The sequence below is a fragment of the Plecotus auritus genome, assembly GCF_963455305.1.
Source record: "Plecotus auritus genome assembly, chromosome: 4".
Taxonomy (NCBI): domain Eukaryota; kingdom Metazoa; phylum Chordata; class Mammalia; order Chiroptera; family Vespertilionidae; genus Plecotus; species Plecotus auritus.
In genome coordinates this window covers 182860413-183358330 of record NC_137775.1, presented here as the reverse complement: position 1 = coordinate 183358330, position 497918 = coordinate 182860413, and the positions used below count along the sequence as shown (strand labels likewise).

General features: G+C 45.4%; 4 protein-coding genes across 11 annotated transcripts in view; 1 reads left to right on the top strand and 3 right to left on the bottom strand.

Moving 5' to 3' along the window:
- WIPF3 (WAS/WASL interacting protein family member 3) overlaps positions 1-26120 on the bottom strand; it is a 63798-nt gene extending 37678 nt beyond the window's left edge. Inside the window, exons 1-2 of one of the 2 annotated variants that reach the window (XM_080663381.1) lie at positions 25980-26120; positions 6440-6589 (exon numbers count right to left, since the gene is read on the bottom strand). In XM_080663381.1, the coding sequence (XP_080519507.1) occupies positions 6440-6532 (93 nt within the window). In that variant the 5' untranslated portion in view covers positions 6533-6589; positions 25980-26120. Of the gene's footprint in view, positions 1-6439; positions 6590-25444; positions 25546-25979 lie in introns of those variants that run through there. The other variant, XM_080663382.1, reaches the window with a different exon arrangement.
- A 66691-nt stretch (positions 26121-92811) lies between these two features.
- Positions 92812-96704, bottom strand: PRR15 (proline rich 15). Of its 2 annotated transcripts, none has more exons than XM_080663379.1 (2): positions 95732-96704; positions 92812-93931 (listed from the first exon to the last, which is right to left on the bottom strand). In XM_080663379.1, the coding sequence occupies exon 2, from the start codon at positions 93787-93789 to the stop codon at positions 93409-93411; it is 381 nt and encodes a 126-aa protein (XP_080519505.1). In that variant the 5' UTR covers positions 93790-93931; positions 95732-96704; the 3' UTR covers positions 92812-93408. The 2 variants fall into 2 exon arrangements, with proteins under 2 accessions (XP_080519505.1, XP_080519506.1); XM_080663380.1 differs by having other exon boundaries at positions 92818-93926; positions 95732-95824.
- A 12506-nt stretch (positions 96705-109210) lies between these two features.
- CHN2 (chimerin 2) lies at positions 109211-380530 on the bottom strand. 4 transcript variants are annotated; one of them, XM_080664379.1, is made up of 13 exons: positions 350874-352254; positions 210594-210632; positions 201099-201154; positions 178311-178342; positions 175026-175139; positions 172717-173002; positions 132630-132707; positions 121169-121253; positions 116776-116949; positions 115471-115548; positions 113088-113225; positions 111414-111519; positions 109211-111011 (listed from the first exon to the last, which is right to left on the bottom strand). In XM_080664379.1, exons 1-13 carry the CDS (start codon positions 350920-350922, stop codon positions 110840-110842), a joined length of 1407 nt encoding a protein of 468 aa, XP_080520505.1. In that variant the 5' UTR covers positions 350923-352254; the 3' UTR covers positions 109211-110839. The 4 variants fall into 4 exon arrangements, with proteins under 4 accessions (XP_080520505.1, XP_080520508.1, XP_080520506.1 ...); XM_080664382.1 differs by lacking the exons at positions 201099-201154; positions 350874-352254 and adding an exon at positions 380517-380530; XM_080664380.1 differs by lacking the exon at positions 132630-132707.
- Positions 380531-390392: 9862 nt separating this feature from the next.
- Positions 390393-497076, top strand: CPVL (carboxypeptidase vitellogenic like). 3 transcript variants are annotated; one of them, XM_080664378.1, is made up of 13 exons: positions 390393-390454; positions 407728-407916; positions 415613-415731; positions 432818-432932; positions 434117-434175; positions 435926-436005; positions 440951-441017; positions 453447-453569; positions 454129-454260; positions 456950-457045; positions 458575-458748; positions 475568-475750; positions 496822-497076. In XM_080664378.1, exons 2-13 carry the CDS (start codon positions 407751-407753, stop codon positions 496924-496926), a joined length of 1419 nt encoding a protein of 472 aa, XP_080520504.1. In that variant the 5' UTR covers positions 390393-390454; positions 407728-407750; the 3' UTR covers positions 496927-497076. The 3 variants fall into 3 exon arrangements, with proteins under 3 accessions (XP_080520504.1, XP_080520503.1, XP_080520502.1); XM_080664377.1 differs by lacking the exon at positions 390393-390454 and adding an exon at positions 390783-390905; XM_080664376.1 differs by lacking the exon at positions 390393-390454 and adding an exon at positions 390793-391000.
- The last annotated feature ends 842 nt before the right edge of the window (positions 497077-497918 follow it).

Sequence of the window (497918 nt, the reverse complement as noted above, 5' to 3'; positions counted from 1 at the left end):
AGGTCAGGACAGTGTGGCCACTGAGCGCAGAGGTACTTACTGTCCCCACTGTGCCCGCATCGCTAGCAGCAGCAGCGATCCCATTTTTATCGGAGCCCATCAGCAGCCCGGCTGTAAACTAAAGACAACACAATACTAACTTCCTTTGCATCGCATCTGCTTCTTTGATGCCGATTCTCTGCTGTTAACCCTTGGTTTTATTCAGAGGGTAACGTGCAAAATATTTTGTTTTTCTATTAAAAAAAAAAGGGGAAAAAAACCCTTTTAAACGAAGGGAAACAACAACAACAATAAGCAAATGGGGAGAAATGATGGAAGCACAAAGCAAAAAGAAAAGAGGAATCTGAGCAGGAGGCCGGGGGACACCGGAAGAAATCCGGGTGTGGGGGTGGAAAGCACTGACTTCCTGGCTTTTAGATTCAAGGGGTGGGGGGCGGGTCTGTATGAAAGGACAGTGGTCTCAGTGGTTTGGGGAAAGAAGCACACGTCCCAAAGATCCTTGCTCCAAACCAAGGTGGCCCCCCAGGTATAACAGTGCATGTACGGAAAGACCCCCTGGCTAGGGGAATGTTCAGGGGCAGCTGTCTAGGAATCGTTACTTCCACTGTAATTCTAAAGATTTCAAAGGCCAAGAGCCGGCATTTTTGGTGTCAGTGAAAGCTTTGGTGAGCAGTCCTTGCTAGAGATGGCAGAGGTCTTTGTGCACGGCCCGATGGCCTCAGACCGCGCAGCGCCTTCCTGCCACCTCCCTGGGCCCAGGCGCTGAGCGAGAGCGGCTGCGGGGCCTGGGCGCCCAGGAAACTGGATAAAGGCCTTTATCGGGCGCTGGCAGGCTTTTCTCACCAAGCCGGGCCTGAGGGGTGCACAGTGTGCCCCCAGCACACACCGCAGCCTCCGCCTCTTTGTCCCCGCAGCCCCTCCCGGCTCAGGGCTGAGAAAAAGAAACGCATTTCCATACGCCCTGAATGGCCCTTTGCACGCGTGAGTGGCAGGTCCCGCCACACCTCTCCCGGGTTCCTCACTGAGGCGGCCGGACTGCTCTGCTCGCAGGTGCAAGCCCGCCAACCCGGGCGGGGGTGGGGGGGGAGCGGGGGGGGGGAATTAAGTTTTCAAATGAACTTGAGGACAAAGGTGTAGTTTTGCAAACTGTTAAGCAGAGAACAAATGTAATACTATATCCCAATGGCTTGGCCTAATGCAAAAGGCTTCTTCTCCCTGTCCCAGTGGCCACTGGCAACCCTGGGTAACCGTCCCTGATCCCTTACTAATGGCACTAATCAAAGCACCAGTGTTGGGGGAACCTAAGTGAGTGACAGCATTTACGATTTTTTAAGCCTCTCATTATTCCCAATGCACCAGTACACATGCAAATTACCGTTTGCAGAACGTAGGGAAATATGCAATTCTGCTAAGCTCCCTTCCACCTAGCTTTTTGTTTTTTTAAACCACAGTAAACACCAAACGGAAAAAGGCTCTGGTGTGACTTCAGGTAAGACTCCATTTTACGCATTTTCGTTCGCAGATGGACATGTTTTTGTACAGCACAAGAGCGCCTGCCTCCTAGAGATGGTGGGAACCCTCCCAGTGTGACCGCAGCTGGCCTTTCCTGACCTGTGCACGGCCCACCTCGCTCATGAGCCATGCGACCCTCAGACTACAAGGAGAAGCATCATCTCACGGAAGCACCTGGATGCAAAGACTGGCAAACGGGAAGGAGAGAACGGACAGCGAGGGGCCCCAATGTGCCTTTCATTGTCATTTCCCTTAAGCATTTTCATTTTTTTTTATTTATTTATTTTTTTTATTTTATTGATATTTTACAGAGAGGAAGGGAGAGGGATAGAGAGTTAGAAATATCGATGAGAGAGAAACATCGATCAGCTGCCTCCTGCACACCTCCCACTGGGGATGTGCCCGCAACCAAGGTACATGCCCTTGACCAGAATCAAACCCGAGACCCTTCAGTCCGCAGGCCGACGCTGTATCCACTGAGCCAAACCGGTTTCAGCTCCCTTAAGCATTTTTACACTTCACCCCCCGGAAGAGGCAGGCAGAAATACACGGCGCCATGGGGAGTGCTGGTTATGAAGTTAGGGTGTCTTCCTAACTTGAGAGTTTTGCTTCTCATGGTAAGTAAATGGTTAGCAAGCCAGTTTCCCCTTTGTTTTTTGTTCATCCTCACCAGAGGATATTTTTTCCCACTGATTTTTAGAGAGAGTGCAAGGGAGGGAGGGAGGGGGTTGAGAAAGAGAGAGGCGGAGAGAGAGAAAAAGAGAAACATCAATGTGAGAGAGACACATGGATTGGCTGCCTCCCACACTCTCTCTGACCTGGGCTGGGGATTGAACCTGCAACACAGGTACATACTCTTGACAGGGACTAGAACCCGAGATGCTTCGGTGCAAAGGACACGGCTCCAACCACTGAACCACACCCGCCAGGGCCCCTTTGTTTTTAAATAAAGAACGGTTTCCTCCTTAGGATGTTTGAACTTGAACAGCAACATTGAAAAATAATGCCATGAAAACTTACAGCCCTACTGTTAGGCTTTGCCTGGGGAACCCAACTCCAAAGAACCTATCAGCTGGTCAGAGGCGCATATATATATTTCCTTCCTCGTGTGGAGACAGTCTTATGTGATCATGACGAGAAAACAAATCACAGGCTGTCACCACGTTTGTTCTCTTATCTCGGACACTACCAGGGGGTCCAAGCAGAAAACAAAAGATCAGTAAAATTCTGCTGCGTTTCAAAATCAAACACTTGCATTTTTTTAGATCTTTTAAAAAAGCTACATCCTGTAACGAAAGCAACAACAATGATAATATAGTTGTAAGTGGACCCATGCACCATGCAGGCAATTTTATATTGTTACTGGATTTTAAATGAGTGAGAAATGGAGAACTCAAAAGACAGGGGAGTTAAGGGGCAAGAAAAATAGTGACACAGGATGGCAAGGACTGTTTGGCTTTAAGGCTGCTCCAAAAATTGGCGGACTCCACTGGTCCTTCTTCTGGTTTATTATGCCCACGTTCTTGGAAAAAGAAAAGATGCTCATTAAAGAAGAGGTGGAGACCAGGATGGGAGGGGCAGGAAGGGAGAGGTGAGAGGTAGAAGGAAGAAACCTAAAACTTTTAGCCCTGGTCTAAGCCCCAGATATTCCCGAGCTAAGGTGAAGCCAGATAGGATGCTTTTCATTACAGACCGTCAGACATGTCACACAAAGATTACATATATGAATCAAAGACTGCATGTAGTAATCTGCCATGCTGGTCCATAGATAGCATAGATGTTTATAGTGCTGAACACTGGTTATGAAGACGGTTAGCTCCATTTCTGAGCCCTATTTACACGGATGTTTGCATGCCTCCATTCGTTCACTCATTCACTCATTCGGTCAATGAGCAGAGTGCTTGTTGTGAGCCAGGTGCTAGGAACCGAAAGACCACAACCCATAAAATTCGGACTCCAGTCCAATAAACAGAATTAAACACTGATCCGTGCTGTGGGGAAGGTGTGAATGTATGTTATACATTCCAGGGTGGGTGCGAGGAAGGGATGCTCCAGGGAAGTGACCGCTGAGCGGAGCTGAGCAGAAAGGATTTCCAGGCAAACAGCACAGCTAGGTTCACGCCTTAAAGTAGAAGACACGAGGACAGGGTGCAGTGCGAGGTCTGAGAGGCAGGCAGGGGCCAGACCGTGTGGGTGGAGCGGGCTATTGTCAAGAGGGGGATGGGGAGTCCTTGAAAAGGGATGCAGAGAGGCACATGCCTAATGCGAGGTCCTGGCTGCTGAGCACAGGAAGGCTGGAAGAAGCCAGCCGTCTCAGGACAGGTGTTGGCAAACTTTTCCCGGGAAGGGCCAGACAGTGAATGTTGCAGGCATTGTGCGCCAAGAGGAGAAATCATGGATTTTATGTAAGTACTATAAAAAGAAGAACAAAGTTCCATAAAATTTTTACTGATGAAATGAAAAATATAATAATAACAATGAAAAATCATCATCATCATTGGGTACAATTTTAACACCATAGGCTGAGTAGTGACAAAAACGGAATGTTTTGTTGTTGTTGGGAGGAATAGTAAGTTGTTCAATTGGTGTTCTGCTATGGCAGCACAAAAGCAGCCATAGACAATATGTAAATGAGTGAGCATGGCTGAGGTCCAATAAAGCTTTATTCATGAATCGAAATGTGAATTTCATATGTCACATTATTTTTAACCATTTGAAAATGTGAAAACCATCCTTAGCTTGCAGGCTACACAAACACTGGACCATGGACTTAAATGTCTTTCAAGAAAAAGAATTCCCGCCGAAACCGGTTTGGCTCAGTGGATAGAGCGTCGGCTTGTGGACTGAAGGGTCCCGGGTTCGATTCCGGTCAAGGGCATGTACCTTGGTTGCGGGCACATCCCCAGTGGGGGGTGTGCAGGAGGCAGCTGATCGATGTTTCTCTCTCATCGATGTTTCTGGCTCTCTATCCCTCTCCCTTCCTCTCTGTGAAATATCAATAAAAAATATATTTAAAAAAAAATAAAAAAAAAAAGAAAAAGAATTCCCTAATAAAATTAAAAACTTTATCAGAATTAAAAATTCTCTTCTGATCTCTGCTATTTATTACATATCATATATAGCTAATTTTATTGTGCTTTGAAACCACCATTCCATGACTTCTTTCCATAACTGGCATAGTTATAAATATAATTTTTAATTACCACTATGGTATAATGCAATTTTTAATTACCAGCATGACCTAACACATTTCACATGGTGCTCATAAGATTAAATTTTTCACTAGAATAAATGGCATTGCTGGGCACATCCTTGGATACATTCCTTTTGGTTTCTTTAGGGTTAATCCTTATGTAAGTCTCAGCAATAAAACTACTGGATTTCCAGGGGGAAAGTATGATACGTTCAAAACCACTGTTTTCTGCCAGAGAATACTCCAGAAAGGTTCACGGAACACTGAGTTTGTGTGTCACCAGCAAAGTTTTAAAAAAGGGCTTATTTCCCCAAATCCCCGATAATAAGGGTTTTGACAAGTTTATTTATTCTGGCGAAGCTTACAGGTGCCTTGTGGTATCTGAAGTGATTATAAGTTGCGTTTCACATTTCTTGGTGCTAGCCGGTCTGTGCAAGATCCCTGGGACAGTTTCATATATGTTTCCTTATAAATTATCCCTCTCCTTTATCCCGTGTGGGGTCAAGTTCAGCAGTGGAACTTCCAACTTACTCCTAAACTTTCTATGTACTGGTCAGAGAGCTTTCCTATGTAATTCATCTATGTGATTTCTTCCCACTCTTTTCCAGGGCCAAGGCCAAGTTCCAGGCAGGTCTAGGTCCCTGGCCATTCAGATAAGGTTGGCGTGCAAAGGTAACCTCATAGGGGTGACGTCCCAGGCATACTCGTGCTCTCACGGTGGCCTGTGGCCATGCACTGGGGACCTCATAACCAACACCTCCCACAGTCACGTCATCCGCACACCTGAGGTCATGTCATCCACACCTGGGGAGCGGAGTGCATCGCGGGGGAGGATGGCAGGTGCGGCTCAATTCCCGGCTCAGCTGACTTGGCTCACAGCATCCCTACCAGCCCTGCCTCTGCGTGCCACATCGCCATGGCATCCGTATCTTCCATCTTCCACTGCGAACAGGAGCCGTCTGTGGCTGAACACCCTACAGGGCACAGGAGAGCCCTCCACGACAAAAAGGATCTGGCCCCCAATGCCAGTGGTGCCGACGTTGAGAGTTCCTGTTCTCGGACTAAACCACCACCCTCTCCATGCCTCTCCTGCCCTACGCCCAGAGCAAACTATTAAACTCAGAGAGAGCATCCGGCAACCAGATGAAATGGCCTGGTGTGGACAGACACATTCCATTTAGAGATGTCTATTCCATTGTGGCGTTTCGTAGGACACTTCTCTGACGTGGGCCCAGCACCAGGCAACCCAGGCCCAAGCTCTCGTTATCACCATCCCATTGCACACGGGAACCTGACTTCACAGAACGCCCCACTGGCGGCGCGCTTCCGAGCTTTCCAGTGAGATGGAAGAACCCATGAGGGGGATCAGGAAGCCGGCACGGAGCGGCAGGAATCAGAAGAGAAATTACCTAGAGGTCTGCAGACAGACGACACTGAGGTTGAGGGTGGGGTGGCCAAGGACTAGGTAGAGAAAGACCTGCCCTGTCTCTTTGGGAATCAGACCCTGGAGCTGCCACGACCAGCCACCTGAGATGCCACCTGTCTCATAGCATCCCTGTCACAGCCACCTGAGATGCCACCTGTCTCATAGCATTCCTGTCACAGCCACCTGAGATGCCACCTGTCACAGGGGAGCTCAGTGGTGGCTGGTTCCGAACATGTAAAACCTTCTGCTCCAGTGCGTTCAAAGCAGCTTATGCTGGACAGTCGGTGAGACAGAAAAACAGGCCTTACCGGGGGTGCTGATGGCGGGGGAGGGGGAGGAGCTCCCAGAGGCGGGGGAGGTGGAGGCAGAGGAGGAGGTGGAGGTGGCGGTGGCACTGGCATATGTCACGGCGTTGGTGTCTCTTGCTTGTGAATGGTCCCAAGAGAATGGTTTCTGCTCTGAAAAGGAGAAAGAAGAGAGTTTTAAATGTGAATGTCTTTATTCATGCACAGGTAATTCATGTCATGCAGACATATGGATATTATGGCTTCTTTCTTTCTTCCTTTCTCTCGTCCTTTCAATAAATACTGTCTATTGTGAGGCAGGCACTGTGCCAAGTGCTGGAGACTGAAAGAGCAGCCAGATTCTGGAGAGAACTGGGTGACGGAACTGACAAAATGCAGCTATTTCTGTATCAAAATTAATAGAACACATAAATAGCAACCCCTCATTCCATGATCTTTCCCAATAACTGACTTCTACCTCCTTCGCATTACACTTTTATCATTTCTGACGCATTTGAAAAAATATTCCCTACATGTTCCCGGTTCCCTAAGCCGAGCACACGGAATGCAACGTAACCTTTACTGCAGGTCGCAGGTGCCACGTTCCTCATGGTGCCAGCCTCGAGCAGGGCCCTAAAGGGCATCAGTCACTCTCCTGCTCCCGCCTCTCCCGACAGCTCTTACTGTGTTGCTGTCCCTCTGTGGCTTCTACACAATCGTCTGGGTGGGGGCACGACGCTTCTCTGCAAAAGCGTCATATCTGCTTTGCTACACAGAGGGCTTCTTGCCGCCATTCTGCAAACACAGTTATGTTTCAAACAGTTCATACTGTAGGACACCTGGGCTCCTATAAATGTGCGTGTGTGTGTGTGCATGTGCGCATGTGTGTGTGTGTGTGTGTGTCCTAGAATCCATATCAAGGCACACTGCAAAGGCTTAAAACCCACACGAAAGGCAAGTCCCACAGTTTACAGGAAGGAGGAAAACCTATGTGAGACTCTAAACACAAGTAAAGCAGAAACAGAAATAAACATCAGACCTGCCCAGGGGTCAGTCTGTGTTTTGTGGTGTTTTTGTTTGTTTGTCTGTTTTGTTTCTGTCTCTTTAGTCCCTGGAAGGTCAGAACAAGACCTGTGCCTGCTTCTTCAGCTTTGAAACCCTGTGGCCCCTGTATTATTCCATGCTAATATTTTTATCTCCAGCCGTAAAGAGCAGTTACGTAACACGGTACCTGATTCTTAGCAGGGTCTACTGTTTTGCTTATGTAATACATGTTAGTTCTGTTTGGCTGCTATGTGACAGGCTGGTCACATTCATTTCCACGATAATATTCTAAGGTCAGAACAACCTTGTTTTCAGCAGAGTTAAGCCTCCCCTAAAATTGTACGAAATTTAAAAAATATATGTATACGTTCATCTCTCTTTTGTGGAAAAAGTCCATGATAGTTTCATAAGAGTTCCAAAGCTGTGCATGAGCTGATCATTATGGGTGACCCAAGTTTTCTTAGGAAGTGTCCCCCCCAAAATTCCTAAAGCTGGATAACAGCTGTGCCCCTGCCTCTTCCCGCGACAGTAACACCAGGACAGAAAGACTGGAAAAACAATACTCAGCAGAGTCCACAACATAAAACGACAGTGAACTTGGGCAGAGATCCCGGAGGGTAGCAGGTACTTCTTCCTGGTGGCGTCGGTGACGTTTTAGTTCACAACCTAACGCACTCAGTAACGTCGGGTCAGACCATCCGGCATTTTACTGGCTGGACACTGAAGCACGTTGGATGGTGAGTCCACAATTTAGTTGGAACAAAAAATAAATGATCAGTTATAGAAGGCACTGGGCGCATTCTTTATGTGACTTTTTATTCAGCGGCAAAAATAACTGCAGCCAACAATGATAGTAGGTATTGAAGGGTTGGCCGAAGTATTAATAGAACAAGAGAAAATATGCAGAGAGGTCTCATTATATGAGGATTCTATCTTTTATCCAAGACAGATGAGAGGACAAAGACCTGCTTCCCCTGGTGATGAACTGGAAAGAGATTAGAAGAGGAATTTTGAAAAGGTAAATGTTTCTTACCTAAGGGTTTCGCCATTTATCTAAGGAAAAATGGCCATAGGTAGTAACCTTAAGGAGAACCGTGGCTGAGCTGTTCACAGAACGCCGGAGCACCCAGCTACTATTTCCCAGCCTCCTTTGCAGTTAATTGTGACCATGTGACTGACCTCTGGCCAATAGAAAGAAGGCAGAAGTGATGTGCTCCATCTGTAGGCTGGTCCATAAAGACCTACCTACAACCCTTCCTTTCTCCATCCAAAAGATGTCAGGAGTCTGGGTTCCTGACTCACTTTTTAACACCTGATTAGACTTTAAATACCTAAAAAATAAACTTCTGTGTTAAGCTACAGTTTGAAGTTAATTTGTTATAGCCACTCATTTTTAACCTGCCTAACACAGGAACTAAATAGATTACAGCGAATTCTCATCATTTGCGGTAGGTATGTTTTATAAAGTTGTCATGATCTCCGAGTTAAGAAACCCTGAACCACTGCTCCTAGGAGGTACACAGGGTTAGATTCCTGTGGACAACTGGTTACAAGATTTTTGTCACCACATCCTATCTAATAAAAGAGTAATATGCAGATTGACCATCACTCCAACACACAAGATGGCTGCCCCCATGTGGTCAAAGATCCTGCCCCCATGTGGGCACAAGATGGCCACCACAAGATGGCCAGCAGGGGAGGACAGTTGGGAGGGACCAGGCCTGCAAGGGAGGGCAGTTGGGGGTGATCAAGCCTGCAGTGGAGGGCAGTTAGGGGTGACCAGGCCATCAGAGGAGGGAAGTTGGGGGCAAACAGGCTGGCAGGGGAGCAGTTAGGCATCAATCAGGCTGGCAGGGGAGTGGTTAGGGGGTGATCAGGCTGGCAGGCAGAAGCGGTTAGGGGCAATCAGGAAGGCAGGCAGGTGAGCAGTTGGGAGCCAGCCGTCCGGTGGGATCGGGCCTAAACGGGCAGTCGGACATCCCTCGAGGGGTCCCATTTTGGAGAGGGTGCAGGCTGGGCTGAGGGACAACACCCCTTGTGCACAAATTTCGTGCACTGGGCCTCTAGTTAATATATAATCTTGTTTCATGTGTGTTCCTGCTTCAAGACACCTTATAGAGAGGTATATGCTGTTGTTACATTAATATTCATGCCAACAGCACTGTCCCTCATGATGGAAGGAAGCTTATCTCATACACACATTGTCTCCCTCAGGCAAACCTCAGCCTCCCTCCACTCAAGAACACTGGATGGAACCTGGACGTTACACTTGGAGGGCCATTAAAACAATGCAACTGCCAACAATAAGCACCCACATTTGAAAGGCGTGGCACTGCACAGAATGTGTGAAAGACACTAGTTTACAGCATGGGGGCTGCCACAAGGAGGTGGGGGTCGCTGTGTGGGACCTATGCCTGCATCGGGGCACTCAAGTGTTCCCCCACTTTGCACACGTCTCTCAATGACCGTGAAGGCGCCTGTGAGTACTGACTTCAAGGTGACAAGTACAGTTCAGCGAGTGGGTGATGAGCAAACTATGGCGCCCGTGAATGATGACATCGACTGTGTAATTCTTGAACCCCTCCGTGTGCTCAGCACTGGATCAGGTGCCAATAGTCCACAGTTCTGGTTAATCCTCTCAGCAGCTCCATGATAGACGCCGACATTTCCAGAGGAGGGATCACACAATGCATGTAGTTCCTACTAACTTTCAGAAAGCGCACCCGAGCTGAGTGCAAGCCCTAGCCTTTCTGATTCCCAAACCTCATTTCTTTGCTTTGCTGGCTTGGTATAATTCAGGCCATCTTACTTCTCTGCTTCCATTTTGCAAAGATTTAAAAATCGTTTTGAGACCCTCCAGTGACAGGGACCTCATCCAGGTGAGTATAATTCTGCCACTCGCCTAAGCTAAGCATCCTTGCTGCCCACCTCGTTTATCCTCAGAAATCTGGGAATGGTTAGGTACCACTGGGCTTTCGTCTTGCTGAAATCACAGGAATGGTTTTTCAATCGCTAAGGTGAAAGGGTATCTTTATATGCGGCACTTGATGGCTGCGAAGGCTCTTTCCTGACGGGGACAGTAATGAAGCAATTACGGAGGGAAGCGTTTGTTCAAACCTGACGGTCTGGAAGCATGCAGAGTGCCAGGAAGTCACAGGCTGCACCCAGGCGCTCTCCAATGCCCTGTGCTCTCCCGACACATTGAAAAAAAATGCTACTTTTCTCCATAATGCACGAAAAAAGTGCTTAGGATAAAAACGCCAGATTCTCAAAAGCTTTTTTATATTTTCTCCCGATGCATGGAATAACTCTGGAGAACGGCGTGGAGAGACAGGTTCGATATTCTTGCACCGTTAGCGGGAGGCAGGGGGAAGAGAATGAACAGTACCTCCATGTGAGACCCCGAACACAGGGGACGGGCTGGTCTTCATGTGACACAGACCTGCGTTCCGCTTCTGCCTTCTCCCAGCTGCATGGCCGGGGCCACGTCAGTGAGCCTCAGCGGGGCCTCCTTTCTTATTTTATTTGCAAAACAGCTATAATGCTGGATTCTTAGTTTGTTATCAGAATTAAAATGAAGACCGTATAGAAGGGGAACAGAATACAGGTCCTGACACTCGGCAGCCACATCACTGGAAGCTGTGTTTATCATCCTCCCACCGCCGCCCACTCCACGTCCACAATTGAAGTTGGTGAGTAATCGCAGAGAGAAAGAATAACTCGCGGTAAGCACCGTTACACACCAGTTGCTCTTCTCACACTCACGTTGCCCCCCCAAGAGTGGTGTGTCGGATTACAGCTGGTCACAAATAGAAAACGTGCCTATTTAAAAATATATAAGCAAGCAGGGTTACTGCCACTATCTGACAGAAGCGGCTTTTGCCGGTTCTAACAACACATTTCAATGGGGATCTGAACGTAAGGTTCTCCACGCACTCATAACTTCCATGTGTTGACACGGCTCACGGAGTCTCTTGGCTCTTGGCTATGAAACCAGGGAGAAGGACAGAGATTTCTCACCGCGGCACTGGTACAGGTGGACGTGCCCCAGGAGGCAGCCCGTTTCGCACAGCATGGTCTCAGCAGGGTCCTGCCAAGCTACCTCAGTCATTTATTTCTCAGAGGTGCCCCGCAGCCAGCAAATCAGAACCCGCGAGCCCATGCGCATACAAGGCACCAATATAAAGGTTCTCAAAAAACGTGTGTCAAAACTGACAAAGCTTTCAGCAAAATAATAAAGAATATTTTTAAAAACGAAGCACCTTCTCTACAGGTGATGATGACAATGATTTATGAAGTGGTCTGTGGCCACGTCCTCATCATTCCAGGATAACATTCTTTGGGCCCAGCCCTGTCCTGGGACTTCCCTCCTGTAAGATCTCGTGCCCCAGGTGCCAACTCTCCCAGTTGAGACTGTCCTGTACAGGCTACGTGGAAGTTGCTGTTCTCATTCTCCTCAATGGTACAAATGCCTGGAAATATTTTGCCTTTTGGGGTGGTGGGGGCGTGTTGGCCTGAGTAAGCAGGTAAGCAGGGGACAGGGCAGGGGGAAATACTAGTACAAAGCCCAGCATAGAAGATCCTTGGTGTTTGTGTTCTAGCTAATAGTCACATGAGCTAGCTCTGACATAGCCCTTAGTACGTGTCAGGCGCTGTTGCTAGAGCTTTTCATATATTAACCTATTTAAGACCCCAAACACTCCAACCGGATAGATACTGGTGCCTCCATTCTTCAGATGGGAAAACTGAGGCACAGCGAGGTTAAGAAACATACCCAAAGTCAGACAGGGAATCAGTGGGGGAGCTGGCATTCATATGTAGAATCTGATTCACTGGGTGTGAGGTGGGGCCCGAGATTCTGCATTTCTGACAAGCTCCCAAGTGAGGTGAACACTGCTGGTCTGGGGACCACGGTGAGTAGCTCTAGAATGTGGAAGCACGTAAGAAAGGCACAGTCTCCACCCCAGAATCAGAATCGTTTTTCGGCAGAGAAGAGGACTTGGAATTTATTAGGGTCACCAGCACCCCTGCCTCCCACATTCAGCATTCCTGAGCCATACATGCCACCCCTTTTGGAGCACCCCTTTTTCAGCAGGAGGCCGGCAGAGTGGTGGGGAGTGAGCGCAGTCCAGGGCCCTGAGGCAGCTGCACGAAAAGGCCCCCGTGATGCACCCACTGTCATCAGATGCTAAGAATGTGACCATATCTTCCACATCCTCAGGGTCCCCCATGTCCCACAAATGAGACATCCTCAGGGGTCCCCAAATGTCCCACAAATCAGAACCTTTGGGGGTGTCTTATCAAGTGATTGCTTTGTCCCACAAAGTTTGAAAAGGCCTGTTCTAGAACACCTGGGAGATGAAACTCTGCCCCACACAGTCAGAAATTACATCCTTTACTGAGCAGACCTCTTCCGTGGACTCACTTCATTTCAGCAGACTGCACCCCGGACACTGGCAACGCTGTACTTGCTTGGCATTGACACACAAGCGTGAAAGGGAAACCCAGCGGAGTGCCCACTCACCTCTCACCTAGGTGACCCAAGAATTTCTGACACCTGAGAAACACCAGCCCCGGCAATAGCTCCTGAGACGGAATCTGCTCCGCTCTAACCAGATGTCAAAGTTAACCATCTGCTGAAATGCCTCAAGGATTGTCTTCGTGAGTTCTGAAAGGAAGACGAACTTGAACCACACTCCAATATGAAACCTAGTAAGTCACACCTACAATGAACTCATAAATTAGCTTCTTAAAATGAGATTCGTATTGAAATGCACATTTGTTCCCAGATTATTCATTGAATTCATTATAATATTTGAACAGTATTTGGTGAAGGGAAAATTGGAGATGTTGATAATATTTATCATTAACTCAAGTATTTATATTATGGCTAAATGCCGTAAAAATCATATGAGTGCCAAGGGAGGAAGGAGAAAATATTGCTTTCCTGTCATTTACTGTTAACATTTTTGCTGCCTTTGTATTAGCTAAAATAAGAACGAGGCTTATTAAAAATACATGATAGTCATTACACACTTATAAATAAGCTTCATTTTATAAAACAGCTATGCTTCTGAAAAATGGCATCTCTAATTTTAACATACACTCCTTTCAATGCTCTTTCTGGATTCGGGTTCTAACCTTACCCTCCACCCTGCGGTACACATCCTGTCCTCCGCCCACACCACACCTGTGCCATTTCCTTACATACCTTTACTTTATATCTCTATGCCTTTGCCAGTGCCTTTCAGGCTGAGTGTGATGGCCTTCACCGCCTGGAAAATTCCTCCTACTCCTTTAAAACATGCCCAGATGCCAGCTTCTCTGCACAGATCCCCTGCACTCTGGTACTTTGTCCACAACTAACTGCACTCTGGTGCTTTGTCCACAATTTCATTCTGTGTGGCACTAGGCACTCTGGCTATTTTCTTCTCACATGCCTGTGTGTCTCCCTTCACTCAACCGTAGGCTACTCAAAGATTCAAAGAAAGGGACATTACATTGTCTTAGATATCTTGGTATTGCCACGGCCAAAGGTAATGCCAAATACCATTGCCTTAGTGCGCTATGGGGAATAAATAGAAGACATATATATCAGGGATCAGGCCAACGACTCAAGCAAAAGATGCAGACGTACCTTGGCACCAGAATATGATGTAAGTTCTATGTGAGTCTACAGACGAAATAAGCATGTCAATGACTGTTAAAGAATAATGTTACAAGCTAAAGTAAGAAGGGAAGAGAAACCAGGAGGCATTCCTGTTCAACTGTAGGCCTTCTTATCAGTGTGGGAATAGGTTCTGGATGCTGGGGTCTCAAAGTGCCCAATGCACACTAGGACAAAACACAGGAGACTTTAAGAAAAATTCTCTAAGTCAGAAAACCTTTCTAAAAGCTAGAAAAGAAAAGGTTTCTGCAAAAATAAGTACACACATACAGACATAAAACCACAATCAACAGAGCCAAAGTCATACCACAGATTGGAGGAAAATGACATTAACACAAAAAAGTCATATCACAAACTGGGAGAAAATTACAGTAAAATAAAAATTGCCGTAAAGTGGCCATTTTCCTTTATTTCTTGTATAAGGTGTTTCTATAAACCCATTAAGACACATCAATAACTTGACAAAAAATGAACAGTGGGCCAAGCAGTTCACAGATGAAGGAATACACGGGGCATTCCAGCACACTGGAGAGGCCTGACCTTATTCATGAGGTCAGAACCAATCCAAGACACCAGTTTTCACTCAGATTGGCCAACATCTAAAGTTTGATAAAGGCGTGTTGGAGAGCAAGCAGGGGACCAGACTCTCATAGGTACTTGTGGAAACACAAATGAACATTATTTCCTATAAAGAGCAATGTGCCAATGTATCAAAAATTGAAAATACACATTTTAATTCTAGGAATTTATCTTACTGATACACTTGTGAGAAATAATGTGAATGTTGACATTCATTGCAGCATTTTTTAATAGCAAAGGGCTGGAAATAAACGCTATACCCATTGGCTGGGAAGTGGTTATGAAATTACTGTTCATAACTTTTAATGGCATACCAGGTCGCTGTTACAAAGAACATGCAGGCCTATGCATACCAATATGGAATGGCCTCCAGGTTATATTAAGTGAAAAAATCAGGCAGCAGAAAATGTCTTCATTGAATGAGTATGCCTTTATTTATGTTATACGTGTATTCCTAAAAATATATAGATATATTTATAGGTATACACATACATGTGCATGAAATATCCCTGGAAGAATGTGTAACATGGTCTGAGAATTTGGTGTGAGAAAGGCTTGCTTTACACCATATATCCTTTTGACACTTTTGGAAGTATGTTTCACTTGCATTACTACCTATTTGAAAAACGAATTTAAAAAATAAAAGTTCTGGATTGCCTTCTTGGGATTATTGTGAAGCATTTTTTAAAAATGCTTTGCACTATCCGATGAGACATCTCTACATCTAAAAGGTAAATACAGATGAATAAAGAAGAACATAAATTTGTCTTGATCATCAGGTCCAGTGACCAGCTGCTGGGTCCATAAAGAACAGTACTGAGGGTGGACCCTGGGCCTTGCTGAGCTGGCCCTGCACAGACCCCCCACGCCCCCAGGGCAGCTAAAATCACCCCTAGAGCTGCCCACAACTGTCAGAGATGACTGACCACGTGTGCTCAGAAAATAGCCAGGAGTAGGCTAAAAGAATTCTCTCAAACCAGTCCATAACGCGTCTGGTTTAATTCTTCTGTTAACACATGGTTAACGCACAGCGAGGAACAGTTTTAAGACACGATTGTCCATCAGGCATGAATCATTTGTGAGTTGGTTCCAGCGGTAACTGATCCTTGTCATTCATTAAATGTGAGAACACAGGCGAGCACAGTGAGGGGGTGTGTGGGTCTGAAATAATTGGTGACTTTCTTTCAACAGCCGCAGACTACTGCACTCCTAGATCTTACGGACAGGGGTCCTGACCTATCCTTTTCAGGCAAATATAATTTATACGGAAAATATCAACATGACTACGCTTTTGTATGGCTCACTTCAAACTCACTGAGCATCTAGGAGTGCAAGAGGACAACACCACGCCTGAACCCAGATCCCCTGTAGCCTCCGTCTAGAAGCCTGAGGGTGAATTTCTAAAACCTCAGGCGATACACATTTGGGTGAAAAAAAAAAAAAAAAGTCCTGCAAAAGCTGTTAGAATGTGAAAAAAATTCATTTTAAATTTAGGAAAAATGTTTGCCCACTTGTCTTGTTTTAAGCAGCTATCTTACCTATTTCTTTTGTTTGTTTGTTTCATTTTCTTCTCTTATCTTACCTATTTCCGAAGCTGCTTTATTTTTTCTCTGATTTTCTGGAGAGCAGCACGATAAAAAAAATATTTTGTTCAAAAGTTTAAAAGGGTGTTGGGATAAACAATGGCTTTAAGGAATGCTAGAGGTTTAAAATCTATTTCTGTCATTAATAGGCAGTTCTACCATATGAGGGAAAAAATGTTCCCTGCTATTAGGGCAGTAATAATTTATGTCAGACACATAGCAAAGGGGCCAATGCCATTTTTTTACCATAAGTTTATTCCCTGGGCAGACATAATTGATGTCTTAACACTGACATACATGGGGAGTGCTATGTTAAACGGTCCACTAACAAACCAATAGATCGCATGGACTAAGTGAATCACCTGTTTGTGATCACCTAAGTGAATCACTTTGATTGTTATTTACAGAACTAGTGGCCCGGTGCACAAAATTCATGCACATTAAAAGCCGGACCCAGAGTCAATGCCCTGCCCACCCACATGTGCCTCAAAATCACATGAGACCCAAAACCGGCCGCCCCCTCTCCCCCCGCAATTGGGCTAGATTCAGACCTGGCCAGTCCCACCCTTGTCAAGCCCCGCCGGGCAGGGGGCATAGCCTCAGTTCCCTAGGCCTGGCACCAGGACAGGGGGCGTGGCCTGAGGTCCCCCAGATGGGGCGGGGGGCGTGCCTTGAGGTCCCCCGTCAAGCCCCGCCAGGTGGGGGACACGGTCTGAGATACCCTGTCAAGCCCCTGCTGGGTGGAGGGCATGGCCTGAGGTCCCCCGTCAAGCCCCTCCAGGCAGGGGGGCGCAGCCTCAGGTCCCCTGGCCCGGCACTGGGATGGGGGCGCAGCCTTAGATCCCCCATAAAGCCCCACTGGCAGGGGCGCAGTCTCAGGTCCCCCATCAAGCACCGCTGGGTGGGGGGTGCGGCCTGAGTTCCCCCAACCCAGCACTGGGGTTGCACCTTGAGCTCCCCTGTCAGGCCTTGCCAGGCAGGAGGGCGCAGCCTCAGGTCCCCTGGCCCGATGCTGGGAGGGGGTGCAGCCTGAGGTCCCCTGTCAAGCCCCACCTGGTGGGGGGGCACGGCCTGAGGTCCCCTGGCCTGGCACTGGGGCAGGGGGAGCAGCCTGAGGTCCCCTAGCCCAGCACCAGGATGGGAAGCACACCTTGAGGTCCCCCGTCAAGCCCCACCGGGCAGGGGGCATGGCCTCAGGTCTCCTGGCATGGTGCTGGAGCAGGGGGCGAGGCCTGAGGTCCTCCGGCATGGTGCTGGAGCAGGGGGCGAGGCCTGAGGTCCCCCGGCCTGGTGCCAAGGCAGGAGGCGTGGCCTGAGGTCCCCTGTCAAGCCCTGCCGGGTGGGGGGTGCAGCCTGAGGTCCCCTGTCAAGCCTTACCGGGGCGGGGGAGGGCGTAGCCTCAGGTCCCTGCTGATTGCTCATTAAGGCTCCTTAAGGGAACTTGGCCTCAGCTGTGGGTGCAGCCATCTTTGTGATGGAGTGATGGTCAATTAGCATATTCTCTCTTTTATTATATAGGATTATTTTTCATCCCCAAACACAACTCTGCACAGTAGATATTATTACTCCCATTTACAGACGAAGAAACAAAGGCTCAAAGATGTAAACTAATCCACCCAAGATCAAATAGTCAGGACATCACAAAACCGTACCCAACCTAAGTGAGTCGACTTCAAGCCTTGCACTTCCCACTACTCCCCCCAGCCTCTGACAAGACAGCAGACTCTGCCTAGTCAACACAATGAAGCAAATATTTACTGAGCTTCTTCGCTGTGTTAGACACTATGCTAGCCACTCGGTGACACCATAAACATGGATTGCAGGAATCAATATATATTTGGTGAATGCATAAATCTACAGACACATGGCTCCTATTCACAAACAATAATCCATAATCTAATTGAAAGTTACTATGCACCAGGCACTATTCTAGGAAAAGTCAGAAAAGAAAAGAAAAAAAAAGAAGAAGAAGTAACAATAAAGCAATATGGTATACACAAAAGGACAAAATCAGTTCCAATATGTCCGTAATCACAATCACGGTAAGCCAATTATTAAATTCCCCTGCTGAAAGACAAAGATGCTCAAACTGCTTTTTAAAATCAGCTCTATCTTCTTTATAAGGGACACAGCTAAAACGAAAGGATGTTTGAAACTCTGAAAGTTAAAGGAGGAAACACGGCAGGCACTGACACTGGTGCAGAACCCTCAGACACTGCTGGCAGCTGTAAATGGCGCAGCCACTTTGGGAAAGTCTGGAAGTCCCTTGAAAAGTTAAACAGTTATCATTGGACCCAGCAATTCCACTCCGAGAAATGAAAACATATGCTCACACAAAAACTTAAGGCTTGAGTGTTTATAGTAGCATTTTTCTCATAAACGCCCAAATCTAGAAACAACCCAAATGTCCATCAACTTATGAGCAGATAAACTGCAGTGTGACCAGGCAACGAAATATCACTCAGCAATAAAGAGGAATGAAGTACTGATACATGCGATCCCATGGAAAACTCCCCCAAATATTGGGCTAAGTGAAAAAGCCAGTCACAAAAGGCCACATACGATACAATCCCATTTATATAAAAGGTCCAGAATATGTGAATCCATAGAAATAAAAGGTAGATGAGGGTTGTCAGGGCTGAGGGGGGATGGGAAGTGATTGCTAATGGATTTCTTTTTGGGCTGATGAAAATGTTCTGGAATTAAATGAGGGTGTAGTTGTGTGACTCGGAATATCCTAAAACCCACTAAATGGTATACTTGAAAAGAGTGAATCTTAGGGTGTGTGAATTTTATCTCAGTAAGGCTGTTATTTTTAAAGAACAGGTACAGCATGATTAACATCAGGCAAAACAGAATCCAGGACACCAATATATTAATAGAAATATCAAATGCTTCGGAAACATGCATTAAAATCTACTTAATTGCTTCCATAGGTTATGGACAAGCAAAAGGCACAGAAGACCTCGGAGCCAGGCCTTCCGTGACTGAAGGGAGTGGGGAGGGTATGAGCAGAGCTCTGCTGTGTGCGCGTGCGTGGCAACCAGCGACGGCGAGCATGCACTCACAGGGCCAGGCTGCCAAGGAGTTCGAGCTTTATTTTGCAGGCTTTTAAAAAAAGGAAAGATGTTCGCTATTTCTATTTCATTTATTATGATTAATTTTATTTTAGATATCCCTGTTTTTAAAAGCAGCACCGCAGGGGCCATGTGTGGAAAATAAATTATGGGGAGAAGAAGCAACGAATAGGCAGGATGGAAGATGGATATTTATTTCAATTAGAGTAGGCACTGGGATTGTGCCAAGGGGGGTATTCGTTTGGATGCTGGGATACGGGAGAAGGAGGAGCCCAGGCTGACCCCCAGGCTCCTTGCCAAGACAAAGGAGGGGTAAATGGAGAAGACAGAAGTGAGTGTGGGGGGAAGGGGGTTGGGCAGGGAACAGTGAGTTTAATTTGAAGCATATGAAGCACTTTGGACAAGTGGAAATTTAGAGCTGAAATTCAAGAAAGCGGGGCTGGTGATAGCGGTTTAGGGATCTTGACGTGAGGCAGTTGGGTGTGTTTCACTTTCTAATGCTCATTGTATGAAGAACTAGGCAAGTATGGCATTTTAAAATTCACTTTAAATTACGGAGTCACCTGTACTTTCGAATGAAGTCAGTCGGGTGTCTGACACTGCTGATTGCTACTCAATAACCATCCCCTCTTCTTCCTCACAGCAGAAGCCCTAATTTGAGAGGGGGCTGGGGTGGCAGTTGCAGTTTGCTCAGCTAAAAACATGTGATTTCTCAGACCATCATGCATGTAGGGTAACTCTGTGACATCACTCTGGCCCAGGGGTGAGCAAACTTTTTGACTCGAGGGCCACAATGGGTTCTTAAACTGGACTGGAGGGCTGGAACAAAAGCATGGATGGAGTGTTTGTGTGAACTAATATAAATTCAAAGTAAAGGAGCGGAGGGGAGAGCAAGAGAACCCTCCGCTCTTTCGGCTCCGCTGGCCGGATAGAACAGCCGAACGGGCCGTAGTTTGCCCACGGCTGCTCTGGCCAATGAGATGTAGGAGGAAGTCCCTAAGATGTAGGTGGGAGGGCACTACTTGCTGAGTAAAACAGCAAACCTCCCTAACAGAAGGGCCCTCACGCTTTGGCTGTTGACACTTTCCCCTGCTTCCTGCCTGTCCAGAGATGTACGCCCACAGATGCAGCAGCCATGTGTGGCCAGGAGGCACCCAGGCTGAGGCTGGGGTCCCGCAGGCCCAGGTGATGAAAAGAGGCTGATTCTCCGATAGCACAGTTTAGCTCCTGCATCGGCCTGGCCTGCCTTTCTTGGAAGGCCATTCCACAAAACAAATCACCTTGCACCTGTTTTAGCCAGATTCTGATGTGTGTGTTTTTTTTCTTTTTTGGTCGCTGAATGCAATCCTGATACAGTATATACGTTGGATATATATACAAACATATCCACATTTTTAGTACCTGTGTACTAAAAATAACAATTATTTCAGTTGCTTAAAAAAGTTTAAAAATAAAATATTATTTATTCTCACTACAAAGAATTACTGAAAGCAATAAGGGGCTTAAGAGATAGTAGAGAGCCCTGGAATCTTCTTTTCCCAAACTGCAGCTGACGGGAGATCAGGGGACCACCAGTCGTAAGAAAACTCACCCCACACACTCATCTACGACTGAGCACATGCGCGAGAGGACACCCTTCGCACTTTGGACCAGGTAAACTGATTTGGCTGGTGTCAATGGCTGCAGCCAGAACAAATGTTCTTCAAATGGACTTGTTCACCTGACTCGCCCAAGAATGATAACCTTTGGAGAAAGAGTCTTTCTGCTCTCCCGGGGACACAGTCAAACAGGAAAAGGCATGACCTTGAGCCACAGGCTTCTGGCCCTTCAGAGAGCTTTCGCTGGGCTGTGGTCTGGGATTATGACTCCGGAACCGCAGTCAGTAACATTCTAGGAAAGCCTTCTTGTTGCCTTCTTCCACAAAGCTTCCATTGTCTCCTTGGCAGGGACCGTGTTGAAGACTTAGATCCCTATGGCAACAGGGACTGTTTTGAAGATCCCTCAGGAGAAAGGTATTCCAGTTTTCAGGATCAGGAAAAGCTGGGTAACTGATCTGTTTTTATCTCCCGGTCACTGTGGGTCGGGTAACAACTATTGGTGTTTTTCTCTTTGTTTTGGCTCCTGGGAAGCTCGGACAAATTTTTTAATCCCATCTCCAGAAACTACATTAGACCTTCCAGTAAGCTCATCTCTAGAAAGTACCTACACCTTATGAAATATTCTTGTTCTCTAAAATAGCTCTGATTTCATCTCATTTTCTACTCCATGCGTTCTCTTAACTATGAATTTTGTGTTATTACCTATTTTTATAAGCGTCTCAAATGCTTTATGAACCAATTTAAGGCAAGCCATTTTTAAAAGTATCAGATAATAATAATAAAAAGGAATCACTAACTTACTGAACATTGCTATGAATGAGGCACTGTCATAGTACTGAACTTACCTTAATTTATCTGCCCTAAAAATGAGGTAAGTACTCTTATGATGATGCCCATTTTACAAATGGGAAAACTGAGTCACAGAGCAGTTATGTAATTTGCTCACAATCATACAACAAATAAGTGATGAAAGCAAGATTCAGGTATTCTGAATTATGTGAGTCATACAAAAGAAGAAATAATAATATTTAATTTCTAAAAGAAGTAGAGGCCTTCTGAATTTATAGGCTGAGCTTTGCATTTTTCTTTTATAAGGAGATATCTGTTATACATCTTGTCCATACAACGATGCCTGATAATCTATATCAATAGAAGGCAATGAGACAGACAGTAAAAGTCAAAAGGACAAACAATAAAAAAGTTGTTGGCTTTTTATCTTGGATCATAAAGATATTCTTTCCTTCACTCACTCAGTCGGTCCCCATCGTGGCCAGGCCTGGTGCAGGTGCTGGGAACAGAGGTGAGATGGGCCCAGAACCTGCCCTCCAGGAGCTCAGGTGCAATAAGGGCAAGGCAGGCAGGTAAAGGGCACGTGGGGCTATGAGAGGGCTGATGGCAGACCACGCAGGGTGTGACATGATCGTTCTGAGTAACTCTTAGACTCTCTGTCCCAACTAATAATGGGAATAAGAATCAACTCCCTTTCAGGGCTGTTTGATTATTTCATACATAGAAAGCTCTTCGCCTGGCTCATCACACGAAAGGCTCAGTATGTGTGAGCCTTTACTCTTAAGGCACAGAGGATGGCAGCCTGGGCACCTTGCTCAGACACACACGTGCACTCACACGCACACATCCTCAGACATACATGTGCACTCACACGCACACATGTCCTCAGAAGCTCAAGAGCAGAGGCTGGCTCCTGCCTCTTCCTACCTCCTCCCAGGAGCTGACTTACAGTCCGCAGGTGGGCCTGGCACTCATTTCTGGGTGCCACCTTCTCAGAACCAGTGTCTTGCTGGAATACAGCCCCCACCCAGAATGACTATTACTTCAGGATGCACTTGAACACCCTCCTCCACAGTGCCTGGCCCTCATGACTCTCCCGGGGTGCTTCTGCCACAGCCGCTCCGTTTCACGGTATCTCTTTGGCACGTCCACCCTGTAGCGCCCGGTATGACTCCCCAGCTGCATAAGGGGTCAGGTTCCCGCTTGAACAGGTCTAAGGAAAGACCCAACTAGAATTGCAAACTGGCTGAAGCCACAGAGAAAACATGCGCTACACCTGCTCTGCATCAGCTGGGAACCCCACGCCTCTTTGGTTTTGCGCAGTGGCTGAATCAAAAGGAATTAGTCACTGCCTCACCAACCCCAGCTCAGACTGAAGAGTCCCCTCTCCGAGTTTGTTTTGTCATGCCATCAGCAAAGTCAGTCAAACATCACGGTTCCCTGCTAACTGTTCCAGCAGCCAGATGGCAGGAATGCTACTGTGACAAGGCAAAACGCGCCTAAAGATAACTTGGTGATGCACCATCATGCCTGATGGCACTCAGCTGAGCCCATTCACCCAGAGAGACCTCTTCAGTTGCCCCACTTCATCCGGGTTCTTCAAACCAAACGCTGTAATTCCAAACATCCAGCTCTGCAGTGGGAAACTGGCTGGTAAAACAGACACGTCCCTACTTCTCTAGGCTCTGAATTGCAGGCAGAAGTAGATCACACACCAGGACACATTTCTCTAGATGTCCCGCTAGGTACCATGTTACCGAACCCTAAAGTTTCAAATATTTCTGCACCAAATTGCATAGGTATTCATAATAATGTTTGCTAGAAAACAAATTTCCTTCCTTCCGCCGAGTCACTTTTGTAGTTTTTTTTAACTTAGCGTTGATGAACATATGGTTATAAATTCGAGACTGTAAGAAAGTTGACGGATCCCCCCTGGTGAAAACTCTATATGCTCTCTTCTAGAGTTAATTACATTTTGGTTTCTCAGACCTTTTCTAGGTTATATTATGTATTCTCTCCCTCCCCGCCTCTCATGTATGTGTGTGTGTGTGTGTGTGTGTGTGTGTGTGTGTCTGCAAAATCACAACCTGTACTAGATGGTTTCTGAACAATACATCTCCTAAGAAGAACGTTGCCAGCTGGGCCAGCTGGCTTTCTCCTGCTCCTAAAACTGTATGTTCTTAGACACACTGCCTCCATCCCTTCTGCTGCTGGCTAACTCTGGTCTGTGTGACACCATCGCACACTCGCAATTCTATGAAAACAACGGAGACTCCTGGAAAGGAACAAAAAGGGGCATGGCAGGGAGCCAGCCTCCAAGTCTCCGTCACTCAGCTGTCACTCAGCCAGCTGTGCCTGACTCAGGTGGCCAAAGGAGCCTGTTCATGGTTGCATGTATAGAATTCGAAGTCTGTGGCCCTAGCCTGTTTGGCTCAGTGGATAGAGCATGGGCCTGCGAACCAAAGGGTCTCGGGTTCGATTCAGGTCCAGGGCATGTACTTGGTTGCAGGCTCCTCCCCCGCTCCGGCCCTGGCCGGGGGCTTGTACAAGAGGCAACCAAGCAACGTGTTTCTCTCACATGGATATTTCTCTCCTTCCCACTCTCTATTACTCTCCCCAAATATCAATGGAAAAATATCCTCGGGTGAGGATTAACAACAACAACAAAAGAATTTGAAGTCTGTGGGCCCAGATTCTTACCTCTGGCTCCTCTGAGTAAGGCATTTAACCTTATGACCTTTTATTTTCTCATCCGTAAAAAGGCACAGCAACAATTGTGTCATATGAGGTGATGCATGTTAAGGCATTTGGTATATTTCCTTTCCTGTAAGTCCCCAAATTTCTTTTGCTCCCCTGTCCTTTCATTTTTCCTGATTTGGATTCTGTGGTTTTTAAATGTCTCTCTAAAATGCATTGGCTGGAAAGCTGCATTAAAATTTTATTTCCTTTTTTATTGAGGTAAAACTTAAGTGCACAAATCTCAAGGGAATAACCATACATTTCGATATGCGTGTCCCTGAGTGACCACCGCTTAGGTGGAGGGGCGCACTTGCCCAGCACCCCTAAAGCTTCCCTCTAGGTCGTCACCAGGCCTAAAGGCAACCCCTCTTCTAACCTCTATCACCTTGATTAGCTTTGCCTAAAGTTAAAGAGAAAAAAAAATCCAGAGAAGGCTGGTGTCCCAGTGATAACCGCTACTGCTGACCAAAATATGTACCTCCAATCCTTCCTCTGAAGAGATGCCAGATCCTGGAAAGGAGGCGAGGACACGGACTTTCTAAATCACACAGGTCTCGTCGAACGAGGCCCTCATTTTACAGCCAAAGGTCTGCAGCAAGGCTGGGAGCTCAGCGTCCCGCCACGGAGTAACTTTCCTTCCAAGCATCGCTCCCCGCTCCCTGCCAGGACTTCTCTCCAGGGCGCAGCGCACACCCGGTCCCCACGCCGCCCCCGCGCCCGCAGCAGGCACCCCACGCGGCTGGCACGCCGCGTTCAGAAGGCGCTGTTCCTGCGACAGGTGCCTACCTGCCCACGGGGTCGGGGCTGGCTCCCCCACCCACCGAGACCCGCAGGACACCCCCCCCCAGGCCTGAGGAGTGTATTGGGGGTGGGGAGTCTCTGCCACCTCCCCGACTCCTCCAAAGGACTTGGAAGCCGACTCATGGCCAGAACTGGGAGGGGAGTCCCGAGACCTGTGCTCCTGAGTGACCGTGGGCAAGTCACTTCCCATCTCCAGACCGGCTTCCTTCTTGGGGGCGGCTGCTGTATCCCCAAAGCCACCGGAGTTGTGCAATTCCTAGCTCTTCCCGCGGCAGCCCCCGCCTCGGCGAGACCCCAGCCTTTTGTTCTGGGGGTGACACTGGGAAGAGAGGAAGGGGGCTCCGGAGAGGGCCCGGCCGGGCGGCCTGGCGCTCGGGGCCGCTCCCTGGAGATCCGGGTCGCGGAAGTCACCAGGCAAGCCCGCGGTGACCTCCTTCCTCCGCGATCCCGTTACCCCGGCCGGCAGGCTCCGCGCAGCGGGCAGCCGGCAGCGGGCAGCAGCTCCAGCGCAGCGCGGCGCCCCGACGACGACGGCCCGGGGGAAGGTCCCCCGGACACGGGCACGCGCGCCGCATCCCCGTCCCCGCCCGGGGTCACTCCGCTTCGGGACGGCCCGAGCGGCCGCCGCCACAGCCGGTCGCCCCACCCTCAGTCACGGACCCAGACTTGCGCGGAGCAGCTACCTACCGCCGCCAGGCTCCAGGCTCCGGGCTCCGGGCTCCAGGCTCCGGGCTCCGGGCTCCGGGCTCCGGGCTCCCTGCGCAGCGCCCAGCTCTAGGCGGCGCCGCTGCTGGGCCGCGCTGCTCTCGGTGCTGCGCTCGGTGCGCCCGGCTCGCTCCCCGCCGCTGACTCTGGTGCTGCTGGGACGCGGAGGCGGGGCCGCCGCCCCCACCTGCTCCGCCGGCTCCTGCCCCGGAGCCGCTGCCGGGACGCCTGCCACGCTCGGTGGGCGGGGTCGCCGGGGGTTGAAGGGGGGCGGGTCCAGCCGCGGGGCGCGCCTCCGAGGGACAGAGACCGGAGCCTGAGCCTGGAGAGTGGGGCGTGGGAGGGGCTGCGAGGCAGGAGACACGGGGCCCAGAGCCGCCACTCCGGGGACACTCCACTCCTGGATTTATTCCGAAGTATTTCGAACCCTTCCTATGCTCCGGGTGGTGTCATCAGAGGTGCGGGCCGGAGAGGACAAGGTCGCTCTTGCCCTGACAGAGCTCTTAATGCCACTGCACCGTACACTTTAGTGTAGTTAGAAGAGTAAATTTTTTGCTACGTATACTGTGTCGCAATAACAACAACAAAACGATACAACCTTAGAGGGATGTGAGCCCACCCTCCGTAAAGGCTGCCCCCCACCCCGTACCCCAGAAGTCCTCAGCGGGCTGCGGGGGTGCTGTCTGTCAGACAGAATTCAGACGTGAGCCTTTAGTGCAAGTCTCCGCACAGGGAACGGACCGCCCCTTGGGCTGAGGGTAGCCGCTGAGAGGCATGGCATGCCATCACTTAACATCAGGCTGGGTGACCCCTGCAGGTTCGGGGGATGGTTCCCAAAGGGCTTCATGAGCCCCTGGGAACAGGCATCGCTAGCTAAACAGCAGCACTGTGGGAAGGGGCTAGTTCATGCAGCGGAATCCCACCAGGCTGCCTCCAAAAATTCTCCAGTTCCAACCTGTGCCGCAAACCCAAAAAGGTCGAGTTCTACCTTCTTCACCCGCAGAGTGAGAAGAGAGAAAGGCCAAGGCCTGTGGAGAACACAGGATTGTATTGCACAGGCAGGGACAGAGGAGCCAACCCGGGAAGGAGGTGGGAGAGAAGGAAGGAGAGAGAGGAGCCTGGAGAGAGATGGCTGCTCAACAGTGTCAGCTGCAGGCAGGTCCCGCAGTCCCCGAGGTCAGTGCAGGAGGCCTGGCGAAGCCTCAGCCTCAGCCTCGTGGGCTGAAGTAAGGACAGGGGCTGAGGGAGTGGGGTCCACACTTTGAATATGCATTTTTTTTTTTTTCAAAACCCTGACCAAGAAAAGAAAGAGGTAGAATCATGTCTAGAAGAGGAGAAAGAGTCAATGTGAGAAGAAACAAGTCATCTTTTCTGTCAAAGAACAGTTTAGACAGCCACCATTTTGGACTGCGTGACTTGGCAGCTGCCATGTTGGCCGCATGGCTTGCAGTTCCTCTGGGGGCCACCATCTTGAAACAGCAAAGGCCAGCCTCTCCCTTTGAATTAGCCAATTGCAAAAGACTGTGCACCCTGTGCACCTGAGCTCTAATCAAGTGCAATGGACAGGTCACATGTGTCAGGGATTATAAACCCGAGCAGACCACCTGCTCATTGTGCACATGCTTCCAGACCATGAGTGCGCACCCTTCTATGTAGAAGTAAAGATGTTTGCCTTGCTGCCTGGCTCCCGAGTATGTTTTGTGTTCTACCAGGACCCCTGACTTGGGGGGCTCGCCTTATTTCTGACAGTTAAGGAAGGGTAGAGACCCTACCATGTTGAAGGTTAAGAGAAAACCAGTAGAAGAAAAGGTTGCAAGATTTAGGAAATCGAGGGAGTTGGGAGTGGAGCAAGGAATCCTCTGAAATGCCCTCTTAGACCTGTTCTTTGAGACACTGACAAGGGGTTTGCTGAACAATGTTTTGCAGTTTCAAAATCTTTGATCCTTCTAAGTAAATGACATAGTACTTAAAACCTTGATCGTGGAGAAAGAAGATATGGATTTAAGCTGTCATCAATGAGCGTGTGAGGTTCACTATTTCAGTAGCTTGTTAGAGCCTTAAAATCTTCATTCTTTCATCTACAAGACAGCTGCAACCATTTCTGCTATGCCTCAGATCATTATAGAATACCAAGAGGCGAATTCTATGAAATTCCTGAAATGGAAAGCACTTAGTTTTACTAATAGGGACATAGAAATGCAGGAAACATGACTGTACCACATTTTAGATTAATCTGCACTTACTGGAAACACCAACTGAAAGAAAATTATTATTCAAAATGAGAAACCTTACTGATAACTGTTTTCCACTTTACCAACGTCCTCATGCTTTTTCAGAGTATTTCCCTTTATCCACACAACGGTCTCCTCCCTTTGCACTGTGGGGGAAAGGGACAGTCCATGTGGCGTAGGAAGAAGAGGGTGATGGACCTTCTGACTCCCCGCCTCACTTCTATCCAGGTCTATCACATTTCTAAGATTAGTTTCTTCACCTGGCTTTTTCTGGACTCTTCTGTAAGTAATATGGCCCATTAGCCACAAGGCCAACTGCTTTCTGCTTCTTTGTTGAAATCATTGTTTATCATCATCATTGTAGTGTTATCGTAATGATCATCCTAATAACCTGGGGTTGGGTCGCCATATTTGAGATGATGAAATGGAAGCTCTGAAGTTTATGAGCTTGTGAATGCCTCAAGGCCCGTAAGGGAAAGAATTGGCAATGGACACAGATGCCAGGACACGTGACTCTCCTCTCGCTGCCCAGCACAGTGCCGGGAGCAGGGCACGTTGGTTGAATGCACAACTGGCTGGTGACTCATCACCACCTCAGCTTAGCGGTGCAGTGCAGCCTCCATCTGGTAAGAGCTATGGTGCCATATCAGAAGCCTCTAAAAACAGAATCTATCTTTCTTCCAGATTGCTTGTTTCTGTTAGAGGCACCAGCACGCACTGATTCTCTCAAGCAAGACCTCGGGTCATCTAACCTTCTCCCTGACTTCTCTACCAGCACCGTCTGCTCCGTCATAAAACCCTATCCTTCCTGCCTTCTCGACCCCTTCTTTTCCTGGTTGTTCCCTATTGTTGCTGCTTTAGTTCAGGCCTGGTCCACTGCCATCATCTCCAAACTGGTGTGTCTGGCTCCGGTGTCCTACCCACTCCTGCCAACTGTTCTCTACTCTGCATCCATAGTGATCTTTCTACAGTGAAAATTTAATCAACTCGCTGCTTAAAATCCTTCCAACGGTCTCGTTTGATCTCCAGATAAACCCTAAATAACTTAGTGTGCTTATAAAGCCATTCAACATGTGCTTATAAAGCTCCTCCACCCACCACTTAATCTTCCATGCCTCACCTTCCTCTCCATATTACACTGTGCTGCAGCTACCCCCAAAGGACTGGGTCCCCAAGCCATTCCCTTGTCTTAGATACCTTTCTCTCCTTGTTCAAGAGAACGCCTCCTCAACCTTCAATACCAAGGCACACTTCTCTGGGAAAGCTCTCTGAGCCTCAAGGAACCCAGGGGCCCCTCTTCTGAATATGTAACGCCCTCCTCCTCTACTTGTAGCACTTCCAGCCTGGTGTCGCAGCTATGGGTTTATTTGCCAACACAGTAGACCCCCTTATTCATCATTCCACTTTCTGTGGTTTCAGTTACCTGTGGTCAGCTGCAGTCCAAAAATATTAAATGGAAAATCCAGAAATAAACAATCCGTAAGTTTTAAATTGCAACCCGTTCTGAGGACCTTACCTCCCCTCATCTCATCACACGGGCATTGTGTCATCTCACATCATCAAAGAAGAAGGGCGAGGACAGTACAACAAGGTATTTTGAGAGAGAAAGAAACTACATTCATGTAACTCTTATTACGGTATCTATATATATAAAAAGCAAGCAACCGTAATTACCAGTTGCTATGATGTGCCCTGCGACGGCCAACTGGCCCAATCGGGGCCCCTATTGGCACCCCCAAACCTCCCATGGCCCCTCTCCCTGCAGGCCCAGCCCCCCCCCCATCACCCCCCTCCCCCACCTCAATTGGGGGCGGGGCCGGCTGGCCAATCTCCGGTGGCCCCTCCCCCACCCTGCCGGCCAGGTCCTCATTGACCTCCATCAGGGCAGGCTATCAGACTCCCACCCATGCACAAATTCGTACATCGGGCCTCTAGTGTTGTTATAATTGTTCTACTTTATTATAGTTGTTGTTCATCTCTTGCTGTGCCTAACTTATAAATTAAACTTTATCATAAGGATGTATGTAAAAGAAAATCATAAAATATAGCACTTAGTACTATCCATGGTTTCAGGCATCCACAGGGGTCTTGCGACATATCCCCCATGGATAAGGGGGACTACTGTATCCTCAAGGGTAGAAATGGTGTCATTGTCTCAGTACCACCAGCACCTAGCACAGTTGGTGTCATACAGGAATTAGCATTCAATGTGTTTAATTGATTAAATAATTAACCAAAAATCTTCAGCCCTCTTTTTCTCATCTGTCCAGGAAAAATTCTGCTTAGAGGTGAGAAGGCAGGGAAAGTGGATACTTTATTTTCCTCTTGGTGAGAAAGGACTTCGCCTGACCCTGAAATCACAGAGTAGTTTGGAACAGAATGATAGAATAAGAAAGACAGTTTCTGAGCCACTCCTGAGTCAGATCTCAACTTTGTAGCTTTGTTATCGTATTTAAAGTGATGCTAACTTCTGAACTAACAGCCACACACATTTCAAATGTTAAACAAAAAAAAAAGTAGCTCAAGGTTAAATAGATATGCTTTAAATGTTTCTGCCAATTTGGACAGGTTGTGTTCATCCTGCCTGAACAGAGACACCCTGTTGATAAGGACAATCAAGAATTGACTGTTCTCAAAAAGTCCTGGAGTTCTTTCTACACATTAAGATGATAACAAGGGGTGGTATGTGACATGGTGTTAAATTGCCACTTAATGGCAACAAAGGAGAGTGACAGCTCTGTTGTCTGAAAGGCTGGTCCATCAGATGACACAGCCAGGCCTTGGTTAGTCAATTCTCAAAAAGAAAACACTTATTCTTCTTCTTTTTACAAGTATCAGCTTTGTTTCCCTGTCATTAAAAAGACTGCTATTTCTATGTTCCCTCCAATGCTGGTACTTCTTGATCAGAGTCAGCATAGGGTTGAAAGCAGACACTGTGTCCTGTAGAACAAAAGAGCAGCATGCTTGTCTAACGACATTGCTCATGGATTCTCTATAGCTTAGTAAGAATAAAAGACTCCCTCCTGAACCCACTTGAAAAACAGATGATCATAAATCAAAGTACATCTGAATCAGCTTAAAGTATTTATCCTTCTTGTTGGCTATTCAAGCGAATAGTCAGGAGGCACTTGGTGAAGATGGGGGAAGCAGTGAAACCCCAGCAGGGAAGGAGACCGAAGGCCATGGGATCCAGCCCAGAAAAAAATGCACAGGAATATAAGGGTGTAACTCTCAGTCTATCTCCACACATTCAAAAAAACAATGAGACCCAGGCTCTGGCCTCTGCTCTTAGCCACCACCCTACACTGCCTCTGAGATGGAAATTCAGTAGGATCTCACAGGTGTGGGCAAATGAAGACCACAAGTGGCAAGCAGGTGATACACCTTCTTTTGCTTTAAAGCAGGGGGCCTCAAACTTTTTAAACAGGGGGCCAGTTCACTGTCCCTCAGACCGTTGGAGGGCCGGACTATAGTTAAAAAAAAAACTATGAACAAATTCCTATGCGCACTGCAGGCTCGGGACGAGTCGGCTGCTAAGCAGGACAGGCAGCGGCACCCGGCGGGCCGGATAAATGTCCTCGGAGGGCCGCATGTGGCCCGCGGGCCGTAGTTTGAGGACCCCTGCAAGAGTAAAAGAGTTTTATTTGCAGTTTCTCTTATGTTGTTTTTAATGATAAAGTAATATACGTTCTTGCCTCCTTGTTGAAATGATCTGGAAAAGACAGAATATTATAAAGAAGGAAATTTTCAAATGACCCATATTCATTCTACAACACTGATAAGCACAGATAATATTGTAATGTATTTCTCTGAAATACACACACACACACTCTCCCATCCACATATATGACATATAAATACTCACGTTCAGCTTGTTCTTTTCACTTAACGTCATATCATGAGTGAAAGTCCTTGTCAACATAGAGTCCAGTGTTGAGAACAGAGGGACCTGGGCGTCGGAAGCTTTGCTGCAGTGTACTCCTCATTTGAGGGGTCAACCTGGAGTGACATTACCATTTGAGGGCAACTGGGTTTCAAGGTCTGGTGTTTATTTGGGGTGAGTTGGGGGCTAGGAGCCTGTAATGAATGGAAAGCCTTGCATCTGTAAAATAAAAAGATGTTTCACGAGGGGTCAAATCAAAGAGAGGAAAGGCATGGAGCTCAGTTACGGCAGAATCAAACCCTCCCTGTGCTTTCTCCTGCTTGGGGTCAGCAGGGAGCAAGGGTAAGCCCGTGGAATCAAGGAGAAAGGCTTGATGTGGCCCTTATTCTGCTCACCTCTGTCACACACACTTTCAAGGCCCATTAATTGCCTTTTGGTTGTTATCTACAAGGGAGAACAGCTTCCAGGGCTTCAACTGAATCCTTTCGCAGAGAGAAAGGAGAAAAGGGAAGTCTGGGTACGTTGGCAAATGTTAAATGACACTGTGCACACACATTCTTCTTTTTCAGCCCAGGAAATGCTTTGAGTAGCTGGATTTCTTAGTGACAAACTTGCACGGTGAATTTTCAAACAATACTTAATCTTTGGAGAGATGTTGTGTTAGCTGTCTTCTTCCCTGCTTCCATTTGACAGATTCCTTCTCTCCACAGTTTATCTCATTAATGCATTTTGAATTTTTTTTTTCATCAGCAATTAAACTGGGTTCTTAAGAACCCAGGAGTTTAACAGTCTGGTACTTATAAACCATTCCAGTGGGTCTTTTGTTCTAAAGTCTTCAAGTCATATAGTGAAACATGGACAGAAATGCCGTGTGTGTGTGTGTTTACACATGCACATTTGTTGTCAATCTTCCTGAGGTAAAAAAGCATTTCTTATTGGTGCTGAGATTGAGACAGATAGACTTTGAACATGGAAATTTGACTTCTGGAATCCTTAGGATCAGTTGATAGAACTATTGAATACCTAATAAAAATAAAATTAAGCCAGATTAATCTGTTAGTTTATTTCATTTCTCAGTAATTTCTGTGAAGGACACCACTAAAGTAGTTTGGATAATTTAGTAAAGGAAGATAAACATGGTTATTTGTTTTTATGTTTTAAAATTTGACTTTTTAAAATCAAAGTGATAATGCATATAAGTTTAAAAATAGTGCCAAGAGGCTTATATGTAAAACAGAATTTCTTTCCTCTAACTCCCATCGCCTTCTTCTGCAGAAGCAACCACTCTCAACTCTTATAGTTTAAAAACAAATCTATACCCATATTTGTTTGTTTGTTTTTGAGAGAGAGAGGAGAGAGAGAGAGAGAGAGAGAGAGAGAGAGAGAGAGAGAGAGAGAGAGAGAAACATCCAAACATTGACTGGTTGCCTCCTGTACGAGCTCTGACTGGGAATCAAATCTGCAACCGGGTATGTGCCTTGACAGAGAATTGAACCCGGCACCCTTTGGTGTATGGGATGATGCCCCAACCAACTGAGCCACACAGGCCAGGTCTAGGCCCATATTTTTAATGATATGCATACGTGCTATTACTCAATTAATCTGTTTTAGACATTATGGCCTAATTTCTATCATGGTAGATAAGGACTTAGCTTTTGTAATTGCTTTGTTTTGAAATTTGTTTAGTTTTCTTTGTATCTATTGCTAAGTTTCCTGACACCCCCTTACAGTTTCTCAGTACAAATGTGAGACCATCTATCCATCCATTCTCCTCGTCCTGGAATCTCACTCTTCCCATGCTGGATGTTCTGCTTCCTAAAATCCACATTTTCTTCTTTCTTGGCTTCTTTCCTAGCACATTCTTCAGTCATTGAGACTTTACACATGAGATTGTTAATTTTGCGAGGTATGGAACTCTAGGATGGAAATTATGTTCCTTGACTTTTGATGGCACAGCCCCACTGTCTTCTAGCTCCCCATGGTGCAGTGGACAAGTCCATTGCCATGCTTAGCCTCGACCCTTTGTTTGTGAATTTACCTTAGCTCTTCTCTTTATGACCAGTAATCTGGAATCTTTAAGGACGGGCCTTAGTGAGATCCTTCGCCATGTATTACACTTGGTGATTAGGATTGAAACTGCTAGGCCTTATATTAATGATACATTTATGGTTGTTTGGGGTGTGTGTATAGATTTGCAAATAATAATCCAAAAACCACATAAACTTAGTGGCTTGAGGAAGTTGAAACCATTTAGTCCAGGAGTCTTCTCTACTCCTCACTCACTACCTGTACAGTATAAAGTTTTACGGGGTTGAGCTGACTGCTGGAATTGAAAATTTGTAAAGATGCTTGACTGCTGCTGGGTTTTGAGCTCACTGGGCTGGGAGGGGATATGGCATATAACCCAGTAAGTAGTCAGGATTACTCTTCATCTTTTTCTTAAAGGAAAAGGACAGGAGAAGAGGGAAAATTGTCACAGCAACATCTTCAGGGCTGTCCAATGGGCCAGATTCCAATGTTTCCGGTACAAATGAGTCAGACACGTTGAAATTGTCCACAAGGTGAAAACTCAGGAAATACTAGAGCCCTTGGATAATGTCAGGTTTGATATAAATCAAAAGACAAGATAGAGGGGGAGGAAGAAAAGCAAAACCAAATACTGTTCAAGCTTGGAACATCAACTCTTTGCATTCTATTGGAGGAGCCAAATATTTTCCCCTTCGAAATGATCTGGGAGAAAAAAGACAGAGACAGAGGGTGAAAAAATTTGGCTTGTGCCTCCATATGGATTTGAAAAAGAAAATGTCCTTTGAGTCTGAGTTTCAAGTGCTGCCCAATTTGGTGTCTGCCATCCCTCAAATTGGAACATCGCCTGCAGGATCCGAGGATCAAGTGTGTCCTGGGGCCCTTCTACGGACCCATAAGATCACAAGCACTTGCTCACACCATCTTGTGTGAAGAAACAAGAAAACAAAGATCTGACTTTTTCAGGTGTCCTCCCTGTGGGGACCTCAGCCCAGGCTCCCAGTGCTGATGTGCATCTTTATTTTGCTAATATTGCTGCTCGGCTGCCCTCAGAAGATGGAATCGGGTTCATTTTCAGTTTGAGGAATGACAGATTCACCATTTTCCACCACACAGGTTTCCAGGAGCTTTTAAAGAAATCATTAAGGTTAAATAACCAGAGGCAGGGGCCTTAATGCACTCTTGTTGGCAGCTGCTGTTTCTCCAGCCCAGAAATTGAACAGTTCTCTCTCTTCCCTTCTCCACAAGTGCATTTTGAGAATATTTTCTATAGGGTTGAGTGATGTCAAACTTTGAAAGAGCCCTGAAAAAGGAGATGGGAAAGAATCCATCTCTGAGAGAGCTTCAGATTTAATAAACTTAGACAAAAGGTGAAAATCTCATTAGTCCATGAAAAATCGCTGCTTTTTCTCCTTCAGGGGGGGTTGGGATTGCCCAGGGAATAAGCCCCAAAGCAGCTTAGCAGCTTGGTGTAGGGAAGCCTCACCCTAGGAAGCAGGCCCCACTCCCCTGGTTTGCGCAATAGCTTCAGAAAGGGTTTGGAAAGCTCTGCCCCAGGCCCCTCTTGCTGGGTGGGCTCAGGGGAACAACATGGGCCTTGAAACTGCAAGCCCTGAGTTCATGCCTTGGTACCCTACGTGAGGTCTTGGGCCAGGAGCCTGACCTCCGGGAATGTCTCCTCTTCCTTATCTGGATTTCTGGGGTTGATGACAGGAATAACATCTGTCCTGTAAGGCTGAGTGTGGAGCATAGCGACATGAAGGAGGGCCCTGGGTATGCCAGGTGATTAATGAATGACCACAGTTCTTATTATGATTGTGCTTCTTCTAATTGGGATTTTTGTTGCCACAACAATTTGTAGCTTTAATGGTGAATATTTGTGACTATGTCAGGCTGTGGGGAGAATCCTATTTGTGTCCTAAATCTCACCCTTTACCCACGTGGAGTGGGTGGGAAAGGAGGGCTAGCTCTATCATGTTTAATTAACTGGACTCCTCCAGTCTTCCACAGGAATTCCTTAAAATAATTGAAAGTGACACGCAATTGCATCATTTCAGCTGGAATGCCCTAGGTCAGTGGTCGGCAAACTCATTAGTCAACAGAGCCAAATATCAACAGTACAACGATTGAAATTTCTTTTGAGAGCCAAATTTTTTAAACTTAAACTTCTTCTAAGGCCACTTCTTCAAAATAGACTCACCCAGGCCGTGGTATTTTGTGGAAGAGCCACACTCAAGGGGCCAAAGAGCCGCATGTGGCTCGCGAGCCGCGGTTTACCGACCACTGGCCTAGGGCTTTGCTCACTTTGTTGTTGTTAATCCTCACCCAAGGATATTTTTCCATTGATTTTTAGGGAGAGCAGAGGAGAGAGGGAAAGACAGAGGGACATATCAGTGTGAGAAAACACATCGATTGGTTGCCTCCTGCACAATCCCCGACCAGGGCCGGGCCGGGGAGAAGCCTGCAACCAAGGTACCTGTCCTTGATCGGAGTCAAACCCGGGACCTTTTGGTCCGCAGGCCGATGCTCTATCCACTGTGCAAAACATGCTAGGGCTGCCCACTTTTATTGGCATACATTGTTCCACCAGAATTTTGAACAAAATAAAGTGGTAGAATAGCAACCTCTTCCAGACCAGCAATTTGCAGGACACTATTTTAAGGGTATTAACAAAAAAGAAAAAACAAACGAACAAATACAAACAACTACCCAAATGTCCCTACTTCAAACTATCAAAGGCTCACGTTTTAGCTGAAACAGGGCAAGCTCCTGTCTGCTCTACCCAACAGGAGGCCACCCATGTGGTGGGTGACAAGAGCTTGGACACTGGAGCGAGACAGGCCTGGGCTTCACCTTGGACCTGCTTGTTCCTCAGGCTCTTTGAACTCAGTGCTGTTGTCTGTGGGCTAAGCGCTATTTCACAGGGTTGTCTGAGGAGCTAATGAGCTAACACATTGAAAACAGCCCAATCCCTGGTCTTCAGAAGCTGCTCGGTACATGCTAATTCCTCTTCACCTCCCCGTCACGGAGGAGGGTGTCTGCCGGCAGTGCCTTTGGCTGCAAGCACATAAGACCAGCTAGAGACGCTTAGACTGTCAGAGGTTGATTTTTCTCACGTAACAAGAAGTCGGAGCCGGGCAGTTACCTACTGCTGATCCAAGGCTGATGCCTCTGCGTTTCTCCTGGCCGTTTCCAAATGCTACTTCGTCTCTAGTATCACATTTGTGTTCCAGGCAGGAAGAAGCAGGCAAGAGGAAAATAGAGGCAAAAAGGCAAAGGACCATGGCAAGCACACCTGTCCATTTTTACCAGGAAAGCAGCCACTTTCCCAGAAGCTCCACCTAGTGGATATCTGCCTACATCTCATTGGGTGAGCTGTGTCACATGGCCATCTTTAGACCAATCACAGGCCTGGGGGATGAGGTTTCCATGCCTGGTGTAGATCCACTATGAATATGCCCAGGAGCAAAGTCAGAGTTCCACAGGAGGGGTGCTGGGAGCGGGAAATGAGTAGGCAATAAGTGGGATAAAGCACTTGCAGGTGCCTTCCAGGAACCAGGCATGCAATCAATATTCAAGGGATGTACCATTCTGGCTTGGGATGCACCAGGGACTCCCCAAAGGGGTGATTATTTCTCAGAATAAGAGGGATTTATGTGTCTGGGTCCAGAGAGGCCTTTCCCTTGCTTGTTCCCATGGCTACTGATCAGTCGATGAGGTGCCACAAGGTAACCCAGCCATATAATTCTAATTAGAACGAAATGAAAGAAACTCCCACTTTGTACTACCGGTTCTAACTATTGGTGGAGATCGGCAGTTTATGAACAGAAAAAACATTCCTGAGTGCCTCACGGATACACTTCCTAGCCAGAGTCTTGCATACACATCTGTCCTTCCCCCGACCAGTTGAATTAAACACAAGGAAGCATTCAATGGCCCCAAATTAGGCTCCATCCAGTAAAACAACCCACACAAACCTCACTGCGTTGTGCACTAAATCTAAGGGAAGTTGAGATTAGCCTGGTTTAAACCTTTACTCTCCAAAACTATCTCTAATTCCAAGCATAGAACATTTTCATAGGCTGTGACAGGAGGCTCTGGTCCAATTTTCCCAAATTGTTCTTGGCAAATGATGCCACTGGCTGACTGAGAAATTCATGGAACTGGGAGCATGGTTAGGTTGTAAAGGCCACAGCAGGAGGGCTGGGTGGCAGGAGTGGGCGGAGGAGTCAGGCACCAGGAGTACACAGAATAACCAAGGAAGGGGCGGGGGAAGGAACAGTAATTTACTAACTAAGATGATAATCACAAGCATTCACGCTTAATAAAGAATAATTGCAGTAAAAGACTACATTTCAGTCTATAGGAAGTGTATCTTTTGACAAATAAAACCATGTCATCCTGAAGAAGGGCTGCTTAGGCATGCATTTGGGAGCCACAAGGAGTAAATCTGTTAGCTCCGTGTCTATTTCTTTCTTTTTTTTGGTGATCTCTAGTTTTGTTTTTTTATTTGTTTTGTTTTGTTTTTGAGAGAACAATTCCAAAACTATTATAAAAAATAATAAAAAAAATATGTAAAACATTTTGCCATGCACCATCACTTCATTAAGAAAAGACATTTAAATACAAATGAAAAAATAACATACTATCAGAATATAAATCAGTCCTTCCTCAGAAAAGACAGTAACTAACTTTGCTCAACATAGATGCATGCAGACATACCACAGGTATTCTTTAAAGATCATTCTCCCCTGATATATTTGGGGACAAAAGTAATTACATCTTCAGCTAAGTAGATTAATTGAAAGCAGACTTCTTTAGTGTTATTTCCCCAAGTCTCCCACTTCTGAAACAGACTGCCACACATTGCAGCTTCTTTGCTGATGATGGTCTGAGTTTCAGGATCATTGGCCTCCCAGGATAATGCTACCACATTTTCAACAGAGATGTGCACATGTGAGAGGTCAAACTTTACTGTCGGTATCTTTCTAGTCCCCCATTTATAAGACTCCATTGAGAAATGGTAGTAACTAGGACATTTAAGCATAAAAGAAAAAATACTGAACCTGCACACTGAATATGGATTATTTCATAGTTTAATATTGGGAAAAATAACTTTTATGGGGTCACTGTTTTAGAGCTAGACAAAAACAGAGATGGCCGTGTCTATTTCTTTGTTTATCCCCCTGAAGTAAGCATAAATTGTAGGAACTGAGGGTGGTGGTGGTGACGGTGGAACCAGATCGGTGGTCCCAGGTCTAGAGATCTAAACCCAATGCCAAGAAAGAAAGAATCATAACAAGGAGAGAACTGTGTAAAGGCCAGCTGGAGTCCCCCATGGCACCAAGCAGTAGCTAAGGGCTCAAGTGTAGGAGAGATTTGATATCCCCTCCCCAGCCTTAGTTCGTTTAGAGTCTAGTCCTACCATTAGGTGTCTTCTGTCTCAGGACTCTCATCTGCAGGGGGGTCACCCATGAAGAAGGCAGAACCGATTCACATTCCCACCAGCAGGAGAGGGGGTCCCAGCTGCTCCACATCCTCTCCAGCACTTGGCACTGTCAGTCCTTCAGTTTAGCCGCCCTGTGGGTGAGTGGAATAGCACAGCGCTGTGATTTTACACTTCCGCTTCCCTGACGACTGATGATGGTGATCACCTCTTCTGCACACGCTGACCATTTGGCTCTCTTCCTTTATGAGGCTCCTGCTCAAGTCTTTTGACCACTTAAAATTTTGATTTTGTCTTTTAAAACTTAATTCGTAGGAATCTTTTATCACCGTAGGAGAGGAGTTCTTAGTCAGATACACATATGGCACATACCATCTCACACTTCATCCTTTGCCTTTGAACTCCCTTAATGGTATCTTTTGATGACAGAAAGTTCCTACTACTCAAGACAAATGTTTTTTTCTAATCAATATGTTCCTTTTACAATTCGTTTTCTTTATGCTCTGGTTAAGAAATCTTTGCTTACCCCAAGGTCATGAAATAGTCTCTGTTTTCTTCTAGAAGTTTGATTGGTTTTGCTTTTGTATGTAAGTCTATGCTTCGCCTCAAATAAAGTTTTCTCATTTCATTGTCACAAGCTCTCTTTCTAGTAATCCCTGCCGGACGACGTAAGGCGTCCTGCAGTCAGATGCACGGCATGGTTTCCAGGCTGAGAGTCCAAGGGAAGTCTGTGCCCTTCATGCCATCCTGGCGGAGTTTCAGAAGCACTCTGGGCGCATTTCAAGGCGCCCACTAATGCACAGAGAGCATCCTTCCCATTCCCCTCCCCCCCCCACCCCCCGCAGGTCAGAGTATGCGCACAGAGCACCACATGCAGAGGGGCTGGAAACAAACAGCCAGTCATGCAGCTCTTTGAAGCCTTGACCTTCTGATGTGAAATATCTAAAAAGCCCTTCAATGTAGAAACACAATTGTCCTGAGGTTGCATCTTTATAAGGATTGCAAAGAGTGCTTGTAAGCACACCTCTTGGCTCCTTGTGCTCCTTCAGCTTCCTGAGTTGAACTGCAAGAGCATTTTCCTGGGGTGTCATGGGGAAGGTGTGCTGCTTCGCCACAGCCCACTCAGGCCCTGCGCAGGGAGGTGGATGGCTCACCACGTCAACTGGCAGGGGAACGGCCTCTCAGCTGTGAACCTAGACACATAGAGAGATCTCTCTGATTCTGAGAAAGAATCACCCCCTTTAGAAGTCCCTGCTGTATCACAGAGTGGCACGATGCTCAATGTTTACTGCATGCTGCTTGCTGGAAGGTACCTGCACGAGCTTCAGTTCATTAATCCTTGCCGGGAGACCAGGCGGCAAGTATTACTGCTTCTGCCAAGTTAGGTAAAGGCCCCCATTCCCAGGCCCAGCGAGGGCAGAACTGGCCTGGGAATCCAGGCCTTCTACCTCCACATCGAATGCTTTTTACACGAATTCTGCCTCTCATTTCTGTACGCTTTCTTGAGCACTTTCCTTCCTTAATAAGCGTCTCTTAGGTGGTGTCTTAGTCAGCTCAGGCTGTGTAACGGATGACCCCTGAGGGGGTGGTTTAAATACACATTTACTCCTCCCAGGCTGGAGGCTGGAGTCCCGTGCTCAGGGAGCCAGCAGAGTTGGGTTCCGGTGAGGACCCTCTTGTGGGCTGTGGACTGCTGACTTCTCAGTGCATCCTCACATGGCTGACAGGGAGCTCTGGTCCCTTCCTGCCCTAAGCAGGGCATCAGTCCTATCACAGGGACTTGACCCCAGGACCTCGTCTAAACCTCATCACCTCCTAAGTCCCCACCCCCAAATACCATCTCCCTGGGGGAAATGGCTTCAACCGACAAACTAGGGACACACAAACATGCACTTTGTAACAAATGGGTAGTTTTTAATCTAGGGTCCCCTTTCCATGCCTTGAGAAGGTCGTGAAGCCCTGAAATTTTAAGGAGACGGTGTTTGCTTGTGTGATTAAGTGCACAGAGGCCCTTCCTTTCATCAGATCCCAATTACCAAAAGGTTCCAGCATCACAGCGGTGCCTGGTGATGGAGGAGGAACCCCTGAGGTGGCCTTGTCGCCCTGAGGCGTGGGCAGCCCAGCGGGAGGCAGTGGGGACATTTGACGTGCTCAGCTCCTCGGCTCCATGAGCACGCAGCCCTCCTGCGTGTGAGCCCGAGAGGCCTCCCAGCGCTCCATTAACACCCCTCGACGTCAACAGCCTGCTCTCTTTCCTCCTGTGATTCCAGGGAAGATGAAGAATGCTCATAATAAGTAATCAAGGCCCCTTGTAAGTAAAATATCAAGCACAGAATGTTCTTCCCAGCTTTTTTCTAATTCTCTTCCCACACGTCTCTCCTCTTTGTGTTGCATACACATCCCACAGCAGTGAGCAGCCCGCAGACTGGTTAAGACCTGTGTGCAGACAGACAGGATTGTTATTAGAGCTGCAGAGTCTCTGGGTAGCAGGCAACACGTGCTGCCTTTGCTTCGTGAAAAACCCCCAGTAAGAAAGTCCAGAGGGAAAGCTACTCAACAGAAGCTGTTCCGGGTTGGAAAGGGAATCTCTCTGTTAGAAGATCCCCCAAGAGATTCATGGAGAAGCACTGACCCAGGGGACACTCGGGCGGGTGGCAGAGGGGCTGGCAATGTGGGTCAGTGTGAGACACCAAGCACAGACTTTTCTTTCCAGAATGTCCTTTCCAGCCATTCCTAGAAGGAGCCAGAAACCAAAATGATTGGAGAGGTTCTGTTGACAGGTGAACAATTAGGGCAGTGCTGTGGTTAGGGATAGTAGATAGATCCAATGCTGGGTGGCCTTGGACAATGAATGACCTAAACTCTTTGGGCTTCAGGTCGCCACCTGTACAACAGTGGCTGCAAGGAAAATTGAGTTTACATACATGAAGTCTCAGATGGTTAGTTCCAATAGTTGTTGTTATTATTATTACTGTTATTACAGATCTCACTGCAGCAAGTACACTGAGGGTGAAGAAGCTAGAAGTGGGGGAAGCAGTTTCCAAGTTTCAGGAAATCAGATCCAGTCGGGAGCAGGGAGGGCGGCAGCAGGCGCCTTTGGAGCTTGCCCCGGCACAAACACAGCTGTTCCACCCCTGGGTAAGCAGCTCTCCTGTGGGCCAGGGCACTCATCAGAACCAGCCCGGCCTCTGAGCCACATACCCTCTCCCCCGCACCCTGCAGCTCGAGGAGTGCTGTCCCACGCTTACCTCCCCCTCCTTCCCCTGCTTCCTGGTGGGGCATGGGGTCAGGGTGAGCATGCCCTGAGCAGGTGGGCAGTAGGCTGAATAGGAAAGTATGTGACCCAACTCCAGAAGTCAGAGGAAGTCCAGGCCCTATCTGGGCCCCGAGACAGCAGGCGTTTCTTTGTCAAACCACCACCACTCACCTGCCTTGACTAGTTGTCTAATTAGAAGAGATTATAATAGTTGTTACCACCAGGGCTCCCTGGCATTGGAGGATGACTTAAAAACAGCATCCTAGCCGAAACCGGTTTGGCTCAGTGGATAGAGCGTCGGCCTGCGGACTGAAAGGTCCCGGGTTCGATTCCGGTCAAGGGCATGTACCTTGGTTGCGGGCACATCCCCAGTGGGAGGTGTGCAGGAGGCAGCTGATCGATGTTTCTCTCTCATCGATGTTTTTTAGCTCTCTATCCCTCTCCCTTCCTCTCTGTGAAATATCAATAAAATATATTTAAAAACAACAACAAAAAAAAAAACAGCATCCTACACTCTCACTCATATATATATATATCAGAGAGGAAGGGAGAGGGAGAGAGAAAGATAGAAACATCAATGTGTGTATGTATATATGTGTGTATATATATATATATACACACACACACATACATATACACACACACACACACACACACACACACACACATATATATATATATATATATTGATTTCAGAGAGTAAGGGAGAAGGAGAAAGATAGAAACATCAATAATGAAAGAGAATCATTGACTGGCTGTCTCCTGCATGCCCCCTACTGGGGATTGAGCCTGCAACCCGGGCATGTGCCCTTGATCGGAATTGAACCCAGGACCCTTCAGGCTGAGGTTCTATCTACTGAGCCAAAATGGCTAGGGCCTGCTCTCGTTCTTGAATTTACATGGACTTAGAGGATTGACAACTTTTCCAAAGCTGTTGTCTCTGGGGAGTAGAATTGGTGGTTTTACCAGTCTGAGGAGGAGGCAAGTAGCTCAAAACATTTCTCTCCTTCCCTCCATTGTTCTAAAAACAATGGTTAGCACCTCTTTTAAAATGTGAATACCCCTGGAAAGTAAATGTTGAAGTTATACGGAATTTCTCCTTTGTTATGAATAACTCTCACTAGGTAATTTTCTAGCTGCCACCAACAACATTAAGGGAAGAGCAGTGTTCTTGGATGGGGGTGGATGGCAGGACGAACATGGGTTGGTTTTGTACAGTAGAGAACTCACTATGGGAGGTGTGTGTGTGTGGAGGGGGGGAAGCAGTATGAACCCAGGAAATCAAGAGCTTCGGGTGGAGGAGAATAATGTTAAAGAGAAGGCAGCAGCGGGTTGCATACAGGTCACAAGGGAGACGGGATGGCACCCAGGAAAGTCTTGTTGACTTGGGAGCTGGGCCAGTGGTTGGAAGCGACTACCTGAATGTAATTGCAAAGCACCTGCTGGGCTGCTGGGGGCATTTATGGTGTCAGTGTTTTGCTTGCAGAATCAACTCAAGGAACTTCAATGGACACCCACAGCCCTCCCCAATTGAGTAGAGCTCAACTTCATCACCCACACTGCCCTGCAGGCGCTCTCTGTTCCAGGAAGAATGTCCCACCCCACCGTGGGAGCAGGCGTCTTTCCTGGCAGGGAGTGCCTCCCCCTTCCTGTTCGCCCAGTGACACCTGCCCATTTCCGGGCCCAGCAAAAGCTCTGTCTCCCATGAGACCCTTCCTGACACGTGGCCCACAGTGAGCTTCCCCTCCCATAGTTTGTTTACCACTGGAACTGCTGTTTTTTTTTGTTTTTGTTTTTGCTTTTTACATTACCTTCCTTGTTTTATTTACCTTTTATTTAAGAAAACAGTGATTTTCATATTAAAAATTAGCATATTATCTGCTAATTAGAAAATCTGGAAAACATAAAAAACCAGAAAGGAAATCATACAGGAACTGTTAAATTCCGCTATTCTTCCTTTCAGCCATTTTCTCTTGATACATTTCTTTTTAACTTAGTTAGCATTATGGACATATGCAAATTGCTCTGATTTTTGTAAAAATAATGTCCACCTTTAATGATTATAAAATATGCTCATTAAAAAAGTACTGAAAAGTAGGAAAAACTTTAGATTTCCTAGACTCCCGATATATAGAAACAATCACTATAGATATTAAGATATTTCTTCATAGTTTTTTGCCCTCTATATTTTTACATGGTCAAGAGCTACTGCCAAGGTCGTCCTGCATGTATTTTAAAGTCCAGTGAGCCCAGGAGGTCCTGCTGCTACGAAGAGCGACCTGGTGACAGGTGACCTCTTCCCCTGGGTATTCATTAGGTTTCTCCTACTTACAAGACTCCTCAGAATCATTTCAGTGTAAAGGTCCCAAATATCGTTATAAAAATTGCTCAGCCATAAAAGTATCCATTCTGTTGTTCCCTGCAGTTCAGCTTTTATAAAGGGGGAAAAAGACTTTTTGTTGAGTATTTCTGCTAGTGTAGTGTCCCACTCCCGTGAAAACCTGGCCCTTGTGAGCAAGTCAAGAGATTCCATCTGATTGGTTGGGTGGGGATTATGGCTCAGGAAACATGATACGGGAAAGGAAGAGAGGCGTAGGTGGCTAGTTAACTGAAGCAACTCAAGGTCAAGCTTTCTCCCAAGACTGCAAGACCCATCTGGAAATACATAATTCAACCAGATTCCTGAAGTCAGAGTGCAAAGTGAATAAGGGAGATCTTCTTTCTTTCGAACTACATATTTTCTATCCTTGCTGGTTTGGCTAAAGTCTGTCTTCAAATAATTTCCCCAAAATGCATATAAGAGAAGTATTGCTTATGAATAATTGAACGTTCATTCATTCATTCATTCATTCATTCATTCATTTCTCAAAATATTCGTTGAGGTCACCATCTGAAAGCACTCCGTTGGGCATTGTGGTTAGATAGCACTTACATTCTGGTGGAAAAGACAGGCCCTAACCGGTTTGGCTCAGTGGATAGAGCGTCAGCCTGCAGACTGAAAGGTCCCAGGTTCGATTCCGGTCAAGAGCATGTACCTTGGTTGCGGGTGTGCAGGAGGCAGCTGATTGATGTGCAGGAGGGGGTGTGCAGGAGGCAGCTGATCGATGTTTCTCTCTCATTGATGTTTCTAAAACTCTCTATCCCTCTCCTTTCCTCTCTGTAAAAAATCAATAAAATATATTTAAAAAAAAAAGAAAAGATAGGCCTGCAACCTGTAATAAAAATGCTGTCATAGAAAGAAAGGGTCCTAAAAAAAGGCAGGGGGGTGCGGGGCACATACTAAACCTGAGAAGCTCAGGGGAGGCCTGCATGGCAGGTCTTACAAACTCAGAGACTGAAAAGCAACCACATAGGATGGTCTGAACATAAACATTTCTCACTAAAAACAGGCCACGGCAGTAGTTGCATCCCCTAGGCCTGCAGCTTCCTGGGTAAAGGTCAATCCCTACCACATGTGAGCTTCTTCATTGCCCTTTTGCATCTAAGATAACATTCCTGTCAGAGTAATCTTCTTTCCTCGACCCCTCAGGGCACAGCCACTGCACCAGAGCACAGAGCCCTCACTGTTGTGTTTCCCACATACCATCTCTCGGTGCTGTCCGTGTTTATTATTCATTATCCTGTAGCCACCAATGTAAAAGCATTATGTGTTGCTCCATTTTGCTTTTTATCCAGTCCCAGAGATTTCCCCCAGTTTGCTTTCTCCCGCCCCCCAAAATCTACCACCAATGGATTTTATGGAACCTTCCTTACATTTCCTCCTTTCAGTCTCATATAATAATTAGCTGCTAAATCACCATTCTCCAGAGCAATTGCACAATCCATTGAGGTTTTGCTTCCCAGAAATTGTTGTTTGGCTCAAATAAACTACTAAAAATTCTCTACAAAGGAAGAAAGGAAGGAAGAAAGAAAGAGAGAGAGAGAGAGAGAAAGAAAGAAAGAAAGAAAGAAAGAAAGGAAGGAAGGAAGGAAGGAAGGAAGGAAGGAAGGAAGGAAGGAAGGAAGGAAGGAAGAAAGGAAGAAAGAAAGAAAAGAAGGAAGATTCTTACGGTAACCAGCCAAACAATAAAAATATTCCCTAGAGCCCTGATGGGTTTGGCTCAGTGGATAGAGCATCGGCCTGTGGACTGAAGGGTCCCGGGTTCGATTCCAGTCAAGGGCATGTACCTTGGTTGCGGGCACATCCCCAGTAGGGGGTGTGCAGGAGGCAGCTGATCAATGTTTCTCTCTCATTGATGTTTCTAACTCTCTATCTCTCTCCCTTCCTCTCTGTAAAAAATCAATAAAATATTAAAAAAAAATATTCCCTAGAGAAATATTTTCCCTGTTTGTTTCCCATATAAATTTGATTGTAACATTGCATTATTATAATTTCCATAACAATGCCTCCCTACCCGGGTTCCCAAAAATATTCACAGAATTCATTTCCCTGACGATGCACCTCTACCATCTAGAAGAATCTTGTTCCAAAAGCACGTGGACTGTCTGTGCTCCAGCGTGAAAGAGTTTATGGCTTTAATCCACGGTGACTCAACTGAACATCGTGTGGGATTGTGTTCTGTTTCGGCAGCTCATTTAAACTTTCTTCAACTTTTGGGGGAACTAGCTTAACTTTTGTCCCTATTCAGGCGTCGCTATATGTGAAGTTCTATTTCAATGTTGGTTGTTCCTAAGCTGTCAGAAAGATAGACATTCTGTGGTTAAAAATAAATATAAGAAGTTCCTGTCCTCAGAAATGGTAGAACAGATTTTACACAACTGTTCCACCACATTGACTGCCTGACACTGGGTTTGGGAAGTGTCAACACCCGGAATAATACCGTGGAAACTTTGGGCATGAAAACAAGGGCTAGAATGGAAAGTACGTCCTTTCCTTCCCTGTGTGAAGAGAGATAACATTAGCTCTGTTAGCTGGCAGACAGGAGCAAAAGCACACAGTGTTATTGGATTCCATATAGGACCAAACACCCCCCCAGAATGCAGAGACAATTAGTTTACAAAGTTTTCCTTGGCCACTCCCCAAGCTTGTGAAAAAGGGCTTCTGTCCACCAGTAGACAGGCTTTCTCTCTACTCTTACTGTTCATTCAAATCATCAGAACACTGTTTCCTGAAGAGTAGGCCAGGAATTACTAGCTCTTAAGGATAGGTATTGGTAGAACAAAAAGTTTCAGGGTAAAAAAAAAAGAAAAAAAAAGAAAAAAAATCAAGAAACACTCATTTAGCTCTGGCCAGTGTGGCTCAGTTGGTTGGGCATTGTCCCATGCACTGAAAGGCTGCCAGTTCGATTCCCCGCCAGGGCACATGCCCAGGTTTCAGGCTTGATCCCCTGGTAATGATTGATTGGCTGCCTCCTGCCAATCCTGCCTCTTGGGGATCGAGCCTGCAACCCGGGCATGTGCCTTTCACTGGAATCGAACCCGGGACCCTTCAGTCTGCAGGGCGATGCTCTATCCACTGAGCCAAATCAGCTAGGACAAGTCTGTATTCTTTTTTGTTTTGTTTTGTTACTCCTCACCTGAGGATATTTTTCCATTGAATTTTAGAGAGTGGAAGGGAGGGGGAGAGACACAGAGAGAGAAACATCAATGTGAGAGAGAAACATTGATTGGTTGCCTCCCACAGGCACCCCAACCAGGGCAGGGGATTGAACCTGCAACTGAGGTAAGTGCCCCTGACCAGGAATCGAACCCAGGACCCTTCAGTCCACAGGCCGATGCTCTATCCACTGAGCCAAACTGGCTAGGGCGAGAGTCTGCATCCTGGATCCTTGCAGGCACCCTGGCTTCTGTCCTTTCTGAGGTCACTGTTTTCCTTGGATTCTGTGACCCACCCCATGTTTTCCGAGTGTTATTTTCCTAGCTTAGCCAGAGCTGGTTCTGTTGCTTGCGAACAAAGAACTGGAACAGGTACAAGTGTTATATAAACAAAGACTATTATTATTGCCCATTGGTGTGAACCATTCATGTTTCCTATTTGTCTTCCACATGACAGAAAAGCTGTGTGCTGAGACCTTCTCCCAGAGCCAAGGGTGGCATCTAGGGTGCAGAATTCAAGGAGGTCCTCACTCTCAGCTTCATGCACGTGCAGCATGGGCGCCTAGGGGAAGATTTTCCTTAAGGCCTGAGGGGAGCATTCACGTCTGCATTAAATGAACCAAACCTATAACAAATGCATCATAGACCAATAACAGAAAGTTCTGGTACCTCCATGAGGTGACCTCATCTACAGTTTGTTCAGATATTGTTCCTTGGAGAGGGAGGAGCAGACACTATTCCCAATAGGTTTCTGCATGAAAGTCTTAGGAATTCCTTTTTAAAGTTTAATAATATCCATTGAGAATATCTCCAAGGGGCTACACACACACACATACACACACATAATATACACACACACATAATATATACACACACACACACATAATACACACACACACACAAACACACATATATATGTTAAGTTTATGGCTCTTCCTAAAAATATATACAGTATGTATACATCTATATTTAAATTACGTATATATACACTGTAAAAACAAATAATTTACACATATAAATATATTTATTTATATTTTATGTATATAAATACATTTACTTAAGTGAAGAAATATTATATAAAATATATGTGTACATTCAGGAAGAGCCATAAACTGTTTTCCCTGGAGTTCTGATAGAAACCAATATGTAAGAAGAGCGCCCTCTGCTGCCACTTGCACAAAATAGATTTTCTGTCTGGCAATACTGAGAAAAACACGTTAAAAGGCTCTTAGGCTATCTAGTTGCTGTCTATAATAAAAAATAAAATCATATTTAAAAAAAATAAAATTATATTTGAATGAATAGCACTTTCACCTCTTCAATATCCTCTTGATTTTTCGGTTTTGTAGAAAGCCATGTTGCCACATCTTTCAATTTGATTTTATTCTTTCAGTAGTAACTGTAATCCCAACTTTTAACTAAATGAAGTAACCTCTCTCTAGATGTCCAAATCCATAGGTCAGAGGTCAGAGGTCAGGGCTAGCTCATCATAGTGGGCAGGAGGCAATGGCTTTATTCACTTCAGAGCCATTTCAGGAAAAGGAAACGTGCTTTGACAACCAGCTCTGCTGGGCGTTCCCGGGGACAGTAGCAGGAAGGGGGTTGGAATGGGCAGAGCAGTCAATCTTCCATAACAATTCCATGATGCAACGATTCAGGAAAATAAAGGACGCATTTGCTTGGCATCTGTACTAAGCTTTACATTGGAACAGATTGGGCCCAGATCCTGACGGTCCCACCCACACCTGACCCATCTGGACAAACTAATATGGGCTTGAGGGGCATCACAACTGCCCCAGGGGTTAGCCTGGAAACATTCCCACCTGCTTTTGTCTCCGTAGTTTGCAGATTCCCCGGCTCTGCGTGGTGGCTTCCAGAACCAGCTCTGAACTCTCACCTTCCTTGGCTCACTCTTCAACTCAGGACTTTGTAGGCACTTCTTGACTTTGCAACGTTTGCATCTTCAGGAAGGAGACACTCTCTCAGTCAGCTTCATCCTAGCCTCCTAGCTAAGAAAAAGGATAGGTTGTCACCACATCTCCGGGGATAGTATCTTCTCTAAGCCCCAGTTTCGTTATCATCTGTAAAATGGAAACAATAAGGAACTCACTTCATCACATTTCTGTGATAATTATAGCCGACAAAGCACTTAGAATACATGTTGTTATAATATGTAATAAAATAACTATATGGTGTTATAGACATTTTCTAAGTAGAGAAAAATAATAATAGACTAGAGACCTGGTGCACGACATTCATGCACTGGGCGCGGGGGAGGGTCCCTCAGCCCAGCCTGCGCCCTTTCAAAGTCCGGGAGCCCTCGGGGGATTTCCAACTGACAGCTTACGAGGAGAGGGCCTAAGCTGTCAGTCGGACATCCTTAGCGCTGCCGCAGAGGTGGGCTGCTCCACTCGCCAGCTGTCAGCCCGGCTTGTGGCTGAGCGGTGCTCCCCCTGTGGGAGTGCACTGACCACGAGGGGGCAGCTTCTGCGTTGAGCTTATGCCCCCTAGGGGTCAGTGCATGTCATAGCGACCAGTTGTTCCACCATTCAGTCGATTTGCATATTACCCTTCCATTATATAGGATGAGCATCTGATGGTTATGACCCAGCCAGAGGGAGGAAGGTTAGACATCAAGGGATAGCATTTTGTCCATAATAAACTATTTTTAAAAACACATAAAAAACAATCTGGAGATAAATATACTGAATGTTAACAAGGGTTACCTGTGAGTGAGGAATCACAAGTGACTTTTTCTCCCTTGCACACCTGTTCCTCTGGGTTAGGGAAAGGCAGGTGGGATGGCCAAGTCATGGGCTGCGTGATTTAAAATGTTTAATCTGACATTAATGCTCTCCATCGCGGCTGCTTCACTTCCCACTCCCTCCCACGGCAGGGTTTCAGGGTGCCCGTTTACCCCACTTTCCCCAGGCGAGCTATTTCTCTACTTCTCAGTGCAATGCTCCAACTGCTGTGAATTTATACTACTACCCGTGAATCAATGGATCAACGGATCCCTTCCCCTGAATACAGTCAACTGGCACTCAATTCATTCTTACTCGTTTTAATGCACCTTCCAGTACAGCAGGGACTGGAAAGCTTTTAAAACAAACTAAATGTTTACACTTTCCTACAGGTAAGGTTCTGGGTGCAAAATCGGTCCTGCCAATGAGATGCACTCATTGGAAATGTGGAAGTGGAAGTGCGGGGGAGGCATCTTCCTGTAGCTTTGGGGGCTGTTTCTGATGCGCACGTGGTTATGGAATGTAGTGTTTTCTTCCTCCCAGAAGTGGCCCAGTGTCCAATCTCCAGGCGTGTGGATGGGGAGACTGTCGGTGACTTCTGGGTACCAGCTACTTAATCCTGTATCTTATCTGCATTGACATTTCTCTCTCCCTCTCTCTCTCTCTCTCTCTCTCTCTCTCTCTCTCTCTCTCTCTCTCAAAAACACCATTAAATTATGCACAGAATTCCATTAAATTCCTTGCCTTTTCCAGGACTGAGTTTCCTGGACTTTAAAATGAAGGGTTCCGGGTAGCTCTTAAAGGCCATTTTAGCTCAAAGACTCTAAGGTCCTAGGAAGCCCTTAGAGCAGTGGTTCTCAACCTTCCTATATCTGTGTTTTCCGTTGGTCGCGACCCACAGGTTGAGAACCGCTAGCAGGGTCGCCTAAGACCATCGGAAAACACAGATATTTACATGACGATTCATTAACAGTAGCAAAATTACAGTTATGAAGTAGCAACGAAAATAATTTTATGGTTGGGGGTCACCACAACATGAGGAACTGTATTAAAGGGTCACGGCATTAGAAAGGCTGAGAACCACTGCCTTAGAGGAACCTAAGCATGAAAGGGTTAACTGCTGAATGCTTCATTAAAAGCCTCGAAAATGACACATTTGCTCCCCTTCCTCACTGCCTTGCGTGTCAGTCTTAGGTGCTAAGGTTTCTCTGCTCTGTTTGCTGTCTTTTGTTTCGCCTTCCATTAATAGTAAATTGACATAAAATTGCAGCTCCAGAGCATTAGCGGCGTTGCTATGGAAACAGCCTTGATTCATGGATGTAAACATTAAGCTGTTGATGCTATTCTCTGAGGTGCTGTCACAAAAGAGAAACACAAAGTAAATGTGAGAATGCCGTTTTGTTTTCAGAGAAGGGACCACACGCTGAAGGCTTGATCTGAAGGTGTATGTCCCACACGATTGCAGAGATCTGGATATACCCTGGCTCTGAGGACGCTCCCTGACTCTGTGGCTGACATGATGTAGCAAGACTGAGATGTGGGTGTTCATTCTGTCCCTTGATGCCCATGCTACCAAGGACTCCCCAAACTTCCCATCAGATTAACATAAAATAAACATAGTTCCACTTCAGGCTTATTGGTTGTGGCTCAAAATTGTCCCCCCTTTTTGGGGAGGGGGATGGGGTGGGGGCTACTGAAATTTAATTTCTTCCCTCAAATCATTTCATTTACTTTCAGAATGAAGATTTTCTATTCTTGGCTCTCCCTTCCTCCCTATTTCCTCCCTCCCTCCCTCCTTCTTTCCTTCCATTTTATTGAGGTAAAATGTAAATACAATAAAATTCACTCCCTTTAAGGGTATGTTGGATGAATTTTGATGAATATATGTAGTCGTTTAAATGCCACCGAAAATGAAATGTAACACTCCCATCCCCCTAAAAGTTCCCTCTGTCCCTTTTCGGTGGATTCCCCCCACCCTGACCCCCAGCCCCAGACAACCATTCATCTGCGTTCTGTCATGCTAGCTTTACCTTCAGTAGAATTTCACATAAACGGAATCATACAGTATGTAGTCTTTTGTGTTTGACTCCTTTCACCTAAAATAATACTTTTGATACTCATCCATGTGATGGCATGTATTTATTTTTTAATTATAATATTTCTTATACTCTTTCATTTCTTTTTTTCTTGCTGTATAATCTTCCATTATGTGGATAGATCAGTTTCTTTATTCACTTTTTGCAGATAGAAATTTGGGTTGTTTCCTGTTTGTGGCTATCCTAATATATAAAAACCCAGGGTCTGTAATGACTGACCAAAGGCTCCACCGAACACTGGAAGAGAGTCATGGCAACCCAGCACTGACTGCCACCGCTGCGGGTGCAGTGACCCAGCACTGACTGACTGCCAAGGGGGCTGCAGATCAGGCCCGGAAAGAGGCCCAAAGAGAGAGCAGAGTCTGATCCGCAGCCTCCATGGCAGCTGTTGATCAGCCATTGCCACTTTCTCTTCCGGCTTTGCCAGCAGCCGTGCCGCTGTTTCTCTCCGGGTCTCCACGGGGGCTGCTGATCAGCCCTGCCTTTCTGATCAGGCCTGGAGATAGGCCCAGAGACGATGACTGCCATAGAAACCAACCAATCAGAACCAAATCTGGGTGAACTGTGAGGAGCCAATGGCTGCCCTAAGAGGCGGAGCTTTTGACACTGACTGGCATAGAAACCGACCAATCAGAACCAAATTGGCCGGCAGGGAGGGCAGTTAGGGGCGATCAGGCCGGCAGGGGAGAGCAGTTAGGGGTGAGATAATGCCGGCAGGGGAGGGAAGTTAGTGTCAAGATCAGGCAGGCAGGGGATGGCCATTGGGGGCAAGATCAGGCCAGCAGGTGAGGGCAGTTGGGGGCAACCAGGCTGGCAGGGGAGGGCAGTTGAGGGCAATCAGGCAGGCAGGCAGGCAGAGGCAGTTAGGGGTGATCAGGCAGGCAGGCAGGTGAGCGGTTAGGAGCCAGTGGTCCCAGATTGTGAGAGGAATGTCTGGCAGTCGGACATCCCCCAAGGGGTCCCCGGTTGGAGAGGGTGCAGGCTGGGCTGAGGGAACTCCCCTCCATGCACAAATTTCATGCAACGGGCCACTAGTTATAAATAATGCTGCTACATACCAGTCTTTGTGTGGACCTACGTGTTATTTTTCTTGAGTGACTACCTCAGAGAAGGATGGTTGGGTTGTATGGTAAGTGCACAAAGTTTCCTAACGTCATAAGAAACTGCAATACTGTTTTCTAAAGTGGCTCAACCATTTTGCATTCCCTCTAGCAATTTACAAGAGTCTCACATCCTAGCCAACAATTTCTGTGCTTATCTCATCTTGGACAAGCACCTGTTTGTGGACCACACTCTGAGCAGGACTATTCCAAGCATTTCCTAGGAATATGTCCAGGATCCCGTATGTAATCTGGAAAACAACGAGGCCTTCGGGTGTCCCCAACCAGAATAACAGGATCTAATGCAAAATTCCCGGCTCAAGAAAATGAAAATTACACACGTCTACTTGTACAGCTTTACTTTGAACACCAACATTGCAGTATACTTTTTGTGTCAGAAACACTTTAAGTTTTCTATCTTTCCTAAATAATGGGAAATAAACATTATACCTCCTTTTAAAAAATGAATCCTAACCTAGCTCTAACATGCCTCTTGGCTTGGAAAGTATGCCCATTAGCATCATTGCTGGCCTCTTGAGCATGGCCTGCATGGGGCAGATGTAATGGGTGGCCAGCCAGCCAGAAGTCCTGATACAGGTGCTAGATGGGGGTGGGTGGAGTCACAGAAATGCACCCTGAGTGTGAATAGGAAAAAAATCAAGTTGAACCCTAGTCAGAAGCCCTGGAGGATAGAACACTTTGCCAGAGGGAGTAGCTGAAGCAACTTTTCCAGGTCACCGAAGTGCCTTACCATTTGGTGTGGAGAGAAGGAAACACCATTGACCTGACAGGTCAGGAGAGCCTGTTGGCTGTTTAATTTTCTGCCCCTTTAGCAGGCAAATCTGAGTCACTGCACAGTCAAGGGAAGCGGGTCGCCCAATCCCGTGTGTGGTTTTCAGTCTGGCCTCCGCAGTCCCTATTTGTGTGGAAGAGTGTATTAGAGTGGAATACCCAGAAACGCATTAAAACAGGCTCATCCCTAATGACTGAGCGTGGGTTGGAGCCGAGTGGACTTGTTTTGCTAAGTAGCGCAGAAATTCCATTAAAGGATGAATTCACCGAGGAGAGGTTGCTCTCTTCTCAACATGAAAGTAGCCAGAAAGGATGGGCTGTCCTGCTGAGTGGACGCGGTGGCGGCCGCTGAGGGGTTATTTTTGGCAACATGTTCCGGAATGGAGTACAGTTACTGAAGACACGTGAAGAATTAGACCTGAGCTAAAGCAGAGCACTCATTTTTTTTTTTCCTTTTCCCAACAAAAATAAAGTTTAAAGAAAGTTTATGGTGAAGAGATGTTTTGGGGGGGCGGGGTGGGGGAGTGAGAGAGGGTTATGGGAAACAAAGCATATTCTTATTTTGACTTGGAAAGTCTTTTTGTCCCTTTGCTATAATCAGCCGTAGGTCACAGTGGCTGCAAGGATTGAATGTATATCGTTTTACACTCCTAAACGTGTGGTCCTTTCTTCCTGAAGCAACTAGAAATGAACGCACAGGTATAAGTGCAATGAATATAGTGAGTATAAGTGTAACTTTATGAGAAACTGTCCCAATGTTTTCCAAAGTGGCTGAATCAGCTTGCGTACCCACCAGTAGCATCCTGGTGAGAGTTCCTATTGTTCCGCGTCCTCATTAGCACGTAGTATGGCCAGTTTTTTGTTTGTTTTTTAATTAGCCATTATATTGGAATGTGGTTTTAATGTCCATTTCCCTAATGATGAATGATGGATGATTATTTGCCATCTGTGTATCTGTTTCGGGTGACACGTCTGTTCAAATATTTTGCCCACTTAAAACATTGGTTGGTTTGTTTTCCTATAATTGAGAATTATTTATATATTATAGACACAAGTCACTTGTCAGTTGTGTTTTGAAAATATTTTCTCCCAATCTGTGGTTTGTCTTTCATCTTAACATTGCCTTTTGAGGAGCAGAAGATTTTAATGTTGATGAAGTCCAGTTTATTATTCTTTTCTTTTATGGGTCATCTTTATTTTTTATTTTTTTTGTATTTAATAAATCTTTGCCTAATCCAAGATCAGTGACTTTTCCCCATGTTTTTCTTCTAGAAGGTTACAGTTTTAGGTTTTCCCATGTTTGTTTTTTAATTAAAGATCTCAAAGACACGTGCCTAGAGAAATATGAAGCTATAAATCCCCATAGAAGATGAAATTAAAAATACATACATTGTATTTTATTTGATCCTACACAGAGATGAGATTGACCACCTTCCATTATCTGCACAGCCCTAAGCTAAATACACAAGGCATTTACAACACCCACCACAAGTGGGGACACTCACTGTTTAACTCTGTCTTCCTCCCAAGGCCCCTGGACTTCCCTTAGGCCAGTGGTCAGCAAACTCATTGGTCAACAGAGCCAAATATCAACAGTACAACGATTGAAATTTCTTTTGAGAGCCACATTTTTTAAACTTAAACTTCTTCTAACGCCACTTCTTCAAAATAGACTCACCCAGGCCGTGGTATTTTGTGGAAGAGCCACACTCAAGGGGCCAAAGAGCCGCATGTGGCTCGTGAGCCGCAGTTTGCCGACCACTGTCTTAGGCCAATGACTAGGTTTGATTCATCTTTGTATCCTGAGCTTTCAGCCCCGTACCCTGCCTCCTTAACAGGGTAACCAACTCGATTCGTCTCCAGGATCGTCCCACTGAGCCGCTGCTGGCATCATGGAACAGCTGCCGACCTGGGACAGGGGTTTCATTCACTGGCCTCGTTCTTTATATCCTGAAAATGAAAGGTTTGAAGAGATGGTCTCTTCCATCTTAGAAACTCTAAGATTCTGGTTGGACAGCTGCTTGGGGTGTAGTGGGCAAAGGAGACATAGGTGGAGCAAAATTTGCCCCCTCTCTTCTTGCTTTATTTTCTATGCAGCTAAAGCTGATACCTGAAATGTCAATGACCTGTGTCTTCTGACCTTAAAAAAAAACAAAAAAAAAACACCCCTCTCTCTTTCTATTTAATCTCTCCCCTTTTTAATGTCCTTTGTGTTCTCTGATTCACAGCCTACTCCGGGTTTTCAAAAACCTCTAAAAGGCTCGAGTCCACCTTTCTTGCAAATTGTCGGGGGAGGGCATGGGAAGAAAGAAGAGAAGAGAACAGTGCCTGTTCCCGTCCGCCACCACGAAGCAGCATCTGTCCTCGATTTGGACAAAGCCGATGAAAGGGGAAAGGCGTCCTTACTGATCGGCAGAAAGCAGAGACGGCAGAGCCCAGAAGCTTTCCCTTGGCCAGCCTCCCCACTGTGTTCCCCCCTCTGCACTGTCCTCCCCCCTCTGCACTGTCCTCCCAGGGGCCGGACACCCGACACTCCCACCGAGGTTCTCACGGCATTGACAGTTTAGCTGGAAACCCAAGTCCCCATCCCGAGGGATTTCTCACTGCCTTCCCACGGACGTCCATGCTGCAGCCCTGGAGGGCATGTCAGCAAGCAGAGGCGGTGAGAGGCCACCAGAGCAGGTGCCAGGTGGTACGCCTGCTCCGGGCAGCCCCCCAGTGGCCAGGCTCGGCCAGCCAGGCTGTGAAACCGGAGACCAGCCCAGTCCACACAGAGATTCTCAGCCGGGAACTTCATTACTATGCAACTAGGGCGCCCAGCCCTGCTGGGCTGCTGCAGCATGTCTGCTCAGGGACACGGGCCCTTCCTCACCTGGGCCTGGGAAGATGGATGCCCTGGGCCTTTGGTTCTCTCCTTTCTCTTCCGTCTTCTTTCTCAGCGATGTCTCTCTTGCTCTCCTCGTTCGCTTCCTCACTTCCCCTTTGCTGTCTTTCTTTTTCTCTATTCTTTTCCTCCCCCTTCCTCTTCTACCCTGCCCTTCTCTCACCCTTCCCCCTATGTTCCCACCTGCCTCCAGTCTTCCTCTTCCCTCCCCTAACTCTTCTCTCGTGGAGGCCTTACCCAGGAGTGCTCATGGGCTTCCTGACCAGCTGCTGATGCACCAGGCGTCCAGGCAGACACACACTCGTGCTAGTGAATCCTCAACATAAACTCTCAGCGATCGTGGCCTAGAGCAGTGGTCGGCAAACTCATTAGTCAACAGAGCCAAATCTCAACAGTACAACGATGGAAATGTCTTTGGAGAGCCGAAAACCGACTTCTGCGCATGGGCCACGAAGTTTCAATCGCACTGTACGTGCGCGCCTGCACGTGGTATTTTGTGGGAGAGCCACACTCAAGGGGCCAAAGAGCCGCATGTGGCTCGCGAGCCGCAGTTTGCCGACCACTGGCCTAGAGAATGGGATGAGGTTCAAGACATTTTCTTTACACTTCTTCCTTTTTTAGACAGAGATTTTTTTTTCTTTTCTGGACATCATACGTCAGTTGGATTATTGTCTTTGGATTCTCTCTCTGTCTGAAGCCCTAGTGAGAAATTGGAGAGCTCCCTTGCAAATATCATAGTTAATCTGAAGTGAGGCATTGCCAGCCTGAATGTCACAGGGATTTAGAAGAAGGAAGTTGCCCAGTAGCCTCCGTTTCATCACTTGCCAAGGTCAAAGTCTCCAAGACTTTTCCGATGGCTCAGGTGGGGAGTCCCAGGAAACTTAAAGCCCCAAAGAAGTTCATCTACATGAACTTTTTCGCAAGCAAAGCCACGGTGGCCGGGCATGGGTCCCAGGGCCCTACTCTTTCGACATAAGGACAATGAGGAAGACGTCTCTTCCCGCCATCGGGGGAGAGGGGACGGTCAGTCATTAATATGTACTGGGGCCCAGCGACGCTGCATGGCAGAAGGAACCATTTCCGCTGCCTCCCAGGCCTGGGCAGCAGGCATGACCCTGTTGGCAGCCACACAGAATGCTGCTTCTCCACGCGGTCACAGAGATAGGCCCTCACGTCAAAGCCCTTGGAGACCGCCACGGCGACTAGAAGGTGCACAGTGTCCATTCTCAACCTCGTTCCTATACTCAGGCCAGTCCACCGGAGCAGTGAGTCTCACGTTTGGCTGTGACCTTGGACTCCACCAGGCATCCAGGTGAGGGTCATCTGAAGTGGTCTCTGGTTTCTATGGATTTACATGAAAGACTCCTGCTGTTTCAATTTCATAAATATCACGAGAAACAGACAATCTTTATTTCCCACTTGGGTTGGTTATTTTGCAGTAAATATTGTCATTTCATTGAACTTAGCAGTTTAAAAAAAGAGATGGCATAGTCTTTTTACCATGGATGGTTTTCACTGTTGATTCTGGGACCAGAAATGTTAACACTCTTCCCACTTGAAAACTGAGGAATTAAGGGAGGGGAACAGTCTTTATTGTACACACAAGTGGGTCTTATCAATTCCACTGGTTTCAACTGTAGAAATAGAAAGCCATGTATCTAAAATGTGTATTAATATTCAATTGTAAATGTATGAAGTCTTCTCCTTCTAAACTAAAAATCTACCAAATCTAAAGATCTAAAGTCTAAAAAAAAAAAAAAAAAAAAAATCTAAACTAAAAACATCTACTTAAAATCGTGAAAAAGTCCATTTTATCCTTAGTAAATTATGGTGTCCAAATCCTATAAGCTGAATCTATGTAGCTTTATTGTTTCCCTGGGATGTGTTAAAGGAAAGGGTATTCTCTTTGGTGTCAGACAGGTGATGGTTAGGATCTCAGCCCCACATGGTACTTAATCCCTTGGCGCCTCACTCAGAGAGACTGTCAACCTACAAAACAAGGTTGTTGTGAGGATTAAACAAGACAATGACAAATAGTGTCTTGATCAACACAATGCCTGCTGCATAGTGAGCAATACTTTTACCTTCCTCTTTGTCCATGACACTGGGAGGAAACCTGTGCTGCCAACCTTACCCCAGCAAACCACTAGATGGCACTAATTTGGAGATCCTTCATCTACCTTCTAAAAACATCCGGGAATCCCATCCCATCCCTCAATATTTACCTAAGTGTTGGTTATCTAATCTGTGGATTCTGCTCTTTCTGGCTTAAGCTCAGCTATTGAGGATAAATTATTTGGACGGACATTCCTTATCAGCAAGGCACACACTCCGCCTAGACCTGCAGGATACATGGTATGGAATCTAGTCCATGGCAGAAAGAGGGGTAGGGAGAAGAGAAAAGAGAGACAAAGAGAATGAAAGAGAAGCAAAAGAGGAAAGCCAGTGGGAAAGAGAGTGACGAGTGGAGGACAATAAGAGAGACTGGGAGAAGAAGAGAGGAATGAAGTTAATATTTGACTAAAAGGGGAGAGGACTTTATTTTTGTTTTACATTCTGTGAAGCCAAAAGAGATACTTCCTTTCCTTGGTAAACCAAGAGGCTTTGAGGCCTGTGTCCCCAGCGCAGGCGGAGGGATGTACCCGGCTGCCCAGCCTATGAATGCCAGAGATACACAGAACCTGGACAAAGTCTGGCACCACACCCAGTTACCTTTCAGCTGTCCAAGATAGCGCCTCCTCCCTGAGTCACAGAGGTGAGACAGAGAACATCGCTCAGGGTTACGGGAAGGTGTGGGGCATGAGAGGTGGCCATCAGTGCTGTTTTTCACTCTGATAATTCTGAGGGAGAAGCTGTTCATGGCACATGACAACTTTTCAGGCTCAAGGTGAATTCTTTAAGAAAACGAGCTGCCTGTCCCTAGGAGGAAGGCAGAGGCTATATGATTGCCTGTTAGGATGCTGGGAGTGGGGGTGGGGGTCCTGCACTGAGCAAGAGGGTCTTCCAGTTGACCCTTAGAGTCCTTTCTGATGTTGCCTTGTTCCTCACAAACATGGAAGATAGAACTAGCCGGGGCAGGCAGGAGTACCCAGCAAAGCCCACGGCATGCAAAGTTGCTTTACAGCCACCATATGCTAAGTAGCCATGTTCCGCATGAAAATACATGTTCAGCAGGCAGGCAGATAACACCTTATCTGGTTGATTGGAGCTAATAAAGAAAGCCTACTCCCATTCCTACTCTAACAATTCTTCGAGAAACAGTCTTTGAAACAAATGTAAGGTCCATGTTTTCACTAGTTCCAACAATAAAATTAATCTGATTTCAGCAGATTTCGAACAATGTCTTGGGAGTTGACTTGGAAACTGAGTTCACATTTTTCATCTCTGAAGAAAACTCTGGAAAATACTTGCTGGTGGCCAACCTCCACATGGTGATCTGTCATTCAAACTTATTAGTAAAGATATTCCCCGTGCTGTCTAGACAAGTAGGACCTAATTTATTTTTAGTGTGCAGAAATTCTTCCCGTCTCAAAGTGTTTTCACGACTCCCACGTGTGGTTTCTGGTATTCCAGTAACTCTTGTTTCCTTTTACAGAGCCATTTCTTCCCCCACTTCGGCCTGTGCGCTTGAACGGGGCAAGGGCAGGACACTTGAAAACTGGGTAAAGCTAATCCCAAGTCTCATTCCTCTGGCCCCCAGAACGGACTCTGAGATGGCCAAATCACCTATTCATAACCGGAGACAGAATGAGACCTTTGCTGAGAATTCTGGGTAAGATCCTGGCGGCCTTTGGTTGGTCTGGGTGTTGAGAGATAAGAACTTGGGGTCCCTCATCCCCTCCCTGAGGCTTAGAAAGGAGCCATTCCGTAGAAGCTGAGCCAAGGCACTAAGAAAGACTGGTCCTTGGTGAACCATTGAAGCCATATCATTGCCTAGACCAGCCGTGGGCAAACTACGGCCCGCGGGCTGGATCCGGCTGTTCCATCCGGTTCTCTTGCTCTCCCCTCCGCTCCTTTACTTTGAATTTATATTAGTTCACACAAACACTCCATCCATGCTTTTGTTCCGGCCCTCCGGTCCAGTTTAGGAACCCATTGTGGCCCTCGAGTCAAAAAGTTTGCCCACCCCTGGCCTAGACTCTTCATTTAAGTGAGATAATAACCTTTTCATGTGTTAATCCAGCTGGAGTTGGAGTCACTTGCCAAGGAATGGATGCTTCCCGCACAGGGCTGGTGTGTCCATCACTGAGACAATCCAGGAGGAAGCTGAACACAGTGCCTGGCCTGAGGACCCTCATGCATTTTATCATCTCTATTGATAGTGGCAGCCCCGGGAGTCACTCACTAGGTGTCCAGGATGCTCAAAGAAAGCCTCCTGCAGGGTCTGAAGGTTTGGGAGGGATGGAGGAAATGAAGAAGAGGAGAGGAGGGAATGAGAATCTCAGGTAGCGAGAGGAAGAATGTACAAGGCATATTGGGGGCACACTGAGAAGACCAGTCGACAGAATGAGGACTCGTGGAGAGGAAAACAGGAGATGATCTGGCTGGACCGAGGCCTAGCTGACTGCTGATCTTGGGTGCTGGTTAGAGAGCTTGGACTTTGACCTTTAAAATATAGGGAGATATGATGGCCCGGCTTGATCTGACAAGTCAGCATTCACCTGACAAATCCCTGCCTTCAGGCAATGCTGTGGCACCCAGGCCATTCCCCAGGCTCCTTCAGGATGCAGGCTGGCACAGCCCAGACCCGCCGCAGAGCAGGCCCTCTGGCGGGACGCAGGGCCCAAGCAGGCAGCAGGGGGCGGGGCCGTGCTCTCAGCACCGGGCACTCTGCAGGACCTCTCCTTTGCAGGGGACGGAATGCCAGCCTCCAGGCTCCAGATGCCTGTTAGCCTTTGTCCCTGAGCAAGACGGATGGAGATTCGCAGTGTTTGCTTTGTTTGGCTTCCTCCGTGTTTATCAGTTTTCTGGGTCTGCTCCCGCACCGCGCCCTCTGACTCACCCTGTGTGCGATAGGCGGGTGTTCCTTTCCAGGGCTTCGGAAGAAACTTTTTTTTTCTTCTACACCCACCTCGTTTTCAAGAGTGCATTCAACTTAGATCACTTTACATCGACTTTCTGCGAGGCCAGAAAGCGGTTCCGGGAGCATCTTGCTCAGTAAAGCAGAGGGGAATTGAGCAAGGAGTGGTTAATTTCACACAGAGATTTTTATGAAAGCGTCAAAGGCAGAACAAAACCAAGGCCAGCTTTTCCTGACCGTTAACGCGGTATTGCGAGAGAGGCCTGGAGTCGAGTCTTAGCTCTCGCTCCGGCCATTGGCGGCCTGGCGCAGGCTCCTTAGGAGTCCCGGCCCTGAGCTTCCTCATCCATAAAATGACATGGCTGCATCGGAGGCCTTCTGGATTGGCTGCCAGCTCCATAACCCTAAACCTCTGTCCCGAGCGCCAAGGGCCGGGTGCTGCTCCGGAGGGTGAGAGAGGGTGCGGACTGGCTGCGTGTGGAGCTGAGCGCTGGAGGAGCCGTACTCACCCCGGTCCATGGCTGCCTCCTTAGTACCCCGAAGAGGACAAACTTTATTTAGTTTTTAAAATATGTTTTTATCCATTTCAGAGAGAGGAAGGGAGCGGGGTGGGGGGGGCGGGGAGAGGGATAGAAACATGGATGAGAGAGGAACATTGATTGGCTGCCTCCTGCACGCCCCCTACTGGGGATCGAGCCCAAAACTCAGGCATGTGCCCTGACCAGGAATCCAACCAGCAACCTCTTGGTGCATGGGACGATGCCCAACCAACTGAACCACACTGGCCAGGCAGGACAAACTTTATTTTCAAGAAGCTCTACATTATATTCACCTCTTATTGGACCTAGAGATACGTGGAAGCCCCCTTTACAGATTTTTTTTTTTTCAGAAGTAAATCAATGTATAATTTAAGGAGCCCTGTTTGTATGCCAGAGCGGGGCATGAGGCACTGTGGTTCGAGCCGCTCACGTGCCCACTCTGCTCCCTACGGCTGGGTGACCTTGCAAGGACACTTAACTTATCTGATCCTTTTAAACAGGGGTCCTCAAACTTTTTAAACCGGGGGCCAGTTCACTGTCCCTCAGGAGGGCCGGACTATAGTTTAAAAAAAAAAAACGATGAACAAATTCCTATGCGCACTGCGGGCCCAGGACAAGTCGGCTGCTAAGCAGGACAGGCAGCGGCACCCGGCGGGCCGGATAAATGTCCTTGGCAGGCCGCATGTGGCCCGCGGGCCGTAGTTTGAGGACCCCTGCTTTTAAACATGTTTAACCAGAGGTAATAACACAAACCTGGTGGATCTATTCTGAGGGTTCCATAATGTACATAATGTGTTTAGCGCATACCTGGCACTTAGCAAGTGATCAATACATGGTAGCTATGGGAAAAAGTAGCCAAAACTACTAGTCTCACAGGCTTATTTTCTGGAGGCTTAGCTCCTCAATCATGCAACTGGATCTAAATATTTCTAGCTCTCATACCGCCACCCAACCACCTAATCAAGAACTTAGCTGACCTGTGCACCCGCAGGGCCGGGGACCTTCGGTGTGTATCGGGGCCTCTATTATCTTTACTCCCTGAACGATCAAAGGTGGTGCCGCAGGCTCCCGTGTTGCTCACGCAGGCCTTCCTCACATAGTCTCTCTGGATACTTTGTATCCCAGTCCATTTCAACCACAGACCGCTTTCTCTCCCACTTACTGACAGTCTCTCCTCCCCTTCTCTCCCCACCCCCCGCAAAGAAATATAATGTAGAAAGCGTTTCAGTGGAGATGCGGGCTGTGCCTTAGCCGGTAGCAGACCACACGGTGCCAGGGCTGGGTGACTGCCCAGAGGTTGCCCAGCATGTTCTGTGGCTGAGTCCTTTGCCCCCCCACCCCAGCTTGGCAGCAGGCGAGTCTGGGCCCCAGTAAAATGACAGCTTTCTGTGTGTTACATGCCATGGGGATAACTGAAGGAAAGCTGGAACGGCTAATGTTTAACCCATGATTGCCAAATCCATAAATGCAAGGCGCTCTCATTGCTGGAAGGGTCTGGGAGAGACAGAAGAAAATCAGATAACAGTCCTCTTTCAAAACACAGGAAAAGATGGGTGGTTTGGAATGCCGGCCAGTCCCCAATGCAGTCTTGCTCCATTACTCATTAAAATTTAGGAAACAACCCAAAACTAGGCCTGCTAGTCTGACTGTTGCCCAAATGACCAAAATACGCACGAACGCTGCGGCCCTCTGAGCTGTGGTATCTGGAACGGCAGACCCACCTGCCAGAAATGAAGCAGGAAGTTACTCCGAGTCAGATCCCTACCCTCTCCTCTCCAGCTCCGAAAATCAGTCTTTGCCAACAAGAACGTGGGCAGCCGTCTCTCCATCGCACAGCAATTACTTCATGAGATGAACAGCAAGACTGAGGAAAAGCCAGGGAGCCAGAGACCCAGCGGAGCCGCGCAAGGGATGTGTGTACCAGGTGTGGGACATTGGGCAGAGCCACGACCACCAACAGGCAGCCGGCCACCGGTAAACACGTGACCTGGGTAGCTCTCTGAGTTCAGAGAAATGAGTCTGAAAAGCGGGGCCTATCTAAACACATCGCTGCATCAGAAAAGACAAAATTTTTTTTTTTAAGATTAAAATTCTCTTTTTAAGACAGTAATGAGCAGAATTGAAATGATGGGAAAAATCAAATCCCGTCAATTACTGGTTTGACATAGAAAGAGGAAGCCTCGGATGCCCTCTGGGAATGAAGAGAAAAGAGAAAAATGAAATGAGAGCACGTGGTAAAGACGACAAATACGGCCGTTAGCGTGAAGAAAGCTAATTCGGGAATTACAACGATTTCCAAGGGAGAAAGAAGGATTGATGAAAGTAGAAACAATAATTCAACATAATTGAAAACAGTCTTCTCACATATGTAGGTAAGAAGCGCTTATTTTGAAAAGGAATCCAAAGATCATGGCAAAGGGTTTTGAATTATAAGAATTGTGATGGTGAAGTTCATGAGTCAGCATGTTGGGGTGGCGAGAACGGCCTCATGTGTTAGACCAGACCTGGGTTCAGCAACCTCGGAACTTGGGTTCTGGCTAGGGAAGAATTCAGAGCCAAGACCCAAACCGGAAGAGAACATCTGGAAAATCACAGGAATGGAAGAAGTAATTTGTAGAAGAACTGGGTGTAGGAAACAAGTTGTGGAAGGGCCCTTGGAGCTTGGGGTGGGGAGGGTAATGGTAATGGGCCTGGGTCAGTGGGAGGGGGGAGGGGAAGGGAAGGCGCAGGGGTGCTCCTGGGAGGGGGATCACACTGGGTCCTCCCTCCTGAGGGTTTTAAGGGTGGAGAGTTTAGGGGAGGTCCCAGGGGAAGATCTCAAAAGCATATTCAGCAGTTTTCCAGGTGTATCCTTTCAGGGTCTAGCTCTCCACTGATTGGCCAGCACCAGGGCAGGGCCATTATTCAATGCAGCTGGTCCTGAGGGCAGCTGTGGCTGGTTTTGTTGCTTTTTGGGGCCTGGAGCTGAAATACAACTGAAGCCTAGATGTCATCTCTAGGGAGGAAAGGTCAGGGGTCCAAACCACTGGATCAATGATATGCTAGGGGAGGAAAGGTCACCTGGGGGCAAGGTTTATGGAAAACGGTTTACTAAAATGTTTTAAAAAAATCAATGTTACTTTTTTGTGCTTTCAAAAGTGATCATGCTCACTATAAAACATTTACGTTGACATATAATGTAAAAAGTAATTGTCTCATATTCGCATATCCCAGACATAGATATTGTTAATTGATCAGTGTAATTTTCTCCAAATAGTTTTCTTTGCATGTGTTAAAATTATTATTAACATAACTAGAGGCTCAGTGCATGAAATTCGTGCATGGGGGTGGGAAGGATGTCCCCCAGCTCAGGCTGCACTCTCTCCAATCTGGGACCCCTGGAGGGATGTCTGAATGCTGGTGGAATCAGCCTAAATGGGCAGTCGTCGGACATCCCTCTCACAATCCAGGACAGCTGGCTCCCAACCGCTTGCCTGTCTGGCTCCCTGATTGCCCCTAACCGCTCTGCCTGCCATCCTGATCACCCCCTAACCACTCCCCTGCCAGCCTGATTGATGCCTAACTGCTCCCCTGCTGGCCAATTGCCCCTAATTGCCCTCCCCTGCCAGCCTGGTCACCCCTAACTGCCCTCCCCTGATGGTCCACAACTGCCCTCCCCTGATGGCCATCTTGTGTCCCTGGGGGCAGCCATCTTTGACCACATGGGGACGGCCATCTTGTGTGTTGGAGTGACGGTCAATTTGCATATTACTCTTTTGTTAGATAGAATTCTTTTGTTTTCTTTTCACAACAATGGGGTTATAGAAACATATTTAATTCACCCTAATGATGATGATTTGAAATAACATTAGTTGTCTCTTAAATATTATCCAAAATGTACATAAATCCATTATAGGATACAGCTATATATTTTCTCTATACTCTTTAGTGCTCTACACTCTGAGCCCAATGAGAGCCAGCAGAGCAGATTCGATTGTACACTTTTGGCCAAAGAGGGTTTGTGCTGCATGCTTCCAGCCAATGAGAGCTCCAGAGAGCTATCATAATTGTTACACAATTATTTATGCTCCTGTGACTTCTCTTCCTGCTACTGATTGTGAATCTGGAAGAAAGTGTAACCTATTATTGACTAGCAAAGGTGCTGAACTTGCAGTAAGAGCCTCTGCACTTGCTGGTGTTTCATGGTTCTGCACCAAAGAAAGAAAGGAGAGAATCACGCTGGAAGTTAAAAATGAAATGCTATAAACTTTCAGGGTACTTTAATGAAGAGTCCAGGAAACAGAGGATGAAGCTCAACAGGCAATTAGTGCTTGTGGAACCTTTCTGGTATCACGAAGGTCATCGTCAATAATATTTTAACCTGGAAGAAAGAACTGACAATTCATAAACTGTACCTGGAATCATGCAATTATTTCAAGGAATTTGAGGAGCAGGGGAGAGCATTTGCCACTGTTGAAAGTCAGAGACGCAGCTCCTGAAGGGCAGGGCTGTACTAACCTGACTCAGCTAGAGCTCCCAGGCCTGGGGACTAATCTGTTTCCTGCACTGAACAATGTGCATAGAGTACAAAGTATTTTGCATCGTCCTTTTAATTTTTAACTTTATGTTACATAAGTATATTCTGGACATCTCTCCATGTCAACATATATATAATCTATCTCATGCTTTCTAAAGACTCCATAATATCCCTTTGTATTCATGTACTGTAATTTATCTAATCAATCCCCTATTAATGGACATCTGGCTTGCCCCAACTTTCTATATTACAAACAATTCTGCAATTGCCATAAAGCCCTTAGAAGATATTACATTAGTTTACACTTCTATCCAACTTTTGATAATGTTCATTTCTCTGTGTCCTCCCCAACATTGGGTATTATCTAGTGTTTTAAATGCTTTTAAGTTTAGAAGTGAAAATAATATTATTGCTTAATTTTCAATTCTTTAATGTTAATGAATTTAAATGTCTTTTTATGTTTGAAGGACATTTGCACTTTGAATTCTATGAGCTCCTGGCTCACATCATTTGTCCATTTTTCTTTGGGGTGAATTTATTACACCGAAAGCTTGGAAATACCTAAGTTGTTTCATATATTTCATACAATAAACTACTTTGTAGTCATTACAAATTATATTTCAAAAGGTTTTTAATGATGAAAACGTTCATTACATGGTACGGAAACTAAAACGGAATATAAAATTGCATATAATGTATCATTTTTTCACTATTTTAATAGCCAATAGGGTGACACCTGTTCAAAGTCAGCCTTGAATATAGAAATACAGAATTATAGATTTCCTGAGTTGGAAGACATTAGAAGTCTCTAAAGAAAACACCTAAATGATGCCTCTAGACCAGCGATTTTCAACCTTTTTCCTCTTATGGCACATGAACTAATTACAGGAATTCTGCGGCATACCAACAAATAGATTATATTTTTTGCTGATCTGACAAAAAAACATAGGTACAATTTTGATTCATTCACGCTGGACGGCTACTGTTGTGTTGACTGTTGTCATTTTTTTATTTGACAGTCTAAGGGGAAAGAGGTCAGTTAGGTACTGCATGTTTTAAACATCCTTGCGGCACCCCAGTCGGAGGGTCGGCTGGTTGGAATCACTGCTCTAGGCAATGAGCTCCTCACAAGCAAAGGCCACAGTGCTTCTGCAGTGACTGCCACTCCACAGATGCTCCTGGACCGATGACCAAGTCAATGAGGGACATGCGTTGCTGCAGGCCTGTCACCTGCTCTGTCCTGATTGTCTCCGAGGATGGGACCTCCTGACTGTGCACGGCTGCTGCTGACTTTTGTGGACCCCTCTCATTTTTCACAGGAAAATGTGACTTTGGGTAATTTTACTCTCCTTTTATTTTCTGATACTTATAGAAAAAGTATGGATCTCTCTATATATTATACATGTATTGGAGATGCAATATACACTGAGTGGCCAGATTATTATGATCTCTGAACACATAATAATCTGGCCACTCAAATATATATACATACTAGAGGCCCGGTGCACGAAATTCGTGCATGAGGGTATGTGTCCCTCAGCCCAGCCTGCACCCTCTCCAATCTGGGACCCCTTGAGGAATGTGTGACTGCAGTCGGACATCCCTCTCACAATACAGGACTGCTGGCTCCCAACTGCTCACCTGCCTGCCTTCCTGATTGCCCTAACCACTTCTGCCTGCCAGCCTGATCACCCCCTAACCACTCCCCTGCCAGCCTAATTGATGCCTAACTGCTCCCCTGCCAGCCTTATTGCCCTAACTGTCCTCCCCTGGAGGCCTGGTCACCCCTAACTGCCCTCCCCTGCATGCCTGGTCACCCCTAACTGCTCTCCCCTGCAGGCCTGGGTCCCCCCCAACTGCCCTTCCCTGGAGGCCCAGTTGCCCCCAACTTCCCTTCTCTGCCAGCCTGGTCACCCCTAACTGCCCTCCCCTGCAGGCTTGATCGCCCCCAACTGTCCTCCCTTGCAGGCCTGGCCCCTCCCAACTGCCCTCTCCTGCTGGCCATCTTGTGGTGGCCATCTTGTGTCCACATGGGGGCAGCCATCTTTAACCACATGGGACAGCCATTTTGTGTTGGAGTGATGGTCAATTTGCATATTACTCTTTTATTAGGTAGGATTAGAGGCCCGGTGTATGAATTTGTGCATGGGTGAGGTCTGGCCAGCCTGGCCAGGGGGAGGGAACATGGGCGGTTGCCCTGCCTGCCTGCTGGTTGAACTCCTTGTGGAGGGGACAATTTGCATATTAGCCTTTTATTATATAGGATATACACTGAGTGTCCAGATTATTATGTGTTCAGAGATTATAATAATCTGGCCACTCAGTGTATATGAACATGTCCATTATGTATATTTCTGTTCTGATTTCTGCATTTTTTTTTCAGGTGACCTTATTTTCCTATTACAACTTCTTAGCCTCAAAAGTTTCTATTTTTTACGCTTCTGCAATAGCAGATGAGAATCACTAGCTGGGAGACGGTGATAGGGATACAGGAGGTATAGCAAAGCACGAAGGACAGAGAGAAGGGGCACAGAAGCCTACAGAGCACTGAGCACACCTTGACCTTGGCCTTCACCCAAGATCAGCTCTCTTTTATGGAATCATTTACATGGACCTTGAACCTCAGAGCCCTGCAGAGGGTGGGGCGGCAGTTAATGCTCTTGGGACAGCTGATGTCTTTGACAGCCCAGAGTGACTGGCACACACGTGTGTTGGAGAGAGTGGTCCTGCCACAGACTGAAGCTTATCATGACAAAGTGCTATGGGACACACGACAGCCATGCTGTACTTTCAAATCGGCATACTCAAATCCAGTGTGACCCAGGGAAGTGCTCATTTTGTTAAATTGCCATTGAATCCCTTTGGGGGCAGAATTTGCTGTCTTCTCCATGTTCGTATGAGTATTATTATTATTGCTCCTATCGATGACAATGAGGAGAAAATGCAAAGTAGTTAACACACACCATTTCTTCTTCTCACAACACCATTGTGATATGGATATTGTTGTTCTCATTTCACAGATGGCGATCACACAGGAAATACATAGATCCAGGTAATAAATAGATCCACAGTCTGCACACTCCTCCCTCTCTATGTGGATTCATGCCAAGTAACACAAAAGCCCGGTCACTCCTGCCCAAGAGAAGGGCGACAGCTCACACTCTTCCCAACTCCGGAAAGGTAGACAGGGTTTTCAGATAATAGGAGCCTTAGCATTTTCTCATTTGAAGCATGAGAGAGAGAGAGAGAGAGAGAGAGAGAGAGAGAGAGAGAGGAGAAAATGTGTAAAATGTGTAGCTCAAAGACTCCATAGGTGTAAGAGGAATAGAAACTTTATAGCTGTCTAAACACCAAAAAATGTAGGGTGCCCTAATATTCAACCCGCTCTGTAGGAATAAGATGCTCTTGTTACATTTTAGAAATGACACTGTGGCTGCAAATCATCAGCATGCCAACAACACAGGCCCAATCTCATTAGATCATCAGAGAAATGCCCATCCGAATGTACATGCGCATACTTGTGTGCATATGGCACGTGTGTCCAGTTGGTCCTCATTATTCACGAACCCATTTTGTGACTTATGTTCAAATGTATCTGTAACCCCAGACCCATACTCAAGGCACTTGGTGGTCACTCACAGACAGGCACGGAGCAGTGAAAAAGTTGTCACCCAACACGCACTTTCCCAGCTGAGTTCAGACAAAGCGACGCTGCCATCTTGCTTCAGCTCTCAGACTATAAGCGAGTGTCCTTTTCATGTTCTAGTTTAAATGTGCCTCATATGTTACTCACATTTTGGTGCTTTTGTCGGTGATTTTACTGTTCAAAATGGCCCCCAAGTATCTGAAGTGTCCCTGAGCACGAGAAGGCTGTGAGGTGTCCTACAAAGAAAAGTATGGGTGTCAGATAAATTCCATTGGGGCACGAGTTAGAGTGCTGATGGCCATGACTTCAATGTTAATGGAGCAACAGTGTATGTTAAAAAGGAGTCTTTAAACAGAAACACACATAAGACCAGGTTCTGTACTGATCAGGTCACAAAAGTGTTGTGATAACAGGCACACAAGAACCTAACTCTGTCTTTTCTCTGGGAGCACTGATTCAATATTTGCTAATTAAGTGTTTATGGTGACTTCTACCACATAACTACCGCGAATAACAAGAATCAGGTGTATGTCTATATGTACAGAATGTCTGTATATAAAATAGGTATGTGTGTTTGAGTCGTGCCTCCTAGCTCACTGAGATCCTGAAAACTTAATTCTATATTATTTGGTGATAAATGATACTTGGGAGAAAACTTAACTTGCATAAAGTACGTTTTTCTACATTAGGGTTTAAAAGTTCTATTACTGATCTTTTGCTTCACTAGCAATATTTTTGACCAACAATAACAAAATTGCACCAGCATGGGAATGTTGCTTAACTGCTGCTTGGCAGAGTGGGCGTATGTGGGCTATAATAGCTGGTGAATGTAGTTGCAAAAACACTTACTTGGACTATGACTACATTCCAAGCAAACTTTTTACTCCAGAAATCTGCCCAAGAGTTTGTTATCTAGTTGATAAATGGGCTTCTGGACGTAATATTCTGTCCAAATCTCTTTGCATGTCAGCATAGCCTGTACCCTGGAACAACAACCCAAACAGAGTCAGATCTTGCCAAACATGGACGCCACCTTTCGTGAACCCAAACTCGAGTCCTCCCAGATCCACTCCCCGCCCTGCTACCAGGCGAGATGCAGTAAACATTCATCAGCCCCATTTATCTTGCTGCACAGTTGCTTCAAGGAGCTTCCCGGCATCTTTCTGTTCTCCACATTGGACCAGAGCCTATTTTAACGCATCTTAAATTTGGGAAAGAAATCAACTAAAAAAGTGGTAAAAAAAAAAAATAAGACAAAGCCACCATTTCTTATTTGATTGTTTCCATAATGAAATCATAAAGGCAGCCTGTGTGGTGGAAAGAGGCCTGAACCGGGAACCGGGGTATTATTTCCATCGATGATGTTAATTGCCTGTGTCAAGTAGGCAAGTGACTCCACTAGGCCTGAATTTCCTTATCTGCAGAGGTTGAAGTTGGACGAAATGTTCTTTAAGAGTCCCTTTTAGGTAAAAAATTCCCTTGGACTGCTCAAGATGATCTTGAGGTTTTTCAGATCATCTTGACATTAGTAAGATTTCTATTTTAAACCCTGAAAAATGCATGAGAATGTAACATTTCGTATTCTCATGCATCTGGACCTGGTTGGCTGAAGAACATAGGGGTTGGCAAAAGTAGGTTCACAGTGGGGAGTACATGAAACACAGAGTTCATTCTTATATTATTACTCACGTATGGATTATTGAATTGTTTATGATGAACAACTGTAAAACTACTTTTGCACACCCTGTATATTAGCTTTCCTCTACCTCGGTGATTACAGATATTGTTTATTTGTTAGTTCAATAGCCTTTCTTTTTTTCAATAATCAATTAGCAAATAAAATCAGAAAATGTTTAAATAACTTACTATATGGCAATGATTTATTTTGCTCTTGGTGTCTAAGTATTTATTTTATTGTTTTTGTTCTTTTAATAAGCTCCTCAACACCACTTATGAAACAAGAGAAGGTAGAAACCAACTAATAGCTTAATTGTGACATTTCAATGAACCAATTTAGTTAATGTCATCTGTTTATATCTATTTTTAAATTTTTTTATTTTTAATTTTTTAAAATTTCTTTATTAAGGTGTTACATATGTGTCCTTATTCCCCCATTACCACCCCCCCCCATAAGCCCCACTCATGCCCTCACCCCCTGTTGTCTGTGTCCATTGGTTAGGCTTATATGCATGCATACAAGTCCTTTGGTTGATCTCTCCCCCTTACCTCCATGTTTATATCTATTTATATTTTCCCTTGACTGAAGTGTTTTGTTATTTTTTTATGGGGTAAATCTTCCAAACATATCATCTGTAGAGATCTGTATGGTTTCTTTTATTAGGTTTTATACTATCTTCTATGTAAGTCAATGTTTGGCAAAGCAAATCATATCCTTCTATAGCTTACCATTTCTATAGTCAAACCATTTTTCTTTACTTATAAACTTATCTTCAATTTGCACCTTCATTTTTCTTATTTTGGGAACTTCTCTTTTTCATCTTCTCCGCACCTACAAACACTAAAGTAGTTCTGAATTTAAGATTATTTTTGGCAAGTCATTTCATAGAGTATATCCTATCTAATAAAAGAGTAATATGCAAATTAACCATCACTCCACTACACCCACCAGCCACGCCCACCAGCCAATCAGGAGGGAATATGCAAATAAACCCAACCAAGATGGCTACCCCACAGAGAGCAGGAGGGAGGCTTGGGTTTCCCCGGCAATGGAGGAAGCCAAGCTTTCCACCTGCCCTTGTTGGCCCAGGCCTCCACTCAATGCTACAAAGTTTCAATTATAGAAGATACATAAACCAAAACAGAAATGGCAGCATCCACGGAGCTGGAGAGAGCAGGAAGCTAGTGTTGCCCGCGGCGATGAAGGAAGCCAAGCTTCTGTAGTTGGCCTCCGCTTAAGGCTACAAAGTTTCAATTATAGAAGATACATTAATCCCAACAGAAATGGTTGCCACCACTGAGCGAGCAGAAGGCTTGGCTCCGCTCCAGGCTACAAAGTTTCAATTGTAGAAGATAAATAAATCCCAGATCCTAGGGCCTCTGCTTGGGTCGCTGGGGGGCATGGCCGGCCTGCAAACCACCACAGGCCCCTCGCCCAGGCTGCCCCACACCCCAAGGGAACCCCCACCCTGATCTGGGACACCCTTCAGGGCAAACCAGCTGGTCCCCACCCATGCACCAGGCCTCTATCCTATCTAATAAAAGAGTAATATGCAGATTGACCATCACTCCAACACACAAGATGGCTGCCCCCATGTGGTCAAAGATCCTGCCCCCATGTGGACACAAGATGGCCACCACAAGATGGCCAGCAGGGGAGGGCAGTTGGGAGGAACCAGGCCTGCAAGGGAGAGCAGTTGTGGGTGATCAGGCCAGCAGGGAAGGGCAGTTGGGAGGGACCAGACCTGCAAGGGAGGGCAGTTGGGGGCGATCAAGCCTGCTGGGGAGGGAAGTTAGGGGCTGGCAGAGGAGGGAAGTTGGGGGTGACTGCATCTGCAGGGAAGGGCAGTTGGGGGGGGGGACCCAGGCCTACAGGGGAGAGCAGTTGGGGGGTACCAGGCCTGCAGGGGAGGGCAGTTAGGGGTGACCAGGCCTGCAGGGGAGGGCAGTTAGGGGTGACCAGGCCTGCAGGGGAGGGCAGTTAGGGGTGACCAGGCCTGCAGGGGAGGGCAGTTAGGGGTGACCAGACCTGCAGGGGAAAGCAGTTAGGGGCAAACAGGCTGGCAGGGGAGCAGTTAGGCATCAATCAGGCTGGCAGGGAAGTGGTTAGGGGGTGATCAGGCAGGCAGAAGTGGTTAGGGGCAATTAGGAAGGCAAGCAGGCAAGCGGTTAGGAGCCAGCAGTCCTGGATTGTGAGAGGGATGTCCGACTGCCCGTTTAGGCCCAATCCACCCTGGGATTGGGCCTAAACGGGCAGTCGGACATCCCTTGAGGGGTCCCAGATTGGAGAGGGTGCAGGCTGGGCTGAGGGACACCCCCCTCCCATGCACGAATTTTGTGCACCAGGCCTCTAGTTGGTAATAAAAAATAATTTCTTTCCCTAAGTCGTCTCTAGATTCAGACTTTTCTTAATTTACACTTTATTACACTTGGACATACCTATAAATATATGACTTTGATAAGTAATGTTTCCTGGAGCCTTGAAATGCAAAGATTGAGATTTTTACACAGAAATGTGTTAATTACTTAGAGTGCCAGATATGGGAGAACAAGACCACGTATCATGTAACCTTACTTCACAGAATCAAATTAATAAAACACAAAATTTCTCTTAATATTCAGCGTTATTATTTTTCTTGGATAAACTAAACAGTTTTTATAGAAATAATGCTTTTATGACATATTTTATCATTTAATTTTGCTAATTCGGAAAAAATCACTACTATAGTGTTCCCAAAACCTATAATTCTTTTCAGAATTTCCTAGAACAGAAGGAAAATTCAAAGTTCTTTCAAGTTTTTATTCCCCATAGATAAACAAACTATCTTAAGTACATTTCTAGAATTAGTCTAAAGAAAATAAGATTTCGCTAAACAACTTAGCTGATTTTTTAAATTTCAGACAGTCAATATTTTAAATAGAATCCCCTAGTGTGATCTTGTATTATCTTAAAACTCAATCATAATTAACTGCCTCTCTCAGCTTTACAGAAGATAATAAGACCTTTGCCATTCAATACTGTGTTCAAAGAAGGGTATTAAGAAAGATAAGGATGCCTATTACAAGCTGTTCGCCAACCATAATGTATCTGCCTTTGAGATAATTAAGGTGTGGTTGGTGTTTAAATGATTTGTTCTCAGAAAGAATTTTTTAAATACCTAGAGTAATCTTTGACCTTTACTGTACTGAGTCAACAGAGTGCAAGAGAACTTCCAGTCATTGTTTTTGCTCTTCCTCAAGAACATCTTTGAGCCCTACCTGGTTTAGCTCAGTGGATAAAGCATTGGCCTGCAGACTGAAGGGTCCTAGTTTCAATTCTGGTCAAGGGCACATGCTTAGGTTGTGGGCTCCATCCCCAGTAGGGGGCGTGCAGGAAACAGCTGATCAATGATTCTCATCATAGATGTTTCTATCTCTCTCTCCCTCTCACTTCCTCTCTGAAATCAATCAAAATATATTTTAAAAAAAGAACATCATTGAATTGGGGGAGAAACATTACTAGAACCTCCATATAGACATGTGGATACTAAGTATTTACATTTTTATTACTTGTTATTTTATGATAAGGCCAAAGAGATGTAATTGTGTTTTGCTTTGCATTCTATAATAATATGTGTGCTCAGAAATATTAAATTTTGATGAAGAAAATGGGGAAGAATATTAAATAATGAAAACTACTACTTATTACTATCAACCAGAAACCGTGCTTAGTATTTTAAGCAAACATGAGTTTATTTGATGATGATGATAATAGCTAATATTTGTTAAGCAGCCATTATGTGCCTCGCACATGCTAGGCATCTGAAATACAATCCTATCTAATAAAAGAGTAATATGCAGATTGACCATCACTCCAACACACAAGATGGCTGCCCCCATGTGGTCAAAGATCCTGCCCCCATGTGGACACAAGATGGCCATCACAAGATGGCCAGCAGGGGAGGGCAGTTGGGAGGAACCAGGCCTGCAAGGGAGAGCAGTTGTAGGCGATCAGGCCAGCAGGGAAGGGCAGTAGGGGAGGACCCAGGCCTGCAGGGGAGAGCAGTTGGAGGGTACCAGGCCTGCAGGGGAGGGCAGTTAGGGGTGACCAGGCCTGCAGGGGAGGGCAGTTAGGGGTGACCAGGACTACAGGAGAAGACAGTTAGGGGCAAACAGGCTGGCAGGGGAGCAGTTAGGCATCAATCAGGCTGGCAGGGGAGTGGTTAGGGGGTGATCAGGCTGGCAGGCAGAAGCAGTTAGGGGCAATCAGGAAGGCAAGCAGGCAAGCAGTTGGGAGCCAGCAGTCCTGGATTGTGAGAAGGGTGTCCGACTGCCCTACTAGGATCGGGCCTAATGGGCAGTCAGAAATCCCTCAAGGGGTCCCAGATTGGAGAGGGTGCAGGCTGAGCTGAGGGACAACCCCCCTACCCCACCCCCCGTGCACGAATTTCATGCACCGGGCCTCTAGGGGTATACATATGAAGGACAGTCGCTGATCTTATAGAGATTAGGGTTAAGTGACAAAGTGTAGGCAGATCAACAATTATGATACAGCGTGGGCATGGCTGGGATGGGAGAAATATAGGTGCTACAGAAGTACCTAGGAAAGATGTCTGACCCAGATATTATTAAGGCAAAAGGAGGAGGCGTGTGTCACACAATATCCCCTGGATGCCGAAGAAGGAGCAAGAAGAAACAGCTAGGGGATAGAATGTGCATGACCCTTTCAAAGGTCTGCAAGCATTTCAATATGGCAGGAGAAGAGAGTTCAAACATGGATGTAATGACACAAGCTTGGGAGGTAAGTTGGAGCTGCTCATGTAAGCCACGTGGAGGAGCTGAAGCTTGGGAGCAGAGAGGATTATGTGCTGATCCGACATATACTGGTACGTTAGAAAGATTACACTGCTACCGTGTAGATAAAGGACGGGCTTGGGCAACACCACTGCCCACAAAAAAACTTAGTAAACCTGCGGTCATTTGGCAAAAGAGTGATGAGAGCCTGACGTTAGGGCAGTGACTGTGGGATGGATAAAATGTGATTTGATTTGAGAGAGATTTGGAATGTAGACTAGTTGCGCCTCAAATGTGGGAGTTGAGGGAGAAAGGCATTGCCAAGTATCTGCCTTAAGTTTTTGGGAGATGTGGTTGGCATTTAATGAAATTGGGAACGTTTAATAAAATTAGGAGCTGGTTTTGGAGTGAGGGAAAATAAAGCATTTTGCTTTGACAAGCTGAGTTTTAGAACTTGCATGTGAGGAAATGAAATTTAAGGAGGTTACAAAACAGGATTTGAGCCAGCATGGTCTGGCTCCCACGTCCCTGCTCGTAACCACCGCGCTGCCCTCCTCAAACCTTGCTGCACAGCCCTTCTCTGGAGACAGGATGTTGATAGGCTGCGCCCTCTCGATGCTTCTTATTTGACCCTATGGGACCGTGATGCTGGTTTCTAATTCAACGGCGCCACTAACTGCTTGACGCTGGGCAAATCGTTAACCTTTCAGGACCGAGATCTCTAAAAGGAAGGAGTCGAACCCGGTGGATCTTTTTTAAAGGAGCTCTGGGAGTGGGTGTGGAGGGAGCTTAGGATAAGGAGAGTGTGAACGTGTGTCCTTATAAAAGGCTTATCTCCTGGAAGTTTTTCTCAAACCAAAAACTCTCAGCTAGATTCTTCTCCTCCCCCTGCTTCCAGTTGAGACCCATGGCCTTGGCTGCTGCTAGATAGCCTTTAAACACGCTCAGAGAAATAAAGGTTGACAACCCCTAGACCAGGTGATCTCAAATTCCTCCTTTGGCTCTAAGATATGGTAAAATTCTGTCATTACAAATCAACTTCTTTAAATTATTCCAGAGAACAGTGGTTTTGCTGGTTTCCTTGCTACGTCTTCGTTCATTCATCACATATTGACTGCATACTAGCTATGGGCCAGTTCAAACTCTACACACTCAGGATATGGCAGTGAGTCCTGTACTTGCCACACGTACATTCCGGTGGGGAAGGGCAGACAACACACTAAAGGATGGACAAATATATCCCATGTAGTGGTATGTGCTTCAGCAGGATGGTAAGGACAGAGAGGCTAACTGGCTACATCAGATTAAGGGGTCAATGAAGGGGTAATGTTTAAGCTGAGACCTGAAGGGCAAGCAGGAACCCAGCTATGCTGAGATTAGAAAAAGAACATTTCAAAAAGGAAAACATATGGTGCAAGAGCCATAAGACAGTGTATCAATTAATCTGCATGGTTTGGGTTTTTGTTTTTGTTTTTGCTATAGGTAAGAGAAATCCCAAATCCACCTGGTTTAAGGAAATAAGGAAAAAAATTATCTATAATAATCAAAGGGTAATATGCTAATTAGACCGGACAGCCAAACGACCTTCTAGACGTCCTTCCAGACGAAGCTGGGGCTGCGAGGGCCAAGCACCTTGCACGAATTTCGTGCATCAGGCCTCTAGTTTCACATAACATGTAATGAAAGACCAGTGTTTTCAAGGACCTAGTACCACCATCCACAGCACAAAGTCATCTGTAGCTGGTGGTCAGAAGGGGGCTTCTGATGGCACGTGGAGCTGCATGATTTTTTTGCCCAAGTCCCCACAGTGGGCACCAAGAGGCTCTCCACTGATGTGGAATAAAATCCCATGTGCTCTCTCCTGCACCAAGAATAGACAGCAAGGAAATACTTCCCATGGTTCAGTTTTAGCCTGCATTTCTGAACTAGTTGTTGCCAAGGGGAATGAGCTAACTGCAATTGTTTTAGGTTCTAATCAGGCCCATTCCTTTAGCTGGGGTCCTGGTGAACTTTCAGTATTGTTTTTCTTTCAAGTTGGTAAAGCTGTCCTTTCATTATGTCCTGTCTTGCCTTTGTTCTGATGAACTGTCATTATTTTTCTCGCTGATCCTCTGTGTATAATGTCTGATCTCAGAGCATCTCTGGATTATATAAGGGAAGAGGCCCTGAGAGCATTAATTCTCAGAGAGTGCACACTTAAGTCTAGCCTCTACTATGATTATTCATTAACTAGAGGCCTGGTGCATGAAATTCATGCATGGGGGGTGTGTCTCTCAGCCCAACCTGCACCCTCTCCAATCAGGGACCCCTTGAGGGATGTCCGACTGCCTGTTTAGGCTCGATCCCGGTAGGATTGGGACTAAATAGGCAGTCGGACATCCCTCTCACAATCCAGGACTGCTGGCTCCCAACTGATCTCCTGTCTGCCTTCCTGATTGCCCTAACCACTCCGCTGCCAGCCTGATTGATGCCTAACTGCTCCCCTGCCAGCCTGGTTGCCCCTAACTGCCCTCCCCTGCAGGCCTGGTCACCCCTAACTGTCCTCCTTTGCAGGCCTGGTCACCCCCAACTGCCCTTCCCTGCAGGCCTGGTCGCCTCCAAATTCTCTCCTCTGCCAGCCTGGTCACCCCTAACTGCCCTCCTCTGTAGGCTTGATCTCCCCCAACTGCCCTCCCCTGCTGGCCATCTTTTGGCAGCCATCTTGTATCCACATGGGGGCAGCCATCTTGTGTGTTGGAGTGACAGCCAATTTGCATATTACTCTTTTATTAGATAGGATACAATCATATTGTTTTTGGTCCCTCAGAAATCCATCACAGTCTCTGGTTGGCAGGTATATTTTTCCTCCCATACTAACACTAGTATGGATTTATTCCCTCTTATACTGCTTTACAGTCCTGCTAGTTAGTGTGACTTCGGAAGAGATGGGAGGTAAAATGGTTAATTTGCCATTTTTAACCAGAATTGCCAAAGATTTCAAAAGGAGAGTTATTAAACATAAAGGATAACAGTGACGTCCCTTTTCAGTTAGAATATAGAAGGGAGCAGAAGACCTTTGTTTTCATAGTAATCACAAACAAACAAACAAAACAAAAAACAAACAAACAAAAAAAACCCAGACAAAATGAAATGCTACTTTTCTGTGGGGCTAGTGAAGAGTGATTGGCCTAATATTCAGTTACTCAAAAGAAGGTCAGTATTTAAAAAATCAGTCATATTTATTTTTACTAGCAATGAATAACTGAAAGTTAAAATAAAATAAAAAAGTACTATTTACAATGGCTCCAAAAAATGAAATACTAGGGCATAAATATAATAAAATAGTTGCATAATCTGTATGATAAAGACTACAAAACATTGATGAAAGAAATCAAAGAAGCTGTATTGTGTTTGTGTAATGAAAGACTAAATATTAAGATGTCAATTCTCCCCAAATTGACCTACATATCCTATCTAATAAAAGAGTAATATGAAAATTGACTGTACCTCTGCTACACCCACAAGCCATGCCCACCAACCAATCAGGAGCAAGTATGCAAATTAACCCAATCAAGATGGCTGCTGCCACGGAGAGAGCAAGAGGCTTGGGTTTCCCTGGCAATGGAGGAAGCCAAGCTTTCTGCTTTCCCTGGTGGGCCCAGGCCTCCATTCAAGGCTACAAAGTTTCAATTATAGAAGATAAATAAATCCCAGATCCCAGGGCCTCCACTTGGGTCACCAGGGGGTGTGGCTGGCCTGCAAACCACCACAGGCCCTCACTCAGGCTGGCCCACGCCCCAAGGGAAACCCCACTCTGATCCAGGACACCCTTCAGGGCAAACAAGCCGGCCCCCACCCATGCACCAGACCTCTATCCTATCTAATAAAAGAATAATATGCAAATTGACCGTCACTCCAACACACACGATGGCTGCCCCCATGTGGTCAAAGATGACTGCCCCCATGTGGACACAAGATGGCCACCACAAGATGGCCAGCAGGGGAAGGCAGTTGGGTGGGACCAGGCCTGCAAGGGGGCAGTTGTGGGTGATCAAGCCTGCAGAGGAGGGCAGTTAGGGGTGACCAGGCCGGCAGAGGAGGAAAGTTGGGGGTGACTGGGCCTGCAGGGAAGGGAAGATGGGGGGGACCCAGGCCTGCAGGGGAGAGCAGTTCGGGGGGACCAGGCCTGCAGGGGAGCACAGCTAGGGGTGACCAGGCCTGCAGGGATGGACAGTTAGGGGCAATCAGGCTGGCAGGGGAGCAGTTAGGCATCAATCAGGCTGGCAGGGGAGTGTTTAGGGGGTGATCAAGCTGGCAGGCAGAAGCAGTTAGGGGCAATCAGGAAAAAAGGAAGGCGAGCAGTTGGGAGCCAGCAGTCCTGGATTGTGAGAGGGATGTCCGACTGCCCATTTAGGCCCAGTCAGACATCCCTCGAGTGGTCCCAGATTGGAGAGGGTGCAGGCTGGGCTGAGGGACACCAACCCCCGCCCCCGTGCACAAATTTCGTGCACCGGGCCTCTAGTAAGAGTATAAAACTTTTGGAAGAAAACATAAATGAAAATCTTTATGACCTTGGATTTAGCAAAAAGTTATTAGATATGCCATTAAAGGTCTAACGGGAAAAAAAGGTACTAACTTGGAATTCAAAAAATTAAAACTTTTGCTATGTGAAGGACACTGGTAAGAGAACAAAAGTCAACATACAGATTGGGAGAAAATATTTGCAAATCATATATCTGACAAAATAATTATATCCATAATATATAAAGAGCTTTCAAAATTCAACAACAAAAATTCTAAAAAAATGGGAGAAAGATCTGAACAAACACGTTACCAAAGAAGACATATAAATAGTAAACAGACACACGAAAGGATGTTCAATGTTATTAGAAAAATGCACATTAAAACCACAACAAGATACCTTTATGTACCTTTCAAAATGTTTAATACAAAAATTAAAACTGACAATACCAGGTCCTGACAAGAAACATGGACTATCTGGAACTCTCATACTTTTGATGGGAATGAAAATGGTACAACTACTCTGGAAAACTGCTTGTCAGTTTCTTGTGAAGGTAAACATTACTTGGAATATACATGAAGCAACCTTATGCCTATGTATTTTACTTCAGAGAAATGAAAGCTTATGTTCACAGAAAAACCTGTATTTAAATAATTGTAGCAGCATTATTCATAATTCCTAAAGTGAAACAACCTAAATATCCTTCATTGGTAAATGAATAGTGTTACATCCATTAAATTACATACTTCTCAGGGATAAAAGGGGATGAACTACTAATACCCTTGACAGCATGGATGCTAATCACATATCCTATATAATAAAAGGCTAATTTGCAAATCAACAAAATGGCGCAACGACCAGTTGCTATGACGCTCACTGACCACCAGGGGGCAGACGCTCAACACAGGAGATCCCCTGGTGGTCAGTGCGCTCCTACAGGGGGAGCGCCGCTCAGCCAGAAGCCGGGCTCACAGCTGGAGAGCACAGTGGTGGTGGTGAGAGCCTCTCCTGCCTCCTCGGCAGTTGGACAACCCTCAAGGGCTCCCGGACTGCAAGAGGATGCAGGCTGGGCTGAGGGACCCCTCCTGCCTCTGTGTGCACGTCACGCACCGGGCCTCTAGTATAATTAAGTAAAACAAGCAAAGCTCAAAAGTTACATATTTTGTGATTCTATTTACATGAAATTCTGGAAGAAACAACACTGTTGGGATAAACATAAGATCAAAGGTTGTTTGCTATGATTAATTATGTGTGTGTGTGTTAGGGTTTGAAAAAAAATTGAAAAAGTTAAGTGGAAGCATGGGGGAATTTTGGAAGTGAAGGAACTGTCTGTATGTGAATGTGATGGTCGTTATACCGTGCTACAAACTCACAGAACTGTACACCCAAAGGGGGGGATTTTAGCATATGTAAATTTAAAAAATATTTTAAAAAATAATAAAAGGTCACAAAAGAAAATAAAGGAGTTGATTCTAAAAATGTTGAAAAACCTCTTCTACGTAAACATAATCCTAAATAAAAGTCCTAAATAAAAGCACAGAGAAATCGTCAAAAAAGTGGATGAGGAATTTATGAACAATGAGGTCCTTAGGGGAACACTACTGCTGGCAACCACTAGAGGCAGCACAGAGATGTCTGAAGCCCTTCAGTCAAACCCCGCTAAGATAAACAGCAAAATAATCACAACATTCTTCCCTCTGGAATTTCTTCAGAGGGCACACTTTGCAATTCTGGGTTGCTTCCTTTGTTTTGCTCATTCGTGGGTGGCAAATAGAGTGGGCCGATGTGACCGCAGAAGCACGCCAAGTGGGTGCTCAACACACTGTAGGTTTGGAGTGCCCTGCTTGGGCCCATGAGACCCCAATGCTAGAACGGTCTGCATCCTGGGCCTCTCCTTAGGTGACTGATGGTGGAGGGGAGCTTTTGGGTGAGCATGTGCCTCTGCTCAGGCTTCTAACCCTGTCACCGGTGCCTGCAAACTGGAAGTCAGAAACGTGGGATGGGACCAAAAAAAAAAAAAAAAAAATCTTAACATCACAAAAATAAACTTGCCTGGTGTGGCGGAATGCCTGAGGGGGCCGGGTGAGGCTGAGGGGGAGCAGGGAGAGACACTGTGTGGAGAAAGATGAGGGCGAAGGGAAAGGCCAAATACCTGAGCAGATGCCAACCCATCCTTACCTCATTTCCCCCTTCTTTTGTTTCCTATTTGTCTTTCTCTCTTCCTTCTTTTCCTCCCCTCTTCGCATTCTCATTTCTCACCCCACCCCCCACCCCACAGTGTGCCTTCTCTGCCGTTCTCCTGTAGCTGCTTCATTCCTTCCCTCCCCTAACAAGGAATCAGCTGAAGAACAGGTAATGACTGAGTGTGGCAGACAGAAGGCCAAGGAGTGAAGGACCACTCGTTTCTTGCGGCTGCCATCACAAATCACCGTAAACGCGGTGGCTTGAAGCTACAGGCGTGTGTCCTCTCACCGTTCCGGAGGGTAGAAGTCTGAAGTGGAGCTGCGGGCAGGGCTGCACCTCCCCCGGGGGCTGTAGGAAGGACCCTCCCTTGCCTCTCCCAGCGCTGCGGGCTCCAGGTGTTGCTAGGGTTGTGATTGCCTAACTCTAACCTGTGTGTCTCTTGTAGCCAATTAACCACTGACTTGGGATAAAACTGCCTTGTCAACCCTGAGCCTATACTCTTCAGAGGGAATACAGGTACAAGTATATGTACACACGCACACGCACTCCCACGCAAACATGCAAACACACACAGTCACTCTAAAGTCCAGCCCTTTAGGAAGTTATTTGCCAGGAAAAGTTTCATCCTAAATTGCCACTTTAATGTGACTCTGTTTCCAGACTCCAAGTCTGTTTTTCCTGGAGTAGAATCAGAGGACAATGGGGAAAGGAAATGATTTGAATTCAGTAGGCCCAGGTCTGTGGGATTTCCTAGGCATAAGACCTTGAGTGATGATTTAATTTCTTTGCGATTCCATTTCTCATCAGCAAAAGGGGGGAAAGTAACACTGGCCACATCGGTTAGCATTGGCTGCATAACACGCCTCACCAAAACGTAGTGGCTTACAATGCTAACGATTGCTTCTGTGCACAATTCTGCCGGTTATCACTTTGGACCGTGCTCTGCTGGGTGGTTCTGGTTCCACCCAGGCTCTCTCCCGCCTCAGCAGTCAGGGGCCAGGTTGGCTGGCTGGTCTCTGGTGGCTTCAGGGGGACAGCTTATCTCTGCTCCAAGGGGTCTGACTCCTCCAGCAGGCTAGCCAAGTCTTCTTTCATGCTGGAGGCAGGTCCTGGGAGAGAGTCAAAGTTCACAAGGCCCCTTGAGGCATAGACTTGGTGCCATGGACCGAAGTGTGTCCTTCAAATTATATGTTGAAACCCTAGTCCCCACTGTGACTGCATTTGGAGATAAGACCTATAAGGAAGTAATAAAAGTTAAATGAGGTTAAAGCTGAGGCCCGAATCTGGTAGAACTGGTATCCTTATAAGAGGAGGATGAAACACCAAACACCAGGTGTCTCTCTCTCTCTCTCTCTCTCTCTCTTTTTTCTCCCCATAACCACAGGGGAAGGCCATGTGGGCACACAGTGAGAAGGCAGCTAGCCAGGAAAAGGCTCCATCCGAGACCAACCCTGATAGCACCTTGAACTTAGACTTCGAACCTCCAGAACTGTGAGAAATAAATTCATGTTGTTTGAGCCACCCAACCTGCGGTATTTTGTTATGACAGCTTTAGCCGACTAATATACTGGGAGCTGTCGTAACATCCCTTCCACCACATTCTATTGGCCAAAGCGAGACACTAGAGACTAGCCCACAGACAAAATGTTAGGAGGTGGACTCCACATCTTGGCTGTAGGGGTTGCAAAGTCATGTATAAAAGGGGCCTGGGTTTGGAATAACAATCTAAAACGCCACCACACATAGTTTCATAGTTCACCATAACATGAAATTCTGGATAGGAAAACAGTTCCTCAATTGTACAGCCTGGTAGAAATATTAATTACCGTCAATATCCTGTCCTGCTTTGCAACTGCTGTGACTATTTCTTAGCAACTAGGCGATGTGAGATACAGATGTATCTGGGTGTGCATTGTTCTCAGTGCGTTAGTATAAGCCACTGCCTAATGAATGAAGTCCTACAATGCCTATAATTCACCAGAGAGGTAGGCATGGTTTAGGAGAAAGACTGCATTTTCATAGGTAGAAAAGCTTGAAAATAAAGATTTGAATGAGTATCCTACTCGATGAGTTCAGTTCAGGAAGTTTGGTGGCTGGATGAAAAGTAGAAAGGAAGGATGCAAATCAGGTTGGATCTCGTGAATTTAGTCATCCATGCTCACCCCTTCCCTGAGAGACCAAGGGGAAAGGGAGGCTGCTGAGTCACGAGGACCCTTCCCGGGAAGGCAGATCTGTGGCTACAGAATTGGACTCTATTCTTTTTAAAATATATATATATTTTATTGATTTTTTCATAGAGAGGAAGTGAGAGGGGTAGAGAGTTAGAGACATCGATGGGAGAGAAACATTGATCATCTACCTCCTGCATACCTCCTACTGGGGATGTGCCCGCAACCAAGGTACATGTCCTTGACCGAATCGAACCTGGGACCCTTCAGTCTGCGGTCTGACGCTCTATCCACTGAGCCAAACTGGTTAGGGCCGTGGTCGGCAAACTGTGGCTCGCGAGCCACATGCGGCTCTTTGGCCCCTTGAGTGTGGCTCTTCCACAAAATACCATGGCCTGGGCGAGTCTATTTTGAAGAAGTGGCGTTAGAAGAAGTTTAAGTTTAAAAAATTTGGCTCTCCAAAGAAATTTCAATCGTTGTCCTGTTGATATTTGGCTCTGTTGACTAATGAGTTTGCCGACCACTGGTTAGGGCGTGGACTCTATTCTAATGGAAAGAGCTGCCCACGAGTCCTGAAAACTGTGTCTGGGTTCGCGAACCTTCTTCCGCGAGAGACTGCCAGCCAAAGGAAGAGCACGTGGCCATCTCTCTGATCCTCTCCTGACCTCACACAGAACCACACGCAGTGCTCCCTGGCAGCCATGCTAGCGAGAGGGAATCCTGTCGGAGTAGAAGTCTGGCCAGCTGGCGCAGCTAAGAGCAGGTTAAACCATACAGCTCAGCACAGCCATCATTCCTTCACTGGTGAGAGTGACACGGTGCCCTGGGGTGGGGCCTGCTGGTTCCCAGGAAATGCGTCTGCTTACCTTGCAAAGTCAAGGGGGTTGGGAGGGAAAGGTGTGGGCATGATTCAAGGACCTCCAGGGAGGTCCTCCCTTCCCTTAAGGGCTGCGCCAGACTCTGGCCACTCTGGAGCTCTGCCAACTTGAGGAATTAAGAGGCAGAACGTTGTGCTCTGCGGGTGGTCTCTCCTAGGCATTGACTTAAGTGGTCCAGCAGCAAAGGGTTGAGTTGTTCTGGATGGGGAACGCGTTCAACACCTTCAGGTCACTCACAATACCTGACATGTATCTATTATTGTTGGTATTATACTGTAGTGCAGGATTATAACGAAGTATAGATTAAGAACCTATTTTCTCCTGCATCTGCAGTTTAGTTCATTGCCTGGTACCTAACACACATATGGAATAAGTAAAGGAATGAACTCAATAAATATTTTATAAATGAACAACAAGAAGGACACAGCCAGGGCTTAAATTTATAAAGTGTGTGAAGCACTACAAACATCTTCCTTTTTTGTCCCAAGGCTCATACACTCAATAAGTACTCAACTATGTGCTCAATAAATATTGATTTACACTGAAGTTATAGAGCACACAGGTGAAAATATTGCAAAAATTTAAAAATTGCAAAAATAAGACAACTGAGTGTCCCCACAATTAAAGTATGCTCAAAATAGCAGAATACAGATGGGGGATTTTGAAGCTGGAAATTGGACTCCATGCCATCATTTCACAGAAGGAATTGACACCAAGATCATCTAAGACTCACCCAAAAGCAAGTCAGAGAGGCCTGGCTGGTTTGGCTCAGTGGATAAAGCATCGGCCCATGGACTTAAGGGTCTAGGGTTCGATTCTTATCAAGGGCACGTACCTTGGTTGCAGGCTCCATCCTTGGCCCCAGCCAGGGCACATGTGGGAGGCAACCAATTGATGTGTCTCTCTCACATCGATGTTTCTCTCTCTCTCTCTCTCTCTCTCTCTCTCTCTCTCTCTCTCTCCTCAAAATCAACGGGCAAGAGCAAGTCAGAGAGAGAACTCTGATGAAGTGTCATGGGAAACATTATTGTAGGGTTCGAATCAGTGGTTACCCTTGTTGACTGGCACTAGAAATAAGTGAATAATCCAGGGTACTTGTAACTCAAGGAAAATCCCTTCAGAAAAGGCCCAGAGGTCCCTAATGCTCTCATATTCCTCCTCAACCAGCTCCTCCCAGGACCAGGACCCTTCAGCTTCTTCAACATGAACCTTTCTCATTTTAGGGCCAGACATTTTGTCTCCTGGGTAAACAGTCTTGTTAGACACCTCATTCATAATTTTTTTTTCAGTTTTGTTCTTTTAAAAAAATAATTACCTTATTTTTTATCACCATTTATCCCCTCTATGCCCTCTTCCACCTCCACCACCCCCAACCTTTTTATTGCGTGAGGTTTTATCAATAACTCTGATAATTCTGAGTCCATCCTTTTGTCATTGGCAGCATGATTTGGTTTGGAAGCAACACTAAGTTTGCTTTGAATACTCGAAGGATCGCTTCTATCCTGTCAGTCTTACCTGCCGAGGTCTAGGGCTATTACCATTTCCATATGGTGGTCCTGTCCTCTGCTCCGGCAAGGCCTGTGCAGTCTCCTGACTGCATCTCAGCTCCTCCGTGCTCATGGTCTCTCACCGTTCATGCTGCTTGTCTCCTGTTCCAAACCTAAGGCCCTCCTTGGACCACGTGGTGGCCACCATGCAGTGCCTGCAGGGGATGGGGAATGGCCCTGTGCCTCCCGGGTACCCCCTTTTTCCTGTCCCTGAGCTTCATGGAAATGCATGTGTGATGGCCCAGAGGCCAGGCAATGGCGCCAGGAGAACAAGAACAGGTGGGACAGTCAGCTTACGGCTGACAAAGTTCGCCCTGGGCTGTACACTTGTTTCTAGTCTAAGGTACTTGTGTGCTGACACCTAAGGGTATACAATATCCTTGGCCCTACCTTCTACTTGCCATGGAGATAAACCCACGCTTATCCCGAGAAACAATCTCCTAAATTTCTGTATAAGTATAATAAAATGCTCCACGAATAAAACAGATGTTTCAAAGATCAGTTTCCCTTACTACAGCTATCAAGCTAGTTGTGTGTGTGTGTGTGTGTGTGTGTGTGTGTGTGTGTGTGTGTGTGTGTGTTTTCAGTCTGGCTGACACTTCTCAGCTCAGGGAAAAAGAATATTCTGTCTTTTTCCTAAAACGTCCCTTGTGGTCACTGAACATTAGTGTCCCCTTCGTTTACGTTTCGATTCACCTTTTCTTTGAAATTCCTTCTGGTTCATTCTAATTATTTATTGGTCTCAGGGTACCAAGCTTCTCATCTGAGCATCTCAGAAGAACTATCTCTGACAAAGCTTTAGCCAACGCTACTGTTCATTAGGTTGAACGGTAGAAAACCAACGCAAGACCGGCGTTGAGAAGTTCACATTACGTTTCGCAGCAGAAAACCGTATTTCCAAGTGCTATGCACAGCAGACTCTCTTCACTGCACATGCAAAATAGAGTCCTGCTCTTGAAATGCAAATCAAAACCGATGAACAGCAGAAGCAGGAACACAAAGGGACTTTCGGGTGACCTGTAATTCGAGTCACTGCCTGGCCACCGACTTGGCGAGGAGAGTCACTGAGGCAAAAACGACCAGTGCATATAATTATCGAGGCTATGAAAGTATTTAGCAAATGCACCGCTAGCTCTCTGCCCCATTAAAAAATATCATTTGGAAACAAGGTATTAAAATGCTTTAACTGTTTCCCAAACTTGTGGAAGGAATGTCGCGTGTAAGGGGGTTTAAAGGAAACAAAAGTCCCTGATCTAATTAACTCCAAAGTTCATTCAACACTGTCCCTTTACTTACCAGAGATGGTCTTGAGGTTTAAAAAAATTTTAAATCTGCATATGTGTTATGGGAATGTGATTAATCATCTCTAAATCATGTAAATCCCAGCCAGATACGATGTCACAGTATCTCCTCTTACTCAGGACCCTTCCATCGCACCAATTTTGCTTGGTTTCCGATTTCACTGCGTTGGGATTAAATCAGTGCACTCTTACTGCACGATGAGGACTGCTTTAAAACTATGGAATTACAAACCTCAATCGAGGGCTGTGCATTGTACTCACTGTCATAACTGCCATTAGCATGTTTTTCAATCCTTGCAGAACAGTGGGGTAAAAAGGTCTTGTGAATAAGTTCCACTGTGATATATCTGCTATTGATTATCGGCAGCAATTATAGACATCCTGGGCTCCAAAAACAAGATATAGAACCTGGGAAAATACCCAGGTTTTGTGGATCTAAAGGAATTTTGAAAAAAAAAAAAGATTATTTAAATCTGTGGATTAAAGAGCTAGTGTAAGCTTTAAAAATTATTTACTTGCAGGCTGAATTTTATAAATGGGTAAAGACCTAGTCTATTGAGGGAAAAGTATCTATTCTAAGTTTTATTGCTTTCTACAGAGTAAAATTAAAATATTTTAGGAAGATGTTCTGAAGCCTAATTAGATGGCTTCTGTTCTGTGCATCCCTGTGCACCCCAGCCCCCTCCCTTACCATTCTTCATCAGAGTCGAGAGATGGTAGGCCCACTTAAAGGTGACGTCAAGTATATCTCATCCAAGCAGCTCACCCTGAGAAGACTTTGGTCACATACTTTTTCCAGTTGCAAATATACACCAAGCAAGCCTTTCACAGTTAAAAACAAAAAGTCTCACGTGGTTTCTCTTTTAACGAAAGGTGTTTGTAACCCCCATATAAACAAGTTCCTTTGGGATAAGTCTTGGGATGTGGAAACTCATAAGCCTTTGGGATAAACCCTACTATTCTGCTGGCACCACAGCTGGATTCACTCATTTCAATCCCTTTAGCCATTTTCATCAAGGTTCTTCATTAAGTCTCTTTAGACCCGTGGTCGGCAAACTGCGGCTCGCGAGCCACATGCGGCTCTTTGGCCCCTTGAGTGTGGCTCTTCCACAAAATACCACGGCCTGGGCCAGTCTATTTTGAAGAAGTGGCGTTAGAAGAAGTTTAAGTTTAAAAAATTTGGCTCTCAAAAGAAATTTCAATCGTTGTCCTGTTGATATTTGGCTCTGTTGACTAATGAGTTTGCCGACCACTGCTTTAGACAACCAATATGGTTCGCTATTTCATAAGCTACGAATCTGAGAGAAACTCTATATACCTTGCTATGTACCTGTAATAAGTCCAGAAGCTCCAATCAAGTTCTTGTTTATAACTATCTTAAAACATATACACTTGGATCGTTATAATTTCCCTGCTATGCATTTCTGGATGTTTATAAATGAACTGAATAGTGGTGGGAAAAGATCCCAGTGGCCCTTAACAGCTACAATAACTCTCTGTAATTTGCTGAAAGCGAGTGGTATTCATTTACCCTTTTTCTTAAAGTTCATGACACAAGCAAACAGGTAGATTTTTGTTAAGAATCTTCAGGCTGGTTGATCTAAAGGCTTTGAAACTTGATAAATGCATACGTCAGACCAAAGAAATAAGCTTTCGAAACCAAGTCCTGGGAAAAGAAGCTGGCTGTGCACACACTGAGAGTTCAGTCCTTCTGTTTGAGTATTTTCAGACAGTCGTTAGTAAGGTTCGCAAGGAGACGGAAAAGAATGATTACTGGCATCGTGACGCCTGTATGAGGATGCGCGGAAGTCAAAAGAGAACTTAGGAATAATGAATGAGTACCCCTTCCCCCGCTTCCTGGACTCTGGTTAATAAATAGGGATATCTGGCTAACTGGTTCCACACTGGGTGTTGCTGGTTTCTTTCTAGAAGTGTTCTCCCTGCAGCTTTCCAAGAGTAGCTGTTACATCGTGTGGCAAATGATTAATTCTGTTACCCGGGATTTTGCATGCCTGCTTTTAAGTGTGACAGGCTACAGTCTTGCAGTGGAAAAAAAGTACAAAAGTCACCTTAGTGTCTTACAGTGCAACAGTTTTAATAGTACTAAAACAGGCAGGACAGTTTTGTAGGCCGAGGTTAAAAGCACCCTCGCCTTACTTAACATGCTTCTACTTAGAAGGTTTTCCTGCTCTCCTTAAGGCGTAGGCCTACAGAAGTACTTCTAAAGTGCATTTCTCAGGCATTGAAAACAGCCCTGATGGCTCTCCAACAGCAAGCTCTTCATGACAGCGCGGCCTCCTCACGGGAGGTCTGCCCAATTCCAGGGGCGCTACCCTCTCTTAGAGCCGTGGCACCCCTCTCACTCCTCTCACAGGTGACACAAGGGTGGAGGCCACGGGAACAGCTTTTTGGAGATAATAATTAGGCCACCTTCCTGGGTGTCGGGCATCTTCTCTTACCACAAATAAATATTTAATGCAGCCTTGAGTCAGGAACTAGGGAAAACTCAATTGACACTTCCATTTCCGGGAGTGTGAAATCGCGGGGGGCCTTGCGTGGATATTCTGATTTGGTGGGATTGAGACACCAAGCTCAGAGGCAGGCCAGAATTCTCGGGTTTGGGGCTGGGGGTTGGGGAGCCGTGGTGGGAAGAGAGACAGTCCGTCCGGCTACTGCTGGTCCTCCTGGGGGTCCCCAGGGAAGTCCGCCTCCTCCAGGGATCTGACTCCCTCCGGGAGCAGCGTGGCTCGCACTTTCCTCTTCTCCTTAAAGCGCCCTGAGCGCGAGATCTTCAGGTTGCGGCGGCTGTTGCCGGATTTGTCCGCGCACAACTTCTCCGGCTTGTGGGGCTCGCCGGCGCTCGCCAGGAGGTTGGGGTGCTGATTCTCCCGGGAGCTGCTAGTCCAGTCCGGGCTGGGCGGCGTGGGCTCCCCGGGGGCAGGCTGGGCGGGAGTCTGCACCCCCACCGAGGCCTCCTTGCTTTTCTTCCTGCTGTTCATCAGCGATTTCCACCAGGGGCCGGAGCTGCCCGTGCCGCCGCTGTCGGCCATGGCCGGCCGAGGGGTCCGGGGCGCCGCGCGTGGGGAAGGCCTGGGCGGTGCCTCTTTCCCGGTGGTCTCCGGCGTCCACTCCGCTCCTTCCCCCGCTTCTCGCAGCCGGGCTGCGGGGTGGGATCAGAGGCAGCGGTCTGTGCTGGGGAAGGGAAAAAACTTAGCTACTGGGTTTGTCAAAGTCACGCCCCCACGAGCCCCTTGCCCCCCAATCTCATTTCCGCCCCTTTGCTCAGCGCGACACCGGGAGCCGCGAACCCCAGAGATGCGCATTCCGCAGAAGTCACCGCACCCCCCCCCACCTCCCCGCAAGGGCGCGGGAAGATGAGTGGCCTCCAGGGCGCCACCTTCTGGCCACGGGACTGGGTCTTGGCACTGCCCAGACTCAACCTTTGCCTTGCCTCGCGAGGCAGGAATAGCAGGGGTCAGCGAGCCAGGGGCACTCAAGGGAGGCCCCTGGCATCTGGATTAACTGAGTCCAAGGGGGAAAACGGCTTGTCCCGTCACTCGACCAGAGTGTAGGCGGATGCCCGCGGTGACTTGACCCGGTCCAGAAAGGCCTTCTCTTGGAGGACGGTCAGGTAGCAGCGCCCCAGCTCTAGGTGAACACTGAATATACCCCTATCAAAGGCTTCTGTTTCACAAACTTCTGTCCCAGGATACTTTCCTTTCTTTTTTTGTTCATCCTCACCATTTTAGAGAGTAGGGAGGGGGAGACAGAGAGAAACACGATGTGAGAGGGACATACGGATTGGTTGCCTCCCACAAGCGCCCTGACCAGGCTAGGGACTGAGCCTGCAACCGACATACGTGTGCTTGATCGGAATCGAACCCGTGACCCTTGAGTTCTTGGGCCACCGCTCCATCCACTGGGCCAAACCCCAGGGTACTTTTCAATGCGATTCTTCAGGGTAATTTACAGGCGAGGGACACGCTCATGGTGTTGTCTTTTAATTTCTGCTTTTGACATAACTTCTGCCTTGTGACTTTCGGAGAAGTATGATTAGACTTAACTTCCCTTGAAAACCACTAGCCTGCACTTTTGAAAAACACCAGCCTACTCTCTCTTCCCCAGACACCAACCTTGTGTCCCTTTGAAGCCACCCCGGATGATGGTTGTGATGAAGCCCAGCGGCCAATGTCCTCTTCCCTTAGCTCTGTATTAAAACATGCCCGAGGCTGTTTATGCTAGGAAACTCAGGTTGGGAAACCTTGGTTACAAATTAAAGGCTTCGGCTGGTTCTCTTCCTTGCGCAATTGCCTCCTGCAAGGAGGGAGCCACCGGGAACTCCATACCGATTTGCATCCTCCCGGCTTTAAGAAGTGCATTCTGCGGAGCGACAAGGATGTGTTCAGCACGTAAGGCGCCAATAATTCCAGAAGCTATAGAGTCCTCTGCCCACGGTCTGCGGGGGTCTGCCGGGCACTAACTCCACGAATGCTCAGGGTTCGCTTGCGCCGCGGCTCATTGCCCGGTCTCCGCCGGGCTCCTTCCCAGCCCACGCGCCCCGCGCTCCTGGGATTTGGAGAAAGAAACTAAAGCGCACTTGGTGGTTGGAGGTTGTCCTGCCGGAACCCGGGACAGCAAGTCTGAGCGCCCACGCGAGACGGCGCGGCGGCCTCGGCTGTGCGCAGGGACCGCCGCGCCGGCTCCTTCCCAGGACGCCCGAGGGCACACTCCTGCTGCGACTTGAAAACAATAGAAAAAAAAATGGCCAAAAGTTCTTTCCGTACCCACACCCTCAGGCAAAGTTTGCAGTCGGGTGTGCAAACATCCTGCTCCCTCCACTTTACAGATCGGAAAAGCACCCCGCAAGTTTTTCCCTGGTGGTGGTGGTGGCGGTGTGTCCGGCCATTTCTCTTAAGGCGCCAGAGAAGCCCCCCAGGTGACACCCGGAACGGGCTCTGTCTAGGCGGACGCAGAACCAACCCGATCGCTCACCTGCTCAGGACCCGCGCGGCTCCGCCTGCGACAATGTGAACGGGGTGCACTTGGGTCCACCTGGAAGCCCGGCGCGGCGTCCCTCCGCGCGGTCCCGGGGAGTCCGGCTTCTTTTGGGGAGGTGTACCCGCCGAAATCTCCGCAGCCCGGCTACGCGGACGGTTGGTGGTGGCTTCCCCTGGCACCTCCGACTTCTGCGGGCGGCGGCGGCCCCGGGCTCGCTGTGCGGAGGGCCCCGCGGCCGGTGGGGGCCAGCTCGATGCCCCAGGTGAGTGCCCGAGCCGCCCTCTGGGTCAGCAGCCGCTCCTTCGCGGGAGCGCCCCTCTTCCCTGCCCGCACCGCTCGGGAACCGCCGCGAGATGGGACCTCGGCTGCTCGCTCGGAAGCTTTGGCCCTTCCTACGCGTCGGTCTTTCGGACATCTGCCCACCTGCTGGTCATTCGCCAAGTGGTTCAAGCAACCTGAACCCAGGGGCGGCGGGAAGAAAAAAACAACAACGCGGGAGGCGGCCGCCGCTGCCACAGGTGCAGGTAGGCACTTTGCATTTCCGCCCTCCGGGGCACGAGATTGGACCGGGTCGCAGGCGTGGCGCGGGCCTTGCGGAGTCTGATTGGAGAAAGGCTGTGTGTGCGGCGCCGCGGGCGGCTCCGGCTCCCTCTCCCAGAAGAAACCGTGGAGGAGACCGGAGGCCGGGAGACTGGGAGGCCGGGAGGCCGAGGCTGCCGGTGGGCACGGGCGGATGAAAGTCCCGCAGCTCTCCCTCCGCCTCTACCCTGATTTATTCCCCCCCCCCCCCACTTCCTCTCAGGGACCCCAACCAAGGCTCCTCAGCTGGGACCGCAAGTTTTGTTAACTCCCCGGCTTTGTTTCATTTCCAGGCACAATATTGCAGCCTGAGGCGCTTTTAGTTGAAAGGCTGAAATATTAACAAGTTCGCAGTGTGCCCGCCGGGCGCTGTTCCAAGCGCTTCTGTGGATTAGCTCACTCTTACCCGCAGCAACCCTAGGAGGCAGGCACTATTATCCTCACGTGACAGGCACGGAGACCCTGCCCGGAAAGGTTAAGGGCTGCCCAGAGTTGCAAGGCTGGTTGGAGGCAGAACCGCAGCGTGGGATTTGAAGCTAGGAGGTCTGACTCCAGCTCCCCCGGTCCTAACCAGCACGCGATACCGCAGCCTGCCTGCTTTGGGCTCCTCGAAGGCTGAGGCTGTGACTTCGCTCAGGTGTGGAAGCCCAGGGCACAGCCACCCGCTCGGGGAGTGCAGACACAGCCCAAAGCTGTTGCAGAAGCTGGCCGGTGAATTATGTCAAGGTTCAGGGAGCTTTAGCCCTGATCACAAGCCCCTTATTCATTGGACAGAAAGGTACAGACGTAAAGCAATTTCACCATTGAAGGCAGACGTGCAGTCTCCTTCATCTTCCAGGATGCTCTTCTTTTTCAAAGAACTATTTTGATGTTCCCTGAGCTCGCTTATGATGCTTCTGAAGGCTGAGGATGGAGCAACGGTCCTCTGAGCATCTCTGTATTGGGGGCTTTCTGAAGTACATAAATACTGAAAGACATAGAACTAGCAGAAAGTAAGTTGGACGGGCTATTTCAATGCCTAACATAGGATAAAAATAAAAATACTTTATATCGTTAACGTCTTACTTTAGCATTCTTGGGTTTTTAAAAGGTATGAGCAGCAGCGTGTATCTGAAAGCGATGCATTTTCATATAGTATTGGGATTCGTTTCAGAGAGGAACATTCCATGCTAGCACCAGGACCAAACCAAGATGAGACAGACCACCAGCCGTGAGGGAAGGACAAAGGACCCCACAAGTCACCATGGAGCCACCTCACTGCAGATGAAGACAGTGGGCCAAGGAGAGAGACCCTGGTCAGAGGTATCGTCACCTTCTTAGGAGGTCGTGGAGCTGAGTTGCTGCATTGTTGATCCAACAGGTGAAAAAAGGAAGACATTTAGGAAAAAACAAAAACCAGTACTGCCAACTGGCTGGCTCCTCAGGCAGTGTGGTTTAATAAAGGGGCCGGCGTTTTCTTAATAAACGATCATCTACTGACTGATACAAAAACCCTTCTCTCCCACCCCTCCCATTTATATTGAACAACTAGAGGCCCGGTGCATGAAATTCATGCAAGGGGGGGGGTGTCCCTCAGTCCAGCATGCACCCTCTCCAATCTGGGACCCCTTGAGGGATGTCCGACTGCCCGTTTAGGCCCGATCCCACCAGGCCTAAACGGGCAGTCGGACATCCCTATCACAATCCAGGACTACTGGCTCCCAACTGCTTGCCTGCCTGCCTTCCTGATTGCCCCTAACTGCTTCTGCCTGCCAGCTTGATCACCCCCTAACCACTCCCCTGCCAGCCTGATTGATGCCTAACTGCTCCCCTGCCAGCCTGTTTGCCCCTAACTGCCCTCCCCTGCAGGCCTGGTCACCCCTAACTGCCCTCCCCTGCAGGCCTGGTCCCCCCCAACTGCTCTCCCCTGCAGGCCTGGGTCCCTCCCAACTGCCTTTTCCTGCAGGCCTGGTCGCCCCCAACTTCCCTCCTCTGCCGGCTTGGTCACCCCTAACTGCCCTCCCTTGCTGGCCATCTTGTGGTGGCCATCTTGTGTCCACATGGGGGCAGGATCTTTGACCACATGGGGGCAGCCATCTTGTGTGTTAGAGTGATGGTCAATCTGCATATTACTCTTTTATTAGATAGGATGCTATTATTTCTGTTGTGTTTTGCTAACTGAATAACATCTTACAAACAACCCTTGCATGCAGTAAAATGTAAATGGAGACGTGAGCACAAAGGACAGAGTAGGCAGAGGGGACCCGGGGGGTAGAGAATGGGTGGGCATTGCAGACAGAGGGCATGGCGTGTGCAGAAGCCTTGAGGTGGGATGGGAAGGCATTTAGGATTTTGGGGGAGCAAAGAAAAGGCCAGTGTCATCTGAAGCACTGCAGGACCTGCAGGACATGAAGCTGGAAAGGGGGTTAGTGTTAGACACATACAGCTGTGTTCTGTTTCTATTGGTCCAGGACCCCTACTGTTTGGTTCTGTAAAGAGCACCTGGGCTGGTCCCACACTTCCGTGCTGGTAAGCTGGGCATCCTACAGTGTCGATGCCTTTAAAGTTGATTCATCTAACCAGTGAGTAGCAGGTGACGTTACCTGTTACAGAATTTCAGTATGCTGAGGCTGAGCAGTTATTCCTTCTTAATATTTCATCTTGCCATTTTTCATTTTTCAAAAAAAAAGTATAGATAGTTTGAGTAAAGATGCTTTACTTATTTTTCTTTTTAAAAATTAAATTTCTCAGGTGAACCTTCACATGCAGTAAATGATTACACTCCAAGACACTAGAGAATGAACTTCTAGAGAGCAGGATTTGCACACTAGAAATTAAAACCAGAACGTTAGAGGTTAAATTTGGCATTTGCAGTCCTCACAAACCTAGCGTTGCACAGCCAGGATTGATGTTTGGGGGATAGTCCTTTTACTCTCTTTGCCCCTATTTTCACATTTACTCCTTTCATTCTTTCTCTCCCCTTCCCTTTTTTCCTTTTCTGTTACAGACTCTTCCATTCTTTGAAAATTAGATATGCATCTCCCATGGCCTTTTCCTTTGTAGTCACCAATGTACTGTTTAATATTTCTTTTCTCCTGTCTGTATATTCACATTAGTGTTGTTGGACCTAGTTTATAAACATTTAAAAAATTTATTATTATTATTATTATTATTATTATTATTATTATTTTTAGAGAGAGGAAGAGAGAGGGAGGGAGAGATAACCTCAGTGGTGATAGAGAAAATAATCAATTGGCTCCCTCATGCACGCCCCATACTGGGGATGGAGCGTGATCCCAGTCAGGGCACCTGACAGGGAATCTAACCTTGACCTCCTGGTTCATGGGTCAACGCTCAACCACTGAGCCACACGGGCCAGGCAGTTTATTAACATTTTAAATTTACACAACATTGGCTGATAACATAAGTTTCAGCACCCACGTCTGAAGTTGAAACCTACTTTTTGTAGCATCTCATCCTGTACCTTGTCAGGTTAACATGATGCATATCTAGAAGTACAGCAATTATAGGCACAGAATATTACTGATCATTTTAGTTTTACACTTGAGTTAAGCAAGGCTGACCTGTACAGTGCAGCCTCTCTGAAATTCAGTCCACACCAGCTGACTTTTCCTAGCACCCCATTCCTACCCCCTTTGTGGTCTCTTGGATATTACTGTTTGCTCCCCATTTTTCTTAAAACTCAGTTGTAGGAAAATTTAAGGCCTAAGTCAAAGGTGACTTCTCTAGAAAGGATTTCAGAAGCCAGGGGCCCTGCCAGACAGGACCACTTGCCACATGTTCTTGGCTGGAGGATTTTGGGGACAATGAAAAAAAGAGATCCATGTGAGCACCCACCATAGTCACAGCTCTGCCCCCCAATCTTTTCTGTTCCAACGAAACCTCATTGTCCGTGCAGACCTGTGGGTGGGCCTGGGCATAAGTCACTTCTGGGCTGTGCAAACCTCCAGGCTCTGACCCTTTGGGACCTACACTTAAGAGAAGTATCTCCTATTAACCACTCCACGTGGAGTGAGGCCTCAGCTGAGAATTCTGTCCCTTTAGGCCCAGGAGGCTATCAGCACTAAAGTTGTTTTGGTGCTCAGGTGTTTTCAGCAGGAGATTTCACCCAGATCAGTTAGCCTGCCACGGGAGGGAACGGGTGGGGTTTAGATTGGCAGTCGTTTGCTTAGGGTTTGTCCCCTTAACTAGCCTATAATTTCCTTGTTATTTATGTGTTTATTGCTTGGTTTCCTCACTAGAAAACGAGTTCCATTTTATTTAATGATCCCTTGCATAACACCTCCCATGTAACCTGTACAGTTCTAATTGCTTTATAAATATTAACTCATTTAATCCTAAAGGCCCCATGACATAGGCATTGTTAAATACAAACTTAAGTTATGTGCCCAAGGTCATGCAGAGTCAGCGTCCAAGGACCTAACCCAGTGGTCGGCAAGCCACATGCGGCTCACGAGCTGCAGTTTGCCGCTCTGTTGACTAATGAATTTGCCGACCACTGGACTAGCCTAAATGTTACCATGTAGTTGGAAGTTGTGAGGATTAGGCAATTGTGGCATATTGTGTGCAAAGAGGTAAAGGGTAGTATATGACAGTGGTTGGCAAACTCATTAGTCAACAGAGCGGCAAACGGTGGCTCGCGAGCCACATGTGGCTTGCGAGCCGCGGTTTGCCGACCACTGACCTAACTAGTCATTGTGCTGCTGTTTCTCCATGAGCACTAGGACATGCTACTCATGAAGCATTAGGACCTCGCGTGTTGCCCAGCAATAACAGCTCTCAATATTGCAGATGAGTGACCATCCAATGCAGAAATAGGAATGCTTTGTGGGTTACAATAGGACTGACTTGTAAAAAATGTAATAAAAGTAGAAATGAAATAAAATGTTGATCTGTCATTACATGGAATAACAGCCTGAATTCTTTACTTCTGAGGTGTGAGCCCAGTAGGTGGACCAATCTACACTAATAAAAGAGAAAGATGCAAATTGACCATACCTTTGTGATGCCCACCAGCCTATCAGGAGTGAGTATGCAAATTAACCCAATAAAGATGGTGGGTTAGTTTGCATAAGCAGGTGCTGAGTGGCACTGCCCCAGCTGCTCCAGGCCTCTGGGCAGCATGGGAAGGCGGAAAGGCGGCTCCGGGCTGGAGTGAAGGCTGTGCCGGCAGCCAGGGGAAGGAAGGCCCATTCTTGCATGAATCTTCGTGCATCGGGCCTCTAGTAATCTGATAAGCTTGTATCTGTTGGTTCAGCATGGGAGGAACACTATCTGCTGTGAGACCTAAGGAGATGGAGTTGGGTGGTGGTGGACGGGAGGAATAATATAAGGCCAGAGGATGGCTGCGGAGATTTTATTAAACATTGTACTGAGGGAATGAATGGATGACCTAGACCAGTCGTCGGCAAACTGTGGCTCGCGAGCCACATGCAGCTCGTGAGCCACAGTTTGCCGCTCTGTTGACTGAGTTTGCCGACCACTGGGATAGGGGCTTAATCACAAAGACAACAACAGCCTGTAATTATTGGAATCCAGAGTCTAGGTCAGTGGTCGGCAAACTCATTAGTTAACAGAGTGGCAAACCGTGGCTTGCGAGCCGCAGGTGGCTCAGGAGCTGCAGTTTGCCGACCACTGACCTAGACTCTAGGTCAGCCATGGGCAAACTACGGCCCGCGGGCCGGATCCGGCTGTCCTATCCGTTTCTCTTGCTCTCCCCTCCGCTCCTTTACTTTGAATTTATATTAGTTCACACAAACACTCCATCCATGCTTTTGTTCTGGCCCTCTAGTCCAGTTTAAGAACCCATTGTGGCCCTCAAGTCAAAAAGTTTGCCCACCCCTGCCTAGGTCCTAGAGGACGTGACATCTCAGAATAAGACTCCACAGCACACCTTGACTCCCTCAGGAAACAAAGATCATTCCACTTTATTGTTTGTTAGAAAATCATTGATGTAAATAGAAGTCACGTGTGAACAATCCCAGGCAATGTTCTCTGGCTTGTCACCTGGTTCCAGGTCCGGGCTGGGGAAAACTGGCTCCTTTAAAGGTGACCTGCCATCTGCAGTTGTTACTTTCCCTTTTCAAAGGGTTGCCTCGGTTTGCTGTGTTTGCCAGCTTCTGTTTTTCTCCTCTGTGGTTTGTCCATGTCAGCTCATTATGTCACATGAGTGCAGGGAGAAGGTGGATTTCTGATGACAGGGTAACATGATGCAGGAGGTGAATCCTTTGGTTTCCTCTCCTGCATCAGGCCAATGTCAAACTCACATAGTTCGAAATCCGTAAGAAATAGCTGTTTTCCTACCTCACAGGCGGCCCGGGAGGTGTACCAAAATGTGGGGACTCAGTGCCGATCAGTGCTAACACAGGTGCATCGCTCACCGTACACGCTGTTAGTGAACAGACAGGTGTATCCGTTTGAGGTAATTCATTTACGTAGTGAGAAAAACTGCCTCAGTTGTGGCTGGAAACTTTTTATAATAATGGCAAATTAAACATTCTTACCTTGGACTTCTGTTTGTCACGGGCTTATTCAAAAGTGGGTAGCGCTCTTTCCTCTTTCGCAAATGGCAGAGCAGCCCTGAGAAGTAACTACTACAAACCCTACAGTTTTCTCTTAGAAAGTTGAAGCAATTTTCTCAAGGTCACAAGAACATCAGAGGTGGAGTTATTTGGATTCGGCTTGAGTTACTCTGTCTCTAACACAGTGTTCTTCTGACAGGGCTATTTGAACCTCATATTGCTTTTTAGTTAATCATCCGATCATTATATGCTTGTTGGTATCCAGGCTATCCCATCAAGAGAGCGTCCTAATTTAAAAAATCTAATTAGGTCATTGTTTTCTGAGTTTTCCCCTTACAGCAATGCTAAGTCATATATGGTTGCTGAAGGGGAGGGGGCAAAAGTAGGTTTACAGTTGTGAGTATGCAGAATTTATTCTTGCTTATTAATTATTGTATTATTTTCCGTATGAACTGTAAACCTACTCTTGCCCCATCCTGTATGAAAGCCCTGTGGAATCTCAGAGCACTCAGAGCTCGAATGAAGGCTGGGAATGGTAATGATATACATTTCTTGTGAAAGGACTTGATGGTTGGTTTGAATTACTAACTGCTTGGCTTTGGGAGAATTACTTAATAGCTTCAGCTCCGGTTTCCTTAAACCTCAAGTGGGACATGCTATCTCCATCTTCGGGTGGTTGCCAAGACGAAAGCAGACAGTCCCTTTACTGAAGCCCTAGCACTGTGCCCGACACATAATAGGCACCCCGTACACCTTAGTGTCTCCCTGGCTAGCTTCTGTCATTGGCCGTGTGGGGAAATTATGTGAACCCACGTGACAAACCCTTCACTTTCAAGTGCTTTTGGAAAGTCGTGGTCCAGAGTCTTAAAGCTCCCTGTCATTATTGTTGCTTGGGGCCAGGTCTTATTCCCCCAGGACCATGATGTACACAGACGCGGGAGTATTTAATCGACAGTAACTTGCTCTGAATCTAACGTTTTCAGGAACACACGTAATGATCCAATCGAATCAAGCCGGAGTTTTCTGTACGTGAGTCAAGAATGCACTTTATTCTTTCAGCACCCAAATCACATTACCTCTGGCCAGAGGAGGAAGTGTGCTCAGCTAAGCTTGAAAGCCGCGTTACCAGAAAAGGGATTAACAAGTCATAAGACAAAATCCTCAGGAGTAAGGTCACCACCAGCCTGTGGCACGGGCACAGGCCAAGGGCTGTGCTTCATGTCGCTGCCCCATTAGTTCCTGGAATCTTAATACATAACCTGCCCCGCATCCCCGAGTCACAATCAAAGGAGGGAAAAGACAGGAGCGTCCTGTCTCTATAGGGCTTCTAGCAAATGACAGAGGCTTTTTACCATATTCCTCCCCTCAGTCTTCCCCAACCACTTTAAACATTTTTTGTTTTGTTTTATTGAAAATTTATCTTTAGTCCAGCCCGCATGGCTCAGTGGTTGAACATCGACCTATGAACCAGGAGGTCACGGTTCAATTCCCAGTCAGGGCACAGGCCTAGGTTGCAGGCTCGATTCCCAGTATGGGTCGTGCAACAGGCAGCCACTCAACAATTCTCTCTCATCATTGATGTTTCTGTCTCTCTCTCCCTCTTCTTTCCTTTCTGAAATCAATAAAATATATATACATTTAAAAAAATTATCTTTATTGTTCAAGTATTATAGATGTCCCCTCCCCCACCCCTTTGACCCCATCCACCCCACTCCTGCCCCATCCCCAGCCTTCAATCCCAGCATTTACACAACTCCAGAATTCTAAACAATATGGGCATCGCACTCTCTTCTGATTAATATCTCACATTCTCTGTTAATTTCCTATTATGGTATCTGCAGATTTAGTTCTGCCCTCTGCTTCTCTTCTCAGCATTCCCACCAGCGTCTTATTAGAGCGTGTGTCTAACTGACAGTGTGTATGTGATTGTGCCTATGTCCATATGTGTAGGGTAGGCTAAGGGGTGGTGTGTACAGATGATTATATTTGCTTTCTTGCTTTTTGCCTTTTCCTGTAGTTAATAATGGCCTCCCCCACTCTCACCCCCCAGTTTTAATTTACTTACCTTTGTTCCCATTTCTAATCTTTCTACACCTTCCAGTGGCTTCATGGTACACTCTTTACAAGTTCAATCGTATCAGGAATATATGTCTTTCTTTTTGGTTTCCAAAAATGATCACTCATGGACACCTTCTCCTTCAGTGTGTGCTGGGCATGTTCATCAGGAACCTTGGCCAGGGGCAGTCGATCACATGCTAGCTGGTTTAAGCAGGAGGGATCTGTTACAGGGCACTGGGTAGCTGGCTGAATCTTAGGGATCATTTAGATACGTTGACAGATAGATGGCATTTGGTGCCTGAATGGATGCAAAAGGAGGTTGAGAAGCAGCGTGGAGGGTGTGCCAAGGGGCCTGGACAGCAATAGAGGGAGCATGGGCAGGGGAACCTGAGCAGAGGATGGGGGTGAGGGCAGTGTCACAGCAGCCGAGAAAGAGAGGGTTTTGAGAAGAAGGGAATGGTCAGTGTGCCAGCAACTGAGAAGCCAAGTAAGCAGAGTCCGGAAGCTGCGGTGAGGTGGGGGGCGGGGGGTCAGTGGGCTCCAGCGCGAGCAGTCAGGGGGCGTGGGGGTGGGTTGAGCATGAGCACCAGGGCCTGACCAAGTGATGTGAAGGTGTGATAGCGTCTCCACACCTGCTCCCACGCATCTGGCCTCAGGGAGAACCATGAGGGCTGAGCAGGCCTATAGGGCCATCACACGGCCTTTCCGTGACATGACATCGCAGCGGGAGACAGGTGTGGCTTGGCTTCAAAATCTCACTGGGCAGCAAACTGCTAAAATTCCTGTAACTCTCATTTGCCAGGCTGCATTAGGACGATGCTTTATAACTGCAAAGAAAGGACACCGGTGGCCTAAGCATTCAGCCCTGCTCCCCTGCCCATATTGGTTTATCTTCCGAAATATACGTTTCGTAGCAAAAGCCAGATATGGGGGTGTCAGTGTGACCCCTTCCTTCCTTTCAATCCTGGCATCAATTCAATTCAGTAAGCTCTGACATCCCTTCAGTATCTTTCATGCCTATAGCTCTCCCTCCCTGCTGTAACAGCATCTGATTAGCTTGGTGCCTCTGTTCTCACCTTTATCCCTCACGTGTCACCAAACTGCTCTTTGGAAGTTTGACCTGTGCTTGGCACACAGGTTTCTTATTCCCTGCACAGCCTGCCTGTTTAATCTAGTCCCTCTCACTTCATGTCCTGGTCAAACCCAACTCTTTATAGTTTTCAGAACTTTCTGAACTTTCATATCTTTATGGCTGGCACCTGCCTATGTTCTCTGCCTGAGGAAGCCGGGGAAAGTCTCAGGAAGGAGGTGAACCTGAGTCAAGACTTGCAGGATGAGTGGCGGTGTGCCCAATGGGCACGTGGTATCCACGGTTCTTAACCTCAAGGACTTTGCCCTTCAGTGGAGACAGATGTATTCCTAATCTCAGTGCTTTGTTATAACTGCTGCGTTAGATGTACCGCCTCCAGGACGAAGGCAGGGGAGGAGGTGCTTGAGTATGACACCTTTCCAACTCAACTTAGAAAAAAGAAAGGACACCGCCTCATTGGCATTGACAGAGCATCTAAGCCAATCTCTTGACCCATAGGCTCTAACATGGCACCTTGCACGTAGCAAAATAAATCGAAGGGGAACAAAAAAATCGACTTGGACAGTGTGACACACCTGAAGACAGGGAGTCTTTCTGAACTGCCCTCATGAGCCTCTCCATGTTTTATGACATTCAATGGACCTCATCTGTCCTCTCCTCTCTCTTCCCCTCTTCTGAATGATGGTGCTGTGGGAAACTGAGTCAGGCCTGTCCTGTATTTCTCGATTCTGTGTCCCTGGGCACTCCTACGCAGTCCCAAGGTTCCAGTTGTTACCTCTGGTGAGTCACTCCCAAATCCTTGTCACCAGCTCGGGTCGGTTAATACAATTGCTAGTGAAACATCTCTGCTTGGAAATTTCACAGGTATCCCCAATCCTGTCCAACAGTGAATTCGTCACCTTCCTTACCTCTTCCACCCCTTTCCAAGCACCCCAGCTCTTCTTCTTTTTTTTTAAAAAAGATTTTCTTTATTGATTAAGGTATTACATATGTGTCCTTATCCCCTCCTCGCCCCCCACTCCTCTAGCTCTTCTCTTTATGTTCATTTCAGTAAATATTAGCCAGTCATCAAACTAAGGAACCCGAGAGTCATCCTTGGTTCTTTAATTCAATCTACAACCAAACCTTTTCAACTCTACCTCCTAAATCTAACTCAGTCCTATTTATCTCTGCCTTGCTACCATCCAACCCAGGCTGCATGACCTCAGCCCTGTGGGACAAGAAAGAGCATCTCACTGCCTCCCTGCATTACTCTATAACCCTTCCACCCCCACTGCCTACATATTCTCCAGTGGATCCATAGTCACGTGAGTTATCCTTTAACAATCTAGACTGTGTCATCTGTCCCTAAAAACCCATGAATGCTAAATGCAGTGTGGAACCCTGGGTTGCATCCTGGAACAGAGGAAGAAAACCTGTGAAATCTGACTAAAGTCTGGAGTTGAGTTAAGAGTAATGGACCAGTGTTGGTTTCTTGGTTTTGATAGATGTACCGTGGTTATATAAGACTAGAGGCCCGGTGCATGAATTCATGCATGGGTGGGGTCCCTCAGCCTGGCCAGCCATCAGGGTCAATCGGGGCCGTCTTGTGGCCAGCTGGCCCAGGGGAGGGACTGCAGAAGGTTGGCTGGCTGGGGGGTGGGGTGGGTGGGAAGAGGGACTGTGGGAGGTTGGCTGGCTGCGGGAGGTTGGCTGTGGGAGTGCATTGACCACCGGGGGCCAGCTCCTGTGTTGAGCATCTGCCCCCTGGTGGTTGGTGCATGTCTAGCTACTGGCTGGTCATCTGGTCCTCTGGTCATAATGGTTGCTTAGGCTTTTATAGCTTTTATATATATAGATACTAACATTAGGAGAAATAGGTAAGAAGTATGCAGGAATATTCTGCAGTATTTTGTGACTTTTCTGTAAATATTAAAATATTTCAAAATTATGTTTATTTTATAAAACCACATTAGTAGCTTTCCTCTCCTTTAGATTACTGTCTCAAATCTGTAACATGACCAGCTTTCTCTCTCCAGCCAGACTAAACTCATTCTTTCATTCCTTCAGTGAGCTAGTCCTCTTCCTTGATTCCAAGTCTGGCCCATGAATAAGTGTTTTGATAAAATAGAAATTACATATTTAAACCCAAAACACTGAGTCTAAATTTGGGGGTTGATAGGGCTCAGGAATCTCTAAGCTCAGTTGGGTTTGCCCAAGGAGTCAGAACAGCCCAGGCAATACTTCAACTGCATGGCACATACTTGCCTGTGCTCTCCTCACCACCTGCCTCTGCTCTGCCCTTGACCTTCTGCACCAGCCCCCCACCAGGTGCCCACTTATGTTAATGGGAGAAAGAAAAGGGTCCTCCCCGATCCACCCTGTCCCTGTCCCACCTCCCACAACCCACTTGTGGACGATTTAACAGTGGGCTTCTGGAAACGATGCTGACTCCCTCCAGATGTAACTGCTAGAGTTATCCCAATGGCAGGAGCTTCAAGCCAGGTAAGAGGACACGCCAGGCTGCCAGATGGCGGGGAAGATAGGCCTGGGTGAGCAGGCTCGAGGCGAAAGCAAGCTCGAGGGGATCAAGTGTTGCCATCCTGTTCAAGAAAGGGAATCAAATGAACCTCGTTACACATCAGAGAGCCCTGTTATAATACCCCTGTAATTACCTGGACGTGGATTTAACCTGGGCCAAATCCTTCTCGTCTTATGCTTCTTCCTTCCCCTCCTCCATGTTATATCCTTTCTCCTTCTAAGCCATCGCTCTTAAAATAGTGATAACAATAAGAAACGACTATTACTAATTATTTTAGATCATCTTTTCACGCAAGACATCACACTCAGAACATTTCCACCGGTTTTTCAGGGGTGCAAATTCATTCCCAAGATCGTATGCATGCATCGGATAACAGGCAGAGCTGGGATTTGAACTTGACTCTTTCTGGCTCCAAAACTTTTGTTCTGTTCTCCAGCAAGTGGCCTAGAGCGATTGGCTGTAAAGGTCCTATCTCTCAGTGAATGAGGGGGCCACTGGAATTTCATCTCAAGCAGGCTCTGCAGGGGGAAGCTGGCGAGGGAGGGGGCAGCGAGCTGGGGACTCAGTGGGATGTTTGTGTTTGGTGAGCACAGAAACTTTATTGCCAAAATTCAGCTGGGAACAACGTTCGCAGAATATTCTTTCTACCTCCACCCCCCCGCCACTTCCTGCCACGGATTTCTTATGCATACCCCAAAATGATAGACAGAAGAATTGAATGCATTTAATTCCTTTCCTTCCATTTACATGATCATAAATTACAAAGTATTGTCCACTTCACAAAATAAAACCATTTCCAGGTAATTTTTGACAGTATCAAGAAGTACATCAGCTACAACAAACCAATCTGTACAGCTGGCAGGAACCAGGACAGCGGGGACCTAGCACAAGTGCTTTCTCCCCCTAGTGCCCAGGACTCCATCGGGGACTTGCCCGGTGGGGCGGCCATGCTGCTGCCTCCTCCTTCCAACCCCCTTGTCACAGTAATCTTCTCCTGGTCACCCCAAAACAACACAGGTGAGTAATTGCATAAATCATCTCAGACAATCGGAGGAAAAGACTGAGGGGGGAAGAAATCGAGATGTACAGTTTTTGATGTTTTAAATATTTTCCCTATGTTACAAAATATAGAGATCTTGGTGTGAAAAGCTCATGCTACGATAAATATAACCAATCAGAACTGTAGTAATAAAATCATATTAAGTTATTATCCATACAGAGCTACGTTGATCAAAGAGGAACAAATATCCATGGAAACCAAACTCATTCATTCTTACTTTGAAAAACAGGCTTGTTTATAAAACAAAAATGAAAAGAAAATCAGCAATTATTCTGCAGATTCGCCTTTCATAAATGCAGAAATGTGGCCAAAATACAGTTTGGCATTAACCGATGAACTCTGAGTGCTTGCCTGCAAAGAAAAGGGAAAAAAAAATGCTAACTTTTTATACAGCCCAGATGCAACCAGTGTGGCCAGATGACCCGATGTGAAATGACCACATTCTGCATATTCTGGGGTATGCACACATGATATGGAAAGACCATGACCAATTCCAAACAGACTTTTGAGACTTTACGAAATTTTTATGGGAAGAAAGTTGGTGGATGTTCCAGACCATTCTTACAATTGCTATAAACATACACCATACGATAGCATAATGCCAGTGCTTAACGGCAGAAAGGATCAAAAGCAGGGACACAGGCGGCAGGTGAAGTTTCACTGGAAAGCACTGATAAGGACGGAGGTATGTCAAGATAATACTGCATTCATGGTAAACTTCCCCAGGGATCACAGCACGAAGGCAGGACAAGGTACACAGGGCGATAATCAATGCACTGCATTGAGTTCTATTTGCTAAAATAAAGGAACATTCTTGCAGCTAAAATAAAAATCCATTTTACAATATAAGTCTCATTTAACATTTAACATATAGAATTGTCTTTCTTTTCATAAGTGGAAAATGTTTAACTGTATCAAGTACCTCTCTGAATGAAGTTCCCTTTTATTACTGATAAACCTGAAGTATAAAGGTCTACATAGGTTTTTTAATAAGTTAAAGAAAGATTTATTAATCACTCTTCCAGCAAAACAGACATACATACGAGGCACGGCGAAGACCCCAGGGTGGGCGTGCTCTCACCCTCGCCCGTGCTGTTCTCACGTGGAGGAAGCGAGTGTCTATGAGACACAGGAGCCGACGGGGCCATCCACTGCGGTCCAGGAAATTCTGTCACTTGTTTGGAAAACAAATCAAGTGTAAGAAGAGTTTTTATTCCTTGAGCCTTCTGAACCTCCATGGGCCTGGGGCCATCCAGACCATTTCCCTGGTGGGTTAAAACAAAACATCTTCGTTTTCTATTAGAATCTGCACAATCAGCTTTTGGTACCGCATGTCATGGAGGGTGGTGAGCATGCTGTCCTCGGGGGGCCTCATCAGGGTGGGCCCAAACACGATCCCCAGGTTCTCGGCATTCATGAAATTGTCCTTTTCATTCATAGTCACCCTGCAAGGCACACACAGACACAGAGACATCCATCATATCAACTTGTGCACATACTTTCATGCAGATGATACATGTATGCCTCCAAGAACAACTCTGGTTTGGAAAATTGCAAAAGAAAATTAAGAATGAGAAGGACAGAAAAGCGTTTTTAAAGAGATAATTTTCTAATTGTTTGTTCTTTTTAAATTATGGACATTGGCTCAGCCAGTGCAAGTGAGTTACTAAGGGAGTCTGATATAGACACAATCTTTAAAATCAGAAAATCAGTCCTTCTTCCTGAAGAATCGTGAAACTGTCATTGGGAGAATATGGTCTGAAGGGGATTGCTAGCTGACCCTCAGTGCATGGAGGTTTTAGTCTAGGCGGGGTTCACGGAGGAGGCGGCAGGAGGCCTGAGCTTACTTCTTCAGGTGGATCATCAGGTACCGGAGGGTCTCATAGTGGGCGGGAGGCAGCAGCATCAACACCTCGTGGACGGCTTCCAGCCTCTCGTCTGCGTTGGCGATTTCTGTGAGGGTCACACAGGAGGAATATCAGTGCGGCCCGTGGCATTCGAGTTTGCAGAGATGTAAGAAGTTAGGCTACAGACGGAGGGGAAGCCTAATAAGTTCATGCAACTTCAGGCAACATTTCCCTGAAAGTAATGAGTTTGTTCGTGTCCTGCCTCATTCCAGAAAGGGTTGGAGGCTGGGCACCATGTGGGTATTGCATGTCCACTGGGTGGGGGGCAGAGGCTGGCCCTCCCGGCGTCTGCAGCCTGCAGATGCTTACAGTTGGCACCCACACAGACGGGGCTTTGCCCAGCTTCTCAATGGTGGATCTGCTAGAGATCTCACCACCACAAGCTTTAATTTACACCAGATCTCACTTGGTAGCGTTCCCTTAAAGTTGTCTAATTAAGTCTTTCCTGGCAGGCTTCCAGAACTGAGCAACTTTATAACTGGCAAGGGCGCTGGCCGATGAGCCGGGCAACTCAGCCTGCATTAGTGGCGCTTTTCATCGAAGTGTTGGCACGGTGAACCCTGGTGTGCCGTCCAGGTTAGGAGGTGGATCCGAGGCACAGGACCACGGGAGGCCGCACACCCGCTCTGCCTTTTAGGTCTCTGGCAGCCACCCACAGAAAGCGCTCCCGTCATCCCTCCTGCGACGGAGGGGACCCCGCTGCTGGAACCTTCTCTACTCAGGACCACCAGGACCCAGGAAGGAAGGATTCCCCTACCAGGAAGCAGGGCCACCGCGCCTCCGCCAAGTGCACGAATCCCTGACTCATTACGTGCTTAGTGGCACATACCTCGAGATGATACCTTTTTATAAAACGTCTTCCAAATGGGCTTGGCATCTATGCCATGCATCCCAGCATCTGAATCCCTTTCTCGCTATGTCCCAAGGCAAAGGGTAGACCCCCTACCTCCCCTCTGCCCCCTTCACAACTGTGGTCCTCTCCCTCACAACAGTGGGCCAGAGTGCCAAACACAGAGTGAGCAACCGTGGGCTGATGGACGACCAAGGCTGATGCTCCATTCCGAGACCTGTGAGCCTTGCTCTCCTCCTCTGTAAAATGGGATTATAATATTGGCTTCATCCGGCAGATAAGACAAAACAAAAGGACACTGATGAGAGTTCCTAGCATAGCACTGGCCTATGGTTCATTTTGAACAGCATCAATGGGAAACACTCGGGGTATGATTATAATCGATTAGCAACAGCATTCTACCCGATGATGAAAGCAGCTAATCTCTAGTCCTCATTGAAGAACACCTACTTTTTCTACTGCAGACACATTCTTGCTTTCAACGTCTAACAGTGTAGGCCTGCCCAGGTTCCCGGCACAGACGGGCTGATGGGCAGAGACAGCTGGCTGGCACGTGGCTTCAGCTCAGCCGAGTTGTCCTGGTGCTGGCTCCACTCAGCTGGGGCACGATGCCTACTTTCCCACCAACTGTGCCATTGTGGTCAAGTGCAAAGCAAGCTGCTCAGGCAATCATTTAAACAGCTCTGAGTTTGAATGCTCTTGAATTCAAAAGCATTGTACTTAAACATTTGACACAAATGAAAAATTAAGTTCTCAATACTTACTTGCTGCTTCTATAAATTTGGAGTAGGTATCATAGGTGATGACAGGAATGGGTAAGTCTCTGAAATACAGTTTAAGGGCTCCAGTGATGATGTTTATGTCTGGGTAGAGGTTGGCAGATATGTCTACCTTTTCACCATCTGAAAAACAATCAATTAATTAATTAGGAGCTGATTTTACCAAGTTAAAGCATGCCCAGGAAGGAAAATAAAATCCAACGAATGCTCCCTTACAAGTCTCAGCTGACTACTTCCAATCACGCTGAGGTGCACGGAGTAACACAAAGGAGTTTGGCGAGAGGGATTTTGGGTCTGAGGGTTTGTTGTAGCCAGAAAGGCTAGTGAAATAGACTTAAAATGGTTATTTGGGTCCCAGCTCATGGTAATTTTTCTAAGTAGACATTTAGCCCAAAATTCATATTCTGGATTGTATCCAGATTCATAATAGAATACAGTAACAACCAAATTTGTAATTTTAAAAAAAGCAATTAGTCCTTGAATAGTTCTACCAGTACTTTTTGAACTTGGATTTGAAGACGATATACACAAAATAACTGCTGAATATCTTCGGTTTCTATTGTCTCTTTCAGGCTCACTGAAGATTCTTTTAGCTTGATTCTTCCTCCCAGTCCCTAGGAATTTATTTTGGGAAACCTTGACCTTCCCTCATGTAGAGGCAATATTGCATTTCTTACCATTTTTACAGTCACTCTCAAGAAATTTTAGACTTTTTGTTTTACCCTTAGGAACTATGAGTCCAATTTAACTGGCACATACTAGAATATGTTTTTGAAGAAAATCTGTTTTATTGGGAGACTATTCGCATTTTCTTTTATACAGAGCATTGAAAGAACAAATGCTTGAGCAAATTTGGCTCTGAGGATAAAAGAAGCCGACACACAGAAAACAGTGAGAGTGTAGCAGCTATGCCACACGATCCCATTTACATATTTTACAAACTTTTATTGAGAATCTACAATGTGCCAGGCACTCTTAAGCCCCAGTGAGTCAAAGAAGACAAGGCACACTCCCTTTAACAGCTCTAGTCAGATTGGGAGTCAGGCATGCCACTCGACAGCTGCAAGGAGACTGGAAGACCGCTGTGCTGGAGACAGGGAGACATGTGGAAACAGGGAGGGGGGCATCGGAAAGGAAATGGAACTCGTAGGTCAGTGTGGGGCGGGTGGTCAGGGAGGATTCAGGAAAGGAAGGACAGGCTGACACCCGATGAATGGGAAGTGTTTCCAGGCAGAGATGTGAGGGCATTATAGATGGACAGAGCGACGTGGGCCGAGGGGCTTGTCCGTGGAAACGGTAAGGTGGATTTCCGTGTTGCTGGGGTGCAAAGTGTACAGGGAGGAGGAACTGGCCATGAGCTTGAACAGACGGGGCGGCCAGGTCATCAGAGACCGTGGACACTATTCTAGAGAGTGGAGGTTCTAGCTAGCGGGTGAGGTTCCATCCCTCCACTGGCTGCACCAGTAGTCATTGGATTATTCATTAGAAATACAGAATTTTGGGCTCACCCAGCTTTCTGAATGAGTCCCCAGAATGGGCCATGGTGATCTGCATTTTTAAAAAGTTCCCTTATGACTGTGTCACATGGCCTGGGGAGCATATGACAGTCATAAAGAGCAAAAGGAGTTACCTCTTGAACTTCCACTGGCTTCCCCAAATTCACTGCATGGGGGACCCCACTCCCTCCCTTCTGCTCTCTTGTTTGGAGCTTCGGGAAAAGGAGAAGAGTCAACAGGATCCTGAGATGGGGAGACAGAGGATATCCTGGTGCCAGGGGAGTAACCGTAAGTGTTGGGCAACCAACACAAGAATTTAATGGCACCAAATGTTGGCTGCTCATTCATTCAAGGAGTATTTTAAACTCACTTCCTTGTGTGGTCACTTGTCCACACTTAATAAAAGTCATCCCCAGAGAGGCGGAGAACGAGCAGATTTGTAAACCATGACTCCTCAGCTTACTGAAGAACAGCTCTCAGGAACCCTGAAACCCCAGTCTCAGCATGAATAAAATCTGGGTCCCAAAGACAGGGCACTAAAAAATCAGCTGGCTTTCAAGCTCATGCAATGGCCAGTTTTGCTCAGTGGTTAGAGTGTCAGCCCACGGACCGAAGGGTCATAGGTTCCATTTCCGGTCAAGGGCACGTACCTTACTAGTAGTTGCAAGATTGGATCCCCGGCCTGGTCGGGGCTTATAAGGGAGGCTACTAATTGATGCATTTATCTCACATTGATGTTTCTCTCTCTCTCTGTCTCTCTCTCCCTTTCTCCCTCCCCTCTCCCGCCTCCCTCTATTCCACTCGCTCTTTAAAGATCAATGGAAAAAATATCCTCAGGTGAGGATTAAATAAAAAAGAAGGCGCAAGCCCACCTCTATCAAATGCCATTTTGACATCTTCGATGTGTTCGGTAAACCCGGAGACCCTGTAAAGACCTTCCGACTTTAATCCTGTTAAAAAAGAGACAGGGGGACTTTAGCCAGCTTCCAGCAACATCTAAGAACCACTCTATTTTCATATCTGCACTGTGCGCTATCAGGAAACGAGCAAAATCGTCAGTGCTTCTGCATCACCCACTGTTCCAGCGGCACTTGGACTTGTCCGTCTCCTTTTCCGCCCACAGGTCTTCATTTGCTGCGGGATGGCGGAGACCTCGGTGATCCGGGCTTCTTCCTGCCTGGCTTTGCAAAGCGAACCCGTGTTTACGATTCTCATCAACATGATCTCCTGCTTGTTTTGTTCATCAGACTGCTGGATGCAATTGCACTGCCTCAGGCAGCTAGTTGCTTTCTCTTCAGCATCATCTTAGTCCATGTGCCACACACATCAATGTATGCAGGTGTGAGATACGTATTATCCTGATTTTGTTGAAACAGCCCAATGTTATAGCCGTTTACAGTTACAAAACAGTCACAGGGAAGTCAAGTACAGCACAGGGAATGTAGTAAAAAATATTGTAGCCCAGCCAGTGCAGCTCAATGGTTGAGCGTCGACCTATGAACCAGGAGGTCATGGTTCGATTCCCAGTCAGGGTGTATGCCTGGGTTGCGGGCTCAATCCCCAGTGTGGGGTGTGCAGGAGGCAGCCAATCAGTGATCCTCTCATTATTGATGTTTTCATCTTTCTCTCCCTCTCCCTTCCTTTCTGGAATAAATAAAAATGTTTAAAAAATATTGTAATTACTGTGTATGGTGCAGGTGTATAGATTGATTGGGGGAATCACTTTGTAAGGTATACAAATGTCTAATCACTATGCTATAAGCCTGAAACTAATGACATATTGAATGTCAACTGTAATTGAAAATTTAAAAATGAACACAAATTTATAGCCTTTATATTTAGTCACAAATATGACAATATGTTAAATGTTTACATGTGATTAATTTAATTATATACCTTCAAATAAATGTGCCTTTTATATCATCCATGTGTAGCTCATGATAAATGCTCAGCAAGCATGTGCGGAATGCATACACGGAAGCGCTTCACACATGAAGAGTTTATGAATGAAACAGAAATTGATTTAGTTTGTGTGTGTGGGTGCACGCACGTGGCACGTGAGCCTATGCAGAGCATTTTTCCTACGTCAACAGTGGAGAGTCCATTTAACGATTCTAAGCAAGTTTCCTTGGCAACAGTAAAAATCAAATCCTTGTATCAAGGAGCCTTTTCCAAACCTCTTGCTTCGATTTCCCGAATGCATATGTCCACCACCATGGGCCTCTGGGCGTTGTGCGCCTTCACCAGGGTGGTGAGGTCACAGCAGTACACCTTCTTGATCCTCTTGAGGTCCGGCTGACAGTCGTTGGGAACGTGCTTGGAACACTGCTTGTGGACGTTCAGCCCGCAGTCTGTAAACAAAGAAGCCACATTAGCCTGCCCTGCCCTTTGGTCAAAGGCCAGCACAAATGACACGTTACCAGAAATAAACTGAAAACAGCCAAGGGTTTGCCGTATCTCCCTGGAGCGTCCACCCCACTCAGAGGTGGTCCTCTCCATCCAATGAGTGTGAAATCTGAATGTATTCGGGAAACTCTGACATAATTCATTTTTTTTCTCGTGAAGCTTTCTCTGCTGCTGGACTAGTCTCACTGGGATGGTACTGGTCATTAGCCAGGTTGTTTGTATGTTTCTTTCCCTTTCGGGCCTGGGACCTTTGCGGCCACATGTGGGCTTTTGGGTGTGGAGTCTCAGAGCTAGTCATGGCTCACAGCGGGCACGCAGGCCGTTCGCTCGGCCGTTTCTCTTAAGTCCTCGCTGCTCCTCTTGTGGGAGACAAGATTACTCTCTCTGCGAACCCCTTCCTGGAGAGGTGCCCACAGTTTCCACTCTCTTCCTCCTTGTGGGCAGTGGGCAGGCCAATTTCCCGCCACTTGCCTTATTGTGACACCTGCGAGGGGAAATGATGCCTCACTGGACTCCAGTGGGAGTACCGGAGGGCTTACAATGCAGAACAATGCCGTGAAATGTGATGATGAAAGTAATTATTTATAAAGCTCATATCGAGATCCAGAGCTGAAAAGGGGCTTTCAGGTTCACTGAACACATTGTGAGCACAGCAAAGTCTCGCGAGCAGTTGGGATCCACTGATGGAATTTCTCAAACAATAACAGAGCCCAGTGTACATGCTGGAAAATAAAAATTTAATGTTGAGGTTGTTCACAGTTGATGTGCTGCTTATTCAAAGTGCCTTCTAATATTACTTGTCTTTCTAGGTATAAAGAAAAACAATAATAATGATATACTATATTCTAAGGTATTTATATTACACATATGACAAATATTATAATCAGCGGCTTTACAAAAAAAGCACGTAACCACACCAAGGATTTGAGAGGATCTAAACTTTTGTAAAATCATAAAAATTATTTTTGAAAATCACTAGATGATCTTTATGTAATGTTTATCGGCCAAGTTCTCTCTGCCTGCCCTCCTTCCAAAGGTAAAACCATTCTCATTCATTTCAGCTTCATCAACATGAGAAAGTCACCAAAGCTCAAGTGAACTTCAATAATACTTTTTTTTAAAAAATATATTTTATTGATATTTTTACAGAGAGGAAGGGAGAGGGATAGAGAGCTAGAAACATCGATGAGAGAGAAACATCGATCAGCTGCCTCCTGCACACCTCCCACTGGGGATGTGCCCGCAACCAAGGTACATGCCCTTGACCGGAATCGAACCCGGGACCCTTCAGTCCACAGGCCGACGCTCTATCCACTGAGCCAAACCGGTTTCGGCTTCAATAATACTTTGATAAATCTTAGTAGATGCAAATTTTGGCCAACTGAACTAAATAGAATTGGTTGGTCTTCTTGCTTGGTTCCTCTTTTATAAAATGAGGATAAAATAGACCTACTTGTAGGGTTATCATGAGGATCAGATAAGCTAATATATGTAAAGACTGGGGTGTGATGGACACTAAGTGAGAATTCAATCAAGGAAATCGCAAATACGGTGATAGAAAATACAAGGATACCTGCTTAGCTGTTCTTAAGTTTTTCATTATTTTTACTGTATCTTTACAAACGTCATTTGAAACAATTTGGAAAAACTAGGGTAAAAGATACAATACACAAAATCCACCATTTTAACAATTTTTAAGTGTACAGTTCAGTGGTCTTAAGCACCTTTACATTGTGTGCCAACCTCACCACCATCCATCTCCAAAATATTTTTCATTTTCCCAAACGGAAACTCTGTACTTATTAAATATGAATATTCCCTAGACCCTTCTTCCCCTGGCCCCTGGCAACCACATTCTACTTTCTGTCTCTGAATGTGTCTACTTTAGTTGTCTCACATAAGTGGAATCATACGGTATTTGTCCTTTTCTGACTGGCTTATTTCACTCAGCACAATGTCCTCCAGGTTCATTCATATTGTAACATATGACAGGATTTCCTGTAATATTCCATTGTGCGGATAGACCACACCTTGTTTATCCATTCACCCAGAGCTGGGCCACCACTATCTTCTGGCTATTGTGAAAAATGCTGCCCTAAGCATGGGTGTGCAAAGACCTGTTTGAGTGGCTGCTTTCAGCTCTGTGGGGTAGATAGCTAGAAGTGGAAATGCTGGCTGACATCATAACTCTATTCTTAATTTCCTTATACACTTCGTGTTAATATCTGAAGCAACAGTGTTTATGTAGAATTTAAGTCCTGATATTTTATTAAAATGAAGATGTTTTATAACAAATACAAAAATATTGAGGTTTTGCAAACGAATACATTTCCATAAGCTGAAAATGAAGTGTGTTTCATTTTAAAATGTTACAGGGGTCCTCAAACTTTTTAAACAGGGGTCCAGTTCACTGTCCTTCAGACCGTTGGAGGGTCGGACTATAGTTAAAAAAAAAAGCTATGAACAAATTCCTATGCGCACTGCGGGCCCAGGACGAATCAGCTGCTAAGCAGGACAGGCAGCGGCACCCGGCAGGCCGGATAAATGTCCTCGGCGGGCCGCATGTGGCCCGTGGGCCGTAGTTTGAGGACCCCTGGAAAATATGTAAAATATGGAGAGTTGAGCGGCAAGGATGGTTCTTTTAACCTTTAGTGATCAGTTTGCAGGTTTCCTGCTGCTCAGGGGAAGTATGAGGCTATAGGGTGGCCACTGGAGAGAAACACCCTTTTATCCCAGAGGAATTTGCTGTTCAAAGCTAATCTGAATCCCAGAGTTTTGTTTTCATAATATTGACTTTGGACACATTTCTTGCTGGAATTGGATAATACCAGCAATTCGGGATATGTTTAGTGGGTACCAGCAGGCAGGCTGAATTAATACCACTGAGTGCTTCAGATAGTCCACCACTTTGCTTAGGGGTTCTGCTGGGAGGTGCTTTGCAGCTCTTGGTGAGTCTTTTGTGTTAATGGGAGTATCTGGGTCATTTCTGGAAAGACTGCTTTGAGCCTATGTTTACTGCCTATCTCATGGATGCAGGGCGGGGACAGGTGGAGCTAACAGACATACACGAGCATCTACTTGAACCCTCCAGGCATCACCACCGGTGATTGCTGTGTCTACACTGCAGAAGCTAAGATTGCCTCTTGCAAGAAGAGAAAGGATTTAAAATCCCATGATCCTGTGAGCCCAAACAAGCAGTATGGGGAAACAACAGATCATCGTAACGTAGTGTCATTACCTTATTTTATTTTAAATGCTTCATAAGAATTCTGTTTTTAAACCTCACCCTAGCAAGGAAAATATCAGTCACCGTGTTGGTGGAAACCCAATCGATATATCACAGGAGGCTGCTCTTGCTCCCAACCCGACCTGCTTGCCAGAAAAAGCATGGCAAGATGACTTAGGAAGCTCAGTCACACATTAATTTGGCAATACTTTGCTATTTTTTTGTTAGATGTATCTTAACAAGATGTGTAGTGTGCTGTTAGCAATGGGTGTGTGCATCCAGTTCTAGGTAGAAAAACACCTAGGGTTTCAAAACGCTTTGAAACTATGTGATATCAAATCAAGGTTTCATTGTTATCTGATGGCAGAAAAGTTCTGAGCATGGGCTCTGGCGCCAAATCAATGTTTCACTGCTTAGTATGTGGCCAAGGGCAATTAACAATCAACTGTAAGCCTCAGTTTCTTCATCTATTTAATGGGGAGAATAATTGCATCTCCCCCAAGATCTGTTAGTGAGGCTGATGGGCATGATAAATAGAAAATGCTTAGTTCAGTGCCTGGTATGTGATCAATGTTCTCCAGTATTATTATTTTCATGCCCTTTCTTTTGTAGTAAAGTGGGGATGACAAAGAAATGTGGTTTTTCTATCTATGTGATTCCATTGGAATTAATTTTGTTTTCTTTTAAGGAATCCTGCTTATTTGGGGAGGCATGTAGGTGCCTACAGAAATGTATCCACTTGCATTTTTCTTGTCTTACATAAACAAGCAATTCCTCTCCACTCTAGCAAATACCTAGAAGGGTGCCTTGAACCTCCCAGAAAGCTAGACTTTTGAGCTAATCTGGGCCTATTTCCCAGCTCTGGAGAGTTGCCCTCCAGGTCAACATGGTGGCACTTTATATAAATGGAAGAAGGATAAAGAAAGTTCCGCGTCTACCTGAGCACCGGACCCCTTGGGCGATGAGCCCCCACATGAAGTTGGCACAGAATTCACACCAGTGCGGGCCTCGGAATGTGTGGACCTGTGATCCAAAAAGAAGAAGAGTGTCAGAAAATTCAGTCATTCGGGGGCAGACGGCCTCAGTTATGCAACAAATGCACGAAGTCACAAAGGCCTTAGTGGGAGTGAGCATCCCTCGCTGGGCCTGTTCTCTCCAGTGAGGCGGAGTTGCAAATGGACCAGAGAGAACAGAGATGTGCTTTGATCTTTGAACATCCTATATGGATCTACCATGCCCAGGGCTGGAGTCTGAAAGGAATGAGGAGAAATAGTAAGATTGTAGGGCCATGGCATCAGCTAAAGAATGAGACTCTCACCACCCAAACAAGGCACTGTGTGGACAAACCCAAGGTGGCCCAAGCTGGTCGCTACAGCTGCATTAGCTCAGCTTTTGTCTGTTTGACCAAAGTGGCCCCCTGGCAGTAAAATTATAGATCATTTCAATTATAAATATAAATATAAGCATTCTTTAAAAAGGATCCTACTGAATATAGCTTTATATTTAAAAAAATGTTCTGATCAAGGATAGTTTACCAGTATTTCATGAATTTAACCTAGTTGACATATTGCTAGAATTCACCCCAATAACAAAACAAAAGAAACCACATCAGCATTTCAAAAATTAGAATAACAACAATCAAACACAATTCAACATTTACTCATAGTAATAGCATTCCACATGCTAGGAATAGAGGAAACCCTCCTAAAAATAGCTGGTTAAAGGTATTTATCCTATCTAATAAAAGAGTAATATGCAAATTGACCATACCTCTGCTACACCCACAAAGGCACGCCCACCAGCCAATCAGGAGCGAGTATGCAAATTAACTCAACCAAGATGGCTGCAGCCATGGAGAGAGCAGGAGGCTTGAGTTGCCTTGGGCGATGGAGGAAGCCAAGCTTCCTGCACACCCTGGCCTGCTGTGGACTCCACTCAAGGCTACAAAGTTTCAATTATAGAAGATAAATGAATCCCATCAAAAATGGCTGCAGCCACAGAGTGAGCAGGAGGCTTGGCTCCGCTCAAGGCTACAAAATATCAATTATAGAAGATAAATAAATCCCAGATACCAGGGCCTCTGCTTGGGTCACAGGGGGGTGTGGCCAGCCTGCAAACCACCACAGGCCCCTCGCCCAGGCCACCCCATGCCCCAAGGGAACCCCTACCCTGATCCAGGACACCCTTCAGGGCAAACCAGCTGGCCCCCACCCATGCACCAGACCTCTATCCTATCTAAAAGAATAATATGCAAATTGACCATCACTCCAACATGCAAGATGGCTGCCCCACGTGGACACAAGATGGCCAGCAGGGGAGGGCAGTTAGGGGTGACCAGGCCAGCAGGGGAGGGCAGTTAGGGGTGACCAGGCTGGCAGAGGTGTGGTTAGGCACCAATCAGGATGGCAGGGGAGCAGTTAGGCATCAATCAGGCTGGCAGTGGAGTGGTTAGGGGGTGATCAGGCTGGCAGGCAGAAGCAGTTAGGGGCAATCAGGAAGGCAGGCAGGTGAGCAGTTGGGAGCCAGCAGTCCTGGATTGTGAGAGGGATGTCCAACTGTCCATTTAGGCCTGATCCAGGTAGGATCGGGCCTAAATGGGCAATTGGACATCCCTCGAGGGGTCCCATATTGGAGAGGGTGCAGGCTGGGCTGAGGGACACCCCCCCCCCACACACACACCCGTGCACGAATTTCATGCACCGGGCCTCTAGTGTTACACATAATAAACATCACATTTAAGATGGAACATTAGAATAATTTCCTTCAAAGTCAGCAAAATGACAAGGCTGCTTGCTATCAATGCTTCTTTTGAGTATTATTCTATAGAGTTTAGCCAGCATAACAAAAGAAGACAGAAAATATATGATTGGAAGAAGAAATGAGTCCAAGTTTGCTTAATAAAAGAGTAATATGAAGAAATCAGCATTGCCCTAGCTGGTTTGGCTCAGTAGATAGAGCATTAGCCTGCAGACTGAAGGGTCCCAGGTTCTATTCTGGTCAAGGGTACATGCTCGGGTTGTGGACTCAATCCCCAGTAGGGGGCGTGCAGGAGGCCGCCAATCAATGATTTTTTCTCATCATTGATGTTTCTCCCTCTCCCTTCCTCTCTGAAATCTATTTATCTATCTATCTATAAAGAAATTAGCATTGCTCTATAGAAGTAACACCATTTTATTAAATAGTAAAAAGTAAAGGCTCCATTTACAACAGCAGCAACACTAAAATAATTAGAACATAATTTAATAAATGACATTACCGACACAAATAAGGAGATATTCTATACTCATGTATGGCAATGCCCAATGTTATAAATATGTTAATTAGCCTCCAACTGAATCGAATGAATCTGTAAATCCAATGCAGTTGCAGTAAAAATCTCTGTTCTGTGGTGCTTTCCACAAAAGTTGACACGGTGACCCTAAATTCCATATGGAAGAATAGAGAAGAAAAGAATAGCCCATGATAATTTCGAGTGAGTAGAAGAACATAGGAAAACACATCTGACCATAGAGCAAGATGTCTATAGTTACAAAAGGAAAACCATGCAGGATGGACCAACAGGCCAGTGGATTTGAGTGGAAAGGTCAGAAACCACTGTACATAGGGAGTCTGGGTATGTTTCCGAAGTGGCATCACATATTAGGGGAAGGATGTCAGAGAGGTGAATTATTGTTATTTCAGCCACCTGTCACCCTCTCATTCATTATTCACTCATTTACATGCTGACTGCCTATTTTGAACCTGGCACTGTAGAAGTCCACAAAGATACAAAGTCAAAATAGATTGGAGGAGCCCAGACCTCCCTGGCCTCAAGGAACCCATCTACAAGAATAAATAGGCCACAGAAACAATTACCCTACAGTAGTGTGCTGGAGAGAATAACACATGCTTCTGAGAAGGCTGGGGAAAGGGATATTTGAACTGGGTTTTGAAGGATGGATAGGAGTTCACCAGGCTGGGAAACATTGAGCTGCTGGGGAAGTGATAGTGCTGACTGTGGAGGCAGAGTACTTGGGAAAACATTCCAAGAAGCAAAAATAGCATAGCCGAAAGCCAATGGCGGTGCCCTTGGTTTTTGAAAGATATTCTTTTCTTTTAGGTCATGCAAAAAAAAAAAAGTGACTAAATTCTCCTCTGGAATATCTCTAGTGGATAAAGAAATTGCATGGGAAATACCTCCCTACCTTGGGGTGAAAATGAAAATGCAATATTTAGAAATGAGGAGAGTAGCTACCATGTTTACTACACATTGACCAAATGAAAAACTGGCTGACTCAGTGCTCAGAAAATATATGATACACTACTTGTAGATTTTTCTGAAATTTCCCTTTTTGCCAATATTAAAAAAAAAAAATTGAACATATCAAAATTACATTTATGCTGATTAACCTCACCCATAATTACCAACAGCCTTTCCTGTCAATATATCCCCACTGCCTGCGATCTCATTTCTCTAGCCAAACAAATGCAGGCAGGCACTTCGGAATAGCAACTGTGTGTCCACACATTCCCCCCCCCCCCCCCACCGAGATCAAACAAAAAGGGGCGGAGGGGAACGTCAAGTTAGTTCAACATTATTTTAGGCCCACTGCCTACTTTCCCCTTTGTGATGGACCACTGTTTATTTTCACGGCTGATAGAGCGTTCGGCTTTCTTCTGGGCCCACGAGGACACTCTTTGAATAGTAGCCTACATGTAAATGCTGGGACACTCTCCTAACCCATGTTATTTCTGGTTGCGTTATTATGTCAACCATTCCAACGAAACACCCCGTATCTTGAAAAGTCACTAATCAGCTTTTTCCATTTGCTGAGGTTTATTGATTTTCAAGAATATCTTTTCAGAAAAAAAAAAAAAAGAGAGAACATTTTGCAAACTTTAGGGCAGAACCCAAAATACCCCAGACAGGAAGAAAATACCCTGGACAGGAAGAATGTCTGCCCAAGGCTATTATACTGGGCCTGGTCTGCCTGGAATTCAAAAACCACACCAAACACAAGACAGTGATATGCAGGAGATAAGGGATGTTGGACCAAGAGCGCAGGAATGGCCATTTCGTGAAAACAAGAGCAAGAGGAATTGTCCAGGAGAAGCTCGGCGTTGAGGAAGTGTCCCCTGACATGACACTGTGTTCGTGAGCAGGGAGATAGCTGTCTCACACCTGTGAGGGCTGGAAGGCAGTAATCCCTGCTCATTTCATAACAAATATGTGTCCATGGGTCAAGGCAGGTGCCGCCGCCCAGTGTATTATCCACGCAGCCCAGGTTGTAGACGGAGCTGCTTATCATGTGCTACCGTTGAGACATTTTGTTTTTTCTTATCAGCATACAGCCGGGTTTCTCAGCCCTGGCGCTCTGAAGGTTTGGGACTGGGTAAATCTCGGTGCACTGTAGGATGTTTAGCAGTGACCTTGGCCTCTACCCACCGGATGTCGGCAGCAGCCCTGGGCTGAAACCACCACAGATGTCTGCAGACATTGTCAAGTGTGCCCCTGGGACAAAGGAACCTGGTAGAGAATCACTGGTATACACGGAAACCGTATCACCTCAGCCTGTCACTGTTATCATTTACAGGAGACACGAGAGCTTTATGCTTTTAGTTGGGTTTCAAAAGGACCCTGGGTCAAAGGCAGTTTTTTCTTAGCTGCTTTCTATGCATAGAGGAGGGGGCTGGAGGGGGCTGCCGTCACGCCCAGCTCCACGTCACTGGGTTTGGAGGTCACCCGGCCAGGCTTTGCCCAGGTCACTGAGGAGGCGGAGGGTAGGCAGCCTGTCTGCCGTCAGCAGCGCTTGGCCCCCAACCTCAGCCAAGGGTTTCTCCTGCATTTCCCAGAATCACATGACATTGAACTTGTGAGAAATTAGGTTAAACTCGGGACTCTTCCGTCTTGCAAGATCAGATGAGATGCTGGCCTTGAAGTGAACCTTTTCAGATGTGAGAAAGCCAGCCGAGGGGAGCCGGTGGGTCGGTAACAGAAGGTTCCCGTGTCCCTGCGAGACCAGCTGCGCAGAAGCATTCATTGGAGAGCCTGTTTCTCAGCCTGGGCACCACTGACTCGCAGGTAACTCTACTCAGAAGCTCTTCGCATGCATTTAAAATAGGGTTTCATTTCTAAAACATCCACGACCACACAGCTGTTGGGGAATCGACCCATTGCCTAAAGCGACACCTTCATTGGGTAGCTAATTTCCTCTCAGGAATAGAAGGGCATCAGTACAACACTTTTTTTTTTTTTTGACACTTCCCTGCTCAATGTCCTCCAGGCCCCTCCCCCCACCCCCATGGTCTGTTTCAAGTATTCTCAATCTTAGCACTATTGATATTGGGGCCAGACAGCTCCTCGTGGAGGGGGTCCGGCCGGGCCTGCGGCATGCTCAGCTCTTAGTAAACCCAGAATCAGAAACTGGCCGGGTGGCTCCGTTATGGGAGCATCATCCCATTCGCCAAAAGGCTGTGGCTTCCATTCTCGGTCAAGGCACAGACCTAGGTTTCAGGTTTGAGCCCCAGTCAGGGTGTGTACAGGAGGCAACTAACCCATGATTCTCTCTCTCTCCCCCTTCCCCTCTCTCTAAAATCAACAAAAACATATCCTCAGGTGAGGATAAAAACAAAAACAAACCAGCCAGGGAGTTAACATCAGCCCTATTCCGCTGACCACATGGACTAAGACATTCTTGTGCAGGGAGAGATCAGTGAGGCGGATAGCCAGAGAGCAGAGAGCAGTGGAGTGGTGGGAGGGAGAGGGAGGGGGAGGAGAGGAGAAGCTGGGTCCAGGCACACTCCTAGCTCCTGTGTCCTACCTCCTGAGCTCTGAGTAGTCCCTGGGGGTCTAGGAGACCCTCCTGCACCATAGCCTTGCATTTAGCTTATGACAGCTTCCAGGGGTTCTACTTCTTGAAAACAAGGAGTTTCTGGTCATGATAATGGTGGGGTCGGGCTCCTGTAGGAGGCAGATAAAAAGGTGGCCCTTCTTCACAGCACGGTGGGAGCAGACACCGTGTTTTCTTCCCAAAGCCACAATTTCCAAGCCCATTTATGCCGGCCTCACGGCAAGTCCCTCGGTTTATAATTCAAGGCGACGAAGTGTGCCTTTCCTTCCAGTTGTTCCAGACTTGTTTCTGCCCAAACAGCCTTTTCTGATGATTAAACAAAAGAAACAAAATAAAACCCACAGCCACTGCTGAAGCCGATTTCTGCCTGTGCCCCCCCCCCCCCCCCCCCCCGTGAGGCAGGCAGACGACTGGGGACGAAGGACTGCGCATTTTTATGAGATCAAGGAGGACGGGGAGAGAGGGCTGGGCATCTGGGAGGCAAAAGTGGCTCATGCCCGAGCAAGTGATCCCCAGACGGAGCGGAAGGAAAGCCCCCGATGGGCCCGGAAACTGTAAATGAACCCCCAAACTCAAGGTGGGTGGTGGTGGGGCCGTCACTCCCGGACACCCTCAGCCTCCTGACTGGTCCTGTCCCGGCACCTGGTGGGTGGGAGGCCTCTGAGCAGGAGCACATGGCAGGGGCGCACCGTGGGGACAGGGTGCTGCTGGGCAGCCCCGTCTATCAATAGTGGGGGACACAAAGGGTAAGGTGAGCCGCCACCAAACTTCTGTCTGGACAGGGTCACTCTTTTTTTTTTAATATATTTTTTTTATTGATTTTTTTACAGAGAGGAAAGGAGAGGGATAGAGAGTTAGAAACATCGATGAGAGAGAAACATCGATCAGCTGCCTCCTGCACACCTCCCACTGGGGACGTGCCCGCAACCAAGGTACATGCCCTTGACTGGAATCGAACCTGGGACCCTTCAGTCCACAGGCCGACGCTCTATCCACTGAGCCAAACCGGTTTCGGCTGGACAGGGCCACTCCTGAGAGTCAGCACAAGGGCAGCTGGGACAAGAGGAGTAACTGGGCACGTGTGCGCCGCCCCTGGTTCCCCAGGTGTGAATCGAGCAGCACTGCACAGCCAGGCCCTCCGGCCTTACAGGGAAGGAGAGCTGGCCTGACGCCCCTTGGTACAGTCTCCGTCTCCCTGGCACGGTCTGGTGACCCTGGCAAGGGCCAGCTGCGGGGAAGGACGCAGCACAACTAACACAGGTGCTAACACAGGACGAGGCACCTGTGGGCAGGGAGTGAGTTATCTGCCACACGTGGGGATGGGGTGGAAGGTCAGGGGTTGGGGGAACATGGGGTAAGACTGGGGTAGAGTGGTCTGCTCTTAACCTTTAGAACTTTCTGGACCTCTGCTCTCCATCTGTGTCCCTGCAGTGCCTGGTGGAGGGAGAGAATGGGGCAGAAGGAGCCAGTGATGTCCACACACATGCAGACCTGGGAAGGCTGCTAAGAACGTGAGTGGGCAGAGCAGAGACAATGCCCAGGGTGATGAGTGCGCTGTGACTGGGCCGCCCCGGTTGATCATCCAGATGAGCGGCGAGCTCTTCTCTCTCCAGGATGGGGTCCTCTCTGCCCCCTGCTCCCTCCTGGCTCCTTTCTGACTCCAAGTTTCCACTCCTGCCTCTTGCACTGCCTGGAATACTCTTCCATTGTTCTCTTACGTGTGGTTAATGAGAGAGGGAGAAGGAGATGATAGAAAGAAGAAATGCATGGCCAAGTGAGGATAGAAAATAAGAAATACAGAGACTGCTCAAGCTAAACACGAAAACACAAGAGAAGCGAGAGACACAAAAAGGTGATTATTAAATAATGAGAGAAGCTAACGGTATTGGGTGCCAGAGACCGTAAGTGACATACACGTATTCTATACACTTTACAATACTCCCATTTTACAGATGAGGAAACTGAGACTAGGAGAACTAAGCCCTTGGCCAAAGCTCAAGTCATGGCCAGAGTACAAAGCTGGCCACAGCTACCCCATCACTGTGCTAAGTGGGGAAGGAAGGACAGTTATCCAGATCTGGGGGCTCCGGGGCCTGCCAGCCTAGAGATTTTTAGCACTCAGCCAGCAGGTGATAGGAGGGCAGGCCACCTAAAAGCGAGCTATTCCTTTTATAGGAGAGTGCCTCCTAAGTCAACCAGAGGAACAGAGATGCAGACGTAGTGCTAGTGAAGTAATGGAGTGGTTTTCTGTGTATCAAACCGTTCGTTTTTGAGAGGAGTCTGTCAACCTCATTATTCCTTCAACAAATTCCTTTTAGTGCCCAGGATGCACAAGTAGCCCCAGGGAATTTAGGGTTTAAAATAGCAACATCTGCATACAGTGTGGCAAAGTACAAAATTATTGCACAAAATGAGGTACAACTTGAATTTGCCTCCAAAAGTTTTGTTTCCTGAGCTGAATGGTGGCTTTTCCTAGACACGCTTCCCAACGTGAGGACAGTAGCTATGACCTCAGGAGCACGGGCCGGGGGCTTTCTGAGAGAGTGGAGGAGGTGTTCCCACCCTGGACCTGCCGGGTTGGGGGCTTCTATTCATCCCTCTTGACCTGGGGGAGCCAGGAGACCACTTTTTAGCTGGGGGAATAGTCTTGACGGGGCAAAACAATCCTGTGGGTGAGGCACTAAGATTGGCTGGCAGATGGGAACCTCTGCTAGGAAGCTGCTAGACCAGAGTCCTGACAGGGCCTCGCGCAGCTTATTTGCTGATCAGCACGACAATGTGACTGCTTGTTCCGTTTACTGAGCACTTACTGTGTGCCATACACAGAATGCCTTCCAGTAACATCCCCATTACAAATGAAGCAAGTTTCAGGATAAAGCCTATGAGAAGTCAACATAAATAAAACATTTGTGTTTTACGTCTTAATTTTACGCTAATTCCAAGCAGATGGCAGGGGCCTTCGATGGAACTTACTTTCTTCAGCTCTCTTCAGTGTCCTGTTACTAAAAAACCCTGGTTTTAGAAGGTTCTTCCAAAGACAAGGGGGCGGGGGGGGGGGGGGGGGGCTGGCTCTATTTCCAAAGCCCTTCTTGGAAATCACTCCGGGGCAAAGGAAACAAGCCATCATTTTCTGATGGCAGGCCATGTCTACCAGGGGGCGGTGAAGAGAGGCTGAACGAGGAGGGAGGGTGGGAGAGGCAAGGAGTGACAGAGGGAACCACCGCTCCAGCTCCAGCCACTCATTCTTAAGGACAGTGGCACCGGCAGTACCATTGAAAGCCACAGCCAACTGACACAGCGCCTCAAGGGCCTGCTGCATCTCAAAGATGCTATTTAAACGGGGAAGAGAACTGCTCCTGTCTGGCTCAAGCATCCTCTCTAACAAGGGGTCTGCTCCCTGCTTTTACGTCTCTCAGTGGCTGTAAGTAAGAAGTCACGTGGAACAGACACTGACGTTTTAAGCGAACATTTAAAAAGCTGTTGGTGTTTTTCCAGTGATAAGCAATTGATATCGAACTTGTTGCCAGCAGGACTATTTAGGAAAATAAGACTCAACGATCTTTTTGTTTTAAATGTCATTTCCCATTCATAGACCTAAGACTAAAACACTGAAATTAGTTTTGAAAGTATCAATCAACTACCTATGCTCATGATGTTTTTCACACAAGCTATATATACACTGAGTGGCCAGATTATTATGATCTCTGAACGCAGTGTGTGTGTGTGTGTGTGTGTGTGTGTGTGTGTGTGTATATATTGGAGGCCCGGTGCATGAATTCATGCATGGGTGGGGTCCGGCCAGCCTGGCCAGGGGGAGGGGACATGGATGGTGTTTAGCTGGCCTGCCTGCTGGTCGAACTCCTGGTCGAGGGGACAATTTGCATATTAGCCTTTTATTATTTAGGATATACACTGAGTGGCCAGATTATTATGCGTTCAGAGATCATAATAATCTGGCCACTCAGTGTGTGTGTGTGTGTATATATACATATAGATAGATAGATAGATAGATAGATAGATAGACAGACAGAGACAGAGAGACACACAGAGAGAGAAGCTGTCCCATGCAAACACATACCATATAAGGCATAACTCCAATTGTCTCCGAAAGCCAGAAGAACTGGGATTTTCAAGAGGAAGGGAAAGAATTTGCAAGTCCAAGAAGATCCACCCTCCCACCCATGGCAGTGTATCCACGAGATGCAAAGGATCAGGATTTCTGCCCAAAGTCAGAAAGATTCCTTCTTAAGGCAAAAACATCAATGAAGATTAAGATAGAAAACAGGAAAGGAAAAAAGAAAAAAACCATAAAAGCTTTTTATACCCCAAATTAGACCTGTCCCTATTCGGTGGTGGGAGAAATGTCAAGAGCCCTATAATGCAGTTCTTCCCCCTCACGCTAAATGCGGCGGGCTGAACTATTCCAGTCCTCAGTTCCATTATAGCATGCAAATGCCCGAGCCGCTCGCTTTCCAAAAACAGAAGCGCAGCGGACGGACCACAGCGACGCGAATGTAGATTTAATAGACACACATTTGTCCTCATGAAGGACCAGAAAGCAGAACAGAATAGCCTTCCCCGGCCAGCTCCCACAAAGGGCTGTGCTGGTTCCAACAGGCACCAGGCTGCCGGCCCTAAAAAAACAGAGAGTTAAAAAAGGCAATTTGCAATTAGCCGCTCCTGCCTCTTTCATCCTGGGTCTCCACGCTCTCCGACCTCCTAATCATCAGCCCCTTTGCTGGGGCAGAGCCTCCAAGGCCACCCAGCTCTAGAAGCATCGAAAAGCATGGCTCTATTTCCAAAGCCCTTCTTGGAAATCACTCCGGGGCAAAGGAAACAGCCATCATTTTCTGATGGCAGGCCATGTCTACCAGGGCCGGTCTGAAATGCAGATAGCAGTGTTCCCAGTTTGTAAATACACGTGGGAAAATGCCCTGCAACTCCCACCAACGCTCCGCATCTTTTTGTTTGGTCTGGGGAGCAGGATCAAGGCTGCGACCCCGGGGAGCTCGGCAAGGCGGCCGGGGTGCTGCCCGCACGCAGAGGACAAACAGAAGCGACGGGACGGTATCGCCCGTCATCGCTTGCTGTCACAGCTGTCTACACACAGACCAAAGGAGGGACAACAAAAGACAAAACACAGAATGTGAAACGGGCCACTGTGCCCACGTGCTCGGAGACAGCACCATTCTCCCGTCTACCCTGCGTGGAAAAGCACTGTGCGGTGACACCAGGTCTCAAATGCCACCGACCGGGCATGCTCTGTTCTTCCTTCCCTGGATGTGGCAATCTGAAGCGGAAATGGGTCCAACCCTGCAGGACTCAGTTAAGGTGCACAGAGGTGTTTCCAGGCATCCGCATCAAGCACAGGCTTTCTGAGGTTGCCCGTGAGGTCAGATCCAAAGCAAGCAGCTACATGTGGGGAGCAAGGGTTGTCGCTCTCCTACAATCACCCATCACGATGCTTTAGCGTCCATCTACCCCTCATCAGAGACCAGATGGAAACCACACACTGTCCTGGTCCGCTCGCCCTCTCAGAACAGAAGAAAGAACGCAGAGGTTGGCTTACCTTAAAGTTGTGTGTCTTCTCATAGTTGAAGTGGTTGTCGTTGTGCGTGAGGGCGGCCCTCCTGACCAGGGAGGAGATCTGTGGACAGGCAAAGAGTTTGAGCGGGGGCCAAAGAAAGCCGCCCTTCACGCCCACCTTCACCCCCCAGGCCGCGGCCAGCAGCTCCTGCCGCTTCCTGCCCGGCTTAGGCTTCCAAACCACCGCACACTTTTTCTCATTTTCCAGCCACAGTTCCTGGGAGAACATCGTGTGTCCCCCGTGGAGCTGGGAAGCGGGGGCTGACAGGTTTGGGGAGCGGTGGCTAATGTTAGGCAGCAGATTTGAGGCAGCTGCCTCTGTCCCGTCTGCAGTGGCCTCAGGCATGTGACCTGGAAGGGCCGGATTGAGGGATGGAGCGGGCTCTGCCTCTGAATAAGGACGGGCCTGTTTTGTGCTATTTCTTAAGGCCGACGTGTGCCTGGAACAATAGCACATTCATGTGCACAGCAACCCTCAGATGCCGCAGCCAGTCAGCCACTGAAGAATCAATGGAGGAGGCCGAGGCAGGCAGCTCTATTCCTGGGGCCAAGCACACTGCCAAGGAGAGACCTCTCCTGCTTGCTAGCACATTTCATACACACACACCACACACACTCACACACACACTCACACTCTCACACACATTCACACATAGACATTCACACCCACACTCACACACTCACAGCTATTCACACACACACACACACCCATGCACACACACACAATCATACACACTCACACATAGACATTCACACACACACTCACACTCACACAGACGTTCACACACACTCACATACACGCTCACACACTCTCTCACACACACTTACACACACTCATGCACGCACACTCACACACGCACACACACTCACACACACAACTAGCTCCGATATTCAAAGCCTGAAGCTGCATCCAATTATTTTGGGGCTCCGAACCCCATCCTGACCTGAACTTTAAACCTTTAAACCCTGATGATTGTTCAATCATTTGGGATCAAGCCTGAGCCTCTCTTTTTAAGGAAATCTGCTCCAGTACGCCTGGGGCAGGGAAGAAGGCATAGCATTTCAGCTGTGAGGTCTACAGCCAGAATTTCAAAACAAGAGGTAGATGTCTGCTCCAGGATAACCCCAACTCCCCGCCAACTACAGTCAGCCCCCACAACCCACACAGACCCCATTCCTTAACCCAAACCAAAACACCATAGTTGCTTTTCCTTTAAATAAAAGACCTTCCATGTTCATTCTGTGAGTGCACAGCCTAAAGCCTTCCTTGCTCTTCAAAAAGCATCATGTGTTTGATGGTCTCTCTTGGGACCATGGTTTTTTGGCCCCTGATCTATCTGTCCACTAACAGAAGTGAGGAAATCATTATGTCTTGGGAGAAGCCCTGATCTGTTGGCAAAGTTTAATGCAGCTAATGCCAGGCAATAAAATCAATGCCTCTGCAAATAGAAAGTGAGAAGAACATAGATGGCTGGACCATTACATGGATGGATGGCCCATGGATTTCAACCCTTCCTCTACAGCAACATGGCTCCATGTTCCAGCCCCTCCAAGCAGCTTTGCGGAAAGTAACAAAAGATCAATCATTTCCGATGTAAGTCTTCATTCCTGGCCATCACGCTCATTCCAGCTTGGTTAAAAAGTGAACGCTCCCATTTAATCCTCTTGTGACCGTCAACAACAGCGTTTATATTGAGCTATGGAGCAGAATGACTTAAATTGTGCCAGACAATCTTTAGAATGTGTTGCGTGCACTTACTCATTTAATTTCAGCTCATGTGTATGAGGAACCCAACTTTTATTCCCACTGTTCAGATAAAGATATCGAGGCACTGAGAGGTGAAGCAATTTTCCCAAGAACATGTAGCGGGTTTAAGTGGCTGAGCCAGGACTAGAACCCAGAACATGTGTGTCCATCATTCAAGCCCCTGGTGCCTTAGTGAACCTGTAGTACCACATATACCATCCTGTCCCACCAAATGCTTTATCTGAAGTATTGGCCAAGTCTTCCCCTCCTTGTCATGCTTGCCCCACAATGACTCAGACCCTTCATATCCCTCTGGTCCGCCTGCACACATGGACAACAATCTTCTTAGTCTAGTCACTGCTCCACATGCTCAGAAGATGCCAATGATTCTCCATGACTTACCCATGCCCTGGACTGCCCCAATCTACCCAGCTCATCTATCTCCCTCCATCCCCTCCACAAATCCTACCAAACCTCTTCTCTGACATACTCAACTTCTCACCTCAGTAGCTTGCTCTGTCCTATAGCACATTCCAGCATCATTTCAACATGTCTACATTTTCACCAACATTCACATCCTAACTAAAGTGCCCCCTTCTCCAAAAAGACTTCTCTCACCTCCTCACCAAAGGCAAGCTCTCTCCTCTGAAGTTCCATTGGGTTTCCCCACACTTTTCTCTTTTGTGCTTATCACTTTCTATCTTCTAGTAGGGTGATTTGTAACAGGTCTGGTACCCCTGCCATACTGAGAACTCATTGTGACATGCTCTATGTCTAATTCACCTTTTTCTCCCTACAAGAGTGTCTAATAAAATTCCTTGCCATAGTAGACACTGAATAAATATAAGTTGCCAGAAAGCACCTGAACTGTATAGGAAGCCAGAGTTATGAAGAAAGGTGTGCAAAGTTGTATGGGGTGGGCTCTCCTGGCCCATCCTACAATCACCCATCATGACGCTTTAGCTTCCAAGGACCTGAACCTCCACAGGTCTGCCCACCTGATGGGCTCGACCAGACTCCCTGGCCCTCTTTCCCACTGCCCAATCCCAAAGGCCATCTGCCACTCACAGGACTGGGTGAAGGTATGGCACACCTTGGAAAGGCTTCTAATCCTTAGCCGAGAGGCAAAAAGACAGACAGGAGGGAGAAGAGTCTCTTCCCAAATCTTTATGGCTAGCAAATCAAGAGACCTTCTGATGTTGAACCACTCTGTGGAAGAACAGATACTGTGATCTGAACGTGGCTAATTATATGGATTCATGGATTTAGAATCTGATAAAATAACTCTTTCAATGGAAAGTGGGCCAAAGGATCTCCTTTTCCTTTTGCTATATGGGTGGTTGAATACAAGGGGATTTAATATTTTCCCTTGCATCAGTGCTTTTACTTATAACAAGTAATTTTCCATTTATCTTGGTGACAGTGATTTCTTTTTCAGATATGTGCTCAATAGAATTTACCCAAACACAAGACACATTCAGACGCATGGAGGAACTAGACACTGTTCATTTAAAGTGTCTCTTTGCATGGAACCAGAGTGTTGGCATTGAGGGAGCATTATTGTGAGGAGTGTGGGTGACCCTAGATTACCCTCTTACTAAAGGAAAAACGATTACAAACGTCTCTTGGTGAAAACGTCCCTCTTCAATAACTCCATCACACAGAGCTCATCTTTCTGACCTACTCAAGGACAGTGCCTGGGTTTCTTCTACATCCCCCACAATGACTAATACATCTTCTTATACACATGGACAGCTACTAACAGTTTTTCTAACAACATTTTCTATCTGACCTATTTTTTAAAAAATCTATACATTCATTAGATCAGGGGTGGTGAACCATTTTTTCTGCCAAGGGCCATTTGGATATTTATAACATCATTTGTGGGGCCTTGCAAAATTATCAACTTAAAAATTAGCCTACTGTATTTGGTCAAGCATTTAATGAACTCACCCCTAATGCCTTGGCAGGGCCAGACCAAAGGATTTCATAGGCCTCCTATGGTCCGCAGGCCAGACATTCCCCACCCCTGCTCCACAGGAAGCACATTTCCCTAGGTGCTCTGTTTAAGTCATGGAGTCTCAATTTTGGAAGTATGGACACTTGGGGCCAGATAATTCCTTGTTGTGGGAGGCTGAGCACTGTAGGATGTTTCGTGTCTCCCTTGCCTCTGCTCACTAGATGCCAGTAGAGCCCCCCAAATCTGATAACCAAAAATCTCCCCAGACATTGGCAAATCTCTCCTCTGAGGCAAAATTGCCCCCAGGTGAGAATACCTGGGTTAGATGGATAACACAAATATTTACTTCCTGTAAGTCAGGTATTGTATGAAGCACTTCCAATGTATCGATGCATCTAAAATTAATAACCCTATGAGGAAGGTACTGCTATAATTATCCCCACTTTACAGACGAGGAAATGAGAATGGAGGGTTTAAGTGATTTGCCCAAGGTTACATGGCTAGTATGTGGTGGGGCTGAGTTGAGAACCCAGGCACAGCTAACTAATGGTATGCCCCCTTCCCCAAGAACAAGTCTCTTTTTAACTTTATTGTGATAAAATACACATAACAGCCCTTGTTGATTTGGCTCAGTGGATAGAGCATAGGCCTGCAGACTGAAGGGTCCCGGGTTCGATTCTAGTCAAGGGCACATGCCCAGGTTGTGGGCTTGATCCCCAGTGTGGGACCTGCAGGAGGCAGCCGAACAATGATTCTCTCCCATCACTGATGTTTCTGTATCTCTCTCTGTCTCCCTTCCTCTCTGAAATCAATAAAAAATGTATTTAAAAAATACACATAACATTCACCATTTTAACCATTTTAAAGTGTACAATTCAGCAGTTTAGTGGCATTAGGTACATTCACATTCTCTAGTCCCCGAACCCATCACCCCAAATAAAACCCAGTACCCATTCCCCTCTCCCTCCAGCCCCTGGCAACCACCAACCTGCTGTCTATCTCTGGATTGGCCTATTCTGAATATGTCCTAATAAATGGAATCACACAACATATGGCCTTTGTGTCTGGCTTCTTCCCCTTAGCATGTTTTCAAGGCCCATCTATGCTGTAGGATGCATGAGACCTCACTGCTTTAATGCCGAAGGATAATCCACTGTATGCACAGAACACAATGGATTTAGCATTTGGGCATTTGGGCTGTTTTCACCTTTTGGCTGTTGCAAGTCGTGTTGCAGAGAACCTTCTTGAACAAGTGTTTGAACACCTGCTTTCAGTTGTGTGGGGTGTACACCACATCTATGCTTTTAACTACCCTCTAACCTGCCTCTCATCCAAATAGCGTTCACATTAAGAAATGTCCAGGGGTTAGATGCCAGGATTGTTCTCTTCCCCATCAGCCTGCGCGCGCTCGCAGGGCCGGTGTCCCCGTCTGGTTTTAAGGAGGAGACGCGTTCCCCCTGGCGTCCCTTCCAAGGCCGGCGCTGCTTCCGATACTTTCGGGAGCAAGTGGGGCTAGAAATAAATGGCGAAATAAACTCCCCGCTCCCCTCTCCCTTACGTACAAATAAGGCTTGGGATTCTATTTTCCATGGCCTCCCGCTATCCTTCTTTCTCTAATTGGAATCCTGAACCCGAGAGGGAATCAGGTAACCAGAGGCAGTGCGAGGCTGTCAGCTGAGGACAGGAGGCAGGGGTGGACCGTGGGCAGGAAGCCATGGCAAACAGAGCCCATGGGTGACTGCACACGTGCCAAGTGCCCAGGAGAGAGAGGCAGGGGGAGAAGAAGGAGAACCTTCCCTCTGTGCTGGCACTAGAACCTGGGATCCTAAGTCAAGAGGGACCTCAGAGGTTCATCAATGGCCCCTTCTCCACCCGGCTCGGCAGGCCCCCCTGTGGGGATCATGACATTCTGCCTGATTAGGACCAATGTCCAGAAAAGGTGATGGACCACCATCTGCAAGTCACCTGCAGATTTCAATTAATTCCAGTTCTGCGTTTTAAGGAGGACTCACCAGTCCCTGGATGGTGTCTCCCAATGCTACACAAAGGAATCGATATCTATTCAAACACAACATGTGAGCATGCTTCTAGTCATACCCCCTCCCCTCTACTTCCCAATATGCCACTGCAAACCTCCACAGATTCGTAAGCTAAAGGCAGAAATCCATACCATGCCCCGTGGGGGCCCGTGTGGCCTTGCCTCTGCCACTTTCCCAGCCTCACCTCCGAGCCCTTCCTTCCTGCCACCTTGAGGATGTATAACCATAGCCCAGCAGTATGATTTCCACAGCATTCTCTACGACCCCCGCTAGATGGCTGGCTTTATGAGCTCAGATACAGAGTGTCATAATTAAGAGCCCGGTGTCATACCTCCAACCTGGCACAAAGTAGGCGCTGACTACATTTTTCTGAAACAGTGAGTGTCCATGGCTATAAAACACCTTGAGGTCAAAGAACCACTATAGAGCTTGTCATCAGCGCTAGCCGTTCTCTCATCAACTTACTCTTGTGAGTCTGATATAAAATCCAGGGGCCATGCCCTGTGGCATTTCCTTTTGGCCAGAGAATTGCATTTCTGATGTCAAAAGAGGGGAGCCCTGAAAACAGGGAACTGCCCCCTGGGTCAGGCCTTTAGGGACACGGCCAGGTTTGGGACTAGAATACTATGAACAGTAGCACATTGTACCTGTGGAGTGTGTTAATGATATATCTTTCCTCCATGAGGGAGGTCCAGCAGGTGTCTTTCGTATCTTACAGGTGAGGAAACTAGGTCCTAACAGGCGTGTCCTGGGGAACAGAATCGTCTCCTGATTGTCTCTCCATGCAAATCCCTGGCGCTCGGTTGTAGAGAATGTAGTGGTGGCTGCTAATGGCCCGCGGACACGAGGACCCCTGCCCCCTCTCTCTTCCCAGGGGACTTTGTAAACCTTTGAAATGGGGCCCTCCCCACAGTTTCTGCATTAACTATACCTCTAGTGACCAGCTCGAGACTAGTTGGCACCCAGGAAAGTTTTGTGGCACGGGGAATACACAGACCCGCTTTACTGCAGTCTCTTTGTCTTCCTCGCCACCCATCAAAATGACTTCCAATTTTAGCCACCGTCATCATGGTCATGTTTTCCTAGTCCCTCACTGCTCATCCCACACATATGTCTGGGGCTCTGGGGCTGGGTGATGAGTCTGGGCTGCATGTCATTTCCCCAAAGCCACAGAACATTAAATCCTGCCCAGAGACGCGCGGTCCAGTGCTGCAGGCATTCTTCATTCAGCCCAGAACCGTGGGGGGAAACCTGTTTTCTCCTTTTATTTTCACTCTCTGTGGATCACACTTAAATACCAGCAATGGCTGGATATGAGTTTACTGAATGTGTGCTTACTACTTATTTCCATGTCTAAATATATATATGGAGAGAGGGACGGGGTGATTTCCAATACGGGCTTGCTGTGGGATCCTAGATCTGGCATTCCTGTTGGCAAGTGAAAAAACTATAAAGACCAAGGGAAATAAGCCAAAGTTGCTGAATGAGAATCAGAGGGGTGGTTTTCTTAACGCTGCTAAGCCCAGCCTGTTGGATCCTATGTACCCTGAACACTTCCTTCTATTGACAAATCTTCCTGACGGGAACACCTCCTTAGTGTCTGCTACAGTCTTTGCTTGTAGTTTCCAGTCCTGAAAGAGGAGGAAGAGAACAAAGAGACATGCCCGACTGCGAGCTCATCCCCATGACTGTTGAAACGAGAGAGGCCGGGTGGGAGCTGGCCACCTTTCCTGCCACGTGCTCATTAAAGCAGAATAATCCTGGCTTGATTTGCGTCCATCGAACCATCAATGGCTGACCAGGCAGACTCCTAAAACCCTCGGTGACATCTACACTTGCTGAGTCCTGGTCCAAGGAGGAGAGACCTGGTCTTGGATGGCCCAGCATGCCCAGCTGTCATCCAATTTCTCTTCGGGGACAGATGGCCACTCTCAATCCAGAGACACAAAAGGGCCAGGTACTGGTCTCACTGTTTTTTGATGATTCATTTCCCTTCATCCCCAACATGCAGCGTTCATCCCAACCTGAGGGCCTGTGTGGTCTCCATAGTGGACCCAACAACCTTATTTAGAAGCAAATAATCGATGCGTCTTGGGTTGATTGGCGGCGCAGTGTTAGAGCTGTGGTTCCTCCCATCTCCTTTCTCCAGCTGTTGTATTGAGACAGACAGTTTTGGCTAACTGCTGATGTTTCTCACAGTCTGCTTAGACGTAGACACAAAAGATCCTCCACGTTGCAGGAAAAGACTTTTTAGGTTGTGTTAAGCACCTCACACATTTCAACATGTGGTTGTCCACTTTTTGTTGTTTTGTTTTTGTATGCAGTTTTTGGAAGAGAAAAACAAACTTACTTGAGTGAGAACTTTAAAAATCTTAGTCAAGTTTCCCAAATGCCGAGTTTAGGAAAGTATGGCAGGGTTATTTTTGAGAGGGTAGACCATTTGTTGAGTCAAGACTCTTAAAATTGCTTTACAAGTGTTTAGGTTAGTGGTTGGCAAACTCATTAGTCAACAGAGCCAAATATCAACAGGACAACGACTGAAATTTCTTTTGAGAGCCAAATTTTTTAAAGTTAAACTTCTTCTAACGCCACTTCTTCAAAATAGACTCGCCCAGGCCGTGGTATTTTGTGGAAGAGTCACACTCAAGGGGCCAAAGAGCCGCATGTGGCTCGCGAGCCACAGTTTGCCGACCACTGGCTTAGGTAAACACTTGTAAAACTAAGGCCCGAGTAAACAATGCCGATTTTCAGGGAACCTCAGCTATGACAAAGTTCCCGGCTGCCATGGTCTTTCTTGCCCCCTGTGCCTCTCTTCTTGGATTCTGTATTCATCTCCCTTTCCTTGTATTTTCCTTGTTGTCCAGGGCCTCCCCCTCTAGCCAAAGAGCTAGGTGCCCAAAATGACTGACTTACAGGTTTCATTACAAAAGCCATAGATCATCCATTTCTGGTTTAAGGCACCCGACTGTATGGTAGAACCCACGTGTATATCTCTCTGACCCCCCCGACACTGTTGCTCACTCAGCTAAGAGAAACCTCTGCCAGAGGCTATCACTTGCTGAATTCATTTTCTTGGCATTCAGCAGTTTGGCGATTTGCAAAGCAGAGTGAACCAGACAGAGCCTCATGCTGCCATTCTGCAGGCCCTTTGGTCAGCGTTGAAATAAGGTGCATCTTTACTGAAAGAAAAACAATCAAAATTGTTTTGTCCAGCTGTTTTCCGCATGCACACAGCTGTGCGGTTTCTCCTCCCCGTGTTTTTTCAATGCTTAGAATCTGGGGACCCTGCTTCTTTGAAAATATGCTATTCATTGGGGAAGCTGTGCCTCAGCACACATGGTCCCTACCACTCAAAACTCACCAAATATATTAGAATCACACCAGCCACAAAATGGAGAAAAGTAACCCTAACAGTTATGGTGCACATACTGTGCCAGGCACATGCACCACTGTCTTGTTTATTCTGCATGACAGTCCTGTGACATAGCATGATTATCCCCATTTCATACGCGAGGAGACCCGGGCTAGGACAGCTCTCCCTGCTCCAGCTTGCACCACCGACACGCTGGACTTGAACACAGGATCGGCTGCCTCCGTAGGTCCTACTCCTAAACTTCATGTGATATTGCCTCCACGGCTCTGTCCCCAGCAGGCCGTCAGACCCTGAGGAAGGACCCTGCATTCACATTATCTAATCCCTTTGGCACCAAGAACCATCAAGAGCACTCAAAAGTTTATAAAGAAATGTGTCTGGTCTGGTCCAATCTCCCCGTTTTACAAAGAGCAGAATAGGAAGTTAGTTGCCTAGGTTTTCACAGCCAGTGAGGTATAGGGCCAGGCCAAAAGGCCAGTCTGTGGGCTGCAGGTCCAAGCTGTTTCCACCATGCAACACACATCCGGCCAGTGTCCATGCCCACCCAGGGCTGCACAAGTTAGACATCATTCTCTCTCTCTCTCTCTCTCTCTCTCCCCTCCTACCACCCCCCCCCCCATTACAAAGTACATCAAACATAGGCAGGAAATTGGTAGGCAGTCTACATTGTTAAAAGCGTCTCAGAAAGTAATTTGCCCATGTATATCAAGAGTTTCAAAATAGTAATATCATTTAAGATTCTGTAATTTGATTTCTAAGAATCTATCCTAAGGAAATGATCCTAAATACAGAAAGACATTCATAGCAGCATTATATCTAACATAAAAATGGAATGTATGTCCTAGCATCAGGAAGCAGCTAAGTAAGTATGACGCTCATGCAACAATAAAAGATTATGTCTGTGAAGTGCACAGCTGTAGTAATTACGCGGCTGTAATATGCCATGTGAATAAAGCAAGATACAAATTTATAAATGTATTATGCTCATAAATATATTTAAAATCCCAACACATAGGAAATCACTGTACAAAAAAAAAAGACAAATGTCTACATTTTCTTTATTGTCCGAAATTTCTTTAATTATATTACCTTCATAATTGGAATGAGAAAAAAAAAGGGCAAAATTTTGCCGCAGGGAAGACATTTCCTCCCTCTGGTTTGCATCAGCTCCGTTTTGTACTAGGAAGTTGTTACCTTAGAGGGGAGATTAGGTAAGTTTTAAACCTAATTAGAAACTGGATAAATCTAAAGTATTATCGTCTTCTGTGGTCTGGTTCTCACAGCTATAACATAATTAAAGGAAATCTCAGATATGCAAAATAAGTGATTAAATAACATTATTGGAAATGAAAACTCGTAATCTAGCAAGTATTAATGAAGGATTCATTTTCTGTGGGGCCTGAAACATGCCACTTTATGGCCTTTACTGATATAAATGAAAACCTTTCCAAAATGCCAAAGAGAACACTATTCTACGTAAAAACATGACTTGGGTTAAATCTCTGAAGACATTTCGACCTTGAGCCAAAAGAAATAAAAGCTTTAAAATAAAAATACTGTTTCCATCATAATAGATGATTGTTCGTCAGAGTCAGGAGAGAAAAGAATAAAGATTTTCTCTAAATAAATTTATTCAAACCCAGAAAATTACACGTTAGCATATATAGTATAGCTATGAGAATTGAGATTTTGTGATAGTTCAATAATAACTGGGGATAGAGGAGCTTCCATTTTATATAACAAACATTTTCTAGCTTAATTTCTTTTAACTTCAGTCTTTTAATAAGAAAAGAAAAACATGGCTTCCTTTTTCTAGTTTGATCCGTAACTGAAGGGTTGCAGCCATCCCCGGAAGCGTGTGCAAGAAGCTTCACTGTAGCTGGCCGTGTGCTCTTCCAGTGGAAAATGCTGTAGCTTATCCAACCCCTTGGCCATAGGGATGGCAGCTCAGCTCTAACAATGGTGAGAGCCTTTGTTGGCTAAGAATGCCGTGTTAAGAGTAAAGACTCTGGAGCTAAGTTGTCTGGGTTCAAATTCCCGCTCCAACCCTTCCCAGCTGAGGGACCTGCCAAGTTACTTACCCTCTTTAGGCCTCCTTCCCTCCAGTGTGAAACGTGCAGAGTAACAGTCGGTGCCTCTCGATAATTAAATGTGCAATTTAAGTTGTAAGTTGTAAATTGCTCAGATCCATACCTGGCATCATTTTATATGTATGTATGCGTATATAATTTAATGAATACATTCACTTTAATGATCATGCAGGCGATGCTTTCAAAGTAAGGCCTAATCTTAGGAAGGTGTTGACAACCGACTTTCACCAAGACTACCTTTACTTTATGTGAGGTGGGGGAAAATTTTCTTTTAAAAACATCTAGTCATTTCAGTTTGATTCGAAAGCTGAATAAGCTGGAGGCATTTTAACCACAATGGCAGGTCTTCGGAGGCAGAGGGCAGAGCAGCATGAGAGCACACGGAAGACGTGTAAATGCTGCAAAGCTGCCTTGCCTCCTGAAATATTCTCATGGTTTCAAAAGGCAAAATGATTTAGAGGGGTGTATTTTAGGGTCTGCATAAAAAAACACACAAAAACACCAACAGAATGAAGGAATAGGAGCTTTTAGAGGTCCTGGGATGAAGGTATGGCTGGTGGCTTTGGTCCTGGGCTCCATCCAGCATTGCACCCAGGAAGGAGTCTCCCAGCCTCTTGGGGCGTGTGGTGCACAGAGCCTGGGAACACCTGTAGGGGCGTAAAATCTCCACCCCGACCTTCCTCACCTTGCACTGGAATGTGGGTGGCAGGAGATGAGCTCCTTGCTCCTGGGATTCAGCAGACATTTTTGGGAGTGTGTGGAGCCAATGACCCAGCTCTAAAAACAATCCACCAGCTACTTTCAGGAGTCACCTGGCCGAACTTGGCATACCATGAGTAACCATTCTCAAAGACAGTCACACCAAACCCAGCTACGATGGTTTAGGTCAGGGGTGGGCAAACTTTTTGACTCGAGGGCCACAATGGGTTCTTAAACTGGACCGGAGGGCCGGAACAAAAGCATGGATGGAGTGTTTGTGTGAACTAATATAAATTCAAAGTAAAGGAGCGGAGGGGAGAGCAAGAGAATCCTCCACTCTTTCGGCTCCGCGGGCCGGATAGAACAGCCGAACGGGCCGGATGCGGCCCGCGGGCCGTAGTTTGCCCACGGCTGGTTTAGGTGCACGCCTATTTCTCATGTTTCCTAGACTTTGTAGCCCACAAATCATGTTGCCTGCTGACCCACTTCTATCCTACCACCCACTCAGGCTCCAAACTGGTGTCCCTTAAAAATACTGCTCATCTCCAGTTGTTCTATGACACGTTTGAAAATTTCTCTATATATCCCTTTCTTGAAATTACCATTTACAATACTGTTTAGAAGTATCTGCACTTTCCAGACTAAACTATAGCCACGCAAGGCCAATGAGGAGCTATTAGAACTAGTGTTTGGAAAACTAAACTTGACACTTAACCTTGGGATGACTCTGAGAATTAAAACAGAGAATCCACATCGTTTGCGGTGCCAAAAACACCAGGGCCCAATGGAGGTTAACTGTGGTTATTATTGGGGACCACCTCTCTTTAAATAAGCTCAGCTAATGGTGCCGCTGGACCCTGGCTGGTGCACACGTAAGAAGTCTGGGTGTGCCAACGACCTGGCGACGCTGTGGGGGAGGGGTGGTTATGCTGTGCTCTTTCTCTTCCACATGGCAAGTCATTCGGGGCCAGTAGAAGAGGCCACGTGAGGTGAGAAAGAGCAGGATGACGGGCCACAGGTGATGGCCTACAGGGCACTTTGGGAACCCAGGTTGGCAGGGCAGGTGGCACGGCCTCAGGGCACTCATGGACACAATGTGCTGTTTCTTGTGGGTCCCTCCGAGTGGCTGGGATGTCTCATGGGACAGAGCCCAGGGTGTCATCTGAACCCCAGCATTCCACACCTTGACCTCTCAGCTCCCTGGTGCCAGTTAGTCTGAAGTCCCAAGATCTCTGGGCCCTGACACAGGTCCTGGCATCCACCCACCTTGTTTTCCTAAACCCCTGATGGATAAAAAACAGTCTCTCAGCCCCAAAGGACATGTCTTAAAGAGTATGAATCCACAGGAAACTGCCACTGCCAGATGCTCCGAGTCCTTCCGGAAAACTGCTGCAAAGCCCCCAAACCGGCTGCCAGGATCCCAAGGAGGACGACTCCATCTGTGGGGCGGTGGAAGCCGAGGGGATGTCACTGCTTGGGGCTTGCCTGCCTGGTTGTAGGAAGGGCTGCACATGGTGGTGGTGGTGGTGGTGGGGCATTATGCATAATGCCTTTGTGTTAGTTTCTCTGCACAAATAAAACACGTGAGCCTGGCCAGCATGACTCTGTGGTTGAGCATCGACCTATGAACCAGGAGGTCACAGTTCAATTCCTGGTCAGGGCACATGCCTGGGTTGTGGGCTCCATCCCCAGTGTGGGTCATGCAAGAGGCAACCGATCAATGATTCTCTCTCATCATTGAAGTTTCTCTCTCTCTCTCCCTTTCCCTTTCTCTCTGAAATCATTTAAAAAATATATTAAAAAACACACACATGTGAAATAACGGGTATTTTTCCCATTATGAGAAAAACACTGTTCCAAGTCCAGTATTAAAATAGGTAAAATGAATGGGAACTTGTAGACATAAACATGTGTTAGTGTATATGAAATACAAGGTATTTCTATGGTATAGGACAATAAAATATATAATTGGCATTTGTTATATGTATACATCAGGCACTACTCCAGACACTTTATATCTCTTCTCTCCCATCTATCCACCCACTCATCCATCCATTTATCCATTCACCAAGCCACCTCCCCATTCACCTATTAGTCAGCCAGCCCACCACATATCCAACTACTCACCCCTTGATCTATTATTCTTCTATCCTCCCATCCTCCCATCCATCCATCCATCCATCCACCCACCCACTCACCCACCCAACCAATCAGCCAACAAATTCATGAAACAGCTAACTTTAAGCGAACACCTCCTAAGTACTAGTCACTGTGCTAGGCTCTGGGCATCTAAAGCCAAGTAAGAGCCAGTCCATGTTCCCTCTTCAGGCAGTTCACACACTAGGACAAGTGTCTGTAGCCCAGGAAGGGCGACATGAGCAAGGCTTTGCTGTTCGTTACGGCTGGATTTCACACCTCAAAGTTTCGCATGCCTATTTCACAGTCTGTGTTTTTTTTTAAATCCTCACCCGAGGTTATGTTTCCATTGATTTTTAGAGAGAGTGGAAGAGAGAGGGAAAGACAGAGAGAAATATCAATGTGAGAGAAACACATCCATTGGTTGCCTTCTGCATGTGCCCCGACCAGGGTCCAAGCTGGGGAGAAGCCTGCAACTGAGGTATGTACCCTTGACTGGAATCGAATACTGAGCCAAAACGGCTAGGGCCCTATTTCATAGTCTTCACTAACCTCCATACTTGGCATTGTACTAAGAATATAATCCTTTACTGCCTCAAAATACAGAACTTCTCCTGCTCAGTATTACTTAAATTTTGAGTTTATATAGGTCTATGCGTAGGATCCCAGTAATCTGGGCCCTCCACTGTAAACTTGGGCTTCCTCAGAATATACTCTGTTTCCTCCAACATCATTCTTCTTTGTTCACCTCGATAACTCCTATTCTTCCTTCCCACCTCCCCTGGGCCTCCTGTCCCTTTCTCCAGGAAGCTCGCCTTTGTGTCTGTCTTAGCTCCAACCACTCTTTATGTAATTGTTTCCCTTTTGGATCCCTTTGACCCTACGTTCTAAGTGGCTGTGGTCCATCTTGCCCATCACTGCGTCCCTGTCTTCAGCACACTGCCTGTCTGTGCAGCACTCAGTAACTATTTCTTAGATGAATGAGCAAACTGAGGGCATGTTCTTGGAAAATGTATATTTAATAGGCTGCTTAAAACATATGGTTTCCCTTGCTATTTCTTGCTTTGGCCAGGCGTAGGGAGGGAGAGTATGGCTTTAGTTGCCCAATGAGAACGAGCATAATTTTTTTTACAACACAAGGTAGAGTAAGTCAGTACCATAAAGTGGAACAACACAGGGGGATGAGATCAATGACTGCTCTGGTAAGCCCTCTCATCTTACAGAGGAGGAAACCGAGGCCCACAGAAGTAGAGTAGCTTGTCTCAGCAAAGCAGCAACGAGGGATGGAACTTCTGGAATCCTCATCCACTTCCTTCTGCTTCATTTACCTGCCACCAGCAGCCACTTCCTTTCTTCCACTGTCAGCGAATGACCCTACCCAAAGGAGCCACACTGGGAAGGTCTGGGAATCCAAGACCAACGCTCTAACCAAAAGTCCTGAAGCCAAGGTGATGCTCAATAAATCATCATTGATCTTGAAAAAAAAAACATCAAATCATGACATTTGGAGCTTTAGGCCATCTCCCCAGAGCTTCAGATTATTACTCTTAGGTCCAAAAATACAAAGGAGAGAATAACAAGGGGGTCTAACATTTTTGAGAAATCCCCCCACCACAGTTAACCAGATGTTTTACTGTGTCCTGAGGCAATCAAATCTCTCTGGCTGATCCACGGAGGTGTCATTTCATGAAGAACCTGGTGGGGAGGGGTGCTGGAAAAGTTGGATCTGTGGGGTTGTGGGGAGGACTAGCCAGGATCACCTCACCCTGATTTATCCAGGCTGTATTCCTCTTGCAATGGAAAAAGAGCCCAGCCGGCGTGGCTCAGTGGTTGAACATCGACCTCTGAACCAGGAGGTCATGGTTTAATTCCCTGTCAGGGTACATGCTCGGGCTGTGGGCTCAATCCCCAGTAGGGGGCATGCAGGTGGCAGCTGATCAATGATTCTCTTTCATCATTGATGTTTCTATCTTTCTCTCCCTCTCCCTTCCTCTCTGAAATCAGTAAAAATATATTTAAAAAAAGTCCAAATTCCATGGGAAACCAGAGTATAGTGAGAAAGAGATTTAGTACCTAATGAAAAAAAAAAAAAGATAAAAACACACAAGGGAAGAAATAGGACAACTCTTCCCCCAAACCTAAAGGTCTTTGAAAAGTCATCTGAGAATAAATTTTTAAAAAATTAAAATGTGTGGACCTGAGCCTTCCAGGGGCTTCCAAGGGGGAGAACCTGGCCCCCGCCCCACCCCGTTCCTGGCAGACGCCTTGCGGTGGGAGAGGCTGCAGGATTCCGGAGAAAACCTGAAACCACATAAAAGGGATCAGGGAACTGTTCCCTCCTAGTTCAGTGTAACTTAATTCAACAGCAGGGCAGACGTTTCTGTGAAAGAATCCCTGTCAAATTCAAGGCAACAGAGTTTCTGGCCGGTTGAATTTCACAAAAGTGTCCCCTGGGCATGACATCTGTCCGCTCCTGAATTCTGATATTTCGTCACAACCTCGGATCATTACACAAAGAACTCTGCAGATGAGATGGGCGAAGGGGAGGCCAAAGCAAAAGGACTTATCTTCCTGGATGGATTTGTCACACCGAAAGCACGTGCCTCCACATAGCCGAGTGACTGAGGGAAACTAAGAATTTGGATAGGAGATATTTGATACATATTTTGATTTGATTGAAAAAATCTCCTGCTTATCACACATACGCTTGTGTGTGTTTTTTCCCCTCACTGTTGGGATCTTGGCCAAGTAAGCAGGTCCTTGAATAACGTCATTTTGTTCAATGTTTCTATATGACATCCATGAGTGAAAAAAATCAATTCCCAGCCAGGGCCACCGTCTGCGTGGAGGGTGCAGGTTCTCCCCAGGTCTGCGTGGGTTTTCTCCAGGGACTCTGGTGTCCTCCCACATCCCAAGATGTGCGCACTAGGTGGACTGGCGTGTCTAAATTGTCCCAACCTGAGTGAGCATGGCTGCGTGTGTGTGGCTGGCCCTGTGGTGAGGGGCCTTCTGGCCAGGGTGGGGGTCTCATCTTGCACCCTGAGCTGCGAGAGAGCTCAGGTCACCCATGACCCTGAACTGGGATCATCGGGTTCAAAAATCATTCTTTCACTTTTCAAAACTCATCTTACTTAAATGTGTGTCTAGCCCACATTTCTTTTAAGGTCTAATATTAGAAGTGTTCAGACTTTATTTAGAGGTTTGGTGATGCTTTAGTGACCTGAAATAGGCCGTAGGAACTTGACTTTTGTTGGCGGATGGTAAGATTGGTTTTGTTATACATCATTTCGCTTAAAGTCTCACTTTCCAAGAAGCTATTGATGTCGTCAGGTGAGGACTGACTATAATCTGACATAGTAGGCCTCAGTTTTCTTACTTCCAAAATGAGGTCTTAGCCTGGACCCCTTTCCATCTTCAAATGTTCACAAACATTCACTCCTGGCCCTGGGACCACAGATGCCCTTGAGAAGGTAAAAGTTGGGGTAGGGGGCAGGACAAGTAGCCAGATAATGACATAGTATTGGAGCCATGGGAGTGCAGAGCTGGGACAAGCCACATTAGCATCCGATGTCTATTTGTGACATGTGCATGGGGTGTATGTCTTGTGCCATCGGCCACAGTGACATTCCCTTAGGAAGCTAATTATTTAGTTGCACAACTTGCCTCATAGTTGAGAGACTCAAATAGAACCAACCTAGCCCACTCCTTCTAGAATCTTCACCATCTAAAAATAAACAGAGACTTATGCTTCAATTATGCAACAAACACCCCTAATCATAGCCTGTGAAAACAGCTCCTCGCTGCATCTGCCTTTCACTGGGGACGTTTGGAATTAAGCAAGACTGAACAAACATGTCACTGCCTTTTGCAGCACATAATAACAGGGGCCCGGACTCCGAAAGGTTAACGGGGATCTATGAATATAACACACAGAAACTGTTTTTTTAAAAAAAGAGTGGGCAGTTAAAACTGGAGCATGATTCCTGTCTGCTTGGAAAGTTCAGGCAGAGTAATGTGCAAGATTTTAAAAACATGTGCTTATTCATAAACAGAGGCTGCTGAGTCACAGGCCAGCATCGTGGTAGCACTGCAGCCCTGAGCCGGAGGCGCATCAGGGCCTGGCTGCGCCATTCAGCACCTCTGGGGCCTCTGCCCCAGGCCACCCAGCCTACTTCCTACGCACTGAACTGGACCTGAGCGCCACCGTGTCAGGATGCCAAGTCCTTCCACGCTGCCCTTTTCACCACTTGGTTTCTCCTCGTAATTACTTCCCGTGTTTCCCTCCTGGCACTCATTTAAATGCTAAATAAAAGGCGAGAGAGATTCGTGGTTGGAACCCAGAGCTATCTCAGAAAGGAAATTAAAATCAATTATACCCCATGTGGGTCCGATGATAGTAACCTAATGTAGGAATAGCAAATACAGTCTTCTGGGAGAGAACTACACTTTGTTCTGTGCGTGAGTGTGACAAGGACCACTGAGGGCTTGTAGATGTTTCCAGTTTGGCTCTGAGGCCTGCTCAGGTGGCTGAAGAAGGCCTGTGGCGGCTGAAGAAGGCCTGTGAATGGCTGAAGAAGGCCTGTGGCAGCTGAGGATGCTGGGAGCAGCTCCATCCACAGCGGTGACAACCTGCCATTGCGCAGCCTCCAGGACAGAGGCGGCTGCTGGCGCTGTGTGTGTGGCAGCCCCCAGGGCAGGTGAGAGGACACTGTGCTATTATTGCTGAGGCCAGGCCAGCCCGGCTGGTCTGAAGGAGGCCAAGTCAGCTGGGCAGCGCTCTGACAAGTCGCTGCTTTGCTGGAGGTCTTCTAGCCCAGGACCCTGTCTCAGGTTCCTAGGCGAGACCATCACTAGTTCTAGGCCCCTGTGTGGCTCTTCTGTGGCCCAGAATAATCAATAAATGAACTGGCAATGAAAACATCAGATGCGCCCGCATCGTGCCAAGAGCCTGTCAGATACCCTGGAACACGAGGGTTACCAGTGTCACCTCTGTGTGATGTGGCCTGAGTGCGGAGGGTCGGGGTGTGGGACACCTGGGATGCTCCAGCTCCCTGCGATTCTGAGAAACTGCGGGCAGTGGAGCGTCCTCTACAGCCCGGCAGGTGCTTTCGACTTGAGCCTGCCCCCTCCACCTTGTCTGCATTCCTGGACCCATCTGACCTTGCTTTGCAAAAGCGTTCTGCAGATCACTGATCAGAATATCACCTGAGTGCTTGTGAGAACACAGATTCCCGCTCCCCTCTTGGACCTAAAGGTCAGAATGGGGTGGGGAGGGGAGGCAGGAGTCTGCATTTTAAGTACATAGGCCTTGGTGGTGTTCATGCAGCAAGGTTGAGACCTGGTGCCCGGGAGAGCACGCAGCCCTCTGGTAACGCAGGGCCTGGGAAAGTTCGCTTTCCTCAGGGACATCGCTCTCCATCCACAATGGTCCTTCCTCTCTCTCTCTGTTCCTCGCTCCACGGTCTTCCCTCTTTGCTGTCTACTATGGGCAGGACCAGGACTATGGTGGGTGCAATACACTGAAGATGAATAAGAGATGGGCCTTGATTTCGACAGGAAATTCGATCTAGCTGAGAACAGATAATCACAAAACACTGAAAGAACTGTAGTAAAGGCAGGTGCCCAGTGTACCGGGAGCAGCGCAGAAGAAATGCTACATCTGAGGGAGGTACTCCAAGAGGGAGGTCAGAAAAGTCTTCAATGAAGAAGTGACATTGAGGTAGACCTTGAAGGGCAAGAATTTGTTAGATTGGGAAAAAAAAAGAAAAAAGAAAAAGACATTTAAAATGTATGACCAGAGAGAGTCTCACAAGTTTGAAATATATTTAGGGATAAGTCTGGCTTCACCCTCAACTGGTCATTATTATGTTTTGATTATGACTGGTTTTGACTAGACCTGGACACCTGCAGAACAAACTCCTTCTCCCAAAGACTTTCCTTGGATGCCCCAGAGTTTGGCTGAGAAGGGAAATGCTTAGTGGTCTTATTCTGAACACACAGCGATTGTTACTCTTCTTGATGTGGGGTGAGCAGGGGGCTGGACAGCGAAAGGCCCCCAGAGAACATGACCATGGAAACTGGCTGCCCTCAGATGAGAGGTATCCGGTTGTCCTCTGTCCTCCCAGGGCAAAATGCATTGCTCGGATCCAGGAGCTATCAAGTAACACCTGCCTCCCCTCCCCTCCCTCTGAGCTGCACTTGTACACCACAGGCACGGCTTAGCTGAATGCTTGACCTTTTAAAAAGAATACTTGTAAGACGGATATCTGAAAGTGAGCTGAGAACAATGCTACACACTCAAACACGGCACTCCCACAGCCCCTGCAGCGCTGGGAAACCACGCACGGACCTTCAGTAGGACGTCAGGAAACCTGGGTTTTGCTTCCAGTGTTGCCACCAGCCAGCAGTCTTCTTCACTGAAGATGTTTCTGACTTTGAGCTTGCGTGTCTTTGGGCATGTCTATTATTTTTCTGAGCACCTTCAGCGGTGACAGGAACTTCAGGATCTGATTGGCATTATTATTATTATTAATTCTGCATTGCTAGCAAACTGGAAAGTTGCATTCAGACATTTGTGGAACATCATGAAGAAGCCATCATCTGGTGGGTGCAATAAACTGAAGATGACTAAGAGATGGGCCTTGATTTTGAGGCATATTATAGTGATGTACTGGGATTGGCTCAAAAGGTGTGCATCTTTTCCTAGCCTGACTCAATGACATCACATTGGCAGCTTGAAATCTGCCACGGTAGGGGTATTTACACCACGGACATAGGCAAATATCAGAATTCCCTCACTTCTCCCAGAAGGAAAACATTCCTGGCTGCTAACTCTCTGGCAGCACACCACAGGTTACAATGCTTCTAAAAGGATCAACAGAATTACTTTTTGGAAATCAAATAACATTTTAAGTGGCTGTTTGGATCATGATTTTAATAAAGCTGGATGTTTGAAAATATACTGAAGTGTTTTTTAAAGTCACTTGCAAAGAACTTGTATGCATAGACGCATAACCCATTGACACAATTTCCATGCTGTAAAACCCACTCATGCGAAGCACACGGTTGTGAGTTTTGACTAATGTGCACAGTCATGTACCCATCCCCATGTGGCAGGATTTGCCCTGCCTCTTCCTTTAGCAGTGAGGTGTGGCCACGTGATGTGATTTAGCCAATGAAATGGAAGTAGTGATGGGTGTCACTTTTGGGCAGAAGGGGAAGCAGCAGAGTTATAGAATATAAATTAGGCAACTACTCTGATGAACACGGAACATGGCTAAGAAATTAATGTTTGATGCCTTAAGCCATTGACATCAGGTGGTTGTTTGTTAATGTATTCTAACCTAAGCCATCTCCATGGAGACAGTGATGATCGCCAACAAATGACAAAGTTGGCTAAAATGTACTGCAAATAAAAAATATGACTCCCTTAGTACACGGTTCAAGGCCCTTCATGAAAAGATCTCAAACCACTTCTCTGGTTTCATTTCCAGACCTTCCCTTCCTAGATCCTTGTTATACTGGGTATTTGACATTCCTTGATCATATTACAACTACTCTTGCCACTTACTGAGTACCTACTATGTGCTATACACTGTTCTTAATGCTCCATAGTTATCATCGCTTCCCCAGTACCACATCTTTGCTGCGTTTTCTCTACTTAGCATGCCCATCTCCCCTTCCTTTGTCCTAAAATATCCTACTTATCCTTTATGCTACAGTTCAAATGTCATCTTCTGAAGGGTCCCCTACCCTCTCACAGATTAAATTAATTGCTCCACTACTAAGTTCCCAGAGCACTTTGTGCAAAGTTGATATCGTGCTATTATTATGTCTACCTCTGAGTTTCCCCTGACCCTGGATTATACACCTACTGTGGCACTTACACAGGTAGGAGTTCAGGCCAGGAAAAAAGGACGAGTAAAGGTGGCATTTTAGGTGGGCAAGGGCCAAGTAGGAACAAGGCTGGTTAACGGAATCAACCGTGATTTCATTTTAGACCAAAAGGTCCAAGTGTATCTTTCAAAATGATACAGCATCCTCTTAAAATAGTTCCTTAGTGGATGGATCTGGATTTAGCCCGGGTAGACCCTGATCTCTCTATCAAATCTAAACCAACCACAAACAAACCTGACCTGACCTAGTTAGGTTTTAACACTGGGGTTGCAGGATGGGCTTCTTTTCCAAGATGTCATGGTGCTCCTGCAGCAGAAGGAGCAGAAGTTTCTAGAAGCGCCCTAGGTGCTCCCCCTCGATGATCTGCTTAAAGAGCTGTGGGGGTGGGGTCACAACTGGAGATGCTGGACCCAAGCTCTTCTTCCCATGCGACAAAAGATGCCCTCCCTCCAGGGTAACATTTCTTGGGCCTCAAGGTCCCGGGTGCTGAGAGCTTGCATTCCCAGATAATAATTCCTGTAAACAGCGGGCACCCAGATCCAGACTGCCTGATGCCAAAGTAGTTTCGTTACAGCCGCACTAAGAAAATTGCTCTTACACTTGCCCCATGAGAAGGGAGCTAAGCAGTGGTGGGGTGGGTTCCGTCCCTGGAGCACAAATCCATCCTGCAGGACGTGTAGCCCCAGCAGGCCTTGCCCTCGACTCTTATCCAGCTGGCCTTGGCCTTGGCAGCTTCTTCTTTTCCTCAGTAACGCCTTTTCCAAGGCCCCGCTCGTATCGGGTGCTGCTGTGGAATCCACTGCCAACTTGGTAGACGACAGGTGCACCTCAGAATGGACCCATCTCGCACATAAATTCCCCTTTAAAAACTGAACAATAGTGTCAACAAGGTAGCATTTTGTAATTTGCAAAGGGTGTTCAGATGCATCAGTTCTCCATTCCTCGCCCCCTGGCAATAATCATGTGAGATTCAGACAGCCTACTGTCCCTGTTTGATAGGCGAGGAAACTGAGGCTGAGAGGGTACAATGCATTACCCTGTCACACAGTGGCCTCAGGACAGACCAAGGTTTTCCGACTTCACACCACCCCGCTCTTGCTCAGTGGTGACACAGTGCATGTGACCATCAGTGCCATCTACTCTGTCACTCTTCCCTTAGCATGTCCCCTGGTATTGACAATTCAGCTTTATATCAAATTACACTTACACAGTAGAGCGTGCACCAGCCAACCATGGCCGGTCTTGCAGAGAAGGAGGAAACCAGATTCTCCCTCCACAAAGACTGAATGAATAAAAACACTTCCAGAAAAATCCAAGAAAAAGTCAACCGGTTAGGTTTCTAAGTGCCACCTGATCTAGTTGATGAAAATTCAGTGACTATAGAGGCCCATGCTAATGTCCAAAGACAGAGAAAACAGGAGAGTATAAGGTACTGCAGGTGTACTGTAGATGGGATCAGGATGAGGCCAGTGAGGGGCAACATTTAAGGGGCACTCACCCTCAGGTACTGACCTTGCATTTGCACAATCCTGAGCATGTGCATCTCCTTAAATTTTGCATGCTAGGCCCCTCCCTTATCTCCCCCAAGTGCCAGTGTTGGTAGACCAAGTCTCCTTATCCCAGAGCTAATGTCTGCCAGACCCTGAGGGGCAAAGTGAAGGCTGTATCTGTAGAATGAGATCAGAAGCAAACTGGAAATAAACACAGTTATATTCAAATTGTTTGGCAATTGAAGGACAGGCTACATAATTTGCAGGGCCCTCTGTTCAATGAAAATGTGTGCCCCCTTTCAAAAATTCCACCTCCACAGTGGCACCGTGCAGCGCGAGAGGCGCATAGCAAATGCCTGCTGACTTAAACCCTGCCTGGAAGGAACAGCACTCAGGAGAGCACAGCTGCAGAGCCAGCTGCTCCTCTGGTGGAAGAGCCACGTCTGTGCAAGGGATTCTTCCCGGTAACCAGTTTCTGGAATGCCTTTTATTTACTAGGCGTCACGGAGCTGTCAGCAGCAGAGTGGTGTCAGCCACGGCCTCCCGTTGTCGGCTCTGATTCCACACAAGCCATTTTTTTCTGGTTGCAGGAGCCAAATTATAGCTCAAGAGAAAAGCATAATTATATTCCCAAAGGCCAGGGATAGCTGCTGAAAATGCCCTCACTACAAACAAAACAACAAGCGGCAAACGAGGATTACCCAGGATGCACAGCTGATCCACAATATTCTTGGTAACATGACTATATATATTGCCTTTTGTTCTCCAGTTTAAAAATATTAGTTAAGTATAGGTCTGCTTGATTGACAGGTACAGATAAGTCTATCATATTTCTGTAAGTATTACAATAATGTTGGTTCCTCCCAGTACATACAATGGCCACACTCCCAGACCCATATCCACACGAGTAGCTCTCCCCATCCTCTGGTAGGATCTTCAGTTAAAGAGCAGAATGCATTTATCCATGTACGTTTCTGTACATGAGGATCTTAGGAAAATTCTTGCTGTCCTATTTGCATTTTGGGCTGGAGGGAGAGAGTTAACTCTATCTCAGCTATGGATTTTCTACTATTATTCAGGACTGGGAATCCTTGTTATTCAGACATGACTGTGCTTTGAGACTGACAGTGATGGATAGGGGTTTCTATTAGCTGCAAGTGGCTGGAAGAGTCAGGAGCCATGACAGGTGTTACCCAGTAGCAGGAGAAAACATCCCCAGCCGTAAGGATGGTAACTGGGCAGGGGCACCCTCATCACCTTCTGTGCTTCGTGCTTGTTTCAAACACCACACATGCTTGTGCTGGCCACCCTCCTACCCCTTTGTCTCACTTGCCAACAGAACCCTGATTTGGTTTGGGCAGCAATGTGCCCAGACCCAGAAAATCGATCAAGACTGGTCCAAGTCAGTCCTGTTGCCCTATTCCCTTGGTCAATGACTCGTCTACGGGAGGGCCTGGGACAGTCCTGGCCAATGAGGTGTGACAGAAAGTCTGCTGGGGAGACAGGTTCTCCTGTAAAGGGAGGACTAGAGAAGTCCCCTTTTGCTATCACTTCCCTTGCCCTCTGCGTTGGGCATTGCCATGCGATGCCTGTGATGGAGTAGTGATCTGATTGTGCACTTTGGACCAGATCGAGAGGGAAGGCCACATGGTGAGGTTGGTAGAGGTGGAAGAAAAAGAGGCTGCTGGATCCATGATGAAAACATCGGGCCCAGGCCATCCTGAAACCACCTACCTTGGCCTTTCCATTAAGGACACAACCAACATCCTAAAGGTTAAAATCTGTTAGTTGAATTCCATTACTTACAAAGAATTGCTACCTTTAAACCCTAAGAAAATATTAAGCTATCCATCCTGTCCAATGTTTACTTCTTTTTAAACACAATAGAGATAATAAAGGGAACTGATGAAAAAAATAAACTTGATGAACAAAATAGACCCAAAGACATAGAAGCATAGAACAGACTATTGAATCTCAGAGGGAAGGTGGGGGTGGGTGGGTGGGAAGAGATTAACCAAAGAACATGTACGCATGTATGCATAACCCATGGACACAGAAATAGTGTAGTGAAGGCCTGGGGCGGGGGGAGGGATGGAGGGCTAGAAGGGGTTAAATATTGGTCTGGTTGAGTGAGAGGTACAAAGGGGACATCTGCAATACTTTCAACAGTAAAGATTTTTGTAAAAGAAATAATAAAGGGGAGAATCCCAAAGTAGATTTCCTGTCTGCTAGAAATGGCGTGCTTATATTTTTAACTGGGCTCTTAAATTAACGCCAATAAATTATAGCACAGACCATATGAAAGCGAGGTTACAGCTATGAATCATCACACACATGCCAATTATTCAAAGACCTCTACCACATGATAAACTTCACACATAGCGTTAAAGCCTATCATGCTGTTACATATAAATTTTCAAATTCATGTGTAATATAAACATCTGAATATAATTTAGTCACAACAAATTTAAAACTCAAATTTCCGAAGCACGATTTTGTGTAAGCCTATGTTTGTAACATAGAAACCCACACCTGAAATCTACATGTTATGTTGACCAATATCACTCCAATCAATTTAATAAAAAGATATCAAACTAAAAAAATAAGCCCATGTCCTGATCTCTAAGTTTTAGTGTCATAGAACCCAATCACACCAGTCCAGGCAACTAAACCCTGAGAAAGATGTGTGTGTGTGTGTGTGTGTGTGTGTAACTCATGTTTTGTTTCAAAAGGTGTAAGATGGCTGAGCCATGATGTAGGTTGTCAAAGATCATCAATCTCTCAACTTATAAAGTAGATTTTGTATGAGTGGTGTAAGATATCAAAGCAAAAGTCAAACCAAAACCAAACAACAAAACAAAAAGAAACTCTCAATCTCGCTCCAGCCATCCCTCTGTTTACAGAACATTTCACTCTTGTTTAATCACCTGATTGGGTTTGGTTCTAAAAAGACTGATATTCCTGCTTTGACTTCTTTGGCCAAATGTTTTGCTCGTTCAGATAAGTCTCTGCCAACTTCTAAACGACTAAGGCAAAAAGTAGTCTCATGTTACACTTCTGACATTTTTTGAGTTGTCTGAGTCTGTTTAGCCAAATAGTATTGCTCTTGGAAAACACTAAACTCGACATTTGAGATACATATGTAGGACAGCATTTTTGATGTAAAAATGGAACCTAAAAAGCATGAACTAAAAGCAGTATCACGGCCTTCTTCTCTCCGTTCTGCATGTTGAAGGCCTATTATTCTGGAAACTGAAGGCATTGCCTTGTGCTTATATTTCAGTACCAAGATCTTTCCCATCACATTTTGTATAACGTTGAGAGCTGTGGCCTGTTGTAGGGACAGGCCCATGTCAAGAACATGGCCTGCAGCAGACCGAGGGAGGAAGTGGAGTGAACACGGCAAATACGTAAAAAGGAACCATACAGTGCAAGTTCTGAAGCTGACCCTGGAACATGGAAACCTTTCCTCTCGTTTTCATTTCCTTTGGTCCCACTTTCCCCAGAGCGTGTTCTCAGAACACCAACCCTGACAGACGCACAGCATGGAGGGGGTCTATGGACGAATAAGGGCGGGGACCACTCAGCTCTGAGCCTTCTGGGAGAGTCCTGGCCTGCAGGACACCACTGAGAAATCCTGCACAAAAGAAAGCTATTCATCTTGGTAAAATACACATTTATTGGACCACAGGGAACAGCCTTAACATTGCTTGAAAACATGACATGATTCCAAAGGGTTTGTATGTATCAAGCAAGCAGTTTACTAATTTGTTTGATTTCTCCTTTTTGAAAACATCAGTAAGTAGTATTTTTTCCCCCCTTCAATCTGTGGAGGAAAATCTCAGCTGAGACTATTACTCTAGCAATGAAGAGTCACTTACATTATAGCCACAGCCAGAGAGAACGGCCATCTACTAGATGTGGAAACACCTTTCAGATTTGACCTACACCCAGTGGGAAACAGCACTGTTGGAGACTTAATTGTTTAGCAGATTCTGGAGCAATGCCCCCCCCCCCCCCCCCCCCCCCCCCCCCCCCCCCCGCCGCTGCTGGAATTTTTGCATACCTGGTAAGTGCCCCTTGCTGGGCCTGAATGTATTTCACATACATCCTGTCACCTTAAAGGGATGCTCAGGCTGGGAGAGGTTAAATGGCCCGCCCCGGGGCATGTAGACAAAAGGGACAGAGCTGGCCTGGGCAGGGAGGCCCATACGCTTTTTAAAAAAATTAAATTAATTAATTAATTTGTGATTTTTTTTTTGCTTAATCCCTTCATCTTTTGCATCCAGCCCCCCATCCCTCTCATGGCTGTCCATGCGCTTAAGTGTACCTCTCCAGCCCCACTCATCAGTGCACCATTCTTTTAAAAACAAATCAGTAGCAATGAGGCAGGGCTATGATCATGTTTAAAATAAAACTAACACACAAATCCCCAAAGAGAAAGCCACTTCAAAAATCCTCACTTGCGAAACTAATACACATAGAATAGGAACTCTGACCTTTCTCACTGATTTAAAAAGAAATTGAATATCGACATTTCAAAGGAGAACTCCACACATTCTTCTATGACAGTAGGGAATTTTATTTCCGTATGTGGCATAAAAATATACCCGTTTCGCAGTCTCCACGTTAACGGTCACCAGACACTGGACTGCAAGTTCTGTCTTCTGCGCGTCACACAGAGCTTTGGTTAAAAAAGCTTTCTCTTGGATCTTCCCTCCGAAAAGGAAAGATCAGAACGTGGGCCGGTTTTTAAATAGCTGCTTTCTTTTTCTTTTATTTTTAAAAAATGTATTGGGGTGACATTGGTTCATAAAATTATGTAGGTTTCAAGGGTACAATTCTATAATACATCACCGGTACACTGTATGGTGTGTTGACCACCCTAAGTCAAAGCTGTTTTTCTGTTGAATGTGGCCCTGGTAATAACAAGAGATGCTCTCATATAAACCATGGGCCGGAAGTTTCACCCACCCCGCTCCGATGACCTTCCCATCACCTTCCCACGTGGTTCAGACGCACAGCCACCTACCTGCCTTCATAGGCGTTTGCATGCGGTCCATCCATACACACTTCTGAGCATTTTCTCCTCAAACAGCTATTTTTAATTTTCAGCTCACCATCTGTGAGCCGGAATGTTCCTGCCAAAACGAGTCGCTGGGCGACCCTCTCCTCTGGAGAGGAGGACATAAAACTGGGGAAGGCACCGTCACCAATGAGCCTTGGTCGTCTCAGCAGTCACTTCCCAGTGCTCAGGGCGCTAGGAGTGCAGCTGCTTGAAACCCAGTGATTTTAACCACTGGCCTCAGCTTCCTCTCTGCACAAACCCAGCTCTGTCTTGACTTTCACTTCCTTCCAGAGCCTTCTCTCACGTGACATGTCGAAGAAGCAGGAAAGCAGCCCCAAGGCAGGAAGATGGGGAGTAGGGGTTAACTGAAAACTCGGGGAGCCTGCCCTTGAATAGACTGCAGACCTCCTGAACAGCCAGCCTTGAGTGCTGCCTCAGCTGGGGGTCCTCAGGCTGGCGCAGCCTCGAAGGACAGCGGCAGAATGATGACTATGCATGAGAAATGAACCCAGATGACCTTGGCTGGAAGCGCAAGAAAGGTGTTGGACCCATCGGCTTCTCTACTGAGCTGTAATTTGGTAGCGGGTTCAGAACACTGTGCTGCGTGTCGAATGAGGGAGATTATGTCAAACTAGCTCACCATTAACAAACAAACCCTCAAGGTGTCTGCCCCTGACAGCTGGTATGGAGTTTGCTATGGACATTACACACACACACACACACACACACACACACACATGCACGCACACACGCACGCACGCACGCACGCTCACGAATGGTGTAATCGTTACCAGTTCTCAGAAAATTTACAAAGACCTGCCACCTAGTGCCCATGTGTACTATTACTCTGACAAATCGCCCTGCCTGGCCCTTCAGAATCTGGGCTCCTGTCCATCGGTAGCCCTGTCCTAGACGTTACTGAACACCCACAGTGTGCCGAGTGGGTGCTGAGCACTCACATTGAATAGCTATTAGTGTGAACCATAGGACATGGCCATTTTTGTAGGTAAAAAACACACCAAACTATCGAAGGTCAACAGTTTCATTTGGTTCAGTCTAAATCATTTCGATGTTTCCCACCTACTGGATTTTCCTCTAGTTCCAAAGGTTACAGTAAAAGTGTCACACAGACAAGCCACTTGGGACAATTCCTTCCTTCCTCCTGCCCTAGAGGTGGCCATGAACGCTGGTCTTCTTTGGGCCACTCCCTTAGCCACACTACTTCCTCAGAAGAACAAATTAGTCAGGAGCAGGAGATGATTAGGGTCATGCCACAGAGAGACTGGGTCCTGATACTTGTACTGTTTTGTTTAGAAGCTTTCAAATTAGAGGCAGGGCAAATCCATTTCCTTGGTCAGCATGGGAGGGTGGGAAGGACAGCAGCTATGAAGTTAAAGGAGTTACTAGCGACACGACCTGCAGTTACTGGTTCTGTGGCCCTGGGCAAACCACTGGGCATCCTGGGCCTCGGTTTTCTTGCTTCCTTGCTGATAGAGAGTAGAAACCTGAAACTTAAAGATTGTTATCAAGCCGAATAAAATGATGTAGGATTATAATGGACTACAAACTATGCCATGCTTGATACATGTAAAGGTTTTTTAAATGGTAACGTTCCTAAAATCATGCAGGATTCAGAATAATAGAAGTCCCTTTATAATGAATTGCCTCCTGTGGGACTATGTATTCTGTGATAAGTATAGCTGCCCTGACTCTGTTAAAGGCGCACTGAATTTTGCAGGGCCCACACTTCTGTCTTATTTCTGACTCTCAATGTGAGTATTAAAGAAAGATCTATTGCAAATGACAGTGGTTTAACTTCTTTGTAATTTTTTTTAATCCCGAGGATATTTTTTCCATTGATTTCTTTTAGAGAGAGTGGAGGGAAGGAGGAGGGGGGGGAGATAAAGAGAGAGAAACATCGCTGTGAGAGAAACACATCAATTGGTTGCCTCCTGTTCACACCCCAACCGTGGCCAGGGATCAAACCTGAAACAGAGGTATGTGCCTGCAACCGGGAATCTAACCCTCAACCCTTCAGTCTGAGGGCCAACACTCTAACCACTGAACCAGACCAGCCAGGGCTCATTCTTTTTTTAAGCCACCCAATCACCTGAGAGCAGTAAATGCTGCATTTGTAAACTTGAACTCACTCTACAGCTGGTTGGACTTCGTTAGCTCCATGAGTGGGGAGGGACTAAGTACAAAGTGAAATATTAACTTTCTGGAAACTTCAAAGTTCTGTGTAAGGAGAGACATTTCTAAGCGATCATCATAAAACCCAGCCAGACATTTCATTATTGAGGGATGAGTAATGCCAGATCTGCAACCTGTTCCAGAGGCAACAAAAACAAATCACCTACTGGGTAGCCTTGGCAGTCTCATTTCCATTAATGTCAAAGGCAATTACTCATAAAACAAAACCCTTTCTCTTCCCCACAGCTGATCTGGGGCATGGTGGGGGGACCCACAGATTCTTATAGATGAAGCTTTTCATTCATGAAGGTAGCAGATGGGATTTTGACCTTTCTTTCTTCATGGTCTGCAGGTTTCCCACTTATCTCATCTGTTTCCCTGATAACCTGGGAGGTCTCTTGCTGGATCTTTGGCCAGACCCAACACTGCAGATGGGGCGACGTTTCTTTCCATTTTGTTAAAAAAGGTTTCCTGGCAATATTATGAGTAGATACAGATCTGGTTTATCAGGGTTCATAGGACTCTTGTACATATTCTCTTCATCTTAAGTAAGAGAATATAATTATCAAGAGTCTACAAACACACTTGCTCTGAGCCAGGGGGTAAGAGATGGAGAGGTATACACAGAAGTGGTGGGGGGGCTTCCCATGTCTCCCCAGATGCTCCTTTTCCTACTTTCACATCACCATGTTAAAGAAGGATAGTGTGGCTTAGTTAATGAAAGTTGAAATGAAGCCTAATCAGAATATCTGAGCTTTCTCAGTCATGTGACAGGTAAGGTGAGGAGGGATCACAGGATAAGAGGGTGAGGGGCAGCCGGTGGGGGTGGGAGGATCCAGAGTTGTTCTGATTGTAAAGACAGCAGGCATCTAAACTGAACTTGAACGTTCCTACTGCTCATGTCAAAAGCCAAACAGGAGTTAATTGACTAACATTACGGAGGGAGTGGGCCCCAGCGGCAGCTTCCTTAGAGGTTCAAAGTCCCCAGGACTCAGTGTCATTCCAGGCTGTACTTTCTCTGCTCCATGTGGGAGCGAGCAGGCCTCAGCCACCCAGACTCTACTTCCTGCTGAGCCCAGCCCAGCAGACAAAGGGCAAGAGGCCTCTTTCCTTGACTCACAGTGAAAGTCTATTGGTTTCATTGGCTCTAACTGGACCGCATCCTGGAACCAACCACAGTGGCCAGGGCACGTGACCCACGGGGTCAGCCCTGAACCACAAATCCACCTCTGGGGTTAGGGGACAGGTTTGACTCCACCAGAAGCACATCCACCGAGGGAGGGGGGAGGGCTCTGAGGTCACTTCCAGAAGAGGGCACATGGGTTCTAGGGGCAAAAATGACAGGTCTTCACTGTGAGGGGACAGGGAAGTCCTAACTAGATGGACACAAAGAGGGTGGAAAGAGACTAGAGAAGTAAGCAAGGGGGTGACACCCTGTGCTAGGCCAAGAAAGACAGACATGGGGTTCCCTACAATCGTGTCTTATCCCACAGTGTTCATTGCGGCCCTGTCACCTTGAGCGTGGGGCCTCAGTTTCTCACCTGTGCGGGGAAGAGAGTAAGGCCAGGCCACTGGCGCCTTATTGTGCGTCTACATCAGAATGGCCTGGAGAGGTATTTTCAAATGACACAGGCCCCAGGCTCAGTGCTGGCCACCCCCAGAGAGAGCCACTGGGCAGAGCTCAGAAGTCGGAGGTCGGAGGTCGGAGGTCGGAGGTTGTAACCCGGGCAAACTGCAGTCCCTGCAGGTGGATAGCAGTCCTTGGCGACAGATCATTCACCTCCCAAAGGAGATAAAAGGTGGCGGGATACTTCCTCCCAAACACCTCCCTGAAGACATGCAAACAGAAGCTTCTCTAAAAAGGGTGCTTTTCACCCATCAAAGGTCCAACCAGAGTGCCAGTTTGCCGCAAGGTGTGGTCCACCAATATGTGGGGCACCCAAGACCTTTCCAGAGAGGCCCGGAGGTCAAAACTATTTTTATTAATTGCCTCTTCCACTGGTTGACATTGCAACTGGCCTTGAAGAAAGTGCCATTTGTTAAGTTTTCTTCTGTGATGAAAAAGAATAACAATCACATTGACCTAAAAAGGCTATAAAGAAACATTCTTCCTTTTCCCAGTGACATACCTGTGTGAGGACAGAGCATCTTCCTATACTTCAAACAAAACAATATATCAGCCCTGACTGAATACAAAAGCAGATGTGAGAATCCAGCTGTTGGCTATTATGCCAGACACTAAAGAGATTTACAAACCTATAAAACAATGCCATTATCCTCACGAATTTTTTTTCCATTTTGAAAAATGGACTCATTTTCCACAAAATATGTTATTTACATAAACACACGATGGATTTAGTACTGCTATGTTTAAAAGGATAAAAAGATATTTAATTTTTTCCTTGATTTTACTTTCTATTACCTTAAATACCAACAGCTGTATAGGTAAAAGCCGTTTGGAGTCTCAGTCATCGGACGAGTATGAGAGGGCTCGGAGACCAAAGGGTTTGAGAACCTCTGGCCCAGAATCAGTGAATCAGATCAGTGGGACCATATTTACGTGCAAGCAGCCAGGCTGGCAGAACTGCCCACCTGTTTATGCAAAGAATAAACTCAAACCACAAAGAGACGCCCCATCACCATGGCACAGCCTGCTCAGTGCTATAAAACCCGAGGAAGCAGGGACGATTCAATGGCTTCATTGCTGGAAATTTGTTCTTGCTCATTACTCCCACATCTGTGGTCCTGAGTGTCGCCAGCATGCAACTCTCTTCCCTGCCACTAGATGACACTACTCGCATAGAAGAGACCAGCAAGGACTGCATCTCAATTTCTAGAGAGATTTTGGAGGGAAATGAACAAGGAAATCTGGCCTATCTTATTCAGACACACACTGGATGTATTAAGATAACTCTCCTTTTTGTTCCATTGATAGTGTGGGGATGGGTCAAAAGAGAAGCTTTCTGATAAAAGATAACTCATTTTTAATTACTCTTCTCTAGGAGGGTCCTCAGCATCAGGTGCATATCAGAATCACCTGGTGCCCAGGCCTTATGCCAAGTCGTTAAGTCTGATTTTCAGCGGCAAGGGTGGGGGGAGGTGGGGGTGCAGTCTAGGCATCTGTATTTTGGAACACTCCCCAGTCAATTCCAGTGGGCGGCCAAGGGCGAGAACCACAGCGATGGAAACAGTGTCACGGAGAGCCACCGGCTGGCCCCTAAGGAAGAGACACCCACGTTTCCTTGTTTCACAGAAGTCTCTTTCTCTCATTACAGTCACTGTCCCTGCATCGTTCCAATTTTAGCCAGCGGTCTTGGAGAAGCAGCCAGGAAGAAGGAGCAGAGCAATCCTCTGACCCCATCTCGGGAAGCCTGTCCCACCAGATCCACTCTCTCCACTGTGTTCTCCGGGAGGACTCAGTGAAGGCAGTGGGCGGGAAAGAACGCCGGGGCCTCAGTTAGAACATGGAGGTTACACAGGAAGAACAAAAGCATGCAAGGAGGTGAAACAGGCATCTTTAAAGGAAAATGCTCCCCCAAGTGTCCGACAGCCTTGCTTCCCCGTCCGACCTTTCCTTGAACCAGGGGTTGAGAATGTTGGGATCACCCGGGGAACCTTAAAAACCGGGCCTCCTGAAGGTCGCCAGCGGTGGCCTTGATGCAATAAACCAGGAAGGGCAAACATGGGTATTTCTTCAAAGCTCCCAGGCCGAGTCTACCCGGCAGCCAGTCTGAGAGCCCCCGACCTAACCAAAGCAGCTATTTTTCTCGCCGCATGATAAATCCCACACCATCAGGGGATTCGGATGCGAGATAACGCTCGGGAAGGCTGGTTTCATGAGCAAATGTAATCTAAGTTCAAAGTCATTCTCACAGCATTCTATCCCATTCCGTTTTATGACCCGTGCGTGAGCCGGGAGATGGATGGGCAGAGCCATTACCGCACCTGTCACACTTACTAGCTAAGTTATGCTTATCGTCATTCAGCCTTGACTCCTGTGAAAAGGCCGGTTATGTCAGTCACATGTTAATTCCCAGGGGCCTCCCCAGGAGCAAGCCGACAGGTTTTCCGGACCCTGTACCGCCAGGGTCTTCCTCAGCTCCTCAAGGCTTTCTGCATGAACAACGCTGGCTCTTCTTTGGCAAAGGCATGTGGCACCTCTGCTTGGTGCAGGGCAATGGGCAACAGGTGCCTGAATCAACTGCCCTGAGTGAAGTCCCAAAGCCTCTCCACCCTCAGGACCAAGACCCCCTCCAGCAGGGCGCACCCACGGAGCCTCCAGGAAAAGAGCTGCCTCACCATCATCTTGCATTCATGCCAAATTTGGCTTCGGAACCCAGTGACCTTGACATTTGAGCAAGGCTCACACACACGGCGGGAGAACTGCTCAGCACAGGTAGAACTGCTCAGCACTTCCTGCCTCGGGCATTCTCTGCCTTGCTCCCCCTCCCCGGTTCATGCTCCACCCACTGTCCAGTTTCCAAGGTGGTCGGGGGAGGATCGTAGGCACTGCATCTCTGCTCCTCTTCTTTGTCCTCTGGCTTCCAGGGGGTTTGTGGGTGGGAGGTACAGGCAGGAGGGCAAAGGGTACAAGGAGGGAAGAGTTAGACTATTTCTCCCCTGCCCCTCCCTCTTGGGTGCAGGTCAGTGGCTGCAGGGCTGGACCCTTGCTTGACTGAGGGGCCCTTCTCCTGTGAGAGCCCCTCCCCCTGTATGGGAGCCCCCATTCCAGCCCTCATCAGACTCCAGTAACCCCAGCATCTTCCCCCAGTCCCTTTAGCCCCAGGGAGCTAACTACTTCCGCCACTGCCAGCCCTGGGGAAACCCCTGTTAATCCAAATCTCTGGAAAATGCCAGTGAATGTGTGTCCCACGTCCTGCTGGGCCCCGACTGCTGGGCCACCTTCTCCTCTAACTGCCGTCTGATTGCGTTTCCCACTTCTCAGTCATGCACACAATCCTGGAGATATAACTCATATTCCTCGAGTATCTAAACGTTCAGAGAATGTCTAAGCTGCAGGTTACTTTCAAGCATGTTTCTATTCAAGCTGCCGTGACCTCTAGATGCCTTTAAAATACAGCCGACGAATGAGCTGGGTGCCTCAGTTTCCTGTTGTGCAAAACAAAGGGGCTGCACACGACGGTCTCCAAGACCCTCCTCCCCAGGCTCCAGCTTCTCAGGATGCCACGGCGAGTCAGACCTCAGCCCAGGGAGGACGCACCGCACGACACGGAGGCGGTGGGAGATGCTGCCCCAGCCACAGCATCGCGGTGCATTGGAGATGCACTGTTCTCAGGGTGACTGAGGCAATCTGCAAAGCCACCACCTGCTGTCCATTTGACAGCGTTTCCTGAGTCCTTCCTGGGCTGGGATTAGAGTTGGGGAGTAAACCGAGGAGTCACCTGCATCTCCAACTGCCCCACCTCTAAGGGAGGTGAGAGCTATCCAAAGCACGGGTTCTCAACTAGGGTATGCACCAGAGCCACCTGGAGGCCTGTTCACACTCAGACTGGCAGGTGTCACCCCCAGGAGTGTGGGTGACACCCGAAAAGGTGCCTGTCCCAGCAGTCTCCTGGGTGGTGCTGATGTGGCTGGTCCCTGAGGGCCGCACTTTGAGCACTACTGACCTAATCAACCACTTGGAGGCAGCATGGTCAAGTATCATGACGATTTTGTGTAAAACGCTGGGGTAGTTGTGAGATGGCAGCGATTCCTTTAGAGTGGGCAGCGGAGGGAGAGGGAGAGCCAGCGGGTTTTATTAAAGAGGTTGTGCTGGACTCTAAGGGTGAGTGGGAGGGAACCAGGAGGTCACCGGAGGGGAGACATTTCAGGCAGCAGGTGCAGAGGGAGGGAAGCCAGGCCCCCAGGAGGTCTGTGGACCACAGGCCAGTAGGGAGGCTGGGGAGGGTGGGGCTGGCTGCAGTGGATGTTTCTGCCACTTCTTTTTCAAAAAAATATTTTTATTGATTTCAAAGAGGAAGGGAGAGGGAGAGAGAGATAGAAACATCAATGATGAGAGAGAATCATTGAATGTCTGCCTCCTGCATGCCCCACACTGGGGATCAAGCCCGAAACCCGGGCATGTGCCCTGACTGGGAATCAAACCATGACCTTCTGGTTCATGGGTCGATGCTCAACCACTGAGCCACACAGGCCAGCCTGCCACTTCTTTAGTGCCCCTTGCCACCTGCTGGTCCACCTCCTACCCTGGCTTGTCTGAACCAATGTTAAACCCTGTGATTTTTAGATTGCTTGTAGTCCATGTTTGCAGGTCAGTAGATAATCCATCTATGGAATAAACTTTGACATGCATTTCATGAAAGAAATTACACCAGGCAATGGCATTTTAATCAAATGTGCCAAATGTTGGCCTTTATACATCATAATGTTTTTAAGATCAATTACGAAAAGAATCAGCGAGAAAACAGATCACTATTGGCTAACTACCACCACTTTTTCTTCATTTGCACCCTCCCCATCGCTCCACCTCATCTAAGTTATTAAAGGCCAGTTCACTGCCAGCCACCTTGACAGGAGAGAAATCTGGAAACCACTCAGATCCAAGGGGGCAGGTGATAACTTTTTGCTAATTAACAATATTCTCAGATTTACAGGGAATCTGGTCTCTCTGGATTATTTGGAAATGATCAATAAAATAAATGGGCGAACCACATTTAAGAACTCTGAAAAATGAAATACGAGGCTGTCCGAACCGGAGAACTATTAGAAAAGGTACACACGTCATTCATTAAAACCTGCAAGACGCGCCATGACCGAAGCACACAGGGGCTCCGGGCAACTCCCTGTCAATCCATTCAAGATCTTGACCCCTCTCTACTAGTCACTGCCTCCATGGCAACAGTGCACTGACCTGCCCTGCAGGAAAATAGAATTTCTGGCAAGACTGAGACTTTTAATAATTCCACTTGTCAATACAGATCAGAGAGAAATGGGTGTACCTGTACCAACTTACTGAACAAGCCCACCTATAGAATGAGTGACCCCCAGCGAGTGACCAGCCCAGTGTTCAGAGTGCCCCCAGGAAAGCCACACGTTGCATCATTCGTGTCCAAGCAAGTCCACACACTGACACCTGTCCACCGAGCCCTTCCCTGCGTGTGGACGTCTTCCTTCAGCATCCCCTTACGTTTCCTGTGGCTTGGGCAAAGGGATTAGTACCCTGATTATTAATTTCCTCCAAATGTTAAATTTAACAAACACAGACAAGATGATCTATATTAGGGGTGGGGAACGTCTGGTCCGTGGGCCGCATGAGGCCTGCAAAAATCATTTGGTCTGGCCCTGCCAAGGCATTAGGGGTGAGGTAATGAAATGTTTGACCAAATATAGCAGGCTAATTTTTAAGCTGATAATTTTGTACAGCCCTCGAATGATGTTATAAAGATCCAAATGGCCCTTGGCAGAAAAAGGGTTCCCCAGACCTGATAGAGTGAGGGATGTATTTTGTCGCACAAGTTTCCTTATAGAAACATCATCTAGAGAGATAGGCGTCTATTGACCGAACTTCCTTCTCGGGGGAGAAGGGATGGAGAAATAACAACCCCAATACCCAGGCTCTGAACTCTCCTCCCCAGTGCACGCTGCCACGCATCTCTCTTCCTGGACACGTGCCAGTGCACAGCCTGCAGTTGTAACCGATTGCTTTCTGGGTGGCATTACTCTCCGATTCAGAAATATCAACACGGCTTCGGAGATTTATTTCACAATTCATCCTCTGATCTGTCACGCCGGGAAGGTCAGCGTCCAGATTTTCTTTTCTAAATGACTTTGGAACAGATTTCCCCAACAGGCTAAGAAATGGCTCTCGCCCAGACCGACCGGAACAAACTCTGAACGTTGGGACTCAAGTCCTCTCTGTATTTCGTTAAAAGGCAAACAGTCAGAAACCCCACCATCTCCCAAGTCAATTATTTGGGAAAAAACAAAAAACACAAAATAAGCAGGTGCTTTGGAGACACTGGCGTGATCCAAAGAAACTGGCAAATGACTTTTTTCCCCTGGGCCAGCTGCTCTATGGATGTGATTCTGGGAAGGTTCTCCAAGGTGCTCAAACTCAATTAGCAAATCAATTGAAATCACCCCCAGTCTGCCAACAGGACATGCTGCCCCCTCGGCCCCTCCCCGTCTTCCTCTCTTCCTGGTGCATCCCCATTGCCCAAGCCAAAGCCCACCAGCCCACCTGAGGGTCCCTTGCTTTTGGCTAACACTGGACAACGGGGGCGGTGGGGGCTCCGTTCCAGTTTAATTAAGGATTAGCGACCACCAGAAGGAGCCGTGCCGGGGTTCTGCCCCCTTATTTATATCTGCCCCACCCCAGCTCGCCAGAGAAGCTGCACCGGGCACAGACTCCGTGGGGCTGCCGGGCGTGGCCGGCTGTCACTTTCTGTCAGTGGCAAACAGACAGGACTAGGCAAAGCAGATGGTTCCGAAAGGGGCGCATCCAAAAGCCCGCTAGCAAACTCTGCTGTGTCTTCCACGCACACTGCCAGGTACCGGAGAGGAAAATCCCATCTTCCCGCCACCTCCGCAGGAACATCCCAGCTTGGCCGCTCACCCGGGGGTAGTTTCTATCCTCTTTCTTTGGGGCAAACGGCAGTCTGTCTTTCTAAGCCTCCGGGAGGCAGCCAGCATCACCACAAGGCTCACCAGGGTCAGTACAGTCTGCCACCGAGATAAGACCACCTTTAGGAGCCAGCAGGCCTGCGGAGCGCGCGTGCACACGGTCCTCAGAGAAGCTGCCACAAACAGCACGGGTTTGGCCAGCTGGGTGCAATCTACTAGTACCGTGGTCGGCAAACTGTGGCTCGCGAGCCACATGCGGCTCTTTGGCCCCTTGAGCGTGGCTCTTCCACAAAATACCACGGCCTGGGCGAGTCTATTTTGAAGAAGTGGTGTTAGAAGAAGTTTAAGTTTAAAAAATTTGGCTCTCAAAAGAAATTTCTATCGTTGTACTGTTGATTTTTGGCTCTGTTGACTAATGAGTTTGCCGACCACTGAAGCCTGTAACGCCGCTCGTGCAATTAAAAGCAAGTGACTGTTGTCATCATACAACATCCATGGAAGGTTTTTTTCCTTTCAAATTCCAAACAAACTCACAGATAATTATTTGTGGGAGTGCTGGCACTGACTGTCTGAGTTTGAGCAAATCTCTGAACACTTCTGAGTCTCAGTTTCCTCATCTGTAAAATGGGAGGGTTGAACTGGAAGATTTCTAAGATCCCCTTAAGCACTAAAATTCTGGAGTTCTTAGGGCGGGGGTGGGTTTCCTCCAATATTTTGGCAAACCACACATAGGATTAGTCACCCGGCTTTTCAGCGTCAAGACACACACCCTGTCTCCGCCACAGGTGCCCCTTACCTTTTCAACCGTGGGGTGCTCTTCGCTCGTGACGCTCGCTTTCCGTGCCTCGTTCTTAGACCGGCTCAGCCTCCTGGACACCTTCTCTCTGAGCAGCGTGGCGTATCCGATGTGCTCATAGATGGGGTTTGTGGTCATCTTGGAGATGTACTCGGAGGCTTTTGTTTCTATGTACAGTGTTATCAGGCCATCTGTGACCAAGTCGTGAATGGACTCGAACCTCTTCTCGCCCACAAAGTGTTTCCCATCGTAGAAGAGCCTGTAGTTTAAGGTCTGGTTTCCAAACCTGTCAGGAGCAGGCCCAGAGGGGAATCAATGTTAGAAGTAAGACTTGTGAATAAGAGCAGCCAACATTTTTTTGAGTGTGTCCTGTTTGCCAGGCACTGGGCTGAGTACTGGAGTGGTTCCCCCCTTTGGTGATCACAGAGATCCTGCGAGACAGTCACAGTCGTTACCCCTGCTTCACTCCCGAGAGCACTGAGGCTTGAAGAGATGGGGTACCTGCTTGCTGGAGGCTACACGCCTGGAAATTTAACCCCAGCTCGTCACACGGTGTCATTTAACCCTAGAGACCACTAAGGCCATCGGGGCCCTTATCATTCCCATTTGTAAAAGTCAGAGGGTAACCACTGATTGGCAAATATATCTTACTTAGGTTCTTCATGGGAAGTAGCCATGCCCCATGCTCCTGCCCCTGTACTGCCGATCGCCTCTGTAAGGGAAGCTCCACGCCTGGTCCCGCGGTCCCCTTCCTATTCCAGCATGACCACCCCCTCATGCCTCCCAGTCAGTCCAGCTGAAGAAAACGAGGGGCCGTGTGCCGAGATCCCTGCTAGCACCACCACTGCCAGTGCCCCAGGCATCTAGCGTAGAGCATCCTCTTCCTTTTGGATTGGCTGTCCCCCTGGGCCTTGGTCCTACATCCCATGGCTCCCGCCTGGTGTGCACGGGGCCTGCCAGCTCCTGCTGTGGGGCGCTGGGAAGATAGGCAAGGACTGTGCACACCCAGCACTGGGCAGCTTTGAAGCACTTCCTCCTAATGGCATCACCTACAACATGCGACTAGCCACCCCCGGTAGCAATGGGGGAGGGGTCTTTCCATAGACACACTCTCTACGGAGCACAGAGCACGCCTTTGTGGGCTGGCCGGGAAGTGTCTCCATCCATTCCCTTCCCTCCATGGGGAAGGTCTTCCCAACGCCAAAGAGTTCACAGAATGAGTTTTTTGGAAGATGATCCGTTTCTGAAATTGGATGCTTTCCCCGAATCTGAGAGGACTGCTGTGAGGACCACATGACATGACACACGTGGTCAAGCTGAGGAGAGTGCGGCGAATGTGTTTTAAGGGCTCTGACTCTCAATGCTTGTGATTTTGTGGGAAAAGGCTCTCGAGGACTCGGCGCCGAGGGCTCGCTGGCATGGAGCATCAGGAGGGCCACGGGGAGTTCTGTGGGTCGGTGTGGTCCCCGAGAGAACGCCATGGACAAACTGCACGCCCACTCAGGAACACGCGCACACACACCCACACGTGCACACATGTGCACACACATGTGTGCATACACACATGCACACTTGTGAGGTGAAGGCTTTGGACCAGGACTGCTGGGGACCCGCTGAGCCGAAGCCTTTCTCCCTCAGCTGGCTCAGTGTTTCGGGCAGAAGTGGCTATAGGAGCACCGACCTTCTGGACAATTCTCCAGTTACTGTGTGTGTAGAGCAGGGGTCCTCAAACTTTTTAAACAGGGGGCCAGTTCACTGTCCCTCAGACCGTTGGTGGGCCCGACTATAGTTTTAAAAAAAACTGTGAACAAATTCCTATGCGCACTGTGGGCCCGGGACGAGTTGGCTGCTAAGCAGGACAGGCAGCGGCACCCGGCGGGCTGGATAAATGTCCTCAGCGGGCCGCATGTGGCCCGCGGGCCGTAGTTTAAGGACCCCTGGGAGCCTCGCTGTCCATCTTGCTGATAACACCTGTGGCCCCGGAGTGCGTGAGCTTCTAATACATTGCTGGTGCATTGTAAACCAAGGGAAAATAAAGCATAAGTGTGTGTTGGGGGGTGGGGGGGGGATGTGTGTAACGTGATTGCTAAATAGGTTCAGAGTTTCTGTTTGGGATGGTCAACAACTCCCGAAATGGATAGTGGAGATGCTTGCACAACATTGAAAATATACTTAATGCCACTAACTGTACGCGTGAAAATAATTAAGATGGTCACTTTTCTGCTATGTACATTTCACGGCAATTTAAACATGGGGAAAGGTGAAGTCAGTCGTAAGACAAGTGCAACAGTGGGCACGGTCACGCTCACCGCAGAGCTAGCGTGTAGCATCCCGGCTGGCGCTGGCTCTCTCTGAGAATGTAGGCGCCCTCCACGCCTCCGAGAAGCTCGTCAGCCTGCTCCCGCGAGATGATCCCGTGGAACCTGAGGGCAGAGGAGACCAGGACGCTCTGAACAGACCACACACCAAGCATGGACCACGCAGAGATGGCTACAGAGATGACGGGGCCACCAGGATCTCTGCCCCCGACTTGGGTGACTACTGTGCGTCCTAAGGATGCACGGCAGCCACCCCTCAGCATGCACCCACACCCATCATAAGCATTCAGGAGGCCAAACACAATGAACCCGCAGACCACCTGGCTTTCTGCTGTTGCTTTTGCTCACAAGCTCAACATTAAAATGGAAACAAATGCCAGGTTATGGCTCCTTTGTTAACCAGGGAGAATAACACAAGAGCAATTACCAGCTTAGATCTCTGCTCCAAACCAGAAACTATGTATTATCCTGATTGCAAATGAACATTATTGATTATCCACCTGCTTACTTCAGGTGCACGCGCGTGCGTGTGTGTGTGTGTGTGTGTGTGTGTGTTAACATTTGTTAATGTTAGAGGCTCATTCTCTGGAAAGGATGGCCAGCTATAATAAACATTTCTCCATTTCTTTAAATTTTGAGAGTGATATCTTAGGAATATGGTTGCAAAATGTTCCTTCCTGGAAGAGGGCAGGGAGAGAGGGAAGTCAGCTAGAAAGGAAGTTTTGGGTTTCCCCCCCAGGAAAGCAAAGATTAAGTTGGGGGACAGTGCATGATCTTGGAGCACTGCTTTGCAGTGTGCTGTGACATAGAGCCACCCTCCTGCCCCAAAGGAGGCTATAGAGTCGCCAGTTCTAGTGGGAGACCTGGAGGGGTCTGTGCAGAGCCACACTCCGTGGGTCTTCGTGTCCCCTGCGGAGCATGCGTGGATCAGTTCTCGGGGCTCCTGGAGCTGAGCAGAGAGGTTTGGGGCCTGGATTGTGAGTGTGACCACTGGACCCTGCCAACCTCATGGGGAAGCCTCTGATGTGGCATGACCTGGGGCCAGAGAGGGCTGGGCAAACAGCCTGAGCCAAGAAACCCGATACTGGGCCCCTGAGAGTGGGAGAGGGAGGGGGGAGAAGGGACATCGGGCATCAGGAAGTTTCCCACACCAGAGTCAGAAAGGACAAAAGTGGGTGTCACAGGAGGTTGGAGGCTGGGATGTCCAGAACACAATCTCACCATGTGACCGACTGTGGCCTGGGTAGGGCAGGGCAGGCGTGGCCAGCAGGAGAAGGCACACACAGAGGGCTCAGGGACCTGACGCCCCTGCCCCACGTCACTTTCAGGGGTGGAGGAATATACCGAATAGGCAGTTAACCTGAAAGCAGTAAGTTTTCATGACCTTGACTTGATGTGTTTCAGTGATGACCGGCAGCCTACGCAGTGTCAGAACCAAATTACATCCAATGGTTCCACAAAAGAAAACCACAGGTCTGTGAATCCGAGGACCCAGTCCGTGGCTCCTCTTCCCCTCTGTGCATGGATTTTCCAATACCCATGATGTGCGTGTCTCACGACCCCAACTTTGTGAAAAGAAAGTGAGGCCAGAGGCTGGGAGAAGGGGGGACGAAGTGCACATGGTCTCGCTCATGGTCAGTGATGGGTGCTGTGCACCATCCAGAGTCCCATAGTTGCTAACTTCCCCAAATTAGAAGGTATTAACTCGTTAAAAATTTCAAGAACAAAAACAATATCTATGCACAGTGAAAAAATTCAAAAGTTAAAGCCACTAACAAAATAAAAATAAAATCGTAAATAAATATTCTCTTTCCCGACATGTGCCATTGTCAACCGTTTTTGTGTGTGATTCTTTCTAAGAAAAAAAAACCACATATATGTTTCTTGAATAGAGCATGTATTACTTTTGGAATGGGACACAAACAACAACAAAAAAGCTTTCCTTTTGGGAAAAAAAAAAAAAAAGAAATGCAGAACCCGAAGTTTTGAAGTGAATTTCCCTCTGGTACATGATTCTTTTATGTGGTAAGGAAACGTGTCCTGGGTCTCCTCTCACTGCAGAGCTTACGAGGTTTGGGGGGTGGAGGATGAGAATGAGAGGGGTATTCCACAAAACTTTTCTGCAAAAGATAAAAACTGCAAAATAAATGGAGGTCCTTTTGGAATTCATGCCGGACAGTGTTCCATTGGAAAAGTATATGGAGGTTTTCATTTTCTCTTGTTTCATAAACTGTGCTTTCTGGGAGCAAAATCCAGATCAGCACATTGAAGAAAAAAAAAAGGCACACACACAACTAACGAGGCTGGGCATTCGGGCCGTGAGGGCTGTGGGGTGGATAAGAGCGGAGGCCAGGGGTCCGCTGTGCTCCAGAGGGGCCGGCTGAATCCCCAAGCTCGGGGAAGAGGCGCAGAAATGCAGCCGTGGCAATCAGGAAGTGGCTGGGGGCCGGGACCACTAGGAGGGTCATTAATCACTACGAGGAAGCTCTGATGGGTAAGGGAATAGAGGAAGAAGGTGTAGGATTGGTGGGAGAGCTCGGGAGGTGGACTTGAAGGAGACTGGGCCTCCTGAAGGCCTCCTCCAGGCTGGACGTGGGAAGAAAGCGAGTTGATGGCCGCCCCCGCTCAGCCTGTCCTGTGAGCTGCTCTCTAGGCTTCAGACTGAACCACTGAATAATGATGTTTGTCCGCTTCGCAGTACGTTTCTGAGAGAGCAAAGCAAAACAAGACTAAACATGAAGAGGAAAATGGGAGGAAATAATGAGGGCATTAAGGCAATTTAGCTAATACAGCTAAGTCAAGGGAAATGATCATTTCGGCTTTATGAGACTGCGAGGATGTGGGGGTGACATTCCTGAATATTGCATTTACTGGGGTGCATGAAAGATAGGAGCTCAGCCACAGAGTATGGTCTCTGACACCCTAAATGTTTATATCACATTGAGATTGAAAGTGAAATACAACACAAAGTCTCAGTTATGGAAAATGCTGCCTCATGTTTCAAATACTTGCCTGGCCCTCAGCGGCTGCTTCTGTGGAGAGGGGTGCATGTACCAGGAGACACTCCCCCTCCCACATTACAGGAGCCACGCACCTGAGTCTTAGAAAGAAAATGCAATACAAAAGGGTCCTATTACATGTATTGTTCTTGTTAGACTCTTGCACAGTGGACATTTGATGAAGACCTTATATTAGAAACTTTTTAATATTTATAGTTAAATGACATGAATTGACTACTTACTACATTATTAAAACAAAGAATAGCATAATACATACTCTCTTCCGTAATATTTTGGTCTGTTTTCCACCTATATTAAAAGAAGAAAAATATTAATAATGCATTTGAATTCAAATCAGATAGATAAGAATGCTTTTCAAACAAACAGAGCTAGAGTCCTGGTCATAATTTTATTACAGTTTTTGTTCACAAAATTAGAGATCCATGAATCCATGGAGTTAACCAACACATTCCCCTGTCTGGGGTAGGAATGTTCTAGAATCATCATATTGCTCTAATCATTTAGGCTCCTTTCTTCACCCAAACCTAAACATCTAATAAAAGAATTTCAAAGGAAACAAAGTGATGCTTATTTTAATATTAGGGAATTTATAAAGATATTACAAGGCTTCATCCTGGAGGACAAAAGGAATATTTTTTAGCATGAATAAAACATAAGCACTTATTTCAATCTTCACCCACTTGTTTCATTATATATTTACAATAAAGATGAGGCGTGCATCTGGGTTAAAAAATAACTTTCATTTGGTCCCTTCCCACATAAAGTCAATATTCTAACATTCTTATTTTTTCAACAAATGACTAATGACTAAAATTACTTGACACCAGAGATATAGATGCAGAGGACAAGATTTATGACTCAACCAAACACCACAAGCATTTCAGAAAAGATTTTCCAATCACAGCTTTTGCCTTGGGGTTATTAACCCATGGAATTTTTATCTCATAGAGAATAGTCTACTTTCACAAGAACTTTGTTTTCCGATGTTCCTCGTGTTGGAGTTGGGGAGAAATGAACAGGAATTCTCATGATCAGCTTTTGTTCTTCTAGTCTAACTGCAGGGACTAGAAAACAGGGGGTCCACATTAAGTTATGAATTTCCATTGATGTTATGACAGCGTACAATATGAGCCTGCAACTGTTTTATTTATAGTTATTTCTGTCTACAGTCAAATGGGGAGTTTTTTAAAAATTATTTTTAATCCTCACCTCTTATTGATTTTAGAGAGACAGGAAGGGAAAGAGAGAGAGAAACATTGATGTGAAAGACAAACATTGATTGGTTGCCTCCCACAGGCACCCTGACTAAGGATCAAACTTGTAACCTTTTGATGCACTGAAGACGTTCCCAACCAACCCAGCCACCCCGCCAGGGCTCAAGTGGGGAGTTTTCTCTGCAGGGCTCATAGGTAGGGAAAGAGGTGGGATTCCAAGGTACTGTCCTACCTCCACCCTCCAAAGGATGCAGGGGACCCAAAGGGGTGGAAGGGAGCTAGAGAGAAATGGTCAGAAAGGGGGAGCCAGGAATCTGAGGGCCACATTCACAATCCTCCTTGGACAAGCTTGACTGGCATAAACTATTCATGTAGACACTTCCAAGTATGTGCTCACTTGGAAGTGTCTACATGAATAGTTTACATGCACAGGAGGGACCCCACCTGTGCATTTTATACTGAAAAGCACTGAACTGAGAGGGGGGCATTCATAACTCTCAGTCTTCAAGGTGTGGAGCCTGCTCAGTGTCACTTACAGAGCAAGATCTCCAACACGTCATTAACAGAAGCACCGAGTGTGAAACGGCACCTTGTTATCTGACGTATACCATGACGCTACGTGCTGGAGAGCTTTTCGATATGAGTTGAACATTTTGTCATTCATATCATTCCACTGGCTTTCAAAGTTCTTTCTTCTTTTTATGATACCGTAGATATCTGAATACAACACCTACATGGCACAGAAGAAATTTAGTTCCAGAAAAGCCAGTGGAGGTAGACAAGGCATAATGGGCAATATATCTCTGAGTTCTTAGGGAGGAGGATTACAATGATTCCCTATGTAGAAGGACAATTTTATTTACATCTTTTTGGTTGAGTCATAACACATTTGCAAATCTGGGTGTAGCTTCTAACCCATTTCTCTTCTCTATCCTCTTATCTCCCCAGAAGGGGAGAGTCATCTAACTTCCCCGATGGGCAGCATGGTAGAGAGAGCCTACCTCTAACTGCTGGCATGCAAGTAACTACCTAATCAATGTTGAATTTAATTGACTCTTCAGACAACAAATTGCTTTCAGTTCATTAATCCATCATAAACACTTACTGTGTTCAGGACTCTGTGCTAAGCCCTGTAATCGTTCGTGAAGTGATGACCTCCCAGGCATGAGAGGAAGGGTCCAAGGAGCTCAGGGGTGCTCTGCACGTGCAGCAGGAGTACATACCTGAGAAATCTAACACAGCCTCCATCACCTACTCCCGTGTAGGGAAGCCAATAGTTACGGTGCCTTGAAGGAGACCAGATAAGACCCTGCCTAGAGGACAGTTGGATCTAACTGAGGGACAAATCCGCATATGGAAATCATGAGCAGATAAAACAAGAACATTGAATTGTGTGTCGGAGATTACACCTGGAATATGGTCATGGAATTTGTCCCCAATGTTGCAGGAGACGTATACTAAAATATTCTTTATTTGAAATTCAAATGTACATAGGCACCCTGTTTTATTCTTCTTTTCTAAGACTGGCAACCCTTCATAGGGGGAGATGAAATGTAGGAAAGGGAAGAGAAGGGAGACAGAGGTGTGGGCGTCCATCTGATCCCTGCTCCCCTGGTCAGACTCGAACTCTTTTCCTTTTGTGTACAGCTGTCCTTGTTAACTTAAAGAGAGAAATACTGGCTGGGATCAAACCCAAACAAACAATAACCCTCTCCTTTTCCTAAACTTTTTGCTCACAGGAATTGACACAGTCTCAATCTCCACACTTCACTGAGCTCTTAACCACACAAGAGCTTAATTTAAGTTGAACGACCCCAGAAAAATCATAGAAATCCACATTTTTTTCAAGGTGCCCTTAGATGCAGACAAAACAGTAAAAAATATCAATTTCCCAAATATTACTAAAATGCCTTTAAATAACTATACAACAATCTGATAAGAATTTCTGCCCGATATAAACTATTTAAGCAACAATAACGTAATTGTCTAACACTTAATGGAGTCATGTTGTGTGCATTCCACTGCTGAATAGAATAGGGATTGTTTATGCTTCTACACTGAGCATCGATATATATAAAACCCTAAGCGACCGGTCGACCATTCAACCGTTTGACTGTTCAACCAGTTGCTATGACGTGCACTGACCACCAGGGGGGCAGATGCTCAACGCAGGAGCTGACCCCTGGGGGTCAGTGCGCTCCCACAGCAGGAGCGCTGCTCAGCTGACCAATGGGCGCCAGAAGCCGGGCTCATGGCTGGCGAGCGCAGCTGCAGTGGCACAAGCCTTTCCCACCACTGCAGCAGCACTACCGAGCAGCAGCGGCAGCAGGTGCAGCAGGGCTGGGATGAGCAGGAGCGGCCTGGCGCCCAGTCTGGGCTCAGGCTCCTCCCTGGCCACCTACCACTTCGCACACTACTATATCCCTCGGGGGATGCTGGATTGCTGGTTTTGGCCTCATCCCCAGGGATCCAGCTGAAACTGGCAGTCCAACATCTCCTGAGGGGTCCTGTATTGCGAGAGGGTGCAGGCCAGGCTGAGGGACCCCACCTGTGCACGAATCTGTGCACTGGGCCCCTAGTGTACTATAATAAAAACCAACCATGAAATAATATTGCCAAAGATTTGAAAAATACTCTCTAAATTGGACCTGCATTGGTAGTGCCCCCAGGTACCAGGCCTGAACAAATACTAAGGGGCTTTATCCTCAGGGAAAAAAGCAGGAAAATTGCAGATATATGTCCAATAGACTTAAACACGAGGCCAATCAGAACACTGAGATATGAGAGAGACCCTCTCCCATCTCCTGGCAGCTCTGCTACTCAGAGTGTGGCCTGGGGACCGGCCTTCGGCAGCAGGGGCGCTACCTGGGAGCTGGTCGGAAATGCGGAGTCAGCACATTGAAGGGGTCGCGTGCACACTAAAGCTTGAGCAGCTGCCACCAGAGAACTTGTCGTAGCAGGTTTTCAACTGGAAGAAGGACTTGGGCTAAAACTTTTTGTAAGTTGTTACAGCAAACACGCGATATTTGCGGTGGGGGGTGCTCTGAGAACAAAGGCTGCCTGTGCTGACTGTTTGCAGAGCGCGGCAAAGATTACGAATGCAGAGCCCTGCTGTCAGTTTAATTGCTGGGTGACCCTCAGTGGGTTATTACACTTCTTTGCATCTCATTTTCCTCAGTTTTCAATAAAACTTGAGTTATAAGAATGCGCTGTTTTAATAAGGCTGTTTTGAAGATTGGATGAGATAATGCATATAAAAACGGTGAGGCTTGGAACACTGTCGGTAACAGGTTATCATTTATTGAGTAGCTACTCTGTGCCAGGAATGTCCTTTGGGCTTCACATGTTTATCTCATTTAAGCCTTCAAACAACACTGGGGGGCACATGAGCTCGCTTATTCTACAGAGAGCCCCGAAACAATGAGCGTGAGGTCACAGGACTAGCCACTGGCTCCAAACCCAGCACATACCCCTTCGCTCCGGGGTGCTTCTTCAGAGCAGACACCAACCCGTGCCAATGACTTCATGGGCCAGGGCACAGTGCTGCCCTTCGCTTAAATACGGGACTGTCCCAATTGTCCTGCGGTTTTCTTTGCCAGGACTGAACGCCTGAAAATCTCTTTGTGATGACTGAATTCTGCCCATGCGTTAACCAATGAGAACCAGGGCTCAATCTGCCTCTCTCAACTGTTTCTCTGTAATTTAGAAAGGCGTGTATTCCAAGCTACCTGGTTAATTTCCAGTGCCTCCTAATTTTAAGGACACACTCTCAGCACTTTGCAAAGCTTGAAAGAAGGGTGACAGCTGCGCAGTGAGAGACAGGAAACATAATCCTTAAATGAGTTTGCTTTATAGTCAGATTATCATTGCCTGGATAAACACAAGTTCTTTTGTATTCAACACAAAGACGTTCAAAGAATATTGTGAGTCCTCTGTAAACAAGGTTTCCAATTATTGAAAAAACAAAGCTCTTATAATCTCTCAGCAGCTGGTATATGTTAAGTTTTTGCTTAATAGAAATCATTTTAAAATTCAATTTAGCAACCTCCTACGCAGGGCAGCTAGACGGCTAGATTTTCTGAGCTACTGATCAAATGTAGAGAAATGGGTTTTGATGACAGGATTTGTATTGGTGATATTGGGGCGATTTCATCCAGGAAAAAAATAAATAAATAGGGCTCATTCCGTTCGAAAGTTCTCTATTGAAAAGGAGAGAAGGAAAATTCAAGTGCTGAAATGTACACTCTCCCAGTGAAAGAGCATAGTATGGGATGGAAACTGAGCAAGCTTTAAAATATGTTTCTGTTCATCATCTAAGGCCTTATTTTTTCTCGTGGCATTCCTTTAAAGCTTCCGGAATTCTGATGGGCACTGTGAGGTGAATCCCTTCTTGTCTTGATTAGGATGTATGATAAAAACAACAACAAAAAATCTACTGGCCAGTCTTTCTGCAATAAACCTCCTTACAGGGTACCCAGGGCTTTACAAAGTTCTGTGAGTGCACCCAAGTCAGGCCCTTTAGTGACCTTCCAGTCTCCCTGTCTGACCTTTGATCACGCTCCAATCTACCTTTCACACTGAGGTCAAAAAATGCAGACCTCATCACGTTGCTCCCTGCTCCAAATTGTTCACTGGCCCCTCACTGCCGTGTGGTCAACCTGCTCAACTTAGTGAGACCTGCAGACTACCCTCCCTAAAAGTGGTATTTCCTCTCCTCGGTATCTCCCATCTCTCTTCTCTCGTTTGTTTTCCCCCCAATACATTTGTCATCATCTGATACTACATATTTCACTTGTATGTGTGTGTGTGTGTTTTTTTTTTAAAATATATTTTATTTTATTTTATTTTATTTATTTTTTTTTTAAATATATTTTATTGATATTTTACAGAGAGGAAGGGAGAGGGATAGAGAGCTAGAAACATCGATGAGAGAGAAACATCGATCAGCTGCCTCCTGCACCCTCCTACTGGGGATGTGCCCGCAACCAAGTTACATGCCCTTGACCAGAATCGAACCTGGGACCTTTCAGTCCACAGGCTGACGCTCTATCCACTGAGCCAAACCGGTTTTGGCTGTATGTGTGTTTTTAATCTCCCATTCAAATGGAAGTTACACAAGGGCAGCGATTTTAGTGCTTTGCTTACTGTTGGATCTTTAGCATTTAGAACAGAGCTGGCATATAGTAGGTGCTCAGTAAATATTTACGGAATGAATAAAAGAATGGCATACAGGGTCTTCCGAACATGGCCTTGCTTGGGCATCCAGAGTATGTCCTTAGCACACACACTCTTGGCCCCGCCACATCCTCATTCCCCAATTAATTTCCTAATACAGTACTCCTTGTGGTTCCTGAAACACACCCTGGTTGCTTAGGCCAGTGGTCGGCAAACTGCGGCTCATGAGCCACAGTTTGCCGCTCTGTTGACTAATGAGTTTGCCAACCACTGGGATAGGGGCTTAATCACAAGGAACAACAACAGCCTGTAACTATTGGAATCGAGAGTCTAGGTCAGTGGTTGACAAACTCATTAGTCAACAGAGTGTCAAACCGTGGCTCGTGAGCCACATGCCGCAGTTTGCCGACCACTGGCTTAGGCCATTCTTTGATCAGGATACTTCCTTGCATGTCATTCTAATACTTGGTCTCCAACCCATCTATGCCCGAACCTGGCAAAATCTCACTGATCTTAAAAACAAGAAGTAAAATAATGGCATCTTGGGGAAATCTCCTCTGGCCGCCTAACACCAGCATAAGTATTATTTCCTACCCTCCTTCTGAACTTTAGAAAAGCTGAGTTAGGGCCATGATCTTCCTGCGATTTGTATTGTTGGCCTTTATGGCATCTAGACGTGAGCTGCTGCAGGGAAGGACTCCTGTTTCTGTCTCTGTTGCCCAGCATGCAACAGTGTAGCTTGTACAGAGCTCAGTTTCATGGAAGCAATAGATTGTTTGAAAGACAGCTTTGCTAATGGCCCCACATCCGCTTTCTGGGCTTACTGAAATTTCAGAGGGGGCCTCTGTGAAAATATTGGCAGTCCTGGTGGCTCACACTTGATGCTTTATGCCTCTAAGCCAGGCGTCCTCAAACTACAGCCCGCGGGCCACATGCGGCCCGCTGAGGACATTTATCCGGCCCGCCAGGTGCCGCTGCCTGTCCTGCTTAGCAGCTGACTCATCCTGGGCCCGCAGTGTGCATAGGAATTTGTTTATAGTTTTTTTTAAAACTATAATCCGGCCCTCCAACCGTCTGAGGGACAGTGAACTGGCCCCCTGTTTAAAAGTTTGAGGACCCCTGCTCTAAGCCATAGGACAAAACTAGCTCCCCTCCCAGTTTCCTGTTATCTCCAAGGAGTGAAGACTGGAGACAACAGGGAGCAACCCTGACTTATAGTCAGTGACTCTGCTAGTTCTCTAGCAAGGTGTGAACATGGGAAACAACATAGCCACTGGGATGCTCTCACCCGTGAATTTGCAGGAGAAACTATTAAGAGAAACAGAGTTGATTCACATGCATGGCAGAGCTTAGGCTGTTAGCAGCAACAACAGTAATAATGGCCAACAGTTATTAAAACCTTACTATGGACCAAGCATTGTTCTAAGCTCTTTCTTTGCAGATATTAACCCATTCAGTCCTTGTGACTACTGCATAGGTACGACTTGATCATACCCACTCGCAAAGGATCAACTGAGGCACAGAGCCGCAGAGTATAACGGCAGGCTTTACCATTCGAAAGCCGGGGCCCCTAACCATCACACCTACTGCCCAGCATCACATCTGTCCTGCTTCCTGGATCCCCGGAGATGTCCTGCCTCACATACCCATCTCAAAGGCCCTGATTGTCCAGCTTTCCCTTCAGAGAATGTTTTCATAACCCTCCAACCAACCTCTGTCATTTTTGTTACTGTTGTTGGTTTGTGGTTTTTATTTTACTTACTGATTTGTTTGTTTGTTTGTTTGTTTATTTATTTTTGCTAAAGTTAGCCAGATTTGGTTTCTGTTGTTCACAATAGAATCCTAAGTGATATTCCCATTAAGTCCTAATCTCCAGGGCCAGAGCCAGGGTGGCTGTAAGGTTTAGCACGCTCCATAGAGGATACTGCCCTACAACCAGGACTGGGAATAACTTAGGGCTGCAGTTCCAAAACACGGAGAAGATGAACAGCTTCCTAGGAGCTAGGCACACCTTCCTAGGACCTCGTCATGGCTTTCGATCCACTCTCACAGCAGGCTTCCAGAAACACCCAAAAGCCTCTCCAGCTGGCCCAGATCACCCCCCTGGCAGCTCATGTTGACCCAGACATCCTTGCTACGCCTTCCCTGGCACTGCCTCCTTGGCTCCATGTGTTGGCTCCCAACACCCGCCTCAGGCTCTCCTTGTTTGGACAACACAATTAAGTGTGCTGCCCTGGCTCTGCCCGCATGCTTCCTTGCCTAGCATTTTATAACCACCCTCTGGCATCCCGAAGCCACAGCTCCAGGTACAATGGCTCTTTCCTCCCAGCCGAGCCAAATCCCATGGAGGCCATATTGGCCAGAGTGGCTGGTTGGCTTCCCACCAGGTAGGAGAATCAAATGGAGTCGGTCAACCTGGCCATCCTCCTGATACTTTCTACAGACAGGCACCTTATTAAAAAAAAAAGAAAAAAAGAATCAAGCCCCAAATTTTAATCATATCTTTTAAGAATAAAATTTTATCTTTCTAACTAACTCATATCACTGTTGTTTCAAAATACACTTTTGCCCTTCCTTTGGTCTTCAGTGCAAATGAGAATCTGAGAACAGTCTCCACACCATAAGTTTTCCTCTATTAAAAGCCATCTCTGAGCCACCTGGTTGCCTGTTCTTCCTCACACTATATAATCCTTGTTCTCTTAAACCTTTTCTAATAGAGCCTGCTTTCCAGTCCTTAATTCATCTGCATTATTCTCCTTGGAAGTCTCTTTAAATCCTCCACATACCTGTTAGGCTCAAAGAGCTTGAAGTACCCAATAGAATCGAATCAAATCAAGGGAAAACTAATGTTGCTGTTAAGATTCTAGGGGACAAAAAGATTGTGTGAGTACACTCACTTAATTCTTCATTCTTGATAGTAAATTCCTTCCTTTAAAGCTTAATGGTGTTTGGGTTAAGTGATACTCTATAATTTGGAAAAGGCAAACAATGTCCATCATTCTCATTCTTCTCCCTGTTCTTTTTTCCTTCCTCTTTCAGAAATGTAAGAGTATCCAAATGTAAGTGTTCATTGTAAGTATTCAAATGTCTGTGTTCAAACTGATGAATAAAATTAATCTATCAAAAGAAAAAGAAAGAGGGACAGAATGTGGGAGATGGTAGAAATTAAATATTGTCTGGAGAAATATTCTCAATCGTTTTTGCATTATAGCCTCCTATGAACCCTTTTTACACACTTTTTTTCTCCCCTATCCTCTCTTCCCAATGAAAAATTGATACTATAGGTAGGCTGAATATCTGTTTATGTTCCATATGTATATCTGTGCTTTATACACTAAGTGAGTACTATTTTGTTGCCTGCCCCTTAGGAACCAATTCCCTTGCCTTGGGGGTAATATTGCTCCCAATGAGAACTCAAGGTCTGGAGAGATTGCCCTGGCTTTCAGAATGCTGTACCATTTATTCTTCCACCAGGAAGATGGAATAAATACATTTGCCCCCTTCCTACAGATTCTCATCTGTAGGTATAAATACCATATTCCTAGTGGTAAATTCATTTGCTCCTAGTCCTGCACAAGGTGAACAGCAGAGTTAGGTTGGAACCCAGTTTCTGATGCCATAAGATCCAGAATCCTGTTCTCTATTCTTTAAAAACATTGTCTAATTTAGCAGTTCTATAATAGGCACTACCCCAGAATAATTCCCAACATGGCAATAAATAAGACCGAAAGCACCTTATTAATGTTTGTTTTTACTCTCAAATTTTTTTCCCGACAAATTATTCCTTGTTAAAAATTCTTGAGCTGGCCTTGCTGTGCTTCCAGCCGCATTGACACTGAGGCACCTTTCGGCCATTTGGGACTGTGCACCCAAGAAATGGTTTTTGTTCCCTGGGTCAGAGCACATCCTCCCATTGCTCTTCTTCTTTTTAAAATTGACTTTTAGAAAGAGAGGAAGGAAGAGTGAGAGAGAGAAACATCAATATGAGAGCGAAACATCAATCAACTGCCTCCTGTATGCCCCCTACTGGGGATTGAGCCCACAGCCCAGGCATATGCCCTGACAGAGAATTGAACCAGCAACCTTTCAGTGAATGAGATAACACCCAACCAACTGAACCACACCAGCCAGGACCTGCACTTGCTCTTCTTACACAAACAATCTTTGCCTTTTCTTCTTGACATTTTGTTATGATAATTTTCACCCAGTAGAAAGAATAAAAGACTTTTACAGCCAACACCCATATCCACACCACCTAGATTCTATAACATTTACTATACTTGCTTTATGAAATAACTATTTATTCACCCCTCTAGCCACCCATTAATCCAACATTGTTTGGATGTATTTCATAGTAAATTTCAGACACAGCCCTCTTTCCCCCAAATGCTTCAGCAGGCCAATCACTCACCTTAATTTGATAACATATAGGCTTTTAAAAGGAGAGTAACACCAGACTCATTCTTGTAATTAAAGAAAGTGAGCTTAGGTCACATGTTCAGACGGTGTTTCCAGATAAACAGGTTCCATCCACCTCTTTAATATCCCGCTGGTGGAGGACTTTGCCACCTTTTCCAACAGGCCACCGTTTCCTGACAGGAAGGAAGTGACCACCACAAAGCAGTTGAAAGAACACCTGCTTATTGTAGCTGCCCTGGCTTCTTTCATCAAGTTATGAGTTAAACACGAAGGTCAAAACATTTCTTAAAATGGGATCTAATGCAGCCCAAATGAAAGGACTAAAATTCCCTTTTTTCCTAAGGTTTTTATAATGTTTCGGAAAAGGTAGACATTAAAGACCAATGCTTCCAATCTGTAAATGTCAGGCACTATTCTGAGAGCTTTGCATGTATTAACTCACTCTTCAAAGTTACTGCTAGTGCACGACTAGGGGTCAGCAAACTTTCCCTGGCAAGGGCTAGGTAGTAAACACAGGGTGGGCAAAGTAGGTTTACAGTTGTTCGTATGGAAAATCATACAATAATTAACAAATAAGAACAAACTCTGTTTCATGTATCCGAACTATACACCTACTTTTGACCCACCCAGTACTTTAGACTTTGAGGACGGCTGACTCAAATACTCAACTTGCTGTGGGAGCACAAAAGCGGGCACAGACAACATGTAAAGGAATGAGCATTGCTGTGTTCTAATAAAACTTTCTTCACAAAAATAGTCGGCAGGCTCTTGTTTGTCAATGCCTGTACTGGACTAACAAAAGTTAGAGTGCATTCTCAAAAATCGGTTTCAGGACTTCGTACAGTCAGCTAGGACTGAGAGCTCGCTAATGCCTCAAAGGCCTTTTAATTGAATGGTGGATCACATCAGCTCTCTGTGTTCCTGCCCTTCCATCCCTTGCTATACCGGGAGAAGACCATCATTAATTTTTAATCTATGGCATAACAATGCAAACTTAAAACATCAAAATGCACTAAGGCAGGAAGTGGTTGAATTCTATTGCTGCACAGCTGAGAATACTGAAACACTACGGCATCTGGCCTGCGTCCTTGAACGGTAAGGGGTTGCTGAAGCATCATTAAGCCTGGTCTCTGAGAAGTCATGGAACCCTGAGGACCACAACAGAGCAAAGGGACAACCAGGACCGTGTAATTACAGACTTGGTAGATATACCAGGGAGATACTAGAACAGTTCATCAAATAATCAATGTGTGATTACCTAGAAGGACACGAGATGCTGATGGCAACCACTATGCCTTTGTGGGGCTGTGCCAAGGCTATTTAATTTCCTTCCACAATGTAGAAGGACACTGGCCATGCAAATAAGAAGGAAGGAAGAGATACCATTGCTAAAGCAAAGCTTGCTCTTTTGTCCAACGAGGCGGAGATATGGTGTATTAGAGCAAATGTCAAGAGAGACTATGATTTGTGAAAGGATACAACCAAAGGTGATGGGTTACCAATGGCTCAGTCAGTGTAGGCCTGGAGACAATGAGGGGAGTGGTAGACTGAGGCAAGGATGCAGGACCAGGAGAGCACCTGGGCTGGCTTGGCTTTTATTGGCAAATTGGTCACCTATGATACCGAGCTAAGAAATGCTCAAGAACCACACAGATGATCCACCGAATGAAGGAACGATCACTTGGAAAGCAGAAATAGAAAGTATCCCTGTCATAATGCCAATGGATCTGGTATTTTTATTAATGCAAAGAACCATTAAAAGCAACAGTAAATCTGGCAAGAATTTTTGAACAATCACAAGATAAGGAGGACCTCTTTAAAAAGCTGGCGTTCATTAGCACATATACTGAATATGAACGAACATGAGTATGAATCATCTTAGAACTGAATTTGAATATTTTTGTTAATTAGTAATGCAAACATAACTGTAAGAAGTACAACAAATTGGAAGGTGGGCGTAGGAAACCAGGATAAATAAGGCGCTGACCATACTTGTACAAGGATGCATAGTTGGCCCCTGCAACGTACGAGGGTGTGGGAAAGCCAGACAGAGCAAAGAAGGAAAGCAAAGGCAAACTATTTGTAAAGGGTGGAAAATAACATCTAGGAGGAAGTACAGCCAGAGAACTGTACAAGGTGATGTGGGGTGAAGTCCATGAAAAGTCTAGCACAGTGCTGGGCAAACAGTAAGCACCACAGGAGACAGTGTCTCGGTTCTTCTATCCTAGGGCACAGGGAAGGGAGTAGGAAACAGAAGCAGGAGTGAGAACAGTGGTTACAACAGTGGTCCTCACACTTGGCCAAGTGCCAGGTGCACCCACAGGACTTCTTCACACCCAGACTGCTGGGCCCCCACTGCGAATGTGTGATTCAGCAGGTCTGTGATGGGCCAGAGAATCTGCATTTCTGACAAGTTCCCAGGCGATGTCCTAACTGCAAGTCCCAGACTCCAGAAGCACCCGGTTAGAAGCCCAGTCCTGGAATCGCTCTGGGTTTGACTCCAGCTCTACCTGTCGGGTGCTGTGTGTCTCATTTTCTCTTGTAAAATGAGAGGGATGGCAATCCCCACGGGCCTGTTGTGAAGAATAACGTAAGGAAAGCTCTTCACCCAGCGCTAACACATAAGCACTGCCTATGTGTTAGCGCTCATTACAATTAAAAGGCTGATGACAAGGCGATAATTAGGCAACAACACTCAAGGTAATCACATTGTAACTGGGTTGGTCTGAGATTGCACCATTCACATTTTTCTGTTGGAAAGTAAAGTCAAGGTTATATACAACTCTGTTTTCAAATGTCTCACTGCTTGGTCAGCCAGACCATGTTACCCTAGGAGACATGGCTTGCCTGGGGTGAAGTGTAACCGGCTTTTATCAGCATTATTACTCAGTTACTGTTTAACCAGGTGAGTAAAAGGTGAAGCATGTCTTTAAAACCTCACCAGTGCGTCCAGGCTATGCACCTGTTTCTTTTCCCGGATGGTCCTGACCACACCCGAAATTTTACTGGACCCGACCTCTGAGTCACAGGCAGACATACCGGAGATATCTAACCGCAGTCACGGTGGGAGTGCGGTATTTGCTTCCTGTTTGGATGGGTAAGGTTGACCTCCTCATAACCACTGTGCCCAAAGTCTAGACCACTCCCATCTCCTCCCCCATCAGTGAGTGATGGAGGCTTGGGTGATGGCTGTCAGAGGTCAGGTGAGGATAACAGAGCGAGTATTGTAATCCACTATGCTATTGGCTATTCTTGTTTTTCTAAAGTAACTAACCACACAATGCATTTGTTCCTCTCTAGCAATTCTATAAAGAAATGCAGAACCCACGGACACAGACAATAGGGTGGTGAAGGAGGCCTGGGGCGGGGGGAGGAGGAGGCCTAGAAGAGATCAATGGGGGAAAACAGGGGAGATGTGTAATACTTTCAACAATAAAGATTTTTAAAGAAACAGATCAAAAGAAAAAAAAAGAAATGCACATTTTCAAGTTACATTTCAAGAAATAAAAATCACCCAGAAAGATTAAAGAAGATTCTCATGCCATTTTACTTATTATCCATCACTATTTAATCTCCTCCATTTTCCTTATTCTGTTTTAAGAAGAAACCATCCACTTCTGCTTCATCTTCGGCTTCAGCATATACACTGCCCCTTGGTGGCCCTCCCACTTCAGGCTGTCTGTCCTTTGATTCAGAGCCTTTAAATTCTACAACAGCTTGTCCTCACCTGACCAGCATGGCTCAGTGGTTGAGCGTTGATCTATGAACCAGGAGGTTGTGCTTTGATTCCTGGTCTGGGCACATGCCCAGGGTTGGGGGCTTGATCCCCTTGTGGGGTGAGCAGGTGGGAGCAGATCAATGATTCTCTCTCATCACTGATGTTTCTTCAATAAAAATATATTAAAAAAAATAAAGCAGCTTGTCCTCAAGTGCCCTTGCCCACTGCTGAAGACATCACCTTGGATGCAAAGTCTATACTACCTTAGAAGTTGTTCAGAGTACTCCAAAGAGAGCGAATTCTTTTTTGGGATGGTTATGCATTTTGATAGGTCACAGCACTTGTCAGCAAGAAGGCAAATATAAAGGCACAAAACTTTGGAGAAAGAAAACTCACGTGTCTAAACTTCTTTTTCTCGCACTGGCTTTACTCGCCTCCCCCTTGTAGAATAGATCCACAGCCAGAGCAGGTCTCGCTGGGGACAAAGCAAACAGCCTGACTGTCTTAGGGAGTGAGAGGACAGCCTGGGAGAAAGAATGATGGGCAAGCCTTTTCTCCCAGGTTGTGTCAATATGAAGGGGGGGGGGGGGAAGAAGAGAGATATTTCTTCCCAGGGAAGGAGTAGCCTTCTGCTTCCTACACATGGAAGCCAACTGAAAGGCAATGGGATTGATTTTTGTTTGGGGCTTGCAGAGTCGATCTCATTACTTCAGAGACGTGTCATGTCTGGAGATCTAGAATCAGTAGAGTTTCCGTGTTCCCCCAAATGCACATTTCTTTAAAAACATTTTTTAAAAATAATTCAAAGGAGAAAAGGAGAGAATTGTGGAATAGTACAAATTCCCTTGGAGTTTACTTCATTTTATGTTTTACTGATTTTATTGGAGGGACATTGGTTACTAAAATATAGGCTTTGGGTATACTATTCTCTAATACATCATCTATATATTGTATTGTGTGTTCACCACCCCAAGTCAAGAGTTTATTTTAAACTAGAGGCCCGGTGCACAAAATTCGTGCATGGGACGGGGGTGTCCCTCAGCCCAGCCTGCACCCTCTCCAATCTGGGACCCCTCGAGGGATGTCCGACTGCCCGTTTAGGATGGTTATGCATTTTGATAGGTCACAGTCGGACATCCCTCTCACAATCCAGGACTGCTGGCTCCCAACTGCACGCCTGCTTGCCTTCCTGATTGCCCCTGCTTCTGCCTGCCAGCCTGATCATCCCCTAACCACTCCCCTGCCAGCCTGATTGCGCCTAACTGCCTTCCCCTGCAGGCCTGGTCACCCATAACTGCCCTCCCCTGCAGGCCTGGTCCCCCCTAACTGCTCTCCCCTGCAGGCCTGGGTTCCCCCCAACTGCCCTTCCCTACGGACCCAGTCACCCCCAACTTCCCTTCTCTGCCGGCCGGGTCACCCCTAACTGCCCTCCCCAGCAGGCTTGATCGCCCCCAACTGCCCTGCCTTGCAGGCCTGGTCCCTCCCAACTGCCCTCCCCTGCTGGCCATCTTGTGGTGGCCATCTTGTGTCCACATGGGGGCAGGATTTTTGACCACATGGGGGCAGCCATCTTGTGTGTTGGAGTGATGGTCAATCTGCATATTACTCTGTTATTAGATAGGATAGAGGCCTGGTGCATGGGTGAGGGCCAGCCGGTTTGCCCTGAAGGGTGTCCCGGATCAGGGTGGGGGTTCCCTTGGGGTGTGGGGTGGCCTAAGCGAGGGGCCTGTGGTGGTTTGCAGGCCGGCCACGCCCCCCGGTGACCCAAGCAGAGGCCCTGGGATCTGGGATTTATTTATCTTCTACAATTGAAACTTTGTAGCCTGGAGTGGAGCCAAGCCTTCTGCTCACTCCGTGGAGGCAGCCATTTCTGTTGGGATTTATTTATCTTCTATAATTGAAACTTTGTAGCCTTAAGCGGAGGCCAAAGCAGGCCAGGGCTGCAGAAGCTTGGCTTCCTCCATCGCCACGGGCAACCCTAGCTTCCTGCTCTCTCCAGCTCAGTGGCTGCTGCTATTTCTGTTGGGATTTATTTATCTTCTATAATTGAAACTTTGTAGCATTGAGTGGAGGCCTGGGCCGGCAAGGGCAGGCAGAAAGCTTGGCTTCCTCCATTGACAGGGAAACCCAAGCCTCCCTCCTCTCTCTGTGGCTGCAGCCATCTTGGTTGGGTTTATTTGCATATTCCCTCCTGATTGGCTGGTGGGCGAGGCTGGTGGGCGTGGCTTGTGGGTGTAGTGGAGGTATGGTCAATTTGTATATTACTCTTATTAGATAGGATATGTGACTCAAAAATGCACCAAGTTAATTGAGGATGATATGGTCCATCAATGCAGCTTGTGAAAACCTTCCAGACATGTCTAAAGCTACAAGACTACAAGGTACTGTGAATTAACATTTTCAAAACACAATAAAATGAAATTCTCTGATAGGCTTAAAAGAACATTTTTGACAAGTAAAGGTAGAAGGGAGAGAAATCAGATGATATTTAGGAAACCCAAAAACTAGAGAAAATGCACAGGAGGGGGCACATTTAAAGTGGTATTTAAAAAAGTGAATACAGCCCGGCTGGTTTGGCTCAGTGCTTGTGTTGCCTCATGAACCAAGAGGTCCTGGTTTGATTCAGGTCATGGCACATGCCTGGGTTGTGGGCTCAATCCCCAGTAGGGGGCATGCAGGAGGCAGCCAATCCATGTCTCTCTCTCAACACTGATGCTTCTATCTTTCTCTCCTTCTCCCTTCCCTTCTCTCTAAAATTAATAAAAACATTAAAAAAAAGTGAGTATGAGTCACTAGGAGGTAAAATATATTACTTCAACTTAAGATAGGCCACTATCATCTGACCTTGGCTTCACCTCTGACAATCAAGAAAAAATGCTGGCTCTGGCTCAAGAATGCTAGCAATCTCACTTCTACTGTTCACTTCTGCATTAAAAAAATTCCAAGGTAGATTATTCTCTGGCAAGGAGGGAGCAGTGAATCTGCATAAAATGAAGAACCATTTAAAATAATCGTACGCAATTTATTTCTCTGTTCTGAAATTGCTTTGTATAATGGTCACTATAGCAATTTCAAATAAGGCAAATGATACAAAACCATTTACAGTTTCAAAAGAATTTCTGCTTATGGTATACACTCTAGGTAACTGCAGTGGAACTTGGCTTTGCATTAGCCATGCAAGTGAATCGTGACCTCTGGCCTTCCCAAAAGGCCAAACAGAAATCTAGACTATTCCAGGAAAAAATATTAGTCTGGGTTGAAGTAAGAAGCTTACTTGCCAAAAGTCCAATTCACTGGCCTACTGACAGCACTGAGTAAATATCGGATTTGCTATTGTAATGGTTTGAGAATCCTAAATTTCATACATTCACGGTCTTTATCCTTTTTCATCATTTTCCCATATATTTTACCGTGCTGATTGCCCACTGCCGCTGGGCACTGTGTCCAATGCCAAGGAAGGAAATACATGTGATTAGGACTGGTGAAGTCTCTGGGGCTTGTATTCTCCTAAAGAGAGATGTACAGCAACAAGTAAACAATGAAAGATGACAAGAAAGTATACAGAGTGGGGCAAAAGTAGGTTTACAGTTGTGAGCACATGAAACACAGGGGTTTAGTCTTGTTTTATTATTTATTAATTATTGTATTGTATTTGTATATATATTTGTATATATAGGGTGTCGCCAAAAATGTATGCACTCACTTTGAATAATTACAAGGGCAGTGTTTATTAAAATACATTTCATTTTCAAAGTTGAGTTATCAGGTGTTAAAGTGCATATGTATTTTTTGGGGTCATCCTGTATATTGTATTACGTTATATATTGATATTATATATATATTATACTAGTGACCTAACGTGCAACATTGTGCAAGACCCAGACCCGCGGGAAATCATGTGAGACCCAGGACCCAGACCCTGCTGCACCCCAGAGCTCCCCTGAGTCCCGCTGCACTGTGAGACCCAGAGTCAAGACCCCGCCCACCCAGGCACACCTCGCCGCGCACGCAGCCTCCTGGTGAACGGTCTTTGGTCGTCACAGCATTAGGGCCACTGAATTTTAATAATATAGATTATATGATACCTCATATATACATTTGTATATACGTTATATTGTTTATTAATTATTGTAAAAATATGTAAACCTACTTTTGCCCCATTCTGTATGAGAGTGTCCTGAGTACTATAAACAAAACACACAGGGAGATGTGACCGATGGCATTTGTAGGTGCTCATTTTTATGGGGTTGAGGAGGGCCTCTGTTCTTCGGTGAAAGAGTATCTGAAACCTGGACATACAGAAAACTGGGTGACAGGAATTCCAGGCCAAGAGCAAATCAGGGGCCCTGAGGTAGCAGCACTGTGGTTTGTTCGAGAAGAGCCAAAGCCCGTGGGGCTGGAAGGCAGCACACTGAGAAGAACGGGACAGACAGGGCAGTAACAGACAAAGGCAGGAGCCAACCGTGGCTCATGGCACAGTACGAAGTCTCGCTTTTGTTTAAAGAGCAATGGCAAGTGCTTTTTAAGTACACTGTTAGTTTTACATTTAGCAGTGAGGATGTGGACTCCTGTTTGGTGAGTGGCATGTGTGAGTGTGAATGTGGGTGGCAGGAGTGGAAGCAGAGAGATAAGGCAAGAGACTGCTGACCGGGGATAATCCAGGTAAGGAATGAGAATGGCCCAGCACACGTGACAGTCATGGATATGGAGGAGAACGGGCAAACGCAAGACCTATTTGGAGGTGAGTTTGATGGTTGCTAAGAGAAAAGGGGGCGGGGGAGGAAGAGAGGCACCCAGGTTTCTGAGGGTAGGAGCCACCTAATGGAGTGGGGTCCTATTCTGTTTTGACCATTAGGCCAGAGGGGGCCTGTGGGACATCTCCATGACGAGGTCAAGGAGACAGGCGGAGTGAGGCGCTCGGAGCCCGGGGGAGGGGTCTTGGGTAGAGGTACAGATTGGGGAGAAAATATTCTGCACGGGTCCCGGCAGACCACCCAGACACACATGTGGTAATTAATACATGCTTAGGAGGTGACTGATTGAAAAGTGATGAAAAGGGCAAGCGAGCGTTTTGCACACTGGAAGAGCCTGACTCTTGGCAAGGAGCCCTCAGGAAATGCCAGTGGAGTGCCAGGTGCTGTGGCTGCTCAGTGACTGTTCATTGACAGCCAGGGATCTCCAGAAAGCAACGGACTGCTATTCAGGCGCTGACCCTCGCCGGCTGCACTGGCGCAGGGCCGTTGTCGGCTGTTTGCACCTTCTGTTCCCCATCCTCCGTATCTTCCCTCCCGGTGGTTTAACGCCCTACCCAGGCGTCTGGCTTTGTCCTTGATCACTGCCTTTTTTGCCCTCACGCTCAGAAAATACTGTCATTGCTCTGACTCTGCTCTAGCGACAGTCTCCGCACCTGTTCTTCCCAAGTGTCTGAATCTGCTGTGAACCATGAACACTGGGTACCTGTTAGGTGCTAGGCATTGTCCGACACTTGACGCATATATTCCATTTATGGCGCCCTGCAAAGTCGGTGCCTGCCCTTCGGGGGGCGGGCGGGGACCTTAGTCCCTCTGAGACAGAAAGTGCTTGGCTCCAAATCAGGGGCCTAGACGGGGCTGCAGCAAGGACTCAGAACAAGGCTTTCCGGCTGCAGCCGGCTCCCCTGCCTGGGTGTGCAGAGCTCGCTGGATTTTGCCTCCTGAGTCAGTCTGTACCCTCGGCTCACCGAGTCCCCAGCAAAGCCCATTAGGTGGCTGGTAGCTGCTGACAGCACCAAGCATCCAAGTCAGGTAGCTGGCGTCTGTACCTGGAGCGACAGTGTGTCTCTCTGTGACTGCAGACTCACACGGGGCCCCGGTGTGGGCATTTCTCATGTCCATTGGGAGGATCCTGACCACGGAGGGGCTCATAGCCCGGGAGAGTGTCCATCATGAGAGAAACAAAGAGATGGGGGATGCTGGAGCAGCCCAGCTGGGCAGGCTTGCCGGGGCAGGAGGGGGGCCAAGGACTGAGGCGGGGGAGCAGGACTGTGTATAAAGGGAAAATGTGGACTCGTAATAGCTGGCTGAGGGAGGAGGTGGCAAAGACAGAGAAAAATCCGAACTCACTGCTCACAAGAAATAGCCTCCATGGCTCCATGTAAATGTGTTCATAAAGCTTCAATCTCCCCGGCCACACACGCGAACTGAAAGCACATCCCCTGAGCAGGCGGGTGCGTGACAAGGCAGAGGCGTTCGCTCAAACACGTCTGCAGCAGGATCAATGGTTTCCCCAACATCCAAGAAGAGGTCGTGCCTTCTCCGAAGGAGGCCACGTCCTGGGAGGCCGAGCAATCAGGGCAGGAATTGTCTGCAGTTCATGTCGCACAGGAGGACAAAGGGAACTGCAGCCACTCCTGCAGGCACTCGGCCCTCAGGCACTCACTAAGCAGCGAGAACACTCATCGCCTGCCCCTGCCTGGCTGGCTGCGCCCCACGCTGCCGCCCAGGAAATGCGGCCCGAGAAAGCCCATCTCAGGGTCGGTTTCACGGCAGAAAGGGGACACGGAATTTCTAGAGGCAAGCTGCCTGGGAATCCAGCCTCAGCCAGGCTACCACGTTAAGGAATCGCACCGATCCAGGTCCACAGGTGAAAAGCTGGGTTTCAAACAGGCAGGGGAATAAACAAGCTGCACACACACCACGGCCTCAGTCACAGCGAACGGTGGCGGCTGCGGCACACGGCTCTGCTTTGCTAAGGCGTCAGCGGCATTTCCTCCCAACGCAAGTGCATCATGAAAGAGATGAGGTGACCCTCAGCCCGCTGGAGGTCTGAAGTTTCACCGAACCGAGGAAGAGCTTCTGTGAAGCTAATCTGAATCCACCCATTTCCATTACACCTGCTCATAGGACTACTGATGTGGTTCCAAGGATTCTGAGAAACAAAGGAGTTCTCTCTCTCTCTCTTTCCTCTCCCTCTTTTACACACACACACACACACACACACACACACACACGTAAAATCTTAAATACATCTTTATTACATGCATCACAATTTTGTTCTCTAATATGACACGCAGAGTACCAACAGGCAAGTTCTTTGCTGCGTTCTCAGCACCTAGCTCAACGTCAGGACAGTAGGCTGCCCATGTATATTTGTTGAATAAGTGAAGAGATGAGTATTTGCTCTACCCTGTGGGTTTAGAACCTACCTGACCTTGCCTAGAGGCTTTATTTGTACGCCCAGGAAGAATCCTTAGCTCTGTACTAAACGCACAAGCATGCTTTTCATGGAGACATTTCAACTCCTCTAGTCCCCGATATGTGGCTATATTCTTTCTGATGGAGCAATACTAGATGTAAAGTAGTACATTTTTAACACCCTGTTTCTTAATTCTCCCCCAAAGCACCCTATTTAAAGCATCTCATCAAAATTTTTGTATTTATCCTCTTCTGATTTGGATATTACTGAATAACCAAAGGCCAACACTCAGCAGGGTGAGTGACAGGCCAAGGTCAGACTATCCGATAAAGATGTAACTTCATCCTGAAGAACTCCCTAGGGGTCAGCTGCTTTCTCCTCTCAGGCTATAGCCCTTGGATGTAAATTCAGATGACTTGATGAATTTTAATGCCTTTCAACAGAAGTAAAATTGTATGTAGAAACATGTATTAACTAGTGAAAGTTGGCTGTGGGTATGGGTACCTAAGTCAGAGACGGGTTCAAAACCAGACCGGGTCAGGCAAAGTACTGATGCTCAAGAATGAATCTCAGAAGTGTTGGAATTGGAGCCCCCACAAGGTGGATGTGACCCTTTTAAAGAGATCAGCTACTCTATATATTTAACCAAAGTCCCAATAACAAAAATTCGCAAGGACCCAGGACCTTTGTTTGAAGGATATTAGTCTGGCTGTTAAAGAAACTGGTCCGAATGAAAATAGAAGACAAAGCCTGAGGCTTGCCTTTCAAGTCCTGCTGGCATCCCAGGTGATAAGAGATTGAGCAGCAAACGAGAGGTAGGGAGAGTTCTGGGGACTGGTCAGCATCTTTATGAGTCAACATACTGTTTAAACCTCTCTCCGAGAATAAAGACACAGTCACTTTTCTTGTAGAGATTTTTAAAAATGTCAAGTCAGTAAAACAAAGTATAAAGGTTTGTTAACTGTGGGTGTTGAGAGTACTGAGAGATTTATTATTCTCTGTCTTGTCTCTGTTGGAAGCATTTCATAATAAAACATATGATAAAGGAATCAAAATAGCAGGAACAAGGAAAACAACTCAAATGCATGTTTGCGGGGAGGGGGGCTATAAAGGATGCTCGCTGCCTCTGCAATAGTAAAAATGTAAGACATTCGATTCCAAGTTAGTTAGTATTTTTAAAATAACACCTGTCTTCAAAATATAGATTAAGATGTTGAATTTGGTGACACTGTAACAAACATTAATAGAAATCAACTCCCAGAAACCTGAAAGCCGTCCAATATCAACCTCGTGCTGACAATTCATCATCTTTCACAAGACGTATTGGAAAGAGCTGAGTACTGACCTCCCCAGGACAAATGATCCTCTTGGGACGAGGGGCCTCTTGCTGTAACTGATACACTGCCAGAAACAACAACAAAAAAGTTAATTATAATTCGAAAATGGTAACACATCCCAGCATGCCTTCAAAGAGTTCCACCTAAGTACATCTCCAAAATGGCAAATATTTCAAACACAAAAACACAGAGGAGACAGCCTAACCCGTATTTTAGACTAAATAAAGTCAGATCATTTATATGGAAATTAGCCACTGGGAATGTAAACTGGCAAAATTGATTTTTTTATTCTTATAAGGCCAATTTAGTTTCCTAATTGTTACCGGCATTGTTCATTTTATGGCTTTCTTGGAAGACTAGATAACCACTAAAATTCTTGCGACTGTTGCAAAGATGAAATTCTACTTGTGAGTGTGTCAGTAGTAAGAGCCTGTAATAATAGGTTTCCTGAATGTAAATGCCCACGGCGGCTCCTGACATAGCAGGGAAAGACTGGCCTCAGGGAGGAGTGTCATTCTCTGAAATGCTGCAGGCATGGACAAGGACACAACTGCCTCTGTGACTGAATGGAACCCCAACGCATTGCTTTCACGAGTTTTGTTTCTGCCCTGCCTGTCGCCACGGGTTCTCATCTGTTGGACTCTTTCCCACCCATTGTCACTCCTTTTCCTTGGGCTCTTTCATATCTTAAATAACGATAACGCTCATATATCCTGTTTAACGACAGACTTCCAGGCGTGGGCATGGAGGAAAGCGGGTCATTAAATAGCAAAAGACAATTTATCGGACGATTCTTTGTGATTCCTTTCAGACTGTAACAAATGCATTTCTGCTGTGCAGCCAGCCTGGTTACTTCCCCGAGAGGGAGGCTGCCCGGTGCAGGTTCCACGTCCATGAACACGGAACTTGAAAACAGACATAGTTGCTGTTATCTTCAGAATCTTGAGAGGGAAGAATTTTAATTTTAGGTGGAATAAATCTTTGAAAAGTTAAAAACTCAATCATGTAAAGCCTAGAAAATGTAATAACATATGCAGAAATGCCTGATTTATTCTTAGATCTAAAAATAATATTTAATTGAAGGGCAGATGATCATGAGGAAACAGGGATGGCACTGATGGGATATATGTGGTAATTTACGGCTCCCCAATGCCGTCAGCTCAACAGTTACTTTCTTGCCTAATTAAGTGTAGACGACCCAACTTCAGCACAGAGAGGGGCCTATCTAACCCTCTTAGAGATGTTTATTTATTTATTTTTGTAAATTTTTTATTTATTTATTTTTTTATATATTTTATTGATTTTTTACAGAGAGGAAGGAAGAGGAATAGAGAGTTAGAAACATCGATGAGAGAGAAACATTGATCAGCTGCCTCTTGCACACCCCGTACTGGGGATGTGCCCGCAACCAAGTTACGTGCCCTTGACCGGAATTGAACCTGGGACCTTTCAGTCCACAGGCCGACGCTCTATCCACTGAGCCAAACTGGTTTTGGCCTCTTAGAGATGTTTAATGCACCACATTTCTGAGCTTAGCTTGTCCCTTACTAATGAAGATGCTTGTGTCACTTAGGTACCCACGTATGGAGACAGTCAGAGGTGGCTTCTTGGCAAAGAGGAAACACGAGGAGGAATTGACCAAAGATACAGAACTAAGAGTGGACATGCCACTACTGTCCTGCAGGGCCCGTGCTCTCCTTAAATCATGAGAGCAGCTCCTTGATGCCTCTTGAACCAGCCCCGACACCGGCTAGCTGCTTGTTAGGGGGATGCTGCTGTTAGTGAGTGCAATGAGAACCAGAGGCCAGTTCCTGCAGCCACAGAGTTCCTGATCCCGAGAGTCCTGTGCCCTCTTTTCTCCCCACTGCCAATGCCTCAGTTACGTGCAGGGGGCATGGCTGGAACGGCTCTGTGGACACCATTTTTAACGCCTCCCTTGGAGGTGACAAAGGAAGTACTTCTGTTACAAGGGAAGCATTTTTAGGTAAGCATGCCTTTGCAAGTCATATGAGAACACATGTGAACATGTGCTATGGCCAGGAATCAGTCAGCATTCTGTGGAGGCTTAGCAGAGGAAGGGAGAAGAGACAGAAACCAGCATTCTGAGTGCCTGTCATGTGTCAGGAACAATCTTTTCTTAAATCTCTCTGGGAACTCAGAAAAAAGAACATGGTATCACAGCCATTCTCAGTTTTAGTGAGCAAACAAGTGCAGAGAAATTAAATATTTGTCCCAGAGCATCCAGCTAAAATGCATCCTTTTGATTCCAAATTGCTGGTTTGTTTTCGTAGGCCCCAGGGCCTTTGCACTTGCTGTTTTCTCCACCTGGATTGCTCTTTCCCAAGATCCCACATGGCTCTCACTCTCCCTGCATTCAGGTCCTCCCTGGCTCGCCTGATTTGGGATGAATTTCCATCCCTTCACTCTGCTCCCTTACACTGGTTTCTGTTTCTTCACAGCACTTGTCACCATTAACACACGGGGTTTACTTTGTGCCTTGTCTCCCTTGACGACAGTAAGCTCTTTGAGGGCAGGGACTTGACTCAGCACCTAGACCAGTACTTGGCACATAGAAGATGCTTACTGCGTATTTGATGAACAAATGAACTGTGTCCGATGACTAACGGGTCACCATCCATGCCCTCAGGAAGACTGAGTCAGTGAGGGGGAGGTGTACGTGGAAAAACAAGACAGGGTGGGCCAAGTACTTTACTGAGGGCGAGCCATGGAGCTCTCCATGAAGGATTAGAGGGGTTTCTGCAGGTAGAGAACAGAGAAGGGCTTACAGGTGGAGGAAAGAGCCCCGGAAAGGAAAGGGAATGACATGCTGGTTGGTCAGTGAGAGTCCAGTGTGTCTACTGCACCAGGTGGGCAGCTGTGGGAGGAGGCCACACGGAACAGAGCCTTGCAGTTCACACTAAGGGCATGGGTGCCCTTCTCCCTGCAATGGGGAGGGAGGTGGCAGAGTGTTTTGAGTATGGAGGTGACATGAGCTGGTCTGTTTCTGAATAATAACAATAAGAATAAGACTATTCAGAATGACAGAAGCTGCCATTTTCTGGACACCTACTATGTGCCAGACACCTTTACCCACTTAATCTTCCCAACAAATTTCCAAGATAACTGTTATTCCCTTCTCACTGGTAACGTAGTAGAGATGCCAAGCTTTGAACAAGTTCAAGTTCACACAGATGATATGAGGAAATCAAGATTTAAAGGCCAATTTCCAGATTCCAAGGTCTGTATTTTTTTTAGTCTCACCAGCTGTTCCCTACAGCAGATAGTGGAGGGGTCCCAAGTGGGCTGATTGCATTAGAATCTCCAAGGAGCTGCTCTAAAAATACAGATTCCCAGAATCCATTGTCCCTGGCGATGCTCACTCTGCCAGTCTGGCACGGGGCCCCGAAATATTCTTGTGAAAGCCGTGCAGGAAATTCTGATGCACAGCCAGGAGTGGCGTCAGGGTTCAGTGCCTCCCTGGGGACTATGGAGGCAGGGAAGCAAGAGAGACAGTACTTTAGACGGACACACAGGAGACGGTGGAAGTGTGAGTTAAGCTAACACCGGTGGAAAGGCAGGTGGGAAGGTGAGTTGATTGCAGAGGAGGACTGACTAGGCTTGATTACAAACGGAATGACTGAGAGACTGAGATGCCGTTAACCATCACACAGGATACGGCTGAAAGAACATTATGGTTCCTCTCCTGTGTCAACAGGCAAAGCCCGTAGCTGTGTCCTATAGGGACCCTCGAGATTCAATAAAAAGAAATGCTGTAGCTCACCAGTCTCACAACCAGAAATAGTCCATGCCAGCGGCAATTTTGATAGGCCCCTGCAAACCCCTCAAGTCAGGAGTCAGGGACACCACTTCTCCTTCCTGGTCCCAAAGTAGCACACATCGTTAACCGATGGCAATGTCTCAGTGAGCTGGTCTCAGGATCCACAAGATCTGCTCAGTGCTGTTCCAAGCAACAGAAATTGTCAAATAGGCAAGAAGCCTGTTTGCCTTCTGGATTATGTGTCTCTATAAAGATAATGAGACATCAACCAATGGCAATGGTGGCCATGTAGATAATGGGGCCCTAAAAGCTATCTTAGCTTCAAGGGAGGTCCCCAGTCCCTCATTTTCAAGGTTAGCTATAACAAAACAAACATCTGAGAAGAAGTCTCTGAGGAACATTTCATAAAACTGAAATGCCAAGTGGTTTTAAAGAGTCGTTTCTAAAATTTTCTTTGTCAACAAATACATTTCACAAGCAAAATGCAATACTGTATGTCACTTCTTGGGTCATTCTATTGGCTAAGGGATGATATAATGGAATTTGCTTCTACAGCAATATTCCAATTATGTTTCCGGCACTGCCCAGCCCTGGGGCCAGTGCAGCATACGAAAGAATTCTCATATGGAATAAACTGTTTGGTAAACATGGGGTAGGGGATGGTTGCTGAGGAGTATGAAGATGAAAAAGGGGATTTCTGTCTGGCCAGTGTGGCTCAGTGGTTGAGCATCAACCTATGAACTAGGAGGTCACGATTCAATTCCCAGTCAGGGCACATGCCCAGGTTGTGGGCTCCATCCCTAGCAGGAAGCGTGCAGGTAGGCAACTGATCAATGATTCTCTCTCATCATTGATTTTTCTATCTCCCTTCATCTCTGAAATGAATAAAAATATATAAAAAAAGAAAAGAAAAAGGGGACTCCTATTCTCCAAGAAACCGAAAGCAGATTGAGAAATCCAGAGCTCACTGAGAAAATGTTGTACTTTTTCTTCAATAAGAAAACTCGACTTGCCCTCCTTGGGAAACTGAATCAACCCGGTCCCTGTGAATGCCAAAGGACGGCCGCTGGCCTGGGTGGTGCTGAAGCCCAGTCCAGACCCACTGTCTCCTAAGAGACTCTGCAGGAATGTCCTCTAACCGTCACTTGTTTCTAAAGAAGGCTGTGGACCCAGGAGTTGAACCTGGTCCCTTGGTTGTGACACTGAGCCCCTACCACCCTGCTCACTGCTCATCTTCCTAGTTTTCATGGAAAAGGACTCCTGGGTGTGAGTAAAAGATGGTAGGTGCTTTAGATGTTTTCTTAGCTCAGCCCCACCTCCAGCCTACAGTGTGGCCTCCTTGCCAACAGAATGCCCGGTCTTAATGGGGACGGAGCCCTTTTCCTGTCTAGTGGCATAGCAAAAAGCCCGAGGAGGCTGTGTCCACTGGAACCAGGCGCTCTCGGGTAGTAGTATGCCCAAGAGCACCTGTGGGGGCTGGTACATCACAGATTCCTCCCCCTCTCCACTCTTCTGATTCTGATATCTGAGGCAGGGCTGAGGAATAATGATCATAAATCTGCTCCCCAGGCAAGTCTGATGTGTGTGTGTGTGTGTGTGTGGGGGGGGTGTGGACCAGGGTTCTGAGGTTCCAAATTCCTTGTTAGGAAAACAGGCCCAAGCTGTGGCTGCTTGACCTGCTGCCCGGGAGGGTGTCCTCTGAGAGCCGTCGGCCATAGCATCTGCCACTTACTTGGCACTTGGTCTTTTAAAAAAGAAAATCTTTCAAAGTATACCCATGGTGGCTGGCTTTTGAACTTATCTGATTAAGGCATAGAGTTTATACCATTCTGGCTGAAAAGTTTAGAATATGCTTTTTTATTTTTTAAAAGCCAACTTGAAAATAGCTTTTCTTTTTGAGAATTGAAACCAATAGCTTTCTTCTCAGTTACTTCATTAACATTCTGGGGTTTGGTCTTGAGAATAAAGAACTAGCTGCAGATACATGACACTTTGGGACAAGATTATTCTTATGGAAACAGCCCAGTGATACCATTTGCTTCTAAGAAAGGGAGTAGAGGAGGCAGGAACTTAAGGGACATCATGTGACATCCTGGCAAGACCAAGTCTTATCCATACTTGTGGCCTCACAGCTCTAAGTCCACTGTCTGGCTTAAGGCAAAGATTTAATATGCACTTGGTGAAAGAATGATGTATGACTGATGTATGAATGAATAATGAACAATCTACTCTATATAAAGTATTGAGACTGACTTCCAAGGTTCCTTACTCTCCTAAATTTCTAAGTCAGACAATTATGTTTGTCTTCCCAGCATCCATTTCCATCTTCCCTGTTTCAACAGTACTCCAAATTTTCCAGTCATGTGGAACATACAGGACTGATCACTCCCTGAGTTTGATTGGTTTAGGGCACATAGCATATCCCCGCACTGACGACAGTGATGGAGTCAGGACTGGTGAGCAGTCAATCAGGCTGAGACTCGATTCTCATGCTTTGCTTGAAATGGCTCTCTGCCTGCTGCTCTTAAACGAGCGTGGTTGCTCTGGTGCTGTTGGCCGCTCTCCGGGGACCACAAAGGGAGGCCTATGAGTTGTGGAGCCAAACGTAGGAGAGTGGAGCCAAGAAAGGAAGAGAGACACGCTGGGTCCTGATAATGTCCTCGGAGTGACGGGAACAAATCCTGCCTAAAGCTGGTTACTCTGAACTTTTTGCTAAAGTCCATCAATGTGATTAAGTTCTGTTACCCGCAACCAAGAGCATTGCAATTAGCATGAAAAACAGCTTCTTAAAGTGGATCATTATGAAGTGGACTAATTTTCTTCTAGGAAAAATATCGTGATTGGGGCTAATGCTTCATAATAAGAATCTGATATCAAATAAGTCAACGTTATGACCCAAAACAGGTGATGGATGAAAGCAAAGATATACTACATAATTCTAGAATCATTGCAAGTCATCAACTTTTAAATCAGGTCCTATCATATGGCAAAGATGTACTGAATCCAGTAAATATATGAGAGATTTCAAAGTAGCAAATAACCACCCGAGTTTAAAAAAATATGTGTAATGAAAAAAATGTGAATTCTATAAAAAATATGCTAATGAATTTAACGCTGATGTTTAATCTCTCAAAGGATGGTTTGTGCACATTTTAAAGAGAAAGGTCTGGTATTTCCTGAGGTTCAGAATGTGTTTACCAAGAGGTTATTTAAAACAAAACAAATTTCATATTCTGATAGGTTTGTTGAACTTTCAGATCAGAAAAATGCTATAGTTTTAGCATATTTGGAGATTTAAAAGTATCCCATGTAGTTCTACCATGCCCTCAGATTCCTTCCACTATTTATCCTTCAAGACCCGCATGCAAATTTGGCCTCTTCTATAAAGTCTTCTCTATGCGCAGGATGTAGAGAGTAGTATATTATTATGAAAATCCATTCGCATTTTAAGTGGTTTACATATGTCTCCCTTACTAGACTGTAAATTGGAGGAAAGTATTTTATTCATTGTTGGTTCCTAATACTTATTGTGACATTCAGAGGTGCTCACTGTATGTTTGCTGAAAAGACCAGATGAGTGGATTCTAATCTTGGGAGGAAGATAGAGTAGAATGAGTTTGGGAATATTTCAGGTGAGTTAATAAGTGGTCAAACCCTCGAAGTCAAACAAAAGAGAGTTCTGTAGGCCTTTGGTCAATGAGCTTTGATGACATGGATGGCACAGCTAATGGCATACTCCCTCGATTTTGGAATTTCAAATCACTAGACTCCCTCAAATAGAGCCTGGATGACTAATAGTTGGATGGAATAAAGAGGAACTTCTTATATGTCATTAGCTTTATATTAAATGGCTTCAACCATCCCTTCTGCATCTAAAGTTTTATGATTCTAGAGCAAATAAAAACTTAACTTGGTTAGATCCAAAAATCAAACTTAAAAAACACTAAGGTAAAAGTTGATATTGTGAACATGTCATTATTAATGCCTCTTCTAGCTTCCTTAGGACATAGAAGTGTTTTTAATAGCTAAATTGGGTGGTCCAAGGTCTCTTAGCAAAAGGTGAAATGAAATTGAGCCAATGCCGCCTTTTTGCTTCAGTAAAGTTCTCTGCAGTGGCATTCACACAACAAATGTCTATTGGGTAGTTAATGTCTGAAAGCAGTGCGCAAAGCACGGTAAGTCATGGAACATCCAATACCTCTCGCTACAGATATTTTGTTGATTTATTGTCAGAGCACTTTACACTCCATTAGGGAACAAACAAAAACATCCAATTACTAAGTCATTAGCACTGGCTTTCAAAAGAGAAGATCAGAATGCAGAACAGTAGGTCGGAAGGGCCCTTGGAGACCCAGCGCAAGCCCTTTATTTCACAGATGGAAGAACAGACTCATATAATAACGAATGAGATGCCTTCATATATGCTGACATGAAAAGATAAAGATGAGATATTTGTGAAGTGAGACAAGCAAGTTGAAGGACACCCATTTTGACAAACGGAAGCAACAGCAGCAAAAATGCCTTAATATTGGGCATGTGTATTTCAAATATACTTGGAAGGACATGCCTTTCAAAACGGAGGGGTCAGCACCTGGAAAGAGGAATAGAATATGGGGAGAGGGTGGTTTGTGGGTTATGGGAAATTTTACTCTTAGCTCTATGTATTTCTGTAATGTTTGCCTGTTATGCAGCTTCGTATTGCTTTTGTAACAAATATATACATAGATATTGCATATACTGTATGTGTGTCGTGTGTATGTACTGGTATATACTTATTTATATATACACTTCTGCATAACATTTGAAAAAGAAAGAAAGAAAAGTCTTGGAAACCGGTGGGCTGTGGGTTCCACGCTGAATGCCACTCCAAGGCTTTTGGTAAAACCTTTGCCACGTTACAGAACCTCCCTGAGCTGTTCCTTGTATGAATGGAACGGGGATAGTAATGGTGCCCGTTGCTTCGGGCTGTGGGGAGAACTTGAGAGTTCAGGCATGTAGCTAGTGCAGCAGCTGACCCACGCAGGTCTCCGTGGGCAGTAGAAACAACGGCAACATCAATAACAATAGTAATAATTATGTTTTATTGCTGTCTGGAAGCAGGGCCTGAACAAGAACCTGTGTCCCTGGCTCTCCGCACAATGGGCTTCCACCTACCGCACTCCTTCCTCTCTGACAGGGGACGCACTTAGCCGGGTAGATGATATTAAGGAGACAAGGAGCTTCAAGTGATGACAACTGTCTGCCTTCATGAGGGAAAGCTGTGCGGTGACCGATGATCAGACAATGATCTCTTTCTAAGCAGTCACCCTTAGTGACCCAACGTTATTCGTTGCTTTCTGTTAATCTGTTTGTGGTCTATGTCATAGGATTTTATAGCTACAAGATACTGGCCAAGAACATAATTCAAGGAATTCAACATTTACCCTTGCTGACCAAATGTGGAAGAAAAAAAAAAAGAAACAAAAAATGAAAGAAAGCCCTAAATCAGAGGCATCTTTTTCTAATAAGAATCCCTGAGTGGGTCACAGGCAGCGGTCCTTGGGGGTCCTGGCCAGGGGAGAATGCTTTTCCAGGCCTCTCTGACCAATCTATCTCCCTAACAGAAAAACAAAGGGTTTCCGGGCCGTGAGACAGGGCTGCTTGTTGCACTAAATCAATGGCCGGAATGGCTCTCCAGGCAGGCCTGCTGCAGGTGACTGGGGAGATTCCCACTTCAGGTACTCACAGTAAGATTTCCATATCGGAGGCTGGTATTCTTCAGCATCTAGAGTAAAAAGAAAGACAAATATCCGTCAGCCTGACCATCCAACTGTCAACACGTATCTTCTCTAGAGGAACAACAGTGTGTTAGCAGCACTTGCATGGCGTCTCGGGACCCCTCCACTCATTTCTGGACAGTCCCAGGCATGAGGGACGAAGTGTGCATGGCAATCTCACGGACCCAACATACCTTCCTTCAGATCACTTACCATGGCAGAATCAATTACTTAACCATTTTCATAGAGCCCAGTGCACCCAAAAGGATTTTTAAAGCAATTAACTTGATTGTACCCTCTAGTCATCCTTTGAAACAGTATTCACTTAACTTGGCATAATAAACATATAATTTATCTCACCATTTCCAATCAGACCTTTAGCCCATTTATTAAGACTTGAGGGAAGACGCAAAGTGGCAAGTATGTTAAATATTAAATCTGGGAGGTTGTGTGACTCAACCAACTCCGAAAAGATGGGTCTGACAGTGGAGACACTGATGATTCAATTGGAATCGCATTATCTCCTTGAATTGACTCCAAAATGTGACGTAGGAAATTTCTAGAAAACCTCTCTGCCATCAGAAGTGTCAGAACGAAAGAGTTACAACAAAATGGAGAGGAAGAAATTGTTATTCACCAGCTTGAAAAACAGACAATGGAAGAAAATCTGCTTGTTCAGTTGACTCAACAGTCTCAGTGCTGACAGCTGAATTTATAATTCTGACAGAATTATTAGTGCTCCCAGCTCCCAGCGAAGGCCGTGGTGAAACACACTCCAGCTTAAACAGCCAGAGAGAACCTCTTTCCCCCAAATCAGACTGTTGAGCTGAGCTGGGGAAACCTGCCGAGTTCTCTCATTCACACCTTTAAGTAGGAAGCTCTGCCTTCGTCATCCCACCCTCCCACGGCATCGCACAGCCACCTTATGCTGTTCTTGTCCTTGTGCCACCGTCACATACTAGTTTGGTGCAAAGGAATAGAACTCTTCTAACCTCAGGCATAAGATAGTTTGAGAATTTTTCCCCCCTGCTGAGAAACAAATAAGTTACTTATAAATAAAACCTAACTCAAGAGTGATGAACATTCCCCAATCCTACTCAATTACACATGGGTAGCTTCAATTAAATTCTTCCACAATTAATATCTTGCTCTCTGGGGCCCATCCTATCACAGAGGCAACTAAATGCCTCCAAAGGTAATTTCATTCAAATAAATCTGTACTGTTAGGCCTGCACTGCCAGAAACTTTCAGATAGAGAATCAGCCATTCACACACACACACACACACACACACACACACACACACATACACACACACAAATACAGTGCACTCCTAAGGGCTTAGGTTGTTATTCAAACTTAGTTTGCTGAGCAAAAGCAAAACTATTAATTCTTTTGTCAAAGTAAACAAAACTAAAGAGAACAATACCTTAAAATAGTGAGCTTTTGACCTATAAAAGCAAGTAATCTTGTCCTGTTACATAAACCAATTTAATGGGTTATAATGAGTGTTTGTTTATAAAGAACATTCAAAGAAAATAAATTAAGTTGCTAAATTGAGAATAAAAGTCTAGGACTATCCATACAATGTCACCTTACCAGAAAGCCAGATCTTATATATTAAAATGTTGATGGCACATTCAAAAACATTTTTCAAAGATAAAGATCAACACACACACACACACACACACACACACACACACACACACACACACATCAAATGACATAGGAATGTAAATCCCCAAGATATCATTTACCCAAAGCTGCAATGTCTTGTTATTTTGGATGAGATTTATACCAGGAGGCAAGCACAACCCCTGACTAAGAGTGGTCAAGAATGGTCAAAACCTAGACTGCAACTTTCTGCATTTTGAGGGATGCCCCCCCCCCCAAAAAAAAAAGAGACAGTCTCCTTATTCAGGTTTGAAAATACAGTTCAGATGCTCAACTTGGATTTCCTAAGGTCTCTTTACCTAAAGTTATAGGTTCAGATTAGATGACTGTCATTGCCCATTTCTGTCTTGCTGTTCTGTGAAAAACTTAGACTTTTGCTTCGTCTGAAACACTGGCTCCAAACTTTCTAACTTTCCTTTAGACTGCCCCTCACATACACAATTGATCACCTTCCAGTTGCTCATCATTGGCAACATATCATAGAGGTGAAGAAAGCCACCTATAGAGACTGGAGAACATAACGCTCTCTTGCTTAAAACCTTCCAGTGTTTTCCCTCTGCATCTGCAATAAAGCACAAACACCACACTGTGGCCTACAAGGCCCTGTGCCATCTGGGCTTGGTCCACCTCTTGACTCCATTGCAGACATGTCCCCCTTTTTTATTTATCACTCAACCACTCTGCCCTTCTCTCTGTTCCTAGATAGAACAAAAGCTCTCTGAGCTCTGCCTTTGCTCTTGTGGATCCTCCAAGTAAAATGCTCTCCAGCAGGTCTTTGCATGGTTGACAGGATCCATTGTGTAGGGCTCAGCTCAAATGTCACCTCTGGGGGGGGGCTTCCTTGTCATTTTATGTAAAGTAGCTTCCCCCCAACCCCAGTCCCTCCCCATCATAGCATTTATCACCAACTGAAATTACTTATTGATTTGTTGACTTGTTATTGCTGGTCTCATCCCACTATTAAACTTCATATAAGCAGGGATTTTGCCTTCTTCCCTTGTGCATGACCAGCCCTTAGGTACCTGGCATATACCAGACATTCAAAAAGTGTGTATTAAGGAAATGAACAAGCTTTCAGCGTTCAAATCTTACCTCTGACAACTAACTTGGAGCAGGTTACTTAGCTCCTTTTAAGAGTCTCCCAATACTCATCGTTATAAAACAGAAAAAAAAAATAAAAGTACTTGCCTCATAACCTATCTCTTAGGGTTATTGTAGGAATTAAGTGAGATCATGTATATGAAGTTTTTGGGACAGTACCTGGCAAATAGCAAGTTCTCAATGAAGTGCCGCGAATGTTGTCATTGTTACATCACCCCGTGCTGGCTCTTGCCAGGTGAGCTCATGCTCTTGTCCTCTCTCCCTTGACTGCAGCCCATGACTATCTCTATTCTTGCCTCCAGGTCTGGAGCCTGTAATTAAGTTCCAGTGCTGTTGTCATGGAAGGTTTTTCTTTCCCATAAAAGAATTCACAGCGAGAGGCCATTTATCATGCGTCAGTGGAGAAACTATAATTACCTTGGTCTTGAAGGCACGTTTCCCAAACCACTAAGGTGCACTGTTTGGAGGCCTTGGTCCAGAGACCAGGCATGGAGTATTTTTAATACATTGAAACAAATCTTTACTGCCTCCATCACCACCCCACCAACATGCACATTTGCCCCAATTTCACACAAAATTTTTCAAAAATTTAGTTTACTCTTGGGTAGCCTGACACTTAAAAAAAAAATCCTGAAATAAGTTTTCCAGACTATTTAGTTCACCTTCCTCATTTTGGCAAATAAGGAATTTAAATGCAGCCGATTAAGCAGCTTTCTCAAGGTCATAAAACAAGAGTAGGGAGCCCCGCCTTCCGGGCCTCCGACACATCAGTCATCCTTGCTAGGCAGGCCGCCCTCATTTACATATATTGAAATCAGGCAAAAATATATGACAGATTTGTTACTTCAACTCTTGTGAAGTTTAAAAGAAAAAATAAAATGGAGAAAGCAAAAGAGAATTATTAGCCCAGAAAACTGACATCGAGTCAAATGAGCAGCCTCCCATCTCTGCACATACCCCCATCTAAAGGTTAAAGTCCGGGAAGGGCAGGCACTGGGAGTTCTGACAACATCAGGCCTGATGCTTCCGGAAAGGGCGTTATTTTGTTAAACATTTGAGAGAAATGGGTAAAACGCAGAAGGAAGGAAGAGGAGGTGGAACAGAAGTTCCATGTTTTAAGAAAAAAAAAAAGATCATTAAATCCAAAAGACAGTAATACATTTTTTTGAAAGAAATAATGAATGGTAGGGGTTCAAAAGACTTAGGAAAGATATTGTTTAAACATATTGACCAATATGCATCCGAACTTCAAAAAATATGGAAACTCTTTGACTCAGCAATTCTATTCATGGGACTTCAACCTGAGGTTGTAAGGGGACACATGAACAAAGATGAGCAATGAACAAGCCGCTCATTCCTGTTCTGCGGATAACACTGGCTAGATAAGCGATCATATACTATTGCCATGAACATGATGGTGTGGATCGGAGCTGTGTGGTCGAGAGCATGGCCTCCGGAGCTGGACTATCTAGGTTCAGAACCTAGTTCATGAGCTGTGTGACCTTAGCAAGAGATCTCATCTCTCCATGACTCAGTTTTATTTACCTAGAAAATGGGATTAATAACACTACCCAACATATTGCATGTTGTGAGGAGAGGATGGGTCAATATATATTAGTTAGTCTGGTGTCTGGCATGTAGTAAACTCTGCTACTTATATTATCAATATTTGATGGCATAGAAAAATATTCAGGCTATATTAGATATTAAACAAATCAGGTCACAAAGTCATTGATTACATATAATGCCGTTTTAAAGAAAAGATAAATATTTATATACATAGAAATGAACTACGGGGCCATAAACCCCATTATTAACAGCTGCTATCCATACCTGACAGTGAAAATAAAAGGGTTCAATTTTTTCCTTTGTTCACCTGCATTTTAAAATTTTCTATTCATATTGTTTGTATAAAAATGAAAATGAATGAGAAATAGGTTAATGGGAGTGCTAGGTAGTTTTATTTTTAACATGCTGTCTAAATCAATTACCGCCTTAACAGTAAAAAATAAAAATGACCAACAAAATAATTCTCATGTAACATATGCAGCGCGTACGTGTTAGTGCAGGAAGAGCCAGGGAAAACAGAAGAGACGGGGTGGTTTCTGGAGCAAAGTGCCATGCTTGGCTCCCTCAGCCCCCTCTTGATAATCCTGTGATAGAAATGTTAGAGAGACTCTAAGCCCGCTGGGAGCAGGCATCTCCTCTCACCAAAGAGGGGGAAAGGGAAGAAAGACAGAGGTGCTAGAAAATGATCACAACGTTATAAAAATGGGTAACAAAACGACTCACATTAAATCGTCCGTACAGAATCTGAACATATAAACAAAAATAAAAGTTACGTTTAGTTCAGGTGCAAACTTGGAAGCAATCCTGAGCAAAGCCTGTGTGCTAAAGTGTCAACCCTGAGCAGGCAGAGCTGCTGTTCCGAACTGTGGGGGAGGATGGAGAATTCTGGGGTCAGGACGTGGCAAAGCTCTCTAGTGTCTGAGACCCAGAGAGAGGACAGAGGGGCAATAGTGAGCATGTGTCCCACAGAGCATGACAAAGACCAAGAGCAAGACAAAAATATCTGTTTCTTTTTAACTAAGCATAAAAGATGAGAAACAGAGAAAGCCCAACTAAAAAAGGTATGCCTTAGAAAGCCCCCAACCTCAGGAAAAAAAAAAAAAGTACCATTAATAGATTTGTGTGAATCCTTCCAGATTTTGTCCTATCAATGGCTAGGATAAAAATCTGTTAAAATGGCCTCATAATCATATACACTGTTCTGTAATTTGCGTTTGAACTGAATGATATTTCTTCGGCATCTTTCCCCGCGAGTACACGTAGGCCTGTGTCGTTCTGTTAAACGGTGGCTTGGTCTTCCATTGTACAAATACACCAAAATGGATTTAATCCATTTATGTAATAATTTCCAACAGAGGGACATTTAGGCAATTTTCAGTTTTTGAGAACAAGGCTTCAATGACACATTACATGCGTCATATAGATTATGGGAGATTGAACTGCTGGGTGAAGGGTCTGTGTATTTTTTTTTATTTTAAAAGCTATTGTTAAAATGGCCTTCAAAAACATGCATCCGCTGGGCCTCTCAACAATGTGGGAGCATGCCTGCTGCCCCTCCCCCGCCACCCAACACTGGCTATTATCAAAATACAGCTTAATTTCTGACTCAACTAGCAAATGCACAGATAGACTAAGTATGCGCCTGCGGAGGGGGAGATGCACGCGCAGAGGCTCCTGGGAGTGCACGTGGAAACACGTGGCCTTGGAGGAAGGTGTAAGCTCCCAGCCTCTGCATTTGTGGTGGCTGCAGCCGGAGGCTCTGTTCCTCCAGACATTTCCAGCGCCAGGAACATGTCGATTTGCTGGAACCACCTGAAGAGCAAGTGTGAAGGAATGTGGGGACTGATTAATGAAGCAAAATTAGAGAACGCGGTGTGCCACCCTTGGGTAAGTGGCATCCAGACAGGAAATACCCGTCAACGTTAAGGGGAGCCCGATTCCTCCGCCTGGCTCAGCGGAGTATGACCAGATGAACGGAAAAATACGCCAGCGCTTTGGTAAACGAGACGAGTGAAAGATTCACCGATTTAGAGAAGGATCTACCAGGGAAGCTGGAGATGCCCCATCTCCAAGGATATTTCAAACAAAGCTGCACAGACTGCTCTAGAGGGATCATTTGGGAAACAGGTGCCAGGACTGGGTCACACCTCTGCCATCCCTGCTCCAGTAGAGCCGGGTCTCTGCTGTCACTTTTGATTTATTGATGCACATATTTGCAAATGGGCTGCAGTCGTGGTCTCTTTCCAGGGAAGTTGGGTGGAAAGAGGTTTTCAATCAATCAAGGGACAGCCTCACAAAGAGATGACAGTTCAGGATATGTCGGCTGATGATCTTAATGGGCCCAGTGGGTTGGAATCCAAATAGAAGCAAGGAACCACAGTACGAGTAGCATGTTACATTTATGCACGTGCTGCAGTGTGTCCTCGACACACACATAAGCCCCAGCTTGGGTCTTCAGAAGCACGGGAGGGTTCAGAGCGTGCAGTCTGTGGCTACGGTCTTGCCAGGCCATTCCAGGCAAAGGGTGTCCCGCTGGAGGTTGAGATGATCTGGAGATCGTCCTAACTGCGGTGTTAAGGCTGTTACCGAGCTTTCTTGCCGTCACACTGGCTGAGGAATACACAAATGTGTTCCAATGCTTGTCACCTCTACAGGTTCCCTCAACCCCCCTGAGAAATTAGACCTCCATGTGTTCTCTTTGGAAACGGCTGCTTGAGCGAGGAATGGAGGCCTGAAGTGCATCTGACTGGGCTTTCATATCAGGGATTTCTGCACCAGCGATTTCTGCACCAGGGATTTCTGTAACCGATGTAGTCTTCTGTGCAGAGACTAGTTATTAAGACACGTTCCAGAAACTATGGACCAGGCTGAGCAGAGATTTTTCTGAAGGTGATGAAGTCGTTAAGGGCTTGGGCTGGGGTTTATGGTCACTAGAGGGCACTGGGGCCACATGGCATTTCTGTTCTGAGCCACTTATTCCATATGCAGAGGCATGAGGTGCTTCCATCCAACCGGTACTTATTGAATAAATACAAGGAGCCAGGCCCTGGGAACATCTCAGTGAGCAAGGCAGGCAAGCTTAGGAAGTGCTGCATGGCCGGGCCCCTGGCCACCTCTCCCTGTCACCTCATTTGTCTCTCCTCTTGCCCCCTCTACCTCAACCACCCTGGCCTTCCGTTTGATCGTTGAATACATCCTGATCAGCCTGAGAGATCTTGTGGTCTCTTCCCTCTGATTTCTACACGGCCAGCTGGATTGTCATCTGGATCTCAGAGTCGGTATGCTGGCTGCTCAGAGACACTTCCTGGACCGTCCACCATAAGCTGTCGCCCCCTAGCCTCCTTACCACTTTGCAGAGCTTTTGCACTCTCCGAACTTTCAGACTATGTGCTTGTGTATTTCTTTCTTTTTTTTTTTAAATATATTTTATTGATTTTTCACAGAGAGGAAGGGAGAGGGATAGAGAGTTAGAAACATCGACCAGCTGCCTCCTGCACACCTCCCACTGGGGATGTGCCCGCAACCAAGGTACATGCCCTTGACCGGAATCGAACCCGGGACCCCCCAGTCCGCAGGCCGACGCTCTATCCACTGAGCCAAACCGGTTTCGGCTGCTTGTGTATTTCTTTGTTCATATTTTGTCTCCTCAGGCTAGACAGAGAGCCTGTGACTGCAACAACATCATCTATCTTTTTTTTTCTGATATCTGCGTCTCCCCTAGGTTACTGAGTACCTTTTATGAGTTAGGAAAAGGCAGCCCTTTCAGGCAGGTACACAGCTTGGCAAGTGGACAGCACTTGTGTGTGAAGAAGATACTTCCTCTGGGAGATGGAGCCTGGAGCCAGAGCATATGGCCTGGTGAGAGAAGTCCAGGCTGGGTCCAACGCCCACTCATCCCCTCAGCTGGGCACAAACAGTACAACTGGAGTGACCCCACCCATTTTATTCTATTCTATTATATAATAGGTGCTCAACAAAGAGTGGACTAGTGAAAGACAGATCTCGTTCCCTGACTTAAAAGTTGCATTCTGTTGAGGGATATAAACAAGTAAGGAGGCAACAGGATAGCAAGAGGTTGTAGAAGAGGAGGGTTGATGACAGAACTTCCCAAAGTTTGGATAGCTGAGTGGGGTCTGGGGTAGTTAGACCCTTTCCATGCCTTAGTCAGTTACTTCTAGCCTTGAGCAGCCTTGTCCAAGGCTCCTTTAAGAGCTATTTCAGAGAAGTGGAGTCTAACAGCAAGACTTGTGGTCCCCCAAAGTCTGAAAAGCATAAGCAACTTCTAGTACATAGCACATTAAGCCTCGTCAAAGAGGTACTTCATCACTCAGACATCACTACAGCAGCCAATGGCAAGAGTGCTTTTGTGGGCAAATGGGCTCATGAAGCATGACTCACGGACCAAGAGATGAGTGTGTGTGTGTGTGTGTGTGTGTGTGTGTGTGTGTGTGTTTCAGAGTAGCTAGGAAGCAGGGGCAGATAAGTAAGGGCTTACTTTTGTTCTAGAAGGAAAGGGAACTATAAGCAAGGAGGAGGCAGCATCCAGTTGTATTTTAGAAAGAGCACTCCAACTGCTGTGTAAAACTGGATTGGAGGAAGAGAAAACTGGAGGGCGGGAACAGGGGGAGGGATACCAATCAGGGAGCTGGGCAGTAACCTAGGCAGGTGACACTAGTGATCTGAACTCAAATGGAAGCAGCGGAGCGGGAGAAAATGGGATGAATTTGGCAGATGCTGAGAAGATAGAATCTGCAGCACTTGGTGACGAATTGAGTATGAACAGAGAAGGATAGGAGAGAAAATGACATATGGCTTGGAGAGAAGAAGATGAATGGTTTTTGGCATAAGCAACTAGATGGATAGTGATGCTATCCACAGAAACAGGACAGACCAGAGGAGAAGCAGGTTTGGCAGATGGCGATGTACTTGGCTTTTCCCTGTTGGAAAGAGAGGTCTATGGGACAGCCAACTCTAAGAGGCTTGGAGTTCAGAAGAGAGATCTGGGCGGGAGAAATGGAAGCACTAACATACAGATGGTGACTTTGCCACTAAAACAGATGACATGGTCCAGCATGGGTTTCAGAGTAAGAAAAGAAGACCTTTGACAGAATCCCCAAGAAGCACCAACATTTAAGTGCTGAGAAGAAGAGGAGAATGAGTAGATGCTAGAGCAATAAGAGAAACCATGAGCTGGGCTGACATGAAAGGCAAGGCAGGAGACAATTAAAAAGAGAGAAATGGGGAACAGTTTTAGAAGCTGTTCAAGTGAGGTAAGCATAAGGACCCATTGCTTCAGCAACAAGGACATTTTTGATGACCTTGCAGTGGAGTGTGGGTAGAAGCCACAGCTAAATGAGATGACGGGGTAAATGGAAGTTGAGAAAACAGAACTCGGGAGTATAAACAACTCTTTGGGGAGGTATGGCAGTGACATGGAGGAGAATAGGAGGTCTAATTTGGACATCATTATTCCTTGCCAAACCACTGGCCTTGCCCCTGGTTGCTCACTTTCCCAGGGCTCTCTCCCTGATTACTAGGCCAAAGTTTCTACAAAAAGCCTGTTCCTCCCAGGATGATGGATAATTTTCTTCTTTATCATTCACAGATTTCCTCCAATGCTATTTGTTTAAAGACAACCCACACCTACTACTTCCATTCAGCCTGGAGCGCTGTCTCTCTTCCTCCTCACCCCCTTCACCCCATTCTCCCTTCTAGCATTTGCCTGCCTCTTTACAAATTCTTTTCATCAGAAGAATGTCTTCCTGGTTCTCCTCCAGAAGCCTTTTGGGCATACATTTATTCATCCAACAAATATTTACCTAGAGCTTACAGCCTACTTGGCATCAAATATTGCACTAGACATGGGTGTAGATATAAAGGCAAGATGCAGAATTTAACCACAAGGAATCAGTTAGGAGAGGAAATAAAGATATCAACTCATTCATTCATTCATTCATTCAATAAGCACTAACTGACTGCCTGCTGAATCCCACTCCTGGACACCTGTGCATGTGACCAGAGCATAAGGTAGAAAGAGGCATAGTAGATAGCAAGGTTAGACTGAATGGAGAGGAAGGAGATTATTTTACTCAGTTATTTCTTGATAATTATTCTTCCATTCATGTCCTTCCTATAGAAGGGGATGTCTTCTTCCTTAGAGAAGACAATGTAGGTGTACCTCCAGCCAGCCCTCGGCTCCTGCCACTGAGAAAAGCCCCTTTCCTCTCCTATAATATCTTGCTGTGTCTTGAGTTTACTGCGGGCATTTGTGTCTCTTTGGATATACAGGGGTTGTGGCAGAGACAGACTAAATTCTCAGGAAAGCAGCTCATAAATCATGGTCCTGGCAATGCTGCTGCTGGCAAAGAAAGACAGACTTTTTGGCTGTATTATATTCAGAGTCAAATAGAGGGAGTCCTAGTGTAGAAATAGGAGAGAAATTTCTTTCCTACCAAATTAGAAAGGAATTTTAAAGTGTCTGGTACATTACAGATATGCATTATCTCTAATCTTCACATTTTTTTCCTGAATTGTATCTCCACATATTCACCCATCCATCTCTCCACCCACCCACCCACTCACACACACACCCATCCATTCATCCACCCACCCACCTACCCATCCACCCTCTGACCCATCCATCCATCCATCCATCCATCCATCCATCCATCCATCCATCTTTTCAGGAAATATTTACATGCCAAGCACTCTGCTACATGATAAAGGTATAGCCATGAGCATGGAAAACCAGGTCCCTGCTTTCAAGGTGTCTTCAGTCCAGCAATGAAGGCAAATAAACATTACACTAGTATAATAAACTACGAAAGGTGTTATGATAGACAGAGTTCAGTATGCTAAGGAAGCGTACAGTGGAGGTCATGAAAAAACTAAAACCCAAAGAGATGAAGTCATGGTCACATAGTTAGTGGAAAAGTAGAATTCAAGTCTAAATCTGGTTTGCTTCAGAACCAATTAATCCCCCCCCACCCACTCCCTGCTCCCAATGGCCTCAGTCCCGCAGGGGAATCAGCAGTGCAGAAGCTAAAGGGAAATATTTAGCTCTTTCTTTTTTTCTGGTTTGCTTCAGTGATAACATGGTTTGAACATTGTAGAAACAGCACTAGTGAAGGGGGAAAACTCATGACATTATTCAGTTTTCTGCCATTTTTCAGAACAAACAGAAGATCTCACTACCTGAAATTTCCTCCCTCCTTCCTTCCTTCCCTCTCTTAATCTCTTCCTTAACTACCTTCTCCCTCCTTCTGTCTGTCTCTCTCTATATCCATCCATCCATCCATCCACCCATCCATCCTTGTCCTTCTTCCTCAAGGGTACTCTGTATGACTGTTCCTCAACTTCATTATCAATAGAAATATTCAGCCCATGTCTAGGCCTGGCTCATCAACCAGGTACCAGGCTGGCAACAGACGGTGGTCTAGCTCTGCAATATGCCTGCTTGATTCTGAGGATCAGTGGTTTTAGTAAGTCCACCTAGCTAACACCCCTCCCAACTGCCCTTGTAATAAAGGTAACCTTTTAGTCTAGGCCTGCTTTACTTGGTTTGATTTCTATTGGTTTAGGACTGCTCAGTATTGGGGGGTGAACCCTAACAACCCCCAACCAGAAGGCAGCCTCTATTCTCCTAATGAGAAGATCACCCCAAGAATGTTTTTGAATATGTACACCCTTAGGAATATTAATGAAATCAAAGATATCGACTCATATTTAATTCACTTACACATGCATATTTAAATTCCAGCATAAAATAATACACACATTTAGAGATAGTGCTTTCATCACTTCACACACATTTAATGGAACAACTTGATTTAAATTCTCTATGTGTTATCTTTCTCACTTCTGGAGTCATTTAAGACATTGTTTTCCCAAGGCACATTATGCTTGCTTCTTCCTTAGCCTTTTCAGAGCAAACATGTTTTGCCTCCGAGTATGATGCTGTCACTGAACATCTTCTCCAGCCCCAGACACGTGTTCATGCCACAGGAGGGCAGCTGGCTTGTCACCGCCCTGCACGTGGCCTCCACAACACAACCACCGGCTATACTGCTTCTTAGCATGAACTTTATGTGGAATCACTATGCTGCACACCTGAAACTCATATAATATGGTATGTCAACTGTCCTCCAATAAAAACGTCAATCACAGAAAAACAGTCCCAAGCAGTCAATCAAACAGTTCCAAACATGTCCTGCTCCGTAGCTTACATCTATGAATAAAATCAACTGTAGATACAGAGAACAAACCGATGGCTGCCGGAGGGGAGGCGGCTACGGGGCCGGGAGGGAAAGGTGAAGGGATTAAAAAGTACAAATTGGTAGTTACAGAATCGTCACAGGGATGTAAGTACAGCACAGGAAATACAGTGAATAATATTGTAATAACTATGTAGGGTGCCGGTGGGTACTAGACTTATAGGGGATCACTTCATAAGTTATATAAATGTCTAACCACTATGCTATAAACCTAAGACTAATATGAGATTGAATATCAACTACAATTGAAAAAGATCAACTGTAAACTGCAAAAAATTAATGTAAAATTAATTTAAAATTATTAATTAATTAAATAATAAAGTGATCTTTTAAAAGTCTGTTTAAAAAGTGCTGAAAGGAATGAGGTGGCTGGTCTAAAAAGGTCTCAAAATGCTAAGTGTTAAAAGCAAGGTGTTGCCAGCCCAGTGTCTGCAGAGCACAGGTGGCTCTGGAGGGTCTGCCAGAGTCCAGGCTGCCTGTCCCTGGCAGGGTCGGGGGTGGGCGTGGGAAGCTGGGTGCCCAGGGTCAGGAGAGGTAGGGAGACCTGGTGTCCTCTGTCTGTCCTTTTACATTATTTGAAAAAGAAAAAACTTCTAAGAGGATTGTTTACGATTACATTTAACACTTGTGATTATGACTATGTCTGGGTTACATTTTGTAGCTTCCTTTTTAAAAAGGAATTCCATTAAGTAACCTCTACAAGGGGGCAAAACGATCATTAATTAAGGTAATTTCAGGTCTGTTGTGCCTTTTCCAGAAAGTAGCTAACTGGGGGTTGAAAATAAAGCAATTGAAACAGAGTCCCAACATTCTGAGAGATTTGGTGTAAAATAAAATTGAAGATGACACCCTCCTTTCTGAAAGATAATTTGGGGCATATATCCTCAGTGTAAACACATCTACTTAACCTCTGTTGACAAGCTTTCATTACACTGTGCTCTTAGGTGTTACAGGTGCAGTCACTTACTATGCATAACAAGCATGTAAAAGGTATTATTAATCCCTCTGTACAGGTGAGCAAACTGAGAAATGGTGAGGGTGTCCAGAATCACCTAATTAATAAGTAGCAGAGATGAGTATTTAGGTCTAGGTCTGTCCAACTCTGAAAAACCGTGCTTTTTCCATTATAAAGTGCCCCCTCTCCCGCTGAGCTCTGCTACATCGTGGGCCTTCATGTACATTGTCAAGTAGGATCTCCAAACAGCACCTTTTCACACAGCAGTCGCCAACCTTTCGGACCTCATGGACCACCAGTGGTCTGCGGACCACCGCTTGGTGACTCCTGGTTTCACAGATATAGAAAGAACCTGAGGGCCAAAGAGGACTATACCTTTGCTCAAAGTTGGCCAGCTCACCTGTGGCCTATAAACATAACGACATGCCATCTTGGGGAGGCTGACCTATGTCACCATACGTTATCACAGGGACTCAGCACACTTGTGAAACCTGTTTGCTTAGATCCAAGATGATATTAACTCTGTCTTCATCTAGAACCAACCTAAACCTTGCCCGTTACTGTCAGTCAAGTGCATGTTGATGGGGCCCCCAGCAGGTTGTCTAGTGGGGCTGCAATGGGCGTTGAGCCTTGACGAGCTTCAAAGTTGGCTTTTCTGTGTTCTGTGGTTTCTCATCACTTGCTTTAAAAATAGCCTCTTACCGAGAAGATAGTTCTAAAGATCACAAACACATGCATTAACACTTCAGACATCTCACCAACCACACACCACAAAGCAACAAAAACAGCACAGGAAGCGGGAGAAACAAGGGTGAAGACTCACACCCATCCTTCTTGACCTGCAAGATGCTAATTTAAAGCTCAGCATTAAATCTGCCTTACATGTATTTATCACTTTTGTGCAAAATGCCCGAGCCAACGTCTGCAGGAAGGGAAGCCTTCCTGTCACGGCTGTGGCAGGGTGGTGACAGCATCAGCAGATCTACAATTAAAGGGTTAAGAACGAGGCACACAACAAGTGGTCCCCAGGATTCCTGAAAGAGAAAGTATTTATATTACACAACAGAGCAAGAAGAATAGCCCCCCTTCCTGTCCCCCGCTGTTATCTTAGTGTTTGCCTGTTCACAGCGCTCAGGACAGCTCTACCACGTGCCAGCCGGAGACTCCTACCCTCTTGTTGTTTGCACAGTGGTACATTCATCTTCCTAATCGCAGCGTGTGAAAGTTCCTGCTTCCAGAATCAAAGACCACATATTAAAACAAATCTTTCCTTAAAATTATCCCCTGGCAGGGGCTGTTTGTCCTTGTAACCTGTTTATCTATTCCCAGCAGCATCGTCACAGGAGGAATAGTATATTTAAACACCTGTGCCTTCGTGAAAGATCATTTGTCAACTTCCTAATTTGTTCCTTTACAAATATTTACCCGTCACTCTATTTCTGAGTCCGAGTGAGGCGCTGGGTACACATAGATGAGTAAGAACGTTCTTTGCCTCAAGCAGCTCCCACTTCTTGAGGGGCTATAACTGAATGGAGTCCATGGGAGGGGCGCGTGCGGGAGCCAGGGCCCCGGCAGGGGTGAGTGGGAGGTGACGAGGAAGTCTGCACAGAGGAGATGACACTGGAGCTGGGCAGTGAAGGGTGAGGAGGAGCTGGCTAGGCTCTGCGTTATGGGGAGGGAGAGGAAGGTGACGGTAAAAGGAACAAACTGGGACACTGAGTTCACACGGGCATTTTGAGAAGGAGGGAGGCTTCTTGGTTTGTACACTGAGCATTTCAGACAAAAGAGCGTTTTCTCACGGAGGCCAGCTAATCATTTCCACCGCGAGTCTGGGCCTTGACAAAAGCCATCTTCCCCTGCCTGTAAGGCACAAACACAGGAGGGACAGGCTGACTTTGAATGCAAGGGCGGCTGTGATCTGTCAAGGGGTGTCAGGGGCGAGGAGAGGGTCATAGGGGAATTCTTCAAGGGCAACCTGCCTCCTCGCCTTCTCTTTTAGGCAGGAGCCACACCATGGCTACTCCCAGTGAGCATTCTCTGGCTTCCAGTGGAATGAAAGCAGGGTGTGAATCCCAGAGAAAGCCTCCCTCGTGGCCCCAAGCCCCAGTGCTCCCCTGTAGCTTTCCGCTCTTCAGCACCACTCAGAGCAGAGCTTTATACACACCAGGCGCTCAACAAATGCTTGCTTGAGTGGCCACTATCAAAGTAGAAGAAAGAATCAGATTCTCCTTAAGGATGTCTATTCCAGCACCGTATTTTCAGTTCAAGGTTCAAGCGGGAGGAATCAGCCACAGTGTTCGAGAGGTCCACGTGACCATCACAGGCTGGCTGGTGGGAGGAAAAGGGGAAGAACAACGGAGCACATTGGAGGTCTCCCCCCCGCCCCCCCCCAGCCAGGATTTGCAGAGCGCCATACCTGACTTACCTACACTCCGATCCAGACCACTCACTAGTGCGCCTACAATTTGGCTGTCAGCACTCAAAGACTGGAAAAGAGGAAAGCAGCCAGAAACGACTAGATTTGGGGCCCTGAAATAACACAGGTCCTTTATCTCCAGTGTCTCGGTCCAAGCACCTAGGGGCTTCCCACGTCCAAGACGGCGTATCCCCCCAGCAGGAAGCGAGTGCTCCTCTGGGCGTAACAGACCATGGGTACCGAACCAGTCGCTGGGTCAAGAGGCTCAGCCTTCAGCAAGAGCTATTTGTAGGGTCTCCATATGCAACCCGTGGCTTCTTGAGAACTGGTTCTATGTTCAGAATTCATCGGTTCCATGGTGATAGGCCCTCCTCACCCGCACACCACAGAGACCGCTCCTGTGAGCACACTGTACTGAATAGATGGTTCTGGAAAGCAGACATACTCTGACTGGACCACCACTGAGATCTTTCCTGTGGAATTTTAGATGCCTTTCTAAACATATTTTATTTTATATCACCACTGTTTTCAAAGCCGTTACACTCATGTATGGTAAAGGTATCTACCGATTAAGATAACTTATTTTGGTCATAGTAAATGACCCAAGGTATCAATACTGACTTGGAGATCACACAACCAATATGGACAGAGTTATCCCCACACAGGCTTCCTGTATCCACCTACAGGGCTATGTCTGCACTGGACTTTCGCATTCCCCTCTAGCTCTTTGACCCTAATCTTTACACCTAGGGGACCGTTACATGACAACCCCACAATCTGATGGACATTTTCTAAAACCAGTTATTTCCAAATAGAATTATAAGAAGAATGTTTCTAAGTCCTCACCATGTTTTCTAATTCCTCAATGCAGTTTTGTGATGTCAACTTGCTACAGTTCGATCTGTCAAAATTCTGTACATTCATCTTATGCGGTGAAATAGTAACTATGAGATGGAATACGTTTATCGTATGGCTTTTAAAATGGGTTTTAATTCTTCCTTATAGCAGGGTGGTCAAATCTACTGATCGTCAAAAACCAGGCAATCTTCCAAATGTCAAGGACTGCCAGCCCCATAGTGCAGTGTGTCTGTTGTTTTTATCTAGTCCTATCTCCCCAGCTCGCATGCTCATCTCATGCCTGATTCTCATCCATGGTTGCTGAAAATCCAGAGGTCACTGCTATCAAAGGCCCTGCCTCTGGGCTGCTGGCTCATCGATGGGTCTGGGATGGAGCAGGGGCATAAATTGAAAAACCAGAAAGAAGTCTAGAGCTAGAGAATAAATCAGTCAGGAAAATGCTAGTGGTAGAAATAGAACATGCTCAGTATAAAATGGTGCCAGGACTTCATGAGTTTAGAGCAGAATTCTGCCCTTAGTTCCCAAGTCGGCTACTGCCATCATGCTCATCCAACTTGTTTCCACTTTTGATTTTAAAAACTATACAAATATCATGGAAACCCAGCCAACTTAGAAAATGCCAGTCCATCTTTAGATTCTTAGATGGCATCTTTGCTTCTCAAGAGACCTCAATTTCTTCTTGATCTGCTCTTAGCTGCTTGGAACCCTTCCACTCACTGTGTCATCTCTTCCCCCAAGAATGGTCATTTTGCAAAATCAAATTCTGAGCAGGACTCCATAACTTCTTCAGCAGCAGTCCCAGCATGAAGCCAGGGGGCTCAGGGAAGAGTGGGTCAGGCCCTGGTGTGGGATGGCGGAGGAGAATGTGGACACAGAGCCAGGGCGTGCCTCCTGGTCTGCTGTTTCTCTGAGTACCCCGTCCAACCCCTGACCTGAGAGAAACTAGCACACACCCTTCTTTAGTTACTTTCTCTGCTTCCTATTTCCCCTACTGCCGTCTGAGACATAAGCAACACCCCCACTCGGCTCTAAGAAGGGAGGAGAGAGTGGGTGCTTCTCAGCCCATTGTGCCCATGCTCCCTTTTAATAAACACAAAAACTCATGCCTTATCCTCACCCACATTCTGACCCTGGTGCAGAAGGAAGGACACCTCCAGGGTTAGTACCACAGCCAAGATAGAGCCTTCCTCTCTGTAAGATGGATTAGCAGTTAGCAGCTCTATTTCCTGAGCGCTGATTATGTCCCAGGCCAAGAGCTTTACAGTTATCATTTCATTTCAGCCCCTCCAAAAACCCCCACAGGGTAGGTACGATCATTGTCCCTACTTTAAAAAATACAAATAGAGCCTCAGGGAGAAATTTGCCCCAGACAGGGCAGCTGGTAAGAGGCCACGCTGGGGTCACACCTGGATAGTCCCACTCCAGTACAAGGGTTCCTAACCACTACCCCCAGTGGCTGTTTATTTTCTCCTTTTATGGATATAAATCATATTGTACTATCCATAGTATTTTTTCAAATCATACAAGCTGACCCACCACCCTAGTTCTGATTTCTTAAGGGGACATTCCCTAGCCAATCCATTGAACAATCACGGTGTTGGTGACCCCGATTTTGAAGGGAAGAACTGACTCTGACACTCTGATAGGAATGTTCTCTGCTTCTCCCAGGGGGACCCTCAGTGCATGTGTGAGGAAGTTAACTTATACAGACTTCACTACTTACACTCCCTTGCATCTGGCTTCCAACTGGTTTCAGTCAACCAGAGGTGTGGGCAGGATATGAGTAGGCAGCGGATGGGACCCTCCATTGTCCCATGACCCTACCACTGTCCCGGCTTTTGTCCTGTGGCTCTAACTGTCCCCAGACTCCAGTAACAGTTTCCTCCTGTTGCCCTTTCAGGCCCAGGAGTGGTCACAGCTTCCCACCGTGGGCAACCCCTGGGTGCTCCAGAATCTCCTGGTTCTGTTGGCCAATCTACACCTCTGTAAATAAGTCCCTTCATTACTTCTGTTCAACATCCCAGCTGAGTGTCCCTTCTCTCCTTGTCAGGACCCTGTCCGAAGTCCTTTAGCATCCCCAGGCCATAGAAGAAGGCTAAAACATCCTGGAACAAGACCTGAACAAGGCTAAGGTCATTTATTTTTGTAGAGACTTTTGACTCACTTTTTATAAACTGGAGCCAAATATGTTGCCCCAAGAAGAGGAGGGAGCTTGGGTATCTTCCCACAGTTTCCATAGCTCTGCCTCTGATCCCCATGGCGATGAGACAGGAGTTCATGCCCACAATCCCAAACAGCAAATTCCCTTCCAACGCTTCAATGTTGGTGGGTTAAATTTAGAGTAAGAATAAACATTTATGCTTGCTATGCCTGCATCATTTCACATCTGTAACAAAGTTCCCCTGCTCCACCATACACCCCTCTCAACTGACTCAATGTAAGGAAGCTCTCATCTGAGCCCTTGGTTTTTCTAAAAATAAAAACGGTAACATCATCAACACTCTCTCCTTTACTCTTTGGTGATGTATTTTGAGCATAGCAAGGCCTCATATTTTATTGGGCTATTTTTCTTTTCTTCATATAATATGCATGCCACAAACCTACAATTATGGGGTTTCTAAGAATTTAAATGATACACCCTAGATACTAAATTGATTCCTTTGCTTTTCATACACATGCAAACACAACAACCAAGAACATGAGTTTGTCCCTTGAAGGTCAATCTGTGACCATGATTAAAGTCCAAAACCAAGTTTCAGAAAGGTCACCTTCATTAACTCTGTATTACGTAGAATAAATGCATAAATATACATCTGAGAGGGCTACCCTCTCTTTCTGATGTTCTCCAGCTGTGGGAGGGTCTCGAAGGGGTAACAATTCCCAATTTCACTCACACAGAAATGAGCCAATCTGGCCTGGGCACTGGGATAAAGACCATTCATTCCAGTAACACAGGCTCAAATCAGGCATTTTAAGTGTAATACCCAGGCCATATCATATCTCAAGAGCCCAGAACTGAAATATTTGACTAAAGGCCATTGTGCGGAATGAGGTCAGGGTCATTTCAGAATAGAGACTGGCACGCATACTAATTTCAAGGTGACTTTATGATATTCGAGGAGAATGAGCTGGAACCTACTATTTTAATAAGAAATGGATTAGATCATGAAATGTGATCACATACATACAATCTTGTTACAACTGCCTGACCAGCTACTGAGAAATAAAGAGAAGATGATGCTTACCTTCAAGGAGTTTAGAGTCTGGTCAGGTGAGGGCATAGAAAGAGAATGAAAGTAGATGCTAGAAGGTGAGAAATGAGTAGTCTAGACAGTGAAGCTCAGGGAGTGTTATAATAATGTTATGGTCATAAGGAAAGGGAGTTCAAAAGAGAAAGGGACCGCAGTAAACTGCCACCCAGATCCCTGAAGACAAATGCTTCTTATCTGAAAAGCAACAGTTCCTGTTTTAAAATTACAAGAGGAAATTTTAAATTGCCTAATTCAATCAAACACCGTGTTTTCTTTACTGCAGAGGTTTGCCGACTAAACATTATAATACTAAAAATGTTTTAGAATCATCCAAACAATGATTAAATGCACTTATTTCCTGATAAGCTTCTGCAGATTAAATACACACTGTACATTAATTACCACCGAGCTGGCAGGAAGCATACACCATGCGGGCATAGCTGGCTTTCAGAGAAAGGAGGGAGGTGGAATTATATTCTCTTTCCTCACTGCACAGCTATTGATCTTCTTAAAGCCCTTCCAGAATGCTGAAAACGAATAATCTACGCTTAATAAGAAAGGATAAGTCCAGGGAAGATAGGTAATCAGAAAAATGAGAAGATCTCTCTGGCCGGACCCTCTTCTATTATGAGGGGCAGGCTGACCATTTTTCTTGCCTTCTCTGAAGGCTTAAGTGCCAGCGTGGGAGATGAGGAGTTAACTCTTCCTTTCGGTCTGCTGACAGCCCTCACAGTTGGTTGGACTTGCCACTATTTCATCTCATTGTGGTGCGTAGCAAATGGCCATCAGGCTGTGGTGGCAGCAGAAGGCATTCTTGGGTTCCACCAGTGCTTTTCAAGGAGAGGGAGGGCCCAGTCTCTCTCCTCTCTTTCCCCCCTTCCAGGGAATTACTCCTCCAATTCATTTCTACTTATTTGGACTTGAAAAGGAAACACGTGGGTCTGCAATGAATAACCCCAAGCAGTTGTAAGGTTAGCCCAGCTTCTACTAGTAAAAAACTCCGCCCTGGCACTTCTAAGCACACACACGGCTTCCCAGGTAATTCACGATTAAGGGATGGTGCCCCGAGTGATGATTTAGCGCTGTCAGCACCATTTCTGCCTCCCAAAGAATTTAGAACTCTTTCCTCAGAAATGACAGCAGCTGCTCGCTTTATTGCAAAACTTTTCTTCCCATGAGCAGATGGCTGAATGTCTTTCTTATTTCCAATGAGGAAAACATGTCTGGACTTGTTATTTTAGGCTATTGTAAGGTTTGACCCCCAGCATAAGGCATTCGGAGAAACAATCTTGTTTACTTGAAACTCTGTTTGTAGATGAGTGAGTTGATTCAGGGTCTGAATGATCCCTTTTCTGCTGTTCTTTTTATTTATTTGTTAAATTCAGTAATAGTGTATAATTTAAAATGTCAGGAAATGGCAATAAAAGGGTAGAGGTTTTTCCCCCCTTTCCAGTTATTATGCTCTAATAGTAAAGTTATAATATACAAAATAAAAGCTACAGTTAGCATTTAAAATTTTTTCTTCAGACCACACTGTTGGTATAAAAGCCTCTTTTATACACCTATCTTTGCTTATATACCCACATGTGTATCCCCCATAGAAATTCAGCCCTGTCAAACTCCCCAAAGAAATGCTTTTCCTGGGTCTCCATCTGGGTCTTTTTGGCTGTTCATCTGCTTAAGATTAAGGGGGAAGAAAAAACTTTACTCCAGAGTAAAACAAACTAGCCTGTAGCCTTGTGAATCTCATCTAAAATGAGTGTATACACAGGACAAGCAGTCTTGCCTAAAAAAGGAAGTATTTGCCTAAGTTGAATAAAGAATGACCACACAGAACATATTATTCAGACTTCCAGGGTCCCGAATAGGAAAAGGAGGGTTACTGTTAGAAAGATGAGCAGAAACGAAGATTTTGCACAAGATGAACTGCCTCAGTTTGGAGTCTCAGAGAACCAGCATTACCGTAGGTATCTCTGTGATTATGGGGTGGGTCAGTCTCTCTCTCTCTCTCTCTCTCTCTCTCTCTCTCTCTCTCTGTCTGTCTCTCTCTCTCTCTCTTTCTTATTTCTGCTCAAAATTTCTGTAGAATCCTTGTCTGACAGTCAATCAAGCATTACGCTTTAGAGAGTTCATTTTCTCAGGTGGTCCTGATTTTTCATTTTGTTTTTCTTACCCACTTTCTCTGGAAGGTTGAAGGAAGCACACACCTATACTCAATTTTGGGCTAAAGAATGAATAAAAAATAAATGCAAATATCAAACTGGTAAATGAACTTTAAACTTTACATTTCAGGGAAGAAATGTTAAGTGTGTCAGGTTGTAGGTGGCATTTGAGGTCATAAACTAGTTACTAATATGTGGTATTTATATGGCGCTTTGGGCTCCAGGGCCGCACAACCTCTAATTACGCCTTTCTCTGGATGTCCCAGTAAGGCAGTGAGGCATCATTAACCACATTTTACAGGCAAAGAATCAAGAGTTAAGTGATGAGCCTCAGGTTACAGACTAAACAGAAGGTAGAAAAGGAATCTGATAGTCTCTTAGTCCAAGCAAACATCTTGTATAGCCTCATCTTAAAGATATCAAACAGGGACATATTGATGTAAATTGAGAACTTTTATTCCAACAGCGAGAACACCAGGAGCTTCTCTATTCTTCAGCGGCAAAGCCAAAGTCACTGAAGGTGGTCCACAGCCGTGGTTTAGGGTGCATCAGAATTGCCTGAAGGCTCATGCTCTCTCTCTCTCTCTCTCTCTCTCTCTCTCACACACACACACACACACACACACACACACTTCTGAGCCTCCCCTCTGGCTTTTCGGATTTAGAGGTCTGGGATGGGGCCTAAGAATTTGTATTTCTGAGAAGTTCTTGGGTGGTGCTGATGCTGGTGGTCTGGGGAACTCACAGCTATGGAATTAATCTTCTACTTTGGACCACAACAGCTCCAATCCCCACCCTGGTATTATCTTCGGATTGGCACTCCCCTCCTGTTGGCCTGGCTTTTCAGCTTCTCACTCAGTATGTCCCAGAGACAGAAATAAGGCCAAGTCACCAGAGAGTAAAAGCCTTGGTTTTAATACATATCCGACTACCTTTAATCAGCTCAAGTCTTAGTCCCTCCACTAATGCATCTGCAAAATGGGGCAAAAAATAGTATCTACTCCCTAGGTTTAATTTAAGGGTTAACTGAGGTAACCCACTAAAGCACTGAATGCCTGGCATGGAAAAAGAGCTCATTAACAATGATCATTATTATCATTACATATTTATGCAACAAGCATTTGTTGAACATCTACTACTTTAGACTCCATGAAGGATAATGAAGATAAAATGGCAAGTCCTGATCCCTGCTCTCAAGGAGCTTAATATCACATTCTTTAACTAGATGGGAGCTTCAGAGTCACTTACGATAGTATGCTAGTTGGACATGTACTAAGATGCATTCATTAATAGGAAAAAACAAAAGAAAAGCAACAATGAAAGCCTTTCTTGGAATGAAAGCTTTTGCCAAAGACCAGCAGATAAATATTGAGTTGTTCTGGTTGAACAGGGAAGGAGGAGGACAGGAAGTCCCTTTTCCACACCCCTATCCTGCTTCTCCCCGGGCTTCTGTGAGCCTTGACCATTTAAGAAACCCGAAAACTAATCATCCCTCTCTCTACAACTGAGGAAAGAAACTAAGACCCAGGGAAGCGAGGTAACTTGAGCTAATGATGATGGAGAAGGTGGGATTGGATTAGGATAAAGTATCCCAGGATCATTCTGGGAATGACATTACAGATGAATTTAAGTTGACCCAATGTTCTCATTTTATAGATAAAGACACAGAGGTCTCTGAGCCTATACAGAAACTGATCCTGGGAATATGACCCAGGTCTCCTAACTTCCAATCCACATCTCTGTATACTGCACCTCTTCTCCCTTTAGTTCCTGCAAACACTACTCCAGGAATGGAACATTCTCCCCAAAATGAAACAAGCTTTGGCCAAGACCATTGTCCCAGGAAAGTCCAATGTTTCAGCCCAGCCATGAGCAGCAGCTATAAGTGTTTTCCCTTAAAACCCACCCAACCCCTGAAACTGCAAGGCTTAGTTAGCTTAGCAATCCTTTTCAGAGGTATTTACATTTTCATGCGTGTCTCTTAAGGACTGCAGTAGCATTTAAAAGAAATTGGTGTGGCTCAGAGCCAGGAGAACATCTAAGAAGGCCTGAGTCAGTTGCCTGGTACCCATGGTGTGATGCTAACTTACACCAAAAAGAGGCACAATTTCTTTGCCATTTTCCACGGGCTTCCTTGCCAAGGAGAACAGTCTTTGGATTGCAAAGGACAAAACAAAAATTGCAAAAAGGAAACGCTCGGAGGTGGGACGTTCTGGGTAGAACAGATCATCTAACTGCTCCAAATGAAGTGAAATGTCACTGGGAGACAAACTGCACCGTGAGGTCAGAGGAAATCTGAAAATGAGTGAACAACCCGCTGGCAGAGGTCTTTGAGGAAGGCATGTTCCATGAGAGACGTAAGGCATTAGGCAAACATCTCAGCTTTTCAAAGAGAGAAAAGGAAAACTCTCTAAGATATACGTGGTTGAGCTGAAAATAGATCCCAGAAATTATAAATGGGATGGATTGTAAAGGTAATTGATAATGGTGGTGCTATAGGAGCCGACCCAGTCTTACTAAGAACAACTCAAGTCATACTAAACCCAGTGATTTCTTTGCAGAATAAAGTCATAAGATGGGGATATCAGAGAACGTGAAGCCGGCAAAAGGCGTTTCTGCAGAGAATTTTGGACAAGGTTACAAAACACAGGCTAGACACCAGGTAAATGACTTGATGACTGACAACTGCAAATGGCACAGATTAGTTGATAGAAAAATATTTCTTGTCTTTATCCCAGGCAACATTTTTATTAATGGTTTAACCAAAAGCAAGAGCATTCTTATCAAAACTGTCCATGTACAAGAGATCTAATTAAATGTAACATCGTTTCAAGAAGTATGGCCTTTACCCTTTTTGAATTAAGATCCAGGAGCTTGACTTGCCACCTGGGAAGCTGACTACTAAAAATGTGGATTTTTAAAGATCCAGATAGCCTGGCACTAAATTCAATAGAATTTCATTTAAGAAAAATGAATGTAACATTTTGCCAAGAATTAAAAAGAATCAACCCAGCAGGAGGACATGTGACACAGATGCAGAGATGTCATTGGTGTAACTCCAGTAGCTGTGATAACAAAGCTACCAGAAATCTCTGATCTTAAGCTGTGCTAACAGTGATAGGAGGCCATCTGCTTTGGTCAGACTATATGGACCATGGTGTGTGTTTCCGGGGGCCACACTCTACACTATTAGTGAAAAACTGCAGTGTGTCTGGAGGAGAATGAGTAGAAGGAGAGTATTCCAAACATCATTGTGTAAGACGTGGCTGAAGGAAGCTGAGTTGTCCATGTCTCTGAGTGAGTGCGGTGTACATCTTCAAATAGCTGAAGGGCCAGATGTGGGCATGACCTGGGTGCAGGCAGCCCTCGGGGACAGTGCAGGGTCAGTTCCTGACCACCACAATAAAGTGAGATCACTACAAAGCAAATCACAATCTTTTGCTGGTGGAAAGTCTTGCCTTCAATTTGTAAAAAAAAAAAAAAAGCAACATCTGTGAAGTGCAACAAAGCAGAGTACAATGAAATGATGTAGACCTGTAGTTTGGGACAGCAGAGAAACAGAATCAGTGCCAGTCCGAGGAAAGCACTGTCTAACGGTCTCCAGTTCAGGAGGTAGGGAGGGCCCCATCACAGGAGGCTTTCAAGCACAGCAGACAGTGCTTCCCAAATGGGGGTGCATCTATCCCCTGACTCTAGGCTGTCCCTGACTTGAATAGTGTTAACTCAACTTTATTTCCAGTAAATGCGCCTTTTCTGGAATGAAGCCCTGAGACTTCATACTACCTGCTGAAAGACCTACTTCTCTGAGCCATAGAACCGTATCGAGATCCCAATAAAGCCAGCTTAATGATATGTTAGCATTACAGAGCACTTTCATCCATGGGGCTAGAGCATTTTCTCATCAATTATTGCCTTTTATCTTCAAGACACTCCCACCAGGTGAGGGGGAGGACAAAGCACGTTTTGTTGGGTCTGTGCTGCAGCTGCAGAAGCTTGAGAAGATCTGCAAAGGCTCTTCAGTCATGATAGGAATTGGGAATTTGCAATCTGGTCCTTCCCAGATCTCCATTTTAATGGGAAAAGCTACATCACACTTTCTGCAGAGCACCGTCCCTGTTACAGAGTGTTAGAAAGCAACAACCCTCAGGGATGGACTAGAACTTTTGGTTCCAGGAAAGGCAGGGACTACTGGTGGAGACAAGAAGAGCTGATGGGAAGCAACATGAGAAAAGCCATTGAGCCCTTATTAGCAGTGAATTCTAAGGAGAAGATGGTTGAATAAAACACTTATGAACAACATAAACTGATGAACAAAAACAGACCCGGAGATAGGGAAGCATTGATGAGACTGTCAAACCTCAGAGGGAAGGTAGGGGAGGGTGGGGGTAAGGGGGAGAGATCAACCAAAGGACTTGTATGCATGCATATAAGCCTCACCAGTGGTCACAGACAACAAGGGGGGGGCATCTGTGGGGAGGGGTTTGGGATGGGAATGGGGGGATGAGTACAAATATGTGATACCTTAATCAAAGAAATTAATAAGAAAAAACAACAAAAAAACATAACCAAAAAACACTTATCCTCCCTTTACCTCATTTTCTTCAATTTCCCGAGGGGTTGCTAATTCTCTGGGATGAAGAGCAGTTCCCCCCCAAAATGGCTTTTAACGTCACAAGAAAAGATCCAGAGCTTAAGAGCATTCTATTTTATATTTCTGCTGTGGTATTTAACACAGCATGCCTTAAATTAGATTGGCAAATGTCTCTCTGAGTAATCCACAAGATCTGTAAAGGAAGTGCTAAACCTTCCTTGTCCTTGTCTCTGAAGTAGAGAAGGGGGAATGAGCAGTCTCTGAAACTAGGGCTAGTGGTTCAAATCCTGGGTTCAAATATCGGCTCTACCACCTACGAACGTGTGACTTTGGGCAAGTTAGTCGACAGCTCCGGGCCTGGTTTCCCTCTATAAAATGGGGATCATAAGCATACCCCCATCTTCAGAGGAGAACTGTGGGGACTGGATCAGGCAATCTGTGAGTGCCTGGCCCCTGGTCCGTGCTTCATGGGTTAGCCTCATTGCCATGGCACTGTCCATATACTGCAGAGCATAGAGAGCCCTTAGCTCAAACTACTCTCTCTGTTCACTTGCAATAAGATGTGGGGCTGTCCACAACAGAAAGCAATAGTAGGAAAGCACACATAAACGAAACGCATAGATAACCCAGGAACCTAATTTCTGTAGAAACATTCCTCAATTTTCCACCAGCGAAACTTGGCATCAGATCTGTAAGAATCTTCCCTGAATTGCTTTGTAGAAGAGATCATGGCGTTTTAGAGCAATGTCTCTAGCAAGTTTTAAAAGAAGCCACTTTCTCCCGTGAGAAAGACATGTACCTAATTGCTCCCATCGCTGGGTCTAATTTTAAGTGATTGGATTCTGGGAAGAAGTTTGAGAAGAAGTAATGGTAGAGCCTTTGTGGTCCCTATGGCTTCAGCAGATGCACCCCTGCAAATAGGATGTGAGGTGGCAGGAAGAAGGTGTGCCTTCGAAGGCTGGAGGAGAGGGCCGGATGTCGACCACCCAATAGATCAAGACTTCCTGGACCTGGGAAGAGCAAATGAGAGAGCACCGGAAGAAAGAGAAAGAGCTGTCAAGAGGACAGAACCCCAGGGAAATGGGCAAGACTGTTTTGATAACCAGTAAAAATTTGGGGGTAGTCATTAATGTTACTCTTCCAATTAGGGTCTGGGATACCTGGCTGCTAGATGTTAGTGAGGAAAGTGGCCGCATCCTAGCAGTTGCTCTGTTGGTTTTGATGTTTCCTGAATATTTACTTGACTTTAGCTCGTTCAAAAATGAGAATGTTTTGTAATAAAGTTGCAGAAAATGTACAGTCACACATCTATGGGGATGCCGGCCAAAAGCTACCTTGGCAAACCTTTGCAAGGATGCCCATGTTGTTCAAAACCACAGGGTTCTGTCACCTCCTGGTTAGCAGTGTGTCTGAACCATAGGGGAGGGGAGTGACAATGGGTACCTCCTCTTGCGGCAGAAACTGCAAAAATCAGAGCAGTTTGGTGGCTCTGGAACTCAAATGTCCAGCATGCAAAGTTCAGGCTGTTGATTGGCATGGTAGTTAAGAGCCCTGCATCTGGTCTGACAGATAAAATGTGGTTCTAATGAACTCTATCGCTTTCTGGCTGTGACTCTAGACAAGTTATTTAACTTCCCGAAGTCTCCGTTACTTCCTGTTCAATAGAGAAATCTATAGGATCTATCCACCATGGGGACTGGAAGGGTTCAGAGAGCTACTGTGAGCAAAATGCGAGTCCCATTCCCCACTAAAATTTCTTTTATTGTTTAAACTTTTCTTAACTTATTGCCAATAATAAAAGGGGGTTGCAAACATTGAAAAACTGTGGAAAGCATAGCTACAGACTCAGGTGATCCCTCAAAGAGCCGCTGGGATAGATGCTGAAACCAGGGCTTAAAGCCTGCCTCTTCCACTCTTGATGCTAAGCTGACTACTATTTACTTCATTCTGCCTTAGTTTCTTTTTTAAAATTTATTTTTCAATTATAGTTGACATTAATCTATGACAAAGAAGGTAAGAATATACAATGGAATAAAGACAGTTTCTTTAATAACCAATATTGGGAAAAGTGAATAGATACATGAAAAAAAAAAGAAAAAAAGAAATAATACCGCCTTTTTACACTATATACAAAAACAAACTCAAAATGGATTAAAGATTTAAATGTAAGACCTGAAACTCCTGGAAGAAAACATTGGCAATAAACTCTTTGATGCTGGTCTTAGAAATATTTCTTTGGATATGTCTCGTAGGGCAAAGTCAACCAACTAAAAATAAACAAATGGACCTACATCAAGCTAAAGAGCCTTCACACCACACAGGAAACCATCAACCAAATGAAAAGGCAACCTATTGAATGGGAGAAGATATTTGCAAATGATATATCTGATAAGGGGTTAATATCCAAAACATATAAAGAACTCATATAGCTCAATATTTAAAAACAAATAAACAATCTGATTAAAAAATGGGCAGAGGACATGAATACATGTCTCTCCAAAGAGATCCTACAGATGGACAATACACACAAGAAAAGATGCTCAACGTCACTAATCATAACTTGCTAAATATTGATGATCCTTAACCTACTCATCAATACTCTACTTTACCCTCTGTGCAGAAGTAATCTAAAGATAGGGGCTATTAGGGTTGGGGAGGGCAGGTCACGCAAAGGAACTGGGCATTGCAACACTGGCTCATTCATGCTGAGCAAGAAGTGACAAAGAGTTTGGTGCCATTCGGTTCCAGAATAAACAAATGCCCAGTTGAGCCATGCCCTACTGTAAACCCCAACACTGCAATACTGTGAACAGGCACCCGCAGGGACTGCAGAGCAGTGCTGAAAGAAAGTTGTATGTGGAAATGCAGACAGACTCAGTGCCTCTGACTTAGACTACAATCTCAGGCGAACCTAGAGCTGCCAGAGTTTCTCAGAAGTAAGCACCTTCCATCAAATAGAGATCAATAATTTCCACAGCTCTGTTACATCTGAAGTGCCCCCAAGGATGCTAAACTAGGGGATGCCTGTGAAGGTTCCATCCACCATGCCTGGCCCCAGAGAATACAGAGCACACCTTTGTACAGTAGAACAACGAGGTGACAGTGTAATTTCTGCAGTGACTGTGATGGTGCTGAGCTGATTCCCACTGGCACCCTCGTTCTCCTCACCTCAACATACAGAAACCACCAGCGTCCCCTCCGAGCCCTGCACTGAACACTCGCTGTGTGATTTATCTAGTAAAGGTGGGCTAAGAACTGAGGCCTGAGGCCTTTTTGTTGTTGTTGGTGGTGATTCTATTAAACTATTTCACGCACCAAGACCTACGCATAACTCCTGAGACGAACACAAGTGTTTATGGCACTGATTGGCTTTTAAACTTACAGAATTCAAACACACACATCTGTTTTTCCACCCTAAACTATTTCCTGCTCCAGAAGCATCCTGCATTCCCTCTCCAGCCACCCTCAGCCTCACGCTCCTCCCAGGAACCTGAGGCAGTGCCCGGGGAACATGCCAGCTGTGGTCACCACTGCTGTGGGACCACATGGAGGGGACAGGGACTTTGCAGGAGCTGAAGTAACCTCAGCACAGCACAGCCACAGGAGTCTGACAAACCAACTTTATGAGGAAAGGACATTTTTCCTTTCTATTTCACAAGAAGACAGGATTCTTCACTGTCAATTACACCCAGACTATTATATTACTCACAGCTTTCCCTGAAAGGTAAAAGTTCTTTGTTATGGTGCAGAATCCACTAAATTATTAGGATTACAGATTACATACAGAATGGTTAGCTGAGAAAGAGGCAAGATGGTGACCGGCAGGAAGGTAGGGAGGGAGTGTGGGAGAGAGTGAGGGAGCGATAGAGGTGTGTATGGACGTGTGTGGGTGTGTGTGTGAGTGAAATAGGGACAGTTAGACCCTGCAGTTCTTCCAGGGGGCTGCCAATCCGGGCAGTCTTAGATGGCAAAACCCCTCGGCCGCCGCAAACACTCCGGGGAGGACACCGGCGGCACAGAGACCACGCCATCTTGAAGAACAGAACAGCTTGAGACTAGGATCCTAGCCTCGCCACCACCCAGTCTGGTCTCGGAAGCAAACCAGGACCCTACAGCCACTCTGGTAGAAGACCTGCCACCACAGCTGCAGACCCAGGCACACCACGACTCCAGGCACCCGGCTGCAAATTTCTGTGAGTCACAAAGCCAATCCTTCTCCCCCGCCGCCCCCCACGGCAGCAACATAGAAACTACCAGACCCCAGCCGCACAATAAGGCTTTCTTCACACACAAAGCAGTGGGGACTCTGTCTGACTTTGAGCCTTGCTGTCAGACACGAGAAGTTTGTTTCCCGCAACTAGTCTCTGCGCCCAGGCAGGGAGACTGAGTGGAATTCAAGCCTAGCCGCTCATCCCTAGGGAGGTGATCTTCTGCGACCAGATCCCGCACCCACGCAGGGCAGGGAGACAGCGCTGAACTTGAACCCGGACTTGTGAACTTGTGGAATTTGTTTCCCACGACTCATCTCCATGCCCAGGCAGAAAGGCAGTCCTGAATTTGAGCATAGGTGCACGACCTTGGGGAGACTGTCTTCTGTGACCAGATCCTACGCCCACGCAGGGAGACAGCACTGAATTTGAGCCTGGGGGTGCAAACCTGGGGAGTTTGTTTCCAATGACCAGACCCTGCACCTTAGCCGAGAGGCTGCAGTGAATTTGAACCTGGATGTGCGGTCTCGGGGAGTTTGTTCCCCACGACCAGACCCTGTGCCCACACAGGAAGGCAGCGCTGAATTTGAGCCTGGGTACATGGACACAGGGAGTTTATTTTCCACAGTTCACACCTGCATGACCAGACCCCACACCCACACTAAGGGGCAGAGCCACCTGACTTTGATTCAGGGCAAGTGCACACAGAAGGCTGTTTACCGCAGGGCAGAAGTGGACCTCCTGCCAACACCGTGTGACTGAGCAACCCAGTCTCCCGGGCAGATTGGGGACCCTGAATCTCCACACAAGAGACAGCATTGACCACCAGCGACTAGACTCCGTTCCTCATTATATGCGCCTGAGATGCCTGATTCCCAGTACATTCACACTAAGAGCCAGTGACTTCAATTCTTGGTGCATGTGCACACAGGGACCTGATTCTCAGTGTGAGGTAGCACCAAGAAACAGAGACTCTGATACTCGATTCTCAGCATGGACACAGGGAGCCTCTGACTCCTGATATGCAATAGGGGACTTTGATTTTTGGCACATGCCAGTGGGTTCTCTGTTTCAACGTGGCGCAGTCAGGGTCCCTGATTCTAGGTGCACACACGAGGCCACACTAAGTGCCTGTGACTCTGACCCAGAGTGAGTGTGGTTCCCACCAGCAACCCACAGTATCAGAGCTCTTCAGTGACACTTGGGGGGTGCAAAACTCCCACTGCACATGGTCCAGACTCCTGCAACTCAACATCTGAACCTTCTGGTGATAGTCAGAATGGGGAGACAACGAAGCAATCCCCAGAGGAAAGAAAAGGAGGAATCGCCAAGTAAGGAAATAAGTGAAACAGAAGCATGCAACATGACAGCAAAAGAACTTAGAGTAATGGTCATACAGTTCATACACTGAGAAAATCAACAACCTATGCAAAAATCAGGAACAAATGAAAAATGATATAGCTACAATCAAAAACACCATGGAAGGCTTCAACAGTAGACTAGAAGAAGCAGAGGACTGAATCAGCGAGTTAGAAGATCAGGTACAGAAACAAGCCCAATCTGAACAGCAACTAGAGAAAAAAATTAAAAAGCAGGAGGAGAGCCTAAGGGAGCTTTGGGACAATGCAAAATGAAATAACATACGTATAATAGAGCTGCCAGAAGGACAAGAAGAGCAGCAAGGATTAGAACATTTATTTGAAGAAATAACGACAGAAAACTTCCCGGATATGCGGAAGAAAAAAGTTACTCAAGTACAAAGAGTCCCAAGCAAGATGAATTCCAAAAGACCCACACCAAAACATGCCATAATTACAATGGCAAATGTTATCAACAAAGAAAGAATCTTAAAGGCTGCAAGAGAGAGACAGAGAGTTATCTACAAAGGATCCACCATCAGATTATAAAATGATTTCTCAACAGAAACACATCAAGATAGAAGGGAATGGAAAGAGATATACAAAGTGACGCAAAGCAAGGGACTCAATCCAAGAATAGTCTATCCAGCAAGACTATCAATCAAAATTGAAGGGGAAATCAGGAGCTTCCCAGACAAACAAAAAGGCTAAGGAAGTTTATCACTACCAAACCAGCAATGCAAGAAATGCTAAAGGGAATGCTGTAAAAAGAAGAAATAAAAAGGTAAGAAGGAACACAGCCTCAAAAAATAAAAATGGCTACAAACAAGTACCTTTCAATAATAATTTTAAATGTAAACGGACTAAATGCTCCAATCAAAAGACATCGAGTGGCTGAATGGATAAAAAACATGACCCATATATATGCTGTCTACAAGAGACCCACTTCAGAACAAGGGACTCACACAGACTGAAAGTGAAGGGATGGAAAAATATCTTTCAGGCAAATGGAAATGAAAAAAAAAGCTTGGGTAGCAATACTTATATCTGACAAAATAGACCTCAAAGTAAAGGCCATAACAAGAGATACTAAAGGGATCGATACAACAACAGGATATAACCCTGATAAACATATATGCATCCAATGCAGGAGCACCCAAATACATAACAAAACTCCTGGAAGATATCAAGGGAGAGATCGACAACAATACAATCATAGTAGGGGACTTTAATACACCACTGACATCACTGGATAAATCCTCTAGACAAAAAATCAGCAAAGATACAGCAATCCTAAATGACTCACTAGATCAGATGGACTTAACTGACATCTTCAGAACATTTCACCCCAAGCCGCGGAATATACGTTCTTCTCAAGTGCACATGGGACATTTTCAAAAATAGACCACATATTGGGTCACAAGCAAAGTCTCCTCAAATTCAAGAAGACTGAAATCATACCAAGTGTCTTCTCAGACCATAATGTCATAAAAGTAGAAATAAACTACAATAAAAACAATCCAAAAATCTCAAACACTTGGAAGCTGAATAGCATGCTATTAAATAATGACTGGGCTGCCAATGAGATCAAAGAAGAAATTAAAAGTATCCTGGGAACTAATGACAACAAAAACACAACAATCCATAATCTATGGGACACAATAAAAATAGTCCTGAGAGGGAAGTTCATAGCTCTACAGGCCTACCTCAAAAAAACAAGAAAAAATGGTAGTAAATCATCTAATGCTACAACTCAAAGAATTAGAAAGAGAGCAACAAGAAAAGCCCAGAGTGAACAGAAGGAAGGAGATAATAAAGATCAGAGCAGAAATAAATGACACAAAGACCAAAAAAATAATACAAAAGATCAATGAAACCGAGAGCTGGTTCTTTAAAAGGATAAACAAGATTGATGAACCTCTAGCCAGGCTCACCAAGAAGCAAAGAGAGAGGACTCAAATAAACAAAATCAGAAATGATAGAGGCGAAATAACAACAGACCCCACAGAAATACAAAGGTTTGTTAAAAAATATTATGAACAACTCTACTCCAACAAACTAGACAACCTGGAGGAAATGGACATATTCCTAGAAAAATACAACCTTCCAAAACTCAATCAGGAAGATTCTAAAAATCTCATTAGGCCGATAACTATGGAAGAAATTGAAGCAGTCATCAAAAAGCTCCCAGCAAACAAAAGCCCAGGCCCAGATGGCTTTGCAGGAGAGTTATACCAAACATTCAAGGAAGAACTAAAACCTATCCTCCTCAGACTATTCCAAAAAAATTCAAGAGGAAGAAACACTTCCAAACTCATTCTATGAAGCCAGCATCACCCTAATACCAAAACCAGATAAAGACAACACAATGAAAGAGAATTACAGGCCAATATCCCTCATGAACATAGATGCCAAAATCCTAGCAAATCGGATCCAGCAGTACATCAGAAAGATCATACACCATGACCAAGCATGATTTATATCAGGGATGCAAAGATGGTACAATATCCTCAAATCAATAAACATGATACATCACATAAACAAATTGAGGGGAAAAAATCACAGTCATATCAATTGACGCAAAAAAAGCATTTGACAAATCTAACACCCTTTCTTGATAAAAACTCTCAGCAAGGTGGGAATAGAAGGATCATACCTCAACATCATAAAAGCCATATATGATAAACCCACAGCCAGCATCACACTCAATGGACAAAAACTAAAACCATTTCCCCTAAGAACAGGAACAAGACAGGGATGCCCTCTCTCACCACTCCTGTTCAACATAGTACTGGAAGTACTAGCCATTGCTATCAGACAAGAAGAAGGAATAAAAGGCATCCAAATTGGAAAAGAAGAAGTGAAACTGTCCTTATTCGCAGACAACATGATACTGTACATAGAAAACCCTAAAGACTCCATCAAAAAATTATTAGACTTAATAAATGAATTCGGCAAGGTAGCAGGATACAAAATTAATGCCAAGAAATCTATGGCATTTCTATACACCAATAGTGAACTTATAGAAAGAGACTAAAAAAGCAATCCCATTTACCATCGTACCAAAAAAATTAAGATACTTAACTAAGGAGGTAAAAGACCTATATGCCAAAAACTACAGGATACTGAAAAAAGAGATAAAGGAAGACATAAACAGATGGAAGAGGATACCGTGTTCATGGATTGGTAGAATCAACATCATCAAAATGTCCATTCTACCCAAAGCAATCTATAGATTCAATGCAATCCCCATTAAAATAACAAAGGCATATTTCACAGACCAACAACGAACTCTCCAAAAATTCATCTGGAATAAAAAAAAGATCCCGAATATCTGCAGCAATCCTGAGAAAGAAGAACAAAGTAGGGGGGATCTCAATACCAGATATCAAGCTGTATTACAAAGCCACTGTTCTCAAAACTGCCTGGTACTGGCACAAGAACAGACATATAGATCAATGGAATAGAATAGAGAACCCAGAAATTGACCCAAACCACTATGCCCAATTAATATTCGACTAAGGAGGCTTGAACATAAAATGGAGTCAAGACAGTCTCTTCAATAAACGGTGTTTGGAAAATTGGACAGATACATGCAAAAAAATGAAACTAGATCACCAACTTACACTATACACAAAAATAAACTAAAAATGGATAAAGGACTTAAACATAAGACGGGAAAGCATAAAAATACTAGAAGAATCCATAGGCAGAGAAATCTCAGACATAGGCCGCAGGAACTTCTTCACTGATACTGCTCCTAGGGGAATGGAAAATAAAGAGAAAATAAACAAATGGGACTGCATTAAAATAAAAAGCTTTTGCACAGCAAAAGAAACCATCAACAAAACAACAAGAAAGACCACTACATGGGAGAACATATTTGCCAATGTTATCACTGATAAGGGTTTAATCTCCAACATTTACAGGGAACTCATACAACTCAACAAAAGGAAGATAAACAATCCAATCAAGAAATGGGCAACGGACCTAAATAGAAACTTTTCAAAAGAAGACAGAAGGAAGGCCAAGAGACATATGAAAACATGCTCAAAGTCACTAATTATCCGAGAGATGCAAATCAAAACGACAATGCGATACCATCTCACACCTGTCAGAATGGCTATCATCAACAAATCAATAAATGACAAATGTTGGCGAGGATGCGGAGAAAAAGGAACCCTGATGCACTGCTGGTGGGAATGCAAACTGGTGCAGCCACTGTGGAGAACAGTATGGAGTTTCCTCAAAAAACTACAAATGGAACTCCCATTTGACCCAGTAATACCACTTCTAGGAATATATCCCAAGAAGCTAGAAACATCAATCAGAAAGGATATATATACCCCTATGTTCATAGCAGCACAATTTACCATAGCTAAGATTTGGAAACAGCCTAAGTGCCCATCAGCAGATGAGTGGATTAAAAAACTGTGGTACATCTACACAATGGAATACTACGCTGTGCTAAAAAAGAAGGAATTCCTACCTTTTGCAACAGCATGGATGGAACTGGAGAGCATTTTGCTAAGTGAAATAAGCCAGTCAGAGAAAGACAATATCACATGATCTCACTCATTTGTGGAATATAATGAACAACATAAACTGATGAACAAAAACAGTTCCAGAGACAGAGAAACATCGGTCAGACCATCAAACCTCAGAGGGAAGGTAGGGGACGGTGGGGGTAAATGGGAGAGATCAACCAAAGGACTTGTATGCATGCATATGGGCCTAACCAATGATCACAGACAACAGGGGGGTGAGGGCATGAGTGGGGGAGCTGGGGGGGTGGGTAATGGGGGAAGAAGGACACATATGTAACACCTTAATCAATAAAGAAATTTAAAAAAAAGAATGGTTAGCTGAACTAATGCAAGTTTCTTGGCTTAATACATGTGTAATAAAATAATAACTATTACAAAAGTCATCAGGAAAAAAAAGTAAAAGCATGTGAATGGCCAGGGAACTCCTGGAGACACAGGAAGCACACGAAGCAGTGTCTGTTTCCGGGTCCTGACCTTGACCTTTTCTCTCCTTACTGCACATCCGCCCAGGATGGTCTTGCCCACCCCCTCTCTGTTATGAATTCCTCAGGGCCGCCTCTAACCCAGACATTTCCAGGAGGCTCTGGGGAAGAGTTGGCAAACTTCCCTGGAGAAGGCAAGAGAAGACATTTTAAACTTTGTGGGCCACATGGTTCCCCACACCTACTCAACTCTGCCCTTAGAGTGCTGAGGCAGCCACGGACAATGTGCAAACCGTGAGTGTGGCTGTGTTCCAATGAAACTTCATTTGCCCAAACAAAGGGAGGGCAGGGTTTGGTTTGCAGCCATAGTTTGACGACCCCTGCTCTGGACTCCAACTGCCTACTAGTCATCTCCACCTGCAAATTCCACAGCTGTCCCCAAATGCAATGTGGCAAGGCTAGCCACGTTCTCTTTTCCCTCCCAGTCTGCTGTTGTTACAGAAGACCAGAGAAGAACCAAGCAACGCTTAGAGAGATGGAGTTATGCTTTATTATTATGCGAGGGCCGAGAGAAACTGTATTTCAAATTCTGGCCCCAAACATGGAGGAACTTTCCCTATTTATATGTTTTTACTTTCTTTGTCTCCCAAATATGGGGTGTTTCCGGTCCCCTTTGCAAGTTCTTAAAGAGCCCTCTGTGCTGGGGCTTTGATTCCTCAACCAAAGACTTGGCCTGGCGCCAGCACTGATAACTTCCTCTGGGGAAGGTTTATGGCCTCTCTGGAGTAGTCTTATTTTCCTTATTATTTAAGCAAGCAAGCATTACAGAAGCCAAAATAGCAGGGTTAAAATTTCAAACAGCAGTTTTTATATAAGATGGATGCTTCATTGTAAGCACAACACCGACACTCAGGTGCTGGGGCCTAACACTGGGGCATTGCCACTTTCCTGGCCCTGGCATCCCTCAGTTAAGCACAACCCTAGTAACTCTTTCACTATATCTCACATGGTCCACTGTGTTGCCTGAGCACAGGGGCTACGTCTTACTCATATTTATAATTATCTCCCCCTCCTTTGGTCTGACCTAATGTCTGGCTCATGGAACAGGCTCCAAAAATGTTTAGTGAATGAATGAATGAATGAATGAATGAGTAAATGAATGAATGAACTGTTATAACAATGCTAGGGCAGTGCTTCTTAGACTTCAATATGCATCCCATCACCTGAAGACTTGACTACATGCAGAGTCTGATTCAGTAGGTCTAGAATGGGGTTTAGTATCTGCATTTCTATCAAGTTCCCCGGATGCTGAAGGTTCTTGGTCCGCATATCCTTCGGTCCCAAAGTGCCATATCAAAGAGACTCCTTCCCTAATTTTGATGCATATATTGGTTTCTTTACAAGGTTATTTCACTGCATCGTTATTTGTGCTTATTCAGAACGTCAAAGAAATTAACAAAATAGTTCATGGCGCCAAATGACTTTTAAATTTGCGGAGTTTACACACATTTCCATTCCTATGCCTCAGACTATTTGCCGCTTCAATTACCGTCTCCTTCCCTATCTACTCCTATCCCTGGTGCCTACTTAATTTAATTTAATTTAAACATAACTGCTCGTTATCTGTGTAGTGCTCTTTCTACAGATGCTCTGCCAATGCGAGGCTTTCTTATCAAGATGTGTAACTTATCATGATTGTGCAAATGTCTTAAACAAATTATTATTGTCTAGAAATTCAAAAGAACAGCCTGTTTTCCCAGAACTCTAGTACAATGACCAAATCGAAACCTATTTTCAGGCTACCTACACCCCTTTTTTATAGCAACAAAACACTTTTTTATCGGCAGAGCAAATAATTGCTTACAGAGCTCCAGGGATCACATGACCCCCCCCCCCCCACACACACACACAAATAACCTGCCCCCCACCCAACCTCCCAAATAAGAATATACCAAGGTTATCTGGAGAAACTTCATACTCCATGAACACTGAGCTATTTGCTTTGGCAAGTGACAAGCATGACCCAACATTGTAGCAAAAATTGCTCATTTCTTTGTATGAATTCAGTAAGAAATCACATTGAGGCAGCAGCCCTGGCTACATTCCACTCTGCCTGGAAACTAGCTTTCAGTATAAAGACGCCATAGTAGGCTACTTTATACCAAGTAATCTCAGCATTTTGGATAATTACACCTCCCCCAACAATTTCGAAGGATATTGAATTGCATCAGAAAATAGGTGTCATAGTGAATATGTGATTTGAATGAGGCGTTTTTCACTACCGAATTATAGGAAAATGCACTGTAATCAACTCATACTATATACATTGCTCTCTCCCTATATTTATCTCCAATGAAGAGAATCAAGTTGCCTTACCTGAAATTACAGACGAAAACGATTACAAAGGTAGGGCAGTTTTACAACTGATAACTTGTAATACCTGTGTCTCTGTCCATTCGGGCTGCTCTAACAAAATATCCCAGATGGGGTGGCTGATAAACAACAGAAAGTCCTTTTTCATAGTTCTAGAGGCTGGGAGTCCCAGAACAGGGTGCCAGCATGGCCAGGTGAGGTCCCCTTTGGGGTTGCAGACTTTTCATCGTGTCCTCACATAGCAGAAGGGGCTAGGGAGCTCTGTGCGGGCTTCTTTCAGAAGGGCACGAATCCTGTCCATGAGGGCTCCATCCTCACGACCTAAACACTTCTCAAAGGCCGCCCCCGCTCCCCTCCTAATACCAGACACACTGGTGTTAGGATTCCAACATGTGAATTTGGGGGGACACAAATATTCAGACCATAGCAACCTGATTTTATTATATATATATATCCAAAATCTAAATGACCAGAAAGGTCAAATACATGGGCTTAATAGTAATGATTTTCATTACAATTCTGGGGAACTGACAGATCCTGAATCTTCTAAATCATCAAAGAAACATTAATACTTATAGAATTTTAGAGCTGAAAGAGATTTGCAGCTCATGTGGTCCAATGTGCACATCTGGCAGCTGTGTGCTGAGCCCCATTCACTGGGAGTAACTTGCCCACTGAATGAGTAGCAGAGCAAGGTCCTGGACCCAGTCGGCCTCATTCCCCCACAAATGGCCTTTGCACTACACGGATCGAATAGTGTCCAGCATAAAGTGAGAAGTTGATAAATATTTGTTGAGTGAAAAGAATGGATCATATACAGCACCTCTCGAATATATCACCACCTGATCAGAATACCCCATTTTTTTTTTTGTCATCTATTTGTCATTTTTCCAGAACCTCTGATATGCCAGGCATTTCACAAGGCTGAGGCAAACCTCAGAGTAATAGGTTTATTTTATTCATTCTGAGAACTTAATTTAAGGTGATCCTATTATTGTAACCTCCTAATGCAATGTCATCGCTTATCAGCTTAAGTGCTGCAGACTGTATGTATGGGTAACTCCCTAAAGGAATTATTTTCACCTTCAGCCGGAAGTTAGGACTCTTACGATTCAGCACGCTTCCTCCTAGGATCGAACAGGGGAGAAATTGCCATCTTTGTGTTAGCCTGCCAAAGCTGAGGAAGAGGAAGCAGATCAACGTAAGCACACTTTGCCAGGCAATTTGGACACATTCTCTCTTTCAGATATACCCGTGCCAAAGTAAAGCATTTCAGAACTATGGAAAGATCCTTGAATTAGAAGCACACATGGTTCAGGTATCTCATCCACAATATTTGTTTTCAAGGCATCAAAAAAGTAGAAACAAGCATATGGCTTTGTTTTCTAAGAATATGATAAAAATCATAATTTCATAAGAATTCAGGAAATTAAGCAATACTTTCACAACTGAATGCTAAATTATTATAGTAAAGTTAACCTCCATTAGGCAAATGCTGGTATTTAAAATTGTAATGAGCTCTGAGGGGGTGGTGGCTTAGCAATCTCTTGCCCATGTGAACTCACAATATTGTTTTAATCAAGTGGCACTTTACAGTGGGAATGCCTGGGATTATTCCATCTCAAAACAGGTGATAAGAATCCAGAATAAAGGGAAGTAAAGTCTTAATTACTTATCCTTCGATGCAAGTGTAGGTAAAATGTTTCCATTTGGCTTTAGATCCCTACATATCCTTCTCAGTTCACCTTAAATGGTCAGCTCAAATGCTATACTTCCCGCCTAATGTAAGCTTGCACTTCTTGGAATTTTCACTCAATTATTATTCTGCATGTGTCTCATCTCCCAGACCATACCGACATCTCCTTAGGGACAAGAATCATGGTGGATTCATCTTCATTATCCTTCTTGGCTCTCAGCTCAGGTATACTGTACATAGTCATCACTGAGAAATAATTATTGACAGTGAGTTTTTAGAATTCTTTTTTTTTTGGTGTTGGTATAACTTTGCAATTCCTCTTCCTACATTAATAGTTAAACTTTTTAAAATCCTCACCTGAGGATATTTTTCCATTAATTTTTAGAGAGAGTGGAGGGGAAGAAGGGGGGTGGGAGAGCTCAACCACCAAGTCATCTGCCATGCCTGCTTTGTGAAGATTTTCCACTGTTTCAGGGTCCCTCTATTTCAGGGGGATCTCCTAGTTGGGGTTCACATCCACTAACCTAGAGGCTAAGGCTTTGGATATTTCTCCTTTAACCCTTCTATTTTTTTGTTTTTATTATTATTATTTTTTGTTAATCTTCACCCAAAGATAATTTTCCATTGATTTTTTAGAGACGTGGAAGAAAGAAGGAAAGTCAGAGAGAAACATTGCTGTGAGAGAAACACATTGATTGGTTGCCTCTTGCACACACCCCAGCCAGGGCCTGGGCCAGGGAGGAGCCTGCAACCAAGATACATGCCCTTGACCGGAATCGAACCCGGGACCCTTTGGTCCACAGGCCAATGCTCTATCCACTGAGCCAATCTGGCTAGGCCTTCTTAACAATTTGCTCCTGGGGAAAAATCTAAATATAAGTATTAGCCCAGCAACTGCATTTACAGGGTGTTCCCCCAAAAATGTATATACGCTGTAACAGCTGATAGCTCAATTTTGAAGATGAACTGTCTATTTTAATAAACACTGCCTTTATAATTATTCAAAGTGTGTGTGTACTTTTTGGGGATATCTATCTATCTATCTATCTATCTATCTATCTATCTATCTATCTATCAAGTATCTATATCAGGAAGGCTGAGGAGCCCTGGGGCTGAGGGAAAGGCTTGCTTGGCCTTGGCAGTGAGCAAGTCCTTGGTGAGTTGTGAGCTGGCTCATTCTGGCACAAGTCCAACTGCAAATGGTTAGAGAGCCAAGTGGACTAACAGAGATATAGGAATACTGACTGTATTTTGGAATAGAGTTTGACAAAAAGAATATCTGCAAAAGATAATGTGTAATAGCTCAAGATACAGGGAAGCCACTGATAAACACAGAGGCTTTCTTTGGTCACACCATAGCCATTGGAATCTAGGACCTAAGGAAGGAGTCATTTCCATTTGTGGAGATTGGGGTGTGGGGAGGAAAAAATGAAGAAACAGCATATTCTGGTGGTACATTTTTAAGTTGGCATTTTGCAAGTATAATAGGTTATTTCTATTCCTGTAAGACTCCATTTGTTTTAAAGTAATGCCATTATTTGGGAATAGTCTGAGTTTTTAACACCTCAATTGCATTTTAATAAATGAAACCCCAGAAAAATGCATTCTTCAAGCAGGAAAGGAGAATTTTTTTCAGTGGTCCCTTCTATGTAAGGGCATAAGCACCACGATGCCGAAGAACATGTTTTTCCACACGTTCTTTATGACTTAGGTGACTTTAGACAATTAATCCTTTTGAAACTCTGCTTTGCTAGTAATAAAATGAAAATGATTTCCACACTGTGAGGTTGCTCTGACCTCGAAAGCTAGGCTTTCTTCTTTCTGCTGCTCCCAAATGAGATCTATAGCCCTTGGTGACATATATTTTGCTCAGATTAATTGCTCGCCACCTTTACCATACAGGTTGAAAGCAAAAATCATATTGTTTCTATGAGTTTTGATCAACTGTTCAGAAATGCAAAATTGGCGAGGTAGAGGGAAAAGGAAATGCAGAAGAAGAGGCAGAGAGTGCAGGAGGAAGCAGCAGGAGGCTCTGACACTGTTTCACAAGAGAATAGGAGGAGAAAAGCAAAGAAAAATGAGCAAGAAATAAAGGATAAAAATGAGAGAAATAATATATTTTCAGATTTGCATTCAAGTTTCAAAAAATATGTTTCATAGCATTGCGAAGCATAGGACAGTCATGATTTGAACGCTGACAGTTCACTTACATTGGCTCTGGTGCAGAGCTATATGATGACAAATGAAGGATTGTATTAATTTCCAGCACTGTAGTTGCCTCAAATTATACCCCAAACTTAAAATGTAATTTAGTGAGGCCCGGATACAGAAGAAGTAAAAATGTCATCTAAATAATGCCTGAATTATTTATCCAACTTGCATTTGTTCTAGAATCTAAGTCACCCTTTCATTCCCCACCGAGGGCAGGAATCCTGATCTTTTTCATTATTTATGTATTTCAAGTGCTTAAAAACAATGCTTGGCATTTAGCAAATGCTCAATAAAAATTTGTTGCATAAATAGTCATTCAGTCAATACTTATGATGAGACTAGTGGCCCGGTGCATGAAATTCGTGCACAGGAGGGGGGGTTCTCTCAGCCCAGCCTGCACCCTCTCCAATTGGGGACCCCTTGGGGGATGTCCAACTGCTGGTTTAGGCCCAATCCCTAAGGTCGGACATCCCTCTCGCAATCTGGAACCGCTGGCTCCTAACCACTCACCTGCCTACCTGCCTGTTCGCCCCTAACTGCCTCTGCCTGCCTACCTGATCACCCCTAACTGCCCTCCCCTGCCTGCCTGATCACCCCTAACTGCCCTCCCTTGTCAGCCTGATCTCGCTCCCAACTGCCCTCCCCTGCCGGCCTAATCTCACCTCCAATGACCCTTCCCTGCCAGCCTGATATCACCCCCAACTGCCCTCCCTCACCTGCCTGATCACCCCTAATGGCCTCTGCCTTGGCCCCCTCAGCTTTGTCTGGAAGGAAGTCAGATGTCTGGAAGATGGCCAATCGACCTGGTCTAATTAGCAAATTACAGTTTTAGTAGTATAGAAAAATTATATAGCATAGGATTGCTTAAATGGGGGGAAAGCCTTTTTCATCAGGAGATGTTCTTGGCAGACGAAAATACATAATCCCTATATCTGGACTGATAGCCAGCCATATGCACTATACTGCCAAACCAGTCATTAAAAAATTGGACAGCTTTCTTAGACCTTACACCAAATAGCTGTTGCCCTTAAAACCCTCCTCAGTCCCTACCTTAGGTTCTGCCTTTGCAGTTCACCCAGATTAGGTTCTGATTGGTTGGTTTCCATGCCAGTCAGCATCAAAAGCTCCGCCTCCTAGGCAGCCATTGGCTCCTCGCACTTCACCCAGATTTGGTTCTGACTGGTCAGTTTCTATGCCAGTCAGCATCAAAAGCTCCGCCTCCTAGGCAGCCATTGGCTCCTCGCATTTCACCCAGATTTGGTTCTGACTGGTCAGTTTCTATGCCAGTCAGCATCAAAAGCTCCGCCTCCTAGGCAGCCACTGGCTCCTCGCACTTCACCCAGATTTGGTTCTGACTGGTCAGTTTCTATGCCAGTCAGCATCAAAAGCTCCACCTCCTAGGCAGCCATTGGCTCCTCACTCTTCACCCAGATTTGGTTCTGATTGGTCGGTTTCTATGCCAGTCAGCATCTCTGGGCCTATCAACAGGCCTGATCAGAGAGGCAGGGCTGATCAGCAGCCCCAGTGGAGGCCCAAGAGAAAGAGAGGTGTGGTTGCTGGCCAGGCCTGGAGCAAAAGAGAGAGGCACGTGCTGATCAACAGCTGCCACGGAGGCTACAAATCAGACCCTGCTTTTCTCTCCAGGCCTCTCTTCGGGCCTGATCCGCAGCCCCCTTGGCAGTCAGTGCTGGGTCAGGGCACCCACAGCAGTGGCAGTCAGACTTCTGGTTGGTTGAGCCTCCGGTTGTTTTGGATGTTATGGACCCTGGGTTTTTATATATTAGGATGGTTATATGCCAGCCCCTGGGCTTGGCATCCAAGAAATAAAGATACATTGACATGATCCTTCCTTTATGTGGTGGGGTAAAGAGACATGTAAAAGGCCATAGGAATACAAGCAGCAGCAGCACATAAATATGTTAAGGGCAGAGATCCTAGAGACACACAACCTGGGTTTGACACTATTATTCCAGTGAGGCCTTGGGTGGGTTACTTAACCTCTCTCTGCCTCTGTTTTCTCACTTGTAATGTGGGGATATAGCCCTCAAGGGGATTTTGCAAGGATTGTATGAATTATTATACAAGAATTGTAAACTACCTGGTACAAAATGAGTATCAAGTTCAATAGAAAAATAATAATGATAGAGGGGGTGGGAGGAAACTTTGGGAGGTAATGGATATGCCTATGGCCTTGCTGGTGGGATGGTTTCCCTGGAGTGTACTTATTCACAGACTCATCGAGTTGTATACATTAAACATGTGCAGCTTTTACATGTCAATCATACCTCAGTCAAGAGCACTAGAGAAGTAAAACTTCTATGAGAGCGTTTAGAACAAAGAGTGAGGCATAAAGATGGGTCAGTTCTGGGCAGAGAAGTGGTGACTGTCAGGAAAGACTCCAAGAGAACATGTGACCTTTGAGCTGAGTCTTCTAAGATGGGTCCCCATTTGCCAGGATATGGAAAGGAGAGGACAGTACAATGAGCAGAGTATGAGCAAAGGCCTGGAAGCCCGAAGTCCCATCAGAAGGTGACGAAGTGATGGAGATGGGAATGTGATGGAGGGAGTGGAGACCAGAGATGCTAACGACCTTCTGTTGCTTATTCCCTTTGATGAGAGGGAAAGTAGGAGAAATGTCTAGGATGAGGATGGGGGATAGAGACAAAAAAGCAGGTCAATGAGCTTTTTTATTGCATTTCAACGACTCGTTTTGTTCTTAACTCTTCCATCAATAGTCACTTTTTATAAACAAGTATTTATTTTAGCATTTAATCATCTGATTTGTAAAATAACATTTTAGATTTTTATGTCCTTTTTCAAAAGAAATATGTTTGCTTTATAGAAATTTTTAAGAATACCATTGGGCACTAAGAATAAGAGACAATTTCACGCCATTTACCACAATAACTACCCCATTGGGATCTTCATCCTTTTCATCGTTTATATATTATAGATTAAAAAAAACCTTTTAATTGCAAAGTGGTCATGTGGAGTCTCGTTTTATAGCCAGATTTTAAAAAACTAAATGTGAATATGCTTACATGTCATTTACATTCTTCTACCTGATTAATTTTAATGATGTTCAAGTACTTCATTATATGGATGTATCATAACTTATTTTTATCTACTCCCTTATGTGACCATTTAAGTTGTTCCCATTTTTTTCTGTTACTGAATATTTCTGTTGCTACATCTTTGCACACATCCCTGGTTTTAGTGTTCATGTTAATGTGTTTCGTCTGCACAGTAACACTGAAATGAGGGAAGAAAAGTGAAGTGAATACACAAAGTAGTTGATGTACTCGTCACAGGAATTACCCCAAACACACACCCTTCCCCATCCCACCTCCCCCCCACACCCGGCCCATAAATGCCTCATGCCTGCCTCATGGGAGATGGGATGGGGTGGAGAAGCTCACTTGAGGGAGGGGCATCCTGCCTGGCTGGTGGTCCCAGGAATGGGCACTCTGGCCCCTCACTCTGCTACAGCCAACCCCAGCCACTCGGGGGCCATGCCAGAGCAGCTCTAATGAGCCAGGTAGGGTAGGCCTCCACTGCGTCCACCGGGGGTGAGCTGGGAAGCCTTGAGTTGAGTATTTGGTTTATCATCCTGGCTTATCTTCCTAGCACAGGCTAAGTCAAGAAAGGAGAGAGACAATGAGAAGAAAGAGGGGAGTCAAGATAAAAATCTCAGTCATCTGAGATGGCATTCTCTGTCCCCTGGGCCACTATGAATATATTGATAGAGGAGGGTGACGGGGCAAATGGTTTGGCTTCTGAGAGTAGAGAAGGGGCAGATGAATTAGGAGGGTGTCTGAAGGGGTTTGCACCCAGCTCAGAAATATAGGAGTGAAAAAAAATCAACCAAAATTTAAAAAGAGCACTGCCCCACCCCAGTCTGGAGAACCGAACTTAAGCTGAATTGGGCTAAAATGAAAAGAACAGTGACATTCCAAACCCTCATCCAAGCTCAATTTTTTAACTCAAAGAAAGATTTTGGCTGCTTCTTTAAATGTATTTTTGTAAAAGACCATGAGCTATTAGCCCTCTCTTTGCTGTAATAGTGGGTACCCTCTAGATAAAGTCTCTGCTTTCTCTTCATTCATTTGTTGGGTCATTGGCTCAGCCATTAGCACACATTGATTAACTATTATTGATTGGTAATCTACTCTGTACAGGACATGGCTTTGCCAGATATTGTGCATATATGGTCATGAGCAAAACAGACACTCCCTGTCCTTCTGCAGCTCTAGGCTTGTGGGCTGGAGCGGGGGGAACAGTCAACAAAGAGGCAAATAAATTATTAAGGATAAAGTGCTCTGGGGAGGAAGGCACCTTCCTGGAACTAACAAGGCAGACAGACCTGCTTGGGGTAGTTACAAGAGGCATCTCTGAGAAGGGACACGACTAGTCACCCAAATAGTGAATTTTCCTCCTGGCACACAGGAAGGCTACACGCCCAGCCCCTCACCTCTAGGTGAGGTCCCACAGGATGAGGGCACAAGTGATGCTTCCCACTTCCAGGCCTGGTCTAAACAGTCCTCCTGACATTCCTTCTTTCTCATCAGGTTAGAGCAGACAATCCTGTGGAGGGTTCTGAGAAGGTCGAGAGAATAGAGGGGTCACATGCTGGATTGGCTTGGTGGCCACATGGAACACGAGAGCGGGGAGGTTCCCATTCCTATCTCTGATTCATACACACACACACATACCAACCACACTGGGTTGTGACCTGTGGGGCAGATACATTTTACTCTTTTAATCTACGAAGAATTGGAGTTGTAAGTGATAGATATTCTAACAGAGGAGTACAGGATACACTAAGGCCTGAAGGATGCAAGAAAGTCACCTGTTGGGAGACCTGGAATAAGAGCTTTCAAGGCAGAGGAAACATCATGAACCAAGGGCCAGGCAGGAAGTCTGGGAAATTGACAGTAAGCTGGAGGGGCTGGAGCCAGGTGAGCGGAGAAGTAACAGGAGCTAAGGCTGTAGTGATGGGAGGGGCAGATAAGGCAGATACTTGTAGGCAGTGGCAAGGAGCTTGGATTTATTCTACTTCCTCCATACTTTTTTACAACTCCTCCAGTACAGTTATTTGTATGCCAGGGTACCCCGTAGCTAAGGTTCAGTGATTTATCTAAATGACCCAAATCCAGAAAGATATAACACTCAGTGTATTAGTTTCTTACTGCTGCTGTAACAAATGACCACACATTTAATTGCATAAAACATCCCTAATTTATCTACCTTATAGTTCTGGAGGTCAAAAGTTCAAAATTAGTCTCCCTGGGCTGAAATCAAGGTGGCAGCAGGGGTTGGTCCCTTCTGGAGGCTCAAGGGAAGAACCTGTGTTCTTGCCTTTTCCAGCATCTAGCAGCAGTTGGCATGCCTTGGCACACAGCCCCTTCCTCGATCATCAAAAGCCAACAGCAGAGCATCCTTAAATCTCTCTGACTCTGCGTCTCCCGCTTCCCTCCTTCACTTAACAGGGTTCTTGTGATTCCATGAGATGGAACCAGATAACCCAGGATAATCTCCCCATCTGGAGGTCAGTTGATTGGCAACCTTAAGTCCATTTTCAGCCTTCTTCCCCCGACCATGTCACATGTTCACAGGTTCCAGGGATGAGGATGGGAGCATCTTCGGGGGAGCTGTTATTCTGCCCACCACACTAGACATGCCACTAGTTGCAAGTTGAGGCCAACTAAGCCATAGTTATCAACCCTGTAACTCACAGACTCCTTCATTATTTTCCTGAAAACTGAATATTTTAAAAGATTTGATTTCTAAAACAGATTGAATTCATTATGTAATTACATATAATGATTTCCATTTATATTTTTTATTAGGCTTTTCAAAATGTATAAAGAGGCTGCAGACCTCACAGAAATATCTGAAGTGATTCTGGATTGAGGGCAATTAGAATGAAAGAAAACTGAGCTTCTCAAATCTCAGTTTCCTAGGTCTGGTGAAATCTGTCATTGTTCTCCCTTAGCTGAAGAGCTGAAGGGGAAACAATGAGCATTGGTATGATGTACTTGGGTACACCCCACTCCTGTTGCCACCAAGATAGGGGCTTGGGGCTGACCCCTTGAAAATATCATCACAATAAAATTATATTCTTAACACTAAGGGGCTTGGATATTTCCAATCACATCTGAAACACAGGGGACTCAGTGTTATACACACACTTCACACCTCTGGAGGGAAAAGCTCATTATTGTGTTAGAGGACAGAAATCTGGCAACTCTGCAGAATGCAAATCACCCAAAAGCAATTCCACTCGAGCTCGCCTGATTACATTCCCATGTCATTCCTCAAGGATGCTAACAAAGCTACTGGGACAGGAGGGAGTTTGTAGAAACTCTGACATATCAATTATCCTGGATTAAGTGGTCTGCCACACATTTAAATAATGAAGAAAACGCTTGAAAAAATCACCTTAATGCAAGATTCCCTGGAAGTTTGCTCTTGGGAGTTGAACTGTCAAGGGCCAAGGCACGGCAGTTCATGTGGCATTAGATCTACTACCTTGTTCTTTCTTTTAGCACCAGGATCTCCTCTTCCCGCTAAGTCCCTGAGTTTATACTCACCTTCTTGACAATCAACACTCTCTTTAGTGATATATCATACAGGGCTTTTGTCTTCCCATCACATCCCTCCTCCTACATTTTTTTCCTTTGTGGATCCCCTTTTTTGTTTATTAAACACACTAGAGGCCTGTTGCACAAAGATTTGTGCAATAGGCCTTCCTTCCCCTGGCTGCTGGCACCAGTTTTCCTCTGGCACTGAGGACCCAGGCCTTCGCTCCAGCTGCAGCAGAGAAGCCAAGCCTTGAGGAAGCGGAGAAGCCAAGCCTCTTCAATCTTCAGTCTTCAGTCTTCGCTTAGGCCGGAGCCTTCAGTCTTCGCTCCATGCCTGTGTATGCAAATTAACCCACCATCTTTGTTGGGTTAATTTGCATGCTCACTCCTGTTTGGCTGGTGGGCGTCATGGAGGTACAGTCAATTTGCATATTTCCCTTTTATTAGTGTAGATGACCTAACCAGAACATTCACCTTTCCTTGACATGATGCCAGTATTCCACTTCTAGGAGGTACTGATAATTAACTTCCCAGGAAATGCTACCTTGACCACAGTTTTTAAGCCTAAAACACCCTCCCAGGAAACTGATAAAGCAACCTGATGCTTTCAAATCTGCTTCTTAAGACACAGCCAGTTTGGGGATGAATGATTTATTGGCTCTCACTATGCACTACTGACGAAATCAATGAATACTTACAAACCAGCTTCCTACCAAATCCTAAAGGAGGCCTAACTCACAATGGGACCCAAAGCAAATCACAGCACTAGGAACATTGCAAGGTATTTGCTTGCTTGACACTGATTTTGCATTTTGTCTACCGAGACATGAGCATTTTGAATATGAAACATAGGAATCTAATACACAAATAAGATACAAGTATGTGTCTAACTTGATTTGGGGAGGTGGGGCTAGAGGAGGAGGGACAGAAAAAAGAGAGAGAGGAAGAAGAAAGAGAAGACTAAGAATAGGAGGAGAAGGGGAGGAGGGAGGAAGAGCAGGAGGAAGGCAGAGGAGGAGGAAGGAGAGATGAGGAGAAGTCAAGAGAGATCCATAATAAGTGCATGTGCTCTCTTATTTAGAAGGATAAACTTTGGCTGTGAAGAGTTGCTTTCTGGGCAGTCCACGTGGCTTCCTACACCAGGAACCTTTATCAGACTTTACATTCTGTGCTATGCAAACCAAACAGCTAACAATTGCTTTGATTATTCGGTCTCTAAAAATTATTCAGCTATTGACTCAACTTCCCATTTTATCATGCCTCTAAGATTTAACACATGCAAATTTTTTTATGTTACAAATCACAAGCTTTGTAATAAATCAGGGTAAGTGACAAAACAAAAACAAAAAAACAAAATTTATCTTTGTCAGAGAAGAAACTATCCATGTGGAAATGCTGGGTGCTGCATAAACAGTTTTTGATTTACAGCTTATGGAAAACGAAGAGCAGATAAAGGGATGTTCTTTTGATGCCGTTCGTCCCCATCACCTGACAGGACTGCTTGAGAGTAAGAGCTCAAAAATATTTATTGGATACAGACACTTTATATCTCTCTGAAACCTTAATATATATAACTGTTATTCTGAATAAGCAAAATCCAAGGGCTATAAGCAGCTTTATTTTTGTCTCCCATTGTCCAAACTGTAAATTTGTTCTGGTTATGTTAATTCTTCCTCTGCCCTGAAAGAAATTTAGGGCAAACCCCATGTCTTTCAGATTGCTTTCAGATAACAAGGTTGTCAGCAGCTCAACTCACAAAACACGAAGTGTAGGAATTAATACGCTTAGTCCAGTATAATCATATACTAAACTTGATTCAAAGTTACTGTTTCCCCCACTTCCTGACTCAGGCTGCTCTGGCTGGTGCCCAAGGTGGGAGAGCCCTCTCCTCCTGCCCTTTCCCCCTTCCTCCTCCACCTGGCTCTGAGCTGTTGGGTTCCTCCAGATGGGGTGGAGGGGAGAAGGAGGTAGGAAGGATGACTTAGGGGTTCTAACTGCAACTGTTTAAAGTACAGTTGATCCTTGAACAACACAAGGAATTGGGGACACTGAGCCCCCCAGCACAATAAAAAATCTGAGTATAACTTTTGACTCCCCCAGAACTTAAGTACTATTAGCCTACTGCTGAAGCCTTACTGAGAACATAAATAGTTGATTAACACATATTTTTTATGATATAGCTATCTATCATATATACATATATGAAACATTTTCATGTTTTATATATACACCGAGTGGCCAGATTATTATGATCTCTGAATGCACAGGCCCGGTGCATGAATTCGTTCGTGCATGGGTGGGGTCCGGTCAGCCTGGCCAGGGGGAGGGGACATGGGCGGTTGGCCAGCCTGCCTGCTGGTTGAACTCCTGGTCGAGGGGAAAATTTGCATATTAGCCTTTTATTATATAGGATATACACCGAGTGGCCAGATTATTATGCATTCAGAGATCATAATAATCTGGCCACTCAGTGTATATATGTGAATATAGTGTGTCTTACAATAAAGGAAGCTAGAGAAATCAAATGTTATTAAGAAAATCATAAGGAAGAGGAAATACATTTATAGTCTTTATTGAAGAAAACCTGTCTATGTGTCTTCTGCCCTGACAAATTCTAAACACCCAATGGGCCCCCAAGGTGACAGTCTGAGAGCACCCTGCCCTTTCGGTTTTCAAGGAGTGAGTCAGACCCAGTCTACTGTGTCCCCCCAAATGCAGAGGATGCCTATTAAACCCGCTAAGAAGGTCCAGCTGAGGCCGCTCCGGCTGCGCTTGAAGAGAGGCAGGCTCCCTCTGTATCTTTTTGGAGGAGGGCTTGGTTTAGAGTCTAGCTAGCACATGGTTTGCTCCAAAATTCTAATTCTTCACCTCTTTACACCTGCAATGTAGGGGAGGGGTCAAGACACAAACAAGCTTGTGCGCATGTCTTCTTCAATCCCGTGTGGTGGTCTTCCCTAAATCCTGAATGACATGTTTACTGCATTGGGGACTCAGCCCACTGAGATGAAAATGGTTCCATTTTCACATAGTATCATATATGAATACTCCATTTTACCCTAAAACATGAAAACCTTGATTTCCAAAGTAGATTAGTCCAGACAGTTATTCTTCACTTGATCACATTTTATAATTTTTCACTCTGTTGAGTTATAAGGAATCTCTCACTACAAATACAGCTTGGCTAACTAAGCCTCTTTGAATATTTTTTGTTTGTTTGTTTGTTTTTATTTGCTCTGTCAGTCATTTTTGGTTTCTTAACTCTCAGCTATGCCTCACATCATATACATCTCCCAGGGCCAGCAAGGGACAAGGTTTTAGTCACCTGCAGCTTTGGTTTATTTCACTAATTTAGGTCCTCTACTATCTCCCTGAACTTCTGTGAAACCATGGAGTTGAAACATTAGATTTAGGAGAAACTTTTAGAATACTAGCCCCAGTGTCTTTTTATGTTTGTTCTATATTTTGTCCCTGTACCCAGCGATCCTTGCTCATTCCATCAACTACGGCTTTCATCACTTTTGAGAAAAGGGATCACACAGCTTAAGAAATCAGTTCTTTACTATTTCAAAATCGTGGGTCCTGGCATGAGCTAAAGATTGGAAAGAATGGGTGTTAAGTAAGTAAAGGCTCTGAAAAAGTCCATTGGCAGAGGGAAGCCAGCTCCCAGTGGAAAGTGGTAGAAAGGTGTTGGGAGGCTGGAGGGTCCCTGAGAGGTGGCCCTAGTTCCTACCCACCTCCAGGCTGAGCCCGGAGAGGAGTGGATACAGGAAAGCCTCAAGTAGAAGTAGGAACTATGAGAGCAAGGCATTGCATCTGCCTTCCAGGTAGACTTGAGGGAGTAGGGGAGATGCCAGGGTGGAGATGCCCTGGTGTGCCTAGGCAAGTGACTGAGGCAGCCCCAGGTGTGCCCCCGTGCCATAGCACATCTAAGAACAGGTGAGCGATTCCCGTGCATCCCAAAGCTAACATGTACATGGAGCGGTGGTAACCTGTAGCTCTAAGGAATACCATGATTTATGCAACAAGCTTGTTTCTGTGTTTTATCAAATACTTCCAAATAAATCACATTTTAAATGAGTGTAGACAAGATGCTTACTAATTAAAGAATCCATGGAGAAAAGCTTTTGTTAAAGATTCTTTTTGTTATTTAAATAATTACCTCCTAATTTATCTACTTCACAGTTTCGGGTTTTAGTGATTTTTGAAAAAGAGAAATGCTTCATGTTTGAAAAATGAATCACTGCTTTCTTTTTTTTTAACTCTTCCAATTTGACTCATCATATTATTTTGTTGGCTCAAAATATTATGCTGCATCGCTCAAAATTGAGAAAGAATGTAAAAGGGCACTATTTCCCCAAGATTGTCCACTCAGAAGCCAGAATCAAAGGCCCAGGGAGGTTCCACACACCCTAATGAACCACCTTCTCCCTACTTCTTCTCACCAGCTCACCTTTGTTTCTCATATTTTATTAATAGTCAATTTCTGTATCTCCTCTTTTCAGGGTATTTCTTGCCTCACTCTCCTCTCTGTTTTCTCAAATAGGCCCTAGCTCAAGACATCATCAAGTTTTATTTGGTGTATTACCTCCAGTCTCTCTCATCACTACTTACCAGCACCTTTGCCCTAAAGTGCACCCTCCTGAGCTTGACATGCAAGACCTTCCATAATGTGACCCCAATCTTTATTCCTCGTCTAACATGTGCTCTTGTCCCTCATGTGCCCCGAGTTCTAGTAAAATCTATTCCCACTGGTCCTGCCTCCAACTCTTCTCTCCATGTTATGTCTCCCCTGTTCCTCCTTCTTGGGAGCTCGGATTCTCATCTGTACTCTCATGGAGAGTTATTGATTTGTCTCTTAAGATGCTTGTCACTTTCAGTTCTGTGTACCAGTTATTTGTGTTTATATCTCAGTTTCCCATGCCCCCTGCCTAATAAAAGCTCAATGAAAATACAGGAATTATCATGGGATACCAAGAAGTGTCAGCAACCTCATATCACTCTTGTAAAAAGGCAGAGTTTTTACTTTTGTGCAGTAATAATAAAATACATTAAATACATGCTGTGCTTGCCATATCCATTCTCTATTATCTCAAGACTTCTGAAAAAGGTGACATCTCCATCCTCATTTGACATCTGATCAAAATGAAGCCGAGGGCTAGCAAGAGGCAAAACCAGTGCTGCTCTATCAGGTAAACAGGAATTCCTAAAAGTGCTCACAAAAATGAAGCTCAGCCTGACTGTGCCCCTTTTACTACGGTCTCCAGACAGCACTACCTGTGAGCTCAGGAGTGCCTTCATTTATATGGGTTATGTCAAACACATGATAAACAAGCCTTCAGGTGAACACAAGAGTGTGTGTGTTCTCCGTGACAACAGACATCCCCAAGGATCCCTACTGGTGATGTCTTTAGGATGGATGGCCCTTCTTTTTCATGTGTGAATAGAGGAAGTGGGATTTATTTGAGAACCACTAGTATAGAGATCTACCACAGTAGCCTGGAAGATTCTTTCCAGGATATATGTAGAATGTTTCATGGTCTTTCTCATATCAACTAAAACAGGAATCCATTGCAGTGAGGACACTACCTGGCCTTTAAATTTAAGACATTCTAGAGACAGATGCCCCTTCGTAATCCAGAGGATGCGCTCTTGGTGGTACCTTTCATCCCCTTCACAGTGCCCAAAAGCCTTCTGCTGTTATACTCCACAGCACGTGGCAAAATCCAAATTATTTACCCAACATCATGGGGAATCCTTACATATAGAGCAATGTAGGATATGCTTAAAAAACACATTGGATATAACTAGTTTTTTTTTTTAAAGGTGATTAGACAAGAATAGACCCTCCCCTTTTTGGAGCAATCCCAGCTCAGGCTTCTCAGACTCAGTACATTTCTTCAACATGGATGATTTCTAGCATGTGGTGCTCATGGACAGCTCAGCCAAGATCATGCCAACTTTCCCTTCTCTGGGACCTCATGCCCAGCGTCTCCGACATCAGTGAGGCCTCCCACAGGACCCCGCTGGCTCCAGGCCAGCCTTTGCTAATTTGCCTAATCCTTTCTGCTGGCAAAGGCAGTGATGCCAAGGGGGCCAGATCTGCATTAGTCAGTCATCTGCTTCTCTGGTGCTCACATCTCCTGGCCTTAAAACAAATATCACGAGAAGAGGTGGGTAAGTAAGCTCAACAGCCACATGTCACTGGGATTCATTATGCTACCAGGTGCAAACATTGGTAGAAAAAACCTCAAGAACCCTCCCTCACCATGAATGGACCTCCTCGTGGTTTTATCTATCTTTCTTGACTCCTGAGATTTCCAATTGAGTAGTTTCTGATAAAGAACTGCATGGTATAGACACAATGGCATTCATAGGACCCCCCTCTCCCCCCATCACTCCAGACTAGCATTGCTGAAGAGCAGATGTTGAAATCCAGCTCTGTGTTGTAGGACAGTCTTATGGAAGTTGCTTCCTCTATTTCCTCCTCTGCCAAACAAGACTAGGACGAAACCACCAGCCTCGGTCTGCAGACATGCCCGAGGGCACCTGGACAAGCACAGAGTCCCTGGATTAAATGGGAGACTTGAGTGTGGTGCACAAGTGCTTTCTCTTTGGAATGTCTAACGGGACACAAAACAAGAGGAAAAGGAAAATAGCCAGCAGAAGGGGAAATTTATAAGAATGACCTTGAACCAGATGAGAAAGTGTTTGTGTCTCTTTTATGACAATTCTAATTATATTGAATGCCTTCATTGTTCAAGGCATGTCTATGTGTTGAAAACACCAGAAAAGTAAAATACAATCCCTGCCCACAGTGTGCATATATGTGGTGTGTGTGCACTTGTGTGTGAATGCATTGCATTTATGTGTGTGTGTGTGTGTATGTGTCTGTGTACCTATGTGTGTGTCTCTGTGTCTCTGTTTTCACAGCTAAGTAGAGATACACTGCTGCTCGCTACTGCTCACTCTTCTAATCAGCGCAGTTCACAGGGGGCGCCCATTCTCACTACAAGGATCTGGAAAAGCTTCACACACAAGTCTATGTTTGTGTGGTCTTGATGGGAATCAGCAAGCAGAAACAGATGAGAAGGGATTTGGGGAGAAAGAAAAAAATCCTTGGGAAAAGGCAGGGATGGGGAGAATAACACAAGGTGAGTGCAAGTACACTAATGTGCTAACGTGCACAGGGAATGTGGCCTGGTAACCCATGAGGTTTCTGCCTGAGTAGGAGGGCACAAAGACAGGCAGGCGTTTTGCACTTACCACGCCTCAGAGGCAGAACGAGCCACGTGAAACCAAGCTCTCAGCGGCTTCTCTCTGGTTCTGCCCTTGTCATTTAGTTTGGCACAAAACTGGCACCTTCTTGAAGTGCTTACAAGACAGACTCTAAGGATTATACTTGGAATTAACATTCTGGGGAAGTGTTTCTGTGTATATAGAGACACTGGCAAAATAAAAAGGCATTCCACTTCCCCAAATATCTTGCTTTTCCCAAGTCGGATAATCATAAGAAAACTAGAAATTATTTAAACTCTATAAGGTATGAGACTCAAGTGTTCCCACTGAAGAATTCTCCAAGCACATTACTAACAATATCGGAAACACTCATCATTCATTCAACGAATATTTATTGAGCACCTACCAAGCCCCAGACCCTATTCTAGGCATTGGGGATAAGATAGGGAACACACCCAATAACCCCCCAACTCCCATGGAGCTTATAGTCTAGTGGATGGAAACGGACAAGAAATGAAACAAATAAGAAAAACAGTAAGCCAGATAGTAAGATATGCTATGGAGAAAAGGGGCAGGGAAAGGTCGTAGGTAGCACTGGTGACATCTGGGCCAACACCTGAAGGAAGAGAGGGGTGGAGATCCGAGTAGATACCTAGGGAGAATCTGCAGCAGAAGAAACAGCAAAGTCCCTGAAAGGCACCTGACATGGTGAGAAATTACAAGGAGGCCCATGTGCCTGGAGCCGAGTGAGGGAAGGCGAGAGGAGCGAGGTGTAAGGACAGGGAAGTAGCTGATGTCAGGACCTGGAGCAGGAGGACAATTAGTAGAGTATGGATTGTGGGAGCAAAGAGAAGAAAGTGTTTCACAGTGAAGAAAGTGAGTGACCGATATTAGCAAATGCAGCTGAGAGGTCAGTTAAGGTGAGGACTGAGAATGGACTCGAAGTTAATGCTGTGGAGGCTGTTGGTGACCCTGACTAGAGGTGCCAGGGGGAGCGATGAGGGCAGACGCCTGACCACAGGGAATTCAAGGAAGGGTGGGAGGGAAAGAATGGACAACAAAGCATTTTGCTGAAAAGGGAGTAGAGAAACAGGGTGGTCATTGGATGAGGAAATGCTGTCCAGAAGGGTTTTTTTTTTTTATATAAAGAACTTATACAACTCAATAGCAGAAAGGCAAATCATATGATTTTAAAATGAACAAAGGACCTGATTAGAAGACATGCATGGTTTTCCAAAGAAGACATGCAAATGGCCAACAGGTGTATGAAAAAGCTCCACATCACTAGTCATCAGGGAAATGCAAATGAAAACCACAGTGAGATAGCATCTCACACCTGTTAGAATGGCCTCCATCAAAAGGACAAGAGAACAAGTGTTGGTGAGGATGTGAAAAAAGGGAACCTTTGTGCACCGTTGGTGAGAATGTAAATTCGTGCAGCCACTATGGAAAACAGAATGGAGAGTCCTCAGAAAATTAAAAACAGAACTACCCTACAATCCAGCAATCCCAATTCTGGTATATATCTGAAAAGAATGAAATCATTGCCTTGAAGACATGCCTGCCCCCCCCCCCCCCCCTGGCCCCGTCACAAATGCACTGCAGCATTATTCACCATAGCTAAGATATGGAAACCAGTGAAGTGTTCCTCGATGGGTGAATGGATAAAGAAAATGTTGTGTGTATACACACTTTGGAATATTATTCAGCCATAAGAAAGAAATCTGTGTTCAATAGCACAGATGAACCTTGAAGGCATTATACTAAGTGAAATAAGCCAGACAGAGAACTAAAAATGCTACAGGATCTCATTTATATGTGGAATCTAAAAAAAAAAATCAAACTCATAGAAACATGAACAGCAGGGTGACCATAGTTACCATACAGGATTGTATACTAAAATTTGCCAGGAGAGTCAATCTTAAATGTTCTCACCTTACACACACACACACACACACACACACACACACACACACACGTAACTATGTGAGGTGATGGATGTGTTAACTAATAGGATTGTAATCATTTCACAACATATATGTATATACAATCATCATGTTGTAAACTTTAAACTTACACAATATTACTTGTCAATTATATCTCAACTAGAGGCCCAGTGCACAAAATTCGTGCAACAGTAGACCTTACTTCTCCCGGATGCTGGCACCAGCTTCCCTCTGGCACCCGAGACCCGGGCTTCCCTTGCAGCCTCGGTTTCGTCTGGAAGGACATCTGGTCTAATTAGCATATTATGCTTTTATTATAAATAATGCTGGGGGGGTCTAAAATAAAGAAAGGATGGTAGGAGGAAGATGAAGGTGAATCATGCAGGGGCTGAGGCATGGACTCTGAGGGAGAGGGGATGTGACATGATTTTATTTACATTTCAGAAGCTCCCTCTGGCTTTTGGGTTCCGAATACAAGGAGGCAAAGGTGGAAACAGAGCAGCCAGTGAGAAGGTTATTGCAATAATCCAGGATGGAGATGAGCTATTTGTGGGCTTTTTCAGGGACCAGAGTGGCCGCCATGGCAGTGAGAAAATGATAGGATTCTGAATACATTTTGAATACAAGTACAGAAGAGTTCATAACGCAGAGGGTGCTTTATTGCCCCCCACTCCCATGAATACAATAAAACCAGGAGATGTTATTACAGCATTTAACCCAAACATCAATAACATGTGAGCCGCTCTTACTGACAACCCAGTTTTTAACCAGCAAAGACTGTTCCAGAACTGTGATGATATCAATGAATGATGCCAGGGAATATATAAAAAGCCACTGGCACCATAAAGCATTATAGAAATTGAAGCCGCAGTTAAAAGCCAGGCATCTGTGTCTGTTCCAATAAGCCAATTGTCAGGAATGAATCAGTAAATCACAAAATGTGTGTGGAAAAATATTTCAAGCTTCCCAAGATCAAAGACTGGAGAGTAAAATATTAACTTGATGTCCTTTTAACTTTCTTCCCTCCGTATTTATTAATGTTTGACCTCCCTTGAAATGAGAATTCCATTATAAGCTCTTTTGATAAATGGATCGAAAGGTTGCTCGAAGTACTCTATTGTCACCAAGTGTTTTCTACTCTCCAGCGAAACACTATTAGTCTGCATTTTACAGGAACTCTCCTCAGCGTATCAAATACATGCATCTCTATTCAACACAGAGGAGAACTGCCCTATCTCCCTCCTTGGCCGCCCGTAGCTACAGCTGCAGACATTCTTACGTGCATAGCAAGGCAATAGTGTCATCATAAAAAAATGTCCATTCCTGGCCATTCATGAGGCCTATGTTAAACATATTTAATTCAATACTTAGGGCTTAGAACAACCAAAATACATGAGGAGACCAGTTCCTCCCCTTCAAGTGTATAACAGGGAATATTACACACAAAACTTCCTGGAGAGTGGAGGGCACTTTTTTCTTATCGCCTCTTTCCTTATCTTAGGTTTGTCTTAAGAAGCATTAGCTGCTAATTTGTCATCCAAAAGTTCTGTGCCAACCTAAAGGGCAATATATATATATATATATATATATATATATATATATATATATATATACATATATATATATATATATATACATATATATATATACACACACACACACACACACACACACACACACATATATATATACACACACACACATATATATAGATAGATAGATAGATATGCATATATATTACAGATTCCTATAAGAACCATGGCAGTGTTTGCCTAAACAATTAAACTTCTGGAATTTAATGCTAAAGAAACAATTAAAGATGCATAATGTTTATCACAGCCTGGTTTATTAGAAAGAAAAACTGGTATCAACCTAAATGCTTAACAGTAGGTGACGACTTAAAAAATGTAAGTTCCTTCCCTGCGATTGAATTATGAGTAACCATTGAAAATGATGTCAAGTACTTAAAGAGATGAAAGTATGTTCACAGATTTTGAAGTAAAATTAATATAAATGGTCTGACCACATTTTTATAAAAAGTAACATTCTATGTTTACTCCATGTATTAGAAGTATAAACATCAAAGATATGTGTGATTATTTCTAACGTGGGATTTTCAGGAAGATTGCCTTTTTGCGCATCTGTACTTTCTTCTAATATCTCCATAGGTATCATTTCATTACCAGTGTAATTGGAAACGTGTGAGTAAAAGTTACTGAACATGGTTCCTCGTGGCGCTCAAGGCTCATAAGAAGTCTTCCTGGCCAGACGCACCCATATGGCTCCTGACCCTGCTGCCTTCCAGACATGTGCTGTGTCAGTGTTTAGGCCCTAATGGCGAAAGGGGGCCTTCCTCCATGGATCTGCGACAATCTGCTTGGCCGTCGGGCTGGCGGCATTCCTCAGACATCGGTGCAAGGCTGCGGGGACAGTAGCGGAGATTCAAGTACCCACAGAGCCACAAGGAACGAGGCTTTAACTATAAACTCCGAGTGGGATACGTCATGCCGGTTGTCTTTGCATCAAAGCAATAGGGATTGTCCGGGAATAAAATGCAGCCAGAACATCTATGGGGACAGAGCTGGGAGGCACAAAGGGGAGACAAGCAAAGTCCCAGAAAGAGAACAAAAACCCAGCCCAGATGTGGCCCAATGAGCCTTGTGTTATAAAACAGCACAGCAGTTAGGGAATTTCCAGGTAACATCAGGAACAAGACGATCTAATGGCCCAAGCAATTTCCAAAGATTCCTTTAAATTAAGAATAAAGTCTTTTAAAAAAAAACTACCTTCTACTACCTTGAACTTCAAACTACTTTAAACAGCAACACTGAAAACATCAAACGAAAAGTGGATTAAGTGCATGCGCCATCTGTAAGACCTTGCTTACCACAAACTCAATTACTTGTTCCAAACTGAGATACAGGTTTGTCTGTGTTCACTGATAGGCCTGCCCAATGAATGAGAATGCCAGCCCTCAGGGGAGAACGCTGCAGTTCTCTTTCTTAGTCACACTCCAAACTGAACCTCCAGGTGAATGCATACAGAAGCAGCTATGCTTTGCAAATATCTCCAGGCGAAGCCACCCCCAGTACGGACTTTCATCTTCTGGGCCATCTATTTGAATAGAGAAAGCGCTCGGGCATATTTGTCTTAGGAAATAGTCAGGTTTTTCCCTTCGGGATAAAGTTGATGCCAAATTAGCATTTTCTCTATGCCATCGCTCTCTGCTCAGTTGTAGAATTTGCTCGGATCCAATTTTGGCCCGTGTTCCAGTTCTGAGCAGAGGGCAAAAGCATGTGTGCCTTGCTCTCCCATTAGCGCACTCATGCCTACCCTCACTCCTGCTGGCCTCGGAGAGGCTGCCAGCAACCCCCTCGGAGACATCTGTTGCCCTGCTTAAACCAAGAAGCCTCCCGAGCACGTGACTGGGTCGTGCAGAAGCCGAGAAGTGCCACCTCCAACAAGAGGCGTCTGTCCACCTCGCCTCTCCCCTGTCATTTCCTCCTCTAGCCTCAGCCTCAACAAGTGGCCGAGCCTTGCACAAGCTGTCAGGGACAGATGCTACGTGAAAAGAGGAAATTGGACTCAGAGATGCTACAGCTTTTTTAATTAAGTCCAACCTAAAAGCCAAATAGTGGGGCATGAAATAAAGACTTCCTTGCAAATAAGCACCATGTTTCAAAAGCAAAAATGCATTGGTTCGGGTCAGCAGGCGACGACTCGGTCACTTTCTCCAGCGTTGCACTGTGTCTCATTCAATGCCGCTGATATTTCCGCGTCTGCAGTGGAAAATGAGCTTTGCATTGGTACACGGGTATCCCGAATTTCCTTTTGTTATTTCCTTCCCCGGCTGTCCCTGGGCTAGTTGAGTTGGCAGGATGAAGTGTGGCCGCACACAGCCAAATGCTCGCTCTCATCTATTCATCACTCACCTCCTCGCTCCCTGACTCCACGAACACCCACCTCGTGCCCACTCCATGGCAAGCCTGGCTTTGCATCCCAAGAAAAAGGCAGAATAACACAGTTTCTGCCTTCCCTCTTCCCAGCTCCCCCAGCTAATTCTAGTCGTTTGCTTTGTCTCTGTGTCTTTGTCTCCATTTTCGCTAGTTTACCATTTGTTTTCTATCCCGGCTCCTTATTGTTCCTCTCTGCGTGCTGCCTGCTAATTAAAGCTGAGGACAGGCCCAGGACCTCGGCGGCACTTCTCGGCTCACATGGCCAAGATCCTTCTTGATTATTAAGGACAGCGAGGACTCGGGGAGAAGACCATGTGGGTTTTTACAGAAAAGAAAATAAGAAAAAGAAAAAACAAAACCCCTCAGACACAGAAGAAAAAATAGGCAAAACATTGAAATATATACACTCTAAATTCTAAGGTAATCACAAAATACAGATGGATCTCATTAAGGTTTATTATTTTTCTAATTTTCTTTCCACCATTTCAGCCACTGAGAAAATGAATTATATTATTTAAGGTGCATAAGGAAATTTTTATAGATTTCCATAAGGAGGAAATCTCAGGTATCATGTTGCCTGTTTTGTAGACCAGGAAGCAGAGAGAATGATTTGCCCAAGACCACACAGCGAGGTAGGTGCTGAGGCCAAAGTAGAGCCCCAGGTTTTCTGATTTGCTCCCCATCCCCACCCAATCCCCAGCCAGCTACTCTCTTCCCCACCGAGTGTTTTCTATTCCTGTATATCAATATTTTAGAATACTTCATGACTTGGGGTCAAGGAGGTAAAGCATAAGCTTGCTATGAAAATCTAATTACAATGTTGAGAGTTTTCTTAGTGATCATGACATGCAGTATTTTAAAAAGATATTCTGAAAAGTAAATTTGAAACAAATGCAACCAAGAAGATGGGAAGGAGAAGGAATTACCTTGTTCCAAGATCATACTCCCCTTTGGGGAACCGGCAGGAAAGGAATATCTGACTTGCGGGATTATTTTTATCTTTGTCTCACTAAAGAAGACAAAACTTCAAACTGAATGAGAATTTGATTTCACTGAATCTACAAGTCACAATTCTTTGGGCTAAGGCAGTGGTCGGCAAACTGCGGCTCGCGAGCCACATGCGGCTCGCAAGCCGCGGTTTGCCACTCTGTTGACTAATGAGTTTGCCGACCACTAGGCTAAGGGACAAAAAACACAACCCAAATTGGCTAACACAAGAAGAGAATAAATACATTGTTCTTAGGATTGAAATGCCAAGAAGCGAGTCTTATTTCAGGCATGGCTGAACGCAGAGCTCGAGTGCTGGCTAAGACTGGCAGGGTCCATACTGAATGCTGGGAACTGTTCTCGCATTCCCCATGCCTCACCTAATCCTCACAATGATGATGCTCCCTTTACAGATAAGGAAACGGAGGGGCAGAGACCAGTTGTCCTGAGGGACCTAAATGGCAGAGCATCTCAAACTCAAACAATCTGGCTTCAGAGCTACGGTGACCTCCTACCTGGGAGGTCAGGGAGTTAGACTCAACACCCCATACCTGGACTCCCGGAGATATTGCACTACGTTTCTGAGGGTACCTTTATGAGTTGGATGACGGCCAGTAGATGATACAATTAGTTGGATCTATGATGTTTAAAGGACCCACACATTGGAAGTCAGCCATCAACATAGTGCCAAAGGGCTCTGACCTCAGCCCTGTCCAGGTCCAAAATTCTGTCAATAACCCCAGTGAGGGCATTTATGGCATACTGATCACATTGAGAGCGGAGGTGATGCTGGGGAGAAGAGCAATACTGTTGGATGACATAATCAGGGCCAGGCACGATATGCACCAGATCCCTGATGAGACCGAACAGTAAGGAATGTGATGCCTGTGTTCAGGTTAAAATAAACACACACAAGTCCATGACTGTGGAGACACACCTTAGCAGCCATAGGTGGGAAGAGGGAGTGTTGGTTGACTGTATCTGTGGAATGAGTCAACACGGCCCTGTGGCTGCCAAAAAGCTAATGTGGTCTCATGCTGCCCTGCTGGAAAGGGAACATTTAGACTGTGGTTTGTGTTTGGCCTGCAGCATGTTACGGGAGGCAGACCCCACCAAGAGCTCCGTGCTTAATTCCTGACCTTACGCAGGCAACCTGAGAGGAATGACCATGACGGGGAAGGGACGGGAAACTCGTTTGAGGGCATGGACATGTTTTGCCTGGAAAACGGAAGGCTTATAGGAAACACAAGAACTGCCTTTAACGCCATGAGAAGCTGTCCTGTGGAAAGGCTTCATGTGTTCTGCGATATCACCTGTGGCTGGACCTAGGATGATGGTGGGAATGAAAGGGGAACACATTTGAATGTAACAGAAAGACTTTCCAAAGGAATGGTCCCCAAGTGGAAAGTTTCAGTGACGCATCAAACGGAGGTCAGGAGATGACCAGGATATTGTGGAGGGAATTATAAAGATCAGATCAGTGGTTCTCAAACTGTCTTCTTCAGGGGTTCCTCAAGGAGCAAATATAAGGAACAGAAACAGTGGAAGGAATGGGTTCCACTGTTACTCAAGCTTCCCGCTCCCACACCCCATTTCAAGCAGAGCAGCTCCCCTGAGGTTCGCACAAGGTTTCTGCTCTGGAGGAAGGTTTATTAAGCCACTGAACTGAATAAACTCCACGGTTCCTATTCAGCTTGGGAGTTCCAGGAATGAATGACTTTGAGGTGTGACTTCTAAGAGGCAGACGCGATGGTGGGGAAACGTGAGCTCTGCAACCAGAACCATGGGGTTGGAATCGTAGTGTGTTAGTTTTCTATGGCCGCAGAGCAAATGAACACGGGTCAGTGGCTCAACCAACAGGTACTTCCTGGTACACAGTTACGATGGGGCAGAAGCCCAGGCAGGGTGAACTGTGTCCCCTGCTCAGGGTATCACAGACTGAAATCGAGGTGCCAGTGGATGTGTTCCCCTCTGAGCTCTGGGTCCTCTTTCAAACTGGCAGAATTCACCTCCCGGAGGCTGATGACTGAGCTCTGTTTCCTTGCGAGCTGTTGGCAGGGACCCTCTCAGCTCCTAGGGCACCTCTCTGATTCTTACCACGTGACTCCCACCACAGGCTTTCAAACAGGGCTGTTGGGTTCTTTAAGGCCAGAAAAAACCCTCTTGCTTTGATTCTCCTTCTCCAGGGAAGGCTTGGACCCTCCTATAGAGGACTCCCCTAATTAGGTCCAGCCCACCCCAAAAAAACCTCCCTCAAAATCAACTGATGAGAGGCCATATCTATATCTTCACAATCCCTTCTTCCTTGCCACAGAATGTAACCTAATCAAGAAAAGTGAAATCCCATCATCTTTTATTTTATTAAACCTTTATTGTTGAAAGTATTACATATGTCCCTCTTTTTCCCCCATTGACCTGACCCTTCTAGGCCCCGCCGCAGGCCTTTATCACTGGATTGTCTGTGTCCGTGGGTTATGCATATATGCATACTAGTACATGTTCTTTGGTTGATATCTCCCCACCCACCCACCCACTTCCACCTTCCTTCTGAGAAGTCCTGTCCACACAGAACGGGATATGATTCTCCAGGGTGTGTGTACACTCAGGGGCAGGAATTTGAGAGCTCTCTTAGAATTCTGCCCATCAGAGGTAGCTTTTCCACTCCTTGGTCCTGATGTTGGGCAACCTGCTTGGCCTCTCTGTCACTCAGTCACCTCATCCATAAAGTGGGGGTAGTGATGTAATACACAACCAGGGGTTCAGGGAGTTAATACATACAGCACGGAGGACAGGAACCTGCACCTGGCTAGCACCCAAGGAAGATATAAGGTATTCCTGTGCAGGAACACACAGCATCCTGAGAGTGATTGAATCCAGTGGGGGTCAGATGCCCTGTGGACCATGTGCTCACAGGCGGGGGTTGCTAAAGTGGGTCAGATCCACAGCTTCCTGGAGAGGTGGCTTCTGTCTGTGCCCCTGTGGCCAGCTCTCCCATCCGCAGCCACTCTCACCATTTGGCTTATATCTCCTCTGCCACTTGGGCCTCCACCACCTGCTATTATCCTTCCTTTTCTCTGTGATTTTCCCCTCAGTCTTTTTCTCCTTTCTCTGTGGCTTCTCTCATTTATTCTCATTTCTCACACTGGCGAGATTGGCTATTATTAGCCCAATGTCTCCCCCTCAGGTCGGCTGACATTCTGTCCTGTGGTGTTGACGACACTGGTTCTTTTTGTTAGCATTCACTCCTCCTACGCTCTTACAAGTACTTTGTTTTGGTTTGATATTTTTTTCCATTCCTGAAGTTATTAAATTTTGACTTATTTTCCCTTTAGGTTAACAATTCTCCTTTACCAGACAGATAACTCAGAAAATAATGTCTCACCTTTCAAAACAATTCAGCATCAGAATTTCCTTTTAATAGAAAAATCCCCCAGTACAGTTAAAACATTATTCATTTTCTAACAATTCGTTTGCAAAAACAATTTTCAGGAACCCTTCTGTTGTGCAATGTGAATCACTCCTGGTTCGCAATCTAGTTTGCCAATGAGAACTATAATGAGAGGCTAGCAAAGGGAAAAAGGCGAAGCAATTTCAGTCTGCCAGAGTCAACGCAAACAGCCAACACAGCTGTGGCTGTCAGCAGGCTTTCAAAACGCAATACATTTCAGCCCTGTGCCCAGCACATAGTAGGTCCTCAGTGGAAAATTCTTGCTTGGACTTGAGGAGATGTCTCGGTAGCAATCTGTTTAACTGAACTGAAGATGTCTCAATAAGAGACATCCATGAATCCACATAGTCACTGTTCTGTCTTCTGCCTAACACCTCACTCCGACGTGAAATAGAGTTTTCAAAACAAACAGAAGAACCAGATGTAATGAACACCGTCCGATGCAGACGGCTTGTACAGACAAATGAGCTGACATGCAGTATCAGTTCCATCTCCAGTGCTCGCGGAGAACCAGGTGAGGTCATAGCTCCCATTCCGACCTGTTCTATCATGCTGTGCGAGCCAACAGGACCTTCTCTATGCTGCTTATGGAGGAGGCTGCGGAGGGGGTCTGAGGATCCCCACCACCCAACCGCCACCCCCAGTGCCCAGGCAGCAGGAGCTACCAGCTGTCACTCTCTAATATTCAACATATTGTGGCAGAGCACGTATGTGTCCCAGGAGCTGACGACCGGGAAACAGCACTGCCCCAAAGCCATCAGGGGAGATTAGACCACGTGGCACCCCCGCCCCAACCTCAAAACTCATCACTGATAAATATCTCTTAGAGGCCATGGCTGGACAGGGCTCTAAGGGGTCACCTTTTTCATGTAACTGTCACTGTTTTCATGAAAACATCAGTTTCCAAGTGTATTGCCAAACATCTGTCTTCTCTTCTAAGCTGCGAGCAACAGAGCACAGGAACCATGTCTACCCCCAAGGCCCAACAGAGGGTCTTATACTCAGTAGACTATTTGTTCAATTAATAAATGAACGAATGAATGGAGTCTTATATCCTGAATGGCAGGAGTGATGGCAAGGTTCGCAGGGAGTTTCGACATACACTGTAGCTCATCCAGTCGCAGGTGTAACTAGGTTCCTGCGCTTCCGTCAACGCTGTCCCAGTCATAACTGATACGCCCAGAACGAGTGTCTGCTCTGGGGCTCTTCCTCCACTCAGTGCCTTCAATGCTGGTGTTCCTTTGGCCTTCTGCTTTAGACCGTCTCTTCTCTTCTCCCTCACACACTCTTTGGTGAACTCATTCACCTCCATTGATTTAATTACCACCTATGTATCATTTTTACCTCCAATCTCCCTCTTGAAGTCCAGCCTCCCATACCCACAGCCTAGTGGGTCACTCCAACGGTTTGTTCCTCAGACCCCTCAAACTCAACAGACCTAAATGCACTTCATTACCTTCCCTCCAAAACACCACTCCTTCTTTTATATGTTTACTAGAGGCCGGTGCACAAAATTTGTGCACTCGGGGGTCCCTCAGCCCGGCCTGTGCCCTCTCGCAGTCCAGGAGCCCTTGAGGGATGTCCGGCTGACAACTTAGCACTGCCACAGAGGCGGGAGAAGCTCCCACCATCGCCACTGCGCTCGTCAGCCGTGAGCCCGGCTTCTGGCTGAGCGGCGCACTGACCACTAGGAGGCAGCTTCTGTGTTGAGCAGCTGTCCCCTGGTGGTCAGTGTGCATCATAGTGACCAGTCATTCCGCCATTTGGCCAATTTGCTTATTAGCCTTTTATTATATAGGCTAACCATCGAGAACTCCTCCTCACTCATCTTCATTATTCAGTCTATTCTGTCTCCTCAGTGTAATCATATCTTCCTACGCCTTTCCATCCTAGCTTCCATGTTCTTAGTTGGGATCGCTTTATTTTTACAACAACCCTGCTTCCTTCCCTGCCTCTTCACCCCAATCTACCAGATCTTTCTAAAACAGAAACTGGGTTGTGTTATCCTCTATTTTAAAGCCTTCTACTGGCCCATATCAGCCATAAAAGCTGGGGATCCCAGACTGGTTTACAAATCCCCCTGCCATGTCCAGACTCAGCCCCCATCCCCATGAACCACCCCAGTCACATAACTCGCCACATTCCTGCATTTGGCATGCTGGTCCCTCTACCCAGGAATGCCTTTCCTCCTGTTTTCCAGGTGGGGAACCTTGTTCAACCAACGCAGTTCTCACCTGGGAGAAGCTTTCCCTGAACCTTCTACTCCAACCTCTCCGCCCAGAGGGCTGTGTATGTGCCCCTTACAGCACTTTTTTCTGATAAAGGCTTTGTAGTTATCTGTTTGTGGGGCCAGGAGCCTTATCTTGTATCCCTGAGAAGTGGGACAAATCAGGGTTTCAATAAATGTTTGTTGAACAGATGTCTTCTGATGTGGAAACAACTAACTTAGAAAGACACTTAGTGTACATGAACTGCTAATACCTTAGGTACCTGTACTAAGAGTCTCCTTTCAGTCTGGCATTTTTGTGGTATCTCTACACCCCATTACCAAAGACAACTGATAGAGGAGGTAAGATAAGAAACAAAACGCATGCTTTAGTGTTAATACTTTGAGAGATTTTGGGGCATAATTCCCATCACCACAAGCATTTGGTGGCTTTATTTTACAGTTCCTTTTTGACTTTGCAAATACGGTATGTCTGTGACATATGATGATTCGACTTACCATTTTTTTGAGTTTATGTTGATGCAAAAGTGATACACCTTCAGTAGAAACCATACTTCAAATCTGAATTTAGATCTTTGCTGGGCTAGTGATAAGAGGGACTATACTTTCCCATGATGCTGGGTGTGGGCTGTGCGCTGAAGCTCCTACTCGGCCCAAGAATCTTGAGGGTTAACAGCCCCTACTCCACAGTGTCCCGTGTTGTCACTGTTTCTGGATACTGTGTGTTGTGTTTTCATATCCCATCATATCTACAAAATGCCCATCTGTGGCTCCTACTTGTGGTGAGAAGAGGGGGAAGGCGATGAATCTTGAGATGAAACTCAAGGTTATTGAACTGGAGGGTAAGGCAAGTGTTCTGAGCACATTTAAAGGAGGCGAGGCTAAGCTATCATGTTCAGCAGGTTAGGTGTGTTCAGTGCATTTTCTTTTCTTTATTTTTTTTACACATGTTTTTAGTCTTTTAATTTGGAGTGCTAAAACACGATAATAAGTTGTGATAAACATTAATTATTAAAGTAGCTGATTTTGACTTAAGATATTTTCAATGGGTTGTTATCAGGACTTTACCCCCCACCATAAATAGAGGAGCACCTGTAACCACCAGCCACAATTCAGAATACTACACTGATACCCTAAAAGAAAAGTATTGATATACTGAATTCATCAGGCCAAATGCCATACTCAGCCATCAAGCACATTGGCGCGATAATCAAAGCCTCATCCCCCTTTCCCAGAAGGGGAAGGCTCTGGAAGGAAGCAAGCCTGGGGGCTGCCTGCAAGGGGAGGCATGCTCACACAGGGCCATCCTCCTAGCAGACAGGTGGCAGCCTTGCAGGTCCACCTATTCCTCCTAATTACAAAGGACCTGGCTGCCAGCCAAGACCGGGGGTGGTGTGGGGGGCATTTTTAACTCCTCACGGAGAAGGACAAGCAAGCCAGAAAGGACCCCTGCCAAACAGGAGATGGTTCGTGGCAGGATTTCAAACCCAGGGGCAAAGTGGGGTTCTCGACAAAAAAGAGCCCATTGTAGAAGCTCAGTCATAGTGACTGGGCCAACACTGCTGAGCCCGCAGGAAGGCAGGGAACTGGAGGGTAGGAGGAGCCAGGGCTCTCTCCCAAGACATCATAGAGCCCAGGTCCGCAGAAGCCTCCTGAATTCTCACTGGCGATGGGCGGCATCTATGAATGAGCTTCCTGACCTGATCAGTCCTTGGCAAACTAGGGCTCATGGGCCCATTCGGCCAGCCACCTGTTGTAATAAATAAAGTTTTACTGAAACACAGTCATGCTCACTGGTTCAGGCATGGTCTAAGGCTACTTTTGCTCTATGGAGGCAGAGTTGAGTGGTTGTGACAAAGACCATATGGCCTGCAAAGCTTAAGTGTGTAATATTACCTGGACCTTGACGGGAAAAGTTTGCCAACCTCTAGTTCAGAAAATGCCCAGGCTGTACCTCAAACCAACTGAAATTAGATCCTCTGGCAAGATCCAGGCGTGAGTACTCTCCCCAGGTGATTTCAGTGTGCAGCCAAGGTGGCCATCCCGATCCAGTCTCTGAGAAGTAGTTGAGCGGGTTATAGAATCGGTTTCCATCTCAGCTGAATGAGTCACAGAGAAGGGTGGTTCAGAGCTTGAGCTTTGGGGACAGAAAGGCCTAATTTGCATCCTGACTCTGCCACTTAAAAGCTATCTGACCTACACAGCTCAAGCGCTCTCTACACCTCAGCTTCTCCATCTATAAAATGGGCACAACACCACCACCTGCCTCACAGGATTGTTGGGAGGAAAAGGGAAAAATGCATGTAGAGTCCTCAGCATCGTGCCTGGCACTGACCACACTTCATAAACTGTAGCTAAAATAGGGGATGGCGGGAATTGGGCTCAGAGGCTGCTGACTCCATCCTGGCTTCGAACAAGGCAGAGGTTCATGTCAGAAGCTGAGCAATGACTCGAAGATGCTACTGGGAAAAGCCATTGTGCATGTGCAGTGACCAAACTTCCAGCCTGTGTGGGCAGGTGTGTGGTCCAGGAGAGATGCCCCATGGCTACCTCTGTCCATATCTCCCCACTCATGGGCTCCCCACTTTTGGCCCTTGCTCACATTCTGGATGCCAGAGTCCTTGCAGGACTCTAGTAGCTCCTGGTGCATGCTTGCTAGAGTCCTGCCCACCAAACCCCAAGTCCTGCTGCTTGGATTGCACACTGGGCTGTGGCGCAGTTGTGGGTGCCTGATACCTGCCTTGCAGGTGCCTGCTTCCTGCCCACCTGGGCTCTGCCTCTGTGCCAGTCTGGGTTTGTACCCAGGTGACACAGGAGGGCTCTGGTCTGCTATGCACAGAAAACTTCTCCTTTGGGTAGACAAGCTGGCTTCTCGAGATGCTCCAACAATATCTGCACTTTGATCATTCAATGAACAAGGGATGCATCCTGCAGAACCACTGTACTCCTGGCTCAGCTAATGACCCTCATTGGTCAGGGAGGGAGGTCCCTGGATTTCACAAAGAAGCCTGGGTCTTGCTCAGCATTAGTAACTTCTCCCATTTTGTTTAGAGATGAGTGGTCCATCAAATGCATCACCAGAGTTCTTAGGAACTCTAGCAGGGTCTGGTGACTCTCCAAATTAGGAAATGGTAAATCATACCCTTCATCAGTTGACTGACCCAGGGTCATGATTCTGTTTGCATATTGGTTTATGGCTTGGGCTAGAGTGGGATCAAGTTTAGTGACCAGTTCCAGAAAAGCCTGGTTAATAGTATCCTAAACTTACACGTATAAGGAAGGGAGGCTTAGCACCACACCAGGCCCTTACCCATGGGGCCCTGTACCTAAAACTGGGACCACATATGATGATCTAAAATAAATGGGGATCAAGCAATGGGTAACAGTCAACCCCTCCACACAACTAGAAAATCCAGTGACCAGCCAGTGGGATGTTCTCATTATAACAGTAACTAGAGGCCCGGTGCACAAAATTTGTGCATGGGGGGGGGGGGTGGTGTCCCTCAGCCCAGCCTGCACCTTTTCCAATCTGGGACCCCTCGAGGGATGTTCGACTGCCTGTTTACAGGGATCAGGCCATGGGGGTGTGGCCAGCCTGGGTAAGGGGCTGAGGGCTGTTTTCAGGCTGGCCACAGCCCCTTCAGGGTGGGGGGTCCCACTGGGGTGCCTGGCCAGCCTGGGTAAGGGGCTGAGGGCTGTTTTCAGGCTGGCCACACACCCCGGCAACCCAAGCTCCCAGTCCCTCCTTTTTTTCTTTTTTCTTTTTTTTTTTTTTCTAGCGCCTCCTTGAGCAGAGGCCAGGGCCGGCTGGAAGCAGGTATCTGGGATTTCTTTATCTTCTAAAATTGAAACTTTGTAGCCTTGACCAGAGGCCAGGGCCATCCAGGGTGGGCGGGAAGCTTGGCTTCCTCCATCACCAGGGGCAACCCAAGCCTCCTGCTCACTCCAACTCCGTGGCCGCCGCCATCTTTGTTGGGTTAATTTGCATACTCGCTCCTGATTGGCTGGTGGGTGTAGTGGAGTGATGGTCAATTTGCATGTTTCTCTTTTATTAGTGTAGATACTGGTACTAATGGCTTCCATTTATTGGGGCTTACAAAGTGCCAAATGGTTTCTTTATGTGCAATTTCTCATTTAATTTTTACAACCATCCTATGAATGTTGGCAGAATTAAGTACTCTCATAGCCACATAGCTTTCAAGTGGCAGAACCAAGATCTGAACTTCAGGTCTCGCTGACTCTAAAGTCCCTGCTCTGTAATTGGTTACGCAGCATCCTCAGAAAGAACCAGTAAGCCTCTGTTGTGGCATAATCTTGTTCCATCAAATAGCATGGAAACAATATCCATGCCCCATGAGGCTGCCCCCAGCCACTGAGAAAAACTGCCCTCGAAGGTTTAACTCATGCCTGGGACTTTCCCCTTGGGTTGGACCCTGTGTGCTTTTTTCCCCAGAGTCTCAGAGTCACTTCAGAAACTCCCTATGGATTTCTGTCCCAAGCCCCTCCTCACACTGTCCCACTGGGGAGCTCTCAGAGTCTTGCATCTGATCCCCCCATCACAAAAATCCACTCCTGGCTCAATCCCTGTGTTATGTTGAGTCAACAATTCTCTCACCGAAGAGACAGCCACCTCCTTTCCCCAAACACTGATGATCAAACATCATATCTTATCTAAAGAGCACAAGATATATAATTACTTTGCCTGTAGAGCACAACATCATGGCCTGTCAAACTCAAACTAGGATGTGTCCCCGCCCACCCATGGACCTCCAGCCCTGCTACCACACTGGCCCAGAGTGCTGCCTGGGGAACCAGCCTGCCTGGCCCTCGGTGGACTCTCCACCTCACTTTGCTCATCTGCAAACTTCAAATAATAACAGCACCTCCTTCAAGGGACTGTGGTGAGACAATGCATTCCATGTGAAGTGTTTTGCTCAGTGCTGACTCAAGAGAAATGCTCCCTAGGTAATTATTATTACTAGTTGTGATTATATTGCCGTTTCTCCTCTGGTTATTATATATATTCATGTAATCAAAATTAACCACTCTCCTTTCAAAAGGGTGCAGGAAAGCACGTGGTACTGCTCAAGGACTGAGGTTTTACACATGGAAAAACATCACAGTATAAAAATTGACTTGTTCTGTTGACTTGCCCCCAAAATACAGTGCATAATTTTTCATGGCCTTTGACATTTTCTCCCAGACTTGACCATATATTCTCTAACTTAATCCCCACACCAACCTGGAAAATACACTTTGGAGATAAAGAAACTGTGTTTCAGAGATGTCAAATAATAGTTTCAGAGATGTCAAGTAATAATCTATATATATAAAAGCCTAAGTGACCATTACGACCAGTTGACCGAATGGACCAGTCGACCAAAAGACCTGTCAACCGGTCACTATGATGTGCACTGGCCACCAGGGGGAAGACACTCAATGCAGGAGCTGCCCCCTGATGGTCAGTGAGCTCTCACAGCCAACTTCCCATGACTGGCCAATCTCCTGCAATCGCTCCCCCCAGCCAGCCGGCCCCGATCGGCCCCAATAGGCCCCAATCAGTATTGGGCAAGACAGCCCTGATCGGCCCTAATCGGCCCCTATCAGCACCAACCACCTGGTCGCCAGTCAGGCCAAGGAACCCTAGCCATGCATGAATTCGTGCCATGGGCCTCTAGTAGTAATAATAATAATAATAATAATGATAACTAACACTTATTTTGTGCTTCCTATGTATTATACACTGTTTTAGGAAGCTTCCATGTACACCTTTCAATTTTCAAAACAACTTACGAGATAGATGTTATTGTTATGCTCATTTTTCCAGATGGGGAACCGAGACACAGGTTAAGTAACCATCCAAGGTGACAGGGATCGGAGAGATAATGAGAATTGATCACTACAATTCCATAGGGTGGTACCTGAAGTCCACAGCTGGGTTTGGCAGAGGACAAAGACAGACAATACTATGGGCCTTTGCGATGGTGGCACTGTCCCTACACTGCACCTCCCTCCCACATACACGCACTGCACACACACCCCCTCCCCTCCACACGGGGTGATCTCCAACTCGCTATAAAACGTTCACTATAAAACTGTGATTGTTACCGAACCAGCAAAGACCATCCCTCTGCCGGTCTGGGGAGGCCAGCGCACCGATGCAGGTAGTTTTCCCAGGGGACAGGGAACGGGGCTGGAGGGTTCCCTAGTCCCAGTAAAAATGATTCTCCTGCTTTAGAACAATGGAAACGTGTTTTGTTTCGTCTTTGAACAGCCTTGGATCTTCACGTTGGCTGCAGACTGGCTGAGCCACTGCCTTCCCTAGCGGGCCGAGTCCAGGCGGAGCGAAGCTAGATCACAATCCTTTATAAATCATGGCTTTCCATTCATGTTCATCTTGCTAGTGTCACTGCTGTCACTGTCGTGATTAGTGCAGGAAAAGTGGAACTACGATTAAGTGAGATGAATCTGTACTGCCCAGGAGATCCCAGCCTCGTCAGTAAACTGCCTAGTTATTGGTCACTTGGCAAGCAGACTTAAGTCGCCCTGGGGCCCTGGGAACACGAAGCTCAGAGAGGCTATGGAGCGCTGCTCCTCTGTTCTAAAGCTTTCGGTAACTGTGGATTGGAAAATGGACCTTCTGCAATTTGAGGTTCCCATTTTGAAAAGCAGGGAAAGGTGACCATCTCAGGCTCTGGATTATCTCGTTCGCCAGTCAATGAGCAAGAACTTGGCCAGACTGCCCAACAGGTCACTCAGCATCAGTCTTATCCGAGCCGGTCTCTGCGATGCTTTGTGGAATGTCCACGGGCACCTTTCAAATGGCAAGGCCTTAGAAAGGATTGTCCGCTTGGCCCACCACCCCCCCTTTTTGCTAATGCAGAGATGTTACCACGCAAGATGGCCACACACCGAACACGGAGAAAGGCAAGTTCACCCCGAGGGAAGCGGCTTCCAAAGGGTGCTCGGGGAACCTGAGAGTCCCTGGGGTGTGAGAGGTAAGACTATTTTCATAAAAACACTGAGACGTTAGTTGACTTGTCCACTCTCATGCTCTCTCAAGGGCACAGTAGAGTTTTCTAGAACATACACGACATGGGCTAAGGCAACAGATTGGATGCATAAGTAAGATAGGAGGATCCAACCATCTCCCACTAAGCCAGACATTAAAGAAATTTGCAGCGAAGTACAATAGTGATACTATTCGCATTCATTATTTCTGGAAAACAGAGGTTTTTTATAAAAAAAAAATAACTTACATTAACATGGAATTGGTGTATTGTTTGAAATAAATTGATGAACTATTTTTAAATTTTCTCAGGTTTAATTTCTACTATGGTAAATATTGGTTGCTATAGCCCACATGAAAGTATTTGAGGCCCTCGGTAATTTTTAAGAGAATAATGAGGTCCCGAGCCCCAAAAGCTTGAGGGCCACTGACCTGGGAGACCCTGGTAACTTTACTCTTCCCTCAAGGAAAGCCTCCTTCCCTCTCCGGCTCAGCAGCCGGGCATCCACCTGCCAGGCTCACCCCTTTCTCGGACTTGGGTGCAGGTTCCCTCCTTGGTAGCCTCACGACCTGCCTTGCCCCTCATCCTTACTACTGAAATGTCTCTGTTCTGCCCCTGGCACAGGCCCAGGAGACCGCAGGAGGGAGGGTAGGGAGAGAGATGCACATCTATGCATTGACAACAGGAGGGAGCTGGAACTAGAGACAGCCCTGAGCCTGGGCTACGGAGACTGAGAGGGAGGCCATGCCTGTGGTGAGGGGCCAGAGGTGCCCGCCCATCACTCAGCGGGCATCGCCATACGGAGCAAGTGCTCCCCTCCATAAGTGTGTAAAACACCATGACTGACACCAACGCCACAGGCAGAGCCACTTCCTCTGCATGGACCTCAGGACCCCTCCTTACAAACAAAGCCGGAGCCGTCTCCAACCCGTCAATCACGTTCTCTTCCATCTAACCTGCCTATTGGCAGTCGTTGCGCTCCTCCTGGACACCTGTGTAAGGTGCTCACGGGAGCAGCTCGAGGATGAATAAGACATGCCCCCTCCTGCCCCCCAGGAGCTGCTCATTAGCAGCAAAACGATCATATGAGTTTTAACTCGTGTCTTTCACCCCGCCCGTTTTCCAGAGGGAATGAAAGTGTGCAACATGGGAAAGCAAAGCCGCTAAAGAAAGCGGAGAAACAAAAACCCTAAATAATTCACAAGGCTGGATCATCAACGTCTGAAACAGAAGAATCGATTCTGTAAGAGCAGCCGCTCCCTGTTTCTCTTCATAAATGTGATTCCCTGTTTCTCTTCATAAATGTGATTTCTTAACCTCAAATTCAAAGGTTGGCCATGGCCGAGAGAACCTGATTTCCTACCAAACTAAAACCCCACCCGTCTGACCTGGTTATACTCAGGTTCCCAGGCAGGATTTACCTTCGAGGCTCTTCGGAGGCATCCAGCCGAAGGGACCTGCAGCCAAGGGGGGCATCTGCGAAGTGGAAAGGGACTTGGGGCATTTTTTTAAATTGCAAGATGCTTTATCTTTAAAGTAAGCTCTAGAGCAGCCTTGGGCAAACTACGGCCCGCGGGCCGGATCCGGCTGTTCTATCCGGTTCTCTTGCTCTCCCCTCCGCTCCTTTACTTTGAATTTATATTAGTTCACACAAACACTCCATCCATGCTTTTGTTCCGGCCCTCCGGTCCAGTTTAAGAACCCATTGTGGCCCTCAAGTCAAAAAGTTTGCCCACCCCTGCTCTAGAGTCATCAAGTTCCATGTTAAAATGGGCTGCCTACTCATTACCTGTTTATTCAACCCGGCCAAGAGCAACCCTTTCACTCCGTGCAGACAACAACTAGTGCTTTAAACTTGTCTTCTTGCTGCCCAATCAGGCAGGGGCCTGTCGAGGCCAAGGTTAAACTGCGCTGGATACGCAGAGAGGAGGAGGAGGACGACGAAAAGGACAGCTGTTCATAAAGCGCTCTCCGAGGCTGTCTCTCCACCTCCTCCCCTTTCACTCCGCTCCACTACCGCTCACCTCCTTCACCCCACCTAATCGTTTCTGTTCAGCAAGGTTTTGAAATTCTGGGAATTGTCACACTTTAAGCATCTTTTATGAAGATTATCAAGATCATTTGCTTTCACATCTCTTGCACTCTGAACATTAAAAGCCCATTAACTAATTAATTATATGCTTTTAAGGATTATCTGCACATAAAATGTTAGAAAATCGTGATTCCTATCACACACACATAAAAATTGTACCTTTTTCTCTGAGTCATATATTCTCTCTTTTCCCCTCCCTCCCCTCCTCTCTTTTCTTTCCAGTGTGTTCTCCCACTTTTGCTTCTCTCCCTCTCCCTCTCCCTCTCCCTCTCTCTCTCTCTCTCTCTCTCTCTCTCTCTCTCTCTCTCTCTCTCTTCAGTAACCATAATTACAGGCATGCTTTCTGGCCTTATGGTCTTACACACCTTTGAATCATTTTAAAAGTATCCAATTTGAAAATGAAGAATGTAGCTCCTTTATTTACAAAGCAGCTTAAGGGGAAGTGCATGGGCGTTTCTAGAAAACCGAGATGGATTCGGAACCCAGCGCTGTGTGAACTGAAGCAGTAAGAGGACCCCACAGCAAGGTTATCATGAGGATTAGATAAAATAATGCCTATATAGCACTTTGCTCAATGCCTGGCTCATAAAAAGCACTCAGCAATGGCAACGATTATGCTTCTCCAGAAGTATTTGTGACTGAGACCATAATTCAGAAGAAGAAGAAAATTAGAACGACACACCATACACACCAGAGACTGCTTCTTAGTCCATCTGTGTATTCAATGGTTTGACAGTACACCAAGCACTTAGAGGAACTTCTCTGATCCCCAGAACAATCCTCTGAAGTAGGTAGGACAGGTGGTGTTAGCCCATTTGATAAACCAGGGCATGATGGAGGGCCAGAAAGTGAAGCTTAATAGGCATTAAGTGGAACAGGACTAGTTCAAGGCCCTGAAAGAGGACTGTTTTCTCCATTTGGCTGATATACTCAGTCCTTTAAATTTATGGTCCTGGGTCAGCTCAAGAACTGGTCAGAATTAAAGATTAAAATGCCAAAGTTCATACCGTAAAAAGCAAACCCTCGATTATCCAACTGTGGCCCCGCTGAGTGAATCAAGGTATTTCCTTCCTCCCTCCAGGAGGAAGGTCAGGCTCCAGGCCCTTACCTGAGCAGCATCCCGGGTAGGGGGGTGGGTCCCTGCAGATGGCTGTCGGGGGAGAGCCAAGTGCGGGGACTTGACTCCCAGCAGCCCAGCTGTTGTGTTGCCATCTGCAGCCCAGCCCCAGTTTAGCACAGAGGATTACAGGCTGGCAGCTGTCAATTATCCCAGCCAGATGACTCCCCGTGGCATTGCACATCTGGAAAAGCCTTCCCTGGGGACTGGTGTAGCAGCATCTATGCATCCTCAACTCTATTATTATCTTCAAAGATACCCAGAGAGTATTATCTTCCAAATGCAAAGATTAAGAGAAAATAAAAATGCAGGAAGTAGTCAGTCGTTTTTATTTAAAGAAATACTCTTTAGCCAATGCTGATACACAGCGAGACACTTTTTTTAAAAAAATGGCATGAAACACAAAGGACATGAAAAAATATTAAGAATGTCTGATGGCATCATCAACTGATTTCATTTCCTTCTATGTTATCAAAATGGATGACACTCTTGAGTCAATTGCATGTGCTATGTGTATTTTGTTGGCCAATCTTTCATTCTAGGGTTTTAACTAAGCAAATAAAATAAAGAAGGACTTCTGTCCCATAACACGCATAAGAGAAATATGCAGGGAACAGGGAAGAAAAGGGTTTCATCATAAAACACGCAGCCTTCTCGATGGAAAAGAACCTTCCACAACGCGAATCAATAACTCGAGCTGCGTCCCTACATGCCCCGCTTAACTGGGACTTTGCTATAAAATCTGATTACTGTTATCAGCAGGAAGCCGGTTTGGCTGTCCTGCTTCAAGGAGAGTCATCCAAATCACAGATCAGCCAACACGCAGGCTGGAGGAGCCTGGCCCACGTGCACAGAACGCTCGTGTCTCCTTGTCTGCGGGCTGGGGAGGATTCTGTGGCTGACTCACCTCAAACTGTTGATTCAGGCACGGAATCCCAGATTCCCAGGACAGGGACACAGTGACATCCAAGTCATGGAGAACCAGAGAAAATGCAAAGGGGCCCCTAGAGCTGAGTGCTTGGACCCTCAGTCCTCAGGTTTCTCCCTGGAGAAAAGTAGTTTGCTTTGGTCTCCTTTAATAACCCATTGAGAAATGTGCATTTAGTGCCTACGGTGCAGGAGGTCCTGGGTTGTTGGCACAGAGATACAGCAAAAAGTATCCCAATGACGTGCCAGCCAGGGGGAAATACAGGAGGTCAGAGGTTCTTGGTGAGAAATGCCAAATCAGTACAAGAGTTCCAAGTGCTGCCGGAACTGGGGGGTGGGCAGAGCTTGAGCCAGGTAGGGACCCATCAAAGGGGAAGAAGCTACCGGATCCATATAGCGCCCTTCCATTAAGAGATGGGCAGGACTTCAAACGGAAAATGACTTCAGCTTCTCATCTGAAACACGGAGAAGGGCCAAACAGTCAATTTCCTGTTTCCCAAAAGATTGTCATCGGGGCCCAGGTTGGGTTTGAGGGATGCCGAAGGGGAAAAGAGGGCAGTGCTCAGAACCAAGCTGTCACTCATGCTGGAGATGGGCAATAGAGGGAAGAATCAGGGAGTGGACCTGGGTTCAAAATCTAGCTCCATACTCCCTGACTAAGTGACCCTGAGTAAAGCACAGTCCTTTCCTTTTTTTTTTTTTTTAATATATTTTATTGATATTTTTACAGAGAGGAAGGGAGAGGGATAGAGAGTCAGAAACATCGATGAGAGAGAAACATCGATCAGCTGCCTCCTGCACACCTCCCACTGGGGATGTGCCCGCAACCAAGGTACATGCCCTTGACCGGAATCGAACCCGGGACCCTTCAGTCCGCAGGCCGACGCTCTATCCACTGAGCCAAACCGGTTTCGGCAAGCACAGTCCTTTCCAAGCCTCAGTTTCCCCAACTGTGAAATGGGGTAATGCCTGCCATGGAGGGAGCTCATTGGCATTAAATAATGCATTTCAACCTTCCACACAATATCTTGCACACAAATGGTCAATAAATGCTAGATTTTCCTCAACCTCAACTTTCCTCAGACCATCTCTCTACACACTGAAATGACTATTCCTGGGATCACAGGCCATGGATTTTTCCCGAACATGCATAATTTTAAAAACTTGTCTTGTTGGTCAATCTGAAAACAATATGGTCAACTTGAGATTTCGCAAATATATTCTTTCTATTTCGAGGGAACAATATTGCCTGTTCAGTATCTCATTGGATCACCCATTCTTTAGACACTTCTAAGGGATGGAGAGACGGGGAGAGGAGGGAGAGGAAAAGTTGGGAAAGAAGAAAATACTTACTGAGTCTCCCCTCTCTTACCAGCTTTCTGGTGAGTGCTCAGTGAGAAAGGCCTAACGGTGGCCCAGTTTCCTAGGAAACTCTGCTTGGAGATCGCATACTATAGGTGCATGGGACCTTGCTTTGTAGAAGACATATGGTTCTGGGCAACATGTCACACAAACCAATGGCATGAATAATATCTGAATAGGGTCTTTTTGAGGTGACTCTTCACTCATGTGGCAGCCAAGTTTTTACCATTTAAAACCAACTTTATAAGATGACTCAAAACCTAAGCCTTTTCCTTCTGGTGCACTCATCCACTGTGGCAAAGGGCGTCCTTTGTACTTCGTCTAGCTGGCATCAGAATTCTCCTCGGCTGTAACTCACCACCCAGGCTGCAGGATTCTCCTTCCTGCCTGCTAGAGAGAAGGTTGGTCTACTGCCATCCTGGACCCAGAGACTCCCCTGTCTCATTTCTCTTGCGAAGCCTCCTCCCATCTGCAGTCAAGTCCTCTGAATTCAGAGAAGGACAAGGCAGGTACATGCCTCTACCCTAACCAGAAGATTTTTATTTAGTCATCTCATCTTTGCCCTAGGAGTGCCTACCCATACCTCTTAAATCGTTTACAAAGCTCTATGAGCTAATTAGCAGTCTGGTTAGCTTCACAGCCAGGATCCTTAAGGAGGCAGAAGTAAAACTCAGATCACGTTTCAAGAGATTTCATGACAGCGAGTGTTCCGGGAATGTAAGGCTGGGAGGACATCTAGGGCCCCAATCAGCGCAGCTTTTGAGAGGCGTGAGTGATGAAACCTCGTGAGAGACCAAGAGCGTCCAATGGAAGCAGGGAGGCAGCACAGTCAGGAGGCAACTCGGAACTTCAGAAAATGTGAAGCTGAATAAATGAATGAACGTGCTGTGGAGTCAGGAGAAATGGAAGGCATCAGGGTAGCGTCATGAACACTGCAGGCAATATAGCCATGACACCTTAGAGAGGGGCAGGGGCCCAAAGAGCTGGCGGGGGAGTCCTTGAGGTTTGCAAAGGAGAGCCTATTTCATGCTGTGCTTTGTGACTCTCTTCGGCAATGTACAGTCAACAATCAGGCAACACTTGCTGAATCAGAGCAGCCTGAGTCTCCGTGTGATGGGGAAATAAATGGAAGCTCTGGGCTCTGTCCCGAGTGCTCTACCTGTATTAGCTTATGTAATTCTATGTGGATGATACCCATGTGACAGGCAAGGAAATGAGGCCCAAGCAGTTACACCTGTGGTCGGCAAACTGTGGCTCGCGAGCCACATGCGGCTCTTTGGCCCCTTGAGTGTGGCTCTTCCACAAAATACCACAGCCTGGGCAAGTCTATTTTGAAGAAGTGGTGTTAGAAGAGTTTAAATTTAAAAAATTTGGCTCTCAAAAGAAATTTCAATCGTTGTACTGTTGATATTTGGCTCTGTTGACTAATGAGTTTGCCGACCGCTGAGTTACACTAACTTGCCCCAGACCACACTGCTAATTAATAGTGGAGTTTGGATTAAAAGCCAGGCACTCTGGCTCTAAATTCGGAGTTCACCACTACCCCACACACGCCACAAGGAATCCAGTCCACTGTGTAATTTCTTGCTCACTCTTTAAATGTATCCACCCCAGCTGAATGTATCGTCAGGGATTATGCTGGTACTATAGCTTTATCAAAGATGGGGTTTTTAATTGTTTTGTCTAGGAAATAAATACTGAACAGGAAAAGGAAAGTTATGGTCCAGCTACCATTAATTGCATTGGGCAGGCATAGGGCTTTTTCTAGGACTTTTGGCCTGTTTGTGGAATTCTCCCTAACAGCTCCTTTCCACCCTCATGATTTCACTGTGTTTTGAGAGAAACCGTGTTGATGTCATTTCTCAATGGATTGAATTTGTGCTGAGAAACAACACTCTGCTGTAAGTAGGCCAATGATTTATTTCATCTAAATCTAGTTGGCTTTTTTTCCTGCTAATGACAAACTGTTTTTTTTTTAAATATTTTAAATGTTTTCTAATTTTTTAAAATTGTGGTAACTGTACATAATCATCAGTTGTACCATGTTAACTACTTTTAAGTGTGCAGTGAAGTGGCATTAAGCACATCCACATTGTTGTACAACCATCATCACCATGTATCTCTTGGACTCTTTTCTTTTTGAGAAACTGAAAATTGTACCCATTAAAATCTACTTTCTTTTTCATAAGGAAGGGTCACTTTAACAGACAAAACAAACCACACACACACAAAAAACAATTAAGCAAAGAAGAAAAGAGGGAGCTAAATAAAGTCAACCCTTCCCAAAAACAATTATAGTCAATCAATTCTCTATACTGATTTCAAAAGAAAAATCTCAACTGACAGTCTAATCCTGACATAATTCGACTCTCTCTAAGGTGGTGTAACTTATTTTAGCCTAGTAGAAAGATAGTTTAAACTATTAACCATGGGGTTATCCAACACTGACAAAGTAAGGCTAACACTTCCTTTGAAATGTATTACCCCCCTGGGCCCTGTGCCCAGGATTCTGATCTCAGGTTGAGCCCTGATCGTCAGTAGTTCTTTCAGCTCCAGTGAAAAGCCTCATGTGTGGCCAAGGAGGGATCTTAGCGTGTAAGGGAGTGACAGGGACTGAATACCAATGTGAAGCCATGGAGTAATATGCAGGAAGCAGTGGGTCTGAAATCTGAGAGCACTTGGAGGAGGTGATGAAGCTACAGATCATCTCCAAGCAAAATGTGTCTACTCGCACATGCTCACAAAGCTTACATCTCTGCAGGGACCCATGCTCCACCAGAAGCCCATCTTCACATGCTGAGTGCAGAACACGCAGGAACAATAGCCAAGAAGGAAACCCTGGGGACCACCAACAAATAATGAGCCAGCATTAAAAAAAAAAAAAAAAAGAGCTTTCATCCAAGAGACTGAGATGGCGCAGCCAGGGAGGTGTGGGGGAAAACAACTGAAGTCAAGGAACAGGAGAGTTTCAAAAGAAGAGTGTGGCACAAAGTCAAGTGATATAAATGGGTCAAATAATGGTGTGGGAGATGGTTTAAGAGCAGCAGGACCGTGATAAAGTCAGCCACAGCAGGACCCATGAAACAGCCAACCATGCTCGACGGAAGCACAGGCTTGGGGGTAGACCAAAGAAGAAGTATTGGGAGCAAGGGCAGAAAGCCCTGCGGAAGCAGCTAGCTTCCTTCCCCTGTATATGGGTAGACTTATGACCAAAAGGCCTGCATAACAATGGGTAGTCATCCTCAGAGAAAGACCAGGGCAGCCAAAGGCAAGGCAGCTTCTCCCTTGTTCGTTGGAACTTGGTGCTTGAGCCCTGAGCTCTCAAGTAAGAAGTCTGACTACTGCAAGGCTGCCATGTTGTGAGAAAGCCCAGTGCCAGGGAGCAAAATCACCCCTAAATGATTTCAACTGAGCTTTCAAGTCTCCCAAGCTGAGGCCCAAACAAGGAATAGAACGAAGTTGTCCCCTCTGTGCCTTTCTAGAATTCCTGATCCACAGAATCCATGAACCAAATAAAATGGTGGTTGTTTTAGTCTACTAAATTTGATGAGTTTTTATGGCAATCGTTGCTGTTATACTTCTCTGCTGAGTTGTCTGGGTTCAGGGTCTATATTTGATTTTCTGTGAGTAGCACACTGCTCAGACATCAGCATATGTGACTCTAAAAAGAAAGCAACTGTCCTTTTTATCAATGACAAGATAAGGGAAAAGGTTTTTTTAATCAGTCTAAAAACATAAACATTCAGGGCTAAAGATGGAGTAGTTAATTTTCCACTTAAAAAATTCAGTTTATACTTGCATATTCACAATCACATACTGTATAAGATGATACGTTTAGAAATATTGCTCTTTTCATTCCTACAATTTTAAAAACAATTTTATTAAACTCTTGGCATATGTCTCTTTCGACAGTATCCTGGCCATCATTAGAGTCACTTTTGAATCACTGAATAGATTTCTGGGGTGTATCGTCTTCAAATCCGTTTACACAATTTGAGATAAAGCACTTTGGAATCTGTATATGAGTGTCACTGGAAATGTTATCCCAGCCAGTGCATTTATAGAACATGAGGCCAGTTTTTATTTGATTGTCTGGAGATATGTATTCATGAGCATCACAAATAAGTGATCGCCACTTCACTGCTTTTTGAAAATAACCTGAAAAGGCCTGTGTCCAGTGGTATCTAATTTGCACGTTTATGAGGGCAGGGCCCCTGAATAATCACTAAAGCTGTGCAAATTTGCTTCTGTTAAAAGTCATTCTATTAGATGACTCCTATGAGCATGCAATGTTGGTATTTACTTTAGGTAACTTCAAGTTAATGAGTCTTGCCCAAACACTGTTTGTGGTTCAAAGCAAATAACTGAGCCATAGTTTTAGTTGTGACAAAAGACGTTGTAAGGACTCAAATTTAATACAGTCTGATGTTCTGAGGAATAACATTTTGAGAGAGAAATCATCACTATATATTTGGATAGATGCTCTGGAAAACACATGTGGAGTGGAGGAATGATACTCATGACTTTCAGGGAGATTGAGCTCGAGGTGGTAAGTAGGATCTCCGGGTGACAAGAGGGAGAACCTGGAGACCAAGCCCTGCTGGGAGGAAGTCACAGTGCCACAGGCGAGCCTGGGGATGATGTGAGATACACTAGCAGAGGTAGATTTGACAGAGCTTGGCCAAGTTAGGGAGGCAGTGAATATAGTGACACACCAGCTCTGGAGGGCCTGAGTTCACACCCCAGGCCTGTCATCAAGTAGGCTGTGTGCCCTTGAGCAAGTTACTAAACCTCTCTGAGCCACCGTTTCCTTCTCTGTAAAAGAAGTGTTGAGAGAATAATGAGATGCCATATAAAACATAAGAAAAGTAAAAAGCCAGCTGGATAGAGAGCTCCTGAAGACACTTCGTCAAGGAGTCTATTATTATAAGTGATGATTGATTGGCTGTGGGGGTTGGGGAAGAGGGATCACTATTTCCTGCAGTTTCTCTTTGAGTTTTCTTAGAACAGGTCATTTTCAGATGCATTAGGCTGCATCCTTGCCAGACCAGCCTAATGCAGCTATAATTTATGCTGAATAAAAAATGGGCTTTAAGATAATTCCTTGAGCAAATGATCCAGGAGAACCAGCTTCCCAGCAGAAGATATTGGGGAAGGAAAAGTTCCCCCCCCCCCCACAGGCTTCCACCATTTCTTTGAGCTGAGATCAGAAGCGGATAATGAAACCAGCCAGGGGCGTGCTGTGCTACATAAGTTCAAAACCGGAAGGTGAGAGTTAAAATATTGTAATTGTGTTCCAACGGAAAGAAAGGGAAATGGCTTTTTCCCTCCTCCTGGATGTTCATGTGCTAAATAACTGCTTCTTAAAGAAGAACACTTTCAATTGAGAAAGAAACACTAAAATCATGTGGGAATGAGTCATTAAATTCCAGGTTTATTACAGATAAAGTGTTCCCACATGGTCATATGATTCTGTAATTCTGAAATAAAGTGAGAAATCTCCAGGGACTTGAGGTCAGGACTACGTCTCATGCACTCACCTAACACACCTCGGACACACTCATGACACTGAAATCAAGTGATCATGTCTGATACGGCAGCGTCTCTGCATCTAGAACATAACCCTGTGGGTAATGCTCACTGTAACATCACACCCAGATGTTAACAGGAGGTGAACGAAGCCGAGAATGAAAGAAAAAAAGGCACCTGTTACAAGCCAGACTGCTCTGTCTAAGAAATCTCTGCTCCAGCTGTCAGGAACTTAAACACCAAAGGAAAGGTAAATTGGATTAGGCTACATTTGGAAGAGAGTTCCAGTAAGATGCTTGGTAGCTTCTGATTGCATTTAATACCATTAAACAGAATTGGTTTCTAGAAAATGGTTTTTGCATACCGCAAGCTGCATTTATAGATTCGGTCCTTACAGAAGGAATACCTGAGATGGATGTGGCCTGCAAAGAAAAAAACGATGTCAATAAATCAGTCAAATCCCCTAGAATGCCTACAAAGTGGAATAAATAAAAGGTGGGACGGGGAATAAATCATGGCTGGGTTGGTTTTGTTGTTTTTTTCTATAAAAGATCCTTTCTGAGCTTGAATTATCCTGCTAGCCGTCCCACTGCCTCTATCACACAGCCTATAAAATACCACATAAACTGAAAAGAAAGACAAAAAGGAAGAAAAGAAGAAGCACACCCCCAACCAAGTTTCCGTTTTGTTTGTTTTCTTAAAGATCGCTCAGCTTCCTCCTTCCAACCTTGTGCTTGGCAAGCACGAACCCTAAGTCCCTCGGTGTGCAGGTTGCTCCTTCTCTTGCTTGCCTCCTGGTTATTCCTTCCCACAGCCTAGGTTTTAGGACCAGCTGGAGGGCCCACAGGCCAGGCCAGGGGCGCCGCTGCACAGCTGGCACATGAGGCCCTCGCTTGTCACCCCTGCTTTGCTGGGATGGATGGGGGAGGCCAGGCTGTGAGGTGAGCCTGCTGGCCCTGCCTGGAGCCACACCTCTACCTCAGCTGAGCACCTGGGACAGTGACCCTGGAAAGCAATGCAGTAGTAGGTCTCCCTCTAAACATAAGTCCCCCCATGCATGCCGGGAAACTGCATCTGCCCCTGCTCCTCCCCGGACTGTGTGCTCCCATCAGCAACACACTGCCCCGTTCTGGGTGCCTGCTCTGCAGGCTCCTGGGGTCTGTGGGTCTGAACGCTTCACTAGGCTCCTCTGGTCTTCCAGTCCCTCCTCCTATGGCCTCAACCCCCTGTGACCTGGTGGGCCAACTGCACAGAGCTGCTCAACACGACTTCTGCGCTAGACACTGTGCAGTAAGCTAGCTAAGCCACTTCCCAATCCCCTTTTCACAAACCTGCCTGGACTACAGACATAAAGGCTAAAAACTACATTTCCCAGGCTCCCTTGCAGCTACTGGACTAACATGTGACTTACACTGATGAGCAGACCCATGCACATGAGATTTGGAAAAAGGAGGTGTTGAAATAGAACGCCTATTTTGTTCCGTGCAGGGAGACTGGTTTCCTATAGACCTGGCGTGTGTGATTTATCTGGGGCAACAATGGCAGAGAGTCTCATATCCAGGACCCAGTAACACCAAAGCTGAGTGTAAGTGGTGATGGCAGTGGAGTTACTGCTAGAACAGTCCTGGTTCTTTGAAGTTCTTAGTACCTTGTAATAAACAACTTTCCCTTTAAAATTTGTTAGGGTGGCTTCTGTTGTTTGCAACAAACAACACTGATAAAAACAACTCCTTATCCTTATACCTTCATACTTTCCTTTTAATGGAGAGTATTCCCAACTCATACTTACAGAAGGTGCTTTAGATACATGCACCAAAACCTCACCTGAGAAATGACGCATCTCACAGTTATTCTGAGTACTTTTTATATTAGCGTTAGCATTGGCAGTCTCCTCCATTCATTCACTTAACAAAATCTGTTAAAGGGTGACTATGCACTACCAGCCGTGGGCAAACTACGGCCCGCGGGCCGAATCCGGCCCGTTCGGCTGTTCTATCCGGCCCGCGGAGCCGAAAGAGCGGAGGGTTCTCTTGCTCTCCCCTCCGCTCCTTTACTTTGAATTTATATTAGTTCACACAAACACTCCATCCATGCTTTTGTTCCGGCCCTCCGGTCCAGTTTAAGAACCCATTGTGGCCCTCGAGTCAAAAAGTTTGCCCACCCCTGCACTAGACACTGAGATGATCGTGGCTAACACACTAGTTCTTGACTTCAGGGAGCTTACCATCTAGTAGAAAAAGAACAGCTACATTTATTTAGCACCTACCAGTGCCAGACACTGTAATTAACATTCTAAATATTTAATGCATATACTCCTCAAAGTAACAATATGAAGTGGATGTTAGCATCCCAATTTTGCAGGTGAAGATTTTGCTTAGAGAAGATCACGTGTCCATGATCAGGATTGTATTTCTGGTAAGGGCTAGACCTGGGATTCAAGCCCACATAGCCGACTCCAGGACCTGCCTCCGATATAAACTGCTAATACCTTGAGGGAAGGAAACAATGTATTAACGGCATCTTATGGCTGGGAGGGCCCATCTAGTCCAATGTCATCCCTGTGTCAGAATCCCTTCCTGGGCTCGTTGCTGCTGCACTGAACAAAAAGGCACTCTATCCGTAAGGAAGCAGGGGTATTTTATTTTAAACCACAATCCTTTGCAAAGTGTCCTGCACAGTAGATACATCACAAATATTTGTTGATTAATTTTCATATTTTTAATTTTGCCATCCTTGCCTGTAAGGAATGTGTAATGGAAATATTACTAAACTGTCAAGAAGTTTCAGGCATGCAAAAAAATGGTAGAATCTTCATAGTAGGAAGCATCTTAAGATTGAACAGAAACTCAGAGTTCCAAGCCTAGACTATTGTGTTACTTGTATTTTTATATCCCTTAATGAGTCAAGCTATTATAAATTCATGCAGGTCTCATGTCCTCTGTATGTTCCTGAATCAGAAACCTCTGTTGGCATTGCCTGCTTCCCTGAGATGTTCACTCCTCATACCGGTGAAACATATAACTAGGTTAGCCTCCTGTCTGTAACATTTTGAAATCAAAAGGAATTTTAACTCTCTTATAGAATTATCAAAGAAGAACCTTTTGGTCACTTAAGAATTAGGAAGAAAGCACTTCTAATCCAATAAATCTCCTATCTGATTTTAGTAATGGATCTAAAATTTCATTTCTGCAATGCAGATAAATGGACATTAAAAAATGGGGCCATATCCATAAAGGTGTTGCTATAAAAGCTACAAACCGATGACTCCCAAAGTCTCCCTTGCATCTCAGAGAATGTCCTAAAATTATGCCTGGGAACAGAAACCCGAGGTAATTGATGTGTGTGCTGGTGAACAAAAGCAAATATCACAGAAAAAACATTTACAGATGAACAATAAAATCATATACAAGGGTACGTCAGTAACATCTTGGCAATACAGATGATTCAGAAGCCTCACACTACCTTCTCTCGACAAGACGGTGGATGGAAAGAATTCTTGTACAAGGTTTAACAACTACAGTCTACTTGTGTGTGTTTTTAATCCACACCAGAGGATATGTTCACTGATTTTTTTTAGAGAGAGAGAGGGGAAGAGAGAGAAACATCAATGTGAGAGAGAAACATGGATCAGTTGCCTCCCGTACGTACCACAAAGAAGGATCAAACCAGAAACCTTCTTGGTGTATGGAATGACGCTCCAACCAACTGAGCCACTCGGCCAGGGCTAAGTGCTACTTGTTTAAATTCACCTTTCTAAATTTTTTTAAAAATGAAGTTTTTTCTAGGTATTCATGCTACTACCATTACCATGATAGTTTCCTTTTTTTCTTATAGGTTTCAAATATTACATAAGTGAATGTAATATCTACATAGTTTTACTTGATAATTTTATTGCGTTTCTTTCACATTTGAGCAGCTATTAACTACACGTTGGTTCCCTGGAAGCTACAAGATACATGGGTGAATAAAATGCACTCCCTATACTTGAGGAACTATAATCAAGCCGGGAAAGATGAATGGTTTAAAGCAGAAAGGCCACAGGACCCAGCTATGGGGTGAAAATCATTTTGACCCCGGAGCTCAAGAACTCTTCGAGGAGGAAGTGACATCTGACCTGGACTCTGAAGGACAGGTAGAGTTCTGGTGACGGGAGCGAGCACACCAGGACATAGGAATGGTATGATGAAGGGGCTGGTCCCCTAACCTGGCTCATCCACAGAGTCGCTCGGACCAGAGTTTCACACATGACGTATCCAGATTCCAGTCCCCAATGTGCTGGAGTGACTCCCTGGTCGTGGAGCTGGAGACACTGTATAGTTAACAAGTCCCTCCACCCCCCGCCCCCCAGAGATTCACTGGGCAAGGAGATGAGCGTGGACATCTCCAGGAAATACTCCGAGCCCAAGCAGCAGTCCAGGACTCCTCACTGCGAATGAGACAGGAAGTGGTGGGAGAGACGAGGCAGGCTGCAGGGTTAGGAGTGTGGGGACCGAGGGTGAGTGAATAATATGATCAGAACCAGATGCCAGGTAAAGACACCTGGCAGTGGGCCAAAAGGCAGATGTGATGGCGAGAGACTCCTGGCAGAGAATTAACTCATCCCGAGGCCAATCACGGTCACCTGGGGGAGATGCGGGGCCTGCGCTAATGTCACGACAACATAAATGGAGAGGGACCAATGGATGCTGGAGACCACTGCAGGAGCCTTGGCTAACCAGCTGGAGGCCGAACAGAGATACAAATGTGCAGTGAGTCAGCTGAAGGCAGGTCTGACTGCAAGGCCAGTGCCCCAGGGGGTGGCTCTGGAGCTCTGGCCTCAGGCTGGACATCAGATGTTGCTTCTTGTTGATCTCACCACTGCCTGCTCTACTACTGTCTCCAGACCCGCTGGACCTCACCGTCCAGGTGCCGGTCACACTCCCTCCCATCATCTGCACCTAAGTCAGATCCGATGCCTGTGCTTCGCTGCAATGGACAGGCTCTGCCTTCCAGCCTCAGCCCCCTCTGGCCCCGCCCACCCCTGCTGGCTGGCTGGTCTCAGCTCTGCTCTCACAGGCCTGGGCACCAGTTCCTCCCAGGCACAGATGCCTGGGCAAGGTAGAGCACACACAGGGCTCCACATGCAGCGATGCTTTTTCTATAAAAACAATGTCTTCACTAAAAGCAACAGCCATGACCACCAAATCAGAACAGCCACTCACTGACCGCCTGAGGATTAAGAGTCGGGAAGGCTCTCGGATTTTTTTGACTTCGGTTTTGCTTTGTTTTCGTTGGAAGGCAAAGCCCCAGAAAGGGAAAGCCGGCGGAGGAAACAATAGAACAGTGTCAGCGCTCCTGGCTCCGTGGGTCAGACTGCGATACAATGAAGGTCAAAACCGGCTACTAAAAGGTCAGGGCCTGCGATGCACCCTCCGCGGCAGGAAGGCTTTGTTTGTTGGGTGGGTTTTCTGTAACACAGGGGCTGGCAAGCTTTGTGAGGGGGCAGAACGAGCAAGTTCTGGACCTTCCTGGGCCCTGAGCAGGCACTGCCTCGTGCAAGGGGCGCCGGGTGGGCTGTGTGCACGGGGCCCCGCAGCTGCACTTCGCAGCAGCCAGCATCCTTCTGGCAAGCTGAGCGCAGGAAGCAGGGCAGGCTGGCCTCGGGCAGAAGGCTGGGGAAGCATGTGGTCACAGGACAAATGGGCACTTGTTCTCTGGAAGGTGTTGGCAGCCACTTTCATAAATAATGATGAGGGAGGAAGGAGGCCGTGACAGCAGGCCTGGGTGTCTGATGCGGCCGCAAGGAGGTGCCTGTTCTGGCATCCTTGGGTGACTCCATTATTTGGATAAATAATAACAATATTTGAACAGAAAATCCAGAACTCCACTATGCCAACTGCACTCTCTCCTGCTGTTCCCTCTTCCTGGAGTTCCCTACACCCCACCCCTTTCTGAAATTCCATTCATCTTTCACTGCAGCCAAGGGTGTGACCACCTCTATGGCATCCTCCTGGACACTCCAAAGCACGAGAGATCGCTCCTTCCTCTGGTCTTGGACAGCATGAGAGCACACCGCCGCCGTAACCCACACATGATGCGCGATGCTGTACCCAAGTCAGCAAACTGCCTTTTGGATGCAGTGCCTTTGAATCCACAACTCTTGCAAGCAGCAGCTCAACAGTCCCCATGGAAGACATAGAGACCACACAGCACTTACTCATAGGAAGATCAATAAAGCGTGCCAGTATTGGCCTTACTTTGACCCTTCCCTCCTGGATGGAGGGCAGAAGCTGACAGTTCCAGAAATCTACTCTGGTTTTGCAACTCCCAGCAAATAAATTCCTTTCTGAGACTCTACCCCAGCGCCTATCTCCCCCGGCCCCTCCGGGCTGCATGGACCGGGACCAGGAAGAGGATAAGAGAACTCTGGGAACCTCTCTGCTTCTGCCCAAAGCAAGAAGTAATTCTCTCCATGCAACATAAGCCCCAGACGATGATCTCATCATGGATGTCACCACAGCCTTGCCTCCTGAAAAGCAGAGAACAGTTGTTCTAACACTGGCAGAGTCTTCCTCTGTCTGTTACCAAGGCCTTGGCAAATGCTAAGTAGACGTTGGTTGAATGAAACAGAATTCTCTGGTCCCTTTTCTTTAGATGTTCTTACCGCACCCTTAAGAATCTATGTCATAATAAAAGAGATGATGTTGGCACCGATGCATTCATCTTACACACGTGTACAGAGACCATATATCAGAGGCCCAGCTTCAGTGGAGAGGCAGGAACAGCTTCAAAGGGGGAGATCTGAGATGGAGTTGAAGCATGAAAAGCATTTCCAGGAGCCAAGAGGGATGGAGGTGGAGGGCCTTCCATGTGACCTGAGGAGCCTGAGCAAAGACTTGAAGATGAGTAGAGAGTATGCTCAGGGAACTGCCCATCCTGGTCAGAGGCACCTCCCTGGAGGAGCAATGTCACATACTACAATCAGCACAGGCTCTGAAGCCAGTCATCCCCTTACCAGCAGTGTGGCTTCAACAAGTCCCTTAAACTCTCTGGGCCTCAGCATTCTCGGCAGTGAAACAGAAGTGATAATACCTTGCAGGGTTGTTCTGAGAATTTAGGATGTAGGCAAAGGATGTGGTAAAGAATATGCATTAAATAAATGGAAGAGCCCTAGCCGGCTTGGATCAGTGGATAGAGCGTCAGCCTGCGGACTGAAGGGTCCCAAGATTGATTCCGGCCAAGGGCACATGCCTGGGTTGCGAGCTCGATCCCCAGTGGGGGGCGTGCAAGAGGCAGCCAATCAATGATTCTCTCTCATCATTGATGTTTCTATCTCTCTCTCTCTCTCCCTTCCTCTCTGAAATCAATAAATATATTTTAAAAATAAAAAATAAATGGAAGATGTAATGATGATGATGATGATGATTGTGGTGGTAGTGGTGGTGATGATGATGATGCCACAAACTCCTTGAAGACAGAGACTGTTTCTTACTCTTACTTGTCCCCACTGAAATACCTGCCATCCTGTTTTGCTCAAATTGCACAGGTACTAAGTATGTGTTGACTTAAATGGATCTCCTTGCTACTTTATTTCTATCACTGATCTTTGGTTTTTGTTTTTCTCTTTAAAGAAATGTTTACTACACTTTTCTAGCCTAGTTAGACTTTGAAGAGAGTCTACGGACAGTGAATGAATGAAACAGACCCTGCCTATCATGGATTTGGGGCAGGGTCTGCAGGAAACTTGGCAAATGCAAGCCAGCTGGAATAGGTTGCTGAGTATTAAAGGTTCTACAAGGGAATGAGTTTTCTGAGGCTCAGAATCCCAAAAACATGAATAGGCTTTCAATACTCAGAGAAGAGGGGAATGCTGAAGAAAAGAGATCAGGTTACAAAAGTGTGGAGTATGTTTGAGAAGCCATGAGTATCTGGCCTGGCCAGTAAGTGTAGGAAATCAAAGCCATGGCCTGAAAAGTAGTTTAAAGTCTGACTAACAGAGAGACCGCAAGGCCAAGATGAAGGTCAGTACCTGGGAGCAATGGACAGCCATGAGTAACGTGTCCTGGTGTCACAGAAGCTGAGACCAGGAAGGTCCATATAGACCACAACCCTCCAAGAGACCAGGAAAGCAAGGCCAAGAGACGTGAACTTGCGCTGAAACTGGTTTGGCTCAGTGGATAGAGCGTCGGCCTGCGGACTGAAGGGTCCCGGGTTCGATTCCGGTCAAGGGCATGTACCTTGGTTGCGGGCACATCCCCAGTGGGAGGTGTGCAGGAGGCAGCTGATCGATGTTTCTCTCTCATCGATGTTTCTAGCTTTCTATCCCTCTCCTTTCCTCTCTGTAAAATATCAATAAAAATATATATAAAAAAAAAAAAGAGAGAGAGACGTGAACTTGCTCGAAGTTACGCTGCTCATTCGGGACAGAATTGGGATGAACATGCTAGTTTCCTAATGATTAATCAGGAGCTAGAACACCCATCGCAAGGAGCTGACAATATGTAGCACATACACCACCTCCTTATCCCTCACCCAAGGCAGACATTTCTAATCAATCAAGCCATTCTTTCCTATTCTTTCCTACTAGGACCTCATCTTCCTCAACACAGTCTTCTAATCTCAGACATACGTGCTGTCCCTGGAGGTGACATCCGTCAGTCATTATGTTCGACTCAACCTTGCTGCCCTAATGCAAGGCCAGGGTGGGGGGAGGGTGCTTGGAGGCTAGGTGAAAAGGGTGAAGAAATTAACAAGTACTAATTGGTGTCACAAAATAGTTACGGGGATGCAAAGCATAGCGCAGGGAATATGATCCATATAACTACGTATGGTGTCAAGTGGGTACTTGAAATATCGGGAGGAATACTTTATAAAGTATATGATCATCTATCTAACTGCAATGTTTTACCCCTGAAACTAATACGGAATAACATTGAATGCAAACTGTAATTGAAAAATCAAATTAAAAAAAAATGCTTGCTTTGAAATTCTTACAGAGAAGAACGGAAATGGCCCAGAGGACTCAGTCCCTTATGAGAGTCATGTGGTTAGTGCACCTCTCTGTAGGAGGTGAATGCTGTCCTTCACAGGCACAGACATTTCGGCCCCAGCCAATGAGAGTGGTGAGCCACGGCCCCCTCTGCTCTCTGGGACGCCCTCTCTCCCCAGCACTTTCTCTTCTCCATCAAAATTACAACCAAGAAGAAGGGGAAATCCCAGCCTCGGAAATGAGAGCTCAAGAGCATAAATAAGTAAACACACCACTTAGGATGTGGCAGGGAAGAGGGTGTGGGGAAAGAAAATAATATATTAACCATAGACTCAAAATCAAGCACCATTCAATGTTTCCTTTTTAGTTTAGAAACCACTAAATAAAAATGAAGGAAAAAAACCCAGGAAGTCCCCTCCTTAGTGTTAACAATAGAACAATCCAGTGCGCCATTACTCAGGGCAACTTCTTTTTAAAAAGCGGCACTGAATGTTCAGATCCCCTCTGGACCCTGCTTGGTACTTGGACTTGGGTGCACTTTAGGCACCTAAAAATAGACCTGTGACAGCGATGAACTGCAATTAACTCCAGACAGGTAAATTCTGTGATTTTAGACAGAAAGAATATATTGGCAAGCACACTAACAGCAAACGTGGGAATTTTGGATTCTCCTCCCTCGGTAGCCTGGATGCTTGGGGGAATTCTTCTTTTCTCTCTGTTGGAATTTTTTTCCACCCCAACAAGCGATAACACCTACCTGCGTATATTTTGCAAGTAAACAGTCAGGAGTATTTTAAGATCCTTCTAATTAAGGATCTGCATAACATACACAAAGTAAAATTATGTCACCTGTAAATACAAGCGTGCCTCCTTGATGGTAAACTAATATATTGAAATCTGAAATTGAGATTATTTTCAGATAAAATGTTTCATTCATTTCCCAAAAGGATTCCCTATAGGATTCCTTTCAAATGAGGAGTCTTATGTGAGTGCATTTTCAATGGTTCAACTCGGGAAACTCTGCTTTATACATAACTTTTCAGGATTACACCTGCTCCCCAAAGTGAAGTGCACCTGTGTTAGGTGGACAACAATGGTCTCAGTGTGGGAAATGGCAGAAATGAGATTTGTCCTATGAAAAATTAAACATAAGGACACCAGTAGCATACTTTTAAAGGTTGCTGTTTTTGTTCTTTCTCCATAGCATTTTATTTAAAAACAAACACAGTGAATTCCTTTTTCTAAAAAGTAATTTCCTCCCCTTACCATATTTTAAATATTAGTAATTGACTATTAGAATGGAATTCTAAAATAACTAAAGCCACCTCACAGAAAACACAAAATAATCTTATGTAAATTTTTTACAAGTATTTCTCAGTGATATTTATTTCTATGTTTATTTATTGATTACATAAACAATAAAGTCATTAATTAAAATGAATTTGTTTCCCTGTACATGAGAACATTTTTAACATGTGTGGATGGTTTGAAGTTCATTCCCCCCCCCCCCAAAAAAAAAAAGTTATGCTATAAAAAGACAAGCATTCACCCTGAAAACTGCAATTACTGCTTTTCTCATAGAAATCCCATCTGATTCTTTCACTTCTTCTCTTTTCTTTCCCTCTTCTTAAAAAAGAAGATAAGGCAGTGCTGCAGGTTTTTCCAGATAACAATCAAAGAATCTCACTTCAGGATTGCAGCATTTAAACTTGAGCCTTTCATCCAAGAAGGCTCTTACTTAATGCACAATAAGCATCAGAGAGAAGTACGATGCTTTCTGAATAGTGGACCCTTACTCTACTTGAAGGGTCTCCCACCTGAACCCAGCCCTCCAGAGTTCTTGAGCGAAATTATCAACAGTACTGGGAGACCTATTCTGTTCCCACCAAGACAGATTGCTGATGGCCTAGAATGATGCAGCCGCAGGCGGCACTCGTTCAGATAAACATGGCAGTGGCATCAACCCCGGCAATGAGCAGGGCAGCCTTAGTTCAATGGGAAGCTCCCACTGCCCTTTGGATGAAGGCTAGGTCTCTGACCATTTGCATTTGTAATTGTTACTCCCAACAATGCCGAGGAGATGGTTTGATAAAACACAGCAGCCCTGTCTCTAGTTGCTGGACATTGGCTATCTGCCTTCTGGGGAGAAAGACCACGTGACGCAGACAGAGCGCTGTAGAAGTGTCAAGAGCAAGGACTCTAGAGGCAGCCTGCTTAGGTTCCAGGCCTGCTCTGTCACTTATAAGCTGTAGGACCTTGGACCTGTCACTTAATTACATTGGGAGCAACCACATCGTAGGGAGGTTTTGATAAACCCATACATCGAGCCCTTGGGACAATGCCTTGTGGAGTAAACACCATATAAGAGTTTGATATTATTAGTAGGTTCCATGTCATATGAATGGCATGAGGTCATGAGGGAATTGGTGATGATTGTATCAACTTTTTTTTTTAAGTGGCTCCAGATTGATGGTAGCTCTCCTCTTGGCATACATTTCGGAAGAAGAAATGGGGTTGTTGTTGTGTGCCTCTCATCCCAGATCGCACTTGCCACAGCAACCCTTGGTTGAAGATGGGCAACACTGGTCCCTCTTTCTTCCTCTCTGACAAAGCCTTTCAGGACTGGCCCCAGGCACTCTCTCCTGCCCTGTCCCTCCTGCCTGGCTTTAACCTTTCCATCTCACTTCAAGCTCCTGCAATGACTAGAATTCCTCAACTACTCCGTGCCGTCCCATCCCTCTGAAACCTTGCACATGCTATTTATTTTCCTAGAATGCTTTCTCCCAGTGGTCTACCTCTTCCTTTTTCAAAACTTGGCCCAGCTATCCCTGCCTCCAAAAAGCCTTTTTTTTTTTTTTTACCCTCCTGCCCTGGCCTTTGCTCTATTGCTCTTTCACATCATGCTGCCATTTCTTTCTTTTCACACTTGTCTCCTCTACTGGGACTCTCTTAGGAGCAGACCGTGTTTTATTCTTTTTCTATACACACAGCACGTAGTAAAAGAATTGGCACCTTGCAAATATTCAATATGTGTAATTGTTGAAGAAACATAGAGTGGCTTCTACCTGCCCTGAGATTCACTCTCTCCCTCCGATTGTCATTCAGCTGTTATTTTGCAATCTCTTTTTGCCATCAAGCATCTGAGACACTGGTGCTGATTCAATAGTCTCTCCCTGCCTCACCTATGAGATGGGATCAATACTCAATCTGCTTTTGAAGTGAGATACAATATCAGAGGGAAGAGGATGAAGGAGAACAGGACACAAAATATTCTTCAGCGAGGTCCTGGGGAAGGTGTCTCGTCTTCCTTTCCAGCAAAGTAGGGCCCTTAGGAGCCAGGCTCAGGGAACAATGTCCCTTGGGAACCTTCCGAGGGCGGGTGATTCATGCCTCTGCCTCCACTCAGGGAAACCAAAGTGGACAATCCAAGAGGTTCTGTCCAGGGGCCAAACCCCAAATATGGCCAGTCAGCAGGTCCAACAGCTCCTCAGTGGTAAAGACTGGCTGCCTGCGGACTGGATTTGGTCCCCAGATATATTATGTTTGGCCCACAGAGTCTTGAAAAAATGGGTGAGTTGGTTGCCAATGTTTAAAAAATTAGGAGACTGCACATTTAAAAATCTAGATTTCTGGCTTAATTTTTAGAAGAATGGGCAACCCGCGGTCCCCCTCCCTGGTAGGAGCACCTGGTGGGAGCCAAACAGTGCTGCCCTCTGCAGGTGGGGCATGTGTTCTGCAGTTCGCCACACTCCCCACTTCGCTCTATTCATTAACAACTGCCTGGCACTGTGCAACTGAGTCTGCAACTTCCCAGCGGGGCTCAGCATGGAAATTCAAACACTGATAGAAGGAGATGGGGGCTGGGAGCCAGGAGATGAGGCCATGGGGCTCGAAGCCTCAGGACCAGACTTTGGAGGTTCAAGATCTGAATATAGAAAGAAGAATCAGACCTGAATATAAAAAGAAGCTCGGAACCAAGGGGACAAGAGCTTTTTATAAGATCTTAGTTCCTTAGGCCAAGGTAGGAGGGGGTATGAAGGTCAGTGACAGGTGGAGGCTAGAATTACAGGGTTTTAAGAAGTGTGACCATGGAGACCAGAGCTGAAGGCTTTATGGTATGTGTGTGTACAAATATAAATTCTTATCTGCAGCCAGGACCTCTCTTCCAGACCCATATATCCAACTGCCTACTTGACATGTTTAATGAGTGTATCAAACGGAATATGTCTCCATTGAACCACTGATCCCACCCCTGCTCTTCCTGCCATCACAGCCATCACACTTAAGGCACCTCCATTCATTCTTCCAGTTGCTCAGGCCAACAGCTTTGATGTCACCCCTGACTCCAGCTTCATTCACTCCCATCTGGCCCATCAGCAAGGCCTATTCTAGCTCCATTTTCAAAATCTGTCCAGAATTCAACCCAGTGTCACCAGCCCCACTGCCATCTCTCTGGTCCACACCATCATTTTTCTCCTAGGTTGGAATAGCCCCTGAAATGCTGCCCCTAATCCTGTCCATTTGCCCTGCAGTCCATTCTCACAGAGGCCAGAAGGATCCTGTGAAAATAAACGTCGGGTCATTGCATTGCTCTGTTCAGCATCTTCCAATGACCTCCCGTTCATTAGAGTGACAGAGCCCCTGCTGAGATCTACACGCTGTCCCATGTCCTGTGAGTCACCCCCTCGCACAGACACCTCCATCTCTTACTGCCCTGCCCCTCCTCACTTGACTCCAGCCACCCTGCCCTCTTTGCTGCTCTCTGAGTGCTCCAGGCATATCCCACTTCAGGGTCTTTGGATTTGCGGGTTCACTGTCTGGGATGTTCTTCCCCTTCCCTCCACTAATCACCCCCTTCATTTCCTTCAGACTTACTAAAATGTCTCCATCCCAGGAAGGCCCTCCCTGATCACCCCACCTCAAGTCAACCCTCCTCAACACTTTACATCCCATCCTTGCCCAGCTTTCCTTCTCTAAACTTGACCTAGTTTTTGTTGTTGTCTGTCACTCCCAGCTGCAAGATAAGCTCCTCAAGGACTTCTTCAATGTATCTCGTTAAACACCATATATCCAGTGCCTGGGAGAACCCTTGGCACATAGTTCAATAAATATTGGATGATCAATAAATACTTGTTCAATGAATGCATTTATAAATAGTCTACATTTTAAGATCGTACTTACCTATGATCATTTTTAGTGGAAAAAAATATTTAGTAGTCTGCCAGGCAACATTCAGTTCAAGGGTAATACATATAATAGGCCTCAAGCTTTCATTTTGAAAGTCCATGTGTGAGTGAGTGACAGACTGAAATACTGAAGTTACACCACATACACAACGCCGCTGTGCAGTAAAAAGACCAGCCTGCTCCTCCTTCCTCTTGCCCGGGCCCCTCGGATTCATATACAAGACACTGGGGCTAGGATTTTTCATGCACAGGACGTGTCCACTGTGCACTGCACTCTATTCAGCCCCTCCTTTGTCACACTGGCTTCCTCTTTGCATCTTTTGCTTCTCTGGTTTCGGAACCTCCAAAGTCTGGTCCTGAGGCTTCGAGCCCCAGGCCTCATCTCCTGGCTCCCAGCTGACCGCCTGCTCCCAGGCTGGGCGGTGAGACCCGCTTTCCTCTCTGCTCTAGCCTGGAGTGTAGATGTCAGACAGAAAGGAACCTGGGAAAGTTTTGGGCCAAGGTCTTTGCTTTATTGAGATGCTTCCCCCACCCCTTTCTCTTTTCCACCGGATTTTTGAAGTTACCTGGGGAGAGAAAATAAAGCTTCGTGATGACACCTAAGGATGACAACACGAAGTTGAAATCTTTATAACAGCTTTAGGCAAACACAGGTTGAAATGGTATGTCATGTCTGTCCAAAAATGCAGCATGAAGCGGGCTCTAAAAGGCAACGGGATGAGGAGTTACTGAAACAGTCAGGAATCTGAGGAGGAATTTACAGACCTGCAAAGGCAAGGCACAGAGCCTGGAAATCGGCCACTTTCCACCAACTCCCCGCGGAGCCGTGTGAGATCAGACATTGCTCATTCTAATCACATTAGAACGTTTTACATCACGTACATTAGACAGGAAAGTGGAAAGTAGGCCATATGGGGTTATAAAGGGTTATCTGGCTCTAAAACTGGGTGGGGCTGAGGTGGGGGCATGAAAGCACTTCGGCTGTTTGGGTGCTGTCACCCTTGACACCTTGTGGTAGGCAAAATGATGGCCCCAGCGACATCCCCATGTCCTCATTTTGATCCCTGGAATCTGTGAATATGTTACTTCACATGGCAAAAGGGACTTTTTCAGATGTGATTAAGTTAAGGATTGTGAGATGGGGCGATTATTATAGACTAGAGGCCCGGTGCATGAAAATGCATGCACTGCAGGAGGGGGTCCCTCAGCCCAGCCTGCCCCCTCTCACAGTCTGGGAGCCCTCAGGGGCGGGAGGCGACCTGGCGATCAGGGGAAGGCAACGCCCCCATCACACCTCTGCTGCTACCACTGCCAGCAGCGTCTTGGCCGGCTGGCCCTGGTTACCTGCACCTCGGGTCAGCCCTGGGCAGCTGGGCAGCCACCATCCAAGGCTTGCCTGTGTCTCGCTGGCCCTGCTTGCCTGAGCCTCAGTCAGTGGGGGGTGCAGGAGGACCCGAGGCCCCCGGCGCGGCTGAGGGGACTCTGGTGGCAGGCACGCGGAGCAGTAGGCCCCGGCTGAGGAATGGAGGATTCTCTCAACTACATGAGTTATAACTTCCAATTTGCTGGACACCACAGTCAGGCTTCAGCTTCGGGGAGGGAGGAAGAGAGGGATGGGCAGCTCGTTGGAGGAGCCTGGGCGAGCTGTCAGTCAGTGGGGGGTGCAGGAGGACCCAAGGCCCCTGGCGGGGCTGAGGGGACTGCAGCAGCAGGCTCACGGAGCAGCCAACCCCGCCCCCGCTATGGGCGCCGCCATCTTGTGAAGGTGTGATGGTCAATTTACATATTACCTCTTTATTATATAGGATTACCAGGGTGGGCTCAATGTAATCTCAAGAGTCCTTAGAAGAGGGAGGCAGCAGGGTAAAAGAAAAGATGCCAGAATAGAAGCAGAGGCCAGAATGATGCAGGGCCAAACGTCAAGCAATGGGGGCAAACTCTAGAAGCTGAAAAAGGCAACAAGCTGGATTCTCCCCAAGGGCCTTCAGGAGGAACACAGCTCTACCAACCTATAGCATAATGACCATGGAGAACCACATGATGGTAAGTTAGTGTGGTTTTGAGCCACTAGATTTGTGGCAATTTGTTACAACAGCAATAGGAAAGGAGTACCTGTCTGTTCTCTCACTCCCACATCCCGTGCTGCAGAAAATCCTGGTGAGGAATGTCCCAGATGTTCTAGAAGCAGGCTAAGGTAGAAGATGTTGAAGTTGTTTGTGAAATCACAGCTCACTCAGTGGCAGCGCTAAATGATCTACAAAGGAGCAACCTTGCCTTTGCAAACAGTCATAGTTGGCTCCTTGCAGAGACCTGGGAGCAATGCCAGCCACACCAGTGCAAGCCAGGTATTCACTGAGTCACAAAGATGGGCTTCAAACCAGGTCTGGGCAGTCATACTGGCCGCCCGTGACTATCCCACACCCTCTCTATCACTTATACACTCTTTACGGGGACTTTTAAAGAATAGTCTTGATCCATTGGAAGATAAATCCAAGGTGAGTACAGGTTTCATTCACTGGACCCAGGCTGCTCTTATCATCCTCTCTCATCTTCTCACAGAACACCTACTCTTCCTACCCCGCAGGCTCCTATTGTAGGTCTAACCTCCCTTTCTCCTCCAGGGGAAGTTAAACTCAGGCAGTATAAAGTGCACAGTGGCCTCCAAGGGGCATTCACTGTCTAACAAAGATCAGAAGATTGCAAGCTCCTGGAGAACAGGGTCTACACTGAGCATCCCTCATCCTCAGTGCTCTGCCTGGAATTTAGTTGGCCTTGGATCAAAACTTATTGAATGAATGAATGAAATTCTACCAGCAGACAGGGCACCTGTGCTGCCTCTCAGCACTTCCTATGATCTGGAGAGAAATCTGTTTGCACGACTGCTCTGACACCAACAAAACCTTGGACATAAGGCATAGTCAGAGTAACCATCATGCTAAGGCTACCTTAACTTTCAAATCACTTTCTAAATCACCAGTGTACTTACTCAAGCAATAAATCTTCCCTAAAAATGGAGAATATACCTGGTAAGTGCAGAAGGGCCAGGTGACTTGGGACACAGCATTGCCACAGTAGATGAGAAACAGATAATAAGGTTCTAAACTTCCAACTTGACTGAAAAAGAACCCACACTCTTAAGTTTCCTTATAGCTTTGGTGAGTATTCACAGAGCCTTCGGCTGCTCAGAATATCCAAGCACCAGACCACTCTGACAGGCCATAGAGAATTGTCCTAGGCTCATCACTAAAACCTTGTTGCTGGCCATCTTAACAAATCCCATGCAAACCTAGGGATATGGCCTGGGGTCAATGGATGGCTTCAGTGTGGTTTGTGGGCCTCATTCAGTTTTAAGCAACACCATATGTATGAGCATTTGAGATGTTTCAAAGGAGTAAGTCTAAGAAAGGTTTAAAATTCACTGCTTTAAGAAATGATTCCAGCCATTATGTCTTGCTAACATGCAATTTCTTTTTTTTTAAATATATTTTTTATGGTTGATAGTATTACATATATCTCCCATTTCCCCGGCCCCACGCCCCCACCCCCCGCCTCCTCCCAGCCTCTTCCCATCCCTCCAGGTCTTCACTACGCTATCGCCCGTGTCCATAGATGATGCATATAAGTATATAAGTTCTTTGGTTTATCTCTTCTCATCCTCCCAACCCCACATCGAGGTATGTCACTCTGTTCCATGCCTCCACGCTTCAGGTCTTATTTTGTTGGTCAACATGCAATTTCTTACAATGGTGTCTTTAGTGTCATCGTCTCAAATAGTTCATCTTTAGTCAGTTGATCACTATACTAGTTTTCTATTGCTGCTCTAACAAATTACCAATATTTGCTTGCTTAAAACCATACACATTTATTATATGACCGTTCTGAAGATCAGAAGCCTGAACTGAGTCCCGTGGGCCAAGATCAAGGTGTGGGCAGGGATGCGTTTCTTCAGGAGGCCCCAGGGAAGCGAGAGTCCATGTCCTTGCCTTTTCCAGCTTCTATGGGCTGCCAGCAGCCTTCATGCCATCTGCAACCTTAGGTCCCCCTTGCTGTGTGATATAGCCTATTCACGGGTTCCCGAGATTAGGATGCAGACAGCTTTGGGGGTTGGGGGGCGGCGACATCATTCTGCCTACCAAGACCTTAGTATATTCTTTATATATACATATATTTTATTGATTTTTTACAGAGAGGAAGGGAGAGGGATAGAGAGTCAGAAACACCAATGAGAGAGAAACATCGATCAGCTGCCTCCTGCACACCCCCTACTGGGGATGTACCTGCAACCAAGGTACATGCCCTTCACCAGAATCGAACCTGGGACCCTTCAGTCCACAGGCCGATGCTCTATCCACTGAGCCAAACCTGTCAGGGCCTTAGTATATTGTTTGAGCACCCACATCTGTTCGGAGGTTTCATAAGGGATTTCGAAGATAAACTGTATTTCACAGAGTCCTTACTCTGCAGGAGGAAACAGTAAAAATGATGGTAACAGCTGCCATTGTTGAGCACGCACTGTCTTGCAGGCTCCTTCCTAAACACACTGTATGACTTAACCCAGTGGTCGGCAAACTCATTAGTCAACAGAGCGGCAAACACGGTTCGCATGTGGCTCGCGAGCCGCGGTTTGCCGACCACTGACTTAACCCATTTAATCTTGCAGCCACCGGGGAGCTGGTAATATTATTAGCATCATCTCAGAGAAAAGGAGTCGAGGCACAAAGAGACACTGTGTCTTGCCCAGGTCACACGGCTAGTTTGGTGGCAAGATGGGGTTGAGACTCTGGGACGCAAGCTCTAAACATCCAAGAGTAGTTTGTTCTTTCATACCACACTGAGAAAAAGTAAAGAGAAAAGCACAATAACTGGGTAAACCAAACAACGAAAATCACAGAAATAGTGAAAACCTTCAAGCAAAAAAGAGATAATGGAAATTAAGATAAACAAGCCATAAAAAGAAATGTTAAAAAGACTGGATCATATTATAGACACATGAGGGTAATTCAATGAAAATAAGCCATGAATAGTCATTGTCACGACTGTTCCTTTAAAATAATGCCCGCCATAAAAATGACTGAAGTTTTCAGAGAGTGTATAAATTACAGGTTAGAAAGAAGCCTGCAAAATCAGTGGCATCCCAGGTTCAAGGACATTTGACAAACCTGAAGTACGTGAGTGGACATACGCGGTTAGCTCCGATGGAAAGGGGTGGCCTCAGCCAAACCCCGACACCAGGAAGAGGGGGCGCCTCTGTTCTCCCATGGACATAAACATCAGGTGGCCCGTGGTGCTTGCAGGTGTGAAGCCAGCAAAATGAAATTCAGTCTGCGAAACCTAAGGGGGCTGCTTCTTAGACATGGACACTGTATCTGTGGAACGCAAGTCTACAGGAGGAAAAACCAAACAAAATCAGGAGAGCCGGAGTAGACTGTTTCTGGAAGGGAGAGAGCAGCTGCGAGGCGGGGAGTGACTTAGGAAGCATCCTGTCTGGACGAGACGAAACCTGACAACATGAGAATAAGACCTGGTCACAAAACTAGCAAAAAGGTTAGGAAAACACAAAGGAGCGTTTTTAATGTTTTACAAGTAGCTTTTAAAGGAAGCATGGAAGAAAGGGTAAGAAAAGAGAAACTCCTATTTTAAAGTTCCACCCCTCTCTAATTCTGACTATAACAGCCGTGGGCAAATTACAGCCCGCAGGCCGGATCCGGCCCGTTCGGCTGTTCTATCCGGCCCGCGGAGCCGAAAGAGCGGAGGGTTCTCTTGCTCTCCCCTCAGCTCCTTTACTTTGAATTTATATTAGTTCACTCAAACACTCCATCCATGCTTTTGTTCTGGCCCTCCGGTCCAGGTTAAGAACCCATTGTGGCCCTCGAGTCAAAAAGTTTGCCCACCCCTGGACTATAACAATGACAGCAAGACCCTGAAACTATTCTTTCCCCTGTGATGTCCTCCTAAAATGTCCTCAGTTTACAGATCTGTTTCCAAACCCAAACACTGGCCTCCACACCGGCCTCCACATCTTTTCTGCTCCTTCCACAATCATGAGAAATGACAGGATTCAGAGACAAAGACCCTGGGCTGGGGGATGGGAGAAACGTTAGTGTGGTTTGTGTGAGGGAAAGTGGTTTATGCTCCAAATGACTGACTAATATTATTAGTAATAGAAATAAATACCCTGCAACAACTGAAGACACAACAAGAAACTTAATTATTCAGATGGTCCGTGCAGGAGAAAAGGTGAACAACAAGCAACGCACAATGAGAAAAGGAAACACTTCAGTTTAACTAAAAATGCAGAACGTTCAAGAAGCAGCCTATGACTCCCTTAAATACCGCAACCAATCATCTCAAGTGCTAATGATAGTTCCGGAGCTCTACCTTGCTCTCCAAAGAAACATCTGACAGGCTAGAATAGGTAAGTGGGAAATGAGCGCAGTCATGACTGTCCTCCACGTTTCCTAGGAGTGCCCCTGTGCGATCTTTGTGCTTGTTGAGAACGACGGGTTATTACTGAGATACCTCTTTGTTTCTGCTGCTCCACATTTTCCCTGAGAGAAGAATTCCACATTACCACCAAACGGTGATGAGAGAAGACAGCAGAGAATATCTTCAAAGGTAGACTGCAAAAGCAAAATAATTTTGGCAAAGTAGACTACTAATTTCAGTACACCGGGAAAGGAAAACAAATGAAGAAGAGGCCCTGGAGATAATATTGCTCTTTGCATAGAAATATGACACCATTGAGCACCCTCCTCCCCCAAAGCACACACACCTTTCCTCCTATTGGTGATGGAATTTTGCTCATTGAGCCACACTCGCCTTCAGTTCTTCTGCTAACATGTAGTTTGTTTGCGGTGGCCACAGAACAGAGACAGTGTTTAAACAGTGAGCTAAGAGACCCACTTCTCACTGGCCCCATGTACAACCAGCTACGAGCTGAAGTTGAGTCCGTAGATATACAATGAAGGACAGAATATTCCCCCACAAAGCAAGCACAGCATTGTGCCAGACACATGCAATATCGCTTATGGGAACTGGTACATATCCCCCTGCCAGGCTCATTACAAAGCAATTGACAGTGTGGTATGCTAGAAGAGGTTTAGCAATTCCCAGCTGTGTGACCACAGGCCAGACACTTAACCTTGCTGAGCCTCATTGCTTCTCAGCCACGAAAGGAGCATAATAAAAATACTACCTGTCCGCCCAAGATGTTTGAGGCGCAAAATGATTACACACCCGGATGTAGTTTGCAATAGGCAAATATTGTCAGTACAATGTCCAGTTCTAGGTATAATAAAGAAACGTCATTACAGGAAAAGGAAAACACTTTGTAGGTAAGTCACACAAAAAGTCAAGATTATGGAATGTTAAAAGGAGAGGGAAAGGCAAAATGTGAACCATGTGATAGTTTTTAAATTTATGAAAAGCCTTCATTGAGCATCTAAACAAAAATAACTGAACTTCAGGCCAACTGGTGTATCTCAGTGGTTGAGCATCTACCTATGAATCAAGAGGTCATGTTCTTTTTTTTTTTTTAATTTAAATTGTTTGAAGTATTACAAATAGTAGTACATATGTCTCCTTTTTTTTCCCCCATTGACCTTCCCCCCAGCCTCCCCTACCCCCCAGTACATGCCTTTAGCTGCCCCCCCCCAGTGTTTTTTATCCATTGGTTATGCTTATATGCATGCGTACAAGTCCTTTGGTTGATCTCCTACAGCCACCCCCCCCCCCAACCGCAACCTCCTCTGCCTTCCCGCTGTAGTTTGACAGTCTGTTCAATGCTTCTTTGCCTCTGTATCTATTTTTTTTCCCCATTTCATCCCTTTAAAAAATCTTGCCTCTGCAGACTAGAAGAGGTCATGTTCTATTCCCCGTCAGGGCACATGCCCCAGTTGTATGCTCTTCACCAATAGGGGGAGTGCAGGAGGCAGCAGATCAATGATTCTCCTCATGGATAGTTCTATCTCTCCTTCCTTCTCCCTTTCTCTCTGAAATCAATAAAAATGTATTTTTTAAAAATAACTGAACTACAGATAAAAGAAGAGGAATTGGGTTTACACTGTATCGTGAAGGATTTAGGTAAGTTATCCTTACAAAGAATTTTTGGCTACAAGCGTGGGAATACAGTGAGACAGTACAATCTTCATCCCTACAGTTCTTTACTGAGCAAATAGTTTCCCGAGACAACAGAAGTACAATCATTCTAGAAAAGAGGCAAATGAATTTCGATTGTCTTCTAAAGTCAAACTAGCCTTACAGTCACTGTGACAGTACTCAATTCTGCTGGCGATGTGAAGGCCACGGACAATACCTAAGCGCATGGGGGTGGCCGGACTCCAACAAACTGCACTTACAACAGGTGGCAGGCTGGGTTTGGCCAGTGACTTTCTCATCCCTCATCTAAAGGTTCCTTCCAGTCCTAGGACGCTAATCCCTAAGACCCAGCTGCAGCAAATGCTCACAATCAAACCAAGTGAAAAACACCACCCTCCTCGGTAGAGTATGTCACCGGAATGGATGCCACCCTTTCTATCTAGATCTTGAGAATATAATTAATTGTTCTTCATAATCAGCTCATTAGGATAATACATCATCGGTGCTTTATAACTTCATAGCAAAACATACCCATGTTTACATATGTTTATGGCTGTGCCATCCAAGTGTATAATATTACAATCTGGTGCAGTGGGAAGCATATGCCATATGCTCGGCTTCATCTTTTCTGCCAATGGAGAATGTTTTTTAAAAAGGTAAAGTTGTGCGTGGGAAGATAGTCCCTTTGTCCTTTTTCTACGTTAACTCTTTCATCTCAGCCTTCTTCCTTGCCCCACCTTGCTTTTGCAGAGAAGACTAAAAAGGCACCCCCGCCTAAGGAGGAGGTCAAGACTAGACAGGGCTAGGGTGGTGGGAGCTGTAAGGGTTAAAACTGGATATCGATTCCACCCTGGAATCCATGGGCCAGACAGGAAGCACGTCACTTGGCTTGGAAATCAGGCCAGACTGGAACAGAGTGGGCGTGAAATGAGAGTTCAGGAAGGAGAACCTGGCGCTGGGGCAGAGGCTCACTCATCTGGCTCCCTGCCTGAGTCATGTGGGTGGATTGGCCTCCCTGAAACCTGGGGTCATAGGAGACAAACCACCCCCTTTACTACTGTGCCTGCAGCCAAATCACCGTGGACTTTGATCACATCAAATTCTCTGCCTTCGTGTATTTATTTCCTGCTATTGCCCAGTGGGAAGGCTGCGATTTCTTTTTAATCTAACAAGTGAAATGAATAAAAAATTATTGGCCTACTCATTCCAAAGGTGTAACACATGCACACACACACACACACACAGACATAGTACCATATATATATACATATATACATATACATCTATATATTTATTTTTGTGTACATGTTATTTTTAAGTAGCTTTTCTGTGAATTAGAAGCAATGATTTGGTAGGTACCCTGAGTTTAAGCAACTTGATATCATGTTTGTTTAGCACTTAAAAATAGAGAGAGCTGAAAACTTATTTGTTGTACAACCCGAGGCCTCAAATTTAACAATAATCTTGTTGGGTGCCAGCATGCATGGCTGAACAAAGGTTTTGCAGCCTGGATATATTCCTGGGAACACCCAGGATAAAACAAAGAAGGAGGGAGATTCTTTTGAACTTGGACTAGAGATTTTAGGCTAGTATTACTTGGGGTCATATCTGTTGTCAGTGACAGATGACAGAATTCCAACTGGTTTAGCTAAAGGAAGAAAAGCTGTGCTGGCTAACAGGCCAGGGAGAGCTTGGGCCACCCTGGATTCAGCTTCAGACACGGTGACTGGACTCGGTTCTCCATCTCCCAGCTTGGTGCCCACGCGGTGCGGTCTATCTCATGTCCAAGGAGGTGAGTGCATGATGACTACAGTTTATTTATTTTATTTATTATTCTTTTAAAATTCTGTTCCTTTTCTTTTTCAATCCTCACCCAAGGATATTATTTCCATTAATTTTAGAGAGAATGGAAAGGAGGGGCAGAGATATATATAGAGAGAAACATCGATGTGAGAGAGACACATAGATTGGTTGCCTCCCACACGTGCCCCCACTGGGGCCGGAACCCTTCAGTCCAAGGGCCGATGCTCTATCCACTGAGCCACACCGGCCCGGGCACGATGACCTCAGTTTAAATCTGACAGTTCCACTGGGGTCATGTGCCTTTCCCAGTCCAGTTCCGGAAGCTGTTCTCCGTGAAGCTGGAGTCACCAGCCACCCTCAGAAACTCCAGACCTGTGTGGACTGAGGGAGTTAGAAAAGTGGGCACCCCATAAAGAAACAGGGACTTGTGCCACGAGAATTGGGAATAACTCTGGACAGTGGACAACCCTTATCAAGGAACTCAATGGCTCTTCTCTATGGAGCAAAACAACTTAATGGAGTGTAAGTGGCTCCTGGTAGGAAGGAGATCGCTGAGATGGGAACATGACTCCAAGTCAACAAAGCACGAAAATGGAGACGTTGATGGTTTGATGTGGGCTCCAGAGCCCACCCAGCCAGGCACGGGACATCGCCTCCAGAAGCTCCTGCAGCCAATGGGATGCTGCTGCTGTGGAGCCGACGGGGATGGGGGTGGGGGAGGTAAGAGACTCCGCCAAAGTCGCAGTCTGTGCTGATGCTAACTGAGCCTCCATGCTGTGCAGTCCCGGAACATTCTAACCAGCTGTCAATGGCACGGCGGGTCCCATCACAGACCTGAGGAACCGAGATCAGGGAACTCCTATTGCTCCCTTCATAAGCACAGCATCATCGAAACGGCATGGATGCATGCATTACAGCTTCTGAAGACTCCAACACCTTCTACCCATCCCCCAGCTTCAGGCAGCCTTTTACAGCCTTCACTTTGTAGACGAGCAAAGTAAAGACCAGTTTAAGAAATTCATTTTAGGGGAAACAAAATCTCCTTTATTATCTTCTTTTTAAAAAAAATATATTTTATTGATTTTTTACAGAGAGGAAGAGAGAGGGATAGAGAGTTAGAAACATAGATGAGAGAGAGACATCGATCAGCTGCCTCCTGCACATCCCCTACTGGGGATGTGCCCACAACCAAGGTACATGCCCTTGACCGGAATCGAACCTGAGACCCTTCAGTCCGCAGGCCGACGCTCTTTTCACTAAGACAAATTGGTTAGGGTTCCTTTATTATCTTCTTTATGTTAATTATTTGGGGCATACATGGAGAAAGTTAAAAGCAAAATTAAGACCTCCGGGATAATTCCAGAGAAAACCTGAAAAATCATCCCATAGGTAAAATTAGTCTGAATTTGATTCTGATGCGTATAAATTTATTTGTTTTTTTACTTTAACAGTATTCAGTGATTTTCAACTCGCTGCTTTGAGCCAATATCTTAAAATATACAGACCCAACCCGCTTCTCAGGACCACCGTGGAGAGCTGGTAAACAGGATAAGACACGATGACATTTCCAAGGAAAAACCAAGACAGCAACTGCCTTCACATCAGGAAATAACTGTCCATTTTTCTTTTGCAAACGTCGCATTCAATGAGCTGCTTTTTCTGGCTGGCTATTCAAATCAGTGACTCATGCTCAGATTTCAGGCCCCCTTGCTCTGCGGGCTGGTCCATCCCAGACTTACCTAGCTTGCTTACATCATGGAAGTTTCCAAACAGTCTAACTGCTTTAGGACTTTGGTTTCTTTTCCCCACTCGTCATGACAGGTTTCTGAAAGATCATTTGAAAAGGTTAAATTTCCCCTTCTTTGTCAAAGTGTTTGGAACACTGTGGGCAATCAATTGAGAAAAGACAGCTCATTGTTCTATGTTCCCCCCCACCCCCCACAGAGAATTTATGTCTCAAAAGATATTTTTTAAAAAGAAAGGTTATTGCCCTGACCAGTTTGGCTCAGTGGATAGAGCGTCGGCCTGTGGACTCAAGGGTCAAGGGCATGTACCTTGGTTGCAGGCACAACCCCCATAGGAGGTGTGCAGGAGGCAGCTGATCGATGTTTCTCTCTCATCGATGTTTCTACCTCTCTATCCCTCTCCCTTCCTCTCTGTAAAAAATCAATAAAATATATATTTTTTAAAAAAGAAAGGTTATTTAATATGTCCCCCTGGCCAACCCAGAAACTTCTATAAATTCAGAATTCATTCTTGTCTGATGTTCTTAATTATAAGATAAGTAATCTTTCTACGTTCGTTTAATTTCGCCTATTTATCTTCTCAAGTGGAAGGACACAGAGCAAATACCATTTGGGGAGTTTTATTAATAAAGCCCTAATCCCCTGGCTTGTAGGACATGTCTCAAAATGATGCTTTAACTACAGCAAAGCTCAGTGGCTGTAACACCCACTCAGTAATTAGAACTGTCCCCCAGGTAAGGGAAGTCACCTTTTCCAGTGATTAGTGGGGACTCCTTAAAATGGGTCTCAGAGCTCACAGCACGTGAACAGCTTCAGTCTCCTGCCTTAAAGATGTAGCAAGGATGCCCTGGCTGGGATGTGGCTCAGTTGGTTGGAGCATCGTCCCATGCACCCTAAGACTGCATGTTTGATTCCCGCCCAGGGCACCTACCTAGGTTGCAGGTTTGATCCCCAGTCGGTTGGGGTGCCTACGGGAGGCAAACAATCAATGTTTCTCTTTCACGTCGATGTTTCACTCTCTCCCTCTCCCTCTAAAATCAATTAAAAAAAAAAAGTAGCAAGGATAATCAGCTTTGCCATATTTCTGGACTAGGATTTCCATATCATGGAAAGTCAGGTTAGGAAGCCAAAAGAGATGATAAACTACAGCACTAATGTCCTATAGACACGAAGTCAGTTTTTCAAAGAGAATCTCTGGAGATTTTATGCTAAACATATAGTTACATATCTCCATACAGATTGACAGTCAGAACACAAACACAACACACACACACACACACACACACACCTTTTTCACACGTTGGCGTTGGTTGACTGATCTAGGAACTTAATCACAATATATAATATTGTCTTTCTTAGATCTCATATATAAAAGTCCAACAGCTACTTCATGATAAAGTTTGCATATTTGACAGCTAACGTCTTTCTGGGCTACTCTGCCATGCCCACATACAACCAGACAATATTATAATTAGGCCACATTTCCCCCCTCTTGATTTTGACAAATTATGGATTACTGTAAATAGTTTGCGAAGCATGTGGTGAGAATCAGGAAAGAAGATCACATTCTTATTCCATCTGCTTTAAATCTATAAGGAGTTTGACAAGGGCTCCGTTTCAGACTTTCTGAGTTCTGGCTTTGGCAATTCCCAGCAACGAAAAGCAATCGTGCTGTGATTGAAAACGGAGGTGTCAACCCAGGCAGGCTACAAATTGCCAGCAGAGGGGATCGCCTTGTAAATTACCTCCAAAGCCCCAATAAATTCTCCCGGATGGAAATCTGCCGTTATCCTTATTTTCTATCTCCAGGAGACAATATGTGTTTTACTCATTATGAATCATCCTCTCCATTCCTTTCGGCTAAGGCAAAGGAGAATGAGCAAAATGTACTTACAGGCTGTGCTACACCAGCCTCTGCTTCTGAGGGAAGATGTGTAATAAATAAGACTGTCACATGAAAAGCATGACTTGTCATGAAAAAATACTTGCCTTTGAATAGCACTTTACCAACCTGAAGACTATTTTTTTGTCTTTGTTTTTTTGTTTTGTTATTGTTGCTTTGTTTTTAAGATTTTATTCATTTATTTATTTAAAACTTAACTTTATTGTTGAAAGTATTACAGATGTATCCTTTACTCCCTGCCCATTGACCCCCTCCTTGAAGCCCTGGCCAGGTGGCTCAGTTGGTTGGAGCGTTACCCTATACAACAAAAGGTGGCATTAGATTCCTGGTCAGGGCCCGTTAAGCAGGTTGCAGGTTGAATCCCTAGTCAGGGCACCTGCAGGAGGCAAGTAATAGATGTATCTATCTATCTATCTATCTATCTATCTATCTATCTATCTCTGTGTCTCTTCCTTCCTCTCTCTTATCTATATATACTAGAGGCCTGGTGCATGGATTCGTGCACCGGTGGGGTCACTTGGCCTGGCCTGCACCCTCTTGCAATCCAGGACCTCTTGGGGGATATCGGAGAGCTGGTTTCACCTGATACCCACAGGCCAGGCTGAGGTACCCCACCAGTGCACAAATCCATGCACTGGGCCTCTAGTAGGCATATAAGATATTTGGTTAATCTCTTCCCGCCCTCCCACTCCCCCCTTCCCTCTGATATTCATCAGTCTGTTCCATGTTTCCATGCCTGTGCATTGAGCATCTGCCCCCTGGTGGTCAGTGCACATCATAGCTACCCGCTGAACGGTTGAATGGTCGCTTAGGCTTTTATACATAGAGATATAATAGTATATGAAAAATGCTTGAACTTTAAATCTTCATATGGATTAGCTGTTGTAGGCATTTCAGTTACTTCTCACAATAATCTTTTTGGTAAGCAGAGAAGATAGAATGTGCCACAGTTTCTGCATATACTTAAAATGGAGACAAAGCCATGAAGTGACTAGGGTAATAAAGTTACTAAGGACAGAAATGGCTTCTGATGTTCTCTCCTGCAATCTCTCCCTAAACAATTAAGGGTTTTAGAAATAAACCCAGTTTGTGCATTCAAGAAACAGAAAAAGAATTGTATTATGAGGTTTCTTCTCATCATAATTAAGTTATCTGTATGTGTGTGTGTGTGTGTGTGTAAATATATATATATATATATATATATATATATATATATATATATATATATATTTATACCTTAGTTAAAACTTAGTAGTATCTGACTATGGCCTATATGTCTTTTTTTAATTATATTTGCTGTATTCACATTTAGCATAACTTAATCAGAAATCATTTTATAGCTTTTCACAACTGAAACATTTCTGGTGAAAAAAGTTAAGAATAAAGGGCTTCTTAATTGAGACAGCAATTCCACCTAATTGTTCCTCTTTCAGGTAAGTGGCCCTTAGAATGGTGTGACCTGGGGACATCCATGGAAACTGTCTCTCCCATCATGCTTGTTTGCTACTTCGCCACTGCAGTGGTTTTAACAGTCTGGTCAAACGTAATGAGCATTTCCTTGATGAAACGCTTCTATTCTTGAAACAGAAAAGCACTGGATGTTACTACCTGCAGAGTTTTAGAGAATCACCTCAACAGAGTTTTAAGTCATGGGAGTGGCATAGATACATCACAACTGGAATTCTCTTACACAGCTGGGAGGAAGTATAAAATGGTAAAACCGCTTTGGAAAACTGTTTGGTGGCATCTTGTAAAGTTGAAGATATACATACCCCAGGAGCTAACAATTCCACATGTGGGTATCTACATAGCAGATAGTGTCCATATGTGCACACACAGGAATATGCATAGCAGCATGTTTTTGTAGGATGGCCAATTATAAACAAGCCAAGAGTCATCAGAAGTAGAATACGTAAGTATATATAAATATGTAGAAATTGGATTATTCTACAATAGTGACAAAGAATGAACCACACGTAGACACAATATATGGATGAATCTCAAGACATAATGTTGAGTAAAAGAATCTAGATAGAAAATAGTAAATAAGTGCAAATTGTGTGATGTGCATATAAAATTCAGAGATCAATTGCCCTATGGTGAGAAAGTCAGAATAGTGGTTATCTTGGGAAATGGTAGAAATGCAAATCAGTGTTTCATTGGAAGGCCTGAGTGGATCGGTTATATCTATCAATAGTATTAAACCTAACTTTATTTTATTAACCAATGTCACCTAATAAATTCAAGTTAAAAAACATATCTTGCCCAGCCAGTGTGGCTCAGGGGTTGAGCATGAACCAGAAGGTCATGGTTTGATTCCTGGTCAAGGCACATGCCCGAGTTGCTGGCTCAGTCCCTAGCCGGAGGCAGCCAATCAATGATTCTCTCTCATCATTGATGTGTCTATCCCTCTCTCCCTTCATCTCTCTGAAATCAATAAAACACACACACACACACACACACACACACACACACACAAATATCTTAATGGGATACTCCCTTTCCACTGAGTTATTGTGTGATACCACCAGCCCTCAGGCCCACGGTCACCAAGCATGACGGCTGCTTCTAGCGTTGCTGTTACAGCACACGCTGAGGAAGGAAAAGCCAGCTCCAGAGCTGAGCAGAAGGTGCTGCTTTGCCGGCAGGGCTCAGGCTTCCGGAGGCGTAGGTGGTAGAGGATGTCACTATCCCAAATAAGACTGAACTCACCCAGGGCCCTTTACAGCTTTGTTTCCCTTGAACGGTCTTTTAAAAAATATATATAAGATTAAGAGGGTTAAACTGCAGGCTAAGCCTAGTTATTGATATCTGAATCCCACCAGTCACTTTCATACTGTAAACAAAAATTAAACGTCTTCTAATTACAATGCTAGCTAATCAGCATGATAAGGCGTCCGGGATATCCTGATTAAACTGCTTTGCTGCCAGTTCCTTCCAGCCCAGGCAGAGACACACATCTTCCCTGCACATCTGCATTCATTCACATTCAGGAGATTGCATGCCAGCCTGCTGCCCAGGGGATGAGGCTGAGATGGCAAAGGATCAGAAATGTATCTTTCATTCAGATATCCTTAGACTCATGCATATAATCAAAGGAAAGCATTCTTCCTTGCTAAAGGAAGAACCAGAATTAAAACAGTACACCCAAAGGTCTTTGGGGCCTGAAAGCCATCCTGCAACCTACAACCACCTCTCAATATTTGTATTCAAATGAAAAGCATTGGTAGGACTGTTTCATCTTGAAGATTCATTTTCTATTTTAATGACAACTATGATACAGCACCATTTTCAAGACATTTTTCAGCTCATAAAAGTGACAAATGCTTTTACTTTTCCTGCCCCCCCTCCCCCTGTGTATAAATGTTACCATTCATCCTGACTTAAGGTTTCTTTTCCATTCTGATTGAGAGACAGATACAGGGCACTTGAGTAGCCTGAGATAGAGGGCTGCTGAAGTTAAGGAATGTCCCCCGTGCAGTTAGGGAAAAACATGCTGAGTCTAACATAATTACTGTGTTGGAGAAAAGGCAAGGGTAGAGCAATAGGTCAGATAACTACTGTGGTTTGCTCTTTGCAAGGCACAGCCTGAGATAATATAAAAATAATTATACGCACAAACCAGATTTTCCAAACTGCTTATTTAGTTTTCTAGGTCAGTATAGCTGGTCAGATCCCTCTGAAAGTTCAGTTTTCCAGCTGACCACAATGGTGAGTTCACTTACATTATTTCTGTGAAGCACTGCATATATTTAGGAGTTCAAGGGACTGTGATGTTTATTCCTCATTTTCTGAAGGGTTTTTTTTTCCCCCTAATAAGCACTGGACTGGGGAGCAAGAGCAGAGCAAAAGCGATGCTACTGTAAAAGTTTATCACCCTCTTCATTACCATGTAATTAAAACTTCAGGTACATAAAATTAGTTCCAGGAGACTTAACATTGAATACACCCTAATTTCAATTTAGCATTTGCATGCTAAAGTAAGTATGATTTTCATAAGAATAGCCAACTCTATGAGAATATGCTAATTTTCCCATTGTTCCCATTTATCCTGTTCTCAATAATTTGCACCACCAACCCGCCCCCCCAAATGCAATGGTATTATTTTACCTTTCTAGTGGAAAATGTGGATGCATCCATTGGTCCTTGTGATTTCCAGGCTACATCAGTGGCCTTAGAAATGTAAAGCATCCACTACCTTAAACAGACTTGAACCAGCCGAGATCCACACTGCTTAGGACAGGGGAGCCCCAAGTGTGTCCTAAGTGCAAAGCAGGCAGAGGCCAAAATCTCAGCCAAATGAGCCAAAAGGTGAGAAAGAACGCACTCTAAATTGATAGCGATCTTACTTGAGCATTTTCATAAAGAGCCAAAAGGTGGTTTAGGAAACATGGTCAGTGGATTTCAAACAGGGGACATTTGTCCCATTAAGAAAAGCCAGGGCTGGACCGAGTTTGTGGCAGGCTTCCCGCCTTGTCAGTTACCTCCATTCTCGTGCCGTCTTCGATCCTGGTGGGATTTCCACCTACCAGAGTGTCCTTTACCCATTTCCCCAACCCTAATTGTCTTTTTCTTTCTCTCAGATACACTGCAGAGTCTCCGTGTCTCTGGAAATTAATCACTATTTGAGAGATTAATTGGAATTTTAAGACTATTAATTGTAATGTCCTCTTCCTCTTGCTTTTTGAATGTTGAAGGAAATCTGCAAGGACCCTTTTAGCAACTAAAACGTCCATTAAAAAATGTTCCAAACCCCAAATAGCTGCTTTTCTGACATTTTGACTCTATGGCTTGTCAGTCATTACATGGGGAGAATTACTTAGGATTAGTTATAAACTCCATCTGGGAATCAAAAATAATTGGTTTTCATAATTTTACATAATAAGATTAATTATACATGTAACCATTAAAATGTTAAATGACATCATTCCCACTCTCCAAAAGAACTCTTTCCTTTTTAGAATCAGTCACTGAAGGACGTGATAAATAATTTAAAATGAAAAGATAGTAGCTAAAAACTCATCCCATAGGTAAGGATCCTCTGAAAGTTTTCTTTTCCCTGGAAACTGAATCCCCCTTGTGCCACAAAGACACACACTTATGTCCCACATCCCACAAAGACACACACATACCCTGATGCGCACACACAATCCCAGACACACACACACATACTCGGGATACACACAGGAACTTACAGACACACCCATATACACAGACATTCACACACACACACACACACACACACACACATTACTTTCCATCAAAGCAAATCCTTGCCCTGGAATAACAGAGTAAGTTTTTCTAATTCCTGTTTAACCAGTAGCGAAGGTAAAATTTCCTGACCTGGCAGAAAGGTAAAATTGTAACACACATAGAAGAAAAAACTTTGGAAAACAGATGTAGACGTATGTGTTGGTTTTAAAAATGCTTTTCTCATGGTAAAGAGTCACAACTACAGGCCTGCCTCCAGGCTAAACGAAACCCTTCATCAGGACATCCGGGAGCCTCCCGGGACTGTGACATGTGCGGAACGGGAGAGAATGAGAACTGGGAGTGCCCCTTCCAGCTAGAACCACAGGCGGGAGAGGCGGCCTGTGAGTGACATGCTCAGCCTCCCGTCCAGGCTTCTTGTTTGCCATCTCGAGGCCAGGCCTTGCCCTTGTGGGTAAGGATCCCCATGTATAACTTCCGGCATCTCTAAGTGGGGACAAAAGTCTCAGAAACTAGTGCTCCAAAGGGGTAGCAACTCAAGGGAAGAGTTTTTTAAATCTTTTAAAATATATTTTTATTGATTTCAGAGAGAAAGAGAGAGGGAGAGATAGGAATATCAATGATGAAAGAGTCTCATTGGTCGGCTGCCTCTTGCAAGACACCCACTGGGGATCGAGCCCACAACCTGGGCATATGTCCTGACCAGGAATCAAACCGTAACCTCCTGGTTCTTAGGTCAATGCTCAACCACTGAGCAACACTGGCCGGTCCTAAGGGAAGAGTTTTGAACTACAAACATTTATAACCGATAATAACTGCACGTTCTACGAAGTTCCACGAAGTCCACATTCCCTATCAAACCTTGGACCCTGAACTCCTTTGTGGTGAGGCTCATGTCTCCATTCACTCATTCATTCAAAAGTTTGTTACAAAGCTGGGATGTGCAGGCCCTCTACTAGTGGCTGCTGACCTGAGGGTCGCTGTCTTTATGGGGTGATGACTGACTGGGGATGGGTTCTGAATAGTAAGTTACAAGGGGATTGCTTCCTATCTCTTTATGTCCCTCACCAGAGGCACGCATGGTGGCTGACGTAAGTATGCACTCAGTGCTTACGAAAAAGAGAAGGAGGAAGGAAGGAGAAAGCAAGGACGAGAGGATTAAGGCTCAGAGTATTGCCACCTTGCTTACCAATTTTTTTAAAATATTTTATTGGTTTTTTACAGAGAGGAAGGGAGAGGGATAGAGAGTTAGAAATATCAATGAGAGAGAAACATCGATCAGCTGCCTCCTGCACACTCCCTACTGGGGATGTGCCCGCAACCAGGGTACATGCCCTTGACCGGAATCGAACCTGGGACCCTTCAGTCTGCAGGCTGACGCTCTATCCACTGAGCCAAACTGGTTAGGGCGCTTACCAATTTTTTTACATAGAATATTTGGGTAATTCCATAATTAAGGCATACTCAACATGGATTAGTATACACCATATACTCTAAAAATATTTACTTAACCTCCATCTGAAATTAAGACTGAAATTAGACACATTCAGGAATGGCAATGTTTTTAGAGCATGTAGCCCATCTCAAACTAGTCTCTGGGCAATAAATTGGTGGAGACGAGGAAGAGAAACACCACACCCTGCTGACTGAGGATGGCAAGCTCATGGGCAGGAGGGACAAAAACTGCTCCGTAAGAAGCGAGATGACCTTGAAGGCTGCTGACAAGGAGCCAGTACTGTTCCAGGGAGCCTTCAGTCCCGGCAGAGATGAAGCTTCCTAGGAAAGGCGGGTTCCATGTGGCCAAAGGAGTGAAGGGCCAGAGGCCCAGGAGCAGTTACTCCAATGCTGCAGATAAAAGAGGAGGTGAAACTGTAAGAGACGTTTGAGGACGACTGTGTGCTGGCCCCACGGTCAGTGGCTGGATGGTAGGAAGGTAGTGAGACCCAGACCCTTCTCTCGAGGCGCTTACGATTGATTAGTCAAGAGCCGCGGAAAGGAGGCCATATTTAAGTCAAAACGAAAGTAGGATTGAAATGACTCAGTTTTGAAAGTAAGAAAGTATTTCTTCAAAGGGGGTTTGGCAAAGTCTAGAAAGAATGACCACAACTCCTTTCATTGGAGCCACTTGTATTTCCCTCCTCAGAGTTACAAAGAGACACTGCAGATCAGACTGAAAAGGAGGAATTACTGCTGTGTGTGTGCGTGTGCGTGCGTGCGTGCGTGTGTGTGTGTGTGTGTGTGTGTGTGTAAAAGATATTTCTTAGTGTAAGTCCCATTCCAAAACGCTGGATAACACTACCCAGGAGCCCTCGGACCCTCTCTGGGCTGCTTAGAGTGACAGCCGAAGAGGGAGAGCAGCACAGGCCCCAACAGCTCTTCACATCTTCCAGACCAGGCGCCCAGAACAAATGGGGCCAAAGGTAATTGCGAGGTGAAGTGTGTGTGTGCGGAGGGAGGGTCATTCCCTTGCGGGGAGCAGCCAGGCACCACCAATTGGCAAGAGGAAACGGGCAGAGTCAGAAACTCATAAAATTTTCAAGTCCCTCGGGGATGCTCCCGTACAATGTAATCATTCTACAGACGAGCATCCAAAGTTACAAACTGATAATGCCATTTGCCCCAGGCCATCCGAACAGCAAATTCAGAGATGAAACTAGCATAGATCTGGGTCGTAGGGCTCCTGGTCCAATGATCTTTAAATAAAAGATCCTGCCATAAAAATGAAAAGCAGGGCCCTGCTCTTCAGAGCATTCTGCCTGTTCTCTTTTCTGCAGTAAGAGCCTGAGATTCTTCCTCCAATGAGGTGCCAATCATCTGTTCACAATTTGAAGGCTCTCTGTTTTAAAAACAAAGAGCTGCTAATGATCACTATTTCTCCTAAATCAAAGCTTTAGAAACTCCTTGCCATAGCAACCAGGAGTGGTTGAATCATCTACTATTATTCCCTGAATTTCGAAGAAACAATTCTGACACCGGGGCCAGGGATGTTGAAGTCGGTAAAAATTAAAGCCCCCCAACCTCACTGTCCTATTTTTCATGAGAGCTAAAGACTGATTTTGAGTGAATGGCTCTATGTTTTTCCATAACCATAAGACAAAGCGCTTCGAACCCATAAAGCGCCACGCAGTGAAAATGCACCAGGAGAAGCTGTCAGTCAGTGCTTTGGATGGGGAGCAGGCATGTTTTTGTCCGGGAGTGAATATCATTAGAGTGAGAGGGGCACAACTGTTAGACTCTCAACTAGACTGAGTCCTTTGCCAGGAGAAGCCAGGTGTCTTAAGAACACGCAGATTTCCATCGTGGCCTTAGAGAAGCCAAGGGCTGAGGACATGCATGTCACATTCATGACACAACTGTGGCAGGCATGCTTGGCTCCTCCTTCCTCCTTCACAGAACCCTGATGCATTCGGGTGTCCTCACCCCTTCAGGGACACTGACCCCACTCCCATTACAGGAAGGCAGTCATGACCACTGAGTACATCATGGGAATCCTATTTTCCCTGCCAGTGATTGGCTCACAGGTGACCGTGTGACAAAACTGTGGCCAATGGGGCCAGGGGGATTCTGCTGCGGGGAGGGGCGCTTCTGGGAAAGGTTTTCTCCCTCTCCACTCAGGCAGGGGGAAGACATTCCTCCTTTCCTCTTTCTAACTGTGATGCCAGGGGCTGCCATTGTCTTGACGTCAGAAAGAGAACAAGGCTGAGAACAAGGTCCTTCCACCAAGAGGGTAGAGGCCAGAGGACTCCCGGGAAGCAGACAGAGTCTGATGCCACAGCATATGGTGTCCCTGTCTCCCACTTCTTAGGGTTTTCTGTATTTGCAGCAGGAAATTAACCCACAGGACAATGGCACCCTGGAATGTTCTGGCCAGGAAGTGAGGAGGGGTGATGTGCTATGCATGTTGGTTTCAGCAAGAGAAAAGTTGCATGAACAGCAGGTCCCAGGGACAGTGCATCTTTTGTTGGAGAAAGGTTGGGCTGTGACATTAGGAAGGAGGAGGAGTCAGGTATAAAATCCACACCTGGAGTGAGCTGCTGAGGCCAGCCTTGTTCACGTGTGCTGTGGTCTTGGCGACCCAGGACAACCAGATTTCCCCCGACAGAAGACTCAGATCAGCAAATCCACTGTAACCCAAATCTACTTCCTCCTCTGGGTGCCAGGAAAATACTCCAAATGGGAGCGTAAGCAAAGGGCTCAGGAAGACGGCTCAGTGCTTGCTTTCTCCTCACATTCCCATGAATGGGCATTTACTAGTATCTGTATTGTGTGTGGGTGCTTATCTTTATTGTCCATGGAGGGAAGAAGGCAGACGGTCGTTGAGGGGAAGCCAGCCATCCTATAAACTCACACAGGCCATTGATAATTGAAGTCTACCCATGAAAGTGACCACCCAGGGACTCTGTTCCCCAAAGACACCCGTCTTTATCCCTACAAGGGCCAGATCTACCTCCCGCCCACAGAAAGTGTATCTTGCTCTAGCAGACTCCAACCCCGGGGAGGAAAGGACATTCTGCACCAACCAGGCTCTCAAACCAGTAGGTCTTTTAAAAGTGCTTACTGATTGGGTTCATTATAGTGAACTATATGTGGTTTTAGAAAACCTCATTGGTAATGTTCACATTTTACGTCCGATCCCATGCATTTCCCTTTACTTGGTCAGGGTATAAGAAAACACTAAGAGAGCAACCAAGACAGCTGTACCTGCATAGTAGCTTAGTCTTCCTATCAGAGTATTTACGGTATAATACTGTGACCTGATGTGATCCAAGGGTGTCGGCTCTTTGATTGGAAACAACCAAAGAGGCAGCAGGTGACACCCTTGGAAAGGTCTGCACATGTGTCCATCTAGTGGGGCATCCGAGGCAGCAGCAGCCGCAAACCTGTGCTAATAACACTCAGCAGCACCAGGCACCCAGCGGGAAGCTTGGTTCCCAGGTGACTCGTGTTCCACTCTGCGGGCAGAAGAGTTGTGCCCAGGCCTTGAAAAGCTGCATAGAAATCGAATTAACTAGTCATTCCAAATGCACTCCTTGCTTTGTCCAGCATCAGCAGAGGAGACCTGCTGCTCTCCTTCATTCCTTTGCCAAAGGGATGATGTGGCAGCCGTAAGGCAAACTGGGGAAGGCAGCGGACCCTGTGAGCCAGTCACAGAAGCAGGCCTCGGTGGGACCTTCTGAGGAGCTCGGGGCTGGCAGCAGAAAAAGACAAACGTGGAAATGAAAATGGGAAGAGGAGGGGCGCCTGCATGTGTTCATCAAGATGTCTGACTGTGAAGTGGACATTGCCTGTCTGATTATAAGCATCCTGTCCAAGAAGGACTTGATCTACGGGGGCTTTTTCTGTCTGCTCACTTCATGGCCTTTTCACCTTCTCATTCCTACTATAGCCTTTTTCGTTGTTGTTGCCTCTTAAATAACAGCTTTATGGAGATATATTCACATACCCTGAAATTCACCCATTTAAAAGTGTACAATTCAGTGACTTTTAGTATATTCACAGATGGGTGCAACCACCACCACAATCAATTTTAGAACAACTCATCACCCCAACAGAAACCGGTACCCATTAGCCATCACTCGAGTTTCCCTCCAACCCTCCCAGTGCAGGGAAACATCAGATCTACTTTCTGTCTCTGTGATTTGCCTATTCTGGACATCTTGTGGAAGTGGGATCATGCAATATGCGGTCCTTTATAACTGGCTTCTTGTACTTAGCATACTGTTTTCAGGGTTCATCCCTGTTATGGACTCTATCACTTTTCAAAAGTTCTCTGAAGCTCTCTCTGTTGAACTCCAGTTTTACTTCTGATGTTCCTTGAGTGTTCACTATTTAGTCCTGAAAGGAGCTTCTGGATTACAAATCAAGTTTAAGAAGTCCTGGTTCTGAAACCGGGACTTTGTCAGGAGTCTCCTACTACAATGAGTGCAAATAATCCATCTTGTCAAAGTTAGAAAAACTAACTTTCTAAAAACCATCTAAGGCATATGGTTAATGTGAACCAGCGATGGGATCCTCACAGAACTGATTGACTTACAAGAGGTAAAGGAGGGGCTATAGCATCATTCCTACAATAGAGTGCTTGAGATAGAAACATATTCACCAAAAAAAAAAGGAAGGGATAATATCATGAATATGAATATTTTGAAGTCCCTATGCAATCCTATATAATAAAAGCCTAATATGCAAAAAAAAAAAAGAAACATATTCACTCATTCAACAATTCGTTACTGAGCACCTACTGCCTGAACGACCCTATTCTATGCCCTGGGGTCAGCATTTTAATTTTAGTGATACAATTATTTAAAGAAAGAAGAAAAGGCAAGGAAATAATAAGCAGAAAAATTAAAGTAGTGGTTACCTTTGGAAGAGGGGAATGAGAGAAGATAGGGGTGGGAAGGGAGAAGAGGACCCAGGAAGATGCAAGGGTAGGTAATGATTCTAAGTTGGGTGGTGGTTTTTTTATTATGAGTTATGCTGCTGTGCTTTGTTGCTTGCATGTATTGCACCTATTCATTTACATATATTGAATATTACCTCAAATACAATTTTAAAAAGAGCCACTCCTCTGGATTAGTACACAGTGGAGTCCCTTTGGATGAGAGATCTGTCTGGGCTAACTTAAAATGCTTATGGGAATGTGGGATGCACGGTGGATTCTTACACTGAGAAATTCCAAACTGGTGGGATTCCACTGCAAGGTTCTGAAAGGCTGTTGAACAAGAGCAAGGTAGTATATTCAGGGGAGATTTTTCCAGTTATTTTAAAGGATCACGAACTCTGAGCGATCACTCATCACCCTGGAAAGGAACCCAAGGAGCAACTAAATTGGAAGGGGAACTTCATGAGGCCAGAGACTTTAATGTTTTGTTCATAAACCTTCAAGTGTTTTTCACAGACATTATCCCAGTTGATTCTCTCAACGAGTATTATGAGGCATTTTTTGGATGAGGAAATGGACACTCAGAGATGTCCAAGTGAGCTCAGCCAGTGAGGTGCTGGTGTTTGGGCCAGATCTCCAACTCCCCAGCACTTGTCACACAACACTGACCTTGGAGTCCAGGGTTCAAGTGAACCCACACTCGTTTACAAAACCCCAAAATGAACATTGGAAGTGGATTTCAGAGAGTTAAATGTAAAGCAATAAATAGCACCACCAGTCCACTCTAGGGGCAGAAAATGAAGGGAACTTTCCACCATAAGAAGGAACACCAGCTTGAACTACACACAGACTCGGAAACATGTTGTCATGAATTCCTGGATGACGGATCTGCACTCGGCGACTTATGAAAAATAAGATGTCTGCAGGGCGCCTCTTCCCTGAAAGGCTGCTGCACATTTTTACAAAATACCCTTCAGTGCTATCACTGAGGTTAGAATATAGACCCCAATAAGCATTGTGGCAGTTGTTATGTTCTTATGACAAATTGCATTGTCCAATTCAAAATGCTGCCTCCCGTTTGTACTTGCCTAGGATTTGTTGTGGTTATGCTGTTAATCTGAATCTGATGCTATTTCAGGAGAGTTTACAGAGGCCCCATCAACAGCTTTCTCCTCCGAGAAAGATTCATATTGGGGGATGGGGGTGGCGTTAGTCTGGCTTGTTGAAACAAGCACAGGGCTCTCACGCGGGCAAAGTTCAACCCTCAGGCATATGAACATCACACAGAAGAATCATGTGCCCTGGTCACTGAGAGCACCTTCAACCCTGAACATTGATCACCCGCTCGGGAGATAACAGAGGGGACACCTGGCTTCAACTAATCAAGTCCCAACCAGAAACTAACAATTCACAGGGCGCTTCCTGAAGGAGACATGATAATGTTCTCTTTGCATATGAGAGTCAGCAAAATAGTATTATTTACCCAATAAACATGACTTAATGGTCTCCCTGTCCACAGGGACAAGCCCTGTAAAATAAAATGGCTAATTTTTCCTATAATAAAGTGAATTTGAATGAGCAACTTAAATCAATATTAGGCAGCCAAATTATGTGTATTAATATCTACACATCATTAGCATAATCCCAAGCGGATTCTTTCATTACTAAAAGCAATGCTGGGCCTGACTTTTCATTCCCCTTGATATTAATTTATATGTTACATATTTGCTTGGAAATAACTGTTGTTTGAAACGGAACCCACTTCTGCTTCCTGTGTATACATAGACACACAAACACATGCAAACAGACACATATACCCGCCTACAGACATATACATATATGCGTGTCTACACCTATACATATTCACAGCAAGAAGCCTCGGTGCAGACTATCAGACAAGAATTTTCTGCACAGGCGGAGAGAAAAATGTGTTCTTTCTTCTCTCAGCTTCTCTTTCCAACTTTGCAGCATTGTGGCACTGCAGGCTTTTCTTGGAAGGAGGGGTGTACATATATATATAACAAGTAAATATGCAAAGCCTGGAATTATGGTGAAGCAAAATAAAAAACAAAGCACAAAACTTGCATAAACAAGAATCTGCTCAACGCCCCAACCTGTCCCTCTCTACGGTATTCCGCTCCAACATCACTGTCCAGACCCAGGTAGATGAGGGACAGCGCTCAACGTCTGGGACTAAAACGAACAGGGACCTGAGATCAAGGCCAAACTGGGCCTCGGGAGAAGGCGGCTAAGTTCTGGCTGGGAACGTGGACAGGGTTGCAACTGTGGGAGCCCCTGGTCGGTGGATCTGCCGGGTCTGTGTGGTGGAGTCTGTAATGAAGGCTGGAACATTCTCTGGAATGTTGTCCAGACCAGTGCTGTCTAATACAAATATGAGTCACATATGTAATTTTAAATATTTCTTAAAATCTCTTACAATTACAAATGGAAAAAAAATAAATATTTCTTGTAGCTACGTTGAACGTTTTAAAAAATGTAAAGTTGATTTTAATCTTCTTTACCTAATAACTAAAAAAATGTTATCATTTCCACATATAACCAATATTTGGAACTGTCTTTTGGTTTTGTCCTAAGTTTCCAACCCTGGGGCGTATTTTGCCTTGCAGCCACCTCACTTCAGCCTCGCCACGCTTCGAGGTCTACATAGCCCACGTGGCTACCGCACTGGACAGCACAGTCAGGGCTCGAGAAGCAGATCCTAAAGGTCAATGCTACAGTCCCCACTCCAGTAGATGCTACAGAAGATTAACCCACAAAACCCCACTCCTCGCTTCCTGTTTACTCGCTGTCCCAACATTGATCTCTCAGGTTTATTCCTTAGAAGCAAAATTACTTAGGAAAAAGCACTTTAGAATGTTAGTGCGGCATTATCTGAAATCATAAGGAAGTGCTGGCTTCTGCTCCCTTGAAGGAGATAGTGGTCAGCCAGGACTGAGGGTACAGAGGGCAAAGATGGAGCATCATGAAATCCAGGGACCAGGCCCCTGATGAGACAAGAATTGCATAAGGTTATCACTCCAGTGATTCTGTGATTCACATGCCCTAAGTTTATGATCGGAGTTATGGCAATAATAATCACGTTTCTGAGTCCGCTGAGCTCCACATCCACCTCTTTCTTAACAGCTGCTTGACACTTTAAAGAAAGCTTCCACGTTTCAATGTCTGTTGCACTCGAAGATGGTAACAGAAGTTCAAGGAGGCGGCAGCTTCCTTTTCTTAGGAACTGTCATGTTCTTGCATCGTATTTGCATGCATTTCCCCCCAATTAAAGTTGCTGAAAATTCCAAAAGCTAACTTTATTTCCTAAAAACCAGTGTGCATCTGCTTTTCCCCATATGTGGGCCATTTGCAGGAGCAGAATGCTTCTAGGCCAATGATTAGCTGATGGCCAAGTTGGTAGAAAAATCTCATTTAAATAGTATGGCTTGGAAATGCCACTAGCAACCTTAATCCACACATTCACAATTTTCCCATTTTCTTTATGATGTTTTGGAAGAGATACAATTGTAAGATCCAAACTTCTTCTGGATATGGATGTCTTTTCTCTTACAACTCACTGGGGGATTATGTCAAAAGGAAATGGGGTTGCTTATTAGGGAAACCACAGACTTTTTTTTTATAGGTTTGAATCAACCTTTAGGACTAGAAGAGTTTATAATATTTTAACTACTCTCCCCAACATCATCCTCCAGCTGTCATTGCACGGTTTCCCTCAAGGTTATGGGGAAAAAAATCACTTTAAAAAAAAAAAAAGCTGTTTTGCAAAATTAGTAAAATATAACCTAAGCAGCACCAGGAGCAAACGCAGGAATGGGAGAACATCCTATCACATTTCTATCCTTCGCTTATTAATTTTACATTAGTAAAGTCCCTGTCTTAGAACTGCTGACCCTGTACACCAGTGCTGCCCAATAGCATCGGCTGCAAATGATGGCAATATTCTATTCCTGCTGTCTAGTACGGCAGCCACGAGCCACATGTGCAACTGAGACTTGAAACGTGTCTAGTGCGATTGAGGAAATGAATTGTTCTAAATGTAAATAGCTACATGTGGCTCGTGGCCACCATGCGGAACAGCACGGCTGAATAGAGTCAGGGCAGACACAAGGTCACAGAGTCTCAGTGCCTCTATTCTCACAGCGGCCTTGAGGTCGAAGGCTCGTTTAAAATACAAAGCACTTTTGACTTGTATTTTGAAAATATTAAATAATTAAACAGCTTCAGGAAAGCCAGACAGGAAAAACGTCTGCAAGAAATTCTCTGAAGATGCTCTGTGGGATGAGCGGGGAGAGAAATAGAGAATTAATGTTCTGAGGGCCTGGGTGCTAGATAACAGCTCAGCTCAGGCTCCACCAGTGCTCTGAGTGGCACGGGGCAGGTCCTGGAGCTCCTGGGGCCCCGGTTCTCTGGCTTAGACAATGTTGGGATCCTGCTAAACAACCTCCAAGGTCCCTCCTCCCTCCCAAGCTGCAATGCAATGCAGTCAATCCGGCTCGGGAGAAAAAGCCTTCTCCGGTCGGAATTGTGTGTGGTCTCTCTGAACTTCTTCCATCATTTTGTTCTTGACTTTCTCGCTAAGGATATAAGCTAAAAAACATATATGCTGCTGCCAGAGGCCTCAGAGTCTGGGAGTGTCTGGTGATGATAACAAGACTTGATATGCTCACCCCACATGGAGTGCTGCTAACACGCCAGTGGAGATAATGAACTGAGCGCAAAGTATCATCACTCTTTTTTCCCTAGTTTCTTCCCACTTTCACTTAGAAAATGTTCAAATCTTGGGAAAGAAGAGTGCAATAAACGCTTCACCTGGCACGACTATTCTTAAATTCAGATACCACAAGCCCAATCCCCCAGGTGTCCTCTCTGCAGAGCGATGACTTGGTAACACCTCCCAGATCCCAGTCCTGGTGAGAATGAGCTTCAGTGAGGCCGACAGAGGGCCTGAGTAACTACTGAGCGCAGCAACGTAAAGCACAAGAGTGCTGTGTTTTCCCTGTTAACCATGAGCGTGTGTCTCAGCCTTCAACCTCGATGTCACAGGCTTCTTACAGAGATCGAAACAAACCCCTGTGAGGACAAAGAATGGGCCTTGATATTAGGAAGATCTTGTTCTAATCCTAGCACCTCAAATCCAAGTCCTGGGGCCTCTCTGAACCTATTTCTTTGTTTGCAAATGAGCATAAGGTCTACCTCAGAGACACAGTGTGAGAATTACATACCACGATGGACACAGGAAGTCATGGAGCAGCCATTCAGTGCTGTTAGTTGCTTTTACAGTTTATAAGCATTTTCCCAAACAGTGCTCCAGGAATGACAACCCTGGGGGATAAATCCGTCGGCTACTGTTATTTCTGGTTTATAGCCAAGCCAACTGAGGCTCAGAGACGTTAAGGGAAGGAGGGAGGAAAGGGAGAGAAGTGGCATCTTTTGAGGGGACATGGCGGCCAGGCCTACGGGAGGCCATGCTTCTATCACCTCTGTGAATGCTCACATCTACTCCAGGAAACAGGTTATCACACCCGCAGTTTGCAGGGAGGTATTTAAGGCTCAGAGAGGCTAATGTCACCCAAACCATATAGCTAGCTAGTTGCAAGGCTTGGCTAAGTATCTGGTTTAAGTGCCTATGCTAAGGGTTTAGGAGCCTGGGTTAAGGGCTCAAGAGCCCTGGTTAACGGTTGGAGGGTGCTGGTTAAGGGTTTAAGGGCTCTGAGGGTTAAAGGGCCTTGGTTAAGGGTTTAAATGTTCTGGCTAAAAGCTTAAGTGTCCAGATCTTCTGACTCCAAGTTTAGGGCTCTTCCTATGACCTGTAATGAAGACACATTTCAGAAAGTGGGACCTCTCACAGCTGGAGGAAGCAGACTGTTTCCCCGCATCTAGTGGATCTGCCAGGCCGCTACTGGCACCCGGCCTCTCTTCTTGGAAAAGTTCTCTCTCCAGCAGGCCCACCACGCACGGGGTGACTGGCAGCCTGCACAATGCGTAGGTGATATCTCCACTCCAGGAATCTAATCAATGCAACCCCTGGCTGGAGGCGATTACAACATTTTAAATAAGGCTATTAACTGAACACCGTTATTACAGAATGTCTATGGGAACTTAGGCGTTGAATGATTTAAAAGAACACTATAGCCCTGGCCAGTGTGGCTTAGTTGGTTGAGCTCTGTCCCATGTACTGAAAGGTCATTGGTCAGGGCACATGCCCAGGTTGCAGGTTCAGTCCACGGTAGGGGTATGTACAGGAGGCCACTGAGGAATGCTTCTCTCTCACATCAATGTTTCTCTCTCTCTCTCCCTCCCTCTCTAATAAATCAATAAAAACATTTTTAAAAAGAATAAAAGAACACTATATACTGCTCCAGGGGTGGGCAAACTTTTTGACTGGAGGCCCACAATGGGTTCTTAAACTGGACCGGAGGGCTGGAACAAAAGCATGGATGGAGTGTTTGTGTGAACTAATATAAATCCAAAGTAAAGGAGCGGAGGGGAGAGCAAGAGAACCGAATAGAACAGCCGGATCTGGCCCGCGGGCCGTAGTTTGCCCACGGCTGGTTATACTGTGAATGGGCTGAGGTCGGGTGACTTTGACCGGCCACATTGTTGAAGCAAGGCAATGCTGTAATCAAACCATATCGTAAAGCCTATAGTCAAAGAGTGGCCTCCACAAAGGTGTCGATTACCTGGTAATAATAAATGAGGGGAAAAGCAGGCTCTCCGCATGAGCAGCCGGTGGATGGCTCTCCCTGCGTACACAGCTGAAAAAGTTTGATCAACACTGTCATGCCACACGCCGGGTCTTCATCCTCAGACCCCAGCAGCCAGCCACGTGGGTCCCACAGCTGAGCAGGCTGCCTGTGGGGTCAGCACACACCTAACTGGGTTTTCCTCTAGTCATGGGGACAAAATACACCTCTGCCTTTGTTACTAACTTTGAGACGTGTGAGTGCATTTTATCACACCAACCAGCCACCCAGAGATGCAGGCATCCACCTTACCCCTCTGACCGGAACCACGTGAAAAACGGAATACCAGCTTCCTCTCCCACTGCGCACATGAAGGAGCAGCGGGGAGGTGTTGAGAGGCTTTGGAAACTATTAACCGTAAAGTAGACCAAGTGCAGGATTTATGAAAACCTGAAAATTTAGAAATCTGACAAACATAATAACAGGTGAGATAAGCAAAAGGGAACGAGGATGGGAGGGAGGAAGGAAAAAAGGAAGGAAGAAAGGAGAAAAGAATTAAAAAAGGAAGGAAGGAAGGAAGGAAGGAAGGAAGGCAATTCATTTTGAAAATTAAGTGACCTATTTCAGGAGCCATGAAATGTGAATATATTCATAAGAGATAAGTGACTGGTGGGTGACAGATGCTATCAATCCTATGTCCATCACTAGGTCATCGTTTCTCTTTCTCTGTATCTAACGATCTTGGCAGGAATCTCTTCTGGCAGAAAACCCTTTTCCAGAACACACCAGTGTGACCCCGCTCATGCACAGGTTTTCCAAACCCGATGTCCACTTACGTTCACCACCTTGCAAAAACAGGAGACCTGCGGGGCAGCAGACGGCCCCCAGCAGGACTGACACTGGGGCCAAGCCCAGGTGGCAGCTCAGAGGACACAACGTCCAGTTCCACCCTACACAGGCTGGCCTCAGAAAATGCCTGCTGTTTGCGTCCCCTAGAAGTTGGCCAAAACAGGCCATAGGGTTGGTGGCAGTGAAGGCAATGTGGCAGTTTTGCAAAAGTACACAAGCTGGTGGGCCCTTGTCAAACCCTACAAACATGCTGCCGTGCTTAAGGACTTCCTCTCCTCTCATCCTACATCCCTGGGTTCGTCGGGGTTACCTCAAATGGACAGTGGAAATCTAATAAGTTAAAATGAGGTGTGGGAAGGTCACCAGAAAAATAGCAAGGAACAACGATCCAAATCCTAGCAAACAATTTCTCTCGTGGGAGTCATTTTAGCTCTGTGAGTTTTTTTAAAAAATATGCGGGGTTTTTTGGAATCGCAATTTTTTTTTTTTTGTGATTTAAAATAATAATGGTAATCAAATCTTCCGGCCACTCTAGGTGATTATGTATTTAAATTACCAACAGTGATCACCAAAACAAAGGTAAAGAAATTGCTTTTATATGTAATTGAATATTTCTGAAGAATCCAAAAGAAGACTTCTCTGTTTTGACAAAGATACCCCGTTTTGTAGAGTTAGTTACATGGAGTTTCTGGTTACACATATGTAAGTCTTGGCAGCAGTCTTGTAGTTTTACCTTCTGCATCTGGGACTATGAAAGATTTGTATATGTCACTGGTTGTGGCCCTCCAATAATGAGTGATGAAAATTCCTATTTATCACCTCTACAGTCAATACCCATGTGACAGCAGAAAATAGCTTTACAGTGGGCCTCTATATCCACAGATGTGGAGGACTGACTGTATGCACTGAGGTAGACCATTTTACATGAGGGACTTGAGCATCCTTGGATTTTGGTACCCACTGGGGTCCTGGAACCCATCTCCGTGGATACCAAGGGACAACTGTATTTACCTAGCCCACATTACTGTTGCATAGAATCTGGAGAAATAACTCCCCCAGTCCATTCAAGAATCTTCTTTTCCCAATTAAAGAAGATAACTGTACCTAATATTAATTTTTACTCTTCTTCATTCGCATTGGAAAAGTCGATTTCATTTCTATAACACAGTGTCTTTGTGTTCTCAAAATCTTAACAACTTCTTATCCCAGGGCCCCTTTAATATTTAATATTTTACTTAGTTTAGTTACTTAAAAACATCTCAGAGAGTCTTTATTTATTAGTTTACTTGAGTTTTCTTTTCTTTACTGTGTGCAATTACCATTTCGCAATCACATTACTATATGCAAAATGTTATTTCAATTATAAAAGCAACTATAACCCATGATGATTAAGAAAACTATTTTGCAAATCAATCATTGTTTACTTCATAGTATACTCAAAGGCTTAAGGATAGAGACTCTTTTTTCTGATTTAAAAAAATAATAAAGGTAATCAAACCTTCTTGCCAATCTAGGTGATTGTGAAATTTAATTACCAGCAGTTATCTTTAAAACAAAGGCAAAGCAATTTCTTTTACACATAATTTGAATGTTCCAGGAGAAAATTTCTGAAGAGTTCTCAAAAAAATGTATTTTCAAAATTAATTTTAACTTGATTATTATATTTGTTATGTGTCGCTTTTTTTTTCTCTCATTCCTCCAAGGAGCAAAATTTATTCACACCAAGCACTTAGATGCTACATTCTATGCTAAATGCTCCACACACATTATCTCATTTAACCCCCATAATATTTCTATTAAGGAGGTCCATTTCATATAGATGAAATGACTCATGTGGGTGATGGGGTTCAACAGCAAGTGTGAACATTCTCAGTAAAGTCAGATAACTTTGGGCTCAATACTGAGTAAATGATTAGATCTTTACTCTGTGCAAACACACCCAGACCTGAATCTTCCACAGCTATTTCCCTAAGAGAGGTTTAACCCATGTTATTCGAGTTCACCTCTCCACATGCTGGATACTACAGAATCAACTGTCAATTGCCCAAATATGTCATAGGGTGTCCAGAGCTGTGTCATTAACCACACTGGTGCCTGAACAGAAAGAAAGCCTCCTACATCCGCAGCAGAAATATGTAGTCTGGCAGCTCAAGGCGTGATGCTGCTTTTGGGCTTATGAGCATAACTGTGCAGAGAAGAGGAACCACCCAGAAAAAAAGATCAGTAGCCCTAAGAAAGGAAGTTGAAAATCAGGTCATGAACTTTATCTGCAAGCCTTTACCTAAGCTTTTTCCTCTTCCTGAAATACCTTTCCTTTTCTCTGATTTCTGGAAAAATCCTACTCATGCTTCAAGGCCCAACGCATAGGTTATCTCCACTGACTCCTCTAAACTGAGGTCATCCTCTCCTCCCTGCGGGCTCCCCCACATAATTCATTTTATCCAATTGGAATACAGATTGATATGTGCTTGTTCACCGCTAATGCTGGGAGGTGAGGGAAAGGGTCTTCATTCATCTTTCTATTCCAAACACTTGGGACAATGCCTGAAACTTTAAAGACACTTAATACATGCTTGTTTAATGGAGCTCAGACCTCAAGATCAAGTTTGACATGCAATACAAGAGGCAGATTTTTCTGTGTGTTGGACATATTTCTGCACCCAAAGTCTAAGCTAGTGACTGCCTTTTTTTCCTCATTACTCCAGGGAGCAAAACTTATTCACACCAAGCGCTTAGGTGCCACACCCTGTGCTAAATGCTCCACACACATAATCTCATTTAATCCCGGCAATATTCCTCTGAAGTAAGTCCTATTACTAGCAGCTGCCCTCATTTACGGATGGGTAAATTGATATTTAAAGAAGTTCAATAACACCTAAAGTTACCCAGCCGGTCAGTGGTGGTGCCAGAACTCAAGGACAATAATCCTAGAACTTCAGAGCTAGAAGCAATCCCAAAATTATCTTCCTCACTTAATGTCCTTGACGCTGAAGCTTCTGATTTACTGCCTGGCACATAGTAGGTCTTCCAAAATGGTGATTGACTGACTGATTCTGACCTTTGCCTGGGAGAACCCAGCTGCCATCACCAACAGGCTCTATTCTTTCCTGCCCAACACCTCTCACAGGTGTGAATTGCTTGCGTCCTCTGAATTATTCATGATCCACACCTTGAGAAGTGTGCTTAAAAAGGGAACTACCGTTCTCATTATTTTTCAAGACAAAATGCCTGACTAATTGGTGAATTAGATGATATAAGCTTCTGGTCCATGTCGACTCACACCAAATAACATATCCATGCCCAGCTTTTGAATTTCAGCTTTCACGTGACTCCCCAGTTTCTATTAGGATTTAAAATAGTGGTAGCTGAGCAGCAAAGACAACCATCACAAGCATCCCTAGCCAGCCTGCAAAGCCAATGACCCTCACCTAAAGCTGACACTGTGCCTCCGATCCACATGTTCTTCTGAAGGCTGAGTTAGGTTCTGCAAGAAGAGTTCTTAAGCCACATCAACACCTGAGAATTCAGATGCCACGTCACCCATAATTCATGGCCTCCGTCAATCATGGGAAACTGCTGCCTCGGGGCCCTTCCTCCATTCTTCCTTCCCCTAGCCAAGTATCCCTCATGAGTTGATTTTCAAAGTGGGAAGTTTTATGAGAGGGATAACCATCTGCTAATCGTGAGCCAACATCACTGTGTTTTAAATTCAATGTTAGTCAACCAAAATGAATTGAAAAGCAGCGGCAGTGGTTTGGGGGTACTAAAAATAAGCTGTAGCATTTGCTGAGTTCTCAGAATTAAAACCACAGGCGGTCAACTTGTTGCTGCTCTTAATCAGATATGACTGCTCTGTCCCATTGGCTACTACAACGAGGAACTTGAACTGTTAACTATACCATAGGCCCAACAACACTGTGCTTTTGGCTAGCTGGCAGGGATCAAGAAAGGACGTGCTGTTTCCCTGGAACTAAACTTGCCAAAAAAAGATAACAGCTGGCTTTCAGGCGATCACCTGTGGCACATCACAATTGCACCTTAGTCAAATTCACCTGGCATTTATGATATAATCAGTCACACATCTACAGATATGGTTCCACCTGGCTTGCTGTCTAATGCCTCCAACAAGGTGTTTCTTCTTTTGAATTTAATTTTGGGTAACAATAAAACAACACCACACAATAGGAATTAATACCATATTAATACATTGAGCATTCCCATTGGGCCTTGGAGACCTTCTTGACCCCTGAATACTGTACATTACACTAAATGTCTTATCAGACATCCCTTGAAGGTTTGTCATTAAAGTTTTCAGGGGTCAGAGAGGTAGAAGAATTCTACCTAATGCATCATTGCGATTAGATTCCTGTCATATTCAGAAACAGGGTAGGGGGGTGGGGGGGTGCTTCTATTGATTCCTGCTCCTTCGGATTCATTAGCCATTTTTCCCTCTTCAATTAAACCCGCTGATCAACCATAGAAAAGCTGAAAAAAGCCCTCCCTTTGCTCAGCTGCACTTGGAGGGAAAAAAAAATGTATGCCTGGAAAGTAAAATTACAGAGCGTATTCCAAGAGGCCACACAGGGAAAATCTCTCTCTCTCTCTCTCTCTCTCTCTCTCTCTCTCTCTCTCTCTCTCTCTCTCTCTCACACACACACACACACACACACACACACACCACACACACACACACACACACACACACACACACACCACACACACGTATAGCCAGGCAAATTGTCAGTAGCTGGGCGCTGCCTCCTCTTTGCTAACTCACTTCAATCGGGACCAAAGGACACAATCCCTTCGTTACTTCCATCTCAAACCCATGCCCCAAGCGTATGACTCCACGGAGCTAATTTCTGAAACAAACAAAGAAAACCAAGTCTGCGAGGAGGGAGGGTTGGCTCCCCTGTGCCTCGAATTCGGGCATCCAGCTTGGTAGCGGCGCTGCACTGCGAGCGGCTCAGGGCGCCCAGAGTCGCCCTAACCTTCCCCGCCCCGCCAGCCCCGGTTCCAGCGGCGCCAGAAAGTGAGAGCCTGCCCTGCTCCTCTCGCTGCTCCCCGCTGCTCTCCAACCCCCAGACCGCCCGCGTCCGCAAACTAAGGGCGCCACCGCTCTCCCGTCTCTGCGCTGTCAGATGTCAGCGGGCGCCGAGGGTTCTGGCCACCCAAACAAGTGTCACACCGGACGCTCGCTCTCACTCTGAGAGCGCGGGCAAGGCGGACACGGGGAGGCTCTGCCCATCCCGGGGCGCGGGGCGAGGGCAGGGGGCGAGAGACCCAGCTCGCAGCCGCGCCCGACAGGCTGAAACTCACCGGAGGACACGGAGGAGCCGGACAGACTGGAGTTGCTGGACGCTGCCATCTCCGCGCGCCCCGCACGTCGCTGTAGCTCAGCCCCGGTGAGGACGCAGCCTCCGCTGCCCTCGCCCGGCCGCTCTGTGCTGCCGCGGCCCCCAGCCCATGGCAAAGTCCTGGCAGCGCAGAAAGCACCAGCCTCTGGACTCTGCCTGCACTTCCTGCTCCACCAGATGACGCGCTGCTGCCGCCGCTATTTATTTGTGGTTTCCGTCCCTCTCGGCGCCTAAGCACGCTTTTCTCCGGGTGTCTGGGGGTAGGTAGGTGGGAACCGAGGGAGGCCAGGGGGCGGCGGAGCGGACCGATCGTGCCTGCAGCCGAGCCCAGCTGCGGTTAGTCGCTCCCCCGCGCACGGCAGGGACCAGGGCGCCCGGGTGTCCCTGAGCCGCCCCGCCAGCTCCCTGCACCCTCCCTTGCGCTCCTGCCTTCCCAGCCGCACTTCGAGCAGCCGGGGCAAGGGCGGTGGGAGACAGACAGACAGAGCGACCTCCCCCTTCTCCCTCCGCCCCAACTCCGCTGGCGCGCGCACACAAAGGAAGGAGAGGAGACGCGGGAGCTGGGGAGCTGGTTCAGCTGCGGCGGGCTTGACCGCACCTGCCCCGGAGGCTGGAGGGAGAGGCTGCGGGCTGCAGGGCAGGAGGACACTGGACCAAGGAGCGGGACCCCTAGGTGCCGGGGAAGCCGCGGGGGGCGGGGGGCGCGGGGCGAGGGGCGAGTGTGGCTGCAGCGCGCAGAGCCGCTCCAAGGATTTGAATGCGACCAGGAGTGGGGAGTGGGGAGAAGGTGTTGGGGCTCGCTGAGCCCCGCCAGCCTAAGGAGCGGCGTGCAGGCCGGGTGGAAAAGGGTGGGGGTACGGTGGGGGGAAGGCGGGGTCACTGAGGACACGTTGTTTGGCAGAAGGGGGCCTGGGAAGCCAGGGGACTGTGGAGCGCTCCTTCCACTCCCCTCCAAATTGTCCTTTGTTGCCCTGGAGCGGATGGTCCCAGCCCTGCAAGAAGGTAAGTTTTCTGAAACACCCTCACAACACCCAGCAAGCCAATCCGGCTGCCCTCGTGCCCCAGCCTCGGAAGGTGCCCGAGGGGCCTACTGGGCTTTTGAGGTTGGCCTTCAAGGAAACAGACACGTTCCAAATATAGCATCAGGCCCACACAAAGCCGGTGTCTCAGAGCAGGAGGCTCTCTGCTTCCTCTTGCAGGGGCTCCCCCACAAAAGACAGCAGCGGCGGCAGGTCCCCCTGTGCCTTTCCAGGTAAGGCCCTGCTCAGGTGTGAGCGAGCGACGGGAGCGTCCCTTTCCCCGTATTGAAACCTAAATTCATTTCGCTGGGAGGAAATACCAAGCAGATTTTTTTAAAAAAGTCTATTTCACGCTCCCAGCAGGGTAATCGGTTCTTTCAATCCGGAAGCAACAGAAAACTGTGAAATTTGAACAGAAATTGTTAGATCAAAGGGAAGAGCAAACATTAAAGGGATGAAAGTACTCTCATTATGTAGCAAAGTGGAAAGCGTTCGCATTTGAGGAAGTTCAATTTTTAAAAATCTGGTTAAAAGGACATAGTTTAAAAATAATTAGGAGGGACCCAGCACAGCAGCCAGTCCCGGGGCGGGGCACCAACCACACGCCACACTCGCCTCACACACAGCGAGTAGTAAATGTTGAATTATGCACCCCTGTCACATTTTCTAGTTGATTTAAATGAATTGTTTTTTAAGGTTTTTGTTTGTGTGTTTTTTAATGCGGCTGGATGAATAGTTGAGGGCTCATGAGCACTCTCCAGTCACTGTGCACCGAGTCTCCCTGACCCTCATCCAATGGAACTTGAAACATCCCGCCTGGTATAAAGAGACCCACGCACCCCCACCCACCCTCCCACCCGAATTTTGCTTCTTTCTGTGGCAGGCAGCCCTAATGCAGCCTAAGCTGGAGCCAGCCCTTTAAGGGACATATGGCCCATCGCAACCTTGACCTCTCTTATCAGAATGGAGCTTCCTGTTTCCCCCGAGTGCTGACCAAAGGCAACATCTACTTGTTTGACAAGAAACCTACCTGTCCTTCCAGGTCCTTAGATGGGCAGCTATCTAACGTGGCTGCCACTCGGTTGTCACCATCTTGGATCTGAAGACGATAACATCTGGTTTCAAACTCGGGTCCTGCCACTTATTAGCTGTATGACCTTGAGCAGCACTTACACTCGCTGAGCCTTAGTTTCTGCACCTGCACCCAAGGCCCTCTGACATAGGGCGCTGTGAGGATTCAATGAGTTGATAATGGCAGAGTCACAGTGTAACTGACATCAAGTCCAGGCTCATAAGTGACAGTAAATGGTTCACTTAAAAGACTGAACCCACGATTTGAACGACTTTTGCTTTCTCCATTGCATCTGGAGATACCTAATCAGCAGTGACTTCTTCTACGAGGGAATATGTCCAATCTCTGGCCCAACGTTAATATCTCTCTTGGATAAACTGAGCAACAGGTTCCATGACTCATCTCAGAAGTCTCACAAAGGGATGTCAAATTCTGTTTCTGCAGTATGAGGACAATAGCTACCTTCATAGGGCTATACACCGAGTGGCCAGATTACTATGACCTCCAAACGCATAATCATCTGGCCACTCAGTGTACATCCTGTATAATAAAAGGCTAATATGCAAATTGTCCCCTCCACCAGGAGTTGGACCAGCAGGCAGGCCGGCCAACCGCCCATGTCCCCTCCCCCTGGCCAGGCTGGCCGGACCCCACCCATGCATGAATTCATGCAACGGGACACACACACACACACACACTGAGTGGCCAGACACACACACACACACACACACACACACACACACACACACACACTGAGTGGCCAGACACACACACACACACACACACACACACACTGAGTGGCCAGACACACACACACACACACTGAGTGGCCAGATGATTATGCATTCAGAGATCATAATAATCTGGCCACTCAGTGTATAGCTGTGGGAGAACATGCAGTGTGGTCCTGTGAAGTAGATTATTCTTATTATCCCAAATTGACAGCTGAAGAGACAGGACAGAGGGGCACTTGCTGTGAAGGCACCCCTAAGGCACCCTGTGCCGTACAGATGTAGAATAAGACAGACTAATGTTTTCCCACTGGTTCCAAAGGCCAGGAGCAGGATGTAAAGATAACCAACAGACTTGCTGAATAGAAATGGGATGACTGGGGAGGCTTAGCTTGTGGGTAGAGGTGGAGGGGAACTCTGAAGTCCATTATTTTGAAGAACCCAGGAAAAGCTCCAGATTTCAGAACTAAACTGAAAGCTGGTTAATCATTTGGAATGTTAAAGCCATAACAAGTGGAGAAAGCTCAGCAGGTGCGATCGCTTACTAGCATTTTTCTTAGGTTCGGAGGCCTCAAGCGCTTCCTGCTCTTGCAAACATTTAACATCAGTAAATGAGCAGGAGGTGCTGGCACACGGTGCTAAGCCCCTCCTCAGCAGGCTCAGGACCTGTTTGTGGGCCTCCCAAAGCATTTCTCCAAATGAAACAGTAAAAAAAAAAGCTTGTGCATTTTATTCATTCATGTCCTTAATTCTAGGCAGTACCTATTTAAATTTTTTTTTTTTTTTTTTTTTTTTTTTTTTGGCCAATGGAAAGGGACATATTGGTACTATAAAGATCTTAGGTCCTTTTGAAAAAGATTTTTTAAGCTATGAATACCTTCTTTCTTCAAATATTAAAAGAGCTATGGGATGAAAGAAGTTGTATTGGTAATTTGGTCTATTTTGGATTAAAAGCTACAACTGGTTTCAGCTCTCATGCCAACTTAGCATTTAAAGTCTTCCCACCTTCCCCTTCCAAACCTATTTCCTGTTCTCCCCTTCGTAAATGCAGCCCCTTCTCACTGTGCCCGGCCCAGCTAACGGGGCAACACCCGCCTTTTCTACGTCCTCCCTGCTGGGCACCCTCCATATCATGAAAGTTCAAGTGGAAGCCACCTTCCTAGAGAATCTCCCCTGATTCCCAAGCCAGACACCAGCTCTGCTGTTGAATTCCTCCAATCCTTCCTCCGGACCGCCCCATTGGCAGATGCTCTGTCCTGTTTGGCTGGTAAGTTTGCAACATATTGTATCTCCAACTCCATTAAGAGCTTCCAGGGGGCAGAGTCCTTATCTGGCCAGCCTTTGTGTTCCCTACCACGTTAGCACACAATATGTGCTTTTAGTAGGTATTTGTTGAATAGATGAGTAGACCAAGGAACAAATGACTCCATACATGGTTCTCAAGGACACCGCCAATTACATGTCACATCAGGAGCTGTGACCACTCAGCCACAGAGGATGAGTGCAAAGAAGTGGATGTGTGTGTCAGGACACTGCTGTGTACAACAACCACCGAAATGATGAAAACCTAAGACTAAAATTTTGATGCAGTAAATGTTTGCAATCCCCACCCCACCTCCATCACCGGCTGTTACAACTCCTGAACTTCATTGTTTACAGAGGAGCTCGTATGCCACTGTAATTTGTTTATTTTTGCTTTACTCTTCCTTTGGAGTTTCAAGGCAGACATGGAAACACCGCAGGGTATGGGGCTGAGGTGGTGGGAGCTGGGTTCCCGCATCCCTGGCACTCTGGGATGTCCGTGAAGGTCATTCCTTCCCTGGGCGCTATGCATAGAATGAAATATTCCTTACTTTCAAGATTAATCCTGTGGCTGGCACACACAGGAGACTAGTGGGGCTATTTGTCAACTAGCTTTAAATATTTTATGGCAAATACTCCACTCTCCCCTGAAAATTGGTCCTTTCGCCATCAATTTCTCAACATCGATATACTCTTTGTTGGAGTGAGCAGCATTTCCCTTTGTAGTTAAAGCAGTGTTTCTAAAAGCAAAGATGCCTAGTCCTGTTAAAGAGAAAATGTTGGCTCTTTGGGGTAAGGACAGGCGTACCTAGAGGCTGAAGCTCAGAAAGACTCCGTGACCCTGGAAGTGGGGAGACGGCCCAGGGTGGGGTTACTCAGCAGACAGCTCAGACCTGCCCAGAGCAGCCCTGCCTCTGAACAAAAGGAGCCCACACCTGGGGTGCAGACAAAGGGAGGCCGCTTCAGCTACCAAAGTCCCAGTTCACATCGCCGACTGCTGGGGACCCCTAGTGGCCACACATGCCGCCAGCACAGGTGCTCCTGAATGTCCTCACTGACATGCAGAGGGGTCCAGGGGTATCGCCCTGACTCTCCTATTTGGCCACTTAGCTTGCCAAGTTCAGACACCCACGCCCACACACACACTTATGCCACGCAGCCAGCTACAATCTCTTTGACTTGAAAGCCAGACAGACACACACAGAGACGTAAAGGAGGGTATTTCTTTCTGAAGAAAAAGAAAATCAGAATTCAGAGACATAGAGTCCAGAAACCCATTGAATGTGCGTTCTTCTGCGTATGGCCTCTTCTGGCTTTGTTCCCTGACATTTTAGATTACAAAAATCTTTCCCACCCTCCATGCACTAAGAGACATCTAGGATACGCTCAAGTGAAGTCTGCTGGGCAAAGTTGTGCAGTGAGTTTGTTTATTGTGTCTTCTGGGGCACCTCTGGCTTTTTGCTCCTGCACGATCAAAATCTGCTTCCACGAAGGGTCTGATGGATTGATTCTCTGCTGTTCATCCACCTATGCACTCATTAATTCGCTCTATGATGTTTGTTGAGCCCTGGGGAGAAGGATATGAGGAAACCACATCCTTGCCCTGTGCATCCTTTAGTCTGACCCCTCCTACCCTTCCTGGGACATATACATTTCAGCTGGGACAAGGCACAGAAATGATCTCTAATTGGAAATTATAGGTGGGGATTATCCATCGGGTATCAACTTTCTTTTCAGCAGATTTTTTAAAACAAAACCTCCAAGATCAAACCTCAGTCTATTTCTAGATAACTAGCATCTTCTCATGCACAGGTTTAGCTTGTCAGCACAGGGAACCAAGCAAATACTCTGAATGTTCTGTGCCTTCACTCCCCAGAAAAAGGTCTGGATCATTATTTCCATCTCTTCACCTGTGGCAGCTATGGATTCAGCAACAAAGCAGGAATACCTTTTTTTTTTTTTTTTTTAAATATTTTTAAGGAGAGAAGGTAAATGGCATTGGAGGAAAACTAACAGACAATATCTGGGCAAATCATCTGATATAGAAAACATATTTTAGCCTTTTGCAAATATAGGGTGGGGCAAAAGCAGTTGATTCCAGTTGTTTGCATGGAAAATAGTACAATAATTAATCCTATATAATAAAAGGCTAATATGCAAATTGACCGAACTATGGAATGACCAGTCACTATGACATGCACTGACCACCAGGGGGCAGACACTCAATGCAGGAGCTGCCCCCTGGTGGTCAGTGCATTCCCACAGGTGGAGCACCGCTCAGCCAAAAGCCGGGCTCACGGCTGGTGAGCACAGTGGCGGTGGCGGGAGCCTCTCCCGCCTCCGCAGCAGCACTAAGGATGTCCGACTGCCAGCTTAGGCCTGCTCCCCAGGGGGAGCAGGCCTAAGCCATCAGTTGGACATCCCCTGAGGGTTCCCGGACTGGGAGAGGGTACAGGCCGGGCTGAGGGACCCCTCCCCGACAAGTGCACAAATTTCGTGCACCGGGCCTCTAGTAAATAATACTAGTACAAGAATAAACTCAGTGTTTCTCATACTCCCAACTGATTCAAAAAGTACTGTGAACACCTCCTAGAATTCACTAAACCCAAACACCTATTTTCACCTGAGTGAGTTCCCTCTCCCAAAGGTTGATTTTAATACCAAGGGAAAGACCAATTCATAGGACAGGGCTATATGCAAACTTCATGTCTATAGATTACCTGGGAGTCTTGCTAAAATGCAGGTTCAGATTCAGCAGGTCGGTGTGGGGCAGGCCCCGATTCTGTATTTCTGACACCTTCCCAGGTGACACTGCTGTCCCATCACCACACTTGGCAGTAACAAGAACTCTAGGGCCCTGGTTCACAACTCTGCCTGTACCCAAAGGCTTTCAGAAATCCCAACGCCCAGGTCGCATCCCACAGCCATCAAATCAAATATCTGTGGGTGGGAACCAAACATCAGTATTTTTTTAAACTCCCGGGTGACTCCAATGTGCTGCCATGGTTTGGAACCCCTGATGGGAAACCTGGGGTGTAGAGAAGAGATTATACTGTTGAAGGAGTCAACTGGGAATAGTGAGGGCTCATGTTGCCCCATCATTTTGTCAGGACTCTCTGGTCACGAAGGAGAGAGAATCAAATTCTTGTCAAGACCTTTCAGAAGACTATGTAACCACAGCCATTGTGATGTGAGAAACAGACTATAATCTAACATTAGGACAACATTTTTCAATCGGCATGGGGGTGATTCTGTTTCAAATTGTAGTCCACATTATGATTTTTAAAATATACTCCTCGGTAAACAAGCATAAACAATATGCACTTACTTTAGGGCCACCCCCATAAGAGCAACCAGCTGTCAGTAAGGCAGGTTTTTTCAGCAAATCCACTCTATCATTTCTCAATCAGAAAGAAGATTAGAAATGGGACTTTTGGCTCAGATGGGGTTGAAGGGTGATGTTTATGCCAGAGATATACTTCACGCCACAGCTACAAAAATTGCTTTGGGGAAAGAAAACCCTCAGCTGCTTATGTGTAATGAATTCATGAAAATGAAACTCTTCCCTCAGAAAGAGGTGAATGCACCTGCCTTCCACTCCCAATGGTGGTAGCAGAGAGGCAAAGTAGTTTAGCTGACTCTTCGTACCCAAACAATTTACCCTCATCCACATACGCTCCCACTCCCCAGGGCTGACTCTAAAAAGGTGGAAAGTTAAATGAATCAAAGCGTTTACAGCAGTCCATTCAGGTATGATGGTTAATTGCATGTGTCAACTTGACTGGGACATAGGGTGCCCACATATTTAGCAAAACATTATTCTGGGTGTTTCTGTGGGGGTCCTTTTGGACGAGATTAACATTTAAATCAGAAAACTGAGTAAAGCAGGGGGCCCATCAATCAGTTGAAGGCCTGACTAGAACAAAAAGACTGGCCCTCCCTTCAGTAAGAGAATTCTTCCTAACAGCCTTCAGACTGGGACGTCAGCCCCTTTCCTGCCTTTGGACTGGAAATAAACCATCCCTTTCCTGGGTCTCTACTTGGCTGACTCTCATGCAGACCTGGGACTTACCACCTCCATGGCCTCCGTATGCAAAAGAATAGGCATGAGCTAGTGTGTGCGTGTGTGTGTGTGTGTGTGTGTGTGTGTGTGTGTGTCTTATTGGTTCTCTTTCACTGGAGAACTGTAACTAATTCATAAGGGTAATTTTTCACCTTTTGTACTCCACCAGATTTTCTAATTTTTCTATAATGAGCATGTACACAGTAATCATTGATATTAAAACTGTGTTATTAAGTGAACAGGAAGGATCGTGTCCTCTTACACCAAGTGTCTGTACCTCAGAGCAGTGCTGCATCTCAAACTTTAGAACCTTAACATACTGCATGGGGAGCCATTAAAACTGGGTCCCCCCTCAGAGACTCTGATTCGGGAGTTCTGGTGGTGGCGGTGAGTGTCTGCATCTCTCACAAGCTCCCAGCGATGCCACCCCACGGACCCTGCTTGGAGTGGCAAGGTCTATGATGACTCTAATAGTGATCACAACCCCTTTCTAGGGGACTTCTGTGTTTATTCCACCAATCCAGCCCTTTGCTCACTTCTGCCATGTTTTGCTGTCATCTTTCTTCCTGTGGCTCTTGAGCAATGGGAGGATTCTGGAGGGCAGTGATGGCGTTTGACTATTTTGTCCACCTCCCTTCCCTAACCCCCAAAGCTTTTCTATAATAAAATGAAAAACACGTTTGTAGAATCCAACTGAGTTGGGTTGACTTTTTGAATTGACTTTTTCTGTTTTGATCCAAAAGTGAGCAGGAACAGAATGAACACAGTAGGATGCTGTCTGATAGTCTCTCCGCTCTGTCGAAGGCATTTAATTTTCTATAAATCTAGCTCCAATCCTCTTCGGCATGGTATGTCAGGATCCTTAATGTGACATTCAGGCTTTATGGAACGTGAACGATCTTGAGGAACAGTGCGTTTACTCAGTTTGTATTTATAGACATGTGAATGTACAGAATAACCGTAGAAAAAAATCTTTCAATGTTGAATTGACTTTTTCTGTTTTGATCCAAAAGTGTAATATTGGATAAGAATATCCTGGCGTTACACATGGGTAACATTGATTGAATGTGACAAGTAATTGAATATAATGATCTGACAACACTTGGGGAGAAGTCTGAACAATAATACAACTTTATACATTCTCATTTGATCTGTATCTTCAGACCCCATTTTTTTTTTTTTTTTACATTCTATGTGTCATATCACAATGCCTGGCTTTTGTTTCTTTTTTAAAAAAATATTTTTATTGACTTCAGAGAGAGGAAGGGAGAGGGAGACTGAAACATCAATGATGAGAGAGAATCATTGATTGGCTGCCTCCTGCACGCCCCCTACTGGGGATCGAGCCACAACCCAGGCATGTGCCCCTGACCAGAATGGAAACCGGGACCCTTCAGTCAGCAGGCCGATGCTCTATCCACTGAGCCAAACCGGCTAGGGCCTGGCTTTTGTTTCTTAATGCTGTTTGTGATCTTGTTGTACTATTGTCAGAACACTATCATGTTAAAACAATTCTTATAGGGCATTCCGAATAGAAATCTTCCCCCCCTGCTAAGCTTCCTCTGCCTTCCCATTTTCCCAACTCCATCGTTACCCTCTCTTTTGCAGAGCGTCCTGCCTGTCACGGTCTCAGAAGAGAAGTTCAGCTTGTCTGCATAGGCATTCGCATGTCTTCATTAAGGGGAGACAGCAAAGTGATTAATGAGTGCTATTTCTCATTTTGCAAAAGGAATATGTCCATTTTCTATATTCTGTATTCAGAGCAATGAAAGAGTCATGAGTTAGCTTAATATCCAATCATTTACGGCATTTATGTTATTTAAGATGTTTTCTTATAAAGTAATCATGCTAACTGTAGACAAGTTGGAGGTAAAGGAGGGATCGGTAAAGGAAAAAAACCATCCGTTTTCCCAGCACCGTGAATAAGTACTTTAATAATTTGTGGCATTTTTTCCTCCCTGTGGGGATGAGCAATTTAGCAGTCTGCTGTTTGCAGTTGACGATATGTGGGAATCTGAACATGCCTGTGGGAACACTTTGTTAGAACCTCTATCAAGAGTGGCTATCTTTGTGTGCTGAAATTATTCTACTTTAATTTCCTATGTTGTATAATTTTTTAAATGATTATATTTTATAATTGTATACAATAAGAAAGCTACCTTCATTTTGGAAGGAAGCTGTATGAATTATTTCCCCATGTCATTACACATTCTTTTTTTAAAAATATATTTTATTGATGTTTTTACAGAGAGGAAGGGAGAGGGATGGAGAGTTAGAAACATCGATGAGAAAGAAACATCGACCAGCTGCCTCCTGCACACCCCCCACTGGGGATGTGCCCGCAACCAAGGTACATGCCCTTGACCGGAATCGAACCCGGGACCCTTGAGTCCACAGGCCGATGCTCTATCCACTGAGCCAAACTGGTCAGGGCTCATTACACATTCTTAATGTGATTTTTAAGTGGCAATAAGTCCATTCATGACCCCTCTATTAACTGAAATTTAAATTGTTTCATAGTTTTTGCTTTTTTTTTGTGGATTTTGCTGGGATAAGAATCCTTGCACATAAATCTGTAGGTGCCTTTCTGTTTATTTTCCCAGGCTGGCCTGCTGTAAGTGAACATGGCAATGGCAGGGCCTGCAGCTGCCCAACTTGAGAGGGTACCAGACACAGTGGATTCCACACTAGTTTCCTGTTCTGCTGGTTATCTATCAACCAAACAGCGATGTGGCTCATCTGCTCTTTCTCAACTAAACTGAATATATAACTCTGATTTTTCATTTTTATGGTTTCATTATTTTTCAAGTCCATTGGGTTGTTCTTCATAGCTTCTTGTTCCTTCATCGTAACTGTGATGGTCTCTCACAATTTTTCGTGACGCTGGGTATTTTCTTTATGTCCTTTCCAAACCCACCCTCTACCCTGCTGCACCCTGCTCTGCGCCCTGAGAGGCGGATCAACCGGACCACAGGGACAGGTGCCCTTTGTCGGACAGGTTGCTGCCCTCCCCCAGGACTAGGGGATCTTTGCTTTTCATTGGTATAGCATTTGGGCCCCAAGAGTTTCACTGTCTCTCCCCAGGTCTGATGGCTTTCGCTTCCATCCTTTCCCCGGAAACAGTAAATCTTTGCCGGAATACTGACTATGGGAAGAAGGGCGTGCTGACCTTCCCACAAAGGGAGATGGCTTTGCTTCCACTTCCCCTGCGGCGTTGGAGGCCAGCAGCTTTGCTGCTTCGTCCCAACAGCTTAAGGCTTCTGCTTCTCACGAGAGGAGCATCAGGGCACCGTGCCCGTGACTCCTGCATCCCGGTCCACCAACAGGAGCTCTCTCCAGCCTTTTCACCTTGGGGACCATGGAGAGGAGCTTGGGAGTGGGTACAAACTCCCCTTGTGTCTGGAGCCCCCAGTTATTCTAAGCTGATATACTAGCGCATACTTAGCTTTTAGGATTTTTTAACAATGTCTTCTTCCTCACTCTATGGCAGCCGCCTCTTCCTCCCAGGCACTGCCAAAAGTAAAAGAAATCATGTGTTTTGACTCTCATTGGGGGGTGACTTTTTACTCCTTGAACTTCTGTTTCCTGGCCATGTGACCTCAGCTCTCTGAGGAGCTCATGAAAAGGATGGTTTTGAAGACTGGCCAGCATTTTCTTGTTGTTAGGCTGGGAGGAGTGACTCTCTGGAGGAGTTCCACACCCAAGAAGGAGTGGGACTGTCAGCGTGTTATTAACAGCACCACCGTTCACTTCACACGCACTCTGGGTTGGAGGGTGAATTACATGGTCACCAAAGGTATGGCCCAAGCTCCTGGCACAGGCACCTGGCAGATGCCTTCAGGGCAATGCCAGCGGCAGGGCTCACTGCCTCTCTGGGTTCCTGCTGTGAGAATTTTCCTGTAAACTCTGGCATGCATTTAAAAATATGTGTGTGTTTTTTTAAAATAACAACACTATCTTATCTAGCACTTTTTAGCATATATATAACAGAAAGGCTCCTCTGGATATCTAGTAAGTCATAAGCGTTAAGTTGAAAAAAATGTTTTATAATGTTAAAATTTTAATTTACCTTTTTCCTTATTAAGATGAATGATTCTAGAAGTTGTTGATTCTGATGGTTGCATAAGTCAAAAAGCTATGGTTAATGTGAAAATGATTAATATTTTTTAAATGGAATCCATTAACGTAAAAGACTGACTTAATAATCTTTCCTCAAATACTCAAACCGTTCAATTTATCTGGAGGGTGTTAACATGAATAATTTAAAATTAATTTTCCAACTGCAAGAGAAATAAAGTTGATTTTGAGCATTTTCCTGGTTATTTTTAACAAAAAAAAAATTTTTTTGACAAATGATGAATGAATGCTTACATGATGATAGACAGACAGACAGATGGATTAATAAATAGATTGTTGTTACAGTATCCTAAGGTAAACTTTAGATGCCAATCTTATAGCCAAAGTGAAGTCAGAGGAGTCCTGGGCCCAAAGTCAATCAACTAATTACAACAAACCAACTAACAGAAATCAGCCAAGATGCCTACAGCACCTGTGATACCAAGACCTCCGTGGGACTGGATCCTGGAGGGAATGTGATTCTGAGATTTAATGATGCACAGTAAGATGTTTCATTAAAGGACTGGACATTTCAGGAATTCCTGGGTTCCATTGATAGGTGGCAACGTAACCAAGTATATTATCATGATCTGGGTGACCCTGCATCTGACTTGGCTGATCTGGCTGACTAGATGCTTATCTCCTTCCTCCTCATCATTCTATGAGTTTTCCCCATGCACAGCCCATGTTGACTCCTCAGTTGGGGAGGACAACCTTCTCAGATAGAGCTGATTGTTCTTTACAGTCAAGAATATAGGCCCTAGCCGGTTTGGCTCAGTGGATAGAGTGTCAGCCTGTGGACCAAAGGGTTCCGGGTTCAATTCTGGTCAAGGGCACATACCTTGGTTGCAGGCTCCTCCCCAGCCCAGGCCCAGGCCCTGGCTGGGGCTTGTGCAGGAGGCAACCAATCGATGTGTTTCTCTCACATCAATGTTTCTGTCTTTCCCTCTCTCTTCCACTCTCCCTAAAAATCGGGTGAGGATTAACAAACAAAAAACAAAATGAAAAACAAAAAAAGAGTATAGGAATGAGAGCTTCCCATCAAGTCAGCTCTTAATTCCACTTGTGTGTTAAAGATATGCTTGCAAGCTTCAGTTACCACTACTTTATTCCTTAAAAATGATAGATTCGGTAGTTGGCATTTCCCCACCCCTCTCTGGCAGGCCAAATAATGGCCCCTAAAGACATCCTCATCCTAACCCCTAGACCTGGAAATACATTACATGGCCATGGCCAAAGGGACTTCGTGGATGTGGTGAAGGTTATAGATCTTAAAATGGGGAGATTACCCTAGATTATCCAAGTGGGTCCAATAAGTACTTAACATTGAAGAACCTTTCCCAGCTATGGTCAGACAACTCCAATGGAAGAAGAGGCAGGAGAGATTAAAAACAAGATAGGGACTCAACTCACTGTCGCTGACTTTAAAGATGAAAGAGGCCACAGAGCAAATGCAGGCAGCCTCTAGAAGCTGAGAGTGACCATGACCAGCAGCCAGAAAAAAAATGAAGACCTCAGTCCTACAACCACATGGAACTGAATTCTGCCAACACACCTACATGAGGAAACAGACTCTTCCCTGGAGCCTTGAAAAAAAATGCATCCCTGTACACCCCTGGATTTTAGCTTGGTGAGACCATATCAGACTTATTGTCCACAGGACCATGAAGTCATCTATCTGTGCTGCATAAAGCCATCCGATGTAGGGTAATCTGTTACAGCATCACTAGGAAACTAACATCCTCCTGTTTTCATATCTCTTATTCACTGTATGCTTCACTCTGTACTGACTCTACCCACGTATTCCAGTGCCTTCATGAGTTCTTGTGATGGTCTCAGAAGTGCCACTACAGAGGTGAACACAGCTGAGCAAGCCCAATCCAAGTATTGCATTTGGGAGTGATAAGGATGTTGGCAGAGAGAAAATATATTCTCCTCTTAAAATGGCAAACCAAAACACGGGCCATGTAAACCTAGAGGTCTCACTACAGGAGAAAATCCGCTTGAGAATAAGGATAACTCAGATCCAGCTATACCCAGAACACGTAACCTCTAGACATTTTAGTTATCTAACTTAAAAAAAAAACACACAAAACAACAACAATCCTTTTGTTTAAGTTTGGTTTTATTCCCTGCCACTACAAAAGGCTTGGCTGGTAAACTACCAGTGTCCTTGGATTGCCAAGAATATTCTAGGAACTGAACGTGGTGGCCTCAGGCACATAATAGGCCTCATATTGTTACAGAATTTACCAGGCAACTGAAAAATACACAGGAGTACTCGGAGAGTCAGGATAAACCCATTTACTTCCAGATGTACTAGTACCGTGACTCAGGGGAGCCTGTTTCCAAATCCTGAGCAAGCCAATATAGAGGAAGCTTTCTCTTTACACCCTTTGGTTTCTTTGTTCCCCAAATGTGGATCAGACTTCCAGACCTTTCGCGTGCTTTGCAAAATGCTCTGTGTGTTGGGATGGGGGCCGTGAGACCACACCTAAAGGCCTGGCCTGGCACCAGCCGGGATAACGCCCTCCGGGGGTTGTGTATGGTTCAAGGTTTATGGCCTCTGTAAAATGGGATTATTTAGGTAAACAGGTCTTGCAAGACCAGATCATTAAGGAAGGGGCAGTGACTAGACTATAGGCTAACAAGAATGTGCAACAGGGATACTGATGAACTAGGTACAGAGTCAGGCTGCTAGCCCTCCACCTGCGCCCCCCCCCCCCAAAAAAAAAAGTCTTATTTTTCTTATCAATATTACTAGTTATCTTTATCTTTCAGAACTTCCCAAGGAAAGCTTCCTCACTCCTGTCTCCAACTCAAACTCCTAGGACTCTGAAAGGAGCCGTGGAGTCATGGAAAATCCTACACATGATGAGAATGTTGATTAATGTGCTCATGAGTTACCTTTCTCATGGGAACTACTAGGATGGAAACTTGGGAGATACCCTGGCTCCCAAGAGTGCATACTGAGTTTCAGGCACTGTGATATGGCTAAGAAACAACATTTTAGACGGGGCACCCTTTTATGGGCACCCCTTAAATTATATTTCAAATGAATATCACTCCATTTATTCAGAAGACTCGTTCTGATCATACATCTGTACCTTAAAAAAAATCCCTTATAGATGTGACTGGAAAAGGGTTTACACACATTTGTTATTCTGTACTGTCTGTTTATAGAACCGTCTTGTGTTCCTGTCTTTTTGTCATACTACATACCCTGGAGACAATGGCATCTGAGAGAAGGAACCACATTTTTATTTTCCAAATCAAGGAATGGCCATCTTTAAAACAGTAATATTAGCTTTCTAACTTGTACTGCCTTGGATTAAGGCCTAGTTCTTCCTGACATGTGTTTATGTGGGAAAATGAAAATGCATTCTTTAGAGACACACTGGTAGTTTTCTGAATCATGTCACGTGATTGGATTTGGCTTTAACAAGTTCTATGCTCTGAATCATTTGCCTCTTGGCCAATATTTAGTTTGTAGAATTTGATTAAATAGCATCCCTGAGGCTTTTAGAGCTTGCCTTCCTGTCCACAAGTGAAATAAATACTAAGTCTCTGACCTTACACTCTGAACACAGAAGTCCCCCAATAAAAACCTCAGGGCTGCTTTGAGGAGGATGCTGGGTAAATTCATCCCCCTTTGGGATCCCCACCCTATTAGCTTATTCTGGGTGTGATGCTTTTTTCTGCCAAGCTCAGCCTGACGTTTCTGAACTGGCTAATGCTGTTGGTTATTCCATTACGCATGTATTATGTTGAATGACATCCCTACAGAATAACCAAGCCCAATTAACAGGTAGTTCTTACAGACCCACAAGATCCCCTGGGCGCTCCTAAGGGCTTTTTGGTTTCCCCAGAGTGTGGCAGAAAGAATGTAGCAGGACGCTTATAAGGTGGTGTCAGCACCAGTTATTTCATGAGCTGGAGCAGTGCATATGGAAGCAATAGAGCGATGCAATCAGGAGTCGGAGCTGGGAACCAGGACCCAACCGGCAGCGCACTGCTCAGCACCTTTCATTTTGATTGACACATCTTGTAAAGAGTCATTTCCAACAAGAGAAATGTGGGCTTGTATGCATTAGAGCAATGGATCGGCTGGGTCACAGAGCGGTGGAAGGCGTTTCCGCCTGAGGTTAGGCATTACAGAAAGCCGCTCTGAAGAATTCCACGGAGCTTGGGAACCAAGATACTAGAGGACATACATTTGTCATGTAATGGTTCGTCTCTCTTCAAAATATTCGCTAAGTAAGCCAAAGCCATTATAAAGTGGGGATAGGGACAAGTGACTTAAATGAGTCATCAGATGAACAACTGGAGAAAATATGGACAATATGGGGAGGGGGCCTACCATTTTCAGTATCCAAAATTAGTGAAAGGAAGGACAAGCCTCCAGCATCAAATAGAACACATTTTATTAGGGACATACACTGAGTGGCCAGATTATTATGATCTCTGAATGCATAATAATCTGGCCACTCAGTGTGTGTGTGTGTGTGTGTGTATTTTAGAGAGCCGGTGCATGAATTCATGCATGGGTGGGGTCCGGCCAGCCTGGCCAGGGGGAGGGGACATGGGCGGTTGGCCAGCCTGCCTGCTGTTCAAACTCCTGGTGGAGGGGACAATTTGCATATTAGCCTTTTATTATATAGGATATACACTGAGTGGCCAGATTATTATGCGTTCAGAGATCATAGTAATCTGGCCACTCAGTGTATATAAAAGAGACCTTGGCCTGAAGAAAGGGGTGATGGTTCATTTTAGGTGTCAATCTGAGTGGACCAAGGGCTGCCCAGTTGAAACATTGTTTCTGGGCGCATCCGGGAAGGTGTTTCCCATTTAGATAAGCCTTTGAATTGGTGGACTCGGTAGACTACCCTCCCCAGTGTGACTGAGCATCATCCAATCCCTGGTAAGTGTGTAGAAACTTTATTTTTTGAGTATGAGCTTTATTTCATTTTGATTCAAACTGGCCTCATCCAGCACCTGACTCACCTGCCTCCTTCTCCCCTGCACAACCACCCCTTAATCTTTAAGCCCTCAGGACAATGAGGTTCTGATCAGCATCAAATAATCTTAGGAACAAAGTCTTAGGTGTGTTGAGAGAGAGAGAGAGAGAGAGAGAGAGAGAGAGAGAGAGAGAGAGAGAGAGATTTGGTCAAAGTAGAGATGACATTTAGACCTCAATTGTATTTCAGCTTCAGGCCCAGAAAAAGAGTGAAACCAGATGAAGCAAACCCATGGCTGACATCAGGACCAAGTGCAATGATCAACTACCCCCACCCCAGCACTGACCAATCAAGAGAGACCAGGACCCTGACCACACCCCAAATCCCTTGTCATGGTTTTCCCCTATGTATCAATCCCCTGGAAGTCATCGAGGAGCCAGATCTTTGTGCATTAGCTCACCTGTGACTCTGGGCTGGGCCACTTCCTAATAATAGACCCTTACTTTCGTTGCTGCAAGCTCCTGTTCGTGCCTTATTGAGCTTTGATGAGCACAGGCAAATGGACCCCTTTAGTCCCAGGATACCTTGAAATCCTGAATAGAACAAAAGGTGGAGGAATTTGTCCCTTTTTTCCTGCCTTACTACTTGAGCTGGGGTGTCTTACCTCATCTTCTCCTGCCTTTAGACTGGGGCTTACACCATTGGCTCCCCTGGTTTGCAGGCCTTTGGATGTGGACTAAATTATACCAGCAGCTTCCCCTGGGTCTCATATTTACAGATGCAGATCGTGGGATCTCAGCCTTCATAATTGCATGAGCCATCCTCATAATCGCGCTCTCTCTCTCTCTCTCTCTCTCTCTCTCTCTCTCTCTCTCTGACAAATTCAGAAGGCATATTAAAATCTTATGTTTTGCCTGCCAGTGTGGCTCAGCAGTTGAGTGTTGCCCCAGGAACCAAGAGGTCATGGTTCAATTCCTGGTCAGGGCACAAGCCCAGGTTGGAGGCTCTATCTCCAGCAGGGGGAATTCAGGGGAAAGCTGATTGATGCTGTTTCTCTCTCATAGATGTTTCTATCTCTCTGCCCCTCTTCCTTCCTCTCTCTCTAAAAAATAAAAACATATTTTAAAAAATCTTGAGTTTGAAAATTTGTTCTTCCATAGAGTTGCTCTGGCAATGAAGATTGCAAAGAAATATGTCAGATATTAAAACAAAGGAATAGTTTCAATAGTATCACCAGCAATCAACTATTAAAGTGGCCGAAAAGCACATTAGACCCAGCTTCAAGAGCTCAGAGAAGCACCTCCATGCCATAAGACTCCTCCAGTACAACCCCAGAGAATGGGCTTTGGCTGGAAGTTTGGGAGCACTGGATTAGTCAAGGTCAAATACAAGGATCAAAGGGACCAACAGCTCCATCCCTGCCAGACAACCGAGGAATAAGGGCCAGGAGAGCTACAGGCAAACCATTGTGCAAATGGCAACAGGGGGAAGGGAGGAGCTTTTCTGCATCAAATGTGTCAAGCAGGCCCTGAGGGACAGAGACAGAGCTGCAAACAATGAAAGGCCTACAACGAGCACACAAAATAGCAGGAACCAAAGGAGAAAAGGCAGAAAAAGCCAGTGGCCATGTGCTGGTCTTTACTCTCTGATACATTGTCAGCTACTTAATAGAACGAAACAAAATTTTTTAATTGACAAAAAATCATTGCATTTAGACATTTATGTAAAAACAATATAAGACAGAATCACTCATGGGGAAAGGGGAGTTGTTTAAAATAACAATTAAAAGCACCATTTTAGAGAGGCATGCAAATGGCATTGCTAAATTCTGAAAGACACAGTACATTGCATATGAATACTTGAAGAAGCCAACTTGATAAGAGGATAATCTAACAAGACTGAATGACAAAATGCTCTTTCCAGATTCTTCTATAACGGTAATATCACTGTAGTGCCTTTATCCATAGTACTGCCATATATTTTGAATTATCTACTCTTAAAAAACAACAATGCTAAAAATGCATAAACTACCTAAATGGGTATGAGAGGAAGAACCACGGTCCCTCCAACCCTTCCCTGAGAGCCAGATCTCCATGCGTCAGGGCAGCCATCCTCTGCTTCTCTTTCAGACAAAGCTGAGGACCGCTCTTTGCCCGTTTCCACTTTTCCCATTAATATGGATGTCATATTTCTTTGCCATTTCACATTTGATACCAAAATGTAGCACTCATATTTAAGTAATAAACATAACTCCCCTTAATTTTACTGTTGCTTTTTATTACCACATTATAATGTCTTTTTTAGTTGTGAGAACTGTAATATAGACAAGGCCAAGGGAATGATCAGTGCTTGACAAATAAGTGAGTCAATGCACTGTATTTAAGATTTGGCTACGTTAGAAATTCTACAAACATTTACAAAAAAATTGATGACGTCATCCTGATTCAATCCCAATGTTCTCTAAGGGAGACTACACTTAAAGAGGAAAGGAGAACAGTCTTTTGTAGAGTCCTGCACACCCCAGCTCTGCCACTTACTGGTTTGTGTGCCTTTGGGTAAACTTGATGGGCCTCAGTTTCCCTTTTTTGTAAAATAAAGGGCTGGGTTGGCTGATCTGTGATCCCTTTCAGCTTCAAGATCCTTTAATTCTAAATAGTTTCATCAAGCCATTCACAGATTCCACTTTCTGCTTCATTATGGGAGACATTTATTGTGGCCAAACTGTATTTTTAAAAGAGCCAAATTAATAATTTTGAATTACCTTGCTTTCTAAATTGTTAGTCTTAAATTGTTAGTGATCTTCGGCAGTTTGTTTATATAAAATACAGACTAAATGCATATAACAACACCATGGAACCAGGATCAATGATAGTACATGACATGTTACAAAATGAAACACACTTTAAATGTTCTACTTAAAAAAAAATAGGTTTTTATTCCACCCAAAGCCATCAACCCAGGTAGTTTTCTAATTTCACCATCCAAAGCACATTAGTCTAGAGCAGTGGTTCTCAACCTTCCTAATGCCACGACCCTTTAATACAGTTCCTCATGTTGTGGTGACCCCCAACCACAAAATTATTTTCGTTGCTACTTTATAACTGTAATTTAGCTACTGTTAATGAATCGTAATGTAAATATCTGTGTTTTCCGATGGTCTTAGGCTCTACTGCAGAACCGCTAGCAGGGTGGCCTAAGACCATCGGAAAACACAGATATTTACATTACGATTCATTAACAGTAGCAAAATTACAGTTATGAAGTAGCAACGAAAATAATTTTATGGTTGGGGATCACCCCAACATGAGGAACTGTATTAAAGGGTCGTGGCATTAGAAAGGTTGAGAACCACTGGTTTAGAATAATTCTCCACCTTCAGGACCAGATGGAATCTGTGATGTCAGGATGCTATAGAGATCTGAGGCTTAACCTTGACTGTTCCTCTAACCAGTTGTAGATCTTGGAAAAACCATTTAATCTCTTCTATGTTCCGTTTCTTCTTCTGCAAATCGAGGGAGCTGAAGAGAATGACACTCAAGGTCCAGCTCAGGTCTAAATGCTGTAATTCCTGGCTTTAAAACATCTCCTTGCAGGAGTCTGCAGGAGGCTCTTCTCACCTGCTCCAGGAGGGCTCCTTATGTCCTGAAGCCCAGCAGGTCAATAAAGCTCACAAATACTGAAGAGCCACCTAATGATTCAAGTGATTTAATGGAATTTCATATGGGCAGCTAGGTTTTAATTTTCTCTTCTAGCACATTCCCTCTGGTCAAGTGTACTTTCTAATGGAATAATAACTGCACAGGATATTTTGATTGCTGGCGGATATCTCATATGGAAATCAAATTTAAGTCATGTTCCTCTGGTAGTTTTTATTATCAGAACAAAATAAAAGCCCCCCAAAGAATGTTTATACTTAGAATTAAGAACTGTTGGAATGTTGAAAGGATCTTCTAAGAGTTAAGCATCTGTAAATATTTAAAACAGGATGATATCACAAATACTGCTTCTAATAATCTCCTGGAAGTTTGAGTAGAAGCCAAAAGAAATGAGCAAAATCCCAGGGAACACTTTGATATTAAACTGTTGACTCCATGGTCATGCCTAATAACTCAAGTTATAACAGAGAGTTGGGGGAAACCCATCAACTGTCCCTGCAAGCACACAATCAACTCTCCACATGAACAAATGGGTCATGTAGAGGATGCTGAAGAGGGCTTTTCCCCCCTCTCTGATAAACTTTGGTAGAATCTTTATTCACATCATCTTTTTTTTAAAATATATTTTATTGACTTTTTACAGAGAGGAAGTGAAAGGGAGAGTTAGAAACATCGATGAGAGAGAAACATCCATCAGCTGCCTCCTGCACACCTCCTACTGGGGATGTGCCCGCAACCAAGGTACATGCCCTTGACCGGAATCAAACCTGGGACCCTTGAGTCTGCAGGACGACGCTCTATCCACAGAGCCAAACCGGTTAGGGCTCACATCATCTTATTTAATCTTCTCAACAGCCCAGAGAAGTAGCAATTGTTCATTCTATTACATGCTGGTAGAAACTGAGGTACCAAGAGGTTTTGTGTGAGCTATAAACTACGTTTGCTTCAAATGCCAAAGAATATTGAAGGAAGGCAGTCCTTGCTCATAGTCATTCACTCATTCATTCATTTATCATCCTATCTGTCCATTCATCCATCCATCCATCTCTTCATCCATCTATCCATCCATCCATCATCCATCCACTCATTCATTCAGAAACTCCTATTTTTAACATACACCAATCTAAGGAAAGTTTCCTATAAATCCAGCCCACTCCCCCTTTCTTGCTCAGTTATCCATGGAGATGGAACTCACAGAAGCCTTCCATTGTGTCTTTGCCTCCATTATTTGATTACCCCTCCATCTTGCCTTTTCTGGGTTAAATTATAAAATTTCCTTTTTGTTTCTCTTTAGAACCATTTTCAAAAGACATCTTTTCTCGTAGGACCAGAATTGTTAACGAAAAAAACAGTATTTTTGTAGGGAAGAGGAAAGCAGAAAGATTACCATAGCGTTTTTACATTAGCGCCATGACATTTCTAATAATCTACAGAAAAAGATTTTTTTTTTCTAGCATCCTCCTAAGTGCCTCTTGAAAACTTCTGCGACATACTCAATAGCTACTGACTAATTTTTTCTGGCAGAAAAATGAGTTCAGTGTTACTGAAAATATGTTTTCTATCACCAGATCTGATTCAGGTCACTGAGTGGCTTCTCACTGGTGGAAAGGAATAGGATTTACCTTCAATGAAACGTTATTGAGAAGAGAGAGAAAAATAACATTTTGACCTACTCCGACATTAGCAAAATGCAAATCATAGTCAATTTTCTAGGAGGTAATGTTTCAATAGTTTGAGCTTCTGGAGTTGTGCGTCAACCTGAATAGCTGAATAAAAGGTGCATAAAGTGAAAAACTAACTTGAAGCAGCTGGCAGCTTAGTGACTGACATAACACCTTTTCTTAGGGAAGTTCTAAGTATAGAGGGATAATGGCTAGCATTCACTACAAGCTCTGCAGCTCCATACACCCACAGTGTGGGGGCATTGACTGGGGTAGGACTGGACAGTCCCACAGCAATTTGGAAGATTAGGGATCACTAGCCACAGGTTCCCATGGGTGTGGCAGGGTCAGGGAGGGGTCACATCCCATTCTTTTTTTTTTTTTTTCCCCATGTAGAGGTGTAGGTAGCTGCAATACAGATTGCACAGGAGGGGGATCAGGATGTTAAGTGGGAGAAAAGAAAGCTCTTCATGACTCTTCTTTGGGAAATAAAGTGGGATACAATTCAGCAATCATCCAGCCTCTTCATTCCTCTTCTTCAATTTCTCAGCACCGTTAGGATGCCAGCTTCCTCTCCGTAGGTGAGATTTCTTGCTGCTAACATCAAGAGGGGGGTCAATGTACAAATGTGTGAAAAAGAAAACCCCGCTCTAAGAGTAGCTTTGGTTTTGATATTTCCTAGATGTCTATTCCTGTGTTAAAATTCGAGGTGTTGGCTACTGGCAGCCACAAGATTTGATTGTTGAGAACACAGGGCAGCATTCTCTAGACAAATCCCCAGATGCATAAAGCAATTGTTAGTTTTAATAAAGAAGTACGGCCTCTCGGCTTTTGTCATTAGCTATGCAGAACAGATAAATCTGAAAATGGAACATGGTGCCCTGGGTAAGTATGCCAGAGAGTACCAGGCACTTCTACACTCAAAATCACATCAATACATGCATATTTAATTAGAGCGTACAGACATCTAAAGAGAAAAAGTTCAAAGGTTCCCTCATAGATGACCTTTCTCAGATGCCACAGGGCAAAATTTCAACCCAAATGAAATAAGATGAGCTGAGGTTGGCTATTTAATAAGATGTCTTTAAATAGAATTTAACTCTTTTTTTTTTCAGAGTGAGAGCCTTATACATATTTTGGAGGTGACCTGGTGTAACAGAAGCTTAGACTGATAATATTCTAATTCAAATGATATCTTCTCTATCAACTTTAGAGAAGCAACAAGCTTAACCCATGGCATTTAATCATTGAGATTCATTTTGACATTTTTAGAACATAGAACCTAATGCTGAGATGTAATAACTGCAATGGATTTGCAAGGAAGGTGACATGCCACGTGAGGATTTACGGAGGGGGAAATGGTCTAGTCTGGGGTGAGAAGATAGAAAAAGTCTCCAGGTCAAAAAAACTGAAAGGAAATACGTGGTTTTCAAATTGCTTCTCTCTGAGGTGTAGGAAGAACCTGTATACATTATCTAAACTTTCCTCCCTCTCATCACTCTTCGTTCTTCTCCCTGACAGCCCTCTCTAGATTTAAAGGGGGAGAACAACAATGTTGGAGGTGAAAGGAAGTTTCCTACCCAGTTGCCAAAGGGTGAACGCTTGGTCTGCTCTGTAGGAAAGAGCATGTGGCTGCTTCTGGACCATCAACTCTCAGACCCTGACAGATGCCCTAACACTGACTGTACAAGGACAGAGGGTATCTAAGAAGTGTCCTCTCCAGTTGCCCTGCACACTATAAGAAATCTATCAGATCAGCAAAAAGATAGTATCTTTTTTGGTGTGCCACAGAATTTTAGTAATTAGTATATGTGCCATGAGATGAAAAAGGTTGAAAATCGCTGGTTTAGAGGGATAGGGAAGAGGGATGGAGAATGTCCCTTCTCCATGCCAGGGACTTGCTTGTTCCTTGTATACAAATGGGAACGGGCCTGATCTTGAGGTTCACAATCTCCCTCATCCTGATCGTTCCTTCACTTACTCAATGCACTTCACTAGTTGGCCTCATCTGTCTGTCTGCATCCTGCCCCAGGCCAGTCACAGAGATGACCCTCCCAACCGCCCTCACCATGGACCACAGGCCTGTTCTCACAGCTACCAGGACTCCTTGTTGAGTTGAGCCCCTTCTGGCACCCACAGTGCCATTCCTATACTACGGAAGTTATAGAGAGGTTCTATAACCGAGACTCCCACCATCCTCCTCCCCAGGTGTAACAGTCACAATAGACTAGGTCAGTGGTCGGCAAACTGCAGCTCGGGAGCCACATGCAGCTCGCAAGCCGCGGTTTGCCTCTCTGTTGACTAATGAGTTTGCCAACCACTGGGATAGGGGCTTAATCACAAGGAACAACAACAGCCTGTAACTATTGGAATCGAGAGTCTAGGTCAGTGGTCGGCAAACTCATTAGTCAACAGAGCAGCAAACCGCGGCTCGTGAGCCGCATGTGGCTCGTGAGCCACAGTTTGCTGACCACTGGACTAGGTTATGATGTGGTCACAAACAGGTCCCAAATACCAGCAGCTTAAATCAATGAAGGCTGATTTCTTCTGAAGCCTGCCTCGTTCTTGGGAAGTCTGGGAGGCAAGAACATATAGGAAGATCCACATACCACACCTAAATATTTAAAAACCAAGGTAACAAACTGGGAAGTAAAATAAGTTCTACCCTCTTTCTTTGAAAAAACATGCCTTTATGACAACCCTGGAAAACAAGATTTGAATTTAGAATTCTGAGACTTCTTGGAGTTCTATGCCGGGAACGTGGTGGAGTGGATGAGTTGTTAAAACTTCCATTTTCAGGCGAGGAAACCAAAGTTAAGAGAAGGAGAATTAGAGTGAAGACATCTGGGATTGGTCTAGTGCCATGGTCTGCAAACTGCGGTTCGCAAGCCACATGCAGCTCTTTGGCCCCTTGAGTGTGGCTCTTCCACAAAATACCACGGCCTGGGCGAGTCTATTTTGAAGAAATGGCGTTAGAAGAAGTTTAAGTTTTAAAAATTTGGCTCTCAAAAGAAATTTCAATCGTTGTCCTGTTGATATTTGGCTCTGTTGATAAATGAGTTTCCCGACCACTGGCTCTAGTGCATCTTCTCTTCCCAACCATTGTGTTCTCCTAGTGTAGCCATCTCAAATGCAAGGGCCGTCCCTTCAGTCTGTAGCAGTCACCCAAGAAGGAAGTTCCCACAGTCAGCCTGGACCACCACACATAAAAAGCAACAAATGGCAAAGACTGCTCTTTACCTATTATAATTGTATTCCTTATCTGGTGATATTACTTCATTCCTGAAGCTCATGAAGCCCTCAAGGGTACAGAACCAAAAGAGTAGAGTCACTTTTCTAGGTCAACTCTGCTTTGAATCATGCAATTAGTCATAGGCATAATATTTCATTAGTAAGTACAGCACCTGAACAAACCACCATTTGAATTAGAAAAGGAAATAAAACCTAAACAAAAGAAAAAGACGAGACACCACATGCCATTTCATGTAGTTTCTTTGATCCCTGCTTATCACTTGTGAATTTTCTGCCTTTAACAAATGAATGACCTGCTTGCTATGGGCCAGGTGCTGGGCTACCAGCTTCACATACAATTTCATTCAATTCTCAGATCAGTCCTGTAGGGCTGTCCTCTTTCCATATATGAGAAAGCTACTGTAAGGCTTAGAGAGGTTAATTAACATAGTAAAGGTCACACAGCTAATGCGTAGCTGACCTGGGATTCAAACCCCCATCAGTCTACTCCTAACCTAAAACCATGCTGTGCCCTTACTCAGATATTGTACAGAGAACACTGGCAGGTTCATCCTAACACCTTGTAGGGCTGATATGAAAATTAAAGAGATGATGTCTATGAAAAGTGTTCAGCAAACCACGAAGCCTGACAAAGGTTTGCTGGGATTATTCCTCACTGTGTTACACCAGGTTAGCTCTGCTGTGCTTCATGGCCAAGTCTATATTAATCCCATCATTCATCCTTCATCCACCAAAGTCCGGCTTTCTTAATAGCCAAAGGAAACTGGAAATATGCCTTTTGTAAGAAAGGCTTAATACCCGCTGTGAAGGGTGCTGGGTCGCCAGAGAAGAAGGGTTCTCTTACAAAAGACTGAGATTAATTTGGACATTGTTTCCCTACAAAAAGCAGGCACCCGGAGGCAGGAGGCAAGCAATCCAGGGAAGGATAATCATGCTGAGAGTGAAAGCACTTACCTAAATAATCACAATCGAGTTATCCACAACCTCCCTGCGGCTGTAGCCTGCAGCTAGTCTTAGGAGCTTAGGAGGTGGCCCTTCCTCGCTATGTGTAAGGAACTGGGCCTTTCCACAAGTTTATCAGGGCACGTGTCTGTCTGACAGCAGGGTCACCGCCATCTTGGCCCACTTCTCAAAGTTAGGTCATGGTGCAGAATAGATGTGGGGTCTCCTCAGCTGGAACCACTCTCCTCTCCCTTTTGAATAGCACAATGCCATTTACAAGTGTGTGAATGCAACACATCTGACTTCTTACTCAACATATTATTCCTTTTCGATGTGCCCCTAGCTGTGTGTGTTTTCAAGCCTCGAGGCGACCACATTGAAGATATGTAACGACACCTAAAAGGAGCAATGATTTCCATGAGGGGCATGTTTGTCTACAAGGTTAACCAATTCCCCCCCCTTTTTTTTGATTTTTTATTTTAATAAATCTTTATTCAGATTATTACAATTGTTTCTCCTTTTTCCCCCCATAGCTCCTCTCCACCCGGTTCCCACCCCACCTTCTGCCCTTACCTCCCCCCCGACTGTCCTCATCCATAGGTGTATGATTTTTGTCCAGTCTCTTCATGAACCCCCCATAACCCTTTCCCCCTGAGAATTATCAGTCCACTCCCTTTCTATGCCCCTGATTCTATTATATTCACCAGATTATTCTGTTCCTCAGGTTTTTAATTCACTTGATTTTTAGGTTCACTTGTTGATAGATATGTATTTGTTGTTCATAATTTTTATCTTTACTTTTTTCTTCTTCCTCTTCTTTAAGAATACCTTTCAGCATTTCATATAATACTGGTTTGGTGGTGATGAACTCCTTTAGCTTTTTCTTATCTGTGAAGCTTTTTATCTGCCCTTCAATTCTGAATGATAGCTTTGCTGGGTAGAGTAATCTTGGTTGTAGGTTCTTGCTATTCATCACATTGAAAATTTCTTGCCACTCCCGTCTGGCCTGCATAGTTTCTGTTGAGAAATCAGCTGACAGTCGTATGGGTGCTCCCTTGTAGGTAATTAACTGTTTTTCTCTTGCTGCTTTTAATATTCTCTCTTTGTCTTTCCAATTCCCCTTGTTTTCATTCCAGGTCCACCTTTATCTCGGTGGCAGCAGCTACAAATGTGAAATGAAACCTCCAAACCTAGACAACTGGAATTGTATTTACCTGCTCAAGACGTGCAAAAGCTATTCTCTGCATCTTAGCTGGAGTATCAGGCACACTGCAGAGCTCTGGCCCTTGGTCAGCGAGAGGCATGCATATTGTGGTGTCCAGTTACAATGGAAACCCTGCAGGGGAGAATATACTAGTAATTCAGTATCCTGGGTGAGGCAATTGAAAAGAATGATGGTCATTGGCCTGGGATCTCACAGATTGTCATGATCATTATTATAGACTAGAGGCCCAGTGCATGAATTTGTGCACAGGTGGGGTCCGGCCCGCCTGCCCCAGTTGTGGCCAATCAGGCCAGGCCAGCCGGGGAAGGGGCCATGGGTGGTTGGCCCGTCGGCCCCGCCTCCTAGTTGAACTCCAGGTGAAACTCCTGGTTGAGGGGACAATTTGCATATTAGCCTTTTATTATATAGGATGCTGTTTATTGAGCCCATGCCATATGACAAGCACTTTATGTCCATTGTCTCGTTTCACCCTGTAATCACACTGCAAGGTAACTAATATTATTTTACCATGAATGGATGAGAAATGTGAAATCAGGCAACTTGCTTGAGGTCACCAGATGGCAGGTTCTAGATGTGAACCCGAATCCAGCTCATTCTCTGAACCACCAGGGCTTAACAAACCGGAACCTCCCAGAATGCACAGTGCAGAGAACACAAGGCCTTGGGGGAACCCTGAAACCAACTGGATTCATCAACCTGACAATTTTAAACCTTCGTTTGCAGAAAAGCTAATCAGAAAGACTTAACCAATCTTTTTGCAAAGCCTTCTTCTGCCTACCTTTGAGTACTCTCAACACAAGGAAAGAGTTAAAATTTTTTATTTCCAGAAGTTTGATTCTCTTCCATAAGTTATATACTTTGATTCTTCAACTGTTGATTGTAGTTATGGTCATTTGGAGATAAATGTAAAGAAATACTCTTTAAAGTATTAGAAATATTTGACCAAAATATGGCTGCTGAATAGGATAGAGAAGGAATATGCTTGACCCTTGAAGAGCACAAATTTGAACTGCATGAGTCCATTTACAGGGTAATTTTTTTTCAATATACATATAAAGTCAACCCTCTGTAACCCTGGGCTTCACATCCACATATTCAACCAACCACAAGTTGAAAACAGTATTTTCAATCCCAAGGGCCAACTGTATGCATTGTCTATACCAGCCTTGGGCAAACTACGGCCCGCGGGCCGGATCCGGCTGTTCTATCCAGTTCTCTTGCTCTCCCCTCTGCTCCTTTACTTTGAATTTATATTAGTTCACACAAACACTCCATCCATACTTTTGTTCCGGCCCTCCGGTCCAGTTTAAGAACCCATTGTGGCCCTCGAGTCAAAAAGTTTGCCCACCCCTGGTCTATACCATTTTATATAGGCGATTTGGGCACCTATAGATTTGGTATCTGCAGGAGTCCTAGAACCAATGCCCTACTAACACCAAGGGATGGCAAGTTTTGGGAAAGTCAAAAGTTATATGGGGGGTATTGATTGCACGTGGTAAGGGGGATTGACACCCCTAACCCCTGTGTTGTTCAAGAGTCAACTGTACTTGTATCTTTTATGAAAGACCTACACCAGAATCATCTCTCCTGTGCTGATGCCGATTGTACCTGCAGTCTGGCTGGAAGCACACCCTGCAGGTGACCACCTGCATTGTAGCCTGGCTTCTGAACAGAATCTGCCGTGGGTTCACCAGATGTGCTTCTTCAGAAGCCATGGTCCCCTGGAGAAGAGATGTTAAGAAAGACAGGGTGAGTATTATTTAATGAAAATTTATAGACTCGCACTCTTTGCCCATCCCATGTTTATCTGTCCCCAAGTCCTCTCAGTGCATTTAAGTATATGTCAGTGGATTTTGAATAGGCCCCCCTCAAAACCCATGTCCACCAGAACCTCACAATATGACCTGGCTTGGAAATAGGGTCCTTGCAGATGTAACTGGTTCAGATAAGGTCAGACTGGGTTAGGATAGGCCCTAAAGGCAATGACTGGTGTCTTTATGTGAAGAGGAGAAGACCCTCTGAGACACACACAGAGAAGAAAGCCAGGTAAAGACGGAGATTGGAGTGATGCAGTTATAGGCAAGGAATGCCACGTTTTTCTGGGAGCTAGAAAAGGCTGGGCATGATTCTCCCCCAGAGCCTCAGCATAATCCTGCCAACACCTCGGTTTCAGGCTTCTCCTGAGCTGTGAGAGAGGACATTTCTGCTGTGTTAAGCCACCCAGTTTGTGATCATTTGTGAGGGCACTCCTAGACACTAATAGAGGGCCTCCCACACACTTGAGCCAAGCCCTCATCATCTTTTACAGGAATTGTTTTTACTATATCAATTCTGCTCCTCCACCCCATGGGAGCCTGCAGTGTTGCACCCTGCAAAGTAAAATATTTTACCAACAGAATTCTCGTCTTTGAACCCAGATAAACTTCCAAGGACCCTCTGACTCAGTGATTCTGCTTTCCAGATGTTTCTTTCCTAAGGAACTAATCAGACGCACATAATTTTTTATATGAGAATATTTCTTAGTGAATTAATAAGGGAAAATTGGAAGCATCCCAAATGATCAGATGTTGAAAAATGGTTGAATAAATTACAACACATTCCTATGATTGAACATTATGCAGCTATTAAAATCATGGCTTTGAATTAATAACGTGTGAAAATAATTGGGATATAATGCTAACTGCTAAAAGCAGGATACATAATTCAATATAATATGATTCCAATTTTGTTTGCAACACATGTTACTATACATAAAAGACTTGATAGAAATACATCATTTGGTAATCTCTGAGGAGTCACAATGGGGTTTTTATCTGATCTTTTTGCATATCTCCATATTTCTATAATAATCATATATTATACTCATCAAAAGAAAAATAAAAAATATGTCTATCTTATTCAAAAATTTAGAAGACCTCCAGTGAAGTAGCTTTCAAGCTATTTTGACCACATCTCATAGTAAGAAATAATGGTTTTCCTTCTGACAATACAAAGTCCTCACTTCATGCTGTCTATAGGTTCTTGGACACTGCGACTTTAAGAGAAACAAAGTCTAACAAAACCAAATTCACCATAGGCTAATTGATATAAAGAAGAATTAAGTTCCTACACCCTATTATTTCTGGTCACGAAAACATCACCAAACTTTTAAATAAAGTCCCAAAATGCTTCTAATATTAAACATTGATGTAAAGGTGAGCTCTATGTACATTTGGGTGTCCAAAGTATGTTAGTACAGTTTTAAGCTTTAATTACTTCATCAGTATAAATGCTACAAACTTTCAAAACTGCCCCTTGAAAGCTTACTTCTTTTGACTCTAGGTTTTAATTACTTTAATAAACATAATTTTTTTTTTCTTTTAGGCAACATATGCCATTTTTCACTTGGGAGCTGAAACAAAAAAAAAAAATGTGTTACTCAAAATTCACAACATTAAATAAGTGTAAAATACATTTAGTTAAAATTCCAAATGTGTTTTTTTGTAAGTTGCAGCATGTATATCTCTGAAGTCATGAAAAGTTCAGTAAGACTTTTGCAACCCCGTCTTTGAGTAAGTACACTAAAGCATGATTCATTTTATATGTTCTGTAAGCTCCATTTGGTTTTCATGTAAGTGGCTCCAATTTGGGTGCAGGTATTCCCGGGCCAGAAGCTATCCTTGTGCTTAGAGCGAAGGGCCTTGCCCAGGGCCCACATTTTAGAAGGCACCTCTCTGGCCCTTCATGGCTGTGCTCCTCCCCATAGACTGAAGTATCCATGGGGCTGTGTCCATTGCTTCCCCTGCCTCCAAATCACACCTCCCCAAACCTTGTTCTGAGCATCTAGGATCCCCAGATTGCCTCCCCAAATGGCACTGGGCCTCCTTCAAGGGCCTGTACACCAGCTGTGATGTCTTCAGCATCTATACTCCCATGGCAGATAACACTGCAATTGGTGTGCCCAGTCCCAGGGCCAAGAGAAGGCCAGGCTGCTGGACTGAGCATCCCCACTGGGGCTGGAGTCAGTGGGGAAAGAGGAGGCGGCTTTGAACCAGTGGCAGGGGACCAACTTTCGTGCACCACCCCATTTAGGTGCAGATCATCCAGGAATTTGAACTTGGCATTTCAGGTCATAATGAAGGTGTATTTGTCACTGTGGGAAGTTTATTTAATAGTTTAATACAAATGTGCTGATGTTGGTCTTACAGGAAAATACTTTCCCCACCAACACATTTTTATCCATAAAGAGGTCAGTGGGAACACAGAGACCATGCCATCTTGAGAAACAGAGCTGCTTGAGACTAGGATCCTGGCCTCAGCACCACCCAGTCGTGTCTCAGACACAAACCAGGACCCTGCAGCCACTGGGGACAGAGACCTGCGACCACAGCTTCAGACCAACAGACAACAAGAATCCAGACATCCCGGCCGCAGATTTCTGTGAGTCACGGAGCCTATCCCCTCCCCGCAGGTTCGGGGATAGCTCCATAGTAACTGATAGACCCGCCACTACAGGAATTTGAGCTTGGGAGTGTGTGCACAGGACGCAGCGCCGCTATGGAAATTTGAGCCTGCACACGCACAGAGACTGGGAATCTGCTTCCCACAACACAATCGGGCAACCAAACTGGAAGCCCACGCATGGCGGCAGTGCCACCTGACTTCGATTCTGGACAAGTGCACACAGAAGTCTGTTTTCCTCAGCGCAGGCACGCCACATTGCTACTGTGCAACCCAGTTCCCCATGGCGACCGGGACCCAGATTCTCCCGGTGGGAGGCAGCACTGAGCACCACTGACTTGACTCTGTTTCTTATGCGCCTGGGATCCCTGACTCACAGCGCATTCACACTAAGAGCCAGTGACTCCAATTCTTGGTGCATGTGCACACAGGGACCATGATTCTCAGCTAGAAGCCGCAACAGGCAACAGAGACTCTGATACTCAATTCTTGGTACAGACACAGGGGAACTTTGACTCCTGGGACGCGCTAGGGGACTCTGATTTTCTGCACACACCAACAGTGTGGTGCAAGCAGGGTCCCTGATTCTAGGTGTGCACACGAGACCACACTGAATGCTGGTAACACTGACCCTGGGCGAGCCTGGTTCCCACCAACCAATGGCAGCCACACGTCTTAGTGTCGGAGCACTTCAGTGTGAAGCTCCCACGGCACATGGCCCAGGTCCACACAACTCGAAGTTTGAACCTTCTGATGATAGTCAGAATGGGGAGATGACACAATCCCCAGAGAAAAGAAAATGAGGAGTCGCCAAGAAAGAAAATTAGTGAAATTGAAGCATGCAACATGACTGAAAAAGAATTCAGAGTAATGGTCGTGCAATTCATACATCGGATAGATGAGAAAATCAACAACCTATGCAAGAATCAGGAAGAAATGAAAAGTGATATAGCTACAATCAAAAACATCATGGAAAGTTTCAACAGTAGACTAGGAGAAGAAGAGGGCCGAATTAGTGAGTTAGAAGATAAGGTAGAGAAATAAGTTCAATCTGAACAGCAACTGGAGAAAAAAATTAAAAAGCAGGAGGAGAGCCTAAGGGAGCTTTGGGACAACATGAAATGAAGTAACATACGTATAATAGGGCTGCCAGAAGGACAAGAAGAGTAACAAGGATTAGAAAAATCTATTTGAAGAAACAATGACAGAAAACTTCCCAGATATGAGGAAGAAAAAAGTTACACAAGTAAAGAGAGTCCCAAGCAAGATCAATCCCAAAAGACCCACACCAAGACTTGTCATAATTTCAATGGCAAATATTAAGAACAAAGAGAGAATCTTAAAGGCGGCAAGAGAGAGACAGAGAGTTACCTACAAAGGACCCCCCATCAGATTATCAAATGATTTCTCAACAGAAACACATCAAGCTAGAAGGGAATGCAAGGAGATATACAAAGTGTTGCAAAACAAAGGACTCAATCTAAGAATACTCTATCCAGCAAGACTATCAATCAAAATTGAAGGGGAAATCAGGAGCTTCACAGACAAAAAAAGGCTAAGGGAGTTTATCACCACCAAACCAGCAATGCAAGAAATGCTAAAGGGAATGCTGTAAAAAGAAGAAATAAAAAGGTAAGAAGGAACACAGGCACAAAAAATAGTGATGACTACAAACAAGTACCTTTTAGTAATAACTTTAAACGTAAACAGACTAAATGCTCCAATCAAAAGACATTGAGTGGCTGAATGGATAAAAAAAACACGACCCATATATATTCTGTATACAAGAGACCCACCTCATAACAAGGGACTCACACAGACTGAAAGTGAAGGGATGGAAAAATATCTTTCAGGCAAATGGAAATGAAAAAAAAAAAAAAAAAGCTTGAGTAGAAATACTTAATAGCTGGCAAAATAGACATCAAAGTGAAGGCCATAACAAGAGATAAGGAAGGCCACTTCATAATACTAAAGGGATCGATACAACAACAGGATATAACCCTGATAAACATATATGCACCCAATGCAGGAGCACCCAAATACATAACAAAACTCCTAGAAGATATCAAGGGAGAGATCGACAACAATACAATCATAGTAATACACCACTGACATCACTGGATAAAACTTCTAGACAAAAAATCAGCAAAGATACAGCAATCCTAAATGACTCACTAGATCAGATGGACTTAACTGACATCTTCAGAACATTTCACCCCAAAGCCGCGGAATACACGTTCTTCTCAAGTGCACATGGGACATTTTCAAAAATAGACCACATATTGGGTCACAAGCAAAGTCTCCCCAAATTCAAGAAGACTGAAATCATACCAAGCATCTTCTCAGACCATAATACCATAAAAATAGAAATAAACTACAATAAAAACAATCCAAAAATCTCAAACACTTGGAAGCTGAATAGCATGCTATTAAATAATGACTGGGTTGCCAATGAGATCAAAGAAGAAATTAAAAGTATCCTGGGAACTGATGACAACAAAAACACAACAATCCAAAACCTATGGGACACAATGAAAGTAGTCCTGAGAGGGAAGTTTATAGTTCTACAGGCCTACCTCAAAAAACAAGAAAAAATGGTAGTAAATCATCTAACTCTACAACTCAAAGAATTAGAAAGAGAGCAACAGGAAAAGCCCAGAATGAGGAGAAGGAAGGAGATAATAAAGATCAGAGCAGAAATAAATGACACAGAGACCAAAAAGACAATACAAAAGATCAATGAAACCAAGAGATGGTTCTTTGAAAGGATAAACAAGATTGATGAACCTCTAGCCAGGCTCACCAAGAAGCAAAGAGAGAGGACTCAAATAAACAAAATCAGAAATGATAGAGGCGAAATAACAACAGACCCCACAGAAATACAAAGGATTGTTAAAAAATACTATGAACAACTCTATTCCAACAAACTAGACAACCTGGAGGAAATGGCATATTCCTAGAAAAATACAACCTTCCAAAACTCAATCAGGAAGATTCTAAAAATCTCAATAGGCCGATAACTATGGAAGAAATTGAAGCAGTCATGAAAAAGCTCCCAGTAAACAAAAGCCCAGGGCCAAACGGCTTCATAGGGGAGTTTTACCAAACATTCAAGGAAGAACTAAAACCTATCCTCCTCAGACTATTCCAAAAAATTCAAGAGGAACACTTCCAAGCTCATTCTATGAAGCCAGCATCACCCTAATACCAAAACCATATAAAGACAACACAATGAAAGAGAATTACAGGCCAATATCCCTCATGAACATAGATGCCAACATCCTCAACAAAATTCTAGCAAATCGGATCCAGGAATACATCAGAAAGATCATACACCATGACCAAGTAGGATTTATCCCAGGGATGCAAGGATGGTATAATATCCGCAAATCAATAAACGTGATACATCACATAAACAAATTGAGAGATAAAAATCACATAGTCATATCAATTGATGCAGAAAAAGCATTTGACAAAATCCAACACCCCTTCTTGATAAAAACTCTCAGCAAGGTGGGAATAGAAGGATCATACCTCAAAATAATAAAAGCCATATATAACAAACCCACAGCCAACATCATACTCAATGGACAAAAACTAAAACCATTTCCCCTAAGAACAGGAACAAGACAGGGATGCCCACTCTCACCACTCCTGTTTGACATAGTACTGGAAGTACTAGCCATTGCAATCAGACAAGAAGAAGAAATAAAAGGCATCCAAATTGGAAAAAAAGAAGTAAAACTGTCCCTATTTGCAGATGACATGATATTGTACATAGAAAACCCTAAAGACTCCATCAAAAAATTATTAGACTTAATAAATGAATTCGACAATTTAGCAGGATACAAAATGAATGCCAAGAAATCTATGGCATTTCTTTACACCAATAGTGAACTTACAGAAAGAGAGACTAAAAAAGCAATCCCATTTACCATCGCACCAAAAAAATTAAGATACCTAGGAATAAACTTAACTAAGGAGGTAAAAGACCTATGTACGAAAAACTACAGGACACTGAAAAAAGAGATAGAGGAAGACATAAACAGATGGAAAAACATACCGTGTTCATGGATTGGTAGAATCAACATCATCAAAATGTCCATACTACCCAAAGCAATCTATAGATTCAATGCAATCCCTATGAAAATACCAATGGCATATTTCACAGACCAACAACGAACTCTCCAAAAATTCATCTGGAATAAAAAAAGACCCTGAATAGCTGCAGCAATCCTGAGAAAGAAGAACAAAGTAGGTGGGATCTCAATACCAGATATCAAGCTGTATTACAAAGCCACTGTTCTTAAAACAGCCTGGTACTGGCATAAGAACAGACATATAGATCAATGGAACAGAATAGAGAACCCAGAAATCGACCCAAATCACTATGCTCAATTAATATTCGACAAAGGAGGTATGAACATAAAATGGAGTCAAGACAGTCTCTTCTACAAATGGTGTTGGGAAAATTGGACAGATAATGCAAAAAAATGAAACTAGACCACCAACTTACACCATACACAAAAATAAACTAAAAATGGGTAAAGGACTTAAACATAAGACGGGAAACCGTAAAAATACTAGAGGAATCCACAGGCAGAGAAATCTCAGACATATGCCAAAGGAACTTCTTCACTGATACAGCCCCTAGGGCAATGGAAAATAAAGAGAGAATAAACAAATGGGGCTGCATCAAAATAAAAAGCTTCTGCACAGCAAAAGAAACCATCAACAAAACAACAAGAGAGCCCACTGCATGGGAGAACATATTTGCCAATGGCATCACTGATAAGGGTTGAATCTCCAACATTTACAGGGAACTCATACACCTCAACAAAAGGAAGATAAACAACCCAATCAAGAAATGGGCAACGGACCTAAATAGAAACTTTTCCAAAGAGGACAGAAGGAAGGCCCAGAGACATATGAAAACATGCTCAAAGTCACTAATTATCCGAGAGATGCAAATCAAAACGACAATGCGGTACCATCTCACACCTGTCAGAATGGCTATCATCAACAAATCAACAAACGACAAGTGCTGGCAAGGATGCGGAGAAAAAGGAACCCTCGTGCACTGCTGGTGGGAATGCAGACTGGTGCAGCCACTGTGGAGAACAGTATGGAACTCCCATTTGACCCAGCGATCCCACTTCTAGGAATATACCCCAAGAAACCAGAAAAAACAATCGAAAGGATATATGCACCCCTATGTTCATAGCAGCACAATTCACCATAGCTAAGATTTGGAAACAGCCTAAGTGCCCATCAGCAGATGAGTGGATTAAAAAACTGTGGTACATCAGCCCTAACTGGTTTGGCTCAGTGGATAGAGCGTCGGCCTGCGGACTGAAAGGTCCCAGGTTCGATTCCGGTCAAGGGCATGTACCTTGGTTGCGGGTACATCCCCAGTAGGGGGTGTGCAGGAGGCAGCTGATCGATGTTTCTCTCTCATCGATGTTTCTAACTCTTTATCCCTCTCCCTTCCTCTCTGTAAAAAATCAATAAAATATATTTAAAAAAAAAACTGTGGTACAGCTACACAATGGAATACTACGCTGCAGTAAAAAAAGAAGGAGTTCTTACCATTTGCAACAGCATGGATGGAACTGGAGAGCATTATGCTAAGTGAAATAAGCCAGTCAGAGAAAGTATCACATGATTTCACTCATTTGTGGAATATAATGAACAACATAAACTGATGAACAGGGACAGATCCAGGGACAGATCCAGAGACTGAGAAGCATCAATCAGACTGTCAAACCTCAGAGGGGAGGTAGGGGAGAGTGGGTGTAAGGAGGAGAGATCAACCAAAGGACTTGTATGCATGAATATAAGCCTAACCAATGGACATGAACACCAGGGGGGTGAGGGCATGAGTAAGGGGGGGTTGAGGGGTTAATGGAGGGATGAGGACACATATGTAATACCTTAATCAATAAAGAAATAAAATTTTAAAAAGAGGTCAGTGGGAGAACCTACGATGGTGAATAGTGATGGCCGCACATCCTGGGGCCAGGTGGTTTGTGCAGAGCCTCGTTTAGCCCTCACCAACACCCCATAAAGGAGGTACTTAGGAGAAAACCGAGACTCAGTGACATTAATCTGTTCAGGTCACAGTCAGTGCTAAAGTTAGCCTTAGTTGTATAACCAACCCAAGTGGCTTAAAGCAGGGATTGGGGTCTTTCCCTGACTGGTGGGTTGGTGGAGCTTCAGTGCTGGTGGCTTCACCGGGGCTCACCCAGGCAGCAGCGCTCAGTTGGAGGGGCGGCTGACCTGGGAAGTGGGGAGGGCTTCTCTCACCTTCTCCCAGGTGGTGCTGCCGTCTCTGAGCTGCCTCAGTTCTCCTGCCTGGAACCTCTCTTTCCAGGACCCACCCTGCGCAGGGGAGTCAGAAGGCGGCAGTCTCCACGCAGAAGCTGCCAAGCCCTTTGATTCCTGCCATGGAACTGGCACTTGTCCACATTCTAATGGTCAAACCAGTCACAGAGCCAGCCCTGATTTAAAGAGCCAAAGCAGACTCCACCTCTGCAAAGGAGCATGGGAGCATGGGCACTTTTTTTTCCTTCCTTCCTTCCTTCCTTCCTTCCTTCCTTCCTTCCTTCCTTCCTCTCTTCCTCCCCTCTCTCTCCTCCCCCCTCCCCCTTCCCTTCCTCCCTTCCTCCCTTTCTCTCTTTCTTTCTTTCACCAAAAAATGGATAAGAGCTAGCAGCTAAATAGCAGAGCCAGGATTCAAAGCCAGGTGGCTAGACTGGGGTCTTCTAAATAACTGTGCCATCTCTGAGCCCCAGGGCATCTGGGGGACTTAGACATGGGAAGGATTGTGTGTTTTGTCTTTTCTGCTTGCAATACCTTTGCATTCTATCTTCCCCCCGAGTCTGGCTCAGTGCCCAGCACCCAGTGATGGTCATTACTAATAAGTACTCAGGTCGCTTACAAGAGATGTGACTCTCAGTGGGATCCCTAACCTCTCAATCTCAGTGTCCCGCCTGCAAAATGGGGCTAATTACGGTAATAGCACCTCCGGGTGCCCTCGGATTCCCGTGCAGTAAGTAACGCAGAGAAAGCTCTCTGCACTCGGTGCTGGCACTCACTGCTCTCAGGTTAGTGCTGGGACTGTGGACCATCCAAGAATGCGCGTGGGCTGTTCAAACGGCGGGAGTGAAACACCACTGGGTTTCCAGATGCAAACAGCTTGCAAGCTAACGCTCCTGTGAGGCAATAATTTCGAAATGCAGTGTTGAGATTCTAAGGCAGCAGCTTTTTAAACGCAGGAGAGAAAATCAAAACGCAGAGAGGAACAAACCCACGGAGTTGACCTCTGCCCACCTTCCTCCGTTCATTTTTAAGATTCCCTCCCCTCCCCCGGGGGCGGGGCTGCAGGCTGCTCCCAGGATGGGAAGTGATCACTGGGCGAGGCCAGGTCGCGGTGGGGGGGGCGGGGGGGGGTGAAGAGGGGTGGGGACCTACCTTGGGCCCCAGAAACCTGGGTCACGTGCGTCGCTGAGAGGGCCCTTAAAAGCTGGCGTGCTGCAGGGCACTGGTGACTGGGAGGTGCGAGGGGAGGGCTGCCTTGCCTCTTCTGACCGGGGGAACCCGCGGGCTCGGGTCTGCGCGCACCGAGGCGGGAAGGAGCGCCACTGCCCTGCGTAAGTGCGCCGGGTGCGGGCGCAGCGGGGCGGGTCCTCGCCACGTTCCCAGACGCAGGGAGTGCAGGGCGGGTGGTCTCTGGAGCCCTCGCCCGCAGAAGGAAGGAGAAAGCGCGAGGGAATACTACCGAGGACGGGTGGGCCTGGCAGGCTCAGCATTTCCAGGGTGGGGTACTGCGGAGGCTGGGTCCTCTGCCCTGCGCGCGCCCAGCCCTGGGAATACCCGCAAGGCGCCAGGCAGGAGCCGAGGCGCTGGTACCCCGGTTTCTTCCAGATCGGGAGGCGCCTCCTAGTCCAGGAGCACCTCCTCCCCTCCAGGGAAGCATGAAGCGGTGGGGCCTTTCCATTACTCACCGTCTCCTTCGTCCTTAGTCCCTCTTTGGGACGTTTTGATTCCGGGGTGCTGTGGAGAAGTGGGAGCGGAGGATGCCTTTGATTGGAGTGCGCCCCACAAAAGGAGAGTTGGCTTGAGCGAAGGAAGGAAGGCACACCAGAAAGACTATTTTTTCTGGAATGTAGGATGAGGGGGAAACCAGGGGCGTGGGACAGGCGACAGCTCCCTGCCCAGTGGATCGGGCCTTGAGGGGACTCCTGGGAGCCAGTGGGATGTGCAGAGAAATGGGAGCGCCAGCACCTTTAAGGTCAACTTGGTCTCACGGGGAAAATGGGCTTTTGCCATATTTATGGATCCGAATCCCAGCTCTGCCTTTTACGAATTGGTGACCTTGAGCAGATTATTTGAATTCACTACTTTTAGTCTCTGCACATTTAAAAAGACACGTGTTGTTTCTTTAACCAGTTTGGCTCGGTGGATAGAGCTTTGGCCTGGGGACTGAAGGGTCTCAGGTTCAATTCAGGGCACATGCCTGGGTTTCAGGCTTGATCCCCAGTAGGGGGCGTGCAGGAGGCCGCCAATCAATGATTCTCTCTCATCATTGATGTTTCTCTCTCTCTCTCCCTCTCCATTCCTGTCTGAACACCCTCTCCCCTTAAATGTACACCTATTTTTTAGTGTGTGTGTGTGTGTGTGTGTGTGTGTGTGTGTGTGATGAGTAAGAAGAGATGTTAGGAGGAAAAAGAGATCCAACGAGAATGCATTTTACTAACTTGAAAAGTCACTTTTGAGAAAGTTGTTTAAATAGGAATCGGAACTTTTTTTCCTTAAAGTAGACCGCACTGGCTTTGTTGGCGCATGAGTCTGTACGGTTGTCAAGCCCCTTGGCTGTTTGGGCTTTCTAGACTTCCCCCCCAGGTTGACCTAAGCCCAGGGGAAACCCTTTATACAGAATGCCAGTGTTCTTCGTAAGAAGCCATTTTACTCTTCTTCCATAAGGAATTGGCTGTTTTGGAGGGGCGGACCCCAATATATGTGAATCTGGCTTCTAAACCAGTTTGCGTGGGTTTCTACTGGCCTGATTTGATAGCCTGAGAGAGAAGTGAGCTTTGTCTGACAGGAGGTTCCAATGATGTAGAAGAGTATTAAGCAAGTCCACTGGGCTTACCAGTTCACTCCCCTTGAAAAAATAAAAACAAGAAGTGTTGCAGGCAGTGGGAATGGCACCAGGTATCTGACCAGGGAGTCACACCAAACCTAGGTTTAGCAACCTTCATACTTGGGTTCCGGCCAGGAAAAGAATTCAGAGCCAAGATCCAGACTGGAAGAGAACGTTTATTTGGTAAATCAGAGGTAGAAGAAGTAATTCCTAGAAGAGATGGGCTTAGGAAGTGTGTTATGGAGGTAAAGGAAGGGCCCTTGGAGCTTGGGAGTGAGGAAGCTAATGGTAACATGCCTGGGGCAGGGAGGGGGGCATAGAGGAGGAGAGAAAGGGGGAGAAGGGGAGGGAGACGGGAGAAGGAGGGGAAAAGAGGAGGGAAAAAGGAAAGGGAAAGGCACTGGCTTGCCCCTGGGAGGAGATCACACTGGGTCCTCCCTCCTGAGGGTTTTAACGGTGCAGATTTTAGGGGAGGTCCCAGGGGAAGATCTCAATAGAATGTTCAGTAGCTTTCCAGGTGTGTCCATTCAGGGTTGTGGTCTCCACGGATTGATTGGCCAGCACCAGGGCAGGGGGTCACTCTTCAATACAGCTGGTCCTGAGGGCAGCTGTGGCTGCTTTTGCTGTTTTTCTGGGCCTGGAGCTGAACTACAACTGAGGCCTAGATGTTATCTCTAGGGAGGAAAGGGCAGGGGGTCCAAACTGCATAAGCAAGGTATTCACCCTGGGAGAGAGGTCCCACCCTACAATTGTCCTTTGCTAGGCACCCAGGACTCTCCGCCTTGGTGACCTTCTGTACCTGGCCCATCTCCTTGTTCCGCTCCTGTCTGTCTGAGTGCCTCCCACAGAAGCAAACAGCATGACAGTATTTTGTTAATGACTTTTTGTTTCCAGAAGCATAGCATTTGTCAGAGGAAACGAAAACACTGTTGAATGCTACTCTGGTGTGCACAGAACTAAGTGAGGGAAGGAGAGCTTAGTTATTGCCTCAGAAAACAGCACATACCCATTTATTAGCACCCAAATACCCACAGAAATGCCCCATTCTTTATAGGAAGCCTAGTGCACTTAAAAGAGAGAGCATGTTTATTTACCTTCAAGTGTGGCTCTGATACCTCAAAGCTATGTACCTTTAGACAGAGTACTTCTGTTCTGAGTGGACAGATAGATACATGAGATGAAATACATACATGCTTACTGTGTGCAGGCATCATGTTAAATGTTTGCACACACGGGGTTTTTCTTGTGGCCCCTCTGGTGTGGCCCCTCAGTTGGTTATTAACTCTGCCCTCTGGCCCTTTCTTATTTCCACCCCACTTCTTGAACTCTGTCAAACTGCCTCAGAAATGCCTACTCCTACAGCTAAGCTTAACACTCACTTCATTAGTTCTCCTTAAGATCACACATTCAGTCCTCTGCTGAGTTCTTTTAGAGTGAACTAGAGGAAAGCTCTAGTTTTGCTTGTGTGTTTTATTCCATCAGTCTTCTGCTTTTCCCATTGTCCTGCTCATTTATATATCTATGGTCACTTTCTCCTTTCTCCCTACTTTCCTTCCATTGTGAGACTTTGGAGAGAGGGTGGGGTAGGATCTGGGGCCTCCAGCAAGATTGTATTGACTGTCATCGATTATAATTGACTCAGACATAAGGATTGTGCTCCATTTTCTTTCCTGAAATTGAAAGTGGCCAGTTGCCCACTGAGCAATATAGGATTTGGGTTGGGAGTGAGGTCACCACCCATGAGAACTTGCATTGAGCGCAGTGCTGATTAGTAGTGGTTTAGAGAACTGAGCTTCTTGTACCTTATTCTAGCACATGCCCAGTCTGCCTGGAGTTCTGGGTTTGTGCCGGTCTCTTCTCCGTGAAGGCAAGTACTGTATCATTTTCACCTCTGACTCCACGAATTTTAGCAAAGTATATCATAGTTCATCATCTGCCCAGAAAATCTCTAATGAATTGAATTCTATTAAAGGAGAGAAAACTGTGTGTGGAAAAGAGTGTGGGGGACTCGCTGTGTTTGAAGGGAGCAGGAAATGTGATTGTGCTTCACCAAAGCTGAGCAACAAGAAATGTAGAAAGTTAAAGACTAACCCATTCTGAGGCTTGTGTGGACCCCATGGTGCAAAGTTGATATTTGACACATACGGAAAGTGACAGTCATAGCTAATTCTGAAAATGAAACAATTTCCTGCCTGAGTTTCTTGATGAAGAATAGTATTATCACTCAGCAAACCAACTGGAAATAATGTTTTCTCTCTCCCTGTAAGGATTGGAGTGTTTGTAGAATTGGCTTGGCTTGGGAGAGAGTTCTGTACACTCGGGAATGGGGGCCAGTCTCAGAATAAGAAAGCCAGCAGCTGCCCTGACACTCTGGATTTATTGCCTCTCCTCTCTGTATGCTGTGGTCTCCCTAACTTCTCTACCTGGTCTCAACACATCTTTCAAGGGCATGTTGAAGCTCACGGATGAAAGACTACCAGGGATACACTTGCAATGACACCGTTCATTTTATTAGCCTGCTTGCAGCAAAGGAAGACACCAGGTCAAAGGACCAGGGATGTAGGTAGGGGACTCAGAAAGGTTTGGCCGTGTGCTGATTGGGTCAAAGGAGGAGCCAGTGAAGAGGGGACCCTGGATGGGCTGTTGTCAAGTAGCCATGGCAATTCAGCAGCTAACCACTCAGCAATCTTTGTTCAGGAAGGGGAGGAACAAGTGGGGCTCGGGCACGTTGGTAAGAAACCAGGACTGCGCAAAAGAAAGGGCTGTCAGTCATCTGGCAGTGGCAGTGTGGCCTCGGGTGTGTAGAAGCATTGTCGGTGTTCTGTGGGGAACATCACATTGTGATTAGCAGGGAGCTGATTTCCACTTTCTCAGGGATCTGGTATTCCCTGTGTCTCTGTCTGTCTCATACACACACACACACACACACACACACACACACAACACACACACACACGAATGTACTAATGCATTAGTTTCACACAAAAATCACACAGTGAGAAATCTTCGTTAATGATGCCACCGTCTGCCTAGCCATCTAAGTCAGATTTGGGAGTCATCCTAGATTCTGTTCTATTTCAACATATAATATTTCATCACTCACAAGATCCTGCTAATTTTACCTCCTAGTTATTTATTTTTAATCTTCCCTGTTTACACTATTACTATCCCCTGCCTGGCATCATCACCTTTCTTCTGGGTTATTATAAAGCCCATTAAATAGTTTATCTCCCTTCTGTCTTTGTAGTTTAAGTCCATCCTTGCACCATGGCCAGAGTATTCTTTACAAATATGAAGCCCTAGGTAGTTTCTCGTCACTGGAGGGTGAAGACTGAACACACTTCCAACATCCCCTGTAATCACCTCTCCATGATGTCTCTAGCTTCTTCCTGCTCTTTAGCACTTTCCACTCTCTGCTTATATCTTGCCTCAGGTCATGGTTATCTATTGCCATGCAACAAAGTTGGAAAAAGTGTAACACCCACAGCCCAAGGACATAGAGAGACAACAGCAAATGAGGAGAGTGGGGGAAGTCATTCAAGTAGGCATTAAAGTCAGGGTTAAATATTAGCTTGGAGATTCGCATTGGTCCAGGTAAGTAATGGTAAGGACCTGGATTCGGAACTGGGAGTAGAGTTAGAGAGGAGAGGAAGAATTTGAAAAACATCCAAGACATGCAGTGGTGGTTGGTTGGCTGTGGAAAGGCAGCAAGAGGGAGGCGGAGAAGTCAGTCCGTCTGGGATGTCCAGCTTCAGAGCTTGAGTATTTCCAATCAAGACGAAATAGGGAAGTAGAGACATGTTTAGGGAAGAAGGTAATAAGTTTACTTTTTTGAGTTACAGTTAACTACTTTTGATTTCTGTCAACATAATTCACACCCATGGGTGAAAAGTCCAAGTCATAGTACCATTCTCATGGCAAAAAATTGTATTCCTCTTTCTACTGCTCTCCACACTGCTCTTTCATCTGAAGTCTCGTCCCAGGCTTTCACCTGTGTCTTCTAGTGTTTACCTCCAAATTTCTCAGTAATCTGCCTAATCTATTTCTTGATTTCTTGAATTCTTTCTTGATTTAGAGTTGTACTTAAAAAAAAAAATCAACTTGAGGTATTTGTCTGTTAAGGTGAGAACTTATCACTCTTACCTAACTTATCTCAACTTGCCTATCCTCTATCCTGACCAATGGTTACAGAATTCGTTGTTGTAGCTAAATTTGTTCCCATTGAGGACTTTATTATGTAAGTGTTGCTCACTGCTGAGCTAAGTAGTATGCTCTCATTGCAATACCTTTCTTGTACAGTTTGATATTCTTCATTGAGTTAATAATTGCCTCTTTTTTGATGTTTTCTATGTAATTATCAGGACTTCTGTCCAAGCCTGCTGACAGAACTGTAGTATCCTTATGGATATGATTTTTCACAAAAACGCATGAGGTAGTTAATTACATGCTTTTTTTTTTTTTTCTTCGATCCTTCCCTGTGGATTGCTCTGTCTCACTGCTCCAATCTGCATGGGTGGCCTTTAGGTAGAGCTGTCATCCTGGGACCTCTGTCCTGTTAGTTCCCCTGCTCCTGGGATGCCACATCATTCTCTTTTTTACTTTACTTCCTCGATTTGGTGGAACACATTTGCCACTAGGTTTCTGAGAAATGGTATATGAGAACCAATTTTAAAAAACAGATGTACACCTGAACATTCTTTATCATTACACTTGTTAGATAGTTTGGCTGAGTATACAATTCTAGCTTAAAATTCACTTTCCTCTTACCATTTAGAAGCCGTTGCCCACCCCTCCCTGCAATGTATTTTAGCTGCTGTTGCTGCTTTTGAAAAGTCTAGCGCCGAAAGTCTTTTAATGTTTGTTCTTTTCTCTCTCGCGCTCTCTCGCTCTCAGTTTATGTAGTCTTTTTGTTCCTGGAAACTGTTTCATGTCTTTCCATGCCTTGATCTGGGAAAATTGTCATCCCTTTAATTCTGCGAAACATGTCCATACTTCTGCTAAATGTTTTTGTACTAATACTTTAATAATCTCCTCCCCTGAATTTTATCTGCCTTCTTTTTCTAGAATGCCCATTACTCAGATATTGGTCTTCCAGAACAAATCTCCTAATGACCTTTTTTCCTCTTATATTTTTGTCCTTATATTTTCTGGGAGATTTCTGTGACTTTTTTGTCCCTTCTTTTATCAAAATTTTAAAAGTGCTATTACCCTATTTTTAATTTTCAGGAGTGTGTTCTTGTTCTTTGTCTCTTTTCAAGACAACTTTCTGCTACTTAATGAATGCAACGTCTACGCTTATTCCTTTAAATAATTTTTTTGTTGTTTTTGAAGGGCTACCCTATTTCATGCCTTACTGTTTCTTTTGAGGTGTTTTGTTTTGTTTTGTTTTTGTTTTTGTTCAAGTCGTTTCCTTTGTTTTTTCTTTTAAATTAGAGACTTTCTTTCTAATGTGCAGTGGTTCTTTGCAGTCTGGTTGTATATGAAATGTGAGAAACGAAGTCACTGACTGTAAGTTTTGCTGTGTCCAAGGGACTTACCAGCAGCTCCCTGGTTCCATGGAATTAGTTGGCAGGACCAAGAAGTCCCACGGAGGACCTCACACATCCGTGTTGCTAGGTCCTTTTTCTAAGAGGTTCCAGTGATCCCAGAGAGGAGTCCTCAGGCTCCTGCGCAGGATGAGGGATGGAGGCACAGAGTGCGTGCTGCCAGCCTTCTTAGAGCTGAGTGGTCAAGGCCTGGGTTCAAGGCACGTTCAAGTTCAAAGGGGAGTGTTCAGGGTATGTCAGTGTGGAGACAGCTTTAAATTGGGTGCCTCTTCCCCAGTTTTTACTATATTTACTATTCTCAAGTCTAGAGTTCCCCTGGTTTAATTTTTCCAAGAGTAAGTGTTTTACAGAATAAGTAAGAGCCAGGCAGGGGGCGGTGGGATCTGAGCCTTTGCCTGCTGTTACAGACTTGGACCAATCCTCCTCTGCAGCCCCGGTCTCGCCTTTGCCTTCTGCAGTCTCCAGCACTCAGAACGTCTGGGCTTTTCTGTGGCTTTGCAACATGCATTAGCTGGTGCCTCATCTATATTCTGCTTTCATTCTCTGCACACCATTCGTTCCCTTTCCATCTCACGGCAACAAAATTTGACCTGCGTTATGTGCTGTTGTTTCTCCTGTTCTCATGGGCCGTAGGATTTATACCTTTTAAAAAATGTCTTAACTTCACTCTAGAGCAGGTTTATGAGGGGGCAGAAATAAATGTGTTCAATTCACTATGCCTTAGCACAAGGGTTAGGTTCCACTTTGACAAGTTGCGTTCACTGTGCCCAGGGGCCTCGGGTGGAAATGTGTGGCAGGCAGTTGGATAGATGAGGCTAGGCTTTTAAGAAGAGCTATTATTCCGAGCGGTGTCAGTAGAAGGTGCTACTTAAAGCGATGAGATTACCCTGGAGAGAGAGTGGAGCGAGATGACCAAGGAGAGACTCTGAGACATCCCAATGTTTAAGGGAAGGCAGAGGAAGGGGGAACTCTGAAGGAGAACTTTCTAGAAGATCTATGAGAGCACAGACTACAGAAGGCAAGTCAACGATAAATTGTCCTAAAGGGTAATGTCATTGTGTCAGAGAAATCAGTTAAGATAATGGCAGAAACTTTTGTTTTGAGTTTGGGGATATGGAGATCATTAATGATTTTGGCAAGATTGTATGGACCGAAGTCAGAATGCAGCAAGCCAAAGAGTGAAAATAGCTTTTCTGATTTTAGAAACTGCTGACAGAAGCGATAATAGAGGTGTTTCCATGCTTTTTCTATTGTCTCCGCTTTGGATACCCTACCCACTTGATTTTAAAATACGTAATGAGGGGATTTGGTTTTGTATCCTCTTGTTCTCACTAACTCATCCTTGTGTGACTTTGTTGAATATGATCGTCCTGTGAAGATAGTTTAGCTGATTAGATTTTAGAAATTATTTCTGTGGATCAACTCTTCTACCTTCAGGGCTGGAGTGGCCAAGCCATACTGTGTGGGCTTCAAATTCTGGATATGTGGGTGATGCTGATACTATTACCCATGCCTTTGTGTCGTTATGTGTATGATGAAATGTTTGCAGCATAATAGAGACAGTGGGGTGCACTGAAAAAAAAATTCCAGCCTGTTACACTCAGAATAAAACCCAAATTCCATTCTGTTGCAGTCTCTGAGGGAGCCCCAAAACAGCAAACTTCTCTCCATTGCCTGAGTTTTGGAGAAATTGAGAAGACAAAAGAGCAAGGCAGGTGGATAGCAATAGATCACTTTGATTACTGAGAGAGGCTGGGTTGAATTGGAGCTTTTACTTCTGGAACAATGGGCTTCCTAGGACTAAAGCCCGCAGTCGAGCAGACTTGCCCTGCTGCTCACAGGCCCACACCTGGCGGAGAGAGAAAAACACTGCTTCCTGTGCGACAACAAGGAAGTTGAGACTAACAGTTTCCCCAAATTTATCATCAGATATTTTCCACCTCTTCCCCCACCTGGTAGAGTGAGCAAAAAGGTAGCAAGAGGCCAGCCTCACCATTTATGGGAACATTGGAGCTGGGAAGAAGTGAGCCCAAACACCCCCGTGATCTGCTACCCGATCCCACTTGGTACCACCCTCCCATCACTCTCTGGACTCCAGCCTCATTAGTTAAGTTAGAATGGGCTCATAACGGCACCTGCAAAGATACCATTTCCAAATAAGGTCACATTCTGAATGACTTCAATATATATTCTGGGGGGAAACAATTCAACTCGTCACAATTCATGCATCCACTTTGGGCAAAAAACAGGCTTAGGAGTCATCCTTGCTTCTTTCCATTATATTTCAGTTTATTAACAAATATTCATGGATGTGCCTTCAAAATGTAGCTGACCACTTCTCACCACCTCCACAGATATTCCCTGACCCGGGTCTCTGTCATCTCTCCTGGATTATTACAGCAGCCTCCTAATCCTTATTCTTTTAAAGTCCATATGCTGGGTAACAACCAGAGCGATCATTTCACATTTCACAATTCTAATTAGCCTGGTATTGCGCCTTTATTTAAAAGCCTCCAATGGTCTCCCATTGAAACTAGAAAAAAAAACAAAAACGAATGCCTATGAATACAGATAAGACTTCACATATGTTGACCCTGACTACCCTCAAAACTCATGTGCCACTTCCTCCTACATCCACTCTCTGCCTGTCAACCAACAAACAAAGCTTGCTTGCAGCTCAGGACCTTTGCACTGCCTCCTCAAGGCTGGCTTCACCCAGAGCAGTGTCTCCTGCACACTGTTAGCCCAGATGCTTTCTTGAGGTCATTTGGAACAGGGAGGGCCTAGGCTAAAGGTGTCCCTCCAACATATTTTGTTGAGTAAACAAAGTTCACAGAATGGTGTTCTATTCCATTTCTTCGATATTACACAAGAATAAAAAGCCTTTCCTAATGAAATATTGTTGGTTTGGGGGAGTACTAGGATAAAGTTCTAACACATTTATTTACAGCACAACTTCTCAGCAAAATAATAATTTAATTCGGGGAGGATATAGTATGTTGTACTTCCAAACTTACCTGGATAAGGAGGAGGATCTTGGCCCATGTAGCAGCTTTTGGGATCTGCTGGTATTGGGACTGTAAAATGGACTTTGGAGACAGATAAGGACTGGCCTGAATTCCTTGTTCTACCACTTATTAGCTGTGTGTATTTGGGCAAGTAAGTTAAATTCTCTGAGGATCAGTTTCTCATTGTAAAATGGGAGATAATAATACCTGCAGGGTAAAGATTAGAAATAAAAATATAAAACCATTAGCACAGTTTCAGTACATAGGGAACATTCAATAATTGATAGAAGTTATTGGTATCGTTATCACGATAATGCCTTTCATCATGGGGATGGTCTTTCTGTTTTTCTATTTCAAAACTGTTATTAACATTTTGGGCCATGTCTACTTTTTATTTCCACCCCCACTCAAGTTTTCCTTCTGGTTAGAGTTTGATTTCAAGTTAAAGTGTCCTACGACAGTGTCTGATAATATTATTTTCTCCAGTTCCTGATTCTTTTCCTTCCCTACCTGCCACATAACTCAAGTTTGTCTCTCTTCGCTGGGTATGGTGGCAGAGACAGGCACTCCCAATTCATTTGCAAGATGAGACACCACTGTGGGATGCCAGAGGGGCGGCCTGTGGAAAGGCGCTAGGCGTATAGTCCCAGTGCCACTTGTGCAAAAGGTTGCCCATCACCAGGTGTGTCAGGTGCTGCGTCATCTCTGGGAACAGAGCACTTCAAATATCAGTTTTAGAAATTAAAATGATGCCATAAGGAAGATGAAGAGTGGGTCCTTCAAAATAAAGGGTTTCTTTTATCATTTGTTTGCGTGGAAATCTTTTTTGCAAAATAGCTAGATTTGGGATCTGAGTTGGTATTTCATTTAGGTTTGCACAGTAGTCCTTTAATACAGGATCCAAATGCTGTGGATATGCAGGAATAATCTTGAGAGGTGACTGAGTCCTTTTAACTAGAGGAACACTTTCTTGTACTTTTTTTTTTAATTACGGATTTTGTGGAAATGTCTGTTCCTAGTTGGCCTGTTTTGTTGTTTGGGGCAATGTTTTAATTGTGTTGGGAGCTATTAACGCCAATTAAACATGTGAGGGGGACCCATGTAACTGTTTGAATTTCAGCTATAACAATTACTACATAAATGAATTTTACCCTTTAACTGGAATAATTTAAAATGGAGAAGTTGGAAGGGGAGACGAAGAGAACACAGGGCTGCTTGAAATGCTGGCTCGGTTTTGTCCTCGTGCTGGAGTTTCTGTGTGCTTCTTTTCCGTTGGTGGGACACACCTTCCAGTGGCGGGCCCCTTCCCTAGAGGCCTTGCCTATGTAAGCAGGTTGTTGGTTCCCTCCACACACAGACTCGGCAAGATGCTCCTGTTTGTGTCTTCTGCTGGTCATTTCAATTATAATTACGTTTGAGTTGATAGAAAGTGATCCTCAGCTTATTTTTAAAAATAAGAAACATGAGACCAACACATGCAGGTGTATATTCAATAACTGGCTCTCTGGGGAGGGGGGCGGGCAGAAAAACCCTGATTTGTGGTGTTTGCTGATGTCCATGGTGTAAATATTCCTACCGTGGCTGACTGCAGGTTGTCAATAGGTGTCACTGAACACAGAGTTGGAAAGAAACGCCTGGTAGCAAACTGTTGTGTAATCCACCCACCTGACAAATACAGAACAACTTAACTCCAGGACACAGATAACAGGAAAATGTAGTAGGATAATTTAGAAGTGGTGAGTTTTGATATTATGACTTTTTTTCAATATAACTTACTTAATGGTAAACTTTTTTTAAAAATATATTTTATTGATTTTTTACAGAGAGGAAGGGAGAGGGATAGAGAGTGAGAAACATCGATGAGAGAGAAACATCGATCAGCTGCCTCCTGCACACCCCCTACTGGGGATGTGCCCACAACCAAGGTACATGCCCTTGACCAGAATCGAACCTGGGACCTTTCAGTCTGCAGGCCAACGCTCTATCCAATGAGCCAAACGGGCTAGGGCTAATGGTAAACTTTTATAGCGTAGTTTGTAACAATGGCCATACTGAACAACTGGTTCTCACAGCTCCTGGAAATCTAGCTGTTGGTTCTAACACACTGACCGGGACCCACAGAAGTCACTGTCTTGCCCAAGGTCTACTGAGTCGGTTATGGCAGGATTAGTATGAACTTTTTCCAAAAACCAAATTTCTCTGGAAAGATTTACTTATAATGTTTCTTTTTTATTTGTTTAACTACATCCTCTACTGGGGATGAAAGGATCTAGGTCTATGAAAGGATCTAGGACCATTGCAGGCTGTTATTATCTATCAAGACAATAGGAGTCAGAATATCTGAATGTGTTATGCCCAGATTTCGTGATCCCCAAAGACCACCAGGGAGTCGAGTCCGATGCAAAAGCAAAGAGTCTTTATTCGAGCTAGCTTGAGCTCAGTCCCACACACACACACCGGCGCAGCGGCGAGGTGGAGAGAGAGAGAGAGAGAGCTTCAACAGGACAAAGGTTTTATAGGGGTCTGGGGCAGGGGGAGGGTCCCCTGAGTTGGCTGACCCCGATTGGTCAGTTCCAGGTCACCTGAAGGGACTAGCAAGGCTGTCCCCTACCCACACAGTTTTCCTAGGCTTGTTTGGATGGTGGTTATCAGTAGAATGAGAGCAACCTTTCATAGCTTACCAAGAAGTCTGTAACTATTTACTGAGATTTGCTGTACTGAGAATTTGTCCTTCTGCTCTGTCTCTCCCTTAGAGATTAAGAGGAACAAAGAATACATTCCTCTTGACAGACCTCCTATTCAGTGTTTTGTGCACAAAAGGCATTACGCAGTTAATAAACTTGCTGTGGTCTCTCGATGATCTGTAGTCCTCCCAATCCCGCTCTCCTGTCTTTCTTTCTTTTCTCAATTCCCACCTCCCTACCTCAGCCCAGTTCAACCCACCAGGCTGGCCCTGGCACCTGATGGGTGAAGGAGCATGCTACGGTATAGCCCAATTTGGGCCTAGCTGCTTTCTTGTAGTTTTTCTCGGAAGGGAGGTTATTCTGGGGACAGGATGAAGGCCTAGCACAAAAATTGAGTCTCTGCCCTTTCAAATGTAACTTAACCAAGGACAAGAAAGCGGAAAGCAGATTGAATTTGAGCCATAAACAAATCCTTGCTTTGAGTATTACTTGGCCCTTCTACTCACTAGCAGAGGAATCTTAAGCAAGTCACTTACTTAATCCTCTGGCTTCCGCTCTCTGGTTGGTAAGATGAAAGAATTGGGCCACGTGAACATGTATTATCTCATCTAGGTCTAAAATATCATGATTCATTTTGGGCATCCATCTGTTCAACAAATATTTGCTTAGTACCAACTATATGCACATCTGTTGCAGACTCTCCTTCAGGCGGAATTAAATACAAATGTAAGAACAGTAAGTGTTATTAGCACATCTCACATTTATGCAGAGCCGTGTCATTGACCAAGGGGGACATGTACCCTGAGTCTCCGAGGTTCTATGGCTTTAGCAGGTCAGGACTCCTCTTCTCAGAATGTCAGGGAGAGAAGGACCTATTGTAAAAGAACAAACAGAACCTGACTCCTAGGAAACGCAAGAGGTCATAACAGGTAGTAATAAGGAATAAGAAACACGCATTTTTTTTTTTTTTTGCCACATCTCTCAGTTGCTTCACTTTGTCTTCAAAACCAAAAATTATTTTTTTCTGATTATAAGATTAATTATTGTAGAAGATTTAGAAATTCTTAAGAAGTATTAAATAAGGAGAAAATGCCACCTATCCAAATTTAATAGCTTGCTTTACTTTACCTAATATTTTAGTATATTTTCAAAGCATTGTCATAGATATATTAATTGCTGTATATAATTTTATCTTTTCGGTGTACAGAAACTTACTTAAGTTGGTTACATTGTTGACTGTTTTTATTATTCTATAAAACTCTGATAAATAACTTCGTTTATATTAAATATTGAACATTGGACACAATTTCCAACTGTAATATTTAAGGTTTAGTAGACAGTGTTAGCAAATCATAAACTTCTGACCTTTAGCTTATTTGATCCTGCCAATATTCCTTTGTATTTGCCTAGATTTTATTCTGTTTCTAAACAATTCTTAAGAGGAACAGTTTGTCTGAACCCTTCAATATGGTATATTTGAACTGGAAATAGTGCCAATGTTTCATATTATTTCAAATAGACATATGATAAAGTGTATGGTGAGTAATTTTTTCTTTCACTTTCTATGGGTAGTAGATTCTGGTACAGGATTTATTAGTTTAGAAAGTACTCAATAAGTATTCAATAAGTAAAAAGATCCAGGCTGGTTTAGGATAAGCAAAAACATTTGAGATGGATGTTATGGAAAAAAAAAAAAAGACTTTTCCATTCAGGGTAATAGCTTTCATTTCATTAGGAGAGATGACAGCTTAGCACACAATTCAGGAATTCTGACTGTTAAGTGAGAACTGTGAAATGAAAAATATTGCTTTAATTCACCTACATGGGAAGCCATGACTCTAACAGTTGTTTAATTAAATGTTAATGCAATCTTCTAAATTGACCCAACTCTTACTTTTATGAATTAGATATGTCAATTAAAATAAGACCAGCTCTGCCTTTCGTGAACATCTCTGAGTCAACATCTGCTCACAAGGGAACGTCTGTAACTAGCCCGGTTATTTAAATATTAATGGCTTCCATTAAAGGGGCCTGGAGGTTTGCAGCAGGAAGACTGAGAAATTAGACGGCATCATTAGTTTCTTGTTTCTGCCTCCAGGAAAAAAACCGCTTACTGGAAAAAGCTTCTTCCACTATGGTTTTAATACCACAGATTTTTTTCCCTAACCAGTTAGAGTAAGATTGTTGATTTCAAGCATTCCTTAAAAGTAACTGCTATTAAAACATCAGCATAACAAATTCACATAATTTTAAAAAATTATTAGTACTGTAGTAGTCATTACCCTGTGGCTTCTAGGGAACCTAATTTAAGTTTCTAAATTCATTTTCTTTATTATAGTCAATAATAGGCTACATACTATAGATGATTTTTTAGCTACATACTACAGATGATTGAGCTTGCTTACATCAAGTATGGGGAATTCTATTAAATTAACCATGAAAGACTTTACAAGGATTACATTTTCAATCCAATTATAATTATACATTTTTATCTTATTGGGGAAATGTAGCTAAAAAGCTTTTTAAATTTGCTATCAGTATTTTCATATTGTGCCAAATTGGGTTGTGATAAACAGATGGTTAATAGACTTTTGCCCATTTTGTGTTTTTAAGATGTTTTAATAGTTTGGTATTTTAAAGCACCAAATAGCCGGTATTATATTTGCACAGTTGCATATTTCTTTTTGCATCCAGTAATCTGAGTGGAGTATTTATTCACTTCATATACTTTACCTAGACTTTAGAGCTAAGAACTTGGACCATGCTTAAATAGCAGTGATGCCGAGTAAGGTACCAACCCTGATGTAGGCGTCATAATACTTAGCAGGGTCAGAATTAAGGTGAAGCAAGTGAGGCACCTGCCTTTGGGTGTAACATGTAACAGTCCCCCCAAAACTCAGTAATCAAGATAAGTAGTATTTTAATATACTCTTGGGGGAAAAAATCAAAATCAATGCCAAAAAATCCATGGTGAACCAAATGTCAAAACTTTAGATAAAAAGATGCGATTTGACCCTGCATCTCCACCTGACTCACCTGACCCTAGTGCTGACTCTGGCTGAGTTACAGTTCTGACTTCTCCACTTTCATGCCTTGCATGAAGCACTCCTTTGAGTCAAATTATCTTATCTAATCATGGTGGTGATAATCTCGCTTTCCTGGTGGAGTTACTAAGAGATTGGAATCGGCTGAAAATACACGGGAAGGCTCATTGTAAATACAATTTGCATGTTTGTTTACAAGCTAGGGAAATCGCCATGCAATTTTAACCCCCTATTGTTATCAACCCAGATGAACACTCTTAGCAAACATCAGATTTGAATATCCTTGGAAAGCTTTGTGTTAGTAAAACGTAAGGCCTAACTCCTGAGTTTCTTTATCAGGGAGCTATAGGGTCAGGGACCTAAAGATAGGTCTTCCTTCTTTCTTTTTGTTCTTGGATGCAAAGTGTACTGATTTTTGTAAGCTCTGGCAGAGGGAACCAGAAATCCATTTTGTTTATTTTAAATTTCCCTGCAAAGTGCCCGTGGACAACTGAGGTCTCACCTTTGCTCATGCTCACCCACCCACTAGTGATGCCTCCCCACCCCCCCCCCTGCCTGCCTGAGTTCCACCCATCCCAGCTTGCCAAGGCTTGTCTAGGTCCTCTGCCCTCCTGTCGTGGGTGAACTGTCACTACCCCTCCTTTGGGGATCAGTTACTGAGCCCTTGTTGTCTTGAGGCGTTAATCAACTCCATTGAATTTACTTCCCAGACCAGGGTTTTATAAATATAAACTGTTTCTCCAGCTACTTAATAAATCCCTTGAGTAACCCCCTATTCGACAGTTAATTTCAGGGTGAGCAGGGATTGGGTCTATTTTACTTAAGTGGTAGCAAAGGGCATTTACACACGATTGTGTTTTGAGTGGGTAAATGACTATCGTGCATGTGCGTAAAAGGGTTAGGGAGATGTGTACTCTTTTGATTCATTTGTGGAATGTTGTTTTCATCCTAGGTCTCGAGGGAATAGTTGGTGCCATGTGGAAGGCGACTGTTCTGTTGGTCCTGCTGGTGCTCTGCCCCGGTGGGGACGGGCTGTTCCGCAACTTATACAATAATGCCCGGGTTTCCCTGCCATATAAGGGAGACGCAGGGCAGCCATTATTTCTCTCTCCCTACGTTGAAACTGGGAAATTCAAACAAGGTAAGTCTAATCAGGAAACCACTGGTGTACTTTCAGCAGTTCTTTTCCTTTTTTTTAAAAAAAAACACAATTATCCTATAGGATCCAAAATATATTCTGATAATTTTTTTACTCACTGGGTTTATTTCAAATACAAATGCTTTGGTGTCACCTATTATCAGAATTGTGAGCTAAAATGAGAGTGTGTCAGGCCATTTACCTGGTGGTGGAGTCCCTGCACTTCTGTATATGAAACTAGTAGTGTCTGTCTACCACTGGGCACTTAGTAAGGTTAATAGGAACCTTACAACTTACTATGTGTCAGTTATGGGGGCCAAGTATCTACACTAATAAAAGAGAAAGATGCAAATTGACCGTACCTTCACAACACCCACCAGCCAATCAGGAGTGAGTATGCAAATTAACCCAACAAAGATGGAAGGTTAATTTGCATACACAGGCACAGAGCGGCCGGGGGCATTCCGCACCGCCCCAGCTGTTCTGGGCCTCTGGGCAGCGTGGGAAGGCGGAAAGGCAGCTCCGGGCAGGAGCAAAGGTGGTGCCGGCAGCCAGGCAGCCAGGAAAGGAAGGCCCATTCTTGCACGAATCTTTGTGCACCAGGCATCTAGTTCTGTATAAACTCAGTTAAGCATCTCAGCAACCCAGAGAGGTAAACTCCTTTTACACACAAGAAACTGAGTGGAAATAAACTAAGTCCCTTTTTGGAGTCACACAGATGCCAGCTGGTGGGTGCAGGGTTCACACCCAGACAGCCTCACTGTAGAATCTGTGCTCACAGCTGCCGTGCTAGGCCCCCTGCCTGGCAGGTTGCTACCCAAACGGCCTAGGCCTCAGTTTCCTCATTAATAAGATGGTGCTATAACAACTTACCCAAGTCGCAGGAATAGTATAAGAATCAGATGAGAAAATGCATGTGAAAACTCTTAATATTCTGTAAATTGCTCTCTAAAGATTGCTTGCAAATGGGGTTTTCTATTGTCATTATTAATAGAAAAAAAAGATGTCATTTGGTGTCATTAGAAACTCTGCTCTTAATATAAGTCACTGTGTAGATAAATTAATCTTTCCGGACTTCAGTAGGCTTCAGAATAGTATATAGGCAACTATTCCGAGGAGTTGTAATTAAAAGGAAGCAGAGACATGGGGTGGTGGCTAGAGGAAGCTGTGAAGTCAGGAAGGGTCTTCAAGAGGGTAGGAGATCAGGTGTTTGCTGTTGGAAATGATCCAGCAGTGGGGGAGGGTTGATTGGGGCGGGGGCAACTCTTGCTAGAGCCCTTTCTCTAAGTAGATGAGCGAGAGACATGGCATCTGTGGGAAGATGCCATCACAGGCATTGGTGTCTGCTCCGGAGGACCGAGGTTCATCCCCTGTGCCTTTGAGGCCGGCGGGTTGGTAAATGTCATGGGAGTGTAGAAGTGATGCTGGAAATTTTAGGGAAATTATTGTTTTATTTTTTTAATATATTTTATTGATTTTTTACAGAGAAGAAGGGAGAGGGATAGAGAGTTAGAAACATCGATGAGAGAGAAACATCAATCAGCTGCCTCCTGCACACCTCCTACTGGGGATGTGCCCGCAACCAAGGTACATGCCCTTGACCGGAATCGAACCTGGGACCTTTCAGTCCATAGGCCGATGCTCTATCCACTGAGCCAAATCAGCTAGGGCAAGAAATGATCATTTTAAAGATCAAAAATAAATCTGTCTACTCTATATGGAAAGTATAATAAAGCAACTTTCCTTCCTTTGAAATTTCTCATAGCCAATAGGTTGTCATTGTTGTTTTTATTGTTTGGTTTATATCTTAAGGGTGCATTTGAGTTCTGTTCAGACATCTTTTCTGAAATACACATTGGTTCCATGTTTCACCATCTCTTTTCTCAGAAAAGGTGAAAAACTTTAATGATGTAGTCAGTGTACATTAGTATACATTTGATAATGTCGTCAGATAATGTATTTAGATAATGTAGTCAGTCTTCTTTTTAAAAGATTCTTTGACTTAATGTAGAGGAGGCATGAAATGATGGTAGCCTACTGGTACAGGCTCATATCACTAGACACATATGAAGAGGCAAAATACCCTTGATCCAAATCTACCAAACTGGACCACATGCATGCATTCATTCTGGCGTCTGTAAGTGGATACTGATGACTTAGAGATGATGTTCATTAACAATAAATCAAAGCAAATCATGTAGTTTAGAACTGAAGAGCAATGAACTACTCATAACCAACTCTACCAATCTGCAGATGAGACTCACATAGTTTGCATGATTTGTCCAAGAAGAAGCAGTCATAGTAGCAGAGGTGTTTAGGACCCAACTTTTCTGACTTCTGCTATAATTTCTTTTTCTTTCATTAAGAAGCTTGTGCTCTCCTAGAGAGACCAGATACACACACATAAAACAATTTAGGAATAAGGCAGCACATATTAAAATACTAAAGGAGTACATGTGACCTAGGCATGCTGGAGATGTTGAGAAAGAAACGATTCTGTCAGTTGGCACAGCCCGGGAAGAAAATAGCAATAGTTGCAGTAGTAAATATAAAAAGTAGTTGTCAGTAATTATATCTCCAGTACCTAGCACAGTGCCTGTATGTAATCGGCACTTGATAAATACTTGTAGAATTTCAATTTTAGATCCAAATGTGTGTCAGGCATTGTGCTTTCTGCACACATCAGTTCATTTAATCCCTAAGGAAGACTGCCTAGTGATTGTTCCCATTTGACAGATGAGAAAAATGAGGCCCAGAGAAATTAAATCTCTTCCCCAGGGCTACTTAAACCTAGTAAGTGGCAGAGCTGGAATTAAACCCTATCTCTGCTGACTCCAGAGTGTGAAGTAGGAACCACTGAACTATGTGACCAGCTCCAGACCTGAGGGTATTGGGCAGAGTTGGGGTAAATAGAAGAGGGCCTGCGCATACCGAGTGAGGAAACAGCTTAAACAAAGGCATTAAGTGAGAGTGACCCTGGGGTGTCTGTGTCAGACATCTGGTAGCATCAAGTGAGAAGACTGTGGAGAAATCCACCTGAGAGGTTGTCCACACCCTCTCATTCCTGAATTTCTTGGCTATGAGCATTTCAGCTCTGGTCAATGGAGCAAAGAAAGATTTTGAGGGAGAGTGTTTCATCTTCTGTCCTTCTGTGCCAGCCCTGATAGATCACCATGCGATGAGTGACGATATGTAAGATATTAAATCTGATGTAAGGTCACTTTCTGATGTTCTGTAACACACTCACAATCTGGAATGGAATTTTAAATGGCTGATCCAGAATCTGGTACATCTGGGTCTTCAAATGCAACCCTGATAACATAATCAAGGATAATTTTATTCATCATCTTCACCGAAAGTTCAGGAAACTCTCATTTCCCTAAATCTGTTTTGTTTATCGAGTCTGTCAAAACCTTAGGAACATAAGTCTTAATGCTGCAATGGAACATTTTGGGGATGAATAATCATTAACCAAAAAACGAGAGAAATTTTTATTTTTTTAATCCCCAAATTAGCTGGCTTCCTTTTATGTCATTGTAATTGCATGTTTACTTTCTCTGCAGCTAGACCAAATCCTAACTCTCTGAATCAAAATGAAGCTAGGAGGCAAATTTTAACATGTTCACAAACACATACGTAGCATTTTCACAAATATTAAAGGCTATCTTGCCATTTGGTCTACATTTATTATTACTGAGGGTCTGGTCTGGTTGTGTCTCTCTGTACATCATGGTGATGGCCTGAGTCTTGGTGAATGTGAAGTCCGCCCTGATTAGCTGGTTCATGCCCTTCTGTGGTCAGACTCCAATCTTTTTGAACGTGGTAGAATTACAAACCCGGGCAACCACAGTACATAACGAGGAAGTGAAATCGCTTCAAAGAGACCTTTTCCCTTTCTGTAACGGTTTTGAATGTTTGTATTGTTGAGTCACAGTTCCAGGAAGAAAGAAACCTCTACGTCTTGGGGGTTTATTTTTCCACATTCCATTAATAGACTCTGGAAGGATGAACAGAACACTTGAAAATATTTTTAAAAATCATTTGAATTGAAAGAACTTTTAAAATTATTTACTGTGGTTTAGTTAAAGGAAGTTTAATATTTGAAACAGGGTGAACCACTTTTTTTTTTTTTTTTTTTTTTTTTTGTGGGCCAGAAAAAAGTTTTCTCTACATTTCTTAAGATCTTAATAAGGCCTCTCCCTAAAAGGCTTTTGTAGAAGGAAGCTAATTCTAGTGCATTATCAGTGTGGCCTGTTTTGACTCATTCATTCATTCATTCATTCACTCACATTCATTCATTAACAGTATGTATTGAGTGCCATAAGTGTATAAGTCAGCATGGTATGTCCCCAGGGGCACAAAGATAAACTAGACAAATTCCTTGCTTTCCTGATAGTCCCTGACCTAGAAGGGCAGGTAGGAAATGAACCTGAGTAAGTACAGGTAGTAGAGAAACCACTTGGGGTGCTCAGAAGGGGCAGGCTGGCTCAGCCAAGTCATTTTGAGAGCAGACCAGCTGACCTGCTGCCGGGCTGTTCTCAAAGAGATGGATGACTCAGTCATCTCCTGTCCATCATATATTTTCTCTTCTCCTCATTCTACTTTGACTGTTCTCATTTTTTTCTCTGTCTTTTTTCACGAAACCTCTCCTGCTCTCTTACCCCTCCTGATTCACACCTATATTCATTCCCAACTCCTTATCTTCAGTTCTCTGCCCTCCTTTTTGGAGGGAGGTCTCTGATTTTCAGAAGACTAACAGCTTTGTGAGAAACATTTCAAAAGTGTTTTTTAGGTACAAACTTTTAGTTATTAAAAAAAAAAAACATTCTGGGGATGTAATGTACAGCATGTACATTATCATGTAGTTAATGATACGGTAGTGCGTGTTTGACAGTTGCTGAGAGAGTAGATCTTAAAAGTCCTCATCACAAGGAACAACATTGTATAGCTGTGTGGTGACAGATGTTAACGAGACTTACTGTGATGATCATTTTGCAATATACACAAATGCCCAATCATCAGGTTGCACATCTGAAACTAATATCATGTTATATTTCCATTTGAAAAATGGCCCCCAAACAAGTGTTTTAACGGCTGCCCAACCCTGGAGGGTGACCCTTCTTTGGGCTCATTGAAGTGCAAGCAAAGAAGGGGAGAGGGAAGCATGTCTGCAGGAGGGAAGGGGTGGCTGGGAGGAAGGCGCCCACCAATCATCTCTCTCCCTTTTCTTTCTCTTCAAACCCCTCTGTCTCCCTTTTTCTCTTTTCCTGGTGGGGAGGTAGATCTCATTGGAAGAGGAGGACAGAGCTGGTGAGGTTGGGTTAAGCAATCTTCGCTGGGGGACCTGGGCTGGGTGTGTGTGTGTGGGGGGGGGGGGGTGTGGGGGGAACTGGGCTGAGGCAGGGAAAAGCGAAGTCTTTCAGGCTGCACGTGGGGTGGCCTGGGCGGGCAATGACAGTCCCTCCCTTTGCTTGAGCCCTTATTTTATGCCCAGCCTCATGGTGAGGGCTCATCTGCATGTTTGCATTTGACCCTCACAGGGTGGGGGAGGCATCCACATTTCACATAAAAGGAAAGAGGCTGAGAGATGGAGTGGCCTGCTAGAAAGCCTGGTCAGGACCGCCAGCCCAGGTCTGTCCAACTCGGAAACCATGTTTTCCCTGCTGTGCTGGCCTAGCCTAGCAGGACCCTCTGGGAACTGCCACCTCCCCTGTGTCCCCACCATCGCCTCTGTTCCCAGGTGCCCCTGTTCCCATTCAGGGGATGCATTTCAAAGACAACCATAGCAATGCGCCCACAAGCCGGCTCCTTTTCTCCAGGTTTTGTGTGCGCAGACTCAATGCCATCCACTTTCTTAGGTGAGAGACTGGAGCCCAGACCGGTCAAAATCTCTGCCTATTAAAAGGGTCACAGAGCCCTAGCTGGTTTGGCTCAGTGGATAGACCGTCCGCCTGCGGACCAAAGGGTCCAGGGTTCGATTCCAGTCAAGGGCACATACCTCAGTTGCAGGCTCCTCCCTGGCCCAGGCCCTGGTCAGGGCTCATGCTGGAGGCAACCAATTGATGTGTTTCTTCTCACATCAATGTTTCTCTCCATCTTTCCCTCTCTCTTCCACTCTCCCTAAAGATCACTGAAAAAATATCCTTGGGTGAGGATTAACAAAAATAAAAATAAAAATAGAAGGGTCACAGAGCTGGGCAGTAGTAGCACTAGGATCAGCAAAGCACTAGAAAAAGGAACAACATGGTGTGGTTAGTGTGGATGCGTTTCCCTTTCAGGAGGCCGATCCTTTGAAAAGAGAACCGGTGGCCCAGAGCAGTGGTGTGCTGGTGAACGTGAACAACCATCTCTGGGGTCGGGCCCTGATTGGTCGCACCGATTTCCTGAGTGCACACGTTCTCACTGTGGCTACCGCACCCTATCAGTGCTGTCCCTGAACGCCCAGTTGGGAAGACATGCGAACCAGCAGCACTGCGGGGCCTGATGGCCCCGGGACCCACAGAGGCAACTTTAGTCCGTGGCTGTGTGAAGGATCAGGCTTCCTCACCGATCCCATCCACTAACCAGTCTCCAACTAGTATGTCTCAGACTTAAATGGCTTTCCTTGAGTCGTTTGTTTTTCTCGGGGACACTTGTTTTGCCACCACTACAGGACTCTTCTTTACCCAGACTTCCCCGTCCACTTCCCCACGATGCCCTGTCACCTACTTTCTGTTCCTTCTCCACACCTTTCCTAATCACTGCTTCCCCTTCCACTCACCCCTTATGACTGACTCTCCAGTGAGAGGCAGTGGGGAGGGTGGGAGAGGGAGCAAACCCGGACTCCGAGGTTTAAACCTCAGCTTCCCTTGACCAGCTATGTGACCTTGGGCAAGTCACTTAACCTGTCTGTGCTTGTGTTTTTGTCACCTGTCAAGTGGGGTAATAATTATACCTGCCACTTAATGTATATTGACCTTTTCAGTGTTAGCTCCTATCAGTATTATCTCCTCCTGCGTGGCCTTAGTTATATGAACATTTCCTTCCCCTTTCCTCCCCCACTGTCCTTGCCCCTTTGCTGCCATAAGACCTCTGACCTCTACAACTGTCCCGTCATCTTATTTGGCTCCCTCTGAATAGCTACCAGGCCAACCTCAGTCTCACTGTCTGCCTTTCCGCCCCCTCCCCAGCCATCCTTAGCCATCCCGCCCCCACAGGCCTGGTGCATTTCCCTTCATGGCCGGAGCAGGCCTTTGGCCTCCATGAGGGGAGTGTGCAGCATCCAGGCCTCCCGAGGCTGAGGGCTACTTGGCTACGTTGTTCCTCTGGCATCAGGTGGCTTTACTCTACCCTGGACCTCCAGGGGCCCAATGTGAGCACCTTGGTTTATTTACCTTCCTCAAGTGGAACTGAGATTAGGTCATTGTTTTTGTTCTTTTAATAAAAATCTTATCACCACTTATAAATTATATTTGGGGACCAAAAAAAAAAAAAAAAAAATCTGAAAGATGTCACTGTCCTTGGCTAAATTGTGTATGTAGACGATGTGGACTTGACCAGAGCATGCTGTGATTCCTTGCTGTGAGCTCCCTTCTGCCCACCCTCATAGCCTCTCTGATCACTGCCTCCTAGACTTGACCCCTGGGAGGAGCCGGTCCAGATGGAGGTGGCTAACCCTGTATCATCTCTCTAATCCTTGGGTAAATTTTTCTCTCACTAGGGAGACGATTGAGTGCGGTGGCTCCTTTCCCAGGACAGCAGGTGGAAAGCTACGCCGGCTTCCTCACTGTGAATAACACTTACAACAGCAACCTTTTCTTCTGGTTCTTCCCGGCCCTGGTAAGCCTGCGCCAGCGCCCTAACAGAACTGCCACTCAAGAGCGGGCTATGCTCCCGCCAGGGTAGAAATGTTAACCTACAACTCAACAAAGAGTTGTGGGCTTAAAAAAAATATATATTTTTTTTTTCTAAAAATAAGTGACTCTGTATGGTGTTCCTGTTTACGGGCAGGAAACAAATGTTTGCAGAGAGGTCCAGCTTTTAAAGTCCTGCGCCGCCTTATTAGGAATATTAATCCTGCCACTTCTTCCTGCCGCCGCCTTCTTCCTATCTCTTTGTTGTTTTGTTCTAAAAAATACCCGAAGTAGTGGGAAGCCAAGGAGGATAAGGAGTGGGGAGACTCCTGAAGTTCACAGGTAATGCATACAAGCATGGCTAAATGTGGTTGATTGTGGTCTTGGATGGTTGTCTTCTCTGTGGGTTTTGCTAGGCCGATAATATTCCTACACTCACTCCTTCACGACTTCAGTGCCCATGAATTGAGCAGTACTCTGTGAAGACACAGGAGAGGAAACTGAACCCATCTACTCTGGACCTTTGTGGGAGGGGTGGTGGATTGTGGTGATCTAGGTTGGTTTCCTGGACAAGGGGGCCACTCACCCTCTCAAGTCCATAATAGACACAGGTAGGTATATCCTTGTACTTTACCAATTCTAATAAGCTTACTTCAAGGTCACATAGTTCTTCAGCATAAACAAATCATATTAGGCTTCTGGGCACTGTTGGGGGTATTGGTAGAGGTGCTGAGATGCATAAACAAATGCTATCCCACCACAGGGTAATTTTCTATTTTTATTTTCCAAATTGGATTTGCTTTAGAAGCCAGCGAAAACAATGAAAAAGCTGTCCCTATGGAGGATCGTATTTACATGTGCATGTGATTTGCATATAGCAGTGCTGCACATATAATTACTGGGTAAATTGCTTAATCCAGGGTGGTTTTCAAATTAAATTGCTTATGTTGGTACTGTTGGGCTGTATTTTTAAAATATGTTTTATTGATTTTTAGAGAGAGAGGAAGGGGGAGACATAGAGAGATAGAAACATCAATGAGAGAGAAACATCAGCTGCCTCTGGCATGCCCACTTCTGTGTATTGAGCCCACAACCTGGGCATGTGCCCTGACCAGGGGTCGAACCAAAATCTCTTGGTTCCTGGGTCAAGGCTCAACCACTGAGCCACACCGGCATTTCCTAGACTTCTCATTTCTGCTTTCCCAATCACGGCCTCTGACGGAATTCACCACATAGTTGTGGGTCGGGGAAGGCACGTAAGAAATGGTGAAGAATTCTAGACACTTTTGGGTAGTTCTTAGGCTGTCATCTACTCTGGAAAGTCTTTCCTGGACCCTAGAGAGTTCTTTCTCTCTTCCTTGGTGTTACTGTAGAGTGAGGCAGGTGAGGAACCTAGAGCACAAGATTTAAGGAGGGATTCACTCACAGGGTTGTACAGGTACAAGCTGGTTGTCCTCCAGATTCCTGTTGGTCCATCCCATTGGTGGAACCAAACTGGAACCCAGGGGGCGAGGAAGTCTCGTCCATAGAGGTCTGCCTTCCAGGCCACAGAGCAGAGAATAGACCTTCAAAGTAAATCAGGAAAACATGCAAATATCCAGCACATCTGTCTTAGGGAGAACTGATAGAAATTAAGCCTAGAAATATGACCTAATCCTAACAGGTGGAAATTATCCATGTGTTCTTGGAAGTCTCTTAAACTTTACACCTTTGGGAAGCCACAATGTACAATTGTGTATTAATATCACATTTATTAATATAATTAAGTACAGACATTTATCATGTCTTCTATTTGTCTTCTAGTGCTGCGGTACAAATGATCACAAACATAGTGGCTTACACAGCACACATGCATTGTTTCACAGTTCGGTAGGCCAGCAGTCTGACAGGTCTCACTGGGCTAAAATCAAGGTGTTGGCAGGGCTGCGGTGCTTCTGGAGGCTCCAGGGGAGAGTCTGTTTTCTTGCCTGTTGCAGTTTCTGGAAGCTGCCTGCATTCCTTGGCTAGCAACCCCCTTCTCCGTTTTCAAATCCTGCTTTGGTAGGTTGAGTCCTCACATGCATTGCTCTGGCTGACTCCATAGTCACATTGCCTTCTCCGACTCTTGTCTTTTGCCTCCTTCTTCTACATTGAAGGACCCTGTGATTACACTGTGCCCACCTGGGTAATCCCAGGAACTCTCCCTATTTGCAGGTCATTTGACTAACAACCTTGATTCCATCTGCAACGGTTATTCCCTTTGGCCATGGGGCTGAACCCAATCACAGGTGTGGGGGATTAGGATGTGGGTATCTTTGGTGGCCAGGCTTCTTCCCAATCACAGGTGTGGGGGATTAGGATGTGGGTATCTTTGGTGGCCAGTCTTCTTCCCAATCACAGGTGTGGGGGATTAGGATGTGGGTATCTTTGGTGGCCAGTCTTCTTCCCAATCACAGGTGTGGGGGATTAGGATGTGGGTATCTTTGGTGGCCAGTCTTCTTCCCAATCACAGGTGTGGGGGATTAGGATGTGGGTATCTTTGGTGGCCAGGCTTCTTCCCAATCACAGGTGGGGATTAGGATGTGGGTATCTTTGGTGGCCAGGCTTCTTCTCAATCACAGGTGTGGGGGATTAGGATGTGGGTATCTTTGGTGGCCAGTCTTCTTCCCAATCACAGGTGTGGGGGATTAGGATGTGGTTATCTTTGGTGGCCAGTCTTCTTCCCAATCACAGGTGTGGGGGATTAGGATGTGGGTATCTTTGGTGGCCAGTCTTCTTCCCAATCACAGGTGTGGGGGATTAGGATGTGGGTATCTTTGGTGGCCAGGCTTCTTCCCAATCACAGGTGTGGGGATTAGGATGTGGGTATCTTTGGTGGCCAGGCTTCTTCTCAATCACAGGTGTGGGGGATTAGGATGTGGGTATCTTTGGTGGCCAGTCTTCTTCCCAATCACAGGTGTGGGGGATTAGGATGTGGTTATCTTTGGTGGCCAGTCTTCTTCCCAATCACAGGTGTGGGGGATTAGGATGTGGGTATCTTTGGTGGCCAGTCTTCTTTGCAAAATGAATGCTTGAAAAGTTTGCCTAGATTATTGGCTCTCAATGTGTTCTCAGTAATTCTCACATTTTATGGTATTTGAGAATTACCTCCAAATCCCGCCAGAGATTGTGACCTGAAATTGGGAGAATTAACAGACAGGGCATGCTTGAGAAATCATCACCCCAGCCTATGGGCCACCGCCCTGTGTTCAGTGATCCTGACCCCAAAGTGGCCCATACTTCTTTTCTCCAGAAACTTCTAGAGCTGGCAAACCCAGATGGAGGTGGCGCTGTCCCCTGAATGCCACCAGGATGAGGGCTAGAATGGGGGACCGTGGAGGCGAGTGCAGCCTGTAGGGATCAGCTTCCCTAATCCTGCTTCGTTTTCCTCTGAGGCCTGCTGGGCCTCAGCCTCCACTGCACTCCCTGTCCCCCCACCCCACCCTCACCCCCACCACCACCCCAGCCCTGGCCCCAGAAACATGATTCCTTACTTTCTCTTCTGCTTTGTGGTTGCTTTTGATACCAGTAAGTTCCTCAGTGACTTCTGCATAGTGAGTCTTCTCTAATAATGATCCAGATTTGTGGAAACGAGAATTAATGGTGAGGGAAGTGATCTTTTATTTTGAAAACCAAACAAAGACCCAGTCTTCTCTGTCTTAGGTTGACTCTGAGGGCGACCGGCTTTGTCTACAGTGCAGGTGCTGCAGGGAGCGGGAAAGCTGGTTAGGAACACGGGCTTAGGTCCTGCACCCTCTCCTGGTTGCGAGACTGAGCTCTGAAACCCCCACCCCCTGCATGACACAATGGCTGAACTGTTGGGGCCCCCCCTTCATTAAATGAAGACCTAGCTGTGCATCTCCTGACCAGATTCTGTTTGGGGGGACCAGTCATGTAGCCCTAAACACATTCAAGATGATCCCAGAAGACAAAAAGCACAAGGTCGCCATGCCGGGAAGGAAGACACAGAAGCATAGCGTCCTATTGGACACGATACACCAAGCTTCAGGGGAGAGAGGCAGAGATGAAAAGACAGTGCCGCTGACAGCTGTCACCTCAAGGCATCCAGGATAGATTGTTCCAAGACCTCCTGAGGGGGCGGGGGGAAGGGCCCACCTGCAGAGCCCCATCTCTGAGGTCCCAGAGCAACCATTCCTGCCCAGTCAGTTGGGTTATAAATTATGGAACGGGCCAGTTTGGGTGAAGGAGATAAAGCATATGAGAAGGAAAAACAGTGGTCACCCAGATGGGGGAAGAGTTCCTTTTATTTGGCAGAAATATTAATTTGTTGCCTGTCTCAGGGAAGCAGCTGATATTGTCATCAAGAGAGAAATGACCCCTTAGAAAAACTGGAGGTAGAGAAAATAAGAGATCCAGGAAGGATGCCACATTTGTAATATCCTCTGAGTAATTTTTTGGGCTGCTGTTTCTCAAATTAGTTTTGTTTTCCTGTTATTTCTGCGAGACTCCCCTGTTATTGTATACAAATCAGGGCATAATGGATTCTAGAACTTGAAATTGGTGTGCAGTGGGGATACACTCTGCAAGCGAAATGAATAGGCATTTTGCATGGGATAAAAAGTATAATGAAGCCAATAAAAATGTAACAATTATGATGGCTGCTGTTAATTGAACATTGACTCTTTGCTGAACACTGTGCATTTTTTTAAATTTAATCCTTTCAAGAACCACATGAGGAAGGAATTATTATCCTCATTTTATAGATGAAGAGGTTACAGAGATTAAATAATTAGTCTCCAGTTACCCAACAAGAAGTTGGCAGAACTGGAATTTAAAACTAGATCTGGGACAGAGGGATCTTTGCTCTTGATGGCCACGCGGTGATCCTGAGAAAACTAGACCAGGAGACATTGAGTTAGTCAAGCAGGCATCAAATCTTGACTCTGCTCCTTGGGCCAAAGGCAACCTTGGGCACATTTTTTTTAACTTCTTTGAGCATTGGTTGTTTTGTTTGTTTGTTCTGTTTTAAAACGAAGACCAAAATACCTCGTTGACAATGGTTTTGAGACCAATGAGATAATGTTGGAAAGCCCTTACATTGGTGCCTGATACATAGTAAGTAAAGTTGCTGTTGTTGCTATTTTATTATTATCATCATTATCTTTATTAGTTTTCTCATTATGAGCACAATTTGGGAGGTTAAAGGAGACAGGATGTTGGGGGAGATTCCAAAATGGAAGTAGCTGAATGCCAGGCAAGACTGTGGATTAATTGCTACTGGGTAAGGAAATTACAAAGTGGAATTGGGACTTTTCCACTTTTAAGAAGATAAAGAAGCATGTTGATTTTTTAAAAAATTAATATCCTTCACATTGGGAAAATTATCTAATATTTGACCTTCTTGTAGGAGCATAGGTAATTTGTTGGAAGCATTTAGCCTAGACTTGCAGATTATTTACCTCAAATGTCATGGAGCCGAAACCTGAGATGTTTAGAGTTGGGCCTGGGCCCCTCCACTAAGGACCCCTTCACTAAGGGCCCCTCCACTAAGGGCCCCTTCACTAAGGGCCCCTCCACTAAGGGCCCCTCCACTAAGGGCCCCTTCACTAAGGGCCCCTTCACTAAGGGCCCCTCCACTAAGGGCCCCTCCACTAAGGGCCCCTTCACTAAGGGCCCCTTCACTAAGGGCCCCTCCACTAAGGGCCCCTTCACTAAGGACCCCTTCACTAAGGGCCCCTCCACTAAGGGCCCCTTCACTAAGGACCCCTTCACTAAGGGCCCCTCCACTAAGGGCCCCTCCACTAAGGGCCCCTCCACTAAGGGCCCCTTCACTAAGGGCCCTGTCTTGCCCCTCTAGCCAAAGGGAATGGCTGGGATTCCTGGAGTCTGAGGATCTTGTGACTGAGAAAGGTCTGTTTCATATCAAGGAGTCAGAAAGGCTGGGATAAGTGAGGCACGGGACACCTGGAGGCAACATTTGAGGTGCTCCCTCCCTTTCAGGATCATGCAGGAGCCCATCTTACTTAATCAGACACCAGGAAAATCAAGTGCACGGGACCAGGTTAACACAGTCCACAATCCAGTGCAAGCCAAAGCACAAAGCATTCTCTCTGCAGGTTGGAGAGCATGTCCCCAGGAGTACCCAGGAGCCAGCAGGACAGCGCCCCCACCCCCGCCCCGCCCCCTCCGGGGCGTGAAGACATGGAATCAGGCTCCGCTGGGCCTCAGCCTGTGCTGGGTTCATTCCCTCCTCTGGGTGGCAGAAGCAGTCAAGGTGGTGGAGCACAGTGGCTCCCAGACTGGCTGCTGCTGCTCAGAAATACCTGGGGAGCTTCACAAATAGGACAGACTCCCCGGCTCCATGTCCAGCCCCTCCCAGCAGATTCCGATCCAGTATGTCTGGGAAGGGCCCAGGGATCAACATTTCTGAGAGCACCACAGTGATTCCAGTGCAGTGGGCTTGAATTTGGGGAGAAAGAACTAGAGTCAGGACCCTGGGATTCTAGTTCTGGGACTGCAGTTACTGGCTGTACCACGTAGGACAGGGCATCATGCTCTCTGGGCCTCTGTGTTCTCATATAGAAACAAACATGTTAAACCTGGTTGATTTCTAAGGACCCTTCCCAGTCTTACCTTCTGTGGTTGACACTGTTAGTTGGCTTGCCTATAAGACATGCCTAAATGTGCAGCCTAAGGTATAGAAACATCCAAGAAGTCCACATCATGGTCCAGGCTGAGTGAAGGAGCCCTTGAATTTGTGGCCTCTGTGCTAACTAGCCTCCAAGAAAGTTGCCAGCCAGTGATCTTCCTCTCTGGGTCTACATGTTCCTCTCTCATCCCCTTCCATATTGAACCCGGGCCAGCCTTTGTTTCCAATACGTTATAGCAGAAATGATGGTGTGTGACCTCCAAGGCAGCTGCTTTGCCTTGGTCTCGTGGATCACTCACGTTGAGGGAAGCCAGGTGTTAAAGCAACCATATGGACAAACCCGTATGGGAGGACGTGGGCCTCCACCAACCTTGGATGAAGTTCTTCTAGCCCAAGTCAAGCCTTCAGGCGACTGCAGCCCTGCCTGATAACTTGATTGCAACCTCATGAGAGACCCTAAGCCAGAGCTGTCCAGCCAGATACCCCCGAATTCCTGACCCACAGACAATAGAAAAGGTAATAAGTGATTATTATCTTAAGCTGCTAAGTTTGTGGAGACATGTTATGCAGCATTAGATACTAATACGGCCTCTTGTCTTTTGGGCTGTGACTGTGACATCTTGGAACAACTAGAACTTCCAGAGTGGTAACTGCCAGTATTTTGTTACTGGTTTTTTGTTTTTGTTTTGTTTTTTGCTTCTCAGATTCAATTCTCCTCTCTTACCTGCTCTTGTGATAATAGAACTTGAAACACTTTCTTAGGCAGTGAACATGATATGAAGCTTTGTCAGTAGAGGGTGCTGGAGGGACATTGCAGGAGGAAGTTGGCATCTCTTCCTGTTCCCTTGTCCATTGTTTTGCCTTCCCTTCACCCTGCTGCCTAGTTTGTCAGCAGTATGTGTGTGGGGACGTTCAGTGGCACTCTGCCTGAGCTGGGTATCCAGACCATGAAGACCCTTGGCAGGCACACAGTCCTGGCTCCGTCCCAGGGATGACCATCTGGCTATGGCCCCCTCCACATGGACACCATTCATCCCAGGCCTTGACAGTGAGCAGGCTTCCTACAACCCAGCTCTCTCTGCAGCCATCTCACCAGCCTTAACCACCTGCACCCCAAGGGTGGCTTCCCACAGCCCTCCCATCACGGATACCATGCACTCCTAGTGGTGTGTCACCCTTCAAGCAACTGGGCTCCCAATATTCTGACTTCCTTTGCACCCCCAAACCCACCAGCCACAGCCCACTGCCTCTGGAGGCTTTCCTATTTGTCCAGGATTGTTGGCAGCTTTGGGCCAGGCCCCCTAGTGAACTTCTCAGCCACCCAGTGGGCTGTAGCCACCCCTTCTTTAATGAGGTCCAGACTGTAGCCTTGGGAGGGGCCCCATTCACACTTTATGGGTTTGTCCATCCATGGGTACGCTTCCTGAACCCAGGGTGTTCTTTAGAATTCACTTTACAAGTTTATGGTTATTCTCCCATTATAATGAATATGTTTTATATTAAATACTTCCTATTTCCCAGTATTTGCCCAACACTGAGGATGTAGCTCCTCCTGCTTGCTCACGGCTGATGCAGGCCAGAGCAAACACTGGAAATTGTAACAGAATTGTAACATTGAAGGTCAACCTTTCCAGGTAAAATAAATGATAATAAATTTAAAAGGAAAATATTTTAAATATATATATTTTTATTTATTTCAGAGAGAAAAGGAGAGGGAGAATGAGATAGAAACATCAGTGATGAGAGAGGATCATTGATTGGCTGCCTCCTGCACACCCACACTGGGGATCGAGCCCGCAACGTGGGCATGCGCCTTGACAGGGAATTGAACCATGACCTCCTGGTTCATAGGTCAGTGCTCAACCACCGAGCCATGCTGGCCAGGCCAAAGAAAGGAAAATTTTAAAGTTAAAGTTACTGTGGTTTCTATCGTTTGGTTGAATCCTAATTCAGGTAGCCACCCGATTCTCAATCCTTCTTTCCTGCCTGGAGACACCAAGGGCAAAAAGTGTTGTCTGGCCTAAGGAACCAGGACCTGAAATCAGGAGCCAGGGCAGCCGGTCTTTCTGTCTCAGCCTTATTCTGTCCAAGACCACAGGGTCCCCCGTCTGCGCTTCATTCTTCTCTCTTGGCCGATCAACATGCGTTGCATTTACAGGTAGTTGGCAGAAAATGGCTACTCCACAGTTTCTAAGTTTACCTGCCTCAATCAACAGAAATGAACTAACACTTCTCCTAGGGACAGAATGTGATTGGTCCAGTTTGGGTCAGGTGTTCTTTCTTGGGCCCGTCAGCTAAGGCTGAGGGAGCTGGGTCATGTGATATAACATGGGCAATGGGCCCTTTCTACTGGTAAACGCAGAGTTACTTTTTAGAGTAGGTGGTTCGGGCTGAACAGATCTCTCAAAATATGTCTTAATCATAGATGGCTATGAATCCAGTAGCCACACAGCAAAGATTTGGAAGTCACGGACATTAGTTTCCTCTGAACTGTCACCATTTCTCTTTGCTGTGTACGTAGGACATCAGGGATATGGAAGAATAGAAGGTAGGTGAGACAAAACAGGAAGAAAGTAGCTAAAATGATGTTACAGCTCATTCCATTCATAGATATATTTGAACTGTGCAGAAACCTTGTGTGCATGATTCTCTTTGAGAAATGAAAACTTAACATAGAGAAAAAGAGCAACTAACTCTTTCAGCCATTTCTTTCTTTGCATCTTTGCATCAAGTAGGGAAATTCATGCCTTCCCCCTGCTCCCGCCACCCCCGCCCCCTGTTCCTTCTAAAGTCCAACTTTCTGGCAAGAAGCACAAACAGAAGACATAACTACCTCACAAAGGAATGAGAGGTGAGTAGAAAGGTTAGGAAGGAGAAAGATGGGAAGGATTCTAGTGTGGTGTGAGCTGGCTCAGACAAATGAGACAATTCAAAACTTGACAAGAGCCAGTGGGCGCTTGAATGATGTAAGGAGGCTCAAAACAGAAAAAAAATTGAAAAAGTTAATTTTCCATCTGATGGTACAGTGGCAACAATCATAAGAAAGGAACATTTCATGAGTGATTAACACCAACCACTATAAGTAAAATTCCCCTGAAAAGCACAGAATATCTTAAGCAAGTGGCTAGTATATGCTGGCAGTGTGTGTGTGTAGAATTAAAATGCTATTAAGGTACCTAGTTAATGATTCTGGTCACAAAACCAATAGCTTTAAATAAAAAGCTCTGCCCTGATAAACACCATTAGGGTAGCAGCTACAATATCATCTGAACTGGAATCTCTGTGGCAAAATGGGAATCCATTCAAACACACTTGGGGGGATTTCAAGACATTTGCTTAGGGTACTAATGACTTCAATTAAGATAGAGCACATTACTTAAACCAAACAAATGATCCACCTCTGCATATAGAAGTGCGAAGAGAGCCTTAATTAATTTACTAATTTTACTTCTCATCTTAAGCGGTACCATTGATTTTGGTCTGTTGGTGGTTTAGTTGCTGTTTTCTCTTATAAAGTGTGGTGTTCCTTGTTGGGGGTGGGAAGTAGGGGTTGGCTGGAGTATGTACCCAGCCCTGGGCATTGGCAGAAAATGTTGCCCTAATATTTTTCCAGATACCTATGATTGCCTAGAGTCACTCCAATGAGTCCTCTGTGTAAATGCAATCATGGTACCTGAGAGTGCTGAAATTGACAAGTCTTTAATCGACACCCTCCCCCACCCCAGTGTATGAACGTACTGCCTCAGTGATATGTGTAAGGCCTGAATAGAAGGTTATCTCCACCATGTTACATAGAAGAGGGCTTGGGAGGATGGATCAGGAGATGGGTATGGCTTGATGGGGGACGGGTGAAAAGGAAGACTCAGAGTATCAGGGGATGCTATCCATAGGGGGCAAGTCCAATGGGGCAGGAGGATTAGTACTAGTTTAGCTCCACTATGCTCGCTTAGAAGCCAGGAGAAAGGAAAAAAACTCCCTGTTTCTAAGAATCTGTTTATACACAGAATGTTAAACCAATAAATGAGTTTTACTTTCTTCAAATGACAACCTATAAAGACATAGGGACAATGGAATGCGCTGATGTGAGAAATTGTGAAATTTCCTCCTTTGGGGATTTTAAAAACAAAGGAAAACACACAAAACAAACAAACAAACAAAAAACCAGAATAGATAACCTGCCTCCTTCTGGGTTCATTCTGGAGCCAACTCAGAGGAAGGAGTGTACAAGTTCAAGTTAGCCACCAGGGGTCACCAGAGAATTGAAAAGGGCTTCTGAGGCAAAGCCATAGTTTATTGTTCATCAACAAAAAATGCTGGTCTGTGGGACCTGCAGGCCCATACTCTTTAGTTGCAAGAGAGACTTCTCACTTAACTATTTAGAATTCTTTTTATATTTGGAATTTATTTGTCCCTTCTTTTAATCATCAGCATTTGCTACACTACTCTAACCCAGTGGTCGGCAAATTCATTAGTCAACAGAGCCAAATATCAACAGTACAATGATTGAAATTTCTTTAGAGAGCCAAAAACCGACTTCTGCGCATGGGCCATGAACTTTCAATCGCACTGTACGTGCGTGCTCGCACGTGGTATTTTGTGGAAGAGCCACACTCAAGGGGCCAAAGAGCCGCATGTGGCTCGCGAGCCACAGTTTGCCGACCACTGCTCTAACCTAAATGTCCTTAAGAGAGATTTGATTTGATTTTTAATCCTATCTAATAAAAGAGTAATATGCAAATTAACCATCACTCCACTACACCCACCAGCCACGCCCACCAGCCAATCAGGAGCGAGTATCCAAATTAATGCAACCAAGATGGCTGTGGCCACAGAGCGAGCAGGAGGCTTGGGTTTCCCAGGCAATGGAGGAAGCCAAGCTTTCAGCACACCCTGGCTGGCCTAGGCCTCCACTCAAGGCTACAAAGTTTCAATTATAGAAGATAAATAAATCCCAACAAAAATGGCTGTGGCCATGGAGCAAGCAGGAGGCTTGGCTCCACTCAAGGCTACAAAGTTTCAATTATAGAAGATAAATAAATCCCAGATACCAGGGCCTCCGCTTAGGTCACCGGGGGGCATGGCCAGACTGCAAACCACCGCAGGCTCCTCGCCCAGGCTGCCCGACACCCCAAGGGAACCCCCACCCTGATCTGGGACACCCTTCAGGGCAAACCAGCTGGCCCCCACCCATGCACAAGGTCTCTATCCTATCTAATAAAAGAGTAATATGCAAATTGACCATCACTCCAACACACAAGATGGCTGCTCCCATTTGATCAAAGATGGCTGCACTCATGTGGACACAAGATGGCCACCACAAGATGGCCAGCAGGAGAGGGCAGTTGGGAGGACCAGGCCTGCAAGGTAGGGCAGTTGTGGGCAATCAGGCCAGCAGGGGAGGGCAGTTGGGAGGGACCAGGCCGGCAGAGGAGGGAAGTTGGGGGTGACTGGGCCTGCAGGGAAGAGCAGTTGGGGGGGACCCAGGCCTGCAGGGGAGGGTAGTTAGGGATGACCAGGCCTGCAGGAGAGGGCAGTTAGGGGCAAACAGGCTGGCAGGGGAGCAGTTAGGCATCAATGAGGCTGGCAGGGGAGTGGTTAGGGGGTGATCAGGCTGGCAGGCAGAAGTGGTTAGGGGCAATCAGGAAGGCAGGCAGGCGAGCAGTTGGGAGCCAGCAGTCCTGGATTGGAGAGGGTGCAGACGGGGCTGAGGGACACTCCCCCCCCGCCCCCCCCCCCCCCCCCCGTGCACGAATTTCATGCACTGGGCCTCTAGTTAAATATATAAATGCTTATCAGTAGGGGATTACTCATCTTTCAGCCCAAGTGTTAAGCTATCACTAGAGGCATTCTTTAGGTATTCACTATCCTGTCCCTCCATTTCTCTCTAGTAGCACCCATTTATTTACTTCTTTACATCCCAACTCACCAGAAAAATTAGTCAGATCTAACGTTTAGATAAGTATGCCAGGCACTGCTGTGAGTGCTGTGCATATGTTCACTATTTGAATCTGCACCACAACCATATAAGATAGACATTCTCTGTCTTCTTATTTTTAAGCAGAGGACACTGAGAAACAGAGAAGTTAAGTCACTTGCCCAAGGACACACAGCTGTAAAATAGTGTATTTGGAATTCAAACCTTGGCAGTCTGGTGCAAAAATCCATGCTCTTAATCATTCAATATCTGATATGTCCATGAGTGGGAACGGGTCTCCATCCCCAGCTCTAGAGTAATGCCTATGGGTAGTCTGTGTTATAGGTTTAATGAATTAATATATTGTCATAAATTCAGTGTCATACTCCTCAGTCAAATGATGATATGCACTGACATGAAGAAATTTTCACAGCGGATTGATAAATGAATACAGCAAATATAGAGTATTATTTATAGCCTGATCCTATTTTTGAATACAATATTATATAGCATACATAATTATCTACAAGATATGTATATATTTATGTGTAGGGGGTGCATAGAGAGAAATCTGGAAGACTAAACATCTGATGATCATCTCTAGGGAACTTTCGTATACCCTATTTGAATAAAAATTATTATGAATAAGTACTTTCTTTGTAATATAAAATGTTTTAAGTAAAAGTTTTAAAACTTTTGGCAAAAATCAATGCCCTATTTCTTTGCTTCACACACTCTTGAATTATGGCTTCAAACAATAAATATTTTTATTCTTAAATTTTGTAAAAAACTGTAAATGAATTAAAGCAGTTTTTTACTTCATTTGATCCCAAGCTCTGCAATGTACTTTTGTTCAGTATGTTTTCATTTACTTTTATTCTTGCCTAATTGCTGGGTGGAGAGTGGGAGAAGGGCTGCATTCTCCCGATTGAGCGCTAAGTATATCACCTTAGAATTGTCACCTGATAACTCTATGCCATTCTTGTGGAATAATTATTTTATATGTTACTATATTACAATGTCACACAGTATTTAAAAAGTCTGCATACTGTGATAACCCTAACTCGGGTTTTTAGCATTGACCTTTTAAATCTTTATCTTCCAGCATCTGACTTTTGCATGTCATTCCAGATAAGGGCAGTATTAGTTCACAGGTTGGTTGGCCTTTTTCAGGGAAGAAAGATGGATGCATGGAGTTTCCTTTAAAAAATGGGCTTGTTCAAGGGTGGTTGAGCTCCTGCACCTCCTTCAGGAAAGTAAATTTGAGGAGCAAGGGCGGCTGAGGTGAGAGGTGTGCATGCAGGTCTCTTAGTGTGTAAGCATCCCAAGAATGCAGTGTCCTGGCCTTCAAAGTTGCATAATAAAGATGTTTGGCACCAAGGTGCTCGGCTTGACTTTGTAGTGTGGCCTCTCAGGATCAGGCTATTTTTCTGAGAGCTGGGAGCTCCCTCATTGTGCCAGGTCACAGGAAGGGACATGAAAAGCCAGGGAGGATAGGGTGGAGACCAGATGGCCCGGGGCATCCAAGAGGGCAAACCCCCCATGGTCCCGCCAGATTCTCAGCCCTGCTGCCTGCACATCGAACCACGTGAGAACTTCAAAAAGACCGATGTCTGCTCACCCCATACCAATTGATTTGGAAGCTCCGGGATTTGGGCCTAGGCAGTAGTTTTTTGTTTGTTTGTTTGGGTGTGTGTGTTTTAAAGCTCTCTAGGTTATTTTAATGGGAGGCCGAGGTTGAGAACCAGGGGCTCGCGTGTAGCACACCGAGTCTTCTAGAAGCTCAGGTGCCCGTTAGGGAGGAAGGAAGGAAGAGTGTGTGTGTTGAGGTGGGGTGCTGGATGTCCACTGGATGGGTGGACTCACTGTATTTCACCTCCTGGAGGCTAGAACTAATTCCACTCAGATCCCATTGTTTCTCCCCGACTAGTATCTTCTACTGCATGAATACAAGTGGAAGGTGGTCCTGGTGAGTGGTATTGAATAGCAACTTTGAGGATCTGAGCGGAGATAAAAATCACTTCTTCAAACAAAATACACACAGTTGGAGCTGGTTGTATTTATTCAGCACTGGAGAGTTTAGAGTATTGTGCCAATATGTATTTTTTCATCAGGGCCTCAGGCAAGCCTGTGAGGTGGGCTTTATCGCCATTTGATGGATGGAAAACTGAGGGCCAGGACCCCCCCAAAAAAACCCCACAGCTATTATGTGGTCAAGGTGACCAGAACCTGTCTGGCTCTCAATTCCAGGGCTCACTCTGCTTCCCTGCAGCAGCTTTGAAAGGCTGTCTTTGATTTTAATTTTTCTTACTTCAACATATATACGATAAGTCCCTCGTTCTCTTGAATTCTTTATGCACATTCACGACACTTGAGACAAGAGGACTAAGTAGTAAAAAATTGATTAGAGAAGATGTCGGCCAAAAGAGCAGGGAAAAGCACCAAATCACCCCCTTCTACTCTCTCCTGTAGAGATCGTTTACCTTAAAAGCATCTATAACTTCCTCGTATTTATCTATTATAACAATAGCTAACATTTGCAGAACCCGTGCTATATGCCCCCCCACTGGGCTTCCTGAAAATAAATGTAGTTAGTCCGCCCAATAACTAAATGGCATAGGTACTATGATTGATCCCCATTTTACAGGTGGGGAAACTGAGGTCCAGAGAGCTTAGGTAACCTGCCTGAAGTCACGCAGCTTGTGGATAGCAAAGTGCAGATTTGAATCCAGTTTAGGGCAAGAGCTTACAGACTTATCCATTATACTGTGCTGACTCTTGGAACTAGAGCCTGCCCATCTGACTCTGGGCTCCTGCCATTTTTACCTATTTCCTTAGTGATAACCACCGTTTATACTGATTGGGCTTTCAATCAGTATACTGATTAGGTGTGGTTCCAAGGGCTTTATAAATACCGTAGTATTCATTTAATTCCTTGATGCTAGAGAGGGGACCCCAGAGGGAAGACCTAATAGGGAGGCTGTTCTTCCTGTCTCCTCTCTTTCAGCAAGGCGCCCTTAGCCCCTTTCCAAAGCTCTGTGCCCACCTTCTCATGACTGAAGAAGAGCAATCCCTCTAGCCCCTCTGTCCACAAGGCTAGAACCCTGTGTGATCAGCTCTTCCGCCAGGTTCTCGGCCAGGCATCCCAGAGCACCTCCGCTTGAGTTAGTCTTGCCTTCTGCCCACAGCCTTCTCACATCACCCATGCTTGGAGCCAATCCTCTCAGACCTTCTCGTCAAGTGCCGATTTGTCTCTCGGGCTGGGCTAAGTAAGAGGAGGCAGCATTTCATCCTGGGTGGAAGCAATAGGATCTTTGTTTGCCCAGCCTGGCTGACCGGACATCAAATGAGCCATGTCGTCACAGAAGGGCTCACTGTCACCTCCCGATCTGAGTCTGCTGGAGGCTTCCGGAGCTTCTTCTAGATTGCTCTGGAGGAGTCACTGACGCAGGCAGCCTCTGTACCCACTGCTCCTACATCCAGTCCTTTTTTCTTGAGCATTTCCCTGGCATTTCCTTTTGTCTTCAGCATTGTTCCCAGGCTCTTGGGTGGCTGGACCCTCCTGTGCCTTCAGGTCTTACTTAGCTCAACATTCAGGTTCTCCTTGAGTCCTTCCCTGATCACTGTGTCTAAAGGCAGCCCCTCTTTCTCAGCCATCACTCTCTTCACATCACCCTTACTTCCTTTCATTCTCCTTAATCATCACATTTCTGTATTGACTTACACGTTGTCTATATTCCCCATGGAAATGCAAGCTTGAAGAGGACAAGGAGTTTCCTTCTTTCCTCACTGTCTGCTGTGTACCTTCTTGCATACTGCCCGGCCCACAGGAGGGGCTCCGCAGGTGTGGGCTGAGTGAAAGAACTAAACGACTCCTCTGTCATTGAGAGTGATGACATTGACACTACTGCAGCATCCCAACCCCGCCAGGGACCTTTTCTTATTTTCGTCTCCAGCAACTCCTACATAAACCCGCCTGATGTTTAGGGTTTTGTTACTGTTTGCATGGGCTGAATGCTTCTCAGTTTCCTTGTGTTGAATGAAGTTGCTGTTGTCCCTGGGGACACTTTCTGAGTGAATAAAATCAGAAAGGCCAGTGAAGGGGGCAAACTGTCACTGAGAACGATGGATTCTTTGTGCCTTTTTTGGGAATATGTTGGTCAAATGGAAGAGTCCCTGGAAAGTTTAAACAGCTGAAAAGCTGTAACCATGTCCCAGGCAGTGTGCTGGGTACCTAGGGACATACAAAGGCACAGCTTCTGCATTCAACGGGTTTTCTGACTATTTCTGACTATTGGCGAGAATTCAGACAATGGCATAAGATAGACCCCAGGATATGAGGCAAATACTAGTTCAAAACTACAAAAGAGGGGGAGTACTTTGCTTGTGGTGGAGAGGGTCACTGGGGTCTGGGAGGTCTTTGTGAGGTGTGATCCAGGCTGGGAAGACAGATTTGCCTGAATTCGCTTGTGTGTATTGCACAGCCTCAGCGCTCTCTCTGTGTGGTCACTGGCCTCTCTGTCCCTCCAGGTAGATTCAGAGACCGCTCCAGTGGTTCTCTGGCTGCAGGGCGGGCCAGGAGGCTCATCCATGTTTGGACTCTTTGTGGAACATGGACCTTATATTGTCACAAAAAACCTGACCCGTAAGTATTGCTTGGACCCTGTTTTCCTATGGAGAATTCTTCATCTGAACCTTATATCTGCTCCAGAAGTAATTTACAGTGTGCACTGAACCCCTAGGAAGAGCTTAACAGTTCCAGATTATAAAAACAGTGTCTGCCCAAGAAGGAGGGGCCAGCAGGGTGAGCCTCCCGGCTGAGCTGCTTTCTCCCTTGAAATTTGGGTGAAAGGTTCTAAGCTATTTTCTTGCAGTCTGCTGCTAACTCAAGCAATCTCAGCCTGTGAAAAACAGGTGGTATTTATTACCACTCGGGCAAGCTCTTTTGCATGGTCCTAATGGGTGGAATTATATCCCTAATTATTCATAGGAACTGAACACTGTCCACTTCAGTCACATAAGTGATCAGATATCTTGGAAGCAGGATACTGTGGGTGGGGACTGGAATGAAGGAAGGAGTGGAGGAGGAGCCATTTTGGCTGTAACCCAGGTTAGCCTCCATCTATTTTGGGGGCTGGGGTGTGGGAGGGGGGTGTTTACTTTCCCTGGGTTAGAATCTGGAGGGTGACCCAGCTTGTGACTCAGCAGAAAAGTGTGTGCCAACTCTGTTGAGGTTGCTCTCTTAGGCGTTAGGTGGGAGGAAGAGGATTGGGAGGACGGAACATGAGGACGATCCCTTGGATGGGAGAGACGGGTGCACCGCATAGTTTGTTGATTGCAGTTCTACATGAACCAAGTAGCACAGGGGGTTATTTTATTTAAATATATATATGTTTCAGAGAGGAAGGGAGAGGGAGAGAGAGAAACATCAATGATGAGAGAGAATCATTGATCGGCTGCCTCCCCCATGTCCCCTGTTGGGGATTGAGCCCACAACCCAATCATGTGCCCTGACTGGGAATCGAACTGTGACCTCCTGGTTCGTAGGTTGATGCTCAATTCCTGAGTCACACCAGCTGGGCGGTTGCACAACGTTTTGTTCCCAAATTGCATCTTAGGTGTAGAGACCCTCTGGGTCAGGGGAAAGTAAGGGAGAAGAGAGGAGAAGGGGCTGGTGTCTGTTCCCACTGTGAGAAGACAAAGCCGTTGGAGGGGCACCATGTTGACAAGGTGGGACAGGTAGGCATGCTGGGCTCTGGACCAGATCTGGGCCTTTGGTAGGATGTTCGGTTCACGACCCATTCGCTAACCTCTTCTCTGGTTCCCCAGTGCGCGCCCGAGACTTTCCATGGACCAGCACCCTGTCCATGCTGTACATCGATAATCCAGTGAGTACAGGCGGCCCATCACACGGCAGTGTGGGCCTCTCGTCTTTCTCCTTTTGATTCAGTACATTTAAGAAATGGGGGGAAAGGGAAATAGAGATTTAGTTTTGTTCTTTTTAAAGTAAAATTTAATCTATTAAAACTTTTTTTTTTAGATTTAGTTTTTCTCATGGATTATTACATCCAAGTTTGGGGATTTTGCTTGGTGCTTTCTCTCCATCCCTCGTTTTCAATCTTATGAAATGCCCTGTTCATTGAATGACATCATCCAGGGTGAGGGATTCATTTCTTTCCACTGATGATGTGACTTTCCGATGTCATGGTTATTATATGGTGGCAGGACTCATAATCTTTCCAATAGAATTCTAGATATAAAAAGTCAAAACTGGTCTCCTTCACTGTCACAGCGGGCAGAATGCCTCTTCTCGGCACAGAAAACGCACTTCTCCTTGGGAAGTTCTTCTGAAACCGAGTCCAATAAGCTGCAGAGTAGGAGCGTGAATTTAGGACCAGCTTCTGCAGATGTGTGCCCCCTCATTTCTCTAATCGCTCTCACTTCCCAGATGGTTAAAAAAGAAAACAGGTAAATAGGGAGGAAAAAAAGTCCCAGCATTCTTGTCCCCGCTCTTTCCCATCAACCATTCTCCTTCCTGGTCAATAATTGCATCCTATATAATAAAGAGCTAATATGCAAATAGTCTTCATGCCCTCGCACCTTCACACCCTCGTGCCAGGGCCGGGGGACCTGAAGCCAAACCGGGGGATCTGAGGCCATGCCCCAGCCCTGGCACTGGGGCTGGGGGACCTGAGGCTGTGCCCCCTGCCCTTGATGGGGGTGGGGCCGGCCGGGTCTGGGTCTCGCGCGATTTCTAGGAGCACAGGGGTGGGCGGGGCCTTGACTCTGGGTCCCGTGGCGCGCCCTTGACTCTGACAGGAGGGATATTTTCATATACATTTTACTAATTTTCTTTCTTCTCTGACACTTTTATAATAGAGAAAGGGCAAATAGCAATATTAAAGTATTTCTTCTAATTAATTCCCTTTAAATGTGCATGAATTTCATGCACTGGGCCACTAGTATGTAAATAAATGTTGAATTAAATGTCCCACTCCCTTGGGTGTTTTGGGGGAAAAATATTTATATCTGGTGGGTGGTGCCTTCCTTAGACTATTTATGCAGAATAAGTAGTAGCTTCTTTTAGTTACAACTCAGTTATCTATGAACTTCTAGGTAGAAGGAAACATGAGTTTAAAACTAAATGTTAATTGTTTTAAAACATCTTGTCTACTGAAGGTGGACGGGATTAGTGGCCACATTTTTCACACGATCTGGTACCTCCAGCCTAGAGAGTTCCTTCTTGGCAGGACAGCAATGCACCCTCCAGGTTTCAGAGAGGAGACAGCTTTGGGTCTTTGATGCTGTAGCAGGGGCCAAAAAAAGGTGAATTCCTCATCCTTAAATCAACATCTGGCAGGGTCCCCACTGCGGAATCAGGACAGCTCGGCCACTGACCTAGGGCAGCATTTTGTGCTGATGCTTTGTATTCAGGCTTGGAGGGGGGAAGGGAAGTAGGTGGAATGTCGCATCCTCCTGTGAGGATGACTAAGTGCACATGGCCGATGGCACAAAGCCGAGGTCAGAGGCTTGGCTCTTGGAACAGGTCAATTTCCTTCCAGTGTGCTGACCTCACTCTGCGGGGCTCCAAAGCACATGTTTCTCTGTGGTTATACCTGCTCATTATTTCCCCTTCAGGTGGGCACAGGTTTCAGCTTTACTGATGACTCCCAGGGATATGCAGTCAATGAGGATGATGTGGCTCGAGACTTATTCAGGTAAGAGGCCCTGGCTTTCTCTTCAGATTCAACACTTTTCTCTTTCAGTAGGAAAGTGCTTGTAGTAGTAGAAACATTACTGATTGGTCCTCCCAGTGCTAGTATAATTCCCAAAGACATTTTTTAAGACACACACGGTCTACTTTCCACTTGGTTACGTTATCACTGATCATTGTAAAAGTGGCCAGCAGAGAAAGTAACAAGGAAGGGTGAAAGCTTAAACAGGGGTCCTCATACTTTTTAAACAGGGGGCCAGTTCACTGTCCCTCAGACCGTTGGAGGGCCGGACTATAGTTTAAAAAAAAAACTATGAACAAATTCCTATGCGCACTGCGGGCCCGGGATGAGTCGGCTGCTAAGCAGGACAGGCAGCGGCACCCGGCGGGCCAGATAAATGTCCTCGGCGGGCCACATGTGGCCCTCGGGCCGTAGTTTGAGGACGCCTGGAAGACATAATTATGATTTGGTAAAATATATCCTTTAAGAAACAATGGAAACAGAGCAGATTATTCAACCAAAGGTGATCTTCAGACCTTTTGACCAGGTGCCTGAGAGGTTTCTGTTGGTTGTGCAACATGAACTTGGCATTCCAGGAAGCAGCATCTCAGATGTCTGTTCTTCTCTCAGGGTTCCCCCTTGTGTGGCCTTCTTGACAGTTTTTCATTATCTTGCATCTTCTCGTGACTCTTCAGGCTGAAAGCTCAGCTCGTTAGCTAGTCTCTTCCCTTCCCCTTCATCTTACAAAATTACTACTGTACTAAAAAAATTGAAGGAAAATGGAAAGTTGCAAGCTTGATCAAACAGTATACATATAATTTCTTCCTTTCTTTTCTCTACATGACCATAGCTATTTTTAGTATATATATATTTTAAAAGTAAGTGACCTTTCATATTTGTGCTCATTTTTCCAGCCTGTAACTTATTACTAGAGACCAAGTCCTGAGTTCTTTCCAATCACTAGGCCACCGCTCTTTGTAATAATTCGCTCCAAGAACCCCAGTGGCCAGAAAGAGTTAACCAGCTCCTCTACCCACAACCTCCCCCAAACACTCACTCTGCTAATTACTTGGTGAGGGAACCGGCAGCCAGGTCCAAAAAGCGGAAAATGAATACAATAGAGTCAGAGGTTTTTCATCTCTGACAAAAGCTTTCCATTCTATTCTTTGTCCCCAGGCAGGTGGTGGGGTGGGGGTGAGGGTAAGGGGACAGGAACTCCCTGCCTTTCTCCCGGAGACATCACTCTCTCCTCTGCTTTCTGACCCAGAAAAGAATATGGCTGTTGTCGCCTACACTTCATTTGCCACGTGCCCCATTATTTGAACACTTCCATTCAGTTTCCAGGGGGAATGCATAGGACCCCACCCTTATGTTTTCAGGTACAGTGGATCCTGGGAGCAGGTGGGGCAGATCCTGGCAGAGGTCCCCGTCCCCGACCCTTGGTCTGGTTCATTCCCCCAGCCCCCTGCACAGACATAATCTCGATGGCTGTCCTTCCAAGTGTGCTCAAGCTCCATGTCGTTCTCATTTAGTACTGACTGTGGGCTCTCTTTTGGTTTAAATCCAAACCAGCTTAGTTGTTTAACTAGCAAACACCCCGAGGGCGGAGGTTCTGTATTAAAGAAACACATCAATCCCCTCTAAGCCAGGGGGTTGCAACCCTGCCATTCCTTTTCAGTCTCTCCTTCCCCTCCCCCCAGGGTGGTCCCAGCTTCCAGCTGACCCTCCTTGTGGATATTTACTGCGGACATGTGGTACATCTCCTCTTGCATGACATGTAAAGGGAACCTATTTCAAAGCATGCATTGTTTATAGCTGTTTGAGTTCGTTCGCTTTAGGCTCTTAGAACTGGAAAATAGCTAATCAAGGGTCGTGCAGAAAACTGACTTCAGCTGTTCCCTTCCTAGTTTACACTATTTGTTTCTTCTCTTCTGCTCCCCAGATGGGCGGTCGGAATAAAAAGGTCGCTTTGAAACCTGTAAGTGGGCTACTGCAGGTTTAAAAATTAAACCGTTCTCCTTCTCCCTTTGAAAACCACCTTTCTTCTGAAAATCCCATTTCTTTGGACTATTACTAGTGCCTGGCTGTAAAGAGAAGACTCCTCAAGGGGCATCGGACATTCACATTCAGGCTGCTTTTCTGTGTGTTTGGAAATGAAACGTTTTTATGACCAGATGTTTCAATGTTCGTCTCCTTTGTTTCTGTTCTTCGAGCTTGAATTGTGCTATTGAGCCACAGTGCCTCCCTGGTTTAGAAAATAAAATAAATGTGCCAAAGAATCATAACTTTACTACCTTTGACTTGGAGTATACCAACTGGCGCCCGTCTCCTTCTACCACTATTGATTGATTGCCTGCTATGTGCTAGACCACGTTCCTTGTGCTGGGGCCGCAGAGTCAGCAAGCCCACAGCCCCTGCTCTCGCGATCGCCCCATGCTACCTTCTCACAGCCAAATGGAAATGGTAGTACCATTCTAGTCCACATGCTGGAGTGCATGGGAAATGATGTCTATTGCTGCACAAAGTCTCACAGCAACGTGACTATGAGACAGTCATGTGTTCAGTGAGAGCGTGGCCCGATCCGCACAGGTTGGAGAAGATCATGGCCCAGCCACTCCAGAGATGGAATGAATGAACGCAGAGGGTGGACCCCATCTGTGGCAACAGCACAAAACCACGAAGATTCTTCTTGCTCAGCTTGTTTTGTGAAAGCATCGGTGACTAAAGATGCTCCTTGTTTGGCTTGTGTTATCATGGAGCTTTTACTTAGCTTATTTTAACCTCAATCCTCCCGAACGTCTTGTATTTATTGTGCCTCTGCCACTGTCAGACCTGACCAGTCCCAGTGCTGTCTTCGGTCTCCCGAGCATTGTCATTTTCACACACCTTCTCGGACCTGAACTCATCTTCCCTTTTTGGGCCTGAGGAGTATTTTCTGCTAGTCATTCTCTCTTGCAAGCTCTGTCTCTTCCTGTTGTCTTTCAATGCACCTTTCCGCCACCAGGTAGCTTTGGACTTAAATTCTAATTAAAGAGAAGGTCTTGGCTCAAAGCCAGCAAGGTTGCCAAATAGAATCGCCTGGAAGCGGCATGCTTCCTGGTGCCTAAACACATGCATGGAGTTAGTGCGTGCACGTGCGTGCATACACACACACACACACACACACACACGTGTACATTATGTATTATATATTCTAGCAATTCCGCTTCTAAAATTTGAATTTTTATGTGGCCATAATTCTACATTATATTTTTAGGCAAACCTATCATGAAACAAGAAGAATCCTTGAGTAAAACACAGTTAAATGAGCAAGTGCCATATGTGCTAGTAAATCTAACTCATTAAACTTACCTTTTTTATTTGTCATTACCATTTAAGAAAGACCTACCAAGGGCTTGCTGTTACTAGCCTTTTTGTTGTTGTTGTTCTGATCTTACTGTTAAGTTAAAACTCTATGATAACTTCCTCAAGCGGGGCCTTGCTTTGGATACTTCAGCTAGATAATCCTGGCATCCTTCGAGCTAGAAGCAACTAAGATTGCCAGATACAGGGCAGAATGCCCACTTAAATTTGAATTTTAGATAAACAATGAACACTTTTTTAATCTAAGTATGTCCCATGCAATATTTGGGACACGCTTATGCTAAAACATTATTTGTTGCTTATCTAAAATTCTAATTTAATTGGGCATCTTGTATTTTTATTTGCTAAATCTGTCAACCCTCACAACTCAACAACAAATTCTCCAAGCAAATAAGCTTTAACCTAAGGCATATGGCTAAATTGAAATTTACTAAATTAAATTATCTGTTGCCTTTTCCCAATTAGCAGGAAGAGCGAAAGGGAAGTCGCTTTTAGCCTAAAGGTTAGAGAGGGAAGGGAGGAGGATCAACTCCTATTTTTATCTGTGCTCCAAAGCCAGCTTATTGTCAGCACTAACATGGAAGCTGTATAAAGCAGCTTCCAAGATTTAGTTGCTACAAAGATCTTAGTTTCTATAAATAATAAATAGAGAAATACGCTGAAGCTCTACGGTAGTGTGTAATGGTGGATTTTTATGGAGCCTTTGGAAAGTAAGTATAGCCAGGATCATGGGGATTGTAATGAGCCAGTTGTGCCTCTCGGTAACCCTGGCACTTCCTCCTCCTCCTGATTTTGCAGGGCATCCTGCCTTTCATCTTTCCTGGGTGGTTCATGGCTTTAAGTCCCTCAGCAGGAAGCTGGAACAAAATCCCTGCCTGGCTCCTCAGGCATTGCAAGCTGGGTGAAAACAGTCACAGAGCCTCTGAGTTTCACAGGGTTTTGTTTCCTTGAGTCTGTTTAAGTCTGCTTCAGCATAACTCACCCAAGTGGCTTTGGCATTCTTCAGTAAATATGATTTTTTGGAGCCTAGAGGCCATTGTACATTTCCTTCCATACCTGTGGCCTTTCAGTGACTTCCTTTAGAGTACAGTCATTTCACATCTTTTCTGTGTTTTGATTATTAAAAACACTGACATTCTGGGAGCCCCATTAGAAATGTTCAGAGTTGCCCACAGGGAGAGGGAGGTAAGCACTGAAGGTTCCCATTACCTTACCACAAACCTGGGTTAATGAGGTCACAGGGTTTGCAGAACTGCCTCCAAGAATTGCTCAGTAAAAGGTGAAAGCCTGGATCGCTTGGCTCAAGGTAAGCGATCCAAGTTGGTAACCCAGAGATTTGCAAATGTGCCCAGAGTGTTGATGTCCACTTGTCTCAACTTCTCAGTATCACATAGTAAGGCCACAAGTATTTTCTAACCATCAAGTATGGAGTGTTATGCACATGAGACATTGACAACGATGCCTGCAGGAGCTTACACCATAATGGTACCCAACTCAAATGTGAAACCTATTGCACAAGGCTTGGATTGGGTAGCATGAAGCCTTTCCGACTCCATGTGATTTTTCTTGCTGTTCTTTTTTGCAGCGCACTGGTCCAGTTCTTCCAGTTGTTTCCTGAATACCAAGAGAATGACTTTTATGCCACTGGAGAGGTGAGTTGAAGTCATGTTTTCTTGTGGTCTTCCAAGAGGACTGAAATATATTAGCGGATAGCATCTGCCAGTCTTCTAAAGAGATCTTTCACTCCTATTCTTCTCAATATTTTACATTTTAAAATATCACTGTGGGCTCAGAGGTTGTAATTTCTGTTTGATGTTTTAAAATTTCTTGCTATCATTATTGCTTTTGATGCTCACATTGTCCCACATTTGATCAATGGGAGCCCCTCTGTCTGGTTCCTATGTCCCATTAGTCTTTGAGCACGTCTGTGCTTTTGGCACAAATATGTTTCTACGATTATCTTGTGCTTTCCCTGCCCAAACCCTGAAACCAGTCATTTCTTCAAGGAATCTTGGCTCCTTTTAATAGGGAATGGTATTTAGAAACCAAGACCCAAGTACTAAGTGTGCTCATTACTACTGGGATGCAATTTCTTTTAGACTTGGTCTATGGACAGAGATAGAAAACAAAATGGTGTAAAGTCATCCCATCATTCTAATTCAACGTCATAAGCTTCTTCCCTCCCCCCATCCTGTATTTGTATGCCTCTTTTTTCACTTTGAAGACCAGGGTTCCCAACAGCATCAGTGTATTTATTCTTTTGCTCAATCTTACAACGTATGCAAAATGGTTTCACAATTACTACGTCAGTACCACCACAACAAGAAACCTCCAAGTTACTGTCAATATTTTTGCTGTAATTATTTTTATCATTAGATTATTATTTCACGGAAGGTTTAAAAAAAAGTACTATGTTTACAGGTTATAAGAATTGATTCTCTTTTTAGGGTGATATGTTACAGTTGAATATACAGATTCACATGCATATATTGGTTTCAATTTTGGGATTTGCTTTTTTCTTTCATTTAAATTTAAGGTTATTTCAAAAATGTGTAGCAGCCAGTATTTTGAGACCACAAAAATTTCTAGGTGCTAGGAATACGGTTGTGAGCAAAACAGAAAAAAATTCCCTGCCTTTATATATCCTAAGAGGAGAAGACAGTGATAAATAAAAAATATGCACTGTACAGTCATGCAATGACAGATGTCATGAGGAGGAAAAAACAGAGTTATGGTTAGACAGTGATGGAGGTGCTACTTAGGATAAAGTGGTCAGAGAAAGACTCTCTGGTAAGGAGACAATTGAGCGAGTCCCAAGTGATGTCGTAGGGTTGGCTGTAGTATCTGGAAGAAAAGCTTTCCTGGAAGGAGGAACAGCAAATGCAAACACTCTGAGGTAGGGACTGGCTTGGTGTATTCAAGGGAAAGCACAAAGCCACCAAGAAAGAAGCCAAGATGGGAAGGGCAGGCAGGTCATGTGAGGCCCTGATGCCCATGGTAGAGTTCCAGTTTCATTCTAAGTGTAATGGGAAATCATTGCAGGGTGCAGTGAAAGAGTAGTTAGAATCCAATTCAATTCAACACACATATATGGAGTATCTACTATGTCAGAGGTATTGGCTAAATGTTGGAAATTTGATGATTAATATGACATTGACTTCATCCTGTATCTGAAAGTAACAATTCAAGCACAATACAGAATGAAAAGTGTAATCAGGGAAGTAGCCATAAGGACAAGTAGCACAGGAGAGTGCGAATAGCTACCTCTCAATACGGGATCATCAGGAAAGGGAGGCAGAAGTTAAACAGGATTTTAGAGGATGAAGAGGGGTATATTACTCTAGGCCCTTTTGCTTGCAAGTGACAGAAACCCTATTCAAGGTGGCTTAAGGCAGACTGAGTTGATGGACATCAGGAATGGCTGGAGATGGGTGCTCAAACATAGTCATCCGAATCTTGTCTTACATTCATTCTCTCTGGATCTATTCACTTGGCTTTGCACTTCACTGGTTTTATTCTCGTGTAAGTTTTTTTCACCCGTGCCCTTGCCCCTCCACCCCCTCCAGAGCTCTGGTATAGCCTACCAGCTCAACTTCTCTTTCCCAACAACTCCACCCATATTCCTGAATCCCATATGATCCATTTGGATCCCATGCCCATTCTAAAACTAATAACTGGCGTTGGGGGGTGGAATATCAAACCTGAGGCCTACCCCAAAGCCCTGGGAGGGATCATAGTGGAGCCCTCACCCTCTGAACTGCAGGCCCTGGGAGATGGGTGGTTTCCACAGGAGGATCCAAGTGATGATACCTGAGGGAGGGCTGGAAGGATTCTGGACCAGCACAAACCACAGATGTCCACTCCAAGGGACTCAACATGAAAAATAGTCTTTGTTTTCCAAGGGAATTGCTAGTTAATGATCTGGGAGCTCCCTTCTCTTCAGCCTGCATTCTTCTAAGCCGTTTGGAAAGGACATTCTGACTGCTTATTTTTTAAAGCTAATAAGCTAATTACCCCGCTGGGATTATTTGGGATCTCTACCAATAATTCTCTGCTATTCCTTGCCTTTTAACCTATTTCAAAGGGGCAGAAAGAGACCCTCCCATCATTCTTGGTAGCAACCTTGGATAATGCCAGTCTCCCCTGCCCACAGAAGAGCCGCTCCCTTGTCTTGCAAATAATGTGGGGATGTTGTTAACTATGATGTTGAACTTCCAGCAAAGCTGCCAAATTCCGGATGGACAATTTGTCTATTTCACGTCCGCCCAGTGGTTTCCACGCATGTAATTTCCGATGTGCGTAGGAAAGGGCCATTTGATTTTTACGCGCTTTGCTGCCAGGATGGATATGTTTAAGGAAACCTGTGCCTTCCAAGTGATGAAGGAAGATGTGAGCCAGGGCAGGCAGCATGTGGGGTAGAGAGGCAGTGCCAGGCAGCATCTTCATAAAGGCTCCCCGGGACACGTCAAATCTGGGGGCATGTCGCCTAGAAGGAAGACCACTAAATAAAGCCGGGATGGTTTATTGTTCTTAGAAAGCTATGTTTCTGCAGTCTGGTTTGCTCCATCTGGTCTTCTGTTTCAAGGCAGGAACGAGAAGTGGAAGGCACTCGGTAAATAAGCAGGAGCCCTGAGAATCATTGCTGGCCTTGACTCTCTCTGGATGATTCCAAACATGTTCTTTAATGTCTGAAGCCTTCTGCTTCTCATCTTCCCATCAGAGGGGTGGGTTTGTAAACTAGATCATTTCCAGGGGTAGTTTACCAGAAATCCAGCTGTAGTTACCTACATGTACTCTTAAAGCATCTGTGGGCCATTGCATTTTTAATACAATACCACCCACCCTTCCTGTCTACTCCACCACAAAAAAAAAAAAAAAAAGAAGAAGAAGAAGATATTTCAAAAAGAGGAAATTCTTTTTCCTTCTGAACTCTTAATTTCCTCACAGTCTTAGGGAGATTGAGTAATTAATGCCACTCAATTTGTAGAATCGTCCTTGGAAAATAAATAGGTAAACTTAGAGAGGGTTTTCTGCTTCTCGGTGCAAATGTCCTGGACCTAAATGTCCTTGACCTACGTGTGCTATGGATGAGGGTAGCCTGACACTCCAAGGGTCTGGAGCAGCTGTTCTGTGCCCCAACTTTGGTGCAAGGAAGTCTGGAAGCAATAATAGTACCTACTGCATAGGGTTGTTTTGAGCGTTTAATTAGGTAATCCTCCTCAAATATTTAGCAGAGTGACTGGCTGTGGTGAGTGCCCAACACATGATGACTGTTATTACCATTCATGTTGAAAAGCTGCATTAATATACTATGGCTCCAAAGCAAATGGCTTAATGCGCGAGGACAGGAGCTGGGCGTTTAGAAAGCTCTTCTCACCTGGTTGGGGATGTGGTGTTGTCTCCCCTGTCTTCGTGACATCATCTTTAAAAGAAGTGGTTGCTTCATCTAATGTTATGGTTGGGGGTCACCACAACATGAGGAACTGTGTTAAAGGGTCGCGGCATTAGAAAGGTTGAGAACCACTGATCTAAGGGATGACAGTGCAGCTTAGAAGCTGATACTAGATATTTTGGAAAGAAAATGCATCGGGAGCAACCCTAGGCTCCTCATCACTGCCCTGTGGACCACGGCGAGACCACGAGGCTCAGTGCGGCCGCCGTCAGCGCGACGAGGAAGGACTGCTTTCTCTCCATTTCTGCCCGGAACACCAACTGGAATTAATTTGCTCTAAAAAGAGAAAAATGTGTCTGTAAATCACCCTCCTCCAGGCATGAGCAAAAAAGAACTTCAAAGAGGAGAAACAAGCTGCGTTTAATTCACATCATTAACTTGCTTTCTAAGTGTTATTCTTTCTGAGCCAGCGACTATTGGAGAGGTGCCTCTTGTTCTTGAGGTGCAGGCCCCCTTAGCCTCCTCTCCAGGGGACACGGGCCCAGTGAACCTTAAACCAAAACGGCCCTCCAATATCCTCGGAGCATGTGGCTTTCTGTCCACCCGTGAAAGATCCGGCGCCCACGGTGGCGGCGGCAGTAAACGGACGGATGGGCGCTCTTTCTGAGGCACACGGCGCCTGGTGGAAACTCTGGCTGCTCTTCTGATCAGCTCAGCGGGAGGGGCCTCCGCTCCTTAGAAGCCGTTTTGCAACCATGGCTAATTTCAGGGCCCAATAAAGGCAAAAAAACTTGGAAGCTATTTAAAAATTAGTGAGCTTAATAGGATACTTTATCTTCATTTGCATGAGCGAAGTCCTGCTGGCATCAGGGAGTCTGACAACCTTGATTGAAAGCATCATGGTTCACTGGGTTGGGAGTAGCAGGAGGGGCAGGCTCCCTGTAGGCCCAGGCCATGTTTGTTTAATTTGTTTCATATAATACTGAGCACATTAATATATATATATTGATTTCAGAGGGAGATGGCAACATCAGTGATGAGAAACATTGATCGGCGTGACATCCTACACACCCCCACTGGGGATCAAGTCCGCAACCCGGGCATGTGACCTGACCAGGATTTGAACTGTGACTTCCTGGTTCATAGGTTGATGCTCAACCACTGAGCCATGCTGGCCGGGCCTGAGCACATTACTTAATGAATGTTAGAGAGTGGCTCCTTCCAAGGCTGTTACTAGATGAAATGAAAATATCGGTGGTATTTCTCTCCAGCTTCCTTTCATCACCCTTTCATGGCCCTTCTCTCCCTGTACTTCCCAGGCCGGGGGGCCCCCCTTCCTACATCCTTATTTCCCAGGGCTATCCCATGCCCCACTCACTCTCAGCCTTCCTTTCCTTGGCTATATTGTGCTCAGATTCTATTTTCCAACACTTTCTTCATCTCCATCATGATTTATTGTTTCTCCCCTCCATTCTGACTTGTTATCAGCTCACTATCCATTAGAAAGGATCTGAAAAATTAAACTTATTTCCAGTAGGCTTGTATTTGATGAGAGCAGCGGTCGCCAACCTCACAGACCTCACAGACCACCAGGAGTCCGCAGACCACCAGTTGGCGACCGCTAGACTAGAGTACAGAGACTAGGCCATAAAAAGATATTTGTAATGGGGAATTTCAAGCAGGGACTTACAAGTTGTGGGGTAACATCTAACGTGTGTGGGATGGGAGAACTATTCTAGCGGTGGGCCTGTCCTCATTCTATGTGGGCCTACACCATTATCCCATCAGCCCAGGCTGCGATCATTGACTATGGTAGCTAGAAGGGGGCCCAAGGGTTCACTTGTTTTATTTGTAGGTCTTATTTGAGGATAGTTATTGAGAGTGGATCATATGACAGGCATCATGCTAAGCACTGTTTCATGGATTACCTTGCTTAATCCTCACAGCTACCTTATGAAGCTGACACTGTTATTGTCATTCTCATTTTACAGATGAGATGACTAAGGTTCAGAGAGGTTAGGTAGACCTTACTAAGGACTCCCAGCCAGACTCCAGAGCTGGCTAAAGATTGTCACCTTGCTTGTGGTGGTGTAATCTGGAGCCTGGGTGCTCTCTCTTCGAAACTGCACTATCTCCGAGACCTGCCTCTTCCCATAAAACAGACCCACTTTCTGTAGAAGGGAGTCAAACATCCTTTCCATATTTTGTGCAATCTTTCAACCTAACACAAATGGAAAAGACGTAGCTTCTTGGATGTGCCTGTCTTTCTGGCCAAGACTTAGTTTTAATCATAAAGACTTGGCTTTGATCACAGAGTTTTATGGAGTAAATGGAAGTTTCAAGTGATGTAAAGGCTTGACGTCCTCGGAATGCAATTATTTCCAAAAGCTTGGAACTTGCTGAATTTTATTATATAACATTCAAGCTGTTTTAACTCTGAAGCTCATGACAAATGTCTCTTTTCAGTTATGTTCATCTGACTTGCCAATATTTTCGTTTAGAATTGAGAATGGTGACTATTTAATGCATTTAATATTAGAAAAGTTAAACTTTAAACTGCAACCTGGAAAACTGAACAGGGACATATGGAACTGTTTGCAAATTAGGCCCGAGGCTTTTGGATAGTATATCTGAGTGGAATCAGTGCATGTTTACTGATTCCTTAGTTCCATGGGATAAAAGATGAGTAAATGGGAAGTCATTACAAGCTTTGTTTGAGGTGACCCACCATGCTGCCACACGGATAGTGGGGACAGGAAATGCTAAGTTTTATCTATTCTGCAGCTTCAACCTTCTGATTTTATCTGTGGTTAGCAAACAAAGGCCTCAATTTGTTGACCGTGGCCTGATGTTCATACTCCTTGTTTAAAAGTCAAATTATCTGTAGTCTCTTTAAACATAAGGATTTATTCATCTGGTTGAGTCACCTGGCTGCAAGCTGGGTTTCTGCAAAATCAACACAAGATCACTTGCAGGGGAAGGGGAGGGCAGGTGCATCTTTTTAACCTATGCTTGTTGTCATTGATAAAAAAATTTTTTTTAAGAAACATCCTCTTGCCTATCCAGTGTGGCTCAGTAGTTGAACCTTGACCTATGAACCAAGAGGTCACTGTTCAGTTCCCTGGTCAGGGCACATGCCTGGGGTTGTGGGCTGGATCCCTAGTGGGGGACACGTAGGAGGCAGCCAATCAATGATTCTCTCTCATCATTGATATTTCTATCTCTCTCTCCCTCTCCCTTCCTCTCTGAAATCAATTTAAAAAGAAAAAAGAATGAAAAGAAGCATCCTCTCAATATGAAATAAGAAAATATCACTTGGAAGACAGCACATTTTTTTGCATAAATTTATGTAGCTTAAAGTTGGATACAGATCCAAATGTTTTTCTTATGCCTACTCCTATAGACTCTGAGCTCCTTTTCAAGCTCATGTTCCAGAGCAATAGATGTTTAGATAAAGTCATATTCTTGTTAGAAGCCATATATTTTTCTTTTAATTGCAGCGGTGTGGTCATGAGATTGGATGACGCATGGTCTAGAAATGTCTAGGAAGTTGTAGAGATTACCACAATACTGAAGTTTCAGCTTTCCCCATTCATTAATTTTCGGAAGTGGCCCTTTTAAGGCCACACCTCTTCTCTCCTCAGAGAAAATAATGGTCCCGTGAAATTAGATTCTACCCCAAGGCTGGATGAAGTCAAGGTCGCCCTTGCTTAATCCTGTCCTCTTGGCCGCTGCTTCCTGTGTTTCTCCATTAGGTTTTGTGGTTTGCAATCTGTGTATAAAATTCTCTTCAAGGCATGTTCCCTTATTCCCTCTGATCGCCCCCATGCGGGGGAGTGGCTCCACCATAGTCTGTGTTTGGGGACAGCTAGAGGACACGGCACTGGCGTGACTCTCCCCAGAGGGGCAGCCCACCTTGTCTCCCACTGGGGACATGGAGAAGTTCTTATCATCCCCAAGGGACTTCTTCAAAGAGACTTCCATTTCAGCTGGAGTGCCTGGGATGTGGGGGTGGAACAGGCAGAAGGGTGTAGAATGACCCTGACCTTCCTCAACATACCAGGGCTGAGGTTGATAACTCCCCCTTTTCCACTGGCCAAGCAGAGGGTAGGAATTAGGGGCTGTGGACAGTGACACTGTGTGTGTGTCCGGGTTGAGGTGTGTCTCATTTCAAAGGCCATTGCTCATTATCACCCATAAAGTTGCATGCTTCATCATAAAATGCATACTTAGAAGCAAGGCAGAGAATGAAAATGTATTAACTGCATTTTTTTTTTTTACAACTGAACTTGAGTAAGAAATGTAGACCACTGAGAGAAGCTTAAACAATAGTAACTGCTAACACATGTGAAATTTCTGTAAGAGGACATTGTTTCCATTATAGTATTATTCTTTGACACGATTTTTTCTTTCTTCAGGAGGAGCTGATTAAAGCTTGATTTTAGATATGAAATGTTTTTTTCCTCCCTTAAAAGTCACGGGGTGCAGGGATATTGTAAGTCTGCTACGAATATTGTTGAAACATGTAAGAAGGGAGAGATTCAGACGGAATACACAGTTACAAGTTTTTTTTAAAGTCCAATTTCATTGTGCTTTTACACATCTGGATAATTAACCAAGCATTACATTCTCCCCAGACTATTTTTACAAGTACAATGTGCTCTTAATGTGATTTCCATTAGGCTGTTCCAAACATCATTTAAGAACGCAGAAAGATCGCAGACCAAGATTCAAAACCACTGCTCCCCGGTGCTATGGAGACCTTGTTCTCTCCTGGGGAACATAAAAGACAGAGCTGAATGCTGAGATCCTTCTGATGTAACAAGGAAGGCTGGAGGCTCACTGCTGCTTTAAGTTCTAGCAAATATCAGCAGATGCAGACACACCCCAGTACCTCTGGTCCTTGTCAGAGGTGAGCTCTATGAGCTCTCCAAGAACTGTGCTGGGAATCACACCTTGAGATGTCTTTCTTTATATATATAATAATATATATATTATTGATTTTTCACAGAGAGGAAGGGAGAGGGATGGAGAGTTAGAAACATCGATGAGAGAGAAACATCGATCAGCTGCCTCTTGCACACCTCCCACTGGGGATGTGCCCGCAATCAAGGTACATGCCCTTGACCAGAATCGAACCTGGAACCCTTCAGTCCACAGGCCAATGCTCTATCCACTGAGCCAAACCGGTCAGGGCAAGACGTCTTTCAATATTAGAAAGGAATCCAAAGGGCAGACGAAGATCCTGATGTGTTGATGGCCAACCTCCTTTGAATTATTGTGTCAAATATAAATGTTTCTGTGGCTGAGTTCCCCATCTGAAGGTCACTGCTGAGTTCTAAACTAATAACGTGCCCAGATACTTTCTGGTCTTGCCTTTCTGCTTTCCTTTTATCATCACTTTGATGCCGTTCTGAGCCTTTAGGAGGCCAGAGCCTAACCCAGTGGTGGAAGGTTAGTGTGAAGTCACAGACTTCAGGGGCCCCCGTGGCCAGCTGCTGCCCACATTGGTGAACGCCAGTGTGAGATCAGAGAAACCGCAGGGCCGGTCGCTGTGCTGGTTTGCTGCCTTTGTCCTTGTAACAGGCAGAACTCGGAACAAAAGAAGCAAGAGCTCATAAAACTACAGAATCCCAAGTGCAAGTCCCGAGGGGCTGTTTAGCCCACCTCTGAGCCAGCAGACAGCCCCACCTAAGTTCTTCCTCCCAAATAAAGGGTTCTATGCTATCTATATCTCCAGAAAAGGGAACAGTGGGCAAAATAAAACAGGATTTATGGTCTGGTTGCCTTTTTGTGGGCCCGTGGTGATCAGAGAATCATTAAATTGAGAAATAAATAATTGAGGTAGAATAAACAAGTCTTATCTTGCAAAAAAAATAAAAAATAAAAAGAAGAAACATGTGTCAACAGCGGAGCCAAAATAATTGCAATTTCACTATACTGTTTCAGTCTGTTTTCCATAAAACGATCCTGTAATTGTCTTCTGTGTGACAGCCGGAGTCGCTCAGCCAGTGGGATGATTAATGGGGATGGCAGTGAAGGCTTTGTCACACTGACACGGGCAGGGAAGTGTGTGATAGTCATTAGGAAGGAAAAACGCGGTAAACACCATCATGGTCAGGTTAGCCAATGTGACTGAACATCGAGGAATCTGTTTTAGATGTTGTTACAGAACTACCCACCTCACTTCTCGTTTTCCAGAAGTGGCCAGCTTAGCAGGCATGTCGTGGATAAGCCCAAGGTTGAGCCCCCACTTGGGGGACCAGACACACGTAATCTATTCCAGGTCTATTGACTGAAAGATGATTTGATGTGAGAAATGGGGGCCGTGGAAACAGCCAAGCCTGGATAGAATTCCAGCCAGGCATGTGACGGCAATGCACAGGCCCTTGTTTCCATCATTTTAAACTATAGGAAGATAAGGTTAACCTTATTTAGCTTAAATTAAAGTAAGTGGAAAAGCCTAGTTTTTAATAGATGCTCAGAAATTGAGTGTTTGTTCTTAATTTCCTGCCTGGATAGATCCCAGATACTCATGATGGTCACAAGGAGGGAGGTGCCCTAAAAATCTGGCTGCTTTGGCCTACGTTTGTCATCACTACCTGATTAGCAAGTTAAAATACATACCCTTCCATCTCAGAGGGAGAGGTGTTTTATTGCCAGGTTTTGTAACAAGACAGCAGGCAACCCCTCTGAGCCTCAGTGTCCACATTTTGCAATGGGAACTGTGCTATCTCCAGCATATGATTATGGTCTGAGATAAATGAGAGCTCCCCGTCTTTGAACTACCGGCCCCCGGAGAGTCTTGGAAATGTTGTGAAGGGTCTGTGGACTCAGATGTACCCACATAATGCCTCTAGTCTACTTGGAACATATGTGCATTGCTGTGCTTCAGATGCATTAGGTTAAACCAAGACTCATTCAACAACTGTTTATTGAGCACTAACAAATAAACAGCATCAGGCAGAAACAAGGAGACTGATATCCCTGTGTTCACTGACCTTTTAGTCTGGGTGGGGGAATAACAATTCAAGATAAATAAGTAAAAGAGTGTTAGCAAGTGATAAGGAATAAGATCAAAAAGGAGAGAAGGGTACTAGAAAATGTAAAAAAAAAAAAGGAGGTGTGACAATTTCACATACACACACACATACACACACAGATATATTGATTTCAGAGAGGAAGGGAGAATGAGAGAGAGAGACAGAGAGAGAGAGAGACATCATTGATGAGAGAGAATCATCAATCAGCTGTCTTCTGCATGCCCCTTACTGGGATCGAGCCTCCAGCCCCAGCATGTGCCATGATCTGGAATCGAACCATGACCTCCTGGTTCATAGCTCGATGCTCAACCACTGAGCCACACTGGCCAGGCAAAAAGGAGGTGTGACAATTTTAGATAGGGTGGCCAGGGAAGGCATCCCTTAGAAGGCCTCACTGAAGGAAGTGAGGGAGTTAAGCGTGTGGATATATCTGGAAGACCATTCCTGGTGGCGGGAACTGCTACTGCAAAGGCCAGGGGAGGAGCAGTGATCATCACAGTGATGATTGTGGTCCCACACGGGCTGGAGAGGAATGAGCAAGAGGGTGGAGGGGATCATGTTAGTGAAGTGACCAGATCACGTCAGCCCTTATGTCTCGGGAAAAACCCTTTGCTCTTCCTCTGAGGGAAGTGGAAAGTCCTTGGGTTTGAGCAGAGCATGGCATGATCTTCTTTATCCAGACCACTGCCCTGACAGTAGCCTGGATAAGGGGAAGGGTGAAAGCAGGGGACAGTTAGGAGGTTACTGCGACAGTCCAGGTGAGAGATGGTCTACCTGGAGCAAAGCGGTGAAGTGGGGGTGTGAGAAGACATGTCAATGATAGACTTTCGTGGGGTATCAGAGAGCTGAAGAATGGCACCTGTTTTGGGCCTAAGCAGTGAGAAGGTCAGAGTTAATGTGAATGGAAAGGGAGGCTGCAAGGAGGGCTTGGGATGGAGCTGCATTTTGAACAGATGAAGTTTAATATTAAGCATGTAAGTGGAAATGTCAAGAAGGCGACGTTTGGAAAAAATGCAAGTTGGTTTTAAACTATTACTGAACTCATAGTAGCCTTTTCAGCACACTCTTAAAAGCAGCATTCTTATTATGTTTGTGTCCACGAAATGTTTTGAAAATGAAAAAGAACCTTATACTGGAAAAGGTTGGATATAGAGGTGCGTTCAAGTGACAATTTTAGTGGCCAATAAGTAGTATTTCCCTTTTCCTCTTCCTTTAGCACATGCTGATGTCAAAACTTGTGTCATTATACAGATGTTGAGATCTTAATTCTGGCCTTGAGACTTTTTAAACAATAAACCTTTTAATGGAACTTTCTGGTGAGAAAAGCCCTATGGAGAAGAATTGTGTTCACTGGTCCATTTTTCTTTACTGTTTTGAAAGAAGATGAAAATGCTCACTTATTCCATGTTCCTGCATTATTTTTGTATGCTCCTAACCTGTGACGTGCGTGTCACTGGGTGCAACCTGGGATGACAAGAGGAGCAAGAGACAGCGCTCTCCGCTGTGTGGAATTTGCACTGTGCGGCTAAGAAAGTGTGGTATGGCTCAGGTGGAGATACTGCTGTGATTGCTACTGAATGAGCTTAAACACATAATTTTATCAGCATACATTTCTGATGGTTCATTTTAGCATCTACCCTTCTCAGTCTTACGCAGGCAAGTATGTGCCGGCCATCGCACACTATATCCACACGCTCAACCCCATCCTGTCGGTGAAGATCAACCTGAAAGGAATCGCTATTGGAGATGCATATTCTGATCCTGAATCAGTAGGTGTCTCCTTTTCCTTTCTGTTTTGTTCCTTAAGGAGAAACAACTCCCTTTAATTTGATGGAAGCTCCTCTTCCCTTAGAAATCAAACTAATAAAGAGAAATCCTGTTGTGTAGTTGATGTCTAATAATTTCGATCCTCTAAATTTCCCCAAATGTTTTAAGGTGTAGGGGTGTGTGTGTATGTGTATGTGTGTGTGTGTGTGGGGGGGTGTTTTTTGTGTATATGTGTGTTGCATGTATATATTTGTGTGTTACGTTGTGTATATGTTGTGTGTTATGTATTTGTGTATTGTGTGGGCATGTTTGTGTGTGTGTGTTCAGCATGTGTATGTGTGTGTTGTATGTTTGTATATGTTTGATGTGTGGTATGTGTTTGTATTTGTACTGTGTATTGTGTGGTATATGGCGGGGTTGGGGGGGGGGTGTGTAATTGTCTTGCTTGGCTAATTCCAGCCCGAGATGGACAAATTACAAAGGGCTATTTCACCAAGCACATGGGCTTCCCTAACTTCTTCCACGCCCTGTGGCTCTTGTGTTTGTCTCTTTTCTCCTCAGATCATAGGGGGCTATGCATCATTCCTGTACCAAATTGGCTTGTTGGATGAGAGGCAGAGAAAGTACTTCCAGAAGCTGAGTGAGAAGTGCGTGAATTACATCAAGGAGGAGAAGTGGTTTCAAGCCTTTGAAGTGAGTCCTGGGGCCCACGTGGCCCGGAGCAATGAGAACCATCTGAGGGGTCCCGGAAGCACCGTGCTCGGGCTGTTTGTTGTTGTTAGAGAAGGTGTATCTGTTATGCCGTCCAAGCTCAGGAGGGAGACAGTGGCCTCCTAATGAAGAAAAGGATGGTGTGGGTTTCTTTGAATTTCCTGTGGCTCTATGTTCAACCTGAGATCGTGTCTTTCATTGACTGTCCTGATTTCTTTAGACGCCGCGTGGCCCTGAAGGCATGCCCTGGGTGAGGAATGGAGGCAGGCAGCCTGGCATGTGGACCATGTGCTTCCACATCTGCTCTGAACCCTTTGACCCGCCCGATAGCCACACACAGGGTTTCAGCCCAAGAAGTGACCAGCATGTGTAACAAATGTCACATGTTCCTGTGTGCCAGGGACAAAGATGATAAAGAATGGTGATTGGAGACTTTTACCAAGAGCCTTTGGTATTTGTAAACATTGGCACATTGTTCCCCTAACATTGAAATTGAGAATCAAATAATGTGGTTATATTCTTCACCCTTGTTGTTATTTAAAATGTTAGACTATACGAAATATTAGGACACGGGAGGTTGGGATTGGTTTTGTTGTTTGCCAGTGCAGACGGAGATGAAGCTTAAGCAGTCTTTCTCAGGGGGTTTGCCACCTTTAGGACGAAGCCATCATGTAAGTGAGGCCCGGTTCAGTTTTGAGGACTTGAACCTTTGTTATCGGAAGCTATTTGTGATGTTTAGCTAAGGGCACTGTTGTTGTTAAGACCGAGGCCTGCTATTAATAGTCTTCTAGGCGCTGCAGGTCAGCTGGTTCAGATCAAAGCAGGAGGCAGACACACTTAGGGAGAAGGGGAGGAACATGAAGTTACGCTCCAGTCTGCACGTGGGTGCCAGGGCACTACCTGAAACCCCCAGGCAATGCCTGCCCTGCCAGGAATTCTGATCGCATTCAGCTGTGCAGCTGCAGGGGGCTCAGGAAGTCCCGAGCAGGATGCCAGCCGGCTCCCCTTTCTCTGTATCAGGACACCTGCTGTGGCTGCGGAATGTGGTTCAGAATTTCTTGTGCAATTTTAAGTATGAAGGAAGAGGGAGCTTCATGGGGACATGTAGGATCATTCTTTAATTCACAACAACAGTATTTTCCTTTTCTTAAATTCTCATCTGAGGATATTTTTTTCCATTGATTGTGTGTGTGTGTGTGTGTGTGTGTGTGTGTGTGTGTGTGAGAGAGAGAGAGAGAGAGAGAGAGAGAGAGAGAGACATCCATTGGTTGCCTCCCATTTGCACTCCAACCCAGGCCAGGGATCAAACTTGCAACAAGTACGTGCCCTTGACTGGGAATCAAACCCTGGACCCTGCGGTGTGTGGGCCAACACTCTAACCACTGGGCACACGGGCCAGGGCCACAATGACAGCATTTTCAAGGCCGGTTTTGGGCTATCAGTTGTGCTAGCACAAAAAGGACTAAACCTTTAGAATTTAGAATTCCTATCAAAGTTTACATCACGGGAGACCAATCTGCAAGTGAGACATTTGATGTGTTTTTGGCGAAGCATACAGGGATTAAACAGTGTCAAGAGCAAGAATATTTCGTAGGCCCAAAGGGATAAAGAAGGCAGAAAGACACTTGTTGTACGTGAAGTGAACTAGCAGTTATGGAATCCAGTGACCTTGTTTAAAAGTTCAAGCATTTTGTATATCCAGAGATAATGAGGAGATGGTACATGAGGTTAAGTAGCGTCTCTCCCATCCCAGATTCATCAGGAAACAAACAAAGAAAACACCCCAAACCCTGGAAGGTATGCGGTATCTCTCTGGCCACTGGTCCAATATCTTGAGTGAAGAATTAAAACATAAAGACTGTTGCTTTTGCAAGGGAAATAGATAAAACGATACTTAGGAAAGTCCGCAAGTAGTGGTCAAATGTGTTTCAACATTGGTAGTAGAAAGTGCAAGAAATCCCGAAACCCAAGAGGAAAGCACTGTCAGCATCGCAGGCCTAAATAATGAAGCCTGTTTGATGCTTTGCTCTTTTACAATGATTCCGTTCATCAGAGCTGGAGGGGAGGTCGGAGAGCATCTCTCCTCACACACGCACACACCACGTTCACCGATGAGGATGCTGAGGCCCGGAGGGTGCAATCAATTGCCCAAAGCCACATGACAGATGGTGGGAGGTCTAGGGCTAGAATTGCCTCCCCTCCCCAATTCCCACCCAGGACTTCTCCTGTGGTAATTTTACTGCTTTCTAGAAAAATCCTGGGGCATCGTAATGATTCTGTAAGATGTGCACGGGCCATCACTGGTTCTGTGTTGTCCTTCTCACATGACAGTGTTCTCTTGGGGAAACAGTTTTGATTAGAAACTGGATATCACAGGTCTTGACCACCCGCCTGAGTGGTTTGACAGCAAATGATTTTGATTCTTTTTCAAAATCAAATCCGTTCTGGAATATAAGCTCCACAAGGGAGGACTTTGGGTCTGTCCTGATCGCCACTGTTTCCCCAATGTCTAGGACAGTGTCTAGCCCCGAGGAGATGGGCAATAAGTGGTTGTGGAATGAAACAGTGCACAAGTGAAAAAGCCATTGAATAAAAGAAATGACAAATGCCTGTATAATTTTTCCCACCCTGACGTGGTTCTTCTTTCTTTCTCCCCTCTCTTCTGATCTAGGTGATGGATCAACTACTAGATGGTGACTTAACAGATCCTTCTTACTTCCAGAATGTTACAGGATGTTCTAACTACTATAACATTTTATGGTGCACGGTAATGGCATTTAAAAATACCACGATAGTGTTTGCTTAAAACCTTTGGCAAAATCAAACTTTTTAAAAAGAATTTTGGAAATATTATAGTTGACTTTATACTAGACAAATATGCCCAAACTGTATTGCATTATTGGGTCTACTAATCTATAGGATTCCCTTTCCCCAATGTTGTAAACATTATAATCTGACCATTGAGACTGTGTGATATTCCAGATAATTCAGAACAATCTCTGATTAACACAATCCTCTCTCCCATCCCCAATGACCCCAAAGAACTTGTTATATGGAAGTTCTTTTGTGACGGACAGAGGCTGGGACTGCAATTCTAGGCAGCAGGTCCCTAAGTTCCAAGCCTGCAGTGAGTTTTTGGAAATGCCCACATTATTTGTTCTGTACTTAAGACAGTTTGGATAACCAAAACTGCCAAAGCCTTTATGAAAATATTTGCTTTGCCTTACTTAAGATGTTTCTTGCATTTAATACAGGCCTCACTTTGAGCTCTCTGGAGTATTTCTCAAAGTGTTCAAGTAGTTTCTTTCATTAAAGTAGGCCAAAGTTGATGTCTTTTGGGTAGAATTAATCAAATAAGACAAAGTGAGCCAAAGTGGGGATTTGGGTAGTATATTCTTTGTCTAGTGTATATAGCAATGCATTCTGTCTGTAAAATTGCCTTATTCATGAACTACTTTGTAAATAAAATATAAAGCTAACATCAATGGAATTTTCCAGCTTTGTGGTTTTAGATTTTATCAAGAGGAAAACATATGGTATCAAAAGAGAAATAAAATTTTTAATTTGATTTTTTCAAAGTAATAATTCACAGTTAGCAAAAACTGTTGATGATGCACAAAATTGTTTACTTCAAACTCTGACAGTTTTTTATCCTTTTGAAACTTTTTAAAACAGCTTGGAGTCCTTTTATTTTAGTATAATGGATATCAGAGACTTGTATACAATATTGTTTTAAAACTAAGGCTCATGGATAACTTCTTTAGTGTTATGTGCCTCACAAAGTATATCATCTGTTTTTACACTCTATATGTACCCCTTAAATTATGGTCAGCCGATTATTTGGCAAAGGGGACTTTAGCAAAGAGGACATGGGAAAGAAATCCTCAGTTTGTGACCCACTCGCCGTCACCCTGGGCCCATGTATTCCTTTGATCTTCTTCCCATAGGTCCTCCAGCAAGGAGGAAATTAATTCAGATCATCTCACCTCTTCCATTTCCCTGTATTTACCTCCAATGGATTGTTCATTGGAGTTACAGATTGCAAAAGATGCATTTCCATAAAGGAAAATCCAGCATTTACAAATTTGGTATTGGTTTCAAGAGTATCATTAGATCGTCCAGATTTGTTGTTAGTGAAATTTAAATTAACTCAAAACCCCCAAGTTAAAATTTTCAGGGGTGAATAGTCATGTCTTGTCTTGTTCCTTGTGGTGTAGGTTATGAGAAATTTGAAGCTTTGATCAAATGTGGGCTGTTCATGTTCCCTAATATCTTTCGGGTGCCCCCTTCTGACAGGAACCCGAGGACCAAAGTTACTATGGGCAATTCTTGTCCCTCTCAGAAGTGAGACGAGCCATCCACGTGGGGAACCGGACTTTTAATGATGGATCCAAAGTTGAAAAGTACTTGCGAGAAGACACAGTGAAGTCAGTTAAGCCATGGTTAACGGAAATCATGAATAACTACAAGGTGAGAAAGTTACTTCCGTTACTATTTTAGGAACTTTTCAGATTGCCCAGAGCAGAGGGGACTTTCTTGGATTTGTCAGTTGACTCCTACCGTTTTCCTTCTTTACTTTTATGATGTTTTACAGATATAAATAACAACCCCTTCATTGTTAGATTTCTTTCAATGAAAAGTTTTGTGGTTTCTTCCTTCTAATTAACTCACATACCCCGATAGTTCCTAATGTGAAATTCTCCTTGGCACATGCCACCTCTCATCATTTCTTGAGAAAATATGTCATTGCAGAGCTAAAAGGATGAGCCAATTTTTGCTTATTGTTTGCTGTATAATATTAATCCCAGTGAAGTCAGGGGTAAATGGAATCAACTGATTACTCCAAAAATGCATATTGTCTAATAATTGAATTAATTCATGTGGCTCCAAAGGCAGTTTTCTTTTTTGTAGCCACATTAAGCCAAACACTGCTAGGCTGTCAGGTTGAAACAATGAATGAGAAAAGGTTTCTGTTCGGAGGTGTGGAAGGCCTACCACTATGTTATCTGATTGAGGTGTTTTGCCTGATTTGCTGCTGGAGGTACCAAAAGAAAGTGAAATTGTGGAAAGGAAGCCCTGAGGGTTCAGGAAAGGAGCCGTGGACTCTAGGACTCTCACCAAAAGGGTGGACACCGTGAGCAAGTGCCATAGGGAGGGTCATCCTGTGCATCCCCTCCCCCTTCTCAGTTCTGATCCTCCAGGGCGGCTGTCATCTGTCCTGGGCATGGTCTATGGGGCATCTGTGCAGGATAAGTGTGTTTACACGATAGAGGAGACCACCAGTGAGGCAGTCCACTTCCTCTCTATTTCCTGGCAGAAGCAAGAATAATCCTATATAATAAAAGGCTAATATGCAAATTGTCCCCGCCACCGGGAGTTTGACCAGGGGGCGGCTGGGGGGGGGCGGGGCAGCCAGCCAACCTCAAGCATCCCCTTCCCCCAGCCAGCCCAGCCCAATTGGCCCTGATTGGGGTGGGCTAACCAGACCCCATCCATGCACAAATTTGTGCACCGGGCCTCCTGTTTGGAATAAAAAACAAACAAACACACACACACACACACACACACACACACACACACAGAGCAGCCAGTAGCCAGCACACTTTTGTGTCAATTAGAAAAAAAAGGCAACCTCTCAAGATACTTTATTCCCATCTGTCAAAAATTATCCTAATATACTGCCTTTATTTGAACTAAACTCTTTGCTGCCATTTTCTACCACGAAAAATACACATTTCTACAATGTCTATGTCAGGAATAGTATCCCGTGGGATTGTTCTGTGCACAACCTTCAGTATTGTCCAGATTTATTGTCTGGCTAAATGTACAATTACTAGATTGGGTTTTGGAATATGCTAGACCTAGGAGGCCCATTTTCTGGTCCTGCCTCTAGCACAGAGTTTGAGTTCCTAGACACACAACCCTTTTTGAAAATCATCTAGCGTCAATGACATGTAGAATCTACAACCCTATTACAAATCTGCAGAAATGGGTGAAATACTTTCTAGGACAGTCATCTTCCCTGCACTCTCAGACCGTGTCATCTCTGCTGATCTTGCCACACTTAGCACTTAGCTGTACTGCCATTATGGACTATCAGTTCAGCACTAGCCTGGAGAAGATGACAAGAGAACGAATGAATGGAAACCCAGTTCTATAAATCAGTGCTATATCAAAATTATCTCTACCAGCCCTGTTAGTGTGGCTCAGTGGATTGAGCGTCCTCCCATGCACCAAGAGGTCACTGGTTTGATTCCCAGTCAGGGCACATGCTGGGACTGTGCACTTGTTAGTAGGGAGCGTGCAGGAGGCAGTCAATTGATGTTCCTCTCCCATCAATGTTTCTATCTTACCCTCTCTTTTCCTTTCTCTAAACATCAATAATTTTTTTTAATTATCTCTTAATAAACTTGTCAATGATCCATCAAATTATTAAATCAAAGGAGCTTATCATTTGCATTTTCAAAACATAAATAATGGGCTACAATATAACATTAAGGAATGCCAAGTGGTGTTTCTGAGTGGAGAGCAGATAAGGAAGTTCCCATTACATTTTTTTTTTTGTGTGTGTGTGCCCTTGGGAGATACATGTTCTCACTGTATAAACTGAACTGGAACATGATTCCTATCCCAGGCAAGTGAGGAGAGTGTATATAATCTGCTCACCTGTGAGTGGCTCATTGCCATGGAGTGTGTAATGGATTGATAAAGAACACATTGGATAAAGATATGTACACATCTCTGTCCATGTGAATTCCAAATGCAAGCAGAGTATTTTCTAAACGTTAAAACTCTGGCTGAGTTGTCAGCAAAAGAGAACAGATTAGTGATGCAGATAAACCGTGTTTCCATAAAGAAAGAGAACAAATTATTCAGTCAATCTGAGTGCCCACCAAAAAAGTGGCGTCTGCTCAGACAGACTGCATACTCATTGCTCCGCTGGCAGAGCCACAGGGCAGCGAATATCTTTGGCTTGTCTGTGATGGTGGTGACCCTCAATGCATATGCAATGGAATCAGAACAATGTAGATTGGCTTAAAACATTAGTACCCTCAAAGTGATATGTATGTAAGACTCAGTGCTAATTTGTCATAGAAAATGGTGCACACATTTCTATTCCTGGGAACCTGGAAGTCTTTTTCCTGTGCTAGGTTCATTTCAGCCAATGCGGACTATCTCAGATGGACAGGGGAAGGCCCTCCTCAGCTCCTGGGAACTGATGGAACTCCTGTGGCACCTCTGGGTAGACTGTATGAAAAATAACCCTCTTCTTGTAATGACCTCTAGGGGATGTGTACTCAAACTGTCTCTACTCAGTAATTTCAGACGTTTGGGTGGTAAATTGCAATATCATGTTAATAATTTCCAAAAGAACTAGAATGGGAAATAATCTGCTGGGCTATTGGGATTCTTCATGATTCAATCGGGTCACAATATTGTCGGGATTTTTAGGATTCAGCGGGGTCGTAGAACATGGTAGTTAGGAGTGTGGGTTCTCAAGTTGGTTATTCTGAGTTTGAATGCTGGCTCCACCATTCACTGGCTGTGTTCCTTTGGGGAGAATATTTAAACACGTAGCTTCAGCTTCTCCATCTGTGAAATGGGAATAATGATAGTACTTACAGGACATCTCTAAAACCTAAGAAATGCAACTCATTCTCCCTAAGAGCTGTTGGCTTTGAAAACCTTGCTCTTTGTAGAGGTCCCCTGGTCCTTAGTCCTTTTTGATATAGAAAGTATATTGTTCTTGCGAAGATCCTTGCTAAAGGTTCTGAATGTTTTTAGCCTCCCTTTCTTTGTCTGGTTATAGTTATTTCTAAAAATATATGGGCTATAGTTGCAAAGACATGAGAATGAGTGTCAGTGTGGGTGGGTGGGGTGGGTGGTGCATTTGCTGTGTGAAACCTTTATTTTAACAAATAGGAGCCACAGCTCTATACAGAGAGGCCATTTTGGAATCAAAGCAAAGCACTGGCCTTGGATTTGAGGCTGCCCCCATTTTTACGTTGTCTGGAAGCCCACTGCAGTTTTAGGGGGTACCATCTCCAAGTGCCAGTTTTTAACCTCCACATGCCTGTGAGTCAAAAGGTTAAATTGCCCTGGGGTAGGACTCAGTTTGCTGTGTTTAAAAGTTCATCTAGTCAGGAAATTGTAAATATAAAGTTACATTTCCCTGTCATTTATCATTCTGCAGCTCATTAAGTTTCCACTAATTGCATCTTCAGAACTCGGGATCTTACTGTTTTCTCAGCTTCCCCACCAGACTGAAATCTTAACACCCAAGTCGTTGGAGTTTTGTTTACTTGTCCGGGGCTAGCAAAATGGTCTTCATTTAGAAACGGGCAGTTCCTGATAAAAGGAGGCGACTTAGAAGTTTGAGAGATAAATACTTCTAGTAAAACTAACTCATTTTTGCAGTCATTCTAATGGCTTGTGGCATTTTCCTTCGTAACATCACCTGATAGCAAAATGTCAATAGCAAAAGTGGCCAGGAAACAAGCCTGTGTAAGTGTCCAGCATACCAAGAAAACGTTAACGCTTACGTGGGCCTGATGCCTCAGCGGCTCAGCTGGAATTCAAGTGCCCATGAAACCGTGACGGGAAACCCTTGGCTTTGTTGACTGTAGGCTGATGTGATCACTTTCTTCCAGAGCCTTTGAAGGCCATGAAGAGAATGCCAGTGCCATGCCATGAAAAATGTCTGGGGGGAGGAAGTGGCTCCTAGTGAAGCATAACGGAAGAGAGGAAGCTAATCCTGGGACATTTGTTTTATATACTCAGAGCCCATAGATCAGCCAGGGCCACTTTACGGGCAAATAAAATAGCGTACCTTATACTGCAGGGTGCTTGGTGAGGTCATTTTACCTGCTTCAGTTATAATCCAAGTGCAAGAGTGGGGTTAGCTTTTTTTTTTTTATGAGACATACTTTTGGACTTTATTGATTTGTAAGCATTTCAATGATTATGGGGAAACAAGAATACCCATATATTATGAAACAGACTTTGATTTCATCCAAACTTGCCATGCTTTTGACAATTTTTCTTGTCTGTCCTTTAAATTTATGTTGGGATGAAATGTTCAAAGGAGAACCAGGGTGTATTTTTATGTTCTCTGATTTTTTTTAAAAAAAAAACCTTTGATATTATATTCTGCCATGTGGATCAGTTTGTTTTAAACTGCTTTGCTTGGTGAGCACTCCTATTATTTTGCAAGGGCTTTATTCTGTTGTTTGAAGGGACCTCATGCTCAAAACATTAGAAGGTGCATTTGTGATCTCTGGCAACAGGAAAAGTAGAATTTATTCTGGCGTCACCCAAATATGGCAGGGCGGAGGGTGGTGTAAGAAGAAAGATATTAAGTGGCAATACCATTTGCTATGCAGATTCTAGGGAACCTAAGAATCATTAAGTTAAGAAATGCATATATCGTTGCCCCCCTGTGTCCACTGGTTCTGCAGCCACAGATTCAATCAACCATGGATCAATAATATTCCAGAGAAAAATTGTTCTATTGTTGTTCATATATACTTAGGTCAATGATGATTGCATCTGCACAGACTATTTTTCATATCATTATTCCCTAAGCAATACAGTATAACAACTATTTACATAGCACTTACCTTGTATTAGGTATTATAAGTGATCTAGAGCAATTTAAATTGAACAGGAGGATGGATGCAAATATATAGAAGGGACTTGAGCATCCTCCGATATTAGTACCGGCAGGGGACACCAAGGAATGACTATATTTAAATTCAGTTGCTGTGAAATCCAACTGCTCTGAACCAAAGGCTATTGTATCAGTTGATTTTACTTTGAAAAGATAAATAGAGAAATGGTGGGGGGAGAGGGGAGAGAATTGCTTTCTGGATACAGTAAGGAGTAGTTGGCGTGTGATAAATTTCAGCACTCCGTAGTCGCCTCTCAGTCTATTCATCGTGTCATAGTGGAGCAGGATGAGGGCAGACTGATGCCACACCATTGAAAACGAGTGGCCTCCAAAGCAGTGTGTGCCACCACCCTCCCTGGGGGTGTGGGAGGAAAATAGTGCAGCCTCCATTTTTATTTCACAAAAGAAAACAAGACAAAAAGCTTTGCCCATGATTACTACCTGGATTGGCACTGGGGCACTTTTTTGGTCTGTATGTGAGAGTCACATATTAGAGTCACAGAGACAACATGCAAAGCCGGTATTTTGGTTCAGGTCATGGTCATCACCATTTGAGTCCATTTGCCCTGAGATGTGACTCCAGGTCCAGTGCTCTTTCCACTGCAGTTTCCTCTTCTTCCACCTGAGCACAGGGGACTGAATTCAGGGGCGGTCCGCCCTGGCTATTAGTCCAAAGGGGAAGGCATGTTCCTACCCTGCCCAGAGCCCGTGGGACCCAGAGTAGCAACCTCTAGGGCTCTCCCTGGGGGCTTTTCATCACTGGACTTGCCTCGCCTGATTTGTAGAAATCCTCCCTCTACACCCCTGTGTGGCTCCGTCTGTACCATCTACTTGCTGCTGATGAGAAGCTCCCATCTTCTCATGGGTAACAGGCAACACCACAGCACAGGCTTCGCGTACCGAATGGCGCGTGGCTGAGTGAAAGCCCGAACCTTCAACCAAGCTTTCTGAAATGAGAGAGCTCTGGGCGGGAGCCCCCACCTCCTCTGTCTAGATTTCCCTGTCTCCCTGTGCTCCTTCCACTCTGAATACTCCTGTCTGTTTCTTCAGCCTCCTGACAGTCCCCGTGTTTGTTACAGCGGCTTGCACAATCCTTTTGAGCCTATTTGACATTCTCGGGAAAGAATTGGGGGGAAAGGATGCTTTACTTACCAAACAAGGGGAAGTTGTGTTTGGGGGAGGAAAAGGCTAATCGCAGACTAATGGGGCGGCTTTGGTGAATAGCCCCATTGAGAGTGCAGGCAGAGGATCTTGCACCTGCTGATAGCAGGTTTTCCTGTGCAGATGAAACCCCAGAGGCCACAGACATCAGCTGGGCTTCTCTGTCGAATTCAGTAAGGAAAAGTAGGCTGTGCAATCAGGTACTTGCCTCCCTTCATGGGAGTGGGGTGACCACAGTGGCAAGCGTGTGGCAGTCTTTGAAGATGGCCCTTGCTGCGGCCTTGAAACTGACATTCTGACAACCAGGGGGGACTTCCACCTCCAGGGGGACTTGTGTGGGCAGCGGCGGGCCTGCTCCTGGGCACTTTCAGTTCCTAAACCCAGGGACAGACAACGATCAGAGGAGACCCCAGAGAGGTGAGAAGATCAGAAAAGGGCTCTGACAGCAGACCCTGGAATGAGAAGGCAGAGGAAAGACCCTGGAGTGCGCCTGGGACCTCTCTGTTCAGACCAGAGAAAAATATCACTCTGGGCCATCGTTAGAAATCAGTTTAAGTGTGCTATGCTAGGTGGTTAATTTTTCCTCAGAGATGCCTGGGCTGGAGTGATGGCTTGCTGGCTCTTTGCCACGCTGGCTTAGCTCCTTGTTCCCCTCTAAAAGCAACGAAATTATTTAGAGTTAAGTTGCAAGAAAGCAGGAATAATTTTCTTTGGCTGAAAGACATTATTTGTATAATCGCTGCACACACTCTCAACCTTGTTTTGCTCCATTCTCATTTTTCTTTGCTCGTCTTGGCAAAGCTAGCTGGTAGGCGGATGGCAGGCACATGGGGGTGTTTATGCCAAGTTCATTTTCTCTCTTTCATTGTCTTCCCTTTTCCTTAAACTTGGAGGCAAAACATGTCCCTTTGGAAGCACAACGTGGTGGCAGAAGTGACTGCTGTTTCCTTCAATGGTGGCATTAGTTTTCTACCACAGTCTTCTCCGAGTGGATCACAGGGATTGGGCTTCCCGAGCCTTCCAGCCCGATATTCCTGCACAGTCACCAGGAAGAGGGACTCCTGGGAGCCATAGGCAGCTGGGGCCAGGGGGCCAGGCATTGTCCGGGAAGGGCTAACAACCCTGCCTCCAGGCGGGAACATTTCCCGAACCTTATTGTGGGTAGTGGAGGCAGGCGAGGCTCTGCTTTTGCAGCTGAGCTGGTGAGAAGCCCCGGGGAATGGCCCTGGGTCGAGTTGGATGTTAGTGAAATTAATTCCCTTCTGCTCAGGAGAGCCCAGTGGCGGAGCATGCTAATTGCTTCAGGCAGAAAGGACTCCTGGCGCTGCTGGGGTTTGTAATAGAAGAATGATAAGTAAGGCAGGCGGAGGAGGAAGTGTGGAGGGCCGCTTGGTAGGAGTTTCATTGATTTAGCATCTGTAGGAAAAGCTTCTTTAAACCAATTTTTTTTTTTTTTTTTTTTTTTGGATTGGTGAACAGGAGAACATTCAAAACCAAGACAGATAGCGGCCAACTGGGAACGCCGGGCCGCCTGGAATAGCTTAGGCTGCTGTTCAATCATTTCCCCAAACAGGAAACCACAAAATATTAGAGATTAAGGTCACTAGATCATTGGGAAAAGAGCATAACTTTGTCTGCAAAGTATTATGATGGGTTGTAAATGGGCCAAAATATAAGCATAAATCTTTCGTCTAAAAGTGCAACAACAAAAAGCCTCGCACACAAGCTCGGTTTGCTTTCCCGTTGTGCTGAGAGACCAAAGCCTCCTCCTGCGGCGTTTCGGTCATTTTCCGTAAGGAGCCGCGCAAACGGGCAAACAGAGGGAACAGTTTTGTGTTCTTTTGATTTGGTTTAACAAAGAAGTTAAAGTTTCGATCAGTCAGTAGCGCTCACATGATTTATTTCCAGCCTTCTGCCTTGAGACGGGAGGAATGACATTTACAACAAAATGCACATTTATATACATTTCTGCCCCCAGCCCCTTCTTTCAAGAATCCAGTTGTGCGGGACCATTGAAAGGCCAGATGTCTCTTTCCCCGTTGAGTAGCATGTGGCACCCCCTAACTTACTCGGAGCCCAGATCTGAGTTCTGAGGGCATGGGATCTTTTTGGTTGAGTCTGCAGGTAAAGTGGTGAGCAGATATTGTTTTGCTAACAGTGGGCTGCTTTATATCTGCCCAGAAAATACCTTTGAAAGGCATATACTGTGCAAAATAAGGATTCAGCATCCTCTGATTCTGCTCATTAGGTCTCTACTGGGGAGAATTTTTTCTTGCTGAGAGAGGGAAATGTAGAAATCAACTACTAATTTATATACATCCAGAACTTGAAAAGTTTGTGGTTAAATGATTAGATTTTAGGAAGATGCACGTGAAACAGACTTTTGTTGACCTCTCCTTTAAGGAGAACTTAGAGAATGAAAGGGTAAACTTGCCTTTCCTCTTCTGATTAGTCATGTTTTGAAGAGTTAAAAAAAAATCTGGAGCATCACCAGGGCAGAGGTCACATTTTTCCCTATCTGTCCCCTGAGTGCCTAATCCTTAGGCGCTTCATAAATATTTGCTGCTGCATATCAAGTCGACATTTCATATGAACAGAGTAAACAAACAGACACAACGCATTCCTTACGTAAGTCATGGGCTCTTCTCCCACTCAGACAAAAGGCCACACTTCCCTTCCATTTCGGATGGAAGTGAACTTCAGCGGCCTGAGGATCCAGGAAGGAAATGAAATCAATGAACAGTGTTGGATTGAGACCTATTGATCTTTCTGTTTTGCCCACGACAAAGTCATGGATACGGAGAAATATTTTTCTGTTTGAAGAAAAGTAATAGCATAAGCACTGAAAAAAATAGCAACTGCCCTTGCACCTGAGGGGGTGGAGGGTACTAAGGAAGGGGTGGGGCTATATGTAAGAGGGACAGCTGAAGTCCAGGGTTAGTCACTGTGGCCCAGGAGAAACACAGGCCCAACAGGGTCAGATCTCCTGGTATTTGAATGCTGGCATCTAATTGCAAAAACTGTGCCACTCTGTAGACTCAGTGGATAGATCTGCAAGGCCTCAGGCAGCCAATTTAAAACCTCTGCACTCCACAATCGCAATGTAATTTTTAGATTAATCTTCATAAGGAGTAACAAAACCATTGATGAAACCCTGCTCTTCAAGTTACAGGACATTTTTACATCTCGTATCCCATGTGGCCCTCATAACAACTCTACTACGTAGCTATTTCACTTCATGGAGGAGAAAGTTAAGGCTAAGAGTGAGTAGATGCCATGTCAAAGTCACCCCCGAAGCACTGGCCCTGGAGGCTGAGCCAGGCCTGGGCCTCAAGTCTTCTGTCTGCAAGTGTGATGCTACTTTCCCAAGGCCCTGCTATTTGTTTTACCAAATTTATGACCTCATGCCATTGTGTTAGAATTCTAACTCCTTACTCCTAAGTCACAATTGTAATCCACAGGTGACATTTCTTTTGGAAATTAAAGCACTTCAGAATAGCACTTTGAATAGCTATGTTGAGCTCTTTAAATGTGGTGACAATAATAATAGCCAGCATTAATTGAGCACTTACTGTGTGCCTAGGATGCAAAGAGCTGTACATGCATTATATTATGTAATTCTCTCAGTGACTCTCTGTCCTATGTTTCCCTTATTCCCTTTTTACAGATGAGGAAACTGAACTCTAGACAGGCTGAGTAATTAATTAAGGCAGTGGTCAGCAAACTCGTTAGTCAACAGAGCCAAATATCAACAGTACAACGATTGAAATTTCTTTTGAGAGCCGAAAACTGACTTCTGCCCATGGGCCACGAAGTTTCAATCGCACTGTACATGCTCGCCCGCACGTGGTATTTTGTGGAAGAGCCACACTCAAGGGGCCAAAGGGCCGCAGTTTGCCGACCACTGAATTAAGGTAATCTCATTAGTAGGTAGCAGTGCTATGATTCAAAACCCAGACACAGGGCCTGTGCTTCTAACTATAAACATGCATCCTTCATTTCAAGGAGTCACACTTATCATTAGGTTTGCTCCTTGCATGTGGAATTACAAATACAGAATACACCACCTGATCAACGTGTTCGTTCAGGGCAGTGACTTGGGCAGGGACAGTGACAGGGGTGGGCAAACTTTTTGACTCGAGGGCCACAATGGGTTCTTAAACTGGACCGGAGGGCTGGAACAAAAGCACTCCATCCATGGAACAAAAGCATGGATGGAGTGTTTGTGTGAACTAATATAAATTCAAAGTAAAGGAGTGGAGGGGAGCCGAAACCGGTTTGGCTCAGTGGATAGAGCGTCGGCCTGCGGACTGAAAGGTCCCAGGTTCGATTCCGGTCAAGGGCATGTACCTTGGTTGCGGGCACACCTTGGGAGGTGTGCAGGAGGCAGCTGATCGATGTTTCTCTCTCATCGATGTTTCTAGCTCTCTATCCCTCTCCCTTCCTCTCTGTGAAATATCAATAAAATATATTTTTAAAAAAAAGAAAAAAAAAAAAAAAAAAGGAGTGGAGGGGAGAGCAAGAGAACCGGATAGAACAGCCGGATCGGGCCCGCGGGCCGTAGTTTGCCCACGGCTGGCTTAGAAGCACAACCTTTTGGACTCGGGCAGATCTGAACTTGAATCTGTCACCAGTTGGCTCACGTCCCTGCACCTCTGTCTCCTTGTATCTGAAAAAAGGATAACTATCACCTGCCTTCTGGGGGTGTTATGACATCGTCATGGATGCAAAATGGTTAGCACACTTCCTGTAACATAACAAGGGTGGACGTATTCCATTATTATTCAAAATGTCCTTTTCAAAGCTATGCTTTTACCATACTTCCCTAGCATTTAAATATGGGGAGATTCCTTGTGATTTTGAATCCCATGCTTCAAAACTGTACGTTCCTTTAAAAAGAGTACTTTGTGAACTTATGGCTCTGACTACCAAGAAAATATTTCTGAGATGCTATACCCAATGTGTGTAAAAGTCCCAGGGAGAGAGGTGTGTTATTTCAGGAGTTTGAATACATAGAGTTCAGGTTTACCCTGGCTGGATTCCCTCCTCCCATAGGCCTTTGTCCGAAAGAATGAGCTTGGCAACCAAGTATTGAGCACAAAAAGATCATCCATACACACTGGGGGTTTATTTTAGAAGAAGTGCTTTGTTGAGTCAAGTCATTATCAAATGATCAACCTGCCTAAAAATGAAGAGGACCTAACACGCACTGGGCTCCCAGTTTGTATCAGGCCCTGTCCTAGGAGCTGTATGCACATTACCGCATTCATCCTCACTGCAATGGATGTAGGTCTTACCATCTTCATGACCAGAAAAGGGAACTGAAGCTCAGGGAGGGTAAGCCACGGGTCCAGGGGTTCCCTGTTCTGCATGCTGGGGCCTGTGTGCACTGCTCTGATGGTGCATGGGTTTGGATGGCATGCTCTTAGCAACATAAACAGTTCTGGTTACTTGAAGCATGAAAGGACTTGATCAGAAGACATGAGAGGTCACGGAATTCACAGAAAAGCTGAAGAGCTGGCGTGAAGAGGAAAGATAGGGACTAGGAAAAAATCTGAGCAGATTCATCGGGGAGGCCTAGCTTAGGTCACATGCTCATCCCTGGCATAGAAGAGGCGGAACTCTGTGATTGACAGCTCCACTAGGGCTGTATCCTTTGAGGGGTTGGGAGGCCAGTCACCAGGAGAAGGAAGAGTGGACCTGGGCAAGCCACAGCAGCAGTCACTCTACAAGATTGCAGAACACCTAAGGAGAGCAACTGACTATGCCTTGCAAGTGTCCATCTGTTCTACGGGGTGCCAGGCACTGTGCAAGGGCTGTGCATGGACTGGGTGCTCAGGGCCCCAGCCTCCTTCTCCAGGAGCTGATGCTGCCCCACAGCTGCTTCACCAAGGCCACTCCCTGCAGACGTGAGACATCTGCCACCAGCTGAGCAATGCCCTTGCACTCATCCTTGCCCATAGAGCCAAAGTGAGAAATGATGCAGCTATGTCGCCGGACTTGGACAAACAGGCCAAGATGGCTTCTGAACTGGAGATGCAAGGTCTGTCATGCTCAGCCAACTCTCAGTTTCCAGGGGCACCAACCACTTAGCTGTGGGGAGTCAGTGCATGCTTGTTGGTTCAAAGGACTTCAGCTCTTTTCCTGAGGAGTTCCAGGTACAAGTTTGCAAGTCGGGACCTAGGATGCATTCTGGCACCTTGCTGTGTCACAGTTTCCTAAAGCAGAGGTGAGCTCTGTAACACTTTCATCCCGACCTCGTGTAGCAGAATGAGCATAAAGCCAAGTGGACATGAAAGCACTTCAGAAAATAAAGAACATCATAAAAATGCTTTTCTCATCTCTGTTATTTGACCGCCCAAGAAAGATGCTTGTAACCCAGATTGCCTAGTTGCTGTCTCTTGCAAATGCTTGAATTCTGGAATGAGTCTTTAGGATCAGCTGTGAACGATCTGCAGGTGTGCTTTTGACTTAGCTGTCATGAAAAATTGAGAACAGGTAATATTGGAGTTTGCACAAATTACTCTGTGATAAAACCCTCCTTTTGCCAAACGGAGGTGCCTAACCTCTTAATGTTATTGTGGTCTTTTAAAATTATTTTTTCATTATAAAAGCATCCTAACCACACTTATAAAATAAACCTAGAAAACAGTCAAGTTAAAACAAATCACCCATACTTAGACTACCCTAACTGCTTGTATTTGATGTTTTCTTCTCCCAAATTGGAAGCATCTTTTTATAGTAATTATAGAGCACCAACAGTGGAATCAGAGTTGTTCATTGATTTTTTTTTAATAAGAAGTATTTTCCATGACTTCACATAACCATCACTTCCAACAAGCTCACCAGTCAGTCCTCCAAGTGCTGACAGAAAAGAACATTCTCTAAAAGGAGGCCTCACAGCTGACCACCCAGGACACGTGTTTCGGATGCTGCCTGGGAAACCAGCTCCCAGCAGCCCTGTCCCTGCTCCAGGTTTTGTTAGGCTCACTGCTGACAGGGGAGTGTAGCTCAAGGCTGCATTCATTTCTGTCTCCACTCTGTCTTTAGATCCCATTGCTTAAAATACCAGCAAGCCTCCGGGGGAGGTTTGCCCCAGACTGTCCCAGTTTTAGCCTGAAAGTCCTGCATCCTGGGAAACTCCTCCAGCCCAGGACAAACCGGGACAGCTGGTCACCCTACAAAAAAGAAATGAAGCAAATGTGTGTGTGCAGATCCTGCATAACTGGCCAACGCGTCAGGGCATATACCTTGTCCTTGAACTTCTCTGTTAGAATGTGGGTTGCCCACATGTGCCCGTGGGCTTCAGGACCACCTACCCATGCACTTCACCCACCTGGCTTCTCAGCTCACTGTCAGTGCACCCTGGGATATTTTGTCCACTCACCCAGCTCCAGAGGCAACTGGGATATTCCTGTGAGGTCTGACGAGAATAAACGTGACATTTAGATAAAAATAAAAGCTCAGGAATTCTTATATTTAAGGCTGGTGACCTTAAAGGCCAGCCCTGAAATCACTTCACTTGAACATTAATCTGATTTCTTTTTTTGGTTGCATTTGACTTGTGTGCCCTTTAAACGTTAAAAAGGTTTTCCTTGTTTTGTAAAGGAAGGATTTCCATTTGCCCCCCCCCCCCGCCCCCACAAAGGGGGCCTTCCGCATGTCACATGAACAAAGTGATGCAGGTCAGCCCTTCGCTGCAGCATTCCAGGGAGCTACTGCTCTGGTTTAGGACCCGTCCAAGCGACCAGGGACGCAGCTCAGGGCAGGGATTCATCTCAGTTCAGTTCAACAACCATGCACACTAATGCCGTACATCTTAGCCTGTTTTTGCTGTAATCTGTGGGTTTTCATCCCTTAAAGATGACATCGCAAGATGAAACCCCTTAAATCAATTTCAAAATATACTCTTGATAGCAAGTCGCTACAAGAGACCCTCAGCAAGCTTCATGGAGAGGAAAACGCCGGAGACTCTGTGCATCCCCTCGTTCAGTGGTCGGCAAACTCTTTAGTCAACAGAGCCACATATCAACAGTACAGCGATTGAAATTTCTTTTGAGAGCCAAATTTTTTAAACTTAAACTTCTTCTAACGCCACTTCTTCACAATAGACTCGCCCAGGCCGTGGTATTTTGTGGAAGAGCCACACTCAAGGGGCCAAAGAGCCACATGTGGCTCGCGAGCCGCAGTTTGCCGACCACTGGGCCTAGTGAATCAGCATCTTTCCTTTGAGGTCTAGCAGAGGAATTACTTTAGAGATGATTATCTTTGTTAATCAGCTATAATCAGGCCTTCCTAGAATGGTGAAGCATTTAAGCCTTGTTTGCTGGTACAGATCATATATAATTGTTTCCATACTTCTGGCAAAACAGCTGTAGGAGTTTTGCCTGGGCCAGAAGTACTCAAGGTCTTTGAGGCAATGTCTTTGAATAAACAATGCGAAATTTTATTGCTATGGGGGAGTTGAGTTTTTTCAAGATGCTTTACATCGACCAGGATTTTCCCCTTTGGGTTTCTGCTGAGGGGAGTGAAGTGGTGATGGCGACGGAAGGACATGAAAGACCCGCGTTCTGGCGGCAGAGCCCAGGGCTCTTTCATCTTCCGCCGAGTCCCGGCCGGGCTGCTGGAGGATTTGCAGTGTGTCAAAGTCCCGAGCTTTTTAATTATGTGTGAGCCTTTTAAGAAGCCTATACCAGGGAGGCTGGGATGGAAACATATGCATTGAAACCTTTTCTATCAGTGTGAGGATTCAACCAAAGGTCTTTGCTTGAGCCAAACCAGAGCTTCCAAATAGATGAACGGTGGCATGGAGCTGAGGAACACCCCTTGCTGGGGACAGGGACAGTGCTGTATGAGCATTCATACTGTGGGAGTTGCATAAAAATAGCCTAAGAAGAGTAGAAAACAAAGGAGGAAAGGACTGAAATTAATGGGTTGTATTCATTTTTTTAAATAGTCTCATTCCACACATGAGAATATGTATACCTATTTTATCCATTCCTAATGGTGATATATACACTGAGTGGCCAGATTATTATGATCTCTGAACGCTTAATAATCTGGCCACTCAGTATGTGTGTGTGTGTGTGTGTGTGTGTGTGTGTGTGTGTGTGTGTGTATTAGAGGCCCGGTGCATGAATTTGTGCATGGGTGGGGTCCGGCCAGCCTGGCCAGGGGGAGGGGACATGGGTGGTTGGCCGGCCTGCCTGCTGGTTGAACTTCTGGTCGAGGGGACAATTTGCATATTAGCCTTTTATTATATAGGATACACACTGAGTGGCCAGATTATTATGCGTTCAGAGATCATAATAATCTGGCCACTCAGTGTATATTTGACTTTTGGCTCTCAGACTTATGGGATAAGGGTTTTCCACATTGCTTCATGGTTCAGGCAAACGTTTTTGGTGGTTTTGCTCTATCCCATAGAATGTCCATACCACAGTTCATTTAACCACTTACTAATCATGGAACCTTTAGATTGTGTTCAAGTTTTTCTTTATAATAAGACTAATGAATATAGTTTCTTTGGGCTTTTTTTTTCATAAAATTTATTTAAAATGTCAGGACTAGTGAGATGGAAAGTCTCAACATTGAAAGGGTTTGTGTTAAATGGCCCTGCAGAGAAGAGCACCCGTTACCCTGTTCAGGGAGTTCCACAGCTTCACCCGTGCTGGGTGCGACCTGGATTCTTTTCCAAACAAATTAAACATGGTTTGGGAAGGAAAGATAAGAGCTTCCCCAGGGTTGTTTCTATTATAATATCCATCAAATTGGCAAAAAATACAAATGAATTCTGGGAAGGAAGGACACTTCTCACTGTTGACAAAGAGCTGTCTTATTTAAGAAAAGGAGGTCTTAGAAGTTGCATGGCAGACACAGTTGCCTCCAACAAGTAACAAATCTGAGGCACCTGCATCTGTCTGTCTGCCTCAAAGAATTATAGTGGCCACTGTAAAATCAATGTGGAGAGGAGAGCCATATGGGTTAACAACCCCCAGAGAAGGCCCAGCCCGCCAGCTACTGCAGTGCCTGGAAGCCCAGTTAATGAAATGCAGGCCTCGTAGTATTCCTCAACTCCACTAAAATGTGGTAAGTACAGTCCTACTCTTTAGCATAGCCATACCTCCGAGTATGTAATATCATCGAGTGATACAGCGCAAACATGTTTGCAACCAAGAGAGGCCTTTAGGTAGATTCCTATGAAGAATCAAATGTTGGGAGAATGCAATGGTTGAGACAAGGCTCCAGTTTATTTCAGGTTGTTGATGTGTGTGGCCAACTTGAAGAAAATGACCCCACTGGCCTGGGATCCGGGCCTCTGTGAGCACCACATGAGAGAAGCTCACGGTCCCTTTTCTCCCACACATGTGCATGTGCATGTGCACTTTCTCTACCTAGATAGAGTCACTGGCTTCACTCGCTGACTCCTGCATTTGTACCTGGCTCGATTTCATGTAGGTGCTCATCTACAATGGCCAGCTGGACATCATCGTGGCAGCTGCCCTGACAGAGCGCTCCCTGATGGCCATGAGTTGGAAAGGATCCCGGGAATACAAGAAGACAGAAAGAAAAGTTTGGAAGATCTTTAAATCTGATAAGGAAGTGGCTGGTTATGTGCGGCAAGTGGGTAACTTCCATCAGGTAGGAACACGCTTTGGGGCCTTCGGCTTGTGGGAATGGGAGAGTGGGTTGAAAACAAAGTCTAAAAACACCAATCGGCCACGGCTGGCCTCAAGCAGAGGCCCACACCAGCCAAAATGTGGCCCCTGCGGCCTTACTTTCCACAGGCAAGAGTGGTCTGAGTTTCTGTTGAAGTACACCAGACCAAAGTGTAGGCGTTGTTCAGCAGTCAGAAAGAGAATACTCAGCCTCCAAAAGGTGGATCATTAATAAGAGAATTAGTGTATTTGGGAACAAAGGGGAAGCTTGAACAAATTCCATGAGGAAAGGTCAATGTAATCTCCTCTGGCCAATCTATGATCATATTTGTATATTACACATGGAGCCCAAGACAAAATCTCTCTACCTGATGCCCCTAGTGTGACCTCCCCTTTAGGGATCATATATTACTCCTGGCCACACTGGTCCACCGTGCCTTTGTTTTCGGATCTTGGCTCCTCTGGACAAGGCTTCTCCAATGATTACATGACCGTTGCACTGTTCACCTCCAGAAAGTTTTTGGAGAAATTAAGAAAGCCCCTCAGCAAGCATTTGCTTAGTCAAGAGAAGAAATTTAAATGTTTTGGACTTGGTTTTTATTGCCCTCAATTTTTAATTTGAGGCAACATCGGGACCTCGATTTTGGCTCCCTGGGTATTTGGGATTCTAAATGCTCGAGTTTTCCATTAGGCAAATCCATGCTCCAAACAGAAATTAATCAGACACATACTTCCTTGAAAGTACTTCAATTTGACATAATAAATGAGAGCTCACAAAGAATTTCATAAGGGGTTACTGGGTTACTTTTATGTTAGAAGAATTGATAGATCAAGTAAAATTACGGATGTTCTAATGTAAAAAGTATAGATTTGCCTATCCCACCCCAGTCATTCTAATCATTAAAAGCATGTAAGAAATTTAAATATTGCCCAAAATGTTAACTACCTTGATGAACAAAAGAAACAGTTGAAAGACATATTTCTGGGCTCTGGTGAGAGGAATCTCTACTTATAAGAAAGTACATAACAAAAGGAGAATTATAAATGGTAAAAATCAAGATCAGGTCAAATGAACAAAAATCAACTCTTTGGGGAAAGTTGTAATATTAATATTTAGGCCATTAAGGGCAGACTTGGGAGCAATGGACACGTCAGGTGTCCCCCATCTGCTCACTGCTTCTTGAGGAGGGTGGCCGCGGGCACACGCGGCATGTCCTCCAGGTCCTTTCACGGCTGCCTCCACCACCTGTTATTTCCTGTCCCCAGCCCAGCCTGCGAGCACTGCTGTGCTTGGCATTGCACATGTGTCCCGTCCGGCTCTGTGCACAGAGCAGCCGCTTGGGAGACCAGATTGTGGCTGCATGTGCCACAGAGGTGGACAAAGGGATTGCCTGCCACTCAGAAACTTGTGGCAAATCACAGGCACCCGCTGACCCTTCTCATGAATGCAAAACACATTGAGAGCGGCATGGCACGCCCCCGGCTGCCAAAAACGGGCAACAAAAGGAACAAGGCCCACAGATGTTTGTGATAGGGAGGGTTTCACCGCACAGCATGTCATGTCGGTGATTTACAAATGGCAGAGCTCCTGCCCCGACGTGCTTGGTGGAGGGTGGGGTGGTGGGTGGAGATGAGGGCAGAATGGAAGAGGGAAGAGGTCCTGTGTGCTAATAAAGGCATCCTCTGTCAGGCTGGACTAAGGACACAGTCCAAATGTCAAGCGGCTGATAGTGAAAACAGCGGACCTTAGCCACGGACTTGCTTTTCAGCAGGAGACACACAGAACAGAAGCATGCATATGTGTCTGCCAAAAAAGAAACCTCCCTCCCTGCCAAACTCCACAGCTCTTAACTTAAAAATCGAAACCAAAGTAGACTTATTTTTGGATGGTTCCTTAAAATGCCCACTTAAAGGAGTGACAGCTCTCCGCAGGGAGCAACAGGGTGCTGGGGAGAGGGAGGGGGCGTCCCCCGTATTGCCGGCAAGTGATGCCCAGCTGCAGCCAGCCTCAGAGGCCAGGGGAAGGGCGAAGGTGGGTTGTCGCCCCTCGCCGGACCTGGCCGAGAGGGAGCAAGCCTTTGGCATCTGTACCATTCTAACGATTGGGCAGGTCCTTGTCGTCTGGGGCAGTGGCCTTTTCTGAGCCTCAGTTTGTTCATCTGTAAAATGCCAGGTTTGGACTGAGTTATCACTAAGATATCTTCTAAGAAATAGCTGAAATATCTTCTTTTCAGTAATGCCCAGAGGGGCTCAGTTAGCAAGAAATATAGAATAGCATAGTGGCCTTCAGTGTATATGTTTATAGGTATAGATATACACACACACCATATATATATATATATATATATATATATATGCCTCTTCTAGCATTGATTCAGGTATGTGTTATGTGCATGTGTGTGTGTGTGTGTGTGTGTGTGTGTGTATATATATATATGTATATAAATGTTTATGTGCATGTGTGTATATGTGTATATGTGTGTATATATGTATATGTGTGTGTATATCTAGTCAAGTCAATATATATTGACTGAATAGTGTTACAGGTAGATCAGAGGTCTAATCCTCTTTCTCCTTGCCTGGTGACAACCCATGGCCATCACTGTCAAGGCCACTTTGCTGCTTCCTCTGGCGTCTTTCTCTGTCCTCCGAATGTCAGAGTTGCTGCCATGATCTCTTTCGATATTGTCATGGTCTTTGAAATGCAGGACATTTTGCTCTTACATCACTGAATCGTCATCTGAACCCCACGGAAATTTTGACTCCACATTTAGAAATATAAATTTGTAATCGGAATACTAGCAATACTGATGACTTTCTTCAAGAATATTTTCCTAGAACAAATTTTATTAATCTACATTTTTCTGGCAAAAGCATTGAGACCATTACAGGTTTTTCTATCTTTATTTTACTGAAAATATTTTTATTGAAATTATTTTCCATATGAACATTGAAAGAAAAGTCACTGGTCAGTTTTCATTCTTAACAACCTCACTGGGCATAGCTTCTAATATTATGCCTTTAGCATAATATCCAACAAGTCTGTTTTCCCTGGTTGTAGTTTAAGTCATTGTATTTTTATTTTATTTTCATTATCAATATCAGTTCAGGTTATTCAGTGATTTCAGGATGGAACCTCTCGGAGGTGTAACGTTTTACACCTGGAACGACTTTCAGCTCTAATGTTCCAGATGGAGAAACAAAGCACAGAGGTTAAGGGACTGTCCCAAAGTCTCCTACCCATTTCACGTCGGAGCTGAGATCCCAGGCCTTCTGGTTTCCAGTCCAGTGGTTTTCTGCTTCTCAAGGGTACCCACCTCTGGAATGACAGATTGGCAGCAATATGCTAATATATTTAAAATGGGAATCTGCATATGTTAGTTATAATTACAGCAGGATTAGCTCTGAGGTCACATGGCTCACCTCCCCTAGACAGAGCATCAGGGTTTTCAGAAAGCACTAGAGCTACTTAGTAGGTGGTGAGACCAGGTCCATGCACTGGTAGGAAAAGTTATGACTTTATCTAGGAACTTGTGCTAGAAGAACAGATGCTAAAATTGGCTAAGATGAGCAGAGAAAGCAGGGTAGGTGGGCAGAACCTTGAGTATGAATGAAAGTATTTCGGACAGGGCACCTAGTTTGGAGTCTGGATAGTAAACGCTGGGAGAGAAAGTAGAAGGGGATTGTGGGGCCTCTGTGGTAGGCAAAGGGGTGAGTGTTCATTATATAGGCACTGGGGAGCCATTGAAGGTTGTTAGGGTTTTTCCCCACTTTTTTTTGTTGTGGTAAAACACAAAACATAAAATTTACCACCTCAATCATTTTTAAGTGTACAGTTCAGTGGTATTACATATGTTTGTGGGCAACCATCACCACCATTCATTTCCATAGCACTTTTCATGTTGTAACACTGAAACCCTGGCCCATTGAAGAGTATATCCCCACCCCAACCCTCTCCCTAGCTCTGGAACCACCATTCTACTTTCTGTCTCCGGGAATTTGACTCCTCTAAGTATCTCAAAGTGGCAGCAGACAGCACTTGTCACCATGGAAGGTGTTTAAGCACGTGTGTTCTTCGGGAAGTTTAAAATGTCAGCAAGAGGATGAATTCAGGGTGGAGAGAGGTCAGGGTAGGGGAATCCCTGGGGAACAGGGAATGTATTAGGAGCTTTATGGGAAGAAGGTGCTCCCCGAACTTCCTGAGACCTTCAGCTAGAGGTTGAGTCCAGAGCGAAGGAACTGCCACCCTCAAAGCTTGGTCATTCTGGGGAGTCATGATCAATGGCGGGTTGTCTGGTATCAGGAAAGGAAGGTAGACTTTAGCGTTAGACAAACCTGGTTTGAATGTCAGCTTTGTCACTTACTAGCTTTGGGGTGGTTTCTTGTTCTGTAAACTCAGAGGGAGATCAGTTACTTCACAGGGTATCAAGAAGGCCACAGGAGCATATGCAAGCCCTTAGGCCTGTGGTCTGCCACACCCCTTTTTGTGAAATTCTGGTAGCTCCCCTATAAATTATGGGATTGAATTTACTACTTTATAAGTGAGGAACCAGAAGTTTCATCCGAGAAACTCGCTTAAGGCTTCAAATAGTAGTAGTATCTGAGATTTGACAACCCAAACCGACTTTTTCCCTGCATCACTGTGCCTTTGAGCCTGAGAGGGCATTGGAATGGGAAGGGGTGGAACACTCTGGTTGGCCAGAACTAACCCACATGTCTGCCCTTGGGGTGTGTATGAGGGGGTGGTGGTCACAAAGTTGGGTGGAGTGTTGGCGATGGACAGTCTTTGGCAGCGCATCCAGTTCACATGGAATCATTTGTCTCCTAAAGGAAAGAGAGTGCCTCCAGGGAGGAGGAGGATGGGGAAAGCATGTTATACAGACAGAAAGCATAACTCCAGCTTCCCAACTGTGCTCTTCTAAAACGAACATGGTCTTTATTGTGTTTCTTTGACTACACACAATGAAGAGAATAACCATGGTGCTTTGAGTGGAAGGATTTGAGGGTTTCCTCAGATAATCCACAGAGAGCTGGCCACCTGCCTTCCTTGAATTTCCTGCTGACAGATCATTTTTTAAATAATTTTAAACAGCTTTGGGAGCCTTATGAACTCTTTGTGAAGGAAATAACAGTTCCAGGCAGGTCTTTACCAAGTTCTTGATTGCATTGACGAACTCAGAGTAAGCAATGAGCAATAAATGTGACTGGTTGAGAGGGAGTGAGCATTTAAGACACTATGTAATGGAGGAAAGTAACTGCTAGACAGATCCGAGACAATGATTACCAAATGCAGCTAATTCCCGGGAAAATGTTTTGGCGTTGTTACAGAAACTGTTCAACAGGATCTTCATCTCTCTCCCAGCTCTGTTCCCTTCACCAAGAGGGAAGTCCTAATTCATGGGTTCTTTGCCTCCATCTTTTAGACCTAGGAAAGTTCTCCTGTCCATTTATAGGAATCAGTCTGTGGCCAAAAAAAACAGAACATAGCAATCAACCCACATCCCACATTCTCAAAAGTAAAACCTCCTAGATCTCTTGGCAGTCACAGGTTGGGTTCTCCAGAAGCAAACATTGAGGCCAAGTTTGGGATACAAGATGTTTATATTAGCAAGTGATGCATGTAAAAGGAAGGGGTGGAAAATCCAGCTGTGGCACAGGCCATCTAAGCCTTGGCCAACCTGCAGGGAACTCCAGAGAGAGTCTTTTCTATCAGTATTCCACATCAGGCCGAAATGACCAGGCCTTTCTGTCCCCACCTCACTCAGTCACCAAATGTGGGCCTCATCTTAGGAAAGACTGCTCTGTGCAGCTGAGGCAGACCCCAAAGGGGCTGGGCAGCTGGAGGCTCTCTGTTACCTGGACTCCCTGCAGCCGGGCAGCAAGTGCATCTTTGTAGGGGGATCTGATGGTGGATCTCTATGTCTGTCACAGTGGCCACCCCACTCTCAGGAGCAGGGGGTTTACCTAAGACCACATGGGATATTGGTCTTCTTTTGTCTGTATTAGGTAAGCTTTCACCTAAGCTCCCAGTGTAATCATGTCTTCTGTCTGCTTTAGAAAGATGTATCCAGCCTTGCTTTTCAGTTCATGGCAAGACTCCAAGATAGGAACAACAGATCTTTCAAGAAAAGAATAGAGCATTGTCAGTAAAAAAAAATTTTTAGTTTATTATGGAATAAGAAGTCACACCAAAATGTAGTGACTTAAACACAGTAATGTATTATTCCTCACAGTGATATGGGGGGAATGGGCTCAGCCAGGTGGTTCTTCTGATTCAGATGATGCAGACTGAGGTCACACATGCAAATGCATTCAGCTGAGAGTTTGGTGAAAGCTAGTCTATCCAAGATGGTCTCCTCTCCTCCAGGGCTCTCTCCAGATGGCCTCTAACCATGCAATGTCCTGGCCTGGCCTTCACAGCATGATGGCTGGTCCCCCAAATTGAGAAGCAAAAGATGCCAGTCCTTGTAAAACCAGGGTTCCAAAGTCCATTGCATTCTCTGGGTCATAGCAAATCACAGAGCAAGGCCAGGTTCATCTTGATGGAAAGAATAGCAAAGAATTTGGGACCATTGTTGATCTACTACATTAACTAAATCAGTGTGTCTCAACCCTTACAAATACAGATTCCCAGGCGCTGTCTCCAGATATTCTGACTTTATTGGTCTGAGGTAGGACCTGAGCATTAGTATTTATCTTAGGGAATTCTAATACATAGCTTTGTCCTTTGTATGTGCTTTGTCCCTTTATTGGTACTAAAATGGCCTTCATCTTACAGGAATCCTGTGTGGCTTATGTTTGGATAAACTTCCACTCTGATGCCTACCATGTTTTCTAAACCCTGACCTATGTTATTTACTTCCAGGCCAACCAGAAACCTGAGAACATAGTTTTACCCTTAACAAACCAGCCATTGAGCGGAAGCATCACATTTAGCAAAGTGCCTCCTAGTCCACAGTGTCTACTGGTGTGGTGCTGCTTCTCTGAAATCTTCAGCCAAGACCTGAAGTCAAATTTCAGATCACAGTCTCCACCATGCATCGTAGGTTTACAAGTGGCCTTTGTTCTCTCAAAACACTGACAGACCGTAGGTCATTCAGACTTGTAGAAAAACTCTTTCATTAATTCAAAACATTAGCTTCCTTTTCCCAGCCTAGTTTTTGCCCTATACTGAAACAACGTGGTCCTCGCATGCAAAATCTTTAGGTAGCAGTGGATGTGTGTTGCTTTCCAACATAGACACCATTAGATCAAGCATGGCCTACTGTAAACACCATCCACAGGGGTTCTCAGCAACATGTGGTCCACCAGTCACAGTGAACTTGTTCCTGGATTTTATGTCCTTATTCTCTGTTCCTGGATGTTAATTATTGGTCACATGCTATAATGGATGGATACAACTAATTCCATGTCAAAGCAAGAATTCAAATGCATCGAAGCCTTATCAGGAATAAGCTTAGCACTTCCCGGAGGTCATAGTTAGGTTATTGAAGAAGGGTTCTTAACCTGTGTTCAGGCCTGTGCTTAGGATTCAAGGGGTCAGTGAACTCAGAAGGGAAAAAAATTGCAGCTTTATTTGTACTAACCTCTAAGCATTTCCTCCCATTATGAATTTTAAAATTTAGCATTTCCTGCCATTATGAGTGCAGGCAACAAACCACAGCGGCATTGGCAGTGCCTTTGACTTTGTCACCATTAGAAAACATAAGTATTTCCATATCAAATACATATGCTATTGCAAATACCTTGAAACAATGTTTATGGCCATCACTACTTTAAAATTATAGTAGTTATCAGACCCATTGGTAGTTCTTATTGAATGTGTTTATATAGAAATATCTATATTACTATATCACAAACGTGTTTCTTATTAGATTGATAATTTCAATGTAATGGCTTCATGTGTGATCTATTTTATTATATACTGGAGGCCCAGTGCACGTATTTGTGCACTTGGTGGGGTCTCTCAGCCTGGCCTGCACCCTCTTACAATCCAGGACCCTCAGGGGATGTCGGATCCCTGCAGGCCAGGCCGAGGAACCCCCACCGGTGCACGAATCTGTGTACCAGGCCTCTAGTATACATACAAGATCTTTGGTTAATCTCTTCCCACCCTCCCCCCTACCCCCTTCCCTCTGAAATTCATCATTCTGTTCCATGTTTTCATGCCTATGCATTGAGCATCTGCCCTCTGGTGGTCAGTGCACATCATAACTACCAGTCAAATGGTTGAACGGTTGCTTAGGCTTTTATATAGATAGATATTTGTATAATATACATATTACACAAATTATATATGTTACATTTTAAAACATTATTCCAAGAGGTGTCCCTGGCTGCACTAGACAACAGCCGTAGAAATCCATGGCACAAAAAGACCAAGAATCCATGTTTTACACTATTTTAATTGTTAAAAATAATTTATAGACCCTCGCCAACCCAAACCACAGACCACCTTTGGTGACTCCAGATGGAGAAGTTATGAGCTTAGCTATCAAGTAGACTTGAATTTTATTTCTAATGTATTTCAATGGCAACTCTAACTACTTCTACTATGACCATACTCCAGTGACCTTGTAGTATAGGTATTAGGGCTAGATACTATGACCAGGTTTCCCTCCATATTATACCACTTACTAGTTGTGTGACCTTGGGCAAATTACTTAAGCTTGCCAAGAGATTCCTCATCTGTGAGGTTGGAATAATATTAATACCTAGAAGAATTGATTATTAGGATTAATTGAAAGAATGCTTGTACATTACTTGACACTCTACCTGGCACCTATTAAGCATGTAATATTTATTCCTACTGCCTTTATTGACATCCAGCATTAATCTGTTTTCACAGGGCAAGCAGCTCTTCCTCTAAGAGGGTCCTTAATAGATGCTGCTGTGTTTTAAAGGTTCAGATGATGAAATGGACTGAATATTATTTATCAGAAAGGCCTGGACCTACTGTAATTGTATCTGGGTTCCGCTTCACTGTAATAAGGAAACTCTTGATGAGAAATGAAAGAAATACTGGTAGAGAGAGCTGGGAGGTATTCTGCATTTTGCTCCATGGCAGTCTAATGATAGTACGTAGAGGTGGCTACATCAAGTAATGAGATGTTTCTAAAGCACTGAGCTCCTTCTAGCTGAACAATAATCCGAACCATCCCTGTTGACAATAAATGGAGCACCCAACCTTTTTGTTTTTGTTTTTCTGTCTGGACTTAGCTTCTAACATATGGAAACAGAGAAGAAGAGGAATATGGAGTTTAGATTTAGAGAGTAAAAAACAATCCAGAAAAAAAACAGTCAAATATTTGGCAACTTGCTCTTCTGCTGTCCAACATGGAGATGTGGGTGTTTGTTTTTGTTCCGAACATTTATTTTTTTATGCAGCAACCGGAGTCCCAAGGTTTAGATTCTGGCAGCAGCTCTGTCTCCTTAGAGCTGCTTTCCAGAAGGGGACTTCCCATGGTTGCCTTTGTTTCCATTCAATTGCTTCTCTATCTCCTCCCGCTTAGCTTCTAGGCTGATGGCCCATCTCACCATCTCTGGGTTGGCCAGAAGAAAACAGCACAGCAGAGCACATGTTAAATTTCTTAAAGATTTATTTCTTTGTGAGTTGGCAGCATCCGGAGGTGGCTTTTCTTTTCTTAAATTAAAAATTGAATAATAGCCAAAGAATATGTATAATATTTGTGTAAAAGTAAACAAACAGTGGTAAATGAACACCCTTAGACTTAGCCAGCTAGTTTAAGACATGCAACATTACCCTGAGTTTGCCCTCCCCAATCCCATCCCTTTCCTCACTGTCCTTTCCCCCTTTTTAAAAATTAATAGTTTTACTACAGATATGCATCTCCATAAACAGATAGATGACATTTTACTTTTTATGTTTAATTTTAGAGCGATTGCTCTGTATGTATTTCGCAATAACATACTTTTGCTATGCAAGGCTTTGTGAGATTCACCCATGTTGATATGTGCCGTTGTGCCTCATCCTTTTTCATCGCTGCATAGTCTTCTATTGTATGCTTATATTCTCTGTCCATTCCACTGCTACTGGACATTGGGTTGTTTCCAGTTTTCTACAACTACAAATGTTGCTGCTGTGAACATTCTTGCACATGTCTCCTTGTGCGCTGTGTGTAAGAGTTTCTGTACGAATATTGCCTAGAGGTGGAATTGATGAGTTTACAGGAGTCGAGCATCTTCAACTTCATAAGATAATGCCAACTTTTTTTCCAAATTGATGTATTCTTGCCAGTAATGTGTAAGAATTCTGGTTATTCCACCGTATCATCAAATCTTGGACTTGTCTCTAGTCATCTTTCCCGCGGGCTTCAGTTGAAGAGGGGATTAATGACCTTCCCATGTCTAACACTCATTTGCCTTCTTCTCTTGCTCTCTTTCCCGTCTTCTTCTCTGGCCGCCCTCAGACTGAGACCAGCATCCACGCACAGTGACGGGGCAATGAACATGTCATGTCTACGTGTTGGTGCTGCTTCGGTTTTGCAGAGGCATTTTTCTTTCAGGATGTCCTGAGCTGAGGTTGGCTACCAAAATATCCAGCTTTAAAAAAAAAAAGTCAGAAATGTATTCTTTTGGCATCTTTTTACATCCACTCGCCCACAGTGGCTCAGTATAAGAAGCAACTAGATAAAATAGACAGATTTCAGCTTACATCGTGGATTTGCAGACCATTTGGGAGAAGGACCTGAGTATTTTTCTGACACAGCACAAGGCCCCTCGCTTCTATTACTTTTCCATTAAAACAACAAGGAAGGGAAGTTATTTAGAAGTTGCTTTGCTATGAGTCTTACCAGAAAATTAAGAAAAATTGTAATTGGCAAATATTACTCACCCAGTCCCTTAGCTAGCATTTCTCACATCTGCTTTCCAATATCCTTCTCATTGCCATGGCTTGATTCATTTCCCAGTGCTCGACACAGAAACCACACAGAATTACTTAAAAAGAAAAACACTGATTTTATACAGCATTTTGGAGACACTAGAAAAAAAATGATGGCTACCCCACATTATAAATTCTAAAATAAAACAGTTTCTCCCTGTGGTGTTTTAAGAAAAGGCACAAGTTTTAAGAGCTGCTATTGAACAACTCTCTAAATATGTGTTTTAAGTTGTTGTTTAAACGTTTTGCCTTTTACAAGGGCCTCCATAGCTGGTCTTAACTAGTCTCCCTCCTCTCCAATCTCCCCTCCTCTCTGTGCTTTTTCCGAAAAAGCAAGTCTGGTCGTGTTTTCCCCTGTTTAAACCTCTCACTGACTCTGCTACCTGCAGAATCAAGTCCAAGCTCTTTACTGGAATAGTGACGATGGTTGATCTGGCCTCGGCTTCTTTCCCCACCTTGACTTCTCACTCTCCCTTTTTCCCAATTAGAATTTTGAAAAAGAAAACAAAAGACCTTATAATTTTCCAAACACACCCTGCTGTTGTGTCAGCCAGCCGTTTCCATGGATGCCCTCCCTCGTCCTCATAAGGCCCTTCCTCCTCGTCCGACTGCCTGCCTGGAAGGCTCCGTGCGCCTTTCAAAGCTAAGCTGCAGCATCACCTGTGGGAAGCCCTCCTCCCAGAATGCCCCCCTGTCCTCTCTGGGTCACTTTCCCATTGCAGGGACCACACTGGGGTTTCTTCTAACTCTGTAGTCACCTTCCTCCCATGTCACACTGAGCTCCTTGAGGACAGGAAAGATATACGCTTTCTGTTGGTAGCAAGCCCTTCGCACAGATCCTGGCACTCAGTAAATGTTCAACAAATTAGAATTAAAACCGAACTTGCCTCATGCCTACGCCCTTCTCCTGTGTGTGTGTGTGTGTGTGTGTGTGTGTGTGTGTGTGTGTGACGGAGCCAGTATCAAGAGCCTGCATGAGCTCTGATGCTCTGACTGGCTCTGAATGGCTGTGAGTCCATGTATTCTTCTAAATTCTCCTATCCGATTACGCCAGGGCTGATTCCTGCTTGAACCCTGCCCACTGTACTAACTGTTGGGACAGGAAAGATATAGATATTCCTTCTTTATCTTCTGCTCACCAGACAGCAGGTGTTGGGTCCGAGCCCCTCTGCCTGGGGCTGGACCGCCTAAGATGCCGGGTCTTAGACGGAGAAGCCATGAGAGGTTGTGGCTATATAAGAATGAGTCTATTGCTGAAACCAGTGGCCATGTAGCCATCAGACAAGAATAGTCCTCACAGCAAAGTCCATACAGGCAGGCAGCCGGACACCGGCTGGTGAACATACACCTTTCCCATAAAGCAGCATCAGCCTCTGTACCCACAGCTATTATCTGAGCAGCTGCACGCTGCCTCCTGTACTCACCCCCTCACATCATAGCGGTACCTGAGCTCTCCGGCTCAGCAGCTTCTCCTGTCTCTCCTGCCCAGCTGCTCTCTCTAGCAGACTTCTTCACACACTCCATCCTAGCTGCTATCTCTCCATACTCCAATAGACTTCTTCATACTCCAGCCTACTCCAGCCAACTAGCTGGTCACTACCCTACTTTTACACTATTTAGACAAAGAAGGCTTCGTGCCAATAGTTACATCAGTCATACTGGCTACTGAAGGGCACAGGGTACCGTGTGTCCTTGCACCCGCTCATGGTCTCTTGGCCTGATTAAGAATCGCAGGCTCAGAGTCCTTGAACATCCCGCTTAGGCACATGCCCAGAGCAGCCTTTGGCCATTCTGGTGTATTGATAACAAGGCCTCTGTGCTCCCACTGGCCTTGACTATCCAGGGACCTGGCATGGTTCCCACAGAGTGTGTGTGTGTGTGTGTGTGTGTGTGTGTGTGTGTGTGTGTGTACTACAATTCTCAAGGAATGCTATTGTCACTCCCCAATTGTACACACCACAATGTCTTCTAGGAAACAGACTAGACATGCGGAGATAATGAATAGTTCAAAACAATCCACTCCGAGCCAAAGGATGCACTGCTGATGTCAGCTGAAGACTATTTCCTTTCTGTGTGACAAAGGGGGAGTGAGGGGAAGCATCCTGGGAAACCAATTTATGGAAGATGGTGCAAAAGTTTCATTATCTCAGGGGCTGACTGCAGTGTCGTCTCCTTTTAAAATATTGAATCCTTGGTATTTGATTTATTTTCCTTTCCTTAAAAAAGGACACAGCTTGCTTCCTGAAAACAAAGGGAATAATAAACAATAGCAACTCCCAATTTTACTCTGATTATTTGCCAAGAGTCCTCTTGGTTTATGTGGTTCTTTTTCATTAGAGAGGACTTATTCGCATAAAAAGAATGCTTCTAAATTAAGCTACCCAAATATGCACTTAGCTAATTCTCAGGGAGCTAATTTATTGTATTATTTAAAACATAAATTGGATAGCAGATCTATTTACTGAGGTATAGCTGCTAGGCAATGATGCATAATCTTCTCTTAGCCATTGAATGGTTTTCAATACTCTATTGAAATTTCACAGAGAACCATTTCATTATGGGAAGTGAATAAATACGAAGAAGTTTCACATCTAAAGTATTATCCACACAGGGAGGATGGGTTTTAAAAATTCATACTATTTGAGGAACAAAGAAGGAAGTGGGTTTGCTTTTCAAACAGTGGCTTTTTTGTTGCTTGATTTAAGGAAGTGTAGGCCGAGTCACAAAATCGCTTGTGGGGATGTTAAACAGAGCCGGAGAGTTAACAAGGTGGAGGGTGGGGTGGGAGAAAGAAATGGACAGGGGACAAAAAAAAAAATAAAGTTATGTTAAGACTGTCCCATTGTCCCCTGGACTAAGGGCCCCGTTTTGCTTTGCGGCATCTTTGCTTTGGCAGTAAAAACTGTGGACCTGTTTTCTTTCAAGTAATGGCATCATGAAAATGCTGTGCCCTTTGGCATGTTTTGTATCCGAAATCCCTGGAACCTGGGGACATTGGCAGGTCCGGGGTCCCCGTAGGCTGTGGGTCAGGAACACAGTCAAACCTAGAAGCCCTGTCTGGTCAGTTGTCCCAAACAGACCCGCTCTGGAGTGTCTCAAGGGCTCTGACAGCAGCAGAAGTTCCCTGGTGGTGTGGCCTTCAAGGACTCTTGCCAATTTCACTGGAACTAAGTCGGGTTGCAGGGTTGGACGCAGGCGACAGGGCCCCCTTGCCTTCCTGCGGGTACTTGCAACCCGGCCCGTCTGATTTCCTGAGCCAAGGTGTCAGAGACATTTCAGCCCACAAATGCAGATTGTAAAGCTAGATACTGAGGAAGGGTAATTAATTTACCCATTTGGGTGGATGTTTCTTTGATTTATTTTGAGAAAGAGGAAGAAAGCCCAAATATTTCATCTTTCCCCAGTAGAGCCAAAACGTCAGAGAACCAGTGGCCTGAGGGTGAACGGGGTTGGGATGCTGATCTGTAGTGGCTGTCAGTTTCCCTGGTGGGAATACTCCCATCACGGCTGGGTTCAAGCAACCAAGGCGCCGTCCTGGATGTGGAGTGGGGCAGCGATGTGCACAGGTGCGAGAGCCCAGCACTGCACTGTAAAGCCAACGTGCCATGTCTGCAGGAGACACAGTATCAGCAGGCTGGCTGGCTCTGGCTTCCATGTTCCCCAGAAGTGGCGAGTGAGTCAGGCTCACGGTCCTCAGGACACTGCCGTTAGAGCATTCCCTGCTGCCCCTCTGCCCTCTCCTCCCACTCGGTCTGTCCTCAAAGAAAAACTATGAATGCAGATCGTAAAGCCAGATACTGAGGAAGGGCCATTAATGACCTGGATTGTGCTTTTTATCCTCTTGTGGCTGTCAAATATAAAACTGGACATGGAGGAAGTGGAGTTTCTATTACTTTTTAATTGCATCAAATCCTTTTGTTGTTAAGTGGGTTCTTAAAAGGGAAAAAAGACAGAACAGCTTTCTCTCATTCTGCTAAGACAAGTAAGGTCTTGCTCGCTTGACATTTCTGTGAGGGGAGAAGAGGGTGTTTGGCATTGAATGTGGCGGAAGGGGGTGGAGGGAAAGAATGGGGCGGATCCTGGTGTTGGCAGACGTAGGGCTAAAACTCACTCTTGGTAGTTAAGTCAACTCTACTGACAGAGGCTAGAGCTCGTGTTCAAGCTGCTTTCTTACCGTCACTGGGACCGTGCCCACGGGAAGGAGGGACTCATTGCATGGAAATGAAAGAAGCCTGGAAGAGAAATCCCCCCGCCTTGAAGAATATTTTATCACCTTTTCTTTCTGAAAAAGTATAGTAATGCATTTTGTAGTTATTACTATCTATATATATAAAAGGCTAATATGCAAAGTGTCCCCTCAGGAGTTTGCGAAAATGGGAGTTCGATCACTCACTGTGATGTGCACTGACCACCAGGGGGCGGCATGGAACACGGTGGGGAACTAGTGGCAGTGGTGGGGCGCTGAAGGAGCAAGGGAAGGAGGAGGTAGGGAGGTGAGGAGGTGGGGAACCTGATGGGCCCTGATCACCAACCAGGTCTAGGGACCCTACCCGGGCCTCTAGTTGTAACATATGCTCTTCCTCCACTCTTAAAAGGAAAACTATTCCTTTGACCATAAAAAGTCAGTCAATAGTAGCATGATGACCACTGCTTGAGTGCTTATTATTTGTCTATACGGCACATGATTCAAGCTTAAGCCATTCCTGCGGGCTGGCTGAGTGCCATGTGGCATTCTATGTGCATTCTCCCTTTCAATCCCCACAAAAGGTTCAATATCCTTAGAGTGACCAACCATCCTGGCTTGCCTGGCACTTTCCAGTTTTTAGCATTGAGATGTCTGTGTTCCCAGGAGCCCCTCAATCCTAGACAAACTGGGACAACTGGTCGCCCATATGTTAACTTCATTTTACAGATGAGAAAGTAGAGGCAGTTAAGTCCCTGGCCAAAGTCATAGAGCTGGGCTTAAAGCTAGAAAGCTGGACCCTGAGTTTATGCTCTTCACCAGCAGGCCGAATGGCATGCTCTTATGGAGTGGGTTGGTGTGACACACGCTATTGTGACGTAGGAAGAAGTGGAAATCCTAAATTACAATATTGTTGCAACTGATTAAGCAAGATGGTGCCTCTGGGAGGCCCTTTGGGAACTTTAAAGCAATACCAAGAGTAATTGTTTACTACTCTAAGAATGTGTACCATGGCAAGGGGCACATGTAGGTGAGCGAAAGCAGCTTCCCCCTCCCCTTTAACGATCACTTGCTACACTAGAGGTGTAGAGTTGTAAATCTCAGGATTGTCCCTGGGTGTCATGGGCGTAACTGTGAGCCTTGATTTCTGCTTTGTTTTTTGTGTATTTTTTTAAGTGACTTGCCTCATTCTTTGTTGGGAGGTGGCTGCTAACAAGCTTTGGCTTGTTTTTAATTCTCCTTCCCAAGTACCTTTACGTTTTAGTATATTTTTTATTTGAATGCATATTTATTTTATTTCTACGTATGGGTCGTTTCTGAAAGCTAACAGGTAAGATTTCATAAACGTGCAATGAAATAAAAAATAGTAAAGGAATTTAGTGTAAGTCAGAAGCCATAACAAACAAGGTTCTCTTGTGTCTCCATCATTCCATCGTGACAAACAAGAACTATAAATCTATGCTGTTGCCTGCATCCTCAGCCTGCATCTCCCAGGGGCTTCTTTTCTTCTGTCTTGGTCAATGTCAGCATCCCTTGCAAAAAAGCCTGAAGTGGGGAACATGTGTGTGTGGCTTCGGGGGGCTGCTTTCACTTCAGCTTTATATATAATTCATCACTAATTTCCCTGCTTCCACCCCAACATCCCTCTTTTCCTTCCCCTTCCCATCACCTGTGCTATGAACCGACATCACTTCTCACCTGAACAGCTAGTCACCTCACTTGCCCCAGTATCATTTCATTCCTCAGCACATGCTCAGTCATCTTTCTATAATGCACCTCTGAGTGTGTCCTTACCTGGACCATATGTCACCCTCTAGGATAGGTAAACCCATAGAGACAGAAAGCTGAGCAGTGACTGCCAGGTACTGGCAGGGAGAGGGGAGAGGGGAGAGGGGCTAATGGTAATGGGGCCTCCTTTGCAATGAAAACATTCTGCAACGAGATAGTGGCGAGGCTGCACAGCATTGTGAATGCACTAAATGCTACTGAATTGGTCACTGTCAAATGCTTAGAATGGTCATTTTATTTTATGTCATGTGTATTTTAACACACACACACATCCTATCAGATAAGGTCGATGCATCTCAGCAGCATGTCACACAGGGTTACTTGTTTACCCTCCCTCTGTTTTCCCTCTATGCCTTCATAAATGGAACCATTGCAGGCTAAGGCATGGCATGTGCCATGAGTTCCGTGCCCCGATGCTTGCACACACACAGTTTCCTCTGCCTGCGATGCTCCCCTCCCCTCACCCACACTCCACAATCTGTCCAGTGATCTGTTTTCTCCAAGACCCTCATGCAAGCCCCGACAATCCACATCCACACGCTCACTGGGAATTGCCCTCTATATTTTGTCCCCTAAAAAGGTATGACTGGGAAATCCTTTACTGTCGAGTCCATGTTTCTAGTTCCAGACAGAACTGTACGGTTTTCTAAAACACAAAGTGAACTGAGGTTTTAACGTGTTTTATAGAACCCTTTTAAAATCCATGACACGTTTGCGACCCCTGGAACATCTGGAACACATGAGTCCGGCGGTTTCGGCTCCAGTATGGCAACAGCCCAGACATACAGTTTCTGGTGATGAGGCCATTTCCATCCAGGGAGCCTTGAGATTAATCTTGTCACATCTAAATAGGTGATCACAGCCCTGTCACATCTTGTTGCACACCTTAAAAACTGTGGAGTGGCCTGTGCCCTCGATCTGTGAGTGGGGAGCAGCGTGGCTGAAACAACAGAGGCGCTATTTGTCAGCACGCATCCATTTATAACTGAGGCTAACATCAGCAGCATGCTGACTGTGAGTCTGCTGGAGAGCATCCTTTGAGAATCTGCGGCAAGTGAAAAAGCCTTGGGTCCTGCAAGAGCTTTCCTTCCCCATCTTAACGACACCATTTTTCATGGCATTTGGTCATTCCATATGGCAGCTCAGCATTGGACTGGGGTCAGGCAGGTCTCTGAGAATAAGAATTATAATACCCAGCTGTGTCGTCCCTTCCTGACCACATGATTATCATGGGCATGGTGTGTGTGTGTGTGTGTGTGTGTGTGTGTGTGTGTGTGTGTATGTGTGTGTGTGGTACCAGGAGAGCAAACCATCAGGAAGAAAGGAAGAAATACACTAAAGTGAGGCCATGCATAGGTGTTAAACAAATCTCTGTAGTCTCCCACGAGGTAAATAAGAATTGCCTGATCAGTCACAGGATAGAAACGGTTCTTCTAAACAGTAGTTCTCACAGAGGAGTCTGGACCAACAGCATCAGCATTCCCTAGGCAGTGTTAGAGATGCCCATTCTTAGGCCTCGCCCGAGCCCTTCAGAATTGGACCCTCGACAGGCAGGGCCCAGGAGTCCACTCAACCAGCTCAGGAGTTATTATGCACATTCCAGTTTAAACAACTTCCTTCAACCAGGATTGTTGATGCTAACATGGGAAGACAGTATTCGAGGGTTGTTGATACAAGGATTTTGATGCTGCATTTTGAATAAGAATAATTGTTAGGAGAATAACGACAGTGACTAATATTTCTTGAGTATCTCCCCAGGTCACACATTGTGCTCAGTGTCCCATGGACGTGATTCCATTAATTTCTCACACAGTTCACAACTGTCCCCAGCGGTGATACTTCTTTCCCCATCGTACAAAGAAACTGAGGCTCAGAGGGTTCAGTTACCTGGCCAAAGTCACAGCTTGCCATGCCTGGAGTCACGTTCTGATGCCCTTACTCCCCTGAGCCCAGGCCTTACCACACTGTGCTGTCCCCATTAGCTGCAGGCTGGCCCTGGACATAGGATGACCTTGGCTCTGGGGTATTCGGTTTATTGCTGTTCTGGACCACAGCTGCCAAACTCATTTCCAGCTGAAGCAGCTGGGTTTTGTCACAAACATGACTTCATTAAGTGTCCTCTGCTGAGCTGAAGTTGCATAAAAATCACTCATCGGATTCCTGCCAAGGCCAGAGATTTGGATGGGAATTTACAGGAAGAGAATTGTACCCTGAGAGTGTGGGGGCAGCAAAAGTTTTCCTTTAGAGTCATCTGCAGGGGCCCCTGTCACACATCTGTTTACTTTCAGTCTGTGACAGAGTGGGACATGGTGGGTTTCCAGACGCAAGCCTGAACAGGCGTGGTAGGTGGGCCCCGCCGTCACTGCAGCAGGGCACAACGGACCCCCGATGGAGTGTAACGTGAAGCAGGTGTTTCCAATTGCATAGCAGGAGTAGGTGCAATCTCATGCCTGTAGTGGTGGTCTCCCTCCCTCACCTACCTCCGCGGGCTGTTGAGAAGTGGGTGAAATGTTCTGTGACTAAGCTGTAAAGTTTGGCCCAAGAGTAAGGAATTATGGTACCAGTACAATGATTTGATTTAAACCACTGGTGTTTGCATCAGAAGCCAGGGTTCCAGCTAATTTTCTCACTTGCAATTGTGTGGCTTGGACAAGCCACCTTATAGCTCCAAATAGCTCAGCCACCTCGACTGAGCCGGTGTGAATGTGCTCTCATCATTTGTGCGTGCATAGATTGGAGAGCTGCAAAGTCTAATTCATCCAGCCATGCTGATCCCTCTTACCTCACAGCAAGGGCGCATGTAAGGTGGTGGCTTGGGGGGGTTCATATCATAAATGCACTATGTCATGGATGTTTACTTTTTTCTGCCTCAGTTCCCCCCAGGCTGGAGCTGGTAAAATGAGCCCAGCCTCTTCAGAAGGGCCTTGTCAAAGTGACTTCGGATTGCTGGGTGTGATTCAACAGCTAGAACTTACTGATGTGATGCTTGTACTGTGTGTGTTCACTCCCGCCATCCACTACTACCCCCTGTGTTGTCCACGTGCCATAGGACAGCACAGGCCACGCTGATCTCTCCTGCGTGTGGCCTCCTGACACTCAGTGTCAGCCCTTTCCTGTTGGGAGTTGAATCATGCAGGCCTCCCTGTCCTCTCTTTGGGACATTTGCTGGACCTCGAGGCTTTCTGAGTGTAGAGACTGGTCCCCTTTTGTCAGTGGGAAGCCTAGCACAAGGGTGGACCCTTTGTAGGTCCATGTGTGGGTCTGAATTCACCTCAACTAAATGTTTTCAGAATGTTGTTTACATCCTGAGAGGGCTCACGGGTGTCCACTGTTAGCCAAACGTGGTGAGTCTGCATGCTATTGTGTGTTTATATATTGCACACAATTTGGGAGAAAGTGTACTGATACCTCCACTTGACTTTGAAATGTGTCAAAAAATACCGTGGATTAATACATAAATAGTGGGATCCTTATGCGAGAAAATGAGTAACGTGGGTGTTAATGAGAGACTCTAAATGGTGCATGTGGAAATCTTTCAAATTTGCTGTATGTTTAAAAATTTTTTTCATAATCGAGCGGAGGCGGGGGGAGAGAATGTTCTAACTCTATGCTGCTCAAAAAAAATGGCCTTTTAACATTTCAGGTGGCAAGGATTTTTTGCGTTACTTTTTTTGGATAATGACAATGTCCCCTTTATTAATGGTAAAGGCTAATGGGGAAGGTACAGCTCAGTGTGAGGGTCAGGCAGACCAGATAACTGAAGGGTGAAATTTGGTACATTGCTCCGCCCAGTTGCAGACAGAGCTGACCTGGGTGTATCTCCTCACGTCAGGGCCTAACCAGGTAAGAATTATAGCACAGTGGAAGGTAGGGGCGAGCAGACAGCTCTTAGCTCCCTCCCAAGTGGAGAAAGACAAGGAGACATTTTCCAGTTTTATGCAAGATAATGATGAACCCAAATTTGTGTAAAATTAAATAACTACACAACTTCAAAACTTTCCCACCTCTTAATGAAGTTGTCAAAAGGAAGACATTGGCATAGCCCAAGGCATGAATTTCTAGAATATGTTCTGTGTTCATGTAAGCTTTCAGAATACTTCAATCTGAATCAAAACTTTCCGTTTATTTAGAATATGCATTTCTCAACATTTCTATTTTTCTTTTCTTTTTCTCCTTTCAGGTCATTGTTCGAGGCGGAGGACACATTTTACCCTATGACCAGCCTCTGAGATCTTTCGACATGATCAATCGATTCATTTTTGATAAAGGGTGGGATCCTTATTGATGGATAAGCTGCTTTTCTCAAACAGTACGTCAAGGGTTGGAATCTTTAATAAGAAAATTTTCAAAATGGAAAATGTCATACCAGTAAGAAAGCTATCTTTTTCTATCTGCAAAGTATTTCTCATCAATAAAAATTACCCTTGAAATGACAAGTGAGGTTCTGCTGTGTTTCATTACAAAATTAACTTTCAGGAAATGCTGTGGATGAGTGAGAATTACATTTTTTAACTTAAAAGGTGGAAAGAATGGATTCTGAGGCACTGATTCAGATACATATGGATAAATGGGATGTTGGGAACTTGAATAGGAATTTTTAATTTCTCCTAAGAGTATGTTAAAAGTACAATAAATGAATAGAGCTATAACATCTTGTTCTGTAAATAATAGAGTTTCTTCAGATCACACGTATGCAGGTGTTTGGTGAATATTATTTGGATAAGAGTAGCTGAATTATCACCCCAAAGACACGGGTGAAATTGTAACAGTGGTGGGGAAGAGATTCTGGAATGTAGAAAGTCTTAGCATGAAAGGTAGCTTGGAATTCCTTGAAATAGAAATCTCTAACACCAAAGTAATTGCTTATCACCAATTGACAAGCACAGGATCTTAGAGATCAGACTGAATCTTTGCCTTTCCTTTTTTTTTCTCTTTAATTTGTTGGTTCATTTGAAGTGTACACGTTTACCAGCCGGCCAGCTACATTACTTATGAGCCATTTCTAACTTGGGTTGTAAATTCTGTACATCTGTTAGGCAAATAAACAATGACCTAATTTTGTATAATTGTTGAAATGCCAAAACAATTTGAGATAATCTGGCATCAAAATATATGTATTTATAAATAGCATACATTTGTAATTTTCCAACCAAAATATCACATCTGGGCCCATCTTTCCTATTTACACAGCATGTGCTCATATCTTGGAAATTCTACAGCGTGTTTAGTTTTTTCCACATCGTTACCCTCTCCTATTACCCATCTATGCTTTGGCTC

Bases quoted from the DNA above. Each gene is read 5' to 3' on its own strand.
- PRR15 (XM_080663379.1), bottom strand. From the start codon at position 93,789: ATGGCCGACAGCGGCGGCACGGGCAGCTCCGGCCCCTGGTGGAAATCG.
- CHN2 (XM_080664379.1), bottom strand. From the start codon at position 350,922: ATGGCAGCGTCCAGCAACTCCAGTCTGTCCGGCTCCTCCGTGTCCTCC. The intron at 175,140-178,310 runs GTATGTATTATG...CTCTGCCCTCAG, and splicing joins CCAAAATATTACGGAAGAGA to GTTCCACGGGATCATCTCGC. The intron at 121,254-132,629 runs GTAAGCCAACCT...TTTGGATCACAG, and splicing joins AGAAGACACACAACTTTAAG to GTCCACACATTCCGAGGCCC.
- CPVL (XM_080664378.1), top strand. From the start codon at position 407,751: ATGTGGAAGGCGACTGTTCTGTTGGTCCTGCTGGTGCTCTGCCCCGGT. The intron at 415,732-432,817 runs GTAAGCCTGCGC...CTGTCCCTCCAG, and splicing joins TCTGGTTCTTCCCGGCCCTG to GTAGATTCAGAGACCGCTCC. The intron at 457,046-458,574 runs GTAATGGCATTT...CCCTTCTGACAG, and splicing joins ATAACATTTTATGGTGCACG to GAACCCGAGGACCAAAGTTA.